At 40.8% G+C, this 541,767-nt stretch overlaps 14 protein-coding genes, 1 long non-coding RNA gene and 1 other non-coding gene across 22 annotated transcripts; 5 read left to right on the forward strand and 11 right to left on the reverse strand.

Annotated features, from left to right (window-relative positions):
* Nucleotides 1-101,141: 101,141 nt before the first annotated feature.
* Nucleotides 101,142-101,214, reverse strand: trnai-gau (transfer RNA isoleucine (anticodon GAU)). The gene has a single exon. It is a non-coding gene; the product is annotated as a tRNA-Ile (tRNA).
* A 38,326-nt stretch (nt 101,215-139,540) lies between these two features.
* On the forward strand, nt 139,541-278,465 carry tenm1 (teneurin transmembrane protein 1). The gene is made up of 36 exons (XM_061834623.1): nt 139,541-139,590; nt 139,713-139,841; nt 145,684-145,927; nt 154,355-154,593; nt 169,914-170,084; nt 179,851-180,053; nt 183,947-184,154; nt 190,818-190,919; nt 193,508-193,702; nt 198,720-198,920; nt 201,033-201,218; nt 201,311-201,340; nt 201,477-201,623; nt 203,840-204,074; nt 205,309-205,428; nt 205,531-205,792; nt 206,078-206,363; nt 212,102-212,245; nt 214,917-215,169; nt 220,323-220,555; nt 237,918-238,072; nt 240,449-240,532; nt 241,600-241,794; nt 245,983-246,070; nt 247,849-248,045; nt 251,717-252,030; nt 254,777-254,949; nt 258,365-258,609; nt 259,889-260,182; nt 261,825-262,069; nt 262,867-263,009; nt 267,000-267,211; nt 267,708-268,009; nt 270,514-271,220; nt 274,168-274,310; nt 275,490-278,465. The coding sequence occupies exons 3-36, from the start codon at nt 145,809-145,811 to the stop codon at nt 276,243-276,245; spliced, it is 7,587 nt and encodes a 2,528-aa protein (XP_061690607.1). The 5' UTR covers nt 139,541-139,590; nt 139,713-139,841; nt 145,684-145,808; the 3' UTR covers nt 276,246-278,465.
* A 22-nt stretch (nt 278,466-278,487) lies between these two features.
* On the reverse strand, nt 278,488-282,435 carry LOC133508489 (SH2 domain-containing protein 1A-like). Its single transcript, XM_061834622.1, is given in 4 exon segments — nt 278,488-278,616; nt 278,618-278,763; nt 282,041-282,104; nt 282,299-282,435. Coding segments are annotated over 4 exon segments (441 nt in total). The 3' UTR covers nt 278,488-278,522.
* A 4,658-nt stretch (nt 282,436-287,093) lies between these two features.
* LOC133508629 (type-2 angiotensin II receptor-like) lies at nt 287,094-290,373 on the reverse strand. Its single transcript, XM_061834865.1, has 2 exons — nt 290,234-290,373; nt 287,094-289,787 (listed from the first exon to the last, which is right to left on the reverse strand). Exon 2 carries the CDS (start codon nt 289,741-289,743, stop codon nt 288,502-288,504), a length of 1,242 nt encoding a protein of 413 aa, XP_061690849.1. The 5' UTR covers nt 289,744-289,787; nt 290,234-290,373; the 3' UTR covers nt 287,094-288,501.
* A 9,734-nt stretch (nt 290,374-300,107) lies between these two features.
* Nucleotides 300,108-309,590, reverse strand: apool (apolipoprotein O-like). Of its 3 annotated transcripts, none has more exons than XM_061835795.1 (11): nt 309,494-309,590; nt 307,793-307,891; nt 307,571-307,696; nt 305,415-305,469; nt 304,796-304,894; nt 303,942-304,033; nt 303,738-303,842; nt 302,955-303,174; nt 302,557-302,829; nt 300,988-301,089; nt 300,108-300,602 (listed from the first exon to the last, which is right to left on the reverse strand). In XM_061835795.1, exons 1-11 carry the CDS (start codon nt 309,503-309,505, stop codon nt 300,517-300,519), a joined length of 1,269 nt encoding a protein of 422 aa, XP_061691779.1. In that variant the 5' UTR covers nt 309,506-309,590; the 3' UTR covers nt 300,108-300,516. The 3 variants fall into 3 exon arrangements, with proteins under 3 accessions (XP_061691779.1, XP_061691780.1, XP_061691778.1); XM_061835796.1 differs by having other exon boundaries at nt 309,416-309,495; XM_061835794.1 differs by lacking the exon at nt 309,494-309,590 and adding an exon at nt 309,421-309,492.
* A 3,863-nt stretch (nt 309,591-313,453) lies between these two features.
* si:ch211-26b3.4 (connector enhancer of kinase suppressor of ras 2) lies at nt 313,454-372,329 on the reverse strand. The gene is made up of 24 exons (XM_061834861.1): nt 372,266-372,329; nt 356,680-356,843; nt 349,758-349,960; nt 349,108-349,195; nt 347,521-347,562; nt 342,576-342,695; nt 339,940-339,999; nt 339,764-339,832; nt 335,171-335,317; nt 331,124-331,242; nt 330,847-331,058; nt 328,937-329,023; nt 328,033-328,241; nt 322,976-323,013; nt 322,841-322,883; nt 321,548-321,596; nt 320,887-321,059; nt 320,336-320,409; nt 320,144-320,215; nt 318,200-318,270; nt 318,015-318,115; nt 316,336-317,089; nt 315,718-315,980; nt 313,454-313,879 (listed from the first exon to the last, which is right to left on the reverse strand). The coding sequence occupies exons 1-24, from the start codon at nt 372,327-372,329 to the stop codon at nt 313,670-313,672; spliced, it is 3,432 nt and encodes a 1,143-aa protein (XP_061690845.1). The 3' UTR covers nt 313,454-313,669.
* A 3,386-nt stretch (nt 372,330-375,715) lies between these two features.
* Nucleotides 375,716-384,929, forward strand: hdx (highly divergent homeobox). Of its 3 annotated transcripts, none has more exons than XM_061834476.1 (11): nt 375,716-375,870; nt 376,557-376,702; nt 377,241-377,387; nt 377,497-378,651; nt 378,723-378,773; nt 381,228-381,374; nt 382,029-382,227; nt 382,315-382,391; nt 384,004-384,102; nt 384,248-384,370; nt 384,453-384,929. In XM_061834476.1, exons 2-11 carry the CDS (start codon nt 376,637-376,639, stop codon nt 384,705-384,707), a joined length of 2,319 nt encoding a protein of 772 aa, XP_061690460.1. In that variant the 5' UTR covers nt 375,716-375,870; nt 376,557-376,636; the 3' UTR covers nt 384,708-384,929. The 3 variants fall into 3 exon arrangements, with proteins under 3 accessions (XP_061690460.1, XP_061690461.1, XP_061690462.1); XM_061834477.1 differs by having other exon boundaries at nt 375,727-375,957; XM_061834478.1 differs by lacking the exon at nt 375,716-375,870 and having other exon boundaries at nt 375,965-376,702.
* Nucleotides 384,930-385,208: 279 nt separating this feature from the next.
* On the forward strand, nt 385,209-410,960 carry rps6kal (ribosomal protein S6 kinase a, like). Of its 2 annotated transcripts, none has more exons than XM_061834481.1 (22): nt 385,209-385,708; nt 387,788-387,847; nt 387,933-388,049; nt 388,117-388,198; nt 388,298-388,378; nt 393,820-393,899; nt 394,440-394,546; nt 394,796-394,833; nt 395,131-395,273; nt 395,934-396,004; nt 397,233-397,321; nt 397,423-397,487; nt 398,210-398,312; nt 398,459-398,583; nt 399,953-400,072; nt 404,610-404,699; nt 404,799-404,957; nt 405,029-405,190; nt 406,790-406,866; nt 407,011-407,128; nt 407,327-407,467; nt 409,519-410,960. In XM_061834481.1, exons 1-22 carry the CDS (start codon nt 385,682-385,684, stop codon nt 409,642-409,644), a joined length of 2,181 nt encoding a protein of 726 aa, XP_061690465.1. In that variant the 5' UTR covers nt 385,209-385,681; the 3' UTR covers nt 409,645-410,960. The 2 variants fall into 2 exon arrangements, with proteins under 2 accessions (XP_061690465.1, XP_061690464.1); XM_061834480.1 differs by lacking the exon at nt 385,209-385,708 and adding an exon at nt 385,851-386,102.
* A 9,334-nt stretch (nt 410,961-420,294) lies between these two features.
* On the reverse strand, nt 420,295-421,401 carry LOC133508751 (POU domain, class 3, transcription factor 4-like). Its single transcript, XM_061835124.1, has one exon. It carries the CDS (start codon nt 421,399-421,401, stop codon nt 420,295-420,297), a length of 1,107 nt encoding a protein of 368 aa, XP_061691108.1.
* A 37,111-nt stretch (nt 421,402-458,512) lies between these two features.
* Nucleotides 458,513-466,806, forward strand: LOC133508718 (uncharacterized). 2 transcript variants are annotated; one of them, XR_009797126.1, is made up of 5 exons: nt 458,513-458,628; nt 458,728-458,928; nt 459,135-459,254; nt 463,756-463,817; nt 465,157-465,284. It is a non-coding gene; the product is annotated as an uncharacterized LOC133508718 (long non-coding RNA). The 2 variants fall into 2 exon arrangements; XR_009797125.1 differs by lacking the exons at nt 458,513-458,628; nt 458,728-458,928 and having other exon boundaries at nt 458,936-459,254; nt 465,157-466,806.
* On the reverse strand, nt 465,167-469,874 carry LOC133508717 (transmembrane protein 182-like). The gene is made up of 5 exons (XM_061835058.1): nt 469,704-469,874; nt 467,496-467,619; nt 466,939-467,037; nt 466,604-466,741; nt 465,167-465,387 (listed from the first exon to the last, which is right to left on the reverse strand). Exons 1-5 carry the CDS (start codon nt 469,872-469,874, stop codon nt 465,167-465,169), a joined length of 753 nt encoding a protein of 250 aa, XP_061691042.1.
* Nucleotides 469,875-473,956: 4,082 nt separating this feature from the next.
* Nucleotides 473,957-476,798, reverse strand: si:dkey-237j10.2 (uncharacterized protein LOC568721 homolog). Its single transcript, XM_061835208.1, has 2 exons — nt 475,071-476,798; nt 473,957-474,962 (listed from the first exon to the last, which is right to left on the reverse strand). Exons 1-2 carry the CDS (start codon nt 475,186-475,188, stop codon nt 474,268-474,270), a joined length of 813 nt encoding a protein of 270 aa, XP_061691192.1. The 5' UTR covers nt 475,189-476,798; the 3' UTR covers nt 473,957-474,267.
* Nucleotides 476,799-477,049: 251 nt separating this feature from the next.
* Nucleotides 477,050-490,336, reverse strand: sh3bgrl (SH3 domain binding glutamate-rich protein like). The gene is made up of 4 exons (XM_061835209.1): nt 489,472-490,336; nt 479,358-479,543; nt 478,085-478,165; nt 477,050-477,789 (listed from the first exon to the last, which is right to left on the reverse strand). The coding sequence occupies exons 1-4, from the start codon at nt 489,514-489,516 to the stop codon at nt 477,754-477,756; spliced, it is 348 nt and encodes a 115-aa protein (XP_061691193.1). The 5' UTR covers nt 489,517-490,336; the 3' UTR covers nt 477,050-477,753.
* A 126-nt stretch (nt 490,337-490,462) lies between these two features.
* On the forward strand, nt 490,463-494,051 carry hmgn6 (high mobility group nucleosome binding domain 6). The gene is made up of 6 exons (XM_061835210.1): nt 490,463-490,618; nt 491,570-491,596; nt 491,732-491,761; nt 492,868-492,915; nt 492,986-493,105; nt 493,184-494,051. Exons 1-6 carry the CDS (start codon nt 490,604-490,606, stop codon nt 493,229-493,231), a joined length of 288 nt encoding a protein of 95 aa, XP_061691194.1. The 5' UTR covers nt 490,463-490,603; the 3' UTR covers nt 493,232-494,051.
* A 10,737-nt stretch (nt 494,052-504,788) lies between these two features.
* Nucleotides 504,789-510,568, reverse strand: LOC133508684 (terminal nucleotidyltransferase 5C). The gene is made up of 4 exons (XM_061834986.1): nt 510,534-510,568; nt 508,289-508,602; nt 507,727-507,995; nt 504,789-505,491 (listed from the first exon to the last, which is right to left on the reverse strand). Exons 2-4 carry the CDS (start codon nt 508,592-508,594, stop codon nt 504,864-504,866), a joined length of 1,203 nt encoding a protein of 400 aa, XP_061690970.1. The 5' UTR covers nt 508,595-508,602; nt 510,534-510,568; the 3' UTR covers nt 504,789-504,863.
* A 12,389-nt stretch (nt 510,569-522,957) lies between these two features.
* Nucleotides 522,958-530,074, reverse strand: tbx22 (T-box transcription factor 22). The gene is made up of 8 exons (XM_061835088.1): nt 529,674-530,074; nt 529,238-529,436; nt 528,278-528,379; nt 527,871-528,045; nt 526,241-526,405; nt 525,566-525,630; nt 525,265-525,350; nt 522,958-525,193 (listed from the first exon to the last, which is right to left on the reverse strand). Exons 1-8 carry the CDS (start codon nt 529,825-529,827, stop codon nt 524,673-524,675), a joined length of 1,467 nt encoding a protein of 488 aa, XP_061691072.1. The 5' UTR covers nt 529,828-530,074; the 3' UTR covers nt 522,958-524,672.
* Nucleotides 530,075-541,767: the final 11,693 nt, after the last annotated feature.

Raw genomic sequence — 541,767 nt, forward strand, 5'->3', positions numbered from 1 at the left:
TGTTGAAAAAATTTGAAAACATTGAAATTCAGAGTTGGTGGATGACTGGTTGCCACATCTGCCTCACATTTATCAAGTTCCGGGTTCAAATCTGGCTTCCCCTGTGTGGAGTTTGCATGTCCTCCCCATTTTCTCTGGGTACTCAATTTTCCTTCTTTCCTACCTAGATGCTCCCACATTCAAAACCATGCACGGTTGGTTAATTGAAAACTAAATTGCTCATAGGTGAGAATGTAAGTGTGAATGGTTGTCTACATGTGCCCTGCGACTGGTTGGTGAGTAGTCCAGGGTCTACCTCACCTCTCGCCTAGAGTCAGCTGGAATAGGCACCAGCATGCCTGCGACCCGAGTGAGGATAAGTGGTATGGAAAATGGCTGGATGGATGGCAATTCAGACAAATTAGGACAAATTGTTCTGGAAGTGAGTTTTTTCACAGTTTGAGAACACTACAAACCTGACTTACGTACAGAAATAAATTTAAAAAAAAAAAACAAATTATACCCTGAGATATTAAATACTGTGTTTCTGACCAGTTGAGTGAAATTAGATATTTAAGGTTTCCACGGAATCAGTATCTTATGAGTGTTAAATATTTTATAGTCTGCCATTGGGCTTCCTCGACACAGGATATTTTTTTTCCAATTGTGAGCATGATACAATTTTATACAATCTTATGTGAAATAACAACCCCGTAGATAACATAAAATCCTTCTCAGTCAGTGAGAACATTCTGTACCCAGGTTGCTATTTTGCTCCCCTCTCTCAGTTGACTTTAACACGATAGCACAAGTCCATGGAGGCATCACTCCACACGAGTCATTTGTTGATAATAAGCATGCTATCTTGTATATCTGTAAGAATTCACAGGTTGAGCCCAACTATCAATGAATCTTTAGGGAAGCAGGCCCATTACAAGTTTCAGATGGAATTGGAGTTAGAATGCAATAGCTTCAGTGTCTATCAGAATGCCTGAGACTAATTTGAGTGATCAACCCTTGAAGTGATACAATGCTACTCTACCCCCCCCCCTTTGTTTTATTGTTTGATCTTTTCACATCCTTGTGAAAATATTGCTTTTGTTTGTGCTGATGGTATTAACAGTCATCAGAAATCACATCAGGAAGGAAATGTGTCAACGTGGAATAATTGGGATTATGCAAATAGTCACAGAACTGAACTTCGCAATAGCACTAGGCTACTGTACTCGTTCAAACGTTTCATTTTTAAAACATGACCTCAATATTAGACATTCCTGCTTTTTCTTAACATGTAATTTATCCATTCATCCATCTATTTTCTGAGCCGCTTATCCTAACGAGGGTCCCAGGAGTGCAAATTCCAGCTGCTATCAAGCAGGAGGGAGGGCCCCGCCACATATAATTTATATGATGTTTATTATTTTATCATCACTTAATCTTTCTTTTATTGTGTTGTCTTGTAAACATAGGGACATGAAACGGAAGCTGTGATTTCTATTCAAAAATGAGCAGGGAGATGAAGTTAACCACGGAAGATGCTTTTCATGCATAAGTGCTGATTTCTCAGAGGAGGATCAGGAGGGCCCTTTTCTTTTTCCTCCGTTCTAATTCGATCCACTCCTGTGCAGCTGTAAAGTTCTGCACTGAAGAGGCTGAAGAGAAATCATTCGCGTCTCTGTCTGGCCATTGATATTCTCCGTACTCCCCTGTTTTCCTCCACACCTCCATCATCCCATCTTTCCCTCTCTTGTTCTAGCTTTCGAAGCCGGTCCGCAGTGGCCAATCCATCCTCGTGCCCTACACTAGCCTGGTCAGGACATCCAATATTCGATAGATTCACGCTTTCTCCTCCGTAGCCACCTGCAGCCAACTCCTCTTCCTTTCTCCTCCCGACTTCACATCAATCTTTTGTTCCTCAAATTTTGTCCGTCATCACCCTCTATTGTGGCGTATTTGCGGTTTAATTTTAATTTTCAGCATAGGCTGGATCAGTTCTCACATATTTGCGCCTGCGTGTACAATACGTGGGTGGAGAAACCCATTAGAGAGCTCGCACCCATTTGACATTTTAGCAGTTTTTTTTACTTTTTTTTCCTTTTTTTTTTCTTTGGGCTCACAGTTCTGAGGAGCTGGGTTCAGTCTCGCCCCCACCTGTGTGGAGTTAGCATGTTCTCCTGTGCTTGCGTGGGTTTTCTCCAGGGAATTTGGTTTCCTCCTACATCCCAAGAACATGCAACATTAACTGGACACTCTAAATTGCTCCTAGGTGTGATTGTGAGTGTGACTGTTTGTCCCGATGTGCCCAGCAATTGGCTGGCAACCAGTTCAGGGTGTACCCCGCCTCCTGACCGTTGACAGCTGGGATAGGCTCCAGCACTCCCTGCGACCCTTGTGAGGATAAGCGGCAAAGAAAATGGATGGATGGATTAGACCTCAAAACACATGTGGTCTCTCATGATGGCACTTTATCAGACTGCTGCCATAAAGTCTTGCTATGTTGGTCCGCCACTGGCAACATGACACAAAATAGTATATTAGGATATCACCGTATACTTTCTTTTACAATCAATGGGCTTTGTCTTGTCAATTTAGGGACGGTTGAGGGAGGCTGGACAAGAAAATGTCTCAATGCAACCCGTTACAATACTTCTGGAAATGTTCTGTTTAAAAAAAAAAAAAAAAAGAAACTAGGACAGTGTCAATCCTGGGTGCTTCGCAGAGGATGGCAATAATGTTTAGCATTTCAAAATAAAAATAAAAATCACCTTTGTATTGTATTCACTTTAGTATAGGTTGCAATTGATTTGCAAATGCAATTCTGCTTTTATTAACATTTTCAACAACATTCGCACTCCCATAAGAACTGGGTTTTGTACACGATTAAATCGTGTCTTCATAACTCTATCATATTTATTTAGTTACAAAATCAATACAAACAGATAGGTGTAGAAGTGCAGGCTTAATAAAATCTCAGAAACGAATTAGATGCTAACTCTTTGGGCCATAAATCAGCGGACAGCAATTTGTTTCTTTGAAGGCTGATGGATTACGGAAATGGCTGCAACATGTTAAATAGAAACAGAATGCACACAGAGTTTGCATACTATATCAATGAGGTCTAGCTGATGGACATTTAATGTTCAACGCAATGTGGAAATAGCAAGACTTTGACTTTGGAGAAGAGAAGACCTGGTCTGGAAAGCTTTAAAAGCATCGAATACATCAAAACAACAACTGACTGTGCTATCGGCACTTCCTCACTGCGAATGCATTCAAAGCATAGGGAGTGTAGAATCCTCATCAATTTCTTCTTTTTTGCGTCGTAAGCAAATTGCAATTTTTCCATGTGTTTGGATGCCAGAAGTTATACGGTGATTGCAAACTTTTGAAAGGTGTAAGTCTGTAAGAAGTAAACACATCACTGTCGCTGTGACAGCATCTGGCTCACATACCATTATTTTTTTGTTTTTTTTGTTGCTCTAAACCACTTTTCTCCCTCAACACCATCCCAAATTGATGAGTAGTTTAATAATGTTTCTTTTAGTGTGCGCATAAACTCTCACCTGGAAAAATAGATTGAGTGGTTGCTCCGCATTCAGAAGGCCATCGCTCATGTTTGGTTACACTTCTGTAAATAAGCTATTTTGTTGGCTTGACTCAAGGCACTTACACTGTAATACCAGTCTTGGGTTGCAGTTTCTGCGCTGGAGATGACTCCTGCGTTAAAGCCATAATATCTAAAAAATTTGACCCACCAGTAATGGTTCAAAAAACATTCGGGGTGGTACACATTTCTACAATGGACCTACCAATGGTGCTGGATCACAAAACCCCAAATGTTGTGTGAGCACACAAAATGATCAGAAATGTTATTTTTTTTAATATAATTTATTTTTTCTACACTTTTATATACAAACAGAGAAAGAAAGAAAAAAGAGAAAGGAAAAGAGGAAAAAAAAGGAGAGGAAAAATACAATTTATTTACATTCATTAACAGTGGGATAATACCTTTCTAAATGACAGAATAGGAGGGTTTCTCTCATTTCCAATTATGTGATTATGTGATAGGTCATCCTTAACCAAAGTGAGCAAAAAATTAACCTTAAAGGAAAACAATAACAATAATCATAGTAGTCAAAAAAAGAAGAAAAATTATACCACCTCAAAGCACCTTACAACAAATGTTCCAAAAACTATGTAAAATGATTTACACATTTGCTTCAAGTAAAAAATATTTTTAGGTTGCAAATTTTCCTGGTATCGGAACCCTCGGGTGATACCTGTTCTGACAACAAGACAAGATGCAATACTTTTGAGTTTAAACACAACACACTAAGAAACAAAAAACACAATAATAATAACGACAACAACAAATGCAATAAGTGGTGGGAACCAAAAAGTTCCCTTCTCCATTTTAAAGATATCTTGAACCACTTTAATCCAATTCTCAACTGTGGGAGTATTCTTTATAAACCATTTCTTTGCAATAGCTTTTTTGGTTGCTAGTGACAAAATACTGTAAATATATTCATCTTCTGGACCCTTGACAGTGTCCGGTATTAATATATTTGAGTTTTTTATTATTATTTATTATTTATTTTTGTTTGCATGACACAGGGCACTTATACTATAATACCACAGTCTTGGGTTGCACTTTCTGCGCTGGAGATGACTCCTGCTTTAAAGCCATACTACAGTATCTACTAAACATTTGTCCCATCAATAACGGTTGTAAAAACATTCGGGGTGGTACAAATTTCTACAATGGACCTGCCAATGACACTGGATCACAACACCCCACATTTTGCGTGAGCACACAAAACAATCAAACACGTTAGAACATAGATTATTGTAATATCGAAGTCCACTGCGACTCTTTCAGAACACATCTTGCTGTGTCAGATGGTCGAAAAACTGAAAATGTAATTGAGCTACTAACATTCCTTTTAGCATGCAATTAGACTGTGAATACTGATGACACACAAATGTGGGACCTTTAGAAAAAAAGAGGCCAACCCACCGCCTGGATATTGAAATTCTGTACAAGATCGCCCATCTTTTTATTTTACAAGTGCCACAAAAACTTCACCCGTTTCCCTTTGAGGAAGGGGTGCATCTCATAATTACTGATGTAGAGCCAATTTGCGCCGAGCATGTCTCTCAGCGGATAATGATAATGATTATAATTGCTCGAAGCGCTTGCTTTGTGCAGTAAAAGCAATAATCTTCTCTCAGATCTTTTGTAATAAAGGCTTTAGCCCAGCTCTTGGCCTACTCCAAGCTCTTAGAAAGTGACTGGAGGTGAATAATCATCACAGAAGTTGAAAATGCAGGTGTAAATACATGATGGTTTCAGTCCTGCTGCCTGTCTCCTTTTCCCAGTCATTGAGTGGAGCGCGCGAGACCCATCAAAGCCTGACGCTGATTCATTGTGAAGGATCAAAGCCAGAACACCGAGAACTCTGTGATGACTGAAGGTTGACATGTGATCAATTTCAGTCATTCCGCAATTGGCGGTTGCCTCACAGGTGTTTTGCGCCCTGTGATCACCATCGTACCGATTTTATGGATCATGAGGGACAATTTTTTAAATTTTCATGAGGGGAAAAGGCGTTTTTGATCAAGAAAATGGCTTAGATGTGTTGATTGCCTTGAAGCTCTGCGTTTTGAGTTGTGACAGAGCTGTGTCTCTCCTTCTCTCCCATTTCATCCATCCATCCATTTTCTGAGTCGCTTATCCTCACGAGGGTCTCGGGATTTCCGGAGCATATCCCAGCCTCTCATCGGGCAGGAGGCAAGGTACTCCCTGAACTGGTTGCCAGCCAATAGCAGTTCTCTCCCATTTGATGCCTTTAAAAATAGTGGTAAAAGATACCATTGACCTGTGCTCTGTCCATGTTCACTTTCTGGCAACTTCATTTGATACTGTACAACTGCCTAACAGGAATCGAACTAATAAAAACCATTCTGTGGAAAAAAAAAATTGGCCGTCAAGCAGTCGGTTCAATATAGGAATATAGTTCCGCACAACTGCAAATCACAATACTACTAAATTATTAATAGAGTGTCAAATGAGAAATGAACCAAGTCAAACAGCCAAAGCCGCACAGTGCAGCACAGGCTTAAGATTCCAATAATAATATAACCGGACATCCTGCTCTTGAGCAGAAAGCACTAACATCCATCCATGCGTTTTCCAAGCTGCTTATCCTCACAAGGCCTGCAGGAGTCTTGCAGCCTATCCCAGGTAAGTTCGGGTGAAAGGCACAGTAGCCCCTGAACTGGTCACCAGTCAGTCACAGCGTACATAATGACACCACCATTATTTGAAATAATACTTGAATATCCTTTGAGTAAAACAGAGGGCTTAAATTAAGCATGCAATAGCCACAGTAAAAAAAAATAAAATACAAAAAGAAGAAGATTAGGCTGTCACAGCATGACTATTGCCTATTATGGGATTTCACAGCACTTTTGAGATGTGAAATGTCTGCAATGGGCAAAGTGGTTCTTCCTAGGGGTCTGAGACATTTATTTTGGCCAGGGTCTGGCAGCTTACCTGTGTTCTGCAGGTTTCATGAATAAAACATTGACAGCGATTAGAGTAAGCATCTTGGCAAGAGGGTCAGATGTCCAACTGCAGCCGGAGGATGGAGGAGAACCCCATCAGAAGTGTGCTTGAATTGAAGCCATTTGGTGAAAAAAAGAAAAAAAAAACCCTGCAGGAGTTAGATAGTCGTTGATTGGGTGGCGATTTAAAGCCCTACGATGTTTATCCATTGGGACGGTGCGACAGGATAAGCCTTTGGAGGATTACATCAATATTTAAGACAAACAAGCAATCGTACAACAAGGCCTTGCCCCCGTTACGTGTGGCTAATTCTCCCATTAGGATAAATTACCTTAGCTGGATAGCAGCACTGAGGAAACTCATCTACTCTGAACCTAATCCCAACAATTGTGAAATTTCCAACACAAAATACAGTTTATTATACTTTTAATGAGGGGCCATTGTAGGATCAGAGGTTTAGGGGTGCTAAACTCCTGGTCAGCTAAGATACATTTCACTGTTTTGTACATTTTATTCATTTCTTTCCCAGATTGGTGAAAGGAAGTAAAACACTTTTTGGGAAACCTTAAAATATAATAAAGGTTATTTAAAAGTTGAGCCATAGCAAAAGGACAGTGGAGATGATTTATTGAACAAACATTGTAACCTAATCATTTCAGGTTAAAGACAACCCATTTCGATACACCAACAGTTCTCATCATACAACCGGTATTTATTTTTTCTAGAGTAAAAAAGTCTCCCTCTGGAGAATAATAATAAAAATGGACCTTGCAATTACTTTAGGAATTTTTACACAAGATGCACAGTGCACAACATTTAAAATATTGTACATTAACAGAAATTAACTTTTATAAATACTTTGATCAATAATACTGTATATAAAATCCTCTCTTTGCTCTCCTCATCTCTGTGTCCTCATAGGAGGTTTTTTTTTTTTTTATCTTTGTGGACATCCAGTCAGTCACACCTTGGCTTTAATATTGACACATGCACGTTTCTCTCATTCCACTTTAAGCAGAGGACAACGGTGCTGTCTCTTACCACCCGAAGCATTTTCCAACACAACAATTTTTCACTGGAAGGCAGCCATAATGCTCTGTACGTGCTCAGAGAAATGGAGCGGTGCGACAGATTGGGTGGAACAAGTCCGTTTTGAGCCAAGGGGTGCACTATTTTTGTTATAAAAATATTGTTCAAATGCAGTAATAAATAAATAAATAAATAAATAGGCGGAATGGTGGTGCAGCTGTAAAGTGTTGGCCTCACAGTTCTGAGGACCCGGGTTCAATCCCGGCCCTGCCTGTGTGGAGTTTGCACGTTCTCCCCATGCCTGCATGGGGTTTCTCCGGGGAATCCGGTTTCCTCCTACATCCCAAGAACATGCAACATTAATTGGACACTCTAAGTTGCCCCTAGGTGTGATCGTGAGTGCAGCTGTTTGTCTCCATGTGCCCTGCGATTGGCTGACAACTGGGCTAGGCTCCAGCACTCCTGTGGCACTTGTGAGGATAAGTGGCTAAGAATATGGATGGATGGATGGATGTAAATAAATAAATAAATAAGGAAATAAATAGGGATGCTGAAATTCAATTTCAGGGGAACTGGAGGAGCACTCGAATTTAACTAATGTGACCAATTAAATGACTGAATTTGGCTTTCTGCCGAGCGTCTTTAGAGCTTTTTTGTGCATGAAATAAGACAGATTGACTTAAAATACAATCCTATAACCATTTCATCCACTAAATTGCAAGAATCCTGCTTTGATGAACTCTGTCTATCTTCACCTTGCTGGGAAACGATGAGGAAGGTGGCTCGTAAAAGGCGTGATTGACAGCTTCTGTTTTATCAACAGCTGTCCAAAGGTTCTCTCAGAGACAGCAGATGTTCTTCAGACTGTTTTCATAGAATGATGCAACTATAAATATTTGACACAAGCATGTCCTCAGTCAACGAGTGTAATATTTCAAATGAAGACATGATTGTGTTACTTGGATAGATGCATTGTTTGGATTGAAGAGAAAAGTAAGATGGAACAAATAACACCAATAAGAAAATCAAAAAGTCATTCATTTAGGCATCAGATGGATTGGGTTCCACTAATCTGGGAAAAAGTTTTGACATCTTTTTAAATAAAAGAAGGCTAAACATCATAGGTGCAATGAATACTAACACAAAATAGAAACAAAATTCCAATTAAGACAGAATAAATTATAGGTAAGTTCAACATGTGCAGAAAGGTAATAAATATGCAAATCAGTGTCTCTGCCAAAACAGGCAAAGAGTGTTTCCAAATATGCAAATTTGATTTCTTAAAATCGAGCAGAGATGCAAATATGCGCCCTGTATGCGAACTATTAAATGATTAAAAGTGCACTCACAAACTAGTAACCCTGTTATAAAAAGGGTTTTGCGGCATATGCCGCTGGAACAAGCCCATAATATGCGTTTGAAAAATATGCATGTTAGTTGCATTCTGTGAGATAGAAAAAAAAAAACAATAAAAAAACAAACAAACAAAGAAGAAAACTTATCAGTGTATTCAAACATATTGTGCCATATGGTGAGTCCTTAATTCACTATCTGTGGCGTTTTCATTTTTTTTCAGCTGAATGCAGGCACAGGCAATTTGAGGGCAGAGAGATAAGGGACGACTGTATATTGTGGGAGTAAAATGCGAAGAGGGCATGCGTATTTGTGTAGGGTAGTGGAGTGGGGGGGGGGCTGCAGGTAGAGGAGCAGAAGATGGAGCTGGCTGGCTGAGGCTCTTCGCAGGTCGGGATGCTGAAGTATCTGGAAATGGGGAAGAAGCTCCTGTGGAGGATCCTGAAGATAAGACAAGAACAGCAATGTCAAATGTGGCAATTTGATGAAAACAATGCAAACTCGGATGAACATCTATGACTATTACTGATATTGATTTTGACAACATAATATGGTGGAGGGTGGCACGGTGGGGCAGCTGGTAAAGCGTTGGCCTCACAGATCTGAGGTCCCGCCCATGTGGAGTTAGACTGTTCTCCCCGTGCCTGTGTGGGTTTTCTCCGGGCACTCCGGTTTCCTCCCACATCCCCAAAACATGCGACATTAATTGGACACTCTAAATTGCCCCTAGGTGTGATTGTGAATGCGCCTGTTTTGTCTCTATGTGCCCTGCGATTGGCTGGCAACTAGTTCAGGGTGTACTCGTTGACAGATGGAATTAATTCCAGTAATCCCGCGACCCTTGTGAGGATAAGAAGGTCCCACCTGTGTGGAGTTAGCATGTTTTCCCGTGCCTGCGTGGGTTTTCTCCGGGGAATCCGGTTTCCTCCTACATCCCAAGAACATGCAACATTAATTGAACACTCTAAATTGCCACGAGGTGTGATTGTGAGTGTGATTGTTTGTCTCAATGTGCCCTGCAATTGGCTGGCAACCAGTTTAGGGTGTACCCCACCTCCTGCCCGTTGACAGCTGGGATAGGCTCCAGTGACCCTCGTGAGGATAAGTGGCAAATAAAATGGATGGATGGATATAGTGGGTCAAGGTTACTTGTTTGATGGGAGGTAGAGGAGGCAAAAAGGCAGGAATTTTACATAACTGTGGATCCTAAAATCCACACCATTGACCAAAACAGACAAAGAAAGTCCTAAAAAGGGAATCGGAATATTAAGATAAGACCAATATCCACCAAACTCGATGAACGGGACCTGCTCATTGGTTCAACATTTCCACTGCAACTTAATCACATTTTTTATTCCACCGGAGTCCAAGCCATCTGATTTTGAGTATCTGTTGCATTTAGTGGGGAAAAGATTCTCTCAAGTGTCTCTTTTTTATATTTCAACAAAACTATCCCAACATGATACCTACAGCATGGGTGTGAGTCTAGTGGTGCAGTGGTTTTATTTAGGACAGTATTAAATATATTTTTTGACGTAATGGTGCAGAATAAAATAAAAATTAAATTAAATTAATAACATTGTAAAAAATACACCGTGTTTTAAAGAAACAAGCACATAAAAAATACAACGTTACAAATTTTGCTTAGTGCTTTTAGAAAATAAAAATCTAAATTTTGTCTAATTGTTGATAAATGGATGGGAGTCCAGTCGCAACTGACTTCTCTTGTCACTGTCTCACTCTGCCTTTCTCCTTTTCTCCTCTCTAACCTAGTGAATAGGATTTTGGGTGAATGGTTGGAGGAGGGTGGGATAGGTGTGGGGGTGGGTTTGAGATTTTTTTTGAAGTCTATACCCTCAGTCCATGTCTCGTTCTGTACTGAGCCGATTCAACCTGTCTTTGTGCAAATGTGGAGGGACACGCGTTCCCACTAATTCTATTCATCATCTTCATCATTTCTTGTGGGAGGCTGGCAAAAAGCAGGCTGCTGCAATGCTGAGTTTTAAAGGTGTCTCATAGCGTCAAAATTTTACAAATAATTAAAAAATATGATCGAGTTTGCTTCAAACAGGTGTTTTTTCATTTCTTATATTTTAATTGAAAAAAATATGCCTTGCTGTTTTTCTGTCTATAGACAGAAAGGCAATGATGTGGCAATCATCATCCCATTGTCTGGAGCACAATGGCCCAATCAAATTGCTCCTGCGCATTTCTGGGGCACTGCTATACACTAAAAATAAACTTGGGTTATCGTTCTCAATTCACAACCCCCCACCCCCCCTTTTCAATCTCTACGCACTGATACAAATTCTCAGCATTCAGAAGCATTTTTTTTTGGGTACATGAAGCTCCCCGGGCCAACCGCAGGTCAGCTTTTACAACGTGTATGCTCAACTAAAGATCTTCATGTCAGCGAGTCTTCAACTGCTGGAGTCAGGAAGTGTGACTTATGGAGTGGGTCATCCTTTCCCCTCTTTACAACCAAGAACTCTTTCCTCTTCTAATTTAATCCTCCGAGCATTGAAACTGAAGTACTGGTATTCCAAGCACACACGGCTCCTTTTTTTTTTCATCCTATAAAATTTATACAGACGATTTGATTGATATTTTATTGTGATTTTCCGCAAAGTTTATCTGAGATAGTTTGCATTTGAATTTTATTGTCATTTTAATTAAAAATTGTTTTAGATCTCACCTTTTTGTTGACGTTGAAATAAAACTGAGATTCAAGTAAACATTATTATATTCGACCAAGTGCATTATGCAGTCTTTTACGAGTCCGTGCATATCCACAAACAAATGTATTCAAGCACACAAACGTTATAATTAGCCCCTACTTTCTGTCTAGAGATATACATATACTGTAGGTACTTTCCATTATTTATCAATCCGCTTTCATGCATGTGACTTTATGTACAAACCTATTTGCATCTGTTTTTTTATAGTCATTTAAAATATTTATTTTCTGTATGGCTCCTTCTGGCTCACAGCATTGTGCCAGTCGCTGTGTTGCATTACCTTCCATGCGCTTCCCCCACACACTGTTCCTGCTTTTTATCATGCATGGCACACCGCGGAATATACTGCAGGTGCAGAACACTTCATCTGTTGCCTGGAGAGAGGAGCAGACATAGACTAGAAGATGGGGTAAGGGTTCAAGAAGACCACAATTAGGAAGGGATATCGCTTAGGCTGGCGGGCTGAGCTCAGCGCTTCTTATACCCCACTTTTAAATATGAGTTCAGGGATGATGCAGTAAAATAGGTTGTCCTCATGTTTTAAGGTTATTTATTAATAGCTTGGTGAAAAGGTTATGGATCAGCTTCATTTTAATTCCCTCAAACCAGCAGGCACTTCTGTCCATAGATTCCGGCCCGAGGGGATATCTGTGACTAACAACCTCTTAAAATCATCTCACCACTGAATTCTGTCTGAGGAAATCTCCACAGAGAGAGTGAGAGAGAGGGAGAGGGAGAACAAAAAAACTGAGCTGAGAAGGAGGCAAGCGGAGGAGTGAAGACTGTTTTCCAGTGTCAGCTCTAACTGGGCTGGGACTATTCCAACTTCTCTCAGGTATACTGATATTATCCCCACCTGCTCGCTCAGGGGGGAAACAGTTGCACCGAGGTGTCAACTTTAAGTAGGTAAGGGAGTTTTTGTCAGCGATCATCTATCAGCAATTCACACTGACTCCTCTCCGAGGTGTTGTGAAAGCTCCTCTTCCCTCTCCTTTCTCGTTTTTTTCATTTCTTTTGGTCCTTAATTTTGATTCCACTATAGTCTGTTTCATTTCTTCCTGATTTATCATCCTCTTCTCCCGTTAGGAGACTGACTACCCTCTTTCAGTATCATAGCTAGCAGATAGCAGATAGCGCTATCTCTGATTCATTGCGTTTGACCTTCTAGATCCATCACAAGAGTGCTAAAGGTATTGACAAAACAAACTTTTCAACACACACACACACACACACACACACCACACACACACACACACACACACACACACACACCACACACACACACACGCACACACGCACGCACGCACGCACGCACGCACACACACGCACACACACACACCACGCACGCACGCACACACACGCACGCACACACACGCACGCACGCACACACACGCACACACACACACACGCACGCACACACACACACGCACGCACACACACACACGCACGCACGCACACCACACACACACGCACGCACACACACACGCACGCACGCACACACACACACACACACACAAATCAATATTGGTGAAAGAGACCTATCAAATGAAGTTTGTGCTCGCCTGTGGATTGATTTGATTTGCTTGTAAGCATGGGAGAGGAAATTATTCCCTCCTTTGAATGTCTCTGTATGACGCTATTCTGTCCCTTTGCACAAATTCACAGCCGTCCCTCTGCTGCTCCCTGACAGGTTGGGTTTTATTTGGATCACTTTCAAATGTTGTATATTTCTGTATTTGAGATGATAACATGGGCCAAAAATTGTCCATACACCAAAAGAAAGATCTAATGTAATGGGGAAAGGTCGTGACAAAGAGAATTTGTCAGACGGTTAGTTCCTTTTTTTAAAATTCAACTTTCAACACTATTAATTTGATTGTCTGGGCCAAAAAAGAAGCAATGTTAATTGTCTTAATTGCAATAGCTGGTTTGGTGTTTATTTGGAGTTATCCTCTGTTACAATGTCGAAATTAATAAAACTGAAAACTGTTTTGTTGCTCCACGCAGAGTTGAAAGAGATGGTGTTTTGGCTTCTGTATTGCTGCCGTTTCATGATTTTCCCATTTTTTTGTTTTGCTTTAATACAGGTGTTATGATTGGTCACACTCACTTTGCATGGCATTAATTAGGCACTGCATCAGAGTTGGCTTTATTGAACCAAATCAAGTAAACAAAAAAAGTTTAGGGAAAAACTGCACTCTTTCTAATGATAATTACAGGTAATTTCACAGGATGATGAAGTTCCTTTTTATACTCTCAAGTGTAACCACAATATCAAATGTATTGTTCATTTAATATCTCAGTGATTGTGTCAATCAAAAATGATGATTACTCTTTGTGAAGGCAGATGTCAGCAGATTGCAAACTAATGAAGAATCCAGCGAGGGAAGAAACACAATGCGAAGACAGCAAATACATTAATCAACATATTAAATCAGCGGAGACTGCTATATAAGCAGATTTTCAACTCCTTATAAAACATATAGAATCATTGGGAATTCTGGCCTCCCTCACAGGATGCTTTGTAAACCTTTAATTGACCATTTTTGGTGCAACATTGTTCATAACTGGCACGCAAATAAAAGATCCAAGATGAATTAATCCAGTTTAAACACTTCAATTCATTGAAACTGGTGCAACAATGATCAAAATAAGTCCATATTAATAACTTATAGAGGACTGAATTCAGAATCGGGATTAAAAACCGTAGAATAAGATAGCAGGGTGACCCAACTGTGGCTAAATTGTGAGCGTAGCCGGAAACTGCTTGAATGCAAAACTGAGATCTTTACATGCTTTCAGAGAGACAATATTGTCGATTGTATCTTGAGGATCTCTGCTTTATTATATATATGCCTGTATTTTATGGAGCTGTGTATATTTTTGAAGAGAAACTGATTCCAATGATAAATTCAAATAAAGCAAACAAATTGGCTGCAGCGTACGGTACATCCATGTATCCAAAATGTATAATGCTAAATGACAATTTCCCAGCAACTGGAGGTGTATATATATATATATATATATATATATATATATATATATATATATATTTTTTTTATTGTCTGTCGTTGTGTCTGGTGTACTCTGCGCCAAGACGCCAGAGAGATAGAAACATGAGAAGAGTCACTTCCTCATAAAGGACATTCTCTCCTCGCTTCGGGCTTTGGGCTGCCACGCGACGGGAGGCAGACTGCGTCTTGTCTGTGTGGGCAGAACAACTCCATCCTGTCTTTTGCTTTGAATAGACATCTCTTTGTAAAGTGGCTCGGTGTATGTTGGTAGCAGCGAGGGCTTGTCAGCGATCAAATATTTGCAGGGTGTGGGGAACGGTTCTTCCCTTCCGTCAGATTCAGGATGGAAACGATGACAAATATATGATAGGATTGATATCCTGATCCTTTGAAAGGCTTTGTACTTACACTATTAGAATCATGCATTTTCCTTTTGTAAATTTCCAATTTCTTGAATTCTGATTAGCGGTTGCTGAAATTCCTTGGGTCCATATGTAGTTGGGATTAACAGTAGGTAACTGTAGGTTTGTCACTGGATTAGTCCACATGCCTATCATTGGCAGCATGGGATAATTTCTTCCCCACGTATCATCAGTGATGGCACAGGCTGGAGTCTTCTATCTTTGAGCTAATGAAAGAATCCTGACACATTATTCTACAAACACTAACTTTTATCTCCTATCCTCCTGCAGACTGCAATAAAACGGCCGTTTTTCTTCCTGTGAACGTGCCTCCGCCAGTGTTTGTGTTTATGCCTATTGCCCATGTATGCGCGGAAAGCACTCTCTGTTCATCAAGATGTCACCTGTAATGGCTACTAAATTAAGCATGTTTCAGAGACCAAAGATGGGTTTATTTGTGGCAGTGGGTGGAGGGTCCACTTATAGCCACCGTTACTGTGACCTTCTTTTTTTCATTTTAACGATGGATCAACCGCTGTGGGGCTTTACCGTCTCTTGTTGAGGTAGACAGTTTAAATGCATTTCCTTCAATAATTGTAATGAAGTTATTCTTAGATGTTAGTACTGCATTTAAAAAAAAAAAACGTTTTTATTGTTTTCATATTTTACGATTTATTTTGAGACAAAACGTGCGTGGCAGCTCACTGTATTATAAAGCCTGTATTTGATTTCACATTTCAAACAAGGTATCAATCACAAGTCTGCATTTCTTCTTCTTCTTCTTCTTCTTATCAAGCAGCATGAGGTACAGGTGGTTTGCAGATCTGCCTTAGAGTTTTGCAATTGAGCATTTGAATCTCAGTTCCATCCTTCCTGTCTGGGACTTTGCACGTGTGAGTTTGTGTGGGTTTTCTCTGGGTACAAGTGTGAGTAGTTGTCGTTTTATATGTACAGTACCTTATGATTGACTCAAGACCAGTATGTACCCTCCCTCTCCCCCAATGTCATCTTAAATTGGTTCCAGCTCACCTGTGACCCCATTGAAGATTATTGGTATAAATGATGGGTGCATGTATGGATAATAGTCATAAAAATGATACTGCAGAACAATACCAGATGATTGCTTTGATTAAATAATGTGAAACAACTGACGATGTACTGTAACTGTGCAAAACACAAAGCAATTGTAGCCTAGGGTTCCGACTGATTTCTATCAGCTGGTACAGAGACACTGGCCCAAGGCGGGAGCTTATCTGGGCTCATGGTCTATCCCTTCTTCGTTCTGATCCCACTGCTATGGGATCCGGGCTAGTTGGGAGGAACAGGGGAAAAAGAAGTTGGCTGTGTGAATGGATAGCTTTGTGAATAAATGGAGTGAGGAACCATCAGATGATAAAAGAAGCAGAGAGCAAAGGTAATGGAAGATGGAACGCTTATGTCCCGAGAAAGGTGGACGGATAGGGTGACACCATGAGAGAAAGGTGGTCTCAGGCATGTACTTACCTTTGCAGAGTATCGGGATCATCAGCAGATTCTTGGAGAGGTGGAGATCGTAGGTAGTACATGCACATATTCACAAGTTAAATAAGTTCACCAAAATAAATGGACCATGTTTAACTGAAGGTTCCACTGGACTTGTTACTCCTCATAGACGCTTTCATGACTGATGTCAGTAAAGGACATAAAATGTTGACATTAATGGTCTACATTTAATAATTTCAAGTCCTCCTGCAATATGCCATTTGGCTTCTCTCCCCTTTAATGTTGTTTTAAGAACCTTCGATAGATGAGGCCCAGTAGTCCTGAATGCATGGTTTGATGGATACAGTTAAATCCTAAACTTTTCCATCCACTTTATGGGTCAATATCAGTAACTGTGGCATCATCAAGGTTCTGATGGCATTTGCTCATGGCATGATTCTGTCATCTGAAGATGGTTTTTTCTTTTTCTAACTCTTTTCTAAAATCGAATTTTGGCCAGGCAACTACAGACTGAAAACATGACTCCTAAATTTCCCTTGTGGAGATCGCACTATTTGCCTTTATTATTTAACTTTATGTGTTGCCTTTAAGTCTAATATTTTATAGGCACAGTTTCAGGTTCCACTTTTTTTGACCTACCACACCTAGTTTTCGCCAGTGAGATACTTTCTATTGACGATTTTTTTTTTTTTTTTACGTGATTGTGTTTTGTGTATATTGTTTCCTATCAATTAGCAGTAAACAGATTTTATTTGGTCTAAGTAAGTATACTTACTGGTAGATATAAACGTGGAGCTAGATAAGAGTTTCTAGTGTAATTAACATATTTCTTGAGTTTCTTGTATGAGGAGCCACTCATAAAGTATACTTTATTTCCCTGTTTCATTTTCCACTACAAGAAGCAGAGGGGAACATTTTGTACTTTGATGCATGTGGAACACAAATGCTGACACAGAACACTGAGTACAGTTCTCACCGTAATGACAAATGTCATCAATCTAGTGATGGATTTTTTTTGCCAACATTAAATCCTGTAATGAACCGTTCGTACATACATGTGGGTTTTTACATGTCTGCAGTTTCTGACAATTCTCGTGCAATGTCTGACTATGACCGTGTTCTTCTATACTTGTGAACAGTTAAGACTTTTTTCAGATATGACACAATAATGAAAAGCTCATGAGATTTTTCAAACATATTCCCGTATGATGTCCTCCGTGTCACCCTAATCTTGGAATAATAGCTCAGATGACCCGGCCCTTCAATACCCCGCCGTTGGAAAATATCAATAGTGCTGAACCACATAAAGGGGAGCTAAAAGAGAGCTTCATGCCTGAAGGAGAAGTGCTGTGATTGTAAAATATAACAAAAGAGGTTGAGATATAATGTAAAAATGACATGTTCAACATGACAATTTCAAGGTGCGAAGACCCCAAAGAAAAATTCTGTCTGTGAAAATGCTCAATTTTTCAGCGGACCATTTACTGTACATACAGTACATTTACAGTGCAGACTTGAAGGTCCAATGCCATCTGCTCTGGGATGCAGCTCGATACTATTTTCTCATTATCGGAGTATCTTAATGTGTCATGCCATATTGTATCATATCATATCATATCATATAATTTCACAGTGGCACATTGGCTATCACAACTACCTGACAATTCTGAGATTCTGCATGGGTTTTCTCGTCCCACATGCCAGACATATGCGTGTGGGTTCCTTGATGTCTCAAATTGTCTGCGAGTGTGAATGGTTCTTTGTCTATTTGTGGCCTCTTGCCCAAAGTCAGCTGGGTTTGGCTCGAAAACACACATGACCATCGTGAGGATAAGTGACGCTGAGAATGGATGGATGGATTTTACGTCATATTCTTTTTAAAAAAAAAAAACTTTTCTTGTGAAATACAAAAAAACAGGCGGCATGGTGGATCAATTGGTAAAGCGTTGGCCTCACAGTTCTGAGGTCCCTGTTTCAATCCCGGACCCGCCTATGTGGAATTTGCAAGTTCTCCCCGTGCCTGCGTGTGTTTTGTCCAGGCACTCCAGTTTTCTCCCACATTCCAAAAACATGCAACATTAATTGGACACTCTAAATTGCCTCTAGGTGTGATTATGAGTGTGGTTGTTTGTCTTGATGTGCCCTGCGATAGGCTGGCAACCAGTTCAGGCTGTACCCCGCCTCCTGCCCGTTGACAGTTGGGATAGGCTCTAGCACTCCCCGTGACCCTTGTGAGGATAAGTGGCAAAGAAAATTGATGGATGGAATACAGAAAACAGCATCAATCTGTCCAAAGGCAAAACTCATACCAAACCTTTAAAGTAGCATTATATCATTCTTAAAAGACACGTAAGTGTCAAAATAAGTAAATAGTTAAAAAAAAATGACAAAATGTACTGAAACTGACGAGAAACAAATGCATATTAGGAAATGCAGAGGGAAGATGAATGCTTTGAAAATAAGCCACCTTGTACAAGAAGATGAAATGTTCCTCGCTTTCCAGTGTACTGATTTTTTTGAATGCGGTAGTTTTCATTCCCCCAAAGTACATTCTCCACCTCAAGGTAAAATACAATGCTAATTACTCAGCTCTACTGAGTCAGCTGTACAGAGCTCAGTTAATCATTGACACTTTCATTATCAAAACCAGTCAGGTATTGTTCTCGACAAGAAGAGCTGAAGCTTTACTGTTATTCGCTTTTTGGTCAGTGCAAATTTCAAGGATATTGCAGGGAAAATGACCAAAATAAATATTGATGGACTGGCATAAACCCAGTGGCGGCATGGTGTTGCAGCTGGAAAGTGTTGGCCTCACAGTTCTGACGACCGGGGTTCAAATCCCGGCCTTCCTGTGTGGAGTTTGCATGTTCTCCCCGTGCCTGCGTGTGTTTGCTCTGAGCACTTCAGTTTCCTCCCACATCCCAAAAACATGCAACATTAATTGGACACTCTAAATTGCCCCTGGCTGTGATTGTGAGTGCAGCTGTTTGACTGTATGTGCCCTGCGATTGGCTGGCAACCAGTTCAGGGTGTACCCCGCCTCCTGCCCTTTGACAGCCGAGATAGGCTCTAGCACTCCTTGTGAGGATAAGCACCAAAGAAAATGTATGGATGGATGGATAATGTAATATAATATAGTGTCACTGATGATGTAGAGGTACGCATGTCTGACATTGGTGTGGGCAGCATGGGTTCAATTCCCGCTCAGTGACTGGCGAACATTTCAGAGTGTAGTAAGCCTTTCATCCAAAGTTTACCTCCCGCAGCCCTTGTGAGGATAAGCAGCATGGAAAATGGAATGAAATGATATAAATTTTGATTCCTCAGTGCAGCATCATAAAATTCTGCTTTCCAAGCTTTCTTTTGGCGGCATTAAACATAATATGATAAATGGCTTCCAATCTCACTATCGCCAGATGATTTGTTTTCGATTAACGGAATTATTGTAAATTTGAATAAAATGAATAATTGTGGAAACATCTTACAAATGAATGGGGACAAATAGAAGTTTTACTCTAAAGCGCAGATGCAGGTGGTTTCTGACAAATCCAGGTGGGGTCTGACTACCTGCCATCTAAATCATTAAAACAAAGCAAATAAATGCACAGGGGATTATATCATAACTACTGTGAAGTAGCAATATTCAAAATTGAACTGATGCAAAAGTTTTTGGACAACCATGCAAGAGAACATGCAGGTAAACATGACAGTATTGTATCATATATTTGTTTTGTAGTAATCGTTGTAATCATTTAATACTGGGCTGTACAGTATTCTAATTTTTAGAGGGGTGCCAAGTCAAGTCAAATTCTCTCGTCTTCTGTTTCTATATTAAGCGTATCAGTGCTGATTCACTTAACTTGACCTTGCTCCCATGGTCATTATTCTTTCACTCCGTTCCGTTCACCGTCACTTAACCAACTTTTAATGAAGAGAAGGGCTGTTGAGCAAGACCTACAACTGTTACGGTGCTAATGTTACACATCACTACTTTAACTGCCTGTCATGGATACTTATGAATCTATCATCATTCAATGCAGTTCCACGACGAGGAGCAAAAGAGTTGTGAAAGGCAAGTTTAGCCACAGCTGAGGAGTGGCTGTTCTTCTTTTCGCAACGTTGCCAACATTCAATTATAGCATGCTCTTATTTACTTGATTATCTTGTTTTCTTATGAGTGTTTGTTTTCTTTACATGTTGGTTTGGTACCACGTACTGGAAGCTGTAGGAGTGGATTGGGAGGAAGGTGAAATGGCAGCCGGTCAATCCCGAGGGTATACAAAATTAAGATTAAGACAAAATACAGAGTCAACATTTTTCGTAACTGAGTGAAACAATCTCAAACCAAACTGTGAGCTAAGAGTACATAAAGTTCTGTGTTCTGCCCACTCCTCAAATCAACTTCTTACAAAAAGTATTTTCGAGCTCATTACAGTTTGACCTTAGTAGTCCCTCCATCAAACTCGAGAAAAAGAGAAATAGATTGCCAGGTGCCCTCAACTTGGTTAATTTTGCTGTGACCCTTCACATTTCTACTCATCATAACAGCACACTGAAATGCTAACAAAATAAAAATATATCTACATTGTTGGGAGATGAAAAGTGTAAACCTGTGCCCTTCCTCAGAAAAAAGAAAAGAAGAAGTGGGTTCATAGTTCAGAGTGAACCCACTGGAAGTCTTGCAGACGATGACATTAAAAAGTGGATCGTGGCAATTGTTGGAGGACTACACTTAAAACATCTTCAATCACCTTTATAGACACTCGTCTTCTCATTGAGGTCAAATTCTTGTTTCGTCTACGAGTCATAATGTAACTGTTAAAAACCTTGTCTGGAATTGAATTTTCAAGTTGGTTTGAGTTTACATGCAGTATAAAAAGGATTTCAAAAAAATTTCAAATGATGTCTCAATAGAATAAGGTACGGTCTCATTTGGACATTATCGCATAACTTTTGCATTCCGATTCCATTCAAAGTGAGCTTTAGTTTACCACTTAAATGATCCCCCCCCCCCCATCATTCGTTTTGCGTTGTTTTAATCATTTAATAATCAGGTATTGCATTTTTAGTAGTGGTTGCCTGGGTAAAATTAGAGCAATATGGAGATTACCGGTACATCCATGATTTAAAAAGATTTTTGCTTTTTGCACTTGACACAACTAAGCTTTGGCTTAGCAAAGTCTGACATTTGTCCACTCTTTCTGCTGAAACTAAAATCATCCATCCATCCATCCATCCATCCATCCATCCATCCATCCATCTATTTTCTTTGCCACTTTTCCTCACAGGGGGTGCGGGGACCTGGCCCAGCTGTCAACAGAACTGTTTGCCACCCAATCGCAGGGCACATAGAGACAGTCACACTCACAATCACAGCTCGGGGCAATTTAGAGTGTCCAATTAACGTTCCATGTTTTTGGGATGTGGGAGGAAACTGGAGTGCCCGGAGGAAACCCACGCAAGCACGGCGAGAACATGCAAACTCCACACTGGCGGGGCCGGGATTGAACCCGGGTCCTCAGAACTGTGAGGCCAACGGTTTACCAACTCATCCACCATGCCGCCATATTAAATTACTTCAGCATATATCATCTGACCATTATGTAACTAAAATTGCACCCCCACCACTAGGTAATCTATTGAGGTTTGGAAATGATTATTATTATCAATTATCTATTTGGAAAACTGCATTTATGTACTAACACATGTATCATACAGTACATCCAATATGAAATAATATGATGTGACCAACATCACCAAAGTTAAATACAGTACAATGTCTGCATTTCAGGTGGAAAGCTGAAAGCTGCTGGGCCTCAGTCTCATGTCATTTTTGTTCGTACTCACTCTAAAAAAAACCTCTTGAAGTGTATTTTCTGTCTTTTGTGGGTTGTTTTTTTTTGCACTAGCTGGATTTGTAGTTCTGGAGTGTCACGTGCTGTTGCAGAAGAAGGTTGTCACATGGTGTTTCCTGTGAAGGAAAATATGTGATATTATTATTACGTTGGCCTCAAGTATGTTTCCATAAAGTAAAACGATGCCAACTGAGCATATTCACAGGTCACGACAATGAAGTACAGTACGACATTACACGAGTGATTATACGCTACAGCTAAATTATATGAAGCATGAACGTCACACTACTCAGTGGTCATCAGTGGTGGAGCTGGGTGGGTGTGGGGTGTGGATGTCTTTTTCAAATCTGCACTCGAAGGTATTCAAGTCGCCAGCCAGTCCTTGAGTGTTTTCCCCTTTGAGGTGGGGAGGGTTGACCACTTGGAGTTGGTTTCTGATTGCAATCCTCGGCAAAGTGATGCAGAGTCTTTAGGAGCAAACTGACTTTCCAGCGTTTCTGCATAATTTCTCTTGGTAACGTTGATCTGTCAATTGGTTTCCGACTTGATTGTACAGGGCTCTGTCCCCTCTCCGATAGGCATCCTCTTGGGCCCGGTGAAGTTTGGCAGTGAACCACAGCTTGTTGTTATTGAACATGAGAAATGTCTATGTTGGAACACACAGTTCAGTTCTAGACTCTGTGCTTTCCTCTTTTTTTTCTTCCAAAGAACCCGCTTTCCACCTCTCCTTTGACTTTAGCTCACACAAGCCCTCCGTAGGTAGGTTCACGGCACTATTGGCAGTCGTAGTTAACCAGCGACTGATCTGCTAGGAAATTCTTTTGACGAATGCTCATATTTGTTTGGCAAAGTTTTAAGATGGACACCCTCCACGATGCAACCCTTTTTGCATTTATCAGTTTGTAGGACTGCATTCATCTAAGCTATTTGTCACGAATAAGTGATTTTTTTGTGACTCTGAAAGGGACAAGAATCCCATTGAAGTGGAAATGTTATTGCTCGGCTGGTCAACCGCTAATTTTATGATGCAGTTTATTTGACTTTTGAGATCAGGACTTCTGTCAATGATTGTACCTAGATTTCATGCCTCAGTTTTACTGTCCAGGGGCAAGGATTAAAAACGTGTCTCGATTTAACCCAACTACAATGTGGCCCATAAAGTCTGACACCCCCTGCTTTAAGGGGTTGCTGGGACTCGTTAGTGTTTTAGACAGAAAATGAACCACAAACAAATTTGGTCCGTGGTCGAGGGTAGAAAGCATCAGTATTCCAATATTTGTCTCCTGCTCCTTTAACTACTCACATTTTTTCAACCATTCTCTAACTTTTAAGGCCATGACCTTTGTAAATATTCATAAATTAAATAAATTATTCCACTGACACAGGGAGTTACTTGCTCAACAATTTGCCCTAACTAAAATGTAGATCTGCGTGAGTCCTGCTTGTCTCTAGTTTTTGTGCTCCTTTTGTACATGGGAGGTCACAGCTGGAGGCAAAACCGCTGTTCAATACTGAGAGGTTGCTCGTTGTGCGACCACCCTTTGCCTTCATTCTAATGAAGCCCTTCACCTGCTACAGCCAGAGCTCTGTTGTCGAGCATTTAGCAACAAACTAGCGCAGAAACAGCGCGCTGCTGTACGAAGCAGCCTGTAAACACACCACCCACAGACACGTCCAGCATCTTTTCCGTCCTGGCAATGCAAGTTTGCCTCGCTCTTATGACAAAGTCACAGAGATACTCTATGTTGTGTGTCGAGGATGTCTCTGCAAAAACAAGGTGTTTGGTTATTTAAATATCAAAATGATCTTCAAGTTATATTAAGTCAACTTTATGTGGATAGAGTCCTTGATCACAAGAGTGGTAAAAGGCTTCACAGGCTCACAAAAGCTGATATAGGATGTCACAGTGTCCGTATCTTTGTCGCTCACATTAGCCTTAGGTAGGATGAAAAACCCTAACACTAACGTAACATTCATGTAAAAGCGAATTCCACCATATTTGTTTTCCTTGATGGCCCCATCAAGATGGGCAGCTGTAGTGCTCCATCAGGGATGCGTTCATTAAAGCCCAAGTGCCATCCCTATCAACATTCTAAAATAGATATTGAAATGAAAAATACATATAACATTATTCACTTTAATGTCAATACGAAAAAATAAATATGAGTGGAGAGCGCATCATCCATGCACAAAGTTGCGGAAGTGTCATTCGACATCCAAGTGGTTGCCTTATTGGCTGCATCTACTGCTCGTGATGTCAGAACAGACATTCGCCATTGAAAAAACACTGTGGCCCCTACTATGGGACATGCCCCTTCAGACACAAAAACTCTTTTCGAAGAAGAGAACATACCACAACCAGTGAAGTAATCGGGGCAATATTACCCTATCGTTTCAAGCCATATTTAGATGATATGGGGATCACGGCCAAATCGCATGCGGCCAAACCACCTCCCCGTCCGATCCACCTCCACGCGGCGTAGATGAGCCACCCCGGCCGACGCCGTGATCGGCGGACATGGTGCCGACAGGCACATCGACACATTTAGCACCTCTGACTTACGGACACAGATCTTTTGTTACGTTCTGAAAGGATTACGTCCTCCCGCCGAACTATTTTTTTTTTTAGTATCTGCATACACACCTACCTGTCATCTGGAACCCACGAAGCTCTCGTCCTTTGCACCCGTGCAATACATTTTTCTTGACGAACCAGGTCTCTTGGAAACTTATGAAGGGTACTTCCATCCTCCCGAGTGTTCGAGCAATATCCAGCAATGCAACAAGCTGGCATTTTTGCTAACACGAAGGAATAACGAGGTAAAACTAATAGAAACAAACGAGTCCGCTGGATCGCGCTCCTGCCCCGTATGTCACTTCCTGCTTCTTCTTGAAAACAAATCCCTTGAGAGGATTTTCATGGCAGGAGTTACAAAAAGCCATACATGTCAAAATCATGTTTTGTGGTGAAAAAAATGCATATGTCCATACTGGCTGCTGTTATTTAATTAATAACATACTAGAAATCATACACTTCATGACAGTGGCCCTTTAAAATAAAATACATAAAATAACAATGTGTGTGACTTTTAACGCATGCATCATTAATCTAGTTAGAATTAAATGATGAAGCACCACCACAATGTGTTGCAGGGATTTCTTATAAAGAGCTCAGCAAGTTTTTCTTTTTTAAGGCTGCTACATGTCACAAATCAATAGGAGCCCAAACGTGCCAATGTTGGTCCAACACTCAATTCCTCCACTTCTCAAATACTGCACTTGTCTGTCACTTATCAATACCGCTAGATCAGCATTAATGAAGTCTGTCTCTTACTCTCTTCACACCTTTTTATTGTGTATTGACATTTCTTTCCCGCCTAGTGATAACAGCATATAAATCACCTTTATGGAGGCCCCAAATAGTGGTAACTACAGCTTTTGAAAGGCCAACTGAGGCAACAAAGCAAAAGAAAAATGTCACAGCGTTCTCTTTCTTGCCTATCAAAAACTATTTTTTTTTTTTGTTTTTTTTAGACAAGTAAGGCAAACTTCCAAATACTTTGTCACGTCTTTGGCAGAGGAGGGACATTTCCCTAAAATCGAGCTCTCTGTTTGATGGTGGCCAAACAGGAGCTGCAGGTGCAGACCAGTGAAGAACATCTGCATCTGTGTTTTCACCCGAGAGGAAACATACATTAAAATTGAAAAGCCAAAGCAAAATGGAACAGCATCTGTCCTCTGTGTTTCATGTGGGCCGACCTCTTTGTTTTGATGCAGATGAGCGTCACCCCGGCAGCACCTCAGGTGATTAACCGCACACTGTTTGTGAAAGATTGTATAAACAAACAGGTGTCCTCCACTCCCTCTGCAGCTCATTATAAGCCTGCACATTTTGTTTGGTATTATTTTTATTGCATCTTTATCAACTGAAAGGTGACTATTTTGAAGGCAAATCTGCTTAGTGGCCAACTAGGGTTATATATGTGTCTCTTAGTAAGAGTTAGTCTTTGTTGTGTGGAAACTAGCTTGCTAGTTAGACTCTTTTCTCCTCCCTAATGGGCCGGGGAGAAAACAGTTTCATCTCCTCTCTCTAAAATGTGACTCCATGCTGCAGGCAGAGTGTTGGTTAATGGCAGGTGAGGGAGAATTCCTCATGAAAAGGACAAAAACAGGACACACACCAAGCTCCGCTGCTACCTTTGAACATTTTGTGTGCTTTAACAAAAGATGTCTGGCAAGGGAGCTGACGCAAAAAAGACAAGAAGAGAATTCCTTGACATACAATGCACCTTGAATTCTTTCACATCGCCCTATTGTTACGGCAGAGGGGTGGGTGGGTTGTGTGTTACTGGAGCTCTGGCTGATGCTTACTCTATGTGTGTTTTTCTGCATCGTGCACACCCTCACCTGAGAGCTTTTTTGAAGACTCGAGTGGGCTGCTCCCCAATCCCGCATCAGCAAATTTTCTCCAGTGACCAATTAGACATTCAATATAAGAATTGAAAAGAACTTTTGTCCATGCGCATCTTTTTTCATTTGCTTATCTTTATTTCAGATACTGTAGCTCCTTTATTCCTTTTCTTCCTCACAGGCTTTCTTCGGTGATGTCACACCTGCATGATAATTGGATAAGAAACGCGTCATTGAACTCCCGTAGGTTAAATTCAGACAAATGCCACCCTGAGACACATCCAACAAAAAGACAATATGCCCAGTCCTTCATAACAAATGTGTTCCATTTACTCGTTTTATTTGAAGTCCAAATTAATTTTCATGGGGAATTTACTATATGCTTTTGGATCTCGATATTTATGACTTACACACCTACTGTACATAGACACCAAACTTTTTACTATTTTATAGTTTTGTTATTCACAATGCTCATTAACAAAATCACAAAGACACTGTATTTAAAAAAAAATCCAATGTAATTTTGATCACATTCTGCACCTTTGAGAACTTGTGAAAACGGGCTGAACAAAGTGCAGACGGGCAAATTCACTGCTTGTCTGTTGAGCAATTCTCCAATCCGTAAGACTCAGTGGATCAATTCCCTCCTGAATCTCAATGAATTATTAATGTCCACATTCTGTTTTTACTGATGGGGAAATCATTTGAGATGGATTTTTTTTCTTTTTTTTTTTTTTTTTTAGCTCCCAATGAATTCATCAGTTGTTTCTAGTGTCAATCCCCCCATTCCCCACACAATGTGTTCAGTAGTGAACAACTTGGATCAAAATTTCCGTCTGTGACATTGTTACTCCGGCCTTTGACAGATATTTAACCCAGCATGAGTCGTGGATTTAAATAGATATTTACAAACCATGCACATTATGCCTTTGCAGAATATGTAATAGTAGTTGAAATCCATTGACGGTTATGTGTTTGAATGCCTCAAATAGCTATTGTAAGGAAAGGCACAGCTTAAGGTGTTAAATTTTCAACTTAATTCTCTATCTTGAGAGGCTGAACAAAAAGGATTCTCCTTTTAATAACACCCATACAACTTTGACGCTTTTGACCTAAAAGACAAATGACAATAGTGTTAGTTTACAGTCAAGGGCGGTGCCAGTGGTCTTCTCAAATGGTGATTGACAGCTTTGTTTGTAAAAGACCTCATTCAGAGCAGTCATTGTTTCTAGATCAAGAGGCTGCTGTTGTCCACAATCAGGGATGGTTGTCAATCCATGTGTTATTTAAAAAAAATAAGAAGAAAAAGAAACAATGACAAATTGCCTCATTATTTTGGCCATCGACAAAATCTCACATAAACAAAAATGAAAGAAACGACGGATTTTTCAAAATGCGATTTTGGGCTTGGATCAAAAATACAAAATTGAAAAAGCAGCCAAAGGAATAAGTTTGATTTTAATTTGTCATGTGAATGTCACAGGTGGATAACTGGTTAGCACATCTGCCTCACAACTCTGACTTCAAACCCGACCTCGTCTGTGTGGGGTGTGTAAATTCTTTCCATGCCTGCGTGGGTTTTTCTCCGGGTAATCTGGTTTCCTCCCACGCACCAAAAACATTCATGCTAGGTTAATTCAAGACTCTAAATTGCCCGTAGGTGTGAATGTGAGTGCGAATGGTTGTTTATTTCCATGTGCCTTGTAATCGGTTGGCAATCAGTTAGAAAGATACGTTTGCATGTCAGCTCTTAAAATATATCCCTGGCACAACTACAATCCATATGTCATATTTTATCAATGGGTGAGAGATGATTGGTTGGTCCATCCAATGGCACAATTCATATACGTACTGTAAAAAATGAAAAGAAGCCCCTGGTTCCTTTTAGGCAGCACACGGAACTTTCTCTAACGACTCCTAGCAGCTGCTCGCCATAGTTTTCCCCCTCTAGTTTACCTTACACCCGCCCCCCGTCCCCGCTCGTAAAGACGTACACTCATAATTACAAATGTTACAGTACTCACACAGCCCATCAATGTGTTTTATAATGACAGCGTCCACCATTGCTGCTTTAGTTCACAACACAGTCTGGGCAATGTAGTGTCATGATCCTGGATTCCAGCCAGGGCTGGGCGTGGCCGTCTAATCGGAAGGGTCACACCTGCGCCTCATGACCTCCGATTAGACCCAGTACATATAGGACCCGGGGGACGACAGAGACTCTGCTAGATCATTGACTCTCATGCCTCGTTCCCGCACTACCGTACTCCTGACGTCTACCTCCCGTGTACCGACCAACGCCTGTCTCCCGACCTACCCCGTAAGCCTGCCGTTACTGATCTTGCTGCTTGTTTGGACTGACTCCCTGGTAACCGACATTGGAACGAATAAAGGCTTATTCTGCACTGCTTACCTCTCACCTGAGTCGTGCATTTGGGTCCACCCCCGAGTCTCGTCCTTGACATGTAGAGCAAAGACGAGCTAGACATACTGCTTATGTTTACTTTCGATATTAATGGAGAAAGTTAAAGAAGAAATGCTGCTGTTTTCAGATCCGATGACTGTCGGAGTATGTGAATAATCGAAGAAAATGTGATTAAATTGGACGGCATTTTCTCTTTTTGTGGGAAAGGTCTGGTCTGAAGCCAAAGTAGAATATGCAGGATGAGATGGTGTGTAATTTCAAAATCCCACCTTGGCACAACCTGATCCAGAATCAAAGCACAGACAATACAGTGCACAAAAAGCCAATTATGTATTTTAAATATATCACATAACATTAATAACATAACATTGGGAGCATCACCCCCCACCCCATTCCCTGCCTGTTGTCGGTAGCTCATGAGAGGCTGGCTGCTTGAAAAGTAGATCTTGGGGTAAAAAAGTCTGAGCACTCCTGCTGTAATCAGTATAATGTATGATGTATGATACAGAAGCTATCCTTTTGCTGAGAAAGAAGAGGCTATGCCTCTGGATGTGAGGAGGATGGAGTTGAGAGAATATTCTTCTGGTTCCATATTTGGAGAAAATACTATGGTTGCCGGATTACTTAGTACGTCACTTGAGCCGCAATTTACTGTTGTTATTTTTGTAAAGTGGAGTTAAACTGTTGACTGAACTTGTCAACACCAACATCTCCACAACGTGTTCATCCATAAGAGTCACACACTTTGTTCCTCTAATATAGTGCATAATTTATCAGGATCTATGGATAGCCACGTCCAGGATCCCATAGACTCAGCACCAATAATTCAATAAAACAGAATTCAATAAACAAAGGGGGCACCTACAGTACATTGTAACGTCAATAACATAAACCAATAAAGAGGCAGAAAACAACAGTTATAAAAAGATCAATGTGGGTGTAAATAAGCAGTAATAACAAAAGGAGGTGGACACAGCCACATTGGAAAAGAGATGATAAAACAAATGAAATATAAAGAAAGAATCACTTCTGGTGACTGAAAACGAGTAAACATTTAGTCCACTGAATGCAGGATGTAGTGGGCCCCAATATCGGCCTGATAATCTGAGATGGAAACGCCCTCAATGTGAGGGACTGAAGGCTGAAAATATTTTGTTCCTTCTGCTTTGCGGAATGGCCCCATATAGTAATCACTCAGTGGTGACAATAATTTTCGGTCTTATCATTTTGGTGGCGTAAGATCGTGAGAGTCTAATGATATTATCAACCATCAAGGAACATTAACATGTTAGCATTACACTGCCAGTGAATGAAAATAAAACGTAGCCTACACAGTAAAAGATATTGACACTGTAATTAACCAAGCAAATGACTCCTAACATACAGTATGTAGCAAAATGTTGAGTACTTTTCAAACTGTTGAACAACACAAAATGGTTATTTAGCAGCTCAGGAAAACTCGGAAGCTTGATATAACCTCCTGCCTCAGTTGCATCTTTGCCCCCCCCCCCACTGAAAAGATCTGTAATCTTTGTATATTTAGCTGCAATGTTCTGTAACAAATTTCTTTTCTTCCATCCAATTTTTCCTCCACCAGCCATTTCCTTCCCACCTGCCGTCTCTCTTCTCGTCATTTTCCTCACCTCGCTGCCTCGCTTTATAGCAAGATTCTGACAAGTGAAACTGAGCAGAGCCTGAGCCAATCATATCTCAGTAAAAGTGAGGACAAAACTAAACTGTGTGTGAATGTGTGTGGTGGCAGAGGTGATGCAACAGGGCTTTTTAGTGTGCTGCTTAAATTAATGTTTTTTTTGCAGTGTGATATTATGACGTCAAGCTCCGATAAATCTGACATTAGCTAATAACTTGGATCTCACTCTAGATTACTTAATGCCTTTGTTAGTTTTGGTGATATTTTACCTCTTAAGTAGGCCTACTCTTATATCCAAATTACAAAAGGTGTCATGAGCGGGGCTTGGCCACTGCCAAGAGGGGCGTGGCCACGCCACTGCTCTGGGCGGTGACACCTGTCACCGCTCACAGCTGTTTCACATTTGGACTGTAATCAGACAGGCATTTAAGTTGGAGTTTTTGTCACTGGCATTTGCCAGTTTGTTGCCCCGAGTTAGTGAGTTGCATTCACTGACAGTAGGAATCTCCACCACTGAGAATAGTTTATTGTTGAGCTATCCTCATCACAGCGTTTCTGTGCCACCACAGTTTAGTCCTGTTTTAGTTTATGTTTCATAGTCATCATCAAGTTGTAGTTCATGTTTCCTAGTTTATCTCCTAGTCATCAGACCTCGCTTCACGTTTTTGGATCCTGCCTTTGCTTAGCGTTTTGTGCCTCTGCCTTCCCATGTCCTTGAATAAACCACGGCTAAAATCCCAACACCATGACCCTTGTCTCGGAGTCCTGAATTTGGGTCCAGGCCCGCACCGATGACTCGTGACAAAAGGATATGAGCCTTATAATGTGCAAACACACATGCCATGGTAAAGATGTTTCACCGTCAGAACATTTTCCAATCAGTAATGGAATAATTGACGCTTCTATGCTTCATGAGACTTGTAGACTTTCATTAAATCTTTAATGTAGGCCAAAGATAATAGTTGTGGATCAAATATATTCCTTCAGTCAGGCCAAGTGGACAGATTTGGGACACGCTTGTGTGTTCCTTTAAGGCAAATTTGGGTTTTGCCACATGTAGAGAAGCTTTGCTGCATAGCTTTGCTCGGCATCAGTTTAGCCCCAATTATATGAAAGCGTATGGGACTCCTACTAACCGGTGTTATTGCGCACGCACCTGAATAACGTCTCAATGACATTTCCCAAACGCTCCCATGGGAATTATTCAACATCACTCTCTTCTACCACTGCTGTGTCGATTAACCTCACTGACAAAAGGTCGCAACATAATAAGACGACGTCCGTTGTTGAGTGTCGGTGAGAACCGTTGGCCAGGTGCTTCTCCCAGCATCAGCACGAGTGAGGTTTTGGCGGACGGTTTTCGACCGATTCAAAATGTTGAAAAGCAATATCATTAGCTGCTGTACCCATGATCAATCACCTGCCTGTCAAGAATGAAACAAAAAGAGTCTTTTAAAGTGAACGACAGCCATCTCCTGATTGGCAGATGCTTTTTTCCCCTTGCCCTTCTCTCTTTTTCTATGCGTTGTCTCTGCGCAGAACAAAAAAAAAGGGGGGGGGGTTGACAGTTACACACACGGTACACAGAAGAGGGAGGGAGGACGGGAGATGGGAGAGAAAGGAGAAAAAACACTAATGTGCTGGTAAGGAAGAGTCAAGAAATCATTTGATACCTCAAAAAGGAGTAATTTTAATTTTTTTGATAAGACAGACAGAACATAGTTTGCAAAAAAAAAAAAAAAGAAGTTGAGTTGGCTCCACAAACAACCTGCACAGGAAGCCATCCGTGCAATTGGAACAATAAAGACAAGCATTCGAAGGTGATATTAATGAAGGTGCCAACTGTTGCCGCCGATGTTGGAGATGTGCATCACAACCACGTTACTCTTGTCTGAGAGGAGATGATAATTTGAATGCAGTAATTTGGAAATCATTGAATGCTTCTTTTATTTCACCCTTTACACAGCAACACAACTTCACCTCTACATCTGCCTACTCTATTATATTTGAAACATTGATAAATTAATCACCACATTTGATCTCACTGTTAAATAATCATCTTCCCCACTCATGAATTAGTTAATCTAAACGTAACATATTTTTCAACAAAACAGTCAAATTAGGCCATTTAGACTTTTAAGGCACCTACCTCAAGATCAACAGATCTTTGAGTTTATTTGCTATTTGTTTGGATTATGTTTTCAGGTTTTGATAATTTCCCTCTAAAATACTTCTAAAAAGTAAAATGCCTAGAGCTGGATGATTAAATATAAATAAGGACGGAATATGTGAATGTGGGGTACTGCACACAAACTGTGCCTTTTGTTTTTTTTACAACAGGCTACTTGTTTTATCATAACACAAATTTGCACAAATAACACGAAAGATTGAACTGATGTTGAACTGGAAGGTTTAATACATATTTTGAAGAACGATGCTCTTGATTGCCACCTTTACATCTATCTCCTTTCAAAAGACATCTTTCTTAATGTACCATTTAAGTTTTCTTAAAACTTATTTTTAATGTTTTTAAATGTTAGCCATTGTTTTTATGTTCATATTTTCTGTTTTCCTTATCTCTCATTATCATTTGGTCTGATACAAAGAACAGAGATTCGGGGGCAATATGGAAACAGTACATGCACAATATAATGCAGGACACTTATTGCACCAAATACACGCATATGAGTAGTGTGTGTCTTCATCATAATCATATTGTTTGCACAAAACCGATCTTTACATGTGCATAGCGAGAATAAAAGCAGTAACGGTACCGCCGAAAAAATGACTTGATACTTCAAACTTTGGTTTTAAAGTCACGGATTATTTCACATTGAGTGCAGGAAGCAAACAAAATGCAAAACATAAATCCAATTAAGCTATCTTTTGAGTGAAAAAAACAAACCAAAATGTTTAATTGTTTTTCAATCATAAACACAATAATTACGAAAATGGGAAATGAACAGGAATATTAGGTGATATAATGGCCTTTATATTTCTTTGTAGGAAAGTGAAATCAAAGTTTTTTTTTCTTTTAGGCAATGAACAATGCTGACAAATGTGACAGTAAATGTTTGAACAGTCTGAATTGTTATGCTATAAAAACACTAATTGCATTTTTTATTGCTTTGGGTCAGAAGTTGTTTGCGCTGCACTAGTTTCTTTTTTTCAAGCTGCAATGATATTTACATTCACCTGATGCCATTTCAAAAGAGTTAAAAAAAGTTTGAGACACCGCAAATCACAAGGCATGACGTGCACTTGTTTATAATTGTTTGTACCTTTTGCTGTTTCACAATATAATTAGTATTAGTATATTAGTATTCATACCGCAGCTTTGTTCATCAGGCATTCAAATGGTACTTCGCATTACTTTGTTCAATTGCATCCACAAACTGCACGACGTAAACAACACCTCACGTCAGTTTCTAGTATTTTGTTTACTGGTAGTTTCCTATTTCCTTAAATTTATTTTATATGTCATTAATACATTAACAGGCTCAAATGGTCTGGCAGTGAAACCGTGCCAGAGCTTGAGCGGGCACAGCGGGTATTTGCACTCAACTTCTTTGCAGTTCTCTTTCCAAAGCAAATTGCAATGCTGTTGGGGATTTCTTTTCTTTTAAACATGTTTTCCCTTAAAGTACCACTGACATGCTAATATACATTTTAAAATAGATAGTGTTATGAAACTACATATAATATTATTCACTTGAATGTCTTTGCGAAAAAAAAAATGGGCGGAGAGTTGTCATTCATGCGCAAAGTTGCGGGTTTAACCTCTCACTCGACATCCCAGTGGCAACCATATTGCCTGCAACGTCATTTAAAAATGTCATACTGGGACAGTCACCATTGAGAAGACGCTGTGCCACCTGCTATGGGAGGCGAACAACAGAGATTTTCGGATTTTCCTGACGCCCCTTCTGACACGGAAGCTCTTTTCGAAGAAGAGAACATCTCACAATCAAGTAAAGTGACCAGGGCATTATTACACTTTAGTTTTGACCCATATTTAGATGATATGCTGATCACTTCTAACTAACAACAGACTCCCCGATATTATGTATGACAGTATGTAGCGTACTCATGAGGACCCATGCCGGCCGAAGTAATTATTTCATGGGTGCCCAGACACCGGTGGCTGGTCGGGGGGGGGGGGGGGGGGGGCTCTTTTCTCCTCCCGCAAGCGGCCAAACCACCTCCCCGCCCGATCCACCTCCGCAACGCCGATGAATAATGCTGACGGATGAACATCGCCGCTGCTGCCGTCCCCCCAACTATTTCTTTTTTTTTTTATAGCTCTATACACTCCTACCTGTAGTGTTACACACGTCTGGCTTTGGTGTGGGCACCGTGGGATCGATGAGTGATGTGAAGTGATGATGTTGATATCTGCCCTGTAAATGACTGGCGACCAGTTCAGGGTGTAGTCCGCCTTTCACCCGAAGCTAGATGGGATGGGCTCCAGCTTTCCCGTAATCCTTGTGAGGATAAGCAGCTTGGATAATGATATGACACGATACACCTACCTGTCATTTGGAACCCACAAAGCTCTCGTCCTTTGCACCTGTGCAATCCATTTTTCATGTCGAACCGGGTGTTTTGGAAAAGTGTGAAGAGTGGATCCATTCTCCCGAGTGTTCGAGCAATATCCAGCAACACAACAAGACAGGATTTTGGCTAGCACGCAGGAAAAAACAGCTAGTTTCCCACCGGTAAAACTGGTATAAACAGATGAACCTGCGCGTCTGGGCGTCTGGAAAAAATGTCACTTCCTGCTTCTGCTCCAAAACGAATGCCTTGAGAGATTTTCATGGCGGGAGATATAAAAATTAATTTACGACAACATGATGACGTCTGGTGAAAAATCGGATGGGCCGATTCCAGCTGTCTTTTTTTCTATTAAAAACATACTAAAAATCATGCTTTACGTGTGAGTGGCATTTTAAAGACCGACTTTTTAATTATTTAGACAGGGTGTCTCTTTGGTCTATTCATCTCTATTCTATACCAATCAAGATTGAAGTTGAAAATTGCCCCACCACTTGCAATCCCTCTTTGTGTAACTATGGAGAGTGGAGAGAGTGACAAGATGACCCAAAAAAAAAAAAAAGGCTGCAAAGAAGTTGAGTGCAAAGAAATTGAAGAATCTTGTCTGAGATGCGGCAAAATATGCTACCATCATAGATCTATTCACTGGAGTTGCTGCATGGCCTCCACATCTGTGACACGATCAATGATCGCTCAACAGCGGGTTGAACAGGCGAACTGCACAGATGCATGCGGCCTTTTGAAAGCGTTGGCCAGAGCGAGCAGGAAATTGTAAGTAGTTCTGCCGGGAAGCAGGTTGTAACGTTTGGTGATAAAGGGACTTTGAGATGATTGAGGTCAGGGTTCCCAGCATCCATTACACTGACACGTGTTGATCAATCTGGATTTTTTATTTATTTTTTTGTCAAAATCACTGTTCAACTGTTTACATGTTTTTGTTTTTTTTTTTTCAAACAGAAAGGAGGACCTGTATCATTTCTATGCCACAACAGTTTTATTGTGTCACAGTGGACTTTTTAACCTGCAGCTGTGGTTTCCTAGTAATTTGATGGCTGTTTATTGAGGATCAAAGTCGATCCATCAAACAGAACAAGGTTTTAAAGGGGAGTGACAAAAAAAAAAAAAAAAAAAGGAGAGAGAGTGAAAAGATACTTAGGTGACTGAACCTCAGTAGAGAAGGTGAAGGTGAAGTGACTGATGGTCCACCGGTCTCAGTGAGGCGACCGGACAATAAACCAGACTGTTTAAAGTGTATAAGAAATTCTATAGAATCTATACAATATATTATACATATACTTTCCTGTAGACAGATGTATTATTATTGTTATTTTCATCCCATATGCAACGCACATGTGGGAGGGGCCAACGGGGTCAGATGAGCTGAAGGTGGCCGATTGGTGGTACAGTCCCTGGCTGGAGAACCCGGCTTTACAGATGCGGAATGTCACCTCTCTGGCAAAGAAGGAGCCCGAGCTGGTGTGCAAGGTTGATAAGTTCTGACTAGGTGAGAGGTGAGTTACGCCAAGCAGATGTGGGCATTCCCCCCCTGCTCGGTGCCATTATGTTGGGGTTCACCCTGGTGGATGAGAGGGTGGTAAAGTTATAGAAAACGGTGTGTGCTTTGTCTCTGAGTACTGCAATCTCGATGTGGAACTTGTTTTTGCCAAGGCAATGATAGGATGGGTCAGCGACTGCATGACTTCAAGACTAGAAGCAGTCTTAAGATTATAAGAGATGATGACGAAAAACCTCTGGGGTCTCTCTCCACATGCAGCTGCGAGTGAAAGACCTCAGTGTTGAACCTTCACCAAACTTATAATTTGACTGTATTCTTGGATAAATTGTTCAACTTTTCATCTGGCCTAATCATTGAAGAATCACCTCGACCATAATAAAAGAACCGTGTAATCGTGGTTTGAACCTGGGGCGTGACCTTTCTTTGTTCTCTCTTTTTACATCCAACCCTCCTGGAAGGATTGGACAAAAGGGGCTGGGCTGAGCTGAAGTCTGGGCTGTCCTGTTTAAATCTTCTACCCCCGTGGCGTGATCTGAAGTAAGTGGAAGAAGATTGATGGATTACTATTAATATTATTATTATTCATCCATGCATACATTTTCTGCACCTCTTATCCTCGCTAGCGTTGCGGGTATGTTTTATAATAATAATAATCATCATCATCATCATAATCATTATTATTATTATTGCACACTTAGATCCCCACCACAGTCATTTTCAGATGTCAATCAGGCAACCTTACAATTCAGCTGAATTGATAATTAGTTGAATTTGGGTCAGCTGGTAAAAGCATTGGCCTCACAGTTCTGAGGACCCGGGTTCGATCCCAGCCCCGCCTCTGTGGAGTTTGCATGTTCTCCCTCTCCCTCTGCCTTCGTGGGTTTTCTTGGGCACTCCGGTTTCCTCCCACATCCCAAAAACACGGATCATTAATCGGACACTCTAAATTGCCCCTAGGTGTGATTGTGAGTGCGGCTGTTTGTCTCCATGTGCTCTGCGATTGGCTGGCAACCAGTTCACAGGGTGTCCCCCGCCTCCTGCCGATTGACAGCTGGGATAGGCTCCAGGACTGCCTTGCGACCCTCGTGAGGATAAGCAGCAAAGAAAATGGATGGATGGATGGATGGATAAATTCACATCCATGATATTTAATGACAGCCGCGTGGAGAACCGAATGGAAAACATCTGCCTCACTATTCTGAGGACTGGGGTTCAAATCCCGGCCGGTGGAGTTTGTATGTTGTCCCCGTGCCTGCGTGGGTTTTCCGGGTAATCTATTTTCCTCCCAGATCCCCCAAATTTTAGGTTAATTAAAAACTCTAAACAGCTCTTCAGTGTGAATGTGAGTGTGAATGGTTGTTTGTTTATATGTGCCCTGCTGTGGCTGGCGACCAGTTCAGGGTGCACCCAGCCTCTGAGGCTTGCTGTTGAGGATAAAGGGTATGGAAATGGTATGGGATGGATGGACACGTCATACAGCCCTGCAGGTTCCTGTGGGCTGAGTTCTCTCTGTTGAGTACCTATATTTGATTTTTGTTGTCGTTGTAAATTAAGGTGACCAGAATCGTAACTGTCGTTACAATGGGGACCGTACAAGCCGTGGCTGTTTTTGGAGAAAGAGAGAGGACTACGAGGCCAGTGAAGTCAAACAGGGTCACAGTCTTGTACAGCATGCCAATAATGTATGTGACAAATGCCACAGTATCCGCTTAGTGTGAACATTTATGGATTTATTGATTGTCTTCTTTTTGTCTGTTTGGTTTACTGGAGCTCTCACTTGAGATTTATGTGTGGTGATAGTCATAAATATTTCCTGGAGTCAGCAGCATCCCTCCATTTTTTTCTCCCCACATCTCATCCATTGCTTTTGTATGACCGTCCTCTCCCTTTGAGTGGATTTGTTTAGGCGCTCTTGTTTCCGCCCAGGCTAATCTGCCTCATCGACATTGCTCCGGCCTGCTCTTTCACCCTCCCGCTTTTGGAAAGACTGTTTGTAGTAAAGATTGTAATCTCGTCGGTAATCTTTATAGCTTTCTCCAGGGCAGGACACTGAACCTCTCCGAATGATTTGCCAGAGATTTAGATATTCTCCAGAGTGTCTTGGGTTGATTTTAAACGGAGACCCACACATTCAGATTCACCGGCTGTCACAATGGGAGGTGTCTTAGGTTGAACCGCAACGTCTGGCAGGTTCTATTTGTTTAATGATGATGCTCATTACTTATCATTGCTCACACTGCTCCATTTTTCCTTACCTTATACAGAGCCAATTATTCACAAAGCTCAGGAAATGCTGTACGTGTATGAAATCTTCTTCTGCCAGATAGCAAAGCAGCATGTATCTGTCATAATGAGGAGCCAGCAGTGCTTTACGACGAGCTGCCTCTCATCATAAGCACAACACAAAGAGATTTACTAATGCAAGCAGTTAGGGTAGCCAGTTTTAAACACAACCTGGTTTTATACAGCAGCACGACAAGCAATCCCCGGACGCCGTGCATTATACACATCTAATTAAGTCTTCACATGTCTATAATAAACCACATTATGCCTTTGGGGCTAAAGGGCGGGTCAGCAGCTTGTCAGCCAGCACACGTGTTTTTGCGCCGGGCCATGGGCCTTCTTGTGTTTCGGAGACTCATCCCTATGACGGCGATTTAACATTCGCTAATTAACCCAGAATAAATCAGCGCAGCACAGTAAATATTTGTCACCGGGGAGGGAGAAAGGGGACGTAGGTGCTCTGCGTGTACCCGCGTGTGTTTGAGTGAAAGACTTCACACATAGAGGGACAGATTGAGCCACAGAGAGGCAGCTAGAAATATAGCAAAGCTTAGCAGGGCAGCCAGCCAGCTGTTGGGATAGTATGATTAGCCTGCGGAGGGTTGCCTCAGTCTTTTCATGGCACTAGTAAAGTGCAATATTCCCGGTGGCAGGTGGCTGCTGGCCATCGTTTTCCTCCCGAGGGATGACAAAGGCAAAGATCGTGAGGCACTCTGCTTTTTTTTATTAGACACCTTCATGATCTGCAGTTCCATGGTTAGCGACACGAGAGAAAACAGCAGGGTTTCATACAGAATTCCTAAGCAGTGCGTTCACGTCAACGACCAATTTAACGGACCGACTATGGTGTTTTCGCATTTGTGTTTTCTGAGGCTTATGAAGGAGCTCACACAGATTTTTTTGCAGGTTGCTTCCACCCGGAGATGTAGCTCAGTGTGTCTGAAGGGAGGGAAAGTGTTCTCAGTGTTTTCCTCCAAGCAGCTCGACAACCTGATCCCCCTGACCGCGTTTATCATAATCAGGACACATCACCATGATGATTTTGTCGTCGCCAAGGCAACATCCGGTCAGATGCCAGCCTCGGTTCTATCAGAGTTGATGGTCCTGATGTTTGCTTTTTGCAGAGCCAGGAAGCAGGACTTTCACTCAAGCCAAAGCAAACTCCTGTTTTCCCTCTGTCTCTCTCTGGAGCATTTTCTGGATGCAACCCATGGGAGTTTAAAGCCTCATTTGAGCCTCCCTAATGCTTAGCTAACGCATGGATTGCCATACCAAATTTGACTTATTTTCACTGGCTTTGAGTCACTGGAAGGCGTGTTGGATTTTTTTCTTTTTAATTGTTTCCCAGCAATTGTAATATTTAGAAAATGATGCTATGCGCTCAGAGATGTAATTTTAACCAGCTAAAATTATGAACCAAACTCAAGCCGTAAAGATTGCACCAGTATTTTTTTTTTTAATCAATCATCAATCTAGGAAGTATAACGCATTGGGCTAGCATGAGTAAAGCTCTGGGTTACCATGGGAATTACGCATGGCTGCTGAGGAAATTGCAGCAGAACATCAATGTTTGAACCAAAGCCGAAACCAAAAGGAGACATTTGAACTTTTGACCCATTAAAATCTGATCTTCACGGACAGAACAGGGTGTTACTGCCACGGGACAACCACCTAAAATCCACCAAAAAGCCAAGTAAACTACTACATATGTGTCAAAAAAAAAGCTCCTCACCTGTGTCTCATTGACAGTAATTACGCCAGGCATTTTCAGCATTTCTGCGCCACCTCGTCAAGTCTTGTTCATATTTCAAGTTGTGCCTCGTAACTATCGAGCCTTATTTCTGGATTTTTGGACTTTGCCTTTTTGCTACATCTTTTTTGTGCTTCTGCCATTTTTGGATGGCTCACCTGTGTACTAGGTCTGTCATAATTAAACTACCCTCGAAAATCATGTCGCTGCCTCGGAGTCCTGCATTTGGCCCCTACCCCATGTCACTTGCTTGTGACACCCATAAATGGTTCGAATCATGTAACCTCTTCATTATTTGACTAGCAACCATCTTTTTCTATACTTTATGATCAAAATCACCACCAATTTATCTTATTTACACCATATTTATTTCTTCTTTTTCTCCATCATTTTAATTTGTGTGTTATTTGGCATGTTCAGAAATGAACCTGTTCATGACCAAATCAGGTTCTATTTAAAGGTTTTCAAGCAAATACTTGCTTCCATTTAATGAACAGGCCCATCAACCACATGGAACACTCAGTTGTCCTTTCCCTCACTGTTTAAACATTGTGTCGGCTCTGTTGTATTCTTCAGAAGAAATAGACAATAGGGTTTATTTATTTTCAATTCAATATTTTCAATATTTCTTTTTAACACAAACACACCTGGCTGGAACTGATTAAAATTTTGATCCATTATAATGATAAAAAAAAAAAAAATGCTCCTGTTCTTAAACTAATTCCCTAAACAAATTAAGATTGTGAATAAAGCTTTCACTGTACTGTGCGATAACGTAAAGCTCACAGGTGCTCATTTAGAATAGAGTCTCTCTATTCTTTTTATTTCCATTAGGAAAAATTCAATAGCTGGAAAAAAAGATCTGCCAGCTGCAAAACGTATTTTGTTTGAATCCAACTGTAGTAGTGTGGTGACACATTTGGCAAGTTCATGTCTCCTCCATCATGGCCAATGCAGCGAGCGTGCAGCAACGTTTGCCCTCAAGGAGTGACAGGACGGGAAGAATAGGAGAGCAAGTTGTGGAATTAAAGTACATCCGTCATTTTGATAAAACTCCCCTCTGTGCACAAAAAGGAAATCCATCTGCCAATATGTACCTCATGACTGTGTAAGCCTTGCCTTGACTGGGGTGTAATAGTTACAGTGTAATTACAACTTATCAGTGTGTAACATCAACTCATGTGACAACTAGCTGACCTGAATGCACCTGGCCAAGAACATTCAGCAGAATAGCTGCCATACATTTCGAGATGTCGATGAAGACAAGAAAGTGCTGTGGCCTTTAGGGTTTTGAAGAAAATGGCTCATTAAGAATTTGTCTGCATGATTTAGTGACACCCTGCACTCATTGCTCATTTTTGTTAGCGGTACAGTTGATGAGGAGAAACTTTCTAAATAAGAAACCCAGCCATCAATTTTCTGTTTCGCTTGTCCTCATTAAGGTTAAGGGGTTCTGGAGCTTATCCAGGCTATCTTTGGAGGAGAGGCAGGCCACACCCTGAGTCTTCAATCAACCTACCGCACATGTTTTTGGGATGTGAGAGAACATATAAACGCCACAAAGGATAGACAGGGTTTGAATCTCTGGATTAAGTATGTAGTGACAAAAATATCCAATTTTTTTTTTAGATAATTTTCATTAGCTTTGTAACATCATAACCACAAATTCCCCCTTTTTTTGTTGAATTTTACATTTTAAATAAGAAATGTTACAAATTTACCGGAATCCAATAATTCAGTTTTTCTGAAGTCTCACATTCTGCCACATTTTCATCTCGTTCTACAGCATTTTTCAGCATGATATCCACAGCTTTCACATGTTAGAATTGGTGGGTTGATTTTAATTTTTAAATTGATGTACAGTCAATATAAATGTTTATTCTTTTAAATGGAAACAAAATCAGAGAAAGTGCAAAAGAAGGACTTGTGTCACGTGAATGGACACAGCTCTTTTTAACATTTCATTCGGATTCCTACCTTATAATAACAATGAGTATCCTTACGTAGTATAATGATAATAATATCCAACTGCTCTCCCATTGCACATTATTGCCTCAGCTTAGTTCTCCTCATCTTGGTTTGAGGATGGTCTTTTATGTTTTTTTTTTTTTTTTAAGGCACCGTAAGAATGCTGACAAAAAAAAAAAAAAAAAAAAAAAAACAGGAGCTGATGGGCTGTTGGCCACGGTAATGGCTACCAAACCGAAAACACTACGTGTATATACATACCTTAATGACAAAAAGCACCTCTCTTTAGGTTGAACATTAATTTTAGCAATATTGTACTGAGCAACAGACAGAGATTAATATCGATATATATCTATATCGCTTTGCCATGTCACGCTCCATTTCAACAGCCATGGTTTTCATCATATCTCTACACTATGATAACTTAGGTGGTGCTTTGCCTTTTTCTTTTTCTTGAATACTTTACTTTTTTTTTTGTAGGTGACATTCAGCATTATAGCCTCAATAAAATCTCAAATCCACACCCTTTATGTCCATAATCCACATTTCCCCAAATTTAAGCCTCACAAAATTCATGTTTGCAATGAGGGCTGGAATCAAAATCGTAATAACTACAGTGGACAATCTTTATTTGGCTACTGATTATAAACGGAAATAGTGAGAACCAAGTGTTTGAACAAAAAAGGCAGAATTTGGATTGGCTAGTTGGTCACAATGTAGCTCCCCAGCACTAATGCATCATGGGCCACGAAGAAAGGGTTCCAGCGCTGTAATAATGCTCAATTATGAAGTGGGCTGATTGGAATGAGCTTTGTTTTACTTTGTGTTATTTCAGAAAGCTGACAGCAACAACTCACGACAGGATCGATGGCGGATTACGAGGCTCATGGAGCTGCATAGAGAGGAGGGCTCAGACTGAAGCTGCAGCACTCATTAAAAGCCGACCTGATCTCAGCCAAGCCCTGGGAAAGGAGGGGTGAACAAGGCTAGCGGAAAACTGAAAGGTAGGAGAGGAAAGGGGGAAAGTGAGTGTCCAAAAAAAAAAAAAATCTTTATGGTCCCCTTTGGACATGGCCTCTGCTGGACTCTTATAAATAGGTATTGTTCCCTATGAACCACACAGTGACTGTTTACAGGTTCTCATAAAGCAGGGCTTTATTCTTGCTCAGGGATGCATTGTGACAAGATAATTTGAATAGGCGAGGTCTTACCGCAAAGCCATAAACATTTACAGGCAGTTGACATGGCGACTGAGGAGTGAGCCATGTAACCTATGCAGGACGCTTCTTGACTCTTGATCACTGGCATTCAGTCTCCTGAAGGCAACGGCTATTATCATCATCAACATGTTGAGAGATGCGGCTCGGACAGACAGGCTGCGGAGAGCGAGGAGAGAATGCAAACTGCTAAAAAAACACGACCAAAGAAAGGTACATAATAATGATAAACAAAAACTGTATTGGGCCAATTTCAGGTGGATTTTAATCCAAAAATGCTTGAATGTGATATCCACCGGGCCAATGTCCTGCCTCCTAGATTCTCTTTACTTTTGTCTTACATTGACATTGTGGACAATGGTAAGTTTCCATCTTTTGAGAACAAAAGAAGACTATTTTTTAGTTCCATCTCGACTGTGCCTCAGCAAGGCCAATAAAGATTTGGTTTGGATAAATTTGAGAGAACTGACCTCAACCCAGTAAAATACCTTTTAAGACAGAAACACCAAAATCATCAAAATGTGTTTTGTTTTCTTTAGTACAGTGGGAGCCTGACTCCATATTCATCCATCCATCAATTTTCTTTGCCGCTTATCCTCAAGAGGGTTACAGGGAGGGCTGGGGCCTAGCCCAACTGTCAATGGGCAGGAGGCAGTGTACACCTTGAACTGGTTGCTAGCCAATCGCAGGGCACATAGAGACAAACAGCTGCACTCACAATCACACTTAGGGGCAATTCAGGGTGCCCAATTAATGTAGAATGTTTTTGGGATGTGGGAGGAAACCGGAGTGCCCGGACAAAACCCACGCATGCACGGGGAGAACATGCAAATGCCACACAGGCGGGGCCGGGATCGAATCCGGGTCCTCAGAACTGTGAGGCCAACGCTTTACCAGCTGCTCCACCGTGCCGCCTAACTCCACATTATCTTAAATTTTCAGATACTATATATTCTCGAAGAAAATTTCATTTCCGATGGCTTGTCACTGGGGTAGGGCTTGGTACTGCTTTCGATCCCCGATAGCTGACCCTTCCATTTTGGGAACTTGTATAAAGAACCAGCCACTCCAAGGTACCAGACCTTGGAGTCCAGTAATGAACACCAAGATGTAGCATAGACCATCTTGAGGTCCAGAAATGGATTGCCATACTCCTCCAAGCCCTTTTTCTGAGTGTTGCTGTCATGGCCAGGAATCCCAATACTTCTGTGTATATTCCCAAGTAGCTCATTAGCTTGTGACAAAGGGGCTGATGGAGTTTTTTTTTTTTTTAAGTCTCCTTTGGTTCAATCCACAAAAAATGACAATGTCTTGTCCATATGTTTGATCACAGGAGCCGGACCGCAGCTCAGCCTGACGGGGCCAGCCAAACATGAAGGTGAGTCCCACTCGATAGTAAGCATTTTCAGCAAGCAGTGGACCTGCTTTGGCAAATCATCCCCACGAGTTTCCATTTAGTGCAAATTTCACAATGTTTGTGCTTCTATTCCTTCCTTCCTAAAGCCACACAGTTTCGTTACAGGTTATGTCCTTGCTCCTTTGTCCATCCAGAGTAATAGCAGTAATATCAGGTGATAAGAGGAGGAGTCAGTCAATTGTGATTTAGCAGCCTGATTTCAGTGTACTGTATAACGTCTCAGTGGTACAAGGCGTATAGTATTTGTACTCGTTATATTGTACCTACACATGTCTACACAGCCTTCACTTCTTGCTCGTATTGTTACTACGCTGATGTTTTCTTCCTGCCTTGCTTGACATTCTCCTCATTCCCCAAGATGTTCCCTGCGTAACCAATGATTAACAATTACGCCAGAGCATCTAATTAATGCTGGATAATTATGAGGCTCTGATGTTGATGGCGAATGGGGGTTAGGCTTGGGACATTGTAACATCAGAAATAATCAGTTTTAAGGAGGAGGCTACAAAGCGAGAACAACAAAAACAATACGACGACACTGCGAGTGGGCGTTTCACTTTGTGTGGTCCAAAATGGTTGCAGATGCAAACAGTAGCTGTGCTCCCTAAAATAGGGATAATTTATATACCGTATTTTCTGCACTATAAGGTGCACCTTATAATCCAATGCGCTTTATAAATGGATCAATATTGAGCCTTGAGTGCAACCCCATCTAATGGATGCATAATATAACCCCAGCCTATACAGTAGCGTCTATTCTATGCGTCTTATAATGCGGTGCACCTTATATATGAAAAACATTTTAAAACAGGACATTCATTGAAGATGCACCTTATAATGCGGTGCACCATATACTGCGGAAAATACAATATTTTGTGAGATTATAGAGGTCTCACTCACTTAATTCATTGTAATTCTTTGCTATTTTTGCTAGATTGGAATTATGTGGGAACCACACAAGTTCCCCGAGGTAGTCGGAGAATTGGAATCATAATTATTTTTGTAAAATTCCAATATGCATTCAACTAATTTGCTGTTCATTTATGAGTGAATGTTGGACACAGCGGAAATAAACACAAATACCCTGCAGAAGACACACATCAAAACTCTTAATTTATATAAATCACATGAAGTACTTGTAGCTCTCTTCCTTAACTTATTTATTTGGAATTTACAACTCCCAGAAGAAAGCACACCGTGGACCAAATTCTCCACCTCCAAGGCTTCTTGTGGAAAATAGCTAAGAAAAACGACCTCTCTCTAGGGCTCATAATGAGGAAGCTCGAAGCATTCATTTGCATAGTCAGTGTCTGCAGCCCTATACAGTATGTCGGAGCTTTATTTTCAGAGACGTTTTTTATTCTGAAACCCATTCTGTAAGGGCTCCATAATAAAACAAACACATCGTGTATTAGAGGAACATGATGTTTGCATCCTATTCAAATGAGAACATCTAAAAAAGAAAAAAAAAGAGGCAGTAGCACCCTCAATAGAAAAGTAATTACATTCAGGGGAGGTTTGTGATTTAGGGTGTTTATTTATTTATTTTTCTTCCTTTGCAAAGCAGAGATAGGCGGCTCTGTAGCTCTAAGTGGCGACACACAGCCCTGGTTTTCCAAGTGCATTAAATAGATGATTGACAATGACTGAAACTGCATGATGCCCGAGGCGAATTGCCAGGGCTGGGTCCTCCTTTTGTAGACCTGCTGTTTGTCTGCTTCTGTCAATTGATGGAAATGTCTCTAGCATATTTGTTCGGCAAATCATGGCAAAGGCACGGGAAGAGCTTTTCCTCCTTAAAGGCGGGATTGTAGATGTGATTGCCAACATGGCCCTCATCAAACACACTTAGAGCAGCAGCAGGGGATGCCAGGGCCGATAAGCCCGTCTTCAGTATTGTTTGTCAATATAATGTTGAGCATGAGAGGGTTATGTTTATCAATGTCAAAGCAGCTATTTGTGTTTGAGATGCTAGATTCAATAATGCGACCGGCAGATGTCACCGTGAGTGGATTCCCATTTATTTTCCAAGTCCTTTTTATAGTGTCAAGGTAAGATGCATCAAGTTTGATGGGGAACTTAAATAGAAAATCAATAGAGTGGCATTTTTATTCCAGAAGTTGCATTGTCAATATTCAATATCATTCATCCTGGCATCTTTTTTTTTCCATCACTTCCATTAGTACTGAATTGATTTGGGACACAATTAACATTGAAAAAAAAAAGAGCACAAAATAGCACGCAGCTTTCATCAAACGTATTTTCGGAGCAGTTTGAGATCAAATTCAAATATGCAAAGAATTCCACTCTATCAAGTCCTCCTGACTCAAAGTCCATTAAGTTGAAGAGTGCTTTGCAAAGTCTAACCAAAATGGCAAGAGTTGCATATTAAACTTGTCATTTTCATAAATATCACTTTTGTTAACTGCTGCATACAAATGTCTTTTCGAGAAAGAGGAAGCTTAACTGCGCTCTTACAGTTGCCGGCTTCAGACGTAACTAAATGTCCTGTTAATTAGTTTCCAGCAAGCAGGGAGAGCTGCAAATGAGAGAAAAAGGTCAGCTGAGCCCTCTTTTTAAATCCATCTAGTGCATATCTTCAAGGGGAGCCAGATGTGGTTGTCAGAGAGCAATAGATGAAAAATTCTCCTAATACCATTCCTGCTCTAAAGAATTAGATTACAACTGCGATGGCAGGCAGCTGACAATTCTGCAGCGATTTTTATCGTAGGCAATAAGCACCAACGGCTCCTCATGTACATGCAGTACGTTGCATTTATTGTACACGATGTAATGCATGTCCATGCCCAGTGGAATAAACACTGGAGGGGAATGGCTACTGTTATTAAAGCCAGTCGAGCCACAACAACATAAATCGATCGCAGATAACAGCCTAAAGCGTATGCAATGTTGCACTAAATTAGCCATGTAACAATTACATTTTTCTCCTCATGTGTGACCTTTTATTAAAGTCGCCAGTGGGTGGTAGAGCACTTCATGCATGGTGAGTCCGTTTACCATAGCGTGTGCGAGATTTCCAAGTCATGAGCGGAAATATGTTTACTGTCTAATTTTGTGTGCACATGCATACATTTAGGAGATTTAGAGTAATTTGGGGGCGGCACAGTGGATCAGTTGGTAAAGTGTTGGCCTCACTGTTCTGAGGACCTGGGTTCGATCCCGGCCCTGCCTGCAGTTTGCGTGCACTCCCCGTGCCTGTGTGGGTTTTCTCTGGGCACTCTGGTTTCCTCCCACTTCCCAAAAACATGCAACATTAATTGGACAGTCTAAATTGCCCCTGGGTGTGATTGTGAGTGGGACTGTTTGTGTCTGCGTGTGCATGTAATGTTTTTTTAATTTGCTATTATAGAAAAAATGGCGCCAAATTGAATTGCTTTGTCTTTTTCTGTTTAAAATTTTTGTTTTTTGCCAACACTCCAGTGACCCTTGTGAGGATAAGCAGCTTGGAAAATGGACACGGACTTCACATTGGCACATATTTTTCTCATACAGCGTAAATAATGTGGTCTGTAACATTTTTCGTGTTCATCACACTTTATCCCTGGCTGCATGTTGATCTGCATATATATTATTTAATAGAAACCATTTTATGATGTTCTTGTGCCTCATTTTATATCTCAGCTCCGGCTTAAGCCGCACAACTGTAGTGTATCAAAACAAACCAATTGTCTTTAATCCCTTTGTCTGGCATTTACAAGGACCATTATGGTTACTTTTGAAGACTTTATGCAAAATGATGAGGTAGGTAAAGTAGCCTCTTAGGGGAACTCGTGGTAATTGACCTTGCTGTCTTGAGCCTCGTCAGCAAGCAATAAAGACTGGTTAAATGTTAAGGCAGAAACTAGAGGGCTTGAAGGGCTACACGTACCCTGCATTAACGTAATAAAAAGGCTCGTCTTATTTCATATTTTCCGTGAAGCCAAGGTCATTACTCTCAGTTGGGTGCCTTAAATTTAAACGTGTGCATTTGGAGGTGTGGCCTGGAGAGAGAGAAGCAGGCAAACGATCTCGTAGCCATGCGCACGCGTGCCCGTGTGAGAAACTCTAAAGCGCTCGGGAGGCTTCGCACGCCAGTGGAAAAATTTGTATTGGAATGATTACTACTTGATTAATGACGCAGCCTAGCAGGTATATGAGCTTTCTGTTTAACAATGCAGATACTGTATATCAGATCAGCGATTGGAGCTAAAATTAGAAATGACGTGACAAGGCACTTAAATCAATCAATGTTTCCTATTGAGTTAATATAGTAGGGTAATGTTGCATGTAATTCATTTTTCCTTGCTATTTTATTCAAACAGTATGAAAATTCAAATTTCTCAAAGCCACATGCATTAATAAAAGACTGGACATAAGTGGGAGTGTGCGACCAGTCAATCACACAGTCTGTGTGTTGCATCGGTCTTTGGAATCAATTATTTGTGCATTCCACTTCAAAACGATTTTAATGGAGCAATTTGCGCTATGTGCATCCAGCTGTCAAAATGTCTCAGCATGTGACAGAAAGTAACTATGTGATTGGCCTAATTAAGAAAATATTTGCCTGTCACATACGAGTGGGAATGGGCCGATGCAGATGTTGCCGTCTCCTTGCCTCTTCTTACTGTATGCATAGACAAATCCATCTGAAGCTATCAAAACCGTTCGTGCCTGGCATCCAACGTCCTCCTGTAATGATCATCCTTTCATTTTTCAGCACTTTTGACACATGGCTTTCGACGGAGGCATCTCACTGACGAGCTCATTGTGCGCCTGCAAGTGTTATTGTGATCGATGTCCGGACGAGCGCGAGAGACACCTGCAAGATCCTTGGGGAAACCTGCACTGACAGAGGAAAGTCTTTCGCTCAGTGTGACCATCTAGACAGTTTTCACAAAATTCTTTTTATTATATGTACTATATGGTACTTTAGAAATACTTGTTACCTTCTTTGTGTTCCCCGAATAACCATATGTCAAATTGTGGCGACAAGTGACTTCAGTACATAAATTTCTCCTGCATGACATAAGCAAGACTGGCTGAAGAGGAAAGCCGATTTTTTTTTAATGTCAACACCGGTGGATTATGAACAATATTTTTCAGGCAGATGACTGAGTTAAAAGGTATATTTTCATTGGACACAGTCTGAAAAAGTTAGTAAACTATGAATGACTGACTTTAATAGCCTAGATTTGCATTGCTTAGATGACTGATACCTTTCTGGAAAAAAAAAAAAAAGTCTTTTCCTTGCTACGCACTGTTACAAGATAAGTGGAATAAAAACTATTTATATTTACCAATGTTATCATGAGCTTTTGTTATGCACCAAGCTATGAGTGTCTTCTGTAAAATATCAAAACATTTGTACACTTAACAGTGTTGCATGGGAAAGATTTTTATTCAAGCTTAGAACAGTTTTCTTATATAAACAGTGACTGCAAAACAATTTTTTGCTTTTAAAAAAGTGACAGACTGTATACAGGTGGGACGGTGGCCTCACTGTTCTGAAGTCTCGGGTTCAATCCCGGGCCCGCCTGTGTGGAGTTTGCCTGTTCTTCCCGTGCCTGCGTGGGTTTTCTCCTGGCACTCCGGTTTCCTCCCACAACCCAAAAACATGCGACATTAATTGGACACTCTAAATTGCCCCTAGGTGTGATTGTGAGTACGGCTGTTTGTCTCCATGTGCCCTGCGATTGGCTGGCAACCAGTTCAGGGTGTACCCCGCCTCCTGACCGTTGACAGCTGGGATAGGCTCCAGCACTCCCAGTGACCCTTGTGAGAATAATCAGCAAAGAAATTGGATGGATGGACATACTGTACACGTATTTCATCATACAAGAGAATATAAAGAGGCAACTGTGACCATTTTGTGTAATAGAGGGTGTGAGTGTCGTGAAAAGCAGCCCAACTCATTTTTGTAGTGGAGTTCATTTTCCTAATTTTGAATCACCAGATATAGGTTTTAAATAAAAATGCAATTAAAAAGTCTTGTCAGAAATTATTCTGCACTGTAGAGGCGGAGAACAAGGACCAATTGGCACCTCTTACTGGTCATAAAATGATTGATTTGATTTCCAACATTTCCGCTGTTAGCAGTAATGATCTCGCACAGTTAAAGCACAATATAATTCTTAAACACCGAGAATTTCTCTTTTTGTCCATGATGGGGAAGAACGGCAAGCGAGATTAATGAGAAAAAGCAACAGCTTTCAAGGTGTGAGTTGGGCCTGCCCCGGAGGGTGCCTGAAAACGTGCCTGAAGAGTTGCTTCAATCTGAGAAAAAAATAAAAAGAGAAAAATGCTTTTTACACCTGCTAAGCAATTTGCTACTACCGGCATATTAAAAGTTGGTGGATCTCAGGTGGTCAGTAAAGTGTGAACATTCAGGAAACGCTGGTAATATTCATTACAAAATTGCCACAAATAACAGTGTCTTTTAAGAGCAGCGGAAATGAAAGCGACATTTCAGAAAGAACCTACATCACAGAAACATCGAATTGGATTATGTTCTGTGACATGTAAACAGGTTTACAAATGGAATACTTTGGAAACCAAATGGTGTAAACATCATAATAAAAGTATGGTTTTATTTACAATCAAAACCTGGGTTATTGCTGACCATGTAAACATAGCGAATGTTTATTGAGGCAATAAACCAAACAAGCCATTTGAACAGCATGGCCACACTTGGCTACACAGGAACCACAGAGTAAGTTTTTATGTGACGCGCGCTGCCGATAGCATCGGAAGTATTGATGTGGTCAGTGTGATCACTAACATTTTCAACAACGAATAAAAATAAATAAATAAATGCCCGACAGATGCTTTTGCTTTTATGTTTACAAATTTTACAGTTTTGCATTCCAGGGGGCACTGTAATGGTACATGGCTAGTCACTGATGGTGTAGTGGTCCGCATGCCTACCTTTGGTGCAGGCAGCGTGGGATTGATTCCCCCTCAGTGATGGTGTCGATATCTGCCCTGCACCTGGCTGGCGACCAGTTCAGGGTGTAGTCTGCCTTCCCCTGAAGTTAGTTAGGATAGGCTCCCACTTTCACTTTTACATGAAGAAATTGCACTGGCGAGTTTACCAAAACACCAAGAACAAACATTTTTTTCAGCAAAAATTTAATGTCTTGAATTCCTGCAGTCATTTCCACAGAAAAGACTCAGTGATGGTGTAGAGGTACAGACGCCTGACTTTGGTACGTGCAGCGTGAGATCGATTCCCGCTCAATGATGACTGTGACTGACTGGCGACCACTTCATGGTGTAGTGTGTCTTTTTCCCAAAGTTAGCTGGGATAGGCTCCATAATTCCCACTGCCCATGTGTAGATTTGTGGATTGTTTTGGTCCCCATCCTCTTGATCACCTACGTCCTACATCTTGACAATGTTTTCTGTAAATTCAACTCATACTTACTCATGGCACCTTCCTTTGCACTAAACCTACTGCCACTTCCTCCTTCCTCTCTTACTGACTGTTTCCCTGACCTCAAACACATCCAATTTCTCGAACAGCGGTAAAAGTGAAATCCTATGGATCGGTACCAAGTCCATGCTAGCCGAAACAACTAAGTCCATCGGCTCCCTCTCCAATACCGAGTGCAATATAAACTACTGATCTGCGCCTCTAAGGCCATCAATGACCTTGCCCTGTCATATCTTGCCGAGCTCCTGCACATTGCCATCTCCTCCTGCTCTCTCAAACCTTCATCCTCCACCGGCCTCACTGCCCCCTCTCCACATCTGTCCACCTTGGGGGACTGAGCCCTCAGCCACTTGCCCCCCATCTTTGGAACTCACGACCACCAGATCTCTGAATCACAAATTCCCTAGCTCTTTACATCTGAATTAAACAGACCTGTTGTGAACTGCCTATTCACTTTAACATGTTCCAAATCATTTCCCATTTGTATTGATGTTTGCTGTCCCGTTATTTGTATGTTATTGCTTGATTTCTTTTAACTCTAATTGTACAGTATCCCAGAGTGATTTGAAAGGCAGGAATATGATTATGAAGCAAAATATAGGAATTTAAAGCAAAAACATAACTCTTTTATGGATAGACAGATGTGGCCAAGTGGTTAGATGTTTTTATGTGTCCCCACGCCCCCCTCTGATTGTAGTCATCAACTGGCTGAAGACTGTGGGGAAAAAAACTAACAAAAAACAAAAAGTAAAACATCAACAAAAAATAAATTTCAATATACAGTCATAAAACATTCTCATTTGTAATGTATTTTGTGAGTGGACTGATTTATTGATGATTTATTATTTGTTTTTGCATTTGTTTTGATTTTTTGTAAAAGTCAAATAAATCAATTTAAAAGACAGCAAAATACAAATTTCATTATTGTGTTGCAGTCATTGTCAGATATGTTATTATAGGTTATTCATATACAGTGATGGAAATAAGTATTTAAACACCATGCTATATAGCAAGTTCTCCCACTTAGAAATCATGAAAGGGTCTGAAATGTTCATCGTAGGCGCATGTCCACTCCGAGAGAGATAATCCAAAAAGAAAAATCCACAAATAGCAATGTATGATTTTTCAACCATTTATTTGTGTGATACAGCAACAAATAAGTATTTGAACACCTGAGAAAACCAATGTTAATATTTGGTACAGTAGTCTTTGTTTGCAATTACAGAGGTCAACGTTTCCTGTAGTTGTTCACCAGGTTAGCACACACTGCAGGAGGGATTATGGCCCCTTCCTCCACACAGATCTTCTTTTGATCAGACAGGTTTCTGGGGAGTTGCTGAGGAACAGAGTTTCAGCTCCCTCCAAGGATTTTCTTTTGGTTTTAAGTCTAGAGACTGGCTAGGCCATGCCAGAACCTTGATATGCTTCTTCCAGAGCCACTCCTTGATTTTCCTGGCTGTGTGCTTCGGGTCATTGTCATGTTGAAAGACCCAGCCACGACCCATCTTCAATTCTCTGACTGATGGAAAGAGGTTGTTCCCCAAAATCTCACAAAACATCGTCGCGGTCATCTTCTCCTTTATACAGTGGAGTCGTCTTGTCCCATTTGCAGAAAAACACCCCCAAAGCATGATGCTACAACCCCCATGCTTGACACTAGGGATGGTGTTCTTGGGATGGAACTTATTCACCTTCCTCCAAACACGGTTAGTGGAATTATGACCAAAACGTTCCATTGCCTAACTTAAGACGGGCCTTGACATGTGCTGGTTTAAGCCGGGGACCCTTCCATGCCATGCATGATTTCAAACCATGACGTCTTATTGTATTACCAACAGTCACCTTAGAAACGGTGGTCCCAGCAATTTTCAGGTCATTGACTAAGTCCTCTCGTGTAGTCCTGGGCTGATTCGTCACCTTTCTCAGAATCATTGAGACCCCACGAGGTGATATCTTGCATGGGGCTCCAGTCCGATTGAGATTGATTCATGTTTAGCTTCTTCCATTTTCTAATGATTACTCCAACTATGGACCTTTTTTCACCAAGCTGCTTGGCAATTTCTCCGTAGCCCTTTCCAGCCGTGTGGAGTTGGACAATTTTGTCTCTGGTGTCTTTGGACAGCTCTTTGGTCTTGGCCATGTTACAAGTTTGACTCTTACTTAATGAATGGGGTGGACAGGTGTCTTTATGCAGCTCACGACCTCACACAGGTGCATCTGATACAAGATAATCCATAGAGTGGAGGTGGAGTTTGAGGGTCAAAATTCAAGCTGATAGACAGGTGTTCAAATACTTATTTGCAGCTGTATCACACAAACACATCATAAAAAAAATATACATTGTGATTTCTGGATTTTTTAGATGATCTCTCTCCCAGTGGACATGCACCTATGATGAAAATTTCCCCTCCATGATTTCTAAGTGGGAGAACTTGGAATATAGCAGGTGTTCAAATACTTATTTTCTTCCCTGTACTTTTCCAAAAATATTGGTTGCTTCCCCTTATAAATTTTCACACACACCACATATACGTCTTCCTCTCTACATTAAAATCATCCAATCTGGAGGACACACCAGTGTCATACGAGAGGTCGTGTATATCAGCATGATTTCTGGAAAATGAAAATTATAGCAATACATTCAGGTGTCCCATCTCTTGGGGAGGCTACGGAGGAGACAAAGTGGATGTGACAGGCTTAGATTAAATGCCAAAGACTGGGCGTTTCTCACACACACGACAGCCTTTTGGACAGCAGCCTAATTAGGCACTTCCAGGCTCTGCCATCGGCCCTTTCAACAAAATACTGCATCCAAAACATTTCTGGCATCTTAAAACTCCACGAGTCCTCAAATTTACATATTAATATTTCCCACTGGAAAAAAAAACAGGCTTGGATTTAAGTCACTTGCTTCCAATGAGAAACTGCTGAGCAAAACATGCCCCCCCATCTGTGGAGAAAATGGAAAGCATGCGTCCGGAATAGTCTGGTAAAAAGCTGCATTGCCCGCTCAGTTGACGATTGTTGTCCAGCCCCCCTGAAAAAATATCCTTAGCACCTCTCTGCCCCCAGCCAACAATCCCCTCTATCAATGGACTAGAACCGCCACTGGGTTTGACAAAACTCAGAAGTAGCCTGAAAAAAAAATACCAAAAGGAAAATGAGAGATTACAACTGTCACCATCATTGCCAAATCCATATTTCAAAAGTATATTTCACATTTTCTTTGGCTTTTATAATGTGAGAATCTCACAAGAATATCTGTGATAATAAGCCATTATGGAAAATGGCAAAGCAATACTTGTTGACATTTATATTATCACGCGGGTTTAAATATATATATGCTATTGACAACAGTTACTTGCATTATGAGGTCTGCTTTTGCGCCTTTTCTTCTTGTTAAATAAACATGCTAAAGTTGTACTACATCGGGAATGCATCGGGAATGCAAGTTTGTGTGTGTGTGTGTGTGTGTATTGTTTGCATTATTTATTGTGATTGAAATCATTTCAAGTAGCTGTACGAATTGAAAATCAGCCAACAATTCTGGAATGTATAGTGTTCTACGGTATTTGGGAGGGTCTTGCAAGCAAAAAATTCTTTACGTGAATGACTGTCTTGCTAAGTTGTACTTCAATTACAATGCAAATTCTTGATGGATACAACAAATTATTGACCTTATAATTTGAAGCCCAGGCTAGATGTCACTAATTTGTGGTAGTATGAAATGATAAAAGAAGAATCTGTACACCGGAGTCCATTTTTAGGACAACAAAGCTAGCTAGTGCTTCCTGACTACCCTCAGGAGAGGTTAAGTACGACTACCCTGTAGCTCAAGACGTACGGAACTGTTTGTGTTTTTGCCGCTCCTTTCACATTGCTCCTTGCACACCTGCATGACTGTGATCTGGTTCGCCCGTGTCGTGCGCAACACTAATATATACCACAGTGTCGCTTGATTTTTTTTTTTCCCCCCTTGAAGTTCAAAATTGTTCTTTTTCATTGTAAATCTCACTGGCGGCACGGTGGAACAGCTGGAAAGCATTGGCCTCACACTTCTGAGGTTCCGGGTTCAATCCCGGACCCGCCTGTGTGGAGTTTGCATGCTCTCCCTGTACCTGCGTGGGTTTCCTCCAGGTACTCCGGTTTCCTCCCACATCCCAAAAACATGTGACATTAATTGGACACTCTAAATTGCCCCTAGGTGTGATTGTGAGTGTGGTTGTTTGTTTCTACGTGCCCTCCGATTGGCTGGCAACCAGTTCAGCGTGTACCCTGCCTCTTGCCCATTGACAGCTGGGATAGGCTCCAGCACTCCCGCGACCCTTGTGAGGATAAGCGGCAAAGACAATGGATTGATTGTATTTTACCCACATTAGTAGCAGAGGTTACGTGGTCACATCCGTAAACGTTAACTCTTGTGCCATTATTTAAGATTAGCAAGGGACCTGGGATCAAAGGTCTAACGTGCTACATAATTTTCATCTTTGCACTTTGTTCTATAAACTGGAACATTTAGACAACATTTCTAGTTTTTCTCAATTGCTTTTTATAAAATGTAGAATGAGATTGAACATACCATTGGAATAATAATGCAACGGTTTTGTCTTTTGTGTGCAAACGATGAAATGCGACCAAAGCAAAAACCCCGTGAAGAGTTGTCTTTTCGATGAGTAAATGTGGAAGTAAATATGTGCCACTAGGATTTGAATTTGAAATGCCACAGAAAACAGGATTTGAATTTGAAATATAAAGTGATCACAATTTCAATAGTTGTATTTCAGTGTAACTTTTCAATGTTAACAATTCAACTGGCTACAATTCGCTGTCTGAAATTCCACCGGCTACAATTTGCAGTTACGCTTTCATAGTCACGTGATGTCACATACTAAGAAAGGGTAACTGGATTGGCTGGGTGTTCAGTTCTGACCGGAAGTAACCCTGTGTGGTGGCACAACCAGTTGAATTTCAGACTGCGAATGGTAGCCCGTTGAATTGTTAACATTGAAAAGTTACACTGAAATCTAACTATTGAAAATATGATCACTTTATATTTCAAATTAAACTCCTGTTTTCTGTGGCATTTCAAATTCAAATCCTGGTGGCACATATTTACTTCCATAGTAAACCTCTCCCAGGATTGCAGTTTTTTGGAGAGGTCTGGTTGCTCTTAGTCCTATTTTACAATTTCAAAGAGGCACTAATTGACTTTTTACACTCCTGTGCCCTGCAGTATGAAAGTAAACAACACTAACATGTTGAAACATTGATGACAGCTCCACCAACAGGGTGTTTGAACCAGATTACAGCCACCTAGTTATATTTGTTCACGTTCACGTTCTTTGTCACATCTTTTTGCTACAGTTCAAGTCGAGAGCTCTATGAGAGGTTGATTTTAAATTTGAAGCATTTTTACCATCAAGTGCCACATTTCTTAAAAGAAATCATGGTGCATCTCCAAGATAAGGTCAGCTTGTTCTTAGGCACAGCACATGAAGGTGTCAGCTTTGTTGTTGATTGTTTCATTCACTGATGCAATGACGTCAGGTACAGGGCATAATTCATCCTTCATATTGTTACCTAGTATATTTGCTTGTATGATGCCTCCTGCACAGACATTCTAGACAAGTAATAATTCTGATTAAAGAGAGTGTGAGATAATGTTCAATAATAAAAAGTATTATTTGCAGAGATCAATGTGTTTTATCGCAGCAGTAAAGTACAATGAATGAAAAGTGCTGGAAGCCTGTAATAAATTTTGATGTGTTGTGATATTGAACATGTTGTGACAACATACTGCTTCCCGGGGCTGTAAAACATCTTCCAACAGGCTGTGGAACAGCCCCACGCTACATTCTTAGACACCGTAAAGCCTGGACGGCAATGTGAGCAAGCTAAACTTGTGAGAGATTACAACACAAGAGGCGAAAAATCAGTCGGGCATGTGCAAATAAATTGTCTGCTACATAAAAGTGTATGTGTAGCATTGAAAGTACAATCAATCACTCAATTAAAGCGGGTTAGACAGTGACGTGAATCTGTTTGACTGATGGATGGATCAAATCTTCCAAGGCCTCGCACTTGAAGCTCAGAATGGCGGGGAGACATTCACTCTAATGAACAATCAAAAAAACCCACATTATACAGGGACGTCTAAAGCCAAGTACACACATTCCAATTTCTAACATCTTAATTCAACAATGTCAACAATGTCACGCGTTACCATTTTGCCGCTGAAAATCAAGAGTGTTGGCTGGAAACCAGACGTCTGTTGCAGTGTCAAAATTCACCAGTGAAAGGCGCTGCGGTGACACAGGGCCTCCATTATGCAGAAAGCTTTAAACTAGGCTAAGCGTTAGCTTAACTCAACCGCTTGCTCCTCCATTTGTCAGTTCTCTTTCTAATTGGCGATGTGAGTCTGTTGATTGGCCGACCTCTGTGTTGACCATACACAAAGGGTTTGCAATATTGACAAATATAGCATTCATGATTGTCGGCACAACCATTTTCCGAGCACATTGGCGAGAAAAATATATTCTTCACATACCCCACATCACCGCCTAATCGGTCAAGCCACCATCGGATAATTGGGTCTTTGCTGACTTTGATCAGAATGGCGCAGTCGGGGTCAAGTTCGGCCAGATTAATGCTCTGTGTATGCTCGGCTTCACAAGCACAAGCAGAAAACTTTCCCAGAAGCTCCTTCTGTCCTGGACAAGCCAAGTTGCGGTGCCACTTTTGGGAGGCTCGGGGTATTTAAGAATGTTATCTCTAATGCACAGATGTCTTAAAGGTCCCAATGGAACAGGCCTGCAATTTCCCCTCCTAATTAAAAATTAATTAAATCGGCGGTGGCTCTAGCCAGGCAGAAAGCTGAAGGCCGCAGCCACCGTCGCCGCGGGAGACGCAATCATTTATTCAACTCAATTACAAAAAGCCACAGCCTCTTCTACCACCGATGTCACCTGGAGAGTCTGGCCGGTCCAAACCCAGCGAGCAGAGGGGCCCACTTAAGCGTGCAAAGTCCGGAAAACACGATGCTCCTTGAGATGCGAAACAGATCCCATGCTTGTGATGAATACATATACAGTCATAGAGACATTCCTTGTCACCTGTTTCCCCTCCCACATTCTCAAGGGACTGATTTGGGGTGATTGATCAGAGATTCAGACATGGATCGATGTGGCTCGTACCTCTCCCTTGGTATGAGCAAGAGGCTTAGTGATTGCCCACTATGCTGTCCAATTATTTAGCAATGGAATACTGGAACCGACCCAAGACTATTAACACAGCAAAAAGTAGGTAAGACTGTTAATTGTTTGGTCGTACTTTAAACTGTGACTAAATTAATGATGTATTGTCTTGTTACCTTCTCACACACACACAGACAGACACATGCACAGCAAGGATGTTCTACTAGGCATGGACACAATTATTGCACTTCATTCTTTGTAAATATGCAGCAGCTGTGACCCTTGACCTTCTCACACACTAGCTTGTCTGCTGTATTGACAGTCGAGGAATTTAAGCCCACAAAGAGATTATACTAATTGTCATTTGGTCCAAACGCAAACGTGAGCTAAATGCCTCGGGAGTAAATGAATTCTGATGTGAACTGTTCATTTATTAAAGTCAACATTCCTTCTCCAAAGGTACATTCATTTTCAAACTCATCTCTTTTGTAGGCCTTAATATAATAGCCTCATAGACATGAACTTTCTGACATTAAGTACGCTCACGTACCCAAAGATGATTAGATAAGATGTATGGTTTGAAAAACAGCAAAGTACCCAAAGCCAAACTATGTGCTATAATCAGTAGAAGGTTTAGAGGTGGCATACTATGCTTTTTGACAATTTAACAGTTTCAAAGAGTCTTAACAAGTCTGTGGCATGCTTTCCATCCAAGGGCCACCTGATTGTTTTTTTTGTGCTGAAATTAGACAGAGAGTGGCAGCTGTTGCTGTGAGTAAGCCAGCCCTCATCTTGACCACATCCTGCTGGGCCAATGGTGAGTATGGATTTTGTTACCATGACAGCCAGTGAGGATTTAGGCTATGGCTGCTGTTAGATCCCCTAATTTGAAAAAACAAAAACAAAAAAAAAAACGCTAAGTGCAAAGCGCACAGAAGCTCAACAAGACAGCATGCATTCCAGCCATCAATTTACACTGCGGTAAGATGGGTGTCCTGGCGCAGTGAATTTTATCGGCCCCATGATATTTTTAACATCATCTCACCAGCTGCAGCATAACTGGGGACACACACATGAACGATCGGGGTGAGGCGGTCTTCAAGTGCCCCCTTTCACTGCGAAGATCTGTGATCTCCTCCCCTGGAGGTCTGCCTACAGTTCCCTATAAACTAACTTTGTGTGCTTTGACGTCCTGGACTTGAGCAAATCAGTTTCTTCTTCCCTGCTAAAAAATTTCTATAGAACATTTCTAAATAACTTCTAAAGAACTATACAACTTTAGGACCCAAGTCCTATAGAATTTCTTTGGAAATTCTATTGTTCTGTAGAAATTCTATAGAAAATCACAGCCAAAGTTCTGTAGAATAAGTTGTTCTGTACAAATTCTATAGAATTCTATTGATTTCTATAGAATTTCTACAGAAAATGTTTTAGCAGGGTTCCGCCATGTCAAAGACAAACAGTGCGTCATTTGCGCGCCATGTAAAAAGGAACGAGAGAATCTCGATGCCGAGGTTAAATTTGATAACATATCACATTAATGGGCACAGTGGATCAGCTGGTAAAGCGTTGGCCTCACAGTTCTGAGGATCCGGGTTTGATCCCGGGCCCGTCTGTGTGGAGTTTGCATGTTCTCCCCATCCCTGTGTGGGTTTCCCAAAAACATGCAACATTAATCGGATACTCTAAATTGCCCCTAGATGTGATTATCAGTGTGGTTGTTAGTCTCTATGTGCCCTGCGATTGGCTGGAAACCAGTTCAGGGTGTACTCCGTTTCCTCCCGTTGACAGCTGGGTTAGGCTCCAGCACTCCCCGCGACCCTCGTGAGGATAAGCGGCAAAGAATATAGATGGATGGATCACATTAATGATCCTCAAGTAACAGTTTGATGAAAATTTCATCTTGCTTTAGTTCACTCTTGTTTTGGTTTTGAATTTGTAAATGGAATCCAGGAGCTGCAGGGGCAGCTTAGTCTATTCTAGCGAAAAAAGGGCAACATGCCACCCCGAAATTTCAAGAAATCCTAAACTATTAATGCATCACCTTGAACAGACTGCTGTGATATAGCAGTTTTTCTTTTCAAAATAACTTTAATCTATAATTTAGTCACTGATGGTGAAGTGGTACATACGCCTCTCTTTGGTGCGGACAGCGTGGAATCGATTCACGCCCGGTGGTGGTGTTGATACAATATCTGCCATGCTGACTGACTGGAGACCAGTTCAGGGTGGAGTCCGCCATTCGCCCAAAGCTAGCTGAGATGGGCTCCAGCCCTCCCGTGACCCTTGTGAGCACAAGTGACTTGGATAATGGATGCATGGATTTATAATTGATGGACTGGGTTGAGTGTATTTATTCAATTGAAATTGAGAGTACAGAGCATCATACATTTTTTAAATGTCAGATAACAAATGACTTGGTTATTTCATTTTATATTTGGTGGGTAGGAAGGGGCCCCGCAGGCAAAAACGTTTGAATACAAACACTCGAAAGGTCAATTTTCCGTATTATGTCACCCTCGGTGGCCTCATGGTAGATGACTTGTTAGGATGTCTATCTCACAGTTCTAGGGACCCAGATTTAAATCCGGCCTTCCCTGTGTGGAGTTTGCAAGCCCACCTGGGTTGTCTCCAGGTACTCTAGTTTGCTCCCACATTCCCTGCTCTTGTTACTTTGTTTTTCTTTGTTCGGAATGTCGTACCAGGGCAGCACCGACTGACGGAGAAAAATTGGCCAATAAAGCTGATTCTGACTCAAAATTGTCCGTAGATGTGAATGTGAGTGTGGATAGCTATTTGTTTATATGTGCCCTGCGATGGGCTGCCGACAAGTTCAGGGTTTTACCCCCCTCTCATTCAAAGTTACCTGGCACGACCGCAACCCTCATGAGGATAAGCCATTCGGAACTGAATGTCCCCCTTAAGTAAAGCACCATTACATCATAATCAAACAATTAAATGTACAGAGGATCATTTTAGAATTGCTCTTCTTTTCTTTGTACCATTAAGTATTTATACAAAAATATAATATTGCACAGGCGGCATGGTGGAACAGCTGGTAAAGCGTTGGCCTCACAGTTCTGAGGTCCCAGGTTCAATCCCGGACCCGCCTGTGTGGAGTTTGCATGTTCTCTCCGTGCCTGCGTGGGTTTCCTCTGGGCACTCCGGTTTCCTCCCACATCCCAAAAAACATGCAACATTAATTGGACACTGTAAATTGTCGCTAGGTGTGATTATGAGTGCGACTGTTTGTCTCGATGTGCCCTCCGATTGGCTGGCAACCAGTTCAAGGTGTACTCCGCCTCCTCCCTGTTGACAGCTGGGATAGGCCCCAGCACTCCCGTGACCCTTGTGAGGATAAGCGGCAAAGAAAATTGATGGATGGATAATATTGCACAATGGAATAAAATGACACAAATCAAGATGCGAACTATATGTGGCGGCGTACAGTGGCAAATTCATAATAGCTAATAATAATCCTGAATTTATGTTGTGGGATGTCAGCCTCGTTAGAGTGGCAAGGATTTAATGTCCTCTTTTCAGATGAAGTCAAAAATTGAAGAGGCAGTGACAGTTGAAAGCCTGACCTCGTCGCGCTCATAGCATCATCTCTGTGTTTCACTGTTCATTGGCTCGTTTGATTATTAATTAGCCTCAAGTGAAGTCGTCATTTTTTAGACATACATTTGTATGTGTGAATTAGTTCTGCTACATTGAGAGTCACTGAGATGTCAGTAATCGTGTGTGTAAGTGTGATGCTCAGCGGCCTTCCTCATTATCCACAAACGGCATTATTCTCGTTCAGCAATCGACGCTGTTACAGATTTTCGCTCTTACTTTCACTTTTCGGATAGATCGCCTGTGAGCATAAACAAGTACACCAGGTAGAGCTCAACTCATGCAATGTATCCGCGAGGCAAATCCAAACCTCCAACAGCTATGGCACTGATTCAAAGTCCCAGTAGTGCAATGCAATATGTTCAGGCTTTGGAGAAGAGAAAGTGGTGCTCCGCTGGGAGCCTCGGCGTTTGAATCTTTCTGTACCCAGCTCATGACGATGTTCACCAGCTCCAGACAGATTCTACTGTGTGATGTGGCAGCCTGCAGTTATGCCTTTGGTTCCCTGCAAGAACTGCTTCTTCTCTAGAGTTCAGGGACCTCTGGTGCTCCAAGTTCTACACAAAGTCTGCTTCATATCATCAGAGCAACGTCGCATCCATTTCAGATCGTGTTCTGTGTGACATACGCAACATTATCAGTGCTGGGGGTTTTGTCGTATTAGTTAGTGGTTTTAGTATTTATTTATGTATCTATTGTTTTTTTTTCCAATGATGATGTGCCAGGATGTTCTAATCTTAATCTGTGTGTCTGATATATCTGTATACATAAAGTACTTTGCACAGCAACCAGACCCTACGGAATGTAGCCATCATTTGTTTTCATTCTTCCGCTGTGACATCTTAAATGCTTTTATATGGGGGAAAGGCCAGTAGCTAGATTGTAGTGGCGAGCACCTGTACAGAAGCATCAACATATTTGTATGTTATTGTCAGTCCTTGTTTATCCTTCTCCGGGGTGAACAGCTGCAGGCTATGCTTTTGTCTATGTGCTGGTTCAAGTTGAGAATAAAAGTGAAAAATGAGATTTGTTTTATTTCGTTATGGTAATGATTAAAGCAGGAATCACAGCTTTATATCTTTTTGTAACCTAAAGTCAAAGATGGATTAGAATTGGGAGTTGGAACAAACCCTCGCATAAAAATAGTCATGCTAGTTAAGGGATGTGCTGTCAATGTTGGCGCGCTCTCACCTGATAACAAAATGTAATTTCATGACTTTTGGCTCAAGGCAAAGTCATAAAATTGAGTGAAGACTAAATCCCAGCAGCATTGTTTGTCACGGCTGTCCTTTGATTCTCACTGGTGTGAACGCTTCTTGCTTCAGGCTGTCCGGTTACAATGGTGTTGCTCTATTTTGTTTTAATTTAAATCAATGAGTATTTTCATTGACCTTATACTACAGCTGTGAGATCTGTGTATGTGGTGGCTGTGTTATTATTTTTTTGGTACATACATAAAACATATTATAAGCCAAATATCTGCATTTGGGTTGAAATAAATGTGAAGCAGATAAACTCAATCTTCATCTTGTTGTTAAACATCTGAAATCAGCAGGGTTTTGTTTTTTTTTCCACTTTGCATGGTTGCGGGGTTTGAAACTGAATAAGAAAAGACCAACTGGTGAATAAATAAAAGCAAACCACACAGACTCTGATAATGTTGTTTTCTTTATTAACTCATCCCTCATTGGTCAAATGGAGTCGATGTTTTTACTCAGAATATATAAACGCTGTGCGCTTGTGTGTACGAGTGTGTGTGTTTCCAAACATTTGGCTTTCATCCCACTAACAGGCTCTGTGTGAAAACGTTAATATGGCAGCGTTTCACACCTTGCCAACTAATGACCAATCAGTGATGGAAAGCACATTGCACTCTGACACCCTCGGGACCACTGATGCTTCCTGGATCAAGCCTGTACTTCCCACATTGACACATGCATCATTTAAATCCACACCATTATCAATTGATGTGTTTTGAAGCTTTTACCCATTGCCTTTCCCCCACCTACACACACACACACACACACACACACACACCTCTAATGTTTCCCATTAAACTTGGCTTGGATGGACTTTTTTTTTTTTTGGTCAAGGATTTATTTCTGCTAGCTGAATGTGGACTGCACGACCACCAATAAAGCAGCCTCTTATAATTTAAAAGGTCTGACTTGTTTATCTTCCATAATGAGATAATTTGAAGTGGAAAGTAAGACTGTGAAGAAAGTGTAATTACAAAATAATATAATTGGAACAGTTAGAATTTGACGCACAGAGCAGAACGATCATGCTGGCCCCTCTACCTACATTGAGTTGAGGTTATTCATACAATTTCACTTGTTTATACAGGAAAAGAAAACATCAAAAACCATCTTTGGCCTATTCATATACAGTGAAGAAAATAAGTCTTTGAACACCCTGCTATATTGCAAGTTCTCCCACTGAGAAATCATGGTGGGGTCTGAATTTTTCATTGTAGGTGCATGTCCACCGTGAGAGAGATGATCTAAAAAAAAAAATCCAGAAATCACAATGTATGATTTTTTTAACGATTTATTTGTGTGATACAGCTACAAATAAGTTTTTGAACACCTGTCTATCTGCTAGAATTCTGACCCTCGAAGATCTGTTAGTCCGCCACTCTATGTATTACCCTGAATCAGATGCACCTGTTTGAGGACGTTAGCTGCATAAAGACACCTGTCCACCCCATACAATCAGTAAGACTCAAACTTGTAACATGGCCACGACCAAAGAGCTGTCCAAAGACACCAGAGACAAAATTGTACAACTCCACATGGCTGGAAAGGGCTACGGAGAAATTGCCAAGTAGCTTGGTGAAAAAAAGTCCACTGTTGGAGCAATCATTACAAAATGGAAGTAGCTAAACATGATGCTCAATCTCAATCGGACTGGAACCCCATCCAAGACATCACCTCGTGGGGTCTCAATTATCCTTAGAAATGTGAGGAATCAGCCCAGGACTACACGACAGGACTTGGTCAATGACCTGAAAAGTCCTGGGACTACCGTTTCCAAGGTGACTGTTGGTAATACAGTAAGACGTCATGGTTTCAAATCATGGCACGGAAGGTTCCCCTGCTTAAACCAGCACATGTCAAGGCCCGTCTTAAGTTTGCCACTGACAATTTGAATGATACAGAGGAGTCATGGGAGAAGGTTTTGTGGTCAGATGAGACCAAAACAGAACTTTTTAGTCATAATTGCACTAACTATCTTTGGAAGAAGATGAATGATGAGTTCCATCCCAAGAACACCATCCCGACTGTGAAGCATGGGCGTGGTAGCATCATGCTTTGGGGGTAGTTTTCTGCTATGGGACATGATGACTGCACTGTATTAAGGAGAGGATAACCGCGGCCGTGTATTGTGAGATTTTGGGAAACAACCTCTTTCCCTCAGTCAGAGCATTGAAGATGGGCCGTGGCTGGGTCTTTCAAGATGACAATGACCCGAAGTACACAGCCAGGAAAACCAGGGAGTGGCTCCGTAAGAAGCATATCTAGGTTCTGGTGTGGCCTAGCCAATCTCCAGACCTAAACCCAATAGAAAATCTTTGGAGGAAGCTGAAATTCCGTGCTTCTCAGTGACAGCCCAGAAACCTGTCTGATCTAGAGAAGATCTGTGTGGAGTCATTGGCCAAAATTCCTCCCGCAGTGTGTGGAAACCTGGTGAACAACTACAGGAAACGTAGGACCCCTGTAATTGCAAACAAAGGCTACTGTACCAAATATTAACATTGGCTTTCTCAGGTGTTCAAATACTCATTTTCAGCTGTATCACACAAATAAATCGTTAAAAAGAAAATCATACATTGTGATGTCTGGATTTTACTTTTTAAATTGTCTCTCTCACAGTGGACATGCACCCATGATTAAAATTTTAGACCCCACCATAATTTCTAAGTGCCAGAACTTGCAATATAGCGGGGTGTTCAAATACTTTATTTCTTCACTGTCTGTGCTATCCATTTTATTTTGTTCATTTTAGCTTTATGTAAAATGCATGTTTTTAAATGAACTAGAAACTGTACAGTAATATATCAAAACTAATCTGCAGCTGAAATTGTATTCAACCTTTTTTGAATACATTTTATAGAAAAAATATGTTAAAGATGAAGTTTACTAATAAAAATGTCAATTGTTGCAGGGCTGAGATTACAGGAGGAAAAAAACAACAAATCGTCATGCATAATGTTATTTTTAATCTTTACATCATGCATTATGTCAACATTAATGAGGTTTTTAAAACCACAAACAGCATTACTGTAAAATTGGTTTATAAGGTAACGAAAATTACAGAAGTGAAGTATTACTTATGTTCCTTCCTTTTAAGAATGTTGAAGTTTGGGAGCAAGTGTTCCTAATATGATGGCCTCTAACCGTTTTAGGCTATGTTCACCAAAATATTAACTTTGCAAACAACATTTTCACATACAGTAAGCAAGAAGAAGACAAATTGTTTGATTTTGGATCATTCAAGGTGGCACCCGAGGCAGCTCGGTCGTTGTATTCACTTCTGCAGTCTCTAATTTCGAGCCAAGGACAGTCGCAGTTGGATTCACTTGACGCATTCATGCGCCGCAGCCCGCAATGACATACAGTAATAATACAGTAGAACTACAATAATGTCTCAACAAGAGTCAGCGACTCTGTTGAAGTTTAAGGTATGCAGTCAATCAAACCTGTTGCCTTGAACACTTTTAGTTTAATGAATGGCTTATGAAACTCCAGTCAGTCTGGTTAAAATCCTCCTTCAACAAGCAATCATTAGTCTCAATAAAATCTCTTCAATGGGAATTTAATGCAATCTCTCACCGACCTTCAAAAAGACAACTATTTTATTTACAAAATGAGAAGAGGACTATTAGATTAACCTAAGTGTTACTTTCATATTTATACATTTCTGCGATATCATACACAGGGAATGCTTAATCATTCTTTTGGCTCTAAAAAAAAAACAAAAACATCTTTGCATAATGAATGCTTTTGACACCTAACAAGAGATGTGCTGTATTTAAAGAGTGTGGGCTGTGCTATTGACACAGAAAACCTGTTCATTCATGAAAATATTATTCTTTACCAGCATAGTTATCTACAGTAGCAGATAGCAGTCATATCAGAGAAAATCAATGATGAAATCATGACATTCCCTTGATGCATTTTTATTCACATTCGTTAGTATGCTGTAAAAATAGATATATCATATGTTCTTTTTGATTAAAAAGAAAATGAAGAAACACGCAAATATAGACTTCCATTTAAATTAACGGTGTACACACACACACACACACACACCAAGATCCTCCACACTAAAATGAAATTTAAAAATGAAGTTATAAGTCACAAAATTATGAGAATTAAGTCTTAGGGTGCGGCACGGTGGGTCAGCTGGTAAAACATTGGCCTCACAGTTCTGAGGACCCAGGTTAAATCCCAATTGTGTGGAGTGGAGAATGCATGTTCTCCCCGTGCCTGCATGGGTTTCCTCTGGGCACTCCAGTTTCCTCCCACATCCCAAAAATATATAACATTAATTGGACACTCTAAATTGCCCCGCGGTGTGATTGTGAGTAGGCTGTTTGTCTCTATGTGCCCTGCGAATTTCTGGCAAAAGGTTAAGGGTGTACCCCGCCTCCTGCCCATTGACAGCTGGGATATGCTCCAACACTCCTCGCGACCCTCGTGAGGATAAGCGGCAAAGAAAATGGATGGATGGAAGTCTTAGGGCTCTATTTTTGTACCTAGTGCAAATTCATTACTGTGCTCAGTATAACTGTGAGTAAATGGGCTGACCACTTCAATTTCGTGGACCGGCGTACCTCCAGCGCATTTAAAGCAGGACGTCTGCGTCGGTGTCTCCAGAGCAAAGTTCAACCCTCTCCAATCATAATCACTTCTTTCTTCCCCTTTAAAAGCGACCAAAAACAGCATGGTGATGTCACTACACATCCAGAAGATGATTCAGTGATGCGTACATAACTAGAACATTGATCGTTAGCTGTATTTATACCTTTATAAAATACAGAATGAGCTGGTGAAAAACTCCTGGTGAGTTGAATATGTCTGTGGAGCTCATTAATCTCTTTTGCCCATATTCAACTACCAAACTGTTCGAATCACTCGGTGGACATCAAAAGACACAGCCTTGTTGTGTCTGAAAGCTCATCTTGGCAAAGGCCGGTCTGCCAAATTGACAAATAAACAAATGGACCTTGAGCTTTTACAAAAATCAGCTACCGCTCCGATCCAATCTAGTGATTAAAGAGAGAAATTCACTCCCATCCTGATGGAGGAGACCCAGAGAAAACCCACAGAGGCAAGTGGGGAACGTGCAAATACCACACAGCAAGGCCAGGTTCCAGATTTCAACCCACAATCTCTGAACTCTGTGACGGATACCCTAACCAATCATAGAAGATCATAGACTAGTGAAATATTTAAGTAAAATAATAATGTATACCATATATACAGTGGGGTTTTCCCTTGCAGTCCTTCAAAAAGCAGCTCTACAACACACGCAGAGACAAAAAGTGATTTGCAGTTGCATGCAGTCATCTTTAAGTATGTTTAATTTCATCAAGTCTCCCTTTTAACCACATCGCCTGATCAAAACCATCTCGGAACTCATACAGACACGGCGTACGCTTTACGGTTGTGGACTTTCTCTTACATATTTCAGAACCACGGATAGAGTTATCAGGCTTTTCAGAGTGGAGTTTGAAGCTGCGGTTCCAGAGGAGTAAATTCATGCTTCGCTAGCCTCCACTGAAAGCGTTGGTTAGCACAACAACAGGCACTCCTTGAGCAAGTGGGGATTCAGCAAAGTCCTCAAGGACTCTTGAAGAACCTGAGCGCTCGCTCGCGGTTGCGCTTAAACCCTGTGGTTGAAAGACAGCTACTTAATTCAGTGTGCATTTTACACTTTAGTTGATTGTTTAGAAGCTGGGCAATATTTGTTGCAAGAACCATTTGAATGAGCAACGTTACAGGGACATGTTTGACGTCCGTCTCCTGGACCCACTAAAGGGACTATGTTGCTTACCAGTAATGCATTAATTTATTTAATCTTCTTCTTCTTCCTACTTTGCTGTAGCCTTCGGTGATTCTGCTCCCATGATTCCAACACACAACACAAAACTCCTCTCTCCTCTAAGGAGCTTAGATATTGCCAGCTATTGTTTGTGTGAGGACGAATAATGTGTGCTAGTTACATTTTCAGTATATTTACCACCTACTCCTCTACATGGAGATTTCTGTGCTAAAATACATATATTACAAGCAAAATTTGGTTATGAGGAATGTACACAAAATCAAATACACACAGACAAAAATTCTGTTTTAGGTATGCCGAGGGGACTTCAAGAGCTCTTTGTCACTTTCTAATGGACAACAGCTAAAACAGTGTTCTTTTTCTCTTCTATGCTTGGGCTCAGATTTCAGAAACAAAACTAAAACTAAACCTTTGTTGCAAATAGTCCCCGTTTAATCTTTTGGAATTAAATCAAGCCAAACTTTTGGTGCAAAGTTGAAAAGGTTTGGAAACAAAACACAAGTCTTGAATGAGAAACCACTCATTTGCAACATAAGACAAATGAATGAGCGGACTCATCAGCCAAGCAAACAAACAAAGAATTCCTAGGAATTCGTGGGAATTGTTTTACTGAGAACTAATTCTTAAAAAGAACCAGCGTTCAATTCCCATCCGTTCTAAAATTTGGATGTATTTCTGCCGTAATTCAAACATCACTAACTGCTTTTCCACCGGTGAGAGTCAAAGAGGGGTTGCCATCCAATAAACCTTTTTTGGTGGAAAAATGTAAAAATACACCTTATAAATTATAAATTGTAAAAATTTGAACACAATGTCTGTGATTGGGTGGCAACCAGGTCAGGGTGTACCTAAGAAAATGGATGGATGGATGGATGGATGGATGGATGGATACAACGATCTACCATCTGGATTTATTTCAAGAGAAGTTGAACAGTCATTGTCTGCTTGTCCCCTAGTGAGACTCAAAATCATCCCACTAATCACCATGATGGTGGTACCCACAGTATATTCTTTGTTAAAAGTTTCTTTCGGCTTGTCCCTTTCGGGGTCGCCACAGCGTGTCATCTCAGATGAACGCACATATGTTTGGCACAATTTTTACGCCGGATGCCCTTCCTGACGCAACCCTTCTCAGGGAGTGGAGGCCCCAGTGGGATACGAACCCACAACCCCTGGTTTATCAAACCAGTGCTCTACCCACTGAGCTACAGGGCCTCTTATTCAGTATATTCTTTGTTACCGGTATATTTTCTGCACTGTAAGGTGCACGGCATTATAAGGCGCACAGACTAGATGCTACAGTAGTGGCTGGAGTTATGTTATGCATCCATTAGATGGAGCTGCACTAAAGGCTCAATACTGATCCATAAATAAGGTGCATTGGACTATAAGGCGCACCATCGGCTTTTGAGAAAATTAAAGGTTTTTAGGTGCACCCTATAGTGCGGAAAATACGGTACTTTTTTTTTTTTTGTGGTAACAATCCAAAGTATAGCAAAATAATTTGATTAATGAACAATTCTAATGAAATAACTGCCCATCTGGATGTATTTCAATTTAATCCCATTTTTGGCCTTTAAAATTTGGCCAATTGGCCTTGTTCGTGTGCCATCAAAACTTTGTTGAACTTGGCGAGCTGCATGGTCTCCTCAGGAAGCAGATCAAATTCATGATGGACTCTTAAATCATCCCCAAACAAATTAGCTAGCCGGGAAGCTTTAGCTCTACTTTTAATTGGGTCCAATCCACATACGATATGTGTGAGAATCACTAGTGCCTCTGGTCAAAAAAATGCAGAAAAGGGCCTGGCAACAACTTTCCTCTCATGCTGGCGGATAAACAGAATCATCGAGCTGAGACGCACCTTTGCCAGCTCCAACCTGGCTTTGGTCAAAGCACTTTAAGATATGAATTTGTAGTGGTAATCATACATGTTTGTTTTCGGGACGCCTCTGGTGAAAGGTGTGACGGTTGTAAAACTCCACCAGAGTCTCTGATGGCTCTTGGAACGGCAGCCAAATTACACTCACTTTGACTGGTGGCCTTATTGAGCACAGTCACTTTCCACATATGCTCTTTGTTTTCTGTGAATAAATCCCATGTTTTTAACAGTTTGATTTCTTTGACTAAGTTATTTTTTTTTGGGGGGGGGGGGATAATGAACCAGCCTCACGGATGTGTGGCCCCCACAGCCGCTACCATATAAATGGGCTTTTGTGGATCTCCACATTTTCCCTTGGATTCATATTCAGCACACCCACCTAGCACAACTTGTCTCACTCCTACTGATATTTATTAATTACTCACACGTACACACGCACACACTCACACACACACACATTTGTGTATAACACATGAACAAAACAGGGGACTAAATGCTGCTGGTATGAGCTACCAAATGTACTTTTAGAACCACTTTCCTCACGTAGCCTAGTTTCGCATTCAAATTTTACATTCATGTTTAATTAGGAATAGCTCTTTCATTCTACTCATTATCAGTGTTTGACCTTTAGGACTCGCTGTTTGTGAATGTGAACAGCAGCTGCTGGGCGCCCTCTAATAATAGCTCGTTATTTCACTGAACACATGCTGATTAAATAAGATAGGTCCACAGTTGACGACCTGTTGTTGTCACGGGCTCGGCCAATGTGGGCCATTTACAATCAAAGATGCTTGGACACCAGTGTACTTTTCACAAGCGGAGGAAGAGCATGAAGCCAAAAACAAGATCAAACACTTGCTGTGCTTGCTGAAGCTTTTTACCCCTTTCAAACTTCACCCAGTCTCCCTTTTGCAAAGTCTCATTGGCATGAATTAATAATACGTCTTCAAACAAATGCAAATTCATTCACCGTGTCCTCTCTTTCTCTGACAAATGCTTAGGTGTGTAGGCGGACCATGTGATTAATTCACTCAAGAGTGGGATACCGCAACTACCATGGCCTTTGGCATGTCTTACTTTTACCGACTTTCACATTTGCATAATGTAAATATATTTTCCCCAAAGACATCACAAAACAATGGATATGATGTTATCATTGTGAAGTACAAGATCATTAAGCATGTCATCATTAAGCGTGTAGGAGAAGTACAAATCTGTACACGATGACTACATACATGGACAGACGAAGACATGCGACACGCATGCAGGGTGATGTCAGCTAAGAGGAGGTTCGCTACGTCTTTTATGAGCTACGCCTGTGCACGGGCAGCTGTGGAATGCATAAAACATTTTTCTGAACGATTCACAAGTTGTGAAGGAGTCAGTTTGCGGAGGAGTGGGTAGAGAAGGCTAGGGGGATATACAGTATTTGGGCAGCTGACAGCTGCGTACATAAGCTCAGGAGCGTTGGAGATAGGAGTGGGAGTTGGGGGCGTTTGAAATGCAATGAGATGCGTTTGAAAAGTGCTCCTGTCACAGGTAAGCGGGGCAGCAAGAGCCGAAAAAAAAAAAAAAAAGTGTATGGTGATAAAAGTAGAAGTGCCCAAGCTTTAGGGTGGCATTCGCTCTCTGAGGGCTTTTTGCTACTCGCATTGAGGAAAGCACTCAACACCACAGTCAATACCAACGCCCCCACTGAAACACACACACACACGCTTTGATCTGTATGGGAATAGTCCCCAGATTTTAGGAGTCCGAAATAAAAAGCCCCGATTTTGGGACCAAAGCCTACGCGTATGTGTCAACAACAAAGGCTCGATTCCATCACTCAACGTGATTCTCTTGATGTTCCCTTCACTTTCATGCATACTGTAAGGATAAAGACATGCCTTATAAATCAATAACTGCAGTACGGCACCCTCGGAGCCTGTCTTTGCTGCAATGATGTCCTCATCTGCAGCTTATTGTGCCCTCTGTGGCTTTAATCTGCATTCCCGCTTCAAGTATTGAATGTTCAGTTTTGCTGGTTAAAATATTGCTTTCTTTCTCAGTTTATACATGTTAATTGTCAAATTTATTAATGTCATGGCCTTTCAAAGAAATGATTAATAATGAGGGAAGATCTTCAAGGTCAACAGTTTGAAATCAGTTCGCATCACATCTGCATTAGGGGGCTTCTATTGGTGAATAATCAGCCTCTAGCCTGCTTTCTTCTTTCTCTCCAATAAGGACAAAAGGACAGACTTGGAAAGTTCTGGGTTTGAATATCACCTCAGTTCACGCTCGCGTCTGCTTTCTGTTGGTACCCCCGCTTCCTAGCGCATTCCCCAAATATGAATTTTAGGTTAATTGAAGACTAAATAGACCAGAGCTGTTGAAAAAAATGGTTTGAGGAAGTAACCATTGCAATAAAATTAAATGTAACAAAGGGTGACAAACACTTGTCTAGATTTTAGACAAACTATAACAACAACTGCAATTCTTTCCCATTTAAAACAAAAACACAATTGACTTATTTATATTGCACCAATGAATAAAGATAATATAATGATGGCAGGATATAACATAAATGTATTATGATCATTTTCTCCACTTTCTGGTTTGAGTCAAGGTCTGATTTGTGAAACAGATAATGATCTTCAGGGTTAGGTAAACACCACATTAGAGATTGTCGGGTTGATTTCGGTTTGTGCTTGTTTGGTTCTGAATTTGGAGATGTGACTAAAGAATTTGCCTGAACAACCCAGGTGAGGAACATTTCAGTTGGTAAACATTATACAGTTAAAGAAAATGTCTTTTTTCAGTATACTCTTAGTATTTTTTCTTGTGCGATGTATGTATCACTGGCTGGATGCTCTGGGAATCTTTGCTTTTTTGTAAAATCCACGCTTGCCTTACCCCTTTACACCCCTCATATATACATACAGTATATACAACATATATTTTTCATGTATGTACCAGAAACAACTGACCTCCAGGAATATATCAAGAATATGTTTATATGTATACAAACATAATTTTTATGTATCTACATATAGATATACAGTACGGTATACCGCGGGTGAAATAAGTATTTAACACGACACCATTTTTCTCATTAAATATACATGTCCGTATAAGTATAGCCCATGTATACAGAGCGGAGGCAACAGGGGAGAGGAGAAAAGAAATCAAAATGGGTAATAATAAGAGGAGGATTTTCACAACAATAAGGCGAAGGAGGTGGGAGACCAAAAATAAAGCAGAAGTTAACAAGAGGGAATTGCTGCAAATTACTGAAAGGATAATTGTTAGTATCTAATAAAGCAAGCCGCAATCACCCGGTGCTCGAGCACTGATCAATGACCAATGTGTTACAGCCTACGAGGGACAAGGAGTTCAGGGAAGAAAAACTGTTTGCATCCGCACAGCTAAATAATGAACATTTATAGGGCCTCCAGCTGTGAAGTGATGTAGCACAGCATACTTAATCTGATATTAACCAGCACAACAGTAAACGGCCAAAGGGACAAAAGTATCAAAACACGGCTCTTAACGCATGAATGTGAGACATTTGACCTCCACACCATCAAATACCTCTTGGGTTGAATTAAGTCAGAGATTGGGAGTCAGGCCCTCTTATTAAACATCAGTGACCTCCAACCTTTCCAACATCTGGATCAATGGACACAATTTCCCACGGACAAAAAGACATCCCACGAGGGGGAGGTGCTACACCGTCACGATAATTTCGGTTCAGGTAAAATGTTTTTTTTCCTCCTTTGGGTGGGATTTAGTTTTAAAGAAAAAGTCATTAATTAGAGGCTTTATAATTGATTTATTACAATTTATAATAACATTAGAATAGTATGACAATATATGCCCTGCAAAGCAAAGATTTTCGATTGAAATGGATTTATTGGACAGATGTATCAAACATTTGACACAGATGGGGATATTTAACATGGATAATTTGATACATATTGAAACATTTGATCATATGCCACTGCCTGTACTATACAGTATATACTGTAGCACATTTGCTAACCCTTTACCTCCTACCACTAAAAGTGGTCTACAGTCCAGATGGTGTACACTATGCGGCTGGTTAATGACTGTAGCAACTCAACTCATCTGCCTGGTGGAAAAACAGATCGTTAGGTGTGCACCCCCCCCCCCCTCAAAAAAAAAAAAAGAGATAGTCATCAAAGAATGTCAAAACATTGTTCAAAGCAGAAAATGGGCATTAACGCAAACGTCCTCCTCCGCTCAGTGATGCCCGCTCCACCTTCACACGTACAGTAGTCGGCTTCTTTCACACATATTTTAAATAAGTGGTCTTCCCTTTCCGGAATTTTGACATCGGTGACCTCATTTTGAAATGCAAAATGAGCTACTGATTTTGGACCAAAAGAAGCTACTCTGCGATGTTGTGCCGTGCGCTTGGGTAAAAGCTCCTTTTTCTGTTCAACGTTGAGCTCATTGGACTCCCTGCTACACTGCACTGCATAAGTGCATGGCCAATTTACTTAGATATATCGTATTTGTTTGTATAGTGCATTCCATACGCCATGTGCTTGAAATGATTGCAAGCATTTAAAGACAGAGAGCAAAATGCATCTTACTAAAAAATGTAAAATGGAGGACACTTTCAAAAAGGAACAAAAATGCTTTAAAATACTTGATTTAAAGTCTTTTGCCAGTTTCTCGTGTCAGTTGCGACAATGAGATAATTATTCACAGGAACTGCGGTAAAAGATACACTTTCATCTAAAAATTCAGTTGGGGTATGAGCAATTTCGGGCCGAAGCTTCCGCAGATGTGCCGCATGGCGTAAGTTGCTGACTTTGGGCTGGGGGTGCATCAGCGATACAGTAACAGGCGTGGACAACTCCCCATCCAACGTATTCTCGCTAGACCCTCCGTTTTAGCATTCACAACAGCAACAGTAGCTTTCTCTTCACCCTCAAATCGCTTTCATGGAGTAGCAGCTCTAAATCCACCTCTGTGCACCACATCCCACTCAGCTGTGCTTCCGTGTCATCCAAATAGAGCAGGGATAATTGGCTCAGCAAACACGGTCTTATGGAGATGGGCCTCTCCTATTTGTTTCCACTGACATTTTTTTCCCCCCATATGAGGAAGTCCTTTATTATAGTAGCTTGTATAAATTGAATGCAATTTACACTCTAATATGATGACATTTGCCATAATGCAACTGGCATTATGTGTATAAAATGCAGCAGAAAGCAGGCTTTGTGATCATCCCATATTGACCACATTGGGACACTAATTACACCAAAATGTTACATTTCTCCACCACGAAAATGAGCACGAGTTGACATCATTTGTTGCTTCTAAAGCCTCGGGCCATAAAGTATAACTTCCATCGCTAATTTAAATGCTTCATGGAAAATAATATAGTCTGAGAGTTTTATTTCTTCAATATCAAGGCCAGGCCGTATTATTTCCCTCCTATCTATTTGCTCTCCTCTGCGAAACAAATGCTTGAGAAAAATAAATCACATTTAAACATTGTGACATTTCAGAATCTCAGCAATGAGATGGTTGTCAAGGAGACGTATCAGTGAGATCCCGGCTCCAAAGGGCTCGGCTCTTCTAAAGACTCTTCGCCCAGTTGCCGAGGTGCAATGTTCCGGCCATTAGACTCAGCACGCAAACGCTGAAACTCTCAAGGTCTTTAGGCTTCTGATCAAAACCCACCGCCATCTTATAAATTCTCTGCTGGCGCTAGGCCTGGGAGCCACGTATTGACAACCCATAGCCAGATGACAGCCATTGGATACAACGTTTCACAGAACCTGCGCTTACCTGGTCCGCGCGTTCCTTTTAGCGCCGTCCAAGGAAGTAGCAGGATGCAGCCTCGATTCCCAGAATCAGTGATGAAACTGCAGGAAAGTGGTAGAGCCGATCTTGATAAAAGATGCATGCCGCTGTGGTGTTTTGGGGATACGGTGAGATGGGCTGAAAGACAGATAGATGGAAGCAGCTGTCAAAATGGTTGTTTGTAGCCTCCCGCGTGCTGGGCTTATGGGAAATAATAAACTGTATCATTAGGACACCTGCCATTCAGAAGTCATTTATACGAGCCTCCGCGAGCTGTAACTACCCACATGAAAGCATCACATATGGGGGTGGGCATAGGTCGGACTCATTAAGCACTTAATTTAGCAAAAGAAAACATCTTATGGGTCCTTTGGCTATGTCAAGTTCAATTTATTATCTTGGAAAAACTGCTTTTATTGTCACATCCCGATATATTTTGCTGCGTGGAAGTTACTTTTGATCGCATCCCCCAAAACGTAAACAAATAAATAAATAAATAAAGAAAGAAAGACACAAAAAAGAAATGTGGCTGTGCATGACCATAAATAATGTTACTAATGAGATAGTGTCTTCCACTGTTAGATGCGAGGGAGACGATTTCTGTATAATTGACACTAATGTGCCCCGTAGGGCTAATTATTGGACTTCTTGGTGAATTAACTTTGTATCCTTTTAAGGGTCAAAAATGTGTCAAGGGGATACACAAGCAGCACATTTGAGGCCAGCACGCTTATGACAACTGCGCCCCCGAAGTCTTTCATTTCCGAGAGTAAAAGGACAACACGGCGTCTTGCAGGAGAGCGGTGCGTGCCACACCCCCTTATCGGCGGTGTGGTGGTATGATCCACGGATGCTGTTATAGCGGCGCGGAGCCTCGGCAGCATCAGCACCAGCAGCCACTCAGTCTCATCGGGTTCACGTTGCCGGTCGCCCTCCTGTCACGCACCGCTCTGCCTGCTGCCTCTCGTGTCTTACGCGTCCTGCCGGCAGGCTCCCGTCCCGTCCTCTGCGGTGTCAACATCGAAGGCAGACCGACGGAATCCGAGGCGGCAAAGCGAGCCGTCGTAGTCACGTTTCACAAAGGCACAACATCACGACGCGGTTCCGATTCTGCGAGAGGAGGAGGAAGGGGGGGAGGGAGGGGGGAGGCGGTGGGATTCTCGCTCCGCATTTTGGATCTTAAGCGTGGATCCGGACCGGCAAAGAATGGCTACTGCTCATCGGGAAGGTAAGCGTCCTGTTGTGGCCTCGAGTGGACTCTCGCACGGCGCGTGAGCGGTTGTCAGCACTGTTGCTTGCTTGGCTGAAGGCGGCTCGGCTGCTGGGACAACGTGAGTTCACAGGAAATGATCATCAGCTGTTCCCGTCCGCGTGCGCGGAAGAGACATGCATGGGCGCGTGCTAATAATGCTCTATGTACACACCTCGATGTATACTTTGTGCACACAAGAAAACACGACTGTGACATAGAGTACACGCTTGCAAAATGCCACATTGGCTTCGGTCCACTGGCAGCCCCCGAGCCCCTCCGACGCTGGCTGGTGCCACTCTATCAGCATCAGTACTAAGGTAGCCTAATGATGCCAACAGGGCCACAGGAGGTCCACAGGGCTTAAATCTCTCTGACTGGAGCCCTTTATTTAACCACAATCGTAGCCTTTTGGGCTGGAAAGGTCAAAAAGCACAGATCTGCCTGATTTTATACGATGCCAAAGTGTAACATTTTCATAAAGCAGATTTGGCAGTTTTTATATGGCTCCTGTGATACGGGAACATTCTGAATACGGAACGCTGTAGCATCCCCAAGCAAGATTTCATTATTGAGCTGCATATTTAATTTTCCCACATTGGATGAGTTTAAAACGAATGAAGTTGAATATGTAATTAAGGGCAGCAAAACTCTTTTGAATAAATCATAATTATGATGAAGTCACCATAATTTGCACCACTATGGATATGCTTGGATAGATTTAAATTATACCTTCTCTCTTCGTCACGCTATAATTGCTTTCAGTAAACCTCAGAGGACATATTTGGACCAAGTAGTAAGTAAATCAGTGTAGATGTAGCATAATAATTGGAAATACAAACAAACAAAAACAACTTTGACGTGCAATTTGTTAATCTTTAACTTTATTCGGCAATGCATTGAAAAATATTTTTCCTTTGTAAAGGCAAATGGAATTCATCATAAATTTCAATTTATGGCAATGTACTATTTTCGCAGCAACCAATACAATTGAGGCAGAAAAAAGGGAAACGTATTTCTTTTTTTTACTCTGCCATTTTCTAAACCCAAATGAATATGCAATGTACCCTGTGCGTACTACCTGACGTTGGCACTGTTCTTTTTAGTTTTCCATTATTTATTAACAATGAAATAAGACCGTCTGTCTGTGGTCTTTTCTCGTTTTTTTTTTCTTAACAGATCATCTGTGCATGCGAGGTAGATACTATGCACACATACATGAGCTGCAAGCCCTTGTTCACACACTCCCACATACAACCTGGAACACACACACACACACAACACTTTGTGTCGATGTGTGTGCATTCAAGTTTTCTCCATATGGAATGTATTTTTTAGACCCTTTGACTGGTAATTAAGAGGTTACGTTATATGCCACACCCATTATGGAGGATCTTTGAATTGAAATGTCACACTACCAATTACACTCCCCTGCTTCTGCCACTGATTCGGCATTGGCATTTCTGTCACTTGTCCAACATGGCTAATCAATCCGTCCAACGTTCCTCCTTTCACTCATAATCCCATCAATTTGAGCCAGTTGACTCCTCAGCGGCAGTTTGAGGCCAGCAGTCCGGCAATACTAATGATCCCGTTCAGCTGTTGCGCTCTCATTTTTTCATTTTCAGCCCCGTTTGCAAGACGGTTCGCACATATGGCGCTCTGGAAATTTGAAGAAGCGCGCTAGCTCGTCGCTATGTCTCAGAGTCAGATCATTATTGCAGTGCAACGGAGCCATTGCAATGTTAGGAGTTGTGCCTGTCAACATGTCCCTTGTCCCACGAGGAGAAGACCCTCAAAAGTCAGCACGCATGTGATATTTAAGTGCCTGAGATTTGAGTGAAGCTGCATTGTCTTTGTGTAGCGCGGCCTTGTACGAAACAGCAGGAGGGCTTGGGGGGTTGGGGGTGTTCTTTTTTGTTATCCAGCCCTGCATTATTAATAAATTTTCATTCCAGGAATGCTGTTGCCCATGGCACCGTAATGCTCTCCTCTCCCACGGAATTGTTCAGACGATTCACTCTGCCCCACAATGTTGCTGCCAAACGACTTTTCTTTAATAAATTTGAAGTCATGAATTAGTGAGAGGACAGTGTGAGAGGTGCGGGGGATGTTCGGAAGGCAACACACATGCAGCGGTACTGTGCGATCGCTACATTGACCGCGGCAGCAAGAAGCAATTTGAAGCTCAGTATGACATTTTACCCCCTACCTCTCCCTCTGCATGTGATCATATATGATAAGAATATAATTGCAAGGAGAGCTCAAAAAATGTTCACCACTCTACCAATTATTTTAAAGTAACATGAACAGATGACAAGACAATTAGGCTTGGATGCACAAATGCACGCACACACGCACGCTTAAACATTACGAAACTTCAAACATTTACCTCCTTGCTCTAGTGTAACGCCGCCACATTGTCAATAGGAAATGTTTAACAAATCCTGCAGTGCTAATTAACATTTCTTCTAATCAGCTGGCAATCGTTGAACCCTGCAGGAAAAGACATAATCCCATACAATTTTAAAAATAAGAGTCGGCAAGTGCTCTTAAAATTAGGGTCTTCTGTATATCTCATTTGAATTTGCCTAATTTCAATAAAACCCCTGCCCTGTGTCAAATTTGTTAGTGCACGCTCAAATTTTGCATTAAAAGATAACACATGACTTTATGACCCAAACATTGAATGCATTGGCACTATTTTAAAGTGATTACAAATAGATTTGGAAGAGGCTTTTTAGATTTTAGTCAGTCTACAGTGTGACCATACTGTACGTGTACTTGCCTCCTATATTTCTCAGCTGTGCTCTTTCATGGAGTAATGTATGATGTCACAACAGCATTTATTTTAACACTGAAACTCAAAGTAGAAGTGAAAGAAAAGCAAAAACATAGCATAAAAACCAAATTCACCTCCACTTTGTGTTGGCACAGACAAATTCGCAATAGCGCGCACACGCGGGCTGGGTTGTAGCATGTACGCCAGAGGCAATCTTCTTTTAAGTATTTGGCTTTGTCTCAACTGGCATCTCCAGCTCTTTATTCCCTCTCGTGTTCCTCCATTGGGCTGTGGGCAAAAGTCGGGACCTATATGTGCTTTAACAAGAGGCAAAGTGTTGTATGAGAATTGTATCGTGAAAATGCAATTGCAGCCTTCCTTCACACTCCTCGCAGCTTCGACACCCTCCTTTGCTGTCTAACGACAGAAGGATCAGAGCCTCAAGAGGCTTACTGGTCAGGCCACTCCACCTTTCTTTAAAATATGAGATTAATTTGCCGAGAGGAGTGTGGCGTGTGCATCTTTTAGCATGTGAAGAGGAGCGTGGCTCGCTGGAGGGGCTGAGACAGAAAAGCTGTCAGAAAGTGGCTGCGGTCATTTCTGAGTGCTTAATTTGTCTCCAGTGGATTGTCGCATTGTGGGTTTTCCCCTGTAATAGCACCCTCTACGTAATGCAAAGATTGGGTTATTCAAGGAGTATTATTTTGTTTTTGGAGTGTAGAAATACACGTATGTGTTAGGCAGAAACTCACGCTGACCCCTCGCACTGTAACTGCTACACTAGCATCCCCCAGCACACACACACACACACACACACACACACACACACACACACACACACGCACACAAAGAAAGGCGATGCCCACCTACAGGGACACATTTCTCACTGTGAAATTTTTATTAATCAAGTCAGCGGACAATTTTAGAAGACGGAAAATCAATATTTCTTTCCTCACAGATTTATTGCTACATAAATTGTCCTTCACATCGGCCTACAAATCTCGGCATTGTTGTCAAAACAATGAAGTCAAAATCCATTATATTTGTCTTGTTGATACAAAGGACAAAGTGGAGTGTGTTCCAGACAGCCTTTACTGACAGACCAGGAAGTGACCTTCAGTTTAGCGCACATTATCGAGGGAGGAAGGTTTCCGTCCAAAACAGCTTCCTCTTTCAATCTGACTCGTCTCAAAATTAACATGATAAAGAAAGTACATTTCAAAGCAAGTCGACCACTTCATTTGAGAAAACAATTAAAGAGCAGACCATTCATCAAATTCTGCAACTGAGTAACAAATAATGTGCGGTCATGACTTATTTATTATATGTGTAACTTTGCTATCCAACATAAATTGATTTAGTTGGACAAACTACTTGCTCGTTGCGTTCCTGCAAGATTAAACAGTGATTGTATGCTGTACATTCCCTCCTCTAAACGAGTTCATTTATTCGCTGCTGAGTGGTAAATAGCCTCATGTGAATATCGCCAGCAATATTCATGGCTTTACTTTTGCTAGATTATCATGAATTATTAACTCGTGGAAAAGATGAATAGCTCTAAAACGGTGCTTGATGCTTCTCTGTTGGAGGCCTTGTTGTATGCATGCATACAGCACAAACAGGTTAATGCATTTTTCCAGCATGAGTTTCCTATTTTAGTTTTTGAGCTTAATTTCGGTAAAAGTCTTGATCCACCATAAACTCTGGGATGTTTTAAAGTATGTGTATCATTACCCGAATTGACTTCCAACTGCACAGGGAGAAGCTCTCTGTTGATTGCCAAGGCAAAGTGCACAAAGAAAAGTCATTTGAGCAAATAATGTAACCAGAATGTACTCCAATAAAATCATGGCTGGTTTGTGCAGCTGCTTTTCAACTAACAGTGGCCTGAATGTCTGCACCGGCACATTTTGCACCATGCGCTACTTGCAATTCTCATCCAACGTGCCAAGAAAAAAAAATAATTGTTGGTTTGTTCTGTTAAATCTGTCTGGAAGCACAATGGTTCATTTGAGAAGCGCCAAAATGAGAAATGCAAATATTTTAGGAGAAGAATTTTATTCTTGCTGAGTTTTAACAAGCAAAGCAACGAGACAGAGAGCAAATTAGACACATTGGGAGTACCATTTTCTCAATTTATTTTTGTAGGTTTGAGTTCCCAAAAAGTAGTTTATAAAGCAAAACATTTCTAAGCGTTACATCGTAACTTCGACGTCATGCATTTTCTTTGTTTTCATTTGCAAGAACCAGAACTCCAGCAAGTACCTGAATGAGTCTTCCCGCCATTGAGAATGTTCTTCAGACTTTGGTAGGCGTCTCTTCCCTTTCAAGGCTCCTGCATTTTGTCTGTCGTCCATCTATCTGTCACTCATGGAAAGAACTATAGAGCTCAGGGATAAGAATCTACAGGGAGCAGTAAGGCTTTTCAGATTAGGGACTTTACAAAAAATCCTTCTCCCGGATCATATTCTTCCATTTTTCTGATAGCAAACCTCATGATGTAAAGCAATGATGGAAGACTATTCCCCTTTGCATTCAGAAATTAATCTCTAATGCTGCTTAATAGTCATAGGAGATCTCTTCAGCAACTCCTCTTCAGCTCACTTATTTCTCCATAATCAACGACTTAATTAAGGAGCTATGCAGGAAGTACTGTCTTACGTGCTAACAACTGAATCCAATTTCTGGCATTGATTTATCAATTAATTCTGCCCCTGTATTGCGGCTACTTTGCTTATCTTTGAGAAGTGGAGGTTTTAGCAGGCAAATGCATTATTGAAAGAGGATTTTTAGCGAGCAGTGGTTGATGCGGAGAGCTTAGGCGCTTGTCAGTCTTGATGTAAAGCTTTATTTGCAAAACGGGTTAGTGTGAACAGCCTTTTAGGCCTGCAAGGAGGACAGTGACATGTATTTATCTTGCGAAAGAGGAGGAATATCAATTGTGTTGAATAAGGCTTTGCCTTGTCAGGAATATTGATTAAGTGGGTTTTAGGGGGTGTCTCTGGCTCCGTGTGTGTCGGTGTATTTGTGGTCAAATTCCTTTGTGGCTCAGAAAGGGAAACCAACGGGTTGCGTATGTGTCTTTGCATAGTCTCATCTGTTTACGTTTTTTTTTCCCCCCTTTTGGGGATTCAGTTTCAGATCAGTGAGTATGTGTAAGTGAGCATCATGAAACGAACTTTTTGGTTAAAAGTAGGATGAAAAAGAAATACTGTGGATCTTATCCAAGATCTTAAAAGGAGAAGGTTGTCAAGGTAGAAAGGGGGTCCTTGAAAAACCAGACGGGTGAGAATGTTCACACTGGAAGCCACGTTGAAAGATCATTCAAAGTGAATTGATTTGACCCATATGCAGAGTAGCTAATGATTCAATTTGCGTTCTTAATCAACAACAACAAAGATTTTTTGGAGTGAACCAACATTTTGGGACCTATTTTCATGTTTGTCTAGCCCTAGTAAGAAGAGTCAGGAAACACCCACTAGAGCATCCATCAATCTATCCATCCATTATCTGTGCTGCTTATCCTCACAAGGAGTGCTGGAGCCCATTTGAGCTAACATTGGGAAAAAAGGAGACCACACCCTTAACTGGTCCCCCGGCAGTCGCAGGGCGCATACCAGCACCAGCACTGAGCAGGAAGAGACCACACACTGCTCACACCAAATTCAGGCGTGTGTACACCATCAATGACTACTTGAGGCAATTATGCGCTTTTCGCAGGTGTCAATGCCTCGGTCTGTAATTCCAGCAAATAGCGGGGGATTACTCTATGTTAGTTGAATACATGAAACCTGGGGCATTTCCAGAGGATAAAGACTGAACCTTGCCACAAAAGTAAAAAAGTGCCCTTTGTGAGCATAGGCAGCTTTGTCAGTGGACATGGATTAACTGTGATCTAAGATTGTTTCATTGTATAAAATTTCAAACAAATTTTAACACATTACCCTTCACTGTAAAATACTTTATTGACTTTGAATATGCACTGGAATTCCATCTTCACATGCACATGCTGTAACTTCAAATAACAACCCAAGCCTCCTTGCAAAAAAAAAGCTAACAGGGGCATTTCTTAATAGTGAGCGTTGAACATGTCAGGGAGAAACCCTATTACTGTACCCAGAGAAAATCCAAAAGAGCAGTCAAAGAGCATGCATACGCCACAAAGAGAAGCAAGAGATGATTTGAACCCACATGTGATGACTATGAGACAAATCTGCTCACCACTGTGGTGCCTCGTGCCGCCCCAAAGCCACGCTTTCTTGTCAAAATAGTTACAAATTCCATCGATCATTCATTTAACTAATAGGTCATCATGCCCATCCCTATTTATCATGTGTTGGTCTTATCACAACCTATTGATTGTCAAGATCGTAAGGCGCCTGGTAGTCATTGCTGTATTCCTTCCTGACTTGAGGGGTATTTGCCATTAATGTAACGCTCCTCAAGACTGGGAGCTCAATTCCGTCATCGTGTTATTTGAAAAGATGATGAGAAGGTTTTATTGGTGCAACTCTGGGGCCCCAAGATTGTTATGCTGTAATCTTCCAAGGTCGCAAGTGGTGTGGTGTCAGGTCCTGGCTTATGTGTGTGGCTGGTAAACTTAACATTATTAGCGAGAGATTTCAGGCTTGAGCAACTATGAAAGCGCCACAACATGGTGGGAGGGTTGTGGCCCATTGATATTTAACTCGTATAAATCAATTAAAAGCCCATTGCCTCATGGCTCACTTTGCAATCTTGCCATTCTTGAATTCTTTTCATTTTCAATTCTTTAAGAAGCTGCATTTGATTTGCAACTTTTTACACACACAAAAACAACCTGACATTAAAAACAATTGCTAACTTGAATTAAAGACCCTATAAAGTTAATTTGGTTCTTTGTTTCTGAAGATATGAGACACGTTGCAAGGTAATTGTTGAAAATGTGCAAAGTCTGACAACTACCTGAAAGCAGTACTCACTTATTGAGATACGTTAGACTGTTTTGAGACACTTACATCTTCCGGATTTTTGGGACGTAGCTAAAATGCAGCCTCGTTGGCATTTGTGGTGATCTGGCACTGTTGCTTAACAGCACATGAGGCAATCAACACCACAAATCTACTTGCGAGTTGCAACGTGACCCTGTATCAGCTTTTGAGGCTCCACAAAAAATACAATATACTGTATTAGTTTTTACCGAACATCTCAGAATCTCTGAAGCATTTGTGATGGAAAGGGGAAAGAAAGTGAAGGAATGGAAGTGCCAATTGAGAGGCTGTTTGCAATGATGAGCACAGACGCCCCGTTGACTGACGCCATGAGTGCACTTCAGCGATGGAACCTGACTCCACACTTTGGTTTCGTCACAGGTAAATTTGAAATGAACTCTTATGGTAACACATTGTATTGGTCAAGCCGAATATATTCCAGCCACCAGATGTAGCATTTATGTGAAGTTTTTAGCTTTGTGTAGAGATTTTGAGGCATGAGGAAGGAATGGAATTTGATTGACAGTTGGTGCATTGAAATTTGAAAATGGGCTTTATTTTTCATGATTCAAATGCTTATTTATTATTTTTGCAACCATTCAAATTTGTCAGTGTTACAAAACTCTGTGGTGTCCATCCATCCATCATTCCATCCATCCATCCCTTTTCTTTGTTGCTTATCCTCACGAGAGTCGTGGAGAGTGCTGGAGCCTATCCCAGTTGTCAACGAGCAGGAGGTGGGGTACACCCTTAACTGGTTGCCAGCCAATCGCAGGGCACATGAAGACAAACAGCTGCACTCACAGTCATACCTCGTTTCAATTTAGAGTTTCCAATTAATGTTGCATGTTTTTGGAATGTGGGAGGAAACCAGAGTGGCTGGAGAAAACCCACGCAGGCATGGGGAGAACATGCGAACTCCACACAGGCGGATCTGGGATTGAACCCAGGACCTCTGAACTGAGAGGCCAATGCTTTCCAGCTGACCCACCGTGCCGCCACTCTGTGTTGTTTGTTGTGAAGAGAAATGTCCCCCTTTGACTGTCTTGGGTTGTTAACAGGTGCATCAAAGGGATATAACTGTTCTAGATCAGCAACTTTTATTCTCCTTCTTCAGTGACTATGAATGTGTCCAAGTGATGGTGCTTCACCATTTCGACTGCAAATGAGATAGGACTGAATGTCCAGAAAGCAAAAGGGTGCCTACCTTTGTGGGCCTCAGTGTGGAGCGCCCTAGAATTGTCTTAAATTTTTTGTTGTCTCTGGACTCTAGTACACAAAGGAAGACAACAACAGCGAGTCTTCCCTGGACGTTTTTTTTCATCACCTCTTGAAAATTCCTCGTGAATCTACAGTATGCTTCCTTCCCAATGCCCTGTGGTTCACCAGACTTTGTGAATGCATTGTATTCCCTATGGAGCTATAGCACTACCCGTCTTCCATAATCACTGGGCGGACTGGATCGCGGAGCTGTCGGGGAAATCAAAAGGCCCTGGGATATGCTTCTACATCAATGAAAAATGGTGCACGGACATCACACAACTCAGCAGATACTGCAGCCCGGTTTCAGAATTGCTATTTTTGATCTGTAAGCCATTCTATTTGCAACGTAAGTTTGTCTCATTTATACCTGTTGGTGTCTTTGTCCTACCCCAAGCTAGCATAAACACAGCACTGCTAACGCTCATTGAACGAGTAAATGAGATATTGACAAAAAACACCCTGACACCTCTCATGATTGTAGGAGATTTTTACAAAGTTTAACTCAACCACAAACTCCCTAAATACAAGCAGCATGTTGACTGGCCTACCATGGAAAATAACACTGCCATACTACAGTAACTAACACTTACTGTGCCATTCCCTGGGCTCCCCTCGGCTTCTCTGACCACTGGCTAATCTATTTAATACCTACATACAGAAGAACTTAAGTGCGCCAAGCCTTCAGTAAAATCAGTGAGGAAGTGGACCAACGAGGCAAAAATAGAACTTCAAAGCCGTTTCGAGTGCACAGACTGGAGTGTTTTTGAAAATTCAGCTTGGAGCATGGACGCCTTTAAAGATGCTGTTACATGATATGTCAGTTTCTGTGAGGTTTCATGTATCAGTTTCTGTACACATTCAATAACAACAAGCCGTGGTTAAGTGACAAACTTAAGCAACTTCGCCAGGCTAAAGGGGTTGCATATCCAAGTGGGGATAGGACCCTGTACAATCACACTCGAAACCAGCTGGCTAAGAGGGATTATGCAACAAAGCTGGAAAAACAAAGTCTGTGCAGACCAACTTGCTCAAGCCTTCACAAAGTTATTCAGCAGGTCTCTGGAACGGTGCAAAGTACCAACCTGCTTCAAATGCTCCATCATCCTGGTCTCCAAGAAACCTAAAAACTCGCGTCTGAATGACTGCAGGTCTGTTGCCGTGACACCTGTGGTCATGAAGTCCCTTGAATGCCTCGTGCTGGACCTCCTCAAGAGTGTCACATGCCTGCAGCTGGACCCACTGCAGTTTGCCTATTGAGCTAACAGGTCTGCGGATGATGCGATCAACATAGGTATGCACTTCATCTTTGAACAAGTCGATAGCGTGGGAACCTACGTGAGGATTCTGTTCATGGATTTCAGCTATACGTTCAACACCATCCTTCCCGAACTCCTCTCCTCCAAGCTTCTCGCCTGCCATCTGCCAGTAGAGCTAGAACTTCCTGATTGATATCATCTTTCAAAAGCCACTCATGCTAATATCCTGATAAATCCTTTTACTTACTTTTACAAATTCATATATGGCTACTGACGGCTTATTATTTACTCTGTAGGGGTCAAAAAGTCATGGATCTGCATTTACAACCTCATCCTCCTTCCTTCTGAGGTATCAAGCCTGTCATTTTCCGCCATTTTATTTTAATGCATCTGAGGTAGAGAGATAAAGTCTTGCTTGAGCGTAAGTAGATTTCTCAGTCTTTCTCCGTTTCTTTCCTGTGGCCTGTTGAGAGAGCAGGCTTAGCATGTGCAAACAAGCTTCAGTGAAATGGGCAAAGGCCAGCGCTAACAAATAAAGCAAGTACCTTTCACGGGCTTTTCAAGATCTCATGAAAATAATACCTTCTCACTATTGTGAATATGTGTTTGAAATCCTGAGGCTGCACAGCATAATTCGGAGGTGCTAATAATAATGTTGGCTCCACATACCCCTCCCTATTCTTCTCATTTATTTACAAACGTGAAACTGGATTTCTCTGCTCCTGCTGGCCTCTTCCTCATTCTCTGCTTCTCCTATTCGATTTTGCATGCTCCCTTCTCATACAGCAGCAGTTCAAGTTGGCGATTGAGAGGCGCAAATCCCGTTTCTTGTGGTCTTTGGACATGACATCTCTTCCACGCTGTTTGCATCATTGTCGCTTGACCTCTTAGGGACCTCAACACTGAGTTGATTTTGTAAATCCTATTCCAACATCTGCATGTCAGCCTTGATCACGCCTCTAAGCAGATTTACAAAAGCAGCGCATTTGTCTTTGATTGCTCTGGATGGACGAGAGCGGAGCAAGTCTGCGAAGGCTCCAATATTGTTGCAATTGTATTATGATGGATTGGTGAGTCCCTCGTGAAATTATGCACGTGTGTATGGAGAGAGTACCGGTGATCAGACAAAAAAGGAGCTAACACTGGCTCAAAGTGAATGGGGGGGGGGGGCAGGTGCGGGATGTGTGTGGTTGTGGTGGTGCGGAAGGGCAACACTGTAATGTGATGCGTGCAGTCCACTTTGTGTGGTTATTTAAAATTGAGCACAGAGGAGTTCATTACACACAAATGAATTATAGATTTAATGTAAATTAGAACTGAAATGACATTCATATACTGATACAGTTCAGGTCTATTAGTGGCTCCTCTTGAGATGTGTTTCATAAGTAAAAACCTCATGGTTCTTTTTTTTTCTCATGTAAATTGTGACACTGGTCTATCAATAGCATATTAATTCATCGCTAAACAAATATGACTGCTCTGTGGTTAATACAGCAGCTTGGGATTCATTAATCATTTAAGTTCATGCATATTTCATATTGTCATGCATGGAATAAGATCACTTTCTTAGTTGCAGATGGGTGATGAAACTGGCGCTAAAGCAGACACATGTAGATAAATATTCACTATGAAGGCCAAGGAAACAATAGGAGGTCAAATAGAATGTCTTTGTTTGAGGTATATATCATGATTCTTAAATGCTGTACAGTTACTTGAAATTCATGTCCGTGCAAAAATATGTTCTTAATGAACATAAACACCTGACAGAAAATATACTTCAACTTTGATATTTTAAAATTCAGTTTTAGAAAAGGGTTTGGTTTGCTTGAAATGTTAGGTAAACTGCAATTCCAAAAGTTGGCATTTAAAAGAACCACACTTTAGCTCCATAAGTCGTCGTTGCATCTTGATGATTGAGTGTCACATTAATGTCAAATAGTGGATACGAATTCCTGTTCAGGAGAGAGAACCAATACTGTACCCCAAACGTGGGCAACGTGTTGCCACAATAGCCCCAAACAGCAGTCAATGAAGCACTTCGTTACATTTGTGCACTGAGAGAACCATTAGAATTCCCATGTGATCCAGAACACGTATATTCAAGTAATAAGAAAAAGAATTGCAATTCACTATCTACTTCAACTTCCATCTGCATTTCTAGGACTGAACTTGTGTTTTTTTATGAACTCTAAGTGCACCACTCGAAAACACGCTACTCTTTTAGTCTGGTGTTGTTCCAAGGTGGCACACGCTCCCTTCTCCTCCAGAAAACCCATGTGCCTTGTTTGAAGTGAGGTTGGCTCTAGGAAACAACCTCTAGGTTTTGACATCAAAAACCAAGAATCAAGCCCCCTAATGGGCACCCCACTGTGGACTAGAATTAGAGGGAATAACCCCCACCAGCAGGCTTACAGTCTCTAAATGCAGAGGCCTTGGAGGACAGAATAGAGCCTGTATGGCGCATAAGGTGTGAGAAAGAGTGCAGCATAGAGGGAATAATGTGTGAGACTGCCTGTAACCCAGGGGTGGGCAATTAATTTTACAAAGGAGCCACATGAGAAAACTGGAATGATTGTCCAGGGCTACGCCGATCTGCTAACCTCAACTGTATTCTATATTTATTTCATATATTCATTTTAAAGCGTTACATTGTCCTTTTAAAAGGATTCTACTGGTATCGAGTTGTGCAACACAACCAAAAATATTGTATTGTGATATAAAAACAAGTACCGTTGGATATAAACCTTTATCGACCATAGCGTTATTTGGATGGGCGAAATATTGGGTTACCTCTGTTGCGACACTAACATAGCGACATAGCATCAGAGACAGTCGGTCATGAAATAATAGTTGCACTTCTATCACATCATCCCAACATCTTCTCCTCGGGCACGACACATCGATTTATGCTGAATCAAAGCATAAGACTAAGACCTGGATAAACTCCCGTGCTGTGGTCACCCTAACCACAATTGCCTTATCCTGTAGCTAGTGATCACCACAAACACGCGCTCTCGTTCAACTTCAAATTTAATTTTTCGTCATATTCATGTAAAAGCTACGATGTACATTCCAATAAAATAAAATATCTTTTGCTCTGGTGCTCTCTCAGACACGTTGACAGCTAAATGGAACACACGACATACTCTCTGGAATTTGTTATATAATTTTAAAACTAAACAGTCGCACTGAGAAAGATGTCGATAGATAAAGACATTGTAAAATGTTTTCTACCTCAAACAATGGGCTAAAGACACACACACACACACACACACACACACACACACACACACACACTTTTGTGAAGAAGCGCCACAGAAAGCGGGCATGTCGGAAGACAAGTCTTAGATCTTGCTCACTTGTAACGTCCACACGTGCACATCAAAAATAAAAAGAAGAAGAATAAAAAAAAGCCATTTTATTTTGACTTCATTAACACTGTAAGGGTTGCTCCGAGACTTTAGTTTGATGTAGCCTGAAAAAAACGTTGTACATCAAACAAATCCCGAATGTGAATCTATACGCGCTTCTTCTGTTTGCGTCCATGATGGCGAACAAGGCGGCTCACAGGCTGCGTGATCGCATGCCTTCATTCGTGCATGTAAGGGAGCGTGTGAGTGGCATGAAACAGGACAGAGGGCCTCTGCGGAGACAGAAGGGAGTCAGTGCCTGCAGCAAGCTCAGAGCTCACGGGTAACGTATACTCACTCCTCGCTGTACCAAAGAGAAGGTGACACCAGTCATTCTCAAACAGACAAAGCTGCAGAGATAATCGTAGGCTTTGATTTGCTTCAATACGTGTTGCCAATAAAATAAACCAATGTACAGTTCTGAGGGAAATATAGTTCGATGCTCTGGATCTGGTTTACTTAGATCCCAAATAAATGAGTTACACAGATAAGATAAATTTCACTTCTTACTTGGGGTCAACAATGCAGCGCAAAAGAGAGTGCGGTAAGGAAGTGAAGAAACGGGTTCAAGAGTATCCGCCAGGATGAAGGGCAAAGTTTATAAAACAGTGGTGAGGCCGGCCATGATATACGGATTACAGACGGTGGCTCTGAAGAAACAACAGGAAGCAGAACTTGAGGTAGCAGAAATGAAGATGCTGAAGTTTTCACTTGGTGTGAACAGGTTGGATAGGATTAGAAATGAGCTCATTAGAGGGACAGCCAAAGTTGGATGTTTAGGAGACAAGGTTAGAGAGAGCAGACTTCGATGGTTTGGACATGTCCATAAGCGAGAGAGTGAGTATGTTGGTAGAAGGATGCTGAGGTTCGAGCTGCCATGCAAAAGAGCGAGACGAAGACCAAAGAAAAGGTTGATGGATGTTGTGAGGGAGGACATGAAGACAGTGGTTGTCAGAGAGGAAGATGCACGAGATGGGCTTAGATGGAAAAAGAAGACAAGCTGTGGCAACCCACAAAGGGACAAGCCGAAAGAAAAAGAAGAAGACATGCCCTAAAATACATGTGAGGTTTAGTTGACAGGACAATGCACAGAAAAACAAATTTGATGGGGTACACGCACATTTGAGGGTCACTCCACCCAGAAGTGTGTATCTGAGTGCTTAAATAACAGGTTTAAGTGGATTTGATAATCCGATCGACCAGAAAAGTTCGTAACTGTACACTTTTTCTCAATTAAGCTGATAGGAGAATATGGCCCAAAATGAATTATTGCTCTATTTTGCCTATCCTGGGCTTCCGTATCTGTTTGCGTACAATATAAAGTTTGTGCCTGTTTTCACACATGCAAACCTTTAGTAAATCAAGCCCTATATTATATGTGATCATCCACTCTAAGGGCATTGCTATACACCTTTGGTTATCTGGATTATTTTGGTTTATAGGGGAAAAGGAAGTGTGAAAGATGGAAGGGTGCGGAGCTTTATCATCTGAGTTACATTAATGTCTTCAGGGTGTGTGTGGGATTAATGGATAAGTGAGAGTCGGATGATTTTTCGACTTTATCATGGGGTCAGCTGACTTTTTTTTGTGTGCGTATGAATGCACGTGTAACATATGCGGGATGAGAAGGTTGAGCATGGCGCCAAAAGAAAAAGTCTTTCAAGTGGAACAAAAGCATTATGCTATTGGTAGAAAGGTCAGCTGTATACTTGTGTAGTATTAGACTGGTGGTGATCACATTTTGCTGCATATCTCTCTGCGTATTGAGCAGGCGCACTCTAATAGCTTTGATATATGGACTACAGGACTCCCTGAAGAGGTCAATACTTTCGCACTTTGTCTCTATGAGCAATGACCCTCTCAAGTGCCATTTACAAGCTTTATATCTGCCGAAAATACTTCAAGCTGGGCATAGTCCCTGAAAGTTAATCGGTGGTGTCTTTGCGTGAGGGACAAGGGGTGTTGTGCCCCACTCATCCAGCCAGTTTGGTTTTCTTTCGTAGGAGGAATTAAACAAAAACTACAACGCTAGTAAATTCATGTATTCAAAAATATGATGCATGCCTTAGTTGCACTTGTCTTTCAGACTTCCTTTCAGCATGTAGTCTCGGGCTGTTCTTGTCGTTAAATCATTCGTCTGTATGGCAGGCATGATTGAGCCGTACGAGCTCTGCCTAGAAACCAGTGGCCAAGCAGAAAAATATTGCCATTGGGTTACTTAATAAGTATACAATATTAATCATAATTTATATCGGTACTCACTATTGTGAAAATTCATAATGATTTTATCAAGAATTTTTGTAGCTCAAGCTGTTCAAAATAACATTGCTGTACTAAAAAAGATGGCACAGGGTGCCTTTATGGTTTATAGCACACCGTCTTCTCACTATTTTTCAAATGTAAATGCCGTGGAACTGATGATAATGAAGTACTTCCGCATCACTTATTCTGTGTTGCGAATCATTGTCCTAATAAAGCAATCGTTTTGGCGTTAAAAGCACATTGCGGAAGATTTCAATGTCGTGGGAAGAGGAGCCAGGCTAATTGGATGGAGCTGAAAGAAGTCACTTCAGTTGACTCAAATTAGGAGGGCAATGATTGTGGTTTGTAAGTGTTTCATCATTCCGTAATAAAATGGTGAGTGACTCACTGTGTTTATTACTAAAGGAGACCCACCAACACACTTGATTAATCTGAAACCTGTCAATAGTTCTCCGTAGACAGATTAGGAAAAAAAAACAAAAACAAAAACTGTCGCTCCTGATTCAGACCGACTTTGCATCAAATGGCTTCAAAAGTAATTGCCATCCATTCGGACTGTATTCATTGGAACTAACCTTTGGTACGAAATATCAAAGAGGCCAAGTACTGTTTATGAATGTCTTGTGTAATGGCATTGAGCAGATGCTGCAGTATTGCTCCACTCTGTTCAATAACACACTTCTTGTGCTATTTTTCTCCTCTACCTTGCCTATTCAATTCCCTGTTTCCTTTCATTTTACTGCACCGGTTCATCCCTTTTCCTCACGATTGTCCCCTCCATTCACTCACCTTTACCCACCCCTACCCTTTCCCCCTCCCACCCCAGATTCACAGACTCTGTATTCTGCATTGTGGCTGTGCTGAGTGATTAAGTGGATGCCCTTCAAGCCATGGAGGAGATGGACAGTAAACCGTACCAGCCGCTGTCGAAGGGGCGCCACGAAATGGAGATGTCCTACACCAGTTCGTCTGATGAGAGCGAGGACGGTCGTGCCCACCACCGCTCTTACACCTCACGTGAAACCCTGCCCGACTACACACATGAGCTTCGCCTCACGCTTGGATCACACCGCGAAAGGCAGAATAACTACAGCCAAGCCCAGCCAGGTATCCCATATGCTCAGGGCATGTATTTATTTACCTCCAACCTCAAAGCTTCACAGAAGGTGGTTGTATAGGCTCAAAAGTCTCACACACACACACACACCACACACACACACACACACACACACACACACACACATATTTGTAAAAGGGCCTATGTGAATTACCTATTACACTCGACAATGAGCCAGAAGGACAGTCGGAGGCAGCCAATTACCTCTTCTCCATGGAGGTGATATTTCCCTCCCACAGCTAAACTGGGTCAGCCCCAAACCTCTTTGGCCTCACCTGGGGTGGAACACCACCCTTCATTACACACACAGACACACACACACACATGAGGTAACGCTGACACGTACGCACTGAGATATTCTTCCCTGCCGGTGACAGGAGGAGAAATGGGCCAGCGCGTGCTGTGATGGATGGCCTTTATGCAGGTCATGTATGGTGTTAAGAGAGAAGCTGTACCTCATCAGGAGTGTGCTGCTGTGCAGGGTTCACTGTGATCAATAGATGCACTTTCTCCCACCCGAACGTCCTGCTTATTTTTTTTTTTTTTTTTGCGAGACCATCCCACAATGCTAACGAGCAAAATTAGCCATCCGGAACCGTTATAACCATTTGGACAAGCTGTTCCAGAGATTTCATATTTTAAACACCGCCTACTATAGATTTTGTCATACTGGACATCATGCAACCACCCACGATGACCATCAGTCATGGTGGATGTTTGCCAGCACTTGTCTATTCTGTTAAGTCTCGACATTTCCTATATGTTAAAACAGAAGTAAAATCCTGACCATACGACACCAAATGCACGCATCAGCGTCATATGGTAAGGTGCAAACGACCCCCCAAAGCAGCCTTTCAAATGTCATTGACAGCCGGTAATATGAAGCACATCTGTTCATCTTTGGGCAACAGAGTTATATAAAGTATAGCCTACCTAAGTAACCAACTGTTAAGGGGGGCATTGCCTCCAGTGACATTTTTAATGGATGACAGGCATCGGCCAATTCATCTAATTCCCAAAGCATATTATTCACATTTCCTGTCATATGTGTGAGTCTGCCTTTCCTTTCCTTTTTCTATTTTCTGAAGTCTTTTTTTTTTTTTTTGCCAATTTAATAGTGCATCCCACCCAGTACTTTTGAGATGCTGAGGTCAGGCACAGAGTTATATCGGATTCTTCGCCATTGAAGGCTGCTGACTGCAATGATTTCCTTTCTGTCATGTCAGCATAAAAATCAACACTGTCCAATAAAAACTTATTTTGTTTTGATCAGTTTTTGGACAAATTTGTTTTGTTTTTAGATTAAAAAGAGATAAATGTGCTTTGACATTATTTACACTGTGTGTTTTGAAAAAGAAAAAAAATGCAGATTTGGAACATGATGTGAGTGAGATTGACTGCATACAGCAGGGATTGGCCAATTTTGGCACACATGCCATGGGTAGACATTGGCACGCTGGGCAGGAGTGGTCCTGGACCGATTGGCGGTCTGTGCGACGGCTGTCGGTTGCGTTCCCTTGGCGGGTTTTCAATGCATGGCTGGGGAGGTGGGGGATGGCTTGGGGGGGGGGGGCTGCGGCGGTGTTGCTCGGGGGATGTGCCTTTGGAAAAATGAATGTCCAAACTGTGCGTCCTGTGCGCCACCCGTTGATTGCGCAGCTAAGGCGGATCACCAACACACGCAGACAGGATGTAGCTCAGGGCGGCTGCCCATGTCGCCCAAATCTAAAACTGCGCCTAAGCCGCTGTCGAATTTCACCCTCATTGTGTAATTAGAAGGTTTTGAATTTGGGAGATGGTGTACGTGCTGAGTGGGACGCAACCATAGATATGTCAATAGATATGCTACCGAGTTGTAGCCACCCACCTCGCCTTCATGCCTATGCAGTGACCATTTTAGGGAGATGGAGGGCCCTGTAAGGCAGTGGTTTTCAAACTGGGGAGCTCTGTATCATGACAGGGGCAGGGTAGGGTGCGGGTTGTTTCAGTCCCCCCACACCCATTTCCAATGTTCAGCACTATCACCCGTCCCTGCTCTTACAATTTTCTTTGCTAGCTAAATGGAGACAATTTCAAGCGGCCTGGGGGGATTTAATCTCCAAAAAAGGGGGAAACCCAAAAACGTTTAAGAAAAAACATTCCCATAAGGCAATGCATGGAGTCGGAAATAAAGTAATTACTCGCTCAATTCTTAAAGGATCTGATGAGGGTTATTATTTTGTTAAAGCCAAAGTTTCTGCACATTATACACATTATCCATCCATCCATTTTCTAGACTGCTTATCCTCACTAAAGGTCTAGTTATGCTGGAGCCTATCCTAGCTAAGTCTGGGTGAGAAACCCTGAACTGGCCTCACTCACACTTACACTCAGATTCATATCTATGGACAATTTAGAGGGCTTAACCCATTCATGGGCAGGGGGGTAATTTATTGCCTTATTGAGATAAAAGTCTCTTAACAGGCCACAATCAAGGAAATAACATTTTTTTTCATTTATGGTTACGTTATATGATAACTACCAATTTATAATCTCGTCCCAAAAATGAGGCGCTGCCCACAAATGGGTTAAAATCCAGCTCACTATAGCCCTGTGTAGGAAGGAATAGGAAATAACACTTCTTTTTCATTTATGGTTAAGTTATATGATAACTTTACGAATTTATAATCTCGTCCCAAAAATGGGACGCTGCCCACGAATGGGTTTTAATTAACTTACGATGCATGTTTGGGGGATGTGGAAGGAAAATGCAAGCAACACATGGGCAAGGCTAGGTTTGAATCCCAGTCCTCAGACATTTGAGGCAGCAGAAGAAATATATCCAACTATCCATTTTCATAGCCGCTTATCCTCACAGGGGTCACGGGGAGTGCTGGAGCCTATTCCAGCTGTCAACGGGCAGGAGGCAGGGGACACCCTGAACTGGTTGCCAACCAATCGCAGGGCACATTGAGACAAACAACCACACTCACAATCACACCGAGGGGGAATTTAGAGTGTCAATTTAATGTCGCATGTTTTTGGGATGTGGGAAGTAACCGGAGTGCCCAGAGAGAACATGCAAACTCCACACAGGCAGATCCGGGATTGAATCCGGGACCTCAGAACTGTGAGGCCAACGCTTTACCAGCTGCTCCACCGTGCCGCCAACAAGAAATAGATTTTCATGAAAAAGGGACTCCCAGTTTGCTTGACATTATTTTACAGTGTTTTATGCAACCATATGCAGCTCAATGTATCGGTAGTCCTGTTCTTTTGAGATTATTCCTATCCAGACACGTGGTATACGCTAACTACTTTGACCTCACTAGCTTCCCGTAGCACGAGTTAAAAATGGCCGTGTCATATCTACCAATACATGTCTGTGGCAGCAACAGGGAGTGCCATGTGCGCTGCACAACAGGTGCGAGGATGCTAAAGCTATGCAAAAGCATGTTCTGTGTGACGTCATGGTGAGGTGAGAATGCGGGAAAGGGGCTGCAAGAGTTATTCCTGAGTGCTATTTTGGTGGACTTCCGTTGTCCAGGAAAATATTATACTGCGGGCATCTGCGGTTGCGCCGCCGCCGGCCCACAATCAAAGTCGATGGTGGCTCTTCATTTTACAAAGTTTGCTGACCCCTGATAAAGATAGAGAGAGAGAGAGAGAGAGAGAGAGAGAGAGAGAGAGAGAGAGAGAGAGAGAGAGAGAGAGAGAGGGGGAGGGAGTATAGTTAAAGTATAGTCTTCTATCATCTTGAATCACAACTGTTTCATTTGTGCCATTACCTTTCTTCACTGATTGACTGGGAGAAAACATAAATATTGCTTATGTGCTTCCTTCTACATGTGCTTAATGAGGCCTCAGTAGATGAGTGCGTCCTTTTCAAACCTACTTTTCCTTCCTTCATTTGAATTATGGCAGCTGGACAGCAAGATGTTGCTATTTAGAGAGGTTTAAGTGAGTGAATCAAACATAATCAAGTGGAACAAGTTCTCCACAGATTCATTGTACTAATTGCACTCTTGAATAAACATAATGTAAATGTGCTTGTCTCAGTTACATCACAGACTGAACGTGAATGCAGCAGTTTCTTTCGGCTTGTCCCTTTCGGGGTCGCCACAGCGTGTCATCTCAGATGAACGCACATATGTTTGGCACAATTTTTTTTTTTTTACGCCGGATGCCCTTCCTGACGCAACCCTTCTCAGGGAGTGGAGGCCCCAGTGGGATACGAACCCACAACCCCTGGTTTATCAAACCAGTGCTCTAACCACTGAGCTACAGGGCCTCTCACAGACTGAACGTGAATGATTTGTGTATTTTTGGCATGTAACCAAATTCTACAGTGTATACACTCTTTTGTCATCCCATAGCAAATGACTGAAAATAAATAATTATGGCACCTTTAAAAAAAACTACATTTTAAATCATAATGCTTTGTCTCGTCAAAGGGTCACTGATGTTGTAGTAGGGTAGTACACCCGCGTGACTTCAGTGCAGGCAGTGTGGGATCAATTCTCACTCACTGATGGTGTCGATATGTGCCCTGCAGCTGACCGTTGGCCAGTTCAGGGTGTAGTCCACCTTTCGCCCAATGTTAGCTGGGATAGGCTGCGGCACTCCCACAACCCTTGTGAGGATAAACGGCTTGTAAAACGGTTTGGCTCATATGTTGTTACTAGAAAGAATCAGACAAGCACAGGGATTTTCCTTTTCTAATTTCAGACAGTTTGATTCTAATTTATGACTGACATTTTTTTCAGAAATTTTTAATTCCACAAGCAGATGCAGAAATACACAGATGTTCATCCCAAAGGTCAATAGGTATACAGCTATTGTTCTGTATTCATATTCCACCAGAGAGGGTTTTTCTGTGCACAAGCGTTTTAATGTTAAGTGTATAACACCTGATCTCAAAAGTGGGCCTGGAAATAAATTTCCTCCTGCAAACGTGTCAGATTTATTGATCTCCCTTTTTGCCCACTAGTCAGAGCAACAACACTAATTGTGATTTACAGTCGTGAAGTCACTTAGAGTAATACATTCGGAATTCCAGAAGATGAGATACACCGTCTCCATCTAGGACCCTCCATTTAATAGATGCGCTAAGCGCAGAATTGGTAAATTACCCTTCCCTGTGCAGTCTACATGGCTAGAGTAGAGTTAATTATTTCACTTCATACCCATTTTTTTTCCCTCAAAATTACATCAACTTCATCACTTCCACATATAAATTATAAATAACCACCAGAGCATTTATAATAAAAGAAATTTTCTTCACTGCGTCCAAATTCTCCTTCTTCACAAAGTATATCTCAATTCAATTGAACTGAAGTGTAACTGTAGAACTAACACAATTTATCTGATCTTCTCAGATAATGGGTTGATTCTTGGGATTGGAGGGTGTTCTAATACCTGAAAGTGTGCAAGGCTCAATTTTTCCCTCAGTCTGAGTCAATATTAATAAGGTTTGATCTTTATCTGATCTCATCACCCCACCAAGGAGAATATAGATGAGATCAGTGCTCTGTTTGAGCAGCAGTTCAATACATCTCAAGTTCAATAACACACATCAGGTAGTCAGAACAGGATATGCTTTCATAGCAAATGTTTAAGGAAACTCAAAGCTGGCAGTTTGACCTTTCAAACTCAATTGTGTCTTAGTAATTGTATAAATGTATCATAAGGAGGAAAGTTTTGAAATAGTTCACCTTCATTTGTATTATGGTTTGTGTATTAATAGCAGTATTTGGACAATTCATCCCAAAACAAAACAAAGCAAAACAAGAATGCAGCCTGACATTGACAAAATTTGCAATCATCAACAAAATTGTTTTGATCTTTTCACAAAAGCATTATTAAATAAAGATAAATATGGATGATACTTATAACCTACAAGATCTTGTAATGCCTTAGCCTTTGATTCATTGCGTATCATTAAAAAAATGTGGGTTCTGTGTTTTCTCTGTTCTGGCCAAGTTGGCGTCTCTTAATATTATCAGGGTTGTTTGCCTATCTTAAATGAACACCTGGTCAGCAAAGCTGCTGAAGCAAATAACAAACATCCCAGTATTAGAGGCTTTGCTCTTGTACGACTCTCAATCTGTCCCCCACCATCTCTCCTTCTGTAGATTTAGATTTCTGCAAGGCTGGTCAGATGAGTAATCCAGACTACATCCACCAACAGCAACAACAACAGCATCAGCATCAAGAAGAGGAGGTGGAAGCATTGTGCTCCGGACCCGCCGCTCACATCCACAGCCGTGGCTACTCCTTGGGCGTCGGTTCAGATGTGGACACTGAGCCGGAAGCGGAACCCTCACCCGCTCACGGCCTCCAACACATGTGGATGCGTGGTTTGAAGTCTGAACAGAGCTCCTGCCTGACGAGCCGCGCCAACTCTGCCCTGTCTCTCACCGACACTGAGCATGACAGGAAATCTGAGCCCGATAATGGTGAGTGATAAAACCTCTTTTCACACTCTATGAGGAGATTGTCCATCAAAGCCCGAGGAGATAGAAAATTTTCCATAGCACAGTCCACCTTTGATGGTGCATTACTGTCTATGTAAGTACCGTGCAGCACATTCTGAAAACCGGCAACTTAAGTAATTTGTTCCATAACTGCATTTTCAATACACTTTCACATTTCATACGGAATCAAATATAAATCCATTTCCGAGCACTATAAAAACATCAAACCCTTTTCATGGCTCAAGTTACAGCCTTAAATAATTATAAGTCTGAAACTCTGTTTTGATATTGGTCACGTTTCTCTTTCTTTGAAGGTACTTTCATACCATTCAATACCAAATTGTCCAATTGGTCATTTAGGCTAAGCTTGCAGCCTAAACTGTGGGGGCGGTATGGTGGTCAATGAGTGATTAATCATTAGGAAAATCTAATGATGAATGCCCACATCTTGTGGCTTGGAGACGATCGCATATCTACTGAACGCTGAAACAGGTTTGGCTTAAAAAAATATTTTGAGGGAAAATTAATCATTGGCTCTGGCGTCATCAGTAACTGGCGACTCTCTGCAGGTGACATTTACCTCAGAGGGAGGTCTTTATCTTGGAAGGAGGGAGACGTTGTGAGGTTAAGGTAAAGAAATGAGACCAACTGGAAAGGATCTTGGGATGGAGCCAGCTATCTGTCTTGCACTGGCGGGCTTGGCTCCCTGCAGATGGAGAGTTAGTTAGAGGTGCACACAAACAAAGACGGAGCTCTCCAACTCCTCCCCAAGGGCACTGTCTGTTTATTAGCTGCGAAAAAGTGGAACATATTCAGAAGCTGACGATAATATACAGGAAAGGGGTGAGGATGATAAAGGAAAAAACAGGGGAGACAATGCCAACAAAAATGCTAATGAGGGAATAGAGATGTTAATGTAATGGTATAATTAGAATGTGAAGCAAAAAAAACGAAGTGTTGATGGGAAAACAGGTAAACGAGGAACCTAGGTTACGTTCACACTGCAGGGTATGATGCTGAATTTTGTGTTTTTGTCAAAGCTGATCAATTCCTACAGTCGTTTACATTACAAACACAAAAGTGTCTTTTAATATGAAAGGAATGAATCTGCGACGTCATGTCACAAGCACAGAAAAGGACGTTGAATTGTGGATGCGCACAAAGATGATGCGCTGTGCGTTTACGGAGGTAATGGATAGGTTTCTGATTACATCACCACAGTCCCAAGACTCCTTTTAGACCAACCAGATAAACTAACAATAGAAATAAACTTCACGCTTCACATATCACCTCTATTCTCTGACCTCTATGACACACAAGATGGCGGCCGTCGCAAGGCATGATGAGTAATTGGAACCCAATCAATTATGGGCCTTCCTGTACTTGTCATAATAACACATTTGTGGCAATTTCAAGGATTTTTTCCAACCGGAGAACCTCTTCTTATATTTATTAGCTCTGAAGCATCTTCTTTTTACCACTGACTGTTTTCTGCTTCTTTGTCTGCTGTTGCTCATCTCTGTTTTGTCGATCAAATGTGACATTTATTGCCTTTTCATCATGTCTTTGTCGGATGGGCGGGATTTGGGCATCCATACTGCACTCACATCGGTTACATATCTGATTTATACCCATATATGTAAGAGACCTGGGCCGAATAGGAAAATATTGAAATTGCACCATTCACATTGACATGAAAAAAAAATCATAGGTTACAATGTTAAACAAGGATGGCTGACGTGGGATGGAATTGGGCAAAACCGATCAGGAATAGTTCTTGTGTTGCTTGTTTTTGTTTGGGATGCACCCACGGCTGCACTTTAATGACTGCACGATTGGAAATGGCGTCTGCCTAATGCGAGCTCACACAGCGGAAGAGGAGCAAATGAAAGTGAGGGAGGGGAAGTGCTCGGAGCATTGCACGATAATCAATTTGTGATGGCTGTGTGCATATGGACCGAAATTAATATCGTTTAAGATGAGACCTTCCATCCGTATCTGGGGTCGGAAAAAGGAGAAAGATAGAGTGACATGCGGAAAAGGAGCGAAAATAAGGATGGAAGTGGCACAGGTGAGAGGAGAGGATTTGAATGTTCAAAGCAATTGGCTTAACTGCTGCGATGCGCCATGAAAACTGGTTTATGTGTGGATTTCATACGTCACATGTCGGACTAAATGTCCGTTGGCTGACACTTTCTGTCTCTTCTATTTCCTTCAACTCATACTTCACCCCTCTCTTCAATTGGCATTTGTTACTTGGCAACCTTTATTCCTCTGTTCTCATTTATTCTCATCCACTTCCCGTCCATCCCACTGTGACACGTGGCCAAGGGTGTCCATGCGTGGCATCCTCTAATAGGAAATGCATTATGGATGTCACACTTCTCTCCACAACAAAGTCTAATGCTCTCCTCTGCTCGCATTGATAATAAAAGTAAAGGCTTCGATGTAAAGGGGCTACGATCAAAAACCTGACATCGTTGCCTTACAGCGAAAGACCTTTCATTCCCTCTGTCTTTTGAGCACGCCCCCTCCCAAATCCATTAATGATGTCATCTTAAAACTGGCAGAAATCCATTCGGTTCTCATCTGACTGAAGGTGACAAGTCAATTTTGTCGGTGAATGTGTTGTCGGTGAATGCATTATAAGGAAAATAGAGAGACATAAGGAAAGATTCAGTGTTAAGATTCAACACGTGTGCCTGTTTTGTATATGTCTATATTGGAAAAAGACTGCGCGTGTGTGTGCGTGTGTGTGTGTGTGTGTGTGTGTGTGTGTGTGTGTGTGTGTGTGTGGAGGGCGGTTGGGTGTCTTGGGGTAGTTGTATGTCCAACTGTGACACTTCCCTTGAGGATGGCTGTGGGCCTTCCAGAGCATCAGTCAAGCCTGCTGACAAACTCGTGAAAATATCAACCTCTCCGTATTGATGACAGAGTGCAACGTTAGAGTTGAGGAGATTGGCACTACAAAAGAGTAAAAAAAATAGAGTTCAGCTGGAGTTTATCACTGACACTCACACAGGCACATGCACACAACACACACAGTGTTATGACCAGAAGAAAGCCTGCAGGCCTTATTGTTGAACTATCAGATTCAGGTCGGACTGTGATCCATTTTGGTCCGACGACAATTCAACATCCACATTTGTGCATTTCACAATTAAAAGTTTATGCAATTCAAAGATGTTATCCATGTTTTACACATGTTTTGATTGCTAACTTTCATTATTTGTTCATGTCAATATCAAATACACTACTTCTTATGAATTGTACCATTATATTTAGTACAGATGATACAAATAATATGTGGAATTTACTTGTTATCACACCCTGGAAATAAATCTTTAAAAGACCAAGAATATATGTATGTATAGATATATATTTGGTTTTGTACTTGTAATTACTAAACAATATCAAAAATAACCAACAATAATCAATTAATAAACACCATAAAAAATATATATAGAATAAGCAAATTTTAAAAATGTTCCACAGCCATTTGTCTATTGTATATCCACTGCAAAACACTTTAAAATGTGATTTTCTTTAATAATAATGCAGCGCATATGTCTATTCCTGAACTATAAACCTCAAATGTGCCATAGATATAGTATCTGTCTAACATAGTGGAAATGAATTATGCCATAAGGGAGTTTCCCATCTTGCAATCCGGGAAATTGTCTCTGAGTTGCCGAAACTTGGCAAAGAACGAAAGAAAAAGTGTCAGCGTAGGCTCTGTGGAGTCAAAAAAAACCTATACATAATGCATGGAGCTCAAAGAGAGAGAACAAAAATGATAGTCTTGTCGGTGAGCAAATGTTAGATAATCATTAAAAATTTAATTCATTCAATAGTTAGTAGTCAGTCGATGTGATACATTTTGGTAAAATAAGACCAGAGCAATACATCAGGTGTCAGTTGGAAATCTGATTTTCCCGATTTCACTTCTTTGCGGCACAATTGGGAGAATTATCCTGACTGCAGATTTCTAATTAGACATAGAGGGATTTACAAATATTTAATGTAAGTGCTCATATCCAGAAATGTCAGCTAAGTCTTGTTAAGCAATGTGAATGAGAAGGATTTCGTGTTTTTCTTCTTCTTCGTGTGATGTTTGAAGACTCAAATCTTCTTTTGGCATTACTGTGGTCGTGATATCCTCCCGGAGTCGTGAATCTACAATGCCCTCCGAGATAAACACATCTCCCAGATGTGCCAATCAAACCATACAAGCATGAATACAGACGTGCTCATGTTTCATCTGGTATATCTTTTAACTTCCCTAGTGTGATTGTGCGCATCTGTGCCTGTGTAAGTGGCAGTCTAAGTGGCAACAGCAGACAAACGGCCACATGCTCAAACTCCCTTTTTGCCTTCCTAAGGCCCTCGGGGGGTTGCAGTAATGGATTTGTCTATTAGCTCGTAAAGAACATTGCTCAGTGCCATATCGATCATCTGAGCTGTAACGTTTAGAGTCTTTAAGTTGGAGAGTTGATCTACTGGTACACACACTCCCCTGGCTATTTTACTAGAGTGAGAGATGATCAACTTAACCCAGGTGCCATGCTTGGCCAGAGGAAAGACTATAAACCCGTCCACTGGAGCCAGAAACCGTTTTTATTGAACCCTGTCAATCGGGCACCCAGGAGAAGCCGCAGAGCTTCTGTGAATCTGCTCTATGTTGGATTGCAGCAAGAGCAGAATCTTTCCTTCTTTAATGGTGGTCTCATCACATAGTTAGCCATGTTGACAAGCTGTCAGAAACATGGACAAAAGCCTGTTGTCCTAATGATGGATATTTACAGTCCACTGGTCCAATGGAGATCTTACTGGACTGCACTGCTGCGTGATGAGGAATGTTTGCCTTTTGTGTTCATGTGTGAAAGAAATACTTTTTTTTTTTTTTTTGGTGATATTTCCCCCCTCTTGCGAATGTGAATTCAAACACTCTACTCCATTATCATCTTGCTGCCATGGCAACAGTCATTGAATCAGAACATCAGTCGCAGCTTTCATTTCATGCTATCCACTGCCTCCCTACAGGCTTTATGTATACATAAACTGCGATAGAAACAGCTCAGAGCCCAGCCACTACTTGCCAATAAGCGGGTGTATAGCTATAGTTGTACAATCATCTTCACAGTGGAGGAGGTGAGAGGCGAGCTGTTTAAAAAAACAAAAACAACAACAACAACAAAAAAAACAATGGCATAAGCAGGCCTTGAACTGTTTTTAGCTTCAAGCGCTTTTAGCGTATTAATACGAGCGGAGAGCAGGGTGAGTGGCACATGAAAACGCCGAAAGCTGAAAGGAACAATAGCTCTGACAGTGTACTGAGAGATTAGCAAAAGCCAGAGTGGTTTACAGTGAAGGAGAGCGGCTGACTGGGGGTGGAGGACATAAAGGTGCGTGCATGGTCACATGCACACCTGCTCTCAGAAACCCACTCACACCTTTTGCTCTGGGGTGCTGTGTGTGCGTTGCTTTGAAGATGGATTTAAAAAAATGCCTAAACTAGCCTGATGAGAAAATAGTATTCCGGATGAGAAAATTGAAATTAAAAAATTGTACAACTTCTACCTTGTTCATCTAAGAAGCTACAACATTGGCATTTCTATGAAATGAGTGATAATATAATGGACAAAATTCCTTGAGCTTGTTTTCATCCAACATGACAACGTGGGTGGATGTAATTTGTGTTGAGAAAAAAGGTAGAGAGTAAAATTCCTACTTTGTTGTTATATAATGTGCTTGTTAAAAAAAAAAAATCACAGTTACAGTATATAGGCAAGCATAAAGATTGGTTGTCTCAGCTAGTCCACCACTACAAGCTACATCGGCAGTTTCTTGTATAGTGATTCCCTTCATCATTTTTGAAATGTTACAGTACTAGATGACACAAATGGAAACTAGAATTAACCATCTCAGACTTTGTCAGTCGCCCACAGATGGCCAGAAAACTCTTCCCATTCTACAACTATAGAAACCCAAGGACTGTACAGATCACACAATATTTTATTATTATTTTTCCATTAGTTACTGACAGTGTAGTGGTTTACTCTGTGGTTCAGTCTGGCCTGACTTCATTGTGGGGGTTCTGTTCCCTCTCAGTGACAATGTGGATCTGAGTGTGAATGGTTGTCAGTCTCTATATCTGCCCTATGACTGACTGTCGGTGAGTTCAGAGTGCAGTCTGCCTTTCACCCGAAATTAGGAGGGATAAGCTTCTCACATCGCTCCACGGGATTTAAACAGTAAATATAGTAAAACAGATGGATGGATTTTTCGGATTTTTAGAAAAACTATATACTGTGTAATGCATTACCCAATGCAGCCCTTTGGGGGCACAAACCAGTGGAATCTGTAGGCCAGTCCCAAGCCCGTATAAATGCCGAGGGTTGCACCTGGAAGGGCATCCGGCGTAAAAACTGTGCCAAACAAATATGAGCGTTCATCGAAAGAATCCCATACCGGATCGATCATGGCCTGGGTTAAAAACGCCAGCCCCCCGGCACTGCTAACCTGCAGGGCGTTGGTGGAAATTCAGCTACTGTGGGTCGAAGACAAAGAAGAGGAGGAAACCGGATCCGTCGTCGAAAAAGAGGAATGCACAGAGCCTACAACTGAGTGTAGGGACTTTGAATGTTGGGACTATGACAGGAAAAGCTCAGGTGTTGGTTGACAAGAGGATGAGGAGAAAGGTTGATATACTGTGCATCCAAGAGAGCAGGTGGAAAGGTAGTAAGGCTAGAAGTTCAGGAGCAAGGTTTAAATTATTCTACCACAGAGTAGATGGGAAGAGAAATGGATTAGGGGTTATTTTAAAGGAAGAGCTGGCTAAGAATGTCTTGGAGGTGAAAAGAGTATCAGATCAAGTGATGAGACTAAAATTTGAAATTGAGGGTGTTATGTATAATGTGGTTAGCGGCTATGCCCCACAGGTAGGATGTGACCTAGAGTTGAAAGAGAAATTCTGGAAGGAACTAGATGAAGTAGTTCTGAGCATCCCAGACAGTGAGAGAGTTGTGATTGGTGTAGAATGTAATGGACATATTGGTAGAGGAAACAGGGGTGATGAAGAAGTGATGGGTAAGTACGGCATCCAGGAAAGGAAGTTTGAGGGACAGATGGTGGTGGACTTTGCAAAAAGGATGGAGATGGCTGTAGTGAACACTTATTTCCTGAAGAGGGAGGAACATATAGTGACCTACAAGAGCGGAGGTAGAAGCACGCAGGTGGATTATATTTTGTGCAGACGATGTAATCTGAAGGAGATTACTGACTGTAAAGTAGTGGTAGGGGAGAGTGTGTAGGATGACTCTGGTAGTGGGTAGGAAGATTAAGAAGACAAAGGTAGAGCAGAGAACCATGTGGTGGAAGCTGAGAAAGGAAGAATGTTGTGCGGCCTTTCGGAAAGAGGTGAGACAGGCTCTCGATGGACAGCAGAAGCTCCCGGAAGACTGGACTACGACAGCCAAGGTAATCAGAGAGACAGGCAGGAGAGTACTTGGTGTGTCTTCTGGTAGGAAAGGCGAGAAGGAGACTTAGTGGTAGAACCCCAAAATACAGGGAGTCATACAAGGAAAGAGATTAGCGAAGAAGAAGTGGAACATTGAGAGGACTGAGGAGAGGCGAAAGGAAAAGGGAGATCGAGATGCGACGAAGGGCAAAGGTAGAGGTGGCCAAGGCTAAACAAGAGGCATATGAAGACATCTACACCAGGATGGACACGAAAGAAGGAGAAAAGGATCTCTACAGGTTGGCCAGACAGAGGGATAGAGATGGGAAGGATGTGCAGCAGGTAAGGGTGATTAAGGATAGAGATGGAAATGTATTGACTGGTGCCAGTAGTATACTAAATAGATGGAAAGAATATTTTGAGAAGTTGATGAATGAAGAAAATTAGAGAGAAGGAAGAGTTGAAGAGGCAACTGTGAAGGACCAGAAAGTGTATAGTAAAGGGGAAGTCAGAAAGGCACTACAAAGGATGAAAAATGGAAAGGCAGTTGGTCCTGATGACATACCAGTGGAGGTATGGAAGCAATTTGGAGAGATAGCTGTGGTGTTTTTGACCAACTTATTCAACAGAATACTAGCAGGCGAAAAGATGCCTGAAGAATGGAGGAAAAGTGTTCTAGTTCCCATTTTTAAGAACAAAGGCGGTGTTCAGAGCTGTGGGAATTATAGAGGAATAAAGTTGATGAGCCACACAATGAAGTTATGGGAAAGAGTAGTGGAGGCTAGACTCAGGACAGAAGTAAGTATCTGCGAGCAACAGTATGGTTTCATGCCTAGAAAGAGTACCACAGATGCATTATTTGCCTTGAGAATGCTCGTGGAAAAGTACAGAGAAGGTCAGAAGGAGCTACATTGTGTCTTTGTGGATCTAGAGAAAGCCTATGACAGAGTACCAAGAGAGGAACTGTGGTATTGCATGCGTAAGTCTGGTGTGGCAGAGAAGTATGTTAAAATAGTACAGGACATGTATGATGGTAGCAGAACAATGGTGAGGTGTGGCTTAGGTGTGACAGAAGAATTTAAGGTGGAGGTGGGACCGCATTAGGGATCAGCTCTGAGCCCCTTCCTGTTTGCAGTGGTAATGGATAGGCTGACAGATGAGGTTAGACTGGAATCCCCTTGGACCATGATGTTCGCAGATGATATTGTGATATGCAGTGAAAGCAGGGAGCATGCAGAGGAACAATTAGAAAGATGGAGACATGCACTGGAAAAGAGAGGAATGAAGATTAGCTGAAGTAAAACAGAATATATGTGAATGAGAAAGGTGGAGGGGGAAGAGTGGGGCTACAGGGAGAAGAGATAGCGAGGGTGGAGGACTTCAAATATTTAGGGTCAACAATCCAGAGCAATGGTGAGTGTGGCAAGGAAGTGAAGAAACGGGTCCAAGCAAGTTGGAACAACTGGCGGAAGGTGTCTGGTGTGTTATGTGACAGAAGAGTCTCTGCTGGGATGAAGGGCAAAGTTTACAAAACAGTGGTGAGGCCGGCCATGATGTACGGATTAGAGACGGTGGCACTGAAGAAACAACAGGAAGCAGAAATGAAGATGTTGAGGTTCTCGCTCGGAGTGAGGAGGTTGGATAGGATTAAAAATAAGCCCATTAGAGGGACAGCCAAAGTTGGATGTTTTTGAGACAAGATTCCAGAGAGCAGACTTCAATGGTTTGGACATGTTCAGAGGCGAGAGAGAGAGTATATTGGTAGAAGGATGCTGAGGATGGAGCTCCCAGGCAAAAGAGCTAGAGGAAGACCAAAGAGAAGGTTTATGGATGTGGTGAGGGAAGACATGAGGGCAGTTGGGGTTAGAGAGGAAGATGCAGGAGATAGGCTAAGATGGCAAAAGATGACACGCTGTGGCGACCCCTAACGGGACAAGCCGAAAGAAAAAGAAGAAGACGAAGAAGTGTAATGTATTACCCAATACTGTATTCTCTTAATTAACTGTGATGTGGTACCTTTTTATTTTATTTGATGTGGCAGCTTTAAATTGATTCTAGCTTGTATTCAATTGTGGCTATGAATTGTCAGGACTGTTTTGCTGTTAGACCTCTATCTCAATTGGCCTGGAGGCGAGTCCGTGGTGTCCTGATGGCAACTTGAATCTCACCTGGTTGTGGAGATTTTGCTGTGACGTCTCCTGGAGACTAGCCAGGTCGCTAAGGACTTGTGGCAAAATTAAATGTCGATTTCACAATACAGTGAGAAAATTGAAGGCAGGAGTGATGGATGAGGAAGATAGGATTCACGCATAGATTGAATATACTAAATGTTACATTGGTATGAAACATTGCGGAAGGGGGCCTGGATGGCAGAGATATATTTTTGCCTAGGGTAGAATATAGGGGAATTTGAGTTTGGCTTTTTAAGGCTGTGGATGTAAAATTAATTCAAGACAATTACACTTTATGCAGAGAAAGCAGGAAAAAAACTGCAAACTCGACAAATCTTTTAGGTCATGCCCATGATCACTATTCAAAATTGTAAACCAATGCAATGGCACTTTACTGTTAGTTTAATGTATCACAATCTTGATAGTATGGTTTGGAATGCATGGACATTATATGGTGCTGCCCTTTAAAATTTTTAATCTGCAAAAGCTACATCGGAGTGCTGATTTTTTTTTTTTGCATCGGAAAAAAAAACAAGGTTGCATTGTTTATAGTATTGATTTTGTTTGTTCACACGAGCCTCACGTAACCTTTGTTTTTGAAATCCACCTGAGGAATGTCAATGTCACATTCACAAGGTTAGTGTCAATAGTAAGCTGAATTGGTTGAGTTTGATCTGGAAGGAGAATTGTCAACCCCCTAAAACACATTTGGACGTTAGACTGTGAAAGTCTACCCACAGGAGTGAAATACTTTGTGGTCGTTTTTTCTTCAATCTTTTCACCTTAATGTGTATTATACAGTCGCACTGGTATTATCGTGATACATGTGGCCACCTGCCCTGCAGATGGCGTGGGTTCACGAACAAACAGGTACCGCAGTCTATGGTCATACTGGAGTCATCGGCGATTTTCACGGTCTATATTTGCTAATGGTACCTGCTCACAACGGCCCATTTTCTTTTGCACCACTGTGCATATGTTAGTGAATCAGAATTCATTCTAAATGATGAGTTTTTGCCTGCAAGATGCAATCTGCATAAATCACACCTCTATTTCCCTATGATCTCAGCCAATGTGCAGAGCTTTAAAGTCACTAGAGATTGCTCCCAAAAAGCTTTAATAACTTTCTTACTCTTCATCTTATCTCGAAAAAGTTGGCATCATTGGAAATCTCACTAAATACAGAACCCAACAAAATAAAAATCACATAGGAAATACAGTAAGTGAAGGCAAAAGCAAATTCTTGTTTTGAGTTATTATCATTAACATTATTATTCTTTTAAAGAAAAACCATAGTTCCAATACACTGTGCATCTTGGGTAAAAGAAGTGTTTCATGTTTTTCCGAAAGCTGACACTGCCTTATTTCTGTGTATGGTTGGTCTGAGGAAGTTTTGAATTTGTTCGCAGAGTACGAACAAATACAGGTACGAACATAGTGATGAATAATAGATTTGTGCATCAAACCTGTTGCCACACTGGCCAGGATTTAACGTAATACTCCACGCTCCACAGAGATACCTCTGTTGTTGCACCACATTTAAGAGGAATGAGATGAGGCGATTTCATTGGCGGCGAATGAAATCGTCTGTAAGTACACCCACAGTTAGGCAAGATCCCCACTCTCTGATTTGCCAAACTGTGCTGGTCTACAAAATTACCAACACCCGTCTAACCTGCACTTGCCGCACAGTAGCACCGCCCACTGCGCCAGATTCATTGTATGACCAAATATGTACCAGGCGTTAGACTGATTGCTGCGGCAAGACTACCTCCACCCTCAGAGTGGCCATATTTGTACTACGTATTAGGTCGGGCTATAAATGCAGCAGTGCTGTCATCAGAGCCTTGGTTCCAATACTAAAGACATGACGGAGTGCCCGACCTGTCAAATCTACGGGGTATGTGCATCACTTGTCATTATCAGCCGGTACTCTGGCAGGTATAGACAGGTAATGGTCCATTGGGTCTCACCCAACAGTTCGCTGACCAGTATGAGCACTAGTGGTTGCGTTCTTGGAAACCAACGTACACATACAAATATCATGTTAATATCGCAGCAAACACACAAACTAATGTACAAAGTAAATTCTAATTAATGTACATCTGCCTTCGATTAAAACACAAAAAAACAGCAATTAAACAATAAACCATTGGGCAATTAATTTCAATTACTTTGCACTGTGAAAAACTTCTTTTACTCACTCGAGACTTTGTTTTCGCAACCTTTGTCACATGCAATGCTTAATTGAAAAGGCAACAATAGGACTTTGGAAACCCATTAATTGTTAGGGTTAATTAAAGTAAATATTAAATGAGGGGAGTTTTAATTGGGTTTTCATGATGAGGGAAGGGATCTGGGGTCACGAGAATCTGCATATGTAAATAACTGAAATCTCCTCTAGGTCGGGTTTTAGCGCCGCCTCAGAGCATTCTGTCTCTCTCTGTAATGTTGTTTATTTTCCTTTCCGCTTCTCTTCCTCGCGGTCTCTCCCCCCTGCACACACAACCATGCGTGCATGCATGCAGAAGTGTACAAACACACACCAGCTTGAACACTTAGGCTTCAGCCGAGCTGTCAGCAATATAAATGGGCTCTTTTTGTCCAGTGACATTGATGTGATGTATGCATGTGCTAAACGCTAAACCGCCACTCCCTGAAGATATGTGTTTGTTAATATGAGGCCTGGCAGTTTTGGTGTAAGACAGCGCCTTTATATTTAAAACATTTTGACTTATAGGGAGGGTCTTGACAAGATCCCAACAGGCTGGGGTTTTTTTCCCCCTCCATTTGCTGTTTTATATTTGAAAGCAGATGCAATGTTTTTGAATTTCTATCCCATTGACCAAACTACTCCTTCGGTATGGATTCATTTGTACAGGGGTAGCAGTGAATTTGTAAAAATATGCCACACATAAGATATTTTTGTTTGGCATCCACTTTGAACCTTTTATGCTTGAGGAAAGTCCATTCATGGTGCAGCCACCCATTCACTATGCAAAAGATAGAATTACCTTAATAGATTTTCATGCAATACAATAAAAAGCTTCTTACATGCTTATGAGTCTTTTGAGGAAAGAAAGTGTTAGTGTCGAGGGGTGCATATTCTGTGTGTGTGTGTGCGCGTTTGAGTTTGTGAAAACAACTGGACATCTGCTCCGTCACCCCCGTCACCTTGCTACAGTCGAACCTCTCACGGCCACTGCAGGGCTGCTGCCCATGTTTTACAGATCCGAATGCACCGTGTCCATCCAAACAGATGGGCAGATGCGGTTGGGTGTGAAATAAACGGGGTTACATTTTTGATTGTTTTTGTGTGGAATGGACTCTCCCAACTGCATCCAAAATCTGTTCCAGGATGTTTTTTTGTCCTTCATTTGTTTTCGCATTGTGAGTTAATTTTATTACAGTCTTCACTGCTCTGGACACCTGTTTCGGTGCACGTGTTGTACTGAGCAGAATAATGCTGACCAATCATTTGCAATAGCGGACAGCGTTCTTGGATGGAGCTCAACTTGTCTTTAAATCACAAACTAGTTGAGTCCAAATCAATAATGGTACGCTGGTGGTACATTTTTCTGCAAATCATCATGAATCAACATTCTGTTTTAGATGATCAAAAGAATTCTTCATGTGGAACTAATGGATTACTGTTCTCATCTCTGGTTGTAATTTACATTTTGCAAGGATTATCGTGACACAATTTACATAGTTTAGTCAGGCTGCAACTAATGATTATTTTATTAATCGATGAATTGGTTGATTTTTCAATTACTCAAAGAATCAGCTTTTAAATAAACAAAAAGATCCCATCTCTTCATTAAAAAAAATGACATTTTAAATTTACTGTGCCAAAAATGCATAAAACCAAAATGTATATGATTCAATTGACCCCTCCGTACAGGGCACATAACCACGCCTCCTGAAGTGACGTCATGCCACGTGTGCTGACGTAAGACAAACAGTAAAAATGGCAAATACAATACAATACATTCTTAACTGAGACAGACTCCATGCTTCGGATTTCATTCAAATCAACGATATATTATAGATTCTAAATACAATACATTCTTAACTAAGAGAGACGCCATGCTTCTGATTTGATTCAATCTTTCACACGTAGCAATGTTACGCTAGCGAAGAACATCTCATTCATTTATACGAGACGTGTATTAAAAATCAAATATAGGGCATATCTTGGTGCAAACACAGTCTGGTTAAGCTTCGGCCGCGAGCCGGCAAGAAAGTGACACGTTTGTGCAGTCCGATCATCGCTAAATATCGCTCAACAAATATGTCAGAAAGTAACCAAAAATGCCAAGTGTTTTTCCAAAGTTTAAAAATGTCTTAGTTTGTTGAAACACAATGGGAATCCATTTGCTTTATTATTATTATAAATAATACAATGACTATTTACTGCTGTATTATTATATAAAATGTAACTGTTATTTTGAGAGGCTAAAATTTTGATGATTTAGAGAGTTTTAATGTTAAACAGTCTCTAAACAATTAATAGATTATGACATCATTATAGATTAACTCAGGGGCAGCACGGTGTCTCAGCTGGAAAGCGTTAGCCTCACAGTTCTGAACTCCCTGGGTTCAATCCCGGACCCGCCTGTGTGGAGTGTGGAGTTTGCATGTTCTCCCTGTGCATGCATGGGGTTTCTCCGGACACTCCACTTTCCTCCCTCATCCCAAAAAGAAGCAACATTAATTGGACACTCTAAATTGCCCCTAGGTGTGATTGTGAGTGTGGCTGTTTGTCTCCATGTGCCCTGCGATTGGCTGGCAACCAGTCCAGGGTGTACCCTGCCACCTGCCCGTTTACAGATAGGATAAGCTCCAGCACTCTAGCGACCCTCGTGAGGATGAGAGGCTAAGAAAATGGAAGGATGGCTGGAAGGATATAAATTAATTTGATAATTTATTAGTTGTACTCATAAATCTTCTGCTATGGATCTCCAACATGCACTTGAGCAACCTAATAGCTAAGTAGAGACATAAAAACATACATTTGAATGAATAGCCAGCATATATGTACTTGCTGAATGGCCAACACATGACTTAAACATGTATTATAGATTGGGCTAAGTGTTGGGTATGCTGAGGATAAAGGCACGCAAAACATTAAGATCACAAGTAGTGGACAAAATTGACACATGCAAATTATGAAAACCAGAAAGCCAGGAAGCAAATATGGCGATTCAATTGTAATGGGATAAGTACAGAGTTTAAATGGAGAAAGTCTGTCCCAATACTGTTACAGTTTGGGATCGTATCAAGCAAGCACTTCAAGGTAGTTAAAAAAAAAAATGTTTCATAATAAATGGCAGCCTGGTCTTTTGCTGTAGTTATAATTTTATGTATAGCCATGACCTACAAGTATGTTTTCCAGCCTCCTCAACCCAAATGAAATCACAAGTGTGTCTGTCTGAACCTTAAAACGGCAACTTGGTGATTTGGAGTTAAAACGGGGGGATGAAAAGCGTAAAACTAATTTTAAAAGATTATATTTGGTTGAAGGATAAATGTTAACTGATTCTCTTTGTAAAATGATTTTTGGATTGATGTTCACCAACTTTATGCAGACGCAGAGAGGGGAAAGGTTGCAGGGATTTGGAAATCCGGTTGTAAATCTGCTTCATCATATGTAACTACTCTTCAGTATATTGTTTTGACAAAGCAGATCAAAAAGAACTATTCTTTGGTCAAAGACAGAGGGGAAAATAATTTAAATTTAAATCCCGAGACCATCAGTGTGATAGCCTTTTGTTCTCATATTCTGATGGAAGCCATTCTACTGTCACATAAATACTGCTGTGCTTGTTAGCTCGCAACTTGTAATTAGTTTGCATAACGGGCGCTATTCTGCAATATTTCTTCCTCTCCCAAAGATAAAGGCTAAGTGAGAAAAACAAATGTTTGGTGGATAGTCAACAACAGGCATATTAGAAATGAATGCCTGTGAAAGATATTGTTCATAGTGTTTGTTTCAATGAAGTCTATTTTTTATGTGTGGTCTTTAAGGGGTTTTTAAAGCAATAGATAGAATTTGCTTTATGATTTCACAGTGATTAGCCAGCGGACTTAATCATCAGGCATGTGCACAGACATTTGTGGGGGCAGATGCTCAAGTCCAATAAAGGGCACCCATCGCCAACAACTGAAGTCATCGTCAGTGCCACAGCGTGTCTGATATGAGGAGACATGAGATAGTGATAGGTTTTGGGGGCACGTTTTACCACTCCAAAACATGCACATTTTCACGCACACACACACACACACACAACACACACACACACACACACACACACACACCACACACACACACACACACACACACTCACTCACTTAGCCTTATAAAAAATCACATAAACAAAAGAAGTACATGTCACAATGGCCACACATACACATGGTCAACATTATGAGTTGTTCAAATTAATTTACTTATTTCTTGTCTGGCATGAGGTAAATTAAACACTGCTTAGCTTTTGAAGAGTTGAGGCGCTATAGTGTGCATTTTTCCTTACATAACACTTATAACATCTCAACATTACAATTTAATTTAAGGCTTTGAAATCACATAACATTCATACAAAAAAAACCCCAATAACTTGTATAGATTGTATAATGCTAGGGTGGATGCGTGATGACTGTTGTCTGAAATGTGGCCCTTCACCCAAATCCCTTTTTGAGTGCAAATGTTGGTCAAGTAGCCATGTAATGTTTTCAACAGTGCAACCATCTTTCAATCAATTGTTTGCAGTATTGGGGCTAATTTAGCAATAAACCTATTGAGGGTTTGCCCAAACATTCCCTCCGACGTGCATCTGAGTTGACAGGAGCCAGCTCTCAACTCCGTGAGTCAGAGCCAAGAGGACAGTTGGGGGAGGGGCAAGGTGGGAGCCCACAGGTACTCGCCCCGCAGAGGCACAATTCTCTGAGTAACTCAAATAAATGCGATCAGCAATGAAAACACTTTTGGGGGGTGGAGTGGGGAAGAGATGTTTTTAAATTATTGACGAATAAAGAAATTAATGGGCTCCTGGCAAGCGGGCCCTTTTCTCATCCAATGCAAAAGGGCTAATGTCAGAGCGCAGCTAGGATCCTATCTGCACACGTCCCTGTTGATCGTCATGGGTGCACATCTTCAGCAAATTATATCCATCAAGCATTCAGTCAAGGCAATCTATATAAATAGAATTTCATTACTGAAAATGCATTCGAGGAGATGTGTTGACACCAGTTCAGATGAGCTGGATGCAGCTGTGGCTCATATTTATCTTGCATGAAGCAGCGCTTCCGACTTGGGGTTGAACCGCTAGTCGAATAGCTGCTATGCTAGCTGCCGAGCAGCCTTAAATCCTCACGTTAGTTGTCAGCAAATTCGCCAAATATCCTCCTGTGACACTGAAAAGATAACATTTATACTCTTGTGTCTGTTTAGATTATTAAACAAAGACCAAAATGCTGTCAATTAATCATCTCTTTATTGTGAAAAAGAACATTTAATCTCGCCCCCCCCACCCCCCCGGGACCCACCAAAAAACACAACAACCAAAAAAAAAAAAACATCCAGTTTGTCTTTGCCGTCAGCCTTTATCCCACAGAGCCACACTTGCAGTCCTCTTCCACCTTCCTCTGGCCCCAACCCTCGTGTCACTCATCCAATCTCAAATCACAGACTCCTGAATGGCCTCACAGATCGCAGAAAAATGTCACTGGAGTTAGGCGGAAAACTTACATCTCGCAAAGCAGCCCTTTTACGGAACCCCCGAAAAACAATGTTTGTTCAGCTATAACATTCCATTGTCAAAGAGAGGGCGGCATTTTCAATACGTACATTGTTCAATCATTTGGAAAAATAACACCACTTGTGGACTGACCAACAGGATCAATTTGTGAAAAAATAGCATAGAAGTTGATTGGAGGTTTTGTCTGGATACCAACATACCGCATGTTTTTTTTTTTTATATTTTATCAGACATTATGCAAAGCACGCCATCCTCCTTTCATTTTTTAACTGAAAAACATCATTGATTAATTAATGTCAATCCAGCGATGAAGAACATCATCGATTAATTTATGTCAATCCAGCTATCCTAACCTTAGCATTGTATCCTAAACATGTGAAGTGGTTCAATCCCTATTTACAGTATGGATCCCAATTAAAAATATGTAAATATATTTTCAAAGAACTGACTTCATGTATACAGTATAAGCTTCGGATTGTGGGAATTCTGACCTACCAGTTATTGTATTGTGTTGTATTGTATTGTATGTAGGAGATTCTTCCTTTACTCATTTATATTTTTAGCTTGCTGTTGTTCATAACCTGTTCACCTGTGGTATTCTTTTTTTAATATGAACTTTCAAGAAGAAGCTCGCAGCAAGAACTATTCTTTCAACATATGATTTGTGTAGAAAGATCACATAGGAGCACATAAATTTTTCATTTGTTTAAGAAGCGACACAAGTATACAAATTCTTTGTTCCTTGTGCCACCAAAAGATATAACATCAAAGTGACTAGGAGGAAAGTTGGAGGAAGGGCACAATGGGACACCATTTTCCCAGATACTATTGTTGTTGTTGTTTTTTTTTTTAATGAACCGCTGCTAGTTTCTTGATATTTTAATTAGGATATTCACAATGGAACAGAATAGGCACTCATCCAAAATGTTCTCACAAAAATTGGAAGCATAATATAATTGTGCTAGCCAAGACCAAGAATTACGGTTCTGAGGGAACAAAATTGTAGAATTTTATAAACACTCTGAACTGGCCAAACATCTAATAACCACTTTTGAAAATAATCTATGTTGAACTAAAAGTGTTTGATTAACAATAATGATGCTAATACTAATACTGCAATAGTAATCATATTCAGGTGTTCTATTCTGAAGTCCTCTTGTCAGATTTTGAACAAATCATGTGACCACTGTGTTACATTTAGAACATTGTGTTTTAGCATTTTTCATCACGCAATAAATTGTTCAGCCCCACTTTCACCCAAGAATTGTAAATATAATGCACGCTTGGTATGGAGTGGTAGGAAAGGAGTTGCCATATTGGTTTAGAGAAAAATAAGAGAATGTCAAGAAGAGATACGTCTTGAGTCTGTTTAGTTGTTGTTTTTCTACCTTTGGGTGTGTTTTGGGGACTATTGCTTTGCAGGTTTTATACTCTGTGAATATGCCCCATCTATTACAAAGGTCATCTCTCCCCCAGTGGCATATCCAAGGTACTTCCCCCTTACTTTTATTGTTTTTGTAACGGTGACGGAACAAAGGGAAGGGCAAGAACCCTGAGTGAGCAGAGGAAGATCCCTGTATGATTCATGATCGAGCAGATCATGTGTGGCCAGTGAGATTGGTGGAAAGACAAGCATCTTGTTGAGTATGTCAATGTTTGAGTCTCCCTGTACCTGCGGAACGACATCGATGATGGGGTTTGTGGTTGACAATATGCGCTGGCTCATTTCTAGTCTTTTTGGGTCAGCATCAAAGTGAGGTCAGTGCTACAGCGGTGAAGAGGAAGCAAAGGGAGTCTGATTGAAAGAGCAATATCTCAAATGGTTGTCCTTGCCCTCGGTTGCCCTCCGTCAACTCCTCACCATTATGCTTTCATCCCTGATTTATGCGATGTCGATGATGTAGCAGTAGTCTTTCTTTTGACTGTACTCAAGGAGACGTGAAACCAAGGGGCTGTGTGTCACTATCAGGCTGTACTGAAGTTGTGTTTACCAGTGAAATGCATAGGGCCTGTCTTACTGAATTAAAATAAAAAGCTGTGCAAACTTGATTGAATGTTTAACTGATCTACAGACAGCACAGGATCAAAATTGCATCTTCAAAACATTATCTTGCATGTTATGCGAGGAGTATTTGCAAAAGATTTAATTTAGCACAAATGTTAAATTCTGATGCTGATTCTGGACACGAAGAAGCCCCTTCTGTCTCTCTGTCTTTAGGCTTGTCTGGTGGCCGTTCTGGCAGTAGACAAACAACTGATCCTTAAAAGTGTATACACCCAGTTAGGATAGCCACATTTTGTAAGAATCTTCCTTAGGTGTGACACCTGCAGAATACTCTTCTGGAAGACTATCTCATAACATTTCAAAATAAAGCTGAAGAACCCTTTTGAATTAAATGTAAAGCATCCTCAAAAAACAAGACGAGTCCTAGTCAACCTTTGCAAATTACTATAACCTGGATGACTGAGACTCTAGACAGGTTTATAAATTAATGACCAGTGCATGGCCAAGCGGGACACATTTCTGTGGGCCTATTCATTAACACAAGAGTTTTGGATTTTATGGATGCTGCAAGGGTTGTAATCATGACTGAAGCAAACACAGGGGCAGTGGCAGTGTGTGTGTGTGTGTATCATGGTGTTACTGGGAGAGCTGCACTCATCAGTTAAACCATGATAAGCCAGGACACAATGGCTTTGAGATCCAAGCATCGGCTTTACTTTTACTCTTGGACTAGTATCACATTCTAGCATAGTAGTTCTTCAGAAAGTACAACCCATTATTTTGCAAGGGAGTAGCATTGTTTGTGCCATTAATTACCAGGAGATTGTCACCAGTGATGCCAGGAACGGTGTCAGATAAGTTGTGTTACTGTTACTATTTTAGTAATGCATGAATTAATTCACTTTGTAAATTATAACACCAAACCTGTTACTGCAACATGATGCCTTTACTTTGATTATGAGACAAACCAGATCGAGAGGCATTCTCTTCTTAGCGAGGGAGTACGAGACAACTGCATAAGTGATGATGTTTGGCCGAGGTCGAGTCAAATCTCATTGTAAGCAAACTGAGGTAAAATAATAATTGCATTTTTGGATTTGTGTTTAACGTATTCAGAACATAGCTGGAGGTTTGAAGGTTTGAAAACTGATTAGATTCAATAAATAACTATTTTTCATGGCTTTCTTGATAATCAGAATCACCAGCAATACAATTAAACGTAAGCATGTCAAATAGGAAATAAAGTAAAGACCCAATTCCAATGAAGTTAGTTAGGGCATTGTGTGATATCCTTTTTAACACCTACCTTGATTTTTTTTTTTATGCAGTGCCGCCTAAGGGACAGAAGGTCATGGACATTCAATGTTGGTTTTCTGCCTTATTGCTTACTAGCAGTGTTTTCGCCAATTTCTTTGAACATTATTTCATGACATTATTGACCGTAAATGATGCAATCCGTAAATACTTTGCAATTGTATGATGAGCAAAATTGTCCATAATATGTTCAACCATTTTCTCATGCACTTGCTCACAAAGAGGTGAAACTTGCTCCATTTTTGCTTGTGAATGACTGAATAATTCAGGGAAGCTCCTTTTCTACCAAATCATGGCACCCACCTATTCCCCAATTAGGCTCTTCACCTGTGGGATGTTCCAAACAGGTGTTTGATGAGCATACCTCAACTTTCTCAGTCTTTTTTGCCACCTATCTCATCTTTTTTGCAATGTTTTACAGCCATACAATTGCAAGTATATGAATATTATTATTATCTGAACATTAAATATCTTGTTTTGCTTTTGTATTCAATCAAAAATAGGTTGAACGTGATTTGCAAATCATCGTATTCTGTTTTCGTTTGTTTAACACAACCTTCCAACTTTGTTGGAATTAAGTTTGTAATTTGGAATCAATTGCATTTGGGTCTTGTTTATTGCATTCTTCAGCCAGTATAGCTTTACAAAAGAACGGTAGTCTCATAATTTTTTTTTCACAATTGTATTTCTCCAGTCCTCTCTCGTCCCACAACACTCAAGTACGTATCTTGACCCAAGTGCTCCAACCACCTGGAGTGAATGTGAATTAACAGACTGCACACTGCTCTCGTCACCTTTCTTGCCATTGAAACACATTCATCACAAGGACTACTGTAGAAACTACCCTCTTGCAAACACGCACACACACACACACACACACACACAAAAACAAAAACAAAACTGGGCCAGTAAGGAGAGGATGCGCTGTACATGCACTTTCTGGGAGCATTTAGGAGTGAGAAGAACAGCCTACTTTTGAACCACTGCCAAGACAAAGGTCGTCAACATTCGCAGGGCCAGGCGACCTCTACTGCCAGGCAATATCCAGGGCCAGGACATCGAAGTGGGCCAGACCTACAAACACCAGGCTGTGCATCTGGACAACAGGTTGCTCCACTAAAACGGAACCACTCTAGGGCAAGAGCAGCAGGATCTTGCTGACGAGACTTTGATATCCGCATGTTAAAGAGCAGATCTATCTATCTATCTATCTATCTATCTATCTATCTATCTATCTATCTATCTATCTATCTATCTATCTATCTATCTATCTATCTATCTATCTATCTATATCTATCTATCTATCTATCTATCTATCTATCTATCTATCTATCTATCTATCTATCTATCTATCTATCTATCTATCTATCTATCTATCTATCTATCTATCTATCTAATCTGTTTTCTTTTTTTATCATTTTTCAAAGTCTTCAAATCCCTGGTCAAATCTTCCCAATTGCTACTCTTGCAGACAGGAGAGAGTCGAGCGGAAACCTGGGAAATCAATGCTCGTCTGAAAATGAAAGGAAGAATGAACCAGGTTTGCCCACAGGTCAGGGGTGCATTGTTTGGTATTGACTTTCCCCCCAGGAGAAGGCACTTTGAAAAAACACATCTAAAAGGAGCTTATTGACATGTCAGGACAGGTTTGAAGCTCATTAAAGTGGAAAGATACTTTAATATTCTCCATCCACTGATTTCATATCTATCACTTTATCTTATTAGGGTCATGGGTAAGCTGGAGCCTGTCCCAGGTGACTTTGGGCAAGAGGCGGGGTGCACCTAATTTTGGTCACCTGGGCATATCGAGACAAACAAACATTTGCACTCATGTTCACACATTTATTGAATTTAGAGTCTACCGTGCATGTTTTTGGAATGTGTAAGGAGGCCGAGGCACCAGAAAGAAATAAACGCAAGAATGGGGAAGAAAATGCAAACTCCACATAGCATTGCAGGAACTTAGAATTGAACCTTCAACCTCATATTTGTGTGCTCGCCACTCATCTGCTGCACCGCCACTTTATTATGCTGTGAAAGGAAATTTATTCTCACAGTCGATACCTGAATAGACAGAACACTCAGAATGGAGTTGTAAAGGTTTAAAGAGTGTCCTGATATTTAAAGGTGACTCAGAACTTGTGAAATTGGGATCCTATTATGACAGGAAATTAGAAAGATTTCAAACCTAAAAAGAATGCACTGCGACTATTCTTAAACCTTCAATTTTTTACATATTGGTGGGGGGAAAAAAGCTTTTTCCACAAAGTATTTCATGTGTAGTATGCACAAAAACAATAACAGTATTTTTTCCCACATTTTCAATAATTCATCCTGGCTTGGGTCGCAGGGCGCTGCAGCCTATCCCAGCTGACTTTGGGCGAGAGGCTGACTACACCCTGAACTGGTTCCCAGTCAGCCGGAGGCCACATAACAGTATTATAACAACAGTCATTTGACAAGTCAGTGCAAACGAAGCTATGCAAAGGGAACAAATACTTTGAGTGGGTTGAGCGGAAATTCACGTTCACATTTAGTATGTGAATCTGCAATACAAAATCTAAAATGGAGTTATAAAGGTTTAAAGAGTTTCCTGATATTTAAAGCTGATGAAAGAGGAATGACAGGAACTAAGTGGGAGATCATACAAAAAAAATATATCTCTTAACATCACTGCTGATAAAATGAGTAAAAAAGACTTCTACTTGTTCGAGAGGTGCTAGCCTGCTTACTACCACCTGTTAAGGTGCCCTTGAGCATGGGATTGTCCCCGCCGTACCAGCTCATGTGGTGCAACGCTCACTGTGCTCATCTTACTCTGAATCTCTTCTTGCATGCCTGCATGATTTTGATCTGGTTAAATCGAAGGTGTTTAATACAAAGTGTACTGTGTGAGTTCCACATGGGAGTTCAATGTGTACATTTAAAAAAAAAAAAAAAAAGAGGAAATTAAGCATGAGGACTCGTTTTCACAGCGGTCAATATGACTTGTAGAACTAATAGGACACTGCGAATTTGCTAAATCAAATACAAAATCAATGTTAACAAAATTGCGTTGAGGAATGAATGCAATCATTCTACGAGTATGCAAGCCTCCCCCACTGGAGATGGAGAATGTTCAGCCTTGTTAGGCCTCTAAAGCTGCGAGGAGTCTGTCATTTCACATTTAAATATCCTAGCGTTGCTGCTTTCATGGTTTTAGTTCTCACTGCACAGAAAATGCGATATTTATGAATAAAACAGAGATGGGAGGTAGACTTGCTAGTTGATTCACCTCAAATTAGCCTCTGATTGTGTCATTATATATGCATATGAATACATACACGTAAGGCTTTGTAAGGATGTATTGCATTTCCAACAATGCATCTTTATTATCAGGCAGGTGCCACCCTCAAAAACCAAACTGTTTGCATGACCTGGATGCGAGGATTTTTTTAATTTTTTTTTTTTTTAATCAATGGCATTATTCTGTGCCACATGCAATGATTTTTTGCATGGTACGCCAACATAAAAACTATACGCATACATAAACACAAATTTAATCAATCTTTCATAGCTTGCCAAGAAAGAACAATCTATCCATTTTCTTAGCTGCTTATCCTCACGAGGGTCGTAGGGAGTGCTGGAGCCTATCCCAGCTGTCACCAGGCAGGAGGCAGAGTACACCCTGAATCGGTTGTCAGCCAATCACAGGGAACATAGAGACAGACAAAAGTTACACTCACAATCACACCTAGGGGCAATTTCGAGTGTCCAATTAGTGTTGCATGTTTTTGGGAAGTGGGAGGAAACCAGAGTGCCCGGAGAAAGCCCACGCAGGCATGGGGAGAACTTGCAAACTCCACACAGGCGGGTCCGGGATTCAACCTGGAACCTCAGAACTGTGAGGCCAACGCTTTCCAGCTGAGGCACCGTGCTAGAAGATCAATATTTACTGTAATTATTTATGCGGTCACGAATATAATACGCAGCCCAATACAGACCCCATAAATCACAAAAATCCTTCTACCTACTATATGTATAACACACCATCACTTTCCTGCGATTCATGCTTAAAATATTTTCCATATTTCCCAAAACTGTGCAGTGGAACTAGGTAGACTCGTTTCTTTGGATTTCCTCCATATTCTCACATTAGTTTAGTTTGTCGAACTGCTGAGCTTCTTCACGGTTCCCTCCTGATGGCAACGGCGATCACTGTCTTCTTAAAAGCGGTAACTTGTCCCTTTCCTCGACATTTTTTTTTTAACTTGAGAAGTGTGCTCCATGAAGTGGATCTGATATGGCAGCGCCCCCGTGAACGTCACGATTCTTAGCTGAGCAGCCAAAGTTGACCATGTTTTATAATGAATAAATATTGTAACAATAGGCAGTACATATCATAGTGGAATGAAAGCACACTTTTTTTCAAGTTTATAAAATGATATATATATATTTTTTACTCATTTAAAATATGCTTTATGGACTGTTTTGTGGTTGGGGTGGGGTGTGATGAGTGTTATTTATGATAAATTACAGTACATTTTTAAAAACTTGACCCACTCAGAAAGAAACCCCACCCTTCAACTGTTTTCCGCCCCACTTATCCATTTGGTACTACTCGGTCTGCTCACTTAGGCGAATCCGAAATGCCACCAAATACATGTTTCTGTCACAAGTGCCGTGTCATCTTTTTTATTTTATTTTTTCCATGCGCAAGGAAAATGGGGAAGGAATGGATAATTCTGACAGTAGGAATCAGTCCAGGCGGTTCTTAAATGTTTTACTGCCTTAATGGGCCTCCAGAAATAGATGCAGTACTAATGTCCTCTAACTCTAGAAATAGGGGGCAAAATGTATCTGTGTGTAGTTGTGTGCTTCGGTTGTGTGTGCAAGTCCGTTAGTGTGTGTGTGTTTTCTCATGTGTGTGATTCAAATGGGTTTAAGTGAAGGATTCTCGCATGCAAATGAAGCCACTTAAATCTGGGACCCTTTTCCCCGCTATCTCAAAGGACACCCTATTCTCTATTTAGAGCAACACTTTGACATCAGCTCGTGGAGGCAAGACCGAGGTCTTGAGTGGCCCACTATACGCTATAAGAAATCACCCAGATTATATAATATCTCACGTCCTCCGAGATATCCATAACACGTCTTCAACAAGCCCCTTTCTGTTACAGACACTCGGCATAAACCGTCGCCCAGCTTGAACGTGAAGTATTGAAGTAGTACTCAATATTGTGTGATTCCTGGCATTTGGTGCTTCCAGATAGCATTTGCTGCTTTAGAACATTTAGCCATCTCCCAGCATGGTTCCTCTTCTCCAGACAAACTCTGATTATTGATCCCTGTGTTCGCTGTATCCTTAGCCCTCAGACAATCCATACAAACTGTATTAGCTGTGGAGAGAGCTACAATGTCCTCTGCAGCTTATCGTATTATAGCAGCAGAGAGCGGTATTTGTAAAGAAGCAACCTATTTTCGGGGGCCAGTGTGAACGGTCATTCTTGGAAAATTGTACTGCGGTCTTGAAGAATGGGTTGCAAAGGCAATGTGTGCGCGAGCAGATCATTCGAGCTCATCTCAAAAGTTTGTGGTCCAAAGTGTATACCTATATATGTTTACATATGCTCACACAGATTTTTATTTTTATTTTTTAAATAAACCAGCACTTATAGGCGAGGAGGCAAGGACTGATTGTTGAGTGTCCCGTTGAGAGACTGATGCTGATCAGGACTCTCAGAAAGATAAGATGGTTGGAATATACGATGAAGCTTCAGTGGGTTTCCAATGCCTGACTGATTTGATTGCTCCCCTTATTCAACTCTGGAGCAAAGGATCGAGGTCAACCTTGAGCTAACTGGCAGGACTTTTGGGAATTTTTTTATAATAGTTTCTGGGAATAATGGAAGACACTCATCAAATACATTTTGGATTTGAATCTCATTGAGACAACCAAAAGTGTTTAATAATTACCATTGCCGTTAAGGCAATATCTTCCTCTGTGTGGATTTTTTTGTTTGTATGGAAGATCATAAGGGAGTGACAATTCAGTCAGTCATTTATGTTACGCCACATTGGATCTAACTCAGCTAAATTGTGCATGCATTTCTCATGATGAAATGTTAAAAGTCTGTTTCTTCTGGTGTTGTTGCTTTTTTGTCTTCACGCTCTAATGTGGTCTCAATGTTTGTGTGTACAATGGAAAACAAGAGTGTGTGAGCATAGGCAATAATCCGAATCCTGTCAACTCCTCAGTGTGAGCTTGTGTGTGTCGGCCACATTTTTCTGCATAGTTGATATTCGGTTGTTCGGTCTTCTGACAGACGGATTCATTAAATCATGCCACAGCGGTAACCTGCCGTGACAGGATGCCATTCCCTCCTTGGAATTTCCTAATCAGAGTCTCTCATGCACTTAACGAGGAAGTAAACACACAAAATTGTCTGTTGGAGGAAAAATGAAGAGGTGAATGATGTCCATTGGAGTTTGTTAAACAGTATATAACAAAGTGTTTTTTTTCCATCTTCCATGAATAGAAAATATTCATACACTTAGTCAACAATACACTTGACAAATATAAGAGAATTAGGTGATGCATGCCAATTGGGTAGCAAAGACATGGCACTCTACAAAAAGTATGTACGTGATATTCTTGCCTTTGTCTATGCAAATATTCAGGTTCTAAATTTTCCATGGTCACACTAAATGCACATTTTGGCTATAAACAAATTGCCATGCAAACAATAAATACTACACAAAAAAGTCTATTCAAACTATACCCCGTGGTTTAGCTCTTGTCTGTGGTCTTACAAAAAAAAATAAAATTTTTAACATTTAAAATTTTGCCTGATCTCTGAAATTACTTTCAAATACAAATCAACTTCTTTTCATCTTTTTCCACTGGACAACTTGACTTGGTGTTTCAGAAACAGTTGTCAATTTATAGGTTAAAAACTGGAATATAAAGTGCGTGTGTGTGTGTGTGTATATATATATATATATCCATCCATTATCTTTTGCCGCTTATCCTCACGAGGGTAGTGGTGGGGAGTGCTGGAGCCTCTCCCACCCGTCAACGGGCAGGAGGCGGGGTACACCCTGAACCGGTTGCCAGCCAATCCCAGGGCACATCGAGATGAACAGCCGCACTCACAATCACACCTGGGGGCAATTTAGAGTGTCCAATTAATGCTGTATGTTTTTTGGGAAGAAGGAGGAAACCGGGGTGCCCGGAGGAAACCCATCCAGGCATGGGGAGAACATGCAAACTCCACACAGGCAACTCCTGAATTGAACCCAGGATCTCAAAACTGTGAGGCCAACGCTTTACCAGCTGCAACACCGTGCCGTCTATCTATAAATATACATAACTAATACGGGTGTTAAAGTGCAAAATGAGAGTGTTATTCTTACATAAAGGTGTGCAATAATGAATGCTTATTATAAAAAAAAACAAAAAAAAAAAAAACCTTGAGCGTTTTTTTTGTTGTGATGAATCAGCTTGCAGATAGAGGCAAAGTTTGCTGCGAGCTGCCTGCCCTGAAAACAGAGTGGATTTTTTCAGGGGTGTTTAGTCGTGGTAATGATGGCGCTGCGTGTTTCTTTTGAGGCTATTTTAAGATGAAGACCTGCAGGTTGTGTGCAGTCTGTGAGTGTAGGACATGTGCGTGCCAGAGTTGTGTTTTAATTAGGGAGACAGCAGCGTGTCCTTGGGCTGGCGCCGAGGGTCAGGAGAACCTGGTTGTCCTGGGACGAGCCTGGCAAGTCTGCTAAATACCCATTACTTAGATGTGTAGATGCACTTAAGTGTGCACGCACACCCTCCCACCCTAGCATGCGCATATACATCAAGGTCTTTGAGTCTTTTGCCCACTGATACCGTGGTAGGCAGCCAGCCCGCGTGTCCATATGTTCCCAGGCCATCCCATCGGTGAAAGCAAAATTATACCAGGTGCCACTCTGAAGAGGTGAAGAACGGCAAAAGAGATGTGGAATGGAAGGAGCCATTTTAAAGTTAAGGTTAGGGTGATTGAAAGGGGAAAAGGCTGGGGGGGGGAGACATATAACCTTTCAAAGGTTTCAAACCTGTTGGTCGTGGCCAACTGAAAATGCCACTACATTGCATTTCTCTTTCATTCTGTGCTGCTCTCTCCAGCCTTGCCTTGACCCGAAGCTTACATCCGACACCTATTTCCATGCACCTTGCTGTACTTGCGCAACCTTCCATCGGTTACTTCTGTTCTCATTTTCATGCATCAGCCTTCCTATTTTCATATGTCTCCCATTTGACCTCTGACTTTCATCCAGTCATATCTTCCCCTGCCTCTATTCGTTTTCGTATCACAGAGCCTCACACCCAACTTCTGTCAGCTTTCCTTTTTTGATTCTGCCGTCTGAATCTCCATAAACCTCTTTTTTTTTTTTTTTTTTACTCCTCCCATACCTATATTTGCAAAACCCTTCTCCCTCCCTCCGCAGCTAATCTCCTCCTCTGCCCTCCCCACACACCTCCAGTGTGCCTAGCCTAGGCCCCAGCCGATGATGGAACTCATAAAGCCTCCCAGATGAGGTGATAGCTAATGGCTGTTGAATAATGCATAGCAGGCAGGATTTAGAGAGCCCAGTCTATTAGCCTGACCAAATACTCTGGGCTTTTATTAAAGACCAACACTTACAATCACAAACTACATTAAGTCTGGGGTCCTGGTTCACTCCACTCTCCTGTAGTCTGTCCCCCTCTCCATGATTGTTCCGAAGGCTGAATATGATTTTGTCCTTAAAAAAAAGTATTGCCTTTAGCCAACTGACCCTTTTAGAAGAGGTTGCTGATGGTCTTTTTCTAGTTTTTGGATCTTTTTTACACTTTTATGTCAAGGGTTAGTGGCTCTCTTAGTCCCCATTGTAAAAAGAAATGGTTTGGGTGGAGGACTGGAGCACTTTTTCTCTGTGGGTGGCTAGTATGAAAATGAAGGCTTGCCTTGAGGTCATTTATATTTCCCTCTGGTGTTTACTTTTTTGTGGCAGTTGTGTAGCTAGGCTTTGGCTCAAGTATAGAGAGGACACTAAAAAATGTTTTTCGCTATCATATTAAATATAACTGTATTTAATGTATTTTTATCCTGGAACGTCATTGAATTTGAATATGTGCATGCATTGCTTCGTCACTCTGCCGGTGAGAAGTTGATTGTGAGTATTCCCATTCTGTCTTAATTTTATGATATTTTATGGCTTCACATGTGTTTTGTTTTTGTCTGTCTTGACAAATACACTGCAGTTCCCCGTTATCTAGAATTTCATTGTAATGGTGATTCATTTTAAAGCCGTCGGCATTTTGGTCTGCCGCCTGAGCTAAGTTTCGGTTTATCTTCATAAAATGCACAATAAAGTTTAACTTAATACTTCTCAAATCCAAAGGACAGCGAGATGTTTTATATGAAAGAGGTAATGGTCTACATATAGGGGAAAACTAAATTCCAGATTTAGATGGAAACCGTTTTTTAAAAAAAAAATGGTGGTAATGTCTGCCATTTTCTCGCGTCCATTTTTTAATCTATGTAGATGGCTCACTTTCAAAGTTATGTCACTGCAATAAGTCCCCACTTTACTGCAAAAAGGCACCAAATTATCACTGGCACTCAATGATATATCGTCATAGGGTTGATATTCTTGTTATTCAACCTACATCTGCTATGAAACACGTCAGACTTAAATGATGTATTATGGTGCATGAGAGTTAGCTATAAGCTTTCAGCATCTCAGAGCACAGAAGAGCCTACTGCAACTGGCCATCCATCCATCCATTTCCTGAGCTGCTTATCCTCACGAGGGTGACGGGAGTGCCAGAGCCAATCCCGGCTGTCGTCGGGTAGGAGGCGGGCTATAACCTGAACTGGTGTCCAGCCAATCCCGGGGCACATGGAGATAGACAACAGCTGCACTCACAACCACACCTAGGGCAATTTAGAGTCTCTAATTAATCCACGGTTGAGTAAATTCTATGAGCTAATTTTAAATATGTTTGCATATCTGCCTCACAGTTCTGAGGACCTGGTCTGTGTAGACTTTTTATGTTCTCCCATGAATTACTGAGTTTTCTCCAGGTGATCGATTTTCTTCCAACATCCCAAAATTATGCATGGTAGTTTAATTGAAGACACAAAATTGTCCATAGGTAACAATGTGAGCATTGACTGGTGGTTTCTTTTTATACGCTCTTTGATTTGACCATTTCAGAACCTACCCCGCCTCTCGCCTCAAGACAGCTGAGATAGGCTCTTGAATGCCCGCCACCCTAGTGATGATTAGTTGTACGGAAGATGGATGGATGGAATTTTAAGTATGGCACAGTGACCGACTGGTGAGCATTTCCACCTCACTCTTACAAAGTCTAGAGTTCAAATCCTGTCTGTGTGGGTTTTCTTCAGGTACGCTAGTTGCCTCACATATTTCAAAAGCGTACATACTAGATTAACCGAATTTTCAAAGTTCTCCATAGGTATGAGTCTGAATGCTCGTTTGTCTATTTATATCCTGCGTCCTCCAAGGAGCTGTGATAAATTCCACCACACACGTGACCCTAGTGAGAATAAGCCGATGGAATTTTAAGTGCAATGTAAGTCACTTTATAATTTGTACTGTATATCTGTTGTTGAATCCACTTGCTCATCTTTTACAAGACGGATTTTAATGTTTCCACAACACCTCTGTCAATGTGTGTTAATGGTCACTAAAACCTACAAGCGTGTTTAAATGGCTGTTAAACGGCCATGTTCACTGCTTGCGTTTGTTAACGGCTGTCTAAACATTATTGTACCTGGCTATGTACAACTGCAGACTTGACTTTCCCGCTGTAATAGTTTATTGACCTGGCCTTTGATTTTGAGTTTGCTTGGCAAGGTTTCATCTTGCATTTGCATACTACAGTGTAGTGTGTGCACATTTTGACATGTTTGCATATTTAGGTCACTGCTGTACTGTGTCTATAACATATGGAATTATTGAGAATCCGAATTTACGGCCTGATATTTAGTAAGTGTTGTCATCAATGAGGGAATTTTTTTGTGTTAACTTATAAACATTGATTCATCCATTTTTCGTACTGCTTATCCTCACATGAGTTGCGGGGGTTCTGGTGCCTTTATGGGATTGGGTACACCTGAACTAGTTCCCAGCCAATTGCAGTTGTAATGTCGTCTTCGATTAAACTACCATGCACGTCTTTGAGATGTGGGAGGAAAATGAAACACCCTCTCAAAACCCACTCAGGCACAAGGAGAACATGCCAACTCCACACAGGCGGGTTCTTAGCACTGTGAGGCAGATGCGCTAAGTAGTCATGCACCGTGTTTCCTAAACTGCAGCATCATATTTAAATTTAGGAATTAAAAATGCCAAATAATTTTGGCTGTATTTAACAAGACCACTATATATTGTAGTAGAAATAATAAATAAATAAAAAAAAACATCATTGTAGAGACTTTTGCCTTTTTCCATCAGGTTCGGAAAAACGACTCATTTGTGTGATACGTTTAGCAGGATTGTTACCAGGATGCCCTTTCCGATGCAAACCCAAATTTGAATCCAACTTTGGGTCTGGCTCTGGCTCGGTATTGGGGCACCGGATCAGAATCGAACCCACACTCTTGGCATGAAAATCAACATTTACCACTGTACTACCAGTGCGATTAATATATGATAATATCCATATGTGTGCAAGTGCCAGTGTGTGCAAACTGCTTCAAGGAAATAAATGCCACATGGACCTCAGCCAACATTACTACTCTGTGGTCTCCCTCGTCTTGCTGATGTTTATTTGCTCTGACCTCTTGGTTTCCCTTCTGGCAAGCTAGTTGCTCAATGGCCTGCACTATATATAGTAATGCCTGAATGTCACTGACCTTTAAAATAATCCTTTTGTTTGAAATCACGTACTTTGAAGCTTAATGTCAAGTCAAAAGTGTTCCAAAAGGACAATGCACACGTTTAATACAGAGCAGTCTAACAGAAAGTCACTGGACAGTAAATGTTTTAAGTGAAACAACACAGAAAAATAGTGTTTAGTCTTTTTTTTGCCCTAGAATTAGACAATAAATATCCAGTATGCTATACTATATTTGTGACACACTAAGCAAAGTTCTCCATGTAACTAATTTAGATATTTGCATTTTTTTCCCCAATATTGGCTATTAAATACCAATTCAATCACGGAACATGTAAAATAGTAAACATTCACTTCACAGAACATCCGTGAAAAATTAAAACTGCTTTTGACCATTCTTTTTCTATTTTTCTTTACCACAATAGATGATTCGTCGCTTCATCTAAATCCATCCATGAAATGAAAAAAGGAAATATTGTTAAATACACCACAGCCTCTAGTGTCTCAGTGTGTCATATTTATCAACATCCTTCTCATTTCTTAATCATATAGGAAGCACTATGTAAATCCGTGCCTGTTTTGATTGACTGCCCTAATTCATCATTTTCTGATTTCCAACCTCGCTCACGAACCTGAATTTAATAAGTGCTTGTAGAAAATTGAAAAAGAGCAGAAAAAAAAAAACGATCAGGCTGATATTACCAGACAAAGTACGTTTTTTCCGTTTACTTATTTATTACTGAATAAGCATCATATCACATGCACGTGAGTCAACTTGTGTACGGACTTGCCAAACCGGCACATTGAGGAGGGGTGGGCCCGTACCACACACCCACCCGTCCACAAAGCAGCGAGCCCATCTCGTGGGGGACCCAGCCAGGGAGATGCAACCCACTCCTCAGGACCCAGGGCGATTGCCCAACCAAACTGAAGGACCCCAACCAGTCCCAAAGGGAAGGGCCAGTGTACCGGACCACTACTGGATGGAGTGTGTTTTTGTATAGAGAAGTAATAGCCAAAGTCAATACAATGTAATCAAAGTAATATTAAGCACAATGTAAATTCTGAATGCATTTCCACTGTATATACAGATAAGTTCAAAGTTGTTCATGTGTGTGGGTAAGAGACAGCAAAGGACTTTGGTCACAGTATTTCTCCGTCTCTCTTGAGACACACAGAGCAGAGGTCAACTGCACTCTGATGTGGGGCATCTGTTCCCACATTTGTTAAGCTCCGCCTGGTGTGTGTGATTTAAAGATGGTGAGCAAGGAAGTGGGCCGGCAGTGTGCGAAAGTGTGTGTGGGCTCGCGTTGAGATCGGTGCGATAGGCGTAATTGGTGGAGTGGAACGGCAAGATGTTGTTGCAATTGAGGGCAAGTGCGGACTTGTCATTGGACTGTGTTAAAGCTGACCCGGGGCGTTGGCTGCACTCACCTCATTGACCGCAAGATGGCTGCCAGGCGAGTCTGCAGGTGGTACTAAAGAAACATCTCTTTTCTTTCATGCCCTGCTCTTTTTCTTCAGCGCGCCACAGGTCTCTATCTGTCGCTATTATTCATAACGCCCAGTCTGGAAACCAAGTGGCCATACTTGTTTTGGACTGTTGCTCATGTCGTTACTATCCAGAACACACATATTATCTAATTGCTTCAGTTTCCAAACTGCAATCTCAGTGGGGACATTACAAGCATAACATATGCTGTAGTAAGACTGAAGATGGCCTCTGATGCCTGGTTAAAATATTAAGAAGAATGCGCTAATCAGATTAATTTATAGCAGTGGCTAGTAAAGAGGAGGACCTCATCACAGATGACCTTTTTCTCCTTCAGTGAAGACTTATTGATCCAAGTTTAACACGGTAGCTGAGGGCGACTGACGGAAATCTGAAGGTGATTTGAGGTAAAATACCGGTGGATGTCCTGATGTTGAAAGCAGTGCTGGTGACTCGAGTCGCATCATATGGAAATTGCGTCTCTGGTGCGCCATCATTGACACAGAAAGCTTATAGCGCTCTGATTTACGACTAGTGTGGAGAATTGAGTGCTTCATAAAGATTCTCGCCGCCTGAGATTGAGTAATCAGTGAAGTGATCTGACTTTGGTGGATTACATTTCCAACGAGCTGTAACGTCAGTTTCAATGGCATGACTTTGTCAGAGAATGCGAGATGAAGGAGTTATAGTCCGACTGTGGCCCTTTGTCAAGGTCATATGGATTAGAAATGATTTGGTTTCCAATACTCTACCGGCGAGCTCTGCATGATGAATCATCACTCCATTCCAAATCGACACCAATTAAGAAGGTTTTGTTTATCCTGCTCTGGGACATGCTGTGGCTGTTCGCTTGGAACAAACATGCTCACCCCTTTCTCTTCTCACAAGCGACACTTTGGTATTTGGAGGGATTAGCACACTGCGCCTCTGCGGTTTTGTGTGTTTCCATCTGCATGCTTCCTTATGCACTGTGGGGCTAATATTTGTTTCAGGCCTGATGATTTTGCCTTGTATCCACACACTTGTGCACGTCTGTGTTTGCTCGTGTGCGATGTTGGCATGTGCGTGCCAGCAGTCATGTCACTCACTGTTTGCTGTGTAGTCCTGCTCTGTTTGTGCCAGTAGTTTCATGTCTAAAAGGCATTGCTGTATGAAATGTGCAGTTGCGTAGCGCATTGCCAGGCCACTGAATTCATTTGCATTCATTCCACTGCCTGTCTCTCCTCCGAGCTCATTCTAATTACCAGCTCTTTCTTTCGCTTTCACTTTCTCTCTCTGTCTGTCTCTCTCGCCGGAGTTTCTGGTGATGCATCTGTCTAGATTCCCGTCTCTCATTTTAGCCTGCAAGGAATCTCTTCATATTGGTTTGTTTGCTGTCAAGACCAGCTACTTTCTCCAGTTTTAGTGTTGGGAGTCACGCAAAAAAAAAAAATAAAATTGTGTGTGGATGTGAGCGAAAGCAATAATCCCTCATACTGTTTGTGTGCTTGTTGTGATTGCTTAGGGGTTGAGGGAGATGTAACGTATGTTCATCAGAGAGCGCGAGCAAGAGGGAAAGAGAGAGAGCATTGTGAGGCGTCTCACCGTTTGAACTAATCACTACAGTGGCCATGGTGATGTTTTACCTCTTGAGTTTTGAAATATTACGATTATCTTCTTCCTCTCAATGCAAATGGCCATCGTTGCAACCGAAATCACATGCCACCAATAAGATGGCACCAAAGCTCGTTTAAATGTCCAAATATGCAAACGTATTCATGGGCTTGACACTCTCAGAGACAGAGAACATTCGCAATGTGTTTATTGATGTTAACTGCATTTTGCCAAGCAGAGATGTTACATCATATTTTGTTGTGGTTCGTATTCCGTTAGTGTATCTAATTGTACTTTCTATCTATCTATCTGTCTGTCTGTCTATCTATCTATCATGAAGCAAAACTTGGCCATTGCTAAGAGGGGCGTGGCCACCCCAGAGCTCTGGCCGGTGACACCCATCACCGCTCACAGCTGTTTCACATTGGGACTGCAATTAGACAGGCATTTAAGTTGGAGTTTTTGTCATTGGCGTTTGCCAGTTTGTTGCCTTGCGTTAGTGAGTTGCATTCACTGCCTGTGGGACTCTCCGTTCTACACGTAAGTTAGAGTAACCCTCGTCACAGCGATTCTGTGCACTTTTGTTTCATCCTGTCCTGTTGAGTTGTTAGTTTGCCCCATAGTCATTGGACATTTCTGCATCTCCTTTGGATCCCGCCTAGCCTCGCGTTTCTATACCTCTGCCTTGTTGGACTGCTACATCGTGTATGACTCAGTTTCCAGAATAGACTACATTTAACATCATGCCTCTGCCTCGAAGTCCTGCATTCGGGTCCGCCCCCGTACCAGAGGTTCGTGTCTATCTGTCTGTCTGTCTGTCTGTCTGTCTGTCTGTCTGTCTATCTATCTATCTATCTATCTAAAGTTGTGAAACCTGTTATGTTCATCATATTTTGAAAATCAGATTACTAAGATAGCACACAAGCGTGAATGTGTTTCTGAAAAAAAAAAATAATTGGAGAATGCAGGCCCCTGCAGTAAAGCGTTTGAGTGATGCTAAGCTTCTCGTTTTAGAACTCTGCCGCTCCACTCTGGAGGGTTGAACGCCTTCTCCAGGGAAATGCTACTTTCAGAATCACCTGAAGCCTAAACATGATTGTGGAGTTGTTTTTGAAGATGGGGTTACAAACAAGCAATTATACAAAAATGCACGCACATACTGTACACACACACTCACACACACAAGCACACATGCAAAGTAAAACTTGATATGGAAAAGCCAGATGACGCATGGCTGCTAATTATCATACTCTGTATGAAAATTGATTGGGGAAGAGAAGAGGGAGCTGTGCGCCCTCAGCTACCTTATTTGAATTTTCTGGGTTTAATTGGACTGTATGATTGTGTCACTTTGGTAAATGGAGTTCCTGACATTTATCCCCATCTCTGTGAATCAATGGCTGTTTTTATTCTAATTGGTGCTTCTAAGACCCGTGTCATCAATACAATTATCAGTGTTTCTGCCAGCACTATTATTACCAATGTTTTCATCTTCATTGTTATTATTGTTATCACCGCCGTTGTTGCCAGTAAAATCATCTTCTACAATGTCTTTTTCTCCATGATCATTAGCAATATTACTCTCTGTTATCTTGCCAACTTTATTATTTTTATCAATATCATTATTGTTGGTGCCAACTTCATCAGGAAGCAAACAATGAAACGATCCTTTTTCGAAATTACAACGTCTGATGAGATAACGGAAACAATTTATGACATACATTTGATATAACTGGTCAGCGAAAGTAAGATGATTCCTTAAGACAGAACGAGAAGCTACAACAGCCTCTGTTGTTGTTTGAACTTTTTATGGTGATATTTATTTTATTCAAGTACAATACTGGAATTAACTGTATGGCAATTTCCTGTGAGCCAATTAAGAAGAGAGATAAATTAAAACCTGTCCTAGGGGAAATTATTAAGATTTTATTTTTAGAGTGGGACAAGTAATGACGATGATGAATCATTTAAACATCTGCAATACTCGGATTGGTTTGCTAGACAGGCAGGTATGAGAGTCTTGTAGTCAGGCTCTATGATTTTGGTCGTACTTTGCTGCAATAGTGACATTTCACAAATAACCACTGATCAAATGCGAAGTGGTGAGCAGTGAGTTTGCTAGCGTGAGTCGGCCAACATGGCCAGATGTAGTTAGTTGGTTAGTTAGTTAGTATACATACTGTATTTGTGTCCCATAAGGGGAAATTCAATTCCTACTCTAATTTTTCCCTGTGCAGATGTGTCTGTGTTTGTTTCTTGGCAGAAATGACTTGGCTTTAAATGACACATTTTTCCATAAATAGCCACTTTGTGTAGAATTTCAGGTCCACCTACTGCGATCCCCTCTTATTGTGCCTAAATATTAACTGTTACCAGTTCCTTTCCCACCACTACATTCCCAGGTTTTATTGCTTTCTTTCTTTCTTATATCGTATGCCCCTTATATGAGCAAAAGCTGATGATTCCTGGGAAATATCTCATAAGAGACTTTGTGAAGTGTTGCTTCTGGAGGGCTCAGTCCCAGAGGAACCTTAGGGCAAAAATGCTCCACACTGTCACGGATGTCTTCTGAAGCTGTAATGGTCCCTCCCTTAGCCTCTATCTGTTATCCACAGAGTTGAGTTGATGTTTCTGAACTCCAGGCTATCCGGAGAAATGTTGTCCACCCGCTGGCCTACATTGACTGACTTATATGGGTTACTTCTGGAGCAGCACAGCTTGTGGTTGGCGTCTCTTTTTCTCGTAGCTTGAACGTGGAACAGTGGGTTTGAGAACAATGGTTGAGATTGGACTTGAGGACTGTTTCAGATTGTTTGTAGTGATACAATTATACAGTATTTGGGTGGTCAACATGTCTGCCTCGGACTTCAAGTGGTAGTAGTTCAAATCGTCGGTTCTTCCCATGTGGAGTTGGATTTTGAGATCCCCAAAATATCCATGTTAGGTTCATCAAAGACTCTTAATTGTCCACAGATATGAATACTTGTCCAAAGTCAGCCACTATATGCTCCATCTCACCCCCGTGAACCCAATGTGTACAAGAACTTTGGATTGACATACTGATGGATGCATTTCTATATACAAGAATGGCTGGAATTCATATCATAATGTGCTTGACTATATTGTTTTGCGTGCTTGTGCATCCAGCTTTTATTGTTTACCATAACAGGCTTGTACGATTAGAGGCATAATCTAACAACACTAATCGGATATAAAAACTATGCCATATGCATCAACGTAAATTTGTCCTTATGGTCTTAAATTACAATGTAGTTCATTTAGTTGCATATTAGAGGTACATTAATGCCTCTTCCAATTACAATATAGTAACTTTAGCTTTGCTCAGAACTCACAATAAGTCTACAAGTATTTCAGTTGCCATGGTTACGCAGTCATTGTTGTGAATCCATGTTAATCAGCATGTTCAAAGTGCACAATAAAGGAGACTAAAGTGCAATTAATATTAATGCCAAATTGGATAAATGAGAAGCGATATTGTTCCCTTCAACGTTATGGAGTTCATTTATTTAAGAAATGTTAATGAAGATATCGATCCATATTTTCACACTGTACATTACGTGATGAATGAAAAAACATGACACAGCATTAGTTTACAAAAACTGTTCATTGTCCTAAAACAGTTCATTGTTCTGAATAATATCCTCGTACAATTCCCCCAAAAAACAATATTCTACGTAACATTTTATTTAATTTTTCCTCTCCAGATAAGCATGTTTTTCTTAAAAGTATTACAGTTTAAATTCTCAAATCAGCGGCAATACCCACATAGTTTAGTTTCCACTAGCTGACGACCACTGAGTCTGCTATGATACGATTTGGAGTGACAGATTGCATGTATAAAATGTAGAAGGAGAGCAACTGAAAACTATATCAACAATTGTATTCCACTTCCTTTCATTTGTTTAAGTGATGAGTCCTGCTGCTGCATTAGCAAATACCACAATGGCTTGCTGATTACTTTGACTTAAACATCACAAGCTACAAAGATGTGCAATGTAAATGCAAATGTGAATGTTGAGTCTGCAATGGGATAACGCATATTATAGAGGAAAGAATGGAAATGCCAACATGAAACATAATGAAAATGCCCAACTGTACAAAGAAATATCATTATAGGTATGCAGTTGACTAGTGACTTGTCTGGATTCTATTTTCTTAGTTTTATTTTATTATTGTTCGCTTAAGTGTTTATTAATATGTAATGTAGAAGCCTGACATTTGGTGTGTGTATATATATATATATATATATATATATATATATATATATATATATATATATATATATATATATATGGTAGCAGTAGATTTTGTATCAGGGCTCTCAGGACTCAGGATTTGCTGATGAATCAGAGAATTAAGGCTCCAGGTGCATCTTGCTGACACATAATGTAGTAGTCTAAAAATGTTCTTTTGGTTTCCCCCCAAGTGGGCCACATTTGATATTTTGAGTAGGTTCAGACAAAAATAACCTTTGCTTTTACACATCTATTCATCACGTTTGATGAAACTACACCTTGAGTTGATGACACAAAAAGTGTCATTTTGCCAGGTCTTACAGAATAAGCTTTTGGTCAAACTAATGAGCTGATTTAATCTCCTAATTTAATAAAGTGAAAACAACAATTACCAAAGCATAGAAAACATACTAATAAATACTTCCACAAACACTATTTGGCATAAGGTTATAACGCCACACAAAACTGTTAAGCATACTAAAAATACTAAATCGTGTGTGGGTGTGCAATGTGCATCATTGCAGATGGCCACCGCAAGCAATCAACAACTACGGAGGAGGCCTGTTTAGTGAGACTGTACTGGATGTGTCAGTGAAACCATGAAATAAATATGTGCTCTGAGGAATGGGTTCTCACAACTAATGAAAAAAACATTTCATTGTGTCCGTGCACAGAGAATGGAGGCATATTTTATTATGTCATCAAGGAATGCGGCAAAGGCAAACGGTGTGACGAGGGATCAATAACCAGAGCGGTGTCCTTTTAAAGATGACCAAACTGATCGTTTTGGTCAAACATTGTGACATATATCCAGTACATGTACACACACATACGCATACGTACACACTTGTGAAAATAAATTCTTGTCCTCATATCTTAATGTCGATCTTTGCAAGATTTTGAAAAGTTCTTTTTTTTAGTTCATTCACAGCCCCTGTCACAGTTTTGTTGTATATTATGAATGTATTTTAGGCCTAATTTTGAGAATCGGATCCGCCCCACTAGTTGCTGTCTCCTATTTCAAAATAACAATAAAATGGTCAATACATCAACACAGCACAGTACAGTAATTAATAAAAAAAATAATAAAGAATTTTGGAGTTTGAATGGAAAATGATTCCTTTTATTGCATCCATTAAGGATGTGCTCCTTTTTTCTTTACAGAATAAACGGTGTGATCAATGATTATAATAGTTTTAATCAATCTGTTGCTCTTGCGCTATTTCATCTTTTATGAGGAAAACAATACTTAAAGGTACTTACCATTGTCTTCTCAAGAAGATGCTGTTCAGTTTGAGGCTTGGCAAGATTGATTTGTGATTACATACTTGTATTTGCATCCATCTGCTGTAAAACATTTCTTGTTGATGTGTTGTTCACAAATGTTCAAACCGTCATTACATAATTAAAGCAAAGTTACATCAATGTTTAACCACATTCTGAGTTTTCTACTTACTGAAGAGCATGACGATTGTTTACCCACATCTCACTTATGATTAACTTAAGATGAATAAACTTGTTCTTTGGTGGCTTTTTCATGCACTAGTTTTTGTACTGCATAGTTGTAGCAAAAACACCTCTCAGATATCATGTTATGAGCCATTTTTTGGTCAATAGTATCCATTATCTTAAACCGCTTCCGCTGCCTCGCAACAAATATTTCAATGTACTGTATTTCAATGATGCTGCACGGAGTTGGTGTCTAGGGAAAGCTACTCACTTTTTTTTTTTTTTTAGCTGTGGTGTTCATGGAAGCATAGAACAACCACATGGCAAGAGATGTCTCCCTAAACACTGAAAAAGAAAGTCTCAGCGCACGGGATGCGCTTTCATAAAAAAAAACAAACACATGGAACTGCTACTTTAACACATGAAGAACATTACATGAAAATTAGGACAGAAAACACAAAACAAAACATTTCATTTGGTTTAACTGTAATAAGTGTGAGAAGGAAGACTGAAAAGAAGAGGAGGAAGCACGGCGGAGGATGTGAAAAATTATAGCGTTAGAGAATGTTAAATGATGGATTGAAAGAGCTCTAGCTAGACCTCGAGGTTACCTGTGTGAGCGGGTTACAGCTGGCTAGCTCATTCCGCAGAGCTACATATCTCATAATAAACATCATATGGATAGTTGGGCTGGCGGGTGAGGATTAAGTCAGAGCTGTGAGCACTTTAAAGACTCAGTGTTACGGACAGCCAAGGATCTATTTATAGGAAAGTAGGAACGTATCAAAGCAGGAATGGAAAAAGCCAAATGGAAGTCATCAAGTTGATTTATGATGGCTTCACTAGCTACACTTACATTTTGCCACTTGTGATTGCAATTTTTGAAACTGGTTGCTGATAAAATGTTTATTCCATCCTCTCCCCACAGAGTTACCCAGCAGTCCAGGTGGTCAGTTCACATTTCGCCCACTCCCACCACCTCCTCCTCCGCCACACGCCTGCACCTGCGCCCGCCCGGCACCCTACGCCCAAGTCAGCCTGCAGAGGAAGACCATGCCGACCCGTTGTCAAGCCAGCCAAGGGGTCCAGGGCGCAGACACCAGTTCGAGTACGGACCAGGCACAGCTTCATGACAGCTGGGTGCTGAACAGCAACATTCCCCTGGAGACCAGGTAAAGAAGTGCAACAAATTCTAACAAAGACAATGAAAAAGATGAGTAACAATTTGAAAAATTCCAAAATACTGATCTGTGGATTTATCTTTTCACATTTTGTTTTTTAAACACAACTATTGAAATGAGAATTTGCCAACCTTCATGAATTCTGTGGAGATCAATTAGGGACAACAGTAGAACTTTATTTGGATGTTTTGAACATCCACCCAAATTAAAAAAAAAAAAAAAAAAGTGGAACAGCACAGATGCCTCATGAGTAATATTACATGACTTTGCACACCATCAAAGCCATTGTGACTCTTTCAGGATTTTCCACTAGATTTTCTCACCACACCTCTGTAGATCCACCAGGGGATGATTATGAGTTAAGACGTCCCAAAACAAAATCCAGTATCCAGCACAAATCCTCTTTTTGGGAACAGATTGAAATTCCACCTTCAGTGGTGGAACCTGAAAACATACTGTACCTTCTAATTCTCAGAGACTGAGCCTCTACACTTTCATCCCATCAAACAGAATTAAATATTTTCCGGCTGCATAAGTAATAATTGATCAGAGAATAATTCCACAGATTCTCCTTTATGAGGCTGATTTTGACAGGAAGCAGAAAGGTGCAAAAGAATATGTTTGCATGTTTAATGAGACCTCAGGGTGGCGGCTCAATTCCGGCATTATGAGGATGAGATTGGCAAACTACCGTGCCGGAATGGGTGGTTTTAATAAGTCATGCATCAGACCATAATTAGATCTTATCTAATTTAAAGGAAAGGGATAGAAAATTAGAACATATGACAATTTGAATTAATCCTCATGCATGATGACAGTGTAATAGTTTCTCTGCTCTTTGGAGACTTGAAGGAAAGAGTGCATAATGACACACAGCATTATGCAACATGATGATACATACCATTGTTTTGTTTTATTTTAATTAATATCATTGTATGGGATAGGTTTTCATTGTGGTTAGACTTTGATATAAAAGGACTCTGCTTCACACAAAAGAAATAGATTTAAACACATAGGTTGAAATGAGTCAGATGTTTTCAATCAGTGATGTCCAAACCACAAATATAAATGTGAGTCATGATCGAGCGAATAGTTAGTTTTATTCTTAGTTGTTAAAGTATTTCATAAAGACATATAATAATCATCATATTGCATATTTGGCCGTCATGTCACAATGTAGAGGACATAAATAAAGCTTGTATTTTAGTAAATGTATTAAAATTCTTATCTCGATGCTCCCTCACATTGAGAGACACAATGGTTATCAAATTATTTTTTATGGTCTGTTTTTTTTTTTTTTTTTGCCCCCTGCCTCCTATCAGATCATTTTTGCAATTGAGATTAAAGGATTATTAAGTATCAAAGTTGCCATGACCGCGCATGCCGGTAGAATTTTAAAGGATGTTATTACTTTGATGAAAATGGCAAGAAATTGCCTGTCTTGTCAAGAACTGCACCATTTTCGTTCCTACGTATCTGATGAATTGTTGAGTTGTATTGGAATACATCGATCGGATGTCTGACGAGATTAAGCATTTTTGAAGTGTGCATTGATTTCCTTTTCAGATGCAAAGTTTCAGGAGTGGCCAGCCTGTCTAGGCACACAGATATGGATAGTCAGTCTTTTGGGTCTCACGCTGGGATGAATAACAAATGTTTTGACTATAAAACATAGAGTGATGCCTTGGCATTTTCTCCTTCTTATCACCAAAACATGATACAGCCATCTTCTCCAGACTGTATTTGCATGAATCTGCCTTTTAAATAGCCTTGGGTCAGTAGACTTCAACCTCAAGAAGAGCGAGGCCTCTCATTTACTTCCTTTCTCGGGGGAAATTTGCTCCCCAGTATGAATTTCGAGCTTCCTGAACATTGCCCCTAGATATTGTCTGAGATGATCAAGCGCAGTGAGGTGGGAAGATTGTGAAACATTTCAAAAGTAACACACATGAAGATTTTGAAACCGTGTGGTTTTTCATACAGATCACCAGTCTCTGTTTTTGAGCGAATCCTTTCTCAGAAAAAAAAAGCCCAAAACAGACGAAGCAAAGTGGCTCCGACCTGTGGATTGTCCCCAAAGCAGTGATATGTCCACCTGCATCTGTCATCTCTTTGTGTATGCTTATTTTCTGCAGGCTGTGCGTCTATGTATGTCCCAAGTTTATCTGATTTTAGACTTGAACTAGCATTGACCCTTTGGGTGTGCAAAAGCTTCGTGTGCGCCCTCTGTGTCCCCCATCTGACTTCCACCCTTCAACCAATTCTGGATGGGTGGATGAGCAAAGCTTTGGGGGCCGGCAGTTAAGGATGAATGTCAATTGTCTTGTGTTTACCTGCCAAATTATATGAAGGGTCTTTGACAGCCTTATAGCGCGTTCCTAACATAAATGAATGTGGTTTGTTTTTACGGGTAAATAATTTTTCTTATTAGTGTAAATAAATGAATAAATAACACATGCTTTCCCTTTTGAATAATTTTCACTGCCTTCTTTTTTTATTTGTAATGTTCCTGTAATTAGCTTTCTGTCTAGATGAAATGACAAGATTTTACGTCTGATATTTGAGATTTCTCAGATCTGGATCAGAAAATGGACAGATGGATGCATGGATCCATCATATTTTGTCTGGAACGACATAACGTCTTGTAGTTTGACATAATACATGAATTCACAATTAGGCCCTACGATAGTCCTCCGACACAAAATGAAAAGTCCATGATGTTTGACTTTTTTTTTTCTTCTTCCAGGTAGTGTTCTATAACAACACTACCACTCTGAAAGTGCTCCTTGACGTTGAATATTAGGACTGCGCATTGTGACTTATTGTGCGTCGCCTCCCCTGCTTGTCGTTGTCAACATACTGTCATGAACCTCTGTTACAGGGGCAGAACCAAATGCAAGACTTCGAGGCAGAGGCATAATGTTCAATGTAGTTTATTCCGTAATCTGGGTCATAAAAGGTGTAGCAGCCTGACGAGGAAGAGGTACAGAAACGCTAGGCTTGGCGGGATCCTAAAGACAGGCAGCAAGGTCCGATGACTATGGGGCAAACTAAAAACTCAACAAGACAGAATCAAACTAAAAGGCAAAGAATCGCTGTTACCCTAACTTACGCAGAGGTGCGGAGAGTCCCACAGGCAGTGAATGCAACTCACTAACAAAAGGCAACAAACTGGCAAATGCCAGTGACAAAAACTCCATCTTAAATGCCTGTCTAATTACAGTCCCAATGTGAAACAGCTGTGAGCGGTGACAGGTGTCACCACCCAGAGCAGTGGCGTGGCCATGCCCCTCTTGGTGGTGGCCAAGGCTTCCTCATGACACATACAGTATTTGATGGCCTTTGTCAACCAATGTTTACCAAACCTTTAAATCATTATTCAACAAAACCCTGACATGTTTACATGCAAATGTGAGTGCTAGCACTAGCTTACTTAGCTAAATTTTGTTGCATGCTTGTAAGTCGTATTTTTTAAAAGTATGTGAATGGATAGCCCAAGTCCTCTCCCAAGCAGTCGAGGACATTATAACATTTTTCACTCCTTGTGTTCTTTTTTTCCCCCCACCATTTTCGCGGCGATGTTGTCACCATGGAAACAGTTGTATTTGGTTCTGGTGAAAGGTGACACGTTTTCTGGTCACACCTCGTTGATAGGGTTTGATTTGACAAGTAATGGTAAAAGGCGGGTTGTCGTGGTATTGGAAAACATGTCGTGTAGTTTTGCTACCGTCTGACTGATATATGGCAAGATTTTATAGCAGTAGTCTGACATCGTGCAATCGCGAAGGACCAAATTTATCTTGTAGTTTGATTCAGCCACTTCAGAATAATTGTGATAGATTTTCAGCTATCATCATGGCACAAATCCTTCAGGCAGACACATATTTTTAACCTTTGAAAACCTCTACTTTTCAGCGTGACCTTGCATTTTTACTGAAATGATTATTTTACATTTCTTGCAAAAATAGCATAATTTGCCAACATATGAAGGATGGAATAGAGTGGCCTATGTTGCAGCCTGGTGTCCTTCAATGCGATGGTTCCACTGTCTGGCTTGACTTTAATGACCTGTCCTCCGAGGAGCCTTCGGAGACCCAGCAGCGGCCAATGACCTCACACCCTCTATCGCTTGAAGAAAACACAGTCAGGCAAAACTGTCTGCATTGCACGCCGTCAACTAGTATTAATGTTGATACACCGTATAACCTCGGCCAATGGAGGAGGATATTTTTTTAACAAAAGAAAATACATAAATTTTGCAAAAAATAAAATGAGGTTTTGCATTAGTATCTCCGTCACCAACATATTTACTGTAGTTTACTTTCAAATTGGAGTTGAGTAAAAGAACATGCAAAAGCTGTTTGTACTGTACTTCATATTTGTCTGCCAAGATCCATTTCCTTAGATTCACGTTTCCCCAGCTCACACTTTGGCTTGTCGTCCTTCCCCCCAGTTTCCCCCAAAAATATAGTCAGTGAACAGATTCATTGTACCTCATTTTATCCTGATCTGTTCTCCTAGGCCTTCTTATGAAACAATCTTTGGTAATGGACTCTAGCGATGAAATCCTATGCAAATTTCTCATGAAAGTTATGAGGGGTTCCTCAATTTACAACAGTTTAGTCCCTACGGCAGTGACATGACCTTGATTTGTACGTAAGCAACAAGTAAAGTTATAAAAAGGTTAATTACGAGCTATTCGTAGCCTTGAAACATTGGATTATCACGACTGTCAGTACTTTCAAAATATTTCTAATAAATGTTTACGAAAGAAATACAGAAACATGCCTAGATAACTTTTACTTTCTGAAATCAAGCCAGCAGTGATATAATTTGCTGAGAGCATTCATTGCTGTACAAATTTCAGGTGAATTATGATTGTTGTCCCCGTCCTTTTCCTGAATTGTCTGCGTGAAGGGTAATTATCTTGGATTAATTTTCCATCAGCTGTCCTATAAAAAGTGAAATACTCCCACACTTTTGCCCTTGCCTTCTTTGTAGGTGAAAAACATCATCACCCGGGTTTCCTAGCACCAGTGCTAGCACAAACCCAAGTAAAAACAAAGCATGGCGCCATCAACTTCTTGTGTCTGAGTCTGAATCTACCTTCTTTGTTTTTCTATGGCTTGCGTTTTCGTTTCCATCTTTGACGTTACTATGAGCTATGAACTATGGGGGAAGCCAAAAAACAACTGCTGTTCTCACAAACGTCACATAACAGTAGAATTAATGATAATTAAAACATAAAAAAAAATATCATTAGTAGTAAACCATTTCATACCAAAGCTGCTGTTGATGTTGCAGCAAAAAAGATTAAATCTGATCAAGATAAAAATTATTTTTAGCGACATGGTGTGCAACTGGTTAGCACATCTGCCTCACATTTCTCAGGACCGGGGTTCAAATCCAGATCTTGGCCCTGTGGAGTTTGCATGTTGTCCCTGTGACTGTGTGGGTTTTCTCCGGGTGCTCTGTTTACTTCCTATATCCCCAAAACTTCCAGGGTAAGGTTGATTGCCTATACCGTGAATGTGAGTGTTAATGGTTGTTTGTTTATATGTGCCCTGCGATTGGCTGACGGCCAGTTCAGGGTGTACCCCGCCGCTCACCTGAAGATAGCTGGCATAGGCTCAAGCACTCCTGCGACCATTGTGAGGATAAGCAGTACAGAAAAAGAGATGAATGTGATTGTTTATAGTCAACTAACCAATTGATGTCTGTATTTTACTAGTCACATATTCCTCCAATTCCTCCCAATCTTGAATTTCTTATGCCACTAAATATAGAATACAAAAGGAATCCCAAGGTTGAGGTCCCAGATTTATTTCATAATGGAAACTATTAAGATCTATATTTCATGCAGTATTGGTTGTAATTTAAGAGATGTCTTTGATCAAAAGCGCACACACACACACACATTTTTATTTATATATATATAATATATATATATATGCTGTCAAAGCTGTGGGTGATAAAAGATTTAAAGATCTTCAAAGCAGGGTTGATGTAGAACATGCATCTATGAATTCTTAGCTTTCCTTTATCCGTTATTAAAAAAAAAAAAAAAAAGTCCCCTACCTTAGACGTGAGCCCTTTTAAGGAGTTACGCTCAAGCCTTCTCCTCAGTGAGAATCCAACTGAGAGCAGATTTGCAGTCAAAATGTGACTCGGATACTCAATACCTGGGAAAATATGACACATTTGCTTTTCTTTTTTTATGACATACTCGACTGCCGTCCTACATTTGCCGCACAATAACCGCGGTTGTTTCCAGTTTCATGTTACAGTCTCATTTGTAAGGACACAAACATTGGTCCCAAAGGTGGCGGGGAGTTTGTGGGACACCGACTTTACATCTCAAAACAACAGAAACTCATGAATAAGGTCTCAGTGTTAAGATAATATTTTGCCAGCTATTCTAGCTACATCTGTGCAAAGTTTAGGATTATGTCAGCATCCTTTCAGACTGGCAAAACGATCCCATTGTAATGGACATACACATAAAACATCTAATGCACATCTAATGAATGTTGAGAGTTGAAACAAAAAGCTTTACAGAGAAAATACTGCTTGATTTTATTTGACTGGTCAGCCGCAGCTAACTGCAGGGCACGCTGACAAATAATCATTCAAACTCACGTTCACTCTTGTGGGCAATTTCCAGTCTTCAATCAACCTAACCTGCAAGTTTTTGCAATGTGGGAGGGAAAACTATTCTTCTTCTTTTTCAAAAAGGCTTGTCCTGTTAGGGGTCGCCACAGCGTGTCATCTAAGCCTATCTCATGCATTTTCCTTTCGAACACCCACTGTCCTCATGTCCTCCCTCACAACATCCATCTTTTGCCTTCCAGCTCCATCCTCATCACCCTTCTACCAACATACTCACTCTCTCGCCTCTGAACATGTCCAAACCATTGAAGTCTGCTCTCTCTAACCTTGTCTCCAAAACATCCAACTTTGGCTGTCCCTCCAATGAGCTAATTTCTAATCCTATCCTATCTTTTCACGCCAAGCGAGAACCTCAGCATCTTCATTTCTGCCACCTTCAGTTCTGCTTGCTGTTGTTTCTTCAGAGCCACCGTCTCTAATCCATACATGATGGCCAGCCTCACCACTGTTTTATAAACTTTGCCCTTCATCCTGGTGGATACTCTTTTGTCACATAGAACACCAGACACCTTCCGCCAACTGTTCCACGCCGCTTGGACCTGTTTCTTCACTTCCTTACCACACTCTCCATTGCTCTGTATTGTTCCCCCCAAGTATTTGAAGTCAGCCACGTTTGCTCTCTCTTCTCCCTGGACATTCACTTTTCCTCCTCCGCCCCTCTCATTCACGCACATATATTCTGTTTTACTTGGGCAAATCGTCATTCCTCTCCTTTCTAGTGCATACCTCCATCTTTAAACTGTTCCTCCACCTGAAACTACAGTAACTGGAGAAAACCCACCGAACCACATTAGGAGGTCATTAAAACCCCACACAAGGACGCAGCTAAGATTTGAACCCAGACTTTAGAACGCTGAGGTAATAGTGCCAACCAAGTGTTGCCATAAATGACACATACACGTATGAGGCAGAAGAATACCACACTGCAAACTACAACCAGCATTCAAATCAATGTGAGATTAGTAACACTTTCACAGGTTACATTTTATTTGTACAGTGCCATATGCTTAAATTACAGTAAATACAAACAGACATGGTATTTGCAAGCCAAACCCCTTCATTTCCACTCATCTCTATACATACACTGCCCTAACTATCCTTGGTGATGAAGCCAATTGGATGACAAGCAAAATGTCCATGACAGCCAGAACTGTCCATTTGCGATCGATTCAAAGCCCAGAGAATGAAATACAAGGATGAATGTAAACACTTCCAGGCACGCTTCCTCAAAACTGTATAGCTTCACTGTTCTTTGGTTAGTATATCAACAACTCCAGTTCATTTATGTCCCATACCCCTTTCTTGTACATTATACCCAGTGTACACGTGTATTGTCTATCCTGCTATAGAGTAACAGAAATGTGTGTTTTTAGTAGGTGCGAGCCTACTTCCGTGTGTTTCTTACATTCTGCAAGGGAATCCGTTGTAATATAATGTACATCTTCAGCCCACTCGTGCAGCAATCTTAATTACCACCCTAGGTAGATCTGATAAAAATCTGTCAGTGACAGATGCTATCGATGCAGAGCTTAATGTCACAACGTCATCAGTATCAAAGATAAAACCAAGGAGAAGAGGTCAATTAAATACAAGGGTTTTTTTTAATTTTCATTATTATTGAAGCGTTTAAAGAAATGCTTTATGCATTGTGTAAACACCTAGCTGGTACTTGTGTATCAATGGAGCTTCAGTGAGTATTTACAGTTGTATTATTTGAAACAAATACCACATTGTGTTTCTCTACTCTAGACACTTCCTATTCAAGCAAGGCTCAGGCTCATCAGCTCTGCTGTCAGGTGCAGGGCAAGGTTACCCCTTGACCTCTGGGACAGTGTACTCGCCTCCCCCCAGGCCCCTGCCTCGCAGCAGTGTGACCAGACCACTGTTTACCTTCAACAAGCCTCATCGTTGCTGCAACTGGAAGTGCACAGCATTATCTGCATCACTTCTGACTCTTACCCTGGCTCTGCTCCTCACGTATGTCATTGGTGAGTTCCTCTTCTCTTTGGCAACAATTTTTACTTCATCTCTAACAAGCATGTGTTTGAAGGATTTCGAGCAGTGGATATATTTTATTTTGAGCTGCATCCAGATTCAGATTAACATCAGATTATTTGTACCCTTTGGGAAAAAAAAATAATAGGACTTTTCTACATTTTAATTAATTTTACAGAAACCAAAATACACATCACATTTTTTATATATTTTCCAAATTCATTCTTTTAAAAGTATGATCACAATGATGATGATGTCGATGATGAGAATGAGGCATTATGGAACAACATTCACGCTTATTAGGTTGAGAGGAATGAGTTCTCTTGGTGTTGTTGTGTTCTTTTATTTTTTACATTTATTTCAAATCCAATCGCCAAAAGGAGCCATTCGAATACGAAATAAAATTGAAATATAATCAATGCAAACTACCACAAAGGCAATTAAACACAACCAGAATGTTGTCGCAATAACATGTGCAAAATGGATTTAAACACAGCAAATAATGTATTCAGAATCTGTGGGAAATTCTAAATTGCATCGGAGTCATTGGACCAACGCGCACAAAATTGGTAATTATTCCATGATGAATAGACACAGGAATTCAGTTGTAAAATGTTAACTCCCACAGTTCTCTCTCTTCTCTCTCTCTCTCACACACATTGAAAACCACATGACCATGACTCATCCTGAATCTTAGGTCCTGCGTGAAGGTTCGGTTCAACAAGGAGCCCATAAAAATTCCAAACATACCAAAATACATCTCAGCAGCCACGTGATATCATTCTCCAGAAAGAATATAATTTGTGTATATAGTAGTAAATGAAACTGTACAAAAAACTGTATCATAGAGGGCAGCTTTGACCCCAGCCCATGGTCTCCAACTGCATATATCCCGGCTCTCCACCCATTCAATCCCTTCAAGTGGTGTTGCTCAAAAGTCATACTCAGGATGTCAGGGGTGGTTGGGGGGGGTTCACATTAATCACACACAGGCAAAGCCATGCAGATTAATCCCCTGGTTGAACCATGCTATCCCATTAATGTCCCAGACCTGGTAATTAGTGCATTAGTGAGGACTGTGAGTGATGACTAGCAGACAACATAACCTTTTAATTGGTGTCATGCTCCATTCCTGCTTGGCAATGATTGATCTCCATGTTGCCATTACCATGGCAACTACATTTAGAAAGATAGGACATAAGTAAAGATTTTGAAAATACAAGATCAAAGTGGTCGCGTCGTAATGTCTTTGTTAAAGGTTGAGAAAGGGGCCACCATGATTCGGTCTGCTCGTTACATAATTATTCCATAATTTCAATCAATTACTCAACAATGAGTCAATGATGGTCCAATGGTACAACAGCCTGCCTTTGGTGCAGGCAGCGTGGGTTCAGTTCCCACTCACTGACGCTGTCTGTATTTGTGCCCTGTGACTGACTGGTGGACAGTTCAGGGTGTAGTCTGCCTTTCCCCCGAACTTAGGTGGGATAGGCTCCACCACTCCCATAACCCCTGTGAGGATAAGTGGCTTGGAAAGTGGATGGATGGATAACCAATGGGATCAGAAATTAAGTTGGGTGCAAAAATGTGAAACAGCACAGAGAAGCTCTCCACAGGAGGTGCTTGGCTCTTAGACAACTCTTCTGGTATTCTTTGTACTCCTCCATCAGAAAGCTTGCGAGGTGCACCTGATCGAGGCAAATTTATGTTGGTATGATTTTTTTTTTTTTCCACCAACATATTATGGCCCCAACTGTGCTCACTGGAACGTTCATAAGCTTAGCTATGCACTTGTAACCAATGCCATCATTATGTTTTTGCAACAATTACTTTGCACTTCCTTTGCATTTCATATATTGCTGTTTGATTATTGACCAATTCCAGGTGTTGTCTTGGCTTCCCATGTGTTTTTACCCCTCCCTTTCTTCATGTGTTCAAGGCATTTTCCCTGTGTCATTTCTTAGTTTTATACAACTTAATTTCTTATCTTATTTATTAGACTTTCTTTAAATGTCAGAAATACTTCTTCCCGGCATTTGGTAAAATTTTCAGCTCAATAGCACCTTTGGATATATATTTAGTGAGAAAAATAGTGAGGCGTTAAATACGTAGTTTTACAGCCACGCTCTATACAAACTTGTATAACCAGTTGGGGTGACAGCATCTCACTCGTCACCCACACTCGCCACATTTTAAAAACTTAGATACCCTCCCTTAAATATTGCTGTATATCTTTGTCACTGCTACATGAAATATATTGCATAATGTATTATATACAGTAATTATACAGTCAAAAAATATTACATACTGTACTTGCTTTACTGTGGAAGTTGGCGTTTGGACGAGTGGCATGAATCCAGCCTCATGGAACTGTTGGAAAGCATCCATTTTCTTTACCCCAAGGTAAGCTTGAGGATATCCCAGATAATTTAGCCAACAACCATTCAAGTTTAAAGCCCGGGTGTCATCCCTATAAACATTCTAAAATAGATACTGTAATGAAAAATCCATATAACAGTATTCACTTCAATGTCTATACAGAAAAAAAAAAGTGAGCGGAGAGCGCGTCATCCATGCACAAAGTTGCGCAATTGAATGTCCTCCGACATCCAAGTGCTCGCCATATTAATCGCGTCATCTGTCCGTGACGTCATCGTCACTTCCGCCGTTAAAAACGCGCAGTGCCTGCTACTACGGAAGCCGAACAACAGAGATATTCGCATTTTTCCGACGCCCCTTCTGACACCGATGTTCTTTTCGAAAAGGAGAACACCATACAACCGAGTGAAGTTACCGGGGCAATATTACATTATTGTTTCAAGCCGTCAGGGTGATATTACACTATTGTTTCGAGCCATATTCAGATGATATCCGATCACTGCCAAACCACATCCCGTCCGATCCACTCCTGCGGCAGAGATGAGCCATCGCGGCTCATCGCAGCCAGCCGGTGTGGCTTATGACAGAGCCGAGCAGTGCTGCTTTAGTCACAGTCGAGCCGGAGCGCTTTATGCGAGCACGCGACTGAGTAACGCATTCTCGGCTGGGTTCTTCAGAGCCGCCCCTGTCGCAAAGCCCGACGCGCAGCCTTCGCAGAAGCTGTGACCGCCGAACGCGGCGCCTCAGCCGGTGTGGCTGAGTTTCGGTGCCCGTGGTGGCATATAAGGAGGAGGTGTTGCTGAGCTATGCAGCTTTTAGGGTTATGTTCCAAGTCACCACAGTACTCGATGAACACTATCGAGACATTGTTGGCTGGGCGACGCGCACATCGACTCATTTCATACGCAGATCTTTTGTTACGTTATGAGAGAGACCGATTACGTGGTCCGCCCCACACTATTATTTTTTTTTAGTAGCTGTATGCGCACATCAACACATTTCATACGCGGATCTTTTGCTACGTTATGAGAGAGACCGATTACGTGGTCCGCCCCAAACTATTTTTTTTTTTTTTTTTGGAGCTGTATACACACCTACCTGTTATTTGGAACCCACAAAGCTCTCGTCCTCTGCAACCGTGCAATCCGTTTTTCACAACGAACAGGGTCTCTTTCAAACTTATGAAGGGTAATTCCATTCTCCCAAGTGTTCAAGCAATGTCCAGCAATGCAATGAGCCGGCATTTTGGCTTAGACGAAGGAACAAGGCGCTACCTTCCCGGAGGTAAAACTAATGGAAATAAACGAGTCCACAAGGGGGCCCCTCTGTCCTGTACGTCACGTCCTGCTTCTTCTCTAAAACAAATCCCTCGAGAGGATTTTCATGGCGGGAGTTACAAAAAGCTGTATACGTTAAAATCATGTTTTGTGGTGAAAAAACACATGGGACCATATTGGCTGTGAGTTTTTCATTAATAATATACCAGAAATCATCCGTTTGACGACACTTGAGGTTTAAGGACAATTTAGTCTTCGATTAAACTAATAAACAGGTTTTTGGAACATAGGAGGAAGTTGAGCACCTGTAGAAAACCCAAACAAGCGTGAGTAGAGTAGAATATGCAAACTCCACTTAGGAAGCGTGGAGCCCGTACTCAGAACACCAACCTCAGAACTGTGGGGTGGATCATCTAATCACTCATTGTCTGTGCCAAGCTGTAAATCCTTAGAATGAAAAAAGTAGGCTGGACACAATTGAGCAAAATTAAAATTACATGAGTCATTGAAGCAATGTGTGTGATGTTATAATGTATGACTTAATTAGTTTGGAGAAAGAATAAACCAGCCATTAACGAAGCAATAATATTCCAGTATATTTCTGATTAAGGTGTCCAATTTGAGAGTGAATGGGGACAACATGTGAATGCAGATATTACTGTTTTGAAGTTATTGTGGCAGACGCCCCATGTTTTCAGTAGGTGACACAGTGTTCCCCTCTGTCTTTAGTACCCTCTGTCTCTCCTCGCAGACCCCCACAGTGCTGCAGAGACTGTGAATTGCTTTGTTAATTTCTTCATTTCCCAGTACACCTCCATCCTGCGGAGTGAACTTGTTATTAAGCACAGCACGACCATCAGATACGAGGAGCGGGCGTTATGATGGGGCATTTGAGGAGAGCTAGAGGACAGGTTCAGATTGAATCTATAATCTTGAAGGATAGATGTGATGACACCGCCACCACTCACTCATTTTATTGTTTAAGCCCCATTTGAGTTGTGCCTCTGTAAAACCTTGATGCCCTTTTGTGTCAGAAAAGCCAATCAGGGGATGCCGCGCCTCACTTCATTCCACAAAACTAATTTCACAATCAAACAATTTGCTGTTCTATATTATACGGAATCAAATTTTACCAGGGGTTGGGATGTGACGTTGTATAAAAGAAAATCGTCTGTGAATTAGTTCAGCAATTCCTCACTGTGATCAAATAATCTTGTAATGCATTCCAGGTACAGTCACCACCAAATATAATGGTCACAATCTATTGTGTTGGGTTGATTTTTGTGTAGAGTGGGACATAGTGACAAAGGGCACCAGTTAGTTAGATTGAAAAGATAAATCACCCACCAGTTCATTTAAGGTAATTATTAAAACACAAATTTAGATAAATATATGTTTGCTGTTTAATGGCAGTGTAAAATGTCAGTGGTGCTTCCAAACATAAACATTATTCCCAGAGGTCAAACTAAGTCCATTGTCCAATTTTATAAGGTGTCTGTGTGTGTTTGTGTGTGCAGTCATAAATATCACCTTTTATTGAGTTTACTTGCCAAGAATGTATGTATCTTTACTTGGTCTACTTGGTTAACTTTGCTGTGATACAGTTAGTTAACTTGAGGACCATACCATGACTTTTTTGTGACCTCATTAAAATGAAAGAAATGCATCTACTTTCTGAGCTCCTTATCCTCACGAGGGTTCCGATAGTGCTGGCGCCCATCCCAGCTATTATTGGGCACGAAGCAGGGTACGCCATGAACTGGTTGCCAGGCAATCGCAGGGCACATAGAGACAGACAACATTCGCACTCACAATCACACCGAGCGGCAATTCAGACCCCATCCCTCACCAAACAAAAAATGCTTCTTGTTTTCATCCATCTATCCATCCATTTTCTTTGCCGCTTATCCTCACGAGAGGCGCAGGAGTGTTGGAGCCTGTCCCAGCTGTCAATGGGCAGGAGGCGGGGTACACCCTGAACTAGTTGCCAGCCAATCGCAGGGCACATAGACACACAACATTGACACTCACAATCACACCTATGGGCAATTTGACCCCCACCCCCCCAAACACACACACACAAAATGTTTTTTGTTTTCATGTTCGTATTAAAAAAAAAGCACTGTGTTGTAAAATATAAACATGTAAGTTGGACCTCTTGTAAATCGAGAAAGTATAATATAGTGTAAGTAGGCCTAGACTTTCCCAAATCCCCAAGCTTCTTCTTTCTTATCTTGAATTATGGTAAGTACTCTTTGTTATTAACCACTGGGTTAATACATTAATAAGTTGCAGCCGTGTCCTGAGGCACATGCCAGCATAAGGCCCATTAACATCTACACTAATTCCCTCATTACACATTTGACCTGGAAGATATTTCCTCCGAAACAAACTTAAGTCTTAAAATAGGTAGGTCGTGGGTTGCAAATGCTTCCTCCTCAAGGTCATTTTACACAGCTAAATAAAGAATCGATGCAGACTAATAGAGGACAATGGGTTGGAGAGAGTGAAAAATAAAATGGAATTTTAGCAGGTGCAAATAATGATTACAAATTGGTGATGCATCTTATTTTGCGAGGATCATAAATCACTCTAGATAGCCCAGATGTAACACTCATAGCTAGCTTATCTGACACATGTGACAGCTCAAGAGGTAATAAACAGTGGCGTGGCTTTGTCTGATATCTCCTCCTGTACAGTATTTGGTCGATAGCTCCAGTGTTAGGAAATAACCAATTGGTGCGCATGTAACCGGGTCAGTCTATGTATTGAATTAGGTGTCTGTATAATTATGCAAAATCTATTAGCGCCTGACGAGAAAATGACTCCCGATCCTGTGTAAACTTAGCTTGATGCTCCTCCTATGTAATATGCTTCTTCTTTTGTGGTTCCCACTATAAATGCTTTTGCCCTGTTGTACAGTCTTTTGTCAAATGTTAATCCTGAACCATCCTCACGGTTCTATTTGTTATGCATCTTTTATTCTCAATGTTCTTGTCACGTCTTTTCCTGTCACATAGTGGGTATTTGTCAGTCGAGTGAGGTATAAAAAGGAAAGTTTTCTGACAGTTGAGGATCACATGCATGACGCTGTGACAAGCACGACTGACTTCCGGATTGCCGATCTGTATTTTCTTTCTGTAGGATCTCGAGCGGACAGTGTATATTTATGCAGAGGTTTTTTCTGTTATTCCGTCGGGTATGTTTTGTGAAATTTGTTAGGTATTTTACCGTGTAGTCCGGGCTGCCCTTTTGTATAATCTTCCTCTGGGAGAGCAGCTCGAGTGGACAGTCTAAATTTATACGGAGGATTTTCCGTTATTCCGTTAGAGTAAAAGGAGATCGTCTCCAAAAAGGTCCCTGCGTCACCTCTTCCTTGAAATCCGACACAACGTAGAAGACCAGCGGTCACACTCGTGCAACATTGTGTGGATTGTGGCTCAAATAATGCACATTCAAGTTTTGGGGAGGAAGAAGGAAACCATTTGCTTTCTATAACTGGCTATCTAATACGAATACATCCTCTGCATGCGTACAATACATTTCTTCACACTCAAGGGACATATTGTTTTTTTTTTGTAGAGATCCAGATGAAGTGCACTGTGAGTTTGAAGGCATGGATATAACACTCACACCAGGACGGCTCAAAACCTCAAAGCAATTAATCTAGTGAGCACGTTCATTAGATTGTGGCAACATTATACTGTACAGTAATAACTGCAGTTGAGTGAAGTGTCACAGTGGGGTTGTGATTATGTACAATATATTCTTCTGTTTTAATCTGCATTGTTCATCGGTTATGGGCCTATACTTTTTTTTCCCCCAAGTAATCTTTCATGTTGGTTTTCATGGTATGCTTACTTTATGTCATGGCCTCACATGTGGGAAAGGAGAGTCATGGTCGCAGACATACTTTTCTGCGGTTTATTGAATGCCAGGAAAAGCAGTAAAACACATGCTGTATACAAAGAGCGCACTTACGCAGGAGCTTACGAGAGCTCTCCCCCATACACTCACACAAAGACTCGTCAACATCACAAGTCAGCCCACCAGGGCCTGGATGAATCATGCATGAATACATGTGCTGCAGCTTTGAATATGGTTTGAAAAAAAAAACAGCAACAAGGAACTTGTGTTTTTGAGCTTTGTGAGTCCAATTGTATTTTGGTGCCCATTGCCTATTGAATGTTTGAGATGATGACGATGACATGATGTGTTTGTGGCTGCATGTATGGCTTTGTGTGGTTTACGTGTGTGTGTGTGCTACCTTCTTTCAGCCAGCTGTTTCATGGCTCATTGGGGTTCGTATTGATTGGTCCAGTTTCTCTTTGTTTTCACTCTTCTATTTTGGTCATCTGATGCAGCTCTAAGAAGCCCACTGGCCTTTGCTAAAGCAGTTCTAACTGCTACAGGAGCCGGCGATAAAATTGCTTTTAAAAGTCTAGACAGGCTGCGGTCAGAAGACTTTGAATGGAAAGCGAGTCCTTTGTCAAAATGTCTCCAGAAGGGCAGAGACATTGCAATAAAATTCAATGATTCCAAAGTTCACCTGACAAGCATACATACTGTATGTTCACACACACATGCACATTGGTTTATTCATGATTTTTCTTTCATATCTTATCAAAAAATGTACACATTTCACTTATTTTGATTTTGAAAGATTTGTGGAAGGCCCTTTTGCGTTGATCCATAATTGAAAATGGTTTGCGATGAGTGGTGAATATCTTCCACAGAACCCTGACCATAATCCGTTAAATACATTTGGTATGAACTAAAATGAAGGTTGTCATCCAAGCAGTCCCCAAAATCAATGATTTCTGATCTCGCAAATCTATTTCTCAATGAACAATAATCCCGAGAAACTTTCCAAAATTGTAAATGCAACTCTAAATGCCGAAGGAAGAAAAGCCAACATTACATCAACTGCTATTGCCATTTATTTTTGGTAATACAGTTGGCTATATAATGTATGCAGTGTGTCACTGGTTGTCTTTTTTGTCGTGGTCGTTGATGATCGCCAGAGGGGATTGTAACGTGGCACCTGTCCCGGCTTTACTTAATCTTGCACGTCTGTAACATAACTCATCTTTCAGATTATTCAGACACTAATTGGGAGGTAAAGATAGAGTGAGCGGCAGCTGTGACAATGACATGTAGGTCAGTGACTAGTCTGTTTACCTTGACCAACTCTGACGACAAATTGTTTCTTTCTCTTTTTAGCACCACAAGTGTGAAATGTAATTAGCATTATTGAGTGTAAAATTATTTCTATCTTAGAGACACACGTACTAGACATTAAACAGCAGAATATACTTGTATTGACTATGATGTGTATGGGGAAAAAAAAAGAACTGGAGAATGTCTCAGTGTACTTGAACGCTACAAGGAGCTGAATTTGCTAACTTTAATGGGTGTTCATAACTACAACAATACCTAATTATAGAAGCACAAAGAAAAAACAACATTAGTATAATGATGTTTTTTGTTATTATATGCATTCACTCCCACATCCTAAAAAAAATAGAAGGTAGGTTAATTGAAGACTCTAAATTGCCCGTAGGTGTGAATGGTTGTTTGTTTCTCTGTGCCTTGCGATTGGCTGGAAAACAGTCCAAGATGTACCCCGCCTCCTGCCCGCAGATGGCCGAGATTGAGTCCAACAGTCCCACAGCCCTCGTGAGGATGAGTGGCTCAGAAAATAGACGGCTGAATTCATTAGGGGTCTGAAACATGTCCATCTGACTGACACTGTTCCACTCCACTCCTGTACAGTGTATTATGTAACATTCTTATGAAGTCGGGGCTGACTCTCTCACTGAGGTAGCTTTTTACCTTGGCAACATTTGCTACGTGAGGCAAACTACTCTACGTCATGTTGAAACCTTCCCTTCATCTATATCAGCATTAACATTTAATCGGGTCTTCTTTGGCCTTTGCTTCTGCCTCTGTAAATATTTAAAAGAAATTGGTTAATGCCGAATTCACTAACTAACCTACTAACTAACTTTTCCTTTCGGCTTGTCCCGTTAGGGGTCGCCACAGCGTGTCATCCTTTTCCATCTTAGCCTATCTTGTGCATCTTCCTCTCTAACCCCAACTGCCCTCATATCTTCCCTCACCACATCCATCAACCTTTTCTTTGGTCTTCCTCTCGCTCTTTTGCCTGGCAGCTCCATCCTCAGCACCCTTCTACCAATATACTCACTCTCTCGGCTCTGAACATGTCCAAACCATCAAAGTTCGCTCTCTCTAACCTTGTCTCCAAAGCATCCAACTTTGGCTGTCCCTCAAATGAGCTCATTTCTAATCCTATCCAACCTGTTCGCACCAAGCAAGAACCTCAACATCTTCATTTCTGCTACCTCCAGTTCTGCTTCCTGTTGTTTCTTCAGAGCCACCATCTCTAATCTGTACATCATTGCCGGCCTCACTACTGTTTTGTAAACTTTGCCCTTCATCCTAGCGGAGAATCTTCTGTCACATAGAACACCAGACACCTTTCATCCCACTTGGACCCGTTTCTTCACTTCCTTGCCACACTCGCCATTGCTCTGTATTGTTGACCCCAAGTATTTGAAGTCATCCACTCTCACTATCTTTTCTCCCTGGAGCTTCACTCTTCCTCCTCCGCCTCTCTCACTCACACACATATATTCTGTTTTACTTCGGCTAATCTTCATTCCTCTCCTTTCCAGTGCGTGCCTCCATCTTTCTAATTGTTCCTCCGCCCGCTCCCTCCTTTCACTGCAGATCACAATATCGTCTGCGGACATCATGGTCCAAGGGAATTCCAGTCCAACCTCGTCTGTCAGCCTATCCATTATTACCACAAACAGGAAGGGGCTCAGCGTGGAACCCTGATGCAGTCCCACCTCCACCTTAAATTCTTCTAACACACCTACAGCACATCTCACCGCTGATGTGCTGCCTTCTTGCATGTCCTGTACTATTCCAACTAACTAATAACTAACTAACTAACTAACTATAATAAATGTCACAAAGGTCCAAATGACTTAGAAATACAGGAGCAGTTGTTAGTTTGACGAAAGAATTGGTTCCATACTGTACTGCCAACAGGATATATTAGGAGCACCGCTTTCTCTTTGTATTGTAGTCTCACTTCAACCATATCCTTCAAGTCAATCTCAGGGGGTAAGTGACAGCACAGAACCCCCTCAGTGCACTGCCGGCGCATTACCTGTGGCAGTCATCTCACTGTCACACTGATCAATGATTCATGTGCAGGAGGACTCGGGCCTGTTGGCTTGCCGCGCTGCAGCTCTCAGCTCACCGGCTCCACTGCGCTGCTGCCTCTTTACGAAATAATGACTGGACTTTCTCTGAGTATTTCTCCAGCCGTTAGGCACCTTTTGGTAAGAATACTGAGAAGATGGACACTCACGGAAAGATGGATAGGGAGCCACGGAGAAAAAAATAGTACAAGCGAAGGTTCATGCAGAGCACACACTGGTTGTGCGTGCTGTGTCGTGTGCGTGTGTGTGTGTTTGTGTGTGTGTGTGTGGTGTGTGTGTATGCGTGTAGCATTTTCTTAAATCCATGTGCATAAAGTGCAAAAAAGGATGCTGTTTTTCTATTTTTTAATTTTTCCAGCATGTGTATGTAGGGCTGCTGTATATTTGGCCTTTCCCAACACTCAAATGGGAATAACCAGTTTTAACAATACTCTATACCTGAACCACTGGCACACGACATATTCTGTCTGAGAGGGAGGAAAAAACAACAACCATTTGGTAACATTTTTTATTTAGTCAAGTCACCTTCAGGTTTTTTTTTTCACTTTTCATTTTAATTTTGCTTCTGAGTTATTTTATGTAGTATTTATCTATTGGTGAATTTATTCTGTTAAGTTGGGTAGAGCAGATGGCATTAAGTACTCCAGCAGTCATGAGCCCCAGCAAATATTTCTGCAGGGAACAACGATAATCAGTGGTGGGATTCAGATTTGTGGCCAAGCCAAAACATTGTACTGGGTAACAGAACACCATAACATACTGTACTTTGATGTAAGAATCTAAAGGAACATTGATTTGAATAATTTTGAATAATGAGTCCATGAAATGTTTTAATCATTACAGTCACATTTAATCACAAAACAAATTGGAATCTTATCATTTATTTGTCAAAATGGAAAATAGAGGTTATTCGGATGTCATCATTTTTTTTTTTAAATCTGCATTCTGCATGCTGTCATTTTAGTAAAACGGGTGAAGAATATTGGTGAGAGGAGGTCTCAGTAGGGGTCCACAACTGATTTAGCAAGTTAATCCGGCTGTGTACAATGTATAATTGATTTATTTCAATGTATGTATATGTCAAACGTCTGTTGCTCCTCATCTTCCTTGAATTTAAGGTTAACGCTTGTTTTCCTGAGATTAAAGCTATAATACAATAAATCCCATACCAGCAACAGATCTCCATGACAACTGTTCAAATTATTGTCACTGTAAAATAAGAAACATTACTGAATTAAAATTGAGCACAAAAGCAAAGCTAAGAAAATAAGCTACTTCGATTTTATTTATGCGTTGACTTGAGGTGATGGCCTTGTTGGTACGAGGTGTTTATCTGTTGTTGCAAATGTTTCAAGGTTGTGGAAGGATTTTACCATTTCTCCCCAAATTAAATCAAGATTGACTATTTATCATGGCCTCATTAACTTCAAGTTTAATTAATTAATACAAAAATATTGGCGTTTATCTCGGTTAAAAATATTTGTGGGGAACAGATCATGAAATGTGTGCTGAGATCATTAAACTTTTTTCCTTTTAGTCAAAAAAAAAAGGTATGACTCACAATGATTGGGGCACTTCTCAGTGATACGTTTACATTTTAATTTTTTGTTTAAATTACAGAAATACAAAAATACATATTAATTGAAATTTTACAGCAGAGAAAGCGTCTGTCATTTTCCTGTGAGGGAATCTAACACTTGTGCTTAGAATTGCTTAGAAGTGTGCAGTCTGCACACACACTCCACATAACAATCCTCTCCTCATCATGTCCCCTCATCACAGCTCTGTAGCTCTAGATGGTAAGTGTTGTAAGCTAAAGGTCAACAACTATAAAACAAAGAGTGAGCAAGACGGAAAAAAAAAAAAAAAAAACAGCGGCTGATGAGCAGGAAGGGCAAGTATTCCAAAAGGGGCTTTTGAACCACCGTGAGGTGAAGAGGAATGGCCAGGAGAGTTGCTAAGGACTGTTGTCACAGAGTCGTCAGTGGAGTGGCATAGGACGAATAAAAATGTGGGTGCACTCAGGGATAATACAGAGAAAATGAAATATAGGTGGAAATGTTGACTGGCGATGGCCGTGTCGTCCCTCTGCGAACGTTCATTTGTGAAACTGAAAGGCGGCGCCTGCCCCTTGCAAAATAATACACAAAGACAATCGGTGTTGCACATTATGTTTAATATATGAATAGCAGTTGTTATACTTTGTTTGTATGATATAGTTTTGTAAAAAAAAAATACCATAAATTGTGATAACACATTGTTTCAAATGCAATACGAACTGAATGAGTAGAGATGCTCAATCTGATTCAAATCTTGGATAGAAGGCCCAGTCAAGTTTAAATATGCCCCGTGCTGCCATAATTTTCCACTGTTGGAATTGGTTGGTATTTTAAAATCTTTTAGATTGTTTTTTTTTTTTTAAATAATCCTTGTGTCACTTTTGGTGACCAAAGCAAATAGATTTACACAATACAAAGATGTGTTTGGTATGATAAGGCTAAACTGCAGCGGCAGTGGAAGTGTATGCATACAAATACGTTTGATGAGCCTCAGAGTTTATAAAGTAACTGTTTTTTTTTTTTTTTTGGTTCTTTGGGGGGGCTATTGCAACAAGCTGAAATATCCCCCACTTGGAGAGAACACATGGCGGCACCTGTCCACTTTTTTTGACAATATTGTTTGGGAGTGTGTCTTATATTTTCCTTGGTTTGGTAAAAGTTATAAAACTGCTCTGGAATTTCAATGGAGGCAAAGCGGTAGTCTTAAAATGAGTCATTGTAGACAGGGTTCATGCAGGATGACAGAGTAACTGTAATCTGATTGCATTTCTGATTCTAGTAATGTAGTACAGCTCTAATCACTTAAATTACTAGACAATTTGAAGTAAGGTGTTGGAAAGCATTACTGGCACGACTCCCCCTTTGTTAACGACAAAACACAACACAAATTTAAGTTGGGAGGAAAAAAAAATAGCACATTTCTTCTGAATGGCTCGTAGCTATACTGATGTAAGAAATCTGTGCTTGTTCATGTCTGGTCTTGTCACAGGCTGACAGTTCGATTAGTGTGGACTAAATGCTGCATGATTTCTCCCTCATGGCCCTGGTAATCTTCTTTTTCTTTTTTGTTGAAGGACTCATATTGTGCAAAAGTCTAGAGCGAAACCAATGTTGGCTCGAGCTGGCAAGATGTTGAGACCCAGGCTGTGCGTCATATCCTGATCCTGACAGGGTACAACATTGCACCAAATAGACTCATAGTTCATTTCACATGTTAATTATCTACTCCTAACAGTTGACAATTTGGTCGGTGTGGGAGTCCAACGATGCACACACGAAACAGCAAATATGTTCATGTTTTGGGATGAGCTCGTCAATTTACACACGTTGGTCATCATGTGTATTCTGGTTTGTCCGAGCGGCCGTTTTGCGTGAGGGTTAGCACACTTGTGTCTCGTGCTTTCTGTCCGTGGCACCGATAAAAAGAAGGAAGATAGGCAGTGATAATGTTTGAAGTCCTCAGAAGTTCTTTACCTTGATCTGCAATGTTCGCAGACAGCCTCCGACTGCCACCGTTGCATCGTTACTTTGTGGTTCGACTCTTTGCCTTTGTTTGATGTTCCAAAGGTGTCACAGAAGAAAACTTGGCAGTGATTTATTTCATTTGCTTTCACTTTTACTTCTTTGCCTGGGTGAAGCGAAGCTACCTTTAAAGATGCTTTTCAAGTAAAAATGAAAGCAATGTAGGACTGCAGCTTTCCTTACATGGAGCATTAAGGTTCATTAGAGAAGCGTATTTATTTTCTGAAAACTTTCATTGACAGTGTTGCAAGACAATTAATTTTCTTAATAGTCAGGTGTTGGTTGTTTCTATTTAACAGTGTTGGATTGTTTTCCCAGTCAATAGTTAGATGAGCAGAAGGGGAAAATCCAGTACCCTCCCATACCCTTTGTTGTTAAAAAGGCCCATATGGATTGTGAATCAGCTCCCGCTCTCAGAGCATCATTAGTCATGCACAAAAGACTGTGTTAGCACTTTAATATCAGCCTTGGGCTCAAGTTCTGAAGATTTCCCATAATTGCCCACCTCTGCTTCAATCTAACGTATGTTGGTGTGTGCATGTGTTTGCGCGCAGAGCGCGTGCATGCGTGTTTGTGTGCATGCATTTTCCGTGTTCTTTGAGCATCTGCTAATTGTGAGCTTCCTTGATGGACACTAATAAGCGGATAAAACGAATGATTTCCCAGATATGGGCATTAAAGAAGAGTCAAACATGCCCATATACACATACTGAATTCTAATCATTTCACATCATTTCTCTTCCTTTGGCACTCATTGTGTGTGCGTATGTCCGTGTCCGTGTGTTTGTGTGCACATGCGTGTGTGTGTGTTTGTGTGCAGTGGTCCACCTGTTAGGTCTGACCTGGCATCTGCGGCACGGCGAGAGCCAGCTGTATGAGAATGGTGTAAGCTCAGCAGACCATCAACAGGAGGATCGCAAAAGTAGACCTACCAGCTCTATCCACCTGCTGGACACACTTAACCCTGAGAACACGCATGCCAGCGACAGAGGTGAGTATAAAAGCCCGCCGTGGTGACAGATATATCATGCAATCAGCATCTGACTGTCCTTGTGGATGTGTAGCCCTGCAGCGAATGTAAAACAAAATGGATCAGTAGTATTGTTTTTGCTTTTTTTCCACTCGCCATCATTGTCATTATTGGTATAGCCCACTTTCTTCACCATTTCTGCCATGGAAACGTTATTACAATGTAACAGTCGTTGCTTGTGGTAATGCCACCATGACGTAACTTTTTTCAGTTTCATTTCTTGATTTGTAAACTATGTTACATAGTCATCTGTGGAAAAGTAGTTAATAAAACAATATATTTATGTTCCAGCAGCATAAGTCCTAAATATTTTGTTAGCTCTATTATTGTTTTTATATAAATGTGAAATGGGTGTGGGATTTAAAATGTTCTTCTTTGAACTCCATTCCATGCATAAATCTAAATAGTATTAAGTATTATTAATGTTTTTTCATTTTTGCATGCTGTTTTTTTTGTTAGTACATATAAAAGAAAGTATACATATGTGCTTGTTTTAACAAATGTAGTGTTCTTCTTTGTGTCTTTAAAAAATGAGCATTTTTATTTGAACCTCGGCTTTATCCACAGTAGGCCATGTGTGAGGCGTGTTCCAATAAGAGACCTCACTCAAGAAATCAGTTTTGAACTGATTAATCATTGAACGGAAAGGCATGATAATTAGTTAATCATGTTCCCTCTTAGCCGCTACGTGACTGGAATTGACTCTCGCCACTCACGTCTCAACTAGCCAGAGGAATTACTAACACCAATTTAACCCCATGATACGCTACATTAATTGTGAGTGTTGCAGGTCATGATGTCAGGCAGGACACAACAACCTTCATGGTCGGCTGACAGATATTGCGTAGTTTGTCAGCGCTCGTGTTCGGCACTTAGATAGAAAAGGTTGAAGCTAAACTGCAACACGCTGCATTTCAGGCAACCTGGGACATTCCTAAAACAACTGTTCTTGATGAATCCTCACATTCGGAGGATTAACGCTCAGATCAGGAGTTAAATCCTAGACAATAGAGCACTCGGGGGTCACGGAATTTACTTCTAAATGTTGCATCACAATCTATGATTTCAACATCTATTGATTTAGGTGCCTGATGAAAACTAGGGCATAAAAATGGACAAAGCCAAGAAGCGGGGTTGAGATTAATTTAGTACCCTCTGAGGTACTCCCTACATGGAGGATGGCCAGAGAGATTAGAGATTGGGCTATAATCCAGTGCCTGAGATTATCACGCTCATCCTGCTGTACCCATCACCTTTCACACCCAGAAACCACAAAATCTCCCAGATTACACCACAAGGGCTGGTGTGCGGAGCCTGCAGGGAACCAAAAGGATAAATGCATGACACTAGAAAGAGAGCAGCAAGAGAAGGGAGGTGGTCAGAAGACATGAATGATTGATGGGTACCAATTTGCTTGAACGATGAAAAATATGTATATATATATATATATGTATATATATATATATATGTATATATATATATATATGTATATATATATGTATATATATATGTATATGTATATATATAGTATATATATATATATATATATGTATGTATATATATATATATCTATGTATATATATATATATATATATATGTATATATATATATATATATATATATATGAGGCCCTGTAGCTCAGTGGTTAGAGCACTGGTTTGGTAAACCAGGGGTTGTGGGTTCGTATCCCACTGGGGCCTCCACTCCCTGAGAAGGGTTGCGTCAGGAAGGGCATCCGGCGTAAAAATTGTGCCAAACATATATACGCGTTCATCTGAGATGACACGCTGTGGCGACCCCGAAAGGGACAAGCCGAAAGAAACTTACTTACTTACTATATATATATATATATATATATATATATATATATATATATATATAAAGTGATGAATCTGAATTATTACTTACATTGAAATAGTTTGCTTAACAAATCAGCAACTTTGGCCAATGTAAACTTGTTTTCATATTCAAAATAGGCCTTTGTACTGTATTTTGTGGTTGTCTTTGCAAAACTGCAGCGTCTGTTATTCATGGTTATTTATTTTGAGAGATAAATTAAACGAGTTTGGCACAATGTTCATGTTCAGTTAAGTCGCACGATTTCGAAAGCCGCTTGAAAGTTCACAGATGTAATATTGATATTCATGGTTCCAATACTGTTCTTAATGATGAAATAAACCTTTGACATCACATATTGGAGTGAAACATCGCCTTATTGTGATGAAATGAATTGTATCAATTTAAAAGTACAATTCCTTTGTTTCACCTCCAACAGAACTTTGACAATGGATAAGTTTGTTTTTACTGTGTAGCGCAAATTTACTTACATGTAATGTGATACTCATTGAAAACAATATGGACAAGAAATGGCTATTCGAATGCTTCATTTTTATTTTTATTTTTTTTTGCAGCAGTACATTGTAAGTGACATGGCGTGTCACGTGTATATACAAACTGTGTTTTTAATGTCTGTGCATGATCTCTCCTACATTTCCCCCAATCAGGAGCCCTTTATAGTGCTTTACAAATTCTCTGTAATTAGTATACCAGAAACTGCTATTGACGCCATGATAATCAAGCTCAGTTGGGTTGAATAAGTCTTAAACCGAATGTGTTAATATTGCTTTATCTAACATGCTGACTCACAGAGAGAAATACCGCAAGTGCTGCAAAAAGTATTACCCCACATGTTCTGAAAATAACATTTCTACCTTAATGAAATACCTGTTGTTTGAGAATACCAATCAACTCACAGGGAAGCACTAGATACATTTATTATATAAAATGATGCAATATGACATCCGCTGGAAGCATAGTGCCTTGTTATCATGCGAACATTGTGGAGCTTGAGGAATGGCACTTTAGCCAATGCCATGGTAGCATTTATAGCTAAAATGAGAGTCAATGCCAAATTCTTCTTTTCACTCTCACTTGTGGTTGGAAATGAAGTGTAGACCGCTGGAGTGTGACGGAGGGCTCTTATGGAGCACATCAATATTCTGTGCTCAGAGACAGTAAAGGGAAATGGGTGTAGTGTGTAAAAAAATGTGACTACCGTCTATGTATGAGAAATGTGTGAATGTGAATGTGTGTGTGTGTGTGGGACACACACACAAAGAGAGAGAGAGAGAGAGAGAGAGAGAGAAGATGGTGATAGACTGGCCCATGTTACTCTAGTCTCATTGATTTTCTCACGCTGGGATACATTCTCAGGATATGAGTGCAAAAGCCCCAACCCCCCACCCCCACCCCACAACACACAGACACACACACCTACATAAAGAAAATACACACCCACGCACGTGCACGCACAGGCCGAGGTATCCATACTTACCCAAGAATCATTGAATGAACTCGGGCTTCAAGTTGAGAAAGCTTTAGAGCAGCAACTTGTTTAGCCATTGCAAATTTGTTATGACGATTTTGTAGTCATCTGGCATTCATATCACTCTGCCAGACGTGGCCCCAAAAAATTTGATGAATCAAGTTGAACTGTTTAACACATCTTTGTGATACCAACACTATCCACTAATCTAATGATTTATTGTGAATTGGGATTTTAAAATCATATATCTGATTATCATTGTCAAAGTGGACCAATATGGCTAACTTTTGTGCCCTGTGCTCTGTACTACTTATATTACATTTTACTTGCTTATCATACTTGTCTACATTAACCTGTTTGTGCTTGAGTGTATGGTCTCAAGACCTTGCAGAAAAATATTGTTTCATCAAAGCAACGTTTTCTAGTATTAGGGATGTAATATTGTCTCTCTGGTGCCTCAGTAAACGTGAAATATGAATATAAAATCATCATTCCTGAGGTTCTTTCTGCAGAGTGGCCGAAAATCGCTTCCTTCGAATTTCTCAAGCTGAGCTACAACTCTAGCAAGGACCACGGCCTACCACTCTGCTCCCGAGCACAAGTGGGGAAAACCGATCAGGAAAAAATGGGTGTGGTCTTAGCCAAGTCTGAACAAAGTTGATACAAAAACTGGGTTAAACACAAGTACTGTCACTGTCAGAGGAGCCTTTTCTGGACACTCTTATGTAATTCGTCGCATTCCCTTCTCGTCTCATTTGATAGAGTCAAGCACCTAAGCGGGATTGTTCATTACAGGGTAGAAAATGTTGCAAACGATACAGCGTGAAGATGCAGTCTGTATGCATCCATCACGGTGCGGATGGTTTTTGTTGCTGTTTTCCTACTTTTCATTCTTACCCAGCAGAACTATGAATTCATGGGTGGAAATTACAGAGAAAAAAAAAAATCAACATTTTGTTTAAAATAAAAAACCTGTCATCTTGAATAACATTTCAGTCCGAGGTGGGAGGGGGGAAAAAAAAAACAGTTGCCAAAGTCTCACAGGGTCCAGGGTTAAATAAGTTTCTACACAGGCAGACTTGTCAGTCACAGACATAGCCTGAGGCTTTGATTGTGGACAGCCAGGACGAGAGAGTAATGGAGGGCCTGAAGGCCAAGAGCATTATCTTCTCCAGAGTCTGACTGACACTCATTAGGCCGCAGAGTAGAGAGAGGTGGCTGAAAGCTTATTCAGCCACCTTCACAAAAAGACCTTAATCGAATCGAAGTAATTATAGACCTTTCTCACTGTGATATTTTTATTCATCCCGGAGCAATTTTGGTTGCATTTGTAACACTATTAATGTTGTCTGCCCCAATGTGTCTGACATTGACATCGGGCACTCTGATATGGACTTGCACACACACAGTTCCAGTCCCTCCAGACATGTCCCCTTACCGGGAACGTCATATGCACTGTTAGTGTTCTTTGCTTCATTAGAATCTCTAGGACAAGAACATTAATACCAACGACATTTTAGTTCATTAAAAAAATGATTACGTGAAGTGTAATTGTTTTACCTGAATTACCCGTAGGCAGGAAAAAAATAATTAGACCTTGTACTCCGAGTCCTAAAGTAGCTCACAGTCATTAGTTTGCCAGGTGTGCACAAGATGATGGGGAGGACAAATCATAGACTTTATTTATAGAAATCGGTTCTAGTGACACAATTCAGATTTTATGATCCCAAATGGCAAAATTCAAATATGGGTCATGGCAGCGTAAAGAGAGACACAGAATCAGATATTCTTAAAACAGAATCAGGGCTGATCCAAATATAGCCAGCAAACTGTAATGAAGCTCCTCTTTGCCAAAACAACTGCACTGTAAATAGGCAAATGGTTGAATTGACCGAAGCAAAAGTGCAACAAACAATTGTATAAGCTGGTGCAGAACAGACTAACCAGTCCAAGACCTCCTGCCAGAGGGAATCTCGTTACAGTTCCGGACACACGAGTGTGGTTGGCATGTGATGCAAAAGTCATTTGACCTCTGCACGCCACAATCTACATACAGTAAAAGTGCATTAGGTTTTACCTGAACCAGCTCTGTAAACTTGCTCCTCTTTGTATTTTGCGAGTGGCACGACAACATCAGCAGCTAACAGTGAACACAATACACTGATGCGACGACAATATGCTCCCGCCATGCTTGAAAATCATTATGGTGACATAACAACATGTCAAGTAAGCGTATTAGCTGTGCAGACACATCTTTGGTATGTCACATTAACCATTATGACTCCTGTTTCTCAATATTTGACTTTTGTTTTGTCTATACGTCTCAGAGCAGCAGAACATCGTTCCATATGATTGCGAATTATGTGCTGGACAAGTGCTTTTAATGTGCTGATAGTGTATTGTCCAGATAATTATCACCCTAATCGATAAAAGACAGTTCGCCTCAATTTTGCTCATTAATGTGGCTTTATTTCACAAATTTCTGGCTATGCGTGTGTATGTTCTTCTGACCATTGAGTGAGTGCTGTCACATTGTTTGTTGTGTTGTCCTCTGTTTCTACTAATTTCTACTGTGTGAACATGGACTAAATCAGGGTGCACACATTGTTTTCGAACTCATTCATAGTGTTTTTCTCAGCAGTCTTACAGTAAGTAGATGCAAGTTCCATCACATTTTTGTTTGCTTTCATATCGACTTGTTTTATTGTTGCTTGTTTTTTTTTTTTTTTGTTTTGTTTTGCCAGGCAAATGAGACAATAGAGATTCATTGTTTCGTTAAGGGACGGTATTGTACTGAAACAGTAACTGGATTGAAGGCTTGTACACATAGATGTAATCTAATGTGAGAGCCCAATAGCATGGAAAAAAAAAGTGTTTTCCTACTACAAGTTCCCAACACCTATAACGTGTCGGGTACTTGAGATGACCAACAGAGTTGTACAATACACATTTAACGAGCTCTCCACAACGACTGACCTGTGAGAAACAGCATCGTGCCACTGGGCCTGTAGACTTTAGGAAAATACGAAAAAAGAAAACTAGCAGTAGTAGCAGCTGTACTTCTGCAAAGCATCATGGGTGAATATGGATGGCTCCCCTAGCCAATGGGATGCCAGGAAGATGCTGGGCGATAGCCAATGGGAGAGCAGCTCTATTGCGCCACATTCAAACCAAGATACAGGAGCTTACATTTGGTGGATTTTGGAGGCTGCAAATAGCAATGCCTATTTTTGCCTTTTGTGTCCTGAATTTTCCTTTGCAACAAGACAATGTTTTTCTGAAGAGACGTTTCATAACCTGAATTTTTCATCACCAGAGATGTTCGTAATTTGAGGTACCACTTTAGTGGTAGAATGACAGCACGGATCTAGGGTGGATGTTAGTTTATCCGATAAATGGATTACTTGCTAAAATTCATTTCATTTCTCTTGTGGCTAATGATTTAATCAACTGGATATAAACCCACAACCCAGACAGTTGTTCTTCCATTTCAGAAGTTCCCTAATGGCAATAGCTTTATGTAATTTCTTGATTGACCATCATTAAACTGCAAGGAGTTTATGGCTTCCCCGTTATGTTTATTATATCCATCCAGATTTTGTTTGTAAATATTGTTATTTTTGATTGTCTGCATCAACCACTTTTAAAGAATCGCTTCAAAATCATCTGTTAATCCCATCTGACTTTGGTTCGATGTGGAGAATCAGTCTCAAAATCAACCCGGTTACCTTTCACGCATTGTCGGCAGCACACTCAAACGCCTGGAGGTGTCAGAGTAACTTTGCAATCTGTCTGTTTTCTGCTGGACCCACAAAATGTCTCCATCCTCTACTGTTTTTAGTAGAGAAAATGTGTGTGTATATATATATATATATATATATATATACATATATATATATATTTTTTTTTTTTTTTTTTTTGCTGCTGAGAGAGATGCAAGGAGGGTTTTTCTTCTTTCTTGCATCAGCAGCAGTAATTTGACGCTGCCAGCTTCTCTTTTGGACATGCTACTCTCTTCTTGGCTCATTCCCCCGACCCATTTTTTTTCTTCCCCCTCCTACAAATCATCCCCTCCACCCCTGCTTTACCCACTGCCCATACTTGCGGATGCCCTGAGCAGTGGTGTCTGTCCTCATATTGCATCAGACGAGAAGAGCTACAGTACAGTAATTAGCATCAGAAGGACCTGGTTGCTCATCTCCCTGCCAGTCAGCTGGCCCGCTGTTCTGCCGGTTCTCATGTCTGCCTGCCTGTGTTGCGCCAACTGCCATGCCCGATTCATGTCCTATTCATCTAGAGTTGAATGAAAGGCTGCCTTCCTTGGGACAGCCATTCCTCTGTTGGCCTTTTTTTTGTGCTGAGGTACAAGAGTGGGGATTAGAATTAAAGGGAATGGACTGTAGAGGTATACCCAGCAGGAATGCATAAAAGCATATTTTAGCTCTGCCAAGCTGCTTACATCCTACTACTATAATTGGAGAGCATTTTGTATGTTTCTCTCTCTGTCCAGTTACATCCGAAACTAAAGGACCCGCAGCTTTTCAGCAGGGATTGTTTTGCATGGATACATAAATTGTGTCTGGTTTTAAATTAGACTTTTTGTGGTAAACCTCAGATATCACTAAAAGAAAAAAAGTGTATGTAATTATATATATATATATATATATATATATATATATATATATATATATATATATATATATATATATATATATATAGCCATCCATTTTCTTAGCCACTTATCCTCACAAGGGTCGCGGATGTGCCGGAGCCTATCCCAGCTATCAACGGGCAGGAGGCGGCATCCACCAAAATTGATTTTATTTTATTTTTTTCTCAGATCCACATTTGTCCTTTTTCTTTTTGTAGTAGGGAAAATCAATACGGCACATACATATTCTGTTTATACGTATCTGTAATAATGTAAACATTATTTAATCTTTATCCATACAGTATTAACCCATTACATTACCATTGACATGTATGTTAGCTTTGAATTGATATTAGTAACGATCCAGTTTTTCTCATGATTGTTTTTGTATTTTGCACTAACCTTGCTAGCTTTCTAGCTTTTTCTCGTGTGTTGCAATTCAGTCTTGTTGAGATTTCCGGAATATGTATTGGGTATAGTCAGTGGGATGCAATGAAACAAATACTGTGAAGAAATTTTGGCAACACATTTATTTCTATTTTTGAAAAGTGTTTCTATCTCATGAAGGAATCATAGATGAAAAGCGGACTCTGTCGTCACTCATCCACAGGGGACATAGACAACAACTATTCACAGTCACATCCACATTTTCAGTCGCTCAGCGGGAATTACTCCCAAGTCAGCCGTACAGTCTGTAGCACAACAAAGCCAAGTCCTGCAAATCCATCTATCTGAAAATAAATGTCGATAACCTCATTTTTCATAATGGGAAGTCATGAAATGGTCAATAAAAATGATCAGCTACCGCCCTTAAGTGTCAGAAAAATATTTCTTTGGGGATTAATCAGTGTGATAGCAGTATTGCAATTTCTAATGCCTGAAAACAATAATAAGCAGCACTGATGGGATGAACAGAGTTAGCTGTGTGCTCTCTCACTCAACTGTCATATGACTGCACAAGATATATGACAGCTGGCTTGTGGGTTGGCATGATTTTGCCATAATGGAGCGGTAAGCATGCAGCCATTATAGATAGAAAGCGCACAGACTCATCCATGAATCTGCCCCTAACTGTTCAGCAGCCTTTGTGGCTGTAACGATCGGTGGACTCCCCTCTGTCACCGTATTTCCTCCATCTTCTTTTAGAAGCACAGATATATCTCTCCATAACGGCAGGCACAAAGAGGGCTGAAGAGGTTCGCCCGCTCCATCGGCACAAAAGACTGAGGCCTGGTGGTTGATAAAGGCTTATGGAGAGGCAAGAGCTAATGGCCAAAGGACTTTGGGAAACACCCATTCTCCTCTGACACAAAGACACACTCTCACTCAAGACCCTATCTCTCTGCCATGATTCTGTTTGGAATGCTTGGACACATGTGGCCACCTCTGTTCTCCACTCTACCTATAACTAATGTCTTTCTGGTGCACACTATTTTTCTTGTTAAAAGATACTAATATACCAAGTCAAAGCCGTTGCTGATCGTATTCAGAAAAAAAAAAAGCAATTCATCTTCAATGTAGATCCTATCCAAAGGACTTCCCACGTAGAATCTGTTAAAAAGCAGGATTTTTATAGTGATGGGTCATTCCTGATGTTCTTTCAGTCATTCAAGGAGTTCTTAATCCTAATGATGTTCAATCATGTTCCTTGTATTTCATTGGCACTTTGACTGTAAAGGTACCCGTGGTTTCCTTTGATAAATCTACACCGAATGATCTTTACATCACCTCTTTATGATCTGAATCTGCAGAAAAGTGGGTGCGGGGCAGGGCCATCGACCGTGGCGAGGTTACCATTGGAACACAACAGAATCAGGCCATCCCACCTGGAGTATTTTGGAGATTTCATATGACTGTCCACCACCCGACCCACATGAAGTTCAATCTCTCTCTCTCCCATAATGCATTGCTCGGGGTCTATGGACGCAGGAATATACCACCTACACACACACAGGTAAGCCACCGTGGTTGTGTCAGGCACACACTCTGCAAGATGTCCTGAAAGGGTTTAAAAGATCACTATCCCGTTAAAAAAATGAATAAATTAATAATAATTGCACTATGGCACAGATCTTTGATGTATAGTTACTCTAAACATCACAATAGGATAGTTTCCCTAACTATTCAGGAAAAATGCTGTACATAAACATTAAATACAACACGCAAGATTCATTAATAGAATGTATCTCCAGAAGTAATTTTGTGTCTGGTTCGCAATGAATAAAAAGGAGGAAAAAAAGAAAATGACCATGGGTCAGTACTGGTGACATTAATGAGAAAGGATGCCCTTGAATAGAAACATTAAAAAGACAGAAATTTCTTAAATTGCATTTTTCTCTTTTCAAAAACACAGTTTCCTTGTTGGGAACAAGAGGCTGTTTTTGATTCTAATGGAAAATGAATTCCGCTCCCCTCCCTCTTTTTTTTCTGCCCTTTTATAAAGGGAAAAAGCATTGCCTCTGATTAAGCTGCCTGTGTGCCGGTTTTGAGTCAATCTCCAAATTGAAGGCAGTAAGTCTTCATCTACCGTTTGGTTTTAAAGCTGCCCAGCCTGGGTGATACCAGGTCACAGGAAAAATAGGGGAGCGTTATATGCTCGGGGTTAATGCTGTACTAGGGTTTCTAACCATATGTGAGCATCTCTTTTCCCCAGGACACAGTATGAAGAGATACTATAAAATAAGAACACTTCAGCATGAAGGGTGGCTCGTATTTTACATTTATATGCAGCACATATATATGTCAATGCATATAGTACTATGCAACAGTCAATTAATACACTATATTATTGACACATATGGGAGATAAATAACACCCTGATCACCAAAATAAATTGCAATGTTCTTGAAATGTAGTTGATTGTTCCTTTGCACACTATTTCTCCACCAGGTTTTGTGACTATGATGCTGATATTCTTTTCATTTGTATAAACAGTAAGGAAAAGGACAAATATAAGAATAACGTTAGTGGTAACCGAAGACTTCCGTACACTCACAGTCTATAATCTAGCTCTGTGTGTGACTTCCATCCTACCAGGTATTTCCTGTGATGAACATTTTGGTTATCTATTATTTATTTATCAATATGTGGCTTTACAATGTTGACAGCTAGGACAATGATTTCCTTGACTGACTATGACACCCTATATTATTTCAGACATGCTCAAGCAAATCATATGACTCATAATCCTTGGTGTGAAAGATTGTTTGTTTGTTTTTTTCCCAAGCAAAGTGTTCTGATAAAAACACACAACACACACATGGACTGTCACTTCATTGAAGGCAAGATGTATAACTCTCACTTTCACAAAGATGTCTCATTTGTGGTTTTCGACAGAAGTATGACATCCTACCATTGGGGATGTGACACACTTACTACATGTCATTAATGAGATTTAAGAATGCAAAAGTATGTTGGTACACTATGTACGCACAGTACTGTATATTGAGGATGACATAAAGGCAATGTGCGTGATAAGATGAGATGCCAACTAACAAGCATAAAATTTTGTGAGCTGTTGTGGGCGGGCATGTTGCATCTGATCTGCTAAGATACAATTTTGTTCTATCAGTCCATACGGTAACAGTAAATTCTTTCTATTTTTTTTTTTTTATTTTATTCTAAGAGTGTAATTCTTTACTCAGGTTCCCAATAGGTGGTAATAAATTGTGTGTTCACGCAAGATTGTGCACGCTGTTGGCAATGTGTCAAAGTGGTGGAGACCGCTGTATTTCAAATGCGGTTTTGCGCATTAGGAAGCTCTGATGGTTTTCACCATGGACCTTTGGGGCAACCCCACAATGGCAAAATGAAGTTTAGTGTTCGAATCGGATGTGTTAGACGAAGAGGGAGAGAAAACACAGCCTGCTACTTGTTACAGAAAGTAAATCTATTACCTGAAGTGGTACTTGAGTGAAAATGCAGGTATCTTAACAGAAAATAATATTGTAAGAGTTTGTATTCACCTTGGAGACTACTGAGTGAGTAAAAGTCTTTAATTATCAGACATTTACTGTACTGTCAGTGATATTAAATGTACTTAAATATTGGAACTAAAAGTAAACATATTCAAAATAGTGGATGCTTAGAATGTTGATTATATTTGTATTTAGTTTAATGTATCCATCCATCCATCCATCCATTTTCTTAGCCGCTTATCCTAACAAGTATCGCCGGGAGTGCTGAAGCCTATCCTAGCTGTCAACGGGCAGGAAGCGGAGTACACCCTGAACTAATTGCCAGCCAATCGCAGGGCACATCGAGACAAACAGCCACACTCACAATCTTTTCCTAGGGGCAATTTAGAGTGTCCAATTAATGTTGCATGTTTTTGGGATGTGGGACGAAACCGGAGCGCCCTTAGAAAATCCAGTCAGACACGGGTAGAACATGGAAACTCCACACAGGCAGGTCTGGGATTTGAACCTCGATCCTCAGAAATGTGAGGCCAATGCTTTCCAGCTGAACCACCGTGCCACCAAGTTTAATTTAATGGTATTTTATTTTACTTCAGTTGTGTGGTTGATGATCTCTGTCTGGTCATCATCTGGTGACTTTGAGATGGAAGGTGTGATCTGCCCATATAGAGCCTTCCGGATTACTTGCGTCTCACTTACCGGCTTCAATACCGTACAGACAGGACAGTTTTTGTCTTTGTTCTTTGCAGTTGAAGCATTACATAGTCCACAATTTATTCTCATTTTATTTTGTCATGATGAGCAATGAAGATGGTTAGAAGAAAGCTGCAAGAGTCAAAGTATATATATTTTTTAGGAAATTTAGTCCTGTAAATATTAAAGTTCATGAATAAATAAATAGGCAGGACAGTGGTGCAACTAGAAAGCGTTGGCCTCACAGTTCTGAGGTCCCGGATTCAATCCCAGATCCGCCTGTGTGGATTTTGCATGTTCTCCCCATGGCCTCCCACATCCAAAAAACATGCAACATTCATTGGACACTCTAAATTGCCCCGAGGTGTTAATGTGAGTGCGGCTGTTTGTCTCCATGTGCCCTGCGATTGGCTGGCAACCAGTTCAGAGTGTACCCCGCCTCCTGTCCGTTGACAGCTGGGATAGGCTCCAGCACTCCCTGCGACCCTTGTACGAATAAGAGGCAAAGAAAATGGATGGTTAGATGGATATATAAATAACAAGAAAAGCACATGTGAAAATTCTACTCAAGTAACAGTGACAAAGTATTTGAAGACATGGTATTCATAAAACACAAAATCGAATATTTATATTTGTGTCAGGTCTGAAAGTCACATTGAATGTGTGCTTTACATATTATAATCAACATAATGGTATCTTTGTGTGACAATTAACATTTTTAAATAGAGTTGCAAAAGAGTCCTGTAGTTTTACTATACACTGTAAAAGTGGTTTGTGACTTTGCTAAAGTAAGAAAATGCTGGTCCCGGGGTGACAAGATCTGAGAACCATTATATTACAGTATGCCGGAATGAAAAATCATTTTAATTAATAAATGTTAATTTTTGCTCTGCATGGAAACTCATGCAACACCCTGAATTTGCATATATTTATATCTATGCATATATACTCGCCTTGTTAGTACAGTAGATATGCTGCCACATCTTTTACATGCCCGTTTTAACATGCAAAACTTCAGTAAATTGGGCTATAAATTTGATGTTCCATTTGAACTCCCTGGCTCGTTTTTCTGATATCTACAGTTAAGGCTATTCCATTACAGCTGAAAACATTTTTTTGGAAAAACATTTCGGCAATGCAACTGAACCACTGTCCAAGGTTTCCCTTTGCAGTCTTTTTTTTCCCCTTGCTCTGTGAATGCACCTTTACTGTTGTCTATATTTTCTTTTGTGTCTAGTTCGACTTTGTGAAATTGCTGGATGGGAAGGCGCTGCCCAGGTCCTTGAGTGATCCTCTTTCAGCTGGCAAAGAACCTAAAAGTTTGCTGCTCAGCGGCCTCCAAGAAACACGCTTCATTGAATATATGGACCCTGGCACTTGGCATCTGGGCCTGTACAATGATGGACGCAACCTCGAGCAAGTCTTACTCCATAGCACTCCCATAGGTGAGAGGATGGATTTGTATCTTCACAGGTTTCAAGAATTTGACTAGTTTGAGTCGTAGGATGCTACCGCTCTGCTTGTTTGCCTGTTCATCGCTGCCTTCTCCTCGTTCGGTTTTCATCTGTTTATATATGAAAACAGACTGACATCTTGAAGTGTCGTTTCATTTGTTTTGGTGGAGAACTTTTCATAGTATTCAAGCGAGCTAGGCATGGAAAGAGACAGACATTTGAAAAAGAAGTGACTGCTTGTGTAAATGGCAAAACTTGCTACAGCACTAATTGCTATGAGACGCACGGATCCTAGCGTAATTTGGAGTCTGAATAATGCAGGACTACGTGGTTGAATATTGACAAGTGGATAATTACCTGCGGCACTTTTATTTGAGATTACATTAAATGAAAGTAGAAGCAAAGTTAAAATGTTGAGAGCTTGCAATAATAATATAGCCAGTGTGTGTGTGAGTGTGTGTGCATGTGTGTCTATATATACAGTATATATACATTGCATGATAAATTTGTATGGATAAAACCCACTCATTACACCAACATGGACTGAAAATGAAAGAAAAACAGTATGACTGGGTTTTTATTTTGTGATACAGGAGTGAGTACTGAGAGTGATACATTGGAGATGTGAGGGGGGAGCTGTTGGGTATCTTTTCTCAAGGGCATGTCAGCTTAATAAATTACAATTAAATAGGGAACAGAATGTGCAGACATTTCTGTCCATAGGGCTAAAATTCAAAGATTAACTGCACGCCATTGATTTTAGTGCTTTCATCCAAAGTTGGTCTAACACTAAAGGGTGACAATATTTTGACACAGACTGTGTTATACAGTATGCTCTCTAGAAATAGATGTTATAAGAAACTTTTTTTTTTCTTTTTGTCTACAGTTGTGTTAGACTTCTCTGGGCTCGAAGGCAAGGTCCTTCAAACAGTACAAACCACATTCTGCTCAGATTAATACATTTTTTAGATATCTCTGACTTTTACTTGCAGCAAGTCTAGACTCCAAGGTCTTGCAATGAGGGTTGGCCAACTTGTAGATGTAGCTTATTCATCTGTAATGTGTTACCCTCAAGTAGTAATCATGTGGCAGCTTAATTTTAAAATATATTTCCAAAACGCAAGAGCACATCGATACAACTAAAAAAGTTGTGTTGCCTCCTCACAAGGTTCGTAAGACACACATGGCAAATTTGCAGCTACATGATTGAAATGTCTTTGATCCAAAATAATTAACACAGATGACATAATAAGCATTTGTTTAAGGTTAACCCTAACCGTAACCATAAGACAAAGATTTACTGACTATGTTATTATTTTGAATGTAGGGAATTTGGGGAATTTGGTGTTTGAGATGTTCTGCTGATGTAATCATCCAGATTGCACATGGATGTTGCAAGTCTTTTGAAATAATAACCTCTCAAAAGAGCAGGCTTTAAACTACCTTAGGTGAACTGCTCCATTGTGACAAAAACACTGCAAAGAAATGACGATTTTTTTTTCATTTTGACAGCGTTACTTTATATCATGACTGACAGCTTGCAACCAATAAACACGGGTTTTATTCCAGAGTTGTCAAGCAGTTGACATGTTCATTTTGAAGGCTGATATACAACAACACTTGTTTCATTTGAATATGCAGTGGTGAAGTGGAATAGGCCTCCATTCAATAATGCGAATGCAGTCAACAGATGAGCTTTGAATGCCAGCCGGCAGTCCTACGATAGTCAAAGTCAAACCAATTCAAGCCTCCGAGAAAGGCTGTGAACTATCACTGTGTTGTTTTGGATGAGGGAAACGAAAATCGCTGAGCTGTGAGGCAAATCATTCTAATATGAGACCCCGCGAGCTGGAGCTACAAGAGGAGCCTGAGAGAAGGATCAGATATGAGATGATCATTGTCGGGAAATTGAGCTTTTGTACAGCAAATGGAAACTGGATCCAGCCACAAATATTGAGCATAAATAAGGGGGCGGCGTATGAGTCCTCTTCAGCACGAAATAAGTAAATAGAATCAATAAACCCAACTCGGTACGACACAGGTAACATTTGAGAACTTAAAGAATATCAAAAGAAAAATTGAAGTCAATGCCAATTTGCCAAGAAATGCTTGTGATCATAAAAACACATGAGTGGTCATAAAGAATGGTTTACAAAAGCAATAGGGTATGTGATTAAATATACTGCAATGCCATCATGGGCAATCACAATGATATCAGTTTTTTCAGTAAGTACAGTACAGTAAGAATATAGTTGCTGCTGACTTTGACACACAAAATACCCCAAAAAAGTCCATTTACGCTGTGAACCAAGGCAGATAAAAATAGAAAGCCACTTAAAGATCATTAACATATGGTATCTTAAGAAATTACATAATCAGTATATTAATTATTCACCTCTTTATTTGCTGTGCTAATTCTGCACAATTCCAGCACCCCACTTTTTCCTCTTACATTCTGCAAGCTATTTTTCATCTTTGAAATACAGTACTAGTAAAAATGCTGATTTATATTCATGTAGCTGTATCCACATTTTCTATGAAACAGATGAAATCATGGTTAGAAAGTGCTTGAGTCTTTCTAGTCAGCTAAGTAGTCAATTCATTTCACATTAAACCCAAGGGTCATAAAGCATGGCTGGAACTTTAAAAGGCTCATAAACTACAATTGGAATGCTTATTTGACCAATCAGATCACTTGGGTGGAAGTACCTATTTTATAATCGCACTTAGCTGCAATAACTTATGGCATGAATGATTTCCAACTGAAAAAGGTTTAGTCAGTGGAAAGAATAGATTATGCAAGCACACACACGCACACACGCACACTGGTCTCCATGCATTACTTGTTAATTACCTGGAGAATTTTATAGCAAAGATATTGACCTGAAAATGCAAATCTTAATTCATAGTTTCAACCTTCCTGATCTTGAGTTTTCTCAGAGATCCATGCCATCTTCTCCGAAATAAAACCTCCTCACTGACCTTCCCGAAGAGGGTCCTGCTCGTTCTTGCTCATTGCATTTGTCAGGTGCCACATCCAATATTAGCATTCACGCCAGCAAGTTTATTTTTCTTCCAAGAGGATAGAAGACTCACATGAGGAGGTTTCCTGACTGTGTGGGAGATGATTGGCACTCCTCTCCATCAGTGTGACGATGACAGCTGATGGAGGTGAAAATGACTTTGGTTTCTATAGTGATGCGCTGCTGTGGAGGAACTGCGCTGGCGGTCTCATTAGCATGTGTCACGCGTGCCTCAAGGCGAGAGTCATATTATATCTGTGTGTTTTTGTCTGTAAAAGTGTGTGGTGGGGGGGAGCGGTGTGTGTGTGTGTGTGTGTGTGTGTGTGTGTCTGTGTGGAGCCATTGAAGGATTTGTCATTCATGCAAGCTCAATAAAGGAAGTGAGCGGACCTCGGTGGTGTGACTCTTGATTCGATCTTTGTGCAGAGGAGCAGAACAGGACAGCACAGGGTCAAATAAAGGATGACATTTGAATTCGTGTCTTCTGTTGGTCCCATTTTCCAACCGGTAATCAAACAATCAAAAAGTGACTTTTTACTTTTGTTCTAAATTCATTCACTTTTGAATCCAACACAAAGAAATGAAAGACTGCATGATTTTTCATGTCTTTGAATTTGGCTTAACTCAAAATACAATATTAGTAAATGGGACACAGGATGTTTGATTTTAATATTCAAAGGACCTATAACATTCAAATGGCCTTTATTTCACTAGTTCATTTGTTTTATTATTTTATTTTACTCAATAAAATGAAACTGGCAGCCATTGTCCAGTAATATCAAACTCTTTAGGAACAATTGGTAAAAAACTAATTTCCCTGGAACACCCATTTTGCAAAATTGATATGCCACCATGTCCCGGTGGGACATCATCAAGGAAACTGAAGAACAAATTGGCTAGTTAGCTGCTACAATCGCTCAAGACCACCACCACAATCAATTAGAGTATCAATTCACCATATTATTATAATGAAAAATATGTATTGTTAAACAGAAACAAAATGTGACTCTTCAGGAGGAAGACCGCTGTTTGTCCGTCTTATTGCATTGTCTCTATTTATTTTTCTTCCAACCCTTTAGCTATGATATATAATAATCTATTGGTCTTGGTTGTGGGTCATGACCGCCAAAAGTGTGTATGCAGTGTAATATCGACTGTAGACAAAGAAGTAGAAGAAGAAGAAGGTAGGCAGGAAAAGCATACCTTCCGTTGCCAGAAGTAATGAATCAAGTCGATTACAATAACTTTTAAAAACATTCGTCCTTGATGCAATCTGTGGTGGCTAAAACGCTAAAGTAAGTTTATCAATGCCCATTCTCACACCATAATACTAAATATGTCCAATTACTAATTGAAAACCAATTCACTCCTATAGCCCCTTTTTCAATTGTATACTTTTGTTTTGAGCCTAACATTTAATTGTGAAAACTCTTTGTTTTATTTGTTGTTATTTTCTATTTTAGCACAAAAAAAATGATGTTTTTGTATTTTTGTATTAATTATTCTAAATGAAAAGATCCAACAAGACAGCTCAATCCTTGTGAACTACTTTTAACTACATTGCGATTACAATACATGAAATTTAATGATGAACAATGACTTTTATATATTTTATACGCTTCCCAGTTTGGGAATCATCTGAAAGACAAATTTACAAAAAATGATCCTCAGATATTCAATGATTAATATCTGATGATAAAAACATGAACCATACATACATACATACGTACATACATACATACATACATGCATGCATTTGTTTCTATACTGCTTATCCTTGTGAGGGTCACAAGGTTCTGAAGCATATCTCATCTGACATTGGTTGAAAGGCAGACTACATCTTCGATATAGCTGTTAGTCAATCACAGGGCACATATAGAAAAATACCATACCATTTGTACTCACATTCAAAGCGCTGTCAAATGTTACGAAACATCCGTATTATGTTACAGAAATCGCTGAACATTGACTCGTTACGGCCGTAATGCTTATTGTTCCGGATTTTGGATAAACAAATCCAGCGTCTGACATTACTGGCGCATCCGCATTGAACAGCTGGTTGGTGCTTGCTATTTCGTGAAGCCCCCCTGGCTCCCAAGCCATGGAGTAAGTTGCGTCCAGTGTCAGCGCGTTGTAACTCACTGATCATCACCTCCATGGTAGCAAATACACTTCTTAACATGCTTCTTATAAAACTGTCACAAAGAAAAACATTCAATGGGCAACGACCACGTCAAAGCCATGCTAATTTGTTAAAATCATGTCACAACACATCGAAATAAGTGGTGATACAGTGCACTTGTCACATAACGTAACCACCTTTGAACAATAAAATAACAAGCTAATTAATACGTGTTTAGAGATAGAAAATAAGACACTTCCACACAGGATGTCGGGTCTGAACAAGAAATTAATTTCATTCATTCATTCACTGTACACATTGCTACAGAATGTGGACAGGAGAAAAGAATATATAGATATAATTACATTAACAATTATTAGTCCCACAATAGGGTATTTTACATGGATGTAGCAAATATAAATATGTAATGTAAATAGGGTGCTAGAAAAAACGTACATTGCACACAAGAGAAATAAAACCACTGGTTCAGACAAAATGTGTCCAATTCAATCTATCAGCAATGTTATTTGTTTGTTTTCAAAATAGATGGCTGAGTTTTAATATTGACGTTTAAAATTTGATTTATCAGATTGAATAGACTTTTTTCTTAACCAGAGCTATAAAAGAATTGGAGTTTGATAGCTTTTTTTTTTTTTTATGGACTGGTACAGGTACTTTGATTCAGGCTGCAACTGCGTCCTCCAGGATGAGGTTCATGTAATAAAAGCATTAAATGGCAAACATTGAAGCTGTAATTTTTAAATGATTAAAATTATGACTGTCCCACGATAATGTTCTTGCTATATTTTTTTCAAAATATGAACAATAGAATTTGGACAAATTGTTCTTGGAGTGAGTTTTTAGAGGTTGGCAATTCTGTCATCGCTAAATGGGAACTGAACCTATACTGGATACATGAAAGTTTGGCAAGTGACCCATTCAATGACCTCAAGACACTATGCGTTACACATGCAGACGCCACAAACATCAAAGATGAACTTCATAGCAGCAAAGTCAACAAGAGGCAGAATTAATGTGATGATGCAATGATGCATTGCCGTTTACTGACCTCTGCGTTCGTGAGTTCCAGCAGCAACATTACGTTATAATCCGTTGTCCACGAACCGGGTCATTCAAAACACAACATTTTCTGTTCTTCAGTCTGTTTCCAAATTGTGTTCTTGTAAACAGTTGGGTGATGAAGGGGTGATGTATGTAAATGTGCGTGCAGCGTGTTTCCAACCTGTAATGCAGCATAATGTGCTTAGTGCAACACAGAGTAAGTGAGGGCTTGGCCAGTCTCCAGCGAGTGATAGCAGCTGGATCAGGCTAATCTAATAGAGCTTCTGAGTCTGGGGAGCCATCCATTGCTTATCACGTCTTTCATTCAATAACAGAAAGCCATGCCAGTTGATGGAGTTACATGTGGATTATTTTCTTTTCTGCTGCCTATTAATGTCTTGAATAAATGAATACATTAATGATTTCTGTGCTTGTGTTGCTGCATAGACACAATGGATGGCTGCTCCAAAGGCTGCAACGGAAATGGAGAGTGCGTCGCTGGACGCTGCCACTGCTTTGCTGGATTCATGGGTCCTAACTGTGCCAAAGGTAAAATCTGAAAATGAGACTATCGTTCACATCTTTGACATCAAATGGTCTTCCAATGTTAGATTTAAAAGGATTATTGGCATGGGCGGTATGGTGGTTCAGATTGAAAGCGTTGGCCTCACATTTCTGAGGTTGTGTGGAGTTTGCATGATCTCCCCGTGCCTGCGTGGGTTTTCTCCAGGCACTCCGGTTTCCTCCCACATCCCAAAAACATGCAACATTAATTGGACACTCTAAATTGCCCCTAGGTGTGATTGTGAGTGTGATTGTTCGTCTCAATGTGCCCTGCGATTGGCTGGCAACCAGTTAAGGGTGTATCCTGCCTCCTGCCCGTTGACAGCTGGGATAGGGTCCAGCACTCCCCGCAACCTTCGTGAGGATGAGTGGCAAAGAAAATGGATGGATGGATAATTGGTATGGACATTTTCTTGGAAAATCCATCCAGCATTTTTTGGAACTGCTTTTCCTCACTAAGGTTAACAATGTGCTGGGGTCCATCTCAACTGCCTTCTGCCAAGAGGCAGGATACATCCGAACTTTGTCACCAGGCCAGATTGCAGACAATTCATTCACTCACATTCACACCTATGGACAATTTAGAGTCTTCACTTACTTTCCCATGCATGTTTTTGGGGATGTGGGAGGAAATTGGAGTGCTGGAGAAAACCCACACGAGCACAGGGACAACAACCCCACACAGGGGAGGTTGGATTTGAAACCTGGTCCTCAGAACATCTTTGTAAATATTATCTACAATGGCTGAGTCTTTCAGTGAATACCATTAAACTCAACAATCAGAAGAAAGTAAAAGTCATAAGGTTTCCGTAGGTGGCCTTCCGGAAACAGTCACCGTTCATTCCCTCAAGCCACATTTAGATAGCGCACATGGCAACGTGGTCGTGTCAAATGGATGGATGGTTCTGTTCCATCTTTTTTTTTTCAATGTCAACCATTTACACATTGCATATTTGGGCTTATTTCCTCATAAAATGTCAAAGGGTTTAAAAAAAGAACTACTCCAGTGACCAAATATTCTATCAGCAGAAGTGGTTTAAAAGACATTTTTTAGCGCGTATGACTTTTCCCCTCTGTCTGTCCGTCTGTCAGCGGTTCTTTGAGGACTCTTGTGCCACATTTTTCACATTAAAAGCAATATGGTGACTCAAATGCCAGCCACCCCTGGCTCGCATTAACTTCAAAATACAGTATCTACAACAAATTGGCAAAGAGAAATGAAAGCCAAGCCACCAAGGTCTGTGTGATATTTTCTATAATGACAGCATGACAAACCATCTGCTGCACAACTTAATGGTCTCTTACTCCATCCATGCACCACTTCTACATCTTCTGTGCATTAGAGGAAATTGCTATTATAGTTATTTTATCCTACCTCAGGATTGTTGAAATTTGTTACACAGCATCTAAATTCTTTGCTTAATGAGGATTCACAGCTAGGAGTTGTCAGTTTGGCTGCGTCCTACAGTGTAAAGTAAAAAAAAAAATATTCCAATAACCTAAAAACAAACCACCCCATGGCATATCGTTAAATGAACCCAATAACCAAGTATTGTAACTATTAATATCCTAGTAATTATATTTTGTTTGACTTTTACTTGCGTATCTCTATTTCTTTTTTCTGGCTCCCTGTTGCAAAATGTAATCTTCTCTGGCTCTCCCTGCCCTTGTTTACAATCATTTTCCACTGCCACACCCACTTTTTTCCAACATCGTAAAACTGCCTCATTGTGTTGAAATGGGTGCCACGATCTCTTATCGTATGATTTATTAACATGCATCACGTATTCAAGAGTCCCTCTCATTGTTGGTCATTTGTTAGCATTTTGTGTTTTGTTGTCTGACAAGGTATTAAAAGCGTTGTAAAAACAGAGGATTGCAGGGGGTTACTTTTACAAAATATCAAACGACATTATAGGCTCACATCTATAATGTGCGGCAGGGTTTTTATTTCAAATTAGCCTAGAAAAGAGTATTAGTCATAACTCTTCATTTGAAGTGTCTGCCCATCATGCTTCTCTTCCAGACGCATTGAGGTGATGTGTTTATGCGGAGCGTGCTGGGTAACCGTCAGCAGCTACGTGGCTGGTTGCAGCACAGCTCTCCATCGCCTCATGAGGAGAGCTCCTCATTCTCTAAACCCCTAATGCTCTCGTTCCTAATCTTTCATTTTCACGATTGTTTTCACGGCCTGTTCAGAGCAAGTGAGGTGACGTTGGAAGGGATTTTCTCCAATTCTTGGGTTGCCGTGGTAGCCGAGCTCAGGTGGTGCTTGAGTAAATTGAAACAGTCTGAGTGATAAGCTGGGATACGTGTGTGTGTGTGTGTGTGATCGAGTGTGCGTGTCTTTGTCCGTATGTGTGTGTGTTTGTCCGTATGTGTGTAAGTATGAGTGTGTGTGAGAAAGAGAGGACGACTGTTTGAGGATTTGCTGAATCTGTGCAGCAGTTGAGATAAGAGCGTGTCGCCCCTGTCACACTGGGTAACTGCGGTCTCCCTGCTAATATACTGCAGTACTGTGTGTGTGTGTGTCTTTTTTTACGTGGCCGTAATCTGTGTTTGTCCTGTTACAGATTCGTGCCCTGTGTTGTGCAGCGGTAACGGCGTGTATGAAAAGGGAAGGTGTGTGTGCCTGACCGGCTGGAAAGGAGCAGAGTGTAATGTGGAGGAAGGTCAGTGCATTGACCCCACCTGCTCCAACCATGGCTCGTGCATGCAGGGCATTTGCATATGCAGCCCAGCCTACAAGGGAGTAAACTGCGAACTAGGTAAGACAGCAACAGCAAAACATTTCCACTGAATACACTTTTCAGCCTCATGACTTTGAAGTCCTTGGCCCTTTTTAAAGTGTTGATTATTATAAAATGCATTTCAAATACATGTCATGGGTCCTACCAAATGATAATGAAATCAGGACTGACTGACTTGTAGTGGGTTGACAATATAGAGTTGCACTCATAAGTTTACATACTGTGGCAGAATTTGGAACATGTTCCATTTTTCCCACCAAAAAAGAAACATGACCGATCAAGCAAAACAGATTTTATGTTCAATGGGATTCAAGTTAAACGATAATGCTTTTCACAAAAACACCATCCATCCATTTTCTTAGCTGCTTAACCCCACAAGGGGTTGCAGGGAGTGCTGGAGCTTATCCTAGCTGTCAACAGGCAGGAGGCGGGGTATACCCTGAATCGGTTGCCAGCCAATCGCAGGGCGCATCGAGACAAACAGCCGCACTCACAATTACACCTGGGGCCAATTTAGAGTGTGCAAATAATGTTGCCTGTTTTTGGGATCTTTGAGGAAACCGGAGTGCCCGGAGAAAACCAAAAACACGATCATTAAAAGAAATAAAACAGCAATAAAGAAAGTGATAACGTGATCCCCTTTCAAAGGTTTGCATAACACATGTTCTTAATACTGCATATTACCCCCTTTAGCATCAATGATGGTTTGCAGTCTTTTGTGAGAAGTTATGGTTCACGGCCATTATTTTCACAGGTGGTAAAGCTGCCCGTTCTTCCTGGTAAAAAAAAAAAAAGAAGTAGCCTCCAGGTTCTGTGAATTATTGGGTTGGACTACGTGTATATGTACGTATAACTGCACATTTGCGATCTCCCCAGAGTGTGTCATTGAAATTGTGGTCAGGAGACTGTGAAGGCCCCTCCGGAACCTTCACTTTTTTCTGGTGTTGCGACTGATGGGTTGACTTGACCTTGTTTTTTGGAGCTTCCAAGCTAATGAATGCTACCTATCCTCCAAAATTTTCTGCTAACAATACTGCATTTATCTAGGCATCACTTTTGCTGTGCATGCTCACACTGATGTTAATAGAATATAGCTACTAGCTCACACTATCACAAAACATCAAAGATCAGCCTCCATGTTTCACAGTAGCGATGATGTACTTTTCATCATAAGCATCTTTGAACAGCATTTATGGTAGTAAAATATTGGCCTTGCATTCCAAATGACTGTTCCAGAAGTTTTGAGGCGTATCTAGGTGCTGGTGGCACATTGTAAGCAGGCCATTGTTGTTCAAGTACCTTATTTTACATCTTGAAGCAGCCAACCAAGTTCTGTGCAGAGAAGCCGTTATTTCAGCTAAAGTTGCTATCGGGATTCTCTTTACATTCTAAACAATCTTTAACAGCAATTTTTCTTCTTGGTCCACCTGACCTTGGCTTGGTATCAACAGTAGCAATACTTTTTCACTTTTTTAAAAGACTTTGAACACTACCGACTGCCATGTTTAAATCCTTAGATATCTTTTTATTTCCTTTCCTGGATTTCAAAAGTTCAACTGACTTTTCTCACCAGTCTTTTGACAGATATTTTGCTTCCCGCATTGCTCGGAATCCAGTAAAGTTATTGCAGCCCTGGATGAAATGTGCAGGGGGTCTTTTAAGAGCTGGGAACCTCAATGACTACTGTGTATACACACAGACACTTTTTACAGTCAAACAATTCACAGGTCTGCAAACCTATTCTGCATAGCCATTTAAAGCTGCGTGTGTGGAGTATATTATGAAGCCAAATTTAAACCCTTGATCTGCTGAACAGAAACTTTTGATCTGCTAATGCCATACAGTATGTGTTAATCCAAAGAGAAGCACATTAAGTTGCCTCTTTCATCTGTCAACTACCTTCTTGCACCACTTGTAGCGGAACTGATCTGCTGATGACTTTCTCACCACGGATGAACCATTCTTGTGGGATTCTGGAGAAACTGCTGTGATGAAATATTTAGGGACTAGTCGCTTTTGTCCCCATTCAAGTTCAATTTGGGTTTAACACCTGACCAATCAAACAGTGCCATGGATACAAAAGTAACTATGGTTTGATTAGAACAGACATACAGATGATTTGTGGTGGGGACCACGTCAGTCATACCACCTAGGCTCAAACAAAAGAGCAACTAAACCAAATGCAACTGTTCTTTTGTGGTGAGCCAATGGCTTGACTTTGGATTCACCCGATCTACCTAAAACTAAAACATCTCTGTTGTTTGTAATTGCCATGCATGCTTTGTATTTGAGACAGATTGTAACAGCTTGGACTGTAATTGACCAAGAGTTACCTTTAAAATACCCAAAGATGTTTCTTTCTCTAGACCTACTGAGTGAGTTCCTGGTAGATTGTCAATGCAAATATTGGAAAGTTATCAACATGAACCAATTTAGCTTCATGTTTTATTTATTAGCATTATTTCACTCACTTGGCCGCACACCAAACCTTCTTCCTGTTTACGTCCCAGCTTCAGCTGGTGAACACAGACAGAGAAGTCTCACGTGGCGTCTTATAACCCATTTTGGTTTACACTGGGATTTTTACCACGTGAAAAGAAACAGAACTTAGGAAACATTTGCAGGGAACATGAACTATAGATGTGAAACGACAAATTCATATGAACGGCACTGCACACCATTCAGTAGTGTACAACTGATGTACCACAAGATGAATTCAATCATAGTTTTTATTGCCGAAAGAATAATATGAGTTATCTAATAACATGATTTAAAGAAAATAAAAACTCAACTACTATTGTTAACATCATCAAGCATATTCAACGCTCTCTGGACCAAATAAAATTTTGCAGAGAGAAAAATCTGATACTTTCAGAAAATGATACTCTGGACTTAAAATTTGCGATTGTATTAAACCTGTTGCAAATTTGCAACCCCTGCCCGGATAGGGTTAAGAGAACTAATTACCCAATAAATTATTTGAACTGGGCGGCACGTAGGGTCAGCTGGTAAAGCGTCGGACTCACAGTTCTGAGGACCCGGGTTCAATCCCGGCCCCGCCTGTGTGGAGTTTGCATGTTCTTCCCGTGCCTGCATGGGTTTCTCTGGTTTCTTCCCACATGCCAAAAACATGCAACATTAATTGGACACTAAATTTCCCCTAGGTGTGATTGTGAGTGCGACTGTCTCTATGCGCCCTGTGATTGGCTGGCGACCAGTTCAGGGTGTACCCCGCCTCCTGCCCATTGACAGCTGGGATAGGCTCAAAGACTCCCCACGACCCTCATGAGGATAAGCGGCAAAAGAAAATGGATGGATTATTTGAACTGAAGATTCAATTTGTTTCCATGTTAGTTTCGATAAAATACATTTATTGGAAGTGTATTTTGGCGAGACAAATCTAACGGCTGGAAGGAATTTGATCTATTTTCACAAAATAGTGAACGCTTGAAAAAAAGTCACGATTGCGTCTGCTCCTCATACCAAAGACAATTAACTTTTCTGTGCCAAAGGGGCCACATTACCCAATGAAAGACACATGCTCTTAATATTTGGTTTATTTTTGATTGGTTTACTTGTTTCAATGAGTTGGATAGAGATTTGACCTTGTGAAGGGTATGTATCAGTGATGCATGAATTTACCAAGATGTGGATGATTTTTATATAAAGTGGAAGATACGTGTATAAATTACATTTGTGTATGATCCTAATTTCCCTCACAGCATCAGGGGGGTGAGGTTAGAGGAGGCTTGCGATTATGTTGGGTATGTGTTTTGTTTTTCTGCAAACTACTGTCATCAACCCAATTTCCTGACCCAGCTGGCAGCCGTTTGCAGGGAGTCCTGCTCCAAAGGCTACCCGTGATGACTTGCTGTTTGTGACGTCAGAAGTTAAAAAATTGACATGCACAGAATTTCTATTCATAGTACAAAAATATACATTTCCAAATCAAGCAAACCTGTATTCCTTAAACCTTGCCTTCATCGACTTTGATATCTCCAGTCGGTGCAGGGCAAACATGGAGTAGATGTGTTCTGTTAATGTGACATAATGGTCATGTAGGAGACTGACACTATGTACTTTCCTTTTTGTGTAATTCTCTTGTGAATAGTCTAGGAGGCAAAAAAGAAAAAAAAAAGAAAACAACCTTTGGGTTTCTGTATGGTAACTATAGAAACCAAACACTACTATTATCGTTCAGGCTATGTCAATTTTTCGAAAAAGAATATGAAGAGAAAATAACACGCCACACTCATTTTCATCGACAATACTGTCACAACACCTACATAAAATTGGTTAACATGCACAAATCACAGCAGTGTTACAAAAATGCCCCCAAAAAACACACATACTATGTATTAAAAATGTGTTTCTTCGTCGTCCATTGTCGAATTTTAATAATACCACAATCACAAAGTCCCAATAATATTTCATAGCTGTGACATACCATAGAACAACTTCATATAAAAAATATTGTAGTGTAATATAAAATGGTAAAATCACACATCATTTTGCAGCATTCCACTGCACAATCACCAATTATAAAACTAACAAAAGAAACATTATTCATAGCCAGAGTATATGCTTTACTTAATTGCAACTTCTCAGCAGAGCGTTCCGAAAACAGCGCTGGACTGAAATTCTTTGCCTGCATAGACTCAATCACGTGTTTGACCTTGAACAAGAGAGGCGAGCTGAGCTGTGCTGAGGCGGGTTTTGCTGAGCTTTGGCTCGACGCTCAGAGCTGTAATTACACACACTAACGCTGACCACCCGCACATGCAGATTTCAACCAGGCCATTTCACCCCTTATCAAAGCCTGGCTTTTAAGTGTCCTATGAAATGTAATGTTGTGGAACAGATACAGATACATTGTAGCGAGGGCGGTTAACTCCTGGATGGGAAGCAAAGAACACTGCTTTCATACTCAGTGAACTGATGATTGTAATTAGACAGGCAACCACGGACCCAATACGACTTCCCTTCCCTTGCCCTTCTGACTTCTCTTTTTTTTTTGTCCTCTATTTGTCTGCAGTGGACTGCGTAGACCCTCAGTGCGGCGGCCATGGCGTGTGTGTCCGCGGGGAATGTGTGTGCTCTCCGGGTTGGGCAGGCGTGAGCTGTGATGACCCGTTGCCAGCCTGTCAGGAGCAGTGTTCGGGACATGGCACCTATCTCCCTGAGTCAGACACCTGCGCTTGCCAGCCCAACTGGACAGGACCGGACTGCTACATTGGTAAAACATGAATTGGATTTTCAGTCAACATAAAACCGGAATTGTATGTCACGCGTTTATCAGTGGTCAAGTGGCATGAGTTGTCATGCCAGATACAATTTCCCACAGTTGTGGGATTTTCTAGGCTTGAGATGAATTGATAGCAGCCACTCTATTGATACTGGTCTGTTGTTTGTGTGCAAGTACAGTTGATATAAAAGATTTATACGTTCCTTGCTCAAATGTCAGGTGTTTTTGTTTCTGATGAGACAAAATAAGACCAAAATAAATCATTTTCCTTTTTTGGTACTGTATTTTCCGCACTATAAGGCGTACCGCATTATAAGGCGCACCTTCAATGAATGGCCTATTTTAAATCATTTTTCATATATAAGGGGCACCACATAATAAGGCGTATAAAATAGACACTACAGGAGAGGCTGGGGTTACATTATGCATCCGTTAGGTGGAGCTGCACCAAAGACTCATTATTGATCCATACACACGGCACACCATCGGCTTTTGAGAAAATTAAAGGCTTTTAGGTGCGCCTTACAGTTCGGAAAATACAGTATAATTCTTCCACAATTAATATGACCTATAACCTGTACAACTCAATTAGAAAAAAAAGCTTTCCAGAAGGGATGGAATGATAGAGAAATGAGATAAGTATGCACAGGTGAACTTGATTTGCAGTTTAGAAACTATTTTTCTGGGCCAATATATTTTTATATATATAGACTTTTTTTACATGCACTGTATGCTCACAGCTGCAAACAAATGTAGCCCACTTTAGCTACACCCGCACAATCCAGTGTAATCCATCACAGACGATGAATTCAATCAGTTTTTACTTTGTCATGAACATGGTGATTGATGAGAACTGACAAATTGATTGACAAGATATTAAAAAGATCATTAGCATTCTAAATGCAAAAAAAAAATGTCACTTCTGTATTTGATCTTGGATCGTGCATGTGATTTTGTGTTTGGTCAGTTTTCACACATATGTGCAAGGATGCCTCGTATGACTCTGACAAATGTCTTCAAGCTGCTGTAGACAATGAAAGAACAGGGAAATCGCCCCCCTATTTCGCTTTTGGACATTTCCTTCAAAGTGGAATGACTTAAACATTCTGCCTTCACATTACATTGCACTCGAAAGAAATGACAGAAACAGCGGCATGTTCAGCAATGCCCAAATTATAACGTGATCACCTCATCATTGTCTTCATCGTGGTGTCATTTGACAGATGGCAAAATGGCCATTTTAAGACTTTCCACCGCATAAAATTAATGCTGTAGTTGGTAAAGATGATTTATGGGCAACTGGCATTAGCCCTTGGTCTCATGAGTGTGGATCCCTTATTGCTCTGATATACCGTAGCCCTCGATAATAACAGACCAGGGCTGAATATCTGAATATCTATGTATCGTACATGCAAGAATTTTCTCTGTATGATGTTTTTAAAGAGAAAAAAAACTCAATTTCTACATTCCGTTCTTTGCTGAAGCATAGCTAAATAGACCACAAATGGAGAACTGAAAATTGTCCACCTTTAATCTACTTTGCCTACACTGTCCATGCAATGTACTGTATATTTAAATTGAAATAACTTTTGACCGCATCTGGCTGGGTAAAGTCTTTGTAAGCCTCTAGAACTTTGGTCACTTTACTCACGGGTGGCATTTTTTTTTCCTCTGCAGAGAGTGGAAAAATAAAATAGAAAGTAGACAAGCAAGCAGAGGTAGGCTATAAAATGATTGCTGGAAAATAGGATACAGAAAATCAAACAGAGGAGAGGAAGAAAAGATATTAAGATGACCACGAAAGAGTTGAGTTTCAGGCTCCGGTTTCGAAATGCGTTGCAAGAGTCTTTTGTTTAGGATTCTATTCACTATTCCCTTTGACTTCACAGGTTACAACGTTGTGAAAAACAAAAATATTCTTTCTTCCTTTAACTGATGCTTCTGGCCTGATTTGTGAATTGTAACATTTTTTTAACTCCATCTTTGCATGCAACTCTCACTTATTCTTTCCATTCTTCGTTTGTGCCATCTGCTTGGGCCATTCTCTTCTCTCACACTAACATGCTTGTCTCACCCACGTACCCCCACCCACCTCACTGGCAGAACTGTGCCCGGTGCCGTGTGGCAGTCACGGTGTTTGCTCGGAGGGCCAGTGCCAGTGTGAGGACGGTTGGCTCGGCGCGACGTGCGATCAGAGAGCGTGCCATCCTCGCTGCGAAGAACACGGCCAGTGCCACGATGGAACTTGCATCTGCCAACCCGGCTGGGAGGGAGAGCACTGCAACATTGGTGAGCGCATGTGGGAGAGTTTAATTATTCGTCGTGAGGATTTGGATTGGAAAGTGCTGTCATTGTCACTTTTTTTTTTTTTTCCTCCGCAGTTACTCATGATTTGGACATCGTTGTGAAAGGTAGTTTTGAACTCTTTTGGGCCGATTTTTGAATCATAACAAATGCTACGAATTTTGAACAAATTCCAATCATCACTGTTTGTGTGTGTTTATGCGTGTGCCTGTTTGTGTGTGTGTGCATGTGCGTGATCTTCAGATGGGTGCCCAGGGTTGTGCAGCGGGCACGGCCGCTGTACCCTGGAGCAGAGTGGCTGGCGCTGCGTCTGTCAGGCTGGATGGAGTGGGCCTGGATGCAGCGTTGTCATGGAAACTGACTGCAATGATGGAACAGACAACGATGGAGGTGACATTCTATCACCATCTATCATTTTCTATCCCTCTTCTGTCTTTGTTACCTCTTTCATTTCTGTCTTCCTTGCACTCCTACAGCCCAAAAAAAATCAACTTCATTGTCCTTCCTTTCGTTTCCTGTCTGTGTTGTCCCAGTTCTGCTGTGAAGCTTGTGGCGTCCTCTTGGTCATCATTCAAGTGTGTGTGTGTGTGTGTGTGTGTGTGTGTGTGTGTGTGTGTGTGGTGTGTGTGTGTGTGTGTGTGTGTGCATGTGTGTGCGTGTGTACTAAATGTCTGATATGCATAACACCTGCTGTGATGGGGGGGGGGGGACTCACATATTCCGCAACCCTTGCCTAGAAAGCCATTATAATTATAATTAACATTACTGCAGAGCAAAAAAGGAAAAAGAAACACCCCAAAAATTGTTTTATAATTTAAAAAAAAATCTTAATTTTGTACTATAAATCGATGTCAAGTGTTTTATTTTATCATCAATGTTGTAAATGTAAAGATAAAAAGGTCACACAAGACACTTAAAATGTAGGAAGGAAAGCTATGTAATGTTTTTACTGAACAAATTCAGAATTATTATTATTATTACTATTTTGAAGAATAGCTCAGTGCAGGAGGCTTTAAATCTTGATACAGAGGTACCACACCTTAGGTCCAACATATGAAGTTTCTCGGCTACGGGTGATATCCAATGAAGTACAGTAGTTATTAACAGCAATGTAACAATACATCATCACAACATTTATAATATTATGGTGGCATATATATGTATACTTATGGTATGGATGTTTTTTGTTTCATACATATTTTCTTAAATGATTCTTTAGTTTAATTTCATATAATCATAGTGGTATGAGTTCTATAAATAGACAAGGTCATTTTGACATTGCAGGCAAACATCAAAGAATTACAAGGTGCTGCATTGCAAGAAATTCATGACAAATTGAACAACAAATGCAGTATACTTTTTGTCAGTATCACGCTGTTTCACAGAACTCATTCTCGCTTCCAGTCTTTCACTCCTGGCACTTTACTTAGCTCTTCAAAAACCACAATACAGTTGTAGCCGCCAGTTCTTGGAATGTTTCTGTTAGGCTCTCACATCTGGCTTTCAAAGAAATCCTTTTCTCTCTGAAGATCGACAGAGATGGTAAGTTGTTAGTTATGATTGAATGAAAAGGAACTACAGTAAACCCCCGCTACATCCCAATTTACACTTTTGGTGTGAGTGTATATGTGTAATTATAGTTGTTAGTCCTTTTTAAATACTGTTTGTACAATACTTGTGTGCTCATCAATTGTTTTTGCACTGTCTCAATATATTCAACATTTTTGTGTTGCTCATATTGTGTATTGAAAGACGTTATAAAAAATGTAAACGCTCTCAAAAAAAGACAGATTTCTCTTGTTCTGCCTGGATTGGTCAGAAGTGAGAATAGGATTGGGGATAAACAAAAATTGCACTCGGTTTGCAGTGATCGGCCATACTCAAATATTTACGCTCCACAGGTATTCCTTATTCTTAAATGTAGAACGTGCTGCATTGTTTTCAACTGCCATCTGTGCATAGTAATTTACAAACATTGTCCTTTTAGAGGCAACAATGTAGCACATTCAATTAATTGCATTCTTTCAAGCTAGAGTGGTGAATGGTATGGAAATGAATTATTGCACTCGGGCACCTTTGAAGGAGGAGGTTATAATAGAATATTGTTGGCCTTTAGCTCTCTGCTCTGTGGTCAGATACATTTAAATGTCAGCACTGCTTCCTGGCTTTTGAGAAACAAGCCTAAAATAGGAAACACAAATGCCAGCCTGGCTCCTGTTACCTGCTGCTTTGCTGCTATCAGCAGCCTATTGTTTACGCTGAACTTTTATGGCTCACATTCAAATAATTGTGCTGACAAATGCTTGATTTATAGTAATATAAACGGGGCTTGATGACTGAATCTAATTTGATTTACCTTTGCGGTAATGGTGATATATGCGCAGTTCAATATCTCAGATTACATCTCTTGGTTGTAGTTCCTCATTGGCTGGAGGTGCAATTCTTTTTTTTTTTCTGTTTTGGCAGAAGTTTTATAATATCCTCTTTGAATCTTGTCCAGACTAATATAGTTCACTATTCAGCCATCTTGAATGCGGATATGGAAATTCCATTCTTAGTATCATGATTTTCAGTGATCTCTCGCCATTTTTTTCCATCTACATCAGATGGTCTTATCGACTGCGTGGATCCGGACTGTTGCGAGCAGCTGAGCTGCGGCTCTGACCCTCTGTGCCGCGGCTCAGCTGACCCCATGGCCCTGCTGCAGCGGAACCCATTGCCCCCAGCTGCACCCCCCTCACCCATGAACACACACACTCGCAGTTTCTACCAACGCATAAACTTTCTCCTTGGCAAAGCAGCCACACACACGCTCCCTGGAGACGTGCCCTTTGATACTAGGTAGGTGCTTGCTTACCCTTTGTGAGTCTAAGTCGCCTCGCGCATGCAAAGTCTCTCCCTTATTTATTTATTTTCTTGTGAACGTGTCCTTAGATTGTCTATTGTTTGAATCTGAGACCGATACTTAATTATGTGCCTACTGCAAGATGAAGCTATCAATTTCTCCATGAATTGTGATTGGTTGAGCACATTCTCGGGGTTCCGACCGACGCACGTAGTCAGTATCACCTAAAATGCCCATTTCCTCAAAAAATAAATAACAAATACCCCCTAACCCTAACCCAAGATTCAAATAATTACTTAGTTATTTTCTAGTCGGCGTTGTGGGGCAACTGGTTAGAGCATCAGTCTCACAGTTCTAAGGACCGGGGATTCAAATTCTACCCTGGCCTCTGCGGAGTTTGCGTTTTCTCTTCGTGCCTGCTTCGGTTTTTCCGGACAATCCTGTTTCGCCCACGTCCCAGAAACATGCGTTAATTGGAGACTTACTATTAAATTGCCCCTAGGTGGGATCTTGAATGTGGCTGTTTGTCTTCATGTGCCCTGAGATTGGCTGGCAACCAATTCAGGGTGTACCCTGCCTCCTGCTTGTTGACAACTGGGATAGGCTCCAGCAATCTGGTGACCCTTGTGGGGATAAGCAGCCAAGAAAATGGATGGTATAAATATTTACTCTGCAACTAACCATTGTTTTGGCTTCCATTGAAGAAAGACAAAAGGCTGTCAGTAATGTAATTAAAAACATCAGAAAGTTTCATTTAAGAATGGGCAGTTACCCCAAAACGACAGCAATTTGTGTTGCACTTTCAAAATGTTCACTAAGATCAATTTACATGAACATAATGACTCGTTTTATCAAATAGCTTCAGGACAGTAAAACTATAAAAATGTGTTTGATTTTTTTTCAAAGTTCATATTTTCCATCCTATTATTCAAGTTTGATTTTTTTTTTTTTTTTAAATCATAGTCAGTTTTGAAATGTTTAAATTGGCCATTTTATTTCTGGAAGTTGTATCCCGAAGATGTCTGGCAGATTTTTGTTAAACAATGGAGTATAATGAGGAAAAAAAAAACACATTAACTTTGTTTAAAGCACAGTCTTGTCTGGCGAAGGGATCACAGCGTGCGTCCGTTCTCAAACAATCATTATTGTCAGGCTGTCATCCTCTGCGTCTTTTGTGTCGCTGTGTGCTTTTCTCCAACTGCTCTCCGCCTTTTTTTTTTTTCATACCAGTCGTGTTGCTGTGATTCGAGGCAATGTTGCACTGCAAGATGGCTCTCCATTGGTTGGCGTAAATATCACCTTCCCTCAGCATCCCGAGTATGGTTACACCATCAGTCGACAAGATGGAAGGTGCGAAAATACATACACGCGCAGGCACACGCACACCAACACATACACGTATCCCTTTCCTCCACTTGTTTTGTTTTGTAACTGACTTTTCCAACACTTTAGTTATGACCTGGTGACTTTGGGTGCGATGTCAGTGACGCTGATGTTCCAGCGCCCGCCTTTCTTGCCACAAACACGCACCGTCTGGACCCCAAACAACAACTTCTTGGTTCTGGATCAGGTCATCATGTCCAGGGAAGAGGCACAGCCAACGAAATGTGAAATTAGGACTGTTTTGAGTCCCTATCCTCTGGTCCTGCCCTACCCACTACCCAGATACACAGAAACATGTGCAGAGAAGGGTCCTGCTGTACCAGAGCTTCAGGTACTTAAGTATTTTTGCTTCCTCTCTTTTGCATTAGATGCGATGTTAGGATCTTCATATTCATATTGAAGTGACGGCTCTGTTCTTTTATATATTTACATATTACAATGAAAATGAAATCATTCAAATATAAAAAAAAAATGTTGATGATTACTGGTAATGTATGAGCTGTTATGCGAGCTCTATGCCATTCACACCCAATTAGCATATAATACATTTAGTGATAAAACACATTTTTTCATCATCAAAAAAATTCCTTTTGTTTTTTTTTTTTTTCTCCTGCAGGCGGTGCAGGAAGAAGTTGCGATCCCAGGAGCCGCCATGAAGCTGAACTATTTGAGTACACGAGCTGCAGGCTACCTCTCCTTGCTGCGTATCCTCCTCACACCTCCATCCCCATCCTCCCCCATCTCCCCTCTGGGCGGCTTGTCTAAGGTGCACGTTCGAGCTTCAGTCCAGGGAAGGTTGTACCAACGCTGGTATCCTGCTGGCCCCGGTCTGGTCCACAGGCTAGTTTGGAATAAGACAGATGTGTACGGTCAGGAGGTGTGGGGCCTCACTCACGCAATTGGTAGGTTGAAAAATACACCTTTTATTGTTTTATATGGTCATTTGGAGTATTTTTGTGTTGTTGCTTTTTCAAGTGCAGGAGTGCGCATATTTAGTCGAAGTATCATATCCGGCAGTTCATCATCAAGGGTGTTCGACTCTTTCAGCCTATGCCACATTATGGTTGCTCTTTTAACAATTTGTCTCGCCATCATCATATACTCGCCTATGCATTTGAATCACATTTTTAACTGTGAATGTAGAAATTCATATTTGTAGGTTGAACGTGTATACAGTATATTGTATTATCCATCCACCCATTTTCTTAGCCGCTTATTCCTCACAAAGGTCGCGGGAGTGCTGGAGCCTATCCCAGCTGTCAACGGGCAGGAGGCGGGGTACACCCTGAACTGGTCGCCAGCCAATCGCAGGGCACATCAAGATAAACAGCCGCACTCACAACCACACCTAGAGGCAATTTAATTCCAATTAATGTTGCATGATTTTGGGGCGTGGGAGGAAACCGTAGCGCCCAGAGAAAACCCCCACAAGCACAGGGAGAACATGCAAACTCCACACAGGCGGGGCCAGGATCGAACCCTGGACCTCAGAACGTGAGGCCAACGCTTTACAGCTGTTCCACCGTGCCACCCTATATTGTATTATGATTCGGATTATTGTTGGTTGTAAAAAATGTACTATTGGTAACAGTATTTCTATCATTACAGCGTAATTCAGGTATGTGCACAGTTGGAAAAAGCAATAAATTAAGGAGAACTAATATGCAGTCAGTGGAATAGTGTTCTGATAAAAATTAGAATGGTAGATAAATGTTTGTTGTTGCTTTTATCGATAGGCAAGTTTAGCAAGTTTTGCCTCTCATTTGGTTTAAAGGTCTTGACAGAGTGAATTAGTTAAAAGCCCAACAGCCTATTTTATAAAAATATTCAATTTGTTGAGATATCTAATTAATTTCTTTCACTCGAAAATAATGTAACTTGAATTAATCTCTTCCAACAACAAACCTTTGCCATCATATTTTTTCATATTTATCGTGTTAGTAATGTTTTGTTTAATATGACCACTTACCTCTTCTTTGCCATATGGTATTGTTCTGAAGTGGCTTCACAAAAAAGCTAAAGTAAAACATCAACAACATGAAAACAATCATTTTGATGCTCATTCAAATGAAGCACCTTGCTAAATTCTTGTGATATTGAAGCCTTGTGAAACTTTGGTCAATTTCCACATTTTTAATACACAGGGCACTCAATAATGGAATTCCTTCTCTCCTTGAAACCCAAACTCATAGAGATGTCTACCTTTTTTAAACAACATAACTCAGTTTGGAAACTATTCTGGCTTATAAAAACTGGCTGCAGGCATTGCGCAAATCAAAAACTCCAGATACATTTTGGGACATATACCGTAATTTAGTCTGTGGGCACTGTAATCTGTAAAGGGCATTGAAGTCCTTACTGTTTTCAACCTTTAACAGGCCACATAAAATAACAGGCAGGCTGTTGACATATGTTCTATAAAACCTATTTTTTTTTCTTGTAATAAGTTCACTTCTCTCTATGACATTGCAAGTGGAAGACACAAAAGGCTCATACAGTACTTTGAAAGTTTGCGTAAACAAATCAAAAGGTTTTCTTTTGCTTTTATTCTCTTCCACTCATCTCCGTCTCAAGTCTGTCACCTTTTGTCCAAGCACATTTTCACTTGTTCTCTTTCCCACCTTCTGGAAACCGTGATCTCTCTCTTCTATCTTTGCCCTTCCTCCTCCTCTTTTCTTCTCCTTACTTTGTTATTTGCTCCATTCTGTCTCATCTCCCCTGTTGCCTCCCTTGTCTCACGCTGTCCACATGTTCTTTCCTCTGTACCCTTCCCCCTCTGGACTTCCTGGCGCTTTTCCGGAACGGCGACCCGCACCACCGATGATTGTATGTCCACATATCCGCACAGTCAAAGAGTTTGAGAGAAAGGGAGATCATGATCTGTTTGCTGGGGTGAACACATGCCTGAGGCTTCGACACAGGGGAATGAAGGTTTTCATTTTCTGTGCTATAGTGCATGTGCGTCTTATTGTTTGTAAGGGAGTGTGAACGTACCCAAGTATGTGTGTCCCGCCTGTAAATACACCTTGAGTAATACCGCGGTGTGGAAACACACTTTGCCTTTGCACTTTTCTTGCCTTTGCTCTAGTTTCTCAGTTTTATGGTAATGGTTCTGGATTGAGGTTCTTGGGATTCCGTAGAAATCAGCAGCTTTTTAACAGCTCCTCTCTAGATGCAATGAATTTCCCCGACACTAAATACTATTAAAGACCCTGTCAAGTGATTTCTGGTTTTTGTTTCTAAATACATTAAATATGTTTGAAGCTAAGGTCTGAAAACTTGCAGAGATCTATTTAGTATGGATTTGATGAACTAGTGTTAAATTCTTTTCACCATTTCAGTTTTGTGGATTTTGGGCTGTGTCCAGTACTCACTTCAGCTTTCCGGCATGAGTTGGCAATTCCCCACTATAAATACTGACGGCTACCATTCCATCAGCAGCTGTCCGAGTTACTTATTAATAATATCTTGACAGATCAGCAGAGTACCGTATTTTCCGCACTATAAGGCGCACCGCATTATAAGGCGCACCTTCAATGAATGGCCTATTGTAAACCTTTTTTTTTTTTCCAGAAATAAGGCGCACCACATTATTGGGTGCAGAGAATAGATGCTACAGTAGAGGCTGGAATTACGTTATGCATCCATTAGATGGAGCTGCACTAAAGGCCCAATATTGATCCATATATAAGGCGCACCGGATTATAAGGCGCACAGTCTGCATTTGAGAAAATTAAAGGGTTTTAGGTGCGGCTTATAGTGCGGAAAATACGATAATATAGACATTCCAGGGAAAGTTTGCTGTTTATTACGTTTCCAGGCGACAAGCTAGAAGGGTAACAGGGTCTTCCAATTTGTCTACACCTTGCTCCGTCTTGTCGTGTGTGAGGCGACATAGGTCCACATAGACACGTCAGGGAAAGTTAACTGTTAATTAATATGATCACAGCACAATTTAGCTTAATCTTGCACCAATTAGCCTAGTGTCGGCCATTTGGTGCAATTCTCTCTGTCCGGGTTGTTCATTGCAATATAGCAAATTTAACAGTAAATTCAACATTCACTCTATCTCCGTCCTTATGCTCATCACTAAATGTGTCAACAAAGATATGCCAACATCTTCTAACACTGATCTACTCACATATACACCTGAATGACTAATAAGAATGTTAACCTGCTCCTTAGAACGTTGCCTGCATGGTTGATAGTTTTATGGTGGTGACAGATTGATTCACCCACTTGTTTGACAGATGGGATGAAAACGCACACCAATGACGCAGGACCTTGATTGATGCCAAATCCTCTGTAGTCAGGTTCATTTTGTGGAGGACTTCAATTATGTGTTATATAATGTCCTAGTTTCCATCTTTTTACCCCAAATACATAATTCACTTGTGTTACATAAATCATTTTCAAAGTCTTTATTGTAGACAAAAAAAACTTTAAAAGAAAAGAGGGGTGTTAAATTATGTCTTTTGTTTAAAACCAGTCAATTTGATCATCTTACCTACATTAATTTGCATGTTACTTGTTATTTGGCATTCAGGCCCTGCATTAATATAAAAAAAATTAAAGGTTAACATAAGATCTGATATTCCTAACCTAGGTTTGTTATCCTAATCTAATTGTTTTCGCCACATCTTTATTGAATGGAGCTGCTGGGTTGACCTTGGATGCCTTTTGTTATTTCATTCCTTTAAAGTGAATTTTACACCCCACTTATGCCGTTCGACTGCCTGTACCGGTATTTCTGCTGACTTAGGTCCTCGGTTCCCTTGAGCGCATGTCAATTCACAAGCATTTAGTTCCACAACGAGGCAAGTTTGAGAGATCAGTGAATGGAGTATTTGACAGTGGCAGGTCTTGCTTTGCAACATTTGCGTCAGAGATGTCAAGTTGTGTTTAACGGGACAAGCCGAACGAAGAAGTGTTGTATTTACAAATGTATTCATTGTATTCATCCTCTGCATTAACTGTAATCATCACTTCTGGTTGGAATATAAAGTGCCGTTTTGTTCCTTGTATTTGCATAACACCTTGACATGACTGTTGTTAATATTGAACAATACAATGTGTAGAATAGCAATGACTGTGAGAGGTGTGTTATTTTTGTACTTTGTGGACAACTTGAAGAACTGACTGAGAACAAAGAGGTCGTCCTTGAGTTTATCAAAGAAAGAAAAATATTCATAGAAAGTCGCGTCTTTAGCCTGCACATATTCTTTTGTGACTTAAACAATTGGTGAGTTTTTTTTTTCCTTTTTGTCTGGATTAAAAAAAAAACAACCTTGTAAATAAAAAAGCCCTATTTACTGTGTGTCTACTGAGAAATATACTGTTTTTATTTTTAATACAATCAGGATATTTATCAGCATTTTGTGCGTGTGTGTGTGTGTGTGTGTGATTGAAAAGCTAATTTGCTGGCAAGCTGAGTGGGAAGCTGCACTGTGTATCAATACAACTCAGATGCTCGGCACCAAATTCTAGGGCTCTTTCATCGAAGACAGACTCCTTTTGATTATACTGCTACTTCATTCTGATCTCTGCAGACAGACTCACTGATGAGGTTTTGCCATACAGTCCTTTCATCTGGCTCAGCCCAAGATACAATACTGCTTTGAGAGCGATTGAATTCAACTTCACTATTACTGCAGGCACGCCGCCACAAAAATGAACTCAATATGTTTCCGTAGGGGTTGAGCATCCTTACCCTGGTCACTAAAAACTCCATCAGTGTACACTGATTACAGAGCGCATGAGAGCAACATTAATTGTCTAGTGTCTCACTGAAAACAGCTGATTGTTAAAGTCTGTTTTCCAAATGCTTATGAACACGAACATTCAATAAAAAAAATGTATTGCATATGCTATACAGTAAAAGGAATAGATGTAGTACATGCAGTCATTTGTACCAAAATAAGATACATGGTTTGACAGGAGAATGAAAGAAAACATGACGGCATGGTGGATCAGCTGGAAAGAGTTGGCCTCACAGTTCAGAGGTCCAGGGTTTAATCCCGGACCTGCCTGTATGGAGTTGTTGCTCTCCCTGTGCTTGCATAGGTTTTCTCCCACATCCCAAAAATATGCAACATTAATTGAATGCTTGTGCTCTGCAATTGGGTGGCAACCGGTTCAGGGTGTACCCCGCCTCCTGCCCATTGACAGCTGGAATAGGCTCCAGCAGTCCTGCGACCCTCGTGAGGATAAGCGGCTAAGAAAGTGGATGAATGGGGTGGATGGATGGCTGTACAAAATGTTATAGTGGATTTAAAACTGTTTTGCAACCCTGTTTTTGTGATCTACAAAAGATACCAAGATAAATGATTTCAAAACGGTTTTCCACCAATAATTTCACCTGTAAACTGTGCACCTCAATTGCAACCACCATGTTTCACCGTTGGTGTGGTGTACTTTTAGTGATCAAACGTTCAACCTTTATTTCATTGTACCAAAACAAATGTTCTCAATTGTGTTGGGGAATCTCCAAATATGGTTTTCTAAAATTTGGAAACCAAGGTTTACCTTGGCAACAGGGGTATGAAGACTCATATATGCACAGTATTTGGACAGAAAAGTGAAAAGATTGGCAAGAGTAAGATTTTAAATTCCCCATCTATGTTTATATGTCTGCTTTTAGTATCGGTCGGGTATGAGTATGACTCGTGTCCTGGAGTGGTTCAGTGGGAGAGGAGGACAGCTCTCATCCAGGCTTTTGAGTTGGTGCCCTCTCACCTCGGAGGTTGGTCCCTAGACAAACATCATTCCCTCAACATTCGTAGCGGTGAGTATGTGCCAATTTACATTGAGTTAAACTTGAACATTTTGTACATTTGTTTTTACAAGCTCTTACATCTCTGCACCAAAATTGGTTATAATCATATTCAATGTAAAAACAATTCATGTAAAAGAAAACATCTTGAAATTAAAATTGTCTATAAAGCAAGTGCAGTACAATCATTACTAAATGTATGTTTTAATACATTTACTCCCAACTACTCTAGCTGCTTCTTTGCCTCCTCTAAAAATTAACAAAGAATATATATGCAGTCGAGTGAGGGTAAGGTTGCTGACGCTTTTTTTGTAATTCATCATTTTAAATGTCAGTATAGGCAGATCAATTAAATCCATGTTGGTTTTGGTAAAGGTCTTTGTGATTGTAAAAATCAGTTTATCGCCGCACTGCACCAGCTTTGGTAGTTAGCAAATGGACTGTGAAAAAAAACAAACAAAAAAAAAATGCAGTGTGCTCACACCGTTCTCTGGCAATAGAAACAGTAAAATGCAAATGCAACCAACTGTATAATGAATTTGGCTACATTAAAACACACGAGTAGTAATTAAAGAGAGCAGAGGCTGTGTAAAAGTTAAACGCTGCTTCAGCTGTGCATCAGCCTATGGCAGCAGCAGGGCACTGGACTGGCTTGTCGAAAGGCCATTTTCTGGCAAATTTTTTCCAACACCAAAGTCGTGCTCTTAATTTTATCTCCTGGTACCTACGTTGTCTTTTTGTGTGTGTGTGTGTGCTACTGCCATCATAAAACTGTGATTTGTTAGGGTTTCTGATATGATCCTTGCGGCATCAGCCATAAAATTGACTGACTGGAACAATAACTAATGTGGATGCTTCCTTTATTATTTCAATAGCAAATGCTGAGCCGCTTTCATTCTTGTGTAATGCCACACAGGAGTGGGATGACTGGGACAATTTCCAGTCATGCGGCAACAGTGAACATCCACAGAGTTGCATTTTACCATTCACAAATTCAACCATGTGGAATTTTGGGGGAACTGATCCTCTATTATTCATGGAAAAAACGTACTTATTTGCTGTTTTTCTTCTCGGTTCAAAACCATGTCTGATATAAAAATATTGTTTTGGCCCCATCTGGTGGCATCTTGGTGCCGAGTAGATATGTTGACGTGATCTTCATTTAGTCAGGCCATATGGCCTCGCCTGGGAGGGAAAAAAATGTTCTTTTCCACCATCCTGTTGCATTTCTAAGCAATCGCAAACATTTTTACAGAAGCATCACTTACTCCTGGATATTTTTATTTATTTATTTTATTTTTTGCGACAGGAGGTCACTCTCCTGTGGGAATAGTGTAGCCTCAAGCTACATAAAAACCAGTACAGTTTTCTTCACTTATAAAATTATTTTATCTTTGACTCTTCTTTTATTTGCTCCTATGGTTATCAAGTTATGGGATTTATTGTGATGAATTAAATGTAAGAGTTTGGTGTGACTTGCTTGACATGGCTCAGACCAAGTAGGTCCTTGAAGTTGGGTAAACACAATGCTTCTTAATGAACCTTTTTTTTAATGGGGAATAGCCCACATGACAAGTGTATGCTTACTTCTCTTATATTGTGTAGTGTTCCCGAGATGGACAAAAGAGAACGAATGAATCACTATGTCTCTGCTCGCAACCAGATCTTCGACTTGTTCTCTAGACTGACCTGTGAGAGGAAATGTAATGCCACAAGGCATCCAGACTGCCAGAAAAGAAAAGGAAGAAGAAAGTAGCAGTAGTAGAAGAAGAAATAAAATAATTAAGTGATTACACGGTCGCAAACTCTCCTCCATGTCATTTTGTTTGTATTGGATAACTTCAGAGACACTTTTTACAAGTACTCAATATAACTGGTTGATCCTCTTTTATATAAGATAAAGAACAAACTTCCAGTCAGTCCTACTTGTCTATTATTTAGTTTCACATCACACCACCAACTTTGTGACTCAGTTCAACTTGGTGCTGCCCACACACACGTGTGTGATCTTGAATATTGAAGAGCTTTGACTTTTACAATTGTCTCACCGAATGTTTTTTTGACCCGATCAAAGAGGAATAATCACTCTTACTTCTCCTAAATTGAAGGATAATCAGTGACGATTGTCTTTTAGAGATTAATAATCAATAATCAGGCTTTGGGGCTAACTGCAAATTGGCCCAATTATCAGAATGTGTGTACGCTGCTTAAAGCATGACACATTTATTAGAGTACAACGGAAGAAAATCTATCCAAACACTGCAGGATCTCTCCAAGTGAGATGGTGAAGAATGTACAGCGCAGGTCACAAAACAAACTTGTAGTTAAACACTACACTAAACAGTTTACAAGCAGAGGATAAGTAAAGGACAGATTGCGGGGAAGGCAATTGGACACAGGTGCAGAACATGATCTCAAGTTAGCTGATCACATTGATGGCGAATCTTCAGAAAATACACACAGGAACAAAGGAGATGACACTTAAGAGGAAATAAATATGACATCTTGGATTTACTGCAGCAGTTAGTTCTAGGTCGTATTATTTATGCATTTTGAAGCTCTCTGTTGGACAGCGCGGAGAACCACAAGGGACTATCTCGCAACCACTTTTTGTGTTCCAATACACAGGAAGTGTAAATATAAGTGATGATATATAGTAATTAACTCATTTGTCTTTTCCCAGGAATCCTCCACAAGGGAAATGGGGAAAATGTCTTCCTCTCCCAGCAGCCCGCCGTTATCGCCACAGTCATGGGGAACGGATTCTACCGGAGCGTCCCCTGCGGGCCCAGCTGCAGTGGTGCAGCCCGTGATATGATGCTATATGGTCCTGTGGCACTGTCCAGCGGCCCTGATGGTTCTCTTTATGTTGGGGACTTTAACTTCATCCGCAGGGTGCATCCAGATGGATACACCAGAACCATATTGGAACTAAAGTAAGTTGAAGGCAGATTTTAAACATCGAATTGAGCATAATTGCATTAAAATGAACTGACATGCAGTATGAACACATACACCATACGAGTTAGTACTGTATGTCTTTAGATCTCATTAAAATGTCTTTGTGATCTCTTTGATTTCGGTTTGCCTTCATGCAGAAGCAGTGGATGTGTCTTTCTGACTCTCTTCTCAAACTCTAATCTATTTCTTTTGGCAGAGTATTTAATGTGAAATGATGTTTTTGTGGTGGATTATGACAATATCATACTGTGCTGGAGGCACTACAATCTCTATTTCTCTATTTCTCAAGCATAGTATCTCAATGGAATTTCACAGTTATTTGTCCTGTGAAACATTCTTTGTATGTAACTTATATTTGCTGTTATTGTTGCACCTCTTACTAATACTTCTCCTTTAGACTTTCATCGGGCCTATATTTAACACTTAAGTTTCCAGCAGGAATAAATAGCGAACAGCTTCCTGCTTGGATTAATATTTAATATAAAACAATGCAGTCATTTAAATCAACCCTCATCATAAAACATTTTTACTGTGCCTTGCGATTTTTTTTTTTTCTCGCTTGAATTGTGAGTTACATATTTGCTTTCTTTTTTCTTTTTTCAATGCTCCACATCATGGCTTGTTATCAGAAACCGGGACACCAGACACAGGTGAGAAGCAGCGATTAATACCACATTTGTACGCAATGACAAAAAGAGCAAGTGCTGTAATATCAGGAAACATTTTAAAGTCTGGTTTGTGGAAGCTGCACCTTACGGTCTTTTTGATCATTATTGGAAGAAAGCCTGGGGCCTGGTTTGGGTTAGACATATGTAATCGTGTAAAGTATGATGTTGGAATTCCCTCAACCTTTTTTGTATGGGCACCTCTATTAGCGTTTAGTGAATATTAAGCTACATATGTGTACACGACTATGAGAGTTTTAAAATATTATACCAAAAAGGCAACGTTACTATAGTATATGTCTCCAAGTGTGGAAATGTCAGTTTACAGGTGATGCTTGAACTGCGATGATTTTTTTTTTTTTGTGTAGCGGGACAAAACCAGCCAACTGCATGGTAACCTTGATTGGGGAAATACAGGGAGTCGTCGAGTTAAGACGGTCTCGACCTAAGACGTTTCGACTTTACAACGCCCATCCCCCGTCCGCCATTTTGTCTGGCTAATGCTTGTCCGTGTTTGTGTGCCGGGAGTATCTTTGCATTCTTTGTCCACCTTTTTAGACATTACCGCCCCAAAGAACAAAGCTGTGTCTTTTAGCCATGCTTCTGCAGCCGAAAGAACATCCATTACCATGGAAACGAATCTCAAGATCATAAAAAGATTGGAGAAAGGAGAGACACCAACACAACCAAGGCTTCAGTCGTTCAGCCGTGGTGAAAATTATTAAAGACAAAGCTTGTATTTTAGTGCATGTGAAGGGTTCCGTTCCTATGTCAGATATAATGATCACAAAATAAGGTTTATTGATACTTGTGGAGATGAGAGAGGATTGAGGACCGGGTTCCTTAGCAATAGCTAAGCACAGCTTCCCCTTTTTCTTCTCCATCCACCTCTCAGTAGTAATACTAAGTACGTCAACTTGTTTATTCCAATGTATTTGTTTTTTTATACAAAGTAATTTTGATGTAAATTCTGACCCAGCGGCGGAATCCGATTTAAGTCGAAATTCGAGTTAAGTCGCTACTGTATGAACAGTTTTCAGTCGTAGAACGAGGACTCCCTGTATGGCAAAACTGTGAAAGGATGAGCAACATTGAAAACAGCATATGGTGTTGATATACCAGGCCATCAAATCCGCTTAACAAGCAGTTGTCGGCAAATATCAGACCAAAATAAGTAAGGTTGTAACCCTGATGCACGGAATGTACTCATCTAGAGGCACTTAAGATACCCTTTCGTCACCCTGGAGGTTTCTCCTGTACTTCCTGCTTCTATGTCTGCTTTTTACTGTTCGGAGCACATTTCATTTTGTATGCTATACTATTGTTCTCCCAAGTCAAATGCATTAATTATTCATCCGTATTCAGCTCGCAAAGCTTTCATATTCACATTTTTTCCCTGCAAAGTGTCTATCAGAAAGCAGAGTTTTCAAGCAAGGTGTTCTCAGAGGGGAGACAATATGGGATGTACTCAGCGTGAAACCATTGTCTGTTCTTTGCCATCAAAAGGAACACACAAGGGAAAGAAGTCCTCTACAATACAGTCTGAGAGACCCAGACAGTCAAGATGACCGAGTCATTTAGCTCGGAGAGTTGTTTTTCTCTGATGTAATGGAAAACAATTGGCGACAGTGACATTATTTCTGATCTGGTTGTGATGTTAATTCTCCTTAAATTACATAAATGCCTTTTGAGGTGTGCCTCTAATTTAAAAACAAACAAACAAACAGTCAAGTGATTTGCAGTCTGCTATTTGCACCGGCAATGCTTACTGCAACTTTAAGAGGCCCAACAAATATTTTATGCTGCACAGAGCAGTGACACAATTTGAAACTCACAGAAAAACTCTCTTTGGCTGAAGTTTAAATTATGTATGTGCAATTCAGTGCAGAGTTCTGCGAACAGTTTTATGCTTCATGGCCTCAATGACTGACAGCCCCGTGGACTACGTTGTGTTATTTTGTTGTAAAAGCGAAGGATGTTCATGTTAATGTACACGTGTATCTGAACGAATGTGGCTGGATGCTAGCTGGCGTCCGAGGTGCCGCAGGTGCAGAATGGGAGCCACAATTCTGTCAGACTGCCGAAATGGAGATGGGACGACACTAGTAGCTTACCATCACTAGTGTGTGACTGTGCAGGGAATCAATAATGTGTTCAATTGTCACGTATCTTTGAGTACTAAAAGTGCTCTGCATTCATATCAAGAGTGAGTTTTCCACCTTGAGAGTTTTAACTAAATTAGGGCTATTCAGTTAAAATTTAAAGACACAAACGGTCATAAAACATAATACTTATGAAATATTCCAGCAATATGTAATGTTGATTTCACATCAAACTCTAAAATAAAGTAAATAAAATTACTCAACCAATATAACTAAAAAGGTTGGTCACATCAGTTAAATATAAATGTAATCTGTTAGTAATAACAACTTACTGTCTTTAAGTGTTTTTTTAAAATGATTTCTTATTTTGTCTTTGCTGTCATCTACAACAAAATCACTTTCGTTGTTATTATGCACATGTTGATTGCATTGCATGTGTACATGAATTCTCTCGCCCAAATAAAAAAAACAACAGAAAAGTCAGAAGCCCCCATAGGTTGAAACAAATCAAGATTCATTGCCTACAGGCCATGCCAGTTACAATGTTTGTCACAATAATCTAATGACTCCAGATCTGGAATTTTATTCATCTATTGAGAAACATATTAGTCATTCAAACCAGTTAACCCAGGGTCAAACTAATGTAGTCGGTACAATTCTGAGCCAGATTCTCCCTTCTAGCTAAAGTCAGAAAGGCCCAATTATTATCTTTACTGATTATCTCATGCTGTTTGTGCGTTTAGAGTGTGGTTTTATTGAATTTTTTTGTCCTGGCCGCGACTTAGTGATTGTGACATGACGTAAATGATAACAATGAGAAAGCGGGTTGAAGCACGGTCTGTTGCCCGAGTTAATTAACGGAAGAGAGACGGGTTGAGTTAATACATGTCATCTAGAAAACTTGATGTGTGCACCAGGAATGGGCTCAGCTGTGTCTCTGTTTGTTGATATGTTCATGAACAATATTCTGTTAAAAACAAAACCTACATTTTGAAAAACACCTTAGTGCCTATAAATTCCAAGTCATTTAACATCTTAACATGTATGATATGATTACATCCATATCATTCTTGGGTGAAATAGAGTGTGCATCTCTATGTTCAGTGTATTTCTCTGCAGTGTGTATGACATGACTATTGTCTTTCACAGTGCTCTATGGAAGTGCTTGATTGTGATTTTAATTCAAATCGAAACAGAAAATGAAAACTTTCCCAATGACTTATGAAGGGTTTTCCTCTAAATAGCCTTGCTGGTTTACTGCATGTAAACCAAGAGGATCTCTATAAAGTACTATGGAAAATATATGGATGCCTTGGCTTAAACTGTTGCTACTGTGTGATTAAGTGGTGAACTCAAGTATGATCACCTAGCTACTTCAATATAATGGAGTACAATTAAAGGCAATCTGTGACATGCAATTAAGCCCAATTCCCACCTGGATCTTTGGTTAGAAGTTAGTAAAACCAATGAATTTGCCTGCTCTTGGTTGGACCTGTATGCCTTGTTTGTCAATACAGTAGCAGGCACACTAAAAGAAAGTCTACAATATCGACTTAAAGCTATATTTCTTCTGGACCGACCAGCCCACCCATGTTCAGTGCTGACATGCGCCTCTGCAGAACACACAATGCTGTGCGTAATGGATGAGTCCCAACCAAAGTTACTCTTGCTCACAGGCCATGGGGGGGTAATCTTCCGTTAAATGTGATTTAAATAATCGTTATTTACTGTACATCATCCAAAGTATTGTGGTCAGTAATGCATTTAGCTATCCATCAATCCATTATTTGCCGCTTATCCTCACAAGGGTCACAGGGAGTGCGGTAGCCTATCCCGGCTGTCAACAGGCAGGAGGCAGGGTAGACCCTGAACTGGTTGCCACCCAATCGCAGGGCACATGAAGAGAAACAGCCACACTCACAGTCACACCTCGGGGCAATTTAGAGTGTCCATTTAATGTTGCATGTTTCTGGGATGTGGGAGTAAACCAGAGTGCCGGAGAATCCCCTCGCAGGCACGGGGAGAACATGCAAACTCCACACAGGGGGGTCCAGGCTTGAACCTGCGACCTCAGGACTGTGAGGCCAACGCTTTACCAGCTGCATCACCGTGCCGGCGCATTTAGCTATAGAGTCATAATTTTGACAGCTCAACTTTTTATTAAAAAGTTGAAATAAAAGCGTGCAAAAATTAGATTTCATAAGACCGTCTTATAGACTTGCCCCCTTTAGTTTTCTTCCCTCCTTGAAAAATAAACTACTAAATAACGTACACAGGCCATGAATAATTTTTATCTTAAATGTACTTGCTTAAAGTATTGCTTTTTTCTAACTCTGTTCTCTGCTGACCTGTCCTCAATAGCACCAGCCCAGCTCATAAATACTACTTAGCCATGGACCCAAAGGGAGAAGTTCTTTATGTGTCGGACACCAGCAGTCGCAGAGTATACAGGGTAAGGAACCTTGGTCAGCCGAAAGATCCGTCACGCAACCTGGAGGTGGTAGCCGGGACAGGGGAGCAGTGTTTGCCCTTTGACCAGAGCCACTGCGGAGAGGGCAGGAAGGCCACTGAAGCTCCACTCAATAACCCTCGAGGTAAGCCCTTGTCACACAGAATGTTCTTCCTAATTGTCTGGCACTGCCTATTGTTACCAAGGTTATTCTTGTTGCACTGGATGGACAGATGTGCCTAATAATCCGGGTTAAAGGTGTACAATGTACAGCAAAATCTATTATCTGCATCTTTACCCTTTCCTGAGGAACATTGGATGGTTACTACATAGCGCCTGGGGAACAAATCTAGATCTTATGTTAGCATCTTGGTCGGAGCGCACAAAGAAAAGCCAAAGTCAAAACAATTCCTATGCTTTATGTGCATGACGTTCTGTGGAAGTTGACGTTCGTCCCATTTTAACTGTGAAAGCGGTGTCTGTAAAGGTGTGGTTGTAAGAGTTTGGTGTGGAAGAACTATCCTGCCTCTAAAGTCTCATGTTCTCCATCCATTTTCTATACTGCTTATCTTGTTGATGGTTGCGGGGAGCTGGAGTCTACTTCAGCCGACTTGGGCGAAATGCAGACCAAACTCTCAAATGCTCATCAGTTACCAGATCATCAGATACAGTTGTATCCATTTTGTATTTGAACTAATAAAGTCCCTAAAACAAAAATGCTTTTCAAATGCATTTGCAGCCAAAGCCTGAGTTGTATTCATATTCAGCAGTAGTATCACACTATATGAGAGCAATGTTTTGTTTCACGATGGCACTCATAAATGAAGTCTAGTTGCTTCTTAACTTAAGAGAAACCACATTGCTGACTGCAAAGACTTTATTGAGATGATTATTGTAACAATTAACTGTAAAGATAACATCACAATTTGTAAATCATAGTGTGCTTTGGGAAGAACAATGTTTGGATTTACTGTAATTCTATTAACTCTAAACATTACAGAAATATTAATGTAATGCTAGTTATGTTTTAATGACAACAATCTTTTACAGTAGTGATTATCTTCATTGCTTGTTCAATGGCACTTTGGATGGATGCTCTCATGCGTATAGTAAAATGTATTACTGCTTTAAAGATCGTACTGCGTGCTGCCAAAACCATCAATTTGCATCCCTAGCAATATGTCCTGTTTACTCGAGCTGAAATGGATTGAGGCATTCATCCTGGCAGGGATATATAATTTATATCACATCAGTAGTCGCACTGAAAATACTGGTTTTATGATAAGATATGATATTACTGTCTGACTTATTTTCTTACTGTTCTTTGTGGTACTGCGATCGCTCAAAAACCATGCGTCTTTCATTTGCAAAGAGAAAAGTGTCTCCATTTTCCTAATACGATACCACAACATTTATTTTCAATGTCACAGAGACCCCCGGTAGCAAGCAAACAGGCTGAAAGAGGCAAAGGCAGCTCCGGAGCCACGTGTTGCCAACCCCTGCTCTAGGCCAACCCTTTGGATTTGTACTACTGAGACTGAAACTGGCTCAAAAGTAGTACTAGTCATGTTTGGTATTTTGTGTGGCTGGTGAAGCTTTTGTAGAGTCAATTTAAAAAAAAGAAAAGAAAACAAGACCATATGCACACTTGTTGTTCTTTAGCTTGCTCCCTTACAATAAATAATACATTAGTGGCAGAAATAGAAAGTGGGAGAGGATTCATACTCATCAAAAGAAATATAAATAATGTATATTCTTAAGCTTGTTTTTGTCTTTACCTTTTATTATTACTATCTTACTTTATTCTCGCATTCCTTTAACCAAAGACTCCTGTCATGAAAATATCCTTTTAATATCAAGATAGTCCATGCTTCTCAGTGAAAATTATCTCCAGTGTTTAGGAGAAAAGCGTTCAACACTTTTGCCACAATTAGACAAGCTTGACATTTTAATTTGAGCTATAATTTAATTCCTGCTTATTGGTGTCCGTATTAGAATTAGGATATCAGCAGAAGAAGAATCAACCCGTGGGCAACCTGCGTCCCCCTCTATGGGAGAGGTATTGGGTTTCTCACCGTGTGCATTTTAATGAAGATTTATGGGCCATACTGAGAATGAATATATTAATTTGACGTTGGACAGACAGAACAGGTAATAAAAGTGTTAACCAAAAAAAAATCTTGGCCCAAAAGTACACTCCTCATTACATAATCTCAGATGTGTTCATTTATATTATATGCATGAGTGGAGAATTATTCATTTAAAAAAAAAATAATGTATATTATTACATACACATCGGGGGTTTCTGCACTATACAACGCCAAAAACATTGAGGATTGCTGCAAAGTGGACCTTTGAAAGGTGCTCATGACAGCATTCAAACCTTTCATGCCAACATTCATTCACATTTTCATTTTTTAATTTTTGATCTTAAAATATTACATTCTGAGGCAACAGGGAGAGAGAAAAAAACATCACACATGCTGAGTTTTTGAAATTAATATAAAAAGTTTGACACTTGAGTGGAAGCAAGGTCTCATTTTGCAAGGAAAAAAACATCTAAAAATGTGGGTAATGTTCATCATCATCATTAAAAGTGTGCTAATTTAGCTCATGATCACTTTACTTCATTCGTAGTGATCTAATCTGCATGTATTGCAGAAAATAAGTCCAAAATGTTGTGCTAGTTATGGCTGAATGACATCCGTGACTGGTCTGATTTTTAGTTAAAAAAAAAAATATCATGTACAGTACTTCGGTTTTCTCATTTTGCCCTAGGGTAGAACAGCTTTTGCAGGATAAGCTAATCAGGTCATTATCAACCAACTATCACACTGGAGCGGGGCTCAAACAGAACTAAGTTGGGCCACTGGGGGCTGTGATATTTAGGAAATCATATGCTGCCGCGAAGAAATAATCACTGTCCTCCTCATTCACACCAACACACCCAGCCACCTTTGGGTCCCCATATGCCACCCGAGATTGAAGCACGTCCCTGTCAGCCGTCGTCCTACACGGTCTCCTTTTTCAGTTCACTCTCAGTTGGTGCATGCCATGCAGACTGACACTCACAGACAGCAAGTCTGTGGATTGCACAATAAATAAAGTGCTCTGTACTTCAAATGTCACAGGTCCTCAAAGTACGCTTTATAGTTTGATAATCACTGAACTTTTAGGTCAGCAGGCCTATGGGAGAGAACAAGATGTGGCGATAAAAGATTGGAACAGATTCCAGATAATTTGACGTCTGATTTGAAGCCTATTCTGTTCATTATCTGTGAATGCTGTAGAACATTGTGTTTTCATTTCTATATGCAGCAATAGAAAATTGCCTCCCAAGACTCCTCCTGTTCCCTCATGGTCAGGTATTTTATACTCTTTGGCTCGTTGCGCTTCACGGAGTCTTGTGTGGCCGCCGCGTTCTGACTAACCAGCTTAGAAAGGCTCTGGAGGTTTCTACCCGAAGCCTCCCGGTACCTAGTCATCCATCTGCCGCAGCCCACGCTCATGCTCCTCTTTACTTCAGCCTCCAGCCAACGGTAATAAGTGTTAGACTTCACTGAAAAATATCTGTCCATTTGAATTGTATTTATTTATTTATTTTCAAAATGTCTCTCTATGATTCCATGGCATTGATCTTATCGTGTGCATTTCTCCAAATGAGCGCTTTCCTCTCTTTTTTTTCTGCCCTTTGAATCCTTTTTCATGTGTCATCAGTGGATCATCCACGACATACAGTTGCTGCAACACGATTGCTGTGAAACGTAGGACAACACTGCAATCGCTCGTTACAATAATCCATAATTTAGATTTGAAGCCAACAAGGCTGCAGCCCAGTCGAGCACACTGCTGTGCAAAGTTTATTGCATAAAATGCACAGATTATCCTGTGTCCTTCACACGCTCAAGATCTGGAGCATTGTTTAGAGTTGGCTCCACGTGCCTCCGCTGTCAATTAGCTCGGCAAATAAAAGCCCTTGCGCCATTAAAGATGGATCCCGTGTCTGACATGAAAGAGACACAATTCCCTTGAGATGCAACAGCCGTGGCCCACATTTTTGCACTCTTTCCGTTCGCAAGACGAGCGTGGTTCATTTGTAGTGAAGAAGAGCAAGTGTTAATGTAAAATTAACCACATTCGTGTGTAATATGTAGTCCGCTGACTCACAACATGTGTACATATTTATATAGCTTGAGAGATGTTCTGGTGTGCTGTGGGAAATTATCCAATTTCACTCCAATGGTCTAAAGATTTGTACAAATAATGCATGTATGCCAGTGACGTATTTTTTTAAAATGTAAAATAGGCATCTGCTTCAGTAAAGATCGGAAAACACTGATGTAGACTGAGAAAAAGAATTGATGGAAATTTTTATTTCATTCCTTACAGAATTCATTTGAGCAGTTTTATGTTCACAATTTGTTGTGCAAGGTCATTTTCTGTTCCGTCAAGGCCAATGAAGGCATGGCAAGAGCCTTGACTTCAACCCAAGAGCCAAGGCCCTCTTCTCTGACTTCTTTGACCTCCCAGCCGCATAAATTGCCTTCTAAATCAACGGACAAAATAAGGCAGCCGCTCTGTGCGTGTACGTGTGCGTGTGCATGCGTGTGCTTCTGCACGGTATTGCAACTGCAGTGTCAGGCGCTCCCATTGACCCACAGGGGGCAGACTAATGCCCTTATCAGAGGCGGACAAGCTGCCTCCACATTCTCCCTGTTGTCACTTTGCCCCTTTTCTCCTCTGATGCTTTCTTTGTGTCTTCTTTCTCAGATACTTGTTTTTCTTTAAATATACAAACACCGGGCATCATCTCTCCCAGATCTGCAGCTGCTAGCCATCTGGAGTAAAGACACTGTCTATGTGCTGAAAGAAGTGCTCATGGTTATGATCATGTTTACTAGAAAGGGAGTTTAGCAAAAGAAAGAAGAAATAACTACAAGTTTTGTGAGATATGCTTCAAATGGCCAAGGTTTTGTCAGCCACCAACCTCACACCACAGCAGCCAGGCCTCATGCTGTTCAGTATCTACCTTGTCTGGAGCTTGAGATATACTGTAAGCGGCTTAGTTGAATGTGTAACCTCACGCGTTGAATAATCGGAGTCGAGATCAAATATTCGACGCCGCTTGCAAGTGTATGAGCCACTATCAAACGCCAGGGTGCCGGTACACAGCAGTGACCGTGTGCAATTGGAGCTATTCATGAAGGTTCCTCTGTTAAAATGCAACACAAAGGATTTCAGTCTTATATTTTTCAAATCTACCCCTTTCCAAAACCTATTTTCGGGTCACTGCAGAGGTGCTACAACATCCCTTGTGGCTATGTTGACTCTATAGCAGCTGCTTGCTATAACGTGCTAATGCTTATGGTGTTGTTATTTTACCGTTGGCCCTCATGGAATTTAGTGCGGTGGCTGTCTCACACCAGAGAAAGCGAGAGGGAGTGGGTGAGTGGATTCGATTAATAGAGTCGAAGTGAAGAAAAAGAATCTGCTTTAATTTCAATGAAGAATAGAAATGATGTGAAGTCTCTGGTGAATGAAAAAAGTGATTGGAGTCGATGAAGAGAGAGATTCATTGGTTTGTAGTGAAATTGTGCAGCATGCAGCAGCCCCCAAATCTCATCTGCATATTAAAATGGCCTTCTGGCGGCCTTCATTGGGTCAGCTATCATTGTTTTTTTTTTCTTTCAAGCAAGCGCTGCATTGCAAAACAAGTGCATCTGATCAACCTCACTGTATTTTTATTATTTTTTTTAGCTCTGAGGTTTTCTTTGCGTAAGCTTGTGCGCAATATTTAATAACCTCCTCACTGTATTTTATTTCACATTGACCGAGCTTTTGCCATTGCCCCCAGACATTCTTGCATTAATGATGCATTCATGAATTAATCACACAGTTAAGGAAAACAGCAGCATACCTTTTTTTTTTATAATAATGACACCATTAGGTCATACTGGTTATATACTGCCGTTTTTCTTTTTGTTGTTGTTTGTTATTTTTATTAAAATGGGTGTTATTTAATGTTGCAGACATACACTTCTGAGCAGACACAACAGAAAGTATTACCCAAGATGTGTTTTTCACAAAACTAATGTCAAAAATATGAGAAATTGGCGAGTGGGAAATCCAAAGGGCCAAGCAAACAGTGTCCAGCAAATCCCACTGCACAAAGATATATTGAAGACCTGTCAAGTCAGTGTGCAGCTTTTGCATGACAGGAAAAGAATTGCAGGGACTGGGTCCATATTGTGTTTATATGTTTTTTGCTGAATTTGTCTCAGCAGTGAGTGTGCAATGGCTGATATGAACATTTCTGACAGAAGTGCCGGCATATTAAAGCGATTCACTCAATCCCCCCCCCAAAAAAAATAAAAAAAAAAAAACACAGTATATGCCTTTTAAGTGTGGTGCATTGTGATCCCTAACAAGAAAGTTTCTTTGAATAGTTGCACCTTAAAGCGCATGTTCGCAATGTATATTCCTAAATGACCTTCAGCAAGTTAGCTGTAAGAAAATCAAGTCGATTCTGTATTTCAGTCCATCATACTGGAAGCAATTTGGAGAGGTGGCTGTGCAGTTTTTGACCAACTTATTCTATAGGATACAAGGGGGAGAGAAGATGCAAAAATAATGGTGGAAAAGTGTACTAGTTCCTATTTTTAAGAAAAAAGACGATGTTCAGAACTGTGGAAACTACAGAGGAATAAAGATGATGAGCCACAAAAGGAAGTTATGGGAAAGAGTAGTGGAGGTTTGTCTCAGGTCAGAAGTAAGTACATGCGAGCAACAGTATGGTTTCATGACTAGAAAGAGTACCACAGATGCATTATTTGCCTTCAGGATGCATTTGGAAAAGTACAGAGAAGGTCAGAAGGAGCTACATTGTGTCTTTGTAGACCTAGAGAAAGCCTATGACAGAGTATCAAGCGAGGAACTGTGGTACTCTATATGCAAGTCCGGTGTGGCTGAGGAGTATTTTAGAATACTACAGGACATGTATGAGGACAGCAGAACAGCGATGAGATGTGCCATAGGTGTGTCAGAAGAATTTAACGTGGAGGTGGTACTGCATCAGGGATCCGCGCTGAGCCCCTTTCTGTTTGCGATAGTAATGGATAGGCTGACAGACGAGGTTAGACTGGAATCCCCTTCGACCAGGATGTTCGCAGATGATATTGTGATCTGCAGTGAAAGCAGGGAGCAGGTGGAGGAACAATTAGAAAGATGGAGGCACGCACTGGAAAAGAGAGGAATGAAGAATAACCAAAGTAAAACAAAGTATATGTGCATGAATGACAGGGGTGGTGGGGTAAGAGTGAACCTCCAGGGAGAAGCGATAGCAAGGGTGGATGACTTCAGATGGATTAGAGACGGTGGCACTCAATAAACAACTGGAAGCAGAACTAGAGGGAGAAAAAATGAAGATGTTGAGGTTCTCGCTCGGAGTGAGCAGGTTGGATAGGATTAGAAATGAGCTCATTAGAGGGACAGCTAAAGTTGGATGTTTTGGAGACAAGGTTAGAGAGAGCAGACTTGGATGGTTTGGACATGTTCAGAGGCCAGAGAGTGGGTATGCTGGTAGAAGGGTGATGAGGATGGAGCTGCCAGGCAAAAGAGGAAGAGGAAGACCAAAGAAAAGGTTGATGGATGTTGTGAGTGAGGACATGAGGACAGTGTGTGTTAGAGAGGAAGATGCACAAGATAGCCTTAGATGGAAAAAAATGATATGCTGTGGCGACCCCTAATCGGGACAAGGTGAAAGGAAAATAAGAAGAAAGATACTGGTCATGTGTAACATATTTTAATGTTAATTGTGTTCATGCAGCAGGTACGGTGGCGCAGTTGTACCGCATTGGCCTCACAGCTCTGAGGACCACGGTCCAATCCCATTCCCCCCTATGTGGAGTTTGCATGTTTTCCCCGTGCCCGCGTGGGTTTTCTCTGGGCACTTCGGTGTCCTCCCACATCCCAAAAACATGCATTCATTGGAGACTCTAAATTGCCCCTCGGTGTGATTGTGAGTGCGGCTGTTTGTCTTGATGTGCCCTGCGACTGGCTGGCGACCAGTTCAGGGTGTACCCCGCCTCGCGCCCGATAACACCTGGGATTGGCTCCAGCACCCTTGTGAGGATAAGTGGCTCAGAAAATGGATGGATGAATGTGTTCATGCAAATACAAAATTGGATCTGGACTACCAGTAATACATTCACGAATTGATTACCCTGAAAACGTCTTCACATGGTCAATTTGGTAAATAAACCAGCATGGCCAAAACTTTCCATTAACAGTGGTTGTTCATACTGTATATGCAATGACATGAGAAAAATATATTTGTTGTTTGGATATTTTATGACAAATGGAATTTGTTGCAGTCACTGGTGGTGCAGTGTTTTACTTGACTGACTTCCATTCATGCCACTTGGTTTCATTTCCTACACTCTGAGAGTGTGGAAGTGAATGGCTGTCTTTCCCATTATGTACCCTGCAATTGAATTGCTACCACTCTGTTGATGCAGACAGAAGTTAATTGGGATAGACTCCAACTTCCCTCAATCATGAACAGGATAAGTGGTATGCAAAATGGCTGAATAAATGTTTCAGAAGACGTTTTCGGGTTTTCATGGAGGCAAGAAAGTGGAGGACCCAGTTTCAAGGAAATAGGGAGGCAAGGCGAGAGTGCTGGAATTTCGAAAAACTCGTTAACAAAACCAAGAAAAAACAGTCAAACCAAAAGTCATTCAAGAAACAAAGCTAAACGGACAAAATTCCAAAATCTAATCACAAAGTTACAAGGACCTAATCACTAGAGAAATATGATAAAGACTAAGGAAACGTGCCAACAGCTAACAATTGACCAACTACAAATGATAATTCAGCAACACGGCATGAAAGAAAGCCGGGAAGAGAATACAAACAAATTGACGAGACAGTGAGGAATACCTGGACAAGACACACGTGGATGTAGAGAGCTGATCGGTTGACAAAAGGTAGAGCGAATACCAGAGTAATAACTGAACGAGCGCACGAGCCCTGAACCACCTGGGCCACAGGAAAATATGAAACAAAACTCAACAGAAGCTAAATTAAAAAAGACAGTGGACTGTGTGTATTGGGATAAAACCATTTTCCATGACCAAAGTACGCACTTCTTTGCACTCAGAGTCAAAATAATGTTTAACTTTACGTATTCAAGACCTCCACACTGACAGCCACTTCAGAGCTAAAGTAAGACGGTAAGAGATTGCAAAAGCACACTGTGTGTCTAATGAAGCCCGTAGTCAATATGAAATTGCTGTAGGCCATTGGCTGGTGAGTCAGTTGCATCCAAGGTGTTACGTTAGTGCCACTCTGTGTGCTTCCGCTATCTATGACTGACAGTCTCCAGGTTTTAAGTCCCTCAACTTGACACCACTCCTCCCCCTGATAGGACACTTGGTTAGTTAGGGGAGTCTTGTTAAAGCGATGTCAGTTTGACAATGTCGGCATGATCATGGGGAATGTGACAAGTGTCCCTGTAACTATGTGAGATGGCCGGTGCTAGCAGCTGGTCCGTCAACCGCCATTGGGAGCCTGGCAAGCTGACAGGAGGAGGGGAGCTTTGCCAATGTGGTGGGAAATAAATTACATTTTCTCAAGGTAGGCGCCCCACACAACCACACATCCTCGCACGCACACACAGTAGGCGGGTGATATTGTGATCAAGGCAAGAGTGGACCTGTGCACATGCAGGTCAAAAGTTATCTTGTTCCTTAAACACGCTGACAGAACGATGAATAGTAGTGTAATGGCGGCCGACAAGGATTACTTGGAAGTTCAGTTACACCTGCTTGAGCTGGGCAGGGAGGAGGGGTTCTATAGATAATGTAGATAACTTTGTATTGGGGTCAAATGTTGTGACAGGAATGGGTCGAAAGAGAGCGTAAATGCCACTTGGGGGCCATCATCACTCTTAGAACCGTGACGCTCTCGCTCACCTTCACCGTCTAAATGTGGTCGCTGTCTTCAACAGCTGCAGAGAGAGCTTTTGTTGTTGCCGCCGAATAAAAAACATTCTCATAAAAAGCTATTTATAATCAGTTGGCATTTTTATTCCACCTTTTTAGTTATGAAAACATTTGTTTCCCCAATCTGATGATTTCCTCTCCTCTGTGCAGAGCAGCTCTTGTTGAGATGGTGTGTGTGGTAAGAGCCTCTTTTGTGATACCTCCCTGTGTTTGTTTGATGTTGCAAACAGTGCGACATAATCTGCAGACACTCTGCACTGATTCAACCCCCTCAGCTTTTCATGGAGCATTCTATAGTCCAAAGCATTTCAATTGCTTTTATAATTGAGTTTGTCTGCTGCCTTTGTGATTGCTGAATCTCTTTTTCATTATTATGAAAGAAGGGAATTACCACCAAGGCTTGCATTTCACACATAAAGATATTTACTTGCGTACAAAAAAAATGTGTGCAATTATTTCAAAATCCCACTTCATTTGTGGCGTCACCAAACTCTGCATGCCTTCCGTCCATTAAAATAAAAAATGGCTGCCTTGAATAATTAATTAATGCAGGTTAATATGTTGACAAACGTAGTGGTTAATAATTAGATGAGCTACATTGTTGGATTCAGACTTAATTACAAAGCCAATGTCTGTTCAGAGGAACTTCGATGAATAGTTAATGAGAAGAAGCATGAATTATGATTGCTCTCCAAAAACCCACCAAAGATAAACAGCGACCCATGCGGGGAACTTCTATTGATTTGGTGTAAAAATTGTTGATTGGGAAATTAAGAGCCATTAGCAACAGGACTTGCTTTACTGTGCTGTGGTTCTTGAATGGGCAAGTAATTGTTGTTGAGATTGTTTTGGATCAGTTAATGTGCAACCATGGTTAAATGATTAATTCAACATGTCACCCTGAATGAGTTTGGAAATACACAAAACACAAGAACATGCACGCAGATGAGTGATGCATGGGTTCATCCTCCATCTTGCTGTGCTAAGTAAAGTCAGTAGTTTTGCAACAGTATAACAGTATGCATATGTGACAGATCATCTTGCAGGCTCACACAGCATTACTGAATATATAATCCATCCATTTTCATAGCCGCTTATCCTCACAAGGGTTGCAGGGAGTGTTGGAGCCTATCCCAGTTGTCAACAAGCAGGAGGCGAGGGACACCCTGAACTGGTTACCAGCCAATTGCAGGGCCCATTGAGACGAACAATCATGCTCACAATCACACCTTGGGGCAATTTAGAGTGTCCAATTAATGTTGCAGGTTTTTGGGATGCGGGAGGAAACCGGAGTGCCCGGAGAAAACAGGCAAACTCCACACAGGCAGGTTCAGGATTGAACCCGAGACCTCAGCACAGTGAGGCCACCGCTTTACAAGCTGATCCACCATGCCACCTGAATATATAATATCTAATTATAATAATGTAATAATACAATTGATCATTAAAAAATTTACTTTCGTGTGACTGTTGAGCTATGGCATCTTGCAGTGTTTGAGGCAAAATTGAGAGCACTATTTGTCTCCACCCCTGGCAGAAACGCTGATGAATCAGTCGCAACTCGTTTGTAATCTAAAGAAGAACATTTTCTCTGCTAAGGACATAATAAATCATCAGAACAAGATGCACTACAGAAGGTATACAGACAACGCGTACTGTGACGCAGGTGGTACAGTCCATCTGTCTACAGTCACTTGTCAGTCACAATTTGTACAGCGGCACCGTGAGCCATGATTAACAATAGCTAGTATCATTTTGATGCTGTAATAATATTTCAATCCATGTAATTAACACCTACTGAGGAGAGGGTTATGGGAAGTCGGGCGCAATGACAAACTATTGCAGTGGCGGCACGGCGCTGTGCAATTATAGTACACCTGCTGTTTCACAATGCTGTGAATTGTTGCAATTTCAGAAAATATAAACAGTACCCTATACAGTAGATGCAATTATGGGCCATGTATATGTTCTGTCATTGGCTGTTTTCGGTTATGTTACAGCTGCCTGAAATCTGTGGTAGTCATCGAAGAATGCACTAAGAAACTTGATTTTTAGGGTGGTACTGTGGCAGTTGAATTTTTAGAAGAGAAAAACTTTCCTGAAATTAACAGCAAGTAACGAACTGCAACAATCCATTCCTACTTGCCCAACCTTGAGCACTGATTGTAGCTGAAAGGAGCTTTAGCACCACATAGCACAGTGGAGGAAGAAATAGTTTGTAGCGTTTGAGTCCCAGACATCCTAGCAGGGTGTCTTTGTCGCACTTGAGTGTGCATGTACGCCAGATGGATGAAACTTCAGGTATAAATTTATCTTGCCTTCAATCTTTGATCATGTAAATACACCTCCTTTGTCATTGTGTTTTGGAATAGGTTTTTTTGCTGCTTTTCTGTCAATATAAGACCAAAAAAGTAGAAAGGAAATATGACTGGTGACACGATGAACCCTGATGTTTTTAAAGTGTACTCAGTATTCACACCACACACATACCCCACATCTTGATTTTACTAAATGGGCTGTCTCGTATTACTGCATTATAAAATACATGGACTCTATAACATATTTTACACTGTAATTACTGTAGCCTTTCTTCCTTCACGTCATTTCTCACCATCCACACGTTCACTCGGTTTGCCCAGTAATCTCCTGGGGCTCCTTCTCAGCAAATAGCTGTAATCAACACTGGTGTTTTGCTAAAATCCCTCTCTATGGCATTCATAAGATTAGATTGCATTGCCATGCCACAGGGGGAGTTACAGCAGCTATTCTTTTTCACAAGGACTGTGGGGACAGAAAAAAAAAGGAAGTGTCTTGATTGAGAGTGATTTGTTCATATTGCTTAATTGAGGATATTTGTCGTCACGTCCTTTTGTCTCACCGCTATCCCTGCCTCCTCTTATGAAGCATCCTATCACGTTCACGTTGGCTGCATTTCCCTTTTTATTGATTTGTTTATTTAGTTTTCACAATGTCGGTGCAACTCATCTGCTTTTCTTTGCGGTTACAATCCAGCTCAACATTTTCGCCAAATTTCCGTCTCCCTCTTGGGCTGTGATATTTCTCAATTATTCCTGCTACAAGCCTCTAAATATCAGTATTAGGTCGCCCAGGGGAGACAAGGGAAATATTTTGACATCTTGTGATAATCCATTGGTCTATAAATTCCTTTTACACAGCTTTATAAACAAGCCCACTGTATATGGACTAATCTGTAGCAGTTTTAATAACCACTGTCTCAGCATATCAAACAAATTAGCCTCAAGGCTTTCGTTTATACGGACAGAAATAATGATCATCGGCGACTGAATTTATTGTTGATTAAAGATCCTTATGACTTGTTGTCCAGTTGTATCAAAAAAAGCAAACAAAGACGAGAGGGAATTTTATTGTATCGCAACGGCGGCGCAAGTAAAAGTAATATCCAGGCGCAAGGAGGAAGAAAGGGACTGAGGTACTGACACAGGCCTGGCCTCCTTGTCATGTCCTTGTGCGGGATTAATGAGCTCTAAGCAGATGTGCTGCTGTATAGAAGAATGTGGGGAACGTGAAAGGAAACCTATGAATAGATGGATCCAGGCGCAGTCATTGTATAGACGTAGCGAGGAGACTGAGCAGTCATGCAGATGTGAGCAGGCTCAGGCTGCACACTCAAGGTTGACATCTTTTTCATGCCGCAGGAGGAAATGGCAAAGCTGGTAATCGTAGAAGGAGGAGAGGAAAAAGTGGAGCCTCAATGTTTTGAATTGGTCAATGGCCAATGATTTGATATGCTTGTGAAAGACAGAAAAACAAAAGACAACAAAAGAAGTTTCAGAAGATGTGCATGAAAGCAGATTGGGTTAGGGTGGTTCTGTGAGGTGATGCTATGAAAGAGTGGGGTGCAGGTGTGAAGCTGTGTGGGCGATTTAATCTGTCCGTGTCAGAGAGAAGATAAAGGGGCCGGCAGGGAGAACTCTGCAGTTCACCTCCTGGCCTCTGGAGGAAACACACTGACCTTGGTCCTGCATGGCCACATCCCCTCTCCACCTGCACAATTTACGACCCACCGGGTCAGTCCGGGGTTGCTGGCTTGTGGGCCTGTGTAAATGTGTTGTGCCGGCCATGCGCTGATTTCAAAATCGTTGTTGTGCAATGAAACGTTTCCAAGACTATTATCGTATAGAATAGCAAAGAGAACGATACCTTACTGCAGAAACTCTGAGGGAATTAGGGTCTGGGAATAAAAAAAATTAACAACTCAGCTTTGTTAACTTAAAAAAAATGTTAACACAAACATACTGTATGTATTATGTAAATTCACTCTTGAGCATTCATGATCAGTGAAAAAACATTTTCTCATCACTCCAATGTATGTTGTAACTGAGTCTTTGTATGACTTAACTACATCTTCCTTAAAATCGATCCGAGATCCACTTGAGATTCTGATTTTTTGCTATCGTAACTGGGGGCCTGTTTGAAACTTGTTTGACTTTTCACTTGCACATTGTGACTGACTCCCACCTCTGCAAAAAGCCTCCTGGCCCCAAGTTATTTAGTACCGTGTACTGTAAAATTGGTAATTCGTTTCTGAGTGATACATTTTGCCGCCTCACAGCAATAAGTTACATGTATTTTTGATTTTTATTTTTTTTTCCCCCAGCCTGTGCTTGGTTGATTTCCAGGCAATTCCCTTGACCTTTTTCAAGGATCCAAGAGCTCCAGGGATGATGCGGTTTACACCCATTGCTTGTCGGGAACAGGAAAATGTGCAGCGACTCTTCCGTCACACAGAACACCAGACACCTTCTGCCAACTGTTCCACACCACTTGTACCCATTTTTTCTCTTGCCTACCACACTCTCCATTGATCTGTATCGTTGACCCCAAGTATTTGAAGTCGTCCACCCTCGCTATCTCTTCTCCCAGGAGCTTCACTCTTCCTCCTCCACCCCTCACATTCATGCACATATATATGTTATACTTTGGCTAATCTTCATTCCTTTCCTTTTCAGTGCATGCCTCTATCTTTGTAATTGTTCCTCCACCTGCTCCCTGCAGATAACAATATCATCTGCGAACAACATAGCCCAAGGGATATCCAGTCCAACTTCATCTGTCAGCCTATCCATTACTACCGCAAACAGGAAGGGGCCCAGCGCAGATCCCTGATGCAGTCCCACCTACACCTTAAATTCTTCTGACACACCTACGGGACATCTCACCGCTGTGCTGCTGTCCTCATATATGTCCTGTACTATTCTAACATATTTCTCCGCCACACCAGACTTGCGTATGCAGTACCACAGTTCCTCTCTTGGTACTCTGTCATGGGCTTTATTTTCCTTAATATATGAAAACACCATTTAAAAATAGTGTTTTAAGTTTACTTGGGTTATATTTGTTTGATGACCTTAAAATTAAGGTGGGGAAACTATGCAAAAATATACAAATTTGAGAAGAGCGTCAAAACGTTTTTACGGCACTGTGCATGTGAGAAATAAAAATACAGTTTAGTTTTGGTGCTTAAGTTTAGAAGTGATACATTGAGGAGCAATACAAAACCTTCACTATTAAATACAGTTGCAGTGAAGATTGAATTCATTTGTAGTACTGCTCATGTCATTTTATTTGGGACCCTCTTTCACATGCAATTTTCATACTAGAAACTTACAATAAATTGAATAGCATGTTTTAATCAATAAGGTAATTTCACTTACCCAATTAAAAAATATCTATTTCATTGTTATGATCTAAAATGTAAAACTGAATTACCTAATAGATACACCTTGTCTTCTATGTATGTACAATAAACAATTTACATGTCCAGAAGTGAGAGAGTGAGTATATTGATGGAAGGTTGCTGAGGATGGAACTGTCAGGCAAAAGAGCGAGAGGAAGACCAAAGAAAATGTTGATGGATGTTGCGAGGGAGGACATGAAGACTGTGGGTGTTAGAGAGGAAGATGCACGAGATAGGCTTAGATGGAAAAAGATGACTTGCTGTGGCGACCCCTAATCGGGACAACCTGAAAGGAAAAGAAGAAGAAGAAGAAGAAATGAATTACCAAATAGAAACATGTTGTCTACTATGCATGTACAATGAAGAATTTATTATTTCCCTCATACGGTATTAGTAGTGTGGATTAGGCCAACAGAGACCCGTCACACAGTGGTAAATAACTGGCATGAGGAGGCTATTTGCAGAATTGGAAGTCAGTCACTTTTACAACCCGATGTGTGGGTCTTATAATTCAAACCTCTTTTATTATTGAATGTTGGTAGCAACAGCAAATCGAAAAAATAAATCTGGGGCAATGAGCCAAGCAAAATAAAAAGATATAGTAGATAAAGAGGTTCAATATTTTGTTTCATCATCGTGGTAAACTAAGATGGAAGGAATGGGTGCAAGACATTTTGACACCACTAAAGTCCAGAATTACTTCAAATCCACTAAGAGGACTGGAACTCACAGGTTTTGTTGTTATTTTTTTTTGTTTAGACTATCTTATGAAATACAGGCTCTATTTCCTGTGATTTTTTTTTTGACGTATTTTTTTTCTTCATTCAGGAGTGGCAGACTTTCAGATTCACTGTGGTGACTTACACATGATTTTTTTTTTTATCATTCATTGTTTTGCACGGTCCTTCCTCTGACTGATTTTACCTTCATTCAATCTAAATATACAATGCCTCTGTGAAGTCCTTTGACGCACGAGTGTGATAAAGGGATATGGATAAACACTTGCCATAACTTAATGATAAACCATCAACCAAATGTATTTTTAAACGGCTCAGGAGAGGGAAGCGTACATCGGGGACGCCACCAAGGAACTGAATAATGGCTGATTGTCGCAGAATGAGAGGTGAGGGTTGAGTCGTGGAGTATTGCTGAGGAGTTGAGTCAAAGGGCCCATTTTCTGTATGAAGATGAGATAAGGGGGGGAGGGGCGGGCGAGGCTTGGGGGGAGGTCGCTCCTCATCCATTACAGATGATTCATAGCCTGCCCTGACCTTTAATACCTCAAAGTGCCTCGCTCTAGCCACTTCCTGCTGCAAGGAGAGTTCAAGTGTACGCTGCTCATCGCAAAACACATACACACACACAGGCACACACGCATTTGTCTTTATAGACGTTGTGAGGACAACATGTGTGGATACATCATGGCTGAACATTTATAATGTAAATTTGCAGGCACCAAATGTCAAAAGTTCACTGCGGCATCCTGCTCGCATCTAATGTGACAAATCAGCTCTTCCTCCAGTTGTATTGTTCTAATCCCTTTAGTGGTCTCTGGGATGGAAATATAATTACATTTCTGCAGTGCAATGCGTTTGATAAGGCAGTCACTAGCTGAGCTGAATTTCTAACTGAATTGGATGCTGCTCCGAAGTCCCATCGTCTCTTGGCTTTTCCTATCTTGCCTCAGTCGCTCCTGCCTGGCGCTCCCTCTCACCTTCTCTTATTCTCATTCACCTCTATTCTCATCTTTAAAGGTAATTTTTGCCTCTCTTCTCACCCACCAGGTATTGCGGTGGATAAAGAGGGTGTCGTCTACTTTGTCGATGGCACCACCATTCAGAAGATAAATGAAAGGGGTTTGCTGTCCACTGTGATAGGCTCCAATGGCCTGATGTCAACGCAACCCCTGAGCTGTGATGCACGCATGGACATCAGCCAGGTAAGCTCTTTACGGTTATACTCCAAATGTCATTTTCAACAACTCAGCTGTTCTATGATATTGTCCTATAACAATATTGCAGCTCTAAAGATTTTTTTTTAATTTTCACTTGTTCAAATTACAATGAAAAGAAAACTTTGCTCTTGGAAAATTGCAATTTGTAATGTAGTTTATACCAGTAATATGTAATATTCTGACTTCTTAAAATAAATGTCCATTGTTCATAACTGTGGCTTTATATAGTGGCCCCAAATGTGCTTGTAGATGAGATTTTAACACGTACTTCATCATCATGTGTGCTGTTTTAGTATGAACAAACGTGAGGACAAATAACTATAATTAAAGTATTCCAATGAGAAAGACAACATATTTTTGCCTTTGATTTCCCTGCATCGTTTTAAATAGCTCAACGTTCCCCCAATGTAATGTTTTATGACTTTACTAAAGTGTGTAGAAGTGGGCGTGAGTGTGTGCATGTGCGTGCTTGGGGATGTGTGTGTGTGTGTGTGTGCGTGTGTGTGTGTGTGCGTGTGTGACGGTATCTGGTGTAGACCAAAGGCAACTAATTTGATCAGCCAGCCTTCAGATCACACTGCTGACGTATGTCAGGCCTATTAGAGCTGCAGATGAATAATAGATGAAGTGCGATCTCCGCACAAACACACACACAGACACACACAGACACACGCAGTCAGTTGTAAGTGCCTGAATGTGTGCATGACACTGGGTATGACTGTTCAAGCCAGGTTACTCTCCAGAGATGCCATTGCATGTCTTTAAAGAGGCCAGCTCAATCCTCCTGTTAGTCATCATCCTCTGCAGCACATCTGACCGTCATCATCCTCCATCTGTGTTTGCTCTTGTAAACTGCACTGACCTCAAACTGGCAGCAATATTGATCAAAACTTGTGTAGCTGTTTGACTTGACAAACACAACCACGCTAATTTATGCCAAATAAACAGCAGATTGTTGGCACGAGTTTTAGTGCAAAGTCAAACTGACTTTTGAATTAAAACACTTTGAGCTCTATTTTCAAGTGTGGCGTTAATCCAGCGATGTGCCGAGTGTAACTCTGCAAGGGGGCGGGTTAAACACAGTGCTGGTAATTTTGTGGACCAGCGTGTATTAGTGCGATTAAAAGTGGGCCGTCTGCGCTGCTGTGGGCATGTTCACTGTCGACTTCAGTGCAGTCCAATGGAAGCAACTCCTCTCATTCCCTTCAAATGCAACACAAAAGATCAAAATGTATATTTATAAGAAACGATGATGATGTAAAATTGGCTAGGAAGGAGATCACAGATAATAGATTTCTGAGCGGCTCAGAAAATCGATGGGTGGATGTCTTCTAGTGGCCAAGATGGCTAAGAAGATGAATAGTCATCTTTTGAATATAAGGGGACAAACTTGAATTTCTGCGTCCATAGATCTCATGAAACAGAACTGGTGTGCTGTTTTTAAAAGTTCCAGTTGCCTGTAGTTTGCAGTACTTCAAAGGCTTGTCTTTGAATATGGCTCATCTAAAAATCAGTCACCGTATCATATGTCAAAAAAAAAAAAGTTCCATGTCTGCCTCGTTAGGTGGTCAAGACTTTGTTCTGAACAAATCTGTTCAACAGTGGGTGACACTGACTTTTTCATTTCAACCCTAAAATATTTTGACCGAGTTTTGAGGTCATTTGACAGATTTTTTTTTTTTTCAAGCCAGACTCTGTATGCAGTATGCAGCGGCAATTGTCTGCCATCACTGAAAAGTTCAGTTTCCTGCGCAGATATCTGCCGTGTGTCCTCTTTTGTCTCAAGACAGGATGAGCCTCGCTTGATTCATTTCTCTCCCCATTAAAATGGGATTTCAGACTGAAACCTCTTCTTTCTCATTTGACAGAGCCTATAATTGGACACGTCAGCGGCAATTTAATATGAACCATTTATTTACCAATCCATCTCCGCAGTCATCAATCACCTCTCTCCATCCCACTGAAAAATCTCCACAGACAAAGACCCCAGTTTATGTTTTACTGTGTGTTTGCATGGGCATGTGGGTGGCTCCGATGTAGGTTTGTCTGTGTTTGACCCACACAGTGTTACCAAGCAGGGTGCACTATTTCAGAACGCGGCGATCATAGTTATTGGCTGACATTTGGATCGCCGCCGAAGCGAGCTGTTGTGGCTGTTGAATAAACACAGGGAATGCTCCCTGCCTGACGCTGACCTTTGCATCAGCGGGAAGGGCCAGGTGGCCTGATGCTATGTTATTAAGCAGATATTATTCCTATCACCTGTAACTGACGCTTGAGGGTCACTACCACTGCCGAGGCTGTTGTGTTCATCTATAAATATACAAACATAGACTGTATCTACTGTGCATGCTTATGCAGGTGCGTCTAGAGTGGCCAACAGACTTGGCTATTAACCCTTTGGACAACTCCCTCTACATCTTGGACAACAACATTGTGTTACAGGTAAAGACACGCAGGTACACACACACGTATCTGTGCATGTGCAAACACGCACACACACACGTAGTATACAGAGCGAACAATCAGTGAGTGAATGCACTGTATTCTACACCTCTTTCCTCTGCATCTTTGTGATTTTCTGGGAAAGACGTATTCTGTTTGCTGCAGAGGAAAACATGAATTATTTCTTTCAAACTGTCGTGCTGTCACTTTTTTCTGTTTTCAGTGAGTGATACCAGTAACGTACAATGAAGTGAAATTCCTGCTCCCCGCTGAAGAAAAAATGATATAGAGTTGTCGTTTATTTGTCGCCCACTTTGATTCCAAAACATGTCAGCCCAAGGTGGATTGACAAGATGATCTTGAAATAAATATCATGCAAAATTGTCACGGTAAAATGTCAACAGGCCTGGAAATGCGGTTGTGAATGTCTTCGAGCTTCCAAAACCATAACATGAATGCGTTGTACTTGCTTGTCTCTGAAGTAGTCTTCAGGTGTGTAATACCTTTGTAACATCACAACCATCAGCACCATCCTAATAAGGTAAATCAATAATTTTATAACATAATCAAGCAATTTAAAAGCAAATGCCATAACCATTGCAGCAGCAGAGTTGCTTGGAAAATCTTGGAAAATTTACATTCTTTTGCGCTGGTACTCCAAAGTCTGTATAACTCAACCCGTTCTCGATTCGACCCATGGACACTAAAATTAATTAACCACCATATGTTTAATCAAGATAATCTGGACCTGGTGCGAACATTTAAAACATGATACTGTACATGCCATACAGGTGGGTATTTATTATGGTACAGCGCTAACAGCATTCAAAAGGAAGTTTGAAAAGTATCAAGAATGTTTTGTGTTCCCATAACATTTGTACAAGTTCCCAATTTGAAGATGTTTCTGTTCAGGTACCAAAACATGGACATTTAGGTCTTAGAAGGGGAATCACGTATGCATGGATAATGAATCGTATTGATTTTAATGTCATTGTATCACAGAGTAAAAATTATACAGGACGTACTCCTCCTTTTTATGGCTAACACGTGAACGTGTATGTTTTTAGGTGTCAGAGACGCTTCAAGTGCGTATTGTCGCGGGGCGTCCCATCCACTGTCAGGTGCCAGGTATTGACCACCATTTAATGAGCAGAGCTGCAGTTCGGGCCACTTTGGAAGCTGCCAAAGCCATCGCCGTGTCACACTTGGGCACCCTGTTCATCGCCGAGACTGATGAGAGGCGCATCAATCGAATTCAGCAGGTTGCTTCATCAATCAAACAGTTGATTTACATTTCGGATGCTTTTACACTCCTCTTATGGAATACTACCAGATTTCTTTTACACGTTTCTAATCTAAAATATTGCTATTGTGCTCATACTAAGAAGTCATAAAGCTAAAAAAGAAAAAGAAAAACAATCCAGTCTTTCATTTTATTTTATTTTAATTTTAAAGCTTCTGCTCTAATTTAGCTTTGTTACATCCTAACATTTCCTAAAAGTCAAGCACCAGCACAAACAACAATTCAGACCGCTGGGTTCAATCAATAGTCACACGGTACTGAGTCGAGCAGTGAAAAGGCTTGAGGTATCTTTGTGGTGGAAAACATCTGCCAGTATAGATCACGCAATAAATACTGTTGCTTCCGTTGCCTTTCACACATCTTGATAATTTCTTTTCATCGTTTTTTGGGGGCCAATAAACAGCATGCACCTTGGACTCGCTCTCATTCAGACCTTGAATTGCTGCTCCTTCCACATCTATCTGTCCATCCATTCGGCCAAATCATCATAAATCAGTTGTTTCCCTCCAATATAAATGTTTTTCGCTTAAAGGAAACAATGGAAGGAGAAATAGTCAATGTCAGGGTCAAACATCAACCACCTTTATACAGGGGCACCTTTAACCGCTTTCATTAATTGTTGTGTTTACAGGATGTGAGGTGAGTAGATTGAGTCAGTCACTTCACACAATTTCTGGTCTGAATTCATCTCTTGTCACATTTAACTATAAGACCTCAACAGTTCATGGATGCTCGATTCTTTGAAGGCATTTTGGAATGAAGTAATGTCATCATGAGTGTTTTATAAAATGAATGCATGCAAAATAAGATATACACCATGGCAAATAGGACCTGCTGAGTGAAAATGCAAATGTGCTGATCTACTAAATCTGTACAGTCTTTGGCTGGTTCATCAGGGCCATCTAATTAAGACCAATACAAGAACAAAACAAAAACATCAATTCTATCATCATAGAGGCATAAATGTTTAAAATATATTCAAAACCCCTCTCTGTAGAGTTCGTCAGTAAAGGTGACTTCAAAAATCCTTTCGTTTTCATTTGTGCTTGTTCTCTTTAGGGTCATAAGTGAAGTGGCAATCCCTGCTAACGTTTGGCAAAAGGATGTTGGATTGGTTGCTAGCAAGTCTCAAACCTAACCCTCAAATCTTTGGAATGTGGGAGGAAGCCAGAAAAGACAATTGATATTTGAAACTACTTTGAAGTGTTACTACTACTACTGATGATTACTGTCAACGAAATAACCTTAACTACCTTTCTAATGGTGAAATATTCTGTAGATTATTCACATTGGCTCTCGTTCGATGGTGTCGGTGTTATAACTTGTTATAATTCGACAGTATAGTAATGGCAGGTGAAATTTGATGCAACGTGCAACAACTAATACCTCAGCTGGTTGAAACCATTTTTGGAGCTCAAGCAAATCTCTTCCTTTGTCTCCCACACAGACGCACGACTCTGTACGATCACAAGATGTTTTTTTTTTCCTTCTCAGCACACTGACGGAACCCACAGCGAGCGAAGCGTGACAAGGATCAATTGCCAGCTCTTGTTCCATGTCGAGGGCATAGTTTTGATGCTTTGTTCATAGTCAAGTCATAAGACATTTAAAATCAGCAGTGTCTCTTTGAATGCAACACCTGCTGGAATGAAATCAGGCCTAAATCAAGCGCCAAATGTACGTAATAGCAAACGTGCCTATTTATATATGATCAGTGTATTTGTTTTATTCCCTCAGTTAAAACCCCATGTTTACGCACGCTGTATGAAAAGAAGACACTTTTGTTTCTCGCTCTCAAACATGAAATCAAACTAAACTTCTGTTTTAGGTAGATTGAGATGACCAAAATTATATCTATTTCCTAAATGCCAAGAGAATGATGAGATTTTTGGAGTCAAATTTACATTGCTTTCTTCAAAGTCAGAAATGTATTTTCATGCATTGCAAAATTACCGTCATTACTTTAAACAATTTGGTGAAAACCCAGATTACGACAACATTTGAATTGACTCGAGACACACCTCTGGAAGACAAACGTGGATTCGCATAAGTCCATCCTTGGGTGTAATTTCTAGATTCCCAAAGGTACCATGTTTAGTATAAACACCTTAGCATTCTTAGTGTGTATTTATGTTATTTTATTACTTTTCTAGAGGAGGGTGTTGATGAGCACACGGGCTGCTTAATAATTGTGTGATTTATATTAATGCATACAAGTACTTCCAGAAAAAAAAATATCCATTATCTAACACAATTACAGAGTAAAGAAAATAAGTATTTGAACACCCTGCGATATTGCAACTTCTCTCACTTGGAAATCATGGAGGGGTCTGAAATTTTCACCGTAGGTCCAGGTCCACTGTGAGAGAGATAATCTGAAAAGAAAATTCCAGAAATCACAATGTATGATATTTAAATGATTTGTTTGTGTGATACAGCTGCAAATAAGTATTTGAACACCTATCAGCTAGAATTCTGACCCTCAAAGACCTGTTAGTCCGCCTTTAAAAGTCCACCTCTACTCCATGTATTATCCTGAATCAGATCCACCTGTGTGAGGTCGTTAGCTGCATAAAGACACCTCTCGATCCCAAACAATTAGTTAGACTAAAACTAGTAACATGGCCAAGACCAAAGAGCTGTCCAAAGACACCAGAGACAAAATTGTATAACTCCACACGACTGGAAAGAGCCACGGAGAAATTGCCTTGCAGCTTGATGAAAAAAGGTCCACTGTTGGAGCAATCATTAGGAAATGGAAGAAGCTAAACATGATGGTCAGTCTCAATCGGACTGGAGCCCCATGCAAGATATCACCTCGTGGGGTCTCAATGATCCTTAGAAAGGTGAGGAATCAGCCCAGGTCTACACGACAGGACATGATGAATGACCTAAAAAGACCTGGGACCACCATTCCAAGGTGACTATTGGTGTCATGGTTTGAAATCATGCATGGCACGGAAGGTTCCCCTGCTTAAACCAGCACATGTCAAGGCACATTTTAAGTTTGCTAATGAATTGCTTTGTGGTCAGATGAGACCAAAATGGAACTTTTTGGTCATAATTCCACTAACCGTGTTTGGAGGAAGACAAATGAGTTCCATCCCAAGAACACCATCCCTACTGGGAAGCATGGGGGTGATAGCATTATGCTTTGGGGATGTTTTTCTGCAGATGGGACAGGAAAACTGCAGTGTATTAAGGAGAGGATGACCACGGCCATGTATTGTGAGATTTTGGGGAACAACCTCTTTCCCTCAGTCGGAGCATTGAAGATTGGTCGTGGCTGGGTCTTTCAACATGACAATGACCCAAAGCGCACAGCCAGGAAAACCAAGAAGTGGGTCTGTAAGAAGCATGTCAAGGTTTTGGCATGCCCCAGCCAGTCTCCAGACCAAAACCCAATAGGAAATCTTTGGAGGGAGCTGAAACTCCGTGGTTCTCAGCGACAGCCCAGAAATCTGTCTGATCTAGAGAAGATCTGTGTGGAGGAGTGGCCCAAAATCCCTCCTGCAGTGTGTGCAAACCTGGTGAACAGCTACAGGAAGCGTTTGACCTCTGTGATTGCAAACAAAGGCTACTGTACCAAATATTAACATTGGTTTTCTCAGGTGTTCAAATCCTTATTTGCATCTGTATCACACAAATAAATCGTTAGAAAAATCATATACTGTGATTTCAGGATTTTTCTTTTTAGATTACCTGTTTTACCGTGGACATGAACCTACGATGAAAATATCAGACCCCTCCATGATTTCTCAGTGGGAGAACTTTCAATATCGCATGGTGTTCCAATACTTATTTTATTCACTGGACATATTACCAAAGTTGGATGTTTTGGAGACAAGGTGAGAGAGAGCAGACTTCGATGGTTGGGACATGTTCAGAGGCGAGAGAGTGAATATGTTGGTAGAAGGCTGCTGAGGATGGAGCTGCCAGGCAAAAGAAAAGGTTGATGGATGTTGTGAGGGAGGACATGAGGACAGTGGGTATTAGAGAGGAGGATGCACGGGATAGGCTTAGATGGAAAAAGATGACACGCTGTGGCGACCCCTAATGGGACAAGCCGAAAGAAGAAGTTGATATTACCATCAGTATTGGGTTGTTTTGTTGCCATGTTTGAACCAGACTTTTGAACACATTACAGGTGTCAACCAACGGGGAGATATCGGTCATCTCTGGTGCTCCTACGGACTGTGACTGCAAGATAGACCCCAACTGTGACTGCTTCTCTGGTAGGTGGTCTGTCAATTTGCGCACAAAAACAAGGCAGTCACATATCTGTGATGTGAACAGCGAAATGATTATAATAGTAATACGATAATGACATAATAATATAATGATGATGATATTATGATAGTGATTAATCTTATTTTATGTCTCATATAATTATAGTGCTAAGAACAACACGTATCTGCACTTGAAATGAACTCTTAGCCTGCTTTGGAAATACATTACATCTTACAAGCTTGATGACAAGCTGTAATTGAAGTCATCAAGTGGTCTTAAAGGAGTGATTACATCTCTCTGCCTATTTTCCACTGATTATCAATGAGAACCTCCTCTCTTTTGTCCATTTTATAATTTGCCTGTCTTTGCTCAGCCGTTCTAATTCAATTAACTTTAGTGGAAGTTCGTCTTTGAGCAATGACAATGACCTTTATGTATGCTCGGAAGTGAAACGGGAAATTGAAGGGTGTGTTCAAATTGAATATCTCTTGCTTATATAAGTGTACCTGTGTTTTTGAGATGCTTGTTTTTTTTTTTATTTTTTTTTTAAGATTTACATTGCTATGTCCTTTACAAACCTAAATATCAGTAGAAACCCTCATTAGAAAAGCCTTTAAGAGCCAATCATTTTATGGCTGACGAACGAAAAGCTGTTCCGGTATTGCAGATGAAGGTTTTCAACTGGTTGGCACATCATTGGAGGGAACCGGAAATCTAATACAAGGTTGAGAAAAGGACCAAACAAATAAGCAGATGTTTTTTTTTTGTCAGTTAGGCCAAGATTTCGATTGTAAGTGTCAGAGGATGTGATTTTATCATTTAATTCAACACATAAAAAGCTGTCAATTTTTTCCCTCCCTTTTCAAAGAAAAGGGACGTCTCCGCCATGCTACAAGCCAATGGACTGGAACCGGTCCTTTTTTTCTTGAGCTTTGCTTTGCATATTTTCAATCATGTCTTGCTGTTAACTGATGATTACACTCTTCAGAGGTTTTCCGTTTCCATGTCCTCAACACAAACACTCACATAGTCTCTGAACGTCAGCATGCACCCACAAAATACGTGTAAAGAAAGCTGCATATGTTTATTTTCTGCTATTAAATGGTAAACCCCCATCTCGGTGGCTGCACTGAACCACCAGAGGTCCTTTTCTTCCTGGCGCTGACATTTAAAGGGCTTCACCGACCGCTTATGCTGGTTTCCTACCACAACATGTGATAGCATTCAGTCAGTATCACGCTGATATGATCCATGAAGGCGGTGGTGGCACGGTGGATCAGATGGAAAGCGTTGGCCTCACAGTGCGGATGTCCCGGGTTCGATCCCGGACCCGCCTTTGTGGAGTTTGCATGTTCTCTGGGCACTCCCGTTTCTTCCCACATCCCAAAAACATCCAACATTAATTGGACACTCTAAATTACCCCTAGGTGTGATTATGACTGCGGCTGTTTGTCTCTATGTGTCATGCGATTGGCTGCCAACCAGTTCAGGGGGTACCCCGCCTCCTGCCCGTTGACAGCTGGGATAAGCTCCAGCACTCCTGTGAACCTTGTGAGGATAAGTGGCTAAGAAGATGGATGAATGGATGGATGGATGGCTGGATGATGGATCGATCAATCCAGAACATTAAGTAGCTTTTGGAGTCCCAAGTCCTGCAATAGACGGACCATGAAATCTTGTTTGCTAACTTGATTGGATGTTTGGTTCTCAAAAGTAACATTTCTGGCCGTGGTTTAGAACTCAGTCTGACATCGTGCTACTCACAAATTGTGTCTTTTCTAAGGTGACGGAGGCTACGCGCGTGATGCTCGTCTCAAAGCCCCCTCCTCTCTGGCCGTGGGTCCCAATGGCACACTCTACATCGCTGATCTAGGAAACATCCGCATACGGGCTGTAAGCCCCAACCAGCCTCAGCCTGGCCCAGCTGGACTGGTGGAGATCAGCTCCCCGTTGGACCAGGAGCTCTACCTCTTTAGCCAGGTATATAGTCCCTAATTTTGTCAATACAGCAAGGCTAGCATTAATGCAATTGTGCATCCATTTTTTTAAAAATCCTTTATTTTTATACTTTTATAGGTTATGTTTATAGTGCTTAACCTTAGTTTTGCCCCATCCAATGTTTAAAATCTCCCAATACACTGCATGTTTCACACTTTTCCCCCATAATATTTCATAACATGATAATTTAATGGGGATAACTGAGTAAACAGAATTTACTGTTGTTGTATTTGTTGCTTGTTTTGAGGGTCATTTTGACCCCAGACTTTTTTAGTGTATAAAACATATCAGTATTAACAATATTTTTCTCACACTTGTTTTGTTTTTCTGGTTTGTTTGGTTGTTTTTGTTTTGTTTTTTTTTTAATGATATTGAGGTGACAATAACATACAATTGTAAAATCATCAAAAAGTTTTGGGGCCCAAACATAATAATAATCATAATGGTGTAAGAACATTGATAGTTTACATGTTTTCTCGCCTATTTGAAAACATATTTCTTGGTATGGTTTGCTCAGACTTTCTGCTTTCTTCCAACCAAAAATCATATGTAAAGAAAGGTTTTCCATAAAAAAGCTGTTACTTCTTTTTGACCACAAAAAGTGCCATAGAGAGAATGTTTCTGATTATAAAGCATTCTCCTTTGATAAGAATGAGACCCTCAGTAGGGTTGACACCCCCACCCCCAATTAAATACCCTGTTGTTAATGTCTAAGACATAAACGTGAGCATTTCAGGCCTTTATAACAGCATCAATTGAAAAAGATTTTCTGGATTGAAAGAGGAGTGCGAAAGAGGCTTTATATAAATACATAAAGGTGTAAAAAAAACATCTCTACGCAGAAGAGGTGGCTGACAAAGACACCTACGTACATTATAGCAAATATATGTGAGTGTGCGTGTTTCTTCCAATCGTCCATTATAAAGAGACTCAATAGTTACTCCTCCAACAGATAAATAAAATCACATCTGCTTTTTGCCTTGGGGCAGCTCCACAATATTTTTTTAATGCAATATTAACAAGCGAGTTAATACGAAATTTAGCACTGACGATGCAGTGACATCTTAATGACTATTGTTTTGCATTCCAAAATAATAATAGCATTTGCCGTTTGGGGCATGGCCTTGGCATATACCTGTAAATATTTGAGTTGTCCTAGCCAAGCTTGTGCATGAACTGATGATGCCTGCTTGGATGAAAGGCGAAATGTCTTCTAAGAGAACCACAACAGTCCAGTTGCTTTCAATGCACCGAGGAAGTTTTCACAAAAGGAAAATGAATTTGCTGTTTTAAGTTTGTTCTTAATGTGGACACAAATTGTTCTAAGAGAGCTGCAATCTCTGTGTGGGGGGCTGCAAATGCAGAGCAATAACGCAATGAGTCAGGCGTGTAAAATTGTGGCTTTCCTGTATGCCCCCGCCGATTCCTGCTTTTACGCCTGTGTCATAGAGCCCCACTTCTGTTGCCTAGCAACCCTGATGAATACAGCTAATTCACAGGCAAAAGAAATTCCTCCCTGCTCAGGAAACATTTTAGGTATTTATATTGTTATACAATTGTATTAAAGCACTTTTAAGGACTTAGCTTTTAACCTCCTCTTATATTTATGAGGCAAATAAAACATGAAATAAATGTGTAGTTAATTGCAAATGATGACAGTAGTTTTCGCATTGAGTGATGCAATAAAGATAGCCTGACTGTAATACAGTTACAGTAACATATTTAACTCTTATGTACTGTAGGAAATAAAATGGATTTTAATTGTCCTGTTTATTCATTGCAACATTTTTATAGAGCGGTACTGATGTCATCTGCACACAGAGAGCTGCAGAATCAGCGCTCTATGAAATAAAACAATCCCAGTCGTGCCAATGTGTCAACTTCAATCAAGTTCATCTAAAGGAGTAACACTTCAGTAAAAAAAAAAAAACAATAACCACTCCCAATATTGTGCGACCATTATTTTTATCATGTTATATAATAAATAAATAAATAAATACTGACATACAGATATAAAGAATATGAACATAAATAAATATCAATGCGGACTCAATAGGAAGCCCATCATCATGCTCTTGAGGGTAACTTCTGGGGCTAATAGAAGACAAAAGGGTTGTCAACATATGGATTCAACAAAGCACACTTTGGGTCAGTCCCATTTCTGCCCCTGAGCTGTCCACCTTTGTCCTCCCCCTTCTCCTCACCACTTTGTTTGAAGGAGTGCGTAAGGGGAAAATGGCCCTCAGAATTTGGACAGCCCCTTACCTCCTGCAAACACACGTAGCTGTCAGAGGAGACAAAATCAACACTTTTATACAAAGTCCATGTTAGAGAGTTACTCCATGATGGTCGAAATAGCCAAATGCGGGACCTTAAAGTTCAACTGACATGCCTATATACATTGTAAAATAGATATTATTATGAAAATTACATATAATATTATTCACTTCAATGTCTATGCGAAAAAAGAGTATCATTCATGCGCAAAGTTACGGAAGTCTCACTCGACATCCCACTGGCAGCCATATTGCCTGCAACGTCATTTACAGTCGCCATTCAGAAGACGCTGTGCCACCTGCTATGGGAGAGGAACAACAGAGATTTTGGGATTTTTCCGTCACCTCTTCTGACATGGAAGCTGTTTTCGAAGAAGAAAACATCTCACAATCGATTGAAGTGACCGGAGCAATATTACCCTATCGTTTCGAGCCATATTTACATGATATGCGGATCACTTCTAACTAACAATAGACAGTATGTATGACAGTATGTAGCGTACTCAGGAGGACCAATGCCGGGCGAAGTAACTGGCCGGTGGGGGGGGGGCTCCTTTCTCCTCCCGCACGTGGCCAAACAGGCCGATTCACCTCCGCACCAGCATGCGACGAACAATGCCACGGCCGCACACATCGACACATTAGCACCCCTGATTTACATACTTTATTAAGTTATTATGGCATGGATCTTTTGTTACTAATGAGAAGATTACGTCGTCCCCCCCACCCAACTATTTTTGTTCATTGCTCTATACACACCTACCTGTCATTTAGGACCCACAAAGCTCTCGTCCTTTTTCACAACGAACCGGGTGTTTTGGAAAAGTGTGAAGAGTGAATCCATCCTCCCGAGTGTTCGAGCAATATCCAGCAATATGAGACGGCATTTTGGATAACATGAAGGAAAAAACAGTTAATTTCCTGCTGGTAAAACTGGTATAAACACACGAACCCGCCTATGTCACGTCTGTAAAAAACATCACTTCCTGCTTCGAATGCCTCGAGGATTTTCATTCCATATACAACAACATCATGACGTGCGGTGAAAAATCGGATGGGTTCATTCCGGCTGCCTTTTTTTTCATTAAAAACATACTAAAATCAAGCTTTACATTTCAGTTGACCTTTAAAGTTACTACAACATACTACATACGACAACATGACAACAACAACAAAAATTAACATTGTTCAGGTAGTTTAGTTGTAAATTTATATTTGGTTTATTTTTAATTTGACCTATTTATCACAGTAATAAGTGTTGTTGTTTTTTTTTTTCGTTTGTTTTTTACTTGAGAAAGACTTATAGCTAGTTTTTGCATGATAGGAAATAGAAATGCTAATGTGACCAAAGGTTTTTTTCTCTTTGTCCACAAACAGAATGGCTCCCACCTGTACACAAAGCACCTGATCACCGGCCACTACCTGTACAACTTCTCTTATGGTAGAGATGGCCTGCTGTCTGCAGTGGCTGGCCGTGATGCTCATGGACTCCAGGTGAAGAGGGACGCTCATGGTGTGCCAATCTGGCTGACATTACCTGGTGGACAGGTGTACCGGTTGTCTCTTAGTAACAGTGGAACACTGAGGAAGGTGTCCGCACAAGGTCACGATGTCGCTCACATCATTTACCATGGTAATACCGGTCTCCTAGCAACCAAGAGCGATGAGAACAGTTGGACCACTGTGTATGCGTAAGTTCTACACTTTTTTTCTCCTCACGTTACTTTATCTCTTGTATTGATTGCATTGTACTGTGTGTGTAGGGCATCACGAAAATGAGTTTCCTTTCACTTTTTTAATTGAACTACCTAACTACATTGAGATTTACGCTATTGACGTGTGAGCATAACTGACAAACATTGCAAGCTGATCGACATGTGGACGGGAATGTTTCTAGCATCTTGTGTGAATGTGTTTGACTTTTGTTTATGAGAGCAAGACTTGCAATAGTTCATCTGAGAGTGTTTGACTCATGTTTATAACAGCATTTGAAAACTTTTCATGAGTGCGTTTGAGTAGTGCTTAGGAGAGCAAATACTCTCGGAAATACATAATAGCGCATTTGACTTGTGTTTATGAGAAACTTTCAGTAATTCGTATGTGTGAGAGCCTTTCAAAATTAAATGTGAAAGCTAATCCTGAATTATGTCACAAGCGGCCTCCACGAAAGATATATGCGCTAGGTAACAAGTCAAGTTAGCCTGCCACTCACTTGACACTGGCATCGGATCCCCTCAGGGCAGGGAGAGACATGCAACCAGCCCACCCACATGAACACTTACAGCCATATTCTCCCATGTATCTAAGAGGGAAATGGCACAGAGTTGCACACGTTTCTCCCTGGCACATTAATGCAACTTCACGGCAGATTCTCTCTCTCAGTGGAGCAATACTAAAATGTGGACATTCCCTGTGAAATGTGGCCTTGACAGCATTCTCCCGTCAACTTAAGCACCTTTCCTCTTACACGCTTCAGAAGCTCTAGTAAGTCAAGCACCTCAGGAAGGTGTAACACCATATTGCACTTGAAGTTTAGATGCAAGTACAATATATGCCACGCATCCTCATAATATTGTAAAAGAAACATCCAGAAAGCTATCAAATGTATTTATACAGCCACTTTTAGGTTTTTTTTTTTGGTTACATTTTCCTGGTTTTATTTTATTTCACTGTATTTTTATGCAGTATTACAATATTGATGAACAACTACCGTATTTTCTGCACTATAAAGCGCACCGCATTACAAGCCACACGTTCAATGCATGGCCTATATTAAAACTTTTTTTCATATATAAGACGCACCACATTATAAGCCTCACCGCATTCTAAGGTGCATAGAATAGATGCTACAGTAGAGGCTGGGGTTATGTTATGCATCCATTAGATGGAGCTGCACTAAAGGCTCAATACTGATCCTTATATAAGGCGCACCCAATTATAGGGCGCATCGTCGGCTTTTGAGAAAATTAAAGGCTTTTAGTTGTCCCTTATAGTGTGGAAAATATGGTAACTCTCTGTATTAAGATGAAGACTCAGTTCTCTAGCCAGACCAGTCACCCTCTGACCACTGCTGATAATTTCAATAATTTACTGTAGAGCAAGTTCCCCAACCACCATGCGTGGCCGCTCAGAGAGACTGAAGAAAATCACATTTTATTGAGTTGATCAAAGCGACACCGTGAGTAAGCCATTCCAGCATGTCGGTTGGGATATTTAATGGTGGACATTTATTTTTTTGCCCTTTTTTCACAATTGTCACCCACAACTCTGAAAATAGATTCTGTTTTAATGTTCACGGGTGGCATTAAACGACAAGCGTTTTGAGTTTTTAAGAGAGGACTAGCGCATTGAAGAAAAAAATTACAGGGCAGCCACATATTAAAATGACTGCAGTCATGGTAATATGCTATGTTTATTTAGTTTTCATTTATTTCTATAGTGTTGTATCAAAATATGTATTAGTGTAACTGGTCCGTGGTGCAAAAAGATTGGGGACTGATAAAGTTCCAAGAGCACGGTAGTAGGTACAACCTTTACTATTGCTGGACCTCCAGGTTTGCATAAGAACAGTATTTGGATTGAAAGAAAAAAAAAAATGCTCTCCTACAAAGTGCAACTGGAGCTGCCAGTCAGAGCATTCCGCTTTGCCAAACACACTTCTGCTGATGTAAATTACTTTAAAATTTCAATTGTATGTACTTGAGCTTTTCCATGTCTGACATTCACAAGACTCAGGAAAAGTATAGATTCCAGGATCACCTCTCTGTGGTCGCTGTATCAGGTTGGGAGAATGTGGTGAAATGAAAAATGCTCAAACACAGGTGCTTAAACAAGGGATTTACACACATGGGAGATTATGGCCTTTCCAGATTACCTGGATCTCATTTTCATTATGTCCTCCTACTGATGTCACAACCAAAAAAAAACGCATCCACACTGAGGTTTCACAGAATGGTCATCATTTTATCAAGCTGCATTTTATTAAACCAAGTTGAACAGCACTTATTTGTTCATACAGTATATCAAGAATGGTTTGTCGAGTTCGTCAATACAAAACCAAAGAAAGGAGACAGGACATATACATTTTCTTTCTGAAATGTAGAGAAGTAAAAATGAATATTGCCAAAGACAGTATATAAATACAGTAAAATGTGGACACATGAACATTCTGCTTGAGAACAGTCTCATACCTGCACTTCTCTGCAGTGCCTTGATATTTTATGGGTTCAGTTTAACAGATAAAGTACGCACACACATCTGTCTGAATTATTTACCGTCTCACAGCTGGATAATTGCATATATGAATCAAAGCTGACACTCGTATGTGTGTAAACGTGACGTTATTGTGTGTATACACAGCATGTGTGTGTTTAATTTGTCCAACTGGCACATTCTGTGCACGTTTGTCCATCATCAGCTTTGTGTTTATCCTTGCAGGTACAACAACGAAGGACGCGTGACCAACATCACCCTCCCGACTGGTGATGTGCGCGGTTTCCAAGGCAACCTGGAGCGCTGGTCTCGGGTTGAGGTTGAAGCATCCAACCGAGAGAACTTTGTCACCAGTACGAACCTGTCTGCCAGTGACACTATCTACACATTCAAACGAGGTATAAAGTCATTGAATTCTGTGCCCACAGGCTGGAAGAAGAATATTTTTCACATCGGTGCCAAAATTGCTGAACTGTAAGAAAATGGAGTAGCTGACATGAAACCAAATATTGGGGCCACAGATGTAATGTTTCCATATTTATGACTGACACATGAAAGATCATAGAATCACCCTCATGTCTCTGCCCTCATCTTCTCCACTAATATCCTGCAAAAACATTTATGTGTCACCGGGGGGGTCGACCAAACATTCATAGCTCTGTAAGAAAGGGAGCCTGCGAAGTTATAAATGATGTTTAAACATTTATGATGGGCAAACAGCAAAAATGTGGTTGTTTTTTTTTTTAGCTTTCAATAGCTTTGTTTTTGCTCACTCCTTCTCTACTCTTTCATTGTTTTGAGTAACACAGCACTGAAGGAGGATTTATCTCTCTTTAAAAATAAATTTACATGCATTTAATCGGAACTTTTTCTTCCTTGTATATTGTCATGGTCAAATTTTCTTAGATTTGACATTTGCCAGCAAGAAAACCTTTGTTTGTTTTTTTCCAATCTGAAATTTGATGCCTTTTATTGATCTAAAATACATTTAATTCATTCTTTTCCCATGCTACGTATCCTCAAAATGGTCGCGGGAGTGCTGGAGCCTATCCCAGCTATCTTTGGGCAGGAGGCAGGGCACACCCTCAACTGGGTGTCAGCCAATCACAGGGCATGTAGAAACAAGCAGCCATTCACATCCAAAATCACACCTTGGGGCAATTTAGAGCATCCAATGAATGCATGTTTTAGGGATGTAGGAGTAAACCGGGGTGCCCAGTGAAAACCCGTGCAGGCACGTGGAACACGTGCAAACCCCACACAGGCGGGGCCGGGATTTGAACCCCAGTGCTCAGAAGTGTGAGGCCAACACTCTAGCCAGTTGGCTCACCGTGCCACCTCAATTCATTCAGTCATCAATATTTATACACAAAGCTAGTGTACACTGGGGCTTTTCCAAGCCCAATCTGACCCATGTTTGCTCAAAATGTATTTTGGATTCAGCATTATTGGCAATATTTTGGTGACTAGCGCATGCCAAGCCCGTGTTTGTCCTATCTCTGCAGGGAGATGGGCATGAGCAAGATTTGGTAATTTCTTGTAACCGACTTCGATCCTGTCCAATCGCGGTGACTTTTTTCATCCCCTTTAAAATGGAAATCGAATGCTTTGCATGAACAGTGTATCCAATAGGTCACATAATGTGTACCCTATTTTGACAATGTGATGTTAAATCCTCTCTCATTTAATAGTGTTTTGATAAGATTTTTATCGACAATGACGGATTTTCAGGGGCCTGCCATTTTCGCGAGTCATGATATACCTGGGTGTATGTGATGTGTACCGTGCCATTCGAAACGCTCGATTACATGGGACACCATTATGCCCAGTGCTGATTTCTCTGATTTATCATCATCTGATGAAGAAATAGCAGTATCGGTTGATCGGGAAGACTGAGGAATACTTCCATACAGATTTGAACCTGTGGCTGTAATTAATGTTGAATATTCGGATTGTTCTTCGGTGGAATGACGCAGAGTCTGACTACTCAGAGGCCTATGCGCGACATAAGTGGGTAAACAAAGGCCCCCTGAAGCTCCCAGCAGCCGTGGATGGTTCTTCGGACAGGAATCACGCGGAGTCTGAGGATTGAGCTCCGGCGGCGGGCCGCGAGCCGAGTTTACAGGTAGAGGATGTTGGGCATCATGGTGTCCCATGTAATCCAGCGTTTGGAATGGCACGGTACACGTCACATATGCCCACGTAGAGCATGTGACTCCCGAAAATTGCAGCGCCCCTGAAAAATTCGTCTTCTTCTTTTCCTTCCGGCTTGTCCCGTTAGGGGTCGCCACAGCGTGTCATCTTTTTCCATCTTAGCCTATCTCCTGCATCTTCCTCTCTAACCCCAACTGCCCTGATGTCTTCCCTCACCACCTGAAAAATTCGTACTTCTCGCTAAAAATCTTCTCAAAACACTATTAAATGAGAGAGGATTTAACATCACATTATCAAAATAGGGTACAAATTACATGACTTATTGGATACACTGTTCATGCAAAGCACTGGATTCCCCCGTCAAAATCAGCACAAATGAGCACAAATTGAGAGCTAATTTTATTTTAGGCCTGCTAAACATCAGTTGAAAAGGGTTTATGACATTAAAACTTCACCATAAGCATTCTACCAAACTTGGAAGGATCTGGAGAAATTTTTAGGTGGGCTTCAGCTTCGCAACTCCCGTCGCCATCTTGTTTTGCTTGAGGTTGTAGTGCGTGTGAGTCACTGACTGGCTAGTGCTGTTTGTTCAGAGTCAGTTATAAAATAATAATAAGAATTCAAATTAAATTGGACGGATGGGAAAAGAGAGGGATATTTTTTTAATGATATGGCCCAAAGACAGTTATACATGAAAAAAAGTGTTTTTTTTTAAACTACAAACTCCCTTTAATCAACCATTAAATGTCAAACAAGCTCTCAATACATTTTGAAGAGATTTGTTGTTCACACTTTGACAATTATAACGGAAATAATCCTAGCCCAGTTCCAAATTGCTCAAAGAGATCATAGTTACTCTGTGTGCATGGAAAATGAGTAGTACCGCATGTAAGTGTTAAAGAAAGATACTATTTAGAGGTTTGCTCTTTAAAAGGGCAGACGCCATTGGAGTTGTTTTTATGACCGCAGGAAAAATGATTGAAGGTAGAATTGGAAATGGGAGAACATGAGAGTTCATGGACATCTTGGGAGGACTTTTTTTTTTTTTTTTGCAAATACATGCATGAAGGTATTTCCAGAATGAGGAATCTTCTTTGGAAGAGATAGACTGCTCCCCCCATCCTTTAGTTCTTGAAACCGTCAGCCCCTCTGAGGCACTGACACGTACAAAATGTTTCATGAGGGATAGAAGTGTCAACCCAATTTACTTGCTCCTTTATGGGTTTATTATTATTATAGCATTTATCAGATCATTGTGTTTTGAAAAGGAGGCAAATGTGACAACGAGCTTGAGTAGTCTGTGCAGACTGAGAAGTTCTAAAAGATTTTGTGGATAAGATTGCTTTCCGAGAAACTGCCAAATGTGTGAAATACTGTCACACCCATCAACACCACATGGAACATACTTTTTGTTTTTGACCAGATTTTTTTTTTGCTTTCTTCTCCTACACAGTTTTCAAGCACCCCTTAATTCATGATATGGACTGTGGCTTCAACTTCTTTTTTTTTTCCCTATATCAAGTTTGTTGTTGTTAAATGAGAAACACAAACCGATCTCTTTCATTCTCTTTGTTGCTGCACATTTCCATTGCGTACATGTGGTTTGTGTGTGTGTTTGTGCGCATGCGTGTGGTTTCACACCCATCAATCGACACACAGACCATGCGCAGAGTTCTTACAAAGTCAACGCCGATGGCTCCTTCTTTGTGTCGCTGGCCAGCGGGATGGAGCTCTCCCTCAGCACGGAGCCCTTCCTCCCGGGAGGTGTTGGCGGTGGAGTCAGCCCAACCGCCAGCCGCTGTAACATCAGCCTGCCCGGTGACCACGCCCCCAGCCTCATCGAATGGCGGCAGAGGAAGGAGCAGAGCAAGACTAACTACACCACTTATGAGCGCAGACTCAGGGTAAAATGCTAAATCACCACAAAAACTACGTTTCTGTGTAGTTTTGGCAATGTAAAACATACATACAAGGCATCCATTATCTGAGCCGCTTATACTCACAAGGGTCGCAGGAGTGCCGAAGCCTGTCCCAGCTGTCATCAGGCAGGAGGCGGGGTACACCCAGAACTGGTTGCCAGTAATGGAAAAATTTAAAAATTGAAGTAAAGCTTTAAGTGAAAAAAAATTACAAATACATGGTTTTTACTCTTTATGAATTGCAGCCGTTGTACTACCACCATTTTCAGTGACTCAAAAGCACTTCACAATTTGTGGACTTGTGAAAGGACCTTCTCTTGGCTGTTTTTTTTTTTTTTTGTAACAACCATTAGTCACATCAGCAGACCTTCCATCCATCCATCCATCCATGCATCCATTTTCTTAGCCACTTATCCTCACGAAGGTTGCAGGGACTGCTGGAGCCCATCCCAGCTGTCAACAGGCAGGAGGCGGGGTACACCCTGAACTGGTTGCCAGCCAACTGCAGGGCACATCGAGACAAACAGTCGCACTCACAATCACACCTAGGGGCAATTTACAGTGTCCAATTAATGTTGCATGTTTTTGAGATGTGGGAGGAAACCGGAGTACCCGGAGAAAACCCACGCAGGCACAGGGAGAACATGCAAACTCCACACAGGTGGGTCCGGGATTGAACCCAGGACCTCAGAACTGTGAGGCCAACACTTTACCAGCTGACCCACCGTGCCGCCGTCAGCAGACCTTGATATACTTAAAATACTGATAAACTGGACAAATCATTCAATCTACAGTATACAGCATCGTAAATCAGTCCAGTAAGACTTTTAAAAACTTTGGGCGAATGAAACACATTTGTTATGAGTGACTGTTCTCAAAACTCGCAAAGCATGCGTCAACAAATAAGTCGCAAACAATCATGTACAATCATACGAAAGTGACACCTCTCTTCTTGAGTGGAATTAGTCATGCCATGACAAGAGCATAATAATAGTTTCCAAAGAAAATGAAACTTCAGGTGTAATAATTGATTGTTATGCTTCATTTGCACACGGTTTACTGTAAAATGTCACTTCTGATTAATCTCAAGTCATGAAAGTTATAGCACAGATTTATATATCCCTGTGTCTTATGACCTTTAATTCTTGATTAAACAGGAGTTAGGTCAAAATGTTGGGTGAAATATTATTGTTCCATTTTATTTTATTCTGTTCACTTTGGCCATCTCGCCTCAAGCTCACACTCCTTCTTGTTGACTTCTCAGGCACATAACAGGAACCTGCTGTCCATAGATTTTGATCAGAGCACAAGGGTGGGCAAGATCTACGATGACCACAGGAAGTTCACCCTGCACATTCAGTACGACATCCACGGCCGGCCTGTGGTCTGGTCTCCGAGTAGCAAGTACACCGAAGTAAATGTCAGCTACTCCGGAGGTGGACTTTTGTCAGCCATCCATCGCGGAGAATGGTTTGAACGTCTGAAATATGAGAACGACAAGGTGGTTTCTAGAGCCTGGGTCAATGGAAAGATATGGAGCTACACATACATAGACAAAGTAAGATCTGAGTAGATGTTTTCATAATCGCATTAGAATTACTCACCCATTTCCATTAACTGAAAACACAACTTTGCTGTTTTTCTCTTTATAATTAAGGTTAACGTCAGTTTTTACGACTTCATTTTTACAAACTGTAAATGTTTGGAAATGTGGTTTCAATGTTTGTAATCCTTCATCTTGACGTTTTATCTTGAAGCATTCTGTACATGACAAGACAAATTTGTTACAATAATGAAAGTGACAGTGTCGAGCCATGGAGCTTTAGGTTTGACTGGGGGTTCAAGAATCTGTGTTGACTGAAAATGGGTTTACATCTTATAAACTTTATCATGCATGTCATACATGAACCTAATTGGTCATAAGCAGGCAGTGAATACCAACAAGTGTGCCAAATTAAGATTTAATTTACTTTTCTTAAACTCATTTTTAATGAAACAGCATTCATTCAGAAATATAATCAGTGTCAGGTTTTTATATAAAAATTCTGATTTTAACTATTATATGATACAGAAAATTTTGAAATAGATAAGATCAACTTTTACAATTATTTTACCATTATTTTGCCAAAGATGAAATGGAATAATATTTTTACAGAACATTATTTCCCCACCAGTGTGTGGAAACTTATGGTTGCCATAAAATTGTAAAAATACGGGGAAAGAAATGACATTGTTTTGTTTTATTGCGCGGATAAGTACTAAAAAAGATGCCTTTGAAATATAAAAAAAAAAGTGAATTTAAAAAGTTTACACACCCTTGTTCAGATGTAGGATTTTGTGATTTAGAAAAGTGAGACCAAGATTAATAATTTCAATAAAATAAAGTTAATGTGACATAACTTATTTAAAAACAAGGAAAATGAAAAAAAATGTGTTCGCACAGTTGTGACCTCTCATAACTGGGGATGTGGTCATCATTTTGCCATAATTAATAATAATGCCTCTGATGAAGTCCCAATAAAAATTCAAATAACCAAGTAGGTTTTTCCTGACATTTTTGTAGCCACATCTTACATCAAAAGCCATGTTCTATGAAGAGCTTCCACAACAGCAGATGGATCTCATTGTTTCAAGGTGTGAGTAGCAGAATGAAGTCATTATTGTTTAATACCTGGACAACAATCTCCTATCTTCTGTCCCAACTTTGATGTAAGGTGGTAAGATGGAGGGCTTCTTCGGCAAAAAATAAAATAACACTTGAACTTGACCAAACGCATATGGGAAAATGAATTATGATGCTGACTGCGTTTGTATGGGTGTGACTGTCATTGGTTCATTCTAAACACATTCCCAGGTACACAAGGGTGTGCAAACTTCTGCCATTGTAGTATCTCTGTTTTTTATTTTTCCTTCCCCTTGCTAAAATACCTCCTTTTTTATTGAGTTGTACAGGTTATACAGTATGTCACTTTAATGGAGGAAAAAGTATTAAAATGATTTATCTTGGTCACATTTTCTTTTAGATTAAAAAAACAGACAGAGTGTAAGGACTTTTTTTTTTTTTTTATCGTCTGGACTGTAAACAGTCACAATAAGTACCACAAATAAAAGCAAACGGTTAATAAAGAAGCAGGTCAGTCCAAATGGAGAATGACTCTGAATGTGCAGCTCATCGCATCTGTCTTCTCGTGTTCTTGCAGTCGGTCATGCTGCTTCTGCACAGCCAACGGAGATACGTCTTTGAATACGACCCGACTGACCGACTGATGGCAGTCACGATGCCCAGCATGTCTAAGCACAACCTGCACTCGCTCCTGTCCATTGGCTACTACAGGAATACGTACACGCCTCCTGATAGCCTGGCGTCCTTCCTGCAGGACTTCACCCTGGACGGGAGGCTGCTCAGGACTCAGTACTTGGGAACGGGACGCAGTGTCATCTACAGGTACTAAATAAGTCTTAAAAATAGATTCAGATAATGGATGGATGTATAGTGGTGACACCAGGGTGTCGACACGCTCTCAGATCATTTACAATTTGCATCGACATCTATCGTGAGTCAGATGTCCCTAGAAATCATAGTCATTAGTCTGATAGGGAGACTGATTAAACCGTTTTATCATCATCATCATCATCATCATCGTCATCAGCACCAACAGCAACAGCAGAGGCAGCTGTAACAGCCTCTGCTGATCTAATTTTAATGGTAAGTGGAGGACAGGTCGAGGTAGTGTTGTGACATTTGAACTTTATCTAACACTTCGTTTGCATGACGGGGACCCTTCAATAAATAAATGTTCACATGTTCAAGATTTGAAAGCCCATAACTTCTACGGCACTAATTCGACTGATTGACGGATTTGACTTTATTTTGATTATAAATAAATAAATAAATAAAGTGGTACGACTTGCTCTTTAATCATCCAAATGGGTTTTAAGCATTTTAGGAACCAGCATTTGGAGAAAATGAAGGCGCAAAGGGGCACAAAAAAGAATCTGTTCGAAACATTTACCAAAAAGTTCAAATTATAGAATAGTTCATGGTTTGCTGTATAATATTTTTTGGGCTTCACAGAGTCAAACATCACATTGATTTATCAACCAATTAATAGTATTTCCCATTAACTTATGTATTGTTGTGTATGTTCCAATATGATCATGTAACATAATCAACATATGACTACACACGATTTAACAATTAACGTGTGTTTTTTTTTTTGTTTTGTTTTTATCCCCCCCAAGGTACACACCAGCAGCGCGTCTTTCCGAGGTGACATATGACTCCACCCTGGTGACCTTCACTTACGACGAGGCCTCTGGCAGTGTCAAAATCATCCATCTCACCCATAATGGCTTCATAAGCTCGATACGATACAGGCAGACAGGTACTCGTGCACTTAGAGCGATGCTCGGCGACACGTTCAAATATTCACAGTGTGCATCTGCAATGTGACATGACTGTGGGATCCAACGTTCAGGAGGTGGAAACAAAAATTGCAAAAGTGTGAATAAGAACGAGAATGTGTGCAAAGGCTGTTAACACGAAAGCTTAACAGTAGACCACTCACTGTGCAGCTGCAGATTTTGCATATCTGAAAATGAAACAAAAACTTGCCCACCGGCCTAAGAAGTAATTGGGAGAGTATGATGTTGAAATTATGTGAAATGCTCTGTTTTATCTTATCTCTCTCTATATTGTGCACATTACAACAAACATGAAGGCGCTATTGATATTGCTACACTGCTGTCTTCATTTTTGACACAAATAGATTTTTTTAATGCTAAGTTTGACATTATACCATATTCAGATTGAAATCAAAACGATTTGAACTGAAGTGAAGAAGCTCAGAAATCCAAGTGATGTGCAATGATTATCTTTTATTGAGTATTTTTTTGTTATGTAGACTAAAACTGTTCATTTTTGCATGCTGAGCATTGGACAGTGTTTCATCTAACAAATAAAGCTAACAATTTTTATTATCCATCGATCAATTTTCTTAGCCGCTTATCCTCACAAGGGTCGCGGGGAGTACCGTAGCCTATCCCAGCTGTCAACGGGCAGGAGGCGGGGTACACCCTGAACTGGTGCCAGCCAATCAAAGGCCACATAGAGACGAACAGTCGCATTCACAATCACACAATCACACCTAGGGGCAATTTAAATTGTCCAAAAATGTTGATTGTTTTTGGGATGTGGGAGGAAACCGGAGCGCCCGGAGAAAACCCATGCTGGCACGGGGAGAACATTCAAACGCCACACAGGCGGGTCCGGGATTGAACCCGGGACCTCAGAACGGTGAGGCCAATGAGCGCTGAAAAACATTTTCCTAATTTGTCCTTTTCCACGCATTCAAAAAATATGTATAACTGTGTGGTGGTTTCTGTCTTATCAACTCATTTTGGATCCTGTTTGTTTGTCTTGGACCATTTCCAGCATTTTGGCAGTGAGATTCTTTGGTGTACAGCAGAGGTCACCAATGTGGTGGCCATGGGTACCAGGTAGGCCCCAAAGACTACATTAGTAGCCTGTGGGCCTTTTCTAAGAATAGCTCACCAGACCACTGATGGGAGATAATTTTCTCGGACTGTTGTCGAAGTGATCACTTGTCAATGCGATTCAAAGAAGCAAAGCGTTGCATATTGATATTTATCAGTTTCCCTAATTGTTGTGAGAAATCATTCATATGTTCAGTGCCTTCAGTGCTCATATGTTCAATTCCTAATAAAAAAAATAAAAAAACAGAAGAATAACATATCAGGCGGCATGGTGGCTCAGCTGGTAAAGCATTGGCCGCACAGTTCTGAGGTCCTGGGTTCAATCCCGGCCCCGCCTATGTGGAGTTTGGATGTTCTCCCCGTGCCTGCGTGGGTTTTCTCTGGGCGCTTCGGTTTCCTCCCACATCCCAAAAAACATGCAACATTAATTGGACACTCTAAATTCCCCCTAAGTGTGATTGTGAGTGTGACTGTTTGTCTCTATGTGCCCTGCGATTGGCTGGCAACCAGTTCAGGGTGTACCCCGCCTCCTGCCCCTTGACAGCTGGGATAGGCTCCAGCACTCCCCGCGACTCCGTGAGGATAAGCGGTGAAGAAAATGGATGGATGGATAACATATCATGAAAGTTTGTATGACCAAATATATTTTAAGTGTCAATCAAGCAGATACTCCTTTCCATTATTCAGTACCCAATATATATCTGTCATTTTCAATCGCTTTGTTGAGCCCTGGCATATAGAAATGGCACTTTTTGTTGTGTGGACCTTCACCGGGAGCCTGTTGACAACAGTTTTGCGATTTCATTCTTTTCGCACAGTGCTGTGCCGTTTGCACTCTTGCAGCATTGGCCAAGATAATTTTGCGGAAAATATCGGCACTTTTGGAAATGTTTTGTTCACAATGGTACAATTGTAAGAACCTTCACCCTAACTTCTTATACTTGGTTGGTGTCAACTTAGAAATTAATGCCACCCAGAAGAGCTATGGAGAGGAAAGGGAGCCAGTAAAACAGTCAAAGAGGAAATCCAGTGCTTTGCATGAACAATGTATCCAATAGGTAATGTAATATGTACTCTATTTTGACAATGCGATGTTAAATCCTCTCATTTAATCGTGTTTTGAGAAGATTTTTATTGACAATTGTGAATTTTTAGGGGCGCTGCCGTTTTTGCGATTCACATGACTTACGTGCATGGACGTGAGGTGTAAGGTGCCGCACCAAAGGCTCGATTACGTTGTGCCCACTACATATTACATTATCTATTGAATACATTGTTCATGCAAAGCACTGGATTTCCCCTTTACGTATTCTAAATCAAGAGAGAGGACGAAATGTGGCACATTTGAGCAGTCTTTCTTGATGTGTATTGGTTGAAAAACAGACAAACTATTTTGCTGTAGAAAAACCGTGGTTGTTTATTTACATTCAAAGTCATCTTTAGGCTAACGTGAGGAATTTTGAAGTGGGTGGCATGGCATGAGTGGCGCTGAGAATTGTTAACCGGGGAGGAGGGGTGTGGCGCTGAAAATTTGAAAGCGGGATCGGGAAGGGTTGAAACAATCGATCCATGACCTCCCTGTCATGACGCCCCCTGTTGTTAGAACCATTTTTGGTATTTAAAGAAAAAAAGAGAAATAACCCACCTGCAAATAATCACTCCAAATTGAGAACAATTTATAAACTCATTGCTCAGTTGATGCTCGATTTTAGGTAAAATCATTTCCGAACATATCACAGTGGGTTGTGAAGCCATGTAGTGAATTACTGCCCGCTGTGCTGCTTTTATATTACCGTTTTTAACATTGGTGGAAAATCTTTCTCATCCCACATACACAAAGTCATTTTTATGTAATTCTGCCCTTAGCATGTAGCTGTTGATGACTGATATAGCATACATTTTGTTGTTTGTCTTTATTATTCTGCTGTTGTGCCTGACATGGAAGAGTCTGGTTAACAGTCACTGGGTAAACGTGGTTCACGAATGTGCAGGACCGAGTGTGTGTTTATGGCCGCGTGTTGTTGTGTGTTTTATCTTTTTGCCCTCAGTGTGAAAAGATTTCACCTTCCTTTAACTGATCTCATTTCAGCAGAGCAAACAGATGTTCGAAGTGAGGAGAGATAGTGGTAATTGTCAACTTGAGAGGAGACAGCGAAGAGCTGAGACTTTAAAAAAAAAGGGGGGGGGGTATATGTGAGAGGAAAAAATGAGCAAAAGGGATGTGGAAAGATGACAGCTCTAGAAGCGAGATGAGCAGACTGCGAGTTCCCTTGGGTTGTCGAAAAGCCTGCTACTCACTCTGGAGGAATCTACCATGTCCTCATTTGTGGAGGTGTAGATTCAATATTACATAGAAAATAAAAACAGAGGACGCATTGATGATCCAGCTCTCAAGTCTGCTAAGCCAGGCGCGTATTCATTTTAAATGCAATTAGAGTCTTCTCAAATGGTGCTGTAATGCTGTTTCATTAACAGGGCCCCCCTTCCCCCTCCCCCCCCTCAGTGGATGCTGAGTGGGAGAAAGATATTAGCCTACCAATGTTGAAGTTGATGTTCTGACATTAAAGAGCACATTGGCCCATCATGGCTATTGTCTTTAGACTTCATTATCTGTCCATATTAAAGGTCAGCACTGGAAATGCCAGAGAGGTGTGCGAGTAGTTACAAATGAATGGATTGCACTATCGCATTGCTTTTTATGATGTTGAACTCTCCGTCCATTGAATTGATTAGATATGCTCAACTGGGTGGCGTGATGGTCGACGGGGGGACTTTTGTGTGCGCGCACGTGCGTGTGTATTTGCGTACGCGTGTGTGTTTAGCTAACGCCTCTGTTTTTTTTTTTTTTTTTTTTTTTTTTTTTTTTTTTTGTGGGCTAGGTCCACTGACCAGCCGGCAGATCTTCCGCTTCAGTGAAGAGGGATTGGTCAACGCCAGGTTCGACTATAGCTATAATAACTTCCGAGTGACCAGCATGCAGGCCGTCATCAACGAGACTCCCCTGCCTATCGATCTGTACCGTTATGTTGACGTGTCTGGGCGGGTGGAGCAGTTTGGCAAATTTAGTGTCATCTTCTACGACCTCAACCAGGTAAATTTCTGGCCTTTGATTTCTGGTCACAGTGGGAATTTTCTAAAACTTTTCCCCTCACTCAGTGTTCTTTTGCTGTCTTCAATGGTTAACTGCTTTGTTTTTGGTTTCTATAATTGTTTGTTCATAATATTATATAATGAAACCTTCACGGTCAAACACAATCAGTTTGAGTTTCATCTTGTAGTGCCTGCCGCAATCTGGTAACATTTAAGTAACATTTAATTGGTTACACAATTTAAAAACATAGCTGAAAGAAGCAAAATAATGGAATAATATGCCTTAACTTTGATAGCAGATGACATTTCCGTCGATCTTTTCGCTTCTGATGAACTGGAATGTCCAGGCAGTTGGAGATCACATTTCGCTTTGGCATGGACTGTCTAGCCCGAGAATGTATTTTATCAAACTAATCATAATAACATGTTGGTTTTGTTTTAACTTCACACTTATTTTGACTTTGAGTACTCCTGGCTAACAATCTGCCATTTCCTAGGTGATCACGACACATCTGATGAAGCACACCAAGGTGTTTAATTCATACGGCCAAGTGGTGGAGGTCCAATACGAGATTCTCAAATCTATCGCCTATTGGATGACCATCCAGTATGACTCTGCAGGGCGTACAACCACCTGTGACATTAGGGTGGGCGTGGACAGCAATGTGACCCGATACACTTATGAGTACGACGCAGACAGCCAACTGCAAAGTGCCGCGGTCAATGAGCGGCCTCAGTGGCGCTATAGCTACGACCTCAATGGGAACATCAACCTGCTTAGCCACGGCACCAGTGCACGGTAAGGCGCTATTGCTGGTGCTTTTTAGATAACATCTGCTTCAGATTGACCATCACAATGCATCTCCAGACACATGATAGAGCTAAGTCTTCCATCTATCCGACTATTTTCTACACCGCTTTTCCTGTTCAAGTGTGAATGTGAGTGTTAACAGTTGTGTAGAATGTCTGGGGACCAATGCAGAAAAAGGGATAGCTGACTTGATGACGTGATTGTTTGAAGGTGAACTTCCTACCTTGGTTTTTCTTTATGTCTGGTGTCTTCAGACAAAAATTAAATACCGTAATGTGCGGCCTACAGTGCGCACCGGATTATAGGCCTCACCCAGTACTTTACTGTGTAAAAGCTGCAAGTGCCCACATTGAAACCCACATCGAAACACGAGATATTTACAAAGAAAGACGGTACACAGAAAGAGGTTTTAATACCTTACCTTAGTTTAACATAGCAACAACATGGTAGGACGAACAGGGCTGGTTAAAAAAAAACAAAAAAACATACCGGTATAAAAAAAAGGAAAAAAAAAACAGCCACGGCATCTACACAGTAGCCACACGATAGCACAGCACTAACTAACTAAAAAGCACTAACTAAAAATAAAAAAAACATACCTAATCACTGAGACGCGGCAGTACCACGGTGCTAACAGGGCCAGATAAAAAAACGTACCGGTAAAAATCACTGAGACGTGGCAGTATCACAGCAGCACAGCACTAACGCTAGGGGAGCGCTAACAGGGCCGTTTGAAAAAAAAAACATACCAATAAAAGTCACTTCCTCAGCTCCACTGGTCTCACTCTTACCTTTTCAGCTCGAGTGCCCCCTTGTGGCCTTTGTAAGAAATGCACAAATTAGCCACGTCACCACATAAGCCGCAGGGTTGAAAGCGTGTGAAATAAGTCATAGTTTATAGGCTGGATATTACGGTATAGTATATATAATATATTTTATTTTATCTAAACACGAGTGAAGCCTAAACATTGGCTATTGTCATTTTTGGATGTTGCGCAGTGACATCTTGCGTTTAAAAAAAAAAAAAAAGATGCTGTTTACATTTAAAGTTCCCATGGGTGCTATTTCATTGCCAAGGAGAAAGTGCTTTTATTCATTTTGACAAATGCAAATGTAGGTTGTGCATACACTGGTTTGGCCAGCAACCAGACCAGGATGCTTGCCACCTCGCACTCAGACTGAGGTGAGATAGGGTCCTGCTTATTTGTGACCTGGAACAGGATAAGTAGCAAAAAATTAAAAAATGACCAACGTTTATGACAGCATTGCAATATATCTGAACAATAATGCTGTGCAGACACTGGCAACAAATATTTAATACTCTTTATACAGGATATATATGAAAAATACAACAAAGAGGTGTGATGACTGGTCCACCCATGCTGTATTTATAGACCACTGCAATAAATTTGAAATGGCCTTTTCCTCATTATAAGCTGAAGTTATTTTTTTCAAACAGTTAATTTAACGTTCAAGTTAACCACAGACCTTCGACATTCAGTTCTAGTAGCCAGTCATTGGTTTGGTACAAACTACATCATCAGTTTTTCAACAGTCTCGTGAAATTTGACTTTCAGGTTCCCAGCAGGTCAATTTTCCTCATAAGTATTACAGCCTAGATAAACTGGGAATGTTTTTATGGTTCAAATTTACTACCTGAAATATGTGTGCATCTAACCTTTCCTCAGGCACCATCGTGATATTAGTAGTTGTTTTGCAGGAAATTAAGATGAATTAAGATAGTCATATTCCTTCGAACATTATTGCGAGCCTAAGGATGATTTATCATGCCATAAAAAACATTTGTGACTTCTAAAACATTAAACTGAAACAGGCTTTATGTTGTATTTCCAACCAGTAGACATTTAGAGACCTATTTTCGTGACTGGCATGATTCCGGGTTTGTGGGTGGCACAAGTGTGCACCAGGGGCATGTTACACTGGTGTTGGTAATTTTGAATAGCAGCGTTGCACAATGGCCGGGCTTCCTCAGTGTGGGTGCATTTGGAGCTGACTTCTTTAGTCACCAATCAAAGCACTTCCTCTCTATTCCTTTAAAGAAAAGTCTCAATGGAGGACAACGTGTGATCGCACTCATACGTACTTGAGGGGAGCATTGTTACTTGTCTTGGTCAGTGTGGCAACAGACAATGTGAGCACTGGCAGTTAGACTTCTTCTGAGGAGGCTTAACTTTAGACAGTCTTTCTCCCACTAAATTGTCACTCCGCTGCTAGTATTTCCATGAACATGACCTCTTTGTGCCGGAACGCCGAGTTTGGTGTGGACTGGTCTGCCAAATTGGCAAAGCTGCACAGTGAGCCCGGTTTTTCTGCAAATATTAGAATCCAATGGGATTTGAAGAAGCCAAAGATCCACCGTCAATCAAGCTAGAGCCCTTAACGTCACATTTGTCGGATTCTTTTTGCATGTTTAAGGCTTATCGTGAGCTTTAATTCTTTCAAATCGTGATTACTGATGTGTTTGACTCCAGGTTGGTTCCACTACGTTATGACCAGCGAGACCGTATTACCCACCTCGGAGAGATCCAATACAGTGTAGATGAAGATGGCTTCCTCCGTCAGCGAGCCAACGACTTGTTTGACTACAACTCCAATGGGCTCCTGATGCGGGTCTTCAACCGAGCAGCTGAGCACACTGTGTGGTACCGCTATGACGGGCTGGGTCGTCGGGTGGCTACGAAGACTAGCCAGGGAGAGCAACTGCAGTTCTTTTACGCTGATCTTTCGTACCCAACCAGGGTCAGCCACTTATACAACCACAGTAGCAGCTTGATCACATCGCTGTACTACGACCTTCAGGGTCACCTCATAGCCATGGAGTTAAGCAGCGGGGAGGAGTACTATGTCGCGTGCGACAGTGTGGGGACCCCAAGGGCTGTTTTCTCAAGCAAGGGCCGACTGGTCAAGGAGATCCTCTACACCCCCTATGGAGAAGTGTATCAGGACACGAACCCTGACTTTCAGCTCATCATTGGATTCCATGGAGGCTTGTATGATCCTCTCACACGGCTGGTCCACCTGGGAAGGCGGGATTACGACACTCTAGCCGGTCGCTGGACTTCACCCAACCATGAACTCTGGGTGGAGTTGAGCCAAGAACCAAGACCTTTTAACTTGTATGCCTTCAAAAATAACTGCCCCGTGGGCAAAGTGGAGGAGGTGACGCAGTTTACGACAGGTGAGCTTCACACCGGCATACCAATTAGTTCATCAAAAATATGATGGAGTAGAAAATTGATTGATGATTTACAGACACACATTGTGTTTTACATTTTTCGTATACATATTCTAACAACGGCAGAATCTCTGTTACCTCCCAGGGTGCTTTCTAGCACTCTTTCTAAATAGCTGTTAATCAAGCTAAATGGATAAAGCTAAACTTTTCTCGTCTTTTTTACTGCACCGATTATTATGAGTATATTCATTAGTGATGTCACGCCAATTGGCATGTGGGAATTTTTATTTTATGAAAGCCTGACTTTTGTGCGATAAACAATGACCTTCCAGTCACTATACTATAGTACTATTCACTGTATCGCTAATCTTCTTCTTTTTCTTTCGGCTTGTCCCGTTAGGGGTCGCCACAGCATGTCATCTTTTTCCATCTCAGCCTATCTCGTACATCCTCCTATCTATCACCCACTGTCCTCATATCCTCCCTCACAACATCCATCAACCTTTTTTTTGGTCTTCCTCTCGCTCTTTTGCCTGGCAGCTCCATCCTCATCACCCTTCTACCAACATACCCACTCTCTCGCCTCTGAACATGTCCAAACCATCGTAGTCTGCTCTCTCGAACCTTGTCCCCAAAACATCCAACTTCGGCTGTCTCTCTAATGAGCTAATTTGTAATCCTATCCAACCTGTGATGGGAACGAGTAGTGGAGGCTAGACCCCGAACAGAAGTAAGTACCTGCGAGCAACAGTATGGTTTCATGCCTAGAAAGAGTACCACAGATGCATTATTTGCCTTGAGGATGCTTGTGGAAAAGTACAGAGAAGGTCAGAAGGAGCTACAATGTATCTTTGTAGACCTCGAGAAAGCCTATGACAGAGTATCAAGCGAGGAACTGTGGTACTCTATATGCAAGTCCGGTGTGGCTGAGGAGTATTTTAGAATACTACAGGACATGTATGAGGACAGCAGAACAGCGATGAGATGTGCCATAGGTGTGTCAGAAGAATTTAACGTGGAGGTGGGACTGCATCAGGGGTCCGCGCTGAGCCCCTTTCTGTTTGCGATAGTAATGGATAGGCTGACAGACGAGGTTAGACTGGAATCCCCTTGGACCATGATGTTCGCAGATGATATTGTGATCTGCAGTGAAAGCAGGGAACAGGCGGAGGAACAATTAGAAAGATCGAGGTACGCACTGGAAAGGAGAGGAATGAAGATTAGCCAAAGTAAACAGAATACATGTGCTTGAATGAGAGGGGCGGAGGAATAAGAGTGAATTATAATCGCTAATAATACTTGTATAAGTTGCGCATCCTTTCTGCTAATTACTCAATAGAGCTTCTTCTTCTACAAGCCTAAATAACCTCCATTTCCTTATTGCGACTCGCTAGTGCTACAATTTTTTTACATTGCTATCCCACCTACCTACCTCGCCAAGGAAAACACGACCATGATTTACTGATCCGAACTGTACTGTGGTGAACAGAACTGCACTGTACTTACTATGAGGAGTGCCATACGACAACTATGGCACGAATCTGGGGAGATATTGCTCTCGCTCGCCCACTCCGTGTCTGTCAACCACACACATACGCACACCCGCCCACTTTTAAACATATGTAAAAAATATCTGCCGGTGAGAATGAGATGACACAGGTGAGGCGATGTGTCAGACAGAGGAAATGCAATACACTGAAGAACACCCCAGCAGGAAACAGGACAGCTTCTGATCATCTTGTTTTTCCTTTTTTTTTGTGTGTTTTGTTTTGTTTTGTTTTGTTTTTTTAACACAAGCTGTTATGCTTTGTCCCCTTTTGTCTGTCAAGAACACACTGCTTCCCCGAGGGCTGAAAAAGAATCTTAAACAAGAGAACGAGATGGAATAGTAGCGTATCACAGAGAATGTAGAATGTCAGTCGGGTCGTCTGGCTTTCATGAAAATGGAACATTAATTTGGAACAAAAAAAAAACATGTTTGTGTTTTATATATATATATAGCCATGGAAACAACTTTGCACAACTGTATATAATGGGGTGCATAGGTTCTGCAACCTATTATCACAAAAAAACGATACAGTAATCCGACTCTATATCATGGTTCTCCACGGTCCCGCTATATTGTGGATTTTTATTACAGTTGTTACTCTTTTTTTATACCGTTTGTACAATATTTTTGTGTTATCCATTGCACTCTTTCTCTCTCAATTTATATGTCTTTAGGACTCTCATGATGGGAAATTGTTCAGGATGGCATATTTTCTCAAACATGTATAAATGTAGTATCACTGATGCTTTTATGTCACTGGTATAGTGATATCAGAGCACAGTAATTCAACTATATTGTTTCTAAGAACAATTCACCTTTTTTTGTAATTGTGAGCATTGACATTTGGAATGTAGGACAATAAATAAAATATCTGATACACAAAAATATGCATAAAACAAATTCAGACTCTGTTCCCAAAATTCGCACTTTGACAAATATTAAATTTGGGACAGATGCCTTAACAGGGACTATGATGAAACCCATCATGTGTCTGGGTACCTCTACGCGCCCTCGGTTTTGTTGTTGTTTTGCTGCATCATTCAGAAATTAGTCCCAACCTAGAATAATGTTTCATTAAAAAAAAAAAATAGAAAATCATGTCGATTTTCCAGCACCATGCGTTCAAAGACCCAAATTGCCATCCCTGCTCCTTTTTTTTTTTTTGCATTTGTCCATTTTTTTCCATCTTGTGGTGGCTCGCATTGTAGTATGGCATATAAACATTTAATGATAGATGGATTGATAGATAGATATACTGTATAGATTTCCATCTATTTTCTCTACCAATAATCCTATTTATAGATACATATATATAGTTTGGTTGGAGTGTGTGATAGACAGTGTAATAGACATTGTTCTGTTTGTTTCATTTGTATTGTGCATTTCTATATTTGTTTCCAGACATCGGCAGCTGGCTCCAGTTATTTGGCTTCCAGCTTCATAACGTTGTTCCGGGTTTCCCAAAGCCCGAGATAAGCCACATGGAACAGACATATGAACTGATGAAGACCCAAACCAAGACACAAGACTGGGACTCAAGCAAGGTGAATTGCTATATGTATTTTATTTGCATTATTGACCCTTTGTAAATATGCATTTTTTTACTATTTTAGAAAAAATCATTATATTTTCTCATTACGAAAATCATTATTATTGATAACTCATTGACTTACACAAATGGTCCAACATTTACTTTTTACCCCAACCCACTCTAGATATAAAGCAAAACATCTCCTGACTCCCTGAAATTGTGACTCACTGATATGTGTTTGGTAAAGTTTCCGTTACCCAAATGGATCACATTAAGTGAACGGCTCTTAAAAATCCGATGATCAAAAACATGATTTAAAGAACTGTGCCTTCTACAGTAAAAAAAATAATTCTCAATGAAAACACCACACAAACAATACGTAACATATACTGTAGTAGGTGCAGTTTAAGGAAGGAAAAACAACCATCAAATACTCTCCTCTACCGTATTTACAACCGTTGGAATATCATGAAGGGAGATCTAATGGGGGTGGGGGGACAGCAGGATACTTCCAAAGAAATTCTGGAGAGATACTATGAAATTTTCCATGAACTTGCAAGTTCAATATACATCCAAATGTTCACTTGCAGACTAACAAGCCATGTCAAGCAGCTCCAATAATAACTCATTCGGCCACGCCCCTGAAATAGACATGCCTTATGGACCAACACAATGTACAGTAATTTTACATGATAAAACCAGTGTGTTTCTTTTCAGTCTTTTTTGTCATGTTTTATCATGTATTATGTTTCATTATGTTATTTAGATTTTAAAAAATTACCCCCAAAAAACAGTTTTGAGTGAGTAAGATTAAGGCCTTTCGGATCATTTTAAATTAATGGGGTAATTTCCTTTTTTTTTATTTGGTAACCTCACTTTGTAAAGAAAGCCACAATTGTTCAGAAGTGAACAGTATGTAGATATTGTGGTGCATAATAATTTGGAACACAGTTCAAACATTCTGTACTTATAGTAATACAGTGAATTTCTGCTATGACTGAGCAAAAATCTGCTGATAATTACGTATATATTGTTTTCAGACATGAAACAGTTTATAACAGAAAAAAACTATGAAAGAATTTAACAAATATATGTAGGAAAAATACACAAATTTAAAACAAAAATGAAACAAAAATCTGCAAATAGGTGAATCTGCGGGTCTCCACTTAAGAATTCTGGTCCTTTTGTTCAGGTGGTTTTGGGAATCCAATGTGAGCTCCGCAGGCAGCTGAGGCGTTTCATCTCTTTGGAGCGTTTGCCACTCGTCTCGGCACCCGTAGGCTCAACTTGCCACCGACCAACACGGCCCCCTCCCTTCGGTTCAAGGCCCTTCCTTCTCGGACCCAACATCCGCTTTGCCATTTCCCACAACCACGTGAGCGCAGAAGTCATCGGCGTAGCCAGTGAGGACAGCCGGCGAGTGGCTGCCATTTTGAACGGCGCCGTCCACTTGAGCGGGCTGAGCTTCACCGTGCACGGCTGCGACACCCACCACTTCCTCCAGTCCCGGCCTATCGAGGAAGACCTGGCTTTGGGCTTAGGGGTCGGTGGGCGCGTCTTAGAGAGTGGAGTCAACGTGAGCGTGTCGCAAATGAGCGCCATGGTCAACGGCAGGACTCGTCGGTTTGCTGACATCACTCTCCAGCAGGGGGCGCTGTGCTTGTGCATCCGTTATGGCGGGAGTGAGGAGGAGGAGAGGGAGAGGGTGAGGGAGGAGGCCAGGAGGAGAGCGGTGGAAGTGGCGTGGGACCACGAGAAGAAGAGGGTGCAGTTAGGCGATGCGGGGAGCCGACCGTGGAGCGACGTGGAGAAGCAGCAGCTGCTGTCTGCTGGACGTGTGCAGGGTTACGACGGCTACTACTCCCTGCCTATAGAGCAGCAGCCGGAGCTGTCCGACTGCGCCTACAACATCCACTTCATGACTCTAAGCGAGGTGGGAGGCAGGTAACACTCGAGCAGCTCTCCCACCCCATCCCACCCCACCAAAGACTGCCCGTTTTTACTCTACTCCGATTTGTTCTACCCTTTCGATACAGTATAAAAAAAACAAACAAAAAAAGATGAGTCATCAAAAAAAGAACAAAAGATTAGGGGGAATAGATTTCCAAAATGCCTTTAACTGTGACAGAATGATGGTATTTTATTATTTTTGTCTGGTTTCTAACAGTGGCAACAAGCACGTGTGGTTGGGTTGTGGCTTTGCTTTTTGTATCCCTGCTAGCCTGGGAGTGAAATGACTCTTCTGTTGTCCTAACCACTCTTCTTAACTTTGGATTTTCTTTTCATTCACCAAAAGTTAAGACTTCTACTGTTTTCAGTGAATTATCTCTCCTTCATGACTCAAATCAAGAGCTCTCTAGTTGCCAATTACTCTGGATATACTCCCGTTTATTTAACGTGTAAGCGAGGCCTTGTTGAGCAAACCTCTTCTGGGTTGCTGCCTCTGCTGTGCTCCAACAGTAGTTTGTATGAGTGTGTATACTCCAATCAAGAATGTACATAGTCAGTGCTTTCACACTGAGGAAGAACAAAAAAAAAAAAATTCTGTTGTTCATAAATAAGTGTCAGTATTGTTAATCAATAGAAAGAGCAGTTACATTTTTGCAAAGAATTATACATGGCTATAGTAAATATTCTCGCTGAAAAAAAAAAAGAAAAACTTTATGGAGTTCCAATGCTGATTAAAGTTATTATGTGTGAATAATCCGAGTGCTCCGTGGGATGGCATTCTGTCTTATTTGGCTCTCCAAATTGTATCCGACTCCCCCCGTGTCCTCGCTCGCCTCCCCTTGCGCAACATTTGCTGCGCGCTCTTTGTTCTCGTCTCCGGGAGATTTGTCGCTCGCAAATCTGTGCTGTCATTATCGCCCATCGTTACGGTTCAAACTGAGCCTTGCATGAGAAACCTGCATCTGTCACAAGCAAAGAAGAAGCGGGAAGAGGAGGAAAGGGAGAGGCGCCGTGGCCGGAAGGAAGAAATGTGACAGCTGAGGCTCAGTGAGTGGGTGGCAAGTGCAGAAGGGGCAGGACCCCCGAGTTGGCTCCTGCGTTCTCTCCAGCTTGTCTCGTCTCATTAGGAAATGCCAATCAGGGTACATGTGAACCACTTCCAAGCTTCTCCTCCCCCCCCAAAAAAAAGTTGATGCAAAGATTTTTTTAAGCGAGCTTTCACTAATCTACCTCCTCTTCCATCTGCCTCCTCTCCCTGCGTCACACCACCATCTGCCCACCATTAATTGTTTGTGTTTCTCTGGTGGGCTGCCGACGACAGGGCCCCCGCTCTGCATATGTCGTGAGCGCGAGCAGGTGATATACGTTCCCGACGAGCTCTTTGCGACGCACCTCCCGTTCCATTCCGAAAAGCATATGCTTCGTTAGATACTGTCCAGCCACGTCTCGGCGCTGAAAAGATGGAAAGTCCGGTTGCTAGGAGACCACAATCCCAGCTAAATGGATGCTCACACTCTCTCCCTCATTCTGTCTCATGCTCGCACTTATTTTTTTTCTTCTACTGTAGTGTAGTGTCAATCAGGAAAATGACAGTACCACACACCCTCCCCATCCTACCCAGACAGTCAGCACTCCCTCCACGGAGATCAGCACTTCAATGTCAAATTGAATTTTGTTCCATATTATGTGTCAAAAATGTGTATGCATGTGTGTTTGCGCAGGTGTCAGAACAAATGAGAACTCATTAGAGGAGTATATTTCACCCAAATCATTTATTTTCCTTGTCATGCATTTAAAAATACATTTGTTGTCAATTTATTTATGCAGTAATGGATGTGAATTTTTCAGTAGATGAATATTTTATATCACACTCCCTGGTAAATTATGACACATTTTTGTGTGGCATAAAAGAGAACAGACTGCAAGTATATAGTTCGGCCCACAAATATTCATATCTTGTCCAAATTTAGAATTGAAATGAATTTTTATTGTGTAACTCAATGTTTTGTAACAAAGATATTTTAATATCTGCCACTCTGTGTGAATGCCAGAAGGTTCCATTTCATCTATTTTTACATACACATTTGGGTAGAACTGTACAAAGGGAACAATATAGCATGAAACAACATTCATTTATTGTTTGTTGAGTGACAGTGATTTTTTCTTTTTGTGGGGGAGAGGTGAATGGGAATCTTCAGTTTGGACAGGACATATGAAAGTAAAAAAATACAGAAGTTGAGACTATTTGAAATATATTTTACATGATGCTTTTCCATCACATATTCTTTCTAATTTTCTGTCCCCGTGCAGCCCACGACTGCTGGACGAGTGCACCCGAGCCGCTGTGTGTTGGTGACAGGCCGTTATTGGGTGTCTGCCACTGTGGGTGTTTGCGCCCATCCCGGGCTAGTGACAGGGTAAAGCAGAGGCATGGCAATTCCTTGTCCCGGCACCTGGAAAGCTGCTAACAAGTTCTTGATGTTACGGAAATAGCGTTTCGGAACACCAGGAACGGTCTGAGGGGTTGAGGGGGAAAAAAATGAAAGAAAGTAAAGCAGGAGGCGGAGAGGAATTCGTAGATTTCATCCTGATGTCAAAACCCGCATGGAGAAAAGAGCATGAGACGTGGTTACTTTGAAATGAGCCGGTTGTACTGATCAAAAGACATCAAAGAGTGACCAGGAGATAAAAAGGCTTTCACAATAAGAATGAAAAAAAAATCTATTAGTTTCATATATGGCACAATTTGGCAGAGCTCTCATGAAAGACAGAAAATTAATAGAATAGAGAATAATTGATGATAGCAGATGGGAAAATAAAACACTGGGGTATTTCAGGCTAAATTAGGAAAATGCAGACTGAGAGTTCTTTATTCCCCTGAGGCTTTTTCACATGTTTGTCAACAACAACAAAAACAATTATTCATGTTGATCACGGGTGCACGTTTGAAACGTGTGCCATTATCTCGGGAGCTTCCTTTGCGGCCAATTAAAACGGGAAAAGCGCAAACATATGTGGTTTCAAAATAACCCAAAACGTTTGGAAGTCATCCTCTTCACCTGGCAAAATCCAAGCCGGCTTGCGGGCGCTCCAATGACTTTTAAAAATTTTGTGTTTTCCTCAAATGAGTGGTTTTCCTCCCTTGTTATTGCATTCCATTCTTTACAATCAATCACACTGGGGGAAAAAAAATTACTCATGCATTTTACAATCATTCCACCAAACACATAGATTGGTGTCTTCAAATCTTGCAATTCTTTTATCTTTCTGTGGCTGCAAGAATTACCATACAATATTTCATTAAAGGGATATTGGTTATGAATAATGTAAAATATTATTGAGCTTGTAGCGCAATCTCTGTCTTCGTCGGTGTTGTTTGATTGATCGTGTCAGTGTACAACATGATGGCAACGGGGCTTCTTTTTTCGTGACGATGACGCGTACGCGTCACGCAGCCACAGCGAAGACAATATTGAGATGTCACTCTGCGTTCACAGAACGCCGTTTGTCGTCTCAATCATACACAGAACTCATCACAAATTCTGTCAGGTGCAATCCGAGAGTCCACATCTGAAGAGCAACAATCTCTGACATTTAAATCTATTCCATATAGGCAAAGGAAGGAACCAATTTTACAGTGCTTCCTCTACTCAGAAATATCAACTTGATAAATAGAAGATGTACAGAACAAAGGAAGCTGCATACTTGAGGGCAATGCCTCCAAGACCCTGTTTGACCTCCGATATCTTTTGCATCATTGAGTGTTCATTTTAACAAACCTTCGAACAACGGCGTGTTTGTCAAAATCAGTTTACTCTTGCTGGTGTTAAAATGCAGAAGTGCAATAAATTATTCACACTTTCGTGACATTTGCCGGACACATGGCACCATAGAGGACAAAAGTGAGGTACCTATCGCACGATAAGATCTCATGTGTGCTTTGTAAGATGTTTAGCTGCCATACAAGTGTAAAAGATTAAGATACTGCTTCTTCTTCTTGTTCTTCTTTTCCTTTCGGCTTGTCCGGATTAGGGGTTGCCACAGCGTGTCATCTTTTTCCATCTAAGCCTATCTCGTGCATCTTCCTTTCTAACACCCACAGTCTTCATGTCCTCCCTCACAACATCCATCAACCTTTTCTTTGGTCTTCCTCTTCCTCTTTTGCCTGGCAGCTCCATCCTCAGCATCCTTCTACCAATATACTCACTCTCTCGCCTTTGGACATGTCCAAACCATCGAAGTCTGCTCTCTCGAACCTTGTCTGCAAAACATCCAACTTTGGCTGTGCCTCTAATGAGCTCATTTCTAATCCTATCCAACCTGTTCACTCCGAGCAACAATCTCAACATCTTCATTTCTGCTACTTCAAGTTCTGCTTTCTGTTGTTTCTTCAGTGCCACCGTCTCTAATCCGTACATCACTGCCAGCCTCACCACTGTTTTAAATAAACTTTGCCCTTCATCCTAGCGGAGACGTCTGTCACATAGAACACCAGACACCTTCCGCCAACTGTTCCAACCCGCATGGACCCGTTTCTTCACTTCCGTACCACACTCTTCATTGCTCTGTATTGTTGACCCCAAGTATTTGAAGTCGTACACCCTTGATTAAAAGATTTAAAAGATTAAGATACTGTTAATACAAAAAAAAAAATCCTCATTCTCAGGTTCTAAACATAAGGACAAATTCCACAGCTCACTCTTTTGTTATTCTATCATTGTAGTTAACATATTAATTATTTTGTACTGAAAATTCTGCGTGTCATAAAAAGTTCTTTTGATGGTTCTATGGAGAGCATCACATTTCTATCATTGCCATCATTGGCATATTTCTGTGGCACACAAAAAAAAAGCCAAAGAAAATGCAAACATGCTTGGGGTGTGGAGCCTGGATGTTCACTGAGAACTGAGCATATTTTTCCAGAACATTTGCTTTGGATGCTCCATTCAACACCTCAGGGTATTCCTATTCTGAGGTTTTAGTGTATACTATAATGGTTTACCGTTGCTATTATTTATCCCAACAGTGTTTGTTGGGTATGAGCTCAAGGCTGTCATATTCATCCATGAACAACCATGAACAGTATTTATGGCCCTTGCTTTGTTTGCCTGACACGCCGGAACAGAAAGAGCCTTTCACCAAACTGATCCCCCAAAACAGAAGCATAAAAGTATCGAAATTGTCTTTTGATGCTCAAGAATTAAGATTCGGGCATCACTAAAATTGCTCATTTCAGTGGCTTTCAAACTGGGGGGGCGACCTACAGCTATAATGAAACTTTTCATTATTAAGTTACACCCAGCTGTTGTTATTCACGTTTTCATAGATTCCTAAGGAATAATGTTTGCAAGTGGGGGAGAGGGTAGGATTTCAGCACCCCGCACACCCAGCTGGAAACATTTCAAGCTATGGGGGGCACTGAAAATTTCATCTCCAAAATGCGGAGACATTTGGGAACCGCTGGTGTATTTCAACCCCCAACTGATGACAACGAATTGATTGCGTTGTAGCAGTCGTACTTCTTCAGCTTACGGTCATGCTACTCTGAGAACGACCTATCTCGTCAGATCTCGGAATCTAAGCGGGTTTGGCCCTGGTTAGTACTTGGATGGGAGACCTCCTGGGAATGCCAGGCGCTGCAATAATCTCTCCCCGACTAGATGCAGAGGGGTTGCGTCGGGAAGGGCATCCGCCGTAAAACTGTGCCAAACAAATATGCGTTCATCTAAGATAACGCGCTATGGCGACCCATAATGGGATAAGCTGAAAGGAAAAGAAGAAGAAGAGTCGTACCTCTGCGGCCCACGAACCTCCATCATACTTGTGAAGCCGGTATGTAAAGACAAATTCTTTGCACCTGCACACACAGACGCACGCCATGACCAATATACTACCAATACTGCAGTATTGGTTTGAATTGTCTTATTATTTTATCTTGGGTTTCGTTCATTAACAGACAAGACAAGAGAACTGGATTATACTGTGCAGTATGTTTCGGTAATTATTGCCGGCTGTGCACTGAAAAGAATGAAAAGTTGCTCTTTTACTCACAGCACACAGAGGCAATAAACCTCAGGTACAGAATCGCTGTCTCGGACCAAGTAGCATCCATCGCGTCCATCCAGTAACAGTCTCTGCTCCCCCTCCTTTTTCCCAATGGCTCCGTGGTAGACAGAGAGCGTTTCCATCTCACCTTTCTTGAGGCGGGTTTTCATACAACTGATTTTTAAAAATGTTCTCAGCTATTCTCAGTCTTGCTTGTTCTCTTTTCAAACATTCAAGACTTTTGGTCAGTGGCTTGTATGATGCAAAACAAAAGTTAGAGACGCTGCGTCTTTTTTGTTTTCTGTTCCTTGTTCATGCTACTGCATCTGTTTAGGAGAATGAGTTATGACAGATGAGCTGTCTGAATTTTCTCTTCCTCCTATCGCATAGTGACGGCAGCCGAAGACGTGTGCATCAGACGGCTCCTTGTTTAGAAGGTATTTTTTTCTGAATACATGGATACATTGTCACGTAAATACATAGTTCAGGAAATTCTATTAAAAAAACTGACAGGAAACAACATCAAACCACAATAATGTAAGAAACATGAGAAAGCAAAAATAGTAGTTGTTTCATGTTTAATGAAACAGTAGCCTTGCTATTTTTACAGGATATAACCGGTATTTTTGATTTCAGTGAAAAGTTGAATAAACATTGCAGATTACACAGGATTCCCACGTTTTTACAATTTCGTATATGCAACTCATAAAATTTAATCAATAAAATTGTGCTGCAGGGCATAAAAATCTGACAAAAAACATGTTAAATATTTATGTCAAGCTGTTTAAACATTATTTTTAATTAATACAACAATTTTAAGTTGATCTACCATTAATTTATTCTTTGTGTTGAACAAACACAGCTCAAATCACTGACTGAGAGGTAACAAAAAAATGTGTCATCCTAAAGAGTCACCTACAGTACACTTCAGCTTGCATTTTCTGGTTTGTCGTTCACCGGGGTCTTCTATTGATTGTGCGTCAAGGACGCATACACCTCAATTCCTCACAGCGAGGAATAGTTAATGAAGCCGTTGGTCGCAACATACTGCAGAGCTGCTCCAAACTCTACTTGCAAGCTGTCCTGTCAGCTACGGCAGAGTTGCCGTTGTGTCAAATGTTGATGTAAATAGGAACTGCTGATTAAAATATTGAATGTCATGTGCTCACTTTGTTCAGGGGGTGTTACAGCACCTGGAGGCTGGGATACCACACAATGTTCACGGGGAAGCACGTGCAGTTACCGCCATGCAGTGGTGCTCAAGCACTTTCCTTTTTGGAACAGACCAAAAAATGATCCCTTTTTTCCGCAGTGAAATTTTGCCCATCATTTATCAATATTAAAAAATAAAACGCAACAAGAAAGAACTCATCAAATTTCCACAAAGTTTGAAATCTGTCTGGCATTCATACGATATCTTACGAGAATTGTATATATGCTGGGACCTTGCTCGCAGGCCACCGTCTTCTCCTTCCCAAAACCTCACATTGGAACTGTTTTGTGCTGACTTTTTATTTACATTCACTGTCGCCTCCCTTCACATCTCCTTTGTTAATAGTTACAAATACACACCCCCATTTCCAATTAAATTTTGATGTTGCGTGAAACGTACATGAAAACAGAATACAATGCAAATCCTTTATCACCTACATTCAATTATGTACATTACAATGACAAGTTATTTATTGTTCAAACTGATGAATGTTCTTCTTGTTTTCTCTACAAATTTTGAAACATTCTCCTAAAAAGCTGGAAAAGGGACAACAAAAGACTGGGAAAGTTGAAGAATATCTAATAAACAACAGTAACATTCCACAGGTGAACATCTTAAATGAAAACGAGTGTCAGATTGGGTATAAATTTCAGAAACAATGATGGGGTGAGGTTCAGCACTTTGTGAATAATTGCATGAGCAAATAGGCCAAACATTTAAGAATGTCTCGCAACAAACGATTGAAAATAATAATAAATCAAAAAATAAATAATAAGGGGGTTATTATACAGCACAATGTTATTACACGATTCAAAGAATCTGAAGAAATCACTGCACCGAAGCGCCAAAGCAAAAAAACGCCTTAAATCACTCAGGCAGGACAGAATTAAAACTGGCATCATTGGAACACTTCTGAAACCCAGTCAGTTAACACAGCTTGTTGCTACATTTATGCAATTTAAAACTCTACCATGAAAAGCAAAAGTCTTGTATCAACAACACTCAGAAATGCTGTCAGCTTCTCTGGGCTGGAGTTTCTCTGAAATCAATTAACACAAAGTCTAAAGTATGCTGTGGTCTGGCCAGTCAACATTTTAAATTTTGGGGGTAAGCCGTGCCTGTCCTATCCTACAGGACTTACTATTCACAGTCTGGCACAGGGACATCCTGGGCATTTCAAACACAAATTATCCTGGAAACACAATAAAAAGGCATCAAAGAATATAGAAAAAAATGATGGCACTGGACCTTTAATTGTAAGAGTCATTTTGGCAATGGCTTCAGCACCTGCCAGCCAAAATATTCTGCAAGACTGTCCTTCACCCAGATGACCACGTGGTCTTAAAGAAGACAGCGTTGTGACTTTGAGAATCTTTCTGTCTGGATTAGTTGAAAGGGTTCTCCACTCACAACTGCAGCCTCCGAGTCATCAATCTGTGTCATAGCTCTCTTTCCCTCAGCTTGTAAAGATCATGAGCGCGGGGCTTCTGGGCTGAGTGTGAGGGAAAGCAGCCAGCGCCAGCCAGTCGAACGGCCGAATGAATCTGCAACGTCTTAGCGCCGCCCAGTGGCCAATTCTAAAGATTTACTGGATTGGAATCTAAAAAATATATATATACTGTATATACAAGTACAGTATTCACTCTTGCATGGGTACCAGGAAACATAATGGGAAAATACCACAACCTCCAAATGAGTGTCAAATATGAAAAGTGGCAAAAGTACATACGAAGAGTTCAGACAAAACAAATTTGTTTTTGGTTTCCGTAGATTCTTTGATTTAATCTACAGAAACAACAAAAATGTATATATCTGTTTTTGTGTCTGAACTCTTCATATATTTATTTAAAACAACAACATTGAAGTAGCCAACCTACCCAACTCCTTTGATTTATCCATCCATCCATTTTCCGAACCGCTTATCCTCATGAAGGTCGCGGGAGTCCTGGAGTCTATCCCTCCTTCAATTTAATAAAAGTAAAAACGTACAGACTGTGAAATATAACTAACTTCATGCAGTTATACCATATAGGACAAATCTCTCCATTTTCGTAACTTGGCACAGCAACAAACAAAACCCTACACTCAAAACTGTTTTTTTTTTTTAAATTTCACAGCGCTTGTATGCTGAGAATTCAATAAAAAGCTAGCTACGGTTGGCTTAAGCTTTCACTATATCAAATTGAATTGAACGAATTGATGGGGAATATCTTGCTTCTCTGTGGAATCATTTTTTTTATGCACCCTGGTTTACGTGCTTTCAAGTCGCTGCTTTTATGGTTTTCTTCGCCTTACAAATCTCCAAGAACTCAATCAATCAATCAATCAAATCTCAACTTTAGCTCTCTATTTCTGTCGTGTCATCATCCGCGCAGGTTGAGAAGTAAAAAGCCTGTTTTGACAAAGTAAGGAGCAGAAAGTACAAACATGTTTTCAAATGTAGGCCATAAAAGTAAGTCATCCGAAAAATACAGTACTCACGTGAAATGCAGATACCTGAAACATCTACTCAGCAGGTATGTTGATAAAGTATTTGCACTTATTTACTCCACTGCTGTCAAACCATTTATCATTCAAACAGTTTTGTTTTTTTTTTTTGGTCTAACCTTCAGCAGGGAAAACCACTACACACACACACACGCACACACACTCTATCAGCTCCCACCTCACAAAGGGCCAGGCCAGGGTCAGTGTAGCATGTGAGGGATCCATACTAGACACGAGTAGCAGACAGATACTCCATTGATTAGCACAACACAAGTGTCATTTCAACGGGAATGCATCATCACAGCAACTGAGACCATGATAAGCAAGCAAGCTTTTTGTATGTGCAATCCATCAAGAGGTCACTCCAAGGAGAAAGATCGTCTCAACATACTGCAGTTATCTTTTGTAGTTCTAATTTTATTTTTTAATCCAAGCAGAGAAATTGCTTGAAATGTAACCAAAATATGTAAACAAAAGAAAAATAATAATAATAATACAATACAAATTCAGGTGATTCTGATTAAGCATATTATAGATTGATATTCCATTTAGACCAATAAATGTATTAGACCACCTGCCATGAAGAGAATATCCAGCATCATGAATAGCTTTTATTTTCACTTTTTCGATTGTAGTGAGCTCTCAACATTTCACAGTTTTGAAGAATGACTTTTTATAATACGCAGATTTTTGCTCGTTGTGCTTCTGTGGAAAATCACATATGAATTTGTTAATTTAAGTTGAAAAAAGTCATTCAAGGATGCAATTATTGATTAATTATTCAAACTACAAAGTATAGTAACATTATATAAAATTTTAGCATAAAACATGATTCTGGTAATGAGCAATACTGTTCATTAGCATTACAACATTATTTCTCTTGGTAAACTAAATTTGCTGATCAAAGTGCATTAAAAAATGTTAAATACATTTTAATTGCAGTTTGTGACTAAATGAAACTAAACTAAACTAAAAGATATTCACACCCTGACAAAATTCATTAATTTAAAGATTTAAAAAAAAAAAATATATATATATATATATATATATATATACACACACACACACAAATATGTGTGCACCCTTCTGAAGGATTCTGATAACTTCAACTATGATCACAAAATTCCCGATCACCTATACTTTGCAGATCAATAGATACAGTATAACTGTAATGAGAAAAGATGTGCTTTATCTTGGACCTGGAAATTGTCAAAACACAATGCATTTTTTTAAAGCTTCTTTTTAATTGATCTTTCAACAAAATGCTATAGTGTTGCCACTTCTTGGAGTCATTTATAGCGACACGCAAAAGACCCAAAACTTGGGGAAGGATGAATAATTTGATGTTTGACAGCATCTAGCGTTATAAAACATAACATGTTTCATCATAACAGTATGAACTGACTGCGAATGTAAATTTGAGGAACAGCAAACCAAAGCCAAACATTTTAACCTCATTTTTCATAGCTTGTAAGATGACATCAGATACAACGTATATGGAAATAGATAGGAAATGGTATCCAGAGTCATATTATTAGACCGTGCTCTTATGATTTAGAAGTGCATTTCAACAACCTGATAAACATATTGATAAATTATTACCACTCTGACATAATATTGGATGCAATGGATCTCGGACTGTGCAAGAGGTCAGGTACTACCTGTATCATTTAAACAGTATAACTTTTGTTTGTTTTTTTGACTGATTTGTATTTTACCCATCCTATTGGATTGTACAAGTGGTCAAAATATGTAATATGTACGTTTATATATAGGGAATGTTGAAGGAAGTATTTGGAGTACCAGGAGAAAACCAAGAAAAGCACAGAGATTCCACCCTGGAGGACTTAAATTGAGTTTAGAACACAAACTCTTGACTGTGAGCCGGATGTGATAAACGTAGTTTATGTGTGACAAGAAAGATCCATAAAACAATGAAATAATTCGAAAATGTTGCAGGTCTTTTTGAAAACTAATGTTTTTTTTTTTGAATGACATATGTGGCACATACAGTTAATGTCTATTGCTTAACCCTGAAATACAACATTAGATATACAAATATGACATTCTGCAGGTTCTTTGTTTGGTTTTGTAACTGGACCGTCTTTGTGCAATCATGGAGGAAACCCAAAGGCACAGCAACCCGAGCTAAATACTTCATCACAAATGCAACTTTCTTATTTTCAAGGATGTGCAGGGAACTCATATTGTGACTAAGGGCTCAATATCAACACATCAACGTGCGCCATGATGGGCTCCGTGGAAGTCTGGTGACCCTCGATTCCCTCACCCAGAACATGTGCGAAGTAGGAAAAATATATTTGATGGTTATTGCGCACTAACAACTCTGCTACTTCATGCATCTTGAAAAACAGCAAAATGTACTTGTTTTGGAAGATTTTAATCTTGTTTTTCATATTAGCGTCTGAAAAGCAGTCTTCAGGTTCCTTTTTTTTTTTCATCACTATTATTATACTTTTGCCCAGTGTTATGTTACCTCAGCGGTCGACTAAGCATGCGCGGAGGCGTCGGCAATCGCCAGATCTTTCAAGTCACTGAGTTTTCGGGAGAAAGAACTGAGACGAGTGCTGAATGAGCCCCTCTTCTGACTGTGATCCTCTTCACGAGACTTCAAACGCACACACAGACCCTTACTAAGTGTCCCCAGTCTGCCTCGGAAATGGTTCCCAATAAAGCAGTACACCACCGGGTTGATGGCAGAATTAGAGAAGCCCAAGCAGAGGGTGAGGGGGGTGAGGTTGTGGATGGTCCACTGTGCCCAGCAACTGTCCAACCAGCCGTCGCTTTTCAGAATGTCTATAAAAGTCACACAGTGGAAGGGGAACCAGCAAAGGAAGAAGGCTAAAACAACTGCAGCCACAGTCCATAAGACCCTTTCCAGCCCTCTTCCCTCCATAGGTCTGCCTCCACTGGGGCCGGGGTTCACACACGGGGTCGGGGGTCTCTCTGGTTTACTGCAGCTGTCTTGTGACCCCGAGGATTTAAAAGCACTGTCAGAGTGTGACGGTTTCCGCAGGATTACAAGGCCAGAACTAGCCAAGAAGTGTCTTCCAATTGCACAGTAACAACACGAAATAATGATCATGGGCAGCAAAAAGCCAAGAAGTATTTTCATCCAGGCGAGGCTCCGATACCAGGTGGGATCCGGATAAATAATCACACAAGCCTGCACGCCAAGCTCCTCGATGTAGTGAGTGTCCCTCAGTGCTATAGTTGGCGCCGTGCAAGCAAATGCCAGAACCCACACTAGGATGCACATGAGCTTGGCACGTTTCAGGTCTCGAACGCTCTGGGAGCGCAGCGGGTGAACCAGAGCAAGGTACCGGTCCATGCTCATGCAAGTGATGAAGAATATGGAGGCATATAGGTTGAGATTATGGACACCTCCGCAGATCCTGCACGCTACTCGTCCGAAGGGCCAGTTGTAGCCTTGTGAGTAGTAAACAGCCCACAGCGGGAGAGACAGCAGGAACAGAAGGTCCGACACGCAAAGGTTCAGCATGAACGTATTGGCGACAGTTCTCCTCGAGGCGTTGGTGTGCGCCAATACACACACAGCCAGCGTGTTGGCAATGATGCCCAGACAGCAGATAATGCTGTAGATAGAGGGGATGATGGTGGTCATGGGCACCAAGGGCCAGTCTGCACAAACAGAAGTGTTCTTGAGGTTTTTGCTCGTATAAGGAGAGAAGGTGGAGTTAAAAATGGAGCTGTCATTTGGGACTGCCATGATGGAACAAATCCACTTCAATACTTTCAGTGCTCTGGGGTCAACTGGAAAAAACCACAAAGTTAAGTTAGTCGCCTTTTATGGATACCAATTTCTCTCTCAATGTGATAAATGTAACATTTGGCCCTAGTGTTTTACTGGATACACAATATGAGTTCAAACAACAGTTGCAGTGGCCTGCTCATGAAAGCCAAATGAAGAAGTGTTGGCTGCTCATTGGGTTTCACAGAAAAAAAAGCATTCCATATTAATACCGGAAATGGAAGCTTTTAAACATGCATACCATACATGGACTTTGGGTCAAGTTTAACTTGATATCAAATCGGGGAATCTGGAAGAAGCCCCTGGTTTGGGCGCACTAATAGAATACTTGATTTTTCGAGAAATGATCTAATTAGAAAAAGGCTGTCAGGGATACAAACGAGGGATTACATCACCAAACAAAAATCACAAAGTCATTTCATGAATTTAAACAAGAAGATATTTTTACCTCAAATGTTTGTTTGTCCAGTCCAGTAGGTTGAGCTGTTTTAATGCCTCATTCGTCTAAAGTCCATGTCTTTGCATTGCCCCCCTTCTCTTGCAAGAGTCCCAGACCATGTCATGTGTCAGAGCGTGTGGAGTGGTGGACACGGTCTGGAACCTCTGAGAAACCAGATGAGGCTGTGGGGGTGTCTTATAGCCCCCACGATGATTGCACAACAGAGGGAAGGTGCACACACGTCACATTATCATCATCAGAGGGGCGGGATTGTACCTGGAAAGAGGCCAGCCTACACAAATGTATTGTTTTCATTTCACCCCTCCTTTTTGGCCACTCATAGCAATGAGATAATCAAGTCAAAATGGGCGTTTTGCGCACATGCAACCACCAGACCTTTTTATTGGGCTGCCCGTTATTAAAGTCACAATATTCTATTAACTATCAAAGAATTGTACAAAGTGTAGCATTTAATTCATATAGTCTATGTTGTGTTCAGGCGGCAGGGTGGCACAGCTGTAAAGCGTTGGCCTCACAGTTCTGAGATCCAGGGTTCAATCCTGGCCCTGCCTGTGTGGAGTTTGCATGTTCTCCCTGTGTCTGCGTGGGTTTTTTCCCACATTCCAAAAACATGCATCATTAATTGGACACTGTATATTGCCCCTAGGTGTGATTGTGAGTATGACTGTTTGTGTTTGTCTCTATGTGCCCTGAGATTGGCTGGCAACCAGTCCAGGTGTATCCTGGCTCCTGCCCGTTGACAACTGAGATAGGCTCCAACACACCCGGCGACCCTCGTGAGGATAAGCACCTAAGAAGATGGGTGGATGTTGTGTTCACCATTATACTACTGTTTTTTTTTAGTGTCAACCAATATAAAAATTACTGTGTAGTGGTACACATACTGTAGCTGCTTTGTCACATTGTGATAGTGGGCTGGTTCCCATTGAATCCTCCAACATCAAGAAACTGGAGCTCACTGGTTCCAAGGACTGATAAAGAGAAGGGGATCATTCATAAAAACCGAATAACCGTGTGAATTGAGAAACATGACTTTGGAATGTTATGCAGCGGACTTTACTTGATACAATGAAGAAACTGAATTTTCTAGTTGGGTCCTGAGCTGTAGAATCTCTGATGGATTTTAAGGTACGAATGACCTGAAAACCAACCAGGACCCTATGACTTGAGAAATGGAGGCAACTTGTTAATTATCCGCGAACTGTCTTACTCTGCCAGCGGTCAGATAAGCCATGGGAAATATTTACTTTGTCTCAACGGAAGTCAAGCCAGCCGCTGGGGCATTTGGGGGAGGACGGGCGAGAGAGTAACGAGGAGGACGACAAGCATATATTGCAAGGAATGAATGCGGGGATGGGGAGAAGAGGGGACAAAAACACTGGAGATTCTCTCCAGTGGTTTCTCATTAAAGCCTCGGGTACAAGTTAATGAGGGATGCACGCAAAGCTTTATGACTGATTGCATCACAGCGCCTATGATCAATGGCGTGGTCATGCACGTGTGTCTGCTTCAATACAGTACCTGTTCAACCTGATACACTTAATCTAACCATGACATGGACGCCTCTGTTTACGCGCCTGCTCAAAGATGGGTGTGCACTCCGCTCCATTGACTATTTATCAGAACGTGACGCGTCCTAATAGCTGTGAGAAAGCTGATACTGAGGACAGATGAAGGCATGGTAGAGTCCAGCAAAACAAACAAACAAAAAAAAAACGTTTGCCTTACAAAATTTTCATATAAAATGTATGTTATATAATGTTTTATGCATGAACAGCTGTTCAATGGAAGCAAAAGACTTATACAACGGCTAGAGTTTGAAATTAATTAGTTGGAAATACAGTTTAACATTATAAAAGACGGTATTCTAAACATGGGTAGATTGGAAAGCCCAAGATGCATCCCTATCAGATTTTTTTTTTTTTAAATAAAGTCCTTTACTACATTTCTGTGGACCAATATAACGGACTCCTTTTGCATAGTCTGGTAAAAAAAAAAAAAAAAAACATGCATCCAGAATTTACTTTTAGTATTATTAATGAGATTTTGTACTTTCATGCATTCTGAAAAGTGACGAAAACTTTATACCTGCTTTGTTACAGGCCATTCTCATTATTACAGTAATTGTTATAATTTTCTACATTTATTGGACATTTGTTCTGACAGTCAGAAATACCTCAAACAAGTCCTAATGTATATGGAGTACTGTAAATACAAATTATTTGTGGTATGCTGTGTTGGATATGTGTTTGTTTGTTCATCTGTGAGTTGGCAGGTTTCAACAGATGGTCAAATTTGCAATTAAGATTTCTGGTGGGTGGGCAATTCCATTCATGGCATCGTCACTCAAAGAGTGAAACCTTTACCCCGCTACAAAGTTTTCTTCATTTGCCCAATTCTGCTCTATGAGACATATCACTTTTGTTTTAACATGTCAAAATGAATGCTGTGAAAAATATGACAGATAAAAAAGCCACATGGTGGCCAAAGGGCTTTTTAATATTATTTTACTATGACCATTACGACCGGACCCAACCGTCAACCACTGCAAACTACAAGCACAGTAATGGAAATATCGTTGTAGTAGTACATTTCTGAAAGCGTCAATCAAAAAGATATACATATATTTTGTCTTTAAAGCCCCACTGACAGGTAAAGCATGATTTGTAGTATGTTTTTAATTAAAAAAAAAAAAAAAGGCAGTCGGAACGGACCCATGTGTTTTTTCACCACACAACATGATTTTGAATGTGTATGACTTTTTGTAACTCCTGCCATGAAAATCCTCTCGAGGGATTTGTTTTGGAGAAAAAGTAGGAAGTGACGTTGTCAGCAGGAGAGCACTTTGGTGGTCCTGTGTGTTTATACTGATTTTACCTGCTGGAAGGTAGCTCTTTGTTCCTTCGTGTGAGCCAAAATGCCGGCTCATTGAGTTGTTGGCTATTGTTCGACCACTCGGGAGGATGGATTTACTCTTCATACTTTTCAAAAAGACCTGGTTCGTCATGAAAAATGGATTACACAGGTGCTAAGGAAGAGAGCTTTGTGGGTTCCGAATGACAGGTAAGATTCTATAGAGCTACTAAAATAATAGTTGGGGGGGGTACATAATCTTCTCAGAACATTAAAGATCCGCGTACGTAAATCAGGGGTCCTAAATGTGTCGATGTGCCCGTCGGCACCGCGTCTGCGGCGGATGGCTTCGGTGATGCCTCGTCCGCGGTGGACGGTTGCGGTGGGGTGGCTCATCGCGGCCCCACTGGGGTGGCTCATATATACTGTCGGGGAGTCTGTTGTTAGTTAGAAGTGATCCGCCACACATCTAAATATGGCTCAAAACGATGGGGTAATATTACCCTGGTCACTACACTCGATTGTGAGATACTCTTCGTCCCATAGCAGGTGCCACTACATGTTTTCAATGGTGAATGTCCCGGTGTAACATCTGCTGATGACGTTGCAGGCAATATGACTACCACTTGGATGTCCAATGAGACTTCTGCAACTTTGCGCATGGATGACACGCTCTATGCTCATATTTATTTTTTTTGTATAGACATTGAAGTGGATTTTTCATTAAAATATCTATTTTACAATGCATATAGGGATGTCAATGGGGCTTTAAAGACTATCTGATACAGGATCTGAATTTGATTCCACTATGATATGCCGGGCAGTGTATATTAGTCGAATCAAAATATTGCACGTGTAATGTGATTTCTTACTTTTCCTTTCACTTGTTTTTCAACTTAAAGCCTTTGTCAACATTTGCAGGACCAATTTGACTTTCTCTTATTATGCAGACGATCGACCTGTTGAGAGCAGCGCAGGAGAAGAAACCTTTCTCTTTTGTGGAATTCCTGGCATTCAAGCATGCATGCAATGCAAGCATTTTGTAATCGGCCCTACATTTTGCTCAGGCTCCAACTGTGTGGCGCAGTGATAAACTTTGTGGTGTGAATGTGTTGCAGTTTGTTCATCACACTTTACAGTTCCAGAGACTCTGTAACGGGCCGCAGATAACAAGGGCAGTAGAGCAGAGTTCAACAAACTCAAACCCTCAAATTACATTTATCAAACAGACACTCACAAAGTTGCGCGCATCATTTTCCAAACACCCTAATATTGCTTTCTAATCAAATGTTTATATGTTTTACTAATCACTGCAATCCATGTTTATTCTATGGTCTAGGTCTTTGCTTGCTTGTCAGACCCTGGGAAGACCGTGACCACAAACTGGACCCGTCAAACTGTCCCCTGTGGAAAATGGGGCTCTTGGGGTGAGAGGTGGGAGGTCAGGATTGTAAAATGCACTTCCTCTGTGCACAAGACAAATCTGAGAGCACAGCGGACAACATGACGAAACCCAGTAGAACATGAAGTTCTGAGAACATTATTATAGCTCCTGTTTGTGTGGGTTGGTGCAGGGCAGGGGTAGGGGGGATGGTGGGGTGCATGTACAAGCAGAGGGGACCCTCGAGAGAGGCTAGAGAAGGTTACACTTAACATCTCATCTGGCTTGGGGGTTTTGAAACATCCAGCACATTCTCGGTCATGGATAAAAGATGAAGCTGAGAGACTTAAAAATGCAATCAATGTTGCAGTTTCCTCGAAACTCCATAGTTTAGTAGGCATCGCTTTATGTTTTAATTACATTTCAAAAGAACACAACAAACGATGTCTTCTCGGCACCCTTCTGTTGGCGTGATAATCGGAGTAATAAGTAACAATATACAGTAATTTCATAGAGCAGCGATATCATAATGGAGTGTAAATTAATAGACATCTATGCTAAACACTTGTGGGGGAAAAAAATTTAATACATTTTTTGTAGTTTTTTTTTCAAATTGTTTTCTCTCTCAAAAGCTCTAAAATAACAATGTGGTTTATTTTGATGAGCAAGAAAATAAAAATGTTTCACAGCTAGAGTATGTATTGTATAAAAGTTAACATAAACTACTTATGAGAGAGAATTACCATTAAATGTGAGTCTCTCCTCTTTGTTTTTACTGTAGCCTAGAGTGGGAGGGGAAAAAAAAGTGTGTGAACCCTTTGGAATTTGTGGAATTTTTGCATGAATGGATCATAAAATGTGGTCTAATCATCTAAATCACAATTGTAAACAATCTGCTTAAGCAAGTACAACATAAACATTTTTCTTTCATATTTGTATTGAAAATAAAGATTTATAGGACAGAGAAAAAAGTAAGCAAACCACTAGGCTACAGATTCTCAGATAAAACCAAAGCTGGGAGGAACACACAAGACTGTGTTGAGGGAAAAATGGCATGCACATCAAAATCGTACCGAAACTGTGAAGCATGGCGGACGGTGCATTGGGGTATGGGTGTGCTTTGTTACCTCAGGGCCTGGACAACTTGCTCTCAGCGTAAAAATAAATTCCCAAGTTTACAGAGATATTTTGCTGAACGCTTGAGGCCATCTGTCAAACAGTTGTAGCTCAAAAGAGGATGGGTGTTGCAAACCGACAATGATCCAAAACACTGAAGTCAATCGACAACATAATGGCTTCTGAAGAAAAAAATGTGTTCTGGAATGGCTCAGCCAAATTCTTAACCTGATTGAGAGGCTGTAGCATGACCTCAAAAGAACTATTCACACTAAATATCTAGGATTCTTGCACAACTGCAACAGTTTGGTGAAGAGGAATGGCCGTTGGGCTGGGCTGGAACAAAAACCTCAAATATTAAACCATATTGCGTGTTTGAACCATGGCTAATATGTTGCATGTGGTATCACTTCATTCAGTTGGTGGATAATCATGCAGACTTGTTCATGACATCTGACAGTTGATTAAAAATAGATGCCTCCCAAACGTTCCCTCAGTTCAAACCAAAAGCACAAAGTGATGCCACAGGCTGCCCAGTTCCCAGATGCTTGTTCATGCATTTGGGAAGGAAAGAATATAACAATGCACTCATCTGATATCTTTTTCTTTCATTTTCCCCTCTCTCACACATGAGCAATCACAGAGTAACAAAGGGCCACTGCGGTTGTTGACCTCAACCTGATTTTAGGAGGATAATTTCCTCCAAGGAGCCATAAAGATGCTATGAAGATGTTAACAGATTGCATGTGTGGCACCAACAATGTTTCCCAAAGCATAGATGAGTCGCTCATGTTTTGTTTCTTGCACAATTTCCATGTCCATTGGTCATCAAAAAAAATACAAACATTCTATTAGTGCTGCATCTATTCCAAAAAGGGAAAAAAAACTCAATTGTGTGACTTGTCATTCAACTCTCGATCCAGTCAACTAATGATGTGCAGTGTTTGTGTGAGTTTCTGATAACCTAAGAGAGGTTTTGAGCCTAGTGTTATGAATAGCATTAAATATAATGGTGGGGGGAGCTCACATTCCTGTTTGGGTGAACTTGATTTGAAATAATACCACATTCTGTACATTTAAGTCAGTACAGCCATGGTCAAAGTTTTGTCAGAATGTTTAAAGAAAATTTTGTGCATGATTTTATTAAATACAAATGAAAGTGGACTTTCGTGAAAATTCCTGAAAATAGAAATGCGAGCACTAGGGAAGTCTGGGGGCATGCCACCCCGTGAAATTTTTGAAAACATGGATGGCTGTGGTGCATTCTGGTGATATCTGTTAACAAAATTCAGACAAAAATTGAAAGTAAAATTTCTAAGTCCTGACCCAAAAAAACTGGGCAGAAGTTCCCCAAGGGCCAAGCCCAGATTTTTTTGCCCCCCATGCCCCTATCACTGGATGACACAAAATCACATTTGTCATTAAAATATGCTTAAAATCTGCCATCTTATCTCAAGACAAATGAATTAAGTGAACTATTCAGTAAAAAGACAACTAAAATTGTCCTTTCCCCACACATTATATATATTATAGTATAGATATAGAATATACACAAAAATACATCCTAGAATTTCTACACCGTATAGCAAAACATGTTAAAGAAGTTGATCTGTAGTAATTACTATTAACGTTTAAGTCTCAAACTTTGAGACTTAAATATATGCACTGGTGTGGTCAGTCATGCTCGCAGATAAAGTTGCAGGTGTGATTAGGGATGGCCTTAAAATAACTTACTGGATTAATATAACAAAACTGTAAATTAAAAATAAAATAAACAAATACATAACTAAAATAGAAAACTAAAATTTAAAACTCAGAAATTATCATTTCCAATTTCAACTGATATTAATAGAACATGATAGAAAACAGTATTTAAAAATTTTCATCAATAAAAATTCTTGATCTGACAAATTTTATCTGAAGAAAAGCTAAATGCACTGGACTGTCAAGGAATAAACACGAACGGTCGAAACTCACGTTTTGAAGATGCTGAGAGTTTACTTCAACGTAATCGGAGTTAGTGGCAACAAGCTAGCAATACATTGGAACAAACATTCCTGTCGGCAATCGTGACGTATTGTTGTGGGGGGGCACGGACCACGGGACTGCCGTAAATAAGAGGTTGGCTTGCTAGAACGCGCCTTTATGTGCATGCGCTCGACATATTGGCCACACCTGAATCAAGTGACAAGGTAGCTGACAGTCTAATGTTGTTTTGTTTTTTTTACGCCGTCACACTGCCTCGCTATCGACGCAATGAGCACCCCTGCCTGTTGTAACTGAATTTCCTTTGACATGCTTCATGATGTTGATGACTTTCGACGTAAATGCGCTTGCTTAACGTGAAGCAGTTCTGAACATGCGCTTTCGTACATGCTCTGTACGGTTCACTTACATTTCCCGTTTCCTGGTGAATACCGTTTATTTTTTTTGGAGCAGGGTCGTTTAGTTAACGTTTATTAAATAAACACGTAAATTAATGTCAAGACCAAAATATGCGATGTCTTGAGAAATGCGAGGGGAGGGGCGTTACTGTTACTAGTGTTCGTGCCTCAACATGGCTATGCTCGAGAAAGCAGAACAACGAACTCAAATGCATGTTCGTTCAAACTAATATCCAAATTAATTCTAGGCAATTTTTCCTCGATTTTCCAGAGCAATTTTCATGAAAATTTAAAAATCCGGAATTCCGGAAAAATCCGGAGGACTTTCATCACTGAAAGAAAATAATGTGTCTTCCATGTTTTGTGATGATATGGAGGGACTGTAACCTCAATTGCCGTGTAATATAGTGATGAAAATAAATATTTGAACACCCTGCCATATTGGAAGTTCTCCCACTTAGAAATCATGGCGGGGTCTGAAATTTTCATTGGTGCATGTCCACTGTGAGAGAGATAATCTAAAAAGAAAAATCCAGAAATCACAATGCATGATATTTTAATGATTTATTTCTGTGATACAGCTGCAAATAAGGATTTGAAGATCTGAGAAAATCAATTTTATTTGGTACAGTAGGCTTTGTTTGCAATTACAGAGGTCAAACGTTTCCTGTAGTTGTTCACCAGGTTTGCAAACAGTGCAGGAGGGATTTTGGCCCACTCCTCCACACAGATCTTCTCTAGATCAGACAGGCTTCTGCGCTGTCACTGAGAAACACGGAGTTTCAGCTCCCTCCAAAGATTTTCTGTGGCCACGGTCATCCTCTCCTTAATACATTGAAGTCATCCTTTCCTATGTGCAGAAAAACACCCCCAAAGCATGATGCTACCACCCCCGTGCTTCACAGTAGGGATGGTGTTTTTGGGATGGAACTCATTATTCGTCTTCCTCCAAACACAGTTAGAGGAATTATGACCAAAAAGTTCCATTTTGGTCTCATCTGAGCACAAAAATTTCTCCCATAACTACTCTGTATCATCCAAATAGTCATCGGCAAACTTAAGACGGGGCCTGATATGTTCTGGTTTAAGTAGGGGAACCTTCGTGCCATGCATGATTTCTAACCATGACGTCTTAGTTGCTATATTATTCCCGTATATTCTGGTCAATATTTAAGGAGTCATCCTGCTTTTTTAGCACTCCACCCACAACTTGCCACTAATACTCAACTGTTATATCAAAATGTGAAACCGAGTCAATTTAAATATTTGGTGACAGAAGATGAAAGATAAAACTGGTAAAGTGCTCACTGGAGCATTAAGTGAAAGCGCCACAACAATTTCAAGGGACAACACAAGAATCTAACCAACATTCTTCAGACTTTAATAGAATTTTTTTCCTCATTAGATTGAGAAGGGTAGCGATTTTGAAGACAGGCCAAAGATGTGTTTTCTGCAATGCTCTGTTGCATGCAGAAACTGATCTTCATCAGTTTTTGTTAGCCAGACATTCCACACGTCATCCATAACATCTCAAGTTTACTGCTTTGCGGTGTACTTTTGTGCCCGTTTTATTGGAGGGAAAGTCAAAACCCCACAAAAAAAGCAGCCTGCAAGGTTCTATTTAATTGTTCATTCCTTTCCACAGTAGCAGATTGTGCCACATTCACAACGCGCTATAGAGATTGTGTACAAGGGATGATGCATTAATGTTATTTCCAAATATACAACCGCACAGCAAGAAATGTAGCAGAGAGCCTGATGTCAAGAGGAATGAAACACTTCCAATCTAAGTGAAGGCTCTGCGTCAATGTCGCAGGTTAAAGCTGCCTCCATTGTTGATGAGTGACATTCAAGATGGATGTGACTGACAGCAGGGACAGGAGAGGCACGGAATGAGGCTGGAAGCAACGTTCATCATTCCACGTAGAGGTAAGATTCTGATTGATGGGGCTAATATTAGTATCATCAACTCTTTCGGTGCAGTACGGTAGATTATTTGCAGTGGAATTCTGGATGAAGGAAGGATTATGATTCGACAAACGTTATTAGCGCCAGTCCAAACAAACAAACGTTCTCTTAATAAACATGCAAGGTTAAGTAATTTTTGTTCCACGAGATAACACAGAAATAAATTTGTGAAAAATATAGATTTATTTTACGTCTTCGATACTTGACAATTCTGGGCAATAACAAAATTGCACAACTATACATTCTTTTTTTATTTGAATAATTACAAATGACAATACACTGTTTCCACCTAGTCAATATGGCGACCCAAAGAATTGTGTATTCAGGACAATGGAGAGTCCACCACCCCCAAAAAAAAAAAAAAAAAATTGCTAAACATCAAAGAATGGAAGAAATACAAAAGCAGCCATCTGTAGGACACATGTTCTTCCACAAAACTGTTTTAAACACTTAGCATTTAACATAGTGGAGGGTGTCAAATGTGGCAGGAATTACTGTTTTCAGATTTAAAAAGAAAAATGAACCTTTTGTGCTGTGTGCATCAATCTGGATGAGATGTGCCGGTATTATCAGCGAGTGCTGTATAGGTCTTCGTCCTCAGGATTGGACTGGCCAAAATCCAAGAGTGCAGGATCTGGTCTAAACTCAGAATCCCCTGGTGGCCAGCAAGAGAAATAAAGAAAGGAAAATAATATTTTGGAGATTCTGAATATTTTTTTGTCTAAAGCTACACTCTTGCAGTGGTGAATCTATTGTTGACAATGCCGATCTTTATCTTTTATCACTGGTGTGGGAATAAATATTACACCGAAGAGAGGAAAAAAACTCACTTTAATGCAAAGCTCAAAACAGACACTTTACTCAAACATGTTTGTCTTGAAGGCTAAAAGTGTCTGTCACAGAACTTGTCTTATGAATGTAAGAAGTAGTTTGGCTCATGAAGAGCAAATAAAGCATGCTCAATATGTTATAAAGTTAGGAATGCTACAAGCCCTCACACTCCAGTCAAGTTCTACCACATGTACCCAATGAAACGCTACCTTTGCTGTTTGCAGCTGACTGTTCAGCGAGCTTGTGTGTCTTCTGAGATCCTTCTTCTCCTAATCCAGCTGCCGGAGGTTCTTTGGAGTCCACCAGTGATACTGGCAGTGAAAATACATAGAGGCTCAACACCATGGTGGCAAGGATGGTTGAAATACCACAAAGATTTTTCAATGCATCCAAAACAATCCTATCCAAAATAAATACCGTAATTTTCGGCCTACAGGCAGTGACTTTTTTCACACGCTTTCAACCGTGCGGTTTATGAGGTTATGCGGCCAATTTCTGAATTTTTTCTAATGGCCGCAAGGGAGCACTCGAGTGGAAAAGTTAAGAGTGAGACTGGTGGAATATATGTGCAGAGGAAATGACTTTTACCAGTCCGGCCCTGTTCGCGCTGCGCTACCGTGTTACTGCTGTCTCTCAGTGATTTTTACCGGTATGTTTTTTTTTTAACCGGCCCTGTTAGTGCCGCGCTAGCGCTAGTGTTAAACTCTGTGTACCATCTTTGTAAATATCTCGTGTTCCAATGGGGGTTTCAATGTGAGCACTTGCGGCTTTTACAGGGCTGCGGCGTATTTATGTACCAAATGGTATTTCCTTTACAAATGTACTGGGTGAGGCTTATAACCAGGTGTGCTCTCGAGGCTAGGAATTACGGTACCCATGATTCACAAACCATTAGAACTTGTCTAGTTGTAAATGTTTCTGTATCATGAAAAAGACACCTATCCCTGTAGTTAAGACACCATAACATTTCACCCAAACTCCCTGTTTCTTCTATGGTCCTATGAACTAAAGATAATTATTTGCAAAATATTGCGTGCATTATCTTATGTAGTATCTACACTGTAGATTCTGTGTGTAATTGATTAAAAAAATAGGTATAGTGCATGGTGAATCGTGAGGGTTCACGGTATGGCAATAAATGGGGAAATAAGTTGCATCAAAATAAATTGTAAAGAACAAAAGTCGTTTTGGTATAAATGGAAAAAATATTTAAAGACATGATGAGTGGTTAAAAGATCCAATCAAAACCCTGAGATGTCCCAAAGAGAGCAATCTCTTCCACAAAGCATGAATGCTTCGCTTGCCAGACTTCACAAATGGCAGGCCACAGCTGTTCCTCTGGATCGAGTTGGTGGATGTACAAATTAATGGTTTGATGCAAGAATAAACATTGTCAAAACGTCCCCCATCATTGTCAGATGACACATTAATGATTTTTGTCCATCAAGATGTTTGTCATTTCCGTATGAATATTCATGTAAATACCATTTACACTGTAAATGTCATCTAAGTATATTTTTGTGACACATTCCACTTTGTAAGCCGTGGGAATTCTTTGTGACTCCATTTTGTAGAAATGTCAATCATTTGTAAGTATAAAAAAAGCAGAACATGACAAAGACTTGCAGTGCATTCCCCCCATTTGTATTAATAATAAATGATGCAGGAAGCCAGCAGTATTTTGCCCATTACTGATTCTAATCATATTTTGTTAAGGTCAAATGTGAAGGGTATCAAGTGAAGGCGTTTCATGCTGACATGATGATTATTAGTGGTACCTGCTGGTTCATTTGAGATCTTTGGAATAGGCGGCTCCTCTGTGGAAGCAGGAACCTCAGCTGGAGGCGTTTCAATTTGAGCAGACTCTTCAGTCCCCGGTCCTGAACTTAGTGTGGACTCAGCAGGCAGGGTATCAGTGGGGGTGCCATCAGAAGCCAGAGAGATGGCGACTGATGATGTGACAGCATCTACAGATGCAGCAAGGGCGCCCTCTGGTGCTTCTTTGGAGGCTTGAGGCATCAGACTTTGAACAGAGTCTACTGATTCTTGAACTACAGAGGACAGATCACCCAATTAGAACACAAGTGTATAGATAAGTAGATGCCTCATGTGACTGATGTGACATTGATTAACTGACACAGAGAAACAGGAAGACTGAGATCAATATCTGTTGTACCTGAGTCTCTCTCTGCGGGGAACTGCTCGGCTGGGATCTCTGTGCGTGCGACTGACGGCTCTTGTGATGCGATAGCAATGATGGGTTTATCAGCGGCTGGAATACACTCCACTGATTTTGCCTCAGTTTCTGAGATGGAAAGAGCCTGAGGTCGATCTGGTTCTGGGGCGTGACGAGGCTCATCAACCACTGCGGTCTCTGGAGGTGGCACATGAGTTGCCTGTGAAGTGCAAGGAATGGAAACAAAATGGGAACATTTACACCCCTGTTCAACCAACCACTTTCCTGGATTCACAATGCCAAATATAGTTTCACAAATTAATGTTCTTTTGATGTTGTTCTTTTTATTTTCTTTATAACAGCAGCTCTGATATTTTAAAAACATTACAGATGTACTCATTTATAAATGGAAGAAATAAATAAATCTTCCTTGATATTCAAATTTTTACGGAAAGGTTCTGTTCAGTTGGCCGAAAACAACAAAATGTCTACACTCGCAAACGTCTGCTAAATTCAAAGCCTCTGGGTGACATTTTGCTCAATATAACACCGGCATGAAAAGAGGAGTTCAGATTCTCCTCTTTCTCAATTAAAACTACTGTACAATTGCTCCCATTTTAGTGAAGTTAGCCAGTCAGTATCTCGGCATCAATTTAACTAGGTTTAAATATGTTCAACTGTCCCAAACCTATGTTCATTTTGTCTGGCTCATATTTTTCACCAGGATTCAGCAATAACCATGACCATAATCCATCGGTTTGAATATTTAAAGGCATAAATAACCTGTGGTTGTGGAGCAGCATCATGCTCTGGAGAACTGGAGGTGAGCAGTGAACCCAAGGCAGCACGGCTCCACTGGCCCGCAGCATACATTTTTTTGCTTGTCACCTTGGTAACGAGAAAAAGTCAGTACTTTGCCGCATAAATGCAATCATATGAATGTGTTGTTGACGGTTTGTTACAAGGTTAGTTTGACAAAGTGCTCACCTTAAAGACAGCCACTGCCTGGGCAGGGTAGCACACTGATGCCCCAGCACTCATAAGACCCAATGGAACTGCGATCCTCTTTAAACGTGATCCTAAAACCATTTTACAATAAAGAGGAAAAGTCATGATTTCAACCAATAAAGTAGATGTCATTGTTGTGTTACAATCTCAGCAGTGTCAGGTAACTGCTGTAATCATTTTACCATATGGCAAAGGTTGTACAAGTGTTGAGTTTGAAAAGTGTCAACATTGAACAAGCACTTTTCTTATTTTTACTTGCAGCTCGATGTGGTCCGACAATACTGCTATTCAGTGATAATGTGACTGAAATATTGATTGCTACAATCCAACAAACTCCTTAGACAGTCACTCAGCTGATTTCCACAACATAGTGTAAAACCAATTGAACAAATATGATTGAAAAGGGCTAAAGTCATATAGCAGCAGCATTGGTTCCTTCACACAAAGGCGACAATGCTTCAAATTTAGCTGAAAGACCTGTGTGCAGAATATAGGCAGTCAAATATTCCACTGAAATGAAAATTGCAAGAAAATATTGGCTTTCCTTTTTACTTCGACATTACACCAGTCATTAAGATTTGTTTTTGCAGAAAAAACAGTTGAAGTGAATGTGGGAAAAAACACATTAATACAAATGATCAGATTTGCAATCACAATGAAGAATTCTTAAAGATAGCTATGAAAAGGGCTCATAAGCAGGTCTCAGAATAAATTCTCCCTAAAGGCCGTGTGCGTGTGTTTGCGTGTGAGAGAGAGAGAGAGCGAGAGAGAGAGAGAGAGAGAGAGAGAGAGAGAGAGAGAGAGAGAGAGAGAGAGAGAGATGATCATGTTACCTTTTCGTGCCAAGAACATGCCAAGTAGGCCAGCCATGGTGATGGTGCCAAATCTAGGTAGGAAACCCGGAGGAGGATCTTTCAAGTAATAGTACATATCTAAGACAAACGGAACACAGCAGATAAGCATTAGGGACACATAATACAAATATTTTCCGGTACAGTCTTGCATCTTGATGTCTTACATTTATTGCCGTTTCTAATTAGAAACCACTGAAACAAAATATAGACTGACAATCAAATGGGGTAGTTCCAAAAAGTAGAGCACTAAAGTTCAAAAGCGATGTAACAAAACTTTGTGAAAGGGTGATGCACCAGATGCATGCATTTTTTATTTGCCTGTTTTTTTTAAATGTCGCAACGTGTATTCATAACTTTTCAATTTGAATAACCGTAGCTTTTCATTCATCCATTTTGTGATGACTTCAGCAAAGACAACTGGGACAAACTGTTAGGTCAACAGTCACTCACAATTTAGGAATATATTTATTTGGGTCGCATGTAATTTTTGTGTTTTGGAAAAGTAAAAACTGTAAGTCAATGTTAATTATGTCTTGTACTTGGAAACACATTCATGGAAATATTTGTGAAAATGCGTAGGTACCTACAGTGAACTCACCCTCTCCAGCGTGGTATAGATTTACACTTCCTCTTTTCACAGAGACGTAGGCTTCCTGGAGGTGAAATGGGACAGAACCATCAAGACAAGCAACTTCAAAGTACAAAGTGACACGTGCACAAAAGTCTGGCTTTTGGTGGTTTTCCTCCACCTTACACTACAGCAAACTGTCAAATTTCAAGACACTGTGATATGGAATGCACCAACATCATTTCCTGTGTGACTTGGAAACTTGTTGTGTTTTAAATCTAGCCTGTGTTCCTCTGATGGCTAGTTACTAAAAAGTGTTAAAACGGATGCTGGCAACCAAACCATATATTCACAGTTTGTAATAGAAACATTTTTAAAATTCCTTAGTATTTCACAAAACCAACTTGATGTCACACAAAATAGGAAACCTAAACTGAGTGTTGAACAACGGTATAGTTTGTGTGTGTGTTCACACTGATCTGGTGTTAGCGCCACTGCTCTTTTTGGTTCAACATGCAAACAGCAAAACAGCAGTTTGACAAAATTACATCATTATGTCACCAATGTAACATCCATACATCACTGACCTTGCGTGTGTTTATCAACAAAACAGTGTGCAGCGAGTTCGCGTCCTTCCCATAATAACATGACCTGTGCTCTGCTGATGTGATAAAAGCTTTACCGCAGTACTAGGACTGTACGATATTGGAGAAAACATATTGAATTTTTTTTTCCAACATGCAGTATATATTGTGATGTGAAAAAAATAAAAGATAACATTCGTGACGTGAAACCACAAGACACTCTCAACATGATAGATGAAAGGAACTAGGAATGAGATTTTGAACAGTCAAACATTTGGGGTATTACCCTGTTTTATTGCAACATGTCTGTGCACCAGTGCACAAAGCAAGTCCCAAAAAACCATGGATGAGAAAATGTGGTATGAATGAACTTGACTAGCCTGCACAAAGTGTGGCCTCAACCCAATAAAACACTTTTGGGTTGATTATAAGTGGACAGTGAGCAAGGCCTTCTCATTTAACATCAGTGCATGACCCACAAATATCCTCCTGGAGGAATGGACAAAAATGACTATGAACTCAGTCCTAAACTTTGTTGAAAGCCTTCCCACACAAGTAAAAGTTGCTACAGCTACAAATAGTATATCAACATCATATTAAACCATATGGATTTAGAATGAGATAACAAAATCAGAGTCAAGGCAGGCACGCAAATAGTTTTGACACTACACACAGGGTGATTGAAAAGTAACTCCCTATTTTTAAAAACCATATTTTCCACACTATAAGGCGCATCTAGAAGCCTTTAATTTTTTCAAAAGCCGACAGTCCACCTTATAATTTGGTGTGCCTTATATATGGATCAATATTGACCCTTTAGTGCAGCTTCATCTAAATGGATGCATAACATAACCCCAGCCTTTACTGTAGCATCTATTCTATGCGCCTTATAATGCGGTGCACCCTATATATGAAATAGATTTTAGGATAAACCATTTATTGAAGGTGCGCCTTATAACACGGTGTACCTTATAGTGCAGAAAATACAGTACTTGTGATTTATTTCTGAAGCAATTCTTAGTCTAAGTCTTATAAGAAATGAACATGAGAAGAAACTCTATTGCATTGAGTTTTATTTAAAATTCGATAGGGGCAGAAGCATTAGTCATCAGTTTCTCAAGCCATCTGGGAACCGCATTAACTGATTTTAGAGGGAACCCTCATGGGATGTAAGACATAAAGTCACCATTTAAGTTCTTCCACAGTAGTCAGATTGGGAGAAAAGACATGCTCTTTTAACCAAGCTCACAGAAAAAAAGAAAATATTATAACGTGAATAAAATGTAAGTATTTTAAAATACTTACTTTTCATTCACCTTATATATATATATATATTATATATATATATATATATATATATATATGTATATATGTGTGTGTGTGTGTGTGTGTGTGTGTGTTTGTGTCTGTATTCTTCGGCATTAATCAAAACAACACAAACAACAACCATGTTTCAGTACGAGAAACACTCAACAAATTTGATTCAATATCATATATAAATATTATTGACAATTTTCAAATAAATAATTCAGCTCGTATCCTTTGCTTGGTCAAATTTGAGCAGAATGGTTAATTTCACAAAGTCTAAAGGGATAAGAGTACCTTCACAACATGGACAAAGGGTAGTAGGCCTTCTCTTGCTGTAGTTAAGCCATTTTCGATCACCCCCGGTTGATCAGCAACACGCTGGACCTGAGCAGACTTTGCCACTGGGGTGTAGATGTTCAGCTAGGGGCAAAAAGATATCCTGTAAAGTTATTATGGTCTAGCTGCCGCATACAGTACATAGTGTGGATTGACCGCCGTCAATACGGATGAGGGTACCTTTTCTCGAGTAATGAGGCCTTCAGTGGGAACTTCACTGATGGTGTAAACTCTGATGGAGGCTATGCCCAGCACCGCCGGGACAGCCACCATAGCCACCTAAGAAAATAAATACTTGCAGTGCTAAGTCTGACTTTCTATTGTAAAACACTACAGACATGAGCCTTCTCAAACAAATAGTTTAGAACAGTGGTTGAAAACAAATAAACCTCATACACAAAACATTTCAACACAAGCAAAAAACAACACTATTGATTCAAATATTAAACTGTTTTTTGTCTTTATATAACTTGTCTTCTTTCGCATTGTATCATAAAGCAGCAGATTTTATAGGTGACTTATAACTTAAATGCTACAATACATGAGAAACGGACAAAACAGTAGGTATGCTTTTACAATCTATTATATGAAGTTCAAGAACAATCTATAAAGCTGCTTCTACAATGACATTTTCAAGTAAGCTAAGATTCAACCTGCCAAAGGGTTATTTTATGCAACACAATGTCAATTGTGGTAGTCTAGCAGCTACATACAGTGAAACTTCCCCGTATCACAGTTTCAAGAAAATATGCAGTATATGAACCCTTGCAAATTACCCTGATGGCTGCATAAATTGCTCACGTCAGAATAATTGACACACAATTCTCTTATAGTAATAACGCAGAGACAATTAAGTGTTGATGGTTTAGCTGACCGAAACGTAAACATCACAGTGGAAGGGGGGAAAACTATTTGAATCTTTGTATTTAATAACTGAGTTTCTTTCAGAAGCAATGACCTCAACCAAAGGTTTAATTCTTTTCAGTTGCGTGTCAGATATGGACAGCAGTCAAGCAGGATTTTGCCCCTTCACGGTTTTTCACCCTGTACTTATAATGTTAACGTTTTGTATCCAAACAAACAAACATTAAAATATATAATTGTCTGTGTGGTATATTTCTTTGTCGTGGATTATATGATAATCAGATCACAATGTATGCAAAGATCCTGTGCAATTACAAAAAGTTAATGTACATTTTCTTCCAGCTTTCTGTTATGTACGTAAAACCGAGGTGTTTGATATTAAATGCAGTAGTTACGTTGTGTTCTACTTTCGGAAGCAACAGCAGGGCGTTAAACATGTTGGTAGACTTTTACTCAAATTAAAACGACCAGTAAGTGTAAGTTAGCGAGTTGGGTCTACCCTGTCTGAAACAGTTCGCACGTGTACTCAGAATCTTTTTTTTTTTTTTAAACTACATCGCCTACTAGTCCTTTCCCCTATTTTGCACAGGCGAGAGTGACTGGAGTTTCACAAAATTATTTTACTTTTTCGCTATATTATACGAAAGCTAATTTTACAAGCTGCAGTCGAAAGGCAGCAAAAAAGGAGAAAAACTCTCCTTTCTTTACAATAGCGGAGCCAGTGCACTCGAACTTGAAGATTAAACCACTCGATGGGTAGACGTGAACTAATTGCCGTCAACTTCAAGCACTGTAATACTAAAAATACAAGGCTGGATATCTGTTAGCATTGGATTCATTCTCCCAAGCATGGCCAAATGTTGAGTCATACGGGATGAATACCTCCCCTGAGTGTGAGTTATATGTGACAACCAACAACAACGGAATGTCAAAAATTACCATACAGAGTACACATTCATGGGAAGAATCTTCAACAACATTGAACGTTCGCTGAATTGAATTTGATAAACTATTCACCTTGGCCGCCATGATAGACGTCCTCCACTTTCTTCTTCTGCTGGGTGTCTTCGTCTATTCAGCGGCTTCGAGTACTGTACACTAAACTGCGATCAGCTACTGCCATCTAGCAGTAAATAATAATACTGCAGTTTACTGACAGGATAAGTAAACTTCAGTTCACCCTTGTCCATTCACGGTTCAACTTTCAACGGTTCAACATTCGCGGTCCAAATACTCGCAGAGTTTGCTTTCGAAGTTGTGGTTTTATTCCATAATGTACCGGTATTTTAATATGTGGTATCCCCGGAAATTTTGTGGATTTCTAGGGCCATTTTTAGCAGAAAAACCCTCATATTCACCCTTAGTTGTGAAGAGTTTTTTACTTTTATTCCACTTTCATTATTTGCTTTAATATGACCTGATACATTTAATCAACAGATAAAGTGTTGCCCATTTGCAAATCAGATAAGGATGTGTTGTGGAGCCGGTGGTTGTCCTTGAAAACTGCAGAAAACTGCAAAAAGCAGAAAACTGGCGCCATCCTCCTCTCTCAGGCGTTGCCGCGGAGACGAACGACACCAGATAAGGAGCAGAAAGTTAGCATCCCGGGCCAGGACCAGACTGCAGGGGGTGGGGGGGGGCACTTTTACCATGGACCCATACATATAAAAACCTTGTGTTACCGGGCAGCTCTTGTCTTCTTCTTTGGCTATCCTGCCAGAAGACACACATCTCGTGTGCGGCAGATACCTAGATAAGATCCGGACGTCTGTATTGCACATTCCTTTGTAATAAATCTATTTGCTGTTAACTTTTTCTAATCATTGGTCATATCTTCCTCAACTCGTAAACACGCGTAGGGTCCAAACTCGCAAATCCCTACAGTTGTTACTAATTTATTACTATATGAATGGGCAGGACTACCTTTAGAATGTGTTTAGGAAGCATATTTTAGCGCATATAATATCGTACATGAGCGTTTCGTAACTGTATTGATAATTTGTGGCTTTTCGGGATTGATGAGCGGGAGGGAATGTAACCATTTACTTTCAATGTCTAATAGTGTAAAATGAATGAATGAATGAATGAATGAATGAATGAATGAATGAATGAATGAATGATGAATGAATGAATGAACATACATACACATACAGACAGACACAATTACCTTCATTTTATTTGTGTGTATTCATTTTTTCCCCATGCAGTCATATTCCTTTTGTTTCTATAACTAAGCAGTATTTTGTGATATAGTATTTATAATGTCATGGACAATGATGCTGCTGGATAATATTTGAATAGTGAGTGGTGAATCATGGAAATTTGGAAATTCAAAATCAATCTAGAATCTAGAAAAGTGGGTACCACTGTAACAGAAAAAAAGGCTATGGTTTCTCAAATCAAATGCAATAATACTTAATAACTGAATGTGTAACGTTCAATGAGTCCTAGACGAGGTACATATTGACCAAAAAGAGATCAGTGCAGATGATTCAGTTTATTGGAGTCAAAGTTTAACAACTTACAATCATTTTTTGTAATATATATTCATATATATGAAACCAAAAAAAGGCTACTTTAGGAAGAATAAATGTACTTGTCTTTCTTTTTTAAATATCATCTTTAGTCAGTTTATTGTACAGAATTACAGTAAGCTAATATCATCCTTGAAAAAGAGCAATATGTTCCTTTTTTATGTCGCAGTGCAACTTACATCGTACACACCTGTGCAATGTACCATGAGGTGTACACCCCTGAAAGGACACACCGTGGAATCTCCCTTTTCGGCCTGGTTCTGCAGGTCTCCACACACAAAGATGATGGGGATGATAACACAGTCTGTGGCCACAAATCAGAATTTGTCCTATGTATGTCTACAGTCAAGTTGTTGTTTTGCTGAGCAGCAGGTGGTGAAGGACAACTGACCAAACAATGACGAGAGTAACTTATAGACCTCTGCAGACCAAGACTGCATTCTCACTCTTCTACAGCTCTGTGTATCTAGGAAGTCCAGTATAGTCAGTCTATCGATGCCAAAGAGGGGGTTGGGAGGCACAGGGAAAGTGCTTGCATCATTTAGTTTCTTTGTGGTACTCTCAAATAAACCATTCAAAAAAAAAAAAAAAAAAAACAGAACTGTATATCTGGGTTGTGTTTGATATTTTGCAAGCATGTAACATGATGATAGAAACTAAAATCAGACTAAAATAATTTCGGTAACAGTAAAAAGTGAAGAATACACAAAATAGTGCTGGATGCAGAAGGTGCTACAAGTCTGAGTCATTCACTCTAGGGGACGCTGTAGAGACCTTAGCCCGAAGTTAGACAGGTAAGACTAATACCATTACCGCCTGATTATTATATTCAAGAATATATTATATATTATCAAACCACCTTTACTTTGAAAAGTGACTACATATTTGTAACGGGGACTCGCGATGTGGTGCATACACTAAATTAGTCTCACATCTGTCTAGCATGCTGAAGCAATGCATCATATTCTGATTAATAGACTGTCCAACCCCATTTTCCAGTTCTTGTACAGTGCTTGTCTTAGCACAGATAGAAGGAAGAGTTGCTCAAATAACTCAACAAAAAAAGTCAACTTCAATGGTGCTTTTGTGTATCATGCTCTACGAGTCGATGAATACCGCAACCAAGAGGAGTATAAAAAAAATTAAAATGATCCATAATATTTTAACATGTCCAATCAAATCACCTTTTGTCATGCAATGCATCACCAGGAGAAAGTATATGGGTTAGCCTTATTGTATATCAATTTAAAAAAAAAAACACTCGGGTTCATGATAGGCTTGCTCTGAGTTCAACTGTATCGACTGAAACAGAATGAAGAAGGGGTACAATGCAAAACCTTGGCATAGAATACGTCATAGTTTACATTATATTTATGACACAAAACATAAATAGAGTTATATAGTTTTCTTTGTTTAAATATATTAGTTGACTGTACATAAATCTTCATAAACGAGATGTGTTTACCTGATATTTTGAACAGCAATGGCAAAGAGACCAATGACACAGACCCTGTGATGTTGCCAATGAGATGGAAATATATAGAAAGTGCATTCTTTGCGGTGACAGACTCCCTTGAAAATGATTCTTGCTAAAACATTTAACGGAACAAAAAACAAAATGCACACATTTAAATACATACTCTCAGTGTTTGTCTCTAAAAGCAAGTCACAGTGGTAGTGGAACGCAAACATTTACATCAGTATACACAGTAGTATACACATATACACAACAATTGAAAGAGGAAAAATGGTAGAATACGAAGGAGAAGAAAAACAAAAGGTGGTGAGAAAAAGTACAGTAGATTTGCACACAATCAGAGGAACCTCCCCTCCTTGAGCAGATAAACATTTTCACAGTTTGAAATTGTGTGTATAGAAAAATTGTTCTTGTTGACTGCTGCTTGTTTTCATCGATTCTTTGATAAAGACAGATTAATCAGCATAATGGCAATCTTTCACAGTCTGCAAATAGAGGGATATCACTGAGCTTACTTTTCCCCCCACAGTGCCTTGTCAGATCCGTTAGAAATAACAGAGCTATCAGCATGATATGCAGTGAGTAAATAAAAGAGAGGAGTGAAGGATTGGTGGCTCTGGGTGCAAGTTCATCAGTACAAAAGTACAGTGCTGTGGTGAAAAGAATTCCTCTGTATTGCTGCTACATACAGTGGTAGTAACACCCCCCCCCCACCACCACCACACCACACACGCACACACGCACACGCACTCTAAAATCGATCAGAACTACAGCAAAAACAAGTAGACAAAGGACATGTAACATGTCCAAACATTTCCATTATCCTCCATTTCCTTCTCGACAGGCATGTGGACTTTATGCTGAGTTCCACAGACAAAAGAAGATGAATGGTTTCGGTTCAGGCATGCAACAGGCGCCCTGTGGGGTCCTCAGAGTTATCAAAAGTTCAGACTCTTATATCTCAGACTGTTGCCTCTATATTTACATGTTACAAGGTGACAGATCCCAGGATTATCTTTTGCATTTTACAAAAGTTAACGGGGATCCGGTAAAGAATAAACAAATTGTGTTACTGTGTGCGTGTTGTGTATACACATGCATTTATGCCCGTGTGTTTGGATGTGAGAAAGGAAAGAGAGAGTGGGAGTGAGAGTGATCGGGAGTCCAGTCCTGTCCTTAATTTCACACATGGGTCTCGATAAAGGAGTGTGTGTGGGTCATGATGGGAGCGCTCAGCGGGGAAAGGTCGTCCTGGCCATTGGTGCCGGGGCTGAGCTGACAGATGTCTGAATACAGCTCACTCTGCCACTGTTTCCATTCTCTGAAGGTCTGTGAGCACAGGCCTGGGTCCTCCAGGAGGGTGCAGATTACAGCCAGCTCAGACTCTTTGGCCTGGAAGACACATTTTATGGTTACCAAACTTCCCAGGGAAAGGACTTTATGTTGCCATCGGTTTGCTGTCTTAGGTAATGACATAGTGATGTTCGAGAATGGCACGCAGTAGTACATACGTTCATCAAGTTTAAACTGTTACTAGTGATGAAAACATTTTTAGAGCAACACCTTGGTGTTTGTTCTTCTCAATAATTAGGTACTTCCAGGTTTATGAGGTAGGTTTAGCTATACTAAAGCAAGAATATGTCAACATCAATTATAAAAGGAAGAATGCATGAGCAACAGTGCCAGCAATCCTACAAACAATGCATTGCAACATTAAATATAGCGTGATTAAATTGTGTTTACCACGAATGAACATAAAATATGTTAATAAACCAATCAGATAACCGCATTGTCTTAACCCCTGGCTTGACACGCCGCTCTCGCCGTATTGTCCCACAAACAATGCTGGTTGACAATAGCGTGTGCTTAGAAAAGTTAATGTCACAGAGAAAGTGGTCCTCAGATGCACTTGGGGAACATGCAATTCTGATGAAAGACATCCTGCTAGGTTACAAGGGGCCCGCTTGATTCATTTTCCAAAGCCTAAAACACAGCTGACGAAGTGTCTACAATGGATTAAGGTTCACGGAAGACCGTACGTACAACTAAATGTGGACTATATCAACAAACACAAGGCTGTATTTTCGAAGATAAGTGAGGGAGAAGTATCTTCTCTGAGTTTAATTGAATTATTAGCAGTGCTTTATACATTGCAGGAGAACAACTTTTACTTTGTTAGTGTATCACTGACCTGCTGAATGAAGTGTGTAATGTTTTATGGCGAAGAGTCGGATTAGTGATACTAAATGTGCCACGTCATGCAAGACAAATGTCTATTTGCCTGTTTGTAACATATCAGACTTTTAAGACAGAGCACTGGGTTCCATTACGAGCCAAGTCAAATGAATACACCCACTCACTTTTGAAGACTCTAATGATATTACTCGTGATCTTTTCAAGTAAAAAGTACTCACCCTGCTTTACATGCGCAGTACGATTCCACTATTTTATCCTGTTGGATTTCAATATGAAATTTGTGAGGCATCAAACTTTTTTGCATCGATCGCCAACGTTTCGCTGTAACTCTGATATTGCGTCCTGCTCTGTCTAAAATTTTAGTTCCGTGTATATATCCTTGCATGAAATAGTTGAGACCTCTGTAAAACGCTCTTGGACAAATCTGACGCATTTAGCAAAAAACACACCCCAATATTATCTGGAATAGGTGATAGGGAATCGACTTCAAACATGTTCTGTTCAATCACCATTTTGTAAGCTTGTGGGACATGGCTAAGGGGGCGGAGCTTAAGATCACTATCGGAAAGGTCCATTCCTTTATATATAACAGAGAACAAAATATTCAGATTCTGAACAAAGAATAGACATCCTGGGAGACGTCCTTCCATCATACTCCATGAAAGTTCATTCCGTAATGTGGTGGTGCAAGCCAAAATTAGGAGAGTTTGGCACTGGCTGAGGTCTGCACTCTAATGGCAGCCATTGTAACATGTTACTTTGCAGGATTAGGCAAAAAAAATGTGATTGCTTTCCATGAAAGACAGGGGAGGGGGTGAAACATCAGCCAAGAGAGAACCCATTTGAATTTGGTTCATATCCATATAAAGATCTGGTCGCATTTTTCCCCCCACATTTGTTTAACATTTTCAGATGATCTTTGTGTGTGTCATCTTTGTGTTGATCCAAATTAGGATTCCTCTGCCTTGGTGAGGCTCTATACTGGATTGAGAGTCAATCTTATACATCTGGAAAGAAATGTATGTCTTAGCTACCTTTAAGGTGCTGCGTAGTGCTCTGACACGGTGCAATCTGTCGTTCAGAAGGGGGTCCCTGACTTTCTGAGAGAAACCTCGTCGAAGTTCCTGCCTGCTACAGGGTCTTGGGTCACCCAGCGCTGTAACGTTGGCTTGTTCAAGGGCCCGATACAGCTGCTCTAGTCCATCCAATGGCTCAGGTTCACGGCCATCCGACACCCGCCTCTCCCTTACCTCTGAGATCCTCCTCTCTCTGCTTTCGACTCTCAACTCCCGCAGGTCTGAGGGGAGAAGCAGAAAAGAAATAGTCACTTCATATTTGATTTCTAAGTTTGGAATTTTCAAATGTATTTTACAGCAGCAACAGCATGTGGGGTCACAGTTGTCAGTATTTCTTCATAAAGAAACACATTTTTCTGCATTGCTGCATGTCATTCTAGTTAAAACAGTCTTTAAAAATACACCCTTTCGATATGTACGGTATGTGAATTAATACTTACATCGTGGTGCAGTAAATGTACGTCTTTACAATACAATCAGGACTGTGTTTAAACAGAAGCTGTACTCTTTCCCCATCGAAGCATGTACTATTCTTTATCCTTTTCTATCAATGCAGACAAAGTGTACCTTACTTACCCTCCTCACCCTCCAATATGTCTGCAGCCCTCCTCTCTGCCTCTTCATCTTCACTTCTCTCCTCCATATGAGGTGATGAGTGTATCAGCTTCCCTCCAAATGGGTCCCTATTCCTGGGAAGACTCTGACTGCGCTGCTTATGGGAGCGTCGGTGTGTGTAGCTGTGAGTGTGTGGACCACGCTCCAGGGGGAAAGGCCCATCCCGATCCCTGTCTCTCTCTGCGGCGTGATGTCTCCGTACAGGCAGCGTAGCCTGCCTGCGTCTCTCCGGGGACATGCCTTGTCTGCCCAGTCCTCCATAGAGACCCATCTCACCAGCCATGCTTCCCACTAGGCCACCGTAATCGCTTTCCCCTGGTGCTGTCTGGAGGAAATGCAGCCCTGCGCTGGTGAGAGGGGTCTCAATGAGGTCCTGCCAGGAGCGACGCTCACGGTGTGAAGACCGGCAACCTGAGGAGTGGGTACTGGTGCTGCCTGTTCCTGTGCCCATGCCCAGTCCCTCTCCACGCTGGTCTTCTGCAGATGAGTGGGAATGGGTGGACTCGCTGGAAAAATGCCGCCCATGCTTTGGCTCTGGGAAGGGGCTAGAAGAATTCACCTGCAGAGGAAGAGGGGAGGTGGAAGAGACCATCTGTGGAGGGATGGGGGAGGTGGAGGCACTCATCGGTAGAGAAAGGGGTGACGGAGTGGAGCGCATGAGGCTCATGGAGCTCACAGAACGGGGCAATTGGTCATAAGTGTGTAGGAGGTTAGACTTTATGGGGATGGGTAATTAGGGTGGTCAGGCAGAGGGTGGTCGCAATGTGAGGAAAAGTTTGTGTATAAGTATTCAGGGTATAAAGATGGGGTGTGAAGAAGGGAACAGAAAAAAAGCAGTGCAAAGAGACCAAAAGAAGAGAGCAAAAAAGCAATGAGATGTCAGATGAGCAACTCCATAAATGGTGAACATGATTCTTATGTAGCTAAACTGAGAATAGTAACAATTCTAGTCAATTATCTGTTAAATGTCCAAACATATATGACAGACATACTTCTACCAAGTGGCATAAAGTTCCCGTACACTATGCTTTACTTTAAAATGATAAACCCTGATCTAGTTTGTTTTCACCAGTAAGTTTTAGACCAGATGACAATAGCTATGTCAGTCAAATGTATAAGGATGATATACCACCAATGAAGAAGAACATAACAGCATACAAAAGGTCAACACTGGACGACATTTAGCATTTTTTTCCGTCTTCTTGGCACATGGATACTTATTACTTATTAAAATGATTAGCTAATGAACAAACAAAGGACAAATTGTGACACGTTCCTCTAAGGTACCATATCTTCACTGTTCGTACCACAGTAATAGGGTGTAAAAAGTGGTGTATGGTTAGTATCAGTAAACATCATCACCATTTGACAATACAAGCACCACAATTTATAGACAGGCCGAAATGTGGTCTAAGGAAGTAGTCACATATTCGCAGATTTGAATATGCATAGTTGCTGCCATCTGTTGGTCAGATTGCAACCTGGCAGTATAACACAATCACGTGAGGGCCTTGGCTGCTTCTCGAACCAGATAATCTCGTGTTTTATTGATGTTGAGAGCACTTAAAACTGTGGGTCTTTTAACTAAATTATTCAATCAGAATGGGACACGGCAAAGAAGTTGGTGAGTTTGTACTCACTGATGATGTGCGGTGGTAAGTATCGCAGAGAGAGGATGGGCCTTCTTGTTTGAGTGTCATGGAGCCGTCGACCTCATCTTGATCACTTTCACTCCAATAGTCTAAAGTCAAGAGAAGTAGAAATTTGAAGTTTCGAAATGCTGGTGAGAAAATTGAACATTAAATCCGAGCCCGCTTTTTCTCACCTTCATCAGGACGTGGCACTTTGTCATCCGGCGTGTAGCCAATAGCGGCCAACCCAAGCCGGTTCATCCACCTTTAAAATGATACAAACAAGAGAGGTTTAAAAAAAAAAAAACAATAACAAGAAAAAGACAAGAAAGCCAACTGCGTACATATAAGAAAAGAAAAGGGGGGTGTCAGGTTATACTAGGTAAGTGGAAGCCAGAGATGAATAAAAATAAGATTCACTTTAAATAATTAAAGTCATGTCTGTTCGCAGTTGAGATCTTTCTGACTTCATCCCCTTGATGAGGAGACAAAAGAAGAGTAAATTAGAGCAGTAGATGAGTAGAGAGAGCTAACTGACTCCTTTCCAGTCTCTGAACTATGATTCTCAGATGGCCTTTAAATTTTTTTTTTTTCATCCACAGCCACACATTTCATCTACAGCCACATATCCACACCCCCTGTCTGTTTCTCTGTTCTGCCTGTTTGTCTTTCTCCACAGCAGATTCAAGCTTGTCCTGTGTCCCTGCAGACTCAGAAATAATCAGGCTGCAACTAAGAATAGAAACATTGTCTGAATACCGGGACCAGGAAACTCAAAAATTATTCTGGTATTGATGTCAACAAATGCTGTGGAAAAACAAAACGAAATTGACAAATGTACATATCGGGGTTTTTTTTGCATTGGATTTACAGTACTCCTTTATCTTGGTTTTGTAGGTTTGTCTAGCTAATAATAATCCATTGACTTGGTAACAAAAATATTTATTAGAATGCCAAAATAATACAGCCTACAAAATATTGTATTGTAGTTTTAAGAGCTCCTCATTGGGGTCTATCATTCCAGAAAGTGATAAGGGCTGTATCCCAATACAAAGGGCTCTACCGAGTCAACTTCTGCATCAGCCCTTGTTGACGGGATTTTAACAAGTTGTTCAATAACCTTCAGGCAATAGTATGCATCCATACTTGGTCGTATTGTATCTTTCCAAAGTTACCGTTACCGTGCAATGGTACACCACTACATGGTAGCATTATATTCCAATATTTTCCACAGACTTTTCACATTTACAGTGCCACAATGTTAAAAAGAGCTGGTATTAGATGCAAAAATTACTTTAAAAAAAATCCCAATATTTACCATTTCAAGTGAAATCAATTCTTTCTCCTGACTTTCCATCCATCCATTTTTTTTGCCGCTTATGCTCACAAAGGTCACGGGGAGTGCTGGAGCCTATCCCAGCTGTCAACGGGCAGGAGGCAGAGTACATGCTGAATTGGTTGCCAGCCAATCGCGGGGGAGACAACAGTCGCACTCACAATCAGACCTAGGGGCAATTTTGAGTGTCCAATTAATGTTGCATATTTTCAGGATGTGGGAGGAAACCGGAGTGCCCCGAAAAAACCCATCCAGGCACGGTGAGAACATACAAACTCGATCGAACCCAGGTCCTCAGAGTTGTGAGGCCTACGCATTACCAGCTGATCCACCGTGCCACCTCTCCTGATTTTTTTACTTTAATTTTTATCAGATCACCAAATTGTGTATTAACGGGACAAGCCAAAAGGAAAAGAAGAATATCAGATTTGTGTATTACTGTGCCTGCTATTTTAACATTGAGATGCAGCCTCAACAGGAATGTGTTTGCTTTTTTGTTACTAATCAATTAAATGCTTGGTGAGGTCATTCTGGCCTATGTACAGCACTGTATGTGCATACACTACGTCTAATATAGCTTGTTAATGACTCTTTCTCAATTATCCTCCAATGTCATCGCAGGGAGATCTGCATAATGAAATCACAAAGGACTTCTGCAATTATTACTCGGCGCACATGTGATGTGACCAACATACTCATTTAAGTCTACATTTATGAACACGGCGGGAGTTCACGCTTTATTAACATCTCCTGTCGTAGTGGGCACTCTCCTTAAAGTGCGCACATATACACGCACACACACCTATTCATTTCCTCGAGACAGTCTGTGGCGAAGAAGAAGCTCTTGATTTTCGGATGGCAGGCTTTGAAGGCACTGGAGTTTGCCAGAGAGAAGAAGGCTGATTAGTGCTTCTGTGTGTGCACAGTAGGTTTGTGTGAACTCATGTTGTTCAGGCAAGAGCAAATGTGCTTGATTAATAATTTCAGCACTCACAATTTCCGTCTACACTCAATGGCCCGGTCTATTCTGAACTCAGGGAGGCTGATGAAGCCCTCAGCCTTCTCATCCTGCAGGCAGAGACAGATGGAAAGTGGTGGTACATTATTATCATCACCATCAGGGAACAAACTGTTAAACAAACTGGGAGACCGGTTTTACTCAAGAACTGTTTCTCAAGCTAAATATCATGCATGCATCTCCAATCTTCCTTTTTTTCTTTTTACAAATAAATACCATTGGTCAGTCCCCACGAGGGTATGTTCCTGCAAAGAGATACGGGGATTGCGCCCGATGCCAGCGATGTGTTGTTTACGTTGACTGGGTCACGTCTTTCAACCACTTTATAATTGATAAAACCACTCAGCACCAACTTTATACCCCTCATGAATTGCAGTGAAACAAATAAGTTGATGAATTAGTCACTTAAGCTTACTTTATATTCGTTTTGTTTTTTTGGTATTCATTTTTGTTATTGTTCCGCATTCATTTCGTCGATACATGCCACGATTAGCGAAACAGGTTTGGGCTTGTTAATGTCGACTTACATTCTGATTGGTGTACCAATACAGGCAGGACTCTTTCAGGATGAACCAGTACTTTCGCCATTTCTGTGTAAAGTATCCTTTAGCATCCTTCTTCTTCCACAGCCAGCCTTCGCAGTCACCGTGGCCAAGGTCCTTACAGGAAATTCTCCTTCGACTGGCACTTGTGAGCGAACCTGAGGAGAGAAGAAACACTTATAATGAATTGGGAAATCAGTTAGACCATTAATGGCAAATGCCTCAGCTTTTCTTAAGTAAAGTCTTCCTAATTCTAAAAATAACAACTAAAATTTAGAAACAAACATCACTGCATATTGCCTCAACAAGTGGCTCGACTGTATACAGCTTGTCTTCGAGGAAAAAAAATTACAGTCACTAATTGAGGAGTCTTTCCAACCATATGTTCATACAGGAGTCTTTTCTTACAAATACAGGCACACAAATAGTCAATAGGGCTTAAGATAGTGTTTTCAATTAAGCATACTGTATATATTTTTATGTCAATCAAGTGCATTCAAAGAAGCAGCTTTTCTTAGTTTACCAGCACACCTCCCAAAAGCCCATAATGCTTTAATAAGCTCTGTATTAACACAATAACTTCCCACGGCAATGCAAAACATTATACAAGTAGCAAGCTTATGATATCCAAAAAAAGCATATCTACCTTTACTTCTCTTTTTGGTTTTCGTTCTCAATGAGGTGTAATGGAAAGACTGAGACAAGAGAAAGGGAAATAGTCAGTTAGCTCCTTATTTTACAGATAACCCCCTAGGTTTGTTTCTAATAAAGGAAACAATGACAGAAGCATAAAAACATTAATTTTATTTTTCCATAGCTCAAAGAGCACAGTGAAATAACTGTCTTTAAGGAATGTGAACATTAACATTATTATATGCAGTAGGTGCAAAATGCATAAAATTTAACAATACCTCTACTGTAACATTTCCACTAGGCAAGTTAATAGAATATTACGCCATCTTATTATTTATTATTGGCATTCATTAAAATAAAGCCTTGTAGTAAAAAGGAAAATAGAACAATGAAGTGTAAATCGAAATAGTAATGCACTATTATTGTTGGGTTACATAATTAAATATGAGGTTTCATGAGTGTAGGACTTTACCAGAGGAGGCTGTCATTATTTTGTGGTTTAGATTATACATACTAAATTGGTTTATGTTATATCTTGTTTTTTTTTGTTTGCTTTTTTTGTGGACAATATTCATATCTTGTCTTGCTTGTCAGGTGTTCCACCTGTTCTCATTAGTCCTGTTCTTTTTGCCTACCAATCATCTTCTTCAAGCTTGTATTTAGTTCGCTGATTTTTTTAAGTCTGCATCTGTTCATTAATGTTACTGTCATGTTATGTAGCCCTATTTTTTTTTTAAATCGCATTTTCAGTAGTGCTGAGTGTCTTGTGTTTCTTAACACTTCTTTGTTACTATGATTCTGGGATTTTCTGGGATCTTGTTAATTGAGTATTTATGTAGATGTTTCACTGAACCTTGTTTCCATCACGCAAACCTGCATACTCTGACTCAAAGTGGCTTTTTTAAAGTGTAACAAATTAATTTGTTTATGCAGAAATGGGTTGACTCACTGTACGCTTAAAAAAAGCAAATGCTGATGAAAATTGCTACAAGCATAACAATGACTCTGAGGTGGAAAACATTTTTTTCATCTCACTAAACATTTATATAGGATCTAATTGTTGAGGTATTGGATGGCTCCTATCACTTGTATTATTGTGTACACTTGAGTTACAACCAAGCTTATTCTCAAAGAGGATTTGGTTGCTAGGAGACGGCTGATGTAAGATTAATGCCTCCAGTCCATGGCTCTATTAAAATGCAAGTGATTCCCAAAATATTGTTTAAAAAGACTAAAACAATTCTAAGTTCTATGCGTGAAATAAAAGCGCAAATGTGATAAAGTAAAGCAGTAAAAGTATGTCTACCTTTTTCATGGAGGCCGCTCCTGAGCTTCCAGAACCAGAGTACCTGTATAAAAATGATTGTAACAGAAAAAAAAATGAATCAGTCTTAAATCCTCAACGTTTATACATGTATCTTGACAAAAACTATAAAGTTACCTGTCTGTTGTGTCTGCTCGCAATGTGTCAGCACCTCGCTAAGGGATAGAGAAATAAATTACATAAAAAGCAGCTAACAGCTTCATACACATGCTTGTTTTGATTTTCAGTGTACAAAAAAAAATAAAAAAATAAAAGAAATTGTCCTAGCCAATCCTATACTTTGGAAGGAACTGTATACAGTATATACACACAGTGGAAAGAAAAAGTATTAGAAATATTAGTAGTAATAAGTGTATGTCTTAAGTCTCAAGTATGCATAAAAGTATTTGCTTTCTTTTTTTTCTGAATGCATTTTTTTTGCTTGTTTTAATCATTTTAACATTGACGGTCATCAGACAATTATACATACAGTCAATATCTCACAACGACAACCCAAGTAGGCGCAAAATTCACATTTAAACTATTATTTTATTTAATAAGGGGGAAAATATTTGAACCTACTTGAGCTTTTGTGTAAAAGCAATTGACTCCCTTGTTAAATCACAAATTAACTGTGGGAGCTTTGCTACTTGGGGACCTGGGCAACTTGCAGTGATTGTTGGAACCACAAATTCTGCCTTTTACCAGAAAATCCTGAAGGAGAATGTTTAGGCATTAGTTTGTGACCTCAAGCTGAAGAGCAGTTGAGCTCTACAGCAGGGCAATGTTCCAAAACACACCTGCAAGTCAACTCCTGATTAACTTGAATCCAGACAAAATGCTGTGGGGCATGACCGTAAAAAGGTCGTTCATGCTCGAAAACCCTCCGCCGCAGTTCCGGAATGACGAGTACGCCACTATATCTCCACAGAGATGTGAAAGACTCATTGCCAAGTATAGAAAGAGTTGGGTTTTAGTTGTTGCCGCTGGGAGTGGCCCAACTAGGTATTAAGATTAAAATAAAGTGGAGAAACTATGCAAAAAAATAACAAAAAACAAAGCATATTGAGAGAACAATACTTTTTCATGACAGAATTTATACACACACACTTATATATAGTGTGTATACATATACAGTGAAGAAAATAAGTATTTGAACGCCCTGCTATATTCCAAGTTCTCCCACTTGTAAATCATGGAGGGGTCTGAAATTTTCATTGTAGGTGCATGTCCACTGTGAGAGAGATAATCTAAAAAGAAAAATCTAGAAATCACAATGTATGATTTTTTTGAATGATTTATTTGTGTGATACAGCTGCAAATAAGTATTTGAACACCTGAAAAAAACAATGTTAATATTTGGTACAGTACCCTTTGTTTGCAATTACAGAGGTCAAACATTTCCTGTAGTTGTTCACCCGGTTTGCATACACTGCAGGAGGGATTTTGGCTCACTCCTCCACACAGATCTTCTCCAGATCAGATTTCTGGGCTGTCGCTCAGAAACACAGAGTTTCCGCTCCCGCCAAAGATTTTCTATTGGGTTTAGGTCTGAAAATTGGCTAGGCCACGCCAGAACCTTGATATGCTGCTTACGTAGCCCCTCCTTGGTTTTCCTGGCTGTGTGCTTCGGGTCATTGTCATGTTGAAAGACCCAGCCACGACCCATCTTCAATGCTCTGACTGAGGGAAAGCGGTTGTTCCCCAAAATCTCACAGTACATTGCTGCGTTATTATTACATCCTCTCCTTAATACAGTGCAGTTGTCCTGTCCCATGTGCAGAAAAACACAGGCGTGATGCTACCACTCTCATGCTTCACAGTAGGGATGGTGTTCTTGGGATGGAACTCATCATTTGTCTTCCTCCAAACACGGTTACATGACCAAAAACTTCCATTTTGTTCTCATCTGACAACAAAACTTTCTCCCATGAGTCCTCTCTATCATCCAAATGGTCATTGGCAAACTTAAAACGGGCCTTGAAATGTACTGGTTTAAGCAGGGGAACCTTCCGTGCCATGCATGATTTCAAACTATGATGTGTATTACCAACAGTCACCTTGGAAACGCTGGTCCCAGCTCTTTGTGGGTCATTGGCCAAGTCCTGCTGTGTCGTCCTGGGCTGATTCCTCACATTTTTAAGGATAATTGAGACCCCACGAGGTGATATCTTGCATGGGGCTCCACTACGATTGATATTGACCGTCATGTTCAGCTTCTTCCATTTTCGAATGATTGCTCCAACAGTGGATCTTTTTTTCCACCAAGCTGCTTGGCAATTTCTCCATAGCCCTTTCCAGCCGTGTGGAGTTGTACAATTTTATCTCTGGTCTCTTTGGACAGCTCTTTGGTCTTGGCCGTGTTGCAAGTTTGAGTCTTACTGATTGTATGGGGTAGACAGGTGTCTTTATGCAGCTAATGAGCTCACACAGGTGCATCCGATTCAGGATAATACATGGAGTGGAGGTGGACTTTTAAAGGCGGACTAACAGGTCTTTGAGGGCCAGAATTCTACCTGATAGACAGGTGTTCAAATACTTATTTGCAGCTGTATCACACAAACAAATTGTTAAAAAATCATACATTGTGATTCAAATACCTATTTTCTTCACTGTATGCAGAGAGAGAGGGGGTGGGCTTATCTGTTCAAATGCTTTTTGCCTGCATTTGATTCACCAAAAGAAACAAACATTTAGAGCGTTAGAGAGAGAGGACAGTGTGTACTGTGTGCAAACATAGCGTCAGAGTCTGGTGTGGCTGTGTATTCATGTTTAAATCACATTCATTATTGGGCTAGCTGATGGTGAGGCATACATGTCCTCACCTACAATGATAGATGCTTGTGTGTGTGTGCACTCAATATGTGTGTTTGCCCAGAAGAAATTCCTTTTTAGAATCTGGCGTGTCTGAGGGGATGGGGATGTTAGGATGAATCATGAGATAGATACCCTGCATACAAATTAATTTGGGTGATCCTCAATTTATGTGAGCCTTGTCTCAGCAGCTCTGTTTTGTATTTAATCATCTTTTTTTTTTCAATTGTTACTACTTTTAGTTAGTGTTGGCTTTAGGAGGGGCTCAGAGATTGCAGATGGGTGGGAATAATGTGTTTGTCTTTTGTTATTTGTTTTAGAAAGCACATTGTGTTGCTTTTTATGTGTGAAAGGTGCTATATAAATAAATGTTTCATTGATTGATTGATTGATTGATTGATTGATTGATTGATTGAAAGCTGCCAGAAGATCAGCCTCACTCTCCTTGTTCTTACAAGTTAGACAACACAACTGAGCAGGGTGAGTCTGAGGTGAACAGCATAACCTATACAGCAGGATTAAAAATATGTTTGGATCAGAATTAATACATGAAGGCAAAAGCAATCAGATTTAATGTCATAGTCTATTTGCTGTCATTTAATAAAAGAGGAAAATTCTCCAGAAATTGTGTGTGACGGCTTGAAAATCCTGAGCTAAAAGGCCAAATGAAGAAATGAGTGAGAGGCAAGGGCGGTTGTTGATTTATTTTTTTTTTGTATATCATTGAACAATTCCCAGGTGCCAGCAAAATATACCCCAAGACACTATGAGCAGTGTAAAGATGGCATTGTAACAATTTAAGTGCATGCCTGATAAGTGATACCTTACCAACAGCAATACATTCCTTTCCGATCATCCTTGATCTTGCCTTTGGATGTTCTTGAAAATTAATTAGTCAAATGTTTTGGTTTAAATTCAAATTGTCTTCAGGCAGACACAAATTTTCCTCATCAACTTTGCACAAAGCTATAACGCACAACTATCTTTTGTTTGATAAAAAAAAAAAAGTAAAGTACACGTGTAAAAGTCACACAAGCCTTAACAAGAGTAGATGAAAAAATATTGATTTAGCCTGTCAGCTTCTGCCAGATCTTGATATATTTTTCATTATTTATTTTTATAGATTTATTTTTTCCTATACCTTGCCTGGATCAGTTTTTGGACCTCTAAAATGACATAGCGGAAATGAGCGGCAGGTCAACTGAGAGTAGAGAAAGGAGAAACCAATTGAACCAAGATGTCACAGGAGAGCTCCAAAAAATGTCTGCGATATTGTTCAGAAGTGGATCCTACCACAAAGATAGGGCCTGTTTGGTGTTGGGCTGAAGAATTAGGAGCAAACACAAACACGTTTGTCACGTTTGTTTGGACAAACACCAGTTTGTTTTTGCGTCACTTTTCCTCGGTGGAAAAAAATACCTTGGCCTGAGAGCAGAAAAGGATGTCACCGCCTTGCAGCTATGGGATCAGTAAGTAACCTGCTTTATAAGATATTTCGAGTAGGTTGACCTAGATAGCCTATACCATATCAAAGCGATGAAGACTTTTTTTTGTAATGCTGAGTTCCAGCGTGGGGTGGGGGGGCGCCATAAATCATGGTTTATAGCTTTAACTGTTTTCCTGTAAATGGAAATCAACAAAAACATTGTGTTGCCTTTTCCTGTACTTATCTCTTGCCCTTGTGCTTGATTTCCTCAAACTTCTCACAGTAATAAGAAGCCATAAAACCCATATTCAGGGTCACTATCAATTCTATTCATGTCTGAAAATCTCAAAATAGATGAGTAGTACTTCTACTATTTCTTGAATATATTTAATATAAATCCATTTCCAATGAAGTTGTGACTTTGTGGTAAATAAATAAAAACAGAATGCAATGATTTGTAAATGACGTTTAACCTTAATTTAATTGAATACTCTACAAAAATAAGATAATCTGATAAACGTGATTGATTTTAGCAAATAATCATGAACTTGCAATTTTATGGCGAACAAACGTTCATTCAGTCAGTATTTGGGAACTGATTACCCTAATTGCTGAAGCTGTGGAATCCTGTCCCATTCTTGCTTATTGTACAACTGCACTTGCTCAATGGTCTGGGGTCTCTTTTTTGCAGCTCATACTACGCCAAACATTTTCAATTGGAGGTGGTCTGGACTGCTGGCAAGCCACTCTAGTACTGATACTCTTTTTTTTTTTTTTTCTAAAAAGCCACACTGTTGTAACACATGCAGAATGTGGACTCCATGAAAAAGACATTTGTATTTAATATTGTATTCTTCAGATATAATTAGAGAAAGCAGGCATTAAAATCAACAAGAAATTTTAGAAAAGGTGGTTTAATTTTTTTTTTTCCACGGTTAAAAGAATGTGTACGTACAGGCAAAGGATCGGGTGGCTGGTCTAAGCGCAATGTGGAGGACAGCATGGATGGGCTGAGGGGGAAGCTAGGGCTGCTGGGATTTCGGCTCTTGCGCCGTGAGCGTCTGGTGGAGTCCCTTCGGCTCTCTCGCCCCAGACCTTCGGGCTCCTCCTCAATAACCAGGATCTTGTCATCGCTGAGGTAACGTAGTAGTGAGTTGTCTGAATCTGTGTTGCGAGAAAGCAGCAGATACATGTTTAGACGGGCTCAATAGAAATGATGGGAGAAGGAGAAAAATGAAAGAGGCCTGCTAAATGGACAGAGCTTGAGGGAGAATTGCAATGTGGAAAAGGACATTGAGAGAGACACATTGATAAAAACAACAAGAATAGAAACTGATAAACGCTTTCCAAAACTGCAAAATCTGGTACACTATGAGTCCACAGCTAGGGACATCCTGCTTATCTGATACAATGATTATGCGGATTTTGAAGAAGCCATTGCTAAACTGTAGACTTTCACAGAAACTTTGGATCTGATGATTCCTTCATTATTATACAGTATAAAAAAAGATGCACCTTATTATTGTGTTTTCATGCTAGTCATAGACTTTCTGGTAGTTGAGTTGAGATGAATATAGATAAAGAGTCGTTTCAAACTGTTAGTCACATTGAAATACCTTCATTTCTTCAGTAGTTGTATAAATGCAATCCCATTGCATTTATGCTTGTTTGTTACTATGTCAGATACATACCTGGCAGATATGTATCAATAAACAACCACACCACCATGAACAACCTGAGGATGGGATGTGTTGAGCCAACTAGGAAGCACAGCATGCACTGGTCCAAACCTGTTGGTCTTTACTGTGTGAGTTGGCAGCGTTTGCATGTACTCTGTTTATGTGTTAGTATGCATGTACCTCGACTCCCTCTCTTGCCCATGCTGGGTTCCTTGGCCTCGCCCATCCAGTTATATTCGGGAGGCATGGACACAGGTCTGAGGTCACCTAGAACGATCCAACCAGCGATCAGAGTCCGCTAAAGGGGGAATGTGGGTATTCGGAGTGTTGGCAAGCAGCAATCGAGAGTGTGACTGAGAGACAGCTGGCGGGTTGACAAGGGAGAGGCAGACAAGTGTGTGCAGGTGAGAGACTGGGAGTGACATGCAAGACAGGGGCCACATGACCCCATTTTAGTCATCCTCTTTGTGTGGCCATTACATGGTCTCCTTGTTCTCATGTGGGCTCCCTGCAAGTATAATTAAAACCATGTATTTTAGATTAAGTGAAGACACCGACTTTGATTTCCCTTAACCCATGTCATCTAGGATAGGTTCTAGTTTTACTAAATACACTGTATAAATATATTTAATGGGTATTATTTGCTTATTTAATCTAGGTGGTCCAGACATAAAAATTTCAAAATTTCTTGAATTGATGGGTTAAAATTAAACAAGATTTTTTTTTTTTTTCAATGAATCAAACTGTAACGTCAATATGTCTCCAGACCAGATTCTGCATTTGGGATTTAACAGAAACATAAAAGAAACAAAAACATTTAACATGTTTGGCTAATAGTACCATTACAAATTCACACTACAGATAGTTTGCTTATGTGTTATTTTAGTACATCTTTCCCACTTGCATCCAGAAGATATTCTAAACTGGATGACCGACAGCCGCCTCTCTTTGTGGTCTTGTCGAGTCTCAACACAGTACAATTCAGTAGTTAAGTCATTATGAAAACAACCGACTGCCTAACTTCAAGCATCCTTTCTTTTTAGACAGCACATTCGTTTAGACTTGGTAGCACTTGCCAAGAAAACCAATGAACGCAGCACTTTGGTGATTTGGAGTGCTCAGCATCATTCCAACGATAAGATTCAGCAGTCTGGTGCCATTGGAGAGGTCCGGCACAGCAGCAGGTCATAAAGCTAATCTGCTAATTTCAGATAAAAAATGTGATCGCAGGATTCTGACACGTGAAAAAGAATGTAACACGTATGGTAGTCTTTCACAGCAAAAAAGAGTACTGGTAAATACTATGTTATGATGCCAGGATTTTGGCAAAATAAATAAAAAACAAGTTCATTACTTTAATATTATAGACTTATTATCACCCTTGTTACCATTTCTTTCAACCTTCCAGTTTTTTTTCACATTAAACTTTTTATTGGCTATTATATTTGGTGAATATATCTCTGCATAGCGGAATACCCAAACAGCTCCCTGCTTTCATTGACAGTCCAGACGTAGTCCAGACTCACAGCTCCTGTGAATGCATATTAATGCAGTTGTTTGTCGTGTGACCCTGGCCTTTCACATCATGACAGCCACTTGAGAGTCTCAGATGAAGGAAGAGGATGTCTTGAAAGCTTTCTGGGACAGTGGGAAAGACAGGCCTTGAAACTGTGCTCATGGATTTGTGTTTGATTTTCATGACAATGACAGCCTAGCATCAGGATACTTCTCTATTGAGACTCCAAAGAGAACACTGTATCCCCAATGAAGAGAAAGCTGCCAGAAAGTGAACATTATCCTTCTGCCTCCGGATAGAATATTTGTTTCTTGGTCCACGCGCTACCCTTCAAACCAGTTCCAGGTCATCGGCTCTATCTGCTGCGTAATGTTACATCCGTGCTCATAGACAGATGACGTTAGAGGCAGTGTTGACACAGGTGATAAACAGCCATTAAAACAAAAAAATGAAAACATGATGAGGAAGTGCTGATAGGAAAAAGGTGTGGACATTTGCGGTAGAGAGCATGCTGTTCTACTGAAGAAACACAGGTTTGGAGCCATGAAAGTAACAGAACATAAAATCTTCTTACCATGTGTGGGGGTCTTGTCCCGCCTGCGCACGCCCGTATTACGGCCTCTGTCATATTCAGAGCCTGGTGGTCTGTCTCCCTCCAAAAGAGAGAAGTACTGACCACTGTCCTGGTCCAAATAGTAGCTTACAGCCTCAGAGCCTTTAGAACCTGACTGCGAGCTCACACTGTACCGGGTGATGTCATCACATGAAATCAAGCCCAATTCCTCCCTGAGAACACAGTACCATTTTAGTCATAGTTCAGCACAGACATCTTTAGGTTCCCAGACCCTCACCTCGGGCTGTACAGTCCAGAGACAGGAGAAAGGATGTAGACATCCTGGGCATCCATTTTGGACATGCCTAAAGTTCCACCTGGTGTAGGGGATGTACTGGTAGGGCTGTTGGGGAGTGGCTGAAAAGAAATCAAGACCGATTGTATTATAATTGGATCTGTCTTGGAGCACAAGTTGTAGAAACTAAGTGGCCATTGACAGAAAACAAAAGAAGGGAAAATATTATCTCCCTAAATTACAGCAGGGTCCGTGTCAATCAATGAATCAAAAAGATGGGAGGTATTTCTACACAGACTAGCTGCCATGTTCTATGGGCTCTGACAGCGGAGCCTCTCCCGCATTCACTATTCTGTCGCTTTGTTTCAAGCCTCTTTACACACAGGGTTCTCAGTGTCTGTTTCCATGACAACCGCTGCTCTAACTGAGGGCAGAGGAAAGCTACCGTGGCCTGGTACCGCGGCATGACTCAAGGACACGTCATCTGCCTTTGGGTCCGCTATAAGACCGGGATGCCTTGCTGATGTCATGGGAACTCAAATGAAATATTACACCAGCTTAGAGGACTGTAACATATCAAGTTGTATATAGTACATATCTTTAGGGCTATCCATTAAATTTATACCTTCCATCCTCTCATCAGTAGGCCTTGTTTCTGTACTTTAATTTTTGCAGTCCATAGTCAAACAGGTTTTCAAAAAAATGATGAAAGCTGGTTTGAAAATATATGGGGGATGCGGTGAAGCGGACACAAGCAACTAGGTCAAAAAGAGAGAGAAAAGGAGAAGGGGAGTGGTGGAGAGGAGAGTGAGTCAGGGAGCTGCGCTATGAGAGTGAAAATAGTAATTTAGTGATTACAGTCCAGTCTTGGGAAAACATGGAAGAGAGGCTGGGGGTGAACATAGAGCATGATGGGACTACTCCAGTATGTCAAAACATGACTTAAGCAATTTCACCCCTACTGCATTTGCTAAAAAACTTGACAAATTTTGTACCTAAGTCCTTCACAGAGCGATGTTCCCCATATTGTAATCTTAACCACTTTCCATGCATTAAAATAATTAATAGGACTAAAAAAATCAATTTGATTGTCGGGATCAAACAAAAGGTCTCCTTTTGAATACTTTCATTCAAATATCTTTATCAGACTGAAGCTGAAGAGAAGTTCAAATTGGTTTACTCTCTGGAAATAAGACAAATCACTGGCACAATCAGGTGATTCTAACTTGATTTGATTTTGACTTTTCAGGTGTATTAAATTTAGCAGCCTACAAGATCTATAATTTACGACAGCATACTAAGATCATAAAGCGAGAGGAAAATAAATCAGAGACATGATTTGAAGTCGTCAAGTGTCATCAGAATGAGATTAAAGTCATTGCGATGAGATATAAAGTTGTCAGGAAATTTAAAGTCATCAGGTCAAGATGAGATTTAAAGTCAACAATTGCGTGATTGGATCCTGATTAACAGACTTAAGCTATAACAACTTCACCACAGGCGGCCCTGTTGGACTCACTGGCTGCTCCAGGATATGCCTCTATCTATCTATCTATCTATCTATCTATCTCTATCTATCTATCTATCTATCTATCTATCTATCTATCTATCTATCTATCTATCTATCTATCTATCTATCTATCTATCTATCTTCATTTTCTTAGCTGCTTATCCTCACAAGGGCTGCAGAAGTGCTGGGGCCTATCCCAGCTGTCTTCGGGCAGGGGCGTTGTACACCCTCAACTGGTTGCCAGTCAATCGCAGTGCACATGAAAACAAAACCATTTGCACTCACATTAACACCTATGTGCAGTTTAGAGCCTTCATACATCCTGCATGCGTGTTTTTGCGATGTGGGAGGAAAGCGGAGTGCCCGGAGTAAACCTACAGAGGTAGAGGGAGAACATGCAAACTCCTCACAGACGGGACCAGCATTTGAACCCCGTCCCCAGAACTGCGAGGGAGATGGTTTAACCATTCGTCCACCGTACCATGCTTGTTTAATGATTTTTATGTCGTCATGATGGCTAAGTTTACTGCAAAATACTGCAGGACCCAGAGCTAATGTGTAACTACGACGTAAGGGAGCATTATCATACCGTATGTACCGTACATGTACAGTATGCATATGTGTATATGTGACGAGCTAGTAGTACTTTGTAATACTTTGTAGTACCTGCTTTTGACAACTAAAACTATAAATAGTGAGTCAAGGTGGGTAAAGTGCAGAGGAATACACAGGTATTAACATGAATGTGAACTTTCCATTTACCTCCATTCTACTATTTTGTTGAAATAGAGCAATGAATCATTAAAAAGCTGTCAGGGATTTAAGGGGGTGCAGCTGTCATTTTAGCCAAATCCACCATACCATCAAACTTTAACCAAGATGCTGAAAAATCACTCTTTTCCTATTGAGCCTTCTTATTAACAATACATAACTCACAAATATGTGACTTAAAATAGCAGGCATTTACAACCAGCAATTATTCATACACTGACATACATTATAGATTTATGAAAAAAGGGTCTTGGAAAATGACTGGCGTACATGTGAGTCATGTGATAAATGGGTACATGTTGGCAAAATAAATAAATAAATAGATAAACATTTCTTTTGGAAAATTAAAGTTAATTAATTCAAGCTCTTCTTCCCCTGTAGGCCAGTACAGGCAAAAGCAAAACAAAAAACAAAAAGAGAGAGAGAGAGAGAGAGAGAGAGAGAGAGAGCAAGAGAGAGAGAGAGACAGACAGACAGACAGACACAGAGGAATGGAAAGGACAGCCATGGCGGGATTTGGGCCTTGAGTCACATGATCATTCAGGGACAAATTGTTTCTTTTTCTGGATTTTCTCATAATCCATCTGAATAGTAGCCATATTTGCAATGAGCTTCAAAGCTGCAGGATTCATCCTACAAAACCAGATATATTGTACAGTATGTGTTTCATTTGAAGCATGTACTGTATATAAAGTTTGCACCCAAAGATTTGCTTTACAAGGTAAAGGGAGGGCAAAAGTTCTGAATAGACAAAACAGCCCGCCACACTGCTACACGTGGGAATGATACACATTTTTTTTCTCATCCATATGGACAAGCATGCTTCTTACTGTGCTAAGAAATACGTGAAGACAGAGTAAAATATTCTGGAGCCAGTGAATATCTCCAGAACCTGCAGAGAATAAGATCTGGTTTCAGAGCCTGTAGTTCCATATGAATAATTAACAGCTCAAGCCTTTTTCAGGGCAAGCAAATTTAACATATCGCTTCATTTCTTTCAGACATAATTCTGCGTTCAGGTATGTTCTGGTTATGGTCTGTTGGTGTCCCAACAGTCTGTCATATAGAACATTTGGTGCCCCTTTAAACTCTTGATTCTATCCAACAATAAACAGATGATAGAAATTAAAGAGTGACAACCTAATAATACAGGAACAAATAGAAAACACCGAGGCAAACAGATGATATACAATCTCATTGACTCTATGCTCCCAGACATTATTTTGTTACTGTGAGAAAAGCACAAATACTCTACAAACAACAGTTCCTGGAAAAGAACCATGTACAGAGATGCTGAAGGACAGAACAGGAGGAGCAAAGGCAAAAATCCAAAGCACATGCCATCTCTATTTCAGCATGTATGGTACTGTTGAGGAATCAGTTCAAGCAAGCTCAGAATGCAGCTGTCACTTTAAGGAGCTCAACAGAAGCATTGCAATGTCAAACAAAGGACAGAGGATGTTCTATCCATCCATCTATCCAATCGCCCCTCTATGGATTCATTTTCATTTTTATCATGTTCAGGGTCACAGATAAGGTGGCGCATTTCCCAGCTGACTGAATACTGACACCCTGCAAGTGTCCCCAGTCAATCACAGGGCACAAAAGAGACACACAATTCTCACATCTACCGTCACTGAGCAGGAATCAATGTCATGCTGGCTGCACCAAAATTAGCAGTGGCAGCCACCCACTGGGTCATAATACTGAGTGTAAAAAGTAAGGGAGCAGAATGAGTCAAACAAGTGCAACAATGGTGTTGCTGGTACCTGCAAGCCCAATGGTTTCCAGCGCACATTCCTCAGCAGAGCCGGAGTGGAACTCAGAGTGTTCTGCGGCCGTTTCTTCAGCGTTAGGATGACTCCGCAGGGGTCTTCTCTTAAAGCGTTGACGAGGTTCTTCAACTGCCAGCCCACCTGGGGAGCGCACGACGCACAAAGACTAAATGAAATTTCCATTAATGACCTTTGAAAACAACGAACTCCGACATTCTATGAAGTGTATTTCAACAAATACAAAATTGCTGGACAACGGAAGAAAATGTAGGAATAAAATATGACCAGAAAGGATGCACTAAAAGTACTGGTACTTATTGATTACATCCAAAATAATGAAATTTAAATAAAAAAAGCGTGACATCCTTTTGGAAAGACTTTCTGCAAGCTTGTAGGTGGAGTGAGTCTGTTGTTTTTTTTCCATTCATACAGAACTACATTTTTTAGGTTGAAGTCAATATCCTTCTAGTTTTAGTTGGCCCAAAAGATGTTTATGAGGTTGAAGTCAATGTTTTCCATACTAATATTTTTCCTGTTGACGTTATTGGTGCTGTGGAACTTCATGCATCCTTTTGTTGTGTGGCTTTTTGGGATGGTGTAGGGTGATTGTTTCATTTTGATGGCGAACTTGGACACCACTGGTACAAGCTATAATTATGATATGACTGAAGCTGAAATAGTTCTTGTTTTATATTTTGGCTTTTTAGCACTTTTCTCAGGTAAGGAAAGAATGGCTTAGTTAGAAAGAATGTAGGGACAGTACGATGGCACAAGACAGCTGACTTTATTCTTTCTTCATGGCTCCGTCGAGCTCAAACGACACTTGTGAGACCAATGACTGACCACTGGTCACTACAACTGGAAGTGTCCGCAGAGACCACCACACATACGCCCAAAAATTTTGGAAGACTTTATTTTATTATGATAACCAATCTCTTATTTTGTTGCACGGCATAGATTCTCTTCAGCCCATATTAAAAGAATCAATCCAGCATTCTTTGATAATAAAAAGATAAAGTCTTCCCATTAACATCCTGTCCACTTTTGATTGGATCTCTTTAGGCCTTTTGAAGAATGGAACTTTTTTGCTTTGAGGTAATATACTTTGAATTTTGAAATATAGAATTCCTCATAGATTTGGTAAATTTATGCTTGAATTAATCTTAAATTAAGTTTTCCAATGGAAGTTGCTATTGGTGTCCCTTGTACAATCACCAATCTGCTGCAACATTATTATTATTATTACTATTATTATTATTATTTTTATTATTAATGTTGTTCTTGTTATCGTCAGTACAGTGTTATTTTTGTTTTACAGTTTTGCCACTGGCAGGGAGAGGAATTAAGGATTACAAAAAACTTTTTTTTAAAATTCAGAATTTATGATTGGTTGACGTACACTGGACATTTCTTTCTGATTCCAATTGTTTTCTTTTACTGAAGCAGGCCACATGTTATGTGTGGACACTGGACAGCACGTATCCACACAGACACAAAGCACACAAACAATGTTCACTCGGCCAGTTAGAAAGTGTTCAGTTTGCAAATATGCACAGAGACAATGGAAACAAAGGGAGACCTACCAAAATAACAGCATCACATAAACTGCTGCTGCAGTGTTGTTGTTTTCTTTTTTTTTTTTCAAATCCCAGGAGTGTTCATTATTTTCCCAAATGCTATTACCAAGTCGTAATTATGTTGCCTCTTCAAACAATCAGTTTGATATCTGAGAAACACCTAAATCTCATCTCATAAACAAAACTACCCATCTTGTTTTGAAGCTGGTTTCACACAACAACTGTCCTAAACGTAAGGGAAATTCTATACATGAGTTTTTTATTTTTTGTGAAATGAAATAAGTTCATCATTGAAATGTAATATATTGCACACAAAGAGAATTGTGACCAAGTCATCAGTTGCGATGATTTCCTAATTCCTCTTTCTTCCCTCTCATATAGTAATGAAAAAGGACATACTTCCCATCGCTGTCACCTCACTTTCATGCCATCCACCCCCCTCACCTTCCCTTTCGTTGCTTGTTACCTACTCCTCCTTCCATCTCTCCCAGCTTTGCCTCTCACCAGTATCCTCTGTTTGCCTAATCATACTCTTCCCCACACCTGTGCCTCCCTCTGCTTATCTCCTCCTCCCGGGGTGAGGGATCAGAGAGATGAGGGGCTCACAGAGGGAGTAACGAGCAGTTGGAACTAAGCGCCCGGCAGGGAGCAGTCTACATCATAACCCGAAGGAGCGTGCGGTGGGCTATAGTACGTAACTCGCTCACAAGTCAAAGGATGCCGCAAAAGCTTAAAGTAGAACAAAACAGACCAAACAAATGTCTTGTAAATTTGACATCACTAAAAAAGTCTTGTTAAAAAGGGAGACAATGAATGAATGAATAAAAAAAAACTAAGTCACTAAGTATACGAAATCAGGCTTTAAAAGATGCGGTGGGCGTGTCGCTGAATGCTCTGAAAACCCCGCTTACACAGACCTTTCGGCTGTCAATCAAATAAGTGTCTTCTTTATAATGGCTCCTAAGCAAAGCAAAGCAAATTTATTTGTATAGCGCATTTCATACACGAGGTAACTAAATGTGCTTTACATGATTTAAGGTATTTGAAAACAAAGAGATAAAACATTGAAAACTGGATAAAAACAATAAAAATGACAAACAAAATATTTTAAAAAAAGACAATTAAAACTGCATACAGTACAAGTAAGATGATCAAAAAGGGGATATATTCTAAAAGCATGAGAAAAAACAAGAGTTTTCAAACTGGATTTAAAAAAATTCACACTTGGGGCTGACCTCACCTCTGTTGGCAACTTATTCCATTTGTGTGCAGCATAATAGCTACAGTAAATGCTGCTTCACCATGTTTGCTTTGGACTCTGCGCTCCACTATTTGATCTGAGTCAGTCAATCTCAGAGCTCCACTGGGTTTGTATTCCGTAAGCATTTCCTTCATGTATTCAGGACCTAAATCCTTTAGTGATTTATAGACCAGTAGCAGAACTTTAAAATCTATTCTGAAGCTGACTGGAAGCCAGTGTAAAGACTTTAGGATTGGCGTTATATGCTCTGACCGCTTTGTTTTGGTCAAAACGCGAGCTGCAACATTTTGAATGAAATGCAGCTGTTTAATACTCTTTTGGGGGAGTCCAGTCAGAAGACCATTACAGTAGTCTGGTCTACTTGAGATAAAAGCATGTATGAGCTTTTCCTGGTCTGCTTGACATATACAAGACTTGATTCTAGATATATTTTTCAGATGGTAGAAGGCAGTTTTTGTGATTGATTTGATATGATTGTTGAAAGTCAGGTCAGAATCAATCAGAACAACAAGGTTTTGGACTTGGGCTTTGGTTTTTAGAGATAGAGAGTCCAGGTGTTTACTAACAGCAATTCTCTTTTCTTTATTGGCAAACACTCAGATCGCAAACGCACAGTCGCAGGCTGCAGTGAAGCAGTTTCCCAACCGGCATAATAACCATAAACCACGCCTCCAGGACAATTTTCCCTCCTTTGAAATTCAGCTTCAACACGCTTCTTTGGCCAATAAACGGTGCGCCATAAGCGGCCACAAATGCGCACCAAACCCCCTGGATGATTTTTTTCCCCCTCATTTTCGTTGGCCCGTAATGTGCGGCAAGCAACTGGAAGGCAAACGGCCATAACGTCATTGTGAAGGATCTCTGGCAGCATCTCTAATCGCTGTCGGGCTGCCAACGGGCCGCAGAGCAGCAAATCCCATCCAGTTCGCCATTGCCTCCCAATGCCCGTGGTGCCAGACGGCAAGACACTGTGGCCCAAATAACACAAAACACATTACACTTTAGGCAAGCTGTAGTTTTTCAAGTTGTGGGCATAGTTTGCTGGCCAATTGCACACTATTCTGGTAGTAATCAGTTGAAGTGAAGTGAAATGAAGAAGAAGTGGCAATGCTGCCGAATGGCCACTGCATTGACTAAGCTCACTTGGTGCTTCTATTGTATGGGGAGAGAGAAACAAAACATCACAATAGTTCAACTATAAAAGAAAACTTCACTGAGGAGCATAAGACCAAGATGGCACAATCCAGAGAAAGACGTTAAATTAAAAAGATCCCTTATTCAATTCAATTATTGAAAAAATCATTTTGAAACAGTGCCGACAACATACTGCATTGAATCATAGCCTCTCAGGAGGCACCATTACTTATAAAAGGGACGGCCATTTTTGTACCTTGATCCAATCGACTGGAAACTGTTTCAGTTTTGAAAGAGGAAAGGCAAGAAGAGGAGGAGCAAATCCCCTTTCGAGGTTTTCTAAAACACTGGAAAGACATCCCGGAGAGAGCCAAATGACAGTCAAACTGGTTTGAATTATGGTCTTGCAGAATGTATCCAACAATCTTCTCCAATTGCAAAACTGATTAGCCTACATATACGAGCAGGCATTGTAGGAGGACATGAAGCACCATGGTGAGAGTCTTTCTGAATGGAAAACCAAATGCTTATGTTCGGCTTCAATTGACACAGGGAAAGATGATAGTTTCCTTTTTCTTTTGGGTTTTATGAATGTGGCTTTATTCCTCTGCTTACCACTGTCTGATGGTTGACTTGGATGACTTCATCACCTGCATGAATCTTTTTGCACTGATCTGCAGGAGACTGCAAAGGAAGGAATTGAGAGCAAGAGAATCCAATTAAGGATAAACCGTCACAATAGATGAAATAAGAATATGCAGTTGATGTGTTTGATTGTGTACCAAACTTACATTCTCTGTGGTCCCAGTGATAACGTGAAGTCCATCATACGTTGATTTGATGTACATCCCCTCAAAGATAAGCAAGACAGGGTATTAGTCAATGGAATACAGTGTGTATTAAATACACAGTACAGTTTATTTGTGTGTGCAGGTACCTCAATTGCTTTTGTGCTTTGTTCTAAATTGGTTCACTGCCTGTTCCATGTTTCTACTTTTGAAAACATTGTCCTAGCGTTGCATGGACTTTGTCCCATCTGTGTTTAATTTGCATTCGTTACACTCCTCCAGTCACTTATTTTGGGTTCTCCTTTAAATTGTCACCCATTTATGGAAGACTTACTTTAGACTTGAAAGAAAACCTGTCACATCTCAACGTTTGACCCATTCCAAATGGCTTAAGACTAATTTAAAATTTTCCTGAAGGACTGCTTCACTGCCCAGACTATAAATATCGGTCCGGCAAGTCTTCAAAGTTATGAATTATTGCCATTAAAAATATTTTTCCCTGAGCTGATAGTGAAACAGCTGTCTTTGCTGTGGTGTCCTTCCAAAAGTTCTGTTTAGCCTATGTATATAAAATATGGTCCAAATACTGTGGCCTGCCAAGAGTTCAAGTGCTGATGGAAGACACTCATAGATCGTAGATTTTATATTTTATTTGATGAAATTCAAGAGTCACTGATGGTGGAGTGGTATAGTTGGTACACACGCCAGACTTTGGTACAGCACCGGTCAGTGATGGTGTTGATATCTGCCCTGCAACTGGCGACCAGTTCAGGGTGTAGTCCGCCATTTGCCCAAACCTAGCTGGAATAGGCTCCGGCTCCTCTGCGACCCTTGTGAGGATGAGCGGCTTGGGTAATGGATGGATGGATTTGATGAAATTAGCTTGATGAAGCTGAGGTCGAAGGACATACTGTGCATGTATTCTACAGCTCCTAGGACTCCAGTTGCTACCCTCAGTCCAAATCAGTCCTTCATTAGGACTGTAGTGCATGCTGCCAAATGCAATCAGCTTTTAGCAAGTATCCAAATAAAAATGGCAATTGACTCTGTTTGTATTTGTTACTAAACCCTTGATGTTGTGACTCACAAGACTGGACTAAAACTGCTTTTAAATTAGATGAGTTGTTACAGTTTCACTGACAGTGGAAGCAGCTGAGTTGTTGGTGTAAGTTTTCTCAAGTGTGACAATTTTTGTTTTGTTTTGTTTTATCACCAACATAGCATTTTAATAAAAGCCACAAAATCTGTTAAACTATCTGTCGTGTCCTGTGGCTAGAACTGCTTCATCATTATATACATTATTCTTTTACTATTCTACGGGTATTGTGTAATGAGTACAAAAAAAGAGCCCATTATAGCATCAGAACTACAAATGGATACATATCTGTAGATGACCTCAATGTATCCCACCAGGCGTACTCTAACCCTTCATGATAGCCTACATGTACCATATGAGTTCTTCAAGAAACAATGTAAATAAAAAGTTAAAATAATCTGCAATAAATGTGAAATATTGGCTGCTGTGGCACAAACATAGCTTGAGGCGGAGCTTTTTTTCTTTTGTTCCTGGTGGAGCTTTGAGGCAGAAATTTTGTTTTGACCTATTTTTGAAGTTGACTTAGCAGAGTTATTTGTTTTTTTTCAGCAGCCCTAATTTCTACACATTAGTGAATGAGGTTGACTGATTATACAAAAACAGTCATTTATTTTTTTAATCTACACTTAAACCTTTGTGCCCTGCATAAATTCTGAAGCTATCCAGGGTGGATAGGAGGTAACCATGGGGTTTAATTATGGTTATTGTTCCATGTATGTGTCTTTTTCTGCTAAAATATATGTAAAAGACAAAAAAATAATAGGATCACAGAAAATGAAATAGTTCTGAAATACAGTTTTAACATGATCAAACATACCATATAAACATACTATATGTTAAGATGGAGGAAAATATGGAGTTGCTACGACGTTTGTAACATCTTCTTTAAAGAATATTTTAGAGCTTTACATGTAGGAATTATGTCCGAGGCCCCGTAGCTCAGTGGTTAGAGCACTGGTTTGGTAAACGAGGGGTTGTGGGTTCGTATCCCACTGAGAAGGGTTGCGTCAGGAAGGGCATCCCGCGTAAAAATTGTGCCAAACGTATATATGCAGTTCATCTGAGATGATGATGATGATGATGATGATGAGAGCTGTGGCGACCCCGATAGGGACAAGCCGAAAGAGAAACAACAACACGTAGGAATTGTGTCCAATTAGTCAAATGAACAAATGTGAGATCTCATGATGGCCCTAAGAAATGGGCTGGTGGCTCCCTCTTCTAATTCATCCCAAATAAATGTATTTACTGGGTTTGAAGCCGGGTTTCCGTGCTCTTAAACCAAAATCATCCAAGTATGCCTTAATGGAATTTGCTGGGTGCAATAGTTCATGTTAGAAAAGAAAATGGCACTTCCCAAACTGTTCCCACCAGGTGGAAAAAGTACAAAATGTCTTGCTGAGATTAAGGAAATACAATTCCGGGGGATGTAAAGATTCTAGTCAAACTGCTATTTGAGTATTTCTTACATGGTGTACGGGTACCAATTGATGTCTGTGAATGCGTGCGTGTGTCTGTGTGTGGTTTTTTTTTTTTTGTTTACCAGGCCTTCGCTGGGCATGATGCTTGTCAGGTGGACAACCTCCAGATGCGCTGACTGAGAGACCAGGGAGTCTGATGAAAGAGAAATGATGTGGTCGCATATCCCTGCTAAGGTCTTACACTGGAGGTAGAGAGAAAGAGGGGGAAAGAATGACAGAGGGATGAAGTTATTTTCATTCCTATAGTGAGCTCTCTGGAAGGTGTTAAAGAAAAATCAAACTTCATGGGATAGTTCCATATCTCCCCTCTCACTAATTCAACAGACAAGCTGCTTTTTGTCTGTCACCAGGCATGCTGCACAACACCAATTCTTCCACACTTTGTAATTCAAGCAGAATTACATTATTGCCCATGTCTTGAATAAAAAGAAAAACATTTAATTTAAAATTAGCCTACGATATGTTCTCCAATACTGCAACTGGGTGTATCCCCCCAGAAAATCACTCTTTGACTGGCCAGTACTCTTTTGATTCAGGTGCTTTTGACATCTAATCACATTTAAAATAATCTAATAGCAGAAAAGAAAACACTCAATAAAAGATAAGTGAAAGAGTGAATACATTTTCTCCTCTTTTCCCAACTAAGGTCATGCATTGCCAGTTCAATCAGCAGCAGCATCTCTGCCTTTTGGCTGACTGACTTCAGTGGGTTTACACAGGCGATTATCCGTCCTTATAGGCTTAGTAACAAACATGCACACATACAAACGCACTTGCCAGAATCCAACTGGCATAAAAGTCCAAGAACACTCCCAATGTTATTGATATTTGCATTAAGTCAGTGGTTCTTAACCTAGGTTTGATCAAACCACAGGGAGTCCATGAGTTAGTCTCAGGGGTTGAGTGGAGGTAAAGACATGCACGCGTAATCGTACACGCGTACACAAACACAGTGACCGTTCTATTCACATCGATCGTATGATTTGTGGTGTCACGCTCCTCTTGATTGTCATTGGCTGCATAATGTCTGTTCAAACATTCTACAAGGTTACGGATTTGTAAATGATCCTTTTTGCAGACATAAACATAACAAACATAAAAACAAAAAAAAAGGAAGACTATTTTGCAAAAATGATAAAATAGTGGCACTTGACAAGGTGAATCTGCACATTTTTCAACTTTTCTCTGTAAGGCAATAGCAAAATATGAAGTCATTGGCAGGAAATATCCATGAGGTATTATTTTGTTTTGTTGTGTGAAATAAAAAAAACATTTTTTTTTACTTTTTTTAATTTTGTGTGCAATGGATGCATGATTCATTTAGTACTTTGTATATACTGTATTTGTAATTGTTTTCATATATTCATATTTATTTATGTATGTATTTTTTATAAAATACATACCTCTGTTTTGAATTTTGGGATAAAAGAAAATTTATTTTTTTGATTGCAAAGGGTTTGGTGAATGCATGTATGAAAGTGTGTGATTAACTATGTCAAACAAGGTTAAGAACCACTGCATTAAGTGATGTGGCATGGTGCCTCACAGTGCAGACCCAGATAACCCCTTCAAAAAATAATCTTCTGTTCTCAATCTTAATGAGCAATTACAGGATTATAGTTCTGGAAGGAAGAGAGCAGGTCTCAGACACACACACACACACACACACACATACACTCACACATACACACACACACACACACGCAAACTGGGATTCAAGTGTTCAAAAACATCGATATTCGCTGAGATAGAAAAAGGTGGAGAAAATTCTTTGCCATGGTTTGGCTGTCTCTGATTAACTCTGATCTATGTTCTTTTTTTTTTTTTTTTGCTAAATTATGTCTGTTTTCTCTTCCATATGGGATACAAATGGCAGTGTAACCCAGGACGAGTATTCTGAGTTTCAGTTTACAAATAAAGTAAGTGTAAGAAGATGATCTTATCCTTATCAAGTCATTAATAGCCTTCATTTATGAACTGCAGCAAGTACACAGTTCTTCTTGTCCTCCTCTCTGATCATCTGACTAACAGTTCTGACCTGAAACAAGACACAAAAAGGCAACTCGCTAAGGTGCAGTTGCTATTTCTCTTTGACTGACACACCCAGCCTTGATCTGACACGCCTCTGGACAATCAGGGTGCAGATTATGGAGAAATTCACTTATGTGGTTGGCTGGCATGAGATTTAAGAGCAGTCAAACAGAAAGCCAGACATAGTACAGTGCCAAATGGATTAGACTCTGGCTTTGTGCTTCTGCCACCCTCCCTCACTCTCTTTTACCCCCACTTTTCTCCTCCTTGCATCTAACATACACAGCCACCACTATTATCTGAGTATATCTGTACATGACCATTTACTTTGCTGCGAGAATTAACTGGCGGGAAAAGGATTTAGAGAGGTAGAGGAGAGAAACGGAAAGGGCAAGAGGTAAAACGTGAGAGTCCAGTGCAGAAATGAAGAGGCAGAGGGAAAATACAACTAGGACAGCCTTAGATAATAGTGCTCATCCTTATGCATGAATGCACATAAAAACACATACACTTTATACACACTTCATGCTCCATCAGGCACACAGACTCATGCACTACGCTCTTCCTCATATGCACTAACACACATACACACAATATTCCTGTCCATCTGATTGCTTCGAGCTGTAGTCTCGAGCACAGCAAAGTAGCAGGGAGTTTTGCATTATTGAGCGGTGGCTGACAAACGTACAAGTCCCTCTACACTAGAGCTGACCAGAGCATAACACTGAACCGAATGCCAGAAGCTCACTGTCGCATACAGTATCAGTCTGTATTTACCTCCATGTGTAGATCCTGAACTTTTCATTTAAAGTTTTATTTATTTTGACAATAGGATTAGGCTCTGAAGAAACAACAGGAAGCAGAACTTGAGGTAGCAGAAAGGAAGATGCTGAGATTCTCGCTTGGTGTGAACAGGTTGGATAGGATTAGAAATGAGCTCATTAGAGGGACAGCCAAAGTTGGATGTTTTGGAGACAAGGTTAGAGAGAGCAGACTTCGATGGTTTGGACATGTTCAGAGGCGAGAGAGTGAGTATGTTGGTAGAAGGGTGCTGAGAATAGAGCTGCCAAAACCAAAGAAAAGGTTGATGGATGTTGTGAGGGAGGACATGAGGACAGTGGGTATTAGAGAGGAGGATGCACGGGATAGGCTTAGATGGAAAAAGTTGACACGCTGTGGCGACCCCGAATGGGACAAGCTGAAAGAAAAAGAAAAGTAGCCTCAAATTGTATTCCATAGTTGTTGAGGAATTTGAAAAATAACCCAAGTTTTGCAAAACACAAACAACAGCAATATACTATGGATGTAATATTATATCGTATGCACAGTCTCAAATTCAAAGCAGTTAAGACTACATACAGCAGGTTCCAGTGGAGTGTTCAGTTTTTTGAATATGCAAAATTGACCCAGGAATAGATTGTCAGTACCCACAGGGAAAATTGAGCAAAAGAAGTAGCAAGTTAACATGTTAAGGCTGAAGAGACAATCAAGTCTGGACTCTGGAGTTCATGTTCGCTACAAAAAGGAGTCACAAGCCAATAAGCCATTCGTTTGCTAGCACTGCAACATATTATTGTCACTTTTTTTTATTCAAAGATATTGCATTATTTTTGTTCAGATTAGTCGACTTTTTATATTCATGTGATTGTTAATTGTTAAAATATGGCAAGCATGCAGCAACTTTTATTGGGCCCTCCTCATTCATTGCGAGTTGAAAGCTTTAGCCCAGTTTTGAATATGGTCTTTCTCATTTGGAAGACTCTAAGAATGTAACAGTGTCCATCACGCAGACAGCACAGGTTTGATTCCTGGTCAGTGTATCAATACCATGCCATTGGCAGTCCCAAAGCTGGATTTAAAAGGTTGTTTCAGGAAGGGGAAGGAGAGTAAAGACAATGGCAAACAATCATGTAAGTTATTCTCAGCGATGGACAACAAGGCAAAAATCCTAAGAATAACTGAGAATGTTAAAATGTTACTAAAATATTATCTGTAAATTGATAATGGTTTTATGATGGTGACAGTTTGACCCCAGAATGATTAAATTCAATATTTATCTCTACAGTAAAATTGTTTTTTTAATATGACCTTTATTCCTTCATTCCGCCTATGTTGTCCACGGAGTAACCCGAATTTTTGCCTTCATTCAACCTTTTCAGTTTTTATTTCATTTCTTCCATCTGAGTTTAAATTATCAGTATCCTAATCTAACTCGCATCCAATTTGAGACACTTGCTGTTCAATCTAAAACACAATCACAGAAGTAAAAAAACTCCCAGACCACTATAAGATTTGAAAGTGTACAAGTTGTAGATCCAAAAAACACTCACACCTCCAGGTGTTTTTCATCATTCATCAATTTGCATTCTGCACAGTAGAGCACATCAATCACATATGGTACAGTACATATTCACGCTGTAGCAATATCCAATTTCTGAGATTTATAAATGTATTTGCCCTTAAAAAGTCCCAAGGTTTGGTTGAGTCGAGAATGCTTAATTCAGATATATAATTCAGATTAAGTCACTGATAGTGTATCGGTACACTGCTGACTTTCACGCAGCCAGATTGATTTCCTCTCAGTGACCAAGCTGTGAATTTGAGTGTGAATGGGTCACCGTTCTTCTGAGTGCCCTGCAATTAACTGGCAAAAAAATTCTGCTTGTTTGCCTTTTTTCACATAGACAGCTGGTAAGTCTCCAACTGACTGTGAAAAGAAAAGAGATCGGTTCATTTTTGGGGTTGTAGTACACAGGTGTGTAGAACTGTCCTACATATGCCATAGAGTTGTTTCTATTAATATGGCTAAATTTTTTAGCAGAATTTTAAGTAATGCTGTGGTGGGTGAGTTTGTACATTTGAGAAATTAACAACCTCATCATGCTTGGTGTGTTTTTTTTTTTCTTTCGTTAGAGGGCTCAAACGTTTAATTGTCACCAGACCTCCATAAATATGATATTTGGGGAAGAAACTTACCACATGAAGAATCTTATTCTCTGTCTCATATACAGTGCAATCCTGTGAAAAGGAAAAAACAACATTGTCATCTTCTCCACTGAAGCTATTCTTCTGCCCTAAATATAACAAACTAAAACAATGGGGAAATGAAAGGGCCAATTGGAAGGGAGATGATACCATTGCAGTGAAAATCAGCAGTCAGCGTTTTCATTTGTAAACTTCCATATTATGCAGATTACTCGATAACAGTGAGGGAGTCGTGTACTTAGCGTTTAAAAAATATCAACGCTACAGTTCGAACCTGACAGATTGTTATTTAACAATTGCTGATTGTTAATTTATTTCTTGGAAGGCAGCCAGATATGTCTACCAGATGCACACGGTAGCAGCGAATACATCTGCTTGATCCATTAGTGCAGGCTGTTTTACCCCCATTGTGTGTTTTACTGCACCCTGGCAGCCATGAATCCATTTGGGCCATTGTGAACCAGTGGGGTCACCTCTGTTCTGCTTCGACTCTGGCTCTTGTAAGAGTGGATGGGTGTTATCTGCAATGTTCCAGGACTAACAGTGGGCACTGAATCCAAACTGCTTCTTAAAGTAAATACAGTGCATGGAAGAGGTCCAATTGAGCAACTCCTGTCTCCATCCAAATAATGATTGCTCCTTTAACAATCACTCTCAAAAAAGGGACAAGTGTAAATGTAGGTAAGCACGATGGAAGAAGAGGGAGGACAGAAAAAATGAAAGAACGAGAAACGAGTTGTTCCTTCTCCATAAGAGCATATAAGTGACGCTGAGGATTGGAGTTGACAGTGAGTCAATGAACATGCTGGGAGCAGCTGTGATAGAGCACACTTGTCCCATCGGCAGCAAACAGCCCTTGGCATGTTGCTAGTGGGCAGATGTTCCACTTTTGTCAGATTTACAATAATGGAAACGACTGTAGACCTGAGCTCGATGCACCGATGTTCAATTTGCGTGCACATTTATGGGTGCAGTTGAAACAACCTGAGTGGAACAAAGATTTTGGAGTTAAACCATTTGTTTTCTTTTGCTTTAAAAGTCACACAAAAGCATAGATCTCATACAGACATCCCAGGTGACTGTTGGTGCAATCAAGTTTCTACCTGATTTGTAAGTTCAGATCTTGAGTACTGTGATTCCCAAACTTTGTACTCTCACTATCACCTCAAAAAAATACTTAGCCTGCCAAATTTCACCATTATGAGCAACATTCAAATATAGCAGCATAAACGGCTTCAGGGTTTTTTAAAAACAAAGTCGAGGCTTTGTTTCTACAAACTATCAACAACATCATTATGCATGGTGGAATCTGAATAATAAAAATAATAAAACTACACCTAATATTTCAATGAAAATGTATTGCACATAGATTAAATACAAATTGTACGTAAACATTTTTTTCCTCAAAACATTAACCAAGCTACTGTAACATAATGCATAGTTTGAACATCGAACTCAGTAATTCTTTGAGTATCACGAGAGGGAGGCCACACAATTAGCATTGCCTGTTCAATTAACAATAACTTGACTCGTGTATATGTGTCTGCACATGGAGGAGGTGGGGGTGTGGGGGATCACCTGCTGTACAATGGTAGTTAATTCTAGGCAGAGTTGCACAATATTGTTCTTCAGTAATGAATACTCTGTCACACTGGCAAATGGAGACCTGAAATGAAGGACAACAACAGTGTGATTTTGAAAGCTGTGATGGAATAGCCAGCTGGAAAAGTTAAACATATTCTTTCTTCTCCTCAGTGCTCAGTAGCAAACAATAAGCACATACAACAATATTTGGCTTTGATTCATAACCCTGGATGTCATGGCTAAAGCTCAGTTCAGTATTTCTTCATATTCTGGGATCTATATTTGTTGACTAAATAAGGGGACATCGTGTATATCACCTCCTTTGTTCAAATTTGATACAGTCTGTGTTTTCATAAATCTATACTGTTGGTGTATCTGTGTGTGTTAATTTTGTAAATTATTGAAGCTTTTAAAATGGCTTTGTTTTCGGATTATGCTATGTCATTGGCTCAACAATAATGCATTTTTGGGGGGTTTCGTAAAAAGAGTTGGTTTCAGAGACATGAGCATTCCAACCGATGCCAGTGAATTTATACATATGTGGGGCAAGTGTTGCTGACTGTATGTTTTTACCCTACATATACTACATACAATAAAGTTAGTTCTTTAACGCGTCTGAATTCAGTTGTGTGCGTACTTAATACCTGTCGAGCCAGGCAAGTAGATTTTTTGCTGCACCAATCAAATCCACCACTGAGGTGAGGAAATCATTGGGCAGTCTTCTGGAAGCTCTTCCGTCATAGTGCCCGCCTCTCCTTCTGCCCAGGATGAAGTTCTGGAGGTTCTTGGCTGAAGCATTAAGTTTGTGTGACAGAGTCCGGAGGTTTTCTGTCTCTAAGCCGTAGTTCTGGTGAAAAAAAACAAAATTCACTTTTTAACTACAATGTGCAGAAAACGAGCGTGATATTTAATGTCAGTTTGTGACTAACCCGAAGGCCCGCTGGACAGTGAGCTATGCGGATGAACATGACTGAAATGCCACGCGGCGTGCGGGGTTTGGCAACTAGTTTTCATTAGTGGCCAAATGTCAATCACAATCAAAATCTACTTTGTCAGGTATAAACAAGATCCAGTAGCAGAACACTGGCAAACCTCACCAATGAATTGCAGTGTATACGAACAATACATGTATTTAGTATTACAATAATCCATCCATTAATTTTCTGAGACGCCTATCCTCACAAGGGTCGCGGGAGAACTGGAGCCAATCCCAGCTATCATCGGGCAGGAGGCAGTCTTCACCCTGAATTGGTTGCCGGAAAATCACACCTAGGGGCAATTTAGAGTCTCCAATGAATGCATGTTTTGGGGATGTGGGAGGAAACCAGAGTGCCTGGAGAAAACCCAAGCAGGCATAGGAAGATAATGCAAACTCCACACAGGCAGTCCCAAGATTTGAATCCCGGTCCTCAGAAATGTGAGGCCAACGCTCTAACCAGTAGCTCCAATGTGTCGCTTTTTACAGTAATACTTAATTGTATTTATATTTCCAGTTGTACCTGTGGATGAAATAGTGAGGAGTCTGTCACTTCAAATGGATGAATAGTCAGTTATTGGTACCAAAAGCCTGCGAATTATCTGAAGGCTCTCCTTTTATTTCTTGCCCGTTTCATGCATGTCTTTTGTTTTTACATTATCGATACAATAGTAAGGGCAAAGTCACTTCTTTCATGTTTTTCATTAAAATAAAAACTAATAAAATGAAATAATGGAGCACAGTGTATACGACACTTTAAAACCTTTCCCAATAAGAACAGACACAGTTTTTCCATTGGAGTGAGTTTGTTTGTTTGCAGGAGTCAATCGAATAATGTGCAGTGTTTGTTTTTTTTTTTTTTGTGATTGTTCATTTCAGTTGCTTGCCTCGCATCGGCTGGGTTGCTTGATGTGCATTGGGCTTAAAACCATATAATTTTGTGTTGGTATAGTCGTCTGCACCAATTCAACTGAAACAAAGTGCGTCAAAATTGTGCACTGCCCTTTTCCGGCTAAATTGAAATCTTTCAAGGATGGAAAACAGTGGTGAAATGGAAGCGTGAAAGTGTTTAAAGAATCGGACATGGGAAGAAGATACAAACTGGATACAGGGTTTTTCCAACAGTGATTTAACCCAAGATGTCGTGACTGGGAAGCAGACATGCTAACCACTAAAAACTGCCGCCCAATAACTACAATAATCAAATGTTACAAGAAATCAATGCCTCTCTTTTTCTATTTTTTAAACTGAGAATTATGTGTTGTACTGTAGCTTCAACAATTCAACATTATATTGCATCTTTTATGAACGACCTCCTCTCTGGACAACAGTGTTACGTAACCCATTACTACACAATGCTGTGACCGGTGTACATAAACACACAGACTCCCTCAGCCACATTGTGCACAGCCAACCAAGGCAGCTCTGGAAATGTCTTGCCAGAAAAGAGGCTGATTCCTGCTGACACGACAACTGCACACGCACACATACACAGATCTAGATGCTATTCCCCCTCTGCCTCTAGATCTATTTAATACAGTCACGACTACAGTGACTACAAAGGAGAGAGGCACGGTGGCAGCAAGGGGAGCGAGAGAGCAAATTAGAGAAGCTAAAGAGGCAGAAAACAAGTGAGGAGATGAACAGAGAGCAACAAACTGTACAACTTGCTGAAACTGGGTCATGCATGTTATGCTCTTTATGATCTACTGTATGGCAATGTGAACGTGCGTGTGAACTTCAAATGTGTCTATGCCCATGGTACAATTAGGCTTCCATGTGCTTCAGCATGGCATTTGTGTCTCCCTTCTGGGGATGGAGCTTACAAATGAAGAGGAGAAATGAAAACCTGATCCTGGCTTATTGTGTGCAGATTTATGTGTTTACGCGCATGTGTGTGTGTGTGTGTGTTTGCATCTGTGTGTATGACTAGAAAAATAATTTGAGCGTGCATATGTCCCTGTGTGTGCCAATCAATACAACACAAGGGCGAGGCCATTAGTGCAGCCCCCACTGCCTTCATGTCGATCCGGTTGCCATAGCAGCAGTATGGGGTAAAGCCTCTTCTTTGCTCAAATACTGTACCATCATTGCCATACTCAGATAATCACAATCAAACATTATTTATGATATGAAAACCGGGCCTCACTACTTTCTTCTTCCCTCTCTCTCTCGCTGAACATCTAACTGCTACGCTTTACTGCACTGTACAGCATATACCCTTTGCATCCCATTATACTAAAAGTTTTTCATATTTCCAAAAAAATAAGCCATGAGGAAATACATCGTAAATAGATAACTAAAATAGTCAAAATAGTAATCACGTGAGAAAAAAAATGTAGAAAAAGAACTATCATTTAAAAAATGATTTTAGTAAATTATCCATCCATCGATTATATGTCACTTGTGCTCATCATGAATGAACTGGAGCTTACTGACTGGGATGTCAGATACACTCTGGACTGGTCAGAAATTTATCTCAGACCCTCTAAATTATACAGACATTCATGTGCAAATTCATACCTATAGGGAATTCAGGTGATTTAAACTATTTGCGCGCTATGGCACAGAGGGGAAGTATGTGTCCCAAAACCAAATGGTTGCCAATTCCCTGCCTGAGGGCTTGTCGCCATTCTGTCTCTGAGCAGGACACTTGACCTGTATTGCTTGGACTATTGGACTATTGGTGGCAGTCGGAGAAGCCGTGGCTGCAGAATGGCAGCCACACTTCAGGCCAGGTGTGGCTACACAAGGAACTGAGCACCACCAAGTGTGACTGAGGAATGATTGAATAATGCAGGAACATGTCAAGTGTCTTTGAGTGCCTAGAAAAGCACTATACAATATGCTGAAAGTGTAATGCATTATTATTATTATCCATCCATTTTCTGAGCCGCTTATCCTCACGAGGGTCGCAGGCATGCTGGAACGTACCCCAGCTATCTTTGGGCGAGAGGCAGAGTACACCCTGAATTGGTTGTCAGCCAATCGCAGGAAGGATATAGTACAAACAAACACCCATTTGCACTCAAACTGTATACACCTATCGGAAATTTAGTCTTCAATCAACCTACCATATACTGTATATTTTTGTGATGTGGGAAGAAACCAAAGTACCCAGAGAAACCCCACACAGCCACAGGGAGAACATGCAAATTCCACACAGCGAATTCAATTGGAAAAGGAAAGAGCAGGAATTCATTATTTTTGATGAAACAAGCCAAGTTTTGCAGATTCCTGAATAAAAAAATATGAAAACAAGATTGCTCTATTAAAAAAAAAAAATATTGCCTGACAACAGAAAAGAAAAGACACGAAGGGCACCATAAAGAAGAACACCACCAACTCAGAGGATAACATTTCTTAAATGCAAAGGTCAGAAACATACACCCAAATCATGAAATATTCATCGAGATACAAGTTCATGTAAATTGCATGCAGTTGGGACACTCTGACACGACAGCAGCTAATTTATTAATTTGTTAAAGCATTGATTGAACATACAAAATTTACTCCATTGCAAGGGTGAAACATGTTCAACAATGCTATAAAAAAGGGACTTTTACATTGAGGCTGACATTTTGGGATGGAGTTTTGAATTTACAATCCACATTCACCTCTTCATCCTTAGTAGGAGAAAAAGCAAAGAATCATGAATTTGTGTTTAGAAGTTTGCTTTAGATATGAATGAGTGATGGTGGACAAAATAAGGTCACTTTATTGTGGTCAAATATCATCTATTGTATAAAAGCAGCTGTAAGAACGTTGAATGGCCATACTGAGACAATTCATGTCATGATGATGATGATGATGATGTGTGTTTATGCGATATGTATGTCCTGTGCCAAGTCATAGGATGACTGTCACCATGTGCCACTTATTCCCATGTTGTAAAATTTGAATGGGAAGAGGAGCTGTTTAACAGCCACAAGCACACACACACACACACAACCTTGGCTAATCCACCAGTGTGTGCCTGAGAGATAAGGAGCATCACGCATTATTTTTTTTCCACATCCTCTCTCTATTTCCCTTTCCCTCTCACACCTCCTGTCCTCTCTTCCTCATTCTCTCACTTTGAGGGTAGCACCTAATTCCCCCTTAATTCTCTAAACCGGAGCAGGGCTACTACACAGGCTGGCCGTCAAGACATACAAAGCAAGCCTAAAATGACTTAACCATTTCATAGCCAAAAATAAATAGTTAAAAAAAAAAGAAAAAGAGGTTGAAGAATCTAAACACGGTGTGTATGTGTGTGTTTGGATGAAAAGGGGGTGTACATATTTGTGTAGCAATATGGTTTAAATTGTTGACTTTCCCTTCCTCTCCTGCATTGTTTTGCAGCATTTAATGCATTTGTCCTGGTTGATATTATTTTGTCGTTATCTCAGAAATAACATTGTTCTTAACAAAACTATGAACAAGTATGCTAAGAAGTCAGAAATTTTTTTGTAAAATCGTCATTTACCTTCAATACCATTTCAAATATAAATTCCAGTTGATGTCACAAAAATGCTCCAAGACATAGAAAGTTGGCTCATAACCGCAAATGATAATCCTTTTGTTGGTTACTGCAGATGAAACAAACATGGATGGTTTACCGCAACAAATGTCACCTCCGTAAGTAAAAAGAGTTTGTGATACATTTTAAGCAATGTAATTTATGGTAAGATTTCCTCCAGTTTAAATCCCGGTCTGATCTTCGTATTCGATGACATTTTACGGGGCTTGACAGGTTTAATTTTACTATTCAATATTTAGAAACAGTGTTACTAACACCCACCACCCCCTAATGAATGTTAATGGAGAAACCTTTCAATCATTGCATGACTTGATGCGGAAATGTTATATTTGAAGTGTTGGCGTAATTACAATCAATAGTGCATTAAAACCCACACGCAACACATCAAAATAAACATTCAGGGGATAGATTTAAATATAATAGAACCTTCAAACTCAAATACAATTGGGAATTCTGCCAAAATTTTCAGCAAAAGTATGCCTTCAAAGTCCTAAAAACACAGAGGTGATGTCGAGACATCAAAATGTTGAGCAAAGCTTCTGCAAATTTTAGAACACTTGAACATTTTAAGTACGTATTAGGTAATATTTGTTTTAATTTGGGATTCAATCTGTGTTCTATCTTTCTGCTGTCTTTTCAAGCACCTTGGTTTGGACCTTCCATGTTCCACTTCCACTTGTATAAAACATCAAGTTCCCCTCCTCGTGTCCCTTGTCTTTATGTTTTTCAACAGATTTTTTTAAAATACAAGGGACCCCAGGCATTATGAAAAAAAACTACACGTGTGTGGTTCTTGCACTTATAGTGTGTTGTGTCTGATATGTGTCGTCATTCCAAGACTGACCTGTGAATGGGAGCATGGCCACAGCACATGCACACTGTCAGAAAATACAAAAAAAGAAGAACAAGTAGTAATAAAGAAGACCCCCGCTCCATTGCAGTTCCGCCTTTGCGGCCCCAGCTTCTCGTGGAATTCTAATTGGAACACCTCTATTTTTAGTTCCAGATTCCCACGCTATATTGGTGCATCCATAGCCTACCAGATATTTTTTTTAATTGAAAGTATTCTTCTGAATGCTTTGCTCGGCTGTGGAGTATAGCCGTGCACCAAACAGTCACTGCAGGCGATCGTAACTGAGCGCTGAAATACATCAAAACTTTCATTACCACTAATGAGTTACAATAATTTCTGTTTTATTTATTGGGTTTTTGTTTTATTTATTTGTTTTTTGTTATATTTATTCATTTTTGTGTTTTTGTTTGAATTGAGTTCAAAGAGAATGGGGGGTACTTTTGTGCTGAAAAGATAGATAACACTTTTTTAGGAGCAATGCATTTGTGGATTTTCACTTCTTTTGCAGCAGTGTATGGATTGTAGCTACTACAAAGACGCGTTTAAAAGCCGAAGAAGAAATATAAAAAGGTAGTGGAACTATTAGTTTATGTGGTAAGCAGATTATGGTTGTGAATGGTTCTCCTTCTTTTTGTGGTGAATGAGTTGAAAGCCACATGATAAAACATTCACCATAACCGGATGCTGCTCTATTTGTGCAGTGCAAGCTTCAGGTTGCTTCCTAATTGGTTATTGTTCTGTTTGAGGTCGCAGTCACAGTGACTGTGGCTTGGCTGAACTCAGTGGTGACCAAACACAGATTTGCAATTGTAAATATTGAGCAGGTTTAATATTTACGATTGTTGACCTGACCATTTTCAGACCATATCAGGAGGCGGGGAAAAAACAGTCTCCATATTCCCCAACACCACAGAACGCTCAAACCCGTTAAAAAATTCCTTCAGCGAAATGATAATTGGGTCTTTGACGACAGGTAATAAGTGGGGAGAAATGCTCAAACTGGGTCCAATTATCATCAAGTGTGTGCCCGGATTTGGGAAGGCAGAGAGTTCAAATACATCTTTATTATCTCTGGCTCAACAAGTATAAAATAATTATAAAAGAAGAAGTATGAAATGCACACAGCAAAGTGGGCAAAGTGCATGAAACAGGAATTGCAATGTCTCTCTGCATGCACAAGACATAAGAGGAGTATTAAGGTGAACAGTGACTGACCAGGGCACAGAGGAGGTCAACTGCTTCTAGGATGAGCTCCTGGTGTCCTATCCTAGTAACCCCCAACTCCTCCAGCTCCTGATGAGTGATGTGCAGGAGCTGCTCCCCGCCCATTTGCTCTCGCTCGAAACTCTTCACATACTGCTGGAGACAGTCATCCAGCCCTGAGAGAAAACAGGAAGGAAGAGATCATTCAGGTCAGTATTCATTAAAGGTTCATCGTAGTTTGCAATAAACACTTGGAGATAATGATCACAAACCCGGAATAAAAGACATGCTATGAAAGCTAAGAACATTTCTTATATCAAAAGACACAAAAGGTAGAAATGACCACTTTAACTGAAACAAGTTTTGGCATTTTTGCTGCAATCTTCGTCTTGCTGGTTTGTTAATAGCACTTAAGTATGGATAAGAAGTTCCCTTCCATTGTTGTTTTTTGTGTGTCTGCGTGTGTACTGGTACTGATCGTTTACTTGGCAAAAGTTATTTAATCCCCAATTAAGATGACATTAAAAATATACCTCAAGAGATGGAAGTAACATATTGGGTTTTCAGATTATTGTTGTTAAATTGTGACTGCCTGCCTTTTAACATATACTATAAAATGTGGCAGTATGGGATAGTATTGATCGGTTCATAGCTTCCGGCTCAGGACAATCAAAATCAGCAAAAAGTAAACCTTTCCACAGATCTAAAGAACAAATCTATTAGTATATAAGAACGCATACAGTAAGGCAAAAATGCATGAGAGCGCCCATCAGAGACGAGAGTAGTATGTCGCTGTGTAAATGTTTGCCTCAAACATATCGCACACGCAAAATAATTACAATTGCTCTTGTTATTGCGTATTTGGCACTCTGTGGAGCCATGCTGATAAAGCTGAGTGGAGCCGTGAGGAAAACACTAATGCCCGAGGGAAGCGAGGGTAACAGAAAGAAAGTGTGGTAGCACCTTCGCATGTGCGCACACGCACGCATACGCACACACACACACACGAACAGAACAAATAATGAGTGAGAGGAATCTTGCATTCAGTATGTCATGGGATGGCACACAGAAGGCAAAATATTCGCTGAGTGTTGCTCACAATCTTGTTACACACAGCATTGCAGAGCAAATTTCAATCTAACACGTATCTATTTGCATTGTTACTCCCCAAATGGAAGCAATTTAATTGAATTTGGCTCATTTTGTTTGTTTCAGATGGTATCAGATCATAAAAATGTATTTTGTACATGAAAGTTATATATGGGAATTTACTGTAGTGTGGCACTACTAATATTTTTTTTTTTTTCAAAATGCAGAAACAGCATTTTCTAGCTTTCAACTCATGGAAAGGGTCAATAAGTGTCGACAAAATGTTTTCTAATGCCTAGAATGGTGACACAGCTCATTCTTCTTGACAGTATGACATGCTGGTAATCCCACATATTCAGCTCACCAGGCTTCAAACTGATTAAATTGTTGATGACACGGCCTCAACATTTGAGAAAAAAGGCAGGAGCTGCAAGCGTATGTTGACTTAAAACCAAAGTGACTACAAACCTGTAAACAAGTGTCACCATTGTAGCAGTTTTAGCACAGCTAGGCATTTTTCATTTTGTTTATTTTTTGCAAAATGCCCACACTTTCCAGTGAATTTTTGTGAGTTACTTTTCTTAAATGTCTGGGGGAAGTGACTTGTAGATGAAAGTGGCGGTCCGAGATGTGTTCATATGTAGTACAGAACCACAAAATGGTCTATAACATTTAACTGTGTAAACCTAAAATAAGAACATTTTTAAGAGAGAGGTTTCAACATTTGAACTAACCGTTAAATTCAATTGGATCCTTTTGAACGCAAATTAGACAATGTCTAAACACATATAAAGAATTTTGCAAAAATATAAATCATATTGTCACATCTTATGTAGCGTATAGAGTAACTAATGTGCTCAGCCACATTCCAGTATTCAATTTTAAATTGCACTTCCTTTAAATTGTTAACTACTGCTTTATCATAAATTATGGTCCATATTGACAGAGCTACCTGCAACGTGAGCGAATGAGCACATTTCTTCATGCAACCGGCAGCGCAATGATAGAGGCAGAACAGAATCAGCATCAAGTAACGAGGAATGTGAATTCACAACTCAAAGAAACACATTTGCTCTTCCCTTTTGTACCGCTGCCTCTGAGGCAAGGAGGAGTTTAGGAATTGTGGCTGGTCACAGGTATGGTATGTTTCAAGTTGCTTGTCATCATACTATTGTGTTGTTTTTAGTACATGGTTATCTTTTACACATTTGGTTTTTACTGTATACAGTATGACAGGAAGCAATAAATTCAATCACCTAATAATTAAATGAGCTATGTGAAACCCTTTCAGTATGGTACGGTTCAACTTAAATATTTACAAAAGATATGCTGCTATGTTTATTGGCATCAATTTGAAGCAGCATTAATAAATGCATGTATTTTTCAAATAGGTGGCCAAATATGTACAGTACATAGTAGTTGCAAAAGCAAGTAATTGTGTCACCATGTGGACCAGTACAGTACGGTATAACTAAAAATGTGTGACATGCAGCAGCTTGTCAGTTGTTCGAATCAATACATTTTTGCTCAAGGAATAAGATCTAGAAAGAAAGAAAGAAGAAATTGCCAATAACAAATTTTCTTAATTCATTTTTTTTTCCATTAACAAGCTGTTTATTATATTTTAACAACAAGATAAATACATAGTGACCCTTCTCTCGAGCCGGTAATGCAGTATAATACAAGTCGAACAAATATTAGCCCAAGCGCAGCTAAAATAAACACTTTTTTTTTCATGAAGTAATGTCAGAAGTGTCACTGTGTGTAATCAAGTTATAAATTGCCTTTCCCCGGAAGCTATTTGCTGGAAATAAAATGTTTTATCATAGCTGTACTGCAGACTACAAAAATCCACAGTAAAGATTGCAGCCATGAAGATAGAAGTGTAGCTCGTTCTTGTGGACTTATCAGGGTTGAAACATCTGCATGTAACAATTTAATGCAAGAAAAAAGGGTTAAAAAACCACTAAGATGGATTTTTAAAGAGAATCTGATTTTACTCAGCAACAGTGGTTTGACCAGTTTTATGCTGGATTGTTATCCAGAACAATTCAATGCAATTGTTTTTGAAAAGTTTCTTTCCAGGTAGCTTCTTTATCCACATTCCAATTCAAATATTTTCTTTTTTGTAAGCAAAAGAGGAGGGTTGCCAATCAACCAACACCAATAGAAGCCTCAGAGTAGAAGTAAAGGATCAGCGTTTGCTTGCCATCAGGACGCTACACTGATGCAAGGCTAAGGACCGCACACTAACATACAGATAAACAGACAATGTGCTGTACTGTGTTGAAAAATCATTGTTTAAGGCCCAAACAAAAATGTGATTTTACCTACTCATATGACTCAGAATGAAAAAGCTACGTAGCACTGACTTTCCTGCTTGCCGGTTAACATTAACGGAAATGACCGTCGAGACCATGTTTGGGTCAGAAAGGAACTTGTGCAAAGAGCAGTGACAGGCAGTGGAGACTTCTCGCTTATTGCCTTGCCCCTACCTTTGAGTTTTCAACTTGAGGTAATGCAAGTTAAAAAAAAAAAAAGTCTCATAACTCGCTAAAATGTTCTTAGTGTGAAATATTTATCACATCATAAAAGAATATTCTCAGGAAGGTGACATTTTAGCTCTCCTGTAGGTGATCTTTCAAGTGCACGTGAGCCTGCTCTCTGAAACGGAGCTTGCTGGATGTGGATGCATTCTGAATCTATGGCACTTTTACAGGAAATATTAATCTTTCAGCACATTTGCCTCACAGGTTTGAGGACTGGGATTTAAATCCCGGCCTCGCCTGTGAGGTGTTTGATCGTTCTCCCTGTGCCTGTGTGGGCTTTTCCAGGTTCTCTGGTTTTCTCCCACATACCAAAAACATGCATTAATTGGAGACTCTAAATTGCCTCTAAGTGTAATTGTGAGTGTGACTGTTGTCTGTCTCCATGCGCACTGCAATTGGCTGGCAACCAGTCCGGGGTCTACTCTGCCTCCTCCCTGATGACAGCTGGAATTGGCTCCAGCACTCCCGTGACCCTTGTGAAGCTAAGTGGCTTAGAAAATGGATGGATGGATGGATGGATGGATGGATGGATGGATGGATGGATGGATGGATGGATGGATGGATGGATGGATGGATGGATGGATGATGATGGATGGATGGATGGATGGATGGATGGATGGATGGATGGATGGATGGATGGATGATGGATGGATGGATGGATGGATGGATGGATGGATGGATGGATGGATGGATGGATGGATGGATGATGGATGGATGGATACAATGACATTATAGGACATCATGCTACATAATGTGATGGTTCTTGTGTTGTATCTAAGAGGCCAACACAAAACGCAGAAACAATTTATCTCATTCAAATCTGATCATAGTTAATTGCCTCGCGATAATAATTGTTCTTAATTCAACACAAGTAAATTATAATAGATAACCATTTTATGTAGGAAATAATGATCAATTACAGGATTGTTTTTAATGGGTTTATTTACCTAATTTGTAGATTCTCAATCTATTACATTTACCTTGAGTTCCACATGAACTGTTTATCATGGAATTTCATGTCAGGTCTCAGTATTGAGTAGAGAAACTAGAGAATGTTTTAACACCTGTAAATTGTTTTCTCTGCACTGAATCCTTTCTTTGTTTAAGCAAACTTTGTCCATTTCCCCGTTAAGGTTCCACACAATACAAACACATTATGTGACAGAGTTTGCTTTTCTTATTTTTCAGGAGTCAAAGGCATAAAATGGTCTTTTAGGCTACAGTACACTAGCAAATAGAGCACACTTACTGCAGCATTGCAAGCAGATCATTCTTTTATGGTCTTGAAAAAAATGCCCAAAACAAACCACGAAGAGAGGTACAAATGCCCTTGTGTGCGTGTTTTTATTTTATTTTTTTGTAATTAAGTCAGATCAAAGGTTACTAGGATAAAAACACCCTAAAAACTCTAAAATTGTTTTAAAAATATAATAATAACAATAATAATAAGTGCTGATCCTGGAAACAACAGGTGCAAAAAGGACACACAAAGACTCACTCACACACATACACAAGACTCTTTGTCTGAGTGTCCGGATAGAGCTGGTACTTTGATAAGATGCCCGCTGCATTTCTCATTCAATGCACAGCTCAGCCATCAACTGTGTTCTCCTCGTTTTTCCATCAAGCCTTCATTTCCTCCCCTATTTTGGGGCAGCTTTTGTTCATTTTGCAACACACGTCCCCATTTGTAAATTTCCTGCTCCCCTCTTGCTGTTTGGGGTCATTATACAGGAAGGGTTGTGTTTTTGTGTGTAACTGTGTATCCATACCTCACTGTATGTCTAAATATGTGTTCTGGGCATGTTCAGCGGGAGTCTGTGAGTTGTTTATGCCTCCCCATCTTATGACATGTGTAGTGACTCCAACGCGATCAGATTTGGTTTCCATGGTTACCGATGCCCCACTTAAAGCTCATGCTCTTGTGTTTCTGTGTGTGCATGTGTGTATGTCTGTAAATGCAAAAATGAATTTCACCTAAATAAACAAAAACTCCTGTTAAAATGGTTTGCAAATATACATTAACAGTATTAACATGATGTAATCCAAACCAGAGCTGGAGGGACTCGAGTTGCCAGTTTTATGACTTGTGACCTGCTTGCCAATACTTGACTTGACTTTGGACTTGGTAGAAACTTCACCTGAGTGGGAGTGTCTTAACTATGTGCATGAACAACGATGGAAGGAGCTCAATTGATAATACAATTTGGATTCGAGGATTATCGTTGTCAATGAAGTCTGCAGAAAAAGGATGGCAACCTCTGTGGCTTGCAACTTGCGCATTAAAGATGCATTAAGAATGAAGCCGAACTTCATCCATGACCACTAAACTTACAAAGACAAATAAGATAATTTAAGTTTGTCAAACATTAAGCTTCATAGGACTGGTTGGGGAGGATTAACAATAAAAATCATGTGATTGTGAACATTTTGGTACAACTAAATAACATAATTAGGGGTGGGACAGTTTAAAATAATTTATCTGAACAATTTGTTTTGGTTCAAAACGCACACAAAAGTCACTATTTTTTCTCTCTCTCTTTCTCCTGCAGTCTAGACCAAAAGGTTTTGCTTAAAATGTAATGCCAACCATAGAACAGAGAAAAATTTAGAAGTTAAAAGGTAAAAGAAAAACCCTTCCTAGTGTTGTGGAGATTGAAAACAATCACTTTTTTTTTTTTTAATGATTGCAAGAATGATAAAAAAGTCATCACCAGAAGATGCCTGGTGTTTGTAGGTCTGCTACATGGGTTCACTTTGCATTACCATCAAAAATGTTGGCAAAAGTGTGGTCCAATATTAGTGAGTACAGTACAAATTATGCGTAGCTATGTGTGAATAGAATTTTCACACTATTGAATGTGTGTCATCATTAAAATGTCATATGTTGTGTCCACTCCGTGTTAAAGCTGTCTGCGCTGTTTTTAAAATTTAGACTGCAGCATATGAAACATAAACTTTAATCAAATGACAATGGTCAATTTGTTCAGAGTCTGTGCTTCTAAATAAATGAATGATCCCGATTTAGTCATTTAATTCAAGTTCACATGACTTTTTTTTCAGAAATGCAACATTTTTATGTCATGTATTATTCTCTTAATTATGAATTCTTTTCATGGTCCATTAGACCATCAGGTTCACGTCTAATTATATTCAACCAACATAAAACTGTCTTGCATCTTGCACAATGGTCTTCTCTTAAGAACCATACGAGTTACAAGGCTGTTATCATAAAGTAAACAGCATAGTTAAAGAAGTTTGGAAATAAAGTTCAGTTAAATTGAATTTGAAATACAAATGTAAAACAATTCAGTGGAACAAATTCAGTCAATTAGGATTTCAGCTGTTCATTTAACTTTTATGAGGTGTGAATCATTTTTTTGTGATACGATTTGTGAAAAAACTTTTATTACCACGCCGATATACCGTATGAGAGTGGGCGAAGATTGTATGACTTGACTTGCGACTTCCTTAAACCAATTCATGAATTTACTCAACTTTCTTAAAATTTAGCGGTGACTCCACTTGAATTGCTTGACTTTTTTTCCCCTAACTGATTTTGGGACTTGTTTGAGTCTTGAAAGTTATGACTTGAGATTTGCTTTTGACATGCACATATGTGACTGACTCATATCTCTGATCCAAACCAATTTGAGTGGAATTGTTTTGGAGCAATACATAGAGTAGGTTTATGTTTTATCTATTGTCTAGCTATTGAAGGCATTGTGTGTTTCCCTCACTTGTGATTGCACACATAGGTGAAAAACCTGTACCTGAGTCCTTCCAAATGTATTATTTTGAATGTCTTTGTAAAAATGAAGGAATGAATGACCTTTACCATCTGTGTCCACTGTTCCAAATATATATACAATATACTGTTTGTGTTCACATGAGGGCAGTTGGGGTTAGAGAGGAAGATGCAGGAGATAGGCTAAGATGGCAAAAGATGACACGCTGTGGCAACCCCTAACGGGACAAGCCGAAAGGAAAAGAAGAAGAAGAAGATACTGTTTGTGTTCACACTTTGTGATCGACTGACAACCAATTTGGGGTGTACCCAACTCTTCGCTCGAAGTTAGCTCGGCATCGGTTCTAGATTACTTCCAATCCAAATGAGGACAAGCAGTATAGAAAATGGATGGCTGGATGTTTATAGTCATTTTACAAAATAGCATAGTTTACTTGCCACATTACACATAATATAAAGTTCCCAGGCCATACGGTGCATCAGCTGGAAAGTGTAGGCTTCACAGTTCTGAGGTCCTGGGTTCGATCCCAGACCCGCCTGTATGGAGTTTGTATGTTCTCCCCGTGCCTGCGTGGCTCCCACATCCCAAAAACATGCAAAATTAATTGGACACTCTAAATTACCCCTAGGTGTGATTGTGAGTGCAGCTGTTTGTCTCCATGTGCCCTGTGATTGGCTGGCAACCAGTTCAGGGTGTACCCGGCCTCCTGCCCGTTGACAGCTGGGATAGGCTCCATCACTCCCCACCACTCTTATGAGGATAAGCGGCTAAGAAAATGGATGGATGGATAAAGTTCCCATTCATTATGTACAGCAGATTAAAAAAAAACAGGTTGTAAACACCACGGTTCTATTTCTGTCATTATTTTGAGTTCATATACAGTATGTATATAGTGAGCAACAAGCTTACTGATCAAGTTACATGAAGAGAGGAACCCCAGTTCGATCTAACCTTTTCAATTCTCTCATTCATTGAAATTGAACATCCATGGATATTTTCTGCATGAATCTCATTTGAAGACACATGAATTGCCTCCCAGAGTTGCTACTCGGAAGTACACTGCTGGCCCGTCCACCCACATCGAGCTTCCTCTAAGGATGCTCCGCAGACCCTCAGGCTGGGATCATGCCTCGATGTATCATGGGTTTTGAGATTTTTTTTCCCTTTAAACCCGCAGAAGATAAGGATGAAATTGTGTTCTTTTTAAGCATTGGATGGAGCATCGTCTTGCATTAGAATTATTTTACTGCGGGAGGTACATTTCTTTTTATTACATGGCATGAAAATGGTCGGCGGCACAGTGGCTCAGCTGGTAAAGCGTTGGCCTTACAGTTCTGAGGACCCGGGTTCAAACTCGGCCCGCATGTGTGGAGTCTGCATGTTCTCCCCGTGCTTGCGTGGGTTTTCTCCGGGCACTGCGGTTTCCTTCCACATCCCAAAAACGTGCAACATTAATTGGACACTCTAAATTGCCCCTAGGTGTGATTGTGAGTCTGGCTGTTTGTCTCTATGTGCCCTGCGATTGGCTGGTGACCAGTTCAGGGTGTACCCGCCTCCTGCCCATTGACAGCTGGGATAGGCTCCAGCACTCCCCGCGACCCTTGTGAGAATAAGCGGCAGAGAAAATAGATGGAAGGATGGATGAAAATGGTCAGTAAGTAACCCTACATCCACTTTCCTTACACGACTGGATAAAGTTGATTTACTCTATACGCAAACACCTGATCAGTACCGATAGAGCTGTGTATTATTCTACTTTACATATTCTTACCAGATGTGGTATTTGACTGCATCCTGGCCCTCTTAATGTGATTGCAACAGGGCCATTTCTTCTCACACTTATTTTGACATGATGGCTCTCTCTCTCTTGCACAAAGCTGTGATTGGACAGGTACTATCTACTTATGCATATTTCTGTGCATCAAATAGAACCAGCATGCCCTTCGATTCCAAAGTGCCCTAGAGGTGATTGTTCCCGGAGTGCGAACCAAATTTGGGAAAAGGGGATTTAGCTACGCTAGCCTGGAACAAACTACGAAAAGGCCTCAAATTACATTACGGGAGGTGAATTTAAAACTATTCCAAATGATTATGAAAGCAGCTCTTACAGACAGTGCAACCGTGTCTGATAACTTGCCTGTAATCTAAATCCGTTGTGAATGTTGTTGTATTGTTCCTGTTGAAATGTGATGTAACTCTGTCTTTGGGCTCCCTTGCTTGGCCAAATCATCCTTGAAAAAGAGATTTTAATCTCAATGATGGCGTTTTTCACAGAGGTCATTTTGATAACTTCAGAACCCCCAAAAGGGCCTACTATCTCTTTTCCAATTATTCCATTCAAAATATCAATTTGCCATCTTCGTCCATTCAGAGCCCCATCTGTCCGCATCATCTGAGCGTACTATGACATTCATTTGTGAGTACAAATACTGTATTTAAAAATAATACACGTATTTCTAAGGCCATTGTAAAGCATGTTTTTGTAAGATTGGGTAGGGGTGGCTGAAATACAGTTTTATTCACAGCTGCTTTTGGAAGATCCTGTATCAGGAGGATCTTGGGACTCCAGAGTTCACAGCAGCGTCAAATACTGCTTGATATACATCAGTGGGCTTTGAACAGTGCCTCTCTTAATACAATGCATTTGCTTGGCAGAATCTTTCCTTGAATATATACCTTTATAAGAACAAATATATTTAATGTCCATTAAGGGTTTTCATTCCTTTGCGAAGTATTGGACTATTCTGATTTGTTTCATCAAAAGAAAGATTAATCCTTTTTAGTATTATGCATAAAACCCGTCCCGTGACATACTTGTTCATGGGGAAAAAAAAAGTAATTTCATTTGGCTTGATCGGGAAACAAATTATCGAATATGTCAGATAAGTGAACTAAATTTACAGGAGCAACAACATGTAAAAATTTCTCCAGACAAAGTAAAAAATGATAACGTTTGATGGAACTGATACAGGACACTACTGCACTCCTTCCAGCTGGTTTATCCACTCAAGAATAGTTTTTATGTAATGAAAGACTACATTCAATAACCAATCCATCCAGAAATTTAAGAAATTCAAAAGGGTTCAAGACCTTTGCTGTTTCTGACCAAAATTAAGTAAATGTTAGAGGAGATGTGTGTACAGTTGTGTGAACATGCAGTATGGAAAGCTCTATAAAACTTTTGCATGTGCAAAGAAAGGCATCAGAATCAGAATCACCTGTCAATTGCTACTGTGTAATATTAACAACCTTATGACTACAAAATAGAGATCAGCTAAAATGCTTGCCCTCCCCTGATTCCACTCAAATGGGATTGTGTTTTGTGTAAATTCTGCTCTTCATTTGAAAGATGTTCAATTTCATCATCTTGCCAAGCACAAAAAGAGTCCTCCCATTGTTCTATTAAAGGTTAAGCACTTTTCCTTACTTGGAATGGACATTTAAAGTACTTGTGTACGTCATGCATTTTCATTGCTTGGACAATATTGGTAACCCATTTTTGTTATTTTGTAAAACTGGGAATCTGGGACCAATATTTAAAGGCTCAAAATTGCTTTTGCCTCCCTATTTCATATGAAAAGTCACATAAAAAAACACAAATAGTCAACACAACTATATTTGAAACCTTGTTTTTATTCTTGTTCAAATCTTATTTTATTATTTATGGATTAACTTATCTTATCTATCGTATTTACTTTATTTACTTATCTCATCTAAATATTATTTTATGTGCTATGCAAAATACATACTGCCCCATTATCATAAAAAAATGTATTTTATTTTTTTTAAAAAAACAAAACCAATTAGCAGCATTTGTGCATTGAGTGATCTTGGAACACACCCTGACACGTTTAGTTTCTGTCAAACACAAATAGACACCGAGGAAACTCCTCCAGCGTGGGTGTTCAAAATAAATGCTGATGAGTCATCTTTCTATGAGTCTTGCCGGTGTTGTGGCGCTTGAAGTCCTTCAGCAGCACACAATGTCTAGTATTCTGCTTAAGTAGATAAACCTTGCACTACTGAAATTAAACCTTAACTTTACGTGTATTCCGTACCCCCATTTATGGGATATGAACTGTGAAATGTTACATATCCTGGACATTATTTTGGTGTCTGAAGTCTTGGAAAAAGTGATGGATAGATGGAGGTCTGTTGCTATAAAGCACACCTTTGCCATTCCATGACTTTGGAGTTGAAACTGGACAAGGTCAAAAAATGTTTCTCTCTTTCTCTCAAGAATTGCCCAAATAATGGTGATTCAAATGTAAACATTTTTAGATTATCAGCCACAGAAGACAGAGGCCACATTTCAATCATTTTAAGAATGTAAAGAATCAACCATGATCGGAAACTCTAACTGCTCCCTTGCTTCAGGGGTAAAAAATAGTGGATGTCCAAAAATGTTTATGTATATGTACATATCTCAATTTTTGACCATTCACCCCTCTGAAAATATTAGTGTGCCTTCTCAAATGGCTTCATTGCTTCATTAAGTGAATCTGTGTAGGTTAAAAGGGAATTAACCCCCCATAATTCTAAGGTAGGAATACATTGTATGTGCCCACACAAGTTAAAACACTGTACGCTGTCTAACTATGCATTAATGGGGAAAAAAATAAACAGGCTTAATAAGTCAGGGCAGCACCATGTTGTGCAAACGCATTATCAGCTTTGAAAACAAAGCGCCAATGGAGGGCTGGCTACAACCCCACCACTCAATTGAACTGTCAGCTGAGAGTTTGCAGAGGAGACATTGGGTCTATTGGTCTGTCCTGTCCCCAGGTGGTTTGTTACTTTTACGCATTAACCAATTTAAAGTGCTGAAAATACTGTAGCTAAAGAACAAATCTGTTCACGCTCACAAACACACCATTCTCTGAGAAGTGATGAACAGCTCAACTCCTTCGGTCATTCTGCTGATAGGCAGTGTCCGTCATGACTGAAAGTCTTTTTTAGACAATAAATAAAAGTAGTAAGCCTGGAGTAAAAAAAAAAAAAAAAGAAAAAGAAAAAATTAGTATGCCTGTTTTGTTAAAAAAAAATAATAATGATCGCTTTGATGCTTCAGTAAAAACTGTGGCAGCATTAGGACGTGAAGATTTGTTTTTACCCTTTAAAATGCTTTTGGTTTTATTTATTGCATCACCCATGGGTCGAGGACATTTCAAAAGGAATCGACATGCTGTTGTGAGTCAGCCTGCGGCCGACAGCCAGGGCAAGAGGGAATTTGGTGAGCCGCTAGCCTTAATGCTAAGATAACCCTGAGGTAATGGCTAAGCTAGGGTAAAACAGTTAATTAATAAACTAAATGAAAATTTTTTCATGGGTATTAAACTGGCGATTTTTGGGCCCATTAAATTAGTGATTAAACATGATTTTGGGATGGTTTTGTGTTGATGGTGTGCATGTGCATGCTGTTTAGTAGAAATTTAAGTGATAATACCAACAGTGCTGTGTTTGGCATCTCAAGCGATATGGTGTTTTGATTTATTTCCCTAAAAGTACTTTTTTAATGCAAGGATCCCGCCCAACGGCAAAAATATGTAGCTGGTCATTGCTTCATATTTACTACCTCAACATGGTAATACTAAGAAATGAAGCTGCAAAAGACTCAGGAAATGATGACTGCATCACACTAGCAAAAACATCTTTAGGTGGCACGAGATGCAATTTTATAAAATGTATTTTTTCGCAGCTATTTTGTCGAGCTAAAAAAAACAACCGAAAAAAAAATAGAGATCATTTTCCATACCGCTTATCCTCACTAGGTTCACAGGCATCCTGGAACCTATCCCATCTGATATTGGGGAAAGAAGCAGGGTACATGCTGAACTGGTTGCCAGCCAATCGCAGGGCACATTTAAACAAACCATCGTTCATACACACATATGGCCAATGTAGACTCTTCAATTAACCTACCATACATGTTTTTGGGATGTGGGAGGAAACCAGAGTACTCATAGAAAATCCATGCAGGTACAGGGAGAAAACTACACACCGCTGAGGCCATAATGCAACCCAGGTCCTCAGAACTGTGAGGGAGATGTGCTTACCAGTCACTCACCGAATTACTGTATGGCTCGGTTTTGAATTAATGGAACAGGACTCGGGTTGGATGAATATGGATGAAAAGAGGCCAATTTACTCACTGTCTACTGCTGAGGTCAACCACTCCTGAGCAAGGCACTGAAACTGACGTGGTGCATGATGCCCGAGCTCAGACCACTCCCACAGACACTTCTCCTAATTAGTGGAATATGAATTACATCAATTTGTGTATGTGTCTCTCTCTTTTTAAAGGACTAAAAGTAATGGGACAATTACTACACAGCTGTTCCATGGCCAGGTGGACAAGTATGGCTGCCAATGGAACTGGTACACTTGTACTTATTGATGATGTGATGGCTAACAAAAGCTGCAGGGTCAATTCTAAAGTGTTTCAAGCAATTTTATGTGATCATACTGTATTCAGCCAAATGCTTGAGAACTCATTGGATAGCGTTTCACAGCGAAGATGAACAATGACCTGAAGAATATTGCACAAGCAACCAAGGTTTTAGGGCAAAGAAATTGAAACATGATGCAATGACCAAGTCAATCCCCCGACCTGAATCCAACTGAGCATGGAGCACATGCCGAAGACAGAATGGAAGGAAAACTGCCCCAAACATCATCAAAAAGTGGAGTATAACAAAACTGAACGAATAACTGATCACGTTTATCTTCATAAAGAGGTTGATTTGTTCGAATTGAATAGTCTGGAAGCCGCCTTGTTGACTTCAGAAGTGGGTTAGTTATCTGATTCTCAATCAATTAGCTGCATGGAGACAACTATTCACACTTACATTGGTGTTGATGACATATATGATTGCTATTTTAATCATTTAACTTAACATATATTTGGGACCATGGGAAGAAGTCTTAGAACCTGGAGCTGTCCCAAATGGGAACAAAAACAATCTCATAGACAAAACAAGAGAAGACAAGACAACACAAATTCATACCTGGAACCTTCTTGGTTTGAGCAAACAGTGCTAGCCACTTCTCCAGCGTAAAATTGCCACACTTTCTAACTATTTAATGGGGTACTCTGTCAAAATAGATGAAATATAAATAAAAGAATGTTTTACAGATATTTCATTTGTATTTGGTGATTTTGTCCACCATGTTTGGATTGAAAGAGTTATTCGGTTCTGTTCTGATTGTTTCCTGCCATACCATCTTTCAAAATAAAGCTCAGGATGAAGCCAGATGATGAGGCCAATCACAAAATTACAGGCCAAAAGCATCCATGTTTCCTCACTGCCTTGTCCCCTGGGATTTTCATCACCACCTCAGCATCTAATCGTGCAGAATTGTGATTCACCATTTAAAAAATATAAGTAAACTACATGTACAAATACGCCGTTAAGATGACTGATCACACATAATTGTGGACATCCCCATTTTCTCCCCTCTCAATCACCACTCTCTGTCACAGTTTGTGCTCTCTAAACTGATCAGTGTGTGAGTATCCATACAGCCCCCCACCACCACTTTAACCATATCACACATACACACAGACACGGGCATAAGATTAATGGCCACTGACCATTTGAAGGGCTCACTGAATTAGGAAATGCAATTGAATCTCACTGAACAGGTTGACTTTATGGAACGTTGAGATTTGGTTTGATCTGAGGTGTGTACGTGTGCCTGCGCCCTCGCATGTGTGTGTGCTTGTGCGATGTGGCTAACACTATTAACATACACGGGAGTACATCCCACACACACACACACACACACACACACACACACTCACAGACACATACGTGCACTCAGTGGTGATGTGAGCTTTAAGCGTGTCAGTGAAAAGAGCAGATGACAGCTTCTCCACTTCCATTGATAAGATCATTGCATGCTTCTTACTCCAACAGCATCAGCACCATCAGCATCATCAGTCTGGAGGTTTGGCTTGACAGTCTCTCTCGCTCAAGCAGGCAAAATCAATGCTGAGTGTCCATACATTTTTTAGGACACTGATCTCACTGCACCACCCCCAGCACATTTTGGTTTTGAGTTAAAAGCACGCACTCATTCAGGTAGGAGAAGCTCTATGCATAAAGTGTGTGGCCGCTCGCTGCTCACTTCACCACCAGTCCCATAATCCTAAATCAGATCACATACGAGCCCGGACGTCAATGATGCAGGGAAGGGATCCTAACTCACCTTTCATCCAGTCCAGCACTTGCTTTGGTGTCCATTTACTTATAGGTTCCATAACCAAAGCCATGATGTCACAGCCTCTCCGCGTTAAACAGTACAGGAGTGAAAGCAGGCGACATGCAACGACTTGTCAGTCACATCTGGAATGACGTGGCGACTGACAATTCGGAGAGTAAAGACACGGTTGTCGGTTTTATTCCCTCCATCAGAGCATGGCCGTCTGCAGAAACGGTGAACAGGATGCGGTGGTGCAATCTACGCGCACGCACAGCCACGCGCGCGCACACACACGCTCCCTGCTTCCTTACCCTCCTCCCCTCTCCCACTTTCTCGTGTCTCTCCGCCAGCAGCTCGCGCACTGTAAGAGGGGGATTCGATGGGAGCGGGTGGAGAGAGCGACCCCTCCCCTCTCTTCTCCCCCAGCCCACCTCGCTGCAGCATCATAAGGGCCACCTCTCACAATAGAAACCGGGGGGAATGGTGCAACGCACATCATATAGAGAGGATCTGGTTCCACGCGCCCCCCTCCCTCCTTCCACACTTTTCATACACGCAGAGTATGTGAGAGTGTTTAGGGGACCGGAGAAAATCATTTACTATAAACATTGTATAGCTATAGAATAGGAGGCAGCACTTGTAATAAGCACACGCTCAAATTCATCATGATGGCTGTGGGAACAGTTTGTGTCTTCTTGTTGAGTTTGCCTCAACCGAAAATGCGTAACGTGCATGAGTAATGATCACAGCGCAAGGGGAAATCCGCAGCAGTCGCCTGCATCTGCGCCTCCAGACTGAGCAACCACTGCGAAGAACAGCGCCCCCTGTTGTCCATATTGCACACGGGTGACGTCATGAATCATCGCGTCACCCCTTCCAACACAAACTCACACACGCACAACTTCAGAAAGGCCTTAAGAGTCATTTTACAGTAGCATAAGCCTCCTTCTTACGCGATGTTTAGTCCATCAGTTATGTTCTGTCGGTATTCTTTATGCGCGAGGACACGAGTGCATGGTTCTATAATGCTCCATATGTTAAGTGCCCTTCAGATAACTTTTGCGGCAGAATATGAATAAAATGGGCACACTAAAGCAAAGACAATCACATCTTGGTGAAGTCCTGTGTCAAAAGTTTTTAGATTTGGCTTTACTGTACAGTACTTTGAAACACTTTACCACACACAGGTGTCAACCTGAAGGCCAGGGGCCAGATCCTGCCTACCACATCATTTTATCCGGCCTACAAAAGCAAATCGTGTTTGTCAACTTCCAATATTCTTGCTCAAATTTGAACCAGAATTTCAAATTGTCAAATGTGATGAATAACCTTGAGCTAAATTTTTTAGCAATTTCTTTTAGTTTGTGGGAGTAACGTTACAATTTGCTTGACAAACTCCAGCAGTGTGACGGTGTCCTGGGGTGTTGGTATTGTTTTTTTTTTTAAATGCTACTTTTAATTTGCTGTATCAAGGAAAGTTTCCGCCAGTTATTTGGAATTCTCAGAGTAGTTCATTACATGTCAAAAAACGTTATTGATAAATGGTTGTTACAGGTGATCAATTCCATGGTGCTCCTGTGTACTAAAATTAAGTGGTATAGTATTACTTTAGAAATCTGGATTATGACAGATTGGGTAGATCATATTGGGAGTAAACTGAGATCCTGGAGATTCTCAAATTTGCCACTAATCCGTTAAAGGGGATGCGATTATTGGGTTCTTGAAGCATTTATGGCATTGATGTTCTTAGAATCTATTTGTTCTGATTGTAGCCAATAATAATCACACATTAATCATGTATCAGAGTAGATGTGCTACTATGGCTTGCTAGCTACTCTTATGTGGTAATTACAGAGCTTTTGTTTTTATTTTAAACTAATCCCAAACCTTGGTCTTTTTGGGTTTCCTGCACCGTCGTCATGACTGCAGTTCCGTCAATGTTTAAGAGAGTATCTGCAAAAAACGTCTGTACAGTAAAACTTGTACAGTTGCGCAAACATGGTTACAGCAGAGCCTCGAGGCAGTAATTTTGTGTCACTCATTTTCTAATTAACTTATTTGAGTTACTTGATTTTTTTCCCCCCTCAGCACTAATACTATAGGGTGGGCAGTAGGTTTACATGCAAAAATAGGAAAATATTAAATGTGTCTTTTTAGTGATACATCAGAAACAGGAAAAGATAAAACATTATTTGTGTAAACAGTTTTTAAATGTTCACTATAGCAAATTGAAATTGTATATATGGCCAACCTCATAAAAAAGCCTCGGCAAGGTTGGCAGCATCCCGGCATTCCTCACGGCCCATGCAGGTTGTAAATTGTTCCCCTTTTATTACCCGTGTTCAATAATGTACAGTGTGATGTCCGAGCTTGACTGTGGGTCGTAAAGGACATGAGTGTTGATCGGCGCTTGTGATGTTGGCAGGGCAAGGAACTATTGCAGATGAAAGAGCAGTGGGACATTTCATCTTGAACGTTGCCTCAAGTCAGTAACTGGTGAGCGGTATTGATGCCAGAGCACGTCCCACGGTCGACGTGAGGGGTCACATTTCAAAGCTCCAAAAGCATGAAAATGCCACACACTCACTAAAGCCTTCTTAGAAAACAGGCATGAAAGCACACATTAAAACAGGCACATGCTACAGTAGCCACACACGCACAATTAAACACATGGCTTGGATTTAAAACAGTTGAGACAGCGTACCGAGCATTTTTCTATATGTGACATGCAGGTGATGGTGTCCATCCACTCTGTTTTGGGACCTGTGGCAGGGCACCGTTCATTTTGGGAGGCAGATTACTACCTCATTCGGGGGCATGGATCATGTGTGCCGCCCCCACCCTACCATGACACCAACTCTGTGGGCGCCTTACCATCTCTGTGAGGCGGTAACGTGTTTTGAATGCTAATTGCGCAATAAAGAGCGTTCATTTATTTGTGTGACTCATCAGCACCACAATAATAGACAAGGTGTCCACAGTCTCTTAATAAATTATAAAGATGGCGAAAGCAATTAATGGGATATTTTTGGAAGATTTCTTCTGTGTTCTCTGTGGTTCTCAGTATTCAATCACAATGTATTTGTGTATTTCAGGTCACCTGGTCTGTCCATTAGTTCTAGTTCTGTTAAATAAATCCCTAAAAAGAGTCTACTACCTAAGAAAAAGTGTGTTTTTTTTTGTGTATTCAAACAAAATCAGATCCAATAATGTGTGTGATGTTGATTTTATCAGTTGTTTTGAGTTTTTCAAAAGAATAGTAACACGTGAGATATACCAACAACAGTAATGATTTCAGTGTACACTGTACTAAAAAGAAATAAATAAATGATAGTCAGTTAAGGAGGAAAGAACCGCTGCACTTGTGCTTTCATGTTGTTGTTCCAGGTCATCCATGCCAGGCTCCCTTCGCCAGAAAGTCAACGAGAGGCGGGGCCCACTCCGGATGTCACAACGATGATCTCGCGCTCCTATTGGCCCCCGTGCGTCGACACGTCACAATCATGATTAGAATTGATGATCGGACGGTCTGATTTCATTGTCTAGCAACGGAGACCGTGGGGGAGAAATCTGCTTGAATTTAGGAGCTTCGTCTGAATTGGACACAGCAAGTACCGACATAATTTCTGTTTTTGCTTTTCCGTTCTTTTCCGTTAGGTTTTTGTTGCCATCCACTCGAAACCAGGGTCTCCGGAATGGTAACGCCGCAGCTCGGGAAATCTCGGTTTTTTTAAGGAAAACTTTAGCTGCTGCTGTCCTCTTAGGACAGCAGCAGCTAATGCTAACTGGCTTCTGCTGTTCCAGACATGGCCGCTCGGGCCTGCAAGCTAACTACGTTTAAAGCTAGTGTTCCAATGTGTCGCTCACCGAGATTGTTTGCTGTGTCCCTGTCAGTGACCAATAAATAAATAAAATAAAATAAATACCCCCCAAAAATGGAGGTAGACGTTTGCGGAGTAGGAGATGTATTTCTCAATCCCCGTGGTAATTACGTCTGTTACGGTTAACGATGCTGATTGTGGCTATCCGCACTGAGCCTGCCAAAGTTAAAGCAGCTGGATGCTTATTGGTTGTACGGCAGTACATATGATTTTCGTTTGCGTTAATCTGAAACCTCTTGAGATGGCTTTACAGCGTTGCTCACTACTTTTTGTTATCATTATACCATGAACAACTCCTTGGATTCGTTCCCCTGATAGCTGGATGGATGGATACAACTTTGAATTTGAGAGACAACCAATATTTATCTTTCACATTAAACTTTACAGTTCTCTGCCTTGCTTAAATTTCCCAACAGTGAGCCAGGTGCACTGAGACAAGATGTGGAGGCGTGAGATGGTGACAACATAAAGCCATGGATGTTTTGCTGTGATCAGCATGGCAGCTCCATTCCCCTCCAGTAGCAGCATGGATTCATGGCCACAGAGGCGTGGCCTCCAGACAGTGAGTATAAAAACGCTTTTAGGAAGATTTGTACTGCTTACATGCAACCCTTCAACCCCCCAACCCCTCCCCTCATCCTTTTTTTTTTTTAACAAGTTTTTAAACCACTAAAACTCATAAAAGTAAGAGAAGCCAATACTGCTGTGGTTTTGGACTCCAGTCATGTATGCTGCCTTGCTATCACACTATAATAACTGCCTGGGATAGCTTAATAGTGTTGAGTGATAACAACCATGTATCCATCTTTATAAAAAAAAAGCCGCGCCATCTTAAACTGACATGTCAGAATAGCAGCTGTTATTAAAATCACATTTATTGGCCACATATGTTTAAAACACAAAATAATTTGTCTCCAGAAGTTGGAGTTTCTGTCGCACTACAGCAAACAATTCACTGTAACCAAACAATATAGCAAATTCTTGTTGGGCACAAAAGTAATGGAGTACATAAAGCAGCAAAAGTGAATTACTTATCAGTAAAATACGATATAGTTTACAGTTTGTTTCCTGTTATATTACAGTTTGTCATTGCTTCTTAGATGAACCTGCGGTCAGTATTCACAGTGGAACAACAGATGATCCTGGAGCGTTACTATGATAATGGGATGACCAATCAGAGCAAGGCTTGCTTCCAGTTAATACTGCAATGTGCTCAAGAGGCCAAACTTGACTTCAGCGTTGTGCGGGTAAGGATAACAAAATAATTTATTTCGTCCAAGTGCCTTCATTGAACTCAGTTCATGTCTGCAATGTTATTTTTTATTGTTACTAAACAAATGGTACCTTTCCCTACAGACATGGGTAGGTAATAAAAGACGGAAACTTGCCTCTAAGGGAGATCAGAATGGAGGCATGACTCATCCCTTACCTAGTCATGGACTTGCTGGGGGACTTTTGTCCAGTCACACACTATCTGGAGGAGCTTTGTCCAATCATGGGCTGTCTGTAGCAGCACTGCTCCCATCTGAAATCACTGCTGTGCGGAATATCCATAATCGTGCGCACCTTCTCCCTACATCAACCTCCTTCCCCTCTTTCTCGTCATCATCTTCCTCTGCTTCTTCTCCCTCTCCTCTTAGCAGCACGAACAACAACAACAATAGTGACATCATCCACACCAGTATCTACTCCAACCCTCGCCTCCAGCCAAAACTAACAGGGCCCCTACGTTCAGAATCTGAGGTCTCAGCACTCCCTCCCTGCTCCTTAATCAGCCAAGCTGTGCAGACCAAAACCAACTCTAGCTCCTCATCTCTTCACTCTAAGCTTGTGTCACTCTCGCATAACCTGCCTCCTCTCACATCTGCCTCTGCATCTCTGGTCTTCACTGCTGGAAGGGACATGAAAACAACTTTGTCCCTCAAAGAGGTAGGATTGACTGGAGGGGTAAGGGTAGCAGGTCTACCTCCCAGCTGGAGTCGACCATTTGGTAATGCACAGACTCAGCCATGGTCAGCTTCCCCTCAGTCCCAGGCTCAACTTCAGCCCAGAGCTGAGACCAATCCACAAGAACCACCTGCTGCTCCACACAAGACCCGACTGTCCCTTCCACTCAAAAACTTGAATCCTACCTCAGAGCAGACATCCGGCAGCCAACAGGTATTCATCTCAGTAGAAAGAGGTGAAGGCATCAGAATTAAACCTGGACTAGGTTGTACTCTAAAAGGCCATGAGATACAGAGGCCAGTTTCTCGCACTTTGGATACCATTTATAACTTTTCCATTGCAATGGAAACCGCAGATGAAGAAGATGAGTGGCTAAGGGAAGAAGAACTGGCAAATATGGCTGCTCAGAATAACATGCATCAGGAGCAGACGCCATCACTGGCAAAAGGTAGCCAATCAATGACGACGACCTCCTCCCAAAATCTGCTGCTTGATAGCAACTCAGCTCAACAGGGCAGCTCCTCTTTCACACAAACCTCAATTTTTGGGGAAGCCAGCTCACAGGTAAGGGAGGTTAAGTCAACCATCTGAGTGAATGGGAAACCCAAGACTTACGGGGGTTTTCTTTGTTGCAGACTCCAATCAGTGCTGCCACTTGGGTTATCAGCAACTCCAGAAAAAGAACAGTGAGTCCCGTTGTGCCAATTCCAGTGCCAGAGTGCAGCATACACTCAATGGACACTTCATTAGGTATACCAGCATACTGTAGTTCCTCAAATAGTGGCCAGAAATAATATAATGGTAATATTTTTATTTTTCCAAAAATTTAATGTAGGAATTTTGTATAACCCTATTAGACCATTGTAATGTAGCCAGTGTGGACCCTACCACAATGTGCCATAAGAAATCATCGGGGTTTCTGTGGGAAATTATCCAGTTTCACTCATCAAATATTATTATTTGTCAAGAAAAACTATTTTTGTACACGTCTGTGCACACGGTGTGTACTGAAAGGCAGAGGAAATAAATTGGGGATGGAAAGTATTCGGACCCCTTTACATTTTTACTTTTTCTTATAATGCAGCTATTTGATCATCCTTCTTTTCCTCTCTCATTATTGTACAGACAGTCCCCCAGAGTTTTTGCAGATTTAGAAAATGAAAAACTGCAATCTTACACAGCCATCAGTTTTTTTAAAAGATAGAATTGAAGCACAGTTTTTCACATCCTCTGGGATGCCTCTTTGAAGATCGTCTGTCAGATTGAATGGTAAATGTTGGTGGACAGCCATTTTCAGGTCTCTCCAGAAATGCTCAATTGCATTGAAGTCAGGGCTTTGGCTGGGCCACCCAAGAACCATCACAGTTATTCTGAAGCGCTCCATTATTTTAGCTAGGTGCTTAGGGTCGTTGTCTTGTTGGAAGACGAAGCTTTGGAAAAGGTTCTGATCGTCCCAGACATCTTCCAGTTATTGATTATGGAAGCCAGGAAACTCAAGTCCAGCAGACACAATGCTGTTTCTTAGCTCTTCAGGCAGTTCCTTTGACCTCATGATTCACATTTTCTCTGAATATGCGCTATAACCTGTAAGGTTGTATTGAGACAGGTGTGTGGTTCCAATGAGTATAATCAAACAGCTGGAATGGACGTGTTGAACCATCTCAAGGATGATCAGAAGAAATTGACAGCACTTGAGTTTAAGATGAATGTCGCAGCAAAGCGTCTGAATACTTATGGCTGTGCGATATTTCAATTTTTCTTTTTTAACAAATCAGTTTTTTATCCTGTCAATATGGGGTGCTGTGTGTATATTGAGGGGGTGGGGGAATTAATTTAAATGATTTTAGCAAATGGCTGGAATATAATGGTGAAAATTTTAAGGGGTTCTGAATACTTTGTGTGCCCATTGTATGTGTTCCTCTTGTAAGTATGAGTATCAATTATTATTTTGGTATTCATACTTTTTGATAAAATTTTGTTTGTGGTGTGGCATGAGGTTTAGGTGTCTTGAGTCAATAAAGTTTTGAAAACTGAAAAGTATGTAATGTAAGGTTTATGCCACAGGTGCTAAAAATTAACAACTCTGCTCTTTGGCCAATTTTTTGGATTAGTTTCGGTAATGGTTAATTTAAAAGGATGTAGTCACTTTAGACCAAATGATAGTTTATAATACACTTTCAGAAATAAAATTACAAAACATTTCTTTATTAGAATTTCTGATTTACAATAAATTTATAGCATTCCTGAACAGAAGCATTTACTTGTTAAATGCTCTGTTTGACTCATTTCTGACTTCTCAGAGGAGCCCAGTGAGTTAAAAATTGTAAAATGGTCATATTTAAAAGAAATAGAAGACATCTGTATTGAAACGTTGATGCTTCATGGTCTCTTTATGACAGGGGTCTAATATATTAGTTAATCACCACACAGAGGCTCCCAAATACCACCCCAACCTTGTTGCAATTGATGCCTTTCCCTGTCTGCATTTCATTAGCGCCCCTGGCCACTATTTGTGAAAATACAGTAATATAATGAGATCAAGTAAAGCTCTGTCTAATAAATTCTTTCTGAAAATGCTCAAGTTTCAGTGACTGTTGGTTTAAAACGTGGTTACAGTTGGATAGAACTGCTCCAACTAGTACTGAACTGTTAGTATTATTTTTATTCAGAGGGACAAAATTAGTTGAAAGTTTTATTGGGAAGAACTTCTACATTTTTCATCTCGCTGATGGTGTTAAGCAAGTTGGATATTGTTGTCTTTTGTAAGGGCAGATTTGTTTTTTTTTTTTCAATCTTCATACAGATTGGCTTTACAAGTTTAATTAACATGACCAGGGATGTATGTGTTCAAGAGAAGGAAAAGAGTATTGGAGAATATTATGTATTAAAATGTATCATGGCGTGTCATTATTTTCTTTAACTACTTGCGCTGATGAAGAATTGAAACTACTTCTTCGTGGTAATTTTTGAACAGTAGCCACACTTTTTTCAGAGACGTCAGACTTCTTTTCTGTTTGTGCAATGGAGACAACTTTTTGAAATGTTATCTCAAACTGTATCCTTTCTGATGTTTTCTAGGCTTGTGTCTGGTTTCTAAAAATAGATTGTGCTTATCATCTTTGTGTTCATTGTCTGTTCAGTTGCAGGATCGGACCCAGTTCAGTGATGGGGATATCATTCAATTAAAGCGCTACTGGGACAGGGGCATGACCAGTCTGGGCTCAGTGTGCAGGGAAAAGATCACTGCTGCAGCAAACCAGCTCAATGTAGACACTGAAATAGTTAAGGTAAAAACTACTCAGTGTAAAACTAAATCAATGATGCTTTTTTTTTTCTGCTGATAAATATTTTCGCAGAAGTAGGCATTTCTTACTTTGTGGTGCTTTGAAGGACAACTGAGCATAAAAAGTAGTTGCAAAACAGCACAATTGTTTCATGCATCATGTTTGCATAAAATCAAGTGAACAGGTCCTCGTTACAGCTTTCATGTTCCAAAGTCAAGATTTGTTGTACACTGTATCAAAAACAAGATAACATCATAGTTTGGTTTGGGTCTAGATATCTGATCAAGTTATCAAACTTTTAAAGTATCATTCCAAATTTTTATTACACTCGGAAAGTTTCAAACCATGGTTGGTACTTTTGAGTTATGACTGTTAGTAAATATTGACAAATTAGATCCTCAAGAACAATGGACTTTAACGCCACCTACAGGGCACAAGTGTTAAGCCTTGTTGCTGATTGCCAAGGGTACATTAGTTTAAAACTGTTAATCCAGTAGATAACATGGTTTTGTATAATATATAATATAATAGAACATAATGTCTTTTTTAAGAATATTAAATGCTTTATAATTAAGCTTTATTCACGTTATAGTATGTTTGTATTCTACTGAGAGTGATGTCACATACCACTGTGTTTCATTTGTACCTGGATGGCAGACATGGATCAGCAACAGACGAAGAAAGTACCGTCTCATGGGTATTGAAATACCCCCGCCTAAAGGTGGGCCTGCTGTATTCACAAATACAAGCTCCCCCAGAGGTGAATCTCCTGTGGCGTTTAGCCCTGAAGATCGTCTCAGAACACCAGAACTCGGAGATGACCTAAATGATGGGGTATCTCTCTGCCTCTCTGAAGGTGTGACCTCTGATGCAACACTCACATCATCGTTTACCTCTCTCTGAACTGCGCAACTCTGTGTTAATGCAGCTGTCTCGCTTCCAGATAGCACCATTGACTCACAGCACAGAGATGAAAATGGAACAGTTGTGACTGTTGCTGCACCACTGGCTAATAATGTGGTTTGTCTCCTTTTTACTACATTTAGATTCTTTACAAATACTGTATTTATGAATTTATATACAGTTGGGTGCAGAAAGAATTTAGACCCCCTTAGATTTTTCACGCTAATATTGCAGCAATTTGCTAAAATAATTGTTCCTCATTAACATACACACATCACCCCATATTGACAGAAAAAAAAGAATAATTAAGCTCTTTTTAGAGTTATCAAAAAAGAAATACTGAAATATCACACATTAAGACCTTTTGCTGTGACACATATTTAACTCACCTACTGTCTATTTCTTCTGGTCATACTTGAGATGGTTCCACGACTTCATTGGAATCCAGCTGTGTTTGATTATACTGTTTGGACTTTATTAGGAAAGCCACACACCTGTCTAAATAAGCCCTTACAGGTCACAGTGCATGTCAGCGTAAATGAGAATTATGAGGTTAAGGGAACTGCCTGAAGAACTCAGAGACAGAACTGTGGCAAGACACAGATCTGACTAAGGTTACAAAAACTTTTTGTTGCGCTAAAGGTTCTTAAAAGCAAAGTTGCCTTTATGTTCATTAAATGGAAGACATTTGGGATGGCCAGAACCCTTCATAGAGCTGGCCGTCTGTCCAAGCTGAGCAATCGGGTCAAGAAGACTCTTGGTGAAAGAGGTAACGAAGAGCCCAAACCTCGCTGTGGCTGGTGCTAGAGATGCAGTCTAGAGATGGAAGAAAGTCAACCATTACTGCAGCCCTCCACCAGTCAGGGCTTTATGGCACAGTGACCTGACGGAAGCCTCTCCTCAGTGCAAGACACATGAAGTTTGCTAAAAAAAAAACACCTGAAGGACTCCAAGATGATGAGAAATAAGATTCACCAGTCTGATGAGACCAAGATAGAACCTTAATTCTAAGCGTTATGTGTTGATAAATCCAGGCACTGCTCATCACCTATCCATTACAGTCAGTGACTCAGTGCCTTATTGAGTGCCCAAGCCAGAGTCCGGACTTAAACCCAATTGAGCATTTCTGAAGAGACCTGAAAATGACTGTTCACCTTCTAACCTGACAGAACTGTGAAGGGTCTGCAAGGAGAAATGGCAGAGGATCTCCAATTTCTGATGTGGAAAAACTTGTTGCATCATTCCCAAAAAGACTCATGGGTGTATTAGGTCAAAAGGGTGTTTCTACTAAATACTGGGCAAAGAGTATGAATACTTATGGCTATGATTTTTGTTTTTTATTTTTATTATTAATCTGCAAAAATTTCAACAATCTTTTGTTTTATTCCCGCTATTGGGGTGCTCTGTGTACATTGAATCAAGAAAAAAATAACTTCAATGATTTTAGCAAATGACTTCAACATAACGAGTGAAAAATTTAAGTTGGTCTCAATCCTTTCTGGACCCAGTGTGGTTTTGATATTCAGAGGCAGTCTGAGTATGCTTTGTGGCTGTTTACATCTCTAGTATTACTGTCTATTATTGTTGGGCAACGTTTTTAAAGTCATTATTCACTCCTGCAAAAATGTACTTAATGTATAATGTAAAGTAATATTGTTAACTGAGCATAGTATTATAATCGTGCAATGTTTTGATGACTTGACTAACATTTAGTTGTTTTTCTTTATAGAAGATTGAAGTAATCGATGGTGATGTGGAGGATGATGACAATGAGGGTGAAATAGTGCCCCTAGATCTCGAACAGATGCAAAGCCTGCTTGAATTCAAGGTAAGTACATTTACACCAAGACTTTGCATTTGTGTGTGTGTGTGTGTGTGTTCTCATTTGAGCCAATGAAAAGTGTCTCTGAATAATCCTTGTGCTGCCAACTGAAATCACTTAAACTCGAGGTTTTTGTTTTGGAACCTTTCAGCATGAGGAAGTGCAGTTCTTGGAAAATGAGCTAGAGAACCAAAAACAAAAATATCTGGACCTTGCAAGCTTTACAAAGAGGCTGCTTAGCGCTGTGAGGAATAAAGATGTGGAAAAACAGCAGGTACCTTCAACAGTATGTTTAATTTGAATACCAACCTGAACTTGGTAACCATTTGTTGATTAGTATTTCATTGTATGGTCAGGAACTCATTGCCAGTCTACCTCAGCCATTGGACCAGGTGTGGGACATGACAAAGGATAGAGGAACTCTGCCTGATGTTGTGTCTGAAGAAAAGTCCTCCAACTACCACATTACCATGACGAATAGTGTTGAGTGTATGCAGGAGCCAGAAAACGAAGGTTCTCCACGTATGAACATTAAAGAACACCGTTGCATTAAAGTTACTGAGCCCTCTGCATCAGAGGAGCAAATGCAAGGTGTGCAAGAACACGAGTGACTATTTATATACCAACTTCTGCACAATGTTCCCAGATGCTACACAAAACCTATTTTAAACAGTAGTTACAAGCATTACAAACATGGTCCATTCTCAGTGCCTGTGGATTGAAGCTTCACAATGACTATTTGATTTGGCTCACTCAATTCATTTTTATCGCATTTGATTTTCCTTGTTATGGTCAAGTTTTGAGAAAAGAATAAATAACTACAGACTAACTTGTGACTGTTTCTCACTCATCAATAACTAAATATACAGCAGCTAAGAGTATAGTACAGTCATCCTACTGTAGCGGCAAGATTCAGCATCACGATACTAACAGTCACGTTAAAATACACGCATTGAGAAATGCTGTTCATTATTCTGAGATAATTGGAAATATATGTGGCCATCAGCTTTCTGTGCATAAATGAAAAGGGACGTGTCCTTTGCTTTTCACTGTTGGTGGAAGAGAAACAGCTGCAGTGAAAATGGATGAGCTTTAAAGCCTCTTATTTCTACCAGAACAAGATACTCCGGGTCTAACGTTCAGCTTTTTTGTAACTTTTGAGAAATCAGAGACATGGATTGAGGAGTTATTTATTTTTGCGTTGATCATTAAGAAGTCACCTTCGAGAATTTTTTTCATGTCGCGACAGGGCTCTCTGGCGTGGATGGGGGAAATCCTTAACTGAGTTGCGTCACGAATACGTCAATAACTCATTCACTGACCAGTCACCACAGTAGCCGCCATGTTCGTAGCTATGGCAGGGTAGCGGTACCGATGCAGAGCGCATGGTCACATCATTGACATCAAAAAGTCGCCGACCGACATCCTTTCCCACCCAGATAGTAGTCAACAGTCAGCCACGCATCTTCCCCCGCAACGACCGAGCAGAGCAGCCGGGATTCTACAGTACGGGAAACATGTACTTTGGAGCGGGGGTCTAGGTGGACTACGATGCCTTAGATTTCGAGAGGAATCCTGGCACAGCATGGAGATAAACAACGTCAGTAGTGAGGTGAGTTTGTGTACGTTTGCTTATTCAATATTGTTTCGGCTTGGCTATTGTCATCCCGAGTTGCGGTAGGTTGCCCTGGTTAAAGGTTACGCTTAAAGCGCGTCACGACTTGCGGCGCATCGCGATGCATGCTAATACGATGGCTACGGCTAACAGCTGGTTAGATGTTTTATTTATGTTGTACCGCCTATCTGTCACTTACAAAACCGCCCCCTCAGGGTTCCTAAGCCTAACAAATCCCAGAGGATGTCAGACTCGTTGTACAATGATCCGCAGCTTCCTCGTGGCGTTTGTTGTCATTTATACTTCTCAATCGGAGTTTGTGCTGCTCTGCTAGCTTAGCGAAGGTAGCATTAGCATGCCGTTAGTGTGCCAAGTGACAGCTCGTTATCAGGTAACTTTTTCTTTTCTATTATCAATTAAAATCACCTAATGGCATATTTTGTATATACTGGGCAGCGTAACACAATTTAATACACAACCAAATGTAGGGCTGCCTACAGCACAAGTGAAAAGATTGATGCTGTTGCATACAAACTTCCCGGTGTAAACCGAAGTAAAACTTGCCTTACGTCGAAGCCACTCCACCCTTTGGCGTATGGTGGGCTTTGTCATCATGATTTAAAAAAATGTTTCACTTGACTCCTACGTGGCGTCCTCTCAGTTTCAAGCTATTTAGTAAACTGTGGAGCGATTCAATTAAATAAAAAAAAGTGCCGAGATGTCAGATTGTGAGGTCCAGATACCAGTCAGTTATATGCAATGAAATGTCAGACAACCAGTCCAAACACCACTAGAAACATCTTATAGTTGTCTGTAGCAGTCTATTATAAAGCATGTTTCAGTATAGTCTGTACATTTAAATATAAGACAGTCTATTGACACTGAGGACAACAAGGAATGTGTGGAATAATTTGTCAGATCTATATATCTTACTACGAATAACGTGAACTAACTCTGGGTGAGGGACTTTGACAGCTGACTAAAGTACTGAAGTAAACCTCTAGATTAGCCACTTCAACTGGAGTAGCCTTTTAATCCACTTTGCATCAGTTTTTGTACCATGGAAGACATTTAAACAAAGCCATGTTCAAAGAGCATTAGTTCTTTTTCAAATGATCAATTGCATGTTTGAGAGTGGCAGAAAAAAGGCCTGCCATCCTGCAAGTGTAGGCTGGACTCTTGTTACAAGCTGTGATGAGCCACAGCAGAGGTGGGAGTGAAAACGCATGTGTGAATGATGTCCTGGCTTTAGCTGTAGCCAGCATGTCACACCTCAGATCTCACAGATGCTACAAGGCTTGTATTTTGATTTCGCCGAGTTCTTTCATCTTTTATATTTTAAAAGTTAATGTTGTTACAGATTTCTGTAGCTCAGTGGTATCGGAAGGTGATTTGTTGGCCTTGGTTCTGTGGATGTGAGTGAGAGTATGTCAGTGGCTCCACCCACTGAGTGGGCTTGCATAGTGCTATGACTCATCCTCTCTCTTCAGAGGCTTGATGGAATTCAACACACACAATCAGACCATATTGAATACATCATGCTTTACTTCATAAACAAAACCACTGCAGCACCGGACTCTATTGATCTGATTTACATGCAAATATTTATTTTTCTTTGAATTTGCCTGTTCTGTTATAATAATTGTGTAAATTTGTCTTCAGTTGTCTGAGAAAAACAAAACACAATTCTTTGTTCTCATAATAATCTGATTGTTTCCACCATGAATATGGGGGGACATTAAACTAAAGAGGCTAATCACCAAATGCATAATGAGAGCCATTCAGACAACTGGGATTATGGACCACTAATTACATGAACGCTATGCTGCTCTATAAGATTTATACTTTTCAAGCATGGGTTCCATGTTTGTCAACATGCATAACTCAATGCATGCTGGTGAAAGTGCTCTGTTATTGCATGTGAGTCATCGTTTTCATCTGTTGATTTGTTCATCATTCACGTGGGCGTCCAAGAGCTGCAGTCCTGTTCATTTGAACGTTTGAGTGCACAAGATTTCCTAGAGTTTTGCTTTTTACCACTCCCGTGATGTAATTTTATTTTTTTTGTGGCCACAGGTCAATGGACATCAGATCATGGATGAGCCCATGGAGGAGGGAGAGTGTTACACGCACTGTGTAAGTAAGATCTGACATCTCGGTACTTGTAGACTGGCATACAGTATGTGCACTGCGTCTTGGTCACTTATTCATGTTTGTGAAGGATGACGGGACATATAAGGAGATTCCTATCACGCACCACGTGAAAGAGGGCTGTGAGAAAGCCGATCCATCACAGTTTGAACTCCTCAAGGTTCTGGGTCAGGGCTCTTTTGGCAAGGTGAAAAGACACTAAATAAAATTCATATCGCTCTGTTTATCATGCTAAATTGTTGTTCCTCCACCAGGTATTTCTGGTAAGAAAAATTGTGGGTCCAGATGCCAGTCAGTTATATGCAATGAAAGTTTTAAAAAAAGCATCATTGAAAGGTAAGGTGACTTTGCACGCAAAAATCACAGCAGAAAAAGTGTGTTCTGTCACTCGTGTTAATTTTAATCCAATGACTGCACTGCCGTATTCTTGTTCAGTTAGGGACAGAGTTCGGACCAAGATGGAGAGAGACATCTTGGTAGAGGTCAATCATCCCTTCATAGTGAAATTGCACTATGGTAAGAAAATTTGGAACAACCAAGTATGTTCACTGATTACATCTCACAACCAAGCCTTAATATAAGTACATAAACGTGTGCTATAATCCTAATCTTTCATACTAGAACCTTACAGGGAACCGTTCCTATCCAATGACACCATGTTATGTTCACTTAGCGAGAGGGGGGAAAAAAGAGATGTGGTTTAAAGTCAATAGGACACGATTTAATGTTGTCGTGATGAGATTAAAGTTATGATCACATTTAAAGTCATCATGAGACGATATGAAGTCGTCTCGTGTTATGAAGTCGTCCCAATGAAATTTAAAGTCATCATGAGATTTGAATTCAATAGTTAATATATAATATCACCAATTGGTGACTGCTGTTCACGTGGGACATTTTTGTGACAGCAAGATACACTCTCATCAATTGTTGATTTTGAAAAAAAAAAAAAAACCCAAACTATATATATATTTTTTTTTATTTTATTTTTTTCCCCGGGGGCTAGGGGGGCTTACATGGTTCATACTATTCCGATTCTCATTGGAGTTGAAGACCTAATCAAATGAAAATGTTCCTTACAAACATCTTAACTGGAATAACCAGGCCATATCCGAATGGAATTTCCCATGTTTTCACAAAAGTGGAATATTCCTTTTGCCAATACACTCAGAAGTAAATTTCTGTCTTTGTAAATGCTGAATCAGAATCGATCTTAGAAGTGCTCTTTTCTGGACAGGCTACATATTGACATAAAAGCGTGGTGTCATCATTTACCCATGTTGTAAATATGGGGGATTTCAACAAGAGCTCGTATGTGAAGGTCTTTCTTTTTTAATTTAAAAACAATCCCACCTACTGTCCTAAACAGACTGGACCTCCATCTTGTTACTTTACGCAACGGTCACATTGACGAGAACATGTCACCCGGCCATTCCCAGTAAATCCAGTGCACATTTACATCCACCTGGAATCGATCACGATCTATTCCGGATCTTCAATTGGAACAGAAAAAATGTCTTAAATCATAGCTCAGCTTTATTCCCCTTCTCACTACGTGATACTAATGCAGTCATACCATTCAGTTTAAGTTTGCCTTTGATGACGGAATGTTTTATCAATGTATTCCATCATCCATTGTCAATAGCGTATATCCTCATTCCACTGCAATCTAAATTATGTAAGTCATGTGATACAAAGTTATTTACACATGCCAGTCAGTATCAATTTAAAGTCCATAGCCATCATAATATAATTCAAAGCATTTTGAACAAACCTCTCACTGATAAAATCTACATATATATTTTAAATAGAAATGTTAAATGGAGCCCCTTCCGCTTCCAAAAGGGCAGATTCTAGAAATCACCTGTGCATGTGATGGAGGAATGTACAATGCATGTATAACGCTAAGAGAATTTTCCCATCTATCAATTTTCCGTTACGCTTATACTCCTCAGGGTACCAGGCATGCTGTAGCCTATCCCAGTTGACTGGGTGAGAGGTGGGGTGCATCCTGGACTGGTCGCAGCCAATCACAGTGCACATACAGCAGCTGAAATGGGTATTTAACAGGACACCATTTTTCTCACTAAATATATTTCCAAAGGTGCTATTGACCTGAATCTTTTCACCGGATCTTGGGAACAACTGAAGTAATCCATACATACAAAGAAAATAGAACAAATAATATTGGAAATTGAGTTGTGTGTGTGAAAATGTGAAATGACACAGGGAAGAAGTATTGAACACATGAAGAAATGGAGGTGTAAAAATGCAAGGAAAGCCAATGCAACAACTAAAATCTCTCAGTTGTCAAACCACAACCCAGCCCCTTTTCAGTGGAAATGAATATCAGATGGTCCAGTCCTAATGATGGTCTACAAAATGGTCTCATTGCCAAGGTGTGAGTCAAGACACAACTCATGATGGGTAAGAGCAGAGAGCTCTCTCAAGACCATTGCAAAATATTTTTTGCAAAACCTAACAATGGGATCCGTTGCATATGCATATCTAAGCTTATGAATGTTTCAGTGAGCACAGATGGGCCCATAATGGGTACGTGGAAAACCAATCATTCATCCATTTTCTGAGCCGTTTATCCCCACAAGGGTCACGGGAGTGCTGGAGCCTATCCCAGGTGTCACGTTGAACTTGTTGCCAGCCAATTGCAGGTCACATGGAGACAGACAACAGTCACACTCACAATCACACATCGGGGCAATTCATGCATGTTTTTGGGATGTGGGAGGGAACTGGAGTGCCCGGAGAAAACCCACACAGTCATACCACCATAAATTTACCTCGATCAGGTGCTTCTCACAAGATTTCTGACAGAGGAGTGCAAGGAATAATTACAAGAGTTGTACATGAGCCAAGTACAGTTGTAACAAAGAAAATAGTGAGTAATGTACTCCACTGCCTTTGACTGTATGCACACTCACAATGCAAGACCCCATTGCTGAAAAAAAGAATGCCGACGCTCATTTAAAGTTTCCTGAACAACATTTACACAAATGGGTTGGAGAATATAGTCTGTTCTGATGAGACAAAAATTAAACCGTTTGGATGCCAGAATGCACACCATGTTTGGAAGAGAAATGGCAGTGCACATCACCCTCAAAACACCACACTAATATTGAAGTTCAGAGGTGGGAACATGATGGTGTGGGGCTGCTTTTCAGAAAATGGTACTGGTTAACTTCACATTATTGAAAAAAATAAATGGGAAAATGAACCGAGACATTCTTGACAAAAATCTGCAGCCATCTATGAGGAAGATGATGATGATGATGATGGACATTTCAGCAGGAAAATGATTCAACACATATTGCAAAGGAAATGTTCAATTGATTTAAAAGAAAAAAATAAAGCTATAAATAAAGTAGCTAGAATGGCCTAGCCAATCACCTTTCTTGAATCTAATTGAAAATCTATGGAAAGAACTAAAACACAAGGTCCATAAATGAAGCCCACGGAACCAACAAGATTTGAAGATGGGTTGTGTGGAGGAATGGGCCAAAATCACATCAGACCAATGAATGCAACTAGTTTCTCTGTACAGTTTCCCTACTCTTGAAGCATTCATTGCAAACAAAGGTTTTTAACAAATAAATACCAGTTGACATGTTTAGTTATTTTTTTAGTGTCATTTCACATTTATAAACATTCTGAGTTTATTTGTTCTACGTTGTATGTATGTGTCATTTGGGTTCTTCTCATTATTTGATGAAATTTTCATGTCAACAGCACCTTTAGAAATATATTCAAAGAGAAAATTGGTGATGTGTTAAATGCTGATTTCAGACGCTCTATGGACAACCATCTGCAGTCAAATGTACATCTATGGGAAATTTAGGGTCTTCAAGTAACAGACCATGCATGTTTTTGGGATGTGGGAGGAAATCGGAGTACATGGAGTAAACCCATTCAGTCACAGGGAGAACATGAGAACTCCACACAGCCGTGGCTGGATTTGTACCCGGGTCCTCAGAACTGTGAGGCAGACGCTCTAACCTATTGTCCACAGTGTTGCCTGTAGTTTATTTTACCCTAATATATTTAAGTTTCCTATTCAGCCTACCTTCAATTATGTAAATTCCTGGTTTATTTTCATTCATTTCCATAATTTTTCATTAATTCTCTTGAAAAAGTTTCCAAGTTTTAAAGACTTTGCCACTTTTTACTGGTCTATCAAATGTAATCACAATATTTTAAAAAATTGTTTGCGGTCCTAACATGACCAAATGCGGATAACAAGCGGTATGCATAGTTTTGCAAGCCAATGTTAATATAGAAAATATATACCTGTATGGCTATAGTGTCTCTTTCCAAATTGCATGAATTTTAGAACTCTCATAGTGTATTGTACAGTATACTATACATTACCAAAAGAATTTGATCACCTGCCTTGACTAGCATATGCAATCCATCCATCTATTACTCATTTGGAATTCATCCATCCATCCATTTCTTGACTCACTTATTCTCACAAGGTTCACGAGAGTGCTGGATGGAGCCTATCCCAGCTATCTTCGGCATGGAGGTGGCCAACACGCTGAAGTGATTGCTAGCCAATCGCAGGGCACATTTAAACAATCATTCACACATTCACACCTACGGGCAATTTAGTCTTCCATTAACCTACCATGCGTGTTTTTGAGATGTGGCAGGATACAGTAGTGCCCAGAGAGAACCCATGCAGCCACGGGGAGAACATGCAAACTCAACACAGGCGGGCCGGGCTTTCAAACCCAGCCATCAGAACTATGAGGCAGATGCTCTAACCAGTTCTACATCGTTCAGCCCATTCAAAATCCATATAGTTTATGATGTTGGTCTAACCTTTGCAGCTGTAACAGCTTCGACTCTTGTGGGATGGCTTTCAACAAGGTTTAGGAGAGAGTTTGTGTGAATTTTTGCCCATTCTTCCTGGTGCATATTTGTGAGGTCACATGCTGATGTTGAACGTCTAGTTTTCATCCTGGTTGAGGAACAGTGGACCAACTCTACAGCCTCTGCTAGATGCTCAAGCGAGCATAGGAGTTCACCCAATCAGTCTACATGTTTTGTGGACTTGGAGAAGGGGTTCAACCGTGCCCCTCAGGGAGTCCTGTGAGGGGTGCTTTGGGAGTATGGGGTACTTAACCAGCTGATACAGGCTGTTCAGTCCCCAAAGAATTGGTGTCAGAGTTTGGTCTGCATTGCTGGCAGTAAGTCAGACTCGTTTCTGGGGAGTGTTGGACACAGCCAAGGCTGCCCTCTGTCACTGATTCTGTTCCTAACTTTTATGGACAGAATTTCTAGCCTCAGGTGAGGCAAAGAAGGGGGTCTGTTTGGGTGGCCTCAGTATTGCATCTCTGCATTTTGCAGACGATGTGGTTCTCTTTGCTTAATCAAGGCTGTGATCTCCAACTCTCACTGGAGTAGTTCGTAGCCGAGTGTGAAGTGGCTGGGTTGAGAATCAGGACCTCGAAATCTGAGACCATGATCCTCAGTCGGAAAAGGGTGGAGTGCCCTCTCCAGTTCACTAATGAGATCCTGAGCTGGCCGGGGTATCGTATTCAGATGCCTCCTGAACGCATCACTGGTGAGGTGTTGGGGCCCCTTTCAGTGTATGGAGACCCGGGGGGATGGCAAAGGACATGCTGGATAGACTACATCTATCAGCTGACCTGGGAATGCCTTGGGATCCCCCCTGAAAAGTTGGATAAAGTGACTGGGGAAGGAGAAGTCTGGGTGTCCCTGCTAAAGCAACTGCCCCCGCGACCTGACCTCAGGTAAGTGGGAGAATATGGATGGATTAAAACTTATATCTGAGACTCAAGGTGGGTGGGCAATTACTTTAGGCAAATATTGTTTCTTCTTATTCTCATGCTTATGTTTTTATTTGTGAGTATGTTTGTGCTGTGTATCTTGTGTATGGTGTGCTACTGTTTTACACTGTTTTCTTGCCTCTGCAGCCTTTCAGACGGAAGGGAAACTGTATTTAATATTGGACTTTCTCAGGGGAGGAGATGTATTCACACGCTTATCCAAAGAGGTAAGTGTATGTCCTGTTGCCTTTCTTACATTTAATTGTGCTTTAAGCTCTCCCATCTAATTTCTTTTTTTCTCTTTGTAAAGCAATGACAAAATGACACACGAAACCAGCATACATACATTTAAAATTCATCAGTGTTTGAATGATTTCCTGGAAGCTTAGGCTCTGCCAGGTCATGTCCCTTCTGTTTGTGTTCGCATTTAATCACATTACGAATGGAATTCCTCATGGAAACACAAGTGCATTCAGCCTTTCACATATATTAATTGCTTTTCAGTTTAGCTATGGCCCTGATCCTTTCATACGTTTTCACTATGGATACTCAAGTCATCTCCGGTTATGTTTTCACAAATGCATTTAAAAGCATGTTTGGGAAACAAAGCAAAAGCTTCCTGCATTGCCTAATCCAGTTACCTTCTTGAAATGTTCAGTCTGACAATAATACTCTTTCCGCCCTCTGGTGGTAGTGTCTGTTGTTTTTTTTGCCACTGAATTTTCCTCATCTGAGTTCAGAGAGTAAATCTGTCCAGTTCTTAACAGGTTATGTTTACAGAGGAAGATGTGAAATTCTACCTTGCAGAGCTGGCCCTGGCCCTAGACCACCTGCACAACCTGGGCATAGTTTACAGAGATCTCAAGCCAGAGAAGTATGAGACCTAACCTTCACCTTTGAACATGTACACCCAAACACCCACCATAACCCCCTTAGTCCATAAAGCTTCACACACTAGTTTTTTTTGTTTCTTTATAACCTCAAGCCCCAAAATACAACTATGATTTGCACAAAACCCCCACTTTTAGTAAAACCGTTGCTTTTAAATCTTTAACATTTTTCATGTTACAGTGGGAATATTTTGAAGGTTTCCATTGTAAAAGTGTGCTCCTCTCCCCCCCAGTATCTTACTTGATGAAGCTGGACATGTAAAGTTAACAGGTATGTTTTTCCATTATAGTTATATATCATAACCTAGTCCCCTCTGAGTTTACCTGTAGTAGGATGTGAAACATGAAATAACCTCCTGTATTTGGTTAAAATATTTTTTTTTGGAAGTACATAAACGTTTTCAATAAAAACGTTCAAAATTTAATATAGTACTTTTTTTTTTCCGTTGATGTTCATGAATAGAAACATTTACTACTTGTATGTGTTTATCTGTCCTGCAACTCCTGGATGGGACTGTCATGTTTTTGTTTGTCCAGATGAGACATAATCGGATGTCATTGTGTACAGACTTTGGCCTGAGCAAAGAGTCAGTGGATGCTGATAAGAAGGCTTATTCTTTCTGTGGTACGGTGGAGTATATGGCCCCTGAGGTGGTCAACAGGAGAGGACACACACAGAGTGCTGACTGGTGGTCGCTGGGTGTACTAATGGTATGTGTGTTCTCGCAATATTCAGGCATAAGCTCATTTTTAACAAGACCAAGGTTCCACAAACATTTTTGAGTTTGAAAATGAGTTCCTTCCCAGAGTCCCAAAATATGTAATTTATTGCTATCGTATCAACATATCCAAGATTAGTGTAAAAGAGCACAGCATAAGATTATCTCTTATAACAAATGTGATTCAAACTGGACAAGGAATTGGGTGCCTGCTGTAAATCCAATTGAATCGCTCTTCTACCATTTTGGAAAAAAGAAAAAAAAAGATAAAAGATGGATTTTGCAGACAGTTATATTCAATGACTGAGTGTTGTAAGGAAAAATTATGCAACTTCACTTCTTGTTTGCTTTTGTTGGTTTTAATAATCTTACCAAGGCCTGAACACGGGGGAATAATACTGAAAAATACACTTTATGCATTTATTTATTCTAAGTTTTTTTTTAGCAATAAGTGTGCCTTGATGTACATATTTATTTTATCTATTTTGCCCAAGATGTTCTTCTATTTTTATTGTATTTTTTATTTGTGCATGCACCTTGTGGAGAACCACTCGTCATTTGTGTATGCACAGTTCATATATTGATATAAAAGGCTTTTGATGTGATTGATATATATTTATTATATTACTTCCGCTGTCTCATATGTTTGCAGTTTGAGATGCTCACGGGGACATTACCATTCCAAGGGAAAGACCGCAATGAGACCATGAACATGATTCTCAAGTGAGTTACTCAGTAATGCCCCTGCTCTAAATGGGCTACCAAAGAGATGAGAGGAAAGAGATTTATTTAGAGTTCCCACCTCAAGTGTTGCTTTCCACCAGGTATAAAGTCATACACAAGTGGTCAGGCAATGATGTGAATGTCTGAGGGTCCACAAACTTTTTGGAAACACACTAACCCTAACCTTCAATAATGTAGTGACACTAAAGAATACACCTAGCTCTTTATTACTCATGGGAGGAAAGTCAATCTTATCTAAACTTGAGGTTAGAGATGCACTTCAGCAAGAACACAAAGGACGTATTTGAAGGTAGAGGAAGAACCTGTTTTTGTCCTTTTTTTTAAAAAAATCAGAGTACAGTATCTTACTAGCACACATACTCTGAAAACAAAAAATGTCAGACTTTGGAAGTAGGCTTTATATGATCAGGATTTTTGGGGCCGATCAGCGAGTTGAAGAAATTATAATTGATCCAATCACAAGATAAAGCAATGTCCATTTAAGTGACTTGTTCATTGACTATACTCATAGTATCTCCAAATATATTCTTTCGGCCAGTGATTCCCAACCACTGTACCAAGAGCGCAATTTGGGTGTGCCGTGAAAAATCATAAATCTTTACTTAATTGCTCAGAAAATGATTTACAAGAAATAATGTTGATTCATTTATGTATGCCAATGAGGTAGAGTGACAGAGAGAACAAATGAACGGTCTTCTATTAGATGGCAAGAAATACATACAGTAATTAATTTATCCACTTTTGGTGACATTTTTTGTTGGTATGCTGTGAGATTTTACAGTTATAAAATATGTGCTTTGGATCTGTAAAGATAGACAAATCACTGCTTTAGTCAGGTTATGTATTCTAATCGGTCAGATGAAGCTAACATTATAACATGACAAAAAGAATGGGTGCTCGCTGACTCTAATTATTGTAATTAAATTACTTCACACACGCTAAAATGTGAGAGTATGATCGAGCATGAAAGACACTTATTGGTGCCATTGTAGTGCAAGCAAAATCAGAACCAGTGTAGAGAACCTTTTCCACTTCTTTGAATATTGTTAAAATACCAGATCCATGTCCATTGTCCAAGCCGCTTATCCTTCAATAGCTCTTCCTCATTAATCAGGTGATGAAAATTTTGGACCAAAAAGAGTCATTTATTTTTTTCCATTGGACAGTGGCACTGTTGTACACTTATTTTTCATTTTTTTCCATTCAGAGCCAAGTTAGGAATGCCTCAGTTTCTTAGTTTGGAAGCGCAAAGTTTGCTGAGGATGCTGTTTAAACGTAACCCTACGAACAGATTAGGTAAGTAGTATTACAACGCATTAAGCCGAGTTAAATATTTTTTAATTGAATTGAATTGATCGTGCCTGGTTTACGGAAGTGATGTGATCTTTATTTTTAAGGGGCCGGACCTGACGGCGTGGAGGAGATTAAACGTCACGCTTTCTTCTCCACCATTGACTGGAATGTGGGCACGCACACACACACACACATGCACACAATCATTTCTGATTTTCCACTGTCCGACACAAACACGCGCAACTCTAGGTTCTGTTGTAGATTCACACCTCACAAATGTTCAGCTTGGCCATTAATTTTGACTGTGCCAATAATCTGTGTGCATCTGGGCAGATAGCCAGTTCTGGCTGTGCGTGCACTAATAGCACTGCATGAGTGTTTACCAGCCAGCAGGCTACTACTGGCTGGGCACCGTTGTAGAAGAATGGGAGGGGCTTCAGTCTTGGCCTTTCTTTCACAAATGAGCTGTGTCAGAAAGGTTCGATGAGCGGTGTCATAACATTCATATTTTAAATCCAGACTCCGAGTTCTCCCCTTTACTGAGGGCCAGACGGTCAACAAGCAAATCTACAAAGAGATTATGTGGCGTTTGTTTGTTTGGTGGGTGAGAAAGGGAGAAAGTTCAATGTTCAACTTGTTGCTAATTCAAGAGACATCCAAATAGCTTTGACAACGTAGCTACGAAGGATCCAGTAAGAGTCAGAGCCAAGATCGCATCAAGCCATGGGAGAAAAGGCTAGGACAATGCAGTAGACTCATTTCAAAGGGGGGAAACTTTTGTAAAGCCACTTGTGGAAGTTTTTTAACACACAAATGGTCACACATTGCAAAAAGCCTGTTTGGAGGGTTTGATCTCTAATATCTAAAATAGTAATATGTGGCCCTCCTTAGAAACTGTACAGGAGAGAGCTTCAACCCCCATTCAAGCCCGCGGCAGGTAAACCAGATGACACGTTCTGTTTTGACCCAGAATTCACTGCAAAGACGCCTAAAGGTAAAGAATACACATACACTCACACTGTTAACTTGTTAGCTTGAAAACCATCTGGCTGCATGTTCATACCTGTCAGTACATAATTTATCGGGTGTTCTGTTTGTATATTCGTACTCCTGTATTATGCAGCATCTTTGTTTGTTTAGACTCCCCAGGTATCCCTCCCAGTGCGAACGCCCACCAGCTCTTCAAAGGCTTCAGTTTTGTTGCTCCAACGCCGATGGATGAAAACAAGAGTTCCCCTCTCCTCAGTATACTCCCAATAGTTCAGGTAAACTTACTCATTCTCCCCCTCGTGTGGGTCCTCAACCCCACTTCTGCATCTGTTTGAAAGCATCCTCAGGTTTGAGAACAACACAAAGGCATCACATACATGTCTGGACAAAATTGTCATTATCCCTCTTGTAAAGAAAAAAAACACACATTGGTCACAGAAATAACTTAATCCTAGTCCTTATTTTGTTGCGCCACCTTTTGAGCCAATCACTGCAGTCAAACGATTTGTGTGACTTTCAGTGACACTTCTGCAACTCTCAGCAGCTATTATGGTCCAATCTTCACGAGAAAACACCTCCAGTTGTCTGAGGTTTGAAGGCTGCTCTCTGCAGATGCAAACTTTCAGCTCCTTCCACAGATATTCATTAGGATTTAGCTTACTGCTCATAAAACGCCTCTTAGTCCAATATTTGGCTTTTAGTCATTCGTGGGTATTTTTACCCATATTTTGTTATTATGCTTTTGCAAAACCTATGGCTGAGACCAAGTGTTCTTACACTGGGTAGCACATTTCTCTCTAGAATATCTTGATAGTCTTGAGATTGCAGTGTACCATGCACAGTTTCAAGATGCAGAACAGAGCAGAGCCTCCTCCATGTTTCAGAATAGGTACTGCATTCTTTTCTCATGCTTCATTTTTTCATCTTTGAACATGTACTTTGCCAAAAACTTCCAGTTTTGTCTTTTCTATCATAGACATTCTCTCAGAGGTTTTGTGGATTGTAGACATCCAGTTTGAAAATTTTAGTATTTTTCTATTTTTGCATGAAAACCATATGGTATAGAAAATATTAGTGCTGAGGGGAAAACCTGCTTGCCTACAATTTTCGTCCGACTTTTTTAAGAGAACTCTCTACTTCTCTTCCTTTGCTGCACGTTTAATGTGGTACACACCATGTTGCCAAACAGCACAGTGATTACTTACACTTTAAATAACTTGACCTAGTTACTGATTTCAAGTCTGAAGACACCTGTTATTCTAATGGTAGAGGACACACATTTTTTGAACATGTTCCTGTGGTCAAATTATTTTAAATCCTTTCTAGGGGGACTATCATTTTTGCCCTGACCTTTTTCTCGAATTTTTGAAAAAATATTTCTGTTTAACAACTCAAAACCACTGTCTGAATTTAATTGGTTTCTTTTCATTAAATGCTTATACGTGTATGTTATTACTTGTTTCAGATTCACGTTCTGAAACGACTGTTTGTCTTTCATTAACAGAGCTTTACCAATTATTTTGTCCATGTGTGTAAGACATTGCAAAGTTTGTTTTCCATAATATTTTCCTTTTAAGAAAATTTAAATAAGTATATACCATCCAATGCGATGTAATCACCCTTGGGTTTTTTTCTTCCTTTCAGATGCACGGGGGGTCCAAGTTCTTGGATCTGTATGAGCTGCAGGAGGACATAGGAGTTGGCTCGTACTCCATTTGTAAACGCTGTGTACACCGAGTCTCTGCCATGGAATATGCTGTGAAGGTGACCAATCACTGCGATTTAAACTACTGCTTTCCTAGTCAAAGACCAACTTTAATTATATAATAAGATGTTTACATGGATTTGTACTGTATTGTTTTCAGTCTGGGCTTTTGTGCTCATAAGTACAGTTTATGGAGAAAGTATGCACTCTGCATTATCACCCGTGTTTGACTTTTTGTATGACTTTTGTTTTCTGAAGTGGTGTTACATGATGCCAAATGAAACAAGACACACACTTTCCAAAAAGTTGAACTTTCACCTCTTCAGTGCGTAGTATGCTCTCCCAAAAGTCTTGGGATTCATTCTGATGCTCTTTTTCTTTTTTTTTTGTATCTTTTTGTTCTTTTTTGGTCAGCAGTGATTTTTGCCTTGGACCTCTGCCATAGTTACCACTTTTGTCAAGTCTGTTCTTTATTGTTGAGTCATGAACACTGACCTTAACTATATAGCAAGAAAGGCCTGGAGTTCATTACATGTTGTCCTGGATTCCTTTGTGACTTGCTGAATGAGTCCTCAAAACCATGAAGACATATAAGAATTTGAAACAGGCGTCAATACTTTTTCACTGCAATGTATGTATTCACCACCAACACCAAAGCAAGAAGTACCCCCAAGGAGCTCTCAAAAAAGTCAGGGACAAAGTTGTTGAGAACTATAAGTCAAGGTTGGGTTATAAAAAAATATATTTATTTGCTGATCCCCAGGCGCTCCATCCAATCTATGTTAAAAGCTCACAGAGGGCATTAATAAAAGAAGCAGTGCAGAAATCAAAGTTAACTCTGGAGGACCTGCAGAGTTCCACAGCAGAAGTTAGAGTATCTGTCCATAGGACCAGAAGAAGCCATGCATGCCATAGACCTGAGCTTTATTGAAGAGTGGCCACAAGAAAGCTGTTGCTTTCAGCTAAAAATAAGAGGAATCATTTAGTTTTCAAACATGTAAACAATTCCCAAAATGTATGTGTCAAGTTCCCCTGGTCAGCTGAGACTCAAATTTATCTTAAAGGTGGTGGAAGCATCATGCTGTGGGGATGCCTTTAAACAGCAGTCACCTGGAAAATGTTCCAAGTTGAGGGACAGATGGTTGGTGCTAAATATAATGATATTCTTGAGAAATCCTGTACTGTCTGTGAGTGACTGTTAAACTTTAAAAGGCTGGAGCAGTTTTCGTGGAGAAGTGAAAGACGCAAAAAATCCCATTGGCAAGATGTGGAACGCTCATAGTCTTATTACAAATGACTTGCTGCCTTGATTGCACAACTTTAGGGGGGTGAATAGTTGCACGTGTACAGTTTTTATTATTATTATTGGTAGAAGGGTGCTAAGGATGGAGTTGCCAGGCAAAAGAGCGAGAGGAAGACCAAAGAAAAGGTTGATGGATGTTGTGAGGGAGGACAATTGGACAGTAGATGTGAGAGAGGAGGATGGACGAGATGGGCTTAGATGTAACAAGATGACACGCTGTGGCGACCCCTAACGGGACAAGCTGAATGAAAAAGAAGATTTTCTCTATCAATCCATCCATTATCTGAGCCACTTTTCCTCACAAGGGTGGGGGGAGTGCTTGGAGCATATCCCAGCTACCTTTGGGCAGGAGGTGGGGTACACCCTGAACTGGTTGCCATCCAATTGCAGGGCACATACAACCAACCAACCATTCGCACTTACAATCACACCTAAGGGCAATTTATCATCTCCAGGAGTGCCCGCAGAAAACCCATGCAGGAATGGGGAGAACATACAAACTCCAGATAGGCAGGGCTAGGGTCCTCAAAACTATGATGCGGGTGACTTATTTTCTCTCGTCTTGGACTATATTGTCCATAACTATCAAATCAAGTTTAAGATGGAGAAATTTACAAAATGGGTAAAAAGGGGGCGAATACTTTTGAAAGACAATGTAGAATGGAGATTCACTGCCATATTGCTCCACACATTTGAACATGTGATGTTTTCATTAATAACAGTTTGATTTGGCACCTGTCATGTTTCATGGCAGTGCTGAAGGGCATGGCCATGGTAGCACCTAACAGATGGCAACTCAAGCAATATTTATCCTATTCCAGACTCAATCTGTTTTTTTTTTTTTTCTGATTTACTTACCCATTTTTTTTATTTTGCCATCATTGTAATATATAGACCCTTTCAAAAAACTTTGAATGTCATGAAAAAGTTATATTTCCATCATTCAATTAAAAAAGGTAAACTTCCATAAAGTACAGATTCAGAAATCGCAATTTTAATTAATTTATTTTTACGTAAATTGGGCGTCCAGTTCATAACCCCTCCCCCCAAAACCAGGAATTAAAAAATAGAATATTGTGAAGAAGTCATTTACTTCTCAGTTTTTGTAGAAAAAAGAGAAATTAGGGTAACGATAAAAACGACATGCCAATCTTCAATACTTTGTTGGTAATCCAATTGCTTTAATCACTGGCTTGATGTGCTGTGGTGTTGAGGCAATCAGCCTGTGGTATTTCCTGGGAGTTATGGAAGCCCAGATTTCATAGATGCTTGTTGTCTCCTCATTCCAAACTTTCTTGAATCGTCTGTTTGATAATACGCCGAATCTCTTTTGCTGGTGCATGATCTCCTGCCACATTTTATCCTTCCATTAGACTTTTTAATGATGCGCTTGCACACAGCACTCTAGGAACAGCCACCGTCCTTAGCTATGTACGTTTGTGGCTTACCCATTCTATGGAGGGTATCAATGATGATCTTCTGCCATGTCGTCAGGTCTGTAGTCATTCCCATATTGAACTTAAGTCGGCAATTGAACCAAAATGAAGCAATTTTATTAATACTTGGAGAAACCTGTGCAGGCGCTATGAGTTTCGTAAATGATGGCGAGGATGGAGCTGCCATGGAGGAGAGCTAGACCAAGACCAAAGAGAAGGTTGACAGATGTAGTGAGGATAGACACGAGGGCAATTAGTGATAGAGAAGAGGATTTTGGAGAGAGTCTCACATGGAAAAAGATGATACACTGTGGTGACCCCGAAGAAGATGAACCAAAAGAAGATTTTATTTTTTTTTAATTGCTGATTTTGTGAGTTGTATAAGCTGAAAGCCCAAATTGTGTAAAAATAAACAAATACTGTTTGAATTGTGGGTCCTGAATCCATAATCTATGAACGTTTAACTTTTAAAATGCAATTATGGAAATAAATAAACATTTATATGATATTCTTAATTTTTTAAAATGGTCTATACTTGTGGACACCGTTGTTGGTACACTTTGTTAAAGAGAAAAATCGTCACTGGTCACTGAAATACATGCATACAATACACTACATTTAAACTGACAAATTTACTGTTTGATGGAAAATCACTTATTGCGTTCGAATTGTCAATTGTTTGTGTTTTTTTAAGGCTAGACAAAAATGGTGGTACCCTTAATTTAATATATTATTTCAAAAAAATATTTTGGTAATTTTTTGCACTCCTTAACTTGCAGTTTTGGCCACTCATTATAAGTAAACACCTCAAACTTTCTAAGATTTGAAGGATTTCTTTACCTGACAGTATATTGCAGTTCTTTCCCAGATGTTCATTTGAATTTACATTGCGGTTCACAGAAGATCATGGCATAATAGTCCAATGTTTTATACTTGGCTCAGTGTTTTTGGGACCTTATCCTGTTAGAGGACCCATAACCCTGCCTCTGTGACACATTATTCTTTATGAGATTTCATCGCACCATATACCAGCCTTAAGACAGTCTTATGGGTATGCCAACGCAACTCCCGGACATAACGGAGTTTACTCACAATTTACTTACAATAGGTAGAGTAATATTATATTCGTGTGCTTCATTTATGAATCTATAAATAATATCGGTGTAACTTGCTGAAAAAGATAACGCTTTGTCCTATGTGTCCTAAGGAGATTCTCCTAGGAAGAAAAGAAAGAGAAGTGGAAAAATCTAGTATTGTCAGTTTCAAATCAAGTTATACCCCTGGCCATTCTTTAAGAGAATGGAACCAATGGTTTTTGTTTTTTTTCCCTTGTGTGCAGATGTGACTATGGACTAACAACAGTACAGTGAGAATTTTGGTATTACCATGGAGGAAAGGTAGACCGCTAGCCAGGCTTAACTCAATGCACTGCACAATATATTGTGACTCATCTGAGTTTCACAGACAATGCATTCACAGAACTTCCCTTATTTGTAAGGCATGCACACATATGGTAAAAAAAATAACTTGCAAACAGTGATGTGATTGCATATTGCATAACAATCATCTATGGCTTGTGGTGTGGTAAACATCTTTCCTTCTGCGAGCTTCTTCTAATATTACTCTCGATTCACATATGTTAGTTCCAAACCAAGTTAAAACATTCATGTATTTATCCCAAAGTTTGTTTTTTTTTTGTGCAGCACTCCTTTGTTTCTGAAAGCTGCTATGTGAGGCTAGCTATCCAGCACAGGGTGGCACAGAAGTTCACGTCAGCTCAATGTTGAAACTCTGCAAGATGGAGCAAAAAGGTGATATGATGCAAACTTTTTTTTTGTTTGTTTTCTGATGTTACAGATTATAGACAAAAGTAAGAGGGACCCCTCTGAGGAAATAGAAATCCTGATGAGATACGGCCAGCATCCTAACATCATTACACTAAAAGACGTCAGTGCAGTATTTGTTTTGTTGGTAATACATCATACTCGGGTTTCTCGTACTCAGTCAAACATGGTGACAGACAATTGTTGCGTGCGAATGTATCAGGTGTATGACGAGGGCAGGTATGTTTACCTGGTGACAGAGCTGATGAAGGGAGGAGAACTGCTAGACAAGATCCTGAGACAGAAGTTTTTCTCTGAGCGAGAGGCCAGTGCTGTGCTTTACACCATCACTAAGACTGTTGACTACCTCCATTGCCAAGGGGTGAGGAATCACACAGTTACACACAGAGCAAGGTAAGCAATCATCCAGTCTTTTCAAATCAATTTTATCAGGTAGTACATCGAGACCTGAAGCCCAGCAACATTCTCTATATGGATGACTCTGGGAATCCAGACTCTATCAGAATCTGCGACTTTGGTTTTGCAAAGCAGCTTCGAGGGGGGAATGGCCTTCTCCTCACACCTTGCTATACCGCCAACTTTGTGGCACCAGAGGTGAGTAAGAAGAAGCAGAACTGACACTAAGTACCTCTTGAACTGTTCAGAATATAGTCGGCGTCACCGTGTATTATGAACATCATTAATAAATTGTTGCACATGACAATTTTAAAAATTAAAAAATGTTACATATATAATATAAAATTCTCCAAATTATAACATTACTGTGGAATTTAAAATTTTATTTTGATGATCCTGACTGACCTGAAATGGGAGTGGTTAGTCTAATTTGACTTCAGATAGTGAGACAAAAAATTAAATGTTTTTCAACTGTGTATGTAAACTTCTGGATTTTCATTTATATATATATATATATATATGTCTATGTATATGTGTGTGTGTATATATATATATATATATATATATATATATATATATATATATATGTATGTATGTATATGTGTTTGTGTCTGTGTGTGTGTATATATATGTATGTGTGTGTGTAACCTATTAGAAACAAAATGCAAAAAAACAAATCCAGAAAATTATTTAAAATTCTGATTTTGAAAGAATTTATTACTAAATTACAGTGGAAAATAAGTATTTAGTCATTAACAAAAGTTTATCTCAATACTTAATATATCCTATGTTGGCAATTCCAGAGGTAAAACTTTGCATAGACAATTTTATGCAGATCTATCAGAGAAATCATTGAAATTATTAATGTAACAAAATGATCAAAGGAGGATAAATACTTTTGCAAGGTACTAACCCTGTACGTGAGCAATTCACTGCCACATTTTTACACGCATTTGCACATTTTTAATACAGCCGTCCCTCTCCATACGAAATCATTTCGTTCCGGGAATCGTTTTTTTTTTTTTTGTAAGTAGAAGCACATTTTACATGTAAATAGCGTATTCCGTTCCAAGCCTCCCGAGCACCCCGCCCCACCAAAAATAAGCATTCAAAGTACATAATGTAAAGAACGAAAAAACAATTGTTCATTTACCTTTGGCGTTGGCCAACTCTTCAAAGAGAAGCAAAGGCAAACTTTGACAGCAGAGAGAAAACACACGTACAACCATGCGCACACTCACAACTTAATCCCACTATAGTTTCTTGCTGCCCATGGTGAAGAAAGATGAATAAACTAAAAATTTGTACTTTTCCATTTTGCCTTAACATGTCACGGCTTGTGACAGTGCTCGCGTGAGTGACTTGGTGACAGTCGAGTGGCCAAGGGAATCAAAAAGCATCATGGGTAAAAATTGATGTCCTTCCAAGCCAATGGGATGCTCGGAAGATTTTACAGCGATAGCCAAGGGGAGACCAGCTCTGTCGCACCACACAAACCAAGATACAGGATGTTTATTTGTGAATTTGTGGAATCCAGTGCCTATTTTTTCCTTTTCGTATCCTGAATTTCCTTCGTAACTAGAGACAATGTTTTTTCGTGGAGGCGTTTTGTAACCTGAATTTTACATTACAAGAGATGTTCGTAAGTAGAGGTACCACTGTACCACACCGGTAGCTCGGCACTTGTTAGGTTTCACAGCAGTTCTAAACCGCAGCACTGGTCGTGCGTAATGGATTGCACTGATTTATTTATGCAGTACTTCATATTTGACTGCCTTTTAATGCATTTGTATTCAGGTACTAATGCGGCAAGGTTATGATGCAGCCTGTGATATATGGAGTCTTGGAGTTCTATTATATACAATGTTGGCTGGGTAAGTTATTTTTTCTAACGTGACCAGAGATTTGTTTTTAGAGTTTGTCCCTTTTGAGGATAGACCCTCCAGCAGAACTCAATTATATTTATACTTCCAAATATAGATTTTAGCAAGTTAACATGTTTCTAATCCTTTTGTAAGGTACACACCATTTGCAAATGGGCCAAATGATACACCAGAAGAGATTCTTCTTCGAATAGGCTCTGGAAAGTTTTCTTTGACAGGTGGTAACTGGGATACTGTGTCAGAAACCTCAAAGGTAAAATGGTCTAAAACCTAATTGTAACTTTTTGTGATTAAAATGTTACGGTAAAATATGGACTTTGTGTCAGCTAAACGTTGCTGCTGAAACTAATACAATGTAGTTGTTGTGCCTGTTAATATATGTCATTATGAATTGATGACATTGCCCTTTCCTTATCTACATCTACTACTTGATGTGTTTTACGTGCTGCAGGACCTCCTGTCCCACATGCTCCATGTAGATCCTCACCAGCGATACACGGCAGAGCAAGTTCTAAAGCATTCCTGGATTTCCTGCAGAGATGCACTGCCTCACTTCCAGCTTACACGCCATGATGCACCACACCTCGTCAAAGTGAGGCCAAGCACAGCTTTTTTAAATAGTACTACTTGGACATATGCACAAGGCTTTGAGTGTAAGAGTGGGTAAAAATACTAATTCCTCTGTGTCAAGCAATATTCCCCTCTTCAATTCAATTTTAATTCAGCACATCCTTTACCTCGGTTCACCTCATTGCGTGTGAAGGGTATTTAGCGTATGGTTCACATTGTGTGGACAGAAACCGCACCAAATAACGGCAAGATGGCGAACGGCGGCAGTACGAATTGCATTACCAACACAAAAACATGTCAGAAGGCACCGTCCCGAGGCTGCATACGGAGTTACATCAGTTTTAGAGTCATTGAAGTTGGCAGGCAGAGTGGCTCTTAGATGTGAAGGTTGGACTTCTAGAGCGTCTGACCCCTAGGTGATTTTCACTTCTCATTCTCTTTTCTAATGAATGGGAATTAGTGTTAAATAATCTGCAGACAGTTGAGCGTAGTATTGACCAGCACAGCGAGCAGTATAGCAACCTTGTTGACTTGAGCAATAAATGAATGGGTGTCACCGAGAAAGTACTGGCAATTGTCAAAATGCTGCAAACATGCTACTTGATTAGGTATTGCTTAAACACTTCAAATATAATAACCATATAAATTGGGCCCTTTTTAAATGCAGAGCTGTCCTATTTTCTTTAATCTGTACTACATATACACGTATGAAGGGCAAAGTTTATAAAAGAGATGTGAGCCCGGCCATAATATACGGATTTGAGACAGTGGCACTGAAGAAACAACAGGAAGGAGAACTCAAGGTAGCAGAAATGAAGATGTTGAGGTTCTCGCTCGGAGTGACCAGCTTGGATAGCATTAGAAATGAGCTGATTAGAGGGACAGCCAAAGTTGGATGTTTTGGAGACAAGGTTTGAGGAGCAGACTTCGATGGTTTGGACATGTTCAGAGGCGAGAGAGAGAGTATATTGGAAGAAGGGTGCTGAGGATGGAGCTGCCAGGCAAAAGAGTGAGAGGAAGACCAAAGAGAAGGTTGATGGATGTGGTGAGGGAAGACATGAGAGCAGTTGGGGTTAGAGAAGAAGATGACCAAGATAGGCTTAGATGGAAAAAGATGACACGCTGTGGCAACCCCCAACGGGACAAGCCGAAATGAAGACTACATATGCACAAATAGGTTATCTTGCTGATTGTTTATATGATTACTATTACTACTAATACATATTTGTTTACATGCAAGTTACTTTTGTCAGTATGCGACTGTCAGTTGTTTTTTTTTTTTTACTTTTGTTCTCATACAACTTCAGTGCAAGTTTTATTTTACAGATGCTTTATTGGTTAAAAATGTGATGTTATGTTTACCTGGCATAAAAAAATTCCAATTGTTCAAATTTTATTTTTTGGTGAATTTATAATTCATACAAAAATATCAGTTTAAATCATTATCGAATAAAATCAAAGTGCAACGAAAAGTAACAAATCAAATTTGAATCATATCTTGAGGTTCTTCACAATGCCCAACCGTATCTGAGTGCATCATAGTCTCACTTTTGACATGCCTGGTTATGTCTACTAGATACACAACTCATAAAAATATGAGGGTTTTGTTAGGTTTTCAAGTTTAGTTGAAAACATCCATGATAAAGCTGACTCTTTTTGAATGCAAATATCCAAATTCTTGCACAAATTGCTGTTTTCTAACAAAGAGTTTAGCATGTCAGAGAGTGTTATCAGCAGGATGTAGCAGAGATGCATAGACTGGAAGAGTCACAGAAAGCTTGGAAGTCTACGTCCTTTGAAATGTTCTCGGATGAAACAGCTATAGAGAATTTTGCTGTTAAGCTTGTTAAAGAAAATTGTGTTGTGCATAAAGTACATTGAACAGTTTGAATTGTGACTTCAACAATTTGGGAGAGGTTAAATTGATTTCATCTGTGAAGGTACTATGCACTTGAGTCCATCCTGAAGTCTCACCTGCAAACCAAAGATCCCTAACTTTTTCTCAGTAATGTATAGTGAGTAGTAGTAGTAGTAAGGTTAAAGCTAATATCTAGTTTTCTTTCCTTCCTATAGGGAGCCATGGCGGCCACATATTCAGCGCTGAGCCAGAAGACCAGCCAGCCTGTGCTAGAGCCTGTGGCAGCATCCAGTTTAGCCCAGCGGCGCAGCATGAAGAAACTCACCTCAACAGACATGTAGACACACACACACACACAGGGAGCCTGTGCTACCATTTTGACCTCACTCATACCGACGTAAGTCCTGGCCAGTCAAAGCTACAGTCTCCCTTTTTAACATATTTATTTGACGAAACCAACATAAACGCACAGCTCCACGCACATATCCACTTGACGAGGCTCCAATGCGAAGACATGAGCTCAAAAACAAGACAAGAAACTTGTATTTGTTACTGCTGGGAAGACAGAATTGTATTTATTTCCACAGCTTTCATATGCACTTGCCCTCCTCGCCTTTCATTCTTTCTTCCCTGGGAAGAAATGCACCAGCTGATGTTCTCCTTCACTGTGATTGGCTGATACAAAGCTGCTTCGGTAAACTGTGCCCACCCCCTGCCTCCCACTGCTCTTCATCTATGTTCCGTCTTCCTCTCCGCCTCAGTTCTTTCTCCTTCCTTGATTGCGTTTGCTCTCTTCTTTTCACCACAAGATACATAGTACAAAAGGTGTATGTGTGAGAGTGCTGGCAAGATGACATTGACTGAGGGACAGAGACAAATTGTTTCCTTATTCGAAACCTGCAACAAACATTTCTGTGTAAGACAGTCCTAAATCGTACGGATCAAAATCATCTACGCGCACTTTTGGCAGTATAAATGCATGTTTGGACAGAAGCTGTATTTGCATCACCTTTAATTCACGTTTGTGATGTTTCTAAAGAGGTTCAAAATGACTGCAAATGGATAAAATGTCTTAAAATGAATGTGAAACTGGTGGCAAGTTCAAGATTGCACATATACATATTAGTTGCTAATTTATTTGGTACGCCTAGATTAAACTAATGCAGTGGCCTCCATTTGTGAAGCTTTTACTGCATCTGTTTTGGAGAGGTTTTTTTTTTTTTTAAATGTTCAATGGTGCACTAAATTTTTTTATGAATGGACAAAATATCAGTTCCAGATTTAACTGAAGAAACCTCTCTACCTTTTAAAATGACACAAAACTGATCATAATAGTCCTCATACCTATTTATTGTCATTTGTTTGATCTGTGTGTACCTAGTACATTTGCAAATGATTGTATACATATCTTAATATATATGGTGAAGGTTCTGAAGATGAAGAGCATGTGTGGGAGCTGTAGGGAAATCTCTGGGGGGAAGGAAATGCACCCCATCGAACCAGAGGCTGAATATATAAAAAAATAAATAAATCTATAGATATCTCTTTAAAAGACATTGTGGAAATTGTATAATACTGTATTTATTTCATTTGATTTTTAAGATTCTATTTTTCTTTCAAGTTCTGTATATATTGACATTAAAGATCATTATTGACATGCATTCAGTCACCTCGCCTTCATTCTATTACAAATAAAAAATATAACAAGAATTTATTGATTTAAATTGTTTCCATTCAAGTGAGGAAGGGGGCCTTTTTTTTCCATCAAAATAGGTATTAGCTTACTACAGTACAAGGGGGAGCATGGCTGCCTGATGGTTACCACATCTGCCTCCTAGTTAGTTCTGAGTTTAAATCTTGGTTCATGCCTTCTTGTACTGCAGGGGTGTCAAACTCATTTTTATTGCGGGCCGCATTATTGTTACGGTTTCTGTCAGAGGGCCATTATGACTGAAACCATGAAAATCTTGAATTGACCCATCATATTTACATATTAAATTTATCAACTAAGTGTTGGAATCAGAACTCAAGGGCAGATGGGATTTTCAACTCTTGTTGACGTTTGGTAACACAAAAATGGTTGCAATATCTCAACATCATTTATGATATGAAAATTTGAATTTTTGGTACATATTTGAACAATAATCATGGAAGTTGATACACATGATTTGCCTTCTTGGGTCACATAAAATCATGTGGTGGGCCGCATCTGGCCCCCGGCCCTTGAGTTTGTGCTATGCTTTTTACATGTTTTTCAGTGCTTGTTTGGGTTTTCTTAAGGTACAATATTCCAATGTTCTCCCATACTCTGGAAAAATGCACATTAGGTTAATTGACTCATTTTTCTTTAGCACTAGGGTGTGAATGAGTATTTGCTGTGATTGGCTAGCAACCCGTTCAGGATATACCCGCCTCCTGCCCGTAGATAGCTGTGATAGGCTCTAGCACTCCCGCAACCCTTATGAGAATAAGCGTCTCAGATGATGGATGGATGGATGGATGGTTATTTGTACCATGGGATTGGTTGGCAACCAATCCAGGGTGTACCCTGGCATTTAAGACAGCCGGGATCAGCTCCAGCTCACTTGCTGTTTTACTAACTACAGGTATTTTAAATTGGACTTCATCACACACGTGAACTAATGAGGATAATTGGTTTAAAAAAATTGAATACTGGCTTAAAAGAAAATAATAATGTTTGGCTCAACCTCTCTTACTCATTGTTTTCCTTTATTGGTGCACAGAGTTGAATACGCCACTAGGTGGTAACACTGTTCAGTACACGACCTCATTTGTGGCACTTTATTGTACAAGGGGGCATCAATTCATCAGGATCTTTATTCAGGATTTAACATACAAACGCTACTGCAATGCTCTCGTACACACTATATTATGAGTTTAGTTCAGTATAATGTGTGAAAGGTAATCTTGCATTATGTCCCTGACAGCCCCTCATATTTTACTCTGCATCCTTTATGCAAATGACCACTTGCTCTTGCTCTTCTTTTGTCTGACCAGCTTTGTGTGTTTGTGTGGCCTGACCAGACAGCAGAAGATTGGGATCTGGTCTGGAAAGCAGATGGATAGAGGCATGCGGGTGCACACACACACACACACACTTGCCTATGGGCCAGCTGTTGTCCTCTCTCTGTGGCCGTCTGAGTTGACACCATGTGTCCCCCCTCTCTCTCTCCCCTAGATAATGCATCTGCAGCCTGGGAGCTGAGAGGTAAACAGTGAGGCTAATTGCTTTGACATGCTGCTCTTTGTTTTGGCCTCCTGGTGCTAATCAAGCACTCTGCTAATAAGTCTGCCTGGCAAGGAAACATAACTGTGTTCAGGCTGGGCAGGAAGTAAAAAGGGACGGGGGGAAAGGGGGGGTCGTGGCAATCCGACTGCATGATCTTGTGTTGCGGTCCACATTTGTACTGTATACGTCACCCGCATTTCCCACAGTGCCGCTGTGGCTGGGTAGCGCCCCGCTCAGGTGTGAATCTATTTATCCTCATTAACAAGAATCTCCCCAAAGTCAGCCAATTAACACACTGCTCCAAATGAAGCCATTAGCTGTCACATGAGGTAGAGGCAGTACTTGTCATTGGTCCGCATGTGTGAGCGTGCGGCTGCATTCACTCTTGCTGCTAATAAAAGCAAGAGAATTAATGGAGCGAGCGCGTGTGATAATGACTTAATGTGGAACAAGCAGGACAAGCAGTGATCAGCCCTCTTGTCTCAAATGAAGATATCACACACTGTGATTTACTCTCCCCCAGCTATAAACAAGCCTTTCTACCATCACTTATCTGTGTGTATATGTGTGTTGTGTATGTTCATTAGACATGCTGTCGGGGTGAGTGGGATGGCGAAAACTCTCCTTTCAGTGCAGAGATGCTGCTTGACTGTAGATTTTGAAATAAGACCCCTTAATTGCCACTTTGTTGCGGTGTGACTGAAAGGTTACATTAACGCTTGCAAGCACACCGAATTCAAACTAAATAATTCGAGAGAGTAGCAGTGTAATAGTAACAAAGTTTATCTATTTTAAATCATAATTTATCCGGACTCTATAATATATATTACCTCATAATATACACTGCTGTGAAAGAGTATTTTCACTCTTCTCATATTCTATTTTCCCCCTTGTTAAATCAAATCAATGTAAATATCAAGCAATGATTTTTAAATTGAGATTTTATTTTTAAAGACAAAATAACCCCCACCCCTTTGTTAAATCATCACTTAACTTTGGCTAACATTTATTGATTTACTGATCACACCAAAGCTTGGTTTCCTCCAAAATAATCTCTTAAATAGAACCTGTCTGACAGAATGAAGTTGGCCAAAAAACAGTATCTCAAAAAGCGGCAACAAAATGGTACAATTCACAAAACAAACAGACGAGAAATAAAGTAATTGACATCCTACAGGTTGTAAAGCATTACAAAGACATTTATAAAGCTGTGGGACTCCAGCGAACCACAGTGGGAGCCATTATCCAGCCATTATCTACAATTGCAGAAAACAAGGGAAAGTGACAAACCTTACCAGGAGTGGCTGGCTTACTGAAATGTCCCCAAAAAGTGCAGCAACGACACACAAAGGAACCTAGGACAACATCTAAAAAAATACCAGCCTCCCTTGCTTGTTCAGGCTGGTGTTCATAACTCAACTCTTAGGAAGAGACTTTACTTTTTTTTTTTTAAAGAACACACTACGGACTAACCAGACAAAAGTGGAACTTTTTAGAAGGTGTTTGTCTCATCATATCTGGTGTAAATGTAACAGTATTGCAGAAAAAGAACATGATACAAATAGTCAAGCATGGTGATGGTAGTGTGGTGGTCTGCGCAGGACCTGGATTACTTTCTATGATTGATGAAAACACAAAACCCTGAAGGAGAATTATGGGCTATCAGGTCATGACCTCAAGCTGAAGCATGCTGTGGTTTAGTAGAAAGGAAAGAATCCAAAACACACCAGCCAGTCAACTTCAGAATGACAAAAAAAAAGAAGAAGCTTTTTGGAGTCTCCTAGTCAAAGACTGGACTAGAAACCGATTGAAACGCTGTGGCACAACTTGGCGGTTTATGCTCAAAAGCCTTACAGTGTGGCTCAACGGTTCTGCAGGGAAGACTGGACAAAAATACAGTCCCTCCACAAATGTGTAAGATTTATTGTCACTTATGGAAAACAAATGGTTTATCATTTGTCTATCTGCCTTACCCTACAATTTACTGGTGAGATGTGACCAGTCAAGTGTGTGGTCTGCCTTTCACTTGAAGTCAACAGGGATAGGCTCAAGATCCAAGTAAACCTGAATAAGATAAGCAATGTAGACAGAAGATGGATGGATGGAAAATTAAAAATGTGACCTTCAAGTCAAACTGTAAGGACACCAACACTAAGTCAAACATTTTAATTATGTAATCTATCAGGGGGTTGAACTACGTTCCCTGGTTTCGCGTATATTGCAACACAGTAATCCTTCATGACATTTGGGCCATCCAGTGCTTGGCCTATTTCTGTGTACAAATCAACTCCAAGAGGGGGTTTGGATAAATTGGGTGTGGAAGAACATGGTAGAAGCCCTACCTTAAATCATCTACCCATCCATTTTCTTAGCCGCTTATCCTCACAAGGGTTGCAGGGAGTGCCGGAACCTATCCCAGCTGTCAACGGGCAGGTGAAGGGGTACACCCTGAACTGGTTGCCAGCCAATCGCAGGGCACATCGAGACAAACAGTTGCACTTCCAATCACACCTCGGGGCAATTTTGAGAGTCCAATTAAAACCCAAGTGTCATCCCTATAAACATTCTAAAATAGATATTGTAATGAAAAAAACATATAACATTATTCACTTCAATGTCTACACGAAAAAATAAATGTGAGTGGAGAGCGCGTCATCCATTCACAAAGTTGCAGAAGTGTCATTCTATGACATCCAAGTGGTCGCCATATTGGCTGCATCCTCTGTACGTGACGTCACCTGGACATTCGCCAATGAAAACACGCGGCGCACCCTAACTATGGGAGACGAACACGTCCTGTCTGACACGGAAGCTCTTTTCGAAAAGGAGAACACCACACAGCCGAGTGAAATTACCGGGGCAATATTACACTATTGTTTTGAGCAATAGGGGCGATATTACACTATTGTTTCGAGCCATATTCAGATGACATGCGATCACGGCCAAACCGCATCCCCGTCCGATCCACTTCCGCAGCGGAGATGACTCATCGCGGCTCATCGCAGCCGGCCGGTATGGCTTATGATGGAGCCGAGCCGTGTAGTACACGATGAACAACACCGTCCAGCCGGGCCGCTTTACTGCCCACACACAGCTGAGTGAGGCATTCTTGGCTGGGTTCTTCAGGGCTGCTGCCGTCCGCGAGCCCGAAGCGCAGCCTTCGCTGGCGAAGCGCCGCAGCAGCGCGACGCCGTCCGACGCGCACATTGACATATTTCGTTTTGTTACGTTATGAGAGACCGATTACATGGTCCCCCCCAAACTATTATTTTTTTAGTAGCTGTATACACACCTAACTGTTATTTGGAATCCACGAACCTCTTGTTCTCTGCACCTGTGCAATCCATTTTTCACAACGAACCCGGTCTCTTGCAAACTTATGAAGGCTAAATCCATTCTCCCGAGTGTTCAAGGAATGTCCAGCAATGCAACGAGCCGGCATTTTGGCTAACACGAAGGAACGAGCTACCTTCCCGGAGGTAAAACTAATGGAAACAAACGAGTCCACTTGGGGACGCCTCTGTCCATTACGTAACTTCCTGCTTCTTCTCGAAAACAAATCCCTCGAGAGGATTTTCATGGCAGGAGTTACAAAAAGCCAGATACGTCAAAATCATGTTTTGTGGTGAAAAAATGCATGGGCCCATATTGGCTGCTGTTTTTTTCATTAATAACATATTGAAAATCATCCATTTCATGACAGTAGCCTTTTAGTGTTGCATGTTTTTGAGATGTAGAGAGAAAACCAACACAGGCACGGGGAGAACTTGCAAACTCCACACAGGCGGGGCCGGGATTGAACCCGAGACCTCAGAACTGTGAAGACAACGCTTTTCAGCTGATCCACTGTGCCGCCCCTGAAATCGTCGAATTAAAAATAAAGAAAGAACATTTTAAAATGAGGCTTAACAAAATATATCTGTGTTATTCAGATTGGGAGGACACTCACACACACAATGTACTGTAGACTTGAGGAGCTTTCAAGCAATGGAAATACCAATCGCATCATTTTGTGTTTCTTTTTGTATGTGTAATATCCACTTGTTCTTACCCCACATCATGTTATGTTCACTGCTATATCGTAGGCATACAACTCATATGTGGATCAATCGTTTGAATTAGCCCAGCTCCTGTGCCCGGTTTCAAGTTTCAAAACAATTGATCACACCTCAAATTGTAAGAACAAAAATCTCTGCAGAGACCGCTTTGACGTTTCTATTTTCCCAACTCGTTGCAGTGACTCAATAGAAGTCAAAAAGCCGCTGGGGGGCTTCCTTGCAGAGGTGCCACTGATCCAGTTAAGTACAGAAGAAGAAACAATTAAATAAAACACCTGTTTTCATTACCGAAAAAGCAGCAGAGAATTCGTCTAGTCGAGGAGTTTAATGTAGAATCTCAAAGAGATACTGGAATCGCTTCATTCCGTGGCATTTAAAAGTGGTGTTAGATCGTTGTTAGTTGCGCATACTTCCAATCTTGGATCATCTCGGTGTGCTCTAATTGACTAAATAACATTGCTTGTCTCCCTCACAGACCTCAGTGAGAACAGCCTGGAGGGACGATCAGTCTAAATGGATCAATAATTAAGCGCAACAAGTGTGGAACGGCCCATTGCGTCAAATGTTTCATCCCAGAAAACCAGAAAAGGTTTTCGTGGTAGCTTGGAAGTACACACAACAAGCCATCTTTCACGCTTCCCAAAACATATGTACACACTTAGAACTACGAAAAGTGGTTTATACGGTAAGTACGACACAGTCAGACAGTCTCCAGAACTGAACCTTAAACTGGACAAAAGAGTGAAAGCAACACAAGTGTCACAAAATTATGGGAACTTCCACAACAGAACTTTCTGAAGAATATTTCATTTCCATTTCTGGGATAATAACACAAGTGTGTTCAGCTGATGTATGAGTCAAAGTTTTTGAGTACTTTTTTTTTATTGCTGTTTTTTGTAAACTGGGTCACTGATATAATGTTTAACTTGAATAGTTTATTTTCTCTGTGCTTTCATTTCAGAGTGAAAAGAGAAACCTAACTGCATATATATCAGTTTTTAAAACACTGCTAAAATTGCAGTTTTCTAGAAATTTTGACCAGTAGTGTGTGTACACTGGAAGAAGTTTGCAGCACACCGCAAAAGGTATAATTCTTAATTGGAGTTGAGGACATCTTCTTCTAAGTGTAGATAATATTGTCAAGTGTGTTGTATTCTTTTTGTGTGGCAATTGAGTTCTCACTCAACTTTTAAAAGGCAAATCTCATGTCCTCTACTTGAGCGCTGTTTTATGCAATACAACATTTAAGAAAGAGTTTCCCGTTGATTGAGATTGCAGGTTTTTTTTTATTGTAATTCTTAAAAAAATTATAATGTATTTGAAATCAATTGTAATCACGTCTTACATCTTATAACCTTTAAGTGAGACTTAGAAATCCAGAGACCATAAAGCAAACCAAAACAGGTCTGTGCTAAAGACAAATACAGAATCAGCGAGTCATTCATGCCCATATCAAAGTCACCATTGCTCTTTGTCTGATTCAGAGCTTCGGTTACCTGTAAAAATAACTAAATGAACATTTTAGAGGACATAATTCCTATATATATATAATTTTTTTTCCCCCTCACTTGCACCTGTTTCATTGGCGTCCTTTGCATGTTTCCAAAGTCAATCATTTCTACGCTAGTGAGTTATTGATGTATCAGTTACTCTTTTGAAATGGGCTTCCTCTTGGAACTGAGACGTTGTAAGCCTTCCGAGCAACAAAGTGAAGAAACGTGAGCGCAAATCGGAACTTCACCTTCTCCTCGTTTGCTTGCTCTCCATCAGACGCATCCAAGCTACTCTAACCTCCCCGCCTACAAGTAAAGCAGTTGGATTATATTCAGCTATTTTGATTTACATTTCAGTTCCATATAGTCATAGGCCTCCCCTTTTACTTCCATCCTCACTCCCTCTTTTGCCGTCTCCCCCAACCCCCTCCCAGGGCCGCAGACTGAGGAGATGCATAAATTCAAGACACATTAGTATTCCAGTCAGGCTTTCTGTTTTCAAGGCAAGGCCTCGCCACCCCCCTACCCCCGTCCCCTCTGCACTCTCCCTCACCAGCTCTATTTCTGAATCATTTAAACAGTGCCGCATTTACTTATTTCAAACCCATCCCTAATTTATTTTCAGCCTTCGCATTTTTTTTTTTTTTGCAGGAATATAGCTCTATTTTGCTTTTGCACGGCCAATTATACGGGGCTGTAGTCTTTGAAATGAGATTCATCTGCTTCTCTGCCCGCGCGCACTTGCGGGTGCGTGCTCGTGCGTGTGTCAACGCGATTGTACGCGCGCGCCGTCCGGCCCAGTGGCCCGGGCGATACATCACGGGTAGCTGATCAAGGAGGGCAGAGGGCCCTGACAATAACGTTTCAAAGGAACAGCATGCAAAATGCATAACACCCCCCCGCCCCCCGGCCGCCCCCAACATCTCAGTGATCAGCCTGCAGTCAAGACTCGGATATTTTACAGCTGTTACGGACACCAAAATCTTTCGGGAGGGGACAACTTAGACATAACAAGTCAAAAGGAAAAGCTGCTGTCGATATTTAAAATATATTTCGAGTAGAATCTGTCATTTAACCTGAGCCGTTTGTTTTGGTTTAGTCAATAATGTTTCAGTGGTCAAATTAGAACTGAATTAATAATGTAAAATTTAAATAATAATAATAATGAGCTTTATTTTTGGACAGTGAACAATTGAGCAAGAAATTGTTTATTACAACATACATAGTTTATTTCAAAACATAATACAAGCTTTATACTGAAAATAAATAATTACTTGAGCTGTCATCGAAATTTGGAATAAAACCGCCGAAACAGTTCAATCTTATACTGAAAATATTTTTTTTTACATTGCTAATTAAGTGCAGGAATAACTAAGAGCATTTGTTTAAATTAATGACTTCAAAAGGGTAATATATAAAACTGTACAATATTCAAAAAAATACTTGTGAAATAAACCAGTAACAGGAGTATTTAATATAAAATTTGGATCGTGAACGTACAATAAAATTATAGGCAGGTGTATAGCGTCGAACCTTTTTCCCCCCTATTCACGGCTCTATTTCAGAGTCTACACAGTTTAAATGGTCGAAGATGAATAAAACTGACAAAATGCATTTATAAATAACTGGTTTTGTGAGTGGCCTTGTAAACTACAGGCCACGACGGAGGGGCAAAAACTAGACTTGAAGTGCTATTGTCACCGGAATGAGGACCCATTTTGCAAATCCAAAAGAATCAAAGCAATTACACATCTTCTGGCGGTATGTTACAAAACACAAAAATGACATTTGAAGGATTGTGAACTCGAGTGGACAGTCAAATTACACGAGGTGTCCAAACACTCAAATAACAGACCAGTTCGGGAAAATAAGAATCGTTGTGCCACTCCACAACGAAAAGAAGGGGAAATAGAAAAGAAAAGGACAGTCCCGTTTGTTGCATTATGCTGACAAAAAAACTAAAGGCGCTGGTAGATTATAGGCACATTTTGTATTTATATCCAAACATTTTGACCGGCTCCTCGGAGTGACGTGAAAGGATAGAATAATGCCCTGGTGCAGGCGCTTCGAAAGAGGCCAAGACTGAGCGGGTATCTCCGGTGGTGCTGGAAGGAGGTCTTCTGAGTCTGGAGGAGTCTGTCCCGGCGAGGGTCCGACTCGGGGCCGAGCCCTCCCGCACCGGTGCTGCGGTCAGAGGTCGTGGCAGGACGACGCGTCGCCCGCTCCGCCGCCGTGCGAGTAGGAGCCGTCGTGGGGCGGCGGAGGCGGCGGCGGCGGCGGCTCCCCGGGCGGCGTCATCCGCTTCTCTTTTTGCCTTCGGTTGCAGAACCACACGCGGACCACCTCCTTCTCCAGCTGCAGCGTGTCCGCCAGCGACGTGATTTCCTGCGCGGAGGGTTTGGGACACTTGAGAAAGTGCGTCTCCAGGACTCCCTTGACGCTGACCTCGATGGACGTCCTCTTCTTCCTCTTCCTCCCCTGAGCTGCTATCTTGTCTATACTGCTTGAGCTGCCCGTGGACGAGTCTGCCTCCTCCAACCACTTGTTCAGCAGCGGCTTGAGTTTGCACATGTTTTTAAAGCTCAGCTGCAGAGCCTCGAACCTGCAGATGGTCGTTTGGGAAAAGACGTTACCGTAAAGCGTCCCCAGAGCCAATCCCACGTCGGCCTGCGTGAAGCCCAGCTTGATCCTGCGCTGCTTGAACTGCTTGGCAAAGTGCTCCAGCTCGTCCGAAGTCGGCGTCTCCTCGTCGGAGTGGTCGTGGCAGTGGTGCCCGCCCAGGTCGCTGTGCTCCGGGCTGAGCGTGTCCCTGAGGCCCGGGTGCATGGCTTGGCCCTGCGGGTTGGGCGGAGGGCTGAGGCCGCCGTGCTCCAGCATGCCGTTGACCGTGAAGCCCGTCTGGGAATAGATGTTGATCTGCTGTCCGCTGCTGATGGAGGAGTTGTGGGACACCGGAGTCCCCCACGCCGCCGGGTGGTTGCCATGGTTGCCGTGGTGCGGGGAGTGGTGAGCGACGTGGGGCGAGCGGTGATGGATGATGCCGAGCTGCAGGTCTTCTCTGCCCGGTTTGACGTCCTGCTGCTCCATGGAGGCCGACCACGGGCTGCTATCCGACAGATTGCTCGCCCACTGGTGCCCGAGGGGGTGCCCGTTGCTCTGCACGTTCTGCAGGTAGTCGCTGTGCAGGAGTTTCTGATGTCCTCTGTAGGGGCTAGCGGGCTGCATGGCCTGGCTGTCCGGGTGGATCATGGGGCTGGAGCCGAGCAGGGTGTAGGGGCTGGAGGCAGCTGTGGCCATGCTGGCTGCTGAACCCCACTGGCGATACTAAAGTGAGGTTCAGCTCAGCCTCTGACATCTCCCTCTCTCTGGAGTCTCGGCACCAGCCAGGCGTTGACGGACAGCGAAAAGCGCCAGTCACAGGCCGAGGAAGCCGCAGCGACGACAACTGTGCGCCAATGACGGCGCGCGCACGCATCACAACCTCCGCCTCCGGGTGCAGAACCGTCGACAGGAAGGGGTTAAGGCCGCTCGAACCGGAAGTGAGTCCGAATGCTGGTCCATTGAGTCTGTTTGTGGAACAATGTGCGCTTGGAGCGCAGTTCCTGTTTATTAATGCAAGTTTCCAACTGCTTTACGCGCGAGTTTAATGCCGCTCCGGTCACCCTTGAGCGCGTGAGAAGGAGGAGTTTTGAGCTCCAGCGGCATTTGTCAGACGTGCCAACACTTCATTTCCAAGGATGCAATCAAACTCGGAGCGGTTCAATAGCTGATAATCATTAACTTTCAGTCAATACTTCCTCGGGACTTTTCTAGGAAGGCACGTCTTAAGATGTTGCACTTTTTCGGGCGGACATTTCAGCAGCCACAGCACATTTAAAAAAAAAAAAAACAAAACAATAACTTCTACATCAGTCATAAAATGCAAAAAAATACCCCCTAAACGCACACTGCTGTTGCTACTGCCACGGGAGCCATCGATTACTCACATTAAACGCGCGACTGCACGTGTTCTGATGCAAGGATATTTAATACGACTCATAACGTTCTGGTAACAAACCAACAATATCTCTGCTACAGCGCTAACTTAGCTGCTCCAGTGTAATTTCCATCGGAAGAATGTTTGCCAGCATCCTTTTTGCTTTGCAATTCCATTAAATGTAGCGCCGGGGCTCCCAGGTTAAGCTTGATTTAAATTTGCATACATTTTCATACATTTAGGAGAAATAAAAAGAAGGCTGGAGCCGGCAGTAAGTCATTAAAGTACGCCGAGCCGTGGAGGAGACATGCAGGAGGCCGGAGCAGGTGAGCGAACGGCGGACCAGGATGTGGGGACAGGCCCGCTGGACATGGACCGGCCTCGATGACCGGGGACGCCCGAGGGACTGAGGGATGATCTCTGCTCGAAGGCGCCGAGTAAGATGCGTTGTCTCATTTGGAATTGGAATAATAATAATAATAACAAGAAGAAGAGGAACGCGATAATAAATGTAATATTGTGTTTCGCGTTAATGTTTAAGAAATAACTTGTTTGGTGCAATTGTTTGATGGAACAAGAGAATGTCAGTCGACGTTTCAGTTCATTTCATTTGCTTTTTTTCTTGCAGAGATTGATTTTAGTTTAACACGTGATATAAAAGTGAGTGCGTAGTTATGAAAGTGAATTTTTAAAAAGGGTCGATCAATTATAAAAGTACATAGATTTTTATTTTTGCTCACGTATACACTACTTCGTTATTTAGTGTAGAGCAAATATCAATATATATATATATATATATATATATATATATATATATATATATATATATATACATTTTAATAGTAGCTTCCCAAATGAAGATTTTTGTTTTAAACCAGGGTCCATAATTTTCAAGTACATTGTACATTTCTTGCGCTGGAAGTGGCCAGGAGTGTTGCTTTGAGTGGGGGGTTGTATTGCTCTCGATAGAGTCTAAGTTTCTAAGTGTAACAGATGCTTCTCTAGAAACGCTCCGCGTGCTGATTCCTTTTATTCCCATCAACATTTTTCTGCCGTCGAGTCGGTTTCCATAGCGAGGCGAATAAAAGGCAAATCCCCACTCCGCGCCCCCCAATAAAGAGCCCATTCACAGATAACCCGAGACAGCCCTGCCACACTGACTGGCTCTCTCCTACCAAGATGCACATTACTGCTCAATAAGACGAGCTAATGGCTCATCATTTCTCTCATTTTGTCTTTTCCGGAATGAATAGTTTCTTTAAGAGTTTGCTGCGTGTTTGTTTTGCGGTTTTGCGCGACCTTTGTGGTAACTGAAATTGCCCCAATTGTTTTAGGAATAAAACAAATAGAAACATGCCGCACTAACCCAGTATTATGTATGTGTGTATTTTAATCTATTACTCGTTCGCTATTTCTATTTCCGAAACGGAACTATCTCGGCTGCGATAATATGAGCGTTATATATGGAGTGTTGAAAGAGACCACCGTGCTGTTGTTGACATTTTTACAATCTAATTTCCCACCAAAGTAACTCTCTGTCATTCACAGCCTTACATTTCCTTCAGAATTTAAAAGGTTTCTTAACATTGTCTTCCCGGAATAAAAACAAAAGTTGTACAATGACTTAAATTACTTTTATATGGTGCGCACAGTAATTGATTGCAGTATTTAATAACATATATTTTTTTATCCGATACAATGCCCTCGTCACTGCTACAAAATTAATAAGGTTTAGACCGCTATTGAGACAGCACTGAGCCTCAGGGTGCGGCTGTCATGACCTCTGCAAACTTTCCCCTCGCCGCGTTGACCCCGAGATTCTGCACGAAGGGTCAAATTTATACATGAGTTAACGTGTTAAAATAGAAATATCAATGCCAGTGCACACCAATGTGGCCCGTCTACTTAGCCTGGACTAAATTAAAAGATTGAATCTGATGAATATGCCAATTATTATTATGATTTTATTTTGCTAATGAGGGAAAAACACTGGAGGCTATTAGCAGCGCGTGTGGGTGTTTTAGTGGCACCGTCCCATAATAATAATAATAATAATATAATAATAATAATAATAATAATAATAATAATACACTTTACACAGACACAGTCGTCCACACACGCACACACACACGAGTGTGTGTTGTGTTGAGCGTATTAATCGATATCCCCCTTGAGTGAGTGAGCGAGTGAGCCCTAAAAAAAACAAACGAATCTCACAAGATTGCTGACATTGTGTTTGATTTCATGGCGAATTCGGAACTCAAATGTTTATTATTTTGTTTATGTTTTTCCCGTCAGTAAAGTGAATGAAAGCAAAAAACAAAAACAGAAAAAGTAAGTAAGAAAAAGAAAAGTAAATTGCATGTTTGAGGCTGAAGTTTTTGCTTGTGTATGGTCTGCTCGTGTTTGTTCAAATGAAACGTGTTGAATTTCCTTCCGCACAACTTTCAGCCCCCCCACACCCACCCTACGCCCCAAGTCATTTTCTAAAATTAGATTTATGCCTACATTTAGTAATAGTACATCTAATCATTTGAATTATGGCATCATTTTTTGATTATACAAATCAGGTATTCGAAAATTATTATTGCAGAATAAAAAAAAATGCACACTCAAAGGCGAACCATAGCCGTGTCTTCTACTCCTAATTTGGTAACATTCTTTCACCACATGACATCACAGGGACTTTTAATTCCAAATGTGTGCTCATTGGATGTTCCATTCTGTTGTTTACGGTGTTACACATTTAAAAGGTTAAACATAAAAAATGGTAGGGCAACGATTAGGGTTGTGGATCATGGAGATATTTAAATTAATGTGATGGATGCAGGTGTAAACAAAGTGACATTTTGTGGCATTGTTGTGACAGTAAATATAACCAATCATTAGATAATGTTGTTTTGAATAACTGAAGTTCTCACAAAAAGTAATTATATTTTTTTTTCTCCCAAACAAGTGTCACGAGGAGCTTCAAAGAGAGTGTGGAGGCCTTCAACCTGCATGAGTCTTCTCTATTAATATTCCAACTATGATGCAAAGTCGAGCATAAAATTATTTGACTTTGTGGTTAATTAGAAATTGAATTGAGTGAAAACAATAGACAAACCCCCGTCACAGGTCAGGCACACTTTTACTGAAACTTTTCTCATTTCTGAGAAAAGAGTAGGTCACAGTACTGTATTATTATTTTATCTGTGAGGATTTTAAAAATAAAACTATATTGAAACTCCTCTTGGTTTCCCTCAAAGTCATTGTCATGGCGATTATTATGTGTGTGTGTGTTACAGGTGCTGTTTGTAAAGTGGCTGTATATTGTTTCCATGTGAGGAAAAGGATCTCTGTTGGTTAAAATCTACATAACATTACCATCTGTTAAACTTCAAATCACTCCACTTGCAATGAAGAAGAGTAGAGAGTCTATATAATGTTATGTATGCGCTTCTGCTGCTCTCCAACTCTTCATTCACACTATATCCACCCCTCTTCTTGGTCTGCAGGGAGAGCTGAAAGGAGCACTGGGCTGGGACCAATCAGGAAGATAAGGGTGCTCTATTTGATCCAAAAAGCTGTCAGAAAGTGCCTTCCAAATAATATATGTACTGTATGTTTGTTTTAATTTGGGCTATTGGATTTCATCAGATAACGCTGTGTGCAAACCAGCTAGTTTTCTATCAGCGCTAAACTACTAACAAGCTACCTACCTACTTCTTTTGACCCCCCGCACCCCCCCGCAAAACCACATCAACCCCTCTCTCCAAATGCACAGACGCACACACACACACACACACCACACACACACACACACACACACAACACACACACACACACAACACACACACACACACACACATATACGCACGGGTCCCTCTGAAGGAGCAGGCGGAGCCGACAGTTGCACATCTGCATTTCAAACACAGACTCTCTGGGATTCATTATTAATTAGCCCACTGAGCCCTGGAGGGCTGCAGATACTAACACACGCACACACGCACACATAGAGAAGTGTTGCCCTCATCCAATCTCTTCTTGATTTCTGAGTTAGTGAATGATTAAGATGATGAACAACTGGACCAGATGAGTATATTTACCTGAGTGGAATTTCTATTGTCTTGAAAGTTGAGGTATTTAGAGACAATATTACATATGAGTATATGTCAGTATACTGTGCACAATACATACACAGCAGCAGCCTGAATGTGAATGCAACTCAACCTGTGTGAGAATAAAAAAAAAAACAGGTTTGATTGGTTCTCTATATGACAATAATAAACAAAACTTAGCACCTTAATGGCCTTTATTTGCTTGATTCGCTGCAATCACACCGTTGTGCTTTGCCTTATGATTGGTTAATCGTGTATTTCTCTGTGCACTTGTGGTACAGGCGCATCAGAAAGACATACAGTGATTATGCATGAACAATGTCTCCTGGGTCCACACACTAACAAACGCGCATGCACACATGCACACACGTACACACAGATGGGGGCGGGGTGGTGGGAGGTGAGGCGGAGAGAAAGATACAGCGAATCAAGCACACGGCAGCGAGAACACTGTTCACAACGCACGTCCTGCTTACTGCTGCCCAAAGTTAGGGCTGCACAGTTCACTAAAAACACAATGAACACACTGCAGTGTATCCAATCGTGTGGTGTTACATTAGGATGCATGGGGGGTGGCGCAACGCTCATCGAAGAGTGTCAGATCACGCAGGGTTCTCAGACGTGATGCTGCGTTGACTGCTAATATTTAGAGTGCAACATCTCAAGGCTGAATGGGCCTCTGTTGTTCTTGAAGTGGGTTAGGACATTCATTTGTGATCTCCTAAAATGTGTCATTACTTGATCCCAGGTAAAATTCCACCTGCATCCTTTATGACTCAGATGATGTTACTATGGTGACTCGCAAAATGGCCTTTTTGTGCTCCCATCGCACATAACTCTTTTCACTTGGCTGGCTCGCTCCAGGCTATAATCTGGAGTGCGATAGGGTGACAAAGTCTGGATTTAATTGCAAAATTGAGCAGGAACGGACCATCATCACCTTCTCCTTCAGGCTTCCCAGAGGCGGAGTCTGCTGCTCAGCTGTCCTCTTCCATCTTTGGTGAACGCGCACAGGAGCAACACACACTAGCTGCAACATCTCCTGTAAGCATCAGCACCTCTTGAACCAATCGGATCTGATTCGGTGCCAGTAGTGGACCTCCAGTGAGCACACGCGCTTCCTGATGTTGCGGGGCATGCTGGGTACCGGAGGGTTTTCAATGGGGGAAGAGACCACTTCTCACCAGCACAACGCGCTCATTGTTAGATGAAGAGGCCGACCGGAGAATCTGCAGAAATGTTGTTACAAGTTTCGAAAGGGAATTCTCGATCCCTTTCCTCAGTCCACTCTTTTGTTCAAAGGAACGCACACAGGATTTTTGGTTTCATAGCAATTCCACCTGGAGTCTCACAGGGGAAGAACAACAAATATCGGATACATTTAATCTAGAAGAATATATTTATTCAGAGACAGGGATTTAGGATGAATGGACCCCCTCGGATGTGTTCTGCAGCCAGTGTGTGTACTTTTTGCGGTCATGGACATTGTGATGTGTAGGTTGGTATGTGTTTTAGTTGGACATGTGAGATGGGTAAAGATATCCTCTACCCCCCGTGGACAGGACCACTGGGTGGCAAGGGAGAGAGGTCCAACACTCCAGCAGCATTTGTGTTGATGTGTTTTATTGTGAGCGTGTGCGCTTAGTGCAGGATGTGACAAACGGAGTAGAGTGAATGAGAACAGCAGTTAAATGGAGTTGCATGCCAAACCTGAATTTGATGTTCTTAACTTCCTTCTCATGTGGGCTAGGTAACATGACTTGCACCTAAGAGAATGTGTGGTTTACCACGATTTGGGTTTGATTAGTTCATCTTTGATTATTATTTCTAAATCATAGGCCAGATCTCAAAAGAACGTGTCATGGATTTAATAGTCTGACCAGGCATGGGACCAATAGCTGTATTAATGACACAAAGTCATATCGTCATTTTTATGACGCTCCAGAAGGAATTGTGAGCACACAAAATGACAAACAAAAGTTCCCCAAACCTGTCATTTCAAATATTTCAAAGGAAACATTATCTCCCAACCTACCTAATCCAGAGGTTGAAACGTTTTGTCAATTAGTCGACAAGTCCACTGGACTCTGCTTGGGCGTTAAAAGGAGCAGTTCTTAACCTGGCTTGGATCAAACCTAAGGGGTTTGGTGAATCAGCCTCAGGGTGCAGCGAAACACAAGACACAAGCAATGTGCCTGCATCAACCGTCCGTCAAAGCCTTTCACACTGGATTGAGCAGAGCGCATCACGCAGTCGATAAACCCATTCAATGTGTCTGCGCTGCCAAAGTGTGATGACCGAATGCCGTGTCGCGTCGCATAACGAGGTTCAAGGTGGACGTTTGCTCCCGTGTTTAATTATCCTTGAACTGGCTTGGAAGTTGTCAGCCGCAGGGCTGGAAATCTTTCAGATTAATTAAATATTCTTAAAAAAAAAAATTGAAGTTCACTCTCCTGAATTCTGAGCAGGGAGCGGTGGTTCAATACCCACATGATGATGGTGTGAGTGTGACAGGTCATCTGTCACTTTAAAGTTGAAATTTGATGTTTACATACAGAGATATACTTTTTTCTCTCTCAGCCTGACATTAAATTAAACTAAATGTTAATATTTTGAAATTGGGATTACCAAAACAGTTTGTATTTACTGAATGAATAATGGCAGAATAATGACAATTTTTTTTGTTACTTTTGTCAATGTCAGAAGCTCACATACATTTAGTATTTGGCACTCTGCTTTTGAACCGTATGACTCAGTTTGAATGTTTTGGATATCCTTCTAAAAATTTCTCACAATAGTTGACAACTTGTCAATTCAATTTTAGCCCAATTCGTCCTGAGAAAACCGATCTCACTGAGCCAAGTTTGTAGGGCACCCTGTTTGTACATGGCTTTTCAGGTCTGGCCATAAATATTCAGTCGGATTGAGTTCAGCGCTTTGTGATGGCCACTCCAAACCATTTAATTTGTTATCCTTATGTTATCCTTTATCACCAGTTTGGCAAGATTCTTTGGGTCATTTTCCATTTGTAAGACCCATTTTTCTCCAAGCTTAACTTCCTGGTTAATGGCTTGAGGTTTTGCTTCCATATTTCCATATAATCTTCCTTCCTCCTGATCCTATCAAATTTGTGAAGTGCACGATTCTCTCCTGGAAGAAAACAGCATGATATGGCCACCGATGTTTCACAGTTGGGAGGGTGTTCACAAACATTGCAATCTTCTCCCTTTATCCTCCAAATGTAATGATGTTCATTATAACCAAATGGTGTCATTCATAGTTTTGTCATACCAAAGGACATACCTCAGAAAATGCAAGTTTTTGTCCTGATGTGCATTTTCAAAATGCAATCTGATTTTTGAACTTTCTTTTAGGGTAATGGTTTCTTTAAGCCCATTGTCGGTGTAATACTTGTTTCACTGTGGCTAATGACACATGCTAACCAGCGTCTGCCACACAGCATCTTTTGATTTTGTTCTTGAGTTGATATACATGTTTCAGACCAAAGCACGCTCATGTCTGGGACAGAGAAATCGTCTTATTCCCGAGTGTTACGATAACTGGACATTGTCACGACATTTATAATTACGTCTAATTGATTGAACAGATGAATGTGGCACCTTTCGACATCTTGAAATTGAAACCAAGGATGAACCAGACATGTGCATGTCCACAGTTCTCTTCTTAATTTCTTGTCTGAGTTTTGTTTTAACTTCCCATGACGTTTCAAAATGAGGGGTTAAGTGTGTTGCGGGTGTGTCTTCAAATACATCCACAGATGTCTCTAATTCACACAAATGTCATTACACCTGTCAGAAGATTCTGAAGACAAGACATCATCATATTGATTTCTCCAAATTATTCAAAAGAAAGAAAAACATTTGTTTTGAAAAATTATTTTCTCATTATTTTGACTTCGAGAAAATACAGTACATATGATTTGCCTAATGCCGGCCAGGCACCCAAAAAATATATATAAAAAATCTCCCCTGTGCATGATCCCCACCATGCTCAATGTCTGTTGTGGCAGGGCTTTTGAGATTTATTTGATTTTATTATGGATTTGCATTTATTAAATGTATTATTTTATCGCACACACGTGACTATTTCAGGTATTGAAATTGCTTTTGAAGCCGTGCCACTTGATGGGATATACAAACATTCGTAGATAATCTCTGTGCATCTTGTACCCCTTTTTCACCTCAAATCCCCAAAACTAATTAAATGTTGCAATGACACCGTGCAGGGTAGTTTACAATAGACTCACACAAGAAATATTCTTCCTTAAATTATTTTTTGAAACATTTTAAAAATATCCTCACACATCCACATCTTGGCTTCTCAGTGGATAGTTTGTTAGGAAAGTGGGTGTCAATATCTATTTTATAAAGTTTACTTGTCACTCTTTTAACACACACACACGTATCTGTAGCATTACTATTACTTCACTTTGCCAAATCCTGCTGTCTTCCTCTCGTCTCATTCCCCCTGAAAGAAGGTCTTATTTTGGCAATGTCAGCTGTCTCAAGGGCATACAGAACAAAGATGCTTTTCACTCTTCTGCATCCTCTCCCATCCTTCACTCGTTTTTCACCAGTCAGTATGAGGTGCAAATGCAAACCCTTGTTTGCACTCGCCTTGCCTACCTCAGCTCCCGCCTATGGTTTTGACATCCTCTCGGTTGAGGAGCGTCTCGTCTTGTTTCTGGAACTTGTAGGTACATTGTGATGTCAATAAGCGAGAGTTCTTCAATGCTGACGTGGAAAATAAATAAGAAAGTGTCTGGACAAAGCAGTTGCACGTGTATGTGTACAGTACCTGCCATTAGAGCAGAAGAGGGATGCATGGAGGCAGCAGCAGCTGGTGAAGACACAGTGTCAAGAGAACTGAGAGGCAAAGGGAGAGAGAGAGAGAGAGAGGGAGACAACAGAGGATGCCTCCTTGGCCCACTGTGTGGAAGGGGCACACTGGAGCATAACAAACAGGATCCACCTTTCTGCTTGGCTAATTTTCCCTATTAAAAGAGCCCAGCAGGAGCCTCAGCAGTCCACCAGCTGGAACAGAGGTTATTTTAGTGCCTGTCTGTCAGCATTGTGTGTGCGTGTTTATGCGTGTGTGTGTGCGTGAGTGCATCTATTTGGGCATGTTAGCTTGAGGTTTGGGCAAGCATGAAGCTCTTCCATAGGAGCGGATTCAATTCGCTGATATTAATTTCCTTCTCTCAGTCATGCATGAACAAAGAAAATCTAGCATGGCTTTTTTTTTTTTTTACTGTATGTGTTTTGCTCTGCTGGGTACAGCTCTAATGTGTTCAGTGCTGATATTGATGTATATGGGCCCATATTTGCTCCGTCATCTCTTTATGTGGCTCAAGCGATCAGCGCTGCTCTCCTCTGTCTCAGTCAGATCCTAACCTAATCCCCACCTCTGCTGCTCTGACAAGAAAATCCCCTATTTTAATGCACGCACACACACTCCGTCTCCATTTTGCACACAAACCCTCACTCGAACCCCCAAAACCAGGACACACCCACATTTTCTTTTCATACATATTTGCTGTTTGCCTTTACACAGCATTTTACTTCCCCTTGAAAATCTGTGAAGTGAAAGTTCCACAAATATGGTGTCTACTGAATTTCATGTTTTTTTTAAGTGAATCATTTTCCCATCCCACATGTTGGATTCACCAATAACCCCATTTAACAGGGTAATATGCCGACTAAAGAGTGTCAAGTTCAAATCTTTTTGCCAAGGCTAATTAAAATGTGCACTCTGAGCCACTGCGTTTCAGCTTGGTTAGCTTTGTTGTAACTGCTGCAGGGTGTTTATGGCCAATATTTATGCTATATTACTATTTATTCTCTGACACATTCACCAATCAAACCACCTGAGCAATCAAATGACCAATAGCTAGAAGCGATAAAAAATAACAATACTAAATGAATACAAATGAAGTATTTTAAGAAAGATAAAGAATAAATTAATTGACACTGAAAGTGTCGGCAAGGAATTCATTTAAGAATATGATTATAACTGCGACAGCACATGGGACGAGTACCGTATTTTCCCCAATCTAAGGCGCAATACATTATAAGGCGAACCTTCAATGAATGGCCTATTTTAAGACATTTTCATATATAAGGTGGACCTGATTATCAGGTGCACCGCATCAAAAGGTGCATAGAATAGATGCTATGATAGATGCTGGGGTTTCGTTATGCATCCATTAGATGGAGTTGCACTAAAGGCTCTATATATAAGGTGCACTGGATTATAAGGCCCACCGTTGGCTTTTGAGAAAATTAAACGCTTTTAGGTGCGCCTTAGAGTGTGGAAAATACAGTAGTTAACAAGTCTGCCTCACTATCGGCAGGTTCTGGGTTCAACTCTTGGCTCGATTGTTTTCTCTGTGATTTCACACATGCTATAAACAAGATTCATTGAAGATTAATTTTCCAGGTATGAATGGTTTGTATGTTTGAATGTGCCCTACAATTGGCCAATGACCAAGGTCTCTTTCCAAAAGTGAGGTACAGTAGGCTCCATTTTGCCAGCAATCCTGATGAACACAAGCACTGCAGAAAATGGATGGATTATCATTGTAGTTTGCTGTGGTGTGCATGCATCTGTTGATGGATCGTGCTTCCCTACCTCTCTTCCTGCTCCTTCTCTCCTCATCACCATCCATGATGTTACTAAGCTGTTTCTCTTTGTTTCTCTTCCCCCCTGACTGGCCGCTCTGCTGTGCCTTTGCTTGTTATCAGCGGTGATGAGACCGGGCACGGCGGAGTTGGGACCGTCCAGCATCATGGTTTTTGCTGCATGTCTCCAAGGGATTGTTACAATTGATGATATGGTTGTTGTTTTGTCCGTTGTTCTCCACTCACACCCTCCTTTTCTATCAGTCTCCCCTCTGGCGTTCTTGTTCTCTCTATCCAAAAGCAACAAGCCGAGGTACAATAAATGGTTGTCTTACACATGAATTTCTGAGGGAATTGTTCCTTGTTACCCACGCCCAGTGCTTGCTCATGTAGGGTTCAGTTGGTGTTCTAAGAGTGTAATATATGACGAATGTGGTTCTTCAACTCCTCAATGTTACAAGTGCCCTGAGATTCCTTGTTGTGAATTGGTGGTGCTGTTTATTAATTAAATTGACTTGATCGCTTCTATCCTTAATCCTTAAAGTTCTGGAATTTAATGGCATAATTGCTGATGCAACTTCTGTATTGGAGGGATCGAGCAGTGTAGTTTTAGACTTGCTCCATGTTTAAGGTGCCTTGAGACAAGTGGTTGTTGTATGTTGCTATGTACATAAAATTGAACTGAAATGGACTCAGTACGGCAGCCCGGTGGCGCGTCAGTTTACACCATTGCCCTTACAGTTCTAAGGGTTGGGGTTCAACTCCCACCCACCCCCCCCATGCCTGAAGTTTGCACGTTCTCCCTGTCCCTGTGTGGCTTTTCTCTGTTTGCTCCAGTTTCCTCCCACATCACCAAACATCCATTCATTGGAGACTAAAATTGTCTGTGCAAATCTTTTTTTTCGTCTCTATATGCCTTGCGATTGGCTGGCAACCTGTTCAGGCCCGCCTCCTACCTGAAGATTGCTGGAATAGGCTCCAGCACTCCCACGACTCTTCTGAGGATAAGCGGCTTGGAAAATGGATGGATGGATGGATGGAACAATAGGCATACTTTACATTTGTTACAATGCTTAGAGATGCAGGTAAATAACTGTCAGCATCTTCCACTTTTTCCTGGGTTTCCTTTCAAAATTAATACATGATGTTGAATCGATTGCTTTAGTATATGGGTTCAAATCTTGGCTCAGTGCCTTCTGTGTGAAGTTTGCATGTTATCCTTGTGCTTTTCATAGGTTTTTCTGTAAGTACTCCCACTGCCTCCTAAATTGCAAAAGGATTCCTCTAGGTTAAATCAAAACTCTAAATTGCTTTCTCTTGTACTGATGGTTGCATCACTTTATCACTGACTTTGAGCTGTTCTGCTTTGAACCTCACCTGTGCTAAGCATCCATGAAATAATCCAAAAGAGGGCATTTAGAGACTTCCAAGCACAATATCCAAAGTTGATAGGAATGTTCCCACTTGACTAAATAACCCAACATGAATATGTTATTACAGTACAAAATAAATGTACAATGAAGTTCCCCTCAAGATGAATCACTCAAAAATTTGTCCTCTGCATATCTTGTGTGACTTCATCTTAGTGAGCATACAGTGCATATGGCATCCTGCGAAGTATCAACCCCATAATATGGTATCTTTTCCTTTTTTCAGATTTATTGCTTTCCTTATATGATGTCACCACAAAATGTACTAGTTTATGACTATGACTGGAAAATGAACTAATTGTGACCAAGTGTTAGCATAGCAACAGAAGTGATGGAAACCTCTCAGTTCTGGCTGCCCAGTACAATAAAGTGTAAATAAATCAACAAAAAACAAGAAATAAGTGTGCACCAGGAATTGAGCAGGGCCTAAGGGGAATTGAACTCATCACTTCGCATGGAAGTTTAGGTTGAACAGACATTTTATGTGATAATGAAGAATATTCCATTGCCGAATTGCCTGCGCAGTTTTACTGTGGAACAGATGATTTCTATGGTACTTTCATTATTTTCTAACAGGGAAAAAAATTGCCTCTAATGTTTGGATAAACAGATTCAAGCACAACCTGCAATTTTGGATGTTCCTCTATGTAGGGTTTAATCAATTTTTAAAGTGTCACAAACAACGTAGACAATTTGTTGTTAGATCACTAAATTCACCAAAATCTTACATCATCACTGCTTTATACACATAAATGTATAAGCATGAAGTAAGACCATGCATTACATTTCTAATTTTTTTGACAAGTGTAAAAAATGGCACATTTAGCCTATTCCTTTGAATTAAATTAATAATTACATCTAGATGATGATAAAATTATAATAATAATGATAATAAAGCATACACACACAATTTTTATAATTTTTTTAGAATGGTATTGATGTAATATTCAAACAATAGAAATGTTATCAATAAAATGATCAATTTACAACACGAAACTAAGTACTCGGATGATGCTTTTGGGAAAAAAAAAAGAACTTCAGAGGTACTTTTCCTTCATTTGTTCAACACAAGTGAATGATCAAGATGCATTTCAGGTAAGAGCATGCACAGTGTCTGCCTACCAGCCATGAGAGAGAATGGTGCGGGTGACCTTGACATGTGTGTGCAAACACAAGCGCACAAATGCAACACACACAGTCCCTGCAGGGGGGGGGGGGGGGGGGGGGGGGCTGACAAATGCCAGTGCAGCAGCTCTGTTAGGTGGCAAACGTGTGTTTAAACAATGCACATTGACGCTTCCACACACATAACACTTAGGGCCTGGATGCTTATATGAGATTGATTTGGTTCAATTTCTACTCACTCTTTGAAACCCGTGTGCGATCACACACACACACGCATACACACATACACTTAGTGGAATATGAGTGATGTGATTCAGGACACCTCTCGGCAGCCACTCTGCTTTCCATCCTGATGCTTGAGCGGAATACTAATCACTGGATAACATTACAGCCATGGAGAGAGAGACGAGAGGGCGATGGTCACTGCTATGCAAAAAGAAGAGACACCGCCCAGAATAGCTTATATTCTATTAAATAGCACAACAATTTCAGTGGCATTTAAGGCTACGCTTCATTCACCTGTTTTAGTGGTAGCACTGCAATTTTGAGTGACAAATGGCGAAAATGATTCAAGTCAAGGGATGACACGATCACTCATGAGGATTTGCCCCGGGAAAAAAAAACATATTTTGAAAATAGAATTTTAATTAAATAACCTCTCTTTTGGGAGAAATATAACATGACGGCTAGAGTCTTCGTGGGGTCTTTTGTGGGTTGGCTTATTCCTTAAGAGGTTTCACAGAAACAATTATAGTTCGGTTTAAATGTTCATAATTTAATCAAGAGTGAGCATGGTAACCTTTTCTTTTACAGCTTGGAAACACATCCGTACTTCACCTGGCCACGGTAGAGTAGTCCAATAATTAACCTCATGGGGTACCTGATCTTGACCTCTCATGGACAAAAAAAAAAAAAAATGGACTGTGATAGTTTACACTGGTTAAAGTATTGACACAAGAGAGTCACTGCTGGTGTAGTGGTACACATGTCTGCCTTAGGTGCAGGCAGTGTGGGATTGATTCCCGCTCAGTGATGGTGTCGATATCTGCCCTACGACTGCCTGGCAACCAGTTCAGGGTGTAGTCTGCCTCCGCTCGAAGTTAGCTGGGATGGGCTCCAGTTCTCTCCCCGTATAAGTGCAGAGGGGTTGCGTCGGGAAGGGCATCCGGCATAAAAAAGGTACCAAACAAATATGAGAGTTAATTTGAGATGACATGCTGTGGCGACCCCGAATGGGACAAGCCTAAAGAAATACATACATAGTATTGACACAATATTAGAAGAATGAGTCAGTCAATGGCTTTTATCATGAAGTCCCACACAAATGCAAAATACAGGGATCTCTGATTGGCTGACAACCAACCTACTCCTTGTGCACCATGAAATGTTCTCACTGGTAAGACGGAATGGGCTTTTCTTTAAGTCATGACTCTCTCCTTGCTCAAAAGACCTTTGACAATACAGATTAGTTCTAGTTCCAATTTTTTGTTTGGTTCCATTGCAAAGTTATGGATGGGCTACTGCTGCCTCAAACAAATAATAATGCCTAATAACTTCAGGGCTTTATCAGATTCATTCATTTATGAAGCGCTTGTTAGTGTTAAATGGAGGGTGAACCACTTTTTAATAACGTGCTTTGAATTTACATTGCATGAACCTTACGGTACTAAGGGGTATTGAGCTAGAAAAAAATAATGTTATTAATCCACATAATCTAAAATAAAAGTCAGTGTTTGCAGAAGAAATGTACATACTGGTACAAATTGTTGTAAACAATAAAAATTTAAAAAAGGTCATTAAAGGTAAAGTGAATGTGATGAAGGCATGTGTACCATTAATAAAAGACCTGCTGAAAAATATGATTTACAAATAGTATTTCATTGTTCATTCCTACTTTTGCTTAATTTCCGGGTCGTCAAGTTAGTGGCATCTTTCTTGAATGCCAGTTGTGCACTGAGAAGGAAATCCAAACTCAATCTCACACACTGCCCCGTGTCCCCCCCAACCCCACCACCACCTCATGCCTCTCCTCTCCAGCCCCATGCTGAAGCAATTACGTCCAGTGAGTCTTCTACAGGCAGGGTGAGGGTGATTGATGATGCTGTCAGCACAGGGAACATGTTTTAACGTCAGAATAATCTCCCTGCTAATATATTACATCCACTGGATAGGGTTCAATCATTACTAATAGCGCTGCTAAGTTGGTGAGAGGGGAGATGGTGTTCCGAGCACGTGCCTAGTATCTGTGTGCGTGTGTGTATACATGTGCGCTTATGCACATTAATCAGAGCAGTGGTAGAGGCATCAGGAATCTAATAAGACCAAGCAATAAACACGTATGCCAGCACACGGCGAAGGAGCAGCCAGTGCTTGTGAGTGTTTTCTTCTTACGTAATTACTTGAGCATATCCCATAGTGAGTGAATCGAGTGAGACACTGTTATTGTGAAAGTGAGAGTCTTACCAACACTCCATATAATCGTGTTTTTTATGAAATGAAAGAAGTGGAATGAATGGGGCACAAAGACAAGCGACGCTTCTGGAGAGGCGAGCCTGCGCCGCATAAGCCACACTGTCTAATCTCCCAAATTAGTGTGACGCTGATGAAGAGGATTGAGCCGCTATGTGGAGAGAAACAGGTCCCAGCAGGCCTAGCGCTTCTATTTTGTTTTTGGTTTGCCTATTTGTACATTACGCTTCTATCCGTGCCCTACGCCTCTGAACAAATCCTTCTTTCAATTTGAGCTGTTGTTTACACCAGTTTTCAGTCCCTACCTCTGCCTACACGGCTGCTGTCTATTCGACACTTGCCTTTGCTCTTATCTGCCTGGCGTGCTGCTGATCACATCCACCATCCCCCATGTCTCCAATATGCATGCGCTTGCATGCTGGATGCACATACGCATAAATACTGTACGTCGGAGGGCGAGCTAAAGAAGTCTTTTGAGAAACTAAGAAAGAAAAGTAATGAATACTAAATGTAATTTCAAATGAGTTTCAATGTAAATAGCTTGGAGTGTATTGCTGTTGGGCTTTGCGCTTGCCCACCATGTTTGTAGAATATGTAGTCAAGTTTAAAAGCAATAATTGCAAAATTCTAATGAGAACATGTGTGCAAAGAATACAAAAAATGCTTTCAAGAATGAACTTGACAAAGACATTCCAGGGGAAACCTGGATCACATAAAAAATTAGTTGGAGACTGCGCAGTAAGCAAATACACTCAAATTAAAATAAAATTGACATTGACATGATTTTGAACGAATGGGGGTAAAATATGTCTTCTTCAGTGCAGAATGCCCGCATTTCTGTTCAGGCGGGCATGCACATGAAGCTCGCACTCTGATTCTGGAAAGTAGTCCACTTTACAGAGTAAAATAACCCAACTATGAGAGAACATCAACCAACAGTTTCCTGTCCTCTAGTTTGATTTTGCACAAAAAGTTAGAAAAGTTTGGTATTGAAAAATTTTGTGACTAATTGAAAAGAAATAAAAATGGTACAAAATATGCACGCGGAACAGTGGATCAGCTGGTCAAGCATTCGCCTCACAGTTCTAAGGTCCCGGGTTCAATCCCTGACCTGCCTGTGTGGAGTTTGCATGTTCTTCCCGTGCCTGCGTGGGGTTTTCCCGGGTGCTCCAGTTTCCTCCCACATCCCAAAAACATGCAACATTAATTAGGCACTCTAAATTGCCCCTAGGTGTCATTGTGAGTGCACCTGTTTGTCTCAATGTGCCCTGCGATTGGCTGGCAACCAGTTCAGGGTGTACCCCACCTCCTGCCCGCTGACAGCTGGAATAGGGTCTGACACTCCCCATGAGCCTTGTAAGGATAAGTGGCAAAGAAAATGGATTGAATGACACAATATGCAATATTGTATACCCTACAACTTGAGCCTAGTGTATGAAACACAGCATCCACTATTATTAGGTACAAATAAACTGCTGTAAGCCATTGTATTGCTCATTTAGTGCACGTTCTCAGCAAATGAAGAACCAAAAAAAAAAAAAAAAGTTGGAATATTGATCTGAAAAATATCTGGGAGCCTAACACCAAAACATTTGACTGAAATATTGGCTTTTATGTCCAAATATTGTATTTTCATTATGGCAGGGAGTTTGGACTGGATCAGTGATGTTGGAAGCTATTACATTTCAATCCAAAACAGTGCTTCACTTTCTCAACAGTATTCATTTGACGTGTTGGGAAAACACTGTCAAAGTGTGTAAACTTTGTTTTCCCTAGAAAGAAAATCAAAACAAAAAAGAAAGGATGAAAAAAAAAGTAATCGAACAGACTGAGTTTATACAGATTTTCGCAATATTTCGCTGGTGTCAGCCGGCTCCGGGCCAACGCCGGGTGTGTATGTGTGTGTGTGAAAGTATTTGTGCACATATGTGCATGGTGCAAACAAAAGCGCCCTCACAAACACCCGTAAACAGATTAGCTCGTTAGCTGCAAAACAAAGGGTTAAGAGTGAATGCAGATTTCACAGAGAAGGGGAAGGAGCTGAGGCTGTGTGTCTCGATTTGAAGTGTGCATGTGCGTGAGAGAGAGAGAGAGAGAGAGGGAGAGAGACAGAGAGAGAGAGAGGGAGAGAGAGAGAGAGAGAGAGAGAGAGAGTGAGAGAGAGAGAGAGAGAGAGAGAGAGGGCGAGCAGAGGCCAGCACGGCGGTTGAGCACGGTGATCCCTCTCTCTAATATTGTGTGGAGAATCTCCTTGCTGGGCTCAGCTGCCAATTCCCTCCACTGTAACACTTCCATTCTCCTCCTCAGCTGGTGAAACAATGGCGCCATCCTTCCTGTGCTCCTTCACACAAAGACGGCGGCTCCGAGATAGACGCTAAGAGAGAAATGAGACACAGCAGCGGGACAATAGACCGAGACCGGTTTTATGTGGCATTGTGTCGAGTGTTTGTGGAGACAAAGAATAAAGAAATTTCTGAGCGATGAGTGACTTATTCCTCATTGTCGTCACTTTAAGAAGATCCTCACTGTAGAGAAATATCAGTTGGGCTGAAGTTCCTTGTCTATGTCATCACGGTCATTTTTTCACGCAATAACGAACTTTGAGACAAACTTTCATATTTTAGCCAAATTGAAGAGTCCAAGGCCTCGAGCAACAATCTGCAATACCTCCCATAATATTCCAGGAAGAACATGTAAAAAAAATCTACGATTGACTGGCAACCAGTTCATGGGCATACCTCGCCTGCTGCCCGAAGTTAGCTGGGATAGGGTCCGGCACGCCCCTGACCCACATGAGGATAAGCGGTCCAGAAAATTGAATTTATTAATACATGCATCAAACCACATTTTCCCAACGTTTTCCCTGCGCTTGTGGTGCCCAATGAAGAGCTGCATGGCCCCACAGGATCCAGCCAATCACAACAGCCGAAACAAGCTCTTTATCTACAGGGGCTTATTAAGCTAATTGAATTAGCATGTTGTGGTTTCTGAACCCAAATACGATTAGCCTGTTATTACTGTGTTATCAGGGTCCCTTGTTACAGTAACAGCAGGTTACCTTTGGCTGCCTCATTGGTTCCTTTTCCCCGTTAACACTCAGCCTGTGTGGCACTCAAAGACTTATAAATACTTGCAGTGATACTCTGAATAATCTCATTTTAGTGCTTCTGGAATATTCTTTTTGCTCATTTAATTATTCTGCCGATAATATTGAGCCGAATTTTAAAGCTGATAAGGCGGGGTTCGCTCAACAGCCACATGATTAGGTACACCAGCGTGATCAAGCAGTATCCGAGTTTTTACAAAGAGAAAAACGTTCAATTCTGATTGACACACTTCGAGATGCAAATATTGTGAACCGTCCCCTCTGCCATGCTGTTTCCAATATATTGCCCATTTCATGTAATGTAGTTAGAAAGATAACCACAACATTCAATTGCCAATCACTGAAATATTGATCACATTGAAAGTGTCAGAATATCTTACTTAATATGTTCCCTTAACAGATATATCAATTTAGATCACATGACATAGTGAATCTACCCAAAAAAGAATACTGTACCTACATACAAAATAATAATCCATCCATCCATTTCCTTTGCTGCTTATCCTCACTAGGGTCGCCGAGAGTGCAGGAGCCTGTCCCAGTTGTCAATGGGCAGGAGGCGGGGTACACCCCGAACTGGTTGCCAGCCAATCGCAGGGCACATCGAAAGAAACAGCCGCACTCACAATCACAACTAGGGGCAATTTAGAGTGTCCAATTAATGTTGCATGTTTTGGGGATATGGGAGGAAACCGGAGTGCCCGGAGAAAACCCATGCAGGCACGGGGAGAACAAGCAAACTCCAAACAGGAGGGGTCCGGATCGAACCCGAGACCTCAGAACTGTGAGGCCAACACTTTTACCAACTGAACCACCATGCCACTCCAAAATAATAATATTAATAACAAAAAATAAATAAACATATTCTACATAGTGCCCACATGATTGTTTGGCATGTATGCATAAAGAAGGAATCTTTGGATGCTATTTAACACCAGGTTGAAATTTATCACCTTTGCCGGTGATAAATAGTAATCACATATTTCTTTGGCTTGCATGCATTGATGAAACGCTTTTGGAAAAATGACCAAAGGAAAAAAAAAGCCACAGAACTATTCTAAAGTGGTTCTTTATGAGCTCTAATCGAACTCAAATTCAAATGTGGAAGTAGGTGAAACAGGCTGGTGGACAGTCTGAGCAGTTTGCTTATGAGGATGGCTCAAAAAAAAAACTCTCGACAGGTGGAAAAATCTATGAGATGAACAGAAATCGTTTAAGTGATCACCCCCAAAAGGTTCCAGAACAAAATATTCACTGAAAGAAGGTTATGTGGAACCAGGGTAGTTTGATTATTATTTTAATATTGTAATTCTGCTCATGTATAAAAACAACATGAAACGTACCTTATCTTTATGTGTTCATGATCATGTTATTTATTTATTAGTATTTTTTTCACCTTTTAATCTGTATTCCTTTTTATTTTATAATACAGACCATTGTTTTTTTTTTCTTTTCCTTTTTAAACGAAAAGGTCGGAGGGTACCAACAAATGTAACCGATGTTTGTTTTTATTTGGGAGCAAAAGACAACATTTTGAAAAAGAAAACCTCAATGTTTGGTGTCAGTAACCCCTGAGAAGTGTGGAACACAGCTCGCTTTGTGCACCCAAGCTCCCCTCAGCAGCTGAGCCTGCAGTGACAGAGGAGGGCTTCAGTGAGGGAGGGGAAGAGATTGGGTGGAGGGGGGAGTCAGGGGTGACTTGTGAGGGGAGATGGGGGTGGAGGGATGCATGAGCGAGCTAAAAGACCAAGTTGGGGGTGGAGGGGGAGTCAGCTGGTCTCCCCCCCTCCCAAAGCCTGTGAATAACACTCTTTGCCACCTCCACACCTCCAATTAGCATGCTAATGAACCTGCACATATGCAAGCGTGTGTGTGTGCGTGTGTATGTGCATGTGTGTGACCCGAGGGGTCCATCCCACTTTAGAAGAAAACAGAAACAGGCTGGTATGCCGAGAAATGGCTGCTACTCTGATAATTGTGTGTGTGTCCGAATTTGTGCGAACGGGTTGTGGACTGTGACCCTGTGACTACTCGCTGGTGTTATGGTAACCAGTTAAATAGGAATGTTTTAACTGTCTCATTAGACCTGTCACGGTGACCTTTGTCCCCTGCGATTGTTCTCGTGTTGGACGTGCGAACGGTTTTGTCACATGATTAAGGAATCCACCATGAAAGCGATGAGCAAATAATGGACCCGGTTGCATATTGGCACTTCGGGAGAACCCATTTTTAGATCGCCGCGTCTGTAACTGCTGCGAGTTGCGGAAACAAAGCAGTGCGGATGAAATGCGCCTCGGATCACAGAGGAAGGACTCAAGAGCACAATGACAAAGGAGACGCGGCAGTAAGACAGAACAATGATTCTATTTTGCTCTTTTGGAGGCACTCTCTCCCCCACTAGACTGTGGAGACGATTGGCCATGGGTACTGGGCAGGTTTGAAGTGTCACTCCACCAGGAGTGTGTGCACGTCGTCGGCCGCTTTGAAAGAGGATTTGCACGATGTCGGTCTCACAGCTTCACGAGTTAGCGTCGCGAAAGCTTTGCGTTCAATGCGGTAGAAAGAGGAAATGAATTCTGGTACGTCTCACTCCTTTATGGATGCGTTAATTGTGATGTGATTTGGTCCCTTGAAAATGTATGAAGCTAAGCGATTATTATTATTATTATTATCAGTAATAATAATAATAATAATCCCTGTACGTGGCATGGTGGATCAGATGGAAAGCGTGGGCTTCACAGTTCTGAGCTCCGGGGTTCAATCCCGGACCCGCCTGTGTAGAGTTTGCATGTTCTTCCCGTGCCTGCGTAGGTTTTTCCCGGGCGCTCCAGTTTCCTCCCACATCCCAAAAACATGCAACATTAATTGGACACTCTAAATTGGTGTGATTGTGAGCGTGCCTGTTTGTCTCAATGTGCCCTGCGATTGACTGGCAACCAGTTCAGGGTGTACCCTGCCTCCTGCCCGTTGATAGCTGCGATAGGCCTCCATCACTCCCACGACCCTCGTGAAGATAAGCGGCTAAGAAGATGGATGGATGGATAATCCCTGTTAGGTCTATAAGTTCAATGGCACTATTTCTGTGAATTTGTCAATCATTTTGGTAAAGTGCCTGCCCTCATTAGGGTCATGGGTCAGTTGCCAGCCTTTAACAGGGCATATACAGTATGCAGCCAAATTCGCCCCCACTCAAATTCACAACTATGGAAAATGAAAGCTCTTCAAAGAATCTAAGATGCAAAATTTTGGAAAGTGATAGGAAGCCGGAGTAACCAAAGAAAACCCGTGCAAGTATGGAGTCCAGATTCAAAAGGTGGAACTTCAGAATTGGGAAGCAGATGTGCTTACCACAGGCCCGACCATGGTGCCATCAGTTGGTTTCGTGAAGTCAAAATGTATCACAAGAATGACGACGTCTGGATGACTTCTTCCTGAACAGAACATATCATGACTTTGACAATAACCTTGTAGCCCTGGTCATCGGGTCACTTTATCTTTGAAACGTATACAGGATGATGTGTGAGGCAGAACAGCTCATGTTCTGAATAAACCGGGCCTTATGTTTTCATTCAAATTTTGTTTTCATAGTATATGTATATACCAATAATACCTTAGTGAACTTTGTGAAGACAGGCTTTAATTCAATGTTTTTCTTTCCACCAGAGCTCACAGTCACTTCTGGTGCATGTGCAGTCTTCTCATTAATGGACGAGATTCCTCTCAAAGCTCTCACCTGACACTCAGCAATAGCATAGCTGAACTTATTATTTCTCCACGGGCAACGGCGTAATCTTGTCTCCGTTTCGTCCCCGTAAATACAAGTATAAGAAAAATGACAGAGTATAACTGTAAGTATGGAAGTGTGCGCGTGTACGTGTGCATGTGTGTTTGTACTCACAGACACAGGCAGAAAAACAGTAACCTTTACAATAATCAGTTCTGTCTGATGGGCCTCTTTAATTAACCTTGTAGGAAATTAATCCCGGTGTTAAATGGACAAGAAAAAGATGTTTGATTACCACCGGGAGCCAACAGGGACTTCTGCCGCTGTCTAATTGACCAGGAAGCGAGAACAAGAGGAAAAGTAAGCAGATTGCGAGACGCAGGGCAAGAGGAGGAGAGAGCAAAGGAGCTCAAATGCTGCGGTGTTATTAGTGCCGTGTGAATGTCAGTTAGTTCCTGGAGCACTGATAAGGCTGCACCGAGAAGAGCGACGAGGGGGGGAAGGATGCTGAAGGGCAAACAGCCCGTTCATTCTTGGATGGTGTGCCGTCTCCGCGTATGTGGGAAATTATTCTCAAATTTTCATTTTTATCGTCGTCTATATACTGTAAGCACGAGTTTGCCCATTTATTGTTTGTCTTTTTGTTTGCGCACAACTTCGCACAGATGCAATGGCGCTTCTAAGTTTAAACGGCCGTGAGAGCGTATGATTTGGAATTTCAAAAACATGTCAAGAAAGATACTGGCCGAGTTTGAATCTTGTGGCGGGACTTTCTGTGTGGAGGTAGAAAAGATTGACAAAAGGTCGATGAAAGGTTGATGAAAAGTTGATGAAAGACTACTCATACTGCTCATTTGTGAGAGATTGTCTGCCTGTATGTGCCCAGTCCGTTTGAAAATATACAAAAGTTAAATCGTTCATCCAAAGGAGCAAAACGTCAGAACTTGTTAGTGTAAGTAAAGTAATGGCAATCAACGAAAGTACACCCTGTTACTTAGAAGTGTACTCGCTGCCATTTTGCGTGATATCCAATGTCTAAATGGACAATGGAATACTTTACCTTTTTAAAGTTTTTGACATGATCACAACACCTCATAACACATATTCAGTAGCATATACTGGATAAATTCTTTGAGTACTATGCTCATGTGAGCCCCTCAAGAGGAATTTTAATTCATACTCTGCAATGTTTCTTGTTTGGTTATGAATAAAAATCAACCTTTTCTCAGGTAAACCCATCATTATTTTTTGACTTCACTCCACCCCCCCCCCATCCACTAATTTGATTCAATTCACGGGAAAATCCGCTCGTGCAGTAACATATTTTTAATGGAAGGGAGAATTTGCAACCATAGTTTAACATTTATGATATTGAGCGTGTTCACCTGATTTTGGAGCCTTTTTAGGATAAGCTCACCTGAAATGCCGCATTGCAGACTCTCACAGTGGTATTTCTACCCCTGAGGCCCGCTGGAACAGGTGCTTCCCCTCTTTTCTTACTTATATCATCAGATCTGTGCACTGACCTCGTCCCCCGCCGTGTACTGGCTCCACGTGCAGTCAGACTATGTGTGTGTTGGCTGTGTTCATCGGCGTGTGTCGACTTCCCGGATCGCCGCTGGTGACTGTGTCAATAAACCAACAGACGTAGCGAAGACAACCGGCGAACCCTTGCTCATTGGGTTTCAGTATTTTCTGAGTCCATGAAGCTTTGTTCTGCCTCACTGGTATGGTGGCAGGTTTTCGATGAGGACCAGACAGGATTTTGATTCATCACAATCACACCATTTTCTCAGTTGTTCACAGACTGTACAGTCGTTATGTTTACAGTGGACGTTTTGGGAGAACGTGACGTATCTCTACAGTCACACTGCAGAGTATGATGATTTTTTTTTGTTTCTTAAATTTAATCTTTTCATAAAGTCGTTCACATTACAAACACAAATGCGACATCTAATGGAAGTTCTAACTTCTGAATGGAATGAATATGACATGACATGGAGGTGCAAAAAAAAAAATACATCATTCGTCGCAGTGGATTTACGGATATAAATCTGCCTCCTCATGTAGTTCTGAGTCCTGACTTTTTTTTTTCATGGTTTTTAGGCTCTTGTGCCAACACCGGAGCCAATATTTTCTTACATTAATCAGTTCGGAATTATCTTCTTTTCGCCATTAACTCTTTTCTGCTGCTTTGTCCACCATTGCTTTTCATGCCTCATATATTTTGTCCAAAAATCGTGACATCACCTTTAAATGACGCATACAACTGACGAGTGTGACCTGAGCAACCAGGATTTATCAAATTTAGATCCTCATATAAAAGAGACCTGTGACACAAACAATACATTGAAATTGTACTTTTTAAGTCAAGTCATAAAAAATATGTCACATATGGGTAAAAAAAAAAAAAGTTGGAACTGGCCTCCAGTTCTAATGTAGCCGTACTTGACGTTCATTAAAGCTGTTTAGATACAAGAACTTGATTAGATGTGTAGGTCTTGTGCAAAGGATTTTTTAGTGTTGCCACAGGAGAATTCAACAGTTCCATAAAGATCACGGCACAGACACACGGGGTGTAAAGTAATTTCAAAATGGTGTAATTTCTAAAGGACTCTGCATCTTTTTGAACAATTGTCAAAAAAATGTGGCAGTATTACCATATTACTGGCCAGCTTTTATTCCTAAATTTTAGGTCTTTATGCCTCAAATGTATTCTCTGTGAATTAACTGTCGTACAAGAATGGCTCCAACAACATGACATACTTTAGAAATAAAGATGATTCTGATGAAATATTCCAATTAAAAATTATTAAACAAGTTTTAGTTGAAAATAAAATAACATTTAGTTACAAGGGGTAAAATAAAAAAAAAAATAACAGGCTGATGCATGTTGAGTTTCTTCAGACAAAACAAAACAAAATGTAGCTCATTTTTTGTTAAAACTAAGGCAGAGAAGCGACAATTATTTAAAGTGGAGCTGGCGATCAAACCAGCCATCTGTACCTTATCACCTCTCACTGTGCTGTAAAAGTTTAAGTTGTTGATGTGTTGTTTGCTGATGTAACCTGAATTGTCAACAAAAGTTAAAAAGAAAAAAAACATTCCTAAGGTGTCTCAACTGTGTTCGTTAGTTAGCTGGCTACCTCCCGGCAAAGGGTGGATGATAAAATGATGTGGATGCCATTTTGGTTCATTGACATTTCTGCTGACAAGCAAGCTGCGCAGAAGTGTGGGGGGATGCACTGTAACATTTCCAATTTGCGGACCGTTTTGAAGGGTTGTTTAAGGGATCATTGGGCTGATATTAATGATAACAGTAGAAAAAGGTTGAATTTTGAATCCTTTAACCGGAGAGAAATTTGGGTTTTGAAACACCCACATCCTTCACAAGAACTTGGAAACGTAGTGGCTCAAATTAAACTTTACTATTTTGAGTATGTGGAAATCGATTTTGTGATTTTTATAAACTTTAATAACCATATCTGTCATAACATTTGGTATTATACTATACAAAAATGATTTCTGTGAAAAAGATCATTAACTCAACTATGCAGCACTGGTGTAAAACCTTTGCAAAACTATTTAAATGTCATTTTTAGGGCCTTACATACTATATGTGTTTTAATGTTTTGGGATATCGGAGGGCAACCGCATTATTAGTTAATGTCTGGAACTGATAAAGTTAGCCCAATGCAAGTTCCCAGAACCTTGATGAGCGTTAAATATATATTTAATATTTCCACCTATTTTTTTTTCACGTTTGAGGTTATTCGACCAATAAGCTCATTGTCTGCGGCTCTCGTTTTCTGCCTCTCGTTAAGAGCCTGTTAGTGTTAACTCATCAGTGGGGTCAAACACTACAAAAACACACATTATGACACAGCCAAAAGATCACTTTACACAATTTGAATAAATACAAGGCAATTTGTCACTGTCATGTCAAAATTGCCCCTTTCTCTTGCCTGGCCTCATCCTCTCCCTCACTCATCCTCCTCCCCACCTTGCTTCCTCAGGCCCCCTAGCAGGAAGCGCTAATGATGATTGTATTAACCCCTTGTGGAGAGCGCTGACCTTTGCTTCTGTTCACTTGGAGGTATGAGACCAGGAAAACACACATGTTTGAGTCCATACGTACTTTTTTGGAGGGTGTAATTTGCAGAAAAATAAGTTTGGGCTGGAGTCCCCAAAAAGTTCTGAGTGCCATATCGTCACGGGTTACGTTGGCATTTGTAGCTTTGATCTCATCAACATTCTTCCAAACATCTTTGTTTAGCCCGAACGCTGTATGCTTTCAGTTGGCCAAATTTAATGGTGTTGTTTATTAAAACCGCATATTTTGTTACCAGCATATGTGAACAGTTAAATGTTACACCGGCAAACAGTTATTTATTTTTTTGGCATAACTAATATTAATACTAACTAATCCAATTTTTATCTTTATAGGGTACACTCAGGGCAAAATTTTTCTTGAGGCAAGATTTCAGTTTTGTTTTTTTTTAAACAGTAACCTGAAGGACGGCACAGTGGGTCAGCTGGTAAAGCGTTGGCCTCACAGTTCTGAGTACCTGGGTTCGATCCCAGCTCCACCTGAGTGGAGTTTGCATGTCCTCCCCGTGCCTGCGTGGGTTTTCTCCGGACACTTCGGGTTCCTCCCACATTCCGAAAATATGCAACATTAACTAGACACTCTAAATTCCCCCTAGCTGTGACTGTGAGTGCGGCTATTTGTCTCGTTGTGCCTGCGATTGGCTAGCAATCAGTTCAGCGTGTACTTCGCCTCTTTCCTGTTGACAGCTGGGATAGGCAGCAGAACACCCCGTGACCCTCGTGAGGATAAGCGGCAATGAAAATGGATGGATGGATAGTAACCTGAATTTTAGAGAAAAACTGCATTTGCATGGAGCCCATGTACAAATGCCAAAACGGACAGACACACCAAAAATTAACAACATTTTGCCAGCATTATAAATATTGACTTCTATATTCATCCATCCATTTTCTGAGCCACTTATCCTCACAGGGGAGTGCTGGAGCCTATCCCAGCAGTGATCGGGCAGGAGGCAGCGTACACCCTGAAGTGGTTGTCAGCCAATCACAGGGAACATAGAGACAGACAACAGTCACACTCACAATCACACCTAGGGGCAATTTAAAGTGTCCAGTTAATGTTGCATGTTTTTGGGATGTGGGAGGAAACCGTAGTGCTCGGAGAAAACCCACGCAGGCACGGGGAGAACATGCAAACTCCACACAGGCAGGGCCCGGATTTGATTCCGGTCCTTAGAACTGTGTGGCCGATGCTCGAGACAAATTCCTTATGTTTGTTACATACTTTGTTACATACTTGACCATTAAATCAGTCATATATACATTTGAACAATTATTTCTTGGTGACAGTTGCTTCTTTTTGACATTCTCACATAAGAATCTCACAGATATGTGCCAGTCAGAGTGTATTTGGATTATTACAACAACAATTCATCTTGTCTGCTGAATGTTTTGATATCCCTCCATCTCTCCACACCTTGGACTCCACTTTCTCAAACACTTGGAATTCTTGAATGAATCCTGTCCAATGTGAGATTCGCCTCTGAACGCAGATGCGTTTAAAACCTTCAAGCGTCCACAGTTTGAACGTGTGAGTAAATCATGACTGGAGGAGCCAGATGTCCTCTTTGGCATTTCAGAACCGTAAAACCGCTCCTTTAATTTATTTTCTCCTCTTCCTCTCACCATCTCCTTTGCGCCCATGCAAGCCCTCAGGAGACACAGTGATAACTAAGGCTGACGGGAGGAGGAAAGGAGCGGAGGAAAGAGCGATGGGTGTGGGGTACAGGAGCGGTGGGGTTGGGTGGGGAGGTGGGAGCGGGGGGTGTTGTGATGTCCCGACTCAGGGATATTTAATCCTCACAGTGAGGGGCAACCGTCTCTTTTGCTCTGTTTGGATTTTGGTAGATCAAAGCAGCAGTTCAGATCTTGGCCGGATCACTCACTCGCTCCTTCTGAGTGGACATGCGCGCACACACGGACACGCACACACACACTCACTCAGATTTGGATGGATTGGTGAGGATGTTGTCGTTAATGAGGCAGTGATGGATGGACTTTAAAGTGTCTTCCACCCGCCGTATAAACCAAAGTGACACTTTTTATGGCTCTACCTAGCAAGTTTATAATACGCAATGAGTACCACATGGTGCATTACTACATGTTCTACATTTCTTATTTATTTAGGAACCTAACGAGTTCATGCTGACGTGCTCAGTAGATTCCTTCATCATCATTCAGGAAGTCATGCACAACAAATTGTTTTTTTTAAAAGAGAAAAATAAAGGATGATGCAACCCATCGGTAGGCAATATTAAACTTCTATTTCTACTAATCAGGAAGGACAGCAAAATGGGTGGTTTAAGATGAGGCAAATATGACTGAAAGGTGTGTTCAGCATTAGACTTTGAGTCTTTTAGTTAAGTAGTTGGATGAGAAACGTTAGACAGAGCAGGTGCGTCCCAACTGATTTGGGCTGTGGACCACTTTCACATAAAGCAATATTTTGATGGACAGGCAAAAAAGCAAATTAAAATGAAATAGTGAGAAAAGTGCAATTCACTGTTCTGCTGAGTGGAGTCGTTGCAATTTGTAGGTGCTCTGTGCTTGGTTCTCTTCAATCAGCTGCTCCCATCTTGGGGTAATCGGAGACAGTGACACCCAAATTGTATAACTTATAGCTTGTCCACTCTGTAATTTTGTTTGGAAGCCATCATTGCAGAAAATCCCACTTCACAAAGACAGGATGCAAGGCATTTAGTGCGTTGTTTTGGCAATTTTGAAGGGTTCATTGCCTCATTTGCAGGCCTGCCACCACATTTTATTATGAGTGGGCTTGGGGATTACATCAAGCAATAAACCACTATTTTTAGTCATATCGCTGAGATTGTCCGTCTTTCTTTTTCTTGGAAATTGTAAGATATTCATCTCCCCTTGCCGTTTGGGTTTTCCCCCTTTCTTTCATAATTTGCCAAGAGTGTTTTTACTCCTCCTGTGGGCTTACTTTTCAAAAATATATATATTCTTCATGGCTATGATCATCAATTATTTTGTTCAGTCTCTCTGTGTGGCCCAGTAACAAATGTCCCACAGACTGGTATGAATCCCTGGCCTGATGGTTTGTGGCCCCTGATGTAGTTTAACGGGAGCAATACAATTTGGACAAATGATCCTTGCAAATATCTACAAAATTGATCATGATCCAAGCTACCAACAATGTAGTGGTTCACTTGCTATACTTCCACACAGGCGGCCTGGGTTCTGTTCCCGCTTGGTGATGGTGTGAATGGTGGTCAGTGCAATCTGATCAGCTGGTATCCAGTCCAGGGTTTGGTTTTCACTTTTACCAGAAATCAGTTATTTCTTGGTATGGAAAAGGGATGGATGGATGGATTTTTTTTTTGCTTTTTGCTCATATGTCCTGTGATTCTTTGTTTGTCAGTATTTGGGTGAATGTGTGCAGAGAATATGGCCCTTCAACACCTTACAAATCATATTTTTTTTTTTGTCTGTCCCGTAAGTGGCCAGTTGTGAGTCAATTGCTGCAATGCTCTCGCGTCCCTGACCATTGAGGTACTCTGCATAAAATAATATTTTTGTGAAAGTTCTTCAAAGTCTAACCTTCACTCGTGTCTCGACTGTTTTAGTGTATTTAAAAAGCAAACAAAGTGAACAGTGAATGAAGGAAAAATCGTCTGACGAGTCACAAATCAAAATAGTGTTGAATATTTTCTTGGTATTTATATGGAAAAATTTAACTACACTATATGGAGATTGAAGATGGTTTATTTGCTCCAAAATCTTGACAAGCAGCTAGGAGAACATACAGTTCTAATCAGTTGGGAAAGGATTTAAAAATATATATATATCTTTGTATATTGTACTGTACTCATTGAAGTATGGAGAAGTAAAAGGAGAGGAAGATAAGTTGTGATAAATGTTAGTTCAGAAAAGGCAAAAGTACATTTATTTATCTTTCTGTCTCGAATATAGAATGCTTTATTTGTTGGTGATTTGAAACATTAAATTTGTTTTCTGTTCATGTCGTAAATTCTACACAACAATTGTATAGTGAGAGCTATTATGTACTTCAGTTATTGGGTGTACAAAGCAAGTGTTGCTAAAAGACACTGGAAGTCAGGGTGTGACACTATTTCACTTTATTTAATTTTCATCACCTGAGAGAAATGTATTTAACTGTGGGAGCTATAAACTGGATAACAAAAGTGATGAATTTAATGTTTTTATAATTTCTATTTTAATTTCATACCAATCTCCTGAAACACACACAGATACACACACACGCACAGACACAGCTCCCCTCGCCATTCGCCTTCTCAGGCTGGCAGTTTTCTGATAGGAGTCCTCTGGAATGGAACACAGATAAGAGTAAATAAGCAAATAAATAGAATAAAATGTAATTTCTGCTGATTCAGAGCACGCAGAGGAAAAAGTGGGAGAATACTGCGCGCCGGCCCATGACAACAAATAAAAGGACGCAAGGGGAAATCATGCAATTCCCATTTATTGGGCTGCAGTGAAGTGCTGATAGAGAGAAATACTGCATATGACATCGCCACTGTTTTCCTCTTTGTGATCTGTGACCATTTCAAGTGACTGACTTGTGTCATTTAATTTCCATCACAATAGCGTTTTAAGGCAAATTCTCACTCCGCTAAAAGATTCTCTCAGCCCTTGTGGGTCCACTGTTGAGGGGATCTGACTGACTGTCTTACGCCACCTGTCCCCCTTTTTCCAACAGAGCAATGGGCTTTGTTGCACAGTCGCGGCAACGCGCCACTCCAGCAGTCCTTTTTTCTCGGATGCTGCTTAATTACACTATCATAGTCTGCTAATTACCTTATCAGAGCGGCATACATAATCCCGTGGTCAGTGTCTGAATGTATCAAAGCAGGGCGGCTCTTTTTCATGCCGTTTGGCTTTTTGTGGTCGGCGTAAGGGAATTAATTAGTTATTTTTTGGGGAAACAAAGAAAGGAAAACAGAGCTAAAAAAAATGGACCTCTAAAGCCACACAATCGTAATTTGGACCAGTACCAAAATACTTCCTAGACTTCCTGTACATGGCTCAATTTGCTCATTAAGATTCATGCAATACACACTGCAAAAGTATGGCGACAAAAAAAAATTTGTCCTTTGATTTGCATTTTGTCCGACAGGTTTTTCGTTGGACCGTGGCCCATCCTTCTGCCAAGTTTTGAGGGGATTGTTTGAGTATTTTCGGGGTAACCCTGCAAACCAACACATGCAAATATTATCTCCGAGACGATATCGTGAAAGTTTTTCTTAATTAATTGTGGTTGTGATAGTTGCTATTTAACGAAGAAAAATCTGAATATTAATCCATTTTGCATGTGAAACTTAGAACATGCCATTTTTTGTTTAATATATTGTAGGCTCCTTCGGCTGGCCAGGGTCAACAGTAGGCATAGTTTGCGCATTGCTCCAAAAACAAAAGTGAAAGTCCAAACCTGTACTCGCAGCAGTCAACCCAGCAACAGGCCGACTGTGCAATGTTGGCGTGGAAGCAAGTCCACGTGCTGACTAAACCATTAAACACATGCTTTTTGGATCGCCAGCCTCGTGCAATAGTGCATAAACATTGCACTGCGCTGTGCGAAGTGCAGTGTTAAAACGCCTTAACAGTTCAGGGACCACAGGAAGTGACCAGCGGGCCAGATGTGGCCCGGGGACCGCCTATTAAGGGACACCGATCCATATTATTTACAGTATATAGGCAGATTATTCAGATCTGGATGGGCAGCATTGGTTTAGTTCCCGCTGGGTTATGGTGTGAATGGTTCAGTGTGTCTATATGTGACCCTTGATTGACAAGTGTTGACTCCAGGTTGTACTGTGGTCTAGTTTGTCAAATGTCATTGCAATTGTCTTTCTTTAGCGGCACATTCCTGATTGACAGATAATGTATATTGGTTGTGGTTGCAGTAGGCTCTGATTCTTAACTGCACACGTGGTGCAATCATCCATCTATCCATTTTCTTTACCGGTTATCCTCACGAGGGTCTTGAGAGTTGCTGAAGCCTATCCCAGCTGTCAATGGGCAGGACGCGGGATACGCCCTGAACTGGTTGCCAGCCAATCGCAGGGGACATGCAGACAAACAGCCGCACTCACAATCACACCTATGGACAATTTAGAGTGTCCAATTAATGTTGCATGTTTTTGGAAAGTGGGAGGAAACCGGAGTGCACGTGGAGAACATCCAAACTCCACACAGGCGGGGCTGGGATTGAACCCGGGACCTCAGAACTGTGAGGCCAACGCTTAACCAGCTGCTCTGTATTGAGTACTGCAATATTCACGAGGGTGGTTCTCAATTGAGAAAAATAAGATGTGTTGCACTTAAATAAGATAAGTAAATTGACCTGTAATTTCAGGCTTTTAGTGTATTAAATGTAAACTTAATACATGAACGCCATTGCAAATGTGGACAGCGACAATTCAAATGAGCACAGGGTTGAATAGTTTAACGAGAACATGTGTACGTAATTTAATTTTTTGTTAACTCGGGGACAGTACTCAAATTTAATTCATAAATACGCTTAAATGAGTCCTGACTCTAGTCTATATTTTAAAGACAGTTACAGTTACACTTACGCAATCACATATCTGCCTCATAGGAATCTTCTTTTCCTTTCGGCTTGTCCCGTTAGGGGTCGCCACAGCGTGTCATCTTTTGCCATCTTAGCCTATCTCCTGCATCTTCCTCTCTAACCCCAACTGCCCTCATATCTTCCCTCAGACCATCCATCAACCTTTTCTTTGGTCTTCCTCTCGCTCTTTTGCCTGACAGCTCCATCCTCAGCATCCTTCTGCCAATATACTCACTCTCTCGCCTCTGAACATGTCCAAACCATCAAAGTCTGCTCTCTCTCATCTTGTCTCCAAAACATCCAACTTTGGCTGTCCCTCTAATGAGCTCATTTCTAATCCTATCCAACCTGGTCACTCCGAGCGAGAACCTCAGCATCTTTATTTCTGCCACCTTAACTTCTGCTTCCTGTTGTTTCTTCAGTGTCACCGTCTCTAATCTGTACATCGTGGCCGCCCTCACCACTGTTTTATAGACTTTGCCCTTCATCCTAGCGGAGACTCTTCTGTCACATAGAACACCAGACACCTTCCGCCAACTGTTTCATCGCGCTTGGACCCGTTTCTTCACTTCCTTACCACACTCTCCATTGCTCTGTATCGTTGACCCCAAGTTTTTGAAGTAGTCCACACTCGCTATCTCTTCCTCCTCTGCCCCTCACATTCATGCACATATATTCTGTTTTACTTTGGCTAATCTTCATTCCTCTCCTTTCCAGTGCATGTCTCCATCTTTCTAATTGTTCCTCCGCCTGCTCCCTGCTTTCACTGCATATCACAATATCATCTGTGAACATCATGGTCCAAGGGGATTCCAGTCTAACCTCATCTGTCAGCCTAACCATTACCACTGCAAACAGGAAGGGGCTCAGAGCTGATCCCTGATGCAGTCCCACCTCCACCTTAAATTCCTCTGTCACACCAAAGGCACACCTCACCATTGTTCTGCTGCCATCATACATGTCCTGTACTATTTTAACATACTTCTCTGCCACACCAGACTTAGGCATGCAGTACCACAGTTCCTCTCTTGGGACTCTGTCATAGGCCTTCTCTAGATCCACAAAGACACAATGTAGCTCCTTCTGACCTTCTCTGTACTTTTCCACTAGCATCCTCAAGGCAAATAATGCATCTGTGGTACTCTTTCTAGGCATGAAACCATACTGTTGCTCGCAGATACTTACTTCTGTCCTGAGTCTAGCCTCCACTACTCTTTCCCATAACTTCATTGTGTGGCTCATCAACTTTATTCCTCTATAGTTCCCACAGCTCTGAACATCCCCTTTGTTCTTAAAAATGGGAACTAGAAAACTTTTCCTCCATTCTTCAGGCATCTTTTCGCCCACTAGTATTCTGTTGAATAAGTTGGTCAAAAACTCCACAGCCATCTCTCCAAATTGCTTCCATACCTCTACCGGTATGTCATCAGGACCAACTGCCTTTCCAGTTTTCATCCTTTGTAGTGCCTTTCTGACTTCCCCCTGAGTAATCATTTCCACTTCCTGGTCCTTCACACTTGCCTCTTCAACTCTTCCTTCTCTCTCATTTTCTTCATTCATCAACTTCTCAAAGTATTCTTTCCGTCTATTTAGCACACTACCGCCACCAGTCAACACATTTCCATCTCTATCCTTAATCACCCTTACCTGCTGCACATCCTTCCCATCTCTATCCCTCTGTCTGGCCAACGTGTTGAGATCCTTTTCTCCTTCTTTTGTGTCCAACCTGGTGTATATGTCTTCATATGCCTCTTGTTTAGCCTTTGCCACCTCTACCTTTGCCCTACCTCGCATCTCGATGTACTCCTTTCGCCTCTCCTCAGTCCTGTCAGTATGCCACTTCTTCTTCGCTCAACTCTTTCCTTGTATGACTCCTTGTATTTTGGGGTTCCACCACCAAGTCTCCTTCTCCCCTTTCCTACCAGATGACACACCAAGTACTCTCCTGCCTGTCTCTCTGATCACCTTGGCTGTCGTCGTCCAGTCTTCCGGGAGCTTCGGTTGTCCATCGAGAGCCTGTCTCACCTCTTTCCGGAAGGCCGCACAACATTCTTCCTTTCTCAGCTTCCACCACATGTTTCTCTGCTGTACCTTTGTCTTCTTAATCTTCCTACCCACCATCAGAATCATCCTACATACTACCATCCTATGCTGTCGAGCTACACTCTCCCCTACCACTACTTTACAGTCAGTAACCTCCTTCAGATTACATCGTCTGCACAAAATATAATCTACCTGCGTGGTTCTACCTCCGCTCTTGTAGGTCACTATATGTTCCTCCCTCTTCTGGAAATAAGTGTTCACTACAGCCATCTCCATCCTTTTTGCAAAGGCCACCACCATCTGCCCTTCAAAGCTCCTTTCCTGGATGCCGTACTTACCCATCACTTCTTCATCGCCCCTGTTTCCTTTACCAATATGTCCTTTACAATCTGCACCAATCACAACTCTCTCGCTGTCTGGGATGCTCAGAACTACTTCATATAGTTCCTTCCAGAATTTCTCTTTTAACTCTAGGTCACATCCTACCTGTGGGGCATAGCTGCTAACCACATTATACATAACACCCTCAATTTCAAATTTTAGTCTCATCACTCGATCTGATACTCTTTTCACCTCCAAGACATTCTTAGCCAGCTCTTCCTTTAAAATAACCCCTACTCCATTTCTCTTCCCATCGACTCCGTGGTAGAATAATTTAAACCCTGCTCCTAAACTTCTAGCCTTACTTCCTTTCCACCTGCTCTCTTGGATGCACAGAATATCAACCTTTCTCCTAATCATCATGTCAACCAACTCCTGAGCTTTTCCTGTCATAGTCCCAACATTCAAAGTCCCTACACTCAGTTGTAGGCTCTGTGCATTCCTCTTTTTATTCTGACGATGGCTCCGGTTTCCTCCTCTTCTTTGTCTTCGAATGAAAAGCGAAATCATCTTTTAAATGTCAAAGTTCCCATGTCCTAAAAGATGTGTTCTTGTTTTTTTTTTTTTTTTTTTTTTTTTACCGTCACTATATCTGACACGTTGCCTTTGTGTTGTTGTCAACACACAAGTGCGTTTTTAATGCGTAGATGGTAATTAAGAAATAATTGGAGGGGCTTGAGACACGTTGCTGAAGCGTGGAAGATTCATGCCGAAGTGTTAATTCCGTCTGCACAGATGTTAATGTACACTGCGCGCAGGCTTCACGTGTGCTTATCCAACGTGCACGGGTTCCACTCTTCCCAACCACCCACCGGATCTGTCAGCTCGGAGAAGATTTCAATTTTGTAACCAACTCTGCTGCCTTTTGATGGCTGCGACTTGCTGCCTTTTATCTCTGACTGTGTCTGCAAACTAATTATTTCTCCCCCCCCCCCCCCCCTTAGTCTCCATCCCGCTCTCTCCTCCAGGCAAATATTTGTTTCCTCCGAGGCGAGTGCACGCAAACCAGTCTCCCAGCTCCATACGCTGCCAGCTGCCAATCAAGTGAGCTGGAGTCCTGAAACTAATCGCAATGCCCTCCTTCTCGTCCCTCCTTCCTTAAGGAGAAATGAAAGAATTTGGAGAAACAAAAGCCGCGCCAGCATGTGCGTAAAGGAGATATTAAAGGAAAATACAAACGTGCAACACGGAAGAAAAAAAAGGGGATTGTGGGTACACAATCGAGCGTCTCCTGTCCGTGCAGACCTCTTCCTGTCTATGTGCAAAGCGCTGGGTTGTATTTTGTTTTGTTTTATGTACAGTATGTAAGGGGATTCCACAGCATCAGTCACATATTTATTTTGTTTGCCAGACAACTCTGGAAGTGTGTCGTACGTGCATGAGCTGTGGTTGCTGAAACACAAACACAGTGTCTCCTCGTTGGAAGGAGGTAAATGTTGGCAGCGGCAGCAACAAACCTGCAAGTTTTGGGGTGAGTTATTGACACTCTTGTAGTTACAGTCGCGGGTGTACAGTGGATATAATAAGCTTACACACCCCTGTTGAAATGCCAAGGTTTTTATAAATGATGGAAAAAAATGGAGAGTACGTCAAATTATTTCAAAACTTGTTCCACCTTCCAGATCTTTAATTTGAACAACTGCATTGTAAAAAAAAAATACTTTTTCGAGAGGTGAAGTATGGTATACATGTATATATATATATATATATATATTATATATATATATATATATATATATATATATATATGCGAGTAAGGACATCTGAACATTACACATACAAAAAGTAACACAAAATGATGAGGTTGGTATTTCCATTGCTAGAAAGCTCCTCAAGTGTACAATACGTGGGGGGGGGGGGGGAGAGAGAGAAATCGGCTATTTTGTCCTCCCATTCCAAACAAAAAAGATATATTTTATTGTTAAGCCTCATTTTAAAATTGTCTTTATTTATTTATTTTTAAATCGATGATTTTAGGGGCAGCACGGTGGAGAGCGTTGGCCTCACAGTTCTGAGGACCCGTGTTCGATCCCGGACCCGCCTGTGTGGAGTTAGCATGTTCTCACCGTGCCTGCCTGTGTTTTCTCTGGGTACTCCAGTTTCCTCCCACATCCCAAAAACATGCAACATTAATTGGACACTCTAAATTACCCTTAGGTGTGATTGTGAGTGTGGCTGTTTGTCTCTATGTCCCTTGCGATTAGCTGGCCACCAGTTCAGGGTGTACCCTGCCAGTATATATTTTCAAGATTAAACACATTCACATTCAAATTCATGCTAAACGGTTGTCAGCACACACCTGTCATCGTCCAAGTGGCATAAATGGATGACAATAACGGGAAATTTCTATGATATGCTGTGATCATGCATCTCTATCATCTTAAAACCATTCCTTTCTTTTGTATTTTACCTCAGTGAGGCTTTTACGGTAGGGAGCAATTGCTAGTCATAATTCCCCCGTACCCCAAAACATATAGCCTTTACATTTTCGCAATGACATATTATCCAAAATACACAAAAAGAAAATGCATCTAGAACTGCAATCTACTGCAGTAAAGTTCGGCTCTTTATATATCTGGCACAAACGTTGGTGGTACATCAACAGAGAAAACAGAAAATGATTCTGTGGTATTACTTTTGGCTCAAACACTTCATGGCTACAGGAAATCTTGTGTTGGTAACAAAACACCGGGAGGGTCAAGCAGACTGGATTTTGGAACGGGAGAAAAAACAAACGAGGAAATAGAATACAAAGTTTCATGTTGGATGTTACTTGGAGGAGGACTAAGAATGAGTTAAGATTTTTTTTATACGTCTCAGTTAAATTTACACAGAAGACACACTCAACACCGAGATGTTTCTGACCATTTTCAAAAAAGTATCATCTGTTGTCTTTGGGGAATATTTGGCCCCACTTGGTCTCAAGCTGACGGTATTGCTGATGAATTCAAGAAACCAAAGTTACTTTTTTTTACATTTCTAAGTTTTCTAGTTATTAGCAAATAAAAGATAACTTTTACACAGTCACAGATTCACGTTATGTTGAAAAAAAAGAATAACATGTATAACATGATAGTATGAGTTCACCCTTTTTAACCGCCTCCTGCTATCATCATCTGGCGTGAGTGATCCCGTCTTTGTAAGGTTAATTGAAGGCAGGAGCTGTGACTGTTTCAGACATAATCTGCCTACATTTTCACCTCAGTGTGTGTCAAGGGGGAGGGGGGGGGGTTGTCTTTCATAAATCCACTCTTGTTATTTAAACAAAACTGAGAAAAAGAAATGCAAACGGAAACTCTTCTTTATCCCTCCACCTGCTGCCTCTCTACCTTAAACCCTCCAAACAGATTAGCAGTGTGTATATACAGCATGTGTGTATTTCTGCGTGCGCACGTGTATTTAGAGGAGGTGGGTCCGTTACTGGGGAATTTGAGGTGTACAAAAAAGAAAAAACAACAATAAAAAAAAAGCATGAGTGATACCATAAGGCTTGCTTTTCTCTCATATCAGCGCTTATCTTAGCAGTCATTTTTGACAGGAGAAAAAAGCCTTTATCTGGGAGCAACTGTGTCCGTCTGTGCTTTCACACACAACACACACACACACACACACGGAGCAAGTAATCGGCTCACGATGGTTAGGGGGTTAAGGCATGGAAGAAAAGTGTTCACACCAAGTGTATCCTGTATTTGAATGGATTAGAGCCCACTTGCGTTTCAGTCTTGGTGCTCCAGAGGACTGACGGATGTGGAGGGAAGCATGTTGCTCTCCTTGCCTGCATTTGTCACATAAAATAATGCTTGGAAGAAAAAAAAAAAAAAAGATGTATTCTGACACTCAGGAAATGCAAACTTGTGTTGGCACACCCGCTGGATGTAAACCAACCGGACTTAAAAGTGCTGTCTGCAGAAAAAAATCCTCCCTAAAACAATCTCAGTCGTATTATATTTTCAGCCAGATTGTTTTTCACCCACGTTCAGGTCGCAAAAGCCAAGCACATATCCTTATCCAACTAGTGCGCGTTACGTGGCATAATAGTAGCCTATATTGAAAGTCAAAATGTTCTTTTTTACAACAACGACTGAAAAAAAAAACAGTTAAAGTCAGATACATTTGAGTAGGCTTGTTTTTTTTTTAAAGCGATCACAGTCATTCTTTCTTACAGAAGGAAGAGGTTACATTATGCAGATTTATTTTTGCCTGTACACGTGCTTTGTCAGCTCATTGTGGTCTTTAGCCACTTTTGTGGATAATAAATTACCAATTGAACACAATTTTGGCGCGCCGTTGTAATCATGAGAGGGTCCAACAGTATATGATCGCTGTTTAGGAAACTCAAGCAAGATGTCGGTTTTTGTTGTGTGTGTTTTTTTTTTTACGTTTTTATTATTTTAGAGGATTCAGCCCGACGGGGACAATTTCAAAAACTGTTGCCCCAAAATTTAACTTGTCATACGCACATTGCAGGTGTTGCTCAGGAAGTGGCCAGCATGTGCTTCTGTTCCCTGAATCCATGAGGTTTCCAATATATACATTTTAGAGGGAAATTACATTGTTTCTCAATTATTATTGAAAAGGTGATCATGGAAAACACAAGACTCACACAAATCTACAGTCAGTTGAACCTCAAATGTCTGTTTGTAACTGCTTTTTACGTTTACTATTCCTTTCTGGTGCCTTTCCCACCAGAAATCGTTCCATCATGCATGGAAAACGTTGGGGTGAAGAGGAGAGCTGCAGAGACCTCAGCTGGCCACATGTGGGAATGAATTCTTTCCAACTCGGCAGTTTTTTTTCCCATTGAAAGTCATTTAGAGATGCCCAACTGCTACTACACATTCCATCTGCAGTCAGTTAAACCTTCCCTGACTTGAAGATGTTGCCCGTGTGATTTCACCCCAAAATCATAACAAGAACGATAATCACATCTCGACTCAAAACGTGCCTTTTTACATTGGCCCGCCCTCCCTGTGTTTCAAATGTCCTACCCTGGTTTGTCTGCTTTGTCTCTTGATACTGTTTTTGTTTTAAATCATTGATTTCCCTATTTTTGGTCATCTCATGTTGCTAACAGATTAGGGCAGATGAATAGAAGCCCCACTGTATATATATATATATATATATATATATATATATATATATATATATATATATATATATATATATATACACACTATATAGAAATGGTGATGTATTAAAACTGAATTTATAAACTTTTGGTCACATCCTCTTTTTTTTTTTCATTACCAAATGTGCTAGTTTCACGACTTTGGTTCTGTGTGTTTAACTGTGTTCTAGAAAAATAATGTTTTTCTCAACATCGTATCTTTTATTGTTTAATAATTACAATAATTATACAGCTAAAATATAAATCATGTGAAACCTAAGTATAATTCTTGAATTATGAGTTTAGCCTTAAACAAGACATAATCATGTCATATATATATATATATATATACACAACATTGGGAAAAAAAATGTTTTTCCTCGGTTGCACACAATTAAAATGCAGTTAACTGATGTAATTTCAGCCTTTTTCCTTGAAAATAAAGAAATATTGTGTTGGGTTAAAAGGTTTTAATCATGTGTGACTGACGCAAATTCTGAAATGAAGTAAATTCAAATTATTTTTTCTTCAGTGTACATCTAATATAACGTCTAAACGAACTGGCTAACTTTAGCAGCATGACATATAATAAAAGACCAGTGTCAAAAAATATGTGTTGAAAGATTTGTAAATTCACTTTAAATGCATCACTGTACTGTGGTAATCTGCCCCAGATACTAGAAGAGACAAAAATACACACTGGGATTAAAATCTTTTGCAATATTTGCTTTGCAGGTGATTCCAGTTTATGGAGTGAGTCAAAAGCGCAGATGACTTTGTGTAACTGACTGTGTTACTTTGGTCTTACAGTCAAGACACAATAAACATGATGAAAACGTAACATGTCATATCTTAATTTCTCTAGGATTATGGAAACAAGCCACTCAGACCACAAGACCTGTTGGACAATGGAAAACAATGAATGTTGTAAGTGTTGGTTGTACGTCTATCGGGCCCTGTGAATAACGGACTGCCAATCTGGGCCTGACCTTCAGCCATGAACCTTGTAAGGACAAACAGTATAGATAATAGATGAAGATGGTTAAAATGGCATTTTTGGTATAGGCAGTTAGACGTGGTGGGTGACTCTATGCTGCATAGCAACCTGTCGTTCACTTTTCAAAAGCACCCTTGGGTCTCCAAAATGGATCAGTTCTCCTCACAAACAAAGTCATCGTCATCCCTCTCCCTGTCCAAATAATTCTAGTTTCCGGTCCACCCATCACCCCTGACCGTGGTCTTCCTCCTCTCCAGTTCATCTGATCTCTCGCCAAAGGACTGGAAACACATCTGCTTTGCCTCACTTTGTGTCTCTCGTAGCGTTGATGACTACAGAACTTCGTGAATGGAATCTGGTTTTAGTAGCAACGGGTAAATAAATATTAAAAAAGGTTCATCCATGTATGTAACAGATGAAGCTTTGTTAATAGATTAGAAGAACTATCGAGCAGTTTTCATCTCTTTGGTGATTAACTGTGGGCAACTGTTTTTTAATTTGTCTTTTATTTCTTGTTCAGTTGATGGGGCATTCATACAATCCTAGATTAATTTCTGTACTTTCTCACACAATTCTGCAGGTACGCTAGATCTCACTTGTCACTTGCAAAGTGACGAATGACTGATTAGACTCTAAGAACAAGCACTATACACGTTGGTTTGCTGGGCGGTCATTTTCAGTGACTTTATCCTTGTGAACAGCAAACAAATCCCTTTTTCACTACCATCCTATGTTTTGCTAATCGCTCATTTCTACGCAACTTCCTTTTTAATAACTCAAACATTTATACAAAATAAAGATGGTATTTTTACAGATACTGAAATGAAAGACTGGCAAAAAATGAGTATATTGGTGATGTTACAAAAGCAATACACAATTGTGACAAATTCAATCATTTCAATGGGTGAAAAGAAAGAAACTTTTAAAATCAAATCATGTCTGCCAAATTTTGATCCTATTTGAATGACAAAATTCAATACATTGGCAAACAAAGTGCCATCCAGATACATTCTGTTCAGCTGCTTGTATCTCATCAATTTAGTTTGTAATTTCTTTACGACATATTGACATTGACAAATGAGTAAGGCCCCTGGAGAGGAATCTGCGGTCTTTGGAAGGACAGACACTTTTTATATTTTGATCGTTTCCCCCAAACAAAATGTCGCTGCAGCAATGACTTGGAAGGGCGATGATGTGATTTTGAGCAGTTCTTTGCTCAGTCCCCTGTGCAGGACAAAAAAAGGTCAGTTGTCTCCTCTCCTCCGCCAGATGGCCTCGCTCACTTGTTGGCAAGCAGGACTCGTCCCAGAAGCATGAAGATCGACCCAGAGAGGAGCTCCAGCGGCACACCAGCTGCAGCCGTCATGAACGACAAGCCGTAGAGCACCGAGACCTGGATCTGGGTACACGTCTCCCCTCTCTCCTGGAGGATGTAGCGCTTCACGTCCACTACTTCCATCCACAGTACGAAGAGCAGCAACACGAGCAGGAATAAGCATGCTGTGGAGAAACAGACATCAGGCCACCATTGCTTCGAAAAAAAAAAAAAAAAAAAAAAGATCATTCCTGTTTTTGCTCTTGCCATGGTACCAATGTTTATACCCACAGTAATTGTGACAAGTGAGATACGCACATCAGTGTATGCGGGGTGTGGTTGTCATGTAACAGGCATGAACAGCTGACATCAGTAACGACTGCAACATTTGGTTCCTCCAAAAATACACACTGTATACACAGGGGCTGAAATAAATATTCAACACGTCACCATATTTTCCCACTAAATTGACTTCCCAAAGGTGCTATTGATGTGAAAATTTAACAAGAAGTTGGGGACATACCAAGTAATAGATACAAAAAAGTAAAACATAGAAGATCAGAAATGATGTTGTGTGTGAAGATGCGCAATGACACGGGAAGAAGTATTGAACACGCCAAATGGTATTTATTTAATACTGTGTACAAAATCCTTCGTTTGCAATGACAACTTCAAGTATGGATAAACTAGTCAGATGCACTCCTCTAATGTAATTTTGGCCTAGTCCTCCACACAAGCAGTCTTCAAATCTTGAAGGTTCTTTTAGGGACATTGAGTTGGAATTCTTTACATAAATTTCAAAATGATTCGATACGATTCACGTCAGGTGATAGGCTGGGCCATTTTAGGAGATATATTTTTTTATCCTTTGAAGCCAATTGAGTTTCCTTGAGAGTATTTTTGGAATCATTATCCTGCTGAAATGTCCACCCCTGTTTTATTTTCATCTTCTTCCTGAAGGAGAAAACTGTGGACAGTAAGTTGCAGGGTGACCAGCTGGTAGCACATCTGGCTCACGGTTCTTTACTACTCAGGTTCAAATCCAGTTCAAATCCAGAATCGCCTATGTGCTGTTTGCATGTTCTCCCTGTGCCTACGTGGGTTTTCATGTACTCTGGTTTCCTCCAACTTTCTAAAAGCATGCATGGTAGGTTAGATGAAAACTGTAAATTGCCCAAAGGTGTGAATGCAGTGGTGAATGGTTGTTTGTTTAAATGTGCTCTGTGATTGGCTGGTGTCCACTTCTGGGTGTGACCCCACATCTTTCCCCAAATATAATGGGATGGGGTCCAGCACAGCCATGATAAATGGTGCAGATGGATGTACGGATGGATTGTGTACATATTTATTGATACAATAGACCAATTCCGGTCTCAACATATCTGAAGATTAATTTTTTACCTGCAATGATGAGAAAGGCTCCACCCACTTTGTAGAGTTTATGACTTATAAAGGGGACACCACAAACCAGGAGGAAGCTTCCAGTTAGAGATGAGGCCAATGCGAGGATCATAAACACTGTCCAGAAACCTCGAAAGACTGAAAAAATATAAGCACATCAGTAAAAATCCAATTTGCATTGGGCATGAATGGGTGTGTGCATTCGTGTGTGTATGTCAAATCTATGGTTTTCTTGACTGGAAATGTTATGGTCATCAACAGGAAGTTGGTGATTTCATGTCAAATAAACTCCTGAGCAACTGTAAGAAAATGATTTTATAGATATAATTCACCACCTGCGGTACCATCGTAACTGGGATGAGGCACTGGTCCAAGTACAACTGGTAAAGGGAAGAGGTAACCATGGACGCATACCTTTGATTCTGGTTGGTTTGCTACAAGTAACAGAAAAACACAAGTTAAAAAAAAAGAGAAGAGTCCCAAGTATTATACATACTAAAGAAGATTCCACAGGTGAAAAGCTTTATTGAAGACGGATGAGTGTCATGATTGTGTATAAAAGAAACCACATCAAAAGGCTCTTCCATAATGTCACCAAAAGATTTGGAGAATCTAGAGAAATCTCTGCATGTAAGACCAAAACCCAAGATTTGAATGTCCGTGTTTTTTGATCCCTCACATGGCGCTCCACTAAAAACTGGTATCATTAAGAATATTGTCAAGAGGACTCAAGAACACTTCAGAAAACTATTAGCAGTTGAAAATTTGTCACCACTTTTACAATTATAAGTTAAAACTCTAACATGCAAACTGATAGTAATATATCAATAACACTCAGGTATATCTCCGACTTCCCTGGCCCTGAGTCTCATTGCAAAAGTCTTTCACATACTGAAAAATGTTGCCAAGACTGCATCTGCAGTGGGTTCCACCTGGAACACACAGCGCCAAAAAAAGCCTTCATGGTGGAGGTTGAGAGATGCCGGAGAGGTGCTGACTGCTCTTACAAACTGCAGCTGAAAAATAAAAAGAGACAGGTTGACAGCAGTTGTCAAAAAAAAAGAATAAATAAATGAATAAAGAGACGACAGCCGAAATGTCAATCAGTCAACATACGGCTGCACTGCTGCTCTTCTGGCCTGCATTGTTAAGTGAAAGGTCCCAAGACAGCTGATGTGGTTGTGATCGGAAGATTTGTGCAGCTTTCAAGAAGAACTTGGGAATCATCCATGTTTGTACATTCAACTGACTTGAGAAAATATGATTGATGATGCAGAGAAGGGTTAACCAACCCATCATGGAATATGTAAAGGTTTTGATTAAACTTTTCAGGAGATTGCAATAATCTGAGAGTATGGTAGGCGCACGTCATTTTTTTATTAATGGACATCTAAACGTGCCTTCAGTCATAAGCATGGTGTTCTGGTGGAATTACTTTTATTGGATTTATTTCATACAGAATTAAACAAACCATACTCTCCATCAAAGTGTAGTTGGAGTAGTTTACATGTTCTGACTCTAAACTAAACTGCATCCACTGCATGAGGCCTTTTCCAATTTCAAGTGTGCTTTATCTTTTTCACTAATTTGACTCACATTCACAAGTTTCAGGAAAAAAAATCCCTCCATTTTTTCCCCTCCATTGACAATTACAATTGTTGTGTTAGACATCTGGACATGAGAATGTGTGTTAAGAAATAGGCACGTAAAAAATGGACTTAAACGCCAAAAGGAGATCATCGCCCTGAGTGAGAGGCGAGTGGCAATCCAGGAAAAAATAGGTGCAAATAATAAAGGCCACCATGAGCTTTGTTGTATGAATTACCTTTTCTGCAGTAATCATCAGTGGATGTGCAGACTTAAATGGCGTCCTGTATGAAGTCGCTTCCTAGATCTTAGATGGCAGCCCCCCTTGTCTGGTCATCGAAGACATGTGTGTGTGTGTCTATGTGTTGGAGGGTAACTGTAACCCTTCACTGCGCTACCGGGACATGAACTTTCACTCATTTCGAGTATTACTTGGCCACTTCATTTCTCACAGGCCTCACCCATCGCCCCAGAGTGCCACCCTGTGTGGTCACACACTTTCAGATGCCAATAAAGAAATAAATAAATGGTAAGAGACATAGTAAGACATAATAAGATGCAAGGAAGTATGACCAGCTCCCAATACCAGTCAGTGTTTCCACGAAACCTTAATGCCGAGAAAGATAAACTTCGTTTGGGGTTAAACACAGACAAATGTGTGCTGACCACCATTCAAAATGTATTTCAGGAGGTTGTGCCCATTTGTTCAAGCAGATTATCTTGAGGTCCTGATGTTTTTTAAATTCACTTCGACAATTTACAGGTCGCAATGGTTCCAAATGTTTTGAGTTGATTCATGTCGGTCTCATTTTTACATCACAATAAACTGTAGTGTGTTTTATAGTGACTGCAGAGGCTTTGTGTTTTTCAAAAATATCGTTATAAGAAAAAAACCCCAAGAATAATCATGTCTTACTAGAATGTGTTTTTACTGCTTTTCAAAAATGTCAAGAAGAGGCAGTTTAAATGGAAAAAGATCGAGCAATTTGGTAACGGCAACTGTCAGAGAGATGGACCAACTCAAGCAAATATGTTGCTTGTTTGTCACAATACGATACACCCATTACTTTTTGTCACTTAAGTTGATGGGGTGCGTATCCCTTTGGTGACATTTCAGTTACAAAATATATGCTATCAGGAAAGTCATCATAGCATTGTAAATAACAGCAAATCTCGATTTATGCAATGTGATACAAGAAAATTAACAACTGAACAATTTGTGCAGCTTTGGAGTATTGTATTCACAGTTTTCGGGTGCCTGCGTTATTGATCATACTGAATAAAAATTCCCAAAATTCTGAATATTTCATGAGGTAAAAATAAATTTATTCAGAAGACGTCTCGGCCATATTATATTGAAATGTCATAACAATGTGGGGAATGTTGTAGGAACAACTGACCAATGAAAGTGAGTATGCACTGCGAGAAAAAAAATATTGGACATTTTATACAGAGAATTAGTCTACTATAAAATACACTTCATCCGTTTCAACAAAAAAAAAAAATGTCTTACCTCAGTGTCACTGGCATTATTTTCTGTTGTTGTTTCTTCAGTTGGCCATGTGTAAGGTTCACAGTTGTCACTGGCCACCAACCAGTAGTCTGTAGCAAAGGCCAAAAAGAAGCATATGGTCCCCAATGCTCCAAATATCCCCCCAGCTAAAGCTACAGCTCCCACCCTCATCGCTCCAACTGAGAATCTTCTGTCTTGACGTCTATTTTCTTTCCAGGCTTTGATATTAGTGACACCTCGGCGTTGTCCACTCTGCAGCCCTCTGCCAAACTTTTTTCTAGACCACTCCCTGGCACGTGGGGAGCCGTGAGGGCGGGGGCGATAAGCTCCAGTGACTAAGGAGGACTGGCAGGGGTACCAGAGTTATTTTAGGAAGCTCGTCTGCCCTCGTCAAATTTCCCTTGGTGTCCTGGGCATTTGTAAAGGCAATGAGGACCGGTTGTTGTGCTTGGAGAATGAAGGCTGCAAGTGTGCAAGCTTTAAGGAACACAAGGTTTTTGTTAGCTGGGTGTTACTCATTGAGGAACACCTTGAAGATTAATTTGAGTAGAGATGTTGCGGTTTTACTGTAAGTTAGTTCTTTAAGAAGGTAATTGCAAGAGGGAAGAAGTTGTTGGGATATCTGCTAGTTTTGGTTTGCATTGTTTGGTAGCGCCTACCCGAGGGAAGGAGCTGGAAGAGCTGGTGACCAGGATGTGGAAGGTCCGAGAGGATTTTGCTTGCTCTCATCTTTGTTCGGATAGTGTACAAGTCCTTGAGGCTGGGTAGAAGTAGTAGCGACAATCCTTTCAGTCGTTTTGATTGTCCGTTGCAGTTGGAGTTTTTCCTTTTTTGTGGCTGCAAGAAACCAGACTGTGATGGAGGTAGACAGTACTAATTTGATGACTCCTGTGTAGAACTGTCTCAACAGCTCTTGTGGCAGGCCTTGCTTCCTTAGAAGCTGCAGAAGTACATCCTCTGCTAGGCTTTTTGGAGGATGGAGTTGATGTTAGTCCCCCACTTCAGGTCCTGAGAGACTGTAATTCCCAGGATCTTGAAGATCTTGACCATTGTGAGGGGCAGCTATGAAGAAGGATGCCTCTTGAAACCCACGATCATAGACTTTACTCCGTTCAGCTCCAGGTTGTGTCGGCAGCACCATAGTTCCAGCATCTCCACTTCTTATCAATACATGGACTCGTCACCATCTTTGATGAGCCCAGTGATTGTGGTGTCATCTACAAACTTTAGGAGATTGACAGCCGGCTCCGTTGAGGAACCATCATTTGTGTAGAGAGAAGAGCAGTGGGGAGAGGACACAACCTTAGGGTTCCTCAGAGCTGATGGTGCATGTAGATGAGGTGGTGTCCCCTTGCCTCATCTGCTGTGTCCAGCCCGTCAGGAAGCTATACATCCACTGGAAGATGGCAGTGGAGACGCTGAGCTGGAGAAGCTTGGAGGAGAGGACCACCTCGTGGAATTTGCTTTTGTATTTTTAGATATTTATATTTGGTTCAGTTGGAGCATGGTGGACAGAAACAGGAGAAAAGCTGGTGGGGGTATTTTCATGTGTGATGTCCCAATATATACTTTTGTGTCTCGTTTCTCTGGTACCGCATTGTGGACATGGGGTGCATCCATCCATCCATTTTCTTAGCCGCTTATCCTCAGAAGGGTCGCGGGAGTGCTGGAGTGTATCCCAGCTGTCAACGGGCAGGAGGCAGGGTACACGCAGGAAGAACATGCAAACTCCACACAGGCGGGTCCGGGATCGAACCTGGGACCTCAGAACTATAAGGCCAACACTTTCCAGCTGCGCCACCATGCCGACCAGTGGCAGTGCAAAAAGTTTAAAACTAATGGCCTTGCTACCTTGCAATACAATAGTTTAATACTTATATTAATATTTTATGACTGAATAAGTCTCCAGTCTGCCCTCCAATTAACTCTTCATCCATTTCCTATTATGTAGAGTGCATCCCAGGTAACTTTTTGATTCAGGCGTATTATATTACCAATATATATTATATACATTATACATTATTAACAGCGTACAGCCTTGTAAAGCACTTTTCATAGAGAGGACTTGCATCAAGAAGATGCACTTGACAAAAATGACTTCTTATGGTGATGTGACTTTTTACACAAAGCCTCAAGGTTTTTTACAGATGGAACATTTTGTTTTATACTAAAAAATTATCATTTATAAAATATTTGTGTATCTTTTATTTTATTTTTAAATGGTTATAGTGTTTACTTTCTAATGTGACAAAATGATGACTTTTCAATTTAGTTCTTGTAATAGCTGATGACAAATTGTTTCACCAAAAATTAAATGTATATTTTGTATTGTCAATCTTCATTAATAAAACAATTAACAATGCGTTTCAACTGTGGAAAGAAGAAATTGCCCTTAGGTGTGATTGGCTGGGAACCAGTTCAGGGTCTATTCTGCCTGCTGCCCGAAGATACCTGTGATAGGCTCAGGCACACCCGCAGCCCTTGTGAGGATAAGCGACTCACAAAAGGAAAAGATCGATTCTTTAACACTTCAAAGGGGAAAAACTATTTCGAGCCGGTGCATTGCATCACTGTTTAATTTTTCTTGGCTTACTTTGGTCTGGTAAGTAATATTTGCAGTATTTAAAGCATTTCTTTCTTGATCCAAAGAATAAAAAAAAAATCTAAGCTATAGCAAACAATCCATAATTACTCAAACAATGAACAACTAATAATACTTTTTAGCCAGGGTGTACAATTTAAAAAAAGAGGTTTTTGTTGCCCTCTCCTGGAGACAAATGTCTCCCAAATCAAACTTAAATTAAACATAAATTAAATTAAAATCACAAAAAAACAAAAAACATTCACTGGTGATCGGAGACTTCAAGGAGTTGAATAAGTACTTTTACTTTTACCAGAGTCCCTTTTTCTGTACTTCTTAAATAACCTGGAGGGTGTGGGTACTTTTGCCACTTCATATTCATCTTTGGCTTTTAATACTTCCTTGTACGATATATAATTTTTTTTCTTTTTTTTTTTCTAGATTTTGGTGACAACCCAAGTACCAGTAAGATGAAACTTTAAACATATATATATATATATATATTATATATATATACTGTGTGTGTGTGTGTGTGTGTGTGTGTATATATATATACTGTGTGTGTGTGTGTGTATATATATATATATATATATACATATATATAAACCAATATATATATATATATATTTGGGGTTTTTTCAGCAAAGGGTCTTACAGGTGAGGTGGTTCTTGGCTCTTGAACAACTCGTCTGATTTTGATTCTTTCCACTTTTCTGTCATAAATGTTTGCAAGCAGTACCTGATCGATGCAAATTTATGCTGGTTTGCTGGGCTTTCCGTTTACGTAATATGGCCCCAAATGTGCTCAATGGAACAGTGAAAAGCTTAAACTGTAACGTCTGTAAGATTGCCATGATTAATTTTTGCAACAATACCTTTGTGGTGATCTTGAGACAACTCTCTGCTCTTACCCATCAAGACATGTGTCTTGATTTACAACTTGGCTATGAGATATTTTTGTAGGCCATCAATTTTGACTGGACCAGATGATATTCTTTTGCACTGACAGGGGCCTGGATTGCTGGATGACTGCTGATTTTAGGTCTTGTCTTTGTTTTCCCTGCCCTTTTCCAGCTTCTTTTCTTTAGGTGTGCAAAACTGTACTTTTCCCCCATGCCATTTCACATTGTTCCACACAATTTAGTTGATGATTTTATTTTTTCTACTTTCTCTGTATGCGTGGATGAATTGGGTTGTTCCCAACATCTGGTGAAATTTTCAAGTCAATAGCATTTGATATATCCAGTAAAGAATAGCATAGATGTATATACAGGACAGATACGCCATAATGTTTGGCTTGGAAATTTGTTAATCTGACATCAATATTAGTGCCTCACCAGCCTTGAACCTCACCACTTGTCACTACCAGGGTTGGTAGGATTAGAAATTAGCTCATCAATTGGACAGCCAAGGTTAATTGTTTTTGGAGACAATGTAATAGAGAACTGACTTTGATGGTTTAGATGCGTTAAGAGGAGAAATAGTGAAAGAATGATGAGTATATGGAGATACCAGGCAAGGAGTTAGAGGAAAACCCAAGAGAAAGTTGAGAAAAGCCTTCCTAAAAGAAGGCATGAGGCTGGTTGCTGTTAACAAGGGAAGATGGAGGATAAAAGCTTAGATGGAAAAGGATGACATGCTGTGGTGCCCACAAAATGAACAAGCTGATAGAAAAAGGTAACAGATTTAGTTTTATTTACAATATTTCTTGCTCATCAAAGAAGCGTTAATCTTAATCACAGTTGACATAAATCTGGTAAATCACAGGTTTATATTACGAGTGGCATGACGACTTTGTGGTGTTGTACAAAAATCTACCAGCAGGTGTCATATGCAAGCAATTAAAGAAGAGTCACGTCACCAAAAGTGAGCAAAATTTCAAACGAAACACATTGTAGGCCTTGAATTTTCTATGGATGAAAAGAACAAAAATCAACTACGTTTTTAATGTCGGCCATACATCCAAGTACTTATTAAATGCTTTCATTCTGAACAAGTATCCTCAGAAATACGAAGGATGGGTGTGCTAAAGTTGGAAGAACATGGAGCTAAATTTGGGGTGGTCACTTGACTTATCTTTTTGCCTCTCTCTCCTCCAGGTCCCTTTTCCAAACTGGACTCGAGCGAGTCGGAGTCCTGCTGTAAGTTGTTAGCTTGCAGAGGGGACACCAGGCCATGCAGGAGGCTGTTACCCAAGTTGGAGCTGCATCGAGCCAGGTTGTCAGTCAGGTGCTGCAAGTATACCTCATCCAGCTTTTTCTCCAGAAGTCCATTTAGCAATGAGTTAGACATGGGTTCTAACTGTGAGGTGTGCAGACCCAAGCTGGTGTTCACGCTGTCACCCATAACCAGATAGCCCTGGTCTGGAAGTGAAAGGAGATGCTCGTGAAGAAACTGCTGTTGTTCTGCACGCTCTGACAGAGTCAAAGCACAAGAGTGAGTGTAAAGATCTTGCAGAGTGGCGGTGGGTCTGGAAGGATTGTAAGAGATGGGCCCAGAGTCAGCCACCTGGAGATCAGGATAATGTTCCAGGAGGCTGCAAGGACCTGAACCCAGCGTCAGGTCCATTTCCAGGGTTTGAGCAGGTGAACACCTGGAGATAAAAAGACCTGGGGGAGCTGCTGGTACTTCACAGGATCCATTAGAAAGTGTGCAACCAGTCTTTTCCAGGTCTACACCTAAACATACAATACACAATACAATAAAAGAGTTTTTCATTTCTGCAGTGGGTTCATTGCATAACAAGACAGCGCAGTCACAATTTTAAAGATCACAATTGTGTTTACCTCTCTGTTGAAGGTCTGTCTGAGGACTACTCGATCTTGTATGCAACTTGTCTCCCATGGAATCAGAAGTCACCTCCTCCTTGTAAGTCAAAACCGTCAGAAAACCTTCACCCAGCATTCCGCACAATTGTGCCTTTTTGTTGCGAGTCGTTAAAGCCAAAAGTAAAATGTGAGTGCTGATGTAAATGTGGAGATCTACTGGTGTGAGTGTCACTTCTCTAAGAGAGAAGTGACCTCTCCACCCACTAAACTTACTTCCTTAATCAAGTAGGAAAAAAAACAAAACAATAAGAAAAGAGAAGAAGGCCACAGCAAGTTCATGATGAGGAGATAACTTGAAAGTTTAAATGAATCCGCCGTGTTCGACTATTTTCTTTCATTTTTGTATGTTTATTTTTTGACAGTCTATAAGTCATAAATTCAGCCAATTAAACATCCAAACGGTTGACGTACATTTTTTTTCAGTGCATACAGTACAATGTAATCTGAAAATATTTTTAGCTAGTTGAAATCCAGATGTGTGGATTTTGTATGTTCATCCCGTGCCTGCGTGGGTTTTCTCCGGGTACCCCGAATTCCTCCCACATTCCAAAAACTTGCATGATAGATTGATTGAAGACTAAATTGCTCGTAGCTGCGGATATGCAGAACCCAGGGCGTAACATGTTGACTAATAACTCGCTTACATTGTCAGTGCATGGGGGAATGGAATCTTCTTCTGCTTACAAATGCAAGATGGGAAATTTTCTTCGCTGCCTCGTGAGAGCAATCATATGGTAGTTTTCACGCATGTTGAAACACAGGCAGGCACATGTGCAAATAATGTTACCAAATGTGTAAGGTTCTACAGTGGTGTTATTGCACAACAACACTTACAGATTTTGGAACTTGATGTACACACATTCTAAGGTGCCCCAACTATTGAGGTGTACATTTCAGACTTTTAAGTGCACGACTATGCAGGGGCTGCAGACGCTGTACCCTGAATGGGCAATGACATGCCATACTGAAATAGTGATGATCTCTTCTCAATTTAGACACAAATGGTCTTCATGTGAAATTTGGACCTGTTTAATTTCACGCACTCCGGTTTCCTCCCACATCCCCAAAACATGCTACATTAATTGGACACTCTAAATTGCCCCGAGGTGTGACTGTGAGTGCAGTTGTTTGTCTCGATGTGCCCTGTGATTGGCTGGCAACCACTTCAGGGTGTACCCCACCTCCTGCCTGTTGACAACTGGGATAGGCTACAGCACTCCCCGCTACCCTTGTGAGGATAAGCGGCAAAGAAAATGGATGGATTGATTAATGGATCATTTCCCATGGAAATGATGGAGAATCTCTGTAGTAGAGGACAAGTTAAGTACACTACAGCCATTCTGTAGTACATCAAACTGAATTTGTATTTAATTTTCAAGGCAGGTGACACGGTGGTTCAGATGGTAAAGTGGTGGCCTCATAGTTCTGAGGTCCCTGGTTAAATCCCGGACACTCCTGTGTGGAGTTTGCATGTTCTCCCCGTGCCTGCGTGGGTTTTCTTTGGGCACTCCGGTTTCCTCCCACATCCCAAAAACATGCAACAATAATTGGAGACTCTAAATTGCCTCTCGGTGTGATTGTGAGTGTGGATGTTTGTCCCTATGTGCTCTGCAATTGGGTGGCAACCAGTTCAGGGTGTCCCCTGCCTCCTGCCCGTTGACAGCTCGGATAGCCTCCAGTACTCCCCGCGACCTTTGTGAGGATAAGCGGCAAAAGAAAATGGATGGATGGATTTTCAAGGCATCCACATTATAATGAGACTTACTGCAAGTGATCTTTTTTTTCATTTAATCAGTGGCTAGGAAACTGAAAGAAACCCAAGAACCTTGATCTCAACCTCATGAAACACATTTGGACAGTACAATAACTGACGGGCAGTAATAAATGCATTCAAATCTTTCTTATCCCTCTTTCAAACCCATTAAGAAGACACGGAAACCTTTTCAGTTCAGCATTTTCTTTTAAGTTAGGGAAGACAACTACAATTCACCCTAAAGGCTGGTATTTCCAACACAATATAAAAGAGGAGGCCTACATATTTGTTGCACTCATTAAAAAAACAACAGCAAATAAAAACGTCACATCTGTCGCTGTGTGAACTCTCACGTATTTTCTCTTAGAAAAAGGTCTGCTAAAACAGTTTTAAGACAGTTTGAAGGAAGATGCATGAACATGAAAAAATGGGCTGGCGATGCTCCCGCAGAAGGTGCTGCTGCAGTTTTGGCAATAACAGAACAGACAGGAGCACAAAAGGAATATACCGTATTTCTAAAATTCAAGAAAATTAAAGACCTTTTCATATTCTAATGATGAGTGTGACGTGGACATAATATAGTGCACGAGGAAACCTTGAGGCTACGTTGCACATTTTTTAATCATACTAAATGGATGACTGACTTGACATTGGACCAATAGGCAAGCAGGCTGAGGTTACGGTAGGTCGAGGAAGCATGGCAGAGAGCAGAATATTCTGTTTTCTTTTGCTGTACCTCATTTTACGATAGCCGACAAGGCACAACTAACGACAGAATCTTAAAAATCTGAAAAATGAAGAATATCATTTTCCAGCCTTTTTTTTTTTTTTTAACTAAATGTATTTCTGGTCAGGCTAGATCTGGTTGTCACACAGAGAAGGTGAATGCTACTGCTGTGCTTTTTTCAGCTGAGCCTCAGCCTCCTGCAAAGAAACACAAATGGCAAGAAGCAAGGACATCGTGTGAGACAGAGTGCAATATTAAAACCGATGTCCCCTGGTACATAACTTGTATGTTTCTATGGTAACTGGCACACCTTCCTGCATTTGCTATTAGGACAGGAAGGAGGCGCCAGTGTGCAGCCGAGACACACACGAGCCAATTGCAAATACGGGAAATTACATTTTTTATTTAACGGTAATCACAGTCTTTTAAGGATGAGCGTGTTGGGTACTGGTGTGAGGTAAGAAAGTACGGTATGTATGATAAAACTTTTACCTTTGAGCCTGGGGGAGCAGTCAGACCTAGAAATGCATACACAGCATTGTCCTCTCTTGCGTCAAAGAAGGCCTCGTAGTTCTGAGAAGCAAGGACAGAGAAGGGAAGTAAATTTGACAGAAGACATCTTAATCTCCATAGCAACAAACAAGTTCCCTTACCTGGAACGATAACATAAGATAACAAAATAAAAGTATCCAGATAAATCGCTATATAGAGAGATTGAGCAAATATAAAAAAATCTACACACCCCGAGTAGATTAGAGATTTGCATTTTGTGAGCTGCTTATCCTCAAAAGGGTCATGGGATAGGGAAATTATCCATCCATCCATTTTCTTTGCCGCTTATCCTCACGAGGGTAGCGGGGAGTGCAGGAGCCTACTATCCCAGCAGTCAACGGGCAGGAGGCAGGGTACACCCTGAACTGGTTGCCAGCCAATTGCAGGGCACATAGAGACAAACAACCGCACTCACAATCACACCTAGGAGCAATTTAGAGTGTCCAATTAATATTGCATGTTTTTGTGATGTGGGAGGAAAGTGGAGTAACCGGAGAAAACCCACGCAGGCATGGGGAGAACATGCAAACTCCACACAGGCAGGGCCGGGATCGAACACGGGTCCTCAGAACTGTGAGGCCAACGCTTTACCAACTGATCCACCATGCCGCCTAAAGAAATAATAATTACGATTATTATTTCACATAAGTTTGATGTGATTGGTTAATTCAGAATACAGCCACATACAAGCTGTAAGAGGGTGTGTACGCTTGTGCAACTACAGTATTCCAGATTTTGATTTTTACTTCCTCCGACTTTCCTCTCTCAAAAAGATAAAGAATTATTTGAGTTGACCTGTACTGGTAATAGTTCACTATAATGGTGGTAGGTTTTGATGAGTTCCATACGGTGTCCTGATCCCTTTTTGCAAAAATCCCCCCCAAAAATCTGGCATTTCAACGGGATATATATCCCTCCATCCATCCATCCATCCATCCATTTTCTTTGCTACTTATCCTCACAAGGGTCGTGGGGAGTGCTGGAGCCTATCCCAGCTGTCATCGGGCAGAAGGCAGGTTACACCCTGATCTGGTTGCCAGCCAATCGCAGGGCACAATAGCATATATATAAGGTATATTCCATTCAAATGTCAGATTTTTCTGTAGATTTAGTAAATCATATCATTTAAAGAAGATTTGCATGTTTATAAAACAACACTAAGTGTTGACATCTAGGGTTTAATTCCACTTTAATGCATTTGTTTTCATCTTACCCCACAATATTTGCTTTCATTAAATATCTGTGGCGGAAGAGGGTTCCCTGTGGCAGGCCGTGACTCCTCCGGAACGTTCTCTCGCATCCACTTCCGGTTCACCTCATTGGCAGCAATGTCACACTCCTCAAACCCAATCTTATTGGCTGCCAGGAAGCCCATCACGTCCTGCTGCTGCTTTTTAATCTGTGTGCAGGGAGATGGGGGTGGGGGAGGCAAAAAGAGGAAGTTGTCAGTTAGTCATGAGTCAACTACCATAATCCATTTGAGGAAACGGAATAGCTCATTTTCACCAAACTGTGACGGCTTTGCATTAAAAAAAAAAAAAACTAAAAAAAACTGCACACTTGCTCCATCCTGTGATATATCAGAGGACAAAAACTTCATTGCGTGCGAAACAAATAAAATCATAAAGAACGACAAAATATTGATTGAGATTCTTTGTGTGAATACGAGTACAGGATATCTCAGTGAAGCCAATGATAGTTCCCTGTTTAAGTATGGTATTTTTATTTTGCTAGAAAATCGATGACTGTCCCTCATAGCTTACAGTGTAGTTATAGGTTGACCTACAGGACTTTAATTACAAATAAACAAAAGGCACGAGGGATAATGTTTACATCACTGCTGGTTTGTTGGTTGCAGTATTACGCGAAAATTTAAACAATACTTTTTAGCGAGCTAGTGTATGGACAAGGGGATATCCCATTATTTATTAGGATACATTTAATACAATAATTCATTTGTGCCATTTGAGTAACTGCGCCATTGATGGAAACGTCTACAGCGTTCCGACACAAAACAGGAAGTAGCTTGCTGATAACAAATTCCTCTCTCGTGTGCATGGGATTTTAGTTTGTATTTTAACCACTTCCGTATTAAAATGTACAAGAAACTGAAGAGTTCCTGGTACAATATATTTTTGTCTAGAACTGTGTATTTCACGTTTGAAGGAAAATAGCAATATTGGCCTCATATGCCTTACAATGTAACTGGATCTCAATCAATTAATCACTCAATCACTCACTCAATCAATCAATCAATCAATCAATCAATCAATCATTTTATGCCAACCTAATGAGAAAATCTTGTTTCGACTGCTGAAGGTCGTACACCTGGCAACCCACAAGTACAGCATGACTCCAAGTGTAGCCAGAGGGTGCCTCATGAAGCAAGTTATCATGGAGTGCTGATGTCCTAAATGATGACGTTTGAATTCAAGGATTATTTATTTAGGTTATTTTTTTTTGGGGGGAGGGTTAAATCAGGAAAAAGATAAAGACGGCATCCAACTGCAAGATAAGGGTTTAACTTCAATTGTTTCCACGAAACTACAGGGGCATTTAGATAAGCTATGCTAACGTCACTGTTAGCTCACAGGCTCTCGCAGGTCAAAAATGTACAAAGTTTGATATTGGTTAAGCACTGAAGTGATATAACACGATGTGGAGAGTGGAACTGGAAACTACGCCATGAAAATGAAAAAAAAAATCACCCATTGTTATTTGATCCTACTGCTGCAAATACAGTGTAGTTCCCACACCTCCAATTATTTAACACTTTGTACTTCCTTTTTAGCGACGAGCGTCAACATATTTTCATTTCTCAAGCTTTGTGGCAGCTTCTTCCCCTCAGCCAGCAGACGCATAAGCACTAAATAAGCCTGGATCAACAATTACAATTTCACACCTACACCTGATGCTTATTGCATGCGGTTTATACTTAAGTCCATCCATCCATTTTCTTTTGCCGCTTATCCTCACGAGGATTGTGAGGAGTGCTGGAGCCTATCCCAGCTGTTAACGGGCAGGAGGTGGGGTACACCCTGAAATGGTTGCCAACGAATCGCAGCACAGATGGAGACAAACAGCTGCACTCACAATCACACCTAGGGGCAATTTAGAGTGTCCAATTAATGTGCATGTTTTTGGGATGTGGGAGGAAAATGTGAGTGCCCGGAGAAAACCCATGCAGGCACGGGGTGAACATGCAAACTCCACACAGGCAGGTCTGGGATTGAACCCAGGGTCTCAGAACTGTGAGACCAACGTTTTACCAACTGATCCTCCGTGCCGCCCTACAGTTAAGTCATGATACTAATTTCAGAAAAATGTAAAAATGATTTGTACCATTTTTTTGGTACCCCGGAAAGTTGGTACATAAATTTAGCGGAGGTTCACCAAAACATTGTTTTCTCATTATTCCTCATGAGGTAAAGTAATACATTTTCAAATTACATTGTTAGGAAATCACATTACCACCTTGGTTTTTTTTTTCAATTTGGTTGGGATTTTCTGTAGTTTTGACAACGGTGAAAATTTACCTCAAGTAAAAAACCTGAACATGACAGATTGGATTCAGAGGTGGTAGAAAATTATACGGAGGTGAATTACTGTAATTATTTTTGTTTTTTGTGAGGTTTGAGGTAATTCTGACAGCCATACCAGAGTCAAATTTTCTGTCACAAGTTTCCTCATGATTTACATTGATTCCTGACCAGAAATTCTTGGCAAGCTTTCAACATACAAAGTGTCATAAAATCCATAATCCTTATCTGATTCTTACAAGGCAAAGATCATTTTATTGGTGAAACATTCCTCTAGCCAATGGTATCCATTATCTGTTTTGATATAAGATATTTCAAAAATTTGAGTCGCATATGTATTCATTGCACATTGTCCATTTTCCTTCTTCATTGCCCTGCATAAGAGTGTCTTGGCTGTGTTTTAGCCCTGCCTCTTACATAGATGTGCGCTTGAGTGCATTGTCCAATAGGGCCTTGGTGATGCATCTAAGAAGGAGGATGGCCCTACAAGGCCATACGGAAACAAGAGCTCCTCTGGGTCTCGAGAGGAGGTAACCAGTCAAACACGAGCCAAATAAGGTCTTCTGCATGTTCTCTCTCACACACACACACACACACACACACACACACACACACACACACACACACACACACACACACACACACACACCACACACACACACACACTCAGCTGCACATCAACACACACCTGGTCCAATGCTAACCTACATCACAGCAAAGCATTAAAGAGGGAGTGATAATCAGAAAGCTTGCACCATCCTCGTCCCAGCTTGATAGCGTTGTGACAAGCCAGATTGCATCACTGTCGTCTACTGAAGCAACATTAGGAGGCAGAAAAATTCAGACAGATGAGTCATTTTATACTTCCTTAAACATAGTCGTCTTGCCACTGAAGTAGTAATCCATACAACAATTCCTTATTTGTGCTTTTTTTGTGTATTTTCCTGGCTTTGCTTTGTAACTAAACTCACGAATAAAGATTGTGGGTAAGCATAGATTCTCTATTTTGATTCAATAAAGGTAATAGTTCTATCAACCAAGCAAAATTTAATCGTAAGGGAAGTTCCCTCCAAATCTGGAGGCATGTGGGGGAGAGGTATGAAAATGCAGGAAACCAAACTGGCAGCCTGTGGTTGAGGTGATAACTCCACTCTTCCCCTGTTGCCATATATCTTTTAATCATTATTAATCTTTCACCAAAGACAGGACAGGCTGCCTTACTTACACTTCCCTCTGAAAGAGGAATAAAACTATTGGTATGCTGAGTAACAGATGAAACAATTGAAACAACGGCTGACGACGTTAAATCATTAAAGAAGACCCTAAAACAGTGATCGTTCAATGTAACGAACCCCATAGGTCTCATACACACATTCACAGAACCCTTATTAACTGGAACAAATTGTGGTTTATTCAATATTCAAAGCAGGTAGAGTATAAGTTATCTTTTCTTTTTGCATAGAATGAAGCATGTATCAGTTGCACACAAATTAACTCACTGTTCAAAGAACAATATCAACAAAAGATGAATTTCACACAAAATACGAAAATCTTCCGTTCCACTTATCCTGAGTAGGGTCATGAGGTGCTAGAGCCTATCCCAGCTTTCTCTGGGCAAGAGGCAGGGTACACACTCAACTGGTTGCCAGCTAATGGCAGGTCACATGCAAACCAACAACCATTCGCGCTCACATTCCCACCTACGGGAAATTTAGAGTCTTCATTTACAATTGTCTGGATGTTTTGGGGATGTGAGAGAAAACCGGACTGCCCGGAGAAAACTGGAGAAACCATGCAAACTCCATATAATTGGGGCCCACATTTGATCCCTGCTGCCTGGAGCCGTGAGGCAGATATGCCAACCACTTGCTCACCGCATCACATACATGACTCAATTCAATGAAAATGTACTTTCAACAAATATGAATTTTGCTGTTGTCTTTCAAGTGTCATCATTTTCACAACAAAATTCTCTCCTTTGTTTTTATGCCCCCAACCTTGGAAAAGGATTGTTCGCTAAGATAAGTCCGGTGGAAGTTTGAGCATTTATCCCTAAACTGCATTATACAAGTTATATTAATACATTTCACCACTTTCTTCCTCAAAGGGATTAAGAATTGAAACGTTTTAGATTGCCCAAGTTGAACTTTAGATATAATCCCGTATGAGCAGTCGTGTCGCAAACTTGGTTTTTTACAAGTTCTACCTCCAAAAAGAGCCACAGTAAGATTATTTACAATTGAAATATTTAATTCTTTGATTCATGTGCAAACCACTAAAGCCACATTGCACACAACCAGTCGTACAAACCCCACTACAATTAAACTTCTAAATATTAAATTCACTTTACTTTATAAAGCCTGTAAGTATAATACTTCCGTTGTTTAAGGACGCATGTACCATCTAAAATGTGTATCACATCTTGATGCATGTAACTATAACTATATGAAATTGATATGTTGTTCCTTTAATTCCAAATCTAATGTGCGTTCAGTAAAAACAAAGTGAGAGTCCTGGATGAGAGTGTGGTCTGCTGCTTTAGTTCTCTAACATACGCCGTGTTGCCTTTCACAGCATAGTAAAATTGCAATGCAAATAACACTGAGGTAGGGCCTATGGAAAACTAGCACACACTGTGTATTATTTGTCCAGAAATGGATCATGTGTTTCTGATACCCAGAGAATGAAAACTGCTGATGCAGGTCATTCCATTCATGCCACCACATTTTTGTATTAAGCCTTCAACGTGTTTTAGTGTGCGTGTGTGTGTGTGTGGATTTAGATAAGATGACCTAGAATTGTTATCATCAGATGGAGTGGGGGTGGGGTGGGGGCGGGGGGGGGGGGGGGGGGTCAGTTATCATCAGACCTGCTACTGAATTAACCAAAACGCTCTTTAATGTTTTAAGATTGAGAAAAAAAACTGTGATCAGTAGCGTGAAAACAAGGAATATGATGAAATGTAAACTTTGACATTGGTCATCTTGTTTCAGAGAGCTTTTAAAATATATAGGATTGTTGTTCTGACATTGGGTTTAAGACATAGGGTCCCAGTATCACCAAAATCACAGAAAAGCAGTTTGGACTTCAGGCGCATCAGTAAGAACTCTTAAGGTGCTTTCAATACTGCTTGTTGTTTTCACGACACCCACCCACCCTGTCTGGGTAGGTCTCAGCTATATATTGTCCACGCTTCGCAGCTTTGGTGTTTTACGTCTTCAACTCTTCTGGAAATGAATTTCCACAAGGTTTAGGAGTGGGAATCTTAGACCATTCTCCAGAAGTGCTGCAAGAGGAAGGGGCATTCCCTAAACTGTTACCACGGAGTCACAAGTATGGAATTCTCCCAAATTATTGGGAAAATAAAACAATAAAATAATTACAAAATAAAAATTGGAAGATTCTATGCTCTCAACTTGACTGTTGCAATCCATTTGCACAAATCACTGTGCGGTTTTACCTCATCGCAGTACGTTATCTGTCTTGTATCTCAGAGCTGAGGATACTGGGACACTTCATTAATTATTGATTTCTTGATTTTCTCCTTTCTTGTTTTTCTCTGCTGTTGTTGGGTGGGCTGGCTGTTCCCCCTGGGACTGGCGTCTGACATCTGCGATTTAGAATCTTAACTTCACCTGACATGCATCTTTTTAGGAACTGGAAGAGCCTTCAAAACAGTGAGGCAGACTGCAAACATTCATCCATCCATTTTCTTTGCCGGTTTTCCTCACAAGGGTTGCGAGAGGGGCTGGAGCCTATCCCAGCTGTCAATGGGCAGGAGGCTGGGTACATCCTGAACTGGTTGCCAGCCAATCGCAGGGCACATGGAGAAAAACAGCCGTACTCACAAACACACCTAAGGGCAATTTAGAGTGTCCGATTATTGTTGCATGTTTTTGGGATGTGGGAGGACACCGCAGTAGCCAGAGGAAACCCAAGCAACCATGGGGAGAACATGCAGACTCCACATAGGCAGGTCCGGGATCGAACCGGGGACCTCAGAACTGTGAGGCCAATGCTTTACCACCTGAGCCACCGTGCCGCCTTACAAACATTCATGTTGCTAGAATTTCTAATTTAGTACTCAATAATTATAATAGTTTTTTCCACAAATGGAATTTTAATACAAAATAACGTAATACAACATATCAGTAAGGTGTTATTAAACTCAAAGCGACTCATGGATAATAATAAGGTATATAAAATTTTGTGCAATTCTCCAGGCGTTACATTGATATATGGCAGTGTGAAGAGATTTGTCTTTAAGTTCCAAAGTACATCCTCATCAGCCTCACCATCACCACTACATGAGTGCTGTGTTATCAAGGAAGTGAAATTAGATTTAAGCCCGATCAATCCTTAAAAAAGGTCAGTCATTAACAGTAGCCAGACAACATCAGGGATTGATTAGTTTAAACTGTATGCAGCACAAGCTTCGATCAATAGCCCACAATGCAGACTCAGGCTGAGGGTCAAATTACATTTGGTTCAAATAACCCCCCACAAATCTACATTCTTCTAATGTCTGTAAGTACATTGACGTGTGAGCATCTGAGGGTGTGGCAGTGATAATAGTTTTGTCTTGATTTAAAAAAAAAAAAAAAAAAAAGCAGGCTTGCTGGAGTTTTGACAACAACAGTAACCACTACCCAAGCCTGAGCTTTGTCAGCATTACAACACACTTACAAAAGAACCGCTTTTGCTGGACTCCCTCGCTTCTGCCTGAGGTAGAAGCGTAAAACTTTACATAATGTCTGACCTACAAACTCTGAGAAGAAAGCAGAGGTATAAAGAAACAAGAATAATGTCAATACATCCGACATTTGTACCGTATTCACAAACAAAACACCTCTGTGAATTTATTGTGGTAATAAGGAAAAGTATGTGTGGCTTAATTTTGTACTAGGCAGTAAAGATATGGAGCAGGATATGACTTAAAATACATATCAAACAATAAATTATGGTATGAATGTCTTGGGCTAGTAGTACATTCATAAAAAAAAAATATATATATATATATATATATATATGGACTAGGGTAACTTCATCAAACAGGCCGACAACAAGTTTTTTTGAGAAATACTCGGAGTGTAAAGTGTAACATTGTTACCATGCCTGGTTGACTAAAACATATATTGGTGGAATAATGATGATATTTGCCAGGGACCTTTTATCTGGAGTCAAGGGTGGCAAAATGTGGTCATTAGACTTGACACCGATCTGATCGGCTTGATTAAATATTGTTTTAACATTTATAAACCAAACGAACTGGTGTTGGTTGGGAAGGACTGGCTCTCAGTCTCCGCTCTCATTCATCCAAAAGGGTTGAGGTCGATAGGGTTGAGGTCAGGGTTGTGTGGGCAAGTCAGTTTATCCACATCAAACGTTCTCTTTTTGATCTTGTCATGTTTGAATATACAAAATTGGGAATCTCAAAATTCTCTGCAGAGCTGTTAAAAGGCTTCCCACAAGAATTAGATGTGATATCTCTAAAGGGTGGACGCATGTGATATTGACCATTAGGCTGGCGAGCGAATACTTTTGGCAACATAGCCTAAATGTAGTGACCAGATATGTGATCGTTTCTCAGTTTATTCCAACTCACTGAACGATGATCGGCTCTAAAAGTCCTGATCATGTATGTAGAGGCAAATGTTCAGCAATACAATGCAGGTCCATGTGCCCAATTCTAATTTAATGCCAATATTTGATTTGTTCTATGTGGATTTCTAGTGGCATATCCTGTATATATTGTAACTGTTTGACTGTGTGCTCATGCTAGACATTGTTTGTTGATTAAATGATGACATTGTTTTCTATTCATAGCAACATATACTAAGTAGCAGTTAATCGAAACAATACAATTGAATGCACACTCGATTCCATATTATCAAGCAAATGATATTTTTCTCCAATTCCCCTGAACAGTTAATTGGAATGTCAATTGGCAGAATTTAGAAGTGAACAATCGTCAGAATATAATTTTAATGTTTTTGTGCAAACCTCTCAATGATAACAATTTTTTTAATTTAAAAAAATTCTAATGTACTGTTCCAAATAACTATGCACAACAGCTTTTCCAGACATTTGACTCAAAATTGTCATTTATTTAATTTGCAGTATTTGGTCATATTTGCTGAAATCAATCAAAAGCCTCATATGTCAAGCTAGATTTTGACATAGGATGACCCCTTATTTGATAGCAGCTTCACAATTCTTACATCCTTTAAAACGTGTGAGTTTTTGGTACCATGGACGGAAGTGGTCAGTCAAATTCTGTGCATACTTTTCAGAGGTCATTTCCACATCTTTTTGTAGCGGTGGTGTTATATTGTTAAGTAGTTAGTGAACCACATTTTTATTGATCTTAAGATGGAACTAGAATGTTCACCTGTCAGCTGCTTCACACAGTTTCATATGTACTCTAAAGAAGCACAACATTCCCATCAAACAGTCAAAATGATGAGGGAAGGGTGATTCAACTGTGAGTTGATATACCAGACCAGGTCTGTAACGGCACATGTATGAGTCCCTGTTGCTCCTGATTGTTACTTATGATCAGGATCAATGTTGGAAGTCGCAAGTGTGTCTCTCATTTGTTGTATAAAACCGTTTCTGTTTTGTTAGTCCAGAACAGTCTTTACCAATCATTTACTGTCAGGGCAATAAAGTCATTTATCGCTGCCAGTTGAAAAGAGGCTCTGTGTGACTGAGTGAGTGTCAAGTGAAAGTACAGCACTTCATTTCACTTTAAGGCATGTTCGTTAAGTAAACTGAAAATATTACAACTTTGAATGACGCTAATGGATGTTTGAAAACTGCTCAAACTTACACTCATTGGCTATAACATTAGGTGTGCACACGCAATCCAATTTTATCCCTTGACAAAGATAATACAAGAATGTGCTGTTTTATGATGTGGTCTTGGAAGATACTACTGGTAATTTAACAATACTGTATTTGTTCTACTTGTAGGTTGTGGTAGTGTGAAGGTGCACAGCATCGCACTGAGAGCTATTTCTCATATTTTCTCCCGCCCTCTCATGTAGCTGGCAACCAAAACAATGGGAACGCCTCTCAATATGATGCCAAGCAATTTTACAACAGCAATTGTAAGAATAAGCATATAGTACAGCCAAAGTAAGACCTCTGCAACTGTGGCAGTGTTAATCAAACAAATACAGCTCTTATTTGAAGTTGTAGCTGTGGACCTATGCTTACTTTTATCAGAGATTGTACCCATGATTAATTTAATGCTTTAATGCCCCAAATGCTGTATAATGCATCACTCTTGAACCAGTAATCCAAAATGTCTTAAACTCAGTGTTCTGCAGCTGCACTTTTATAAAGGCCCAGGAGAATTGCATCACCGCCATTCCCTTCCACTCTAGATGAAATTGGCATGCCTGAAACTAAACACCCGTAGTTCCTACAGCAAATTCATACCATTCCAAGCAGAGAGTGCGCAGCAAATGTTTGGCTACCACGTGCATTTCCTGTTTTCCAGCCCGGTTTTGGCAACACAAACTATCCCTTGTTGGTAAACACAATGACCCAAAACCACAACAGTTGACAGCAGCAAGTTTCATTTTGTACTCTTACTACTACTACTCTTGTAACACACCTCAAAAGTGTACACAGCTATCCAAAACATGAGGACGGGCCATGCGGCAGGGATCGGTTATTTCCATACTGATGCACATTCTGAGTCCAATCAAAGTTCAGGAGCAGGAGATGCTGCAAATAGCTACACATCACAATAAAGATGTGACACGCTTCATCCCTTACCGAGGTGGACCCGGAGGAGGACGCAATGTACACTTTGATGACCATGGTCAATCACGGATGGAGGCGCTTGCTGCTCTGGCTCTTTTGGAGGCAGGAATTGTTGAAAGGGGGACCCAAAAAACGAGAAAGTTCCCAGGTTAGATCCTCTGTTGCAGGCGGACTGCGTGCGCAAACACTCCTTCTCTGCACTGGATGGAGCTTTGCATTCCTCCTCCGCCTCTCCTCGGCCTCCCCGCCCCTTCCAGCACAACATCTCGAGAGACTGGCCAGTGAGCCGTGCACAAGCTCGAGTCGCTCACAGACACGTACACGCAGAAAGGCAAATAATATATAGCGGCCACACCGGGCCGGGATGTGTATGCGATGGTCAGGCGGGACGTCGTCGTACTATTTGCGTTGCAAAACAATGCACACGACACGTGAACGTGTCCAAGCGAAACAATGGCGAAGGGACGGGTTGCAATGAATGTAACACGCCGCCACTGACGGTTCTTTTGTGCAGCAGACAGCAGTGTGAGGTGAGGGCAGCCATGTTCGACAGACGGGCTCAGTGGGCCCCCTGCAGGCGTCTGGGGCACACGACGGACGCCTCTGCTCCACTCAAATGAATTCAGGAAAAACCGAAAAAAATGTGTCAGCGACAAGAGGAGTGGGCGCCATATTGGACTCAAAACACAAGTGCAGTAGACGACGGAATCGCCCTTTGTCGGCCGGTCACGAATTGAGATAATTCAGTGGGACCGCGCGGTTTTTGGGTGGATGTTTCCACAGGTGGGGCTGGAATTGGAAAAGGATCAGCACACATGTATGCAGCCAACATGTCCTCCAATCCTTTCATTCTCGTCGGCGTCCTCCCATCTCCCGCTGTACGAAGAAGCCATTCGCGCAGACCCCCGAAACATCACCGGCTCCAAAATTCCAAGTGTTCCGCAGCCCCGAATGGCGGCAGGCCATTGGCTGGCGCGGCTGTCAATCCGCTGCTTAGCCGCACCCCTCCCCCCATTCAACCACTCGCCTCTCGGTTTGTGTGTGTTTACTACACTGCCGAGCAGAGGGGAGACACTCGTCTTCACATGTACTCAAACTGAACTGTTTCTAGTTGTGTTTGCGAGAAAACCTCCAAGAGATCAACATGCCCAGGAGAAAGGTGAGCATTGGAAAACAAATGAAAAGACTTGGGAGGCTACAGGGAGCGCGAATGCGATGCAAACGCCTGCGAGACATTCCTCGGAGACATTACTTAATTATAACGCAATGTACGATGTACGGATGTCGTCGGTAATTTTCCCACGTTTTCTAAAAATAATGTGGACTTTTTTTGTGTTGGAATGAATATTTTCCCGCGTGAATGCGGCCCGTTATCGGTGCAAGCCGCCGCTGTCCGTTATGGAGCTCGAAGTCTGTGGCTCTCCATGCAGTTAAAGCACAAGCAGCAGCAGCAGCCATGCTTTGCAGCTCTTGTCCACCTTCGTCGGCGAGCCAGCCGACGAACAAACGGCTCGCTTATCGCCCTTTGCTCGCCAAACCGCTCCAAAGTGGCACCAGAAAATACTACAGTGACTTTGCTTTCCGTTTTGACCGCAAAATCCGACATTCACTGTCGCGTTTGGATAAAAAGATATATTTACTCTCTTTGTTCGTAGTCCCCAATGGCTGCGGTGGCACGGCTGAGCCTGTGGGTGGCGCCCTTGAGGGCAACCGAGGATCCCCCCCACCCCTCCTCCCTTTTCTCTGAGACTCCCGCGCCAGCTTTCAAATCTGAGCTGCATGCATTGAATGGGAGGCAGACAAACGCAGGGGAGTGCAAGGGACAAGCGAGGCCCGGGTCCTCCAAATGGGCCCCCAGAGGCCCGCATGTGCAACTCCTGGGAGCCCCCCTTGACAACCGTGCTCTGCAGCCATATTTCCCTGCCCCAAAGTGTTCAAAGCTGCTCAGTTTGCCACATGTTCATGTTTTGGGATGATTGGAAAAAGTTTTTTCAACACCGCTGTTGCTAATCAGATAAAGTCCACAAGTCCTTATAAACACACATCGAGCTTTTAATAACACCGTTCTCATGTTTCTGTGTTTAACTATTGTCATTTTTTTGTTTTGTAGAGACAAGAAACAGAAGAGAAGGAGGAGGTAACTGCTGAGCAAATGAAATAGTACTATATGTACCAAGTTATCCGTAAAACACTTTTATTGTAATATTGTCACCTGAGCACTGTCCCATGGTTACAAAGTAATACAATTAAAATAACATTTGCTCTGTTTCAGCCCAAGAGGAGATCAGCCCGGTTATTAGAGGTAAGACAATAATAATAATAATAATAACCTATTTACATTAAGATATATACAAAATGGATGAGATGAGGCAAACAGCACTAAAATATCCTGTATACATACAACTATTTAGGTTAAAAGAAGCAGTTTTCCATCTAATACTTTATTTAAAATGTATTTAAAGGTTCATTGTAGATTAAACAGTATGTTTGTTCTATATTAATCCTAAAAAGTTCTTAACATTCTTTTTAAATTATATAAAAATATGTTAATACCTGCGGCACATTGGACAGGTGGTTAGCACATCTGTCTCGCAGTTGTGAGGACTGGGGTTCAAATCCGGCCTCTCCTGTGTGGAGTTTGCACGTTTGTTTGTTTTTTTCCCTGGATACTGCAGTTTCCTCACACATCCCGAAAAAGCATGATTGCTAAGTTGAGTGAAGACGCTAAACTGCCCGTAAGTTTGAATATGAGTGAGAATGATTGTTTATTTCAATGTGCCTAAGATTGCTGACAAGGGAACTTAGTGAGGATAAGCAGTGCAGAAGATGAATGAAGAAATGTTAATTCCGCGCATAAGATTGCAGTAGTACGCCGCCCCGTTAAAAACATTTTTATTGAAATTGTATACTTTTATATTCAGAAAAAAGTTTGAAGCATTCTTTTAACATTGAAGAAAATTGCTAACGTAAGGTTGGTGTTTCATATCCTATAGAATATTTTTATAGTACATGAGATTTCAGGTATAATGGAATATTTTCACATTCCAGTGAAAAACAACTACATTTAGAGCGCAAACACAATCCCGATCATCGAAATCTGATACTAGGTATCTTTCGGATTAACTTTTTTGCTACCTTTAGATTTTTGGTGAAATGTTAAAATGTAACTGAAGACAAAGCAAATTATTAACTCATAAGATAATTTTACTTTAAGTAATCCAATATTCTATCAATTGAGTTGTTAATGAAGTCTAAAATCCCTCTTAATGAATGAATATCATAATAAAAGAAGCAACTGGTAACAAGTGCTTTTTAAAAATTGTATCCCAAGCCCCAGAGTACCTACAGAAAAAGCAAAATCATGCAAATTAACACAGAAAATTTGTTTAAACCTGCCCATGTCTGCAGATGCCAGCCACATCTAAGGTGGAACCAAAGGTGAAGAAGCCAGCAAAGGTAGAGGAGGCCAACCATGCGCACAACCATCCGGCATGTGAATTTTAATCCAAGCAACTGCTTTTTCTAGAAAGAGAAGGCTGTGAACGACAAGAAGGAGGACAAGAAGACCAAGAAGACAAAGGAGAACGCAGATGCAGAGGCCAATGAAGAAAACCACTCTGAGAACGGAGAGGCCAAGACCAACGAGGTGAGCGGACGCCTCGTCGGCGGACTTGGGAAGTCAAAACGGCGGCGCTGACCTGACCTCCCGCGTTGTGTCTCGCAGGTGGAGGACGCCCCAGAAGAGGCCAAGGAGGAGGCCAAGTCAGAGTAGCACCACAGCCCCGGCGTTCCCCCTCGACAGCCCTTCCCCTCGAATCTCCCCCTTCTCAAGTCTCTCACATGGTTTCCCTCCAAGGCGTATTGTTAACAGAGGAATATTTTTATCAATGATTTTATAAGTATCCGTACAGATTTTTAGCACAAAAAGCAAAGCTGATTATGGAGCACCTTGCAGATTTGCAGTGGTCATATCAAGTGTCTGCAAGCAAGAACAAAAACACACTAAAATCTTTTTTAAATGGCATTTCGTGATTGTTGAAGCCTTGTTTGGTGTAGAAAGGGTCCCCTGCCGGATTGACTCTGTCGTGACTTGTGTATTCCTGTGTTTTTCCTCCCGCCACCTCCTCTGCAGATTAGGACCCCACCCCACCTCTTTCCCGCCCGCAGTTCAGCCTTCTATCCACGTTTTATTAACGGTTCAGACATGTCGTCATGGCTGTTTCTTTTAGATTTTTTAATGTGCAGTGAGTTCCCTTTTTGCTCATGATTTTTTTTTCCTCATGGAAAATGTGTTTTAAAAAAAATAATGAAACGCGTTGCCCGTAAGAAAGAGGAAGATGAACATACGAAACATTCCTGGAACGGCGATGCCTCCGACCTATGTCCGAGATGACCCTGCGTTACGAGAAAGATGAAGAATACAGCTCCTGCTCCATCCACGCTATCATGTCGGCTTTTTTTAAAAAAACGTTTTTTTTAAATAATTTGAATCTGGAAATCTCTCACAAACGCAGGTGTCTGGTCCCTCTCTTATGTTCTGAAATTCTCTTAATAAAAACAAGTCCTGGGAATTTTCCTCAAAGCATTGTGTCTGGAGACTGTTTTTGATTGTGTATCTAAAGAAATTACCAAATTGAAAATTTCACAGACATTAAAGTGACACATGAAAGCAGTAAAAGAGATTTCTAATACACAGGCACGCACTTTATTATTGGAAAATAAGGCCTTTTTTGTGGCCTGATCAAACATTTCTGACATCTAAAGTTCAGCATCTGCCTTTGTAGAGCCCTTCCATGAGCTTTTTGCAGCCCTAACTTTACATAATGGCTCTAGTGACTAAATCTTATCTTCCCTTGAGGCTTTACAGGGCCACAAAAAAAAAAAAAAAAAAACAGCATGAACCCTCCTGTGGGGTACTACAATCTACAAACAAACTATTGTATTAATTCTATCCAATCTGGCTCCACATTAAGATCAGTTCCAGGGACTTGCATGGAAGCAGAATCATAAAAGATGCATGCTTTTGTTAAGCTAAACCACTCTCGAGTTTACAGGCTTTGGGTTTTGGACCTACACTGAAAATTGCGTGCCCTGGCGTCATGAGTCTTTGCTGTACTGTATATACATTTTCAGTGTTTTGATTACATGGTGCACATTTTCTAATGGTAACCTCAAAATAGAACATTTTAATATTTCATTTAGCAATGCAACTACAACAACTACTCTCCCTCCCTCTCTCTCTCGCTCTCGCTCTCTTTCTCCCTCTCTCCCTTTCTCTCTGTTAGGCCGCAATCGCTTCACATCCAACCGTGATTTGCTTTGGAGGCCGCAGTCGTTTTGCGGTGGTCTGGATCCCCCAAAGCAAATACTCCACAACTGTTGTCGTCTATTTCGTTTTCTATTTTGTACAGGAGATGCTGGTTCTCTGAGTCGCTCACAATTGTCATGGCCAAGCACTGGGCTCCATTTTGTCGACGTGATCGTCTCCCTGTCCCGAGAGAAGTTGCTTTTACAAGTATCCGCCAATAGATGGAGCCACGGCCTTTTGCAATAAATTGATTCTCGTTGTGCCATGCATATTCTGTAGTTTAACCTGTTGAACAGATTAAATGGGCCTCCATCCATCCATCCATGCATTTTCTTCGCCACTTATCCTCACGACGGTCGCGGGGAGTGCTGGAGCCGATCGCAGCTGTCAATGGGCAGGAGGCGGGGTACACCCTGAACTGGTTGCCAGCCAATCGCAGGGCACATTGAGACGAAAAGCTGCACTCATAATCACACCTTGGGGCAATTTAGAGTGTCCAATTTTTGGCCTACATTAATTACAAATAAAAAAAAAAAATCCACACAATCACTCATACAGACAGACAGGCACGTTCACAGACGTTTTTAGGGCAGGTGTTCAAACCTAAAAATTGGCAAATATATATGTTTAAAATAAGACAAAGATATTAAATTTGCAAAAAATTTTTTCCCAAAAAAATGTGGCGTGTAAGCTGTACAACTCATTCGGAAAATGTGTGTGAATCCTTTAGAGATGTACATTGAAACAAATGAGATAATGTGGCCATGAACACATACTCTTATGTGCCTGTGATCTGAATTTCCTAATCATATTCATGCTCAAAAATAAATGGGTGTCTGTATACACCTGCTATAATTTAAAAAGCCACTCTATAACCCCAAATAAATATTCTAGTCTTTTTTTTTTTTTTTTTTTGTCACGTTATGGCTCTCAGCCATGGTCCGCACTACAGCTTCCGCAGCATCAGAAGGATCTTATTGTTCAAACTTATTAGCCAGGAGGAGGGGAAAAGTAAGGAATTGCCAAGGGATTAAATGTACCATGGAACAGAGTGGAGACAGTCATGATCACAGAAAAAAAAATATGGCAGTGAATAGACAGATTACAAAGAACTGGACATCAAGCTGGAAGCCACAAAAGGCAGACTAATAGTAAATAAATAAACATCCAAGACAGGATAACCCCCCCCCCCAAAAAAAATAAAAATAAAAAAATAAAACAACACACACACTTGGCATTTCCCACAAGAGTGTGGTTGAAAATGTGTCAGGAACCATTTCCGTTTTTTGATCCTCACGAGGGTCGTGGGAGTCCTGGAACCTATCCCAGCTGTCAACGGGCAGGAGGCGGGGTACACCCTTAACTGGTTGCCAGCCAATCGCAGGGCACATAGAGACAAACAGGAACACTCACAATCACACCGAGGGTGTCCAATTAATCTTGCACGTTTTTTTGGGATGTGGGAGGAAACCGGAGTGCCCGGAGAAACCCACGCAAGCATGGGGCAGAACATTCAAACTCCACACAAGGGTGTCGGGGATTGAACCCGCGACCTCAGAACTGTGAGCTGCGTTACAGTGCCACCTGTGTCATGAACCATTTGGAACAATTATAAAATATAGATTTAGGAGAGGCCCCGTAGCTCAGTGGTTAGAGCACAGGTTTGGTAAACCAGGGGTTGTGGGTTTGTATCCCCCTGGGGCCTCCACTCCCTGAGAAGGGTTGCGTCAGGAAGGGCATCCGGCATAAAAATTGTGCCAAACATATGTGTGCGTTGATCTGAGATGACACGGTGTGGCGACCTCGAAAGGGACAAGCCGAAAGAAGAACAACATAAAATATATATTTAGTGGAAAACTATGCCCAGTGTAAAATATGGTGCTGGTGGCAGCATTATGCTTTGTGGTTTGCTAGTTTTCTGGGGCTTTAGTCAAGGTGGAGAGAATTATCAATCTGTGTTTGCGCAAAATTTTCAGGCCTCTACGATAAATCCAAGAAAAAAATGTCATGAAAAGCCTATTAGAACATCTGAACTTTATTTGGAGTGAATCAAAGACAGTTTAAATGGTGGAATGTTGGAGCTTACTCAAATTTGACTTGAGTTTGAATTTGAATAATTACTGTAATTCTGAACACAGTTACATCACACTTGTGCCCATTTGTTACAGCATCTGTGGAGTTTATTTTTAATTCCATGTTACAATATTTTTGTACTGTTCAGTAATATGAGTGTAAAAAGTAAGTAAGTTTCTTTTGGCTTGTCCCTTTCGGGGTCGCCACAGCGTGTCATCTCAGATGAAACGCACATATATGTTTGGCACAATTTTTACGCCGGATGCCTTTCCTGACGCAACCCTTCTCAGGGAGCGGAGGCCCCAGTGGGATACGAACTCACAACCCCTGACAGAGCAATGGAGAGTGTGGTAAGGAAGTGAAGAAACGGGTGGAACAGTTGGTGAAAGGTGTCTGGTGTTCTATGTGACAGAAGACTCTCCGCTAGGATGAAGGCCAAAGTTTATAAAACAGTGCTGAGGCCGGCCATGATGTACGGAGTAGAGACGGTGGACGGTGAAGAAACAACAGGAAGCCGAACTGGAGGTAGAAGCAATGAAGATGCTGAGGTTCTCGCTTGGAATGAGCAGGTTGGATAGGATTAGAAATGAGCTCATTAGAGGGACAGGCAAAGTTGGATGTTTTGGAGACGAGGTTAGAGAGAGCAGACTTATATGGTTTGGACATGTTCAGTGGCGAGAGAGTGAGTATGATGGCAGAAGGTTGCTGAGGATGGAGCTGCCGGGCAAAAGAGCGAGAGGAAGACCAAAGAAAAGGTTGATGGACGTTGTGAGAGAGGAATGAGGACAGTGGGTGTTAGAGAGGAAGATGCACGGATAGGCTTCGATGGAAAAAGATGACACGCTGTCGCAACCCTTAACGGGACAAGCCGAAAGGAAAAGAAGAAAAAGAAGATATGACCTAAAAGAAAAGTGCTTCAATGTAACAGACTATATGGGACAACCCCCAGCCCCGATTGGTCCATCCTATCGAGGTTCCGCTATATGCTTGCTTGTTAGGGAACAAAGGCCTTTTTCTATTCTAGCATAACCACGCCCCATTCCATAATGTTCCATAGAGACCATTGGATCAATTTGTTGCTGCCTTTGACTTCAACCAAATTAAACATTTTGGGGATGAACACATTTCCTTCAGGTCGAAAGGACCAATATGATGACAGACACGCCCCAAAATCTAATAGAAAGTATAAGCAGTACAGCAAAACTCGATTAGGGTTGGAAAAGGGAAAGTCGAGGTTTTATTTTCTTCCTGGTGCAATGGTCAAGCGTCCCAAAACATTTGTCCATGATACAAGCACGGCAACACTTAAGATAGTCATGAGCAACTCTGTCTCACAGTCACAAGCTCGTGAGTTTCAATCATAACTCAGGCCAGTGTGAAGTTTGCATGCTTGCCTGTGTTTGCATATGTTTTCTTAACCTGGTCCATCTTCTTTAAGACACTGTTGTAGGTGTCTGCAAGTCTTTTAATCATCTGAAAGCAAGATCTATTTGATGACAGTTTTCTAGTAACCATGTAGCCAGCCAAATCGTTTGATTAAGAGTTACGCCCGCAGAGGCCATTTGTGTCATTCATTCTCCACTGTCTCTATTATTATCAGGGAAATCCATGCATTGATCAAACAGAGGGACATCACTACTGCAGGTCTTTTTTCTTTACCACCTGCATGCTTTCTTTCAGCTGCACGGTTTGCATCGATCACTCCTTTAACTTTGCCTTATGTGATCAGCTCTTTGACTTGTAATAGCTTTCCTAAAAGACCACACGCACACACAAGCGCTGTCTCTCTCAAGCCTATAGTGTTGTCCATTCACTGTCACGATCCAAGTTTTTGAACTGTGACTGATATAGCCTTCATATTCTCTTTATAAACAGACTGTATGCATGTCTTACTCTGCTGTCCCACTCATTTCCAGTCTCCCTGTCCTCCCCACACCCACTGCACTTAATTATGGTCATTGCTTTGCACACATGAAGAATGGGAGGGTGAGAGCGGGTGAGTGAGTTTGCACACACCTACTTCTGCGTAAAGCACGAGGATGACCTTTCATGAGGAAGTGATTTAAATGATGTCCCGTCGTCACCAGGGTTACCAACGAGTGACTGTGGATGAACATCTACTGTGGAAACAACGTCACAATTTAGCACACGTGGGTACAAAAACACACACAATAGAAAAGAGGACAGTGTACACATACGAGCACCCATCAGGTGCATTAGTCAAAGCGCCTCCTTCTATACAGAACCTTTTAGTGACGCTTAAAATGAACACATTTATTGGCTAGGGTCTCTAATGTGCATTTCTAAGAGGATGTTTTGTGGCTGTCTTAAAATGTCTATGCTAAACAGTCTTGTATATCCGCCAAGCTGGCTGAGCTCCACTGGATGCCAAAGAGTGAGCGAATATAGGAAGGCAGGAGGAGGAAGAAAGACAGAAAGAAACAGGAGGTGAGCATTAAGAGTGGGAGCAAAAAGAAGAAGAAGAAGAAAAAAGTACCAGTACAAAAAATTTCAGGGTGAGAAGACATGGAAACTGATTGAAATATACTCTGTGCATAAAGGAAAGAGAAATGAGTGAGTTTGTGACGTCAGCGTTGGCATAAATGCAAATGTACGTGAACAGGCACACGCACACACACACACACGCACACACACACACTCCCTTTGTCATCCAGTCCCTTGCTAAATGACTCCTCATCCCAAACAGAGGCAGAGCTCCACATCACAGACGATTGGAACATCGCCCCAAGGAGACCACACAGCAATGTAACACAAACACGTCATAATCTGTTTGTGTATTTCGTGTGGTTTATTTAGTTTTTTCATGTTATGACTTGTTTTCTAGTGACCCATGTCAAAATCATCCTCATTATTATTTTTTCCCCCCACCTGTTTCCATTACCTTTGCTCCTTGTGTCCACCAATCAGCTCTTCCCCTTGTGTCATTTCTAGGTGTTCTTTGTTCTTGCATCAGTTTGGTTTTATTTAGTTTCCTGGTTTCTTTTGGGACATTATCCTCCATTGTCGTATGTCATCTGTCATTAAAAGTCATGTCTCCTTAGTCCTGTCATGTTTTTGTAGTGGTAAGTTTTTTTTTGTTCCCTAGTGTTAATTGCCATTTAGATTCAGCCTTTTACCTTATTTTTGGTTGTGAAATTAAATTCCTTTTTCGAGATTACTGTACTCCTGCCTTGTCTCCCTGTTCCCTGCACTTGGGTCATCCAATTTTTACCTTAAAAACCTGAACCTGAAAAAACACCAGTGCACCAGTTTCATATTTCATGCTCCCGGACTCTGACTCAGAGAAGTGTAAATATAATGTGTGTTTTACACATGGCCGCCCCTGACCAATTTGAGCCCCTGAGTGAAATTTTATTTGGAGGGGGACTCTAGGGTGAAAATAGTTGAGAACCAATGTTTTAGAAGATTAATATTCACCATAACTGGCAGGTTTTCACTTGCACATTCTGTTTTTAAATACGGTATACGGCTAACATTCAGTTGAGTATTAAGTGCATCACTGATTCCGCTTCCACATTTAAAATGCTTCTTCAATCGGACAGGACTAAAGTCAGCCATGATGATGCTCATACCAGCACCGGCATCCCATTTTAAATGCTCTGTGGAATACGCTGGTCCATGAAATTTCCAAAACCAGTTCTAGCCTATAAGGAGAAGAGACGTGGTCCCAAATTTGAACCCTGCAGAACACCATAGGGCAGCACTGCCGAGTGGGACTCAAAGTTACCTATGCTTACATAGAGTTCTGTAGTTCCTCCATTCTTCTGGCATCCTCTCTCCCGCTAGTATTTTATTGAATAAGTTGGTCAAAAACTCCACAGCCAGCTCACCAAATTGCTTCCATACCTCCATTGGTATGTCATCGGGACCAACTGTCTTTCCATTTTTCATTCTGTTCAGTGCCTTTCTAACTTCTCCCTTACTAATCAAAGCCACTTCCGGGTCATTGATATTTGTCTCTTCTACTCTACCTTCTCTCCCATTTTCTTCATTCATTAACTTCTCAAAGTACTCTTTCCATCTCCTTAGTACACTACTGGCACCACTCAACATATTTCCATCGCTATCCTTGATCACCTTTACTTGCTGCACATCCTTCTCATCTCTATCCCTCAGTCTGGCCAACCTGTAGAGCTGCTTTTTTCCCTTCTTCGGTATCCAACCTTGTTTAGCCTTCGCCACCTCTACCTTTGCCCTAGAACGCATCTCAATGTATTCCTTATGCCTCTCCTAAGTCCTCTCCATGTCCCACTTCTTCTTTGCTCATCTCTTACCTTGTATGAGGGCGGCAGAACAGTGGTGAGATGTGCCGTTGGTGTGTCAGAATAATTTAAGGTGGAGGTGGGACTGCATCAGGGATCAGCTCTGAGCCCCTTCCTTTTTGCAGTGGTAATGGATGGGCTGACAGATGAGGTTAGACTAGAATCCCCTCGGACTATGATGTTCGCAGATGATATTGTGATATGCAGTGAAAGCAGGGAGCAGGCGGAGGAACAATTAGAAAGATGGAGGTACGCACTGGAAAGGAGAGGAATGAAGATTAGCTGAAGTAAAACAGAATATAAGTGCGTGAATGAGAAAAGTGGAGGGGGAAGAGTGAGGCTACAGGGAGAAGAGATAGCAAAGGTGGACGACTACAAATACTTGGGGTCAACAATACAGAGCAATGGAGAGTGTGGTAAGGAAGAGAAGACATGAGTCCAAGCGGGGTGTAATAGTTGGCGGAAGGTGTCTGGTGTTCTATGTGACAGAAGAGGCCATGATGTACGGATTAGAGATGGTGGCCCTGAAGAAACAACAGGAGGCAGAACTTGAGGTAGCAGAAATGAAGATGCTGAGGTTCTCGCTTGGTGTGAGCAGGTTAGATAGGATTAGAAATGAGCTCATCAGAGGAACAGCCAAAGTCAGATGTTTTGGAGACAAGGTGAGAGAGAGCAGACTTCGATGGTTTGGACATGTCCAGAGGTGAGAGAGTGAGTATATTGGTAGAAGGGTGCTGAGGATGGAGCTGCCAGGTAAAAGAGCGAGAGGAATACCAAAGAAAAGGTCGATGGATGTGGTGAGGGAGGACATGAGGACAGTGGGTGTTAGAAAGGAGGTTGCACGATGGATGCAGGCTTAGATAGAAAAAGATGACACGCTGTGGCGACCCCCCTAACGGGAAAAGCGGAAAGAAGTGTAAGGCTGTAAACACGGTGATCTGCCCAATCATATTTTTTATTATTGTCATGGTGGAGGGTCACATATATCCTTTTGCTGCCATGTTCAAAGTGTGCATAATTGTTCAAATATATTCATTCACCACTTAATCTCAAGTAGTAGTTTTAGTAAGAGTGGAGCAATGGGGTGGGCAATGTGTGCCTGTAGGTGGGTTTAGGTGTGAATGTAGGTTGTGTGTGTGTGTACGGGTGTGTACGTGGGAGGAAGGGAATATAGGGGCTTGTGCCCCAGTCGTGCTTCATCCTTAGCAACGTCCTTGTTCACACCCTATGATCCCAAATTTAACTCTGAGATTTAAAAAGACTTGGACATCTGAGTAACAAGCCCTGCCATCAAACCTGGATGAGTGATGCTGTGCGGATGAGGTGTCTCTGTGATTTTTGAAAATGACTGTTGATGGTGCACAAGTGGGCTACCCATTAGGAAAATCGATGTGCATACAGTTGTGTCTTTGCACATGCACACCCATGTGTGTGTCTGTGGGAGGGGGGGAGGGTGTACTGCTCTGACATCATTGCTGCCGTCACTGCAGCCACTTCACGGTGACTCCCTTGTGACTGAAGGCCTGACAGCCTCCCACACATTCCCCATGAACTCCTCTTTCCTCCCACCTCTTTGCTTTATCTCTCCCTCTCCACTCACTGTCTTTATCTTGTTGTTACGGTCTTATTTTCTCTATTTTCATTTCGAGTCACCCATCCACTATTTGATCCCTTTATTTCACCTGCCTCTTTTCCTTTTGTGTCTTTAAAATCCCCTCCCCCCACCTCCGCCCCCCATTTGCTGTGTGGGTCTTCCCTGTCCTACGTCATACGCCGTCCCTGTCTCTATGGAAACATCAAGTGGACAAGAGTGGCTCAGGAGTCTGCGAGATGCTGATACTGAGACTCAAAGATCACACACATTTTCCGTCTCCCATCGAGCCACGCCTACATTGAGAGTAAATAGATGGTGAGTGAAAGTATCAACCTGGGATCATGCGTATGAGCCCCTAAAGGCATTCTCCCTGTGTGCCCACGATATAAATAATAGTATGACGCGGAAGGCAATCAGCTGTGAGGGAGTTATCTTAGTTCATTACACAATTGGTCTCTTTAATGACTTGTTGTAGAAAGTCATTTTCTGATCAGAAACCATGAACTCTTCCTCGTTTTAACACATTGTTGAACTGGCTGTGTTGCAGCGATGTGCGTCAGCAACTTCAAACACGTTCGAAGGACAGGTGATTTGTGATAAGAGGTCTCAAACAGACGGTTTCACAGCTTTGGGCCACTCTCCAGGACACCCTCGTGATGTGACTGTTATGCTTAAGTGGATCATTGCAGCACCAAATTGTGGCTATACAGCCGCATTAGCTGCAATGCCTTGTTGTTCAGAAAAGTCAGTGGCAAACTGTAAAAGAAAAAAATAATTTTATTTCTATTTCAGAAAATCAGCTACTTCTAAAATAATCTCTTACCATATTTGAACTTTTTCTCTTAGTTCCGTTTATTTATTAAAATGTACATGAATAAACTACAACAAACGAGTACATTAAAGAAGACATCAAAATGGTCAGCAGTGATAGGGGTCAACAATTAAACAAGACCTACAGCCCAGGTCAAGACCCACATGAAACACCCCCATTGCAGCCAGATAAAGATATTTCTTTCATTTAGGCACTTGATGCAACCATCTTTGGTCATAGTTGCTGTTGGTTTAAATTAGATTCAAAGTGGGTTCAAATTGTTCCGGAATTGTATCGTGTAGATCATGTATATTGTGAATGCTGATTCATTCTGAGAAGAGTCAGCAGTTCAAAGGCAGTTGCTTGTACCTCAGCCATGCTTAGAAATGACCACAAGATTGTTATAACCTGACCACCTATGGAGAGTAAATCAAATCATCTAGAAATTCACATGACTAGGACTCAACCAACAAGAGTAATCCATCACATTTTCTCACAGTTTACCTGAAAATGATGGATTGTAATTCACACACAACATACTGTAAACAATATGCTGTACCGTGTATTGCAAAGGCTTTATGAACAATCAGCAGGATTATCTTGGAAAGTCTTGCAAAAATATATTCATTTTTATTAAATTAAACGCCTTTGCACTGTGTCATACATGTATAGTTAATCTAGCTGCTCATGCATTGACTGACTTCCCATACATTTTACAATACGTGTGTTCATACATTATGTGTGCATGCATGTAAATTTAAGAGGACGCTTCACTTACTGATGAATCCACCTCTGTATAATTATTCAAAATTAATTCAGTGAATGAAAAACAATATTACATAAAAACATCTCGGGAACATAGTCACACAGTATTTGGCAGTGAGGGAACAGTCCCATGTAGTCCATGCACAATATTAATCACAGGCAAGGTCCACATTCTAAACATAATAAGAATAGCACAGAAGAAGAAGACACAGGAGTCCCAAAACTTGGAGGTACATCTGTATGTCCGTGAAGGTCAAAAACCCATCTTTGGTCCCAGGGATACCAAAGGGTTGACTCATTGGTGCACAGCATTTTTTAGGAAAAATACCATATATATATATATATATATATATATATATATATATATATATATGCTATATACTTTTTTTTATCATTACTGAATTTTTTGTTTGAACTTCAGAGTACAAATGGAAGTACAACCTCCTGCACTCCCAAAAAGTCGGTTATAGGCCAAACCGTACTTCTATTCTGCAGCTCCTAGCTCATAACAAGCAGGTTTTCCCTTTGCTGTGTGTTTTGTGTAACTTTTCATGCATGTTTGCTTTCCAGTTAAACTAGTCCCGTCTGTGTGTGCAAGTGCAAAGGGTACGGTTGGTAAAGTAGAGTCGATCCCCCTTGGGGTATGTAGTAGCTGCAGTAACTGGGCTCTGTTAGATAGGGGGTGTTGTGCTCTGCAAGGTACGGAGCAGGCTGATAGAAGCATGTGACATGGTCTGTGTTGGGGATAATGTTCTGTTCTCCTAGAACCTTCAATGCCAGCACTGTGATCATGTTGAGAGTCTGACGCCTCTCATGGCCCATCAGACACACGGTGCTGTCGTCAACCACACGACGTAGTGTCATTAGGTACTGGTACTTGCTTCTCTCCTCACCGATGAAGTGATTCTTCAAGTAGGATAGGATCTTCCTCTGCTGCTCTTGCACATCAGGGAAATCAATGAAAAAGCGTGAGCACATGTATCGCTCCAGTGTCTTTATTTGAGTCTCACTGGCTGGTCGATAATCCCTGACCAGTAGGTTACTGTATTTCAACAAGCCACCACCTCGAATCTCCTCAGGGTTCCTCGTAGCTATTAAACGATAGCGCAGGTGGGCCATGGCGGCCTCAAAGTCACCATACATGCTCTCAGCCAGGACCTCGACTGCAGGGACACAGCCTGCTGCTTGCAGACCTGAGCTCTCTTCAGTCATGTCTGCAGTTGTTTTCTGGGCCTGGTCAGTCTCAGACAAAGGCCTAAATGCTTCATCCGTGTTTGGGGAGGCATGTTCGCTTGGTTCTCCACACTTTGACTGGGGAAGTGCATGTGCGGTTGCACTTGGAAGCGTGATTGGAAAAGAGACCGGCTCTGGGTCCTGAGTCAACAAAGAAACACGAGGCTGCTCTGTTTTACCCTCCAGTTCCAGGAGAGGGTCTCCGTGCAAGGTAGGGGGCTCAAAAATCTGTTCATCACTGTCTGACTTGTCTATCAAAGGCCCTGTATCTGAGGATATTGGAAACACGGAATCCTTTGATTCCACTGGAGGAGTGAAGCAGAGAAGAGGAGGGCTGAGGCATGGAGAAGGAGGAGTTGGACAGGCAGGGGGAGGACTAAGGCTAAGCAGAGGAGGGGTGAGGTAAGGAGGTGAACTGATGCAGGATGAGGTAGGGCTCAAACTCAGGGGCGGAGAACCGTAACTGGTCACTGGGCTGGCAGTGTGCAGCATTGCAGATGAGAGGCAGTGAGAGGGAGGAGTCACACATGGAGGAGAGCTGAGACTTGGGGGTGAGGGGGTGAAGTGGGGAGGTGAGAAACTGAGTACAGGAAGGGAAAGACAAGACACAAGGGGGGTAATACTGAGGGGGGAGGAAGGTAAGTGGGGTGAACGGGTCTTTTCATTGCTGCCATTTGGCTTATCTGAGTTGGCCAATGATTCCTTGTTCTCCTTTTCATCATCGGTTGCAACTTCTGAGGTATGTGTGGCCTGCTCAGCATTTGAGCAGGATTCATCAATGTGTGAAACTAATGAATCCGGGCTATAGGGAGATTCTGTTTGCTTCAGTTGTAAAGCAGTATTTTCAGGGGAAGACTGCCTTTGCTCAGGCAACCGTGGTCTATCCTCCTGGCTTTGAATGTCAGTCACAAACAAACACTCAGTGATTAAATGAGACGATTCTGGCTCCTGAGGTAGAAAAGAAATAGAATCAGGGGTGGGATCAGGAGTGGAGGAGAAATTCAGATTGGATGAAAGATCACAGTTTGGGTTTTTTGTAGTTGAGATTGGGTTTGTTGTGGGATCTAAACCAGTCGTCGTCACACTACTGGGCTCTGGTCTTAGCTCTACATTAACATCCGGTTCTTCTGGGGAAGAGTTTGCATCTAAACTGGAACCTGTTTTGGAGTCACTCTTGAAGGCTGGGCCACGATAAGGAATGGTGGTCACCTTTTTACACATCCTTCGTGGAGGTTTTGGAGAGGAGTGCTTGAGCACCACCATGTGAGGGATTCTTTCTGAGCTCTTACAAGGAGGATGACAGGAAGTCTTTTTGTCAGAAACAAGGCCAGGTGGTGCAGGTGTGTCCTGAGTATCCGTGGTATTGTCATGTTTGTCAGGGGATTTTTCAATCTGTACTGTGCTGTGTGTTTCGAGTGTATGGTTGTGTGAAAGCAATGTGACAGAGATGGAGCTGACGTCAGCCTGTGCGAGGTCTGGCTTTTCCTCTGGTGTCAAAACCTCATTTGAAATTTCACTTTTTTTCATGTCCCCTTTAATCTCGACATCTATCGCTACATCTATTTTAACTTTTTTTTCACCCTCTACACTGTTGTCTACTTGAGTTGTGTCGACGTCTGGGTTATACAAACACACAGACCTTGAGGATTTTATTTTCTCGGATGATTCTTTGCTGTTAGAGTTCTCTATCAGTCTTACGGACTCTGTCGATGTTGGTTGTGGGTTTTTTTCCAGTCCAATATTCTCAGTGAGTTCTTCTGGTTTATCACAAAGTGTAGCGTGATTTAAACATACTAGCTCAGTTGAGTCTGAGGTCAATAACTCATCTTTGCATTTATCCTGAGCCTCTTTGGTTTCAGTGGTTTGTTTCTCTCTTGCAATCAGGTTTAAAGATGCATGCCCTGGGACTTTGGGTTCATTAGGGTTTTCTCTGTGCTCTTTTTGCTCGGCGGGTGTTTTGTCTATGTTATCACCTTCCTGCGTGAAGTGTTTTGGCATTTGTACTGTATTTTCTTTTTCATGTATCTCATCTTTCAGCTCAGTGTTGCTGTTGTGAGCCCCTTTCTCTAAAAGCGATGCCTTTTTAAATTTGGTTTTGTCGGCTCCTGCAGCGCTGGCCTTAGGCAGAGAAGACACATCTTTAGTCTCTGCCTCGTGCTCCTTCACTATAATATTATTATGTTTTTGCTGCGACTCCTGCAAGTAGGATTCAAGAAGACGATCCAAAATGATTTGGAAGGAATCAACGCTGAACTCAAACTGCCTCCTCAGCATGCTTACAAATTTGAGCTCCAGGTTTTTGCCACTGTTGTTGGACAATGAGATGAGGCTCCAGCGGTCCTGGTCATTAAAGACTTTGACCATCTTTTGGACGTAGGCCTCTTTCATCGTTGCGCTGCTTATCCTCTCTCTGTTGACCTCTGCTGGCAGGCAGTTCAGCAAGCAGCCAAGTACTGACTCTTTAATCACCTGTGGGAAAAAAGCAAAAATATGACAAAAAGTGTGAATAATGACTGCAATATGGCTTGCAATATTAGACTTTGTGTTCAGGTGTAATTCGGTTACATATATTGAAACCAATTCAGCCTGGCTGTGAAATAAATTCTAATTGAATTCATTGAGATTGCAATTATTTCTGTCGAAATGAAAAGCGCAAGAATCAATACTGCAGTCTGACAAAGAGAGTAATGAGAGTACTAAATGGAAATAACTGCACATATTCTTTCAGTGACTTTTTAAAAAAATATATTTTTAAGTCGTACCTGGAACTCTTCCTGACTGGGCAGCTCGACCCCAAATATGATATCCAGGTCTTTGTAGCTCATTCTGTTATCTTGAACCAGAACATGGCTGGCTGTGGAGCCATTTAGGCGTACGTCTCTCACCATGATCCCCTGCTTCTGGAGACTAGCCCGTACGGCAATGATGATGTCTCGAGGACGAAGTTTCAGGGTCGGAAAGTTCCCACGGCCGTGGATGGGAACAATGTCAGATAGAACCTGATGGAGAACTGCCACTTGCTCAGGCTTCAGGCTGTGGAACCGCTGACTGGATTTGAATTCAGACATGCTGCCGCCTTAAAAGAGTGAACAATAACCAACATGAGAGTTTATGAATATTTAAACCAGCAAATGTTTAACTGCCCCCCCCACACACACAAACAAATAGAGGGAGGGAGATTGTTCCTGTCTGTCAGTCTGATGTCTGCTGCTAGTCACAGCTTGCCTGACAGCTTTTCCACAATGCTAATGTGTTGACTAACAAACACACGTCATCATTCATGAAGCTTTGCTTTGCATAAATATCCATCTGTGTTGCAACCTGATCGCGACAAATTAAGGAGAAGTGTTTCACTGAGATAACTGAATCTGAAATGCAAAATGGAGTGTGCCGCTATCCAATGAAATTGAGACTTTATTAACACTCCCTCTCAGTCTGAAACTTTATATGAATAAAACTATCAGCCCAAGTATTTGATAGCTATACTTGGGATACGTGATAATGAAGGCCAAGACAAAAATGAATAATGTGCAACGATCCTGTCAGCTGATTTATCTTCTGATTGTGTCCCTGAGTCGATGCAAGGGTTAAGCTGAATGAGTCATTGGCAGCAGACTTCATTAATCACGCTAACGTCACAAATTAAGGACACACATCTGTTTTCGTGTCTGGGTGCACACAGCACATGTGCATATTTAACTAGAAATAATTCCCATGTATCTGTGTGACCAAATCCAAGATTTTCCGTTACACCTCTGGTAAAGGTAGCATATTAGTGGACGATTGGAGATCAAATTGTTCATTTTATTTATTTTTACAGGCAGTTGCACAACGTGCAGCCTCACCATGTGGCAGTCTTGGCAAATTCAATAGGCCAAATTACATTTGTCCAACCATTTCAATTTCTGCCATGGGATGGAGTACAGTGTGCTTGTGGGCACAAGTCAAGTGTTTCAGGGAACAAGTGCATGAGTTCGACTGGGAAAATGTGATTCACTGTCTATTATATTCTACGGTTTGCTTAAACCAATACTTGTCAGTCACTGATACAGCTCAATATGGCTGATTGCTATGATTTGTCAATACGCAAAGACAAACATGGGGATATTAATGAACAATAATGGGCTCCGCTCTGGCAGACATTTGTCAGACTTCAGAGTCTGTAACAGCCACAAACGCGCGACAACAGACAGTGTTTATAAATTTTGCAATCTGTCTCCCAGTTTCACTAAACATGAATCACCAGTTTTCTTGGATACGTACTTGATTCCTCTACAACTGTTCAGTGCCAACAACGAAATACAGTGGAAGTGCTTTATGGGGAAATGTGCATGCTTCTTAAAAATAACTTCTGCGTAGAAAATGAGGTAAAGAGGCGATAAAAACAATCCTTAATGTTGACACTGACCGTAAAAACAATACAACCGTTTCTTTGGAAAGCAAAGAGCAATTGCAGGATCACTATGCAGCTGCCCCCTTTGTCTCCCTCTCCCCTTTCACACTCTTCTGCAAACTTGCAGCCCGAGTGACTCATCCAGGCGTATCAGCTCAGCTCGCACATAATGCTCCGGTTTGGTACACACAGAACTAAATGTAAAATAAAACACTGAAAAATAGTGTCTCTCCACTTAGCTTTAACTTAGCTCAAGTCAGTCAGTGCAAAGCACACCATTGGGGAGGAGACAAGCGAAGCAAGACCACACAAACTAAGTTATTTGGGGATGATTTATAATAGGAGTAAACTATTCCATAGATCATGACTGATTCTGTTAACTCCTTACTTTTCACCTCTCGGGCTTTATCATGTCATGCAAAAGCATGGTTACTCTTTTCGCTTTTTTGTCAATACCGCATAAGTAGTTGACTCATAAATAAAATACAGTTTTATAGTCAGTCACCATCTCACAGTAAAAGTGAAGCAGGGTTCTGGTTGGTTCAATCCAAATCCATGTTAACTCCACATCGGTGTTGCGACATGAAGGAGAAGTGAATGAACATACCTCTTACCTGTTGCTGTAGCAGAGCAACTGGCTCCCGTTCTCGCTGGTTGGATCAAACCGCGTGGAACCGCCGTCAGTCACGTTTAGATGCTCTGATCAGTGTTATTTGGGATATGGGAAGTCTCGATCCACGCTGGCGAGGCTCGCTGCTGCTTCCGCTTCTGTTGCCTCTGCATGCGGCTCCGTCCCTGACCAGACATGCGAGGAGGGGCAGATGGGGAGGAGGGGGGGGGGGTTCCACTTCACTCGGGCGCTGTCCACGCGGCGCTTGGTGCTGAAATGAGGACTCCACTCACTCACTCTTGTTTTCTTCTCCGGGTGCCCGGAGCGTAACGCAGTTTCCATGGCGACCTGCCGTCATTCACTCACGGATTGTGCGTGTTAATGTGTGCTTGCGTCCGTACGTGCATATGCGCGCGCGCCAGTTGCAGGTCACAGTGGCATGGCGGCGAGAGCAAACATGTCTGAATTGAACTGTATTAAAAACAAAAATTATGTTGATCCGAAAATGCAAAGTGTTGATTATAAACAAAGGATTATTTCTGGTACTATAAGATTGACAAACTATAATATGCCATACATTCGTGTGCCGTGCAGGTGGCTGAAAATATTTCGGTACAATATTGAAAGGGCATTTGGAAGTAGTGATTTAGAAAACATTTTAAATCACCCCCCCCCCCCCACACACACACACGTCCCCGCCCACAGACTGATATCCGGTGTCCATACTGAGTATGAGTCATCCGTGCTGCTCCCTTCCTTGACCCATCCGTTAATCCCACTCAACTCGGCCAGTACACGGAGGCACGCGGACCTTCCTCAGTCACAAATTGTTTTTCTTTCATAAACTCCCGTTAACCCCATCCACGCACACCTTGAAAATCGGCCAAATGTGTTTGTGTGTAATATGCACTGTGAAACAATTAGTGTGTCAGCAGCCCGTGGGGAAGATAGATTTCATCCTTGGTGCGTCACAAACAAGTGACAAAACACACGAGAGAAAGCAGACCTTTGTGGAAAATGTCAAATTACTCCTTCACAAGAGAAGAGAGTATAAATTACGTCACCAGACGTGCCCCACAACCTAGCGATACCGCGTCCAAACTATTTTTAGCTTGGACTGAACTTGTTTGTTTCAGACACGCGCGCCCCGTCTACTTCGAGAACAGTCGTGACGTCGAGGGCGCGGTCACGCGATTCAAACTCGTGACCGATGCGATGACGATGACGGGCTTGTTTTTTTTTAAAAAAAAAAAAAGACAACCAACATTTTCAGGATAATTCCTCCCTCCTCACAGCCTTATTAGTATCTCTTAAAATGATATCCCAAAATGTTGAATTCTCAAAGGAATCTGGAACATTCCCGGCAGTAAAATGCGACGTCATTATTTATTCTTTGCGACACGTCATAGGACCGTACACTGGCTCTATAAATACAACGCTATTTATTACCCCGAAGTTGACTTTAAGATTAAAAGGAACTACACATGCAGTACGGAGAGCACAATTTGCTCTCACAGAAGCGAATTACCCAGACGAGTGAGTGTATTCTGTAAATCCGTTTGCCTGTGATTACATTGGTAAACTAGTGTAATTTATTTGTATTTTTCCCCTTTGCCACGTTACGACAGTTTAGCGCAATGCAACAACCGTAACTTTTAGCAGAGGTGGCAAATGTAGCCTACTCAAATCTGCAGTTGGGTACACAGATACGTAAGTAAAAAAAAAAATACACCGGGGAAGTTCTAATTTAACTCATACATTGTTGCAAAAAAGTGTTGGCCCCTTCGCAATTTTTTTTCAGTTTCATCCACATATTCGTTTGAGATCATCAAATAAAGAATAAGATAGCCAAATAGTATATAAAATGCAGTTTTTTAATATTTTTAAAAACTTATCAAAGGTGATAAAAAAACTTTATATTTTTTTTTCTCTCACAACAAGTCAAAATGAATCTGTGACAGTTTGTTTAACACCAATAAACAGCTTATGACTTGCAAAACAGGAGAATTGGAAATCGCTGCCATTCTGATGCAGTTTCATCAATTAATATTCAAGTACTTGCCCATTCTGTGGTTTTTACACACTCAACCCACGACATTTCCAGGCTTTAATCATATGAGTCTCCGGTATGTTTGCTCAAAAGCTAAAGATCCCAAAAGATGAGTGGGAGTGAGAATGTTCTTTTACAACAAAACTAGTTCAAAACTTTTAATGTAACTAGATGAAAGAGCAGCGGCATGGTGGATCAGCTGGTAAAGTGTTGGCCTCATAGTTCTGAGGTCCTGTGTTCAATCCTGGACCCGCCTGTGTGGAGTTTGCATGTTCTCCCCTTGCCTGCGTGGGTTTTCTCCGGGTACTCCGGTTTCCTCCCACATCCCAAAAACATGCCACATGAATTGGACACGCTAAATTTCCCCTAGGTGTGATTGGGAGTGCAGCTGTTTGTCTCAATGTGCCCTGCGATTGGCTGGCAACCAATTCACCGTGTACCCTGCCTCCTGCCCATTGACAGCTGGGATTGACTCCAGCACACACCGCGACCCTTGTGAGGATAAGCACCCAAGAAAACGGATGGATTGATAGATGAAAGAGCGAAGCTTGCATTGATTGTTGCCAGCCTTGCTCATCACACTGAGGTTCCATTCCAAGGAATGGGATGATTAGAACCCGAGAATATTTCCCTCTCCTAATATTCACCTACTTCACCTTTCAGATCACGTTTCCTATTCATGGGCCAACAATCCGATGCTTGGTGAATCGTGCTGCACAATCTTTGTAAAAAATCAAAGAATCCAAATGTAGTGATCGCTTGGCAGCCACAAGTCGCAAGTGATATCGCCAAGGACCAATCAAATCAAAGATGGTTTTCAAATTGAAATGAAGAAAAACAGTCAGTCAATCAGTTATCTTATTTCCATGTCAAACATTATTGGGGAATCCGGCCGTCTCAGTTGGCAGGTGTAAAAGACGAAGTAAAATAGTTTAAAAGGATATTTTGGGCATTTTCAACCCAGATTATCTTCCATGTCCTGTGTGTAAAAGTAATTACTTGCTTGTTAAATCATGAATGAACTGTTACTAATCCCATTTTTTCCTTCTTGTCTAACACACCCAAGCCTATACACCTCCTGCCGTGTTCAGTCCAGAAATCGCTAAAACAGAGCATGTCCGATGAAGTGAAATCATGTGAGAGATTTGAAAATGCTGCAACAAATTGGCACAATCCAAACAATTTCAAGTACAGATAAATCCCTCCATACATTTTCTTAGCCGCTTGTCCTCACAAGGGTCGTGAGGCAGCTAAGAAATAGTAGTAAAAAATAATAGAAAAAGTAATTGACATCTATCAGTCTGGAATGGGTTACAAAGCCGTTTGCAAAGCTTTAGAAGTCCATCTTGCCATAGAGCCATTATCCACAAAGAGAAAACATTGAACAGTGGGGAACTTGTTTTTTTCATGGCAGTGTAAGGCAAGCGTTTGCTTTGCTGCAAATGGAAAATAATCTTTGTAATCCTCAACCGATGATTCGTTCCACAGTTGTCGGAGTGCCAGATGAAATCAGATTTGGGTTGTAATCTTAGCTAATGAAACAACAGTAACACCCAGGTAGCTGCACACCGAGTGCCCAAAGAGTCCTCAAGCACCTATCTGACAAAAAAAGGGCAATTTTTTGCTGTATACATTCTTATATATTAAAAAAATATATATATTAACTCTGTCATCAACACCCAAAATATTTTCATATTTGAGAGACGTTTATTTGAGAATTGATTATATTTTTCCGCTTTAATTAATTTGGGTTTAATCAGAGAGGCTTGTGGAGTGACCCCCATATTACATGAGTTTGAACGTGATTGTTTAACTCTGAACACAGATGCATCCCCATTTATTAGTAGCTGTGTGGAAGCATGCAATCATGGTACTGTATCGCTTTTTTATTTTTCCTCTTGTGTGTTTTTCTTTTTTTTTATTGAATTGCATAGGTAACTGCAAAGGTTCCGTTAACAGAAATAAACACGTAGGTTTAACATATGCTACTCTTTTTTCTTGATAGTACCATTAATAATTTTGGTGATAAGTTTCCTTTTTTTGGCTGAAGCACCTGCCCCCAAAAATATCTATGCATGTGCCTAATAATTCATGATTATTATTTTTTTTTTTTTTTGCCGAGGTAGCTAAAGTAATGTGCTCAAACTCTGAAGTTTGCTGTGTAAATAGAGTAGGGAAGAAGTACTGATTCAACTCATATGAATAAAGTAAATAAAAAAGTCGGGACTCTTAAATGTACAATATGTACAAAAGTCGAAAAAATATTTCATCCATTTTCCCTCCCACTTATTCTCTCTATAGGACAGCTTGGTACTCTCATTTAACACCCATTCGGATAAGTTGGCTCAAAGGAAGAAAAAAATAACTTCTACACCTTAACACTTTTATGAACTACAAAAAGGCTTTTATCAAAACAAATGTTTGATTAGTGTTGCCAAAATTGGGAACCAACACACAATTAATTCTAAACTAGTGTAATTGTCATACGACAGCCGAAAAAAGATTTTCAGATTAGCTGGAGAATTTTTGGCTGGCAGCTCATGGATTTTAAGGTGTAAACAAAAGACACAACAACACATTTGCATCTAATCATATTTGGAGCTGATAACATCAACCAATTCCCTGAAAAGAGGCCATGTATAGGGAATATTTTGCTTCTCCAAATCTGTTGCACCATTGCCTTTAATGCCCTAATTGTCGGTGCTGCTGATGTTCCCTTTTTTTTTTTACACGGCATGCAATCAATCAACAAATACAAATCTAACTTTAACTCTCTATTTACCTATATTGTGTTCTCAAAAAAGTAAAGTAAAAGTAACAAGCCTATTTTAACAAACTAGTACAAAGTCCAACAAATGTCTGTTTTCAAATGGGGAGTAAAAGTAAAGCATCCTTAGAAAAGTAAATACTAAAATAAACAAGAGAGACCAGGAAAAATGACTGAAGTAGTTATTGTCTCTTTATTAGTGCACTTTTTCAGTCTACTTCCTCAAAGAGATTCATAAACCCTCACTCAAAAAGGAGTAAATACATTGAGGTACAATAAGAATGACCTAATTGGCCTCTAACTTGTATCATGGTTTTCAAGTTTTCAGAGACATGAAGTCTCCTCATACACGTACTGATGAGGTCCAAAATCTTAGTCAGGGTCCAGGGCATATGCTCACGAGGCCTCAGGATCGAACCCACAACCTCAAAAACGACCATTCTTCCACCATCCCATAATGTCTCTCACTTGTTGCTGTTTCAGGTAAGTAATGTTAAATTCACGTCAAGTTAAGATGTAAAATTAACTGTGCTTATTGGAGAATAGAGACATGCATTATGTATGTTTCAGATAGAGGGTAACTTTACTTTCTAGATGCCTCAGTTAAAAAAAAAAAAAAACAGTGACGCTTGGGAAAAATAATGCAAATGGAGCACGACAAGGTAAAAAGTGACACCCAGTGGACGAATGGCAACATAGCATTGGCTTTCCCAACGTCATCAGGATGATGGCACACAACAAATCATCCATCAATTGATCCATCCATCCATTAAATCCCTATCTTTTCTTCTGCAGATTGTCATTCCTTGTAGATTGGGCACGAGGCAGAGAAGACCCTGGAAATCTCGTCATCACCGATCAGGTGTAATTGCTTTGTTTTGTCTGAGGAGGAAAGAAACAATACAACAAGTTGTTGGGGAGTAGGCTGCACGGTGGCCTCACAGTTCTGAGGTACCGGGTTCAATCCCGGGCCCGCCTGTGTGGAGTTTTCATGTTCTCCCCTTGCCTGCGTGGGTTTCCTCCGGGCAAAACATGCAACATTAATTGGACACTCTAAATTGCCCCTAGGTGTGATTGTGGGTGCGACTGTTTGTCTCTATGTGCCCTGCGATTGGCTGGCCACCAGTTCAGGGTGTTCCCTGCCTCCTGCCCATTGACATCTTGGGGAGGCTCCAGCACTCCCCGTGAGACTTTTGAGGATAAGTGGCTAAGAAAATGGATGGATGGATGGATGGGTGTATGTTGGAGAGTAGTTAGTTTCTGGTGTCCTTGAGCAAAGCACTGAAATGCTTTGGATTTGTTTCCACTCAGTCACAGATGGCCAATTCCATGCGTGTTCACACCAATGAAAATCTTATAAAATAAAGATTATTTTAAATAAGGCTTACGTGCATGTTTTTAATGTCCTTGTGAATCAGACAGAAATTAATGAAGATTTAAAAGGAAAAGGGAAAGTAAGCAGTTAGGTTTACACTCAAAAACCCTGAAAAATTGGTGCAAAGTACAAACATTATTATTGCGTACTAATTTTACTGATTTAAAAAGGGGCAGTGCATATTAATGAACATTTGCATGTGAAATGCCAGATTATGTCATAGGCTAATCTCCATCTGATGATTTCAAGTTTAAACAGTAAAAATAAGACGTACACAATCCAGTGCAGTGCACAGATGTGGTAGGCCACCATCAGAGCGGCTGTACAAAAGAGAGAATTGCACACTGTAAAGTGCTGGCGGCTGAATGTAAAGTGCTATTACAAGATAAAATAAGATGTTTATTCCTCATGGAAAATTTGTCTTGGGCACAGAGTGCAACCTGGTTGTTTTGCATTGTGGGGTCATGTCTAGCAGGCGATCCACAGCAGTCAACCTAAAAAGGCCAGTGCACTACAAGAATCAGATATTGTCTTAGGAAGAGATACCAAATGAATTTCATACCAAAAGAGATTTTAAAATGATTACTCTTTTTGCATGCAAAAAAAGCAAAAGTAAAATTAAAAGTGTGATACTGAGTATCTGAAAGCGCTAATGAATATTGCTTGTTGTTGTACTTCATATCAGAAAAAAAGTAGTACTAGTTATAACTACTAAATAAACAGCAACCATGTATTTGTTTGTTCCAGTAGCTGATACTATTGGTCGCCTTCCTCGTTGGCCACTGGAAATTTAAACATCTCTAAACTTCCTCCACTGGCTTGTGGTTGTCTCTACTGCAAGCCTAACTGACATGCTGATCAATTCTTATACTTGGATGAAGTTTTGATTATTGTTTCATTTTCCTGCAAGAGAAAAGTACTTTAAATATTCTCCAAAGGTTTAGATAAGTAAGGTTTTTGTTTGGACTCGTCATTGCACAACTGTATTTTTAAAAGAATACAGCCTGACATGAATCTTCCTTTTGCTGTTCGACCCCTCCTCCTCCTCCATTTGCCAACAGGGAACAGATGAGAGGTCAAAGGTGTCACCTGCAGAGGAAGCAGCCTTCTACCGCTCGCATGCCATTGCCTTATTACACACATACGTAGTTCACTACATCTCGGGGGGTGAGACTCAGATGGGAGCCATTACAGGTGCTATCAAAGCAGGCGCAAATATGTATACATGAACACACCCGCGGCCCCGTGGCTGATGGGAGTTCTCTGGAGTGACACTCGGCCACCTTTGACCCTTTTTGTGTCCTTCCAAATTATCATCAGCTCACACTTAAACTGCATCCACAATCATCATCAGCAGCCCCAAACTGGAAGAAATCTCCATTTCGCTGTTTAGCCACTTTGATGCGCGAGTTGGCCGCGGTGGATTTGATTCTTTTCCTTCTCGGGCGTTTCGCCCATTTTCCACTGACCCGTACAATCCAGCACATGTCAATCATTTTTACCCAGAGTTGGATTACCTCAGGTTAAAATTCCCTGTCCATCCCTACGTAAAGAAAACAGAAATAGTGTAATGTGTTTTATTTTAAAATTACTTTCAGCAATCAGAGGCCCCCCATTTCCTTAAACTCAATCGATCCATACCTGGCATTTAGTTGTGTTTGCATAGTTAGGTCAGGCAGTGTCGTGCTTGAGGCAGCTGCTCTTCAAACATTGCCTCTGGCCTCTGTGACTGACTGTCAAGTGTTGATACAAAAGTGGTTCCACTCTCACGCATTATCAACACCTCCTCCCGTTTCCCTTTTGGGCAGAACTTGCATTCAGGCCCTGATCTGGTGTATTGGCCCATCTACAGAATGTGGCTGACATTCAGTAAGTGGATGGGGCTGACATTCAGTCCAACAACGGGGATTTGTTCAAGACCTCTTAAATTTATACACGGGCTGTTCAAACAGATACTTGTGCAGAAATGCTCACATCAAAGTGGTCCTCTCCAATGAAGATGAATTATTTGTAAATACAAATGATGCACGTGCAATTAAAGTAACCATAACATTTATTGCTGCTTGACAGTAGCAACACCCTGAGCATCTGACACTTCCCGAATGAGCAACTGGCACAGTCACCTGACTTGGCATCATGTGATTTCCCCCAACCCCCTTTTTCACAAGTTTAAGGGGTTCATTAGCGTTTTCACAATGTGGACAACATCAACATGGCCGTGCTGACAGAGCTCCAGGAGATCTCAAAAGAATCATCCATTCATCCATTTTCTTTGCCGCTTATCCTCATGAGGGTCGCGGGGAGTGCTGGAGCCTATCCCAGCTGTCAAGGGGCAGGCGGCAGGGTACACCCTGAACTGGTTACCAGCCAATCGCAGGGCACATAGAGACAAACAGCCTCTCACTCTTCACACCGAGGGGCAATTTAGAGTGTCCAATTAATGTTGCATGTTTTAGGGATGTGGGAGGAAAACGGAGTGCCTGAAGAAAACTCACACAGGCACTGGGAGAAGATGCACACTCCAGACAGGCGGGGCCGGGATCCAACCCGAACAGACCTGTGAGGCCAATGCTTTACCAGCTGAAGCATTGTCCCGCCTTCGAAATAATCATCCCAAGAAAAATACATTTCGTACATATCTTTTGTGATACCTGTCCTGGTTTTCTGACACACTTTATGTATGCCCAAAAGAGAGGGAAATTCAAACTTGTAAAAATATATATTTTTTTACATTTTATGATTTATGTCACATTTATGCAGTTTGAGGTACACTTTTCATGCATCACGTTAGGAAATGTTTTGATATGATCCTCTCCTTGTCACCTTTGTCTCCAGGCTCCAATTTGAAATATCCAATTATGCATAAAAGGTTAGGTCAAGCACAGAAAGCTGGGCTGATTGGTTGGGCTCAGGTATAGATGGGCGTGTGTGACAAATGGCCTGTTTTCGCTGGCCCTTATTAAATGTGTGTCTAATCTGTCCACTCACCTCTTGACCACTGCTTCTTGTCAAAGATTTCAAGCCCAATTTTAATTAGTTTTACACGCTCACACACACGCCAATACAGCTGGGCACCATCCGTCGTTTTTCTTCTGCTCCCAACACTGTCATATACACTTGCAAGAACACACACCTGATCCTGCCACCCCGTGTCCTTTCTCCATCCTATTGACCCCTGCATGACCGTCACCTCACCCCTTTCACCTGCTCAGATATTTCTTGCTAAGAAAACAGCCCACATGAACTTTTTATATTTCTTGGAGACAGTCTGGTAACGTCAGAATGAGCATGATGGTATTTGCTGCACGTTTCCTTAATCTGTCTTGCATTGTCAGGACTTGGCCGCGAGCTTAGTCAATGACTCAAATTCAGTACAGACATGCATTAAATTCATTTTTTGGTGTGTTTGTGCAAACCTCAATGTGCTAAAACAATCCTGTTAAAAAAAAGGGAAAATTAAAAAATAAACGCAACTGATTAGCATGTTACCTTCAGCTGTGCAGTTGGTTGAAGTTGAAAACCCTGACAACAGCTGAAAAAAAAGTTTTTTGATTGACACAATCAAAGAGGTTTTAATTTAACAATGCACTTAGCAAAAAAACAATAATCTTAAACAATGCCCTTTTGTGGTCTTTCTAAATTGACTGAAACAAGTGAAGCTGAATTGACATGTTGACATGAGTGGCATTTTAACACCCACGGAATGGGGCACGGTGGTGTGCGTGCGCATGTGTGTGTGAGATGCATATGGTAAAGCACTCAGTTGGTCTGCTTTTAGTCACACCCCTGCGTCTCAAATTGAATTAGCGTTGACAGCGCACAGTGTCGGCCGTGTGTGAGTGTGTGTGTTTGGGTGTCTGTGCGTGTGTGTGAAGTGAGGGGCGCTAGCTGTTGGCAGGCTGTCTGTCATTTTGTGAAACAGAAGAGAGAGCGAGAGATCGTCCCCCTGAAATCAATTAGTGTATATCCATAGTGGTGGAGGTGTGATGGGCACATCCTGCCGAGGGCAGAGCAGACAGACAACACCATCTGGGGTAGCAGACGGGTCGACCCCGGGCTGACATGAAAGAGTTGGGGCAGAAGAAAAGGAGAGAAGTCCCCGCCAGCTTTAAATAAGGCTTTTCCTGCCAACACATATACTTCACCCCATCCTCGAGGCTGCCATGTGATATGTCACCGAGAGAGAACTGTTATCATTCAATCCTCCTCTGCTCTTTTTGGTATTTGTTCTTGGAGCGATCATACACAAGAACCAAAAACAGGGAGATACGATTCATCCATGATAGGCTAAAAGAATGTATCACCACTGCACTTCCAAAAGATTTCATTCATGGGGTTTGGATCAGATAAAACATGGGCTGGAAAGTGTGCTACTTATTCATAAACAAGATTCCCGATCATCACTCACTTTTTCTGTGGAAGAAGAGTTTGTGTGTGGGGCCCGGTTTGGGGTCGGGGGGGGGGGGGGAGGGTGTGATATGTGTTATCAATTTAAATGTTTTGTGCTTAATTGGTTTTACAATACATACAATAAATAGTAGTAGGTGAGTGTACCTGCATAATTCTAATCCAATTGAAAAACAACTTTTTTTTGATTGACACAATCAAAGAGGTTTCAGTATAACAGTGCACTTAGCAGAAAATGTCTTAATATAATAATAATAATAATAATAATATCTTAAAAATAAATCTTAAACAAAGCCCTTATGTGGTCTGAATTGACCAGTGGCAATTCACTTTGTCTTTCTAATATATACCAATTCCATGTTCACACAATGCCATGAAATTCATAATCCGGCCAGGAATAACGTTGGGGTAAAAATAAATATTTGCTATGACATAATGACCTTGTATTATTACTTCATTATGTTTACGTAAAATGTGAACTGAAAATGTTCCGAGTGTGACATCACAAGACAAATGAGAGGTTGTAGTGAGGAACGCGGGACAGAAAATGGATAGATGGATACTGTCTATCTCTCTCTCTTTCTGTCTCTCTAAGACACACACACACACACACACACACACACACACACACACACACACACACACAGACCAGGTGCAAGACCACGTGGTTAAACTGTTTGTCCTATAATCATTTAGCCTCTGCTCCTGCAAGACAAGGGCATGTCAGAGTGCACAGGCCAATGCAAAGCTACACACACGCACACACACATACCAATACTTGGTGACATGTACTAGGATCATATGCATACCATGCTCATATATCATGCAGAGTTCTACATCTTCCATTGTGTTGTTAAGTGCAAGCTCTGAGTAGCCACTGATGAAAATGTCCAAGTTTGCGATGAGCATTACGCGGCTCCAGTCTAACAACACAACAGATAGTGGCGTGGCAAGGGATCACTCAGGAACAGAAAGATTTCAGTGCCCCGGAGGCGCACGCCTGCTTGATTGGACTCTAGAAGAGCACTTAATAACTGTTAAACTGCCCTTGCTTTTCGCATTACTCACTTAGTGTAATTCAATTTCAGCCACAGCTGTTTTCACTCTCAACTTTACAGCTGAGGTCAGTCACGTTCAATAATCTGACCCGATTTATTAAATTTGTAGAGAAAATAGCATCCAGTGTAAACACGATTGGGAGAGCCAAATGTAAGGCGGACTGAAGGGCATGTGTAAATCTATGCACTTGTGAGACACAACACTGCAGCTATTATTAGAAGATAACTCGCATGTATGTGGCGTGTGTGAGTGAGCTGTATGATAATCTAATGAAGGCAGAGTATATTTTCACTTCCAGACTAGCGTCTCCCATTTCAGGATGCCATTTCACATGATTGGAAGCAAATGACTTCAGGGTCAATTTTCTCTCCCTTCACTCCTTGTCAGTCAGACTGGACCAGTTAAGGAACTTCCTACCTGTGTTTTTACAAAGTTGAATCAGCATAGGGTTACTTTCTGTTTCAGCCAACACCTTCAAGAAGATCACTCTGACATGATAGCAAGCGAAATAATCAAAAGAGAGGATTCTCAAATCTCAGGTAAACCATTCTCATGTGTTCACGACTTTTGCATTCTTTTAAACTCAAATGCAGTTTAATGGAAATAATGTACTTATTTCAGAAAGTTGAAATGAAAGAAAATCCATGCCACAATACACAATTGATCTGGAAGCACCATTTGAAAACTACAGATGTGTACATCTTTTCACCCAAAACCTTTAATATTCAATACAAAGCAAGTGCACACGTATGTATGTGTGTGTGCAACTATTGGAGGCAGGTGCAAAGTTCAGCTGTCCTGGTATGAAAGCAATTTGTTTAATTGAAAAATCAGGAATTAGTCAGGAGTTAAAACTGATTGTCTCGCGGAGGCAAACATGGAAATGACAGTCGGTATCGAATAGCAGCCCAGATTACACGTGTCTGCAAACAAAGGCCAGGCTGTTTGATAGCAACGCACCTGACCGCTCACTCAAACGCAGGCAATCCCCTGCACGGGTTCTTCAATTAACTTCTTCCTGCTATTTCCACGTCCAGCGCGCATTAGCTCACTGTCATGCTCGGCCATGACAAGGTAATTGCTGTTTGGCTATGAGCGTTTGCCGGGAAACAGGTCATTTCCCCTGCTTTTACCCAAATCGAGATTCCTAGAAGGAGGGGTGTGAGTCTTGAGTTCAATCAGGGAATTGTCACTTCTGACCAGCTCGGAGTAGTCTTCATATCTTGTTCCCAAAGTCTTTAAAAGTGTCAGATGGAAGTATTTATTTACTCACAATAATGGAAATCCCGTAGGAATAATTACAATGACAGCACAGCTAATTTACAGAAGCCGTTTTCCAGTCCTTGCATAAAAAGTCTTCTAAAAGAAGAACATGTGAATAACATGATTTTTTTTACTTTAATGATTAGTGCTGGTATTTGTAGTAAAGGATCATGTTCTCTTTGGGCTATTTTTCAGCAAAACCCTGTTCAGTCCACTTTCCTATGAGAATTTGTTTTCATAGAGTTGTAACACAACACTGGAGAATAATTTGAAAAAAAAATTACATGTTTACGTATGCTGATTTGAAATTAAATTTGCCAAGCTCATTCCAAAATTGCAGTCAGTTTTTTTTCTCGCACGTCAAGTTTTGTATTTTTTCCACAGCACAATTCCACTGACTAGCTGTAAAAATGATTTGCCATCTGATTGGCGTTGGACTCAACTTCAGCTACATGGCAACTTGTTTGTGAGGTCACAATTGGAACAGTGTGGTGAGAGGTGGGTGCAGTTGTCAGTAGGTCAGTACTATCAACATCTGCAAAGGAAGGAATTAAGAGGATTTGTGCCATATCCTTTGTAAAAAACTGTAATGTTAAATAAACAGGACAGTCACGCATGTTTCTTTCACATTTCATTGTATGCCAACATTTAAAAAGTTGTATAAAACAAACACATGCATTTAATAATAATAATAAATGAATAATTTCTCATACTTTTAGAAAACGTAGACCTCAAGTTCAAAAACCTGACGTGTTCGAGAAAAACTGACATCAGTTTTGGATTAGGCACCTGGAAATGAGTTGAAACCAGCTGCCAGACCTAACGCAACATAAATTGTGTGCTCCAATCTCTAATCCCACAGAATTATTGTAAAAGTGAATTCCCTTAAAAATGATATTTTTAAATGGTGGTATAATTTTATATGCAGTATTTTATCAGTTAGTTTAACATTCAGATGCATCCTTTGGTTACACATTTACATTGGCCGAATGGAAGGTTTTGGTTTTGAGCGACTACAGTCAGGAGGGAATTCTTTCGGATCAGATTTTTGTTTTTTCCCCCCTTTGGTAATTTGCGCCAGGGACACAGTGCTCAAAATAGTTTTTAAATACAAACAATCCCTCCGGTGACAGCTCTCTCTTGACTGCCTCCGATGGGTGTTTCCCAGAAAGCAGCAGCACCCTTTGCTTTGGCTCATTACTGTCATTTTGGCCGGAGACGGTCAGAGAGGGCGGTTGGTGGCCAGATGCCACGAAGGTTGCCGCAGAAGGGCCTCTGTGCTGTCTTCAGCCAGTTTGCTGTGTCGGGGAACAGTTGTGAGTTGAGGGGTCAAGGGGAAGCTATAGCGGTAAAGACAATATGGGCCAGCACTTTCTGAAAGATGAGGCAGTAAAGAGGAAGTGGATCCTTGAGGGCTGAGCGGGCTGGGGAAGGGGATCAGGCAGGGAGGGCTCGATCGAGAAAGACCGAGATCCCGTTTCTTTCCCTGCAGTATAGAGAAGAGCGGGGGGTCTGTTAGTGGGGATACTGACAGGCCTCTGAGTCTGTCTGCTCCCACGGAGGAAAAGGCTCCGCTGGGCAGTACGGGGTTGGTCGACGCTTTTCCGTAGAAAGGCAGCGCTAGAGTTTGAAGAGCGGCGTCCTGGTAGGAGAGCGTTGATAATGAAAGGAGGGATGATGCTGATGAGAGGGGAAGGAGACTCTTAAGCGGGGAAGCGGCGCTGGTTGGGGACCCCAGGCTGCCTGTCGGCAGATGCCGGACAACATGCATGAAAACGGACTGAACACATGAAATAATGCGAGCTGCAGGATACCTTGAAGGTGGATGGCAAATGGCTTGAAGTCCAAGCTGAAAGGCGTTCGCCAAGGGTAAGACTCCAGTAAACCATCCAACACTCCCCTATCCACACAAACACAAACATAAATCTGAGAGAAAGGGGGAAATTCTAATTCTGAGTATTTAACATACTGCAATGCACGTGGCAACTACATATAAGGGTTTCATGCCATAAATATCATGTTTCCATGCTCCAACTTAACTTCTCTCTTGGGCCCGGTTGTGGAGTGTTTTTGGCAGTTATAACATGTTTTGATGTTATGTGACGTTTCCTGTACCTGTTCCTTCCTGGATCCCTGAAGCCCTTGGCAAACGGGTTCCTGTCAATCTTCAGTTTTGTGATCTTGTGGAGACATGAGCAAAAGATTTGTTAGATCGGTAGGCTAACAACAGCGCAGTCAATGGCAGTTCTCCATCTGATGGACGACATCTCCCAACATCGCCATGTAAGGTTATCTGCGAGATTTTTTTTTTCATTGTCTTAAGAGGGTCTGAACCCTAACAAGCAACCCAGTCACAGCTCACCGTTATTAGTTTCTTTAATACCGTGTCACTGATCGCAAAAGCGAACCATAATAAAAAAAAAAAGGTCTGGCAGTCGTGGGGGGTGGGGCGTCTATTACTGGAGGAAGCAAGCGAGGTCAGCTCCACCGCACAGAGACACAAAAACACACACACTTGCTTGAAGCACCACAAAAAACTGCTACGACATGGACGAGGGCCTCATCACCTTCAAGATGTTGAGATTAAAACTTTGTGAGGTCAGACGGAGCGGAGCTGAATAAGCAGAATAATCACCGCACATCTGCTTTTGGAACATATTTGGGATAGAATGGATCGAGATTTTTTTTTCTTTTTGTCAAATGGTTAGCCAAACTCGGTTGTGAAAAAAAAAACTTTATATGTAATTACTCTGCAAGCCATTTTGAACATGCAATAGAATTGAGCGTTACCTGTTGATTCTGATAGGCTGTGACGGTGGTGAACTCGGTTTCTGGGAAGGAGAAGCTCAACACTCCCTCAGCTGGCAGCGACTGGATCTGGGACAAGTCCATCCTCGGGTCGTGCTGGATGATGTGCACGCGTGGCTTGTATTTATGCATGGACTGGAGAATTATCTGGAGCAAGAAAATCCGCTGTTACATGTCAGCTCTATTTTTCTGTAACTTAACTAATATGAAAATTGACATGCAGAATTTTGGAGACCTTCTCATAAAAACAGTGAGAAAAAAACCCACTCGTACTTTCCTAAAACATAAAGTGAGGTCATCAACTAGTTTAACCAATAGTCTAAACATGTCATTAAAAAGAAAAAGGCGAGCAGAAAACAGAAATGATAGAAATGAGACCATTTTTGTCAGAGAAAATGGAAGTCATAAACACAACAATATTGAACTCAGGTAACGAATACAACTATGAAGCTGTTTACTGAGATGACTGAGTGTCATCACATCATAACAATCCATCTGAGCCAAACAGTTTAATGTAAGTGTGTCGTGGTTTTCTTCTGCTAGTCAAGATTGCAGAGTATCAACTTTACAGCATGTTCCCAAACTGCCATGTTACCAGATAAAAATCATAAATATGGAGCTCATTGGGTGCCTTGATCATTTTATGTCAACATTTTTTAAATAGCAACAATGTTGTGAATATCATTTTGATTCTGAAAATAATGTGGACGTATCGAGTAAGTGATTAATTCAATTGTTCATTGATATGTTTTTCAAATCAAACTGTCTTGTCTTGAATCCTTATAAATTCATACGTTCCTCCAAATTACATTTTCCTCATTGAACATTTTTTTTTAGCTTGCAAAGGTCTACTCTCTTGTTCCTTTTCTCTTTTTGTTTATTTTCTGTTTTATTTTTAAATGCAAAAACAAATGCAAAATCAAACAAACCTGGACTTCATTTTTTATCCAAGGATTGCATTAAAAATGTGTAAATATAAAATTTTCACAAACAAACATTTTTCATAAAGATTGATAAAAATTAAGGAACAGTTTCATTCTGCCAAATGGAGCCACATAAAAAAAGGATACTTCATTTTTGGTTGCACATAAAATGTGGTAAACTGATGTATTTTACCACTGTTTCCGTAAAAATTAATTAAATAATATAGAAAAACATTTTCATCATCTGCAAATGTTTGAATTAAGCAAATCCCTCCAGTGCACTAATATAAAAATCAAAATATGTCTTTGTGGATTCAGGATTTTTATTAAGACACTGTGTGTTAACACTTTCTACAATTTTATGTTCCTTAATTCAGGGCATTTTTCAGAAAAATAAGCCATGCCGGCACAATTTTAAGATTAATTTTCATATTAACCAGGATAGGTGAAAAAAAAAAAAAACGTTTTCTGCTCCCAAACGTCAAACGTGGCATTATTATTACTTTACCCTTCTCTCATAAAGAATTTATTAGGATTAAATTCAATTAATGAAGGGAGGAGGAGGGGGAGGCAAAATTATGCTAACTTTCAATAGTCATGGACATACAAAAGGCACCAATCGAGAAACAACAAGATTTTTTGACTTATTTTTCGAAAGTCATGACCCAGAAGGCACTGTGCGAACTTACATGGCCCTTGTCGTCCATCTCGTTGTTGGTGAGTTTAACCCGGTCGAAGCTGATCACCTGACGCATCCACGTCTCTCCCGCGCACGGCGAGTCTGAGTGGACATAGAGCCGCGGGGAGATGCACGAATGGTCCGTGTTGCCCGCCACCATCCACTGCGAGCTGTGGTAAACATACCTGCAAGGGTGTACCTATATGCTCATACATTGGAAAAAAAAAGGTCACTTCATCAGAGAAACCGACGGTTGCCATGGCAAACAATGGTCCGGCTAGGTTGTTGAGAGAAAAATATTACCTTGAGTTAGGGTAAGTCGCGTTAAGTCGATTACATGAAATTTAAGCAAAAGCTTTTCCACACACACACATACACTCAATCCGTTTTATTCCATCTCATTAAAAATAGACAGACCTATAACGTTTAGAGTCCACGGGCATGACGTCCATTGCGATGTAATACTGCTGGCACGGCTCCAGATTCCGCACTTTGACACGAACGGATGGGAACATTCTCCTGGAGGCGTGGGAGGAAAATGCAATTTCAGCGCAACTTTCAAGTGGATCGAAATACGTGTGTGTTGGGAAAAAAAAAAAAAAAAACTTTCGGTGTGGTTACGGCCAAATTCAGATCAAAGGTTCAGGTCGAGGCCCCTGTGTGGGACATCAGCAACACGAGATTTATGACGTATTTTCTCGGTAATTAAATTAACGGAAGCCAGATTTGAGGTTGTAAAGTTCACTAACTCCTTTTCGAGAAGCAAAAAACAAAAACAAAAACAAAAAAAAAAAACCTCATGGCTAATTTTACACTGGATAGTTTCGTTAATATATGACCTGGTTCCAAGGACAATGCATTTCATTAAGTGTGTTTCAAGGTAAGCAAATTTAGTTGGAGAATTTAAAAAATAAATTAGTTTGTAGTCTCAATGTGTCTTTTGATAGGGAGAACATCAGATTTCCTGCATAATTTTTGTTTCTGAAGCAGCACCTTGTTTTTGCACCGTATGCACTTTCAATTCAGTTTCAAACATGATGAACGCCTACATATAACATTATGCTATCTGCAAAATAGTTCATGTAATGTATGTATAATAACTTGGGACTTGAATGTCTTTGTCCCATCTTAACCCTTTTAAAAATATATTAATAGCTATAAACGGACAATTCAAAATGGTGATTTAAAATGAGCACTCGTTGATGATGAAAAAAAAATGTAGTTTCTACATGTAAATCTCCTCGTGTGTTTATGAAAATATACATTGCATATTATTTAGGGGGGAAAGCGTCTGTAAAATGCTGACATGCTTGGATTTGTTTTTTTTTCTTCTGTAAAATAATCTTCTTTATGCACGTCATCGTCAAAGCACATTACCTTCCAGCTTTGGTGATGATCATTTCAGTGCCGATCTCAAAGAATCTCTTCCAGAGTTCTGAGCCCTGCAGCTCGACCCGGACCTCCCGATCCGGACTGCACTCGCTTTCTTTGGGCTCGCTGGGTAATCCGGCCCCTTCGGCCTCTGTGAGCTGTAAATCCACTTTCTTCGTCTGTGTTAGCGGACACTCTGCAGACCCTGAAAGTCAAAGCATTTAGTCCTTCCTCACACGCTGCAGTGTTATACGTAAGCCAAATATGTTCCGAAATAGATGCATCCCGTATGTAAAATAATTATATCTATATGATACGTGGATGCAGATTATTTGGAAATTTGATTTTAAATTGAAATTCGATTATCGTCTGAATGGTTGCAGGTTTGTGTCAATGAATTTAGTGCAAAAAAATTGCATTGTTATTTATGGATGTTCCTCACCAGCAAAGATGCTCGCGTCGCTGTCAGTTTCTCCGCGCGAATTTGAGTCACGTTCCTCTGACATTTTCATCCTTTTGTAGGGTCTCCCCACCAAAGCTTCGACGGAAAAAGCGTGCGCCTTGGAGCTGAGACCTTGCATTTTGGCCAGCGACATCCGCCGAGGTGTGTCCGAACCTTGACTCGGTTCCCCTCCGGATTATGGGCATTCAGGAGGCGCAGCAGAACCTCAGCACCACAGGGAGCTGCTCTCCCCCTCTCGCTTCGGGTCCTTGGCGCTACGTGATCAATCCGGTTCCATTCCATGTGTTCTCCAAGATGTTCCCGTACATCCAAGTCTTTGATTGTTGACACGCCTCCCCCTGCTTCGCTACAATATTTCCTTGATTCGTTTCAGAGGTCTTCCTTTCCTCTCCCTCCTTGGGCTTGCGTCTCTCTGTGCGTCACAGAAGAGAAAGAGAGAGAGAAAGAGAGAGAGAGAGAGAGAGAGAGAGAGAGAGAGGGATCCCCCCCCACAAAAAAAGTAATATCAAGTATATTAATAATACAAAATAAAATGTAAAAGTTTTAGAAATGTTTCTCAAGTCCGCAGAAGTCATCACCTACAATCAACAGGTGAAATTAGATTTGTTCTCACGTTGATGTTTTTGGTGCATGGTGTTAATTAGCTCTCAGAATATTCTAGTGAATATTAGTTGGGGCATTCAGAAGTCAGTAAGAAAGTGGGACACATCGTTTCATAGGGGAGTAATTATTTGCCGTCCTTTGTCTAATGTGTGCATGTCCTTTAAAAAATACATTTGATGCACTGCAAAGTTCAACGACACTGGATAATTGAAATCCCCCCCCCCCAAAAAAAAAAAAAAAAAAGTCAACTAGGCCAAATGATGGAACCCACAAATAGCGCTCTTGAATGTGTTTGATTGAATTTAATGTTCCAAAGTGTTTTGTTTTGCTCAAATCACATTGAACGCTCTTCCGTTGCTTTTAACAAGTTTGCATAAATAGAGAGAACATTTAGGACATTGATGAGCACTAATGGTTAATTACCGGGACAAATATTTTAGTCTCTTTATTCAGACCATCTGGAAGGTGAAGTGTCCTCTCATTTCTTTGAAGCAAACATTTCCTATATTAATGTGGAGACTTTCCTTTATTCTTGATCCTTCTTGTGACCCGTTTCTCTAGTGCGAAAGTGTGTTTCTTTCTTTCTTTTTTCTTTCTTTCTTTTCTCTCTCTTTCGCGGTGACCGGTGATTTTGTGCGCCAGTCTGGTTCTCATAAATGCGCAGATCAGATGGAGTTTGGCGCACTGGGGGAACTGGGCCGTAATGACAGCTCGGGATTATTACATTACTGCTCGACATGAAATAGATCCGCTTTACACAAATAAAAGTCGGCGCGGGCTCTATTTAAAATGTTTTAAATCACATGATATAATTGCTCTGAGGAGAAAACAAATGAGCGCTGTGTTTACAGCACGGTTGGTTTGGTTGGTGATGGAAATCCACGACAACAGCCGGGAAATGGAGAACTATGACCAACAGAAATCACATGTTCTCTGTCATCATAACCCGGTTTCGGGACCGCAGCCTGGATTCATGTTTATTCTCTGCCGGGTTGTCATTTGCTTTCAAAGTGCATCCCAATAAACCTGCGGTCTATACATAGGGGAAATGTGCAACTAGAAATAACCACATACACAAGCCCTTCATGAACGAATATGGAAGAAGAATTTTTTTTCCATCCTCATATTTTATGAGATACTTTCTTCCTAGACAAACCATAAATCAACGTTATGACATGATTTGGTGTCAGCTGAGTGATTTAAGGCGTCCAAGTGTTGTCTGGCCTACTCCTATAAACCAAATATTGAAATAATAGTTTCACCTTTATGGTTCTCAATTCAGCACCAATCTGCATTTGTCCCACACGCAGGGGTCCTTGGGACACGTGACTCCCCTTATTAAGCACAACAAACAGTTTGGCAGAAACACAAATGAGACTCAAATCCAATTGAAAACGGGCCTCAGATTTCCATTAATACATAAGTCGTGTGGCTTTAAGAGCAATATACTATTTGTTTGCTTTGCATCATGAACCTGATGAGTTACTGTCTGTGTACAAATCAATGCTTCCTTAAAGGCTGTTGGCGTTTAAATGCGTGTCACCTAATAGGAATCACAGGTTTGCAAATATAATTTATTGCAGTACGATTTATTCCATGAACAAATCAATATTGCATCACATTTTAAAGGTGTACTGTAAATTCATCTGACTTCTGTTCAGACAGATACCTCTTATTGGCGATGCATGTCAATGTGAGTGTGATTGTTTTTTCGTGTATACAGGGTCTCCCACAAGTCTCCATACATAGGACACATAATGCACACATACATGTATTTATTTATATTTTAGATAACTCAAATAATGTGTCTGAATAAAGAGCCACCAATTGAAATCATCCTAATGACCGGTAATGACCAGGAAGCAGTCGTCTGGTTGCAAGCAAATTTAACAGAAAATATCGGACGAATATTATACACCACACTGTGGCAAAAGTTGTCAAGTAAGCAATAAGCAATCGCGCACATTATATAAATAAAAATGGTTTATGTGAAGAGGCATTTATTTTTCCTATGTATGGAAACTTGTGTGGCACCCTGTATAAGTGCGTTGAAGAAGTGTTTGTCACCTTCTCAAATTTGTAATTTTTTTGCATATTTCTCCCACTTGTAATATTTAAGATCATCAAGCAGACATAAATATCATGCAATGATAAACCAAGTAAACATGAAATGGTATTCTTAAATTACTGTATTTATTAAGTAGGGGAAAAAAATTCAAAGCTCAGGCCCTGTGTGGAAAAAAGGGCCCCCCCCCACCTAGTTAAATCATGAATACAGTATTGTAGATCACATTAATTTCAATAGCTGATTTCATTTAATTGACCAAAGCCTGATAACCTCCATACATGTTCAATAGGTGACTTGCAGGTGACGTCACATCCGTTTGAATTTTTTCTGGCCGCCATATTGGGAGGTTTCGCTGTTTACATTAGATTGCATGTGACACTTTTTGACTTCTGAGACGATGGTGCACACGTGTTGTGTTATTGGCTGCTATAACAAGTTCAGCAAAGAAGGGAACAGACGTTTTTTTCGATTTCCGAAAATAATTACGCAACAAGGACCCCAAACAGAAGAAATGTCAAGCAAACGGCAAGCGAAGTGGCTCAGTAATATCTCGCATGCAGATCTCACTCGTCCCACAGTTTCAAGTCGTGTGTGCAGCAATCACTTCATAAGTGGTAAGTTTAACCCTAGTATTGCACTTTGACCATATCCTCCTACCGCTATTTTTACATGTATGTGTTTTTTGCTGTGTTTTTTTTATTACAAGACTAACGGTGTTAGATATCTCTACATGTACATGTACATCCAACTCGATCGAAATCAGCCGCCAGTTTTCATCTACAGTTTAGGATACAAACGTATGAATGTGTGTTGTGCGTTTGCTGTCTGTAAACGTCAAATTATTTTTAAGAAGGAAATATACCGTATATATATTAAAAACAACACGAGTATGCATGTAGCACCTACCCACATAATAATCATGTTTTGTAGAACTAAGAACAATGGACTTTTGGTGAAATGCACTGTGCAGGTTACTCTGCGTAAATAGTCCGACCAAAACTGTCCGAGCCAGCCCATAAAATACCATTTTTTTTTTTGTTATTTTGACATTTGTTTGGTATACTCAGCTAATGTCAAAATGATAAATTAGATATTTAGGCTTAAGGCTAGTATTTCTGTCATACACCCTGTTGGACTACCTACCAGGGTGATATTTTAGGTACCGGTACCTTAAAATGTAAAATGGCAAATGTGACAAAGTAAATAGATATACTTGTTATGTAATTAAGTCAAGGCCTGAAACTGGAATATAGCCCTATTCTATATATACAATTATATATATTTATATACTTTTTCTTTGATAGGTCAGCCTGTTCCACTGTTCCCACCTGAACACCCAGACTGGGCGCCTACATTGAAGCTTGGTCCTACTAAACTCACCATCTCAGCAGAGACTGCAACTTCAAGACATCACCGGGTTGTTGAAAGAAGAAGTTGAAAATATTTAGAGGTTTTATACATATATCTATATACATGCTTTATGAATATATATTTTTTTTTCTCAAGGAAAAAGGAAGCACACCATGTTTCCCTTTTTTCACAGATTGTCCTTGAGTATAATATGTAATTTTATGTTTAATATATTTTTGATCTTATTTAGAATGTAACCCATATATATGCACAATAGGGGATGTACAACACCAAGTTTCTCTATGGACCATCACTTTATTCTATTTACATACATGTGGCAGAAAAAAGATTGTGTACAAATAATCCTGTCACTGAAATATTTTGGTGTTTGAGTTATATATGTAGTTTGTTATTTTCATAGTCAACAAAACTATCACAGTCTTTGTTACTTGATTTTCCTTGTTCTCACATTGATTACAAAACCACTGGTACCTTGGTGTCGTCCTTAAATTCACAGATTTTAAGTGGAGTGTCTTAATTTGACAGTCTGGAGAAGCACAGATAACCATTTTGCTTCTCAGCTTTCTTCCACATATACATGGCCTTTGTTGTCCGGCATCAGGCATGCTGGGCAGTACATGTGGGTTGCTGGTGACTGCAGATCTTGAAAACACTCGTCCCATTAACTCTGGAAGGATTGCTCGATGAAAGAAAAGCTCTGCTTTTTCAACAGCTTCTTCCCACATCTCGTAATCAGGTTGTATTCGTTCAACGTAGAAGTCCTTCGATGTACAAAAAAATGAAGTCACAATAATCTTTGCGTGATACATGGAGTTGAGCCTGAATCTGGGGGAAAAAAAACAAAGTTTCACTCAGAGTATGTAAAAGTACAGAATGCTTAAAGACTTTTAACCCTTTATTCAGTCTGTTTTGTTTCATTGATTGGTGTTTATAACCATACTCAAGACACTTTCAATTATGGGTCGTGGAATCCAGTTTGGTACAGCTACACAGACTGAATTACTGAGACAGGAAGGCCTTGGATTTGACTTACAAAAAAAAAAAAAAAAGACATGATGTACATACCTAATAATAGTAAGGGTGGTTTTGAGACAAGTGATATGCATTGTTGGCATTAGATACAAGGCAAAAATTGGGAGTTTTGACTGCCTCATCTACAGTCAGAGCTCTAGCTGAGAATGGGCACTGAAAAAAAAATTAGGACATGCAGTAAAATGGAATGAATTACATGTATCTGAATTGTCTTTCAGAGGAACTAAGAAGCTAAAAAATCATTTTGCTTGAGTTGAAACTTTTAATACGAAACCCTCTGAGACTGAATTCTGACTTAGTCTTAACTGAAGGCATTTATCCTGAACTTCGATTTGTACATGTACCAAAAAGTTTGAATTTTTGCCACAAAATGAAACACATTCACGCTAGTCCTAATACAATAGTAGCGGCTGACATTTGAGTACGGCAAATGTGAACAAATAGAAAGCCGCTACTGTTGTATTAGGGCTACTATTACTATTAGGGCTACATTCAGACATTCACGTTATAATTTGTTAGTACTTAGTAATTTACACCTTGTACATTCTAATTATTGTCACAATACTTAATGCTCCTTCAAATGAATTTAAAAGATGGTGTAATATTTATTTGTCATAGATCTTTTTCCCTAATCGGTCCCATTTGTCGGACCTGAAAAGGCCATAATGGCTGAGGAGAAGCAACAACAACAACAGTGAGTTACGCACTCTGTGATTCCAAGTTACTTACTCGGGCAACGAATAAAACCTTTTCTTCAGACAACGTTTTGCAGAGGACACTCTGAATCCACCCGCTTACAAAGTAATTGTAAGCCTCCAAGGACTTGTAGGCCTTCATCTGTTGGCTAGTAAGGCTGTTGGTTGTAAGCACCAAGTAGTTCACAGTGTCGGGGTATTCCACTCTCCGCCAACATTTTTCAGTCCCAAAATCAGCCTTCGATAGACTATACGGTTCCAGATCCTCACATAAACTGATTTTCTGCCTGTAGTAGGGTTTCAGATCAGCCGACAGATCCTCGAAATACTTGGAAAACGCCATAGAAAGTGCAGATACAATGAACGCGATGCTGGTATGTAGGCAAACTTTAAGAACTGTTTCCAACCACCCAACATGGCCGACACACAAAAAAATTATTACCCACAATGCACTTGGTCTGAAGTTGTGCAAGTGACCTATAAAGAAATCATTGGAAAAAAGTAAAAAATTCTGCAGCAAAATGCTATGATCCAGAGGAATTCAAGAAGGGACGAAAAGTATACTAAATCTATTAGTCTGCAAAGCGTTACGAAGGCATTTTGAAATATTTAGGACTTCAGTGAACCGCAGTGAGCGCGACTAGCTACACATGGAAAACACATAGACAGTGGTGAATCTTACAAGGAGTGGCCAGAAATACAAAAATTTCCTAGAGAGCACAGTGAAAACTCATCCAGGAGGCCACAGAAGAACCCAAGACAACGATTAAAGAACCGAAGCTCTCACTTGCCTCAGTTAAGGTCAGTGTTCATCATTCAGCGATGAGGAAGAAACCGAAAATAAAGGCTACTCTTTTTGGACAAAAAAGAAGAAGTAAATCCTAAATGACTTCCAAGACTTGAGAAAGCATGCGCTGCAAACACAACATTAATAATTTGAACTCCAACCTTATGAACACTTACATTGACCACCGCAATTGTTTTGCAGCACCTGAAATGTATAAACCACTGCAGATGGTTGGCTATTTTTTTTTTCAATTTGTGTACTTTGACTTTTATGAACACATCAGTCAATAAATGAGCGTTCTTTTTTCAGCGTGACAAGCGGCATATGAATGTATAGTACTTGACTCACGTGGCGATAGCGTACTCCATCTGCTTATGTGAGAACGGGTGCCCAGCGAGAGTCACGAGCACACTGGCACCCGCAGCAGGCGTCTTTCTGCACTTTTAGCAAGCACATGCGCACCAAAATAATACGTGAATGTGAGTTTATAAACAGGGCCGTCTGTCCGTTGCTAAGTGCTGAGTGGATGTGACAGGACCTCCTGATGGTTTGTTTTAACTTAGGTCCTGATGCTGAGCAGTTCGTATGTGTTTGTGTGTCGGGGAGTGTGAGGGTTATTCTGGGCATGGGCTGCGGGAGCGGATGCCCACTCGCTGCCAAATGTCAAACTTTCAGCCACCGTCAGCTGTTAAATATGTGGAGTGTTTGAGTGTATGAAATGCAGCGCACACTTAGTGTATTGTAGCAATCACACTTTATACGCTGTCCTCATTGTTTTCAACAGTTGTTTCTTGAGCAAAACATCTTCGGGCGTGTTTGTTATTCACCCTGGCACTCAGTCATGTGAAGACAGTGTGCCAAAACCTCCAAAGTAGATGTGGAAGAATGATGAAATCAAGAGTCGAATGCACGCAGTAAAATCATCCTACATGACTGATTACAGCGACAAATTTTTCTGACCCTGACATTTCATCAGCTGCATGCAAGTGTGTAATGTCCCATCTGTAACTCATAAGCTCCCTGTTGTCCCTTCCTTGCTGTGACAGCTGTCGGCACAATTTCTTGACACAATGCAGCAGCTTCAGCAGCTTGACTGGGGAGAGTTCAATGGTCCTTGATTTTCTGTAAAAAATGTATCCATCCTATCCATCCATTTTCTTAGCCGCTTGTCCTCACGAGGGTCGTGGGAGTGCTGGAGCCTATCCCAGCTGTCAACGGGGATAGGTGGGGTACACCCTGAACTGGTTGCCAGCCAATCGCAGGGCACATGGAAACAAACATCCGCACTCACAATCACACCTAGGGCCAATTTAGAGTGTCCAATTAATGTTGCATGTTTTTGCAGTGTGGGAGGAAACCAGTGTGCCCAGAGAAAAGTCACGCAGGCACGGGGAGAACATGCGAACTCCACACAGGCGCGTCCGGGATTGAACCCGGGATCTCTTAACTGTGAGGCCAATGCTTTATATATATATATATGAAAATATTTGTCCTGTTCATCCAATTGGCACAGATGTCGGAGATGAGAAACATTCGACTGTCACATACCACAAAGTTTTTTGATAGTTTGCGTACCTTATATTTCTTTATGCCATGCACTTCATTATCAATGCAAAAGTATCATATCTCTTTCCTTGATTCAGTGATTTTGTTGTGGTTTCTGTTTGGCTGAAATGGATCTTCCCGTTCGGGGTGGGAGCAGGGGGGGCACACCAGTTTTGGCATGCGCTCCCCTGTAGATGCATTTTAATGGGGACAGAGAACCCAGAAGGAAATTGTTTTTATATTTAAATTTTTGTATAGTGCAAAGAGTCTTAACAGGTTATTGTAAGTGGTACGTGCCCCAATGTTTCCACCAATTTATCGTTGTAGGATCTTTATGATCATATTGGCAGTAAATGTGATTTCTTGTCGACATAAATGTTTTAGAACCGCAGCGTAGTGTTTGGTTCAATATCCAGGGACCCATAAAAATCATAAGGTTTCTGTTACTTCAATTGAGCAATCATTTTTTTGTGCGTGTCTTGCAACCACATGGAAATATTAAATGCCTGCCTGCCATATTCCTTTAATATGACTACACCGTTCTTATTATTTTGCCCTTTGAAGACTCTTCAGATTTATGGTTGAGCTTAATTATTGGAGAATTACCAACCAAGCATTTCAGTAGTCATCCTCTCTTGAGACCGAATATATACTATTAATGTGCAACCTCAGTGCTTCAACTTCAGGTCTGTGGGCTGGCAGTGTTCAGTGAGCCTTTGCAAGAGGTCTTGTGCCGCCGTCCCACTACCCACAGTTTGGGGAGATTTAATGGCTCATATGCCACAGCAACCAGCCTTTACTGGTTGAGTCTGTCTCACCTTGGCTGAGGGAATAAGGAGTGATGAGGGTAAGAGGAAAAAGGAGAAAACCCTCTCTGCCAAGACACAGGCACTTCTCTCACCACAAGTGTGTTGTGAATTATCTCAACCCTCTTTTGTCTCTTTTTCCTAAGCCTCACACTATGCTTTTCTCAGCCTCCCCTACAGTATGTAGACACATATAGATCAACGCCTGTCCACAACACTTTCTCACCCTAATCCCGGCTGCGTGTTCTTCTCTCGTGTTTTGATTGCTAATTATTTTTGATGAAAATTGCATTCCACTCTCTGGCTGGCGGTAACCCTGTGGTAAATGGTTGCGGTTCAAAGAAACAAAAGCAGACGTAATTGGTAATGAAAGTCAGACGCGACATCTCGGTCGGGAGGCTCCTCGTTCGAGGCTCCCGCTCGTGAAGGCTAAGACGGTCGCCTCTGCCAACCCAAACTCTAATGCAAAAGGGCACGAGGATCCACAGGGCTTTGGCAAGTTGGGAATAGATCCCTGGGAATGCGGTTAGTTCTCTCCAGATGAATGTGAGTGGGTGGAAAAGCAATCCACAGGGTGTTAGAGTGTCATTTCCTAATGCTATAATGTAAAGCTCATAAAATATATCACGGTGTTTGGGTGAAATAATTCCTAACAATGTTGGCATTCGAACGTAAACACACTTTCAAGTTGTTAGTGGACTTAAGCAGGATTTTGAAAAGTTATTGTTCATGTAATCTTAGTAGACAGTGATATTTTGGGAGGAAATCCATTGTTTTGTGTGTGTGTCTGTGTGTGTGCGTGCGTGCGTGTGTGTGTGTGTGTTAGGACGTTGTTGTCTGCATACTGTCACACACGTCTCGGTATGTTTTCCTACCACAGAGGGCAATCTTTCTGAACACTTTTTTTTTTCCTATAGTAGCAACACCACAAAGAAGGGAAATTATTTTTAGATTGGTCTGATAAATGACGGGTTTCATATATCTGGATGTGGCCGGGTGGAGAAGTGAAAATTTAGGAGAATTGAAAGCCAGCGGAGCCGCAAACTCTTTCAAAACAACGTGAAAAATCAGCAGTTCTTTAACAGTTAGCTTGTCATTTTTATTTGACTCCTCAAACGGTCGTGGCGGTTGTCTTTCAGGCCGTGCCTGCTCGGATTGGCTTTTGGCAGCAAGATGCGGGCCTGGCCCCGGTTAGCACACTTATTATCATCATCACCACACACTGTAATTCACATGTCAATCACAGCTGGGAGCAAAGCAGACCCGAGGCGAGATGAGCTGCTTAGAAGGGGCCACTGTCTGAGGTGAAGGGCTGGGAGGGGCAGGGGCTGCCCTCTGAATACTTCCAGCAGGCCCTAATCAAAACTTTCATTGCTGTGTCTCTGTAAAAAGGGATTATAGGGTATGATTTGCTCGATACGGGGGACTTGCTAGGTTGAGTCTGAGCTCGGTTGAATGTTATTCACGTAAGAGCGACCTCTCGGAAAAGGCTAAACTGTCAAAATGTGAAAAGTCTGGCCATGGGTTGCAATCTAGATGATGCAGACTGAGCAGAGAATGAGAATTGGGGAAATACCAACCATAGAGCAAGAATTTTTGTTTTTGAGCCAAGAGCATCAATTTTCAAGGAACCGTATTCAGTAACTTAAACTTATGTTAATAGAAACGTGATTCCTCACAGTCAATCACGAAGGTACAAGGCACTGGACATCATTATTAATAGTTATTAACCTTGAAGTGAAGTTAAAATCTCTTCTTTTTCTAAGATTTTTTTTGCCCCATAAAGGGGAAATGTGTGAACATTGAAAATTCAAATAAATGATTAAAGTACGTAGATTCCTACAAATTCCATACATAGGGATAAAAGTTGCCGTTTGAGACATTTTTATTGTCCGCTGCACACCGATCGACACGGACCAAACTGACTGAACTGTTGCATAGTGTGCAAGGTTTACTGATTAATGTTCATCAGTGGGCGAGCGTCAGTGTATGTATGTGTGTGTGTGTGTGTGTGTGTGTGTGTGTGTGTGTGTGTGTGTGTGTGTGTGTATGTGTGTGTGTGTGTGTGTTGGAGTTTGCATGTTCTCCCCTAGCCTGAATGGGTTTTCTCCGGGCACTGCGGTTTCCTCCGATATACCCAAAACATGCATTCATTGGAGACTCTAAATTGCCCTTCGATGTGATTGTCATTCTGATTGGTTATTTGTTTCTATGTGTCCTACGATTGGCTAGCAACCAGCTCAGGGTGTTCCCTGCCTCCTGCCCGAGGATGGCCAGAAGAGGCTCCCATAACCCCTGTGAGGATAAGTGACTCAGAACATGGATGGATGGATGATATATGACATGTATATATACAGTGATAAAGTACTTTCAAATTATTTCTGATATATTTCAATGCTGAACCCAATAAACATAGAATTCCAAAAAGAAGAAGAAATATCCAGCCACTGACAGTACTGCACAGGGAAGTTCATGCAAACGTCACACAGGACTGCCTGAGCTGAGACGGACGCAAATGTGAGGCAGACGGGCTAACCACAACGACACCCTGCTGCCACCGTGGCACAAACTAACACATTTCATACAGAGGCTAGGCATCTTGGCATTTACTCAAATTATCGCTCACGGCAGCACACCAAATGCAATCCATCCAACTAGACACTGTTGAAAGAATTGATATCAAATGGACTGTATTAAGAAATTAAGAAATAATTTACATATCTTTTCAGTTGTGTCCAAGTTGCATTCACATACAGACTAAGTAATTCTGACTCTATCGCCCTGTAGAAAACTCTCAATCAAATGGTACAGAAAAGGGAACTTTAGCGAAAGCATGCTATTTCAGTCAAAAGCACAGTTTGATAGAAACTGACTGTAATATCGTGTGTAAAACATATGCAGACATGCACACATGCACACACACAGCTTGCCTGCCAGTGTGTGGTTTGTAATATTCATGATGCCTAAATTCCTTGTGGTTTGTGCTCGATCTGGACCCTAAAAAATGATTTATTAGTGGCTCCTGCATTTATTTAAAGTTAATAAGCTTTTGTCAGTGTTAATAAAGAGAGTCATTTTCATTCTGGAAACACTGCACACCCAATGTGTTACTTTGAATCTCAACCAAAGATCACCCGGTTTGTGTTCAGTTGTGCTGGAATAAATC

This window comes from Syngnathoides biaculeatus, chromosome 11 (assembly GCF_019802595.1).
Source record: "Syngnathoides biaculeatus isolate LvHL_M chromosome 11, ASM1980259v1, whole genome shotgun sequence".
In the NCBI taxonomy this organism is placed as follows: Eukaryota; Metazoa; Chordata; class Actinopteri; order Syngnathiformes; family Syngnathidae; genus Syngnathoides; species Syngnathoides biaculeatus.

Excerpts from the sequence above, each read along its gene's own strand:
- tbx22 (XM_061835088.1), bottom strand. The coding sequence starts at position 529,827 with ATGTCGCTGGCCAAAATGCAAGGTCTCAGCTCCAAGGCGCACGCTTTT. Across the intron at positions 529,437-529,673 it reads CGACGCGAGCATCTTTGCTG|GGTCTGCAGAGTGTCCGCTA; the intron begins GTGAGGAACATC and ends TTTGACTTTCAG. Across the intron at positions 525,631-526,240 it reads CAGCCTATCAGAATCAACAG|ATCACAAAACTGAAGATTGA; the intron begins GTAACGCTCAAT and ends TGTCTCCACAAG.
- sh3bgrl (XM_061835209.1), bottom strand. The coding sequence starts at position 489,516 with ATGGTCATCAAAGTGTACATTGCGTCCTCCTCCGGGTCCACCTCG. Across the intron at positions 479,544-489,471 it reads CCTCCTCCGGGTCCACCTCG|ATTAAAAAGCAGCAGCAGGA; the intron begins GTAAGGGATGAA and ends CCCTGCACACAG. Across the intron at positions 477,790-478,084 it reads CTGCTCCCCCAGGCTCAAAG|GAGGCTGAGGCTCAGCTGAA; the intron begins GTAAAAGTTTTA and ends GTTTCTTTGCAG.
- hmgn6 (XM_061835210.1), top strand. Across the intron at positions 491,597-491,731 it reads AAACAGAAGAGAAGGAGGAG|CCCAAGAGGAGATCAGCCCG; the intron begins GTAACTGCTGAG and ends GCTCTGTTTCAG. Across the intron at positions 493,106-493,183 it reads GAGAGGCCAAGACCAACGAG|GTGGAGGACGCCCCAGAAGA; the intron begins GTGAGCGGACGC and ends TGTGTCTCGCAG.
- rps6kal (XM_061834480.1), top strand. The coding sequence starts at position 386,067 with ATGCCGTTAGTGTGCCAAGTGACAGCTCGTTATCAG. Across the intron at positions 387,848-387,932 it reads GAGAGTGTTACACGCACTGT|GATGACGGGACATATAAGGA; the intron begins GTAAGTAAGATC and ends ATGTTTGTGAAG. Across the intron at positions 398,584-399,952 it reads GTATACTCCCAATAGTTCAG|ATGCACGGGGGGTCCAAGTT; the intron begins GTAAACTTACTC and ends TCTTCCTTTCAG.
- LOC133508717 (XM_061835058.1), bottom strand. The coding sequence starts at position 469,874 with ATGAGGGTGGGAGCTGTAGCTTTAGCTGGGGGGATATTTGGAGCATTG. Across the intron at positions 467,038-467,495 it reads AGTCTTGGCAACATTTTTCA|CAAACCAACCAGAATCAAAG; the intron begins GTATGTGAAAGA and ends TGTTACTTGTAG. Across the intron at positions 466,742-466,938 it reads CAGTTACGATGGTACCGCAG|TCTTTCGAGGTTTCTGGACA; the intron begins GTGGTGAATTAT and ends ATATTTTTTCAG.
- hdx (XM_061834476.1), top strand. The coding sequence starts at position 376,637 with ATGGCAGCTCCATTCCCCTCCAGTAGCAGCATGGATTCATGGCCACAG. Across the intron at positions 377,388-377,496 it reads TTGACTTCAGCGTTGTGCGG|ACATGGGTAGGTAATAAAAG; the intron begins GTAAGGATAACA and ends CTTTCCCTACAG. Across the intron at positions 384,371-384,452 it reads AAGATGTGGAAAAACAGCAG|GAACTCATTGCCAGTCTACC; the intron begins GTACCTTCAACA and ends TTGTATGGTCAG.
- LOC133508751 (XM_061835124.1), bottom strand. The coding sequence starts at position 421,401 with ATGGCCACAGCTGCCTCCAGCCCCTACACCCTGCTCGGCTCCAGCCCC.
- apool (XM_061835794.1), bottom strand. The coding sequence starts at position 309,456 with ATGTTGTTGAAGATTCTTCCCATGAATGTGTACTCT. Across the intron at positions 301,090-302,556 it reads GATCTCAAATGAACCAGCAG|TATCACTGGTGGACTCCAAA; the intron begins GTACCACTAATA and ends TTTCACTGCCAG. Across the intron at positions 300,603-300,987 it reads GTCAGCTGCAAACAGCAAAG|GGGATTCTGAGTTTAGACCA; the intron begins GTAGCGTTTCAT and ends GCTGGCCACCAG.
- LOC133508684 (XM_061834986.1), bottom strand. The coding sequence starts at position 508,594 with ATGTCTGAATTCAAATCCAGTCAGCGGTTCCACAGCCTGAAGCCTGAG. Across the intron at positions 507,996-508,288 it reads CCAGTCAGGAAGAGTTCCAG|GTGATTAAAGAGTCAGTACT; the intron begins GTACGACTTAAA and ends TTTTTCCCACAG. Across the intron at positions 505,492-507,726 it reads CGTCTTCTTGAATCCTACTT|CTCAGGTCTGCAAGCAGCAG; the intron begins GCAGGAGTCGCA and ends GACTGAAGAGAG.
- LOC133508629 (XM_061834865.1), bottom strand. The coding sequence starts at position 289,743 with ATGGCAGTCCCAAATGACAGCTCCATTTTTAACTCCACCTTCTCTCCT.
- si:ch211-26b3.4 (XM_061834861.1), bottom strand. The coding sequence starts at position 372,329 with ATGGCTTTGGTTATGGAACCTATAAGTAAATGGACACCAAAGCAAGTG. Across the intron at positions 347,563-349,107 it reads TAACTACCATTGTACAGCAG|GATTGCACTGTATATGAGAC; the intron begins GTGATCCCCCAC and ends TCCTTTTCACAG. Across the intron at positions 320,410-320,886 it reads ATTGGTACACCAATCAGAAT|GATGAGAAGGCTGAGGGCTT; the intron begins GTAAGTCGACAT and ends CTCTGCCTGCAG.
- si:dkey-237j10.2 (XM_061835208.1), bottom strand. The coding sequence starts at position 475,188 with ATGCTGGGTGAAGGTTTTCTGACGGTTTTGACTTACAAGGAGGAGGTG. Across the intron at positions 474,963-475,070 it reads GACAGACCTTCAACAGAGAG|GTGTAGACCTGGAAAAGACT; the intron begins GTAAACACAATT and ends TTGTATGTTTAG.
- tenm1 (XM_061834623.1), top strand. The coding sequence starts at position 145,809 with ATGCCGACCCGTTGTCAAGCCAGCCAAGGGGTCCAGGGCGCAGACACC. Across the intron at positions 145,928-154,354 it reads AACATTCCCCTGGAGACCAG|ACACTTCCTATTCAAGCAAG; the intron begins GTAAAGAAGTGC and ends TCTCTACTCTAG. Across the intron at positions 258,610-259,888 it reads CTTATGAGCGCAGACTCAGG|GCACATAACAGGAACCTGCT; the intron begins GTAAAATGCTAA and ends TTGACTTCTCAG.